General features: G+C 40.7%; 20 protein-coding genes and 1 long non-coding RNA gene across 41 annotated transcripts in view; 10 read left to right on the top strand and 11 right to left on the bottom strand.

Moving 5' to 3' along the window:
• ube2d2 (ubiquitin-conjugating enzyme E2D 2 (UBC4/5 homolog, yeast)) overlaps positions 1–16,192 on the bottom strand; it is a 16,310-nt gene extending 118 nt beyond the window's left edge. Inside the window, exons 1-8 of the mRNA XM_061787783.1 lie at positions 16,078–16,192; positions 15,925–15,964; positions 13,877–13,940; positions 4,069–4,100; positions 3,880–3,957; positions 3,639–3,744; positions 1,671–1,764; positions 1–945 (exon numbers count right to left, since the gene is read on the bottom strand). The exon at positions 1–945 is cut by the window's left edge and continues 118 nt beyond it. Coding sequence (XP_061643767.1) covers positions 900–945; positions 1,671–1,764; positions 3,639–3,744; positions 3,880–3,957; positions 4,069–4,100; positions 13,877–13,940; positions 15,925–15,948 — 444 coding nt within the window. The 5' untranslated portion in view covers positions 15,949–15,964; positions 16,078–16,192 and the 3' untranslated portion in view covers positions 1–899. The remainder of the gene's footprint in view (positions 946–1,670; positions 1,765–3,638; positions 3,745–3,879; positions 3,958–4,068; positions 4,101–13,876; positions 13,941–15,924; positions 15,965–16,077) is intronic.
• A 6,900-nt stretch (positions 16,193–23,092) lies between these two features.
• Positions 23,093–71,208, top strand: LOC133484850 (protein phosphatase 3 catalytic subunit alpha-like). 2 transcript variants are annotated; one of them, XM_061787977.1, is made up of 14 exons: positions 23,093–23,290; positions 41,016–41,216; positions 45,077–45,201; positions 47,912–48,023; positions 52,987–53,132; positions 55,408–55,547; positions 56,408–56,485; positions 59,345–59,439; positions 59,546–59,671; positions 61,261–61,338; positions 61,439–61,523; positions 61,997–62,094; positions 62,778–62,825; positions 69,066–71,208. In XM_061787977.1, the coding sequence occupies exons 1-14, from the start codon at positions 23,266–23,268 to the stop codon at positions 69,242–69,244; spliced, it is 1,536 nt and encodes a 511-aa protein (XP_061643961.1). In that variant the 5' UTR covers positions 23,093–23,265; the 3' UTR covers positions 69,245–71,208. The 2 variants fall into 2 exon arrangements, with proteins under 2 accessions (XP_061643961.1, XP_061643963.1); XM_061787979.1 differs by lacking the exon at positions 62,778–62,825 and having other exon boundaries at positions 23,094–23,290.
• Positions 71,209–77,135: 5,927 nt separating this feature from the next.
• Positions 77,136–80,282, bottom strand: LOC133484862 (heat shock 70 kDa protein 1-like). The gene is made up of 2 exons (XM_061788003.1): positions 80,118–80,282; positions 77,136–79,833 (listed from the first exon to the last, which is right to left on the bottom strand). Exon 2 carries the CDS (start codon positions 79,802–79,804, stop codon positions 77,873–77,875), a length of 1,932 nt encoding a protein of 643 aa, XP_061643987.1. The 5' UTR covers positions 79,805–79,833; positions 80,118–80,282; the 3' UTR covers positions 77,136–77,872.
• Positions 80,283–86,693: 6,411 nt separating this feature from the next.
• On the top strand, positions 86,694–88,821 carry si:ch211-39i2.2 (DNA damage-inducible transcript 4-like protein-like). Its single transcript, XM_061788409.1, has 2 exons — positions 86,694–86,971; positions 88,039–88,821. Exons 1-2 carry the CDS (start codon positions 86,866–86,868, stop codon positions 88,479–88,481), a joined length of 549 nt encoding a protein of 182 aa, XP_061644393.1. The 5' UTR covers positions 86,694–86,865; the 3' UTR covers positions 88,482–88,821.
• A 4,864-nt stretch (positions 88,822–93,685) lies between these two features.
• On the bottom strand, positions 93,686–112,584 carry brd8b (bromodomain containing 8b). 3 transcript variants are annotated; one of them, XM_061787664.1, is made up of 20 exons: positions 112,438–112,584; positions 111,234–111,330; positions 111,048–111,117; positions 110,894–110,943; positions 110,656–110,778; positions 110,491–110,571; positions 110,340–110,404; positions 108,700–108,863; positions 107,694–107,885; positions 106,926–107,019; positions 106,487–106,629; positions 104,289–104,529; positions 104,091–104,195; positions 103,971–104,008; positions 103,701–103,900; positions 103,518–103,610; positions 103,333–103,401; positions 102,356–102,641; positions 98,575–98,619; positions 93,686–94,267 (listed from the first exon to the last, which is right to left on the bottom strand). In XM_061787664.1, exons 1-20 carry the CDS (start codon positions 112,454–112,456, stop codon positions 94,208–94,210), a joined length of 2,235 nt encoding a protein of 744 aa, XP_061643648.1. In that variant the 5' UTR covers positions 112,457–112,584; the 3' UTR covers positions 93,686–94,207. The 3 variants fall into 3 exon arrangements, with proteins under 3 accessions (XP_061643648.1, XP_061643646.1, XP_061643647.1); XM_061787662.1 differs by having other exon boundaries at positions 104,091–104,529; XM_061787663.1 differs by lacking the exon at positions 98,575–98,619 and having other exon boundaries at positions 104,091–104,529.
• Positions 112,585–113,975: 1,391 nt separating this feature from the next.
• gpc4 (glypican 4) lies at positions 113,976–146,765 on the bottom strand. Its single transcript, XM_061787661.1, has 9 exons — positions 146,001–146,765; positions 126,331–126,489; positions 121,414–121,811; positions 120,978–121,143; positions 118,191–118,321; positions 117,964–118,110; positions 117,757–117,881; positions 116,951–117,123; positions 113,976–116,868 (listed from the first exon to the last, which is right to left on the bottom strand). The coding sequence occupies exons 1-9, from the start codon at positions 146,155–146,157 to the stop codon at positions 116,657–116,659; spliced, it is 1,668 nt and encodes a 555-aa protein (XP_061643645.1). The 5' UTR covers positions 146,158–146,765; the 3' UTR covers positions 113,976–116,656.
• Positions 146,766–152,860: 6,095 nt separating this feature from the next.
• Positions 152,861–269,462, bottom strand: gpc3 (glypican 3). Of its 2 annotated transcripts, XR_009790609.1 has the most exons (9): positions 268,621–269,462; positions 259,459–259,620; positions 204,034–204,716; positions 196,659–196,801; positions 196,236–196,361; positions 191,435–191,546; positions 171,317–171,503; positions 155,073–155,670; positions 152,861–154,978 (listed from the first exon to the last, which is right to left on the bottom strand). XR_009790609.1 is itself a non-coding variant. In XM_061788464.1 (8 exons), exons 1-8 carry the CDS (start codon positions 268,775–268,777, stop codon positions 155,495–155,497), a joined length of 1,746 nt encoding a protein of 581 aa, XP_061644448.1. In that variant the 5' UTR covers positions 268,778–269,462; the 3' UTR covers positions 152,861–155,494. The 2 variants fall into 2 exon arrangements, 1 of the variants encoding a protein (XP_061644448.1); XM_061788464.1 differs by having other exon boundaries at positions 152,861–155,670.
• A 213-nt stretch (positions 269,463–269,675) lies between these two features.
• On the bottom strand, positions 269,676–274,115 carry LOC133484994 (uncharacterized). Its single transcript, XR_009790572.1, has 3 exons — positions 273,939–274,115; positions 272,017–272,109; positions 269,676–270,753 (listed from the first exon to the last, which is right to left on the bottom strand). It is a non-coding gene; the product is annotated as an uncharacterized LOC133484994 (long non-coding RNA).
• A 1,726-nt stretch (positions 274,116–275,841) lies between these two features.
• cab39l1 (calcium binding protein 39, like 1) lies at positions 275,842–282,002 on the bottom strand. Of its 3 annotated transcripts, XM_061787986.1 has the most exons (11): positions 281,561–282,002; positions 281,398–281,466; positions 281,243–281,309; positions 281,033–281,172; positions 280,766–280,930; positions 280,514–280,632; positions 279,389–279,557; positions 279,242–279,301; positions 279,100–279,165; positions 278,873–279,016; positions 275,842–278,633 (listed from the first exon to the last, which is right to left on the bottom strand). In XM_061787986.1, the coding sequence occupies exons 4-11, from the start codon at positions 281,147–281,149 to the stop codon at positions 278,442–278,444; spliced, it is 1,032 nt and encodes a 343-aa protein (XP_061643970.1). In that variant the 5' UTR covers positions 281,150–281,172; positions 281,243–281,309; positions 281,398–281,466; positions 281,561–282,002; the 3' UTR covers positions 275,842–278,441. The 3 variants fall into 3 exon arrangements, with proteins under 3 accessions (XP_061643970.1, XP_061643969.1, XP_061643968.1); XM_061787985.1 differs by having other exon boundaries at positions 281,243–281,466; XM_061787984.1 differs by lacking the exons at positions 281,243–281,309; positions 281,398–281,466 and having other exon boundaries at positions 281,561–281,997.
• Positions 282,003–287,934: 5,932 nt separating this feature from the next.
• Positions 287,935–300,744, top strand: phf6 (PHD finger protein 6). 3 transcript variants are annotated; one of them, XM_061788148.1, is made up of 11 exons: positions 287,935–288,092; positions 289,720–289,880; positions 295,330–295,431; positions 296,757–296,890; positions 296,983–297,029; positions 297,142–297,296; positions 297,401–297,544; positions 297,654–297,758; positions 297,855–297,988; positions 298,139–298,275; positions 299,727–300,744. In XM_061788148.1, the coding sequence occupies exons 2-10, from the start codon at positions 289,749–289,751 to the stop codon at positions 298,266–298,268; spliced, it is 1,083 nt and encodes a 360-aa protein (XP_061644132.1). In that variant the 5' UTR covers positions 287,935–288,092; positions 289,720–289,748; the 3' UTR covers positions 298,269–298,275; positions 299,727–300,744. The 3 variants fall into 3 exon arrangements, with proteins under 3 accessions (XP_061644132.1, XP_061644134.1, XP_061644133.1); XM_061788149.1 differs by lacking the exon at positions 287,935–288,092 and adding an exon at positions 288,187–288,209; XM_061788150.1 differs by lacking the exon at positions 295,330–295,431.
• Positions 300,745–302,397: 1,653 nt separating this feature from the next.
• Positions 302,398–311,790, top strand: hprt1 (hypoxanthine phosphoribosyltransferase 1). Of its 3 annotated transcripts, none has more exons than XM_061788508.1 (11): positions 302,398–302,535; positions 302,645–302,712; positions 302,859–302,924; positions 305,684–305,790; positions 306,697–306,880; positions 306,979–307,044; positions 307,225–307,242; positions 307,329–307,411; positions 309,246–309,292; positions 309,374–309,450; positions 310,924–311,790. In XM_061788508.1, exons 2-11 carry the CDS (start codon positions 302,686–302,688, stop codon positions 310,981–310,983), a joined length of 735 nt encoding a protein of 244 aa, XP_061644492.1. In that variant the 5' UTR covers positions 302,398–302,535; positions 302,645–302,685; the 3' UTR covers positions 310,984–311,790. The 3 variants fall into 3 exon arrangements, with proteins under 3 accessions (XP_061644492.1, XP_061644493.1, XP_061644494.1); XM_061788509.1 differs by having other exon boundaries at positions 309,900–311,790; XM_061788510.1 differs by lacking the exon at positions 302,859–302,924 and having other exon boundaries at positions 309,900–311,790.
• A 474-nt stretch (positions 311,791–312,264) lies between these two features.
• pabir2 (PABIR family member 2) lies at positions 312,265–325,609 on the top strand. 2 transcript variants are annotated; one of them, XM_061788507.1, is made up of 10 exons: positions 312,265–313,438; positions 313,553–313,631; positions 313,705–313,758; positions 314,028–314,071; positions 318,484–318,538; positions 320,391–320,492; positions 322,253–322,338; positions 322,738–322,799; positions 323,163–323,259; positions 324,164–325,609. In XM_061788507.1, the coding sequence occupies exons 1-10, from the start codon at positions 313,314–313,316 to the stop codon at positions 324,303–324,305; spliced, it is 846 nt and encodes a 281-aa protein (XP_061644491.1). In that variant the 5' UTR covers positions 312,265–313,313; the 3' UTR covers positions 324,306–325,609. The 2 variants fall into 2 exon arrangements, with proteins under 2 accessions (XP_061644491.1, XP_061644490.1); XM_061788506.1 differs by having other exon boundaries at positions 312,267–313,438; positions 322,735–322,799.
• A 115-nt stretch (positions 325,610–325,724) lies between these two features.
• Positions 325,725–333,599, bottom strand: mospd1 (motile sperm domain containing 1). Its single transcript, XM_061788512.1, has 6 exons — positions 333,169–333,599; positions 330,307–330,585; positions 330,149–330,224; positions 328,791–329,026; positions 326,361–326,522; positions 325,725–326,283 (listed from the first exon to the last, which is right to left on the bottom strand). The coding sequence occupies exons 2-6, from the start codon at positions 330,458–330,460 to the stop codon at positions 326,252–326,254; spliced, it is 660 nt and encodes a 219-aa protein (XP_061644496.1). The 5' UTR covers positions 330,461–330,585; positions 333,169–333,599; the 3' UTR covers positions 325,725–326,251.
• A 166-nt stretch (positions 333,600–333,765) lies between these two features.
• On the top strand, positions 333,766–352,607 carry ints6l (integrator complex subunit 6 like). Of its 4 annotated transcripts, XM_061788503.1 has the most exons (18): positions 333,771–334,084; positions 334,228–334,305; positions 337,855–338,004; positions 339,733–339,822; positions 339,937–340,120; positions 340,239–340,367; positions 340,698–340,861; positions 341,517–341,669; positions 341,834–341,966; positions 342,214–342,308; positions 342,409–342,519; positions 343,907–344,122; positions 344,201–344,327; positions 344,431–344,573; positions 346,285–346,516; positions 347,082–347,450; positions 347,668–347,761; positions 350,421–352,607. In XM_061788503.1, exons 1-18 carry the CDS (start codon positions 333,974–333,976, stop codon positions 350,521–350,523), a joined length of 2,682 nt encoding a protein of 893 aa, XP_061644487.1. In that variant the 5' UTR covers positions 333,771–333,973; the 3' UTR covers positions 350,524–352,607. The 4 variants fall into 4 exon arrangements, 3 of the variants coding, with proteins under 3 accessions (XP_061644489.1, XP_061644487.1, XP_061644488.1); XM_061788504.1 differs by lacking the exon at positions 334,228–334,305; XR_009790623.1 differs by lacking the exons at positions 342,214–342,308; positions 342,409–342,519; positions 343,907–344,122; ... (4 more) ...; positions 347,668–347,761; positions 350,421–352,607 and having other exon boundaries at positions 333,767–334,084; positions 341,560–341,669.
• A 1,220-nt stretch (positions 352,608–353,827) lies between these two features.
• On the bottom strand, positions 353,828–356,966 carry mmgt1 (membrane magnesium transporter 1). Its single transcript, XM_061788513.1, has 4 exons — positions 356,859–356,966; positions 356,541–356,593; positions 356,346–356,449; positions 353,828–354,566 (listed from the first exon to the last, which is right to left on the bottom strand). Exons 1-4 carry the CDS (start codon positions 356,935–356,937, stop codon positions 354,419–354,421), a joined length of 384 nt encoding a protein of 127 aa, XP_061644497.1. The 5' UTR covers positions 356,938–356,966; the 3' UTR covers positions 353,828–354,418.
• Positions 356,967–357,878: 912 nt separating this feature from the next.
• Positions 357,879–362,097, top strand: pfdn6 (prefoldin subunit 6). Its single transcript, XM_061788281.1, has 4 exons — positions 357,879–358,070; positions 358,261–358,331; positions 358,421–358,545; positions 361,824–362,097. The coding sequence occupies exons 1-4, from the start codon at positions 358,007–358,009 to the stop codon at positions 361,942–361,944; spliced, it is 381 nt and encodes a 126-aa protein (XP_061644265.1). The 5' UTR covers positions 357,879–358,006; the 3' UTR covers positions 361,945–362,097.
• A 5,419-nt stretch (positions 362,098–367,516) lies between these two features.
• On the bottom strand, positions 367,517–368,940 carry LOC133484353 (transcription factor HES-7.1-A-like). Its single transcript, XM_061786765.1, has 3 exons — positions 368,893–368,940; positions 368,672–368,767; positions 367,517–367,939 (listed from the first exon to the last, which is right to left on the bottom strand). Exons 1-3 carry the CDS (start codon positions 368,938–368,940, stop codon positions 367,517–367,519), a joined length of 567 nt encoding a protein of 188 aa, XP_061642749.1.
• Positions 368,941–371,158: 2,218 nt separating this feature from the next.
• Positions 371,159–373,561, top strand: LOC133485212 (transcription factor HES-7-like). The gene is made up of 4 exons (XM_061788626.1): positions 371,159–371,564; positions 372,556–372,651; positions 372,735–372,828; positions 372,924–373,561. The coding sequence occupies exons 1-4, from the start codon at positions 371,472–371,474 to the stop codon at positions 373,532–373,534; spliced, it is 894 nt and encodes a 297-aa protein (XP_061644610.1). The 5' UTR covers positions 371,159–371,471; the 3' UTR covers positions 373,535–373,561.
• Positions 373,562–401,196: 27,635 nt separating this feature from the next.
• Positions 401,197–403,690, bottom strand: fgf20b (fibroblast growth factor 20b). The gene is made up of 3 exons (XM_061787643.1): positions 403,082–403,690; positions 402,755–402,858; positions 401,197–402,391 (listed from the first exon to the last, which is right to left on the bottom strand). The coding sequence occupies exons 1-3, from the start codon at positions 403,371–403,373 to the stop codon at positions 402,146–402,148; spliced, it is 642 nt and encodes a 213-aa protein (XP_061643627.1). The 5' UTR covers positions 403,374–403,690; the 3' UTR covers positions 401,197–402,145.
• An 18,523-nt stretch (positions 403,691–422,213) lies between these two features.
• snx25 (sorting nexin 25) lies at positions 422,214–436,713 on the top strand. 2 transcript variants are annotated; one of them, XM_061787823.1, is made up of 22 exons: positions 422,214–422,402; positions 422,670–423,366; positions 424,640–424,724; positions 427,648–427,864; positions 428,336–428,508; positions 429,871–430,057; positions 430,746–430,816; positions 431,391–431,581; positions 431,692–431,823; positions 431,927–432,076; positions 432,168–432,293; positions 432,423–432,587; positions 432,786–432,917; positions 433,262–433,402; positions 433,528–433,641; positions 433,973–434,050; positions 434,338–434,421; positions 434,494–434,611; positions 434,802–434,868; positions 434,973–435,154; positions 435,286–435,386; positions 435,474–436,713. In XM_061787823.1, the coding sequence occupies exons 2-22, from the start codon at positions 423,022–423,024 to the stop codon at positions 435,537–435,539; spliced, it is 2,925 nt and encodes a 974-aa protein (XP_061643807.1). In that variant the 5' UTR covers positions 422,214–422,402; positions 422,670–423,021; the 3' UTR covers positions 435,540–436,713. The 2 variants fall into 2 exon arrangements, with proteins under 2 accessions (XP_061643807.1, XP_061643808.1); XM_061787824.1 differs by having other exon boundaries at positions 422,217–422,361.
• A 726-nt stretch (positions 436,714–437,439) lies between these two features.
• Positions 437,440–452,500, top strand: part of LOC133484828 (centrosome and spindle pole-associated protein 1-like) — a 21,888-nt gene continuing 6,827 nt past the window's right edge. The window contains exons 1-14 of one of the 6 annotated variants that reach the window (XR_009790503.1): positions 437,440–437,633; positions 438,771–438,902; positions 439,126–439,198; positions 439,336–439,439; positions 440,788–441,041; positions 441,108–441,208; positions 441,319–441,415; positions 442,267–442,324; positions 444,509–444,786; positions 445,035–445,153; positions 445,244–445,376; positions 446,715–446,826; positions 451,900–452,047; positions 452,157–452,282. Coding sequence is in view for 4 of the 6 variants with exons in the window: in XM_061787948.1 (XP_061643932.1) it covers positions 438,804–438,902; positions 439,126–439,198; positions 439,336–439,439; positions 440,788–441,041; positions 441,108–441,208; positions 441,319–441,415; positions 442,267–442,324; positions 444,509–444,786; positions 445,035–445,153; positions 445,244–445,376; positions 446,715–446,826; positions 451,900–452,047; positions 452,157–452,282 (1,702 nt within the window). In the remaining 2 variants the exon portion in view is untranslated. Of the gene's footprint in view, positions 437,634–437,907; positions 437,931–438,496; positions 438,520–438,770; positions 438,903–439,125; positions 439,199–439,335; positions 439,440–440,787; positions 441,042–441,107; positions 441,209–441,318; positions 441,416–442,266; positions 442,325–444,508; positions 444,787–445,034; positions 445,154–445,243; positions 445,377–446,714; positions 446,827–451,899; positions 452,048–452,156; positions 452,283–452,500 lie in introns of those variants that run through there. The other 5 variants (XM_061787948.1, XR_009790504.1, XM_061787944.1 and 2 more) reach the window with 5 other exon arrangements.

The raw sequence follows: 452,500 nt of genomic DNA, 5'->3' as shown, positions 1-452,500 counted from the left end.
GCCCAAGCCAGTCCCAGAGCCATTTAAGATGTTAGCCTCTAAATTTAACCAAAAAAAAAAAAGCTACCTAAAGAGTTATAGGGAGAAGGATGGGTGGGGTGGGGGTAACACAGGCTGAGCTAAGAAAATTAAATTGCTTAAATACCCAGTCTAGAACCTCCACTTTTTCAGTAAAGAAAAGATGGTGGCCGTTGTGGGGGTGACATGGGGTTAGTTGTCCATGTGTTTGTCTGTGTACCATATGAGTCAACATGGGTGTTGTTGGGTGCTATGTTGCATTTAATACAGTGCCCTTCGACTCACAGTCAGTCTGCTTTCTCGACAGATGGGAATCAAAGAGGAAAAACGAAACGAAGGATGCCGAGTGTAAAATTCCCCAAACGGTGTGTGTCCCCCCCCTCCCCCAAAAGGTAAAAAGAAACAGGTCCCTTCAAATTTTAGATGCTCAAAGGAATGCTTTAAGTGATTGACTATTTGGGGTAGGTGAGTGAGGATGGGGGAGCAAAAGGGGCGGCAGCAACAACCAAACCTGCAAGGACACTAACTAAAACGAACTACAGGTGTGAGGAATCAAAGGATGGGGCACTAAAGGAGAGGCGCTTATTACCATTACAAGTTGGCTGTTAGTTCATGGGAGGGAGAGCAGGTCGGGTGGTTGGGCAGGCATGACAGAAAGAAATGAAGACAGACGGGGCGAGGAGAAACAACACATATGGGGGGTAGAGGTACTCTGGTAAGGGGAGGCGTGGCTCAAAGAAAGCACTCCAATGGAAACCAACAAGATCTTATTTTAAACTTTTCATTTGTATGTGGTTTTTTTTGTTTGTTTTCTCTTTACATCTCAAGCTCCCCAAACTTTTGCAGTAGAGCTGGTTGGCCATGATTTTAATCCACCAACACTACATTGCATACTTTTGTGTCCATTCCCGGGCTATTTTGTTGTACCTGTAAACAGACAGACATGGTGACAAATCATTAGAACTTTTTGTATGTGCCATGAGTGAAAATGTGCAACAAAAAAAAAAAACATTTAGCAGTTTGAACATTAAATAGCTTGTCTTCGTAGTGTATTCAATTAAATGTAGGTTAAAAAAGGTTTTATAAATAATTGTATTGTTTTTATTTGTGTATTACACAACGTCCCAACTTGGAATTTGGGCTTGCACACACACACACACACACACATGCACGTCAAAAATCTCTCAAATTTGACTAGTACTCCGATAATTACTACTTTGGTGGTTACTTTGCCCAAGGAAGGGGCAATCACATTTTGAATGTTGATTATTAAAAAGCAACTGGCTAAAGAGCAAAATGTGATTTTGTAAGTTGCAGGATGTAACTGACAGTTTGAAAGAAGACGTACACTCAGACACATCCCGAAGGACACCTGAACAAACTAATTAAATACAAGAGCTGTTACAAAAAGAATTCACAGGTATGTTTGATTAAAAGTGTCAATCATGTAATCCATTATAATGCAATATTGTTATTATTGTGGCTGTAGATGACATTACCAACCACAAATTAAATCAACATCTCGCTGTCTTGCCAATCCAAACAGAATGATCAGTTATCGCAGATTGTATGACTTCATTAGATTAAGTGTGTGTGCTTTTCCTGAGTACTTCAAACTGAACTGAACCAAAATGAAGACTGAAAAAACATACTTTTCCCTGTCCGTCTTGTAGATACGGGCGATCTCAGGTACTAAGGGGTCATCCGGGTTTGGGTCGCACAGCAGAGAGCAGATGGACAGGAGAACTGGGAAGGACATATCAGAGGTTCTTCAAACAGCATTCAAATTAGAAGTCGAATAAAATAAAATGTTGGTATTACACATGTTGTGCAGGCAACAGTTTACGTATTTGTGTAAAATAATATGTTGTGAGGCAGCAAGTGGATGGGATGTCACCATGGAGAGGGACATATGAAGCACTATCCTATCCCTATCTTATACAGTACATGCAATTCAAAATAAAATACTTTAGGGCTTTAACTTCCTCCTGTAAGTAAAATTTAAAAAATAAAATACCCAACCACGAATGAAGTTTCACACTAATCGTAACTAGAAATCAAATGCCACAGATTACTATTATGTATCCCAACAAATATTCTCCAATTGTTTATGATGTATTGTGTACACATTGACCAGAAAACATTATGACCACTTGTACAATATAACAATATCCAATACAAAATCTATGACAAATATTCTGTCTTTACAAAGGTAAATGTTACATTTTGATTGACACTCGAGAGGTACAGTCATCCCTCGCCATATCACAGTTCTCTTTTTGCGGTCACACTCTATTGCAGATTTTGCACTGATAATTTTTACACACGCACTATGTTACTGCAGACTCAAGTAGCAAAGAACAGAACTACTGCAAAACAGAGACTGGCTTACACAAGTGCATGTCTTCGGCAAAGTAAACATTGGTAGCAAATTTAATGTAGCCTACCACCGCTAGTCAGAACGAATTGTAATCAGAATCAGAATATTGTTTATTTGCCAAGTCAAGAATAGACACAGCCACCGGTGCACTTGCAATCGCTTTATCGAACAAACACTAAGAAAACAAAATACCTACTAAGCACATTCATTCACGAGCTGCCGATGGCCACAACCCAAACCGAGTCTCTCCACACACAATCTGGCTAATACGTTTGCCAGTAAACTCTACACGCTAATTCGCTGACTCCTACGTCACGCAACAGGGCTGTGCATTTAAAGCCACACACATTCAAACTCACAAATACTAAAGTGTAGAATGTGAGGATGGTGTGGACAAAAATACCTGCACCTCACATGTATATTTAGTGTTGTATTATGGACAAAGTTTTAAAATGTATAGAAAATAATCAAACAAATATATGACCTCTCCTTGGACGATTTTCATCTTTTGTGCAGGGTTGTGGAACGCAACCCACACCATGAACAAGGGACTACTTTTAAGTTTATTGTGGTTGAAGTTTCCAGTATTGTGGGATTGCATCATACTGATAGTAATATTTTTTTATCCTCTCATGTAACAAATTGAGGCAACCAAAATATTAGAGACAGATTTCATTATGATGGAGTGAAGTTCTTCACCACTGCAAACGACAATAATAAATATTTTATGTAGCGTCTGTATTCAATTTCATTATTGTGTTTGTGGTCATAATAATGGTCTAACATGAGTGCACTCACATTAAGTACATTTTAAAAATCTTAACACTTTTAGATTAGGGTTTCGATTAGGGGATGTCATTAATCTTTGCCAATTTTGGCCCTGTGAAGCCCTTTGCGACTATTGATTGAGGGCTTTACAAATAAACTTGACTTCTTGACATATATGTCATAAATTATTACCACCTGACACAGGCCACAAAGATGTTGGTAGGGCTCAGCTAACAATTTGTGAAAATTGATATTACAGGTGATGACAGAGATCCGTCCTCTTCTTTTCTTTGATTTTTTTTTCTCTCAACAATACCAGATCACTGGCCCCTGTGTGTCATAGCAGTCAGAGTGAAAAGACCCCTGGGATAGGAAAACAGCTTTTCTTGGTTCCATAAATTCTTGTGTAGTGATTACAGTGAACGTAAACTTGTGCTTTGAGAGTCTGAAGGCCAGAAACAAACGCGCCTACCTTTGGAGATGGTGAGAGCCGGAGACCACTGTGATCGCAGGATGTCAAGACAAATGCTGCCGTTGCTGTTGATATTTGGATGGTAGATTCTTGTGGTAAATGCAACCTAAAGAACACAGACCCAAGGAGGATGATAAGTGGGAACAGGCACACAAAAAAGATACAGGAAAGACTTGGCTAATGTGGTGAACAGGTAGCTCTTTACTGCTTCTATTTTTTAATGTACTCCTGTCTTGCATACCTTTGGTGGTTTGAAGGGGTAGTCTGTGGGGAAGTGGATGGTCAAGAAGAAAACCCCGCCTTGGTAAGGACTGTCATTCTAATGCAGGAAGACATTTAAAAACATTTAGCATAACACATATAAAGGTGCTTCATGTATATACAATAAGCTAGTGGAACGTGAAAGTAACCTCTGAGGGGAATTACTTACAGGCCCCATTATTGTGGCTTGCCAGTGAAAACCTGAAACACAGAGGATTTGATTAGGAGGGCAGAGTAGTTAGGGATTTATTTTTATTCACAGAAACTCACAACAAAAGTATTTCTTAGGAAAATGTATTAACTTATTGTGCCTAATTATGAGTATTTGCCTTCACATGTCCCTTTCACATTTGTACATGTAATATTTTAACATTGCTATGGAAGACTATCAGTGAGCTACTCGTGGTGCCAAATGAGGCTCCCAACATTTTAGAAATAGCTCTAAATATTATTGGTAATATCTAAGTAAAACTGCTATATATTTGATTCAGATTTTGGATCTAATTTGATTGTGGTGTATCTACACAGGGGCAGCTCTAGTTAATGGACCAAATGAAAACAAAATTTAAAAAAAGGTCAATCCATGAATCCCTTGAGAGAGACAAGATAATAATGCAAACATATTACAAAAATGTTATTTTCCGACGAGTATGTATATTTTAAACATGTTTAAGGAACACAATTAAGAACCAGTGTGTTAACAGCTGAATTGTACCAGTTAGGCATGGATTCATTGGTATGCTGTGGTGGTGCTCAGCTTCCACTCAGCCTCTCGTAAAGGCTGTCAGTCTTTAAACTATTGCCCCCTTTCCCAATGCACAGTTAGACTTAGCTAAAATTGACTTGCATGCCTAGCCCCCCATTTCAATATAAATACTGAGAGAAGCTGCAAATACCACACCACGTTGAAGCCATCATCAAGACACGTATTAAAAAATATCATGGGAAGAGAACAAGGTCTTCTTTTGACCACATAAGGAAATGATTTTAATTCGTGAGGAGAATGAGGGCTTCAAGAAAAAGGGAAACAAGGAGCAAAACGGAGATTATGGAGATTTAATACTCCAGCATCCAGAGCTGCGGGCCCCAGCAACAAGGCCAAGTTATTATTCACGTGTTAATTTTTGTCATTTCTAGACATGCATCTCCAGTGTTACAATCAGTGTTGGGAAGATTACAACTACAATCACACGTTACCCTGTTGAAAGTGTAACAGTAGTGTAACTATTTCAATTATGTTCTCAAAGTATTATAACTAATTACATTTGATTGCATTTTGATTAATAGTACTTTTTTTGTTTTTGTTTTGAATGAATGCATTGACAGGATCATTGGATGTTTCCTCTAAAAAAGGGGTCTGTCTTGAAAAGAAAGAATTTGAAAATGAAGATTGAAGATTTGAAGATTGAATATCTGAATGAACTTGACAGTTGAGTTTCTTACAGCATCAAAAGTTGCTTTTGTATAAATTGACCAGTAAAAATCCAGTTAATTTTAAACTTGCTGGCTAGACATAATAAAGACATAATATTTTGATGAAGTAAATTCTCTTGCATTCTAGGGTACAAACATTTTTATTAGAACAAAGTTGTTTTTGTTAGCCAATCTAAGCGGAATTATAAACATAACCAATTTATCTTTTGTTAGCTACTTAAAAAAAATGTTGTGGAACAAATTAAATGTAATATAGCTACTGTGATTTTAACATGGCAAGCAGTGGCTACAAAGAAAATGTATTATTAAGTTGAGGTAATCTTTTTCACTAGAACAATATTTTCTTGCTTTTTGCTTAACAACGGAAGTATATCTGCAACATAATTTATAATAGCAATTCTTTTGCCAACTAGCACCCAATGCATACTTGCAAAATTATGCATTATTTAGTTACTATTTTAACACAAAACCAAACATATTGTATAGGTATTTGTATATTGTTAATGTACATTTTAAAATAAAGATATTTGTTGATAATTAATCTGGTCTTTTCTAAGTTTGTGTGTATGTATGTGTTCATCTTTGTCTAGTTCTATGTAATGTGCGTGATTTGGCTGCTGTGCTCCAAGTGTTTTATATATTTTAGATATAGATTTTTTGTAATAGTGGTGGTGGGGGGATTATTATTCGATTATTCAATCAATAGAAAAATAAATTCTAAAAAGATGTGACAGTGACAGCCCTATAAAAGACAAAGGGTACAATGAAGAAAAGGAAGAGGACACAACAAGAGAGTGAAGTAGATGTCAAATACGTGTGATATTGTGCCAAGAAACATGGCAGATGGGAACCCAGAGACCGCAGATATTTTTGTTTTGTACAATTTCTAATATGCAAAAAGTGTGTTAGCTTGGGCAGCACGTGACAACTGGGTAGCACATCTGCGGTCGTGGGTTCAAATCCGGGATGTGGCCTTTGTGTGGCGTAAGCATGTTCTCCCTGTGCCTGCGTGGGTTTCTACAGGTACTCCGGTTTATTCCCACATTCTAAAAAACATCCATGGTAAGTCAACTGAAGACTCCAAATTGTCCGTAGGTGTGAATGTGAGTGCGATTGGTATATGTGCCCTGCGATTGGCTGGCAACCAGTTCAGGGTGTACCCGCCTCTCGTCCAAAGTCAGCTGGGATAGGCTCCAGCACACCAGCGACCCTAGTGAGCATAAGGGGTAACAGTAGTGAATTAACGGATGTGTGGGGTTTGCCGACTTTATATTTGTATTTATATATAAAAAAAAAATATTTAAATTATTTTTTTTAAATTGTTGATTTTGAGGTTGTATTTCCATTTTTTTTTTTAAAGCAGAATTATGATAATACTGATGGACGTGATAATTCTGGTGACTATGTTTTCAAACCATTTCACCTCTAGTCACTTATAATGGGGCCTGGGGCTTTCAAGTGTAATTGCTTCACATTGAAAGCACAGTGTGACTTTTAAAATAGATACAAACTCTAGCTTGTGGATTCTTGTTAAGAAATATGAGCATGTCAGCATGAAAGGAGCTTAGTGTTCAGTAGTCCAGCAGCTGGACATGATTTATTAAAGCTCTTAATTTGCCCATTTGGGGATAATTTATTCCTTTCAACTTTCAACCGGGAAGAGTTGTAGGAACAGTATAACAATTTTTAAATCCTCTGTTGTTGTGTGAATGCTTCAAGAATCATTTTACTACATAACAGTCTTGTTGATCTTGTTGATCATATAGTCACACATATACATATATATATATATATATATACATACATGCATGTATACATACATACAGTGGGTACGGAACGTATTCAGACCCTTTAAATTCTTCACTCTTTTTTATACTGCAGCCATTTGCTAAAATCTAAGTTAATTTTTTCCTCATTAATGTACGCACAGCACCCCATATTAACAAAAAAAAACTGAATTGTTGGACAGGTGATGAGCAGTGCCTAGTTTTCTCCACACATGCCACTTAGAATTAAGGGCAATAATTTCTATCTTGGTCTCATCAGACCAGATAATCTTATTTCTCACAATCTTGCTCTTAGGAACTTTAAGTGCAGCACATTTTTTTTGTAACCTTGGCCAGATCTGTGCCTTTCCACAATTCTGTCTCAGCGCTCTTCAGGCAGTTCCTTTGACCTTATGATTCTTATTTGCTCTGGCATGCACTGTGAGCTGCAAGGTCTTATATAGAAAGGGGTGTGGCTTTCCCAATCAAGTCCAATCAGTATAATCAAACACAGCTGGACTCCAATGAAAGTATAGAACCAATTTAAGGATGATCACAGCAAAGGGTCTGAATACTTCTGAGAGATATTTAAATTTTTCGTTTGTAATAAATCAGCAAAAATGTCAACATTTACGTTTTATTTCTGCTGTGTGTACAATGAGGAAAAAAATAACAAATGATTTTAACAAATGGCTGCAATATAACAAAGAGTGAAAAATTTAAGGGGATCTCAAATCTTTCCGTACCCACTGTAATTTGGGCTTCCAGCTCATAAAACCCACGAAATCAGGAGTTCAAAAATTTTGAATACTGTGACGTAATCACTATTTACTTCTTAGTTTTTGAAGGGAAAAAAAAAAAAAATTTGGGTCACATTAAATCAATACAAATATGGTAATTTCAAAACGATATGTTAATCTTTAATACTTGGTTGGGAATCCCTTTGCTCTTATCACTGCCTCGATGCGCCATGGCATTGCCTGGGAGTTATGGAAGCCCAGATTTCCTTGATGCTTGCTGTCAGTTCTTCTTTGTTTTTGGGTCTGGTGCCCCTCACTTTCCTCTTGATAATTCTGGCCAGTTGTCAAGTCTGCAGTCTTTCCCATATTAAACACAACTTGGACAATTGAACCAAACTGAAGCAATTGAATGACACCTGGGGAAACCTGTGCAGGTGCTTTGAGTTTAGTAGATGATTAGTGTGTGACAGTTTAAAACATTTAGGGCCTGCAAAATTTGGGCCAATTTATTCACAGTATTGTAATTTTTTGAATTCCTGATTTTGTGGGTTTTATGAGCTGGAAGCCAAAATTATGTAAAAATAAACAATACTTGAAATTGTTTAAATTGTGGGCCCTGAATCTATAATCTATGAAAGTTTAACTTTTTGAATGGAATTATGGAAATAAACTTTTTCATAATATTCTAATTTTTGGGAAAGTGTCTGTATATTTCTTCTCTCGAAGTCTTCTTTGAACAGTGGATTGTGATTCCTTATTCCTACCTTATAGAAGTCGGCAGTGATTTCACTGACTGTTGTCTTTGGGTGTTTCTTCACAGCTCTCACAATGTTTCTGTCATCAACTGCTGTTGATACCATTGGCCGACCTTTCGATGTCTGTGGCTCAGTACACCAGTAGTTTATTTTTCTGGACATTCTAAATTGTTGTATTGTTTATGCCCAATGTTTGTGCAATAGCTATGATCGATTTTCTCTGTTCTTTCAGCTTCAAAATGGTTTTCTTTTCTCCCATCGACAGGTCTTCATGTTTGCTGAACAGCAAATGCAGTTTTCACAGGTGAAACCCAAAACAAGGACTATCCAATGTTTAAGCAATCAATCTAAAAGCCAACATCTGAGCAGCTAGAAACACCCGTCAGTCACATGTTCCAATACTTTTGCACTTGAAAAGTGGGTGGCTTCTAACACATGGTGCTCTGTCCCGAGTTGTTTAACACATCTACATGTAAATACCATGAAATAAAAGCTGGACTTCTGAACTTTTGTCTCATATTTATCTTTTGATCTGAAACCCAAATGTCTTCATTATACAACAAAAACAAAGGAATTGATTTTGCCCTTCCAATACTTTTGAAGGGGACTGTAGTATATACATTCCATAATAAACCTAGAAAAAGTCATGGAAAAAAACATTAGACCACCCTTGTTTCTTCAGTTTTGGGCTCATTTTTAATGCTTAGTACAACTAAAGGTTTGTTTGGACAAATATAATGATGACAACAAAAATAGCTCATAAAATATCTTGCTGTTTTCCATGGTTTTCTTGATAATAACCAAAATCACTGGGAAAACAAGCTTAAGCATGTCAAATTGGAATCAGTTTAAGTATCGGCTGCATTTTTGTCATGTTCATTGTATTCTTCGGGTAGTGGTGCCAGGCATTAAAATGTATAGGAACTCACGCCGTTCTGATTTGGAGAGACACTCTCTTTCAGGATCATGTGATGTATCTAGTCAAGATATCTCGGTGTGTGGGTGATAACAGCAGTGGTATAGCGCAAATTCACGTTTGAATCCAAAATAGTGACGAAACCAAAATTCGAGAGAAAGCAGAGATAGTAGGTGGAGAACCTGACATTGAATGAAAGCATGAATGAATGAAGGAATTTAATTTCAGATAACATTCTGATTATACACAAAATGCCACCTTCAAAAGATTCAGAGATAATATCTTTTTCATATGACTGGTCAAAAAGCTTAGTGCCGGAGCTATTAGTTTATAAACACCCTAACCCAGTTCATAATCTAAATTACAAATTGCCTCTTAGGCAAAAAATAAAAATTAAATTAAAAAAAAAAAAAAAAAAAAAAAGACGAAACCAGATAAACAATGACCAGTCCTCATTAAGAGCCTAAAATGAAATTTTATCAATGATTTAAAAAAAATAAAATAAAAAAACAATATAAAAAAACATCAACATGTAGCAATTAATATATTCATCTTAATCAATATATGTGTATTAACCATCTGCTCTGTATTTCTCAAGAATAATGTGTTTATACTTTTTTAAATTGTGCAGCGGTTTGTATCTTCTTTACACTTAAGGAAATGTTTGGCTATCATTGTCTTGCATCTTCTGATGAAGACATCCCGTTCTTCACCATGGAAGAACGGGATGTTCAAATAACGTGTAGCAAATAACGTGTAGCATGCATAAAATGAATGCATCTAATGTTACTTTAAAGTTGCTTTATTTAAAAAACTGATACAACAGATTTGAGTTTCTGCGCTTGTAAGGGTTACAACATACAAGCAGTATATAGTCATAGTTATGAATATAATTAGACACATACAGCTTGAAGCCTTTGACCTTCCTGGTAGTTTACGTGGATGAACCTCCTTTAGCGGTACCACTCACGTCACGTCAATCTTCAGTATGTCTTAAAGTAATATTGTGAAGACTACAGTCATTCTGCTTAGAGATAGATTGATAGGGGGAAATCGAGCTGAGTCCGTACAACGGAAGCACGTGGCATAAAGTCAATAACACGACAGTCAATTGGGTTTATAAGTTGCTTGTTGGACTCGTTGCTTGTTGGGCTTGTATAGTTGTAATTAGGCCTGCAACAAATACTCGGATGTTTTGAGTGTTTCAAGTCGAAAAAAAAGCTAAAGTATTTCTTTCTGCCTCAGGGATCTGCTTAACTCATTCACTGCCAGACCTCCTAGTTTGATACAATTTCTATATACACCAGCTGCCTGTTAATGGCAGGAAAGCATTAAATTGTGAATCAGAAGAAATAGCGCAATGTGGTCACGTCATCAGCACAAGCGAAAGTGGCGGAAGCAGAGCATACGTGTTTTGATTCAAGGAGTGCAAAATAAATGGCGACTACGCGGTAGTTAGCAAGCCGCAGTTAAACAACAAAAGAAGGAGAAGATGGCGTCGACATAAGAGAAGACAAAAGCGAGAAAAGAAGACAAAATTCCAAGTGTGGGATCATTCCAGACTGACCAGAAAGGCGGACACTGGTGACATCCCTCAAGCAAGACACACACAATGCGGTGGAAAAGCCAAGATGAACGTGACGCAAATCAATGAGTTTGTTAACACAACTTACTAGCATAACGTTACCTCTGTAGAGGGCTAAGGTTTCTATTAATTACCGTCAAATGTGTGTCCAGTTTATTGCAATGGTGATGAGTAGAGTATGTGTGCGACCGCAACGTGACTTCATTCAGGGTGCTTGCTTGTAAATGAACAGTTTTGCTCAGTGATACAGACACACGGCCAGTGTACGAGCATCGTATCTGCAAGTCGCTACATTTTGAGTCAAGTACTGTAGGTGAAAAAAAATTATTGCGAGTGGCAAAGTTTGTCAATAAATGTATTAAGTTAATGTGATTCCTATCGACGTGTCTTCATTTACATTTTAGTTAGTCTGGTCTAAGCACAAAGCCACACACCTAAGGTACTATGTTGTCACATCCTAAAACACTGGCTGCTCAAGTGGAGTTGCACAACAGGCTCCTTATGCCTTTTTAATGAATAACCTGTTTTTTATACTTACAAGAAAGGCTAAGAGGAAAAAATGCCAAGTTTCAACTGAAATTGTTTTATTTATTTGGATTTGTTTGAAACTGCCTCACCGAAAATTTTTTTAGAGACTAAAATACAGTTTGCTGCTCTATGTGAATTTAAGAAATAAAACACTTATCTCCAAAAAGAAAAACAATTTGTCATTTATTTTTAAGTGATATTCCTTATTTTTTCTTGTGTATTCATAATTGCTCTTTAACTAAGCAAAATTATAATTTATCAAATAATAAAATTAATATTTTGGTAGGATACTCGAATACTAAAATATTCAATAGCTGCAGCCCTAGTTGTAATATAGTAAAATACAGTATGTTGCGAGTGTTTGTGTTAATTTTGTGTTTAAGACTTCCATCCATCCATCCATCCATTTTCTGTGCCGCTTATCCTCACTAGGGTCGCATGCGTGCTGGAGCCTATCCCAGCTGACTTTTGGGCGAGAGGTGGGGTACACTCTGAACTGGTCGCCAATCACAGGGCACATATAGACAAACAAACATTCAGACTTACATTCACAGCTATGGGCAATTTAGAGCCTTCAATTAACCTACCATGAATGTTTTTAGGATGTGGGAGGAAACCAGAGTACCCGGAGAAAAAATGCACAGACACGGGGAGAACATGCAAATTCCACACAGGCGAGGCCAGATTTGAACCCGGGTCCTCAGAACTGTGAGGCAGATGTGCTAACCAGTCAGTCACCGTGTTTAAGACTGAGAACACAATATTCAGTCAAGACCTTTTAGGGAAATCCCAGAATATAACAGTTTGTAAAAACAAAAGGTGTTTAAATGCAAGTCTTTTTTCCTAGTAATCTAGAATTATTAGTGATGCACCAAAAAGAAATTTCTTGACCAAAACAAAAAACCACAAATGAGGAACCCATATTTTAAAAATTATGTCAATAACTTTATCGCGGGAGAGTTTTTGCAGTATATTATCTACTAGGATAAAAATAATTCTGCATACTGTTCAATTGCACAACATAATCATTACTCTATAATCGTAATCGTTAATTAATTATGGCATCATTATTTGTTATTTTAATGTATTTATTGTATCAACCTTGTATAGTGGACACGTTTGCAGCCAAATCTATTCTCTCTATTTTTTCTATCCACTACTGCTGCTGAAACAATGCATATATTCCCCATTGTGGGACTAATAAAGGTTATCTTATATTATAAATAATTATTATAGTAATGTACTTTTAACCCTATAGGCCCATATTCTCAGGTGACGTAAAGGACTAGCGGTGATATACTAATTAATTTCCGGTTTCCGTCCCTGTGTGCCTGTCTAGCGTTATTACAGTAGTTTCCCTCTAGACAGTATTTTTCTCTCAAGACAATATTCGTCGCTATAACGCAGTTAGAAAGCCCACATTGTTTACATATTTGTAGCTATTAACGTTTAGTTCATTGATGGCGTTTTCTGTCAAAGTTTGAAATGTCCTATTGTGTGAGCAGTGTTTGAACGCACCTCGTGTTTTTCTCCTTTGCTTCTCTTGACGCATCCATTCACCGTTCGTGCCGCAAACTCTACATTTACGGATTACCTGAATTTCCTAATTTCTTTTGTTGTGTGTAGATGCCAAAGGACCACAATAAATTAACCAATCAATCGGAATACGAGTGTGTTCTCCAACAGGAACACAACTCTGAGACATTATGTGACAAGTGAACTGTATCACCCAATCACTTATTTTGGTGTCTTTCTCCTCTTAATTACTCCTCGTCCTCCCTTCGTGATAACGATACTTTTAGAAGTGTAGCTTATTTGCTCCCATGGAGGCGATGATTCGTGACAATGCTGTGTTAACAACGGACGCGATGCGAATGTTCGCCTCTGTGGTTCGGCATCTTATTTAGCCTCGTTAGCTGTAGCTCGTAGGTAGTTAGGGGGGCGCATAATACCATGGAACAAGCATTCCCTTTAGTACCTGACGGAACAGCAGTAAGCAGCGAGGTTGGACAAATGTTCAATGTGGACCCGTCATGTTTTTGTTTAGTTTTTTTACAATATAGTGTACACAACCACACACTGGCTGCGGCTCTTGCTTGCATCATAACAACATCCTGTTTCGGCCATTTTATTTCGGTGACAAATCTTCCAGGCCAAAACCAAAAATGCACTATTGGGCCATTTCAGCCAACTAATTATCCAACTATTGTGGAAATTTGACTCTTGAATATGATAGTATGGTAGTAAACGTACTGTCATCTCCTACTGGTCCAGCAGAACACTGGGCTGGGGGATCCCGTGCGAAGTCATTCAACTCCTAAAACAAACCCAATAAAAAAATAAACTGTTAAGTAGAAGCAAAATCTGCATTAAGGTTTCAGGACCTGTACATTGTACAATTCTAAACAGTGCAAATCATCAGACCAATAAACAATCTGTTACAAGGTAACATCCAAGAGATGTGTTTGGCGAGAGGCAGGTTTGTAAGAATTATATGTACAAAAAATATCATATCGGATTTTAAACATTCTCAATCTATAACAACAAAGGGCAAGAACTCTCTGAAAAGTATGTGTAGTGTTTGTAAAAGTATGGTTTTAATGAAGATGCTAAGGCCAGTAAAAACCTATACCAGTCCAAATGGAAGTTCAGAAAAGGAGTGTTATAAAAGGTACAATAAGGAAGAGGTTGGCATCAGAATTCATGACATTTTTAAGTGATGTTTTTCTTTTTGTTTTGTTTTGGGGGAAAGCCGTTTTCAGGGAGTGATAAGTGTGGGATCCCATTTCAAACTGAGGTTGTTGTTTTGTTTGGGGTTTGTTTGATGTGGGTTGGTATTGTTTGGTATGAAATAAATTTGTTTAAAAAATAAATTAAAAAAATATCTGCAACAAAGACATATTTAGCAGAAACATCACACAAAATATTGTTGGGTCCATTGAAATTTGCCACATACTGAATCAGGTTAATGTGACCCCCGCCCTCTGCAAAGGGCATTGTTTATATTCTCTCTATCGCACATTACTCAATTAGGTTGCTTAATGAATCCCCGCCTTTATGCAATAGTAAGTCCAGGTATGGCAGTTAGTGCCTGCGACAAAACAAGGCAACATTGAGGCAATTAGGGGACTGAGTGACAACAAATATGTTATTACAGACTTCAAGGTTCAAATCAACTACTGGTTGGTTGTGAGCAGCCGGTGCAGCTGTGCAAACGTTAGAGAGCGCAACTTCTACAGCATCAATGTCTAAACACAAAACAACGGTTATGGTGGGCCATTTAACAATAGCTAGAAAACGACCAGCGAATATAATCCAAGAAACGGTAAATCGTCGTCCTACTGTTCACCCGTTTCAGCGCCAAACTACGTTATTACCATCTTTTCCACGGTCGAGTTTCATGTCGATGACAAAACACAACATTTCATGCAGTAACTTTTTTTCCCTGGCAAAACCACGAAAAATACTATTAGAGGTTGCGCATTGTCAACACAATGCGATGACAGCAGCACAAGCACACAACTACTTCAGGCAACATCCGTTCTCACGTCCAGGCTGTCATAATAATAGCAAACGGATTACATCCATCCATATTTAACATTACATGGTTTGAGCACTCACTAAAAGATCCAAATTGGCGATTTTGACAACAATTAAGCAAGCGGAAGAGTTGCTGTAAATTTCGCCAACTTTAGCGTAGCCGCTAAGTGAACAACTGTCAAATGTAGCAGCGAGAAGAGTCACTCATTTTAACAATAAAAAAATGAAATTAGCTAGTATCGTACCTGCGTAGGAGATTTAGCAAAGCGATACGATTGACGATAAGCACAAATATTAGCGACTACAATCGAGTTTCACCTTAGTGTTAATGTGTTAGCTTAGCTTCATCAGAAGAAGCCTTTAGCTTACCATCGTTAGCCAACCACCGGGACAAATTAAGATAGGCAGGTTTAATGCAGACCTAATGTCGTTCACATAGGACGGCCATAACAATTTTATACGGCCTAACATAGGACGATTAAACGTGTTTAAGGTAAGCCAATGAAAGAAACACAGCCACGGTAAACGGAAGCTCGAGTGTCAATCGAGGTGGCCCATTAGAGACACAGGAAAGCGGCGCATTGCTCCAACTGTCGTCGCAGTTATCTGCAAAGTACAGGCCAGTCGCGGTTATTCTGGCGACATCGTGATATTGTTCGCAGCGTATTCAAAGCCGAACTGACGGCCAGCTGACGGACAACCTCTGAACCAAATCCCCAACATAAGTGCGAAATTCAGGGCCTCGCCGCTCACTTCCTTACCTTGTGGATTCTTTTCAGAGCCATTGTTGTGCTAGCGCTTCTGTCAGGGAAAACGTGCGGTTAAAATGGCGGTTGATCACACACCGACGTAATTATCATAGAACACGACTAGAGTACACTCAACGATCGCTGATCGCGACTACAAGGAGCTACCTATAGAATGTCGAATGGAAACTAAACGATAGAAGGGTAGACCCGCGGTCCTTCCTCCTGCTGCAGCGGCTACCAAATCACAGCGGGCCTGTGCTCACACAACAGGAACAATGGCAGAACATCCGGCTGCGCCCCCTTCACAATAATAAATCGACCTCTGCAGAAAAGGTTGAGGGTTCATCGCCCCATGGCTGAAGGAAGACCTGAAGTTTAGGACTACAGGACTGTTTAGTGCTCAGGTTTCATCTGTGAACGAAGGAGTAAGTCTCTTAGGCAGTGTTTTAAGACTTAAAGGGGAACTCAACCATAAATGTCTAAATGTATTTAATCCGAACCTGTTCACTTTAAGGCGCCACGGTGACCGACTGGTTAGCACATCTGCCTCACAGTTCTGAGGGCCCGGGTTCAAATCTGGACTTGCCTGTGTGGAGTTTGCATGTTCTCCCCATGCCTGTGTGGGTTTTCTCCGGGTATTACGGTTTCCTCCCACATCCCAAAAACATGCATGTTAGGTTAACTGAAGACTCTAAATTGCCCGTGAGTGTGTATAATTGTTTATATGTGCCCTGCGATTGGCTGGCGATCAGTTTGGGGTGAACCCCAGAGATGCCTGGGATGGGCTCAACCATGCCCTCGATCCTAGTGAGGATAAGCAGTATGGAAAATGAATGTTTACTTTAAAGTATTTATTCTAAAAAAAATAAAATAAATAAAAAACACTGCATCGGGGCCTCTATTTTTACGTCATTACATGTGCAACAGTCACAAGAATAGGGGCTTTCCCACTGCAGGAACCTTTGCAGGAACTTCCTTTGCTACCCTGGTAGTCTGAGCCACGGTCTCGCGGCGAGATCTGCCGCCGCCCCCGTGGCAAGTTTCGCCGACGGCTGACTTGGTTCTGCTAAGGAGAGGAGGTCCAAGCCCAAGTGGGTGTGTGCGTCTTCTTCGGCTGGGGCTGAGGGGCGTGAGGCTTCCAAGGTTGCTGCTAGTCTCTAACGCCGCCGAGCTAGCGCCGTAATCTACCATTAAATCAATGACAGAGTAATATGTTGGCGAATAAAATTAGCCATTGAACATGATTTCGGGATAGTGTTGTGTTGATGTTGGCGGCAACAGTATTTGATGGTAATATCAACTGCGGTCACACCAGTCTCCAGTTAAGGAGTTGAGGCTGCCTGCTGGGGCGTTGGCAATTATCCGTGCAAGAAGCCTACAATTTATTATGTCAAATTTATGTCCAATGTATTATTGGTAGAGCTTTTATTTTGAAGCTGGCCCCCGCGGTGCATTGGCGACATCCGACTTGTGTGTCGCTTGGTGTGAGCGGTCGTTGTGGCGGCTGGCTTGACTTCGACTTCTCCACTGAAGGCAGATTGATTACATGATGGTTTGCACCCAAATTTGCTAGAATATTGTTCAAACCATTATATAATCAACCCGTAGTTCTGCTAGTTATCGCAGCATACACGGGGAGTTGATATCCTGAGTTCCGGGTTTGGTCACATGATGTTCGCGAGGTTACTTGTGACTTTAATTTCAGTTGACAGCAGAGGGCGATATTACCCAACATGGCGGCCCCCTGAGAAAACTGATGAAAGCATTTGTTTAATTCTTATTCCACAAACACAAAATTAATCAGAATATCGTGTTCAGACTAGTGAGGGCACATACAACATCCATCCATCCATTTTCTGAGCCGCTTCTCCTCACTAGGGTCGCGGGCGTGCTGGAGCCTATCCCAGCTGTCATCGGGCAGGAGGCGGGGTACACCCTGAACTGGTTGCCAGCCAATCGCAGGGCACATAGAAACAAACAACCATTCGCACTCACAGTCATGCCTACGGGCAATTTAGACTCACCAATTAATGCATGTTTTTGGGATGTGGGAGGAAACCGGAGTGCCCGGAGAAAACCCACGCAGGCACGGGGAGAATATGCAAACTCCACACAGGCGGGGACGGGGATTGAACCCCGCACCTCAGAACTGTGAGGCTGACGCTCTAACCAGTCGGCCACCGTGCCGCCCACATACAACATATTCTTGCTCAAAACATTTTTGTTGTCCTTCCCCTTTAATGGTGCTATGGTGTAGAGGGCGTTAGACAGATCCACATTAAAATAATTTGTGAGATTATCAGTAGGACCCACAAAAGAAGGAAAGGAGTCAACTGCCGAGAGTCATAGCTCAGAGAGTGCAGTAGTAGTTGAAGAACTAATATTACAGCTGCTATAGCTTTGGTTGTGGTCAGAACTATGGCAGTGGACAAAGACTTAAAATTTAATGAAGTAAGAGGTTCCGACGGGGAAGTCATATGAATATTAAAGTCACCCTTGCTTAATATATTGTCATCTGCGTGGGTCACCAAGTCAGCAGTGAATTCAGAGAATTCACCTAAAAAGCCAAAGCAAAGGCCGGGGAGACTGTTGATAACAGCGGTGCTGCAGATCGCCTAACAAGAACCTCAAATGTTTTAACGTTGTTGTTCGAGCGAGAGCTAAGATTGAGAACAGATTTGGAGATAAGGGCGATGCTCCCGCTCTTCCTAATACGACGCCCAACATGTGAACTCACAATGTATGGGAGAGAAGCCTCATTAAGTGGTAAAAACGTGTTTGGTTTTAACCAAGTCTCGCAAAGACCAAAAATATTAAGATTGTCTCTATGGTGAACCTGTTGAAAGGATGCACGTATTCAAATTGCTCAGAATATGGATGGACAAAAAACTCACATATGAAGAACATACTGTATTCAAAGAATGGCTAACAAATGTGCCAAAGTAATAAACTTAATGAGATGTCTCACTGGTTCAGTTTGGGGTTGCCGTTTATTCAATCAGTGTTTGATTACTGGTGTGTGGTTCATGGCTCTACAGCTAAATCCACTCTGGCTAAGCTTGATGTAATTCATACAAGGGCACTGAGAATATGTATTGGCACAATTAATACTACACCAATTCCTGCACATCTGGTGGAAGCCGGGGAAAGCCCTTTAAATTTGCGCCGTAAGAAACTGGCCTTTAATTACATAGGTTAAAAGGATTTGGAGCAGCTCTTCTGTCAGCGTCAGAACTCGAGGACAGTTGGTAATATAGCAAAGGATCAACTATGTTAAATAGAGACAGCTTTTTACAGTCAGTTAAAAGTCAAATAGTTCAACCCTATTTTAAGAACAAGGAAATTGTGGTCCCATGATGTGGCTCACAGTCTCACCTTGGATATGGCTTGAACCTGCCGTAGACCTGTCAATATCCATCTATCCACTTTCTGTACCAAATATCCTCACTAGGATCGCGGGTGTGCTGGGGCCTCTCCCAGCTGAAGTGATAAAAAAATGGTTATGAAGGAAATTTGGCTTATTATGTAAATATGCATTTTAGGAATGAATGGGGAGACGTCACACAAATCTTCACTGATGGATCAATTGATCCAGCGAGCAGTTGAGTGGGTTTTGGTCTTTTCACCTTGAGGTTGAACAAAGTTAACGGTTGTCTGATGGCAGTTCTGTTTTCTCAGCTGAGTTGATTGGAATTCTTTGGGCACAGTGGTAAAAAAAAAAAAACAGTAATTTGCACTGACTCCTTTAATCACTAATGGCTTTGGAAAGAGATGATGGAGGTAGGGAACGACCACATTATCATTAAAATCTTATGAGTTACAGGTTCAAGATGGCTGGGTACAGTATGGAGTTATCGTGGGTGCCAGTTCATGTTAGTGTCAAAGGGAATGAAATAGTAGATGATATTGCAAAGACCAGTCTGAAGAAACAGGGAATAGCGCTTAAAGTGCCGTTTGGGAGGCTAGATTGTCGTGGTAAGATTAGGGAAGTGATATACAGTACCAAGAATGGGAACAAACCTGGCATACTGAGAGCAAACTTTATAACATTGTTCCATCAGTAAGACATACCATTAAAACCTGATCCTTGAGACAAGGCAATATAAAACTGACATGGCTTAGCCCTGTAAAACCTAGATATAAAACACTCTCGCCCCCAAAAAAACAAAAAAAAAACAGGCTCAGTTAAATTACATATTTATTTCACTGTTAATTATTCTTGAACTGATGAGACATGGATACTGTTTTAAATACTAATACAGATAGAGTTTCAAATACTGCAACCAGATATCATTTGAAAACACGGATTTATGATAATAATCATCAATACATTATATTTGTATCAGTATACAGTACCTATCCATATGCGAACATGCGCGAAGACCAATGTCATGATGTAATGTGTAAAGTGCAACTGCTATTTTGCTACCACACTCACCCAGTGTTGTAGAATTACATAATTGTTTTGTAGGAAAAGCCGGCCCTACAAACACATTTACCATCCAATAGCATTGCAGGGTTAAACAACAGGACCCACTGACCAAGTAAATAAGGTCTTTGGAAAAACAACAACAATAATAACAATTGCTGTTATTACTATACAGTGTTTTTCCGGATGGAAAAAATTCGATCAGCACGTCCCCCACCCCCATCTACAATTGGTTTCGGCCACCCCTCCAAAAAATATCTGGCTCCACCACTCTGTGGTGTCATCATCGTTAATGTTCCCTTGTTCATGTTTCTCCGAGTCGCTGCTGTCCCTGTTTTTTTCCACTGTATAAGTCCCAAAGACCTCAATCAATCAGTTTTTTTCCACCAAAGAAGTTCCAAAGACCTCAATCAATCAGTTTTTTCCACCGTATAAGTCCCAAAGACCTCAATCAATCAGTTCTTTTTCCACCGTATAAGTCCCAAAGACCTCAATCAATCAGTTTTTTTTTCCACCATATAAGTCTCAAAGACCTCAATCAATCAGTTTTTTTCCACCATATAAGTCCCAAAGACCTCAATCAATCAATAGCTCTCAAGAGCCTTCTCTCTATTTACATCTTTTTATGTTGTGTTGTCATCACTGACAAATTCAGAAGTAGAAAGTAAAGAATGTATGGAGTAAAAGTAAAAAGTCATCAGAAAAATAAATACGCAAGTAAAGATAGTCTAGGCGGCACGGTGGCCGACTGGTTAGAGCGTCAGCCTCACAGTTCTGAGGTGTGGGGTTCAATCCCCGTCCCCGCCTGTGTGGAGTTTGCATGTTCTCCCCGTGCCTGCGTGGGTTTTCTCCGGGCACTCCGGTTTCCTCCCACATCCCAAAAACATGCATTAATTGGAGACTCTAAATTGCCCGTAGGCATGACTGTGAGTGTGAATGGTTGTTTGTTTCGATGTGCCCTGCAATTGGCTGGCAACCGGTTCAGGGTGTACCCCGCCTCCTGCCCGATGACAGCTGGGATAGGCTCCAGCACGCCCGCGACCCTAGTGAGGAGAAGCGGCTCAGAGAATGGATGGATGGAGATAGTCTACCTGAAAATTCTAATTAAATACAGGGACAATGTATGTGTACTTCATTACTTCCCATCATTGGAGACAATGCCTTGCTCAAGGGCATCTTATCCATAGTCTTGTTTAAAAGAATTGTATAATGTTGGGTCATTGATGTGGCGGTACATTTGCGTGACTTTGGTGCTGGCAGCGTGGGTTCCGTTCCCAATCAGTGACAGTATGAATGGTTGGTCGTCTCTTCATGTGCCCTGCGACATGTCCAGGGAGTCATCCACCTTTCACCCAATGTCAGCGAGGATGGGCTACAGCTCCCCGCACCTCTGAACAAGATAAGTGCTAATATAGAAAATGGATGAATGTTTGAAGTTTTCAGCTCCAGGAATGATTCGTGGCAAACAAGTTGTATTTTGTGCCAGCATAAAAAAAACCCACAGGTTTCTGGCCTTCTAAAAAATATTTCTGATTTATAAAAACAGATACAATTAAAGTCTTTTTCAGTTGGTATCATTAACTAATTGAGTTTTTTTTCCCAGTTCACAACATTAGCAAAGCTGTGGGAACACGTTTCGATAGTATAAAAGTGGAGCCAACTTAGCTAGCTCTTGGTAATTAAAAAAAACAAAAAAAAAACAATGTTCGACATGTATCGTGATACGAGCACTAAATTAATAAGGCAACTTTTTTGTGTGGAGTTTTTTTCCCCCATTGTGCCAAGTTGTTAAAATGGGTATTGTCAGAGCCCACTTCAACCCTAAGTGAACTAAGCGGCTGCTTGGGGCACCCTGGCCACTAGGTGGCCCCCAAAAGGCGTGTGGATTTCATTTACACATTAAAAACATACCGGTATTAATGAAATGAAAGAGGTGACACAAACATCCAAATCCTATATCCTATCCTATATATATGTGTAGCACTTATCAATTGTAGTCCAGCAGAGGTGACGCCACAGTGTTGGAAGGAGGGGCCCAAATCAAATTCTGCTCAGGGTCCCATAAAGGCTTGGGCCGGCAATGGGAAATTGATAATTATTTTTTAAAATAATAATAATTGTACTTAAATACATTTGTACTGTGTGCAGTGTTTGTATAGCTGTGTTTCGAGAGTTCAGTGTAGGTGCTTTTGCCAGCTCTGCTCGGCAGCTTATCGAAAAAGCATATAAGGCAAGCCTGAAGACCACGTGACAAAACAGCTGTAAAGGCGCCCAGCCGTCCGCGTGTGAGGGGAAACCCTGTGTAAGTGTGACCCTCCACTTGATGGCAGTAATAGTCCGGGTGCGTGAGAGTGAATATGCGACGGAGTTCCTTCTCTCGCCATTCCGGAGTCTTGCCGTCCAGCTGCGCATCATGGCGAGGCAGAGCCCGCGTTTCTTTTTCCTGGCGAGAATTACCTGCAGTCCGTCTCGCGATGTCGTCCGGCTGCAACGCAAGTCCCGCGGACCGGCTGATCATATGTAGGCATGGCTGCCTGGCGTTCATCCCTGCCTGTCAGTCGTCACCGTGCATGTGCCTCAGCCCCTCAACCTTTTGTGGGAGGGCGGGCGATGAGAAGTGGGGAGGGGGAGAGGGAGATGGGGTATCCGGCGCCATACGACACAATCAGGGTCTTCCCCTAGTTAGTCTATTAGAATTCACTCCTCGCCGAGGCAATACCCCATTTTCCAGTGGAGGCGGAGGGGAGGAGGGGTGGGTGGTATTGCGATGCACGGGCTCCGTGTACGCGCACTACTCCTAGCGGTGGTCGGCTGCTACTGAATAATACCCTCCAGAGTCACCCACGGAGTGATAGAGGGAGGTACAAGCCAGCGAGTGGGAGAGATGAGAGTCTTGTTCCAATGAAACGTCAAGCAGTGTGACGATGACAGCGAAAGGCAGACATAAAGGTAAAGGCTGTCTTGGCGAGTGTTTTGCCGGGTGGCGTGAATGTGCTCACGGGGATGATGGTCGAAGAGGGCGGGAGGAAAGGATGCTGCTACGGGGCTCGTTTTACAACATTTCTGCCCATCATATGCTGAATTTTTGCGATGCGGGTCATGTTTATGCGTGCGCGTGTGTCTGCTTATTCCAAACGCTGGCCTACATTGGTGGTCTAGTTTTCTTTTTTAGACACAGTCAGCTGATGGATTTCTTTTAAATGCTTGGCTACGATGAAAACTTTTCCAGCCCAAGTGTGCAGCATCCTTTCGTGTTTTTGCGTCTAAGAGCTTGGCATCCCCACTTAACCCTTTAAATCACCCCACGGTCGTTTTTTAAGGCCCGCGTGCTCGAGAATGGTTGTCTTCGCGTCTGTTCCTCCAGCCTCCTCCGTGGCTTCCCTTCATGTTTCCCTGACGGTCAAATGAGGGACAAAATGGAGTGAGAGGATGTGCTGGGCTGCAGATGCGGGAGCCCGTCGGCCGACGACGGCGATTTGTGTCGCACTAATGGTGTTATTGCATACCTGGATTATGGAATATTTAATGTGTTGATGAGAGGAGAGGGCGTGTTGGTGCTTTACGCGTGGCTGGCTATAGGGGGTGTGGGGCTTCGCACGGATTGTCGTGAGTAGGACACTATTTATGTAGCCACCACTATAAGGCTGACATGTTTCACGCGCACACAATACACACACACACGCAGCCTCTCTTGTCACATGCGACGATGCTCGGTCGACCCACTCTTAATAAAGTCACAAGCTTTCTCTGGCAGGAAGAAGCGGACCTGACAATTGGACGCGTCGCTCGGGCATGCCCCGGTATTCCGTGCGTGCGTCGTGCTCAGAAGAAGGAGGGGAGGGGGCTTGCCGTTTTTGCACGTAGACCTTTGTGCGTGCACCTGAGTCAGCGTCTCTATATGGCTGTATAGGTGTGTGTGTGTGTGTGTCTGCACAACTACACGGCACGCTTGGACTTGTGCCTGGGCGGTGCTGGTATATCTGGTCCCTGAAATATCTGATTATAATGTACAGTCTTTCCCTCCTCTGGCAGCACTGTGAATGAGTGGTTTCCTCACAGAAGGAGATGTTCTGGCAGCGGTGTAGTTGGGGGGGGGGAGCATTTCACCCCCCCCACACACACAAGCACTTAAACAGGCATTAAAACAATTCAGTTCCCTTTTAACATATGGTTACACGTTTTTCGAGCTGCCATTGAACACGCGCTGAGACCAGTCTCAAACACACACTGAGCAGATGTGACTGACAAACGTATGCTGTCTGCTGGTCATGGCAAAGTTTAAAAAAAATAAATAAAATAAAATAAAAAAAGAGTTTGACTGGTTATTTACAGTTGATATAAAAACTTTAAAAAATTGACACACCCTTGTTCAAATGCCAGGATTTTGTGATATAAAAAAAATGAGACCAAGTTCAATCATTTCAAAACTTTTTCTATCATTAATGTGACCTGTGCCTGTAGTCTGTAGAAATCAGATGAATTAAATCTTTACAAGTTTCTGAAAGTGGAAATAAAAATAAACAATTGAGATAATGTGTTTGGAAAGTGTACACACCCTCAAAGCTACGGATGTGACTGAGTAACCTTTCACATTGAAACTCATGTTAAATGGGAGTCAACTCATGTTAATCAGAAGCACTTTAAAAGGTGGCTGGTATGTGCTTGACTTCCATTTAACATGTGTTTTGTATGTCATTGGTTAAATGTGAACACAGCCATATCCCCATTTACAAGAGGGTGTTCACACTTTTGCAATCACATTACTGCATCTCAGTTCTTTATTTTTACTTCTCTTCACAAACTGTTCCTCCCAGTTGAGCTGTACAGTTTATGGGTCACATTAATGGAGGACAACGTTTTGAAATTGATTTATCTTTGTCTCATTAGTTTTATATCACAAAAACATGGCATTTAAACATGGGTGTGGAGACTTTCTTACAGTCACTGTAGTTGTTTGGCCACTATGGAGGAGTTGAGTCGAATTTGAGAGGATGATGATTTGCTCCTAAAAGATGGTTTTTATACAAATATTACAATTTATCCTCCTCCTGAAATGCTGGCTGCGCCCATGGGTTCTGGGTTAAATTTTCGGTGCGCTGGACGACTGGTTAGCAAGTCTGCCTCATGGTTATGAAAGTCAGAGATTGAATCTCGGCACTGGACTTCCAGTATGGAGTTTGCACGTTCTCCCTGCGCTTGAGGAGTTTTCTGTGAGTACTACGGCTTCCTCCCACATTCTAAAAACATGCATATTAGGAGGAATTATCCAAAAGTGTGAATGTGAGTGTGAGAATTATTTGTATGCCTGTGATTGGTTTGCCCACCAGTCCAGGTTGTCCTCTGCCTCCTGCCGAAAGTCAGCTGGGATAGGGTCCAGTTCACCTGCGACCCTAATGACAACCCCAATTCCAATGCAGTTGGGACGTTGTGTTAAACATAAATAAAAACAGAATACAATGATTTGCAAATCATGTTCAACCTATATTTAATTGAATGCACTACAAAGACAAGATATTTAATGTTCACACTGATAAACCTTATTGTTTTTAGCAAATAATCATTAACTTAGAATTTTATGGCTGCAACATGTTCCAAAAAAGTTGTGACAGGGTCATGTTTACCACTGTGTTACATCACCTTTTCTTTTAACAACATTCAATAAACGTTTGGGAACTGACGACACTAATCCTTGAAGCTTTGTAGGTGGAATTCTTTCCCATTCTTGCTAGATGTACAGCTTCAGCTGTTCAACAGTCCGGGATCTCCGTTGTCGTATTTTATGCCCCATAATGCGCCACACATTTTCAATGGGAGACAGGTCTGGACTGCAGGCAGGCCAGTCTAGTACCCGCACTCTTTTACTACGAAGCCACGCTGTTGTAACACGTGCAGAATGTGGTTTGGCATTGTCTTGCTGAAATAAGCAGGGGCGTCCATGAAAAAGCGGTTGCTTGGATAGCAACAATTTGAAATGTGGACTCGTCGCACCACAGAACACTTTTCCACTTTGCATCAGTCCATCTTAGATGAGCTTGAGCCCAGAGTAGCCGGTGGCATTCCTGGGTGTTGCTGATAAATGGCTTTTGCTTTGCATAGTAGAGTTTCAAGTTGCACTTATGGATGTAGCGCCGAACTGTATTTACTGACATTGGTTTTCTGAAGTGTTCCTGAGCCCCTGTGGTGATATCCTTTACACATTGATATAGGTTTTTGATGCAATGCTGACTGAGGGATCAAAGATCACGGGCATTCAGTGTTGGTTTTCGGCCTTGCCGCTTACATGCAGTGATTTCTCCAGATTTTTTGAACCTTTTGATGATATTATGGACTGTAGATGATGAAATCCCTAAATTCCTTGCAATTGTACGTTCAGGAACATTGTCCTTAAACTGTTAAACTATTTTCTCACGCACTTGTTCACAAAGAGGGGAACCTCGCCCCATTTTTGCTTGTGAATGACTGAGCAATCCTTTTATACCCAATCATGGCAACCACCTGTTCCCAATTAGCTTGTTCACCTGTGGGATGTTCCAAACAGGTGTTTGATGAGCATTCCTCAACTTTTTCATTCTTTTTTGCCACCTGTCCCAGCTTTTTTGGAACGTGTTACAGCCATAAAATTCCAAGTTAATAATTATTTGCTAAAAACAATAAAGTTCATCATTTTGAACATTAAATATCTTGTCTTTGTAGTGTATTCAATTAAATATAGGATGCTGTTTAAACTGCATGTATTGTAAATGATCAATGCATGAACAAGTCAAAACAACATGTCCGGCAGAGTCAAGTGACATCGGCAACTACAGGCCTGACATGCATGCATATTACAGTACAATATCTGATCAGTCGATTGCGTTTTTGTGAATTGCACGCCAGCTGTTATGCAAATGTTCCTAAGGGACTTGTAACATGGCACTTTTTTTTTTTTTAACTAAATACAAAAAAGGTCGCAGTGGCTATCTGTGTTTTGAGTCTGAAAATTCTAACTTTTGAAAATGAATCTGAATGCTTAAATGCTGAAAGCAGGAATGTGTGAAAACAGGACATGAAGTAATTGTGTATAAATTTAAATTGTTTTCAAAATGTCTGTTTCATTTTTAGTAGATTGCTATTGTGTAAATATACTATGAAGTGTTCAAAGATGTGTGTCAGGTCTGTGAATCACTGCTAATCAGTCCAGGGTGTACCCTGAGGTGAACAGGAGTCAGCTGTGATGGACTGTAGCTTCCAGCGTCGTATAGAAAATGGACGGATGGATGGTTGTTTGTTTCCTCGTCTCCTTAGTTGACTTGCTTTCCCATGTATACCATCATTACTCTCCCTCTGTGTTGTAAACATCTGGGCCGCCAGAGCTCAGCTGCCCCCACATCAGAGCAATTGTGCAGTATATACCCTCATGCATTAGCCATAATAACACACGCACACAGAAGCACATTCACTCACAAACAGAGCAACACCACAAATCAATTCATCACACCTGGTGAGAGTGATTTAATGTGTTTGGGTTGAAGGGGGATGGCGGCATCAGTCACATAGACAGCACAGTGTCGGTTAGACTGGGCTCGGTAATTCCCCATGTTCTGGATTTTAGTGCTGTTTGTCAGAAAGAAGTGCGCAGAGAAGGAGCCAAAGGACAAAGCATACCCGCAGGAATGGACAAAACGTGTGGGGGCGAGGCGAGAGAGCGAAAGAGAGCAAGGGAGAGGAGACCGTGTGAAAAGGCCAAGACAAGACTCCTTGTCTTGCTGGAGCAAGACACAGCAATGAGAGTGCTCTTTTGACACCTTTCTGAATTACATATAATAATTACAATTCCCTCAGATATTGCATGTGAGTGCTGAGAAATACTAATCGCTTCTGCCTCACATTTCTGAGGTTCTGGGCTCAAACCTCGGCTCCTTCCTTTCTGTGTTGAGTTTGGATGCTCTTCTAGTACTCTGGCTTTCTGCTTCTTTCCCAAAACATGCATATTATGTTATTTGAAGACTTTAAATTGTCTATAGTTGTAAATGTGAGTGTGTATGGTTGCCTTGAGATTGGCTGGTGACCTGTTCACGGTTTACCCAACCTCACTTGTAAATGATGCGGGGATAGGCTCAACCTCACCCGTAACCCTAATGAGGACTAGCCCGATAGAAAATGCATGGATAGTTAACACATCCGCTCACATCATATCATAGAAATCCCCAAGTAACATGCAAATGTTTGATTGTACTTAGAGTAAATCTTCCAATGTAATGACATCATTGCTGTTTTCTCCAGAATCTCAATAGGAAAGCGTTCCTATTTTAGTGTTTCAAATTTGCACATTTATTTATTTGGTTTGGTTAAACTCAAACAAGAATGTGTGACACTACTAAGTTTGCATTTATTGTTGCAGAATAACATCAGACTAAAATGTGACTCCTCTGCAACTGCTATGAGTATACTTGAATCATAGCTGGGTCTAAACACACAACTAAATCAGGAACATGACATGTGCAAAGATGTTCCTGGACACTGGTGAACAATATTAGCCAATACTGTTCATGCTTGGTGGTTGGTAGCAAGCAGTGAAAAACACTCAGTGGGCATGAATCATGTTGGTTGTATAAAAATGAACCCATCCTTCTCCATTATTGTCGCTAGTTGCAAAAGGATCCATCTCAAAGCTGCAAAGATTGATGATGCTATCATAAAATCTGGTCATTGCTTGTTGAAACTAAAGCTGAGCAAGATTTATCAAATAATAGCATCGCTCAGGTAATTTTATTGCTGTAGCTTGATAAATGCGGGGACCATCTGTATTGTATCCAACTCTTATCAGTGTAAACAGAATACCCAATACAAACAAGCTGCTTTATGGCATCACATTAAAATAAGTGTGGTCACACCGGGCTTGGTTGATGCAATGTCTAGAAGAGAGATAAAAAGGGTCGGTGAGGAAACAAAATGGGAATGTTTTATTTCTTCATGAGCATCGGCCATTCATTGTCTATGGCAAAGCCATGTTTCACTGTAATGCCCTCTAAGAGACTTTTGTTACACTGACGTTTTGGTTTGTAAGCACAACTGTGGTTGGCAGTGTGAGTCACGGCCACATTTCATTTCGCTGTACAGAAGTCACGGCCCGGGTGATGTGACTACTGGCTGACTGACCTGAGGAACTGGCTCAGCAAACCTAAGTGGCACATCAGTGATCTTATTTTATGCTTGACAAACTATAAACAAGCAAAATAAGTAAATGTTTAAAAAATCACATATTTCAGTACATATTTGATGTGAAATCTGTTTTTCAGATGGGATTGGGGCCTTGGACAAGGTGTCGGAAATTATGATCAGTTCAAAATAGCAGTCAGTGTTTGCACAAAACCGTCAGGCTTCTGCAAGAAAGCAAAAAACAAAAACAAAAAAAAGTCTCCTTGATCAACTGAACATTATTCAGGGTTAATAAAGCACTTAAGTGGTGTCAGGGGCGTGCTGAGTTTGAACGCGTTTGGTTAATTTTGAACACAGCCACTTGTGCAACCTCATCATCTCAGCTTTTTGTTTTAATTTGCCTATCAAAAATATTTAAAAAAATTTAGCTGTATACGTTATTGGCCACATTAATGGTGAAAAAAGTTTTGAAATGATTTCTCTGGGTCTCTTTTTTAATATCACAAAAACCTGACATTTTGAAGACATTTTGAATTCATTATCACATTCATGCCCTCTTGAGCAGTGGCTTTTTTACCAAGTACCATCTCAGAAAATACTTTGCCCTCCAAGTACACTATAGACTTAAATATAGTACAGGGAGTGAAAAAAATCTGCACTTATGGTAAATAATAATTCATTTAAGATGTATTGCACAGTGAAACTGTGGATGACTGGTTCGAGCGTCTGCATCACAGTTCTGAGGACCTGGGTTCAATCCCCGGCCCCGCCTGTGTGGAGTTTGCATGTTCTCCCCGTGCCTGCGTGGGTTTTCTCCGGGCACTCCGGCTTCCTCCCACATCCCAAAAACATTCATGGTAGGTTAATTGAATACTCTAAATTGCCCGTAGGTGTGAATGTGAGTCCGGATGGTTGTTTGTTTGTATGTGCCCTGCGATTGGCTGGCAACCAGTTCAGGGTGTACCGCGCCTCCTGCCTGAAGATAGCTAGGATAGGCTCCAGCACTCCCGCGACCCTTGTGAGGATAAGCGGCTCAGAAAATGGATGGATGGATATATGTATTGCAAATAACATTTCAATAAAATTGTCCCTAAATGTTTAAAAACGAACACTGTTTAAATATTAAATTCAAATGTATTTAACTTGAAATTAAATACAGGTACAACTGAACTGTACGTGGCCAGTGATTCTTTCACATCCAAATAGAAGGAGCCCATGTAATACTAGTGGTACTCGTACCACACTTCGAGAATCACTGCTACAGGGTGTTTGAATGGTAGCATCATTGATACGAAAACATACATTACGCCAGCGACCCTCTTGCAGCCCGTCTAACCGAAGTGTCTATGTGGCGGCCATGTTGGAGAGGTCAATGTTCTCATCAAAGGCAATGCATGGACATTTAAATTAAGTTGTTTACTTTTTGTGTTTGCTATCAATACAGAACATTTTGGGGAAAAAAAGCCTCCAAAAATATTTGAACTTGACGCAGCACAATGTACCGGCGTCCATGGTCTTTTGGTTTTCTTGTCATCCATACACGGAACGCTCTGACGACTTTTACTCTCCTCCGTAGGCACACAGCTCAGAAGGGGCGTGTCGTGTCAGCTCAGAAGGGGCGTGTCGTGTCTACCTATTCATATCTGTGGGTAGCCTGTGGACAGTAGGTTGCTCGGAAGTCATACAGAGACAAACAAAGGAAAAAACTCATAAAACAAACAATTCAAAATAAAAGAAAATATTATCATAAGGATGCCATACACTTATTCTGTATAATAATCATGATAACAATCAGTACTCTGTATTAGATGAAGAAATAAACTAAAGGACACTACCCCCTTACGCACAGTGTGTTCCAGTAATTGGGAAAGTAAAAAATTCACCACTAGCTTTGTCATTTTAATGACCCTTTTCACAGTCATTTTGACATAGTAAAAAGACAACATGGCAAGACGGATGCAGTAACCAGGATTATTGAAACAGGACATACATGTTTGTAGAGGGTTGGTGCATGGACCGAGGAAGCACCCATTAAAATTTGGTAACGATATGGATTAAGTTGCACAAGAGTCAGTAGCCCGCTTCACGCTGCCTGTTAAAGTTGGGTTTTCCCCCAACTTTTTTCCATGTCACAGTTCTGTATCAAAGTATAACTGACACGGAATAGGTAGAAAAAGTTGCATTTGGTTTTAGGCTTATTGCAGTGTTTTGTTAACAGTTACGTTTTGGCATTGTGCTGCGTGACACTTTCAGAATCAGAATCAGAATCATCTTTATTTGCCAAGTATGTCCAAAAAACACACAAGGATAAATTTACATATATATATGTATATATACATATATAATAGATATATTTAATAACATATGGTTGTCATATATATATATATATATATATATCATATATAGCATAGCATAGCATAGCGAAAACAAAAACGTTTAATGGTGCCTGAGATGTTTTTAAACAGAACTGTATGTATGTACTTTACTGTACTATAGGCTCAGTAGAAACATTAAATGAAGTTAAACTGCATAGTAATCATTGTATTCATGCAAGCAAAGGTACTTTCTGTACCGATTCTCACACAGTTATTAGTGTCTCCAGACTTGACTCACGGAAATAACATACTATGAAGAATTGTTTATTTAATTAATGGTAATGTATATGTACCAATGTATCAGTTCATCAAAGCTTGGTCATATGTAATATGCACAGTTGCACACATACATGCATGTATTCATGCATGCACAAACTCACCACTTCTGGCATGGCTTGGGGCACCCTGGGCATCTTTCCTTTTTCTTGCAACATGGTGTCCCATTCCCTCATAGTTGCCCCAAGGCCTTTGTGTGAGGTGCATTTTAGGATAAGTGTGTTAAATTTGTGTGTTGTCTCGTGAACCAGGGGTCACACATTGACAGGTCTGTGTGTGCCCTGTGGGGAGGGTGGCAGGGCACTGTCTATTTATAGACAGGGCACTCCAGAGAGAGACAGGGAGAGAAACAGAGAGCGAGGGGGGTGTTGTCTAATGAGGGCAGGCTGTTAGGGGATGAGCTGTTGTTTCTGTGTGTGTGTGCGCGCGTGTGTGTGTGTGTGTGTGTGTGTGTGTGCGCGCGCACAGATGGCTCTTCATGTGTGTAGTGGACATTAATTGAATGACTTCAAACGTATCTTTCCTTGTTCCCCTACCACCATCACCACCTTCATATACCCATGGTCCTGTCAGCTGATCTGGGTCATGGATGGCTGACAAACACACACACACACGCACACACACACACACACACACACACACACATCCACACAAACACACACACGCGCAAAAACACAGTATTTATTAAGAGTCACGTAGCTCCTTTCTCAATTCTCAAACACCCCATTTTTTGCACCTCTCCTTTTTTTAATGGCTTGGACTCATTCTTTCATCCCCCACTTCATCCCTCTTCATTTATTCATGCAGAGCAGCAGAATGAAGGATCTTGGAAGGTGTGTGTGTGAGATCATGTAAGATGAAGGCAACCTACATCTAATGTATTAAATACTGACACACACACTTTTCATTCTGCTAGATGTGCCTGCATGGATGAACAGTACATACAATGTTGCACAGTAATGAGGGATCCTCACTTGTCTATTGTACATATACTGTTAAGTGTTTTTGCAGTTTGACGTGTCATGTTTACTGTGCTCTAAGCCTCACAAATTTCAAATGTGTATTTATGAAATATCTACTTGCTTTTTATACTTATTTTCTATTTATTGAGCAAAAAAATTAGGACAGATCTTCAGTTATGTCTTCAATCTGGCTGTTCTCCATTGCCGTCACTTCCTACTGCAGCAGCCCCGCTTTTTGCGAATAGTGTCCCATGATGCTAAAACTAATGAAATATCCCTAATTGATTTTAGCCATTATAAATAATGGGAGGGTGGATTCTGATCAAATTTTGCTCCAGTTAGGGTATTTGACCAGCCCAAAGAGATTTAGGGGCTTTGGCTAAAAGCCGTGTCATGGGTTCGTCCTCGTTGTTCTGTGCTGTTAGATTTTTGGCTGAGCTGGCAGCTTTTTCACTTAATAGATTCCATTCAACACTTGGGAGTTCAGATGTGGAGAGTGGGTCAAAGGACATAAACAGAAAAAAGTAGCGAAAAGTGATCTCCTATGTCTTTGTACAATAGTTGGATATGATTGCCTCTATTTCAATGGGAATGTATTTTTGTTTCTATCACAAACAAAGTCATAAAAAGGTAAAATTAAAAAAACTCTCTCCACACTTATGACAGAACTAAAAGTCCCATACAGGAGTAGGATGAATTGGGATTTTGTGGTAATATGTTGTATTCTATGGTAGTTTGTCAACACAGTCACATTTGTTTTTTACGACGCTAATAGAATTATTATTTGTCGGGCTGAAACTAACAATTATTTTGATAATCGAGTAATCTGTCGATTATTTTTCGATACATTTCCATCACTTTATTAAAAAACAGGACATTATTTCAAATTAACAGTAAAGAAAATGCACAAACATAAATTGATTACTGGTTTGGTCTGTAACATCCCCCAGAAAAGCAGCAAAAAATCATTGTCGTCCAAAGTAAAAGCTAATGTTTCCAAATGTCTTATTTTGATTAAAAACAAAGCTAATCATTCTGCTTTCATGGAGGACTACAGAAAGACGTAGTCTATCCGGCGTGTCCTGGGGCGTCCCTGGGATCTCCTCCCTGTGGGACGTGCCCGGAACACCTTACCAGGGAGGCGTCCGGGAGGCATCCTAAACAGATGCCCAAGCCACCTCATCTGGCTCCTCTCAATGTGGAGGAGCATCGGCTCTACTCTGAACCCCTCCCGGATGACCGAGCTTCTCAGCTTACTTCTAAGGGATAGCCCGGACACCCTGCGTAGGAAACTCATTTCGGCCGCTTGTAGCCGGGATCTTGTTCTTTCGGTCACGACCCACAGCTCGTGACCATAGGTGAGGGTAGGAACGTAGATCGACCGGTAAATAGAGAGCGTCGCCTTTCGGCTTAGCTCCGTCTTCACCACAACGGACCGATACAAAGTCCGTATCACTGCAGACGCTGCACCGATAGTTAAACATTATATGTCCAATAAACAATGATCATTCATAATTATCAATATTTGCAGATGGTTTTAGAAACAATATAAATAGTGTTTCTGTCTTCTACAAATTATTAATTTATTTTCTATGCCTATTGCCATTATTATGGTAGCGGGTGCGCTGGAGCCAGTCCCATCTGACTTTGGGCGAGAGGTGAGGTACACCCTGGACTGGTCGCCAGCCAGACGCAGGGTACATTCTGTCGAAAAAGAACCATACATACTCAAATTCACAACTATGGACAGTTTAGAGTCCTAACTTTACCTAACATGCATGGGTTTGGAATGTGGCAAGAAGCCGGAGTCCCATAGAAAAGCCACGCAAGCATGGAGAGAATATGCAAACCCCACAAAGGAATGCAGCGATTCAAAAATCAAACTGTGAGGTACACGTGCTAACCACTAGCGCACCGTGCTGTCCCTTCTGCCAAATATTTCTGCTATAACTCTTGTCATGTATTCTAAATGCAGCACCTCCAGTCTTTCATAAGAGTTCATATGTTTTCCCAATACCATCTGTTGCAGCACTCTGAAGTCAGGCACCTGTATTTGGGATCATGTCAAGAGTGAAATATGGAGTTTAAGTCTGTGAATAAAGTATAGATAGGCTGCCTGCCTCAAGGGCACCTCAGACAAAATGGCACTTTACGCCATTCCATACACGACAGAAGATGTTCCTAGTCTGGTCCACTAGCATTATAGACCATGATCCCCCTTGGAAAACAATAGAGATGTTAATTATACAAATCAGCATCAAAAATAATTTTGAACCTGTTATTCTTTGGTAAAATACTACAAACTACTACAGCACCCCTGCCAGCTCCGTATCCTATCTGCCCATTCCATTTACTTATCTGAATCCCACAGATGTGCACTTTTGCCATCGCCCTTGTGTGTGTTTTTGTTTTTGGTACTGTGTACCTAATATTTGTGTCATTGCATTTGCAATTCAGATTTTATTTACTTGGTCTGCTTTGTTCAGAACTTTGGTCAGCATGGGTTGTGTTTAAAATGTGCCTAATAGCCCCTTCCACACCGATGAGTAGGTTGGCTTGTCACTGTTATTATCAGAATCAGAATGAGAATCATCTTTATTTGCCAAGTATGTCCAAAACAAGGAATTTGTCTCCGGTAGTTGGAGCCGCTCTAGTACGACAACAGACAGTCAATTTACAGAACACTTTGGAGACAGAAAGACATTGACAAAAAAAAACAGTCACTGAGCAGTGACTACACAGTGACTACACAGTGTTGTATGCATAACTGTTTTTAACATCATAAGAAGTGAAACATTGTAGTCAATTTTAAATCTCTGATAGCCATTATCCCTCAGCTGTTGGCATGTATCATGTACATGTGTATTGTACAGGCCACTTAAGGCCTCAATAGAATCCATCGCTGTACTTAAGTGGAGTATAGTTTAAAATATGAACTGCAGCTATACTATGGTGAAAGGCCTACTGTTGCTTATGCTCTATTAAAAATGTATGTGTGTCACTGTTATATCTTCCATGTAGACGGTGAAAACCTTTGAAAATGGAATGTTCGGTGTTGGCATGCGCAAGTGCAGTACAGTTAAAAAACAAATGGCTAACCTCTGATCTGTTGTTGTGTTTGTGCTTGTAAAACTTCTCCCCAAAAGTGTACATTTTACTACACCACTACTGCGACTGACAAAGTTGCATTAGTTACACGCTTACATGCAGCACTTAATTGTGGTTGATAAAAGCACCTACATGTCTTTCTGAACTAAAACAAAAAGGAGCTTGCGTTTTGTAACAATGAAAATGGTCAGCAGCTGGGTGAAAAGGACATTTACGGTAGATCTGAATTGGTGCTAAGTTCTTTCTTTGCCAAGTACATTTTTCACAAGTATAGTTCCTCTCCCTGAGTGTCTGTCTCTGCTGCTCCTGATACTCTCATACCTCCCCTATTTTTCACACTAGGCTTGACATTTACGACTCACACACGTGCACGCACACTTGCACAATAATCATTCATAATTATCAATATTTTCAGACATGCACTATTTTTCACACGTGCACGCACACTTGCACAAAACAAAATTGCACACACAAGCTTTAGTTTTGCCTCAAACCAGGTACATGCTCCTGTTGAGTTCATGTATACTGTATGTACTAGCTGGTATTCCCTCGTACTAGAACAATACAGCATGGTGCAGACTAACACAGAACAGTACATTACTGGACTATGAAGTTGAGTCACACACTGACCACAGCTTGTTCTCGTTTTTCAGAACTAACTCTGCAGTCACACGCATGAGTAACTTTTACGCTCCTGTGTTCTCTGTCAGCCTGGTGTGCACAAACGTTTTCAAATATTAATCAGTCCCTACCTGAAAAGCCAAAGATGGCTTTAGCACTCAGTGTGAAGCGATGGAAAGCAGACTCTCCAGTTTGGCAGCTGCTGGGATGTGTCAGGGTGCTCTGGTGTGTTGATGTGTTGTATTCATTCTTAAGGTGATGTAATGGCCTACTTATTGAGACATGAGGTCCAATGAAGTAGTACTAAGTCCTCATGTGCTAGCTAATGCCGCTTTTCTATTGCACAGTACCTACCAGTCAACTCGTTATTTCCACTGTCAAAACCACATAAAAGGCCCTCAGTTTATGATGAGTTCCGTTCCTACGGCAGCAAATTTTGATGTAAGTTGGAATGTGCCGTAGTCTATCATTAACCCACACTAACACAGTCTAAATGTCACAATTCAGTCAATATTTGCATGAAAAACACTTATAGGCCATACATCCAGAAGTGGGTAAGAACGCGTTAAATTTACTCCGTTACATTTACTCAAGTAACATTTTAGATAAATTGTACTTGTCAGAGTAGTTTTAATGAGACATACTTTTTACTTTTACTCGAGTATTTATGTTAAGAAGAAATGATACTTTTACTCTGTTACAATAATCTACATGCTGTTTGCTACTTTCATTTATCAATAATGTGTGTGCGATCTATTTTTAGACTATCTTTTTTTTTTTTACTTCCGCATCGGGCGCCGTTGCTCCAATCCACAGTGATGTTTGACTCAAGTTCATCAATCAAACGACACAAGAAAGTCACATGTCCACCCACAAAGTTTTCTATTGGGCTTTGCCGGCCAATAAAAGTGAGTCGTGACAGTCGTGACAGCCGACTCGTGTTTACATTACAGAGGACGAAAAACAACAGCTTTAACATGCAGCGTAGTTTAGTCACTGCCCAAACGTGCATAAGTCAGCCCACTTCTAACTTGAGAAAACACCTTGCGGTAGTTTGCAGATGTTTTTGCTGTCGTTTTGGCCGTGCATATGACAACATTAGTACAATTTTATGGTCACAAGTAACTGTAAAACATGCATCTTGCTTTCTGTCTCTCTGTCTCACTCTCTCTCTCTCTCTCTCTCTCACACACACACACACACACACACACTTCATCTATAAGTCTGGTCAGCAAACAGCTTCTTCATTCAGTCATTTTAGTGGATAAAGCAAATAATCTTTCTGTAAGGCCCTACGCATGCCCCCCCCCCCCCCCCCCCCCAAAAAAAAAGATACAAAAATAAATCATTTGAGTTGTACAAATTCTATCGAGGTCATATTAATGGTGGAAAACGTTTTAAAATGATTTATCTTGGACAAAATTGTTTTACAACTCAAAAACTGGTATTTGAAAAGGGGTCTGTATACTTTTTATATCCATAACAGCTTTGTTCCTGTTATGTAATCTGCCTGGTGAGCCCACAGTATCGTGTTTAACAAGTGGAAATAATGTAGTATAAGACCGTTTCTTGGAGATTCATTTGCCTTAATGTTATTTTACAAAGATTTTATTTGATAAAGATTTAATTTATTATACGTGTGAATATTCTCAGTCATCCACTTCATTTAATTCTCAGGGCATTGAATAGATCACACTGGACTGTTCTGTTTGTCTTAGAAGACTTTTCGCCTCTCATCCGAGCAGGCTTCATCATTTCATGCAACAAGGATTATGTTTTAGATTAAGAGATATTGTTCAGCAATATCAGAATTTTATTTTGTTATTTTTATTTTATTTGACATTCATGCTCTGATTTTAAAAACAAATCAGAAGGTACTCACTAGTTACTCAGTACTTAAGTAGTTTTTTTCACTGAGTATTTTGTTACTCTTACTCAAGTAATTATTTGGAGGACTACTTTATACTTTTATTTGATTCATGTTATTCTAAATTAACACTAATGTTACTTGAGTAGAATATTTGGCTACTCTACCCACCTCTGTATACAAGTCTATTGCAATGCAATGGCAAACAATAAGTACGGTGGTGAATGAGCATGCTTCCTTCCGTTCCTTCCTTTCGTAACCTCAAAATTTCACAATTACAGTATAGTGAACCACTACTATTTGCTATAGCCACCCACAAAGGTTTTTGGTGGGAAAGTGTTTTTTTTTTTATTAGAGAAGGCTATGGGCTGACTAAATGATACTCCTCCCCTCAATTCTTTGGCACAAGGTGCCACAAGATGGTGGCAAAGCAATATTTTTATATTGCACATGGCTTTGACCTGAGCACAAAAACTGAAAGTAGGTGAGTTTTTCAGTGTAACAGTACATACCAGTAGATTATTCTCACACCGAGCATCATCCTTGACCTCAAAATATTGTTAATCAGGACTGTCTTAAACCCAGGAGGCCTGGTACTACAAGGTGCTATTTCTTGTATGTGGTCAGATGGGTTTCAAGCGTGTTGTGGTGACACAGTTTGGGTGATGTAAACCACTGCTGGTCACTCTCAGATAAAGATTGGTTAATTGCTGTGTCAAGTCACCTTTGAGGCTACACAACTATAAATGAACTAAAAACATGCTGCTGTGTGTGTGTGTCATGGATGCTGCAGTATGATACTCCATAGTGTCCACTTTGTGGCTGCAGTCCTTTTTCTTGCTACTCTGTCTTCTCTTGAATAAAAATTGTCTGATTATTGAGAAGTGGTTTTCTCAGACTCCTGCCAAACCAATGTGAGTAAAGCATTGCAGGTGCTGTACAGTGGGAAGGGGTTTTTAGTCGTACAGCATATGGTGATATATGAACCATTTATTGCCACCAGCAGGCTTTGTACAACAATTCAAATTTTTCATGCGACTTCCATCCATCTACTTTCCGTACTGCTTATCCTCACTAGGGTTGCGGGCGTGCTGGAGCCTATCCCAGCTTGCTCTGGGCAGGATCATATAAACATATGTAAACAAACAACCATTCACACTCACATTCACACCTACGGGCAAATTAGAGTTTTAGGTTAGCCTACCATGCATTTCTTTGGAATGTGGGAGGAAACCGGAGTAACCGGAGAAACCCCACAAAGACACTTGGTGAACATGCAAACTCCACACAGACGAGGCCAGATTTGAACCCGGGTCTTCAGAACTGTGAGCCAGATGCGCTAACCATTCACCCACCGTGTCGCCTTCATGCAACCTGTGGCTATAAATTGTATTTTAAATTGTTTGGAACTTGTTCCTTTGTAAAATGAAGTGTAAGTTTTACATAAAAATACAGTATTATGGCCGACATCAGTGTAAACACTTGTTGCTTGTTCACAGAATCAAGATGAGAGAGAGGCAAGGCAATCAAAAAGCAGGAGGACTAAACACAGACAGGTCAAGAGGAGTGCAAAACAGGGACAAAGTGGCAGAGTGAAAGTGTGTGTGTGTGTGTGTGTGTGCGCGCGCGCATGCTTGCATGCGTGTGTATATAGTGAGAGAGCCAGGCCTACTTTTAGCGTGTCATCTAGGCCATTATCTGTGTTAGCACTGATGGGGCTCGAACAGGCTCAGTGGATTCTGAGTAACAATACCTTTTATTACCTACGATCTCATGTGTGTTCATGTGTCCCTGTCACCCAGAAGCAGTCAGGCATGTTAATGCTATTGTTCCATACATTGTTTACGCCTCTGCCTTTTGTTTCTTGCCACCGCTCGTGTATGTTTGCTGTGTTTTCAATGGGCCTTGTTTTTGTGTATGTGACTCCTCACGTGCAGCTGTGCACTCACTCTCACTGTATAACCCCCCGTCGTCAGTCAACCCCCCGTGCTCCAGCAGCGGCCTGAGGGCCTTCATTATGTAAGAAAGACATTACTGCAGAACAGAGGCGGGAGCCATTACTGCAGAACAGAGGCAGGCAACCCTGATAGCTGTGGCAGCCCCTGTTTCATTACAGTATGCCTTACCCTCCATAACTCACGCAGCGTCAAAGCTCCAAAATGAAGATCACAGGGGCCATATAATGTTTGAAGGCGAGTTTTTTGAAGGAAACATCAATTAATCATGTTCTGCCCCTAGTATTCACTGTGCAAGCTAGCTCGCTTTTTACATGTGTTAAATCCCTTTATTTCCATCCACACACCTATTCAAATTATCCATCTCCACAGCGGTCCCCTTCCCTCTGGCCCATCGGCTGACCATGAAGGAGGTGTTCGATGCCGAGGGCCGACCGAGGGTGGACCTGCTCAAAGCTCACCTCACCAAGGAGGGCCGATTGGAGGAGGCAGTGGCCCTGCGCATCATCGATGAGGGCGCCGCCATCCTGCGCCAGGAACGCACCATGTTGGACATTGAGGCACCAGTAACAGGTATTTGGATATTGATGTACAGTACAGCAAATTGATCTGTTATAGGAATTACACAGTAGAACATAGAATTAAATAATCTAAACAACTGCAGGGTAAATGTGTACAGAAATTGTTTGTGTATGTATGAACAAATAAGATATCACTCTTGCCCAAGAGGGGTCAGACAAAATATTTGTTAATAGTGTTAACCTACAGCAGAGCCGCGACATTGGTAGTTAGATTTTTTGGGTGGAACATATCTACAGTGAGCCTCCGCATTTTCGCGATTCAGCATTAGCCAATTCATGTATTCGTGGATTTTTTTTTAAACGTATCCGCTGTTACGTGCTAAAAAATTTTTTTACTTATTTGTTAAATAAAAATAATATTGCTATGTTTACGTCTTGTGGCATCTTAATGCCAAGCAGTCATGTTGAAGTGAGTTGTGGAGCTTCATTTAGACAAAAGTTGGGCTTTTCTACCATCTTGTGGCATTTATAGGCAATTACAAACCCTTTTGGGAAGGTGTTAATTACTCACTGCTTTTCAGTGTTCGTAGCAGGGCTATCCCTCCCAAATAGAAGGGTTGAAAATTTATCGATTAGTGTTAAATCTCAAATTATGGTAATTTATGTTTTTTTATATAATACAGTACAGACTCAAGAAAATATCATACTATACTAAAAAAAGGGAAAAAAAAGATGCGAGTGACTTGCTGCTGTGTCCCCTAATATAACTAGCCAAAAGTAAAAAAAATAATATTTACAACATAATATTTGTAAAAAAAATAAAAGAAAAATATCAATATTATAAAATTGCCTTTCTAATTTGTTTAGATTGGTATTGTGAGTTTATTGGCTTATGCTCTTCAAATATATTGTCAGTGTATTACGCCTCCGCCAGTTAAAGGCTTCTTTATCCTCACGCGGACGGCGACCGCGCTGACGTCACTGCGGCTATCCCTCGCGTAGTTTGCCTTTTGACTCGAGCGCAACCCACGCGCGCTGTTTTGAAAGTGTGCTGCAGTTCTCCTCCAAGTCGGGGGTGTCGCTTCGGCTGGTATCGGATAGGACACCACAGGGTGGAGTTTCCTCTGCATTTTTTTTTTTTTTTTTGCCATTTCCGGTAGCCGTTTTTACTTTCCTTTCAGTTGTTGGCAGCGCGACCGCGGGAGTATAAAGAGGCCTTAAGGAAGACACACACAAGTTAGACATATGCAGCCACACAGCAAAGGGTCGAAAAAACAAAACAAGCAGATTGCATTCACTGAGTCCTTAATCTGCAACCTTTTCAATATGAAACACTGTTCCGTCGCACTTTGCTGAGAGACACAATCGGTTTGTTATATGTCTCACAATATCTGCATGTACAGTATTTCCTTGACAGGGAAATGGTATGAAGCAAAGAGATAGATCCCATGGAGGGTGGGAGCAAAGGATAGATTGAGATTGATGGAGAGCAAAACAGCTTTCTGAAACAAGAAGACAGTCACACTCAGACCAATCCAGACAATTGACACTTGTGTGTGTGTGTGTGTGTGTGTGCGTGTGTGTGTGTGTGAGTGTGTGTGCATACGTGCGTGTGTGCTTGCATGCGTGGGTGTGTGTGGGTGTGTGTTATGCAAATATGAGTGGTGAGATGAATTTGTGTGGGTTGTTCTAGTGTAGGAACATTAGTCAGCTTTCACAGGTACAGCTTCCCTAGGGACAAGGGTATACAGACATGGAGAGATGGTTGAGTATAAGGTGTTTAGCGCAGAGGTTTTCCATCCTGATGGTTGTGGCACAGAAATATTGGTCTGCTATTTGAAGTTCTTCTACAGCTAAACAATCTGAGTCAGAAGACTCCACCTGAAAAGACTTGTCTGAGCCAGAGTAACAATTTACAGATAAAGCTGTGGCAAATGAATCCAGGTTTCCATATAATATGGTACTAAAAGACAAAGGAAATCTCCCTGGATTTGCTCTAAAAAGAGCTGATAAGCAGGTGGATAGAAAAAAAATATCACATTAAGGTTGCTACATTCGTAGACTGCACATGGACTGAAGCAAAATTGTGCACATCTTGAGATTTGTGCCAAAGAAAGGCTCGCTTCACGTGTCTGCGTCAAGCTAGGTGGTGTCGATGCAGCCAGGGTGTGTTCTTTGGCATTCGCCCGGAGCATGTGACAATTTGGTGACTGATGGCTCTATTTTCAGTGATGCAGCTTAATTTTCATGCAAGCGCAAAGAGTGTTAAAAGAAGACAACACTGGATAATGCCCCCAATTATAGAGTACAAGACCCACAGAGAAACATGGTGGGAGAAGCACAACGTTTCGGCGCTGTATTTTTTGCAGCCCGAATTGGGGCTTAAATTAGAGTGAATTCTGAATAATTCCCAGTTCCAATTTTGGCACAGCATAGGAAGCCTGCAAGAAAGCTGAAGACGAAGAGGATTTTTATCTTCCAGCTGTGTCTAAAGGATGCATCCAATAAACAAAAGAATGGATTCGCCAGCTTTTGCAAGGAAGAATAGACAAATATTGTGAGTGCAAGATGTGCCAGACTGATGGACTCATATCCATAATAACTGGTACTTCAATAAAGTTCTTTTAAAGCGCGCAAAATCACACAACTACATTTCTCTCCAATAAAATTGATCTCCCTGTGGCCGTGAACACAGCCGATTTCAATCACGTCCAATCAAAGCGGCTCCTCTCAGGCAGTTTGAAATGATTAAATTGCGATGAGACGTTCATCATTATGTTAGTACTTATACATTTTGTGACATTTTTGTTTGGTGTTTGGTGAGTCATGAGATTTTTCTGATCTAAAACTATTTGATTTTCATCCACATTTGTAGGAGGCCTGATTTCAATCTAAGGATACACGACTCCATGTGTTCTGTTTTCTCTTTATGGGTTATGTCACCGATCTAAATATATAGTATAGTATATATGCTGTAGTTGTGTTGACTATTGAGGATGAAGATGTGTGTTTGTGGCTCAAGTTCACTCATGCCATTCTCCATAGCAAGGTCAATTGTAAATAGGATAAAAAGAAAAAAAGACAGAGGCAGAAAGATTGTAACTAGATGGAGAGGCAGACAGATGTCAGCAGTCAAACAGATGCAAAAGATCTAAAGTGAAGTGGCTGCAGAGGGAAACTTGACAAAGTGAAAGCAGACAGATGGTGAGAGAGGCAGATGGGAAGTGGTATGCTGGCAGATCATACGGTCCTGAAGTCTTTCACAATGTGACAGCTTCAATCAAGAAGGCTCATTTGAGGTGGTATAGTACACATAAATATGAAATGCAACATGCATATTTGAAGAAAAGGAGTGGTGTCGTAAAGGTTCGTGCATGAATTGCTAAAACTTGTAGACCAAAAATAAATAGCAGCAATAATTAAACAAACAGATGCACATGGGGCAGAGCAACACTGACAACATCAACATAACACTATGGGCTCTATTTTTCGTGACCAGCGTAATTCCGGTGCAGCGGGCAGTGTAAATCTGCACGAGGGGTATCAGACCAGGCGCAGATGAGTGCATGGCGGCATATTTAAAATAGGGAGGTTTGCGCATCTGTGGGCGTGAACACACATCAACAATGTCCCATCAAAACGGCTCCTCCCGTTCCCTTTAAATGCGATGAATAATTGCAGTGATCCATGCATTGTTACTCCTCTTGGCCGATGTGGCAACAGACAATGTGATTGTATACTCTTATTAAATCCAGAATGAGCTGGTGATAACCGCTGGTGACTTAAATATATCCGGTGGCAGGGGATGGCCACCACCCACGTGTGTTGGGAATTATTGGGAAAATATTTTCCGGTCAAAGTTCGATCAGCAACCATGATGATGCTATGCATACCGTTATGTGTCATTCTCAGTGTGTGGAGACATCCACGGCCAGTTCTTTGACCTGATGAAGTTGTTTGAAGTGGGAGGTTCCCCTGCCAACACGCGCTACCTCTTCCTGGGGGACTATGTGGACAGGGGATATTTCAGTATTGAGGTAAGAAAGCATCTACTGTGCCCCACTCTCTTACTTAAGAACAAGTACAAAAGTACACACTTATCAATGTACTTAAGTAAAAATGTAAATCTACATTTTCCAACCCAATGATAAAATACATATAGTGAGATTTTTGTATCTCTTCAGATGATTGGCATGCTTTTTCTGGGGGCAACAATGGACAAAACAAAACTAAAAACAGGTTGTCTTGAATGAGAAGATGAGCATTTATTTGTACTATTGAAATAATATTATATACAACATAAATAGTTAAAAATGAAAAAGCTAAATTTGTATCAAACACATTTATTTGCCCACTGCCAATCATTACAGGGTGGTGCTGGGGTGCAGACTAAATTTAGTCGAAAATGAGCAAATTGTCTTTTTTTAGGGTTTCTTTCAGTTTTGTTTTGGCTTTGGGGAAATAAATTTGTTTGAAAATATATAAATAATATCTTGGTAACAATAATCTTGTAATGCTAAAATAAAACTAAATAACAATGTGTAGTGGAGACAACGTTCCCATCAAAGCCAATGCATGTATGTTGACACAAAGCATTTCTCAACCAATTTTCATGATGTTAACTTTTTATTTTTTTTTGTCAATGTCAAAGCATGTGCTATTAATAGTGAACATTTGAAAAAAAGAGCCCAAAAAATATTCGTACCTATGAAAGGTTATTCCCAGTTTGGCATTCTCTTGTTGTGATTGTACGGCGTATGTGCATTCTGTAACCGTTTTCAACACAACGTGCAGTCATCTTTGTTATTTATGTTTTCATACCATCCACAAACATGGAATGCACCGACTCTTTGGCCCTACTAGCTTAGCGTCGCCTTAGGCACTAGGCACGCAACTCAAAGGGACACGTTATATCTACCTATTGATAATATCTATGAGCCATGCGTTTAACAAGCTTTATTCCGGTGTCTGGTTTCTCAGCGTTCAGTTTTTTTACGTCGTGTCATTTGTAAACTTAGGTTTTAAAAGTAGAATGTCATTAAAACGTATGGAGTACAAATTACAGCTATTTGTGTTTAAAAAGTAAGGAGTAAAAGTGAAAAGCCACCAGAAAAATTATTACTCAAGTACAGATACCTGAAAAATCAACTTAAAAGTAATAGTAACGACGTACTTCCCACCTCTGCGAATAACGGCCTTTATTCATAGATTAACCATTACTATACCAAAACTATGACCCAAAAACCCTTTAATAGCATTTCAAACACTTATAAACATCACTAAACATTACTGTCCTTAGAAATTACAATAAACTGCTTCCAGCTAAGCATGCGCATATACAATGTGCAGTACCTATACATACACGTCAACAATAATGATGATGATGATGATGAATAACTGTCATGTTGCAGTCCGGTGTAAAGCAATGAACATTGGACTGTTCGTCAAAGTGCAGGAGTTACATACATCGATGGCTCTGACGCTCCTGGGGCAGCCTGGGCTAGTGGAAAACGCTGCTGCATCATTGGCCGAGGTTTTGTAGAACGGCCAGCACTTCGGTGTTTATTGACATGACACCACTTGGATGCATGCATCCACCGGTGGTCGTTGAAAGGTTTAGTGACGTTCCACTGAGCTGTTGTTACGGATTCCACTGGTTTTGATGCTGTGTTTAGTCCTAGTTTGGCAAAACTATTCAGATAATGCAGTAAAGTTCTGTGTTGGCACATTTGGCACAGTATTTATTTTCACTGGAGGAATGATGTACTGGTCTCCTCACACTAAATTACTGAACTTGAAACTGGTTTGTTTTTGTTTTTTATTAACATAGTGGACAGCTGCAGAGGGTGACGAACAAAACATATGCAACACCTCACTCACAGAGCCCCCAATTCAACTAATTAGTGCATTCATTTTCAACAACACTGTGTAGAACCAGCCAAATTCCATTGTTTAATCTATTTTTATTTTACTGTGTAAAATAATCATAATTAAAAGTACTTGAGATTATTGCTGAACTTGAACATGTTTGCCATGCAGCTGCCATACATAGATCAAGTGAGCGTGTTCAACATCCCCATACGCTGTTTATTGAGATTTTGCTGCAAAAAAAATAGGAAATGATTGGATTGGGCATTTGTCTATGTACAATAGTTGCTAATGCATGAAGGTATTTCTGTGATCGCATTGTCTGACTGAAGTGAGCCGTGATGAGATGAGTGTTACGTCATTGACAGTTTAGAGGGAGGTGAGCAATATTTAGTCCACCTTTGTTACACTCATCAAGAGCAGATAGAAATCATGTAGAGCAGTTACTTTGAAGATATCAGCTGGGACAATATTTATTCTGGATTCAATTTATTTTAGTTACAATTTGAGTTTAATTTGCTTTGTTTCAGTTGATTTAGACGTATTACTCCAAATAGGCCATTGCTATAGGAACATGGCCGCCATATGAATTCCAAGACTAAATAGGCAACCATTCATTATGGATATGATTGTACAAAAACATAACATAATTACTTGACCATACAAAATGTATGTATTTTGGTTGCTTTTTTTGTTGTGAAAATATTCCACCATAATCCTAGTACTGTAGTTAATGCAGCACAGATACATTGACATGTTGTCAGGAATTACTTTGAACAATAATGTATCGATACCTATATCTACACACATACTGTATGTATGCACACATTGTGTCATTAATTTTCTTCTAATTTTCTCTCTTCCCCGCTGAACATTTAGTGTGTGTTGTACTTGTGGTCACTGAAAATCCTCTACCCAAAGACTCTATTTCTTCTACGGGGAAACCATGAATGTAGACATCTGACGGAATATTTCACCTTCAAACAAGAATGTGAGTAACTCATTTGTTCCCTCTAAATGTCACTTGTGCTTTCTTCTTTTGTGTCATTGCCACTTGTGCAGTGTGATTTCTTAGTCAAAAGTTATTCAGTAAAGCAACAGAAAATTCTTCAGTGTTGCATTTTATTGATTATTTTATTGAAATATAATTTGGCAGCACAGTCCTCCAGAGGTTCGTGCATGTTCCGGGTTCAAATATAGAATTGAGAGTTTGCATGGGGGTATGCTAGCTTCCTTCCAAAAACATGCATGTTAGGTTCATTAAAGACTTTAAAATTCCCCAGAGGTGTGAATGTGCGTGTGAAAGTTTGTTTTGACTATATGCGCCCTGCGATTGGCTGGCAACCAGTCTATCTCTCGCTCAAAGGTCAGCTGGGATTGGCTGCAGCTCACCATTGACCCTTTGTATGGATTATTTAATTTGGTTACATTATTTTGACACAGTTCTGAGCTTCTGGATTTGAATCTCAGCTCTGGCCTTTCTGTGTGCAGTTTTCATTTTCTTCCCATGGTTTTGTGGGTTTTCTCCTCTAACACCAGCCTCCTCCCACAGAGTCTAAATTACATCTATACTGTAAGTTTGTCTGTGTGCCCTCTGATTGGCTGCTGAGTAGTCCAAGGTGTACCCTGCCTCATGCCCCAAAATCAGATGGGATAGGCTCCAGCTCACCTGCAATCCTGATGATGACAAGTTCTGTAGGTAATGGATAGATTGACTCAGAGAATCTTATTAGCAGACAAAAATGTTCAGAAGTTATTATTGGGGACCATTAGTTTTGTTGTTGAAGCAATTATTCAATGACTAGCCATATGACTAGAATGTCACTCATTTGAGCATATACAGTACTCTACCTCTGCCAGGCCACACTTGTGGAGTTTTGTATTTGTATTGGTTTGTCCATTAATTCATTAAGTTAGCAGGCTGCTTCCTGGTGAATGGCGAAAAGCTGCCTGGAGCGAATATAATTCTGGTGGTGCATTGTTTCATTTGTGCCAGAATTACTCAAGTGGTAAATATAAAGTCTTGTATCTGCACAGCTATAAATTCCATCCTTTGTGCTTCTCCTATTAAGTCACTTTTTGACTATGTCAAAATGACTACTGTAAAAAAAACAAAAACGTAATTAAAACAGCAAAGCTGGTGGAGACTTACGCACAGTACTGTTCATAGCACTGCAATCTGCAATAATCGGAAACGATGCAATGATATGCAATTATCTATGCAATTATATGCCTCTTGCGGTCATTATCTTTGCCCCACGAAATGAGAACTGCTGATTTGGCTCAGTAGGATTGTTCAAGAACTAAAATTTTTCCCACAATTTGAACCTATTTCCAGGTGTTTTAATAAAATGGCTGTGACATAATTTGCTTGTGTCAAAATACACAAAAGTTGAATAGTTATAGCAAATGTTACGCACCCTATTTCTTGTCTTGCTGAAATTAGCCTATTTCAAGGCCTTCTGCCCTGATTTATGCAAGTGAGGGACTGTATACAGTACAGTACCTCGCTCCATAATCTGCTGGGCCAATGTCGAGTCTTTTGTTACCATAACAACCAGGGACGGAGCCCTGACTACAGTGGCTTCTACTTGCGTGTGCAAAACCCTGAGTGGAAAAAAAGGCGAGCCCTCACAAAGACAATAAAATTGTTTTTACTCATGGAGGCACCACTTGATACACTCTGTATGTGGCGTATACACACATCACCAAACTCAAATACAATACAGTGCTATTTTTTGTGATTAAAAATGTCTTTTGGGGTGGCTGGAATGGATTCAATGGGTTTCAATTCATTTTAATTAATTAATTGATTTGAGTAAATTGAGTTACGAGTTTGTTCATGGATTAAATTACAGTGGACCCCCACGTACCACGTACTCGCAGTTCAGCACCTGTGGATTTGCATATTTTTTGTCTCTTTTTCTTCCAATTTTTTTCATTTTTTCCCCACTCTTGTTTATTCAATAAAAATGTTTATTGGCGGTTTATCCCTGCTTATTCAAGATTGTTTTGGGTGAATTAAAAAAAAATTACATATATTGCTAGTGCAATTATATTATCTGCAGACTTTCACTCTTTGCAATCTGGCCCAGTCCCTATTACCCACGAATAGCGGGGGTCCACTGTAAAATATAAAGTCGAGGTTCCATTGTACTTTGGTTGTTTATTTCACACTTGATGGGTTGGTTTTCACTTCAGATGCCCAACTATCGGTAGACAAACAATAAAAGTCTATTTTTGCATATTTTCCCTTTAAATCTCATTTCCCTTGAGGGAGATGGCGCATCAATGAATAGTGTCTTTACACATAAAGTATAGTCACTAAGTATTTTTTTTGGGGGGGGGATTAAAGTTATAATCTGCGATTTCTGGCGCCCCCTATTGCTGGAATCCAGCATTACAACAAAGCAGTCCGTCGCTTCAATGTGACGTAGGCTGTGCCGAGTCCAACTGTCCCCGTCTCCCGCTCTCCCAACACCTCGCGGGTGAATATACACAAACGTTGTGTATAATAGAGCTGTTGAAACCTGCGAGGTGTAAATAAAACGGGCGAAAGAAACTGTCAACAGTTCAATATCCAGCGTACAAATATGTTTTCTAACCAATGTGGTGTTACAGGACCTGTTAAAAGTCGAGACATACACATAAATATCCAGGTTCCCCCTAAACCATTCAAATAACACGTTACACTTACATTAGAAAGTAAACATATTATTGTGTTTTATAACAATACTTAACTATATTTATAATGTTCCGGTGGATAAAAAAGCAAAGCATCGAGTCAAAACATACACGTATACGTACGTATACGTACGTACGTTTGTGCCTCTCATCGGCCGTTCAAATAAGGGAGCATCTTTTAAAATACTGTATCGCTCCCACATCCTTATTCTGTAGCAACGAGCTTCTTCCGACTATTAGTCTATCTTTTTATGGTTTCAAATGTGATTAAGTACAACATACTGTTTGTGCAGCATCAAACGCGCATCCACATATCCAATGGCTCAATGTAGGGGATCGTGGACATGGAAGACATTTTTCGCCTGTTGTCCTGCTCTTCTTCCTCTTTTCCCACCTCGATCATGTTTTTCATGTCATGTCTCCGGACCTCAGCTGTATGTTACCCGCGATCGATGTCCGTAGGGAGATTCAGGATTCATTTATGGCAATTTGTATTATTGTTTTGGTTTAAACAGTAATTATTGAATGACTATTTTATGCTACAGAAATGCAAAACAATATTTTTTGTAAGCGTTATACAACTACCCTCTGCCCATTGCTATGCAAAACGCTTCATTTCCTTCTACGTCATTTTCAGTGCGCCACCAACTGGGCCAGCGTGGGAAATGAATCGGGCATTCACTAAATATATATCCATCCATCCATTTTCTGTACCACTTTATCCTCACAAGGGTCGCGGGCATGCTGGAGCCTATCCCAGCTATCTTCGGGCAAGAGGCGGGGTACACCCTGAGCTGGTTGCCAGCCAATCACAGGGCACATAGAAACAAACCACCATTCTCACTCACATTCACACCTACGGGCAATTTAGAGTCTTCAATGAACCTACCATGCATGTTTTTGGGATGTGGGAGTGTCCCGAGAAAACCCAGGAAGGCACAGGAAGAACATCCAAACTCCACACAGGCGGGGCCGGGAATAGAACCCGGATCTTCAGAACTATTGGTTTGGGTGATTACTTATTTTTTTTAACAACAACAAAAAAAGCTGTGGATTCCAGCTTTAAGTGCATGACATCTCCCCTTTCTTCGAGTATGTTTCATATTCCAGTCTTTCTTTCATCTCGTCCTTTCATTGCGTTCCCAAATAGTCTCTGAGCCTCCTCTCTGACTGTTCTGCCTGTGAATCCTGTCAGAGAGCGGGTGATTAGCTACAAATTAATTTGGCCCTCAATGATTGGCTCAGGGACTTCCTCCTCTGTGTCTGATTGGCCAGGGGACGAGGACGCTAATTTCCCATGGTGCTCCTGGCGAATAGTGGTCGCCCTCAATTACCATCTGCTGCATGTGTGTCTGTGTGCGTTTGTGTAAGTGTCCTCAGAAATGTTTGTGTGCATGTGTGTGTGTGCATGTGTTTGCTCCTGTGACAAAGAGAGAGAGAAAGAGAAAGAGAGAGAGAGAGAGTGAACAAGAAAAAGAGGAAGAGCTGACACTTGGCAATAATGATCTCTTGTTATACACAAGGCACATGGAGAGGTTGACAATGACACTTCTGCCAGACACACACACACACACACACACACACACCTCAAGGCTCGAACAAATGCTACACTGTTCCAATACTTGCCTTGATTAGAGTACGTCTCCTGTGCTCAACCGCTCCCTTTTCCTTCAACTTGCCGCAAATGTTGCCCCATCTTTTCTTCTCTCTTGTATCATTTCCAAACGCCCTCTTTCTCTCTTCATTAAATTATTATCCTGCTATTCTCTCATCCAAAACCCACCCCACTATTCCTTTTCTTCATCTGTCTTTTTTTCATCTTTCCGCTATTTTAATCCCGTGATATTGCTTTTGTGTTGTCAGGGCCGTGTGTGAAATGTACTTTCAGGATGTGTCCTGTTGGATGTCGTAATACTGCTGCCAAATCAAAGGCATTTAAAAAAAAAAAAAAAAGAACAAAACAATTTGCCTCACGGTGTCTCTATGATGCTTCATGTTCATATTTGGGTCAGATTTTTACAGACACAGAAGGAAAGACTTGAAAGCATATAATACACCTATGCTATGCCTATTGTTTCATCCATGCATAAATAAAGCACTAATAAAAGTCACATAACACTTTCAGTCCCAGCTTTGATCTTTCAACGTATTCTATACCTTTGTTTGAATCCAATACGAAACACTCAGCGTGACAAACTGGCTGTTCAAAGCACAATAAAAATACATTTGGAGCCTCTCTCTTTCTCAACTTGTGTCCAATCTTCCCGCAGGTAAGATCAAGTATTCGGAGCAGGTGTATGACTCCTGCATGGAGGCGTTTGATTGCCTGCCCCTGGCAGCCTTGATGAACCAACAATTTCTCTGCGTGCATGGGGGCCTTTCACCGGAGATCCACACACTGGACGACATCAAAAAGGTACACACGTCCACACCTCCAGAAACACCTTTGAGTTGACCTCACTCTGCGTCGTTAGGATCAGTTGCATAGATTTTTGTGATTCAAAAAAACAATTTAAGGTGATAACTACAAAAAACAGGAGGAATACACATATCCATTTTGGATACTGTTTTCTGAGCTTTGGTTACTCTCTCAGGGCCATATTGTCCTGTTCATGTGTACAGTAAGTCTGTTTTTTATGCACCTGATTTACGCACCTTCAAAGTACACGCATTCTGATTCTGATTCTCCTGTAATGACTTCAGACGCACCGTCTGAGCGCGGAGCACGGACACCGGGACAGCGAGGAAAACGCTTTAACATCCATAAAATCCAAAATATTGGGGCGATCATTCTAAGTGGTTGAAGTGGGTATAAACCGAGATGTCCACATAAATTTTGGTAACAATTGATTGGCGTTTTGTGACATTTAGTTTTTTCTTTAAAGTGAGCATATACAGTAGAGGAGCCTCCAAAAGGTCTCCTCTAGCAGGGTACACCCTTGCTAATCACAGGGCACCAATAGACTAGCAACCATTCACACTTGTATTCATACCTATGGACAATGTAGAGTCAATGAACCTAAAATGTTTTTCGGAATGCGGGAGGAAGCTGGAGTACCCGGAGAAAACCCATGCAAGCAGAGGTGAAACATGAAAACTCCACACAGAAACATCATAACAGTAAATATTTGTATGAAAAGGGCACGGTGAACGACTGGTTAGCACATCTGCCTCACAGTTCTGAGGACCGGGGTTCAAATCCCAGCCCCGCCTATGTGGAGGTTGCATGTTCTGCCCGTACCTGCGTGGGTTTTCTCCGGGTACTCCGGTTTCCTCCCACATCCCAAAAGAAAACATGCGTGGTAGGTTGATTGAAGACTCTAAATTGCTCGTAGGTGTGAATGTGAGTGCGAATGGCTGGCGACCAGTTCAGGGTGTACCCTGCCTCTCGCCCGAAGATAGCTGGGATGGATGGATTTGTATGAAAAACACATCTAGGCCATTCATATAAAACAATCAAATGAAAAACCATTCAGTACGGAGGAAATGGAGCATGTCTTCTTGTGTTGCTGGGCAAACTAACCTCGAAACTTTATATGCGTTATACTTTTTGATGCTATAAAATTACTTCACTTTACATTCGGCATGTTATATATTTGCAGCATCTTAAATCTTAATTGAAGTTATGTTGATTACATTTTAAACAAACACCTACTTTGAAGCTAACTGGTATCATAGCCAAGACCAGATTTTACTTAAGCAGGGGAATCAAAATAAAATTTCAAGAATGTCACATTTGGTTATGTTGATTACACCGCAAAACTATTTGGGACATTGGAAAAAAATGAAGGCTGATTTTAAATCTCCTGAAAGTGTTTAGCCTAGAAGATCTTTTTTTCTTTCTTTCATGAAATATTGCACTTTAAAGATAATTATGGACTTTTTATGTTACGCAAGCTAGCAGAAGTCCACATTTTCATATTCTCCATGTTTTTCACATCTTCACTTCTGTGTTGTGTATGCATGTTGTCTTATAAGCAGTGCTAAATAAAACACTAAATGCTGAATAAAACATCCATCCATCCATTTTCTGAGCCACTTCTCCTCACTAGGGTCGCGGGCGTGCTGGAGCCTATCCCAGCTGTCATCGGGCAGGAGGCGGGGTACACCCTGAACAGGTTGCCAGCCAATCGCAGGGCACATACAAACAAACGACCATTCGCACTCACATTCATGCCTACAGGCAATTTAGAGTCTCCAATTGAGGCATGTTTTTGGGATGTGGGGGGAAACCGGAGTGCCCGGAGAAAACCCACGCAGCCACAGGGAGAACATGCAAACTCCACACAGGCGGGGCCGGGGATTGAACCCGGGTCCTCAGAACTGTGAGGCTGACGCTCTAACCAGTCGCCCACCGTGCCGCCCTGAATAAAACAAAACAAACAAAATCCCACACGAGGGCGGAGACATCGTGAGAACACACTTCCTTATCATGGCAGTGTTTCCATAGAGAATCTACTGGTTTGCAATCATCTCGCTCCTGTGTGGTGGGGGTTGCCATGGTGATGATCTATGGTTTATGTGTGTATGTGTTTGCTTTTCTTTCCTGTGATTTACATGACATGTGCTGGTGCGTCTGTTTCTGTGTCATTTTAAAAAAAATAAAAAATGCGTGTATTCCTCACAGCCTTCACATGTATTAGACTTACACGATGTCCATTGTGTTTTTGTGTGTCGATTGTGTGTCCTAGTTGGACCGATTCAAGGAGCCTCCGGCGTTTGGGCCCATGTGTGACTTGTTGTGGGCAGACCCACTTGAAGACTTTGGCAATGAGAAGACCCAAGAGTACTTTGGACATAACACAGTCAGAGGCTGCTCTTATTTCTATAGGTAAAACCAAAAGAACCCCCCACCCCCCAATGATGTTTCAATTGTTATGACTTGAATTTACAAATCAGAAGTCTCATACATTTAAGGCGGACTTCAAGCTATTGGTTTGGGACCATATAGTGATGAAAAGAGAGTGAATCCTTCTGTGATCCAAGATCCAATAACCATCACTAGGATTAGCGCCCGAGACACAAAATCTTGGCCCGTTCACACACACATGGACACACAACAGAGAGACAGACACACTGTTATGAGATTAATCACATAAACACAGCTCGTTCGCAAACACATGCACCCAGTTCTGTTTCGCCATGAAACGATATCCCACAATCCCAAGGGAAGCTGCACGGGTCTGTTGCTATGACGACTGGCTACCCCTGCCAGATACAGAGCGATATTATAGATACAGTGAGAGAAGAGGGAGAACAACATAGGAGAAACGCATGATGGTGTTGGTGGTCAGGAGAGGAGATAAAAGATGCACATAAAACTGTCAAGATGGAGAAATCTAAAGAGACAAGATGCACTTTGTAGAGGAATGAAGCTCCCTTTCTATGTGTAGTGCTGTTCAAGGTGTAGAAATTGTTAGTATGACATGTTATTTCTGGCAAAGGCCATGATTTTCTCAAAGTTTAGTATAAGCTATTGTATTAATGACATTGTGACATTGGGATAGCATCCATGGGCTCAGTCGCATTAGGGCTGCCTTGAACCCCGTCCAGGTTTTACATACTGTATTTCTATTGCTCGTAGAGTTGGTCAAACTGATCTGTGTGGTGTGCATTATATTTTATGGTGGTGTCAAGGCTTTTGTTCAAATTCACTGACTTTCATTTACACCTCGCCTTTTGCTCTTCCAGTTACCCGGCAGTGTGTGAGTTTTTACAGACCAACAATTTGCTTTCGATCATCAGAGCGCATGAAGCACAGGATGCTGGGTAAGCTGACCGCAGAATGTGTGATTCTGCATTTTACGGTTTAAAAGCTAAATTTACCACAATATTGTCTTCGTTCTTTTTTTTTCTTTTTTACTTATTTATTATTTTTTTTAACCTGTCCCGTTCAGCTGCATGGCCTCACAGAATGGTGGATCTGTATGCCTTTTGTGCTGGAACAGTTTTGCTGTGCAACAGGGGAGTTTGAAATACTCCCTCTGCTTATTTTTAAAATTTTTCATTATTCTGCTATTTATTGAAAATGCAGCCGGACAGAAAAGGGTTTTAGGGGACACACAGAGGGACAGAACGGACAAGGGTGCGAACCACAGCAGAACAATAGTTAGTCTAGATATTTGTTACTTGTAACAATACAAGTAACGTTACAACAGTCAAATCGAGTTCTTATTTGTGTATGGGGGGGGGGGGGGGGGGGGGGTTGTGGCTGACACCCGGTGAGGACATGCAACAACTAAGAACCTGTGAGTTGATATCTTAATATAACCTAAGCGAGCCCATGTTAAGCACCCGTCGCGAGCAATGACGGGCAAGGGCGCCAGGAGAGGGAAGAGAAAGGCGAAGATCTAAGGGGGCGAGGGGGGGGTGCGGGCATTTCCCCACGGCCCGCGGCACATTTTCTTCTTTCGACATTCAGGAAAATGCAGTACTTTGTAAAAGTCCGAGGCCACCGTTAGATGATTTGTGCATGGATGATGACAAACAAATGGGCAGTGCCATTGTGACTCTGGACATCATAGGGATGAGAAATGTTGAAAATAAATTAATTCATCCAGAGCCTCACCAAAATTACCTCACGCAGCTTCAGCTGTACATGTAGCGCTTTTGACTTTCTATTACTATCTATTACTATCACTATTTCCAATATTATTGTTGTAATCATGTTTCCTCTTCGCAGTTACTGGTATTTTCTGTGGTGGCCTCACGCAAAATAAGACAAATAAAATATCAAAACACACTTGTGCAGTTAATGCCTTTGATCAAGTGTGGGGAACCGACACGCAGTGAGGCATATACATGAGCATTTGATCCTTGATGCAATTCAAAAAAACAAAACCTTTAACACAAAAATTCTTGATGTAATTGTTGTATTTTGTTTCATCGTTGAATCATCTTTTTAAAATTAATTTGTTATGGTTCTCATAGGTCTTTAAATGGCACCTGATAAGTACAGGGCTCAACACCTGTTTTAGATGCCCGCTAAGCTGAGGTCTCATGAGATCTATGGAGAAACGCACTTAAACTTAAAAAAAACACGCGGCTGTTCTCACTCTCTCGCTGTTAAAAAACTGGGGGCCTATCATATGACATCACTTAAAGGAAACGAAAACAAGAAGACTCTTGTTCCCACAGTTCTCCAAATAAGAGGCTTAACGTGCTGTTTATTTCTCACTCTCTTTTGAAGTTTACTGCAAAACTTACACATAAAACGAAAGAGAATTAAACATTGTATATTTAAACACAAACAATTTCAACCAGACCTTAGAATTTTGTGTGAAGAAAGTCCACTGAACACCATAAAATGGCTCACGGAAATTAGTATCAATGTTTTGCTAGTTATAAATCATAGGAACAGTGCACACGACTATAATCATATGCGGCATATACTCTCTCTGCCATGTCGGGAAAACAAGAAGGACTATTACTTGAGCTTGAGAGTTGGGACCCTTCTCTGACTCTTTTATTTTTATTTTATTAATTTTTTTCTAAATGCTAAGTGCTGCCCAGCATGTTGCAGCACAGTGAGGTTGTACACTGAAGGTGCGCAATTATAAATTTGGACTTGAAGAAATATTTAAAAAGTTGTTAACTAATATGGAATTGCTCATATGTCCCAAAATTTCTGTAAGGTTTTTGTTCGTCAGAATTATTAAAAATTTGAGATACAGTTCTCCCTCGTTTATCGCGGCGTTAGGTTCCTGACCACCCCAGCAATAGATGAAATAGAGTTAGGGTTCGTCACGTCCCCATATATATTTTTTATTATTTATACTACATATTTTAAAGCCATATGAACCTCCCCAGACTTTTCCCCACACTCCTATTAACCTTTATACACGATCCTCTTCAACACCTTTTAAACTCTTAAACATAGAGTAATACAAAGTAGTACAGTACAATATATACATTTTATATCTCATAAAATGTGTTTAAATTATTATTATATTTTTACAGTTTTAATGTTTTAGGTTAGGAAGAGTTTATTTTACCACAAAAAATAAATAAATTACATCATACACTCAAAATCCCACAATATGGCAAATTATGCACAATATGAATATGAAAAAAAAAAATCCACAATGCACTGAATCCGCAATTGGTGAGTCAGGACATAGGGAGGGAACACTGTATGGGGGGGGCGTGAAAGATGAACCGTGATGTAGCGGAGGGAACAGTCTATGTCAAAATGATTTCTGTGAAAAAAGTCATTAAAACAGCAAAGTCTGTGGATTTTAACCTCAGTGCGCTTTGTTCACAAGTGAACGTGTATTTACTGTATACTACACTGACCGACAATCATGAGATAAAGTGGAAATATCCACAGTTATGTGGGGTGTACACTACATTAAGAAAATAGAGTAGGGTCAAAACATTTTGCTGACCCATAAATCCCCCAGGCATCTGTTATCTGAGAAAATCTGCTCTTTGTTCAGTTTGGTGAACCCATTAGTAACATTTGTCTCCCATCAACTGTCTAGTTGGGTTGTGGTCCATGGGTCTTAATATTTCTGCAATTCATGGTTCATACACTTTAATAAGGAAAGAAAGTCACTTCACACATGGAATATTTTAGAAACAATATTGACCCTACAAACCTATAACTCTATGAAAATGTCCTTATAGGTACCGTATGTACAGAAAGAGTCAGACAACAGGTTTTCCTTCACTCATCACCATCTTCTCAGCTCCAAACTACCTGGATGTCTATAATAACAAAGGTTAATCTCACATGAATACAAATACACATTCACATCATGTACACATTTAATAGAATTAATACAAAGTAAGTCGAGATAAAGTGCTCGTGTGTGTTTGTGTTTCCAGCGGCGGTGCTGAAATACGAGAACAACGTAATGAACATCCGTCAGTTCAACTGCTCTCCTCACCCGTACTGGTTGCCTAACTTTATGGACGTCTTCACCTGGTCTCTGCCTTTTGTGGGGGAAAAGGGTATCACACGCGTGCACACATACAATCTAATGTTGCATATTTAATAAGGCACCCTTTGCAAAGAAATCACTTAATTCCTTACTCAACCAGGTTAGTGAAAGTTGTATATACGTCACAAAAAAGGACACCACTGTTATTTTGACATACTAAAGCACTAAATAGTCAAACAGATACATTGAGCAGGATTTTGCGAAAGAAATTTGGAGGGGGTGGTGCATTGAACAAGGAAGACCACATGAAATTTAGTTGAGGATCTCGATAAATGTGCGAATACACTAATGTATTCTCACTGCTGGAATCTCTATGACACTAATGCAATCATCCATCACCCACAAAATCGTGATGGCAAGGCGCTTCTGTTTATCATCCTTCATGAACCACGAAGTAGCCTGCTAACTAACAAGCATATAGACACACAAAAACAAATATAGCACTCCACATTTTTTGAGCCTTGGTCGAGGTCTAGTTATTGTTGGGTAGTTTTTAGTCATTGCAACTCACATACAGTATTTGATGAACACATCTTCGGAATCGTTCTACACAGTACAGTACAGTACATGCATACTTAAAAGGGATGTTCCATTCCATTATATTGTTCTGATGTCACTTCATGACACATAGCTATTATCTCAGCTTAAAAAGTGGCTAGCCTTGACTTAGAGGATTAGAGAATGGTGGGTGTACCGAGCTTAGTCGGATTTGTCCTTCACGAGGTGCTTCGTTTTGGGTGTATTTGATAGCTGGGATAGGCTCCAGCAGCCCACAACCCTAGTGGGGAGAAGCGGTAAAGAAAATGGATGGATGGATCAAGTGTTTTAGGTTAGGGTAAAAGTCCAGGTAGAAAAATTATGTTCCTTACGTCAGACTTAAAGGTCCTTTATTTTACCAAACCAACTTTTTCTAGTATTTGGGATGTTATATTGGCTCTATGGTGTCTTAGTAAACATGTAAAATATGAAATAAAATCGTTCACCCATTCCTCAGAAGCGATTTAAAAGACAATGATGTAGCAATATCTGAATTTGCAAGGCAGACAGTGACATAGACACAGAGCTCAAATTGCAAAGGCTCTCTCTATCTGTTTTCTGTTCGTGTTCAGCACATACAGTACATACCTACTGACTTGGCTTCTTTAGCTTTTATCTATCAATTATTAATGAATGAAATACTAATATCCAAAATAAAGGGATTGAGTCCGCTGAGGACGATGGTTCTACACGTCAGAAAATAAATTCATCCAAAACATTATTACCAGGTCAATATAATACCAACTTATCAACAAATGAATGTTGAATGCTGTCCATTTGTGTTCTAATCAACCTTAAGTTAAATAGGACCCAAAGCTCTAATTAGTTGTTACGCTGCGCCCACCTTTGACCGGTATGGTCCGGAGTCAGAGAACACACAGCACAGAGCCACAAAGGAGATATAAGAGTAGAAACTCTTGGGCGCATTGGGAGCAGCACTGAACAGTTAACGATTTCTGTCAATCCGCTACAGTATTGAATGCAAAGTGCTTAGCTTAAGTGATAAAATCATATCATAAAGTGATTTTGTAGTGAGCCTTGTATGAATATTTCTATTTATAGTGACAGAGATGCTGGTCAATGTCCTCAGTATCTGCTCTGATGACGAACTCATGAACGATGGCGATGAAATCTTCGATGGTAAGAACACTCAACACAGCCACTCGGGATATATAAAACACACACATTCCTGACTTTTAACAAGTAACATGTAATAACATGCCATTTGTCGCTTTTAAAGCAAGTGCAGCTGCAGCCAGGAAGGAGGTGATTAAGAACAAAATACGTGCCATCGGGAAGATGGCTAAAATGTTTTCAGTTCTACGGTGAGTTGACTTGAGAACGTATAATGTACTGTGTAAGTGTGAAAGTCTTAGGCCTTCATTTGATTGGTTATTTTGGCAATGGCGTAATGACCAGATATACTGTAGTTATTTTTCACTAACAACCAGAAGACACCAAAAAACAGAACTGAACTGTAAAAGGATAAAATATTTAGTGTGACAATCCCATTATGCTACACTTTTGTTTGTGACATGCATGGTTATACAGCGGAACCTATAAGGTCAATTACAATCCATTACAGGACACAGGTCGACCTCCGAATCGGATTAAATAGTTTCAGGTTCAAAGCATTGCCAGCACCAAACATTAAATATGAGCCATTTGACTGACAATGTGGACAGGTGTGCGCTCCTATTCTTAGCGTTTATCATCTCCTCCCCTCTTTGTCTGTGTGTGTCTCTCTCTCCCTCTCTTACACACACACACACACACACACACACACACTGACCCTCAGGGAGGAGAGCGAGAACGTGTTGACCCTGAAGGGACTGACCCCTACAGGTATGCTGCCAAGCGGAGTGCTGTCAGGGGGCAAACAGACTCTGCAGAGTGGTGAGTGTTTTACACAATCGCGAACACGCGCACACACACACACACACACACATTTGACTGTCAAACCTTACCCAGAGCTCTCCTCCAGACACACGGTAAAAAAAAAAAAAAAACACACACACACACGAGTAACTAGAAATACACTTTAAGCATATGCTCTGGACCACACTGCTGCTGTTTATCTCCTGTCATCTCTCTGCCCTACGGACTCATTCCCTGTCTCCACTTCACTTCACTGGTGCTGAGGATACCAACAGCCTGCTGGTTGTACGTGTGCGGTTGTGGTCTGAGACAGAGAGGGAAGAATAGCAGTGGTGAGGAGAGGAAGGGATAGTGTGTGAGTAAGCCAAATCTACTGCTAAGCCCAGGTGCGCTCTAACCTGCCTCAGCCTTGGCCTCAGTGTTGCTTTGCGGGCCTCACGTGGATTGTGCCTGAAACATGCTTTGGAGTCAAGAATCTGCGAGTTTCACACACGTTTACAACAGAGGGCCTGTATTTTCCATAAGCCTCCATGAGCCACAAACGCTATCATATCCAGAGACGTGTATCTGCACAGAAGCATGTTTCAGCCTTCACTCGTTTTTTTTTTTTTCTCCTTCATCTCCCTTCTCTGCTCTTTCGGAATCTCTCGTCTTTCTTCCTGTCCCCTCTTTCTCTTCTTATCTGTCTGACCATCATTCAGCTACCATTGAGGCCATAGAAGCCATCGAGACAGTTAAGGATGCTGAAGGTAAAGCCACTCATATCAGCGTGCCTGTGTGTGTGTGTGTGTGTGTGTGGGTGGGAGTGGGGGGGGGGGGGGGGTTGTGCGAGCAGCATGGCTGCGCTCTTTGCCACCCATGCTCATAAGTTCATAGATTTTCCTTACCCATAATGCACAGAGCTTTTCTCACAGCATCGGCTCTCACAACAAAGCCGATAACCATGGCTCGCTGCAGTCACCACATTAAAACATGTTCATATTCAAACACATACTCTTCATTTTTTTTATTTTTATTTTTTGGGTTAAACAACCAGCTACTTCACATCTTCCTCTCCCAGCATACATACAGTGTTCATAGTTTTGAAGCGCACACACACACATCAGAGATGCTGGGGTGTGGGTGCGTGTAAACATTGATGAGGGGGAATGGGGACAATTTGAACCCCTTGTTGTCTGCTATTCTTTTTTTTCCAGCAAATATGTTATAGGTGCTGTAGAAGGTGACCATGCAATCAATCTGTTTCCTCCTGTGAGCCAGCTGTGATGATAGAAATAAATTAGCTGTCACATGTATAATAGGATATACAGCATGTTTGCCCCCCCCCCCCACAAAAAAAATTTTTGATAAAAAAGCAACTAATTTAATGACATCTGCTTAAAGTCCCTGTAAAGTGAAATTATATCTTGTAAATTTGACACACCACGAAGAAGAGTGTTGCTAACAACCCTGCCAGATTTGTCTATGAAATAAGGCTTCAAAATGGTATCTTGCTCTTGAACGCTGTGGGCATGTTTGCTGAATACCCTGTAACCATGCCCCACACAACTGCCAATCAAATAACGTCTAGCATCTTTTTCATGCCTACACATTCCTACGTTTGAGCCATGAAAATTATCCACCTAATGCCTCCAGTGTCTGTAATATATTCCACCAGGTCATTTTTTGGGAGTGTAGGTGTAGCTACATAGCCAATTGCATGCTGTAGTGGTAGAAATGGGCCTAGTAATTATAAATAAGTAACTTGCAATTGCACCGGATAGCCACTGATGTGAATGAAGGTGGTCAACTTGGGATATTATGGGGAGGACGGGCTCATGCCGAATTGAAAGTGCGTCATCACTCGGCATTTAAGCCAAGCCCCAAAAAATCTGGAAAACTAAAATGGTGAAAAACAATTCTAACGCTATGGCTACACAAATCACTACTACATAATTCTCAAACATTTCATGTATTTAGCTCCAGTGCCACGGGAAAGTATTCACACCCGTTCACTTTTTCTACATTTCGCTATGTTACAGACTTATTCTGAAGCTGATTTGAGTATAGTTTTCTTTAAAAAATAATTTTACATAAAATATACCATAATGACAAAGTAAACACATATTTTCAGAAATTTGTGTAAATGTATAAAAAAATGTAAACGTTCAAACATAATAGGTACTTAAGTACATCCCCAATTCCAATGAAGTTGGGATGTTGTCCATCCATCCATCCATTCATTGTCTGAGCCGCTTATCCTCACTAGGGTCGCAGGAGTGCTGGAGCCTATTTCAGCCATCATGGGCAGGAGGCGGGGTACACCTTGAACTGGTTGCCAGCCAATCGCAGGGCACATATAAACAAACAACCATTCGCACTCACATTCACACCTGCAGGCAATTTAGAGTCTTCAATTAACCTTCCATGCAGGTTTTTGGGAGTGCCCGGAGAAAACCCACGCAGGCACGGGGAGAACATGCAAACTCCACACAGACGTGGCCGGGGATTGAACCCCGGTCCTCAGAACTGTGAGGCAGACGCTCTAACCAGTCGCCCGCCGTGCCGCCAAGTTGGGACGTTGTGTTAAACATAAATAAAAACAGAATACAATGATTTGCAAATCATGTTCAACCTATCCATCCATCCATTTTCTGAGCCGCTTCTCCTCACTAGGGTCACGGGCGTGCTGGAGCCTATCCCAGCTGTCATCGGGCAGGAGGCAGGGTACACCCTGAACTGGTTGCCAGGCAATCACAGGGCACATACTAACAAACAACCATTCGCACTCACATTCACACCTACGGGCAATTTAGAGTCTCCAATTAATGCATGTTTTTGGGATGTGGGAGTAAACCGGAGTGCCCGGACAAAACCCACACAGGTACGGGGAGAACATGCAAACTCCACACAGGCGGGACCGGGGATTGAACCCAGGTCCTCAGAACTGTGAGGCTGACGCTCTAACCAGTCAGGCCACCGTGCCGCCATGTTCAACCTATATTTAATTGAATACACTACAAAGACAAGATATTTAATGTTCAATGATAAACCTTCTTGTTTTTTAGCAAACAATCTTGAACTTAGAATTTTATGGCTGCAACACGTTCCAAATCATTGTATTCTGTTTTTATTTATGTTTAACGCAAGGTCCCAACTTCATTGGAATTGGGGTTGTATTTACACCCTTTGCTATGACACTCAAACTTAAGATCAGGTGCATCTGAATTGCACTGATCATCCTTGAGATGTTTCTACAATTTGGAGTCCACCTGTGATAAATTCAGTTCATTGAACATCATTTGGAATGGCATGCAACTGTCTATATAAGGTCTCATAGTTGGCAGTGCATATCAGAGCACAAACCAAGCAATGAAGTCTAAGGAATTGTCTGCAGACCTTGGAGACCGGATTGTACTGTGGTCTTGATTATTCGGAAATGTAAGAAGTTTGGAACCATCAGGACCCTTCATAGATCTGGCCATCCGACCAAGCTGAGTAACCGGGGAAGAAGGGCCTTGGTCAGAGAGGTGAACAAGAACCCTATGGTCACTAAGGCTCCAGTGTTCCCTTATGGAGGTAGAACCATCCAGAAGTTCAACCATTGCTAACGCACAAAACGAATAAGGCCTTTATGGTAGAGTGGCCAGACGGAAGCCACTTCTCACTAAAAGGCACATGGCGGCCTGCTTGGAGTTTGCCTAAAGGCACCTAAGGATTCTCAGACCTGCAGAAACAAAATTCTCTGGTCTGATGAAACCAAAATAGAACTTTTTGACCTGAATTGCAAGCATCATATCTGGAGAAGAAGAGGCACTGCTCATCACCTGGCTAACACCTTCCCTACTGTGAAGCATGGTGGTGGCAGCATCTTGTGGGCCTGTTTTTCTACTGCAGGAACAGGGCGACTAGTCCGCATAGCGGGTAAGATGACAGCTGCCGAATATAGCGAAATTATTCAAGAGGACTTGCTTCAGAGTGCTCTGGAACTCAGACTAGGGTATCGATTCACCTTCCAACTCGACAAGGACCCAAAGCACACAGCCAAGATAACAAAGGAGTGGCTTCAGGAGCAGCCTGTGAATGTCCTTGAGTTGCCCAGCCAGAGCCCGGAATCCAATCGAACATCTTTGGAAAGACCTAAAAATGTCTGTCCACCGATGCTGCCCATCCAACCGGACTGACCTTGAGAGGAGAAAATGCCCTAAAACAGGTGCGCCAAGCTCGTAGAGGCATACCGAAGAAGACTTGAGGCTGTGATTGCTGCCAAAGGTGCTTCAACAAAATATTAAGCCAAGGGTGTGAATACTTAGGTACCTATTATGTTTAAATGTCTACATTTTCAATAAATTTGGACAACTGTCTAAAAAAACGTTTTTACTTTGTCATTGTGGGATATTTTATGTAGATTTTTTAAAAACTACACTCAAATAAGCTTTAGAATAAGTCTGTAACATAGCAAAAAGTGGAAAAGGTGAAGGAGTGTGAATACTTTCTGGTGGCACTGTATTATCTTCAGACATGTATTATGTACAATATTTAGAAACAAATCTTGACATTCACTTTACAGGTTCTTTAAACATTCTTCATATAAAACTTACATCCAGTGATGATTTTGAAAACATCGATCAGTCTTATATCAGTCGCTTGTGGCTTGTTTTATGAAATACTTAATTGTAAAATTGTTTATTAAATCAACTGGGGGAAAAATCGAAACATGATATACGCAGTTGTTATCAGGCAGGGACGGTAAGCATTTAGTCATGAAGACAAAAAATGGCGCTCTATACTTCACTGCAGATCAGTTTGGCAAAATTTTGCCAAATGAAAGGTCTCAACCTTGTCACTCAGCAGACCTTTCAAAATGAACAAAAACTACCAAACAGATTGACCTCATGGCACTTGTATTTAATGTGTCAATATTTTTTGTGTATAGAGGCTTGGTTATTAAGTGCACGCTTTAATTAACTGCAATGTTTTGGCTTGTACAAACCAAAAATCATTGACTTCTGCGGAAAGCAATGGTTTGTATATCATTGGCATCGGGCCGAAACCTCCAATGTCAAAATTTGGTAGATTTCACATTTTTCACATTATTGGAAATGGCTTATTCTCTTTGACAATGCAGTTAATGGTTCAACAAATATGGTGTTTTTGTTTTTTGTTTTTTTTGGTCTCTTGAAAAGTGATGGTTTTGGAGATAAGAGGATTCCACCCGACGCCGGCGATATCAGTTTTTCAATTCAATGTTCAAATCAACCTTGAAATTAAATGCGGAATTTAATGCTTGTAACACAATCCAGTTGCGTCTGGACACAATCATCGGGAAATATTTGCAACGTTGATTCTTTGGTGCTCATTCACAAACAAATCTTCCAATAGTTTAAAGCGGAAATCTCTGAATTAAAAGCAAAGGAAAATACCAATATGTGCCTTTGGACCCGAAGGAAGCGCTCCATTTAGACCCCCAAGGGTCTTTGGCCCGCACCCCAAAAATGTGTACCTACTAAACAAAACACTGCTCCTTGATGGAAACAAGGCCAAAGAGACAGTGGCCACTTGGCAAATATAAATTAAGAAAGTAACCAGCTTAAAAAAAAGGTACATTTAATTTGGTGTGGGGGTTTGTTAGAAACCATGGCGTTATGGGTTACTCCAGAACATAATATTCTGAGTGCACGCACATCAGCTCATGTAGACCTAACTGTTGACCTGTGATTAATGATTTTAACAATCAAAAATCAATTTTGACTGTATGCTCAGTTCCACAACCAAAAAAAAGGTGAATGTACTAGTTTCATAGAATGTGTTGCAGGCATCAAATCCCTATGTCTCTTTGTGAAACGTACTATAATTGTTAATAATAATAGTTGAATGAAAATCCTTGCTCACACTGCCTTTTTGGACTTTGGATTTGTATATTTACTCTTGTCTGTTGCTTATCTGAACTAAAGCCCTTAATTTGTTCAAGTAAATAAATTATGGGTATTGCTTGTATTGTTTTGTTTGTTTGTTTGTTTTTGTACATAGACCCCTTAGCCCAGTGTTGGAAGTACACTGTGAAGCAGAATATTTATAAGTGGCTGCATGTTCGTAAAAAGTAGTGGCGGTCTTAAAAGTGGCGCTTTTCAAAGAGACTATCTGTCATCACATTTCAGTGTCAATGTTGTTTTCTTGCTTTAGTTCTATTTGATGATTTGATATGATGTTTTTATTTGCATATGTACTTATTACTACTATCACATTCCATCTAAACTGGGTCACTTAAGAAGCTACTAAAATGTGAAACGATATATACAGTTATGTACATGGATATATATATAGTGTATATAAACTGTTAAAACCATATGTTTACATGTAAACCTTTTTTCTTCTCACTGTCTGACATGAAATAAGATTAAACTTTTCCTGTTTTAGGTCAATTAGGATTTTTGCTAAATGCCAGAATAATGAGAGATGGATTTTTTTTTTTTTTAGGCAATTTTGCTTTTCTGCCAACTACATTTATGAGCATAAAGAGTGGAGCTTGAAGTGTTTCAGTTAGGCTTTGATAATGGAGTCAGCTATTTAAAGTAGTGAAATAAATAAAAACATGACTACACATTTGAGAGACGAAATGAATGACCACTTGTGTACAGCTGTGCTTTGTTTCATCTACACTCCCTCTTCAGGGCTTTGCTGATCTCGGATCAGTAGTTAGGTCCTCCAGCTAATCCAGGCTCAGCATTGAGAACAACAGATAAACACTGCCTGATGTTTGTAGATACTGCTATAAGAACATGTGCAGTGTGACCGAAATCTGTTTATCCAAACCCAAAGCTTCAGGGAGAAAGACAGAACCAAATTGTTTGCTTGTGCTGGCTGGTGTTCAATGAAAGCATTAAAAAGTTGAATTAGATTAGACTGAGACTTAAGATAGACTGACACACAGTCAAGGGCTTCATTCTTCTATCAAACGTCTGAATAATAACTGTGTTTGCACGTTTGTGTGGGGCTGCTTGTCTTTGCAGCCATCCGAGGCTTCTCCCCGCAGCATCGGATCAGCAGTTTCGAGGAGGCCAAAGGTCTGGACCGAATCAACGAGAGAATGCCGCCGCGACGTGACGCCATCAACAGTGTGGGGCTGTCAATGGGCCGAATGAATATGGGAGAGCCCAATGGGACCGATAGCAACAGCAATATACAGTGATGGATGCGTACTGTCACACGGCCGGATGCAGTTACAAAACCCTTATAATCACCATCCTTACTGATATCTGTACATAGACATACTCACTACGCAAATGCAGTATTTCAAACACTTGTCTCACACGCATACAAACACACAGACACGCTCACATGATTATATAGCCCTTCTCTCTGCTGTATGTAAAGGCATAAGTGTGGCCGGACTTGACCAAGGCGTCTCTTTTTAGAGAACAGCAACTCCCTTGTACCCGCACAACAAAGAGGACAGAAACTACTTGAAATGAGCAGAGCGGGAGTAGCTACTATTCACTGTGCATGTCGGAGCTCCCAGTGGGCGGACAGTCAGCGTCGTGCAGCTGTGTCGGTGGAATGTGTCGTGTTGACAAGGAGCGGGCGGGGTCAAGGTGCGGCCATCGGGGACGTCTTAAGATTCTCGTTCCCGTTCGCATCCAAAAACGAGAAGTGGAACCAAACTTACAACAGTATGGTTTTTTCAGTTTTTTTTTTAAAAAATAGAATTGCGAATATGCTTTAACAATGTTCATGTAGTTATATTTGACAAATGTGCCGTTCTTCACCAAGATGAAGATGTGTGGCTTCTCAAACAGAGTTGTGCAAAGATAATCGAAGCCGCAGACTGATCTGAGCCCTCGTCTGATATTGTGGGGCGTAGATTCCCGTTTGCTTTTGTAGCACAACACCTCCATTTTGAGTGGAGGCCCACTCGCCCCCTCTGGTCTCAGGCTAACTAGCTCTCGGGGAATAATAATAAAAAAAAAAAATCTGGAACAAGGCTGAAATAGGATTCTTGGAACGTTTATATTGCACACATGATGCAAGATGCAACTTAGCGGAAATGGAATGCTTTATGTATATGAGGGGACTGTGGTTGAAATGTGAAGTCATAGTTCATTAATTCCCTTTCCACAACCCTCTTGCTCCCAAATGGCAGTGATGGCCGACAATCTACGGCCTCAAAAGTAGGAAGTTATATTTTACAGGAGAAACACAATCTTAAGCTTTCAAGACGAGAAAGAAAATCAAAGGAAAAGTCTTTGTAAAGCATTCATATTAACGCATCGGTGCATGCAGAGTTAAGTTATTTGATAATGTGAATTATATTTGTGCTCTGTGTTTCACTATAGTCGGATTTTTTTCCCCTTCTGTTTTTCTGGCTGATATGAGCTGAGGAATATGAATAATTTATTTTGTACATAATGTTAAATCACTTTTTTTGTATTCACTTTGTGTTATATTATGTTGACTTTTCCTCCCAGTTCTTTTCATCACCCGCTTCCTGTTTCTTTTAGCGCTGTACAGAATGACAATACTGTACACTTCCAATCAAAAGTGTGGAGTTCACAGCTATTCCTCTGTTTCTTGGTCAATGTACAGGAATCGTTTGTAATGAAATACAAATGAGTATCGAATACCACGCTATATACAGAGGCACAGGCATTCAGGCAGCCAAAAGCATGATTGCATGATAAAAATAAGTAAATACATAAATTGCGCAGTTCATAGCTAAAAGCAGCAAGACACATTTGAACAGAATTAAGCCGGTTATGTTGCATTGACAATTTAAAGGCAAAAAATTTACTCTCATAAATATTGATTTTTCTTGTTATTTGATATTTATGGTTCTATGATTATTATATTTATTATGAACATTATTCTTAATATATAAGCTCTCGCTCACTGCAAGTTGCTCTTTATGTTGCGTTGCCCCTTGGTTGATCTTGTTGTGCTTTGGGAGAGGTGAAACCCCCCACCCCACCCCCTGGAAACCCGTGCCATAGCGACATGCCATGGTTCTCTCTCTCTCTCTCTCTCTCTCTCTCTCTCTCTCTCTCTCCCTCCCTGTCTCGCTCTTTTGGTTTCAACTCCCCATCCACTAACACTGTAAGCATGCCCCATGGGACGATCCACTTTTTTTACTCTTGAATAAAATATGCATGAACCTTTGGTATCGATACTGAGACTTTATTTCCTGGAGAACACCCCCAGCAACAACAGCACACACACACACACATATACTCTGAACATCCTTAAAAATATTACTTAACCACCATTCAGTCCTAAGAATGATCTAAGATTGTTTCCTCCATTGTATCCTGGAAATGAACATCTCCAATGGGGGAGACATCACGTTCACGTTCTGACATAAATCACTGAAAATTTGTAAGACACAAAATGTATTGGGATAAAACACGCGAGTGAAACCAAATAGCTGGTTACCTCACGTGAATAACGCGCTGCGGCGCCATCTTGGTGGAAAATAAATTGCTTCAGGAATTTTGTCTCACCGAACTGTCAGCTGTAGCTAACATGCAGCGTTCATGCATTCTTGGAGGCCAGTTTCCAGATAGGTCGTGGTGGTCCTCGTTCACCTAATCTCACAATATGCGATTTTTTTTCTTGTTCGGTTACATCAAGTCGAAAGTCTATGGAACGAGGCCTCGGGATCTCCCAACACTTGAAGAACACATCAGTAACACACGTGCTTCAGTGATTCCCGAAATGTTGTCAGATGTTGGTCAGACACGTGTGAAGCCGTGACTTGATTGCTACCAAAATGATGGTGTGCTTGTCGAGGTGTACCATTCACTGATGGATGAACATTCCAAATCAGTTAATGTAGGTTTTACCCCATGTATTTATGTATCTGTGTATGTGTGTGCGTGTGTGTGTATATATATATATATACATATATATATATATATATATATATATATATATACATATATATATATATATATATATATATATATATATATATATATATATATATATATATATATATATATATATATATTTAGTGGTGCTTTGAGGTATGGGTTTAATATATTCCTTGGCCACACGTGTAACTCAAAGCCTCTTTCGCAATTAAAATGAATGGAAGTGCCATTAATCTGTTCCAGCTTCCCTGCCCAAAAAAAAAGAAGAATTGCAATGTGTTTTTTAATGCGAAAAATAGCACTCTATAATATTACACTTTATTAAAACAAAATAATCACAGTTAAGTACAATTGAAATGTCACACTTTCTCATTAAATTCAATGCACATTGTGAAGCTCATTCTGGTGCGTGTGCCTTGGCCACGTGGCGGCAGTATAAAGGCAAATTCAAATACGTTCAAGTTTGTGATTGTAAGGTCACAAAATGTGAAAAGGTTCAAGGCTGAAATCTGATTGGACATAAAAAAAAATCCAACATCCACATACATGCACTGGAAGGCAAGAGAAACACTAAGAAAGGAAGAGAATAGACTATCAATGAATGCAATTTTATGGAACCAATAGAACTTTGGTTAAAAAGGCGCTTTCAACAGTGTTTAGGCCAGCAGAGAAGGCCTTGCTGGCCATCATGGCTCAACACAAATACACTGTACTTTGTAATCTTTAAACGAGATAGCTGAATTGTGTAGGTACACAAGTACAGGGGATCCTTGGTTTGCAACAAAGGTCTATTCCTACAGCGGCGACACAAATTTGTACTTGCACACAATTGTTCATGCGTTGTTCGTAACCTCATAACATTAATTTTCCTACATCACACAGTCTGTATGTGGTCTATACCGGTACCCCTAGTTGATGCTGAAATCTTGCACGATCAAGCACGATGGTTTGACCTCCGACTCGTGGTCTTTTGTGGCATTTTTTTAAAATGGAGTTTTATGGGGGGCACGGTGGACGACTGGTTAGAGCGTCAGCCTCACAGTTTTGAGGACCCGGGTTCAATCCCCGGCCCCGCCTGTGTGGAGTTTGCATATTCTCCCTGTGCCTGCGTGGTTTTTCTCCCACATCCCAAAAATATGCATGAATTGGAGACTCTAAATTGCCCGTAGGCATGACTGTGAGTGCGAATGGTTGTTTGTTCCTATGTGCCCTGCGATTGGCTGGCAACCAGTTCAGGGTGTACCCCGCCTCTTGCCCGATGACAGCTGGGATAGGCTCCAGCACGGCCGCGACCCTAGTGAGGAGAAGCGGCTCAGAAAATGGATAGATGGATGGAGTTTTATGACCTTTAGGGCATTCAAATTTTGAGTTCCACTTTTACAATACTTTCTTGTTTTAGCTCAAAATTGTCACAAACTAAGCGTCCAAATTCCTTTTAAAACGGTTTACATTTCTACAGCAGTTTAGGCAGCAAACCAGTTGGGACTGAACTAAAAGCACCCTCTACCATTCAACAACTAAAGGTGTTTCATCTTATTCTGTTGAGTAAGTTTATTTCTAGCCAAGTAGTAAAATGCATTGTCTCCTCTGCAAAAAAAATACATAACAACTGCACAACATAATCCTATTGATATGATTTTTAAATAAATCAATCAAATGACAGAAGAATCAAAAAGATTTGTCCCATCTCAGTAAAATATTTCCTTTATTGCATATGTCAGAATCTATTTTTTTCTCCTGAACTGAGCAGAACCTCCTGCTTCCCTGCCTGGCACTGACCCAGAAATGTCGCTCATGCGAGTCTTTGGGAGAAGAGAAGAAACAAACGTGAATCAATTAAGGTTTGATGCTGAGATGAGACTGTTTGTACAACAGACGTCGTCCACCTACTGAGCTTCACTGACAACATTCAACTAGACATGTATCAACATGAAATGCACTGAGTGAAATGCAACTGATTCCATTTGATCTGCTTCCTAGAGCCACAAATACCCACTTCCACAGGGATACTGTATCTAGAAATTAAGTGCAAGCACATTATCAGGTAGGTGCCAAACTTCAATCTTAACGATGCATTTCAGGTGTAAAAATATAAAGTTACAATTCGTACATCCCACAGATCTCAATGGACAACAAGGTAGAGTAGTTCTAAGTAATCCTTGGAGTCTAATGGACTTTCCCAGTCTCCTCTGCCACACCTTCATACATGCCTAAAAAGATTCGTCCGTGATCCTCCGCAGCGCCGTCATCCACGTCTTCAAAACAGGTCCCCATGATGATTGTGGGGAGTGAGAGGGGGGGGGGGGGGGGGGATCACATGGTGCCAGGTCGTGTGAGTAGGGTGGGTTGCTCCAGCAAGGCGATGTTTTTTTTCTGGCCAGGAACTGTAGGATGCTCGGGGCGTTGTGAGCAGGTGCTTTGTCTTGGTGAAGTTGTCCTGCCACAACTCTCACCCTCTTCTCGCGCATGGAACAAAGCAAACGCCGCAGGACCTCTTTGTCGATGTGCTAGTTGATCGTCACATTAGGTAAACAGTCATAGTTTGCGGTTTTGCTATCTGGGCCTTTTCTGACACACGTCGTAGGACACATACTCTCCAAGATATCCCTTTTGATGTTTTGGTAATGGTATGGTATGTAGAATGGTAATGGTATGGTATGTAGAATATATTTAACCGTAATGATATTTAATTCTAAAGTATAAGTATGCTATCGTTGAAGTTTCCAATTAACTGTTTTACAAAAAGAAGTCTATTATTATCATCTCTTGATTAATACGTCAAATTTTAGTTATTTACACGTTTTGGTGGTTGAATGTTGTGATTGATGTATTTTTGCCCCATCAGAGGAGCCCAGTGAGATGCTCAGATTTGGGTTTTAAAAAGGTTTAAATTGAGTTTGAAATTCCACATTAATGTTCAAAACGGCTGTGGTTAGCATTGTGATGAGCATCCCCGTGATCCTCAACAGGATAAGCGGTACTGAAAATGGATGGATGGATGGATGGTTAACATAACTGCCAGACACTTCTGAGGTTAAGTTAGAATCTTCCTCTGTGGTTTGTTTGTTTGACCTGCTGTTTCTTTTTCTGGGTGCTCCGGCTCCTGCCCACATTCCAGAAACATGCGTTTTCGGTTCATTGAAGACTCAAAATTGTCCTCTCGCTCAAGGTCAGGTGGGATACACTTCAGCTCACCCGTAACCCTCACAAGGATACAAGCTATAGAAAATGCTTGGACGGATGTTCAAAATGTTCAAACGTTACTGAAATCGAAAGAGCCAGAATTCAAGAACGTAATGATGCTGAACGGACAGTTTCTCTATGACGGCCGGTGTAATAATTGCAAAACACTGTTGCTAAATAAGAAAAATAAAATATTAAACATTCAGTATGATACAGTGCAGTGCTGCACCACTAGAAACTACAAACGCAATAATAATCATATTGTTTAAATAATACCTCTCTGATAGTGTAGTTTAAAACCGGGCATTATTATCTTTATCTCATTAAATGGTACCAGGTTGGCATGGGTCCCTAACATTTAGGATGTTTCATGCAGTGCAAACATGGAGCTATCCATAACGTTCTTTCAGCAACAGTACCACCACCTGGTCAAATAGGAGAATTCAGCCATGAAGGAAAGCACGGTGACAGCGCCATCTACCTGTAAAACTTAGTTCCATGGCATAGTCAAAATTTCAGGTTGTCACAGACATTCTTTTTGACATTGTCATAGTCAGAAGACAATTAAGAGGTCAGTGAATAAAGTGAGGTCAAATTGTTTGGCATATGCAGAGGTCTTGTGTTGAGATATGATAGTTAGATTGAGATCATTTACTAAAGTAACCAAGCTTTGAAACTCATCAGCGGGTTGGTAAACAAATCACCTCTATACGGTCCTCGTTTAGATGAACATATGCTGAGGACCTCACATGCTGTCTATGACCATACTAAAGGCACTTAAGGGGCATTAAGGAAATTACATATTAAACTTGCAGTAACGGGGACTTTCCATGCAGTATACAACATGTACTTTTGCTTACAGTTAATGAGTATGTAAATATGTATTCTCCCCTCCAAAGGTAATGGAACTGTGAGGCCACTTCCTGTATTTTTCCTGTAGACTGAAATTAAAACATTAATGAAAAAAATTATCAACATTTCATCTTTTATCCACAGGGATTTACACAACTTAGAAAACCTTTTGTTTGGATCCACCCATTTTTAATGTGATCAAAAGTATCAGAACCTGTGACGACAGGTTTTTTTTTTTTTGATGCTCAGGTCTGTTTGGTTCCATTGATTATTCAAATAGTGAATGTGTTTTCTCAGTTTCAGATTTTGGTTTTGTCTGTAAGGAGTACATTTACAGATAGAGGCAAAACCAACATGAAAACCAAAACAACAAGGGGGATCACTAGGGGGAAGAAGGGAAGATTTTAGACCAGCTTAGCCAATTTCCAGACTTAAAGTCAATAGGGCTTACCTTTAACTGATAAAGATGTGACTGAAGGGATCAGCCACCTAGAAAAAAAAAAAAAAAAAAAAATCACAATTGAAAGAGGCTATGATGAAAGTCTGGAAAAGTATCATAAAAGTGAGGAGGCGGGCTAGACACGGTTTTGGTACTTTGGTGGACCGCTGTACCCCAGCGCATTAAAAATCATAAATCTGCGCTTGCGTGGGTGTCACCACACTTCAATCCATTCCAATCCATCCATCCATCCATTTTCTGAGCCGCTTCTCCTCACTAGGGTCGCGGGCGTGCTGGAGCTTATCCCAGCTGTCATCGGGCAGGAGGCAGGGTACACCCTGAACTGGTTGCCAGCCAATCGCAGGGCACATACAAACAAACAACCAACCATTCGCACTCACATTCACACCTACGGGCAATTTAGAGTCTCCAATTAATGCATGTTTTTGGGATGTGGGAGGAAACCGGAGTGCCCGGAGAAAACCCACGCAGGCACGGGGAGAACATGCAAACTCCACACAGGCGGGACCGGGGATTGAACCTGGGTCCTCAGAACTGTGAGGCTGACGCTTTAAGCAGTCGCCCACCGTGCCGCCCACGTAAAAATTATGCAAAGTGGCACAAATAGTCTCGCATGGTGACCTTATATATGCGGGACTCAGCGAATAAATGGGCTGATTGAAAAGAAAATCTATCAATTTTGAGAGACACACTCAGGCAGACCACCGTCATACATGATATTGTGTTGAATTTTTTATTAGTTCATTCTTCAAGCCATCTGACTGCATTTTTGAAAAGACAACATGACAGTTAAAATGGAAAGAACGATTCATCGATGCATTGATACATAGACCGACCAGTTCAGGGTGTAGTCCGCCTTTCGCCCGAAGTCAGCTGGGATAGGCTCCAGTGACCCGTGACCCTAACCAGGATAAGCGGTGTTGAAAATGGATGGATGGATGATACATAGACAAACAGACATAGATTGTTGTATGGACACACCTCAGACTTATAGAACTTCCATCCATTTTCTGAGAAGTTTCTTCTCACAAGGGTCGCGGGCGTGCTGGAGCCGATCCCAGCCATCATCGGGCAGGATCGGGTTGCCAGCCAATCTGGTTGCCAGCCAATTGCAGGGCACATACAAACAAACAACCATTCGCACTCACATTGACACCTACGGGCAATTTAGAGTTGTCAACCTAGCATGCATGTTTTTGGGATGTGGGAGGAAACCGGAGTGCCTGGATAAAAACCCACGCAGTCACGAGGAGAACATGCAAACTCCACACAGGCGGTTTGGAACCCCGGTCCTCAGAACTGTGAGGCAGACGCTCTAACCAGTCGGCTACTGTGCTGCCCTTATAGAACTTATTTATCAAATTAATTTATGATGTACATGAAAAAGTATACACCACAATATTTCAACATTTAAATAGTAAAATTTATTTTCGCCTCTGAGATGCAACAAATGTCCTCAGTCCACCTCTTCAATGGTGGGTCCCTCGCCACCAGGCTGGGTACCAGCTCGGGCCTGCGCCCCGCAGCCTCCCACGGGCCCCGCCCCCTGATATAACTTGCTGATGATTGGCTGACACACTCGTTCCAGCTCCTTTTGTTTGTGTTGGAGCTCGTCTTTGTCAGCCAGCGGGTTGTTCTCCAGCCAGCCGAGGGTCTGCTCACACTTGTCTATCAGCGTCTTCTTGTCCTCCTTGCTCAACTTGGCAGCCAGCTTCTCATCCTGCACGCTGCTCTTCACGTTAAAGGCGTACGACTCCAGAGCGTTCTTGGCGGTGATCTTGTCCCGCTGCAGTTCATCCTGAGCTTTATACTTTTGGCCGTCGTCCACCATCTTCTCGATCTCCTCTCTGCTCAGACGGCCTTTATCGTTGGTGATGGTGATCTTGTTCTCCTTGCCGGTGCTTTTGTCCACCGCCGACACGTTTAAGATGCCGTTGGCGTCCACGTCGAAGGTGACCTCGATCTGCGGTACGCCTCGCGGAGCCGGAGGCATTCCGCTCAGCTCGAACCTTCCCAGCAGGTTGTTGTCCTTGGTCATGGCCCTCTCGCCTTCCAAGACCTGGATGAGGACACCGGGCTGGTTGTCGGCGTAGGTGCTGAAGCTCTGTGTCTGCTTTGCTGGGATGGTGGTGTTGCGTTTGATGATCGGCGTCATGACTCCTCCGGCGGTCTCGATGCCCAGCGACAGAGGCGTCACGTCCAGCAGCAGCAGGTCCTGGACGTTGACCGAGGTGTCCCCTGTGAGGATGGCGGCCTGGACGGCGGCACCGTAAGCCACCGCCTCGTCTGGGTTAATGCTCTTGTTCAGCTCCCTGCCATTGAAAAAGTCCTGAAGGAGCTTCTGGATTCTGGGGATCCGCGTGCAGCCGCCGACCAGGACCACGTCATGGATGTGACCCTTGTCCATCTTGGCGTCCTTCAGGGCTTTCTCCACCGGCTCCAAAGTTCCCCTGAACAGGTCGGAGCACAGCTCCTCAAAACGAGCTCTGGTGATGGAGGTGTAGAAGTCGACGCCCTCAAAGAGGGAGTCGATCTCGATGTTGGCCTGGGAGCTGGAGGACAGCGTCCTTTTGGCCCTCTCACAGGCGGTACGCAGCCTCCTCAACGCCCTCTTGCTCTGGCTGATGTCCTTCTTGTGCTTCCTCTTGAACTCAGCCACAAAGTGCTCCACCATGCGGTTATCAAAGTCCTCTCCGCCCAGATGCGTGTCTCCGGCGGTGGCTTTGACCTCGAAGATGCCGCCGTCGATGGTCAGGATGGACACATCGAAGGTGCCGCCACCCAGGTCAAAGATGAGGACGTTGCGTTCTCCCGACTTGCCTTTGTCCAGACCGTAGGCGATGGCGGCCGCTGTGGGCTCGTTGATGATCCTCAGGATGTTGAGGCCTGCGATGACGCCTGCGTCTTTGGTGGCCTGCCGCTGGGAGTCGTTAAAATAGGCGGGGACTGTGACCACGGCGCTGGACACCCGCTGACCCAGGTAGGCTTCGGCCGTCTCCTTCATTTTAACCAGCACCATGGAGGAGATCTCCTCTGGGTAGAAGACCTTGTCCTCCCCTTTGTGTTGCACCTGAATTTTGGCCTTCCCTCCGTCAGCAACCACCTTGAAGGGCCAGTGCTTCCTGTCCGCTTGCACCACCAGGTCGTCGAACCTCCTTCCGATCAGTCGCTTGGCATCAAACACCGTGTTGCTGGGGTTCAACGCCACCTGGTTCTTGGCGGCATCGCCGATGAGCCTCTCGGTGTCGGTGAACGCCACGTAGCTGGGCGTGGTCCTATTGCCCTGGTCGTTGGCGATGATCTCCACTTTCCCGTGCTGGAAAACACCCACGCAGGAGTACGTGGTGCCTAGGTCGATGCCGATGGCGACGCCTTTCGTTGAGGCCATTTTGTTTGTTTGACTGTCAAGATGCTTGTCTGTGAGGGGAACAACATTACAGCAAAACATTCATTATGTTTTTTGCTTGATTTTACTTTCCTATCTGCTGCCAGTATTGCAAATGAGAATTTGTTCTCAATTTCCTTCCCTAGATAAATGAAGGGTAAATAAAGAACAATAAAAACATATGTTGAACATAAGAAGGTATTCAACATGATGCAGTCCAAATACATGACAACATTCCTAAAAGTTCATCTGAATTCATTGATATTTGATACTATGAATAAAGTGTGTTTTATACAGAATAAAAATGCCAACTTACACTTAAAAGCACTCTGTGGGTTCTCTGCAGCTTGTGGAGTTCTTGCGACTCTTCACTTCTGGATCTTGTTCTTGTGTTTACGGGCTGTGCCACAGTTACTTTTATAGCCGCGGAGCTGTCACTCTGGACACTTCCAGACGTTTCTCCAAAAAGTGTCGTCACCAAGAAGTGCTACTTCCTGTTTGAATTTCCAAGATAAAACACTTAAATCATATTGTGAAGGCAAGGACGGATTACAACACTAACCATTGACGTTAGTTTCATTCAGAACGCGCTGGAATTGTGGCGATGAAGCGAGAAGAACTAGCAAAGTCTCGTCTGGAGTTATGTTTTGGAATGACGTCATTCATTAACGAGACGCTTATGTAATACATATTTGTGTCGTTAATAAATGTTGTGGTATTTATTTTATATTATTTCTGATCAACCAATGAAATTATGAAACTAATACAACGATGTGCAATTAACATCAATAAATTAACACGTCAAGAAATGTAACATTAAAATCAGGATAGAATTTTTTTGTCATCATGAGTTCCCTCGGTGGGCCGTTATGACTTAAATATATAAATATATAGTTTCATGTTCGTATTATTGCACTTTGGCCCACTTTGCGCAGTCTAAGAATATAGAACCTGAAGTATTATTTTCCACTTTAAAAGTATAATCTGTATTTATTGGATTGACTGATGTTATTTTTCAGGTTAGAATCTAACCCATAGATGCTATGTTATTTTTGTTTTTGTTTAATTGTACAGTATTAATATTTCGGCATGCCCGCTTGCCTTGTGTTGTTTTCATTATGGAGACTACTGGAATAACTCCCTTGTAGATGAATAAAGTACCAATCTACGGTATATTAAAGACTAAAGAAATATTAAATAAGCATTACAGGGAGACGCAGGAAACACCTAGAATACCAGGCGTCACCAACAATTTTGAAACTGACAGCTACTTCTTGGGTACTGAAACTACTTCTACTACTATTGCTACTCATGTGGTCCTTGGGTAACCTGGTGTCCTTGGTGACCGCTGACCGAGAGGCTGCTGGGAGGCTGATCCAGACATGACAAGGACAACAATGTATTTTATTAGTACATAAACAAAAAGTCATCTGACAAGCCACCTGAAACCACACTTGTTTATCAGGCTGCAACTGTTCTCAGTGGTTGCATCAGACGTGTCATTCTTCTTGAGGCCCGAATATAATACGAAAATGTTGGACTTGACTTAGGGTTATGCTTGCTCATACATTTTGTTTACAAGATTAATTAAAAACAATGGAGCATTGTAAAACATCACCGTAGTTGACTTGCAACAGACAGCAGTTGCTTTGAAAACAAACAAACAAAGAGAAACACATATTTTAAGTTATAGTATGTACAGTATTTACTGGAGGAATGGCATCCTGCATAAAAACGCTGCCAAACAAATCAATGTAAGCGACTAGATGTGGCAACCTCTGACGGGACAAGCCGAAAGTCACAACAACATTTACTTTGAACACAACAACAAATATTATTCAAGGCTCGGTAGAATGCTGTCATCTGTCCACTCCAAATATAATTGACTTACGTAAGACGTGCCTGTTCCACATGATTGCATATTGTTCTTTCGACACGAAGATACTACGTACATAACAAACTGGTACTTTTTTCCTTTAGAGAGAAAAATTAAAATTACATAATCCCTTCCGATGTTAAGCTTTTACCTAAAATTGTTAACATTCTTAATGGCGACATGAGTGTAAACATAAGTTAACCCACAGTAATACACAGCCGTATTCAAAAATATTGGCAACTTTGCGGTGCCAATATTTTAAGCCATGACTATAAAAGACATAATGCTTTTTTTCTTGACTGTGTGACATGAAATTAGACTAAACATTTCCTGTTTTAGATCCATTACGATAACCGAAATTATTTCTATTCGCTAAATGTCAGAATAGTGAGAGAGAAAAACATTTAGACACATTTTTATAATAGAAAATACAGTCTGACTGTATGAGGGGCAGTCAAAAAGAAATGAGCCCAATGTAATTCAAGCTACTAATAATTGCTTCCCCCCCACACAGAAATGTTCATGGTTCATAATTTAAATACTTGTTTGAATTTTTTTATTTTATTTTTTTTAAAGTTTTGTTTAAGCCTGTGCTTTTCCTGTCAGCCATTTTGGAAATTGGGTCATTGTTGGTTGTCCATCAGAAACAGAGAGCTGTGATTGAGTTTCTTGCTTTGAATTGGGAACCACCACTAAACATTTTTCTAAAGGCTGCAAAATGTTTATGCTGTTAGGGTTAAGTCATCAATGATGCCGGTGATGTCATTAATAGTGACTGCGATCTTCTCTGATGAGTGCCTCGACCCAAGCACTATTCCCAGGATTCACCGCTGAAGATGGTCTGCCGCTGCTTTGCATGTCACGGAGGTTACTCAAAGCAGCCACATGTTCTTTGCTCTTGAGCCTGGACACCCATTTTTTTGACCGTGCTGTTGCCTCTTGCAACTTCCCCATACATATTTTGCCAACTTTTGAAATTGTTTGTGTGGTTCCCCTTCCAGAATAAGAAAATCAGTCAGAGCTCTTTACTTTTGACTGGCATCCAGCAATGATGTAATTTTAACTTTTTTTTTTTTAAAGAAAACTAAAAAAAACCTTCAAACTACAAACATGAAAATCTCTGAACTCAGTTAGCCAGTCAGAGCTACTCACTAGCTGAGTGTGAGCAGCTCATTTAGCAGTTAGCAGCAATACTCGCCCGTATCCCAGCTACTTTGCCATCAAAACTCTTAGAATGCTGCAATGACTCTGGTACGTACGGTAAATCCACGGAAAGTCCTGGCGCAAATTTGTTTATTCTCAGGCCAGTTAGGATCCCTGACAAAAAGTATTGTGACATCCTGGAGTCTCACAACTAACAGTTGTATCGTATATTCATCTTATTATCGGTTAATGTTCTTCTGTGACTGAACTAAGCCCTAGCGAGGTTGTGCAAAAATTGCTCACATCCTACAAATTTAGGCACTAAGGTATATTTACCCCAAACTGTGCTGTGAGATTCCAAGTTGTTCAACTACAAATTTTAAGATGTTTTTCTGTTGTTGTTGAGCTGCAGATGCACGAGGTCTGATGTTAACTACACTGAGGGATGACGACTGAGACAGGTCTGACTTGTTCTCTACCAATCATTACATTGTAAGCAGCTGACATCAGCTGACACTATTGTAACAATGAGTGTCAGTGTCCCAGACTGAACTGACCGAGCCAGTTTAATAATTTTCTTTGTGATATGGGATGATTGGAGGTTGGAGGATTTGATGCTGGTTGAGGGTTTTCCGAACATTTCTGATATGCTATAAAACAACAAAACTTTTTACTGAGTCTTCTTGTTTCAGAGTAAATTTCAAAGGAAAGAGAAAATTTATTTCATGGAGATCTGCAATGTTTTTTTTTTTGTTAAATGCTGGCAGTCTGGCAATTTATGATGATCACCAGTGTCTCAGTTGTTAATGTTTAAATAAATTCCTATTTAAGTCATTTAAATCCCTGAGAATGAAATGACCTGGATGAATGAGAATATTCAGACATGTTTAAGAAAGGGTTTAAAACATATAAAGCTGGTTGAGTTCCTTCAATTAATGACATATTTGAGTTAATTACTGTCCACTCCTGTGGAAGAGCCTTCCTGATGACATAGCAGCTGCTCATGACATTCATTTTGTTTAAAAAGCAAACTTTGATTAATCCTCAGTATTTTAAAAGTCAGAGTGCAAAGATTTTTTTTTTAATTCTTGATACCTCTAGAAGCCAGAATGTCTCAAAATTTGGAACATTCTGGAGTGCTCAGTAAAGCCAATTTATGGCTGACAACTTGCTGTAAATGACGTGTATGTATTACAAAATATATTGACAATGCAAATATGAATTTTAACCAACCGCCATAAAATCCTTGCACTCCGACCTTTATAAACTGCTTTGACATGTACAGTATTAATTATAGTTTACCTATTTCTGCCCTCATTTTTCCAACCTTATGTTTCTTCTTGTTGTTGTTTATTTTTTAAGTCACTCATATGCATGCCTTGAAGATCCTGTTTCATGCCAATGCTTCTTCTGGCAGCTGCATGTTTCATTTCAGACATTTTCTGCATAAAACCATTCGTGGTGTGAGTGGGTGTGTCTTTTAACACTGCCGTTCACTGTAGAAAGCACTTTGTGCTCCAACTGTTTGCATGAAAAGTGCAATGTAAATAAAGCTTGATTGGTGAAGATTTACACTCCTGATACAAAAAAACAAAATATTACATTTAATATTGGAATCAGACCACTATATGTCACATAATACTCACATTCCTTATTCCTTTTGGTACGTGTCCTGTCCATGTATTCTGTCAGTTGCCCTGTGATTTTGTGATTTTTTTCACTTGATCATTGGTGAGCACCGGTGATGTCAAAGGAGGAAAATGTTCACAGCCAGTGACGCAGCAGTCTGGTGCTTTCCATATTGTCTTCATACGATTTCTACTTCCGGACTCCATGAATGTACAGTTAAAAATGTTGGACAGGTAATGATTTACTCATTATGTTTTTTGAAGCGACATCCAAGGGTGTAAGGTGCCATGTGGGAAAAATGACACAGGCAGTTGTGGGTTGACGTTAAAGACAATTTAGTATGAGGAGAACATTTTCATAATTATATAGTATAGGCCACATAGAACAGACCACAAGTAAATAATGACTGTATTTGTGAGTAAGCTTTTGTATCAGATAGGTGTTACTCAACTGTGAGTAAGGCAAGGCTAACGTCGCGGGTCTGGACCTGCTAGGATCACGCGATTGCAGCCTCGCCGCCATCTTGTGTGGAGGCAGATAGTAAAATAGAAAAGGCAATGTTTTTCCACAAAGCTATTGCTTAAAAAGAAAAAAAAGCTGTTTCAACAACTGTTAGAACATCTTGTAACATTGTTGTTAAATCATCACTGTTTAATGAAAAGCATGTGTCTTAAATGGTGCATTATTATTGGACTTTTTATCTGGAAAAACTAAAATGTATCTGGATATTATGTATGTGTAAGATATTGAATCTTGAAATATTGAATTGAATGAGTTTTTATTTCTGTTTATGAAAAAAACTATGATTGAGTGGGAAAGGTGATCTGTATGGACACACGTCAAATCAATACAAAAGTAATGAAAAGTTGCAAAGTGGCTTTCTGGATTTTGACATTCTAATGGGAGTAATGGACGTGGTGAACTGCTTTTAGACCTCCATTTGTCAACAGAATGTGACTTTATAATGCAAGCACTTTCTTCTACGTTAAACAGTACACAATTTATTGACTTTGCTTCTTGAGTCTCTGAACATGTCTTTCCTTTCATCCAGCTTGAGGTCGTAACATGTTTTATTAAAGACAGACACACTAGGCAACACAAATGTGATTCATTACTCTTTACAATTGTGATAAAATATTTTCAGTAGCTTCTTTAGTATACTAATTGAAATCACCCAAATTTTATATTTTAAAAACATTTTATTGTACAAATTTGAATCCGAAAATGGCAGTTTACTGAGGAAAAGTTGAGCCGGTAGGCCAAGTGTTTTTGACAGTGAATGTTTAATAACTCACTTTCTAATTATGCTTCATAACTAAATCGGGGTACCAGGAATTAAAGTATACTTTTTAACTGTTACCTTAAATCGTCTATAAGTATACTGTATATAGGGTGTGCACAAAGTCCATTTCCAGAAGTTCATTACAAAAGCGAAGAAATAAACAAATCTGTAGAAGTTATTGCAAAACAAGAACCAACTACTAAAGTTTTTTTGGGCCCTATTTAATACACCTCTAGACGGCCTCAAGAGCAATTTGGTATTTTTTAAAATCATATTTAGGAATCACTTTTACTACATTTATATTTTCTATAAGAACAATTATTTACCAAGTGCATGCTTCTGTATTTTGCGCATGGATTCATTTAAAATTTCTTCTAAATGACCTGAAAATGAAACAGTTTAACAGGGGCAATTCTAAGGGTCAGAGGTTTACGGGTCCTGGGCTCCCGGCAAGGCAAGACAAATTTCACTGTTTTGAAGATTTTAATGCAATGTCATTCCCGCATTTATGAACGAGAAACAACACTTTTTGAGAAAGTCTGTCAGTTTTGACAAATGTTTACATAAATGGTGCTGTATTTTTGTTGTTACAGTATTACATGTCAACCAAGTGCTGTACGGTTATACACTTTACTGGCTTGCTTAAAAAGGATGTACAGTAAAAATAAAAATGAAAAAAATCTCCCAGGTGTGAAAGGTGCTGGGATTCAATCAGGGGCTGCTCGAAACGCCTACGCTATTTAACATTCGGGAATCGAAATGGTTCAACATGGCAAACAAAGCCTTCAAACTAGAGTTAGGAAGGGATGCGAGGAAGTGTGATAGCGAGTGAGACTTTCTCACTGGTGTTGTACCTGTCTGTAATGTTGCGTGAGACACTTGGGGAACTTTCTAGAGCTCGAAGCCCCGCCCACACGCGTCCACGCTCAGCTGATGCAACAAACTCCTGCGCTATAAAAGCTCATCCGCGCTCTCTGTCTCTCTCACCCGCATTCAATATATGGAGAAGATACAAACCAAACGTGAGGAGGAGACGGCGGTGTTGTACAAGCGCGAATCGGGAAGGTGTACACCGCGGCTGCTCTCTTTGCAAAAGGGCTTCCCGTCTTGGGAGAGCAAGACAGCGTCGCGGACATGATCTCAACGTACTCTTTCAGGCTCGCATCGCTGCGGCAAGAGGGCAGCTCCGGCCGGCGGGGAAGCATCGACAGCTGCGACGAGACCGAAAACGCTTTATATTGTAAGTACCGCTTCCAACACGAGTTTCACCTGGGGTTGTTGGGACTAGTTTTATGGCGCGCAAGGAGCACCGAAGCGAACGGTTTCCTGATGTAAGTGATGCGGTTCTTGAATCAGCTGATGTCATGCTGGCTCCTGATGGACTTTTGATTGTGACGACTCTCGGCGTTCATGGCGTATGCTCGCAGCAAGAATGAATAGCTATTTTAACGGAAGAAAAATAGGCATAATACCGTTCATACCTGTAGTTGAAAGTCCAAAATATAGAGGCCATATATACTTTTTTTTTTTTTTTTTTTTTTAGTTGAACTCTCTCTCTCTCTCTCTTATTATAGTTATAAGAATTATAGTTCAGAAATAAAGTACAAGTACTTAAAAATATGGAGTTACTTTTCAATCACCCGGTAGTTAGCTTTATTGACTATATCATTTTAATGTGGCAGCATTGACTCACACGGTCAAGTGGGCTCTTATTTTTAGCAGTAAAAGAAACCTTTATGTGTCATCTCAATTTATACATTTGGTAAGTCACTAAATTGCTTGAAAGTTAAAAAAACATGACCGGAAAGTCACTGTTTAAAGCACAGGCCACTAATTTATAAATGCTGACAGATGGCTAATGCACAATATAGACTGGAACAAATGCAAGTAAAGGGCAACCAACGTTTAGCTGGATTTTTCTCCAACTACAGTAATGTAGTTAAAAACTTCACTACAGTGAATTCTGGGTTCTTGGTTCCTGTAATGCTTTTAGCTGACTACATTGCCAGAACTGTCAGTGTGAGGAACGGTGCCAATCCTTTAGGCAGGAAATCACCTGTTCACACCATATCCGCATGGGCTGCTGTTTAAGTCACTCAAGCAGAACACAAAGGAATGTACTTGGTTAGACTGTGTGGATGGTGACCTCCAGTTGAAAAAATAAAACATTTGCACCTAGCTAAAGTATTAAATGTTGGCATTGAATTGAAAAGCTGAACCATGATAGCTGGGGGTTCAGTTTACTTTTTTTGGGGGGGTGTCACTAAAGATGCATGCTTTATGATAGATTTATGCTGTTCTCCTCAGATCCCAACATGGATGCTGGTTTGGAGCACAAGGAGAGAGTCCTTCAACAAGATCTGACTCGCCGCATCGAGTGCTGCCTGACCGAGGCCAAGGCTTCCGTCCTCCAGTGCAAGGTGTTGCTTCTCCCCCGCCAGATGACCACTAGGGTCGGTCGTGACGTACTTCGTTCCTCCACGGATGAGCCATGTGGGCTGCGGGGCGCCTCCATCAGGGTCTACGTGGAGACCAAGGATGGCCTCAAGTCTTTGGGGTGTGTCCTCACCGACTCGAGTGTCACCCCGACATTTGAACTATCAGTCTTGTTTAAAGTGGACAATGACGGCTGGAAACCACTCAAGCACATCTTTGAGAGCAGAAAAGTGTTGAAGCTGAGACCAGAGTATAAGCTGGTAAAGCGGAAGCTCTACTCTTCTGCCAGCCCTGTCATCCATGAGTTTAACTAGAACACAGTTCACCAAACCCCGAGGACCACATCAGAAACCCCGAGTTCTGTGTCTGAATGTTAAAGCTCATGTCTTACAAATCGCAAGGTTTCTGAAACTGAACCTGGCATTTTGTTATATTTTATTTGTATTGATATGAGTATATATGAATTTGCTCAAGCACAAAGGGTCAAACTGCTTGTTTAATTGTCGTATGCCTGTAACTAACATGACCGCTAATTTGCACAAATTGTTGAATGTTTGAAGTGTACAATGGATGCATCCCGTCTGGAAGGGGCAGGTCTCATTCCTTAAAGTTGCTATTTGTATTTATGATTAATAAAACATTTTGGTCACGTTTCTCAATTTTTTATTTTTTTTGTAAACGGTATCACATTTTAAAATGTAAGTTATACCTTATATATACAGTGTTGGGGAGATTACTTTGGAAATGTCGTTGGTTACAATTACAAGTTACCCGGTTGAAAATGTAACAGTAGTGTAACTTTCAATTTCACAAAGTAATGTAACTAAATACATTTGATTATATTTTGATTAGGTTTGAATGCATCCACAGGACTCTTGGATCCTCTAAAAAAGTGAATTAAAACTATAGATCATTTTTGGGAATTAACCACAAATTTGTTACTATGCAAATAAAGCATGAAATTTTTTTTTTTTTTTTTTTTACACTTGTATTCCATGTGCAGCATGAGGAGAACATACCATGTTGACCTAATGACAAATGTGCACTATTTAGACAATAGCGCTTCATATGACAACCCAATTGTTTAAAAAAAAAAAAAAAGCATCCAAAATGAACTGAAGCTAAAGTTATCGTTTAACATGCTAGGCATGAAAACACACACACACAAGATTGGCGCTTATTTATGTGTGTGCTTGCAGTTACACCTAGTAGGATACATACAGGTACCTATAGCTGTATCCTTAGGAGTGACGTAGACCGCCCTTTTACTGCCGGCAAACGCTCTTTGCATTGTACTAAAATGTTTGGCTCCTTTCGTCTGTATTACGTGTTTTCTGTATTTCCAACCCTGGAACATCTTGCGCGCCTCTTACATTGTTACAGCTCAGCTGCCTGCTGTACCATTAACAAGTCCATTGAGCCTTGCTAAAGAATTGCACATAACCAGAGAGCCAATCACAAGCCTCGGCTTTAGAAGAGTATATGATAGTAACTATTTGAAAAATCTGAGCTTTTGCTGCGATTTTTCATTGTAAGTAAATTATAATCATGGAAATTTCACAAAGCAACTTTGATTACATATTTTTCCCCAGTAATGTAACTGATTGTAACTACGTAGTCTCGTTACATTACTCCCAAACAGTGTGTAAATATCATGTTACAGTGGAATCTCTGAAAACAAGCCAAAACATGCTCGTCAACCTCCAATTTGTTCAAATTTCGAAACTAATTTTGAAATAAAGGAAACAGAAATAGTAGTATCATCTCAATATGTCAGTAGTCTATATGAGGTGTATCAAACTCATTTTAAGCCGTAGGCCACATTCACCGCAATTTGATCTCTAGTGGGCCGGAACACAATATTTGTGGCTTAAAAAGCCATAAATAACTGTGAAAAAATGTCCCCATTGTTTTGGTGAAAATAATTACAAGAACTTTTGGAAAATATTAGCAATTTGAAATTTTTTAACAAAAACGATTTCAATAGTATTGTGAATCAGTGAGCATGTATCCTTTGTAAATGTTTCCAATTAGCGGCAGTGCATAGAAAAAAAAAAAGGGTTCCACCAACCCAACCTCTTTTGAACTGACACCTTTGACTGAAATTTTGTAATATTCAATGTCTTAAAATATTTCTACAGGAGGTATTTATTTGCACCGAACTGTAGTGGAAAGGTGGCACAGCATTTTTTATTAGTGTGCGTGTATGAGACTTGGCATGGTTTGGCCTTCACAAGAACATCAGTTGTTTAAGAGTCGTTAGTGCGCCCTCAAGTGGACAAAATTAGCAACAAGTTACTTTTATTGAAAAGGGTCAGTGAATGTGTTCTCTCGCCCTCACGGGCAGGATTGGACCCCCTGACAGGCCAGTTCTGGCCGGCGGGCCATGTGTTTGACACACCTGGTCTATATCACTTGTCCTCATTAGGGTGATTGATGGATGAGCTAAAGCCTTTGGCCCAAAGGTGGAATACACCCTGGACTGCTCGCCAACCAATCACAGACCGCATATTGATAAACAACCATTAACACTCACCCACTCCACAGAGAGAGGCCAAAGCTGAGATTTGAACCCAGAATCTCAGAACTGAGTGAGGCAGATGCATAAACCAATCCCATCATGAAACCCCTTTTACTATAACATTTTCACTTAAGCAAGGTGTGTTAGTGGTTAGCACATCTGCATCGTAGACCAGAGGGTCTGGGATTGAATCTCGTCTCAGGACTTCCCATGTTCTTCACATGTGTGCATCGAATTTTGCTTCCTCCCTGATTTAAAAAAAATACACATGCATCTACAGTATATGGAGACTTTAAATAGTCCACAAGTGTCATTGTGCTTGTCAATGGTTGTTCGTCTGTACGTGCCCCGCGATTGACTGGCAACCAGTCAATGGTGTACCTTGAAGACAAGTAGTATCGAAAATGGATTGATAGATTTTCACACAAGTATACAACGGTGTGTTGTTCTTATTTTCTAGTGTATGTTCTCTTAAAACCGCTTGTTGGGGCTAGTCCTTTTGGAAGACGAGTCACTCCCCACCCACTCCTCCCAAAAAAGAAAAAAATGTTAAATGTGCAGTGTTAATCTAACTGACCTCTCATCTCATGTAAGAAAAGAGAACACCAAGAGTTAATCCTACACTGCTATCTTAACTGAGGAATGGTTCCAGGTTTTACGACCTCAGGGTGTGAGACTTTGAAGGTTGAACTGAACTTAAAGGCAAAGCATTTAAATGTTATCCAGCACATTTTGTAGAGTGTAGTTTAGTGTATCAAGTGCAGTTGATCAATTAACTATGACCTCAACAAACAAAGTCTTTGTAACTTTAACCAAGAGTTAGTCAGGGCTAGAAAGCAACACTTCTGAAATCATAAGTAAGAGCTTCAACAATACTCGCACTCTGTTTGCTGTGGTTGACAAGCTTTCAACCCCCCCCCCCCCCATCCCCCTTGAAATAGATAGCTCCAGAATCCCTAACAGCTGATAAATGCAATGAATTTTCTTATTTTAGTGAAAAAATACAATCAATCAAATTAAATATCAGCACAAATCAGCAAAATGATACTACATCTGATGCCACCCAGGAAAAACTCTATTACCATGTCAGAATTTGATACAGTTGACCAAAAAAACTGTAGAGAAAACAGTTCAGCAGCTGAAACCATCAACGAGCTGTCTTGACTCAATACCATCAGACTTTTTCAAAACTATTGCGAGGTTTGTGCTAGCTGATTTGCAGCATTTAATCAATTGCTCACTTCAGTCAGGCAAGTTTCCTAAAGCTCTTAAAGTAGCTGCCATTACGCTTCTTCTACTAAATAGAACACTGGACGTTTCCATATTAGCAAGCTATAGACCCATCTCAAATCTCTCTTTCAAAGCCAAGATTTTTGAGAAAGTTATTTTTTAATCAACTCAGCAATTTCTTGAACTTAAATGGAGTTTTTGACGAATTTCAATCAGGTTTCCGAACTCATCACAGTCATCGGCTTTTATCAAAGTGCTAAATGAGGTTGAATACAGACAAGGAAAAGGAGTCAATTCTGGTCTTGTTGGACCTCAGTGCAGCTTTTGATACGGTAGATCACAATATACTGCTGAACAGATTGGAAACGTGGCAAGGACTAAATAGAGCAGTCTTTAAATGGTTCATGTCCTACCTGAAGCAAAGGAGATATTTTGTAACCATTGGAAGTGTCCAATCTCATCAAATGGCAATGACCGACGGGGTCCATCAAGGGTCAGTTCTAGGACCCCTTCTGTTCAGCCTGTATATGCTACCCTTGGGTCAAATTCTTCATAACTTGAATTTTGACTATCATAGCTATGCAGATGACACTGTTATATCTAGCAGTGTCTCCAGATGACGACAGTTCAATTGAGGTGTTGTGTCACTGTCTAAAACAAATAACTGGATGAGCCAAAATTTTCTTCAATTAAACCACAACAAAACGGAGATAATTGTTTTTGGCAATAAAGAAAAGAGGATTGCTGTTAGTAAATACCTGGAGTTACTCTCTTTAAAAACCAAAGACCAAGTCCGAAACCTTGGTGTTCTGATAGATTCCGACCTGACTTTCAACAGTCATATATCAAATCTATTACTAAAACTGCCTTCTAGTGAAGGCTTGCATGTGTCAAGCAGACCAGGAGAAGCTCATCCATGCTTTTATCTCAAGTAGACTTGACTATTGTAATGGTCTTCTGACTGGACTCCCCAAAAAGAGCTTTAAACAGCTGCAGCTCATTCAGAATGCTGCAGCTCAGGTTCTGACCAGAACAACGAGGTCAGAGCATATTACTCCAATTCTAAAGTCTTTACACTGGCTTCCAGTCAGCTTTAGAAATGATTTTAAAGTTCTGCAACTGGTCTATAAATCACTAAATGGTTTAGGTCCTCTGCGATTGGCTGGCAACCAGTTCAGGGTGTACCCCGCCTCCTGCCCGATGATAGCTGGGCTCCAGAACACCCGCGACCCTAGTGAGGAGAAGCGGCTCAGAAAATGGATGGATGGATGGGTTTAGGTCCTGAATACATGAACAAAATGCTAATGGGATATGAACCCAGTAGGGCTCTGAGATCGACAGACTCTGGTCAAATAGTAGAGCACAGAGTCCAAAGCAAACATGGTGAAGCAGCATTTAGCTATTATGCTGCACATAAATGGAATAAGTTGCCAACAGAAGAGGCATCAGCCCCAAGTGTGAATGTTTTTAAGTCCAAGTTAAAAACTAATTTTTTCCTCATGCTTTTTAGAGCATTTCCACTTTTAAATGATATTTATTGCACTGTACATTGTTTAAATTGTACTTGTTTTCCCCTCTTTGTTTCAAATGTTTATAAGCTGTTTTTTGTCTTTGTTTTTAAATGTTTTTAATCATGTAAAGCACATTGTGCCTTGTGTACGAAATGCACTACATAAATTTCCTTTGCAGGGAAAATTCAGTCCATTTGTCAAGAGAAAAATCAGTTTTCTACATTCGATCAAATGTAAAACAATTAGGACAGTGTCATAGTTTAAAACAAATCTTTTATTTAACAAATGTACAACAAAACTATGTAGCTTGGTAGCTATACAAAACACAAACTCTAAATGGTCCATCACATGGGTACAAAACATGTTTTCTTACTTTCATCTAGAACACATTACACAAGCTGTCTCTGCTCACGCCACACACTCTTGACTGGAAAAACTAAGCGAACTGACTCGATACGAAGAAAAGTCTTCAAATTTCACAGCAAGTTTATCTTTCCAACGTGTTTCACAATCTTAATATCGTCTATGAATGCACCACCAAACGAGATATTTGAATATGGTCCTAGGTGCTAACCATACGAAAAAATAGCTGCAGCTCTATCAAAGCACATTAAGATATCCGCACGTACCGTATGTTCATCTATAGAAAATAACAAATGCACTAGCACATATGCTAATACGCTAGGCCCACAGACTGAACAGCTCTCTAATAAAGCACTAGACCACAGCCACTCATTTTCCTTCCTTCCTTCTTTGCATCCAAAGGTCTTGCTCAAGTCTATTTCTTCATTTTCAGGTCTGCCTCCATTGCGCTACGGCGACCCCTGGTGCCACCATCCTGTAGTGGAGAAAGCGGTGAGGAGCAAGAAGCAACCGGAAAGAAAGGAAGAAAAAAAGAGCAAGAAAAAGAATTAACATTTAAGATGAGAAATTCCAAGATTAGCTGGACAGAGTGAGGAGATGTAACTGAGGCCTGTGCACGCACAGTACATAGAAGGTCCACCTCTGTGTGATATGGGGGGGGCTTCCTACTCAAATGGAGAACAGAAAACATGATGGTCAAATGAAAATATAATCCAAGGGCAGAAAATAAATCAGATCATGCAGACAGAGAATATACACATGAAAGAAGTATGGGTCGCCCCAGGACTGGCTGGAGACAGGTTAACCGAGCAATTCTACACAGACCAAGTGCGTGTTCAAAGATGGAATTGTGATCTGGTTAAAATATGTTGTGCGAGAAAATAACTGGTGGTCGCTTACCCTGGTTGCACTTACGCTACATTGTGTGCTTGTTGGTGAAGGGAAAAAAAAAAAAAAAAATCCTAATGCACATGATTGTGTAATTTTATAAAAAGCTGTTTAATACTATATCCTCCTGAGTTACATTTTGCTTTTAACAGGGACAACTTTAATTTTGATGAACTGGTTTTAAAGGCACGTGGCACAGTAGATTCACAGTTCTGAGGTTGGGGGATCTAACCCAGACTTCCTGTGTGGAGTTTGCATGTTCTCCCTGTGCTTGCGTGGGACTTCTCCAGGTACTCTGGCTTCCTTACATCCTCCCCCCCCCAAAAAAAATAAAATTTAAAAAATGCATGTTAGATTCACTGAAGACTCTAAATTGTCTTTAGGTGTAAATTGGAGTGTGACTGGTATTTATCTATACGTGCCCTGCGACTGGCTGACGACCAGTTCCGGGTGTACCCCGCCTCATGCCCAAAGTCAGATGGCACAGGTTCTGGCACACTCGTGTCCCTAGTGAGAATAAACTGTATAGGAAATTGATGGAAGGTTTTAAAAGCTGCCCTATGATTAGCTGACAACCAGTCCACCTCTTGCCCAAATTCAGAGGTATAGTATATAGATGGATGGATGGTTTCAAAGTAATTAGAGCTCTGAACATTGTGGCGCTGGAGAGCACGTTGATTTGTATGAAGATTTGTGAAGCGGATTTCCTCAACTACTAGCCACTATGTATTTAATACAGTCAACTGCAGAAAATAACGGTTGTTTATTTGAAGCAAGGCACTTCTTTGAGAGCTCTTTATTTGTACAAATGCAGTACTTGTGTAAGGGCAAGAAACACTGCTCTCTGTTTATTGGTCGACGGAGGATTGTGACTTTTGTGTTAAAATGGGAATGGAATGTGTAACTACGCTTATAATTTTCTATTTGTGTGATTTTTCAGTCAAATGAATGGCACACAAATTGTTGCCTACCTTCTGCAACATACAGTGAGTACAGAAAGTATCCAGACCCCTTAAAATTTGTTATATTGCAGCCATTTACTAAAATCATGTTCATATTTTCCCCTCAATGTACACACAGCACCCCATATTGAATTTTTGAAATCTTTGCAGATTTATTAAAAAAGAAAAACTGAAATATCACACAGCTGTAAGTATTCAGACCCTTTACCTAGTATTTAGTAGAAGCACCCTCTTTTTGGGAATTTTTTCACACCTGAATTTAGGGATCCTCTGCCATTCCTCCTTGCAGATCCTCTTCAGTTCTGTCAGGTTGGATGGTGAACGTTGGTGGACAGGCATTTTCAGGTCTCTACAGAGATGCTCAATTGGGTTTCAGTCAGGGCTCTGGCTGGGCCATTCAAGAACAGTCACAGAGTTGTTCTGAAGCCACTCCATTATTTTAGCTGTGTGCTTCGGGTCATTGTCTTGTTGAAAGGTGAACCTTTGGCCCAGTCTGAGGTCCTGAGCACTCTGGAGAAGGTTTTCATCCAGGATATCCCTGTACTCGGTCGCATTCATCTTTCCTTCGATTGCAACCAGTCGTCTTGTCCCTGCAGCTGAAAAACACCCCCACAGCATGATGCTGCCACCACCATGCTTCACTGTTGGGTCTGTATTGGACAGGTGATGAGCAGTGCCTGGTTTTCTCTACATATACCGCTTAGAATTAAGGCCAAAAAGTTCTATCTTGGTCTCATCAGACTAGAGAATCTTATTCCTCACCATCTTGGAGTCCTTCAGGTGTTTTTTCTTTAGCAAACTCCATGCGGGCTTTCATGTGTCTTGCACTGAGGAGTGGCTTCCGTCGGGCAACTCTGCCATAAAGCCGCGACTGGTGGAGGGCTGCAGTGATGGTTGACTTTCTAGAACTTTCTCTCATCTCCCGACTGCATCTCTGGAGCTCAGCCATCTGATCTTTGGGTTGTTCTTTACCTCTCTCACCAAGGCTCTTCTCCCCCGATTTCTCAGTTTGGCCGAATTGCCAGCACTAGGAAGGGTTCTGGTCGTCCCAAATGTCTTCCATTTAAGGATTATGGAGGCTACTGTGCTCTTAGGAACCTTAAGTGCAGCAGAAATGTTTTTGTAGCCTTGGCCAAATCTGTGCCTTGCCACAATTCTGTCTCTGAGCTCTTCAGGCAGTTCCTTTGACCTCATGATTCTCATTTCCTCTGACATGCACTGTTAGTTGTAAAGTCTTATATAGAAAGGTGTGTAGCTTTCCTAATCAAGTCCAATCAGTATAGTCAAACACAGCTGGACTCCAATGAAGGTGTAGAACCATCTCAATGATGATCAGAAGAAATGTACAGCACCAGAGTTAAATATATGTGTGTCACAGCAAAGGGTCTGAATACTTATGGCTGTGTGATATTTCAGTTTTTCTTTTTTAATAAATCTGCAAAAATTTCAAAAATTATTTTTTTTTCGGTCAATATGGGGTGCTGTGTGGTCATTAATGAGGAAAAATAATGAACTTAAATTATTTTAGCAAATGGCTGCAATATAACAAAGACTGAAAAATTTAAGGGGGTCTGAATACTTTCCGTACCCACTGTATGACAGATGCACTTGCCAATGCAAACAACTTGAGACAAGCGTGAGCACTCCAGCAGTTAAGTCAACACAATGCACAGTTGCAGCTAATTTTACAGATTTTGTTAAGTTATGCAACATGCTCGCTGATCAGTCAATAATTGCTTTTATCGGTCTACACAGCAATAATAGAACTTCATATGATTTAACCTAACTGAGCTATGTGTTGACCCCACAAAGCAAACACTGATTAGCAGCAAGGACTGCTGAACTGCAACAAGTATTGATTGAAAGGTGACTAACTTGGCCATCACGTGGCAGATAGCCTTCAAATCTGTGTGGTGCTCAGATTCAGCAATAACCTTATACAGTATAGTCCCAATACTCTGCAGGGACAACAACATTTACTGTTAATTATGAAAATAATCTGTGTTCACATAGCATTGATTCATAAAACATTACTGTTTTCGGGGTTTGATTTTTTTGATACAAGATGTAAGTCCATTTTTAATTATCATAAAATGAATTATGAAATTAAAAATGATTTGTAGTTTCCTGTTCCGAGAAATAAATGTTTATAGTTTTAAAACTTTAAAATTGCCATTTATATATTATTTGTCATTCCACTGCTGACAGTTAATATTGCTTGTTTTATTCCAAAGTATTGTTGATCCATGTATAGTCACCACATTTACAATGTTGCTGCCAATTGCTGCTGCTTTTGTTTACATTTCCATCTGCTTGCATAGTATTTAGAATAGTATTGTTCATATACTAATTGTTCATGTATAGGTTTTCAATCCTCTGCTGATAGTTAGCATTGTTAGAGTTTATTTCATTCTCAACTGCATGATATAAAGACTTTAATGATACGTGTATAGTTTTTATGGTACATTCAATACTGCCAACTATTCTTGCTGCCTTCAGTCACTAAGGTTTCCATTTATTTGTGTACAGCTTGCCATTCACGTCAGCATATACTGTATAGTATTTATTATTCATATAAAATTGACTTATACACTGCTACAGCTCACGACCTGATGTCATACACGTTTTAATCCTTTTATTGGGTTACTTTGTGCTGCTGGGCTCCACTTTGCTGCTGGAACCCCAGAACTGACCATTTTCAGGACTACCAAAATCAATCTATTTGTATGAGTACTTACATATTCCTTATCTAATACTATCACCCAACTTTAAACAGTTTGTATTTCTATGACCCAATACACTTCTATCATGCCACAAATGTGGAACTTAACAGAGAAGACGAGTGAACTGATGAGGTGGTTGCAATGACAAAAGCGTGTGTTGGAGTGTGGCCTGCTTCTGGTGAAATCTGATCAATAACCTGCATACTTACAAAGAGAGAGAGAAGGAAAGCAGGAGAGGCCATTGGGACCATGTCCTGCAGAAGGACACACATTGGAGTGAGAAGGCGAGAGAACACACACACATACACAAACGTGTGAGAAAGATAGTCATTGAAGTGTGCGTCAAACAGGTAAGCAAGCGTCCAAACAAACACTAATGTGCAATAATAACTAACTCATATATATATATATATATATATATATATAGTGATTGAAAAGTAAATCCCTATTATATAATACTTACAATTTATTCATATGTTGTAATATTTTTCAAATTTTTTTTGTGTATGTTCCATTATTAAAGGAGCAAGTCTATTCTACCAAACCAATGCCTTTGGAAGAACATGAAGGGCGAATACGAGAAGTTATGTCTTCCATCCCACAAGAGTTCCTTTCGAAATCAGTTAATGTGGTTCCCAGGCGGCTTGAGAAACTGGTGGCTAATGCTGGCCCCCATATCGAATTTTAAATAAAACTCCATGCAATATACTTTCTTCCTGTGTTCACTTCTTGTAAGAATTATAGTTCAGAAATAAATTACAAGTACTTAAAAATAGGGTGTATATATATATATATATATATATATATATATATATATATATATAAAATATAGCATTATAATGGTATCCAGTAGAAGAGCTGTACCAATAACGGTACAAAGATAAACATGCTTGGCCCTGATTGACAACATCAGAGAGCTATTCAGTTGACCATTATCCTCATTATTGTGGTTGTAGTTTGCAGTGGGGTATAATTGTACTGCATCATACCGACAGCCGTTCCTCAAATTCGACTCTCATGTAATTAAGTGAGGTAACCAAAATATTAGGAAATATGGTGAAATTATCACCTTTCAGATGTCAATAAAAAAACTGAGCATTATTAAAGCTTAATATTATGCAAGTGGTCACAATCTTGTGGCTTGTCAATGTTAAGTGACCTACCAAAGACTAATTTCTTTACTTTTTCATGCTGTTATTATTTTAGCTCCCAATGTGACAAATGTTAACTGAAACATTATTTCACTAATAACTACGGTTCCCTTCAATAAGTTTAATAAGAAGCATGTTCAACCACATGCACACAGGTCATTCATGTAGCAACAGCAAGGGACAAAACAGCTGAGTCTGTGGCAGGCAGACACACAAACACAGACAGAGGTACAGTGCTGTGAAAAGGTATTGGCCCCCTTCTCAAATTCTTATGTTTTTGCAGTTCCCCCAATTTGTTTAAGATCATCAAACAAATGTAGATATCAAACAAATATAACCCAAGTGAACTTAAAAGGCTGTTTTAAATGGTGATTTCATTTATTAAGGGAAAAAAAAACTTCAAAGTTACCTGGCTCTGTGTGAAAAAGTAATGGCCCCCTAAAACTAATAACTGGTTGGGCCATCCTCAGCAGCAACTACTAAAATCAAGCGTCTTCCATAACTGGCAATGAGTCTTTCACATATCTGTGGAGATATTTTGGCCCGCTCTTCCTTGCAGAATTGTTTTGAATTGGTTTGTTTGCTTTGGATTGTTATCCTGCTGCAGAACCCAAATGTTCTTCAGCTGGAGGTCACAAACTGATGGCTGAACATTCTCTTTCAGGAATTTCTGTTAAAGAGCATAATTCATGGTTCCATCAATCACAGCAAGTTGTCCAGGTCCTGAAGGCGCAATCAGCCCACGACCAACACACCGCCACCACCATGTTTGACTGTTGGTATGTTCTATTTCTGAAATGCTGTGCTACATTTACGCCAGATGTAACGAGACACACAACTTCCAAAAAGCTCATCTTTCATCTTGTCAGTCCATATAGTATTCTTCCAAAAGTCTTCAGAATCATTCAGATGTTGTTGTTTTTTGTTTGTTTGTTTTTTGCCAAAAGAAAGACGACGAGTCTTTATGTTCTTTTTGGTCAGCAGTGGTTTTTGCCTTGGAACTCTGCCATGGATGCCATTTTTGCAGTTTCTTCCTTATTGTTGTGTCATGAATCCTTACTTTAACTGAGGCTAGGTAGGCCTGCAGTTCTTCAGAAGTGGTCCTGAGTTCCTTTGTGGCCTCCTGCACGAGTCTTTGCTGTTCTCTTGGGGTAATCTTTGCAGGCCGGCCAATCCTGGTTTACCACTGTTCCATATTTTCTCCATGTGAGGATAATGGCTCTCCCTCTGGTTCTTTGAAATCCTAAAGCTTTAGAAATGTCTTTTGTAACCCTTTCTATACTGATAGATGTCAATTTATTTCTCAACTGTTCTGGAATTTGGATCGTGTCATTTTGTTGCAGCTTTTTTAGGTCTATGGTTCGACTTGATTTTGTCAGGACAGATTCTGTTTAAGTGATTTCTTGATTATTAAAGCAGATTGAGGTAATCAGGCTTTGGTGTGATCAGTAAAAATGAACCAAAAATTGTGATGAGCCACAATTAATTCACAATTTAACAAGGGGGGTAATGACTTTTTCACACAGGGGCAAGTAATTTTGTATATATTTTTTTATCTTAATAAATGAAGTCACCATTTAAAAACAGCATTTTAGTTCACTTGGGTTATATTTGTCTGATATTTACATTTGTTTGATGGTCTTATACAACGTCGGGAAACTATGCAAAAATATAAGAATTTGAGAAGGGGGCCAATACTTTTTCACGGCAATGTAAGTGAGAAGTGCAGACAGAACGCAGGAAAAGATATAGCCAGAAATATTGCGCCAAAGCACTTAAGGGTGAGCAGAGAGGAGACAGACAGGCGCAAAAAGACCAGATGTCTTAGGTGTCCCGTGTGTGCCAAGAGTGTTCTTAAGAATTTCTGTGCATCTTAAATCTGACAAATTTAACAGAGACAAAGGGGAAAGAAATCACGCATAACACTTGACTTGCTGGGGAATAGAATCATGTACACACACACGACTGATTGTGATGCCAAGCAATTGTTGAATGAGAATATTCCGTTCAGTGCCAAATAGATAGATTGCTAACGATGATTGACAATCATAGAAATAAAGGTAGTGGGGACTCAGAGGAAGTTGTGCAGTGTATTTCTTTGTACAATGCAAGGCACAGATGTAGTTGAAGGCACATTCTTAACAGGTAGAAAACTATTCAATTTATAAGTCTGAGGCAGTTGAGATTTGTATTTAGCTGGAAGACAAAAACAAATTTAAGCAGTGGTGTCACACAGGTTCCTAAAACTAATGCCATAATCTGTAATCACAACTCCAGACATATACCCACTTTACAAGATCATGGGCATCCCAACTCATGGAAATGTTCCAAGTTACATTTCAATGCTCAGTGTAAATTAAGTCACATTACTGTAGAACTTAATATAAGCAGTGGCCATAGCCGGGTTTACATGGAGACTTTTTTTTTTTTTTCCATTCCCACTGACGATCTCAGGTCAACTGTTTACATGTGACAAGATCTTTTCCAATCTGATGTTTCCTGTTTGGGGAAAGGAATGTTCTACCCTTGGGAAACCAAATTAAATTCCATTCAGTTTCAGCCTGTGTATTCCGATTGACGTGTTTATATGGCGCATTTTTATGCAGTTTGGGCTTCTAAGCCAATTTTAATTGGGATACAAGGCTCCATGTAAACTCAGCTACTTCATGCATGCAATATATGGTTGCCATTTTAGTTATTTGTTCAATCTGATCATCTGTACTGATTCACTGTACACTTGAACAAATGCATTGTCCCAGTTCAAACAAAGCTAGTACTGAGATACATTTAAGGAACAATTATGTCATTTCCCCCCCCCCATTTAAGTTGCTCAACACACCTTCTCAGCTGGCTCGCCTGGTTTGCGAGTTCCCTCCCTGCCACGGAGGCTCTTGGCGGAGATGGCACTCTCTGAGGTCTGCATAATGAGCTGCGTGGCCAGGAACTGCTGGACATGCTCCAGGACGTCACGCTGCATCTCCAAGGCCATGTGATAGACATCGTGGTCTGATGAATTGTACATGACAGCATTCTGAAACATCAGCATGATGTCACGCTGGAATTCTGCTGTTGTACGGATCACACCGGATTCGATGTTCTTCTTAATTGCAGATAGGTCCATTGGTCTGTAACAGGATGAGTTTAGGCATAGGATAGTTTCTTGTACATTTCTTTTTGTATCTTTAATTTATTTCTAACATGTACAGAAGTATGAAACAGTAATTTGTGAAAAAAATAAAATATTGAAAATATCAGCAAATACTAGGGATGTCACAATATTCATGATATTGCGAAATTAACAATGGGTCGACATCGTACTGGTCTTATCTTGGTATAAAATAATGACCCATTGTGTTTAAAATTTAGCTTTGGGCCGGCTATATGAAGCCACGCTGCTAAACCAGGCTGGTAGAGTGCTTCACTTCCTCATTTGAGTGTAAATGCACCCGATTGGACGTGTAACCCATGTGACAATGTGGGTACGTCTCAAGAAATACACTGATTGGCTAACTGGCCCGCGTGACCGAAAGGATGCGTTGGAAGGGATGTGGAAGCATCGCAACTGGTTACGGCATACCACGCCTGTCAGAGCGTCGCTTTGCAATCAAATAGGTGAAACGCCTTGTTGATTGCGCCAGCCTCCGTCCCAGCAAACGCCACCGCTTTGCGAAGCCCGCATCCTGACTCGCAGCGGCTGCCACCAGGAAGCTCCACAAGTTGGCTCGCCGCATGCCGCCGCTGCCCCAAACTTGGGGCGCTCATGAGTCAATGTGAGTATTAAGATTCCCCAATTATTAGAATGGACTGTAATCTCACCTGTGTACAATGCTGTGGTAACCAGGGGCGATGTCGTCTGACACAGGCTGCAAGAAGACGCTGGCATACCTGATAGGAATAAGTAATACAAATAGGAGTTGAGTTCTGGGGAAACAAAATGAGCATGATCATGGTGGACAGTATTGATTTGTTTTCTGGATTAAGGCAAAACTGCAGAGCACCACCTGTGGTTAGCTGCAGCTCTCCACACTAGCATTATGGCTTTCTTCCAAATTTTCTGGGCCTGCACAGCCTCTTGGTCCTCACCACATGTAGAGCTAGTGTGAACAGAGAATGAGCAATGGTACCCAAATGACAAAAGAATGCATGAAAGCAACCTATGGCGACTTAAGCAGGTGGATACTCACAGCTGGGAAGAAGAGGCAGGGCTGCTTGCCAGTGAATCGGCAGTGTAGCGTTGAGAGGGCGGCCCATAGCCGTCTTCACTCTCACTGGCTGCCCGCTCAACTTCGGACAGATAGGGACCCTCTCCCTCGCCGCAGTCCTCTTTCAGCTCCATCCCTTCTTCGGGGTCACACTCACTCCCTGCTTCCTCCTCTTTCACCTCCTGAGTTCACGTACATGCAAAGGTAACATATTTGTAAGGTCTTCTAATATATAATGTTTTTGTGTATTACCTTGGACTCTTTGCCAGAAACAGAACTGTCCTCAGAATCTGTGGGCCCGAAAAAATTTAATTATTATGTATGTATTTGTATGCACAGGATTTCTGCTTATCTGTGTGTTTGTTCATTCACCTAGGCATGGCGGATTCGCTTCAGGCTGGCTCCACCCTTGTACTTCACTCTTCACGACTGCATTTGTGTCCGCCTTCCCTTCGATTCCCTCTTCTGTAACGTCACCTGCAGCAGCAACATCATCCGAGGTGGCACATAAAGTGGTGTCACTTTCGGTCACAGCTGTCTCACAGTTTCCTTTGTTCTGTTCCTCTGTACTTGTAGTTTCTGGTTGATGCTGGGCATCCAGGTCAACAGGGGTTGGGACAGACGGCGCCGCCACATCACAAGGCTCCTGTACGTGCTCAGAGTCTTGGACGGATATTGTTGGGTCTGATTCCTTTAGTTCCTGAGTCTCCCAGGGGCCTGGAAGGGTGTGTCCTTCTGAGACGGCATCTTCACACAGAGAGAGTGCTGCTTCCACTGCTGCTGCATCCAAAGCCTCCACCGAGTCATCCACCTGAGAAGCAGAGCAGGCATGACTTCTCATTAGCTGGTTTATACTGTACACCGGACGCACTGGTATCGTTGATGTACATTCTGCTGCCTTTTGAGCAGACAGCGCGGGTTCGATTCCCAGCAAGGGCCACAAAACCCAGTCACTGCCAGAGATACTCGTTATACCACAAGTACGATATGTGTGAGCTTCAACAAAACAAATTAGCTTTCTTCTTTATTCACTGACTGGCTACAACTATATTATGTGCCTCAAAAGGCTGTATCAAGTTCTGCAAATAATTTAAACATACTATTTGGAGACTGAAAGGAAAGCTAGGACACGATGGCTGGATTTACGTGATTGTTCAAGACAGTGACAAAATTCAGACTTTTTGTCATGGTAACATAAAAACACATAGAACCAGATATCCTCAGATCTGAATGAAGTCTCATCCAAAGAAAATCTGAAATGTATTTCATATCTTGCACTGCCATTGCAGCGTATACGGATGCACGTGGATATGCAAGGTGAGCACTGGGTCATGAAACCTCTTAGCCAATGAGACTAAAAAGTATAAAACTCTCCTAGCCACACTTGTTTGTAGTTAAACACACGTGATGTTATAAACTCGTTAGCCAGTCCTTGTCACTGGGAAAACAATAAGCTTTTAACAATCTGGGTCCAATTAAAAATACCTAGTCATCAACAGGGCAAGGGCTGAACAATTTTATAAAATACCCTATTTCTGTTTTTTTTTTAAAATGTTTTTAAACAAATATTGTGATTGAGATTTGTTTTTTTTTTTGGGGGGGGGGGGGGGGGGGTGTTATCTTCAGCATTATTCACTAAATGCAATAAATCATCCTACAGTATGACAAACACAACATTGGATACAGCCAGCCAAGAAATACACTCTTTCCTGTAGGCCTATGATGAATTTATATGACTAACAAATCTTTATTTTACTATTGAATTGTCAAAAGAAAAAATTTCCATCACATTAGAATATTGTATGACTGATTTAATTTCACGTCTTGTAAACATGTTACTATAAGGATGCTTTTCCCAGTAGCAGTAGCACTGCTGTCAGTGTCAGCCGGGTACAAAGACCAAGTGGAGAGTGACACGAGTGACACTTTATCACCAAAATGAGAATGTAAAACAGCTGAAGTGGTAAACTTCATTAAATGTTGATTGTTCTTTTCAATTACAGTGAAAGTGTTGCGATGATTCACTTGATTCACTGATACAAACCCAATTTGCAATGCAGTTGGGACAATGTAAAAAAAAAATAATAATAAAAACACATTTTCACTTCTATCTGGCAGACAATGAGACTAAAAAATAGCTTCTACCCTCATGCTATCAGACTCCTGAACAAATGACATCACAATCTTTGAACCACGCTGTGCAATATTTTTTTTCATTTGTAATCCTGCTCACTTGAATGTTTACACTGTGCAATACCTCTGCAACCTGTTATATTTGAAGTCGAATACATGCATCTTTGCACGATATATACCTATTTTATTTTCCCTCATCGTGCATTATTTAATGTTTTACATATTCGTATAAGTGAAGGGAGAAGAGCAAAGTAAGAATTTCGTTGCTCAGTGCTACCATTGTATTGACTGTGCAGTGAGCAGAGCTCTGCTATGTACTATTATCTACGACTGCCATCTGCTGTTCAAATGAAGCTCAAATGAAACTGTCTTTTCAATGACCTTGGAAAATACTTTATATATCCGTTATGGGTTTGTTGTATATTGTTAATGGGATTCAAGTACAACTGTGATCAGTGTTTTACACAAAAAACAACAAAGAGAACAACATCTAAACCAAATGGACAGCTATGAATCCATAGTATGCCACCTAGAATAATTTTTTCCATTATCCATCTCTTTTTGGTGGACATAAGAGATCTCAAGACCAGCATATTTACATCAAAGAGAATAGCATACTCAGACCCAGTGTGTACCTTATCCTCAATGATGGCAATGATGTCACCTACAGTTTCCAAATCAAGTTCGTCTCCCATGTAAGAAACAGCGACAAGGTCTTCTTCTACTAATCCCGTCTCCTCACCAAGCTCCGCCTCCACTGCAGCTTCAACTTCCCCCTCTACAAATACAAAAATAGAGAACACACACTATAATTGTTGCTTCAACAAGTGCACTGAGAATATTACAGTCCTCCAAAGCAGAACAGTAATGTGGAGTCCTGCCAGTTAGCTTAGCAATCACAAAAGAGAAAAATGCAAACAATTAAAACAACCTCATGCCTAATACAAGTAACAATTGTGTTTTAACTAACTATTTTTTGAATGGAAGATTTCAGGAACACAAAACATTAACCTAGGCAAACCAAACCTTATATTGTTTTGTTGTTATTCATTATGTTACAATGAGTACATTTACCTGTCATGACATCGTGGCCAGGTAACGGGGTGATGACAACAGCAGCAGTCTGTATTCCATTGCTAAGGCTTCCAGAGGAGTCTCCGTCAGCAACCTGTAAGAGCACAATCGTGTGTTGTGGTTGTAATATATGTAATCTGTAATAAACCAGGGGACGATTAGCATTGCTCAACACGGTATTTGTAAGTTTCTAACTTTTTTCCAAGACCTCATTCACTAAATGCAAACACTAGGACAAGTGGTTGACATGGGCTCAATAACATATCACAATATTTGAAAATATTTGCAGCTTGCATGTGACATGTATTGATGCAAATGATCTGAAATCGGCACAATTAGAAAACTGTGTCATTTTTAAAGACTTTGAATAGTGGGTTAAAGAATAATTTTAGAGGATAATTAAGCCCTTAATTTGCTAATATAAAAATGAAAGACTAAGGATCACCACCTGAAACAAATACTGAAGACATGTTGCATTTGTCTCTTATTTGTTCCAACAGACCATCAGACAGCTCTGGCATCGTTGTTGTGGTCTAACTTTATTGTACGACAGAATCTATCACAGGATAACAATACACTATCCTGACAAATCATTTTGAGAGGAGGATCTGCTGTCTTTAATGTAATTCGAATTTAATCGCACATACACCATACGCACTGATAACGATAAATTACATTCAAATAATCTGTAGAGGATAAAACTTTGCTTCACAGATCACACGACTTTAGTTTCTTGAACTGTTAAATTCAGGCAATGTTGGCTCTCACAAGGCGGGGGCTGGCTGAGATGTGGTTGCCTTTTTTCAGCAGTTCCGACAGGAGAGGAGAGGGCGGTGGTGTAGCTTTCTGAGGAAGGAGCCTTTTCTGTGAAGAGTCCTCTACAAGAGCGGCAAGGCCTCCTTCTTTAAGGCCTGTGCCTGGAGCCTCTGTCACTGGGAGAAAAAACCCTACACCTTGGACCTGGAGTAGCCACAGAAAAACAATTATACAATGAGCGATCAATGAAGTGCAGAAAGCAGTAAACACGATGTGCTACGGCAGATCAACAAGAATGGTAACATACTAAAAATTGGTATACAGTAAACCCTTGCCAATTTGGAAATCAACATTCAAAATTTTCAGTGGAACATAACACTATTCAATGAAAAACCTCTCTTCACACCTATCTGTGTATTTCTGTGCTCTTCCTGTAATTCCCTAAGATGCTTCTTAAATTCCCAGCTCACTGTTTGTCTGTAGTTAGTTCATTAAGGTACTATGATGGCACTAGTTTGGCCATGGAACAAAGTATTGCTATTTCCAGTTTCCCAATGGGAAATAGTATTGAAATAAAGTAAATCCCCACTATCCCCGTAGAATAGGGACCTACCTATCCCTGCCCTGAAAACTGACACCCCACTAAAAGGTTTGCCTATAGATGCTATAAGACAGCAGCAAACCACTACTTTTTAATTAGACAGTGCTTTGGCCTGGCTAATAGAAGCTCCTCCCCTCATTTCATATTAACATAATTATTTGGCACCCAAGATGCCACAAGATGGGGCTAAAGTACTACTATTATATAGACAGAGCTTTGGCCTGAGCACAAAAAAAGCAAATAAGGGACTTTTTACAGAGGACAGGTTTACAATTTTTTTTTTTTTTAAACTAATCTGCAAATAAGTGAATCGAGGAGTAGCAAATCTCGAATATCCGCAGGTACACAGCAAACAAATAGGAGAATCCCTGAAAATGGATTGCATTCAATCAATACTTATACAACCATGTTACTTACAGAGTGGGTGCTGGTGTCATCTGAGACAACGCCTACAGGATCCGTGGGTGGTGTGGGGGCTGAGGAGTCCGTCTGAGAGTCCAAGCGAGTTGGACTGGCACCCAAAGGGGAACGAACAGTGACACTAGGAAGACGCTTGGGTGTGTTCTTAATTGCCAGACGAGCTGAAATATAAAGAGAGTCAGCGACCGATAGAGCATACTCGTTGTTCGGCACCCGAGGAATAACTTTTTTTCCCCCGATTATTTTATTTATTTATTTTACTTTTCGTGGGGGGAACCAAACCCGATAACTACGGATGTCCTGATCCGATCACGTGATTGAAAATTGGAGTCGATCACGTGATTTTCAGTTTATCGAGATTGGGTGAAAAAGTTTTATTTCTTTTCTGACATTTGAAATGTCACAAAGTGACAATAATCTGAAGGTACAAAGATCTTTCCAAATGGAACAGTAATAATTTTATTTTAACAATGTAACTTTTATTTGAGAGAGAGAGAGAGAGAGATAGAGAGAGAGAGAGAGCGATATTGGGACTCAGTATCGGCAGATACTTAAAATTAAAGACAAGATGTCCCAATCATATTTTATGCGCTGCGTTCCACTATATATGTATTAACTGAAATCTCTTTTAAATGATGACCATATTGTTTCTGAAGAGGTACAAATTTACTCTAACTAGAAACGGATGGTTGTAGATTACCAAACTGTACCCCATTAGACATCCACCAACTGCTGAGGGCGGATTAAAAAAATTGGTGAGTTGCATCAGAAAGGGTATCCAGAGTAGAAATTGTGCCAAATATATGCGACGGTGACTTATTACAGCTATCAATTTTATAACAAAACAGACTTACTCAAATGTGTCTAACCTACCATTTATCTTATTGTTTAAAAAACAGAATTCAAGCTTCTGCAGAAAACATTATTACAGCAACAATTATTTAACAAAACAGACCTATTCAAATGTATCTAACCTACCGTTTTCTCTTGTTATTGTTTAAAAAAAAAACAATACTGAGTAGACAAGAGGCCGCAAGGCTCCCGTGGAGTCAAGAAGAGGTGGAACTCTATGACACTTCTCAGACAGTTTAATAGATTTGCTGTCAGGCTATTTTCAACACTTTAGACTGGGTGAATTCGTAAAAATAGCTAACCACCTTGGGACTGACCAATAATATCGATTTGTGCCAAAAAAAAATATTGTCCAAATTTGGATATAGGAAAAATTATCAAATTATCACTTAATTTGTGTTCCTTAGAACAGGCACACATTTCAAACTGAGTAAGTCAATTTTTGAGTAAATTGAGAGTTGAGTTTATCATTATTGCAGTATTTGTACTTTTTGTGACATTTTCGTTTGGCTGTGTGGTGTGAGATTTAGTTTTATTGTTTTTAATGTAAAATAGGTGCCTTGCCTCAATAAAGGAAATCTACTGTCTTCGACATAATATTATTCCTTAGTGGAGGTATAGTCAACTGTAAATATTTTCAATTCTCAAAAAATTAAGACATTCTTTAAAATCTTGACTTAAAGCTGAAAGTCTACAACTTAATTTGAATTTCATGGTTTCATCTACAGTACATCTTAGAGGCTTGCGAATCTAAATTCTGAATTCCGTATTTTTGACATTCTGACCTTGATATGCCATTTCTGTTGTTTTCCTCTTCTGCTCTGCTTCCTCCTCATCCTGCTTCTTCTTTCTGTAGAGGAAAATTTAAAGTGACATTTTGAGGATGTGGATGTTTTAACAAAAGCAAAGATGTAAAACTGGTTGAACAAATCTTACAGTGTAATTTCTGTCCACAATTCTTTCAGCTGGGGGTCCATGTGACCAGTCTGAATCAGATCCACCTCTTTTTTCAACTTCCTGCAGACAGAAATCACATAGAGGATGAGAGGGGTACAAGTCAAATCATAAATACTTGAAGCTTTCTTTAAAGGTCATAGCTACCTGTACTGTTCTTGCGTGTCTCGTAGCAGTTTTTTCAGCTCCTCTATCCTCTCAGTAGTCAGCCGACGAACAATTACGTCCTCAATGGTCTCAACCACCTCGCCTTTCTCACCACGCTTACGTCTGAAACACAAGTCGAGTGCAACACGTATTACAAATGTGGCAAAAGCGACAAGACAGAGCGGGCACTGTTTTTGGCATTTTGTCTGACTGTGTACTTGTGTTTTTCGGTACTGACTTAGGAGCTTCTGTGGCTTCCAGCAGCTCAGAGTATTGTGAGGCACAGTGCTGAAATGTAACGAGATGAATAAATTACTGATATCCCTGATATTGAGAACAATTCAGGAAATCCAATGCTACCTGCTCAGCAGACAGTAGACAAGATCTCTTACCTTCTGTGAGAACCAGTCAGGTGGTCGACCGGGCTCAGAAAAAGGCTTGATGGCTCTACTTACAGATACCCTGAAAGTATCAGAAGAATAAAATGTACTTCAAGTTACAAAATCAGATACAGTGATATTTGTGAAAGTTAGAATCACTGTTCATAAAAAAGTAGGGATATTAAGTTGTCTGTTTACCAGTTTTGGTCGCCACTCCTCATAACAGAGGAGGCCAGGCACAGTTTTTCCCTGACTGACCATGGCTCTGTTGGCCCCACATTCAGAATCTTATGTTCTGGAAGATCGTAGAGACATATAGAGTATCGATAAAATGTCCAAAACCTTTGCTATCAGTCTCTCTCTCTCTCTCTCTCACACACACACACACACACACACACACACACACACACACACACACAGACACACACACACACACGCAGACACAAGACAGAGAGAGCGAGAGAAGTTGATTGTGCATACAATTAAAAAGTAGTAACAATTCATTATACGTATACATTTAAATTCTCAAATTTAAGAAGGCGTGTTTTGACCACACTGAACAAGAAAATATATTAAATATATAGGAGGTCTCAAGACGTTGTCAATTCACGTTGGAATTTTCACATTCAGTTAAAAATCACTTTCCTGACTTTTTCTTGCTCAAAGAAATGTGATTTGAGTGATAATGAATAATGTTTTCTCGCAATTTCTGTTTCTTTCCAGTGACCACAATACTCTTATCTGACAAAAAAAATATTATCATCATCATTATTATTATCATGCACTATGAATAATACAGAGGGGATCCTTGCGTACTATTTTTTTTTTTTTTTTAAATCGTCAGGAGTCCATCACATACTGTAATTATTACAGACAGACCCACTTACGTTAATTGTATTGCTTTTATTTTTATAACGTAACACCGTAGCAGACATCACACTAAAACATTTAGCTTGGAATATAACACAACTCAAAGTCTAAAAGTAAACGAAAGAGGGTGAGTTAAAGTATTCAATTGTCAAGTTAATGTTGGTGGCAAGCGCAATTGATACTAGTTTACATCCCGATTAAGTTAGGCTATATTGCTTACAATTAAATCACGGCATTTACAGTAACCGATTGGAACTGCCTGGAAAGATTAATTACAGAAAGAATATTCAAACAAGGAAGAAAAGGTAACAGTAAAAGGCTAATATTCAATCTGCGTTAGCTTAGCACTGTTATTACGGGGGAACACTATGGTGAGACACAAACAGTTACGCGGTGTAGCGTTTCTTTGAACTGATACAACTGTTATTTTCAACTAAACAAATGTAAGTACCAATGTTTGTCGTATATTCTCTATAGGTTTGTGCTCCAAACTACAAAGAAAGACCCCACGGAGAAATAAAACAATACTCACTGCCTATCCCGCTCGCCATTTCTTTTGTAACAACAAGGCCAGGGGCCCAACTTCCGCCGGACGACTTTCAGTGGCACACAATAACATAACGCGCAAAACATAGACATATATTATGAATAGAATTTCAGTCAAGCTCCGAATAGTACATAGACGTTACTGCCATATTGAATATGTCAAAGTCGCACAATTGGTAAAGACGTCGCACTCATTTGCTGCTTGGAGATGCACTAACCATTTTACATTCAAAGCCATTGGATTTTGAACAATGACGTTTTATTGTTTAGCCATTACATAATTTTGCGAAATGGAATTTGCTGATTTTATGGCTAATTACTATGACTTATCTCCACTAACTACCATTAGTTCTAGTTAATCAATAATTCAGAAAACCCAAATGTCCCATCTTCATTTTAAGATATGTTAATATAGGCAAAGATCAAATATTTATCATTAATATTTCAATGTTTATCATTAAAATGTCAGTTTCACATACATTGTCAGCTGTAAACTCATAAAACCATGCAAACACAGGAAAAAAATGCATGCAGTACGTTGGTTTGGTGCTTAATTTTGATGCTTAAATAAACTCATCAGATAAAATGTTGCTTACAGTTTTTTATCTGATTGCCAAATAAATGATTAACATTTGCGAATCAAATAGGCACCAAAATCATTGTATGATATTTTTAATCCGATGATTATAAATGTTTACAGTTCTCATGCATACTTACCATTTGCTACTCGGGATGAGGCGCCGACTTGAATTTTTCGAGATACGACCCTATGCATATGTTGTTGTTGTTGTTGTTTTCCCTTAAATTTGAAATGGTGGCAGGTGTGTGTGGACTCCCATGAAACATGAGTTTGAATGTAATCTGCTACTTCTGAACACAGCCACAGTTATAAGAGGGAGTGCATTCTTGTGCAACCAGATTTATTTGTATGTATATCATTTAAACTTTATTTAACCAGGTAAAAGACCAGTTAAAACAGACCATATCTTTTGCAATGGTAACCTGGCCAAGAAGGCACCAAGTTAAACGTCACGTCCAAGTCAATCACATTCAAGTTTATTTCAGTTGATTATTTTTACCTCCCCTCTCAAAAAGATAAAAATCAGCTGAGTTGTACAAATTTTATTTTATTTGATGTTCATGCTCTGATTAAAAAATAAATCAGAAGTTACTTACTAGTTACTAAGTACCTGATTAGTTTTTTCACTGAGTACTTTCTTACTCATACTCAAGTAATTAGTTGGACTACTTTTTAATTTTACTTGAGTCATATTATTCTAAAGTAACAGTACTCTTACTTTAATACAATATTTGGCTAGTCCACCCACCTCTGATTCTATGTCTGTAGTGAATGTTGACCACTCCTGCTTATATGCATTGACTCTTTAATACTATTGTATTCACTAATGGCAATGCCTTATCTGTTACCTGCCTTCCACATTGTTACTATTAGCTAAAACGACATCCATACTCTGAAGCGGGTGAAAAGTGCAAATATCACTAAATGAAGACGTTCACAATCAGTTAAATATTGGCAGTCTTTATTTCAACAAGACTAAGAAACGTTTAATATACATTTTTTTTCTTACAATTCAACATCTATCTCATCTTTTTTTTCTCCATAACATTTAGGCGATACTCTGACATGTAAAAATCTGTTGTACTGTTAAGGCCTCTTTTAGAGACATCTAAAATGGCTGCTCTTTATTTACATTTTTCTTATTCTTTTCAGTCATTCACACACTCTCTCCTCAGAGATGATCGAGTCCATTCAGTTTACTTGTGGGCCAAAGACAATTGAAAGACTAACACCTGTCCAACACAACTTAGTCACGAGACTAAGCTGATCTGTGGTTCAAAAACACAGCATACTGCAGCGGGACCAACTCCTGCCAGCTGGAAAACGTTGCAAGCACAAACATTTACCATCATTTCCCAAAACATTTACTCTGAACATTTGTTGATGTTTTTTTTTTTGGTGGGAGGGGGGGGGGTTCTTCACTCAATGCTTCTACGACTTACATAAGCACTTGTAAAATTGTTAACGATACACCAGTCAGGCACAGTGATATACAGCAATGCCAAATCCACTTGCTGAAGCTCAGGCTTAATTATTTTAAATTAAGGTTTGAGGGTTTTAAACTGATTGCATAGGGGTTCCTTCAAAGTGGGATTTTAAACAGCTATGTCCACACTAATTCATTATTATTATTATTATTTTGAAGATATTTTCATGTGAGCTTACAATCAACTGTCAATTTCAAAGCCAAACGAGGTAAAAAGATGGTTTACGGTATTTTCTGCCCATCTTTAGCATGACCAGATTTTTAAGGTCCATCAAGGTACATGGGAAAAGCCATTTTTAAAAATTGTACAATTGCATATGTAAAACCCCAAAGTATAAATCAAGGACTGTGATGTTTAAGAGACGATGAACACTGTAAATTATGGATAGTCTCTGCCAGTTTCAGAGAATGACAATAAGATACACATAAGTTACTGTACAAAGGCTACTTGAGGCAACAATTTTAGAGGTGAAATGGAAAAAGATAACACCGAATAAACAAATGAACAGATAGTCATGTTGTGCTTTTTGGGAAACAACATAGTGTATGACAACCTTGAGGGAATATCCACACATAACAGATACAATTTAATTAAATCTACATTCATTTTATCTTTAGAAGTTACCAATTATGTACGGCGGTTCTAAACAAAAATCTATACCATACACCACATTCATTTTGGTAGCACTTGTGACAAAACTTCAACATTCAACCATGAATTGAAATGATGCAACTGTAAAGGATAGGTAGATGAAATGGTTCAAGAGGAATCCAATTATACTGAAAAAGACAATGTAAGAGGTCCAAGTGTGCATCCAAGGAGCACACAATCCAGTTCAGCCAACTAATACTAGCATTCCAAACCCACTGTAGTACCTAATATGTATCTTCATACCAAAAGTAGCTAAAAAAAAAAATAAAATACAGCACCTCTTTAACATAAAAACCCTGTATTAAAATAATCTTTCCTTGATTTTTGATCGAAGCACTCTCTTTTGGTTCTCTTGTCTAGATGAATGTGAATCACATTTCTTTCAAACATGTAAGACTGTACAAAGGTAGACCTTCTGTCGTGAACTGGTCTTATGGTACAGGAAAAAGGGCCATTTGGAACTTGTCAGCTTTGCCTTCTTTAGGGGTAACACCGGGAGAGTCCTGCTCCTTTCTCAGGCCTGACCACCATTCACCAGGGTGCCAGCCACAGATCACATCTCTAACAGTCACTTTCAACTCCATAATAACTAGATTGCACTGACATAGACAGCATGTATGAGGTATGACCTTACTACTGAACTGCTGAACAAAGAAACTTAGACGTTAGGCTGTGATTATGCTCATAGCCAATATAGTCTGTGCGGGTTTGGACTCAAGAGGAGTCCTCAAAGCTCTTGTAAAGAATGATTCCATCACCTGAAGCTGTTACTTCTCTCCTTGCATTTATGAAGTAATGCTGCAACACTGACAACATATTTTATCTTTCCAAGGAAAACAGAACAGAGAGCCTACACGGTTTCCGATTTGAGAGAAACAAGTGAAGACTCTTCATTCCCAGAATTTCATACTGGCTGTTGTAGGTAAATGCATAAACGCACAGAGATTCACAGTTTGCACACAGTGGTAAATGACTGTCCTAAAGGAACACTCATTATCACTGCTCATATACAACTACTAAAATCTATGTTATTTGCTGATCTCTGCAGGATGGAAGGACACAACTGATGAGGAAGGTATTTTCCATCATAGGTACCATGTGTTAGTTATATACTTTAGATGGCAATCATTGAAAAAGGCACACACTGAAGTATGAGATTAAACCGCGTAAATAAGACATTGTTTTCTGAATGTTGCAAGCAGAACCATAGTGTAGCTCCAACAGAGCCACGAGGAGTCAAGGTTTTACTTTGTGGGAAAGGTGGCTTTCTTGGGATGAGAATCAGATCGTTGTACACGGTTGTCCTCGAAACATGCAAACAAATAATTAAAAGTGAAATTATTGTAATATTAAGAAGAGTCTCCCCCCTCCCCCCGATGGTGGACTGTCCGAGGTCCTGAAGGCAGTCTTGTTAAAGTCTTTCTGACAGTTTTCCCCTTCACTCCATCGTTCTCAGTCATTCTCTTCATCTCACGGCCCAAATACTTTTATCTCAAGAGGGCACCAAGCAGACCCAGCCCGCAGAGCGCCAGTGCCAGGCTTCCTTGCAAAGTGAAACCAGCTGATGATTCACTGTGCACCAGATTAACTCGGGGATCCACCGGATTGGGTGGAGTGGAAAAGTAGATGTCCCGATCCGTGTCACAGGATGGAGAATCGCAGCCGCTGCCGCTCTCCTCTCCTCCGCTGGCTTCCTCGTCTGAGTACACAGAGACGCAAAATGTAATGCATTTGCAACTACGACATATCGTCAGGAATAGTTAAAAAGTTACCATTCTCACCGTTTTCAAATGAGATATCATTGCCGCTGTATGCAGCTTTCAGCCAACTTGTCATTTCCTTCAGAACTGCAATCTGGCTTCGAATCACAATGTCTGGTTTTGTAATGTCCACGTCCACGTCGGGGTTGGACACCTGATTGGCCAGCCCATTCCCAATGACAACAGCCTCATACCTATATGATGAGATTAGTCAGTAGTGCTGTACAGTGAACCCCAGTTTATAGCAGGGCATATGTTCCAGACCCACCCGCAATAGGTGAAAAGTGGTGAGGTAGGTAGGTAGGTAGAAGATAAATAATTGGTGCCCGTTTTTTTTTACCCCAAAAATTCTTGAATAAGAGGGGATATACAGCCACTGCACTACAATCCAAAGAGGTGAATCTGCAGGTGCTGAACTGCGAATACGCGAGGGTCCACTGTACACCGTAAGCCGATATATAACACCTAAACTTAATGGAAAACATTTTAAACACATTGCAAATGTATTTAAACAGAAAAACAAATTACAAACATAAAACGTATAGTGTCTGTGTACATGCATGTGCCTTTAAGAGGCGTGGCCTGGTGGGGTGGCGTGTGACATCATCGAGTCTGCGAGGGAATGTCTGAGCGTTGGCTTTGGCCAACAGCAGGTAATTTATTGCATTTGTGTTTTACTGTTCTCCTTCCGTTTAATAAACAGATGAAAACTGGCGACTGTGGTTCTCTTTTACCACATTACAGTAAGTATCCTGTTAAAACCCATAAAAATAGATAAATAAGATCTAGCAATGAACCACGATATGGCTGGGGAGTAAATCCTTTACCTGCTTTTTGCTGTTCCGTTCCAGCAGTCATCACCAGGTGCAATTCTCTCACCAGCACAAACAGTGTCTGGCAATGTGGACCAGAACTTCTTGGCATGTTTTAGCTTCTTCTTTACATCATTCGTCTGTTGTAGAAAACAAACAACTCAAGCATAGCCTCACAAACAGACACACAGTGTTCTAAAGATCTGTCATCTTAGACCTTACCAGTCTATCTAAGCTCGTTCCAGCAGCAGTGGTAGGTCTTGCGTCAGGGCTGTAGGGGCGGAAGCGGCCAGTAAAGCCTGTGTCCTTGGCAGACCGTTTGGAGCGGAATGCCATGCTCTGTTTAGGCTGGCCACATCCATGGAATACCTGTCAGCGAGGGAAAAAGGTCAATTCATATTGAGTCTCTGTATTTCTTTCATCTGTCAAAAAGATGGAAAAATACAGACTTTTTGTGAAACTTGCATGCTGTTCTCTTGCATGTTCATGATGGCGTCGGAAATCTTCACGTCAATTGGATCCATGACAGACTCAAAATTGAAAGGACCCTCGAGTCTCTCAGCCAGACCTAGCATGGCATCTAAAAAAAAAAAAATTGGACAAACTACCCTGTCAGAAAGCATTCATGGAAAATACCTATCATCATCCCAAACATTGGCGTTACAACTAATGTCCAGTAGGGGGAAGCAAAGTCAAAAATAGAGGCGCTGCTGCATAGTGCCTGTGGTGTAAATTCCAGGTGGCTCCACAAACAGCAGTAAACAGATTAATAGTCAAATCTGGTGCCGTTAAGCAGTTCAGGGTGTACCCCGCCTCCTGCCCGATGATAGCTGGGATAGGCTCCAGCACGCCCGCGACCCTAGTGAGGAGAAGGGGCCCAGAAAATGGATGGATGGATGTGTTATGAGTTTATTTTGTTGTGTTCATATTTCAATGATCATCTGTGGGCCAAAAATGCATTTTCGGTTTCGGACGGAAAAACATTTGGCGCTGAAATAAAATTGCCGAAACAGGATGTTAATAAGACGCAAGCAAAAACCGTGGCCAGCACGTGGTCTTGTACACTATATTCTAAAAATAAATAAATATATGTAAAAAAATGGCACATCCAGATTGAACAGTTGCCCAACTTTACTGCTTTCTGGTCAGGCACTAAGGGGGAATGCTTGCTGTACAGTATTATGCGCTGCTCAGCTACGAGCTACAGCTAACAGGGCTAAATCAGAATCAGAATTATCTTTATCATCACCTCCATGGCAGCGAATCAGCTACACTTTTTGGCAAGTATCATTATCACAAAGGGAGGACGAGGAATAATTGACAGGAGAAAGACGAGGACGCCATGCTAATTGATAAGCTATCGTGACAGGAAGTCGCAAAACACCAAAATAAGTGCTTTGGTGATACAATACACTTGTCACATAGGTCTGGCTGAAACCGCCTTACAGCGGCGAGGAGCATAAAAAGGGGGTATGATGTCTCCAGCTAGTTCCATTTTAGAGTAGCAAGGTACTGTGCTCCTAATAGAGAACACAGACTCGTATTCCAATTGATTTGGATTGTTTATTGTGGTCTTGGCATCCACATCCAACAAAAAAACATGAGGGAACCCGAGTAAAACAAAACTGTAGAATTTGCTGCACAAACGGTGCAGTCCCCAAGCCGTGCACATAAAAGTCGCAGTGAGCCGCACCCCATGACTGTGCAAAAAAAGGTGTCCAAATCTGATTAAAAAAAAATACAAATAAATAGTACGAACACGGCACCGTGATGCATGAAGTAGGTCATTATTCCCAGTCTACTGAAGAGAGATCAGGCAGAAGTGCACATCAAAGTCTGCAGTGACATAAGCTTGATTATACAAAAACTTCATAAATGCTAAAAGCCTGTGGTACGTCATCTTCAAAAAATGTTTTTCAAAGGTAAGTGATGCAATCAGCCCAAGAAACAGCTCACAAAACTAGGCAGAAACGAATCACTTGCTTGAGGTGGCTGGTCTCTGCAAGGAGGCATTACAGCGATTGACTCCAACCAAACAAGCCTACACATATTTATTTAACCTCCCTATTTTCACTCATTGCTGTCTACTAAAAACATTCAGACTTTGAAGATAAGCGATAATTATGGCCCAGGCTTGCTTGTGAGCCAACAGAGTACGTTAACTAGTATGGGGAAATCAGACCTGCTTCTTGCGCTTACGTCACAGCTCAAGTAGGGTTTCGAGTGAAATATGGGCGGGCCAAGAACTGTTTAAAATTAAAAAAAACAAAAAAACATCGAAAATTAGCCTGCAATAAATAGTGAGTCTTTTTGGCGGAACTTTTTCTGTTTTTAAGGCCAGAACTATGAAATATGTGCCAATAGTCACTGCATTAAAGGGCTACTTTAATGAGGGGAAGTTTCCACATGATTCTGACAGTAAACTACGACATTTCCATGGTCTCCCAACCTTAACTGAGCCAAGGCACATAATTTACTTTGGAGAAATTCTCACCGCACACCACCAAATATATCACAAAAGTGGATACTCAGGTTATTATGTAACTGCTGCTATCTAGTGGAAAAGCATTTAATTGTTCTGCCTGTCACTTGTTGCTGCCATAAATAAATGAATAAAGATACATATGTATTTGTCATAAATGATTTTTTAGGCCGGCATGGTGGACAACTGGTTGGCACATCTGCCTCACAGTTCTGGGCACCGGGGTTCAAATCCCGGCCCCACCTGTGTGGAGTTTGCATGTTCTCCCTGTGCCTGGGTGGGTTTTCTCCGGGCACTCCGGTTTCCTCCCACATCACAAAAACATGCGTGGTAGGTTGATTGGAGACTCTAAATTGGCCGTAGGTGTGAATGTGGGTGCAAATGGTTGTTTGTTTCAATGTGCCCTGCGATTGGCTGGCGACCGGTACCCCACCTCCCGCCCGAAGATAGCTGGGATGGGCTCCAGCGGCCCGTGACAACTAATGAGGATAAGCGGTAAAGAAAATGGATGGATGGAAGGATTATTTTTTTTAGACCAATTTGATAATCTTAATAATAATTAAAACTGGATCACTTCCCACGAGACACCTGATGATCTCTCATGACACACTCACGTGCCACGACACACTGTTTGAATCACTGAGTTGATATAAACAGCAATGAACCTTTAACCAATTACCTTAAAATGACAGAGGCAGGGTAGATTCCACACAAGACTAGAGTGAGGCTACAGCGAGTTAGAAATGTCACTTACCAAGAAAGTTGTTCCATTCTGTGTCCAGATCTGCCTGGTTGGCCAAACAGCCCCGCATAACATTCAAACAGTAATTCTGGCAGGGCTTCAGCGCCACTTGGCCCGAGCAGTAGGGACAGTACAACATCTTCATGGCCGCTCGCACACAGCTGGGAGACGCGCTGACCTGCAGGGCAGTTTGAAGACAAATATTGACATAGTAACATACTTGGACACTGACTATTTAGATCACAAGCCATTATTTCACAAAACAGAATAATCTAATCATTGGTTAATCCATCTGTTGGAAAAAAATGTCACAACAGAGAAAACAAAGTGGTTTATGTTATCAGACTGTAATGGAATCGTAGCCAAGAATGATATGCATTCAGAATACAGCTCTGCATTCCTAGTGTAAATTTTATTGCTGGCAGAAGTGCACCTCTTCTCCTCTTACCGTAGAGACTTTGTTGACCACTTCTGGCATGAGGTTTAGGCCACGTACAAATGTACGCGCAGCAACAAAAGCACGCATCAACTGGATGCGGAGCTTGCGAGGCACGTCACCAAAAGGCTGCAGCTGCTCTGTGTGGCGGCTGACACACTCCATGTAGGCATCACTGAATTCATACTGCACGTTGACCAGCCGGAACATCCTCTCCAGGAGGTCGGCCCAAAAGTCTGACAGCATTGACTCAAGGTTGACAGCCGAGCTTCCTGACACGTAGTACCGCGTCAGGGACTCAAATAAATTCTTGAACAGCTCGGCGTTCTGCACGTACATCATCCCGTAGGTTCGTACAAACATGTTGTGAAGTGAGACCTCTGCATTTTTCAACAGTTCCCGGAAAAACTCTGAGGGGGGGGTGGAGAAAAAGGGAGAGAGATTTGTGTCATTACTCAACAAACAACCTTCAGTTTGAACATTAAAAATTCTAACCATTGTACCATATTTCACCAATTGCCTCATGAAGCAATTGAGAGAAAAACAAAAAAAAAGAGTGCACCATTTGGCTACATGCAGCAGAGGTGCTGTTGATTCAGCAACATTTAAGAATGTTCTTTTTTTTATCAATATTCAGTTTCTGTTACCGTTACTACACTTCATGTCCTTTTTTCTTAGCGTTTTACCTTTACACTGCCTCTTATGTTTCTTCATCAATGACGTTTCCTGACAGTTTTATCATAATCATCATCATGTGTGTGTGTGTGTGTGTTTCCTGTCTGTTGACTGAATATTAATGAAGAAAGCACGGCGACAATTTTTGCATAAACAGTGCGATATAAGTAAATGTTGACTGAATGTTTGATTGGTGTCACGCCCCAGCATCATTTGCAATACCAATTTGAAACCTCAAAATATTGGGGGGGGGGTCAAATCAGATCCTACACAAGCATTCTTTTTTCTAAAATTATCAAAGAAAAACAAATGTAAAATCGTGCTGTTTAAATAGTCCTCTTTACTGGAGTCCTGAGTCAAAGGAACAAACCTTGTAGAATGCAGGCTTTTGGAAACCGTTTGGCTCAGGATTGCAGACAGGCCATTCAGCAGAGACATCTCCTTACATCAAACTGACCATCATCAATGGCATTTTTTCTATTGTCACATTCCACTAGCTTTCCTTTCTCCTGGCTTCTCTTGGACTGTCCTTCAGGGGCATTTTTCAATAGGATTACGGAATAATGAGAACTGTTTCCCCTCCCATATATGGACCTGTACGCCTTCAACCATCCTAGCATCACCCACCCTATACTGCTTTCACTTCATCAGTTCCTTCAGAGATCTCTCTTCAGTAGACAAGGAACAATGACCTACTTCATCCTAAGGAATGTCCATCACCCCCCGCCTCCACCTACCCCCAATAATCCAGTACCCCTTACCCCCAACTCTCTTAATCTGGACAAAATGAGAATTCCACAGAGTCATTGAAAAATACATCGCCTTCAGTCGTGCATGCATGCAAGCGTACGCTCACAGCCCCCTTCACTCATCTCCTTTCTATCCACTCTTGCTCTTCTCCCCCTTGCTGCCATGTGCAGACAAAACTTCTGTTTTGCTCTGGGTGCCCTATGCTTGCCTTTGAAATGTAAAGTTCCCATGCTCTCACAGAGGGAGACACTAAACGTTCCCTGCCACCGACGTGCACGTGCACGCACACACACACACACGCGCACACACACACACGCACACACACACACACACACACACACACACAGTCGCCTCTTAATGCTGTCACTTCCACTCCAGACTGACACACTAAAAAGAAAAAATGAGGAAGGGGAGGAGTGAGGGCAGCATGGGGTGGGTTAAGTTGTGGGCTTTTTTTTTTTAACTCCAAATCCCCACTGTGTTGCCAAGGATACCGGAAACACTGCAGCCAACAAATCACACGCACACACAGCAGACGGCAAGAACCAAGTTCTACTCTTCATTGACAGAAATTAAAACAAAAAGGTTCACCCCTAACCATGGATTGTTATCAAACCAAGAAGTTTAAAGTCAATAAAAAAAAAAGTTGATAGACACGGAGAGGAGGAAGAGGGGTGTGTGCATGCTGGGTGCATGAGAAACATTACACAAACATCTTACAGTGTCATTTAAAGTTAATGAGATGAGATGTTGCAATTACACATGGCATGTAAAATGTAGAAAAATAAATGGTAAAATCTATCCTCTCCTGTCCTTCCATTCCGTCATCTACACCTTCCATAGGAGCCCTAAATGATAAGCAATGCTCTTAATCCATTACAGGAAGAGGGCAGCTGAACTCCTCCCCCTCCGCCCTTCCACTTCCTTCTCCTTACACCCCCACCTGTGTTCCTTTAAACACTGCTCCTCCCAATCCCAACCCAAGAAGCAATTGCACCCCTATTTGTGCCAATTAGTCCTTGCTCCTCACTCTTTTCTCATGGGATATGATTCAGTCACTCCTGCTGCTGGAATATCTGGGGATGGCCATCTCTGGCAAGAAGCCGTAATCCACATTCTCAAATTCCACACGTAAGCCTACTCTGCTGGACAGGGTCAGAGTAATAAGGCTGACAGACAGGCTGAGATCATGGCGAAGCGGGGAGAACTATTTCTGTCTCCTAATTAGCCATGACTTTTCGCTCCAGGCACAGGGTGAGAGCGTGTCTAATCACATACACCACTTCCTGGCTCGGTTAGTGTGTAAATCATGTAGGCATGTGAGTTTTTATCGGAATTTGTAGCAATGATTATGCACATATGCATAGCGCCGTTCATATCATCTTCATGAACAGTTAATACAAGGATAACGACTTTGAGTGTTAGCTCCGGGGGTGCCTTGGAGGATAGTGAGTAAATACATAATAGGGAAGCAACGTGAACATGTTACCATAAGCGATGAGAGGTGTCAAATGGTGCAGGTGGAAGAAAGCGCACCAGGCCTTTGCACAGAGATCCCACATCTAACAGTTTGAATAAAGCTGCAAGCTTCCTGCAGTCATGGGGGGCACAAAGGCTTCATGAAAAGCCGGTAAAAAATTTTTACTGTCAGCTCTAGGCTGACCCCTCCAGGACAACTACATGACTTTAAAAATGGACTGTATATTTATGTATATGTATACAACAATGACCTGTAGACAGCATATAGACATATTCAAAGCATGTAAGATGAAAGTGATTAACTCTGTACTGTTGCAACACATTTGCACAACAAATATTTCCCTTTGACACGGTACATCTGCCTCACAGTTCGGAGGATTCGGCCTTCCCTGTGTGGACATTGCATGTTCACCCCGTGCCTGTGTGGGTTTTCTCCGGGTACTCCAGTTTCCTCCCACATCCCAAAAACATGCATGGTAGGTTAACTGAAGACTCTATATTGTCCGTAGGTGTGAGTCCGAATGGTTGTTTGTTTATATGTGTCCTGCGATTGGCTGGCGACCAGTTCAGGGTGTACCCTGCCTCTTGCCCAAAGATAGCTGGGATAGGCTCCAGCATGCTCACAAGCCTAGTGAGGATAAGCGGTAAGGAAAATAAGTGAATTAATATTTGCCTATGAATTTGTAACATTTATCGGTTCCTTTTTAACCTCCACAGAAAATAACTTTCACTCAATTTATTTGTCTTTCTTTCTTTCTTTCTTTCATCCTTCCTTTCTTTTTTTAACCTGTCCCGTTCAGCTGCATGGCCGTGCAGAATGGTGGATCTGTAATGCCTTTTGCGCTATAAAAGTTTTGCTGTGTAACAATCAATTTCTATTTAATAAGCCATTAACCATCTGTGGCCACTAACCTGAATAAAACACAGCCACGATAAGTTTTACATTCATTCCAACAAAAGAATATTCCTTATCTGCAAAATGTATTTTGTGTAAAAAAAAAAAAAAAAAAAAATTTGATATCCAGAAATTAAATAAATAATAATTGAAAAAAATTCTTCAATACAAAATAAAGAATGTTACATAATGTTGAACTATATAAGCTTTTGATGCTCTAGAACAATTTCATGAGATTCAAAGACACAAGACAGAAACTTGGCCCTCAGCGAGTACAAAAAGGAGCACAAAAACAGTCAGGGAAGAAGACGAAATAGAAATGGATGGACAAAAAAGATGGGTTCGAGTGGGATGAGAGGGAATGTCAGGAGAGGCATGAGATGGGACAAAGGGCAGCAAAAGGGAGAAAGCGAGGGGCGGGACGGAGCAAGCTGCCACTGCATTCCGACACGTCACATTCCAGTTCACATCTGGCTGCAATACACACGCACACCTGTTGCTGACAATCCTTTGCTGTCTTTCACAGACACACAAAGATGCAAAGTTCTGTGACCCGCGTATGCACAGGCACGCAATACGACATACATAACACGCATGCACAAACTAACCCGACATCTCAACATGACTGTTTCGTCACATCCTTTCCATACTCTCACTATCCCCCTTCATATTATTACAAGGAGAAGAGCAGGGGTGGCTAGGTAGTGCACTTGAGCAATCAAAAGTTGTAACACTTCCTCTGTGATTCCACAGTGTTGCATGTGCCCATGTGCTTCCGCCCTCCACAAGCGAAATCTGATCCCACTATTTACAGGCATACACACGTGTTGGCACATGCGGAGGAAAAGGAAGCACAAATCTGAAGATGTGTGTGGTCCTTCTGCGAATGCGTACGTCTCGCTGGAGCAGGAAAGCCAGTAGAGGGGGCCGCTGAGGGAGGGCACTGAGATGTTGAGAGACAGGTGGACGGGTCAGTGGACACAGACCGACTGTCTCCGCTCGGGGCAGTGCTATAGCAGGTGGGAGCGTCCGTCAAAATTCATGCAGCATGTGCGCTACTGCTGCTAGTTTCGGAATACTTTGTGGCAAATGTAGCATAAAAGGTGGCTGTTACAAGCGTATTTACTTACTGTCAAAGTGCTCGTGCCGCTGCCTAAAGGTGGACTGTAAATTGGTGGAAAGCCTGGAAACAGGGGCTTTGATATCATAGTGACTCTGCTGGCTCAGCTTCTCTTCCATCTCCACAGTGCAGCAAGAGAAACCCTGCGGACAGACTTTCAGTGATGCTCCTGGAAGAGAGAAAAGAAGAAATACTTATAAAGGAGATCATGCGTCCCACCACTATTGAATAAATCTGTATAGTCATATTATGGACAAAAAAGGGTAAAGACCATAGTATAAGACCATCTTCTCAGACATGCATTTTCAAAAAAAGAATTTCCCATTGGTTGTCCAAAAATAAAACACAAAACAAGCTGCACGGCAAAACAGCAATTTGAGAAAAGAAAAGTCCAAAGAAGTCAGTTTAGGAAAAGGCACAACAACAGTGTCAAATCATATAAAAGGGGAATCATACAGGTGGAATGATAGTAGACTAATTCCCTAATTACACATTTACAATTATTTCCCCTGACATGATTAAAAATTAATACCTATCTATCTTGAATATAAAGAAAAACTATTGTCTTCCCCCGCTATATTGCAGTTTAGACTTTAGAACCAGAGTACTTCCCAATTTCAAACATGAAAAGTTTATTTCTACTACTGCTATGGGTTGCATGACTTCAGATTTTTTTAAATCAACATGAATGGGTTGAATGTTGAGTCGACATCAACTAGTCACTGATAATGTCATTGAAACATTTTCAGTATGTCCGCGTTAACTCACAAGCACAACAACGTTGGGTGGATGAAGGCTTCCCTGCTGATGTGTGATTTTATTACTAGCCAGGAACAACAACAAAAAAACTTGCTCAGTGTGCTTGCTGCAGGGACAGCCAGCTAAAGTTTGCACAGTTTGGCCAAATGGGGAAACATGTCCTCGTTCTGGGCCTTCCACAGAAGTGGGTTCTGCATGGTGGGAATTTGTTCCCCGCAAAGAGCGCTACTCACGGGGCAGCGACTGTGCCTGAGTGCGCAGGGGCCGCAGACGAGGTGGTGAGCTTCATGGGCATCTCTTACTGCACAAGAGCTACAACGGTCCGTCAAACTGTCTTTACATGAAACCGGACCCAAGATTGGGGACTGCTGCAATCAGCTGATTCTAAGCAGTGGCGGTGCTTGCTTGAATGGTGTCCTCTGTGAGATCCCTCGATGGCACTCCCGCCCCCCACAACCCCCCCTCCCCCAATTATCTTCCTCCTGATCTCCATTACTAACATGTACAAATAACATGTACATTTGCTCAAGGGATTATAAAATACCTATTTCAAAGTAGTGAATGCAAGGTATGAAATAATATACAGTATATCTAAATGAATGTCTATTGCTACAGGCTGTGTACTAGCTGTGAGCTGGCTCAGACTAATACCAATAAAAGGTAAAATACAAGCAATGAGACCTAAAAGAAAAAAAATGTTATAAGGTCATAAACTAACAAGAAAACTAACTCACTAACAAGAAAAATAATTGTCATTCCTTTATTTGTAGAGAAAATTGAACGTGTCTACAAACGTACATTTCTAGTCTCTCAGTCAATGGAAAAAAAATAGGAGAAGTATGATGAGACATACAATTTTAAATAAATATTGATCCACTGGGACAGACAGCATGAGAGCAATTCTAAGGCCAGTCCAGAAGGCGACTCCAACAGGTGATGCAAAACCCCCATACTAACGGCAATGATTGACACTAATATATTGTGGAATCGCCTATCCAAAAGTGCCCCTCTTAGCTTGCCGTACTGTGACTGAGCAGGTCTATCAAAGCATATTTTTTTGCGGGCGGGGTCGGGCACATTGCTGCCTCCCCAATCATGCCGCCCTGTGCCATCGCACACTTCACATATGCTAATTGCCACCACTAGTTGTAAGTCTAAGTTCATCCAGTGAGGTTGGTGGGTCAGGAAAAAAAATGAACAGCAAGCCACAGCCTCTGGTGCTCTTTTGAGAACCAGACCAAAATCGTTACGTGCACCCACCGCTGGTTATGTCGCACAGCTCTAACAACAAGTCATCAGCGTGAACCAAATTGTTTTTTCCATTTACTAGATTACCATTCACAAAAATGATATTGCAATAAAAATGCTAAAACATTCACACCTAAATGAATGCATAAAGTAAGCAGACAAACACATTGTAACTGTAACAAAGGGATATTTAAACAAATTGGTTTAAATAAAACTGGCGCAGAAGTGATTTGCAGTCATAGTTGTTTAAAAGGGGGCATATAAAGGAGGGATGCACCCTGGCGCCATAAACTGGACCCCTCTGTATGGGATCAAGTCCATATAAGCCCCTAGTGACTTCTCTCACAGTCCTTTCCCCAAACTCAACTCTCACCAACCCTTGTCCATCCCAGCAGGCTCCGTTCATGGACACGTGCACATTCACATGCACGTACGCTGGCAACCCCAACTTAAACATATTCACACATCACATCACTCCTCAACACATGGCTCTTTGTACAGGCGTGATTGGAGGCACTGGGAGTACAGGGTACACATACACATACACACTGAACTTTTAGGTTTAACAGACATCCAACTCGCCCCCCACCCTCGAGCAGGGGCCACACCGCACAGCACTCACTAGGGCTATATCCACATGGAAAATAGCCCTAGTTACCAAAGTACACAAATAAAAGTGTGATGGTCGATATTTCACAGGAATGTCCATACAAATGTTGTATTGTTAGCTCAAAGACTCAAGGGTCTAAAAACTCAACTCTTACCTCATGCATACTTTAGTAGTCAATTTCTTGGTTTCCTTGTAAAACACAAAATCAGGCTGAGGCACAAGACAGTGACTGCCATTAGAGGTCGGCATCATGCTGGACTATCGCCGTTACTCATTTACTGCAAGCTATGCCAATCATTTTTTCCAAGTCATGAATAGTCTGTGTCTGCGGGTTGAGTTGAATCTTCCGTTTTAGGAGCCTCTCAAAACACCAGCTTCCCAAATCCTCAAAGATGTAACAAGACACAGCAACAAAACTTTGTTGGGGTGTCACTCTGAAGAGGAAAATAGCCATTTATGGTGGTCAAAACAAGGGAACGGCACCTTGGAAACAAACGTGACTACGTGCTGTGGCATTCATCGGCACTCCACTACTTTTCTGGGTTTCCTTTGTGGGGAGACCACCATCCCCTTTAAATGGCTCATAAAATAAGACACTTCCCTTTGACATTGTCCTGCCTCTCAAATGCTTTTCTCAGAAGGATGACGGGGGAGGTGAAAACGCCTCACAGACAAAAAACAGATTAGACACCTTGCCGCCCTCTCTGCCTGCCATCATGTGCTCCTGAACCAGGCAGACATCAGGGAGAAGCCCCCACCCACCGCTTGCATGCCTTCCCCCTCGACCACCACCACCCTCCAGGCTTAACCAGCGAGGTCAAGGGTTAACAGCCACTCCTCTGACCATTCCCTTGTCCCCAAGCCGGCACATACACCACACACAGTAAACCACCGCTCAAACCAAAGTCATGCAATGATAACGCCACTAACAAACCCCCCAGACATACTGGCAATTAAGAGTTGTAAAAGTCGCAAACACAAGCAAAACGTATAAATAGACAGGCCAAGTGGTCAATTCACTCCATCTGAAGTCATGAAAGCCTTTAAAGGATAATTTCTGTACTCTCCTGAACTCAAGACATTGCTAAAAACTATTAGCAGAGCTGTAAAAGACACCATACGATAAGTGCACATTACATGACTGATTTCTTGCTTGTATCGCTAAATGGAACCCAGCGGTCCTCAGAGCTTCAACACCGTCAACAACATTTGTAAAATATAAACTGAACTTTGGCCATAGATTACCGACACACCGATTGAAATCACGAACAATGTTTGCAATGTACGGTAAAAATTGTGGGGGCATGCTATGCCATAATTTTCTTTCAAAACGAATTATGACAAGAAAATGACAGGACTTGTGAAAAAACAGCACCAAATATACTGTAAAATGTAAAGTAACTGACATGACGTGAAGACAAAGGCTCACTATTAATTAACATACACTCCTTGCCATAATATGCAAAGGACAGTGCTGACTGTCTAGTAGGGTGGGGCATCGAGAATCGAGAACCGATTGGAACCGGGACTAACGTTCCGGTTCTCCCGGAACTGTTCAAATAAAACAATTTTGGTTCCCAGTTTCGATGCCTAGTCCTCCAGCGAAGAAGAAGTGGCGAAAAACATCAAAGAAACGGCGTAAACCAACGAAGAAGAACGCGCACGATGACGTGCTTTTGCCCAACGGCGGCTGCGGCGACTAAAAGTGTGTCTTACCTTTGTTAAAATGAATGACCAGTCGCCTCGGTGCAAAACTTGGAATAAGATTGCATTGTGCAAAGGAGGCTTCACAATGTGTAGTGTCTGACTCCAAGCCTCAGCCTACAGGCCTCTTTATACCCCCATGCTAGCGCTGCTGACAACGCCCGCACTGGAGCACGTTGTCCGGCGCATTGGGCCGCGCTGCCCCTATGCGGCCCTTGACGTGCACACGGCAAAAATTGATGCTGGGCGTAGAATGCCGCGGAGATTATCTCTCGTGATTGGTCCGTTTTAGTCACATGCTGTGATGACGTACTCAGCATTCCCCTTGGTTCCACATACCACCTACGCCGCCGCCTTCTTGATTGATTTTGCAGTATAAGTAAACGCATCATCTGGTCAACTAGGTCCATTTGTTCTAGCAGACACTGTTCCACGGTCGCCATTGTTGTTGCTTTGTTCCTTCTTCCGGAAAGGAAAGTAAAAACGGCTATCGGAAATGGCTATAAAATCCAGAGGAAACTCCACCCTGTGGTGTCCTAGCCAATACCAGCCGTAGCGACACCTCCGACTTGGAAGAGAAGTGCAGCACATTTTCAAAACAGTGCGCGTGGGTTGCACTTGAGTATAAAGCTAAACTGCGCACGGGATAGCTGCAGTGACGTCAGCGCGGTCGCCGCCCGTGAGAGTATAAAGAAGCCTTACACCTTCGAGACAGGACTGGTCACTGGTCATATGGAAATAATCAGGGCAGGGCCATACTTCCACCTACTTTGTCTCCACACGGTACCCTTCTATGTGATACAGCCAAACCAATAATGAGTTTCAGTCTTTAACTTCAAGCAAAATAATGTACTGGAATGGTGCCCCTCAATCGGTCTTAAAAAAAGTGGAACAAAAAAGAGGGAGGCGATGTTAGTGCTTGTCCCTTACTTTGCTTTCAGTTAAGTGTTTCAAGTGACTAGTACTTATTGATTAATACACGCCAAGCATACATAAATCTACATCAGCTATCGTAATAGATGGTTCATGCATCTGTCATGGCAGGAATTCATTATTACGATTTTAAATTGGCCTTAGGCCAGCTTCCTTTGTTCATCTGGATGAACTTGCACTGAGCAAGAAATTCCAAAGAAATGCTGTGGACTTGACCTGTGTGGGGAGCTAATTTTAGTGCACCGATAGAGCTGTCCCATGACTCCAGTCATCACTAGTGTGTCAACGAAGAAACAAAGCTGGAATATTATGTTTTACACTAACCTTTTACAACTATCTGAATCTCCATCCTCAACATCTGTATTTTCCCAATAAAATATAAGTATATATTTTTGTGCTTTTACTTGGTGTCACTTTGATGCATTAGTTTATAATTCTGCTGCGGACTCACTACTGAATGGAATTACTTTTTCATGACTGCTTGTTTATTACATGCAGCTACACTAAACATTGCAAGGCAATATTAATATTAATAGTTGACTTCATCGTATGACTGACTGAGAGAGTTTCGTCCTTGTGTCTAATTCAACAGCTTGACATTCACCATAGTCCGTTGATGAGAAGCAGTCATTCTCACATGACATGCCGGGAAATATACAGGACATGCAATTGAACCTTATGTTCTTGGCGACACGATCACGAGTAAACGGCTTCAAACAAACTCACTTATGACGCTGTGAAGACACACAAAAGATGACTCTCCCGACTGAGATGCAACAAGTGTGCAACCATGGTAATTTACATTCAGTTGTCAGGTAGGAATTGAATCTGATATTCAATCAAGGATGCTTGTGAGACAGGCCAATATAGACGCCAAGTGGTGGCCCAGCAATGTTGCAAATTGGCAAAGCATAGTTTGACCCCAAAAAGACATACTGTACGTAGCTGCCCCGTAAAGCATTATGTGCCACATTTCATTTATAAAGGCAGGAAGTTGTGCGGTCATGCAGATTTGGAGCCAAAGACCGGGTTTTGGGTAATGACAGTGTAAAATGTTTCATTAAATACATTGAGGTTTAACACTCTTCTGCAACGGTCTTCAAAATGTCAAACTGCCAAAATCTGCGTGGCACACAGTGTAGCCATGAATACTGTATGTGTGACGCTACTTTGACAATAAACATTTGATTCAATGTGTGAATCCTACATCTTAAAACATGCATATAAATAAAATTGTTTTCCAAGATTGTCTTTATCCCAGTGCACAGATACGGTAGACGAATCATTCTTAATTTCTTGTTACCAAAGTCCATTTCTGATTACTAAACTAGTTGGGGCCTCTGGCCAATTAAAATTCTCCTCTCGTGAGTGTTCCAAAATGCTGTCATCCGAGAACATTTACCCAGAAGTGCCTGGGGAGATTCCACAACATCACAGCAGTCTCTCTCTCTGTTTCCCTCTCCCGTCCTGAGACGGCATCTCCAGCTTTGTCTCCAGGCACAAAAGCTCCCTGCCTACACCACTTCCCAGGTCACTGCTTTGTCAGGGTTTCAGCTTCCTCCCAAATTTCCCCAAGAGCATTTACAAACCAGAAAAAGGTCTACCACTGTTCTGTTGCCACTCTCAAAATGTCCCACAGTTTAGCATTGAAATAATCTTTAGGCAATGTCTGACCTCTATGTGCAAAGTAGCATGAGGCCAATGTAACACCTAAATGCAGATGTTTATTTAACATGAAAGGATTTACATTTTTCTTAATACTTTAGGTAAGTGGATTTGACAGTAACAGTTTATAGGTTTCAAACTGAAACCTGTTTTTGTATTTACGATTTTTAGCACTGCTAAACTGCGACAAATGTGTTAATGATTAGTAAAAGACAAGGACTTAGGAGTCATCCTCAAAGCCAGTTAGTTTATAAATGCCCCCCCCCCCCAAAAAAATAAAAAAATCAATGAGGTCAGAGCATAGCACAACCACCGTTGCCCAACATGGTGTTTGATCTATGGCAACAAACACAGCATGCAACACTTGTAAACAAAGGCACAGGCATGGTAACAACTGGCCTTATCTTCCATCTTTTCCACGTTTCATTCCGGGTGTGGGCCTTTTGAACAGCTACCAATATTTTGAGTGTTTGAGCTATTGCTTCTGCAACATAGTCAATCATGCCTCGTAACAAAGTCCAATCTTGTGAGTGTGTGAGATGAAGTATTAAGGTGAAAAAGTGAGTGAGGCAGAGTTAGGTTATAGATTTAGAGAAGCGGGTAGAAGTTTCATACACAAATGGAGAGAACAAGTTATAGCACAGCTTGATTGTCACAAGTGAAGAGAGATGGGGGGAGAGAAAAGAAAACACCAAAGACCTTTCTGGCTTGTCCTTAGACTGTCAGCAGACTCATGGCACAGACACGAAAACGACTTTAAAAGAAAAAAGTCATTACATTATGTAAGGCCAAGTGTTTTACAGTGGGACTCTTCTGTCAGATATTACAGATAAAAGAACAAATAGATCATTTTGAAAACAAAATCACACTGACACCAAACAAAAATGTGTGTGCACTGGTCATATGGATTAAATTGAAAAGAGCAACATTTGGGCCCTTTTTCTGTTTTGGTAAAACAAAACTTTTTGTAAAGGTTTAACACAAAATACACCTCATCATAGGGCTGCACTATTATTAAAATCTTAATTGTGATCACGATTTGGGCTGCCAGTATTAAATTAACCTGATCGGCTGTGATTTTTAATTTAATTCACTGCCATTGATGGACTTATTATCCAAATATCCATGTTAACTGGGAGGGCTGGCAGTGAATGAGTTAAAATGTGGGCACTGCTGCGTATGAAGCACTTTCTCAACCACCAGTCAGTCAACCACCAGAGGGCGAACACATGGTTTAAGGCTTCATTAAGCTGCCTAAGTAGCAAGCGAGGAGCGCAGAGCACATTTGCAGTGGGAGCCTCAGCAAGTCATGCTAAGAGAAGAATGCAGCAAAAACTGGAGATGAGGAGCTAGTGCCTCGAAAAGGCACCAACATCCATTTCTGGACATGTTTTGATTAAGGGCAAGTGACGTTCAACAAGAACTCATATGTAAAGAGTGAAGCTGAGTTGTCTGCCTCACAAGGTAACATAACTAATCTGTTCAACGATCTGAAAAAAATGGTAGAAAACATTAACAGGTCAAAGCACTGGACAAGAAATATGTGATTCCCCTCGCGCAACTATTTCTCCAACATGGCATTACCTATACTTTATGAACAATGACTGCGTTCAGGTAAGCCTCCAGACGAAAAGTCGACAGGTAAGTCAAGACAACCACCACAACAATTGTTTGTACTATGCAAAAACAGTAATGCGCTTCAACAGCAAACTTCCAAATAAAAGCCTAAAAAGGCATTGATGTCCAAGGTATTATTTGTGTTATTTTGAAGTTGGCCCTCGCAGCGCATGAACGAAATGCATAGTATGAACCATCATTGTGGCGGCCGGCCAGGCGTCGACTTTTCGAATGGAGGCTGGCCTGACCGCAGTGAAAAATGCCGGGAACAAATAGGGAAGGAAATCACAACTGTCAAGGTCTCTGCAGTCTACGACCACAACTGACCTACTGTATACGGTCAAGCAGAACAATGTAGCCGTACCTACCCTTGTCAATTAATTTTATTGATGGAGATTTTCAAATGAAAAGTTTGCAGCCTAATTTTATTGCCATTTATGAGCAAACTGTATTTGCTTCCATGGAGTTCCATTTCATGATTGCACTCTGTAATAAATTATTTATTCAGTAAGCATTGGTAAATTTGAAATCTTTGGGTAAATTCTATTTTTAATTACCTCTCATTTATTCTTATTTAAAGTTTCATTTTGTACCTAAACTTTTGTATATGGTTTGTTGAGAAGTAGTGCATTTAAAATACAGATGTTTTCCCTAATATGATTAATAATCGTGATTACAATATTGATCAAAATATTTGGGATTATCATTTTGGCCATAATCATTGCAGCTCTACTTCAGCATTAAGAGAAAAAAAAATCCCGTCTAATGACAATATTTATAAATAAAGCAGCTGAAGTCCACCAGATGTTAAACCGGAAAATGGCCCCGCAACATGCCTCGGGCAGAATGAGGTCAGGTACAAGATTAGGTTTCTGGAGGCTCGGCAATACAAAGAGGGAACAAAGATTCTAATATACCTGTTGGGCCTTACGACACTGGACACCAGTTGAGGCGACGGGAAGAAAACCGCTCATCATAGACAGTCAAAGGGACAAGAAAGTTCTGCTTACTGACAATAATTTAAGCCCTGGCGGGTCAACTCGTGTTCCCATTTAACACATTTGTCTGCCAACATACATCAATGGGAAAACACACTGACCAAACAAATGATTTGCAACCTCAGAGCCAACATTAAACGAAATATTCTTTGATGTGTGAGGTTCTTTTGCCTCTAGCCAGCAGGACTCCTGCCATTGTTTTCATCATGTTTTACATTTCAGTTTTGCTCTAAACATGGCATCAGTTCATAAGTCAAGCTCAGAAATGTTCAGCAGCCAAAACCCGCCAAAGTTTTTTTGGGGGGGGTTGTTTGTTTGATGAAATAAAATTCATAAAAAACCTCCTCTTAATTTCTCAATTATAAGAATTGTATATTCAAATAAATCTGGGCAAAAGCAGGACACAGAAGGATTAGATAAATATTAGGAAACCTATTTAAATTGCAGTTTTGAAACGTGAGCTAAGTGTGAGCAAGGGCCTTGTCAGAGGAAGATTTGATGTCGGAGTAATTAGCAGGGATTACAGCTCGTCTGGACAGGAACCAGCACTATGTTTCAACCCAAACATCCAGGCAAGAACTTGGCTCTGCTCCCCTTTTCTTTCAATTCATACAAATCTCAACCAAAACACACAAATCCCAATCACAGCCATTACTATTGGCACACACAATCAATGAAAATCTATTGAACTTGAAATCATGAGTTTTCCATTACAGTTTACAGTGATGACTTCAGTGAGGCTGTTGTGTTACCCAGGAGGCTGTCACTCCACCCGGGCAGTTTCAGATCAGTGTTGGCAGAGCAACAGTCGTGAGGGGAACAACCTAGGCGAGGTGCTCAGGAGCACTAATAGCCTTTCGTACTTCTGAGCAGTTATGTAGGAAAGGAGTTCAACAACAACAGCAGTCAAATCATAGCTACATCAGAATCAGAGTCATCTTTATTTTGCCAAGTATGTCCAAAAAAACACAAGGAATTTGTCTCCGGTAGTTGGTACGACAACAGACTCTCAATTGACAGAGAATACTTTTGAGACATAAAGACATTGAGAAAAACAGGCACTGAGCAATAAAAGGTTGTTAGTAATCTGGTAATGCCGGTACAATTTTTTTACTTTTAATTTTTTTGACAATTGTGCAAAAAGATCCAGAGCCCTCTAGCAATTAGAGCAGTTTGAATGACTAATATAGCAATAGACCGGTGCAATGACCATTGTGCAATTGTGCATTGTGCACCTAAGAGGTGTAAGAGTCCTCCTATGAAACTACATAATTACTGTAGCAAGACCATTATTGAGGCTTTGGGTTCTGGGAGCCTTCATGCATTGAGCAGTTAACAGTGAATAAAAAAATTTAGCCATTAGTCTGGAATTGAAGACAGCATTTTAAAAAAAAAAGAGAGAAAAACATAAACCGGCTGCTCAAGAGCAAGTGGGTTCTATTGTATGGACTTGTGGACCTGTCAGGACCAGGAGTTGAAGTTTGTGGCATGGAGGTGGTTCAGATTGTCCAGCAATTCATACTGTACACTAGTACACCAAACCACACGGCCATGTTATCGGCTCACCGCCAGCCTCAATCTCATAGGCTCACTCGGATCTAAAACATAATACAGTAAGGCAGTGCAGCCACTCAAGTAAACAACTGATATTAAAAGCTTGACCAAGTTATAAAGAAGTATACACAGTGTCTGCAATAGCAGCAGGATGTACAGTAGGAACATCCTTGCATGATCGAAGTGGGCTGAGGCAGCGCATGCTTTCAGTTAGTGTCTCTCACACAAACATACAGTATACAGTATGTGCATATGTGCTCTCTGTCTCCTGCCCGTTTCGCCTCGTCTCCAGGACACTCAGATCAACTTGCCCTGGTCCAAAATATTTCCTGTCACTCAAATACCCCAGTAACCCTCTTTTTCTCTGCATGCCTTGGTCAATTCCTCCAGATGTCTTTGTGGTCGAGTGCTCCCAGCGCTGGGGTTCCTCGTGTGTGAGAGGGATAGGCAGAGCTAGCATAGAAGGGGGTTCTGAATTTTTCCCACACATAGAAACCGACAGCCCCCCACCACCACCAACCCAACTGAGCTCTCACTCACTTGGGTATTTGGAGAGTTTCTGGCTATAGTTGAAGATGAGGAGATGGAATTGCAGGCCCTTGTTGGGTACACTGCTCTTGAACTGTTGCTGCACACAGAGCATAATATATGAGTTTAAGAAGGGAAACTTAACATTCCACAGTTCTACTGGTTAAGAAAGAGAGTTTTCCAAAACCTGGAATAACAATGCCACACAAATCCCAACATTTTTAGATTATATTAGATAATAATTTAAAATCAATGGAATACTTTTTCTGAACACCGATTTGCTGTATTGTTCTGGATTGATGATGAGTATTTCTGCCATCCGGAAAGCCACTAATGTCTGACCTGCCCTGCTGTGTTCACAGGAAGCTGATATAAGTGGAGAAACAGAGCAGAGCTGACAGGCACGTGTGGCAGGACTCCCACCCTCCTTTAATTGCCCGAAGTCAAAGCCAGGTTCCCCATACGTAGGGATCAGACTCACCCCTCTAAATTCAGATTTATTTGTGTTGACCGAAACAAATGACTTCCAAATCAGAATCAGTTACTCCTTATACTATTCTGAAATATACATGTCACAGTCCAACAAATGAAAAATACAATTTGATCTATTGAACCGGCGGCACGGTGATCGACTGGTTAGAGCGTCTGCCTCACAGTTCTGAGGACCTGGGTTCAATCCCCGGCCCCGCCTATGTGGAGTTTGCATGTTCTACCCATGCCCGCGTGGGTTTTCTCCAGGCACTCCGGTTTCCTCCCACATCCCAAAAAGATGCATTGTAAGTTAATTGAAGACTCTAAATTGCCCGGTGTGAATGTGAGTGCGGATTTTTCTTTGTATGTGACCTGCGATTGGCTGGCAACCAGCTGGCAGGGTGTACCACGCCTCCTACCCAAAGATAGCTGGGATAGGCTCCAGCACTCCCACGACCCTTGTGAGGATAAGCAGCTCAGAAAATGGATGGATGGATCCATTGAACCGAAGAGTATGCTGGCGCGTTTCGGCTGCCGCTCCTCCTTCCGGAAAACCTTTTATTTTAGTTTAATATGGCTTATTTTAACCATGATTCCTCACCATGACGTGGCCAAAGGTAGAACCAGGTTGGTTTTACAGTTGTCGGTGCCGTAAATGCTTGCTGGCTGGGACGAGCTGCCTTCACTCTACCTAAGTAGCTAGCTGGCTGGCTGGTCGGCTAGCCAGCGAGCTCTCGTCATCTGCCACGCTGTGTTGGGTCAACTTTATCCCATTCTCATTCTGCCGCTGTCACCATCCACCTTGGTGAGGGTTCCTTTTCGGGTTTGGTTGTGGCGCTGTCATGAATATCCGTGCAGCCCTCCGGGCTAGGCTATCGGACGCCTCCTTCCACAGCTATAACTACAACTGCGCACATGCATAGAAACTATGCACAATAAGTCCAAATGCCTTCGGCTATAAACGAAGTCTAAAAATTGTGAACTTTTTTTTTTTTTTAAGTAAATGAAGTGAGGCAGCAGTTGCACCTCTTGTCAGAATAAAGTAGTATGTTATTCGCTGGTTCATTGTGATTCAAATCCGAAAATTCCAATTTGTTTATTTTCAGTGAACTCAAATGCCAAATTCCATCCCCACCAATTTGTGAACAGCCCTACCCCTATGCCTTGGGTTCACAAGACCTCTGCCTACGGCCGGGCGATTATATGATCGCCATTAGTGATCCCAGTAACTTTCCGGTTGAATATGGTGATCAGCTGTGAGCATATTTAATCAAACATTGCGGAAATGGGCATTACAACAGCCAATCATAGTCGACCTTTTCCTGCTCCACTTTCGTTTGCAAGTTGTAGAAGTAAACAGAAAGTAATTGTAAGAAGTAAACAATGACCAAACGTGGAGCTAAATGCGTAGCTGAGGGCAGCAAAATAGATGTTCTCCAAAGATGAGGCTATTTCATTCAGTTGTGTGGCGGTATCTCCAATGCAACGTGCAGCAAATTAAGCCGATGCGCAAGGTATATCAGCGGTTGGTACCCTAAAAAATGGGCAACACAACAAATCTGTTTAATCATTTGAAGAAGTTCCACTAAGTAATTATGTGGAAATCATGAAAATGCGAGCATAATGAGTCTGCACAGCCTGCCACTGTTGCAAGGAGTGGTTGGAGCAGTCTGCACATCGGACTACACTGCGTTGTGTTCTGGCACATAGAAAGGGTGGGACACAGAAGTGGCTCCACAGATGGGTTTTATTTCTGTAGTGTGACGAAATAATAACCAAAATGGGTAACAAGTTGCGTGAGTTCCGTGTCCATAACATGCCTCTCAGAACGAAAGCAAACTGAAAGAGACGAGATTAATCATATCATATCCACCGTCCTTCAAAATAAAAACTCGAAAGCTAAACAAGCTACCAACATTAACCAATGGCAAAATCTTGTAATAGAGTACAGTATATAACACCAGAAAATATCTCTGCTAAACGTAATAACCAAATGGATAACTAAGAAAAATTGGTCACCTTTCATTAAAATGGTGAATCTTGACTCTTGTCTGCCTGGGAAAGAACGTCATACAGAAATGTAATGTAATATGATATGTAATGTAAATGTAATGTAATGTGACTAAATCATATCTTCTCCTTTTAGACCCCTGTGTACTCCATAGGGTCACTTACATGTACTATCCTTCTGGCTTCAGATCTGTGGTGTGGGCCTCTGGGGATGCTGGGCCTGTTTCCCCTTCCTCCGTTTGGGTAGGGGTTTGTCCATGTTGGCCTCCTGGGAGGGGCCGGTCCCGGAGCTGCTCTCGGTCCCTGGGTGCCAGGTAGGTGATCGCTGACCCCACTCCGGGGGTCTCGTCCTGGTCTCCGGATGGGGGCCGTGCTGCTGTACCCTGGGCCTGTGTCCTCTTCGCTCTCCCCAAAGCGCTCCGCCGTGGTCGTCGCCCCTCTCTCGCTCAGGCTATGTGGGGTCCCCGGCTGACTTGGGGCTTATGGTAAGGTGTCGGCGCCTCTTGCCTTGGACTGGCCCGCCTTCTGTGCCCTGTTCTGGTGTCTGGGGGATGATCGGGTTGGGGGTGGGGGTCGGTGTATTAGCTGTCGGGTGGGGCAGGGCTGCACCCCTTTTCTCTGTGGTCTTCCAGCCAGTCAGGCTGGGCCCACAGCAGTCTAGCCTCTTACCTCACACACGCATCAGATTTTTATTACTCACACTGTACATATTTCACACATTGGGCACATTCACATGCCCGCCATGCCTTTCCCCGTGGATATTTAATTGCACCACATACATTTGCACATCCTTTGGGGAGCTGGCTGGCCTGGGTGGGGGTGACGGTTGCGGGTCATCTCGCCTCACCCCTACCAGTCTTAACATGGGGTTGCGTTTGGCGGGCTGTGACCTTTTTCTGGTGGCAGCCGGCTCCTGCGTTGGGCCCTGCGTTTGGGTGAGGTAGGGGGTGGGGCGCGCTGGGTGGGTGGAGGGCAATTGGGCGTGGTGGGCCGGTACCCTTGCCCATCCCTTTGGGTCTGGTTGGGGTGCTTTGGTTGAGCTGGGGGACCGCCATGGGTCCTGGGGAGGGGTCGCGTCACTCTGTTTGGGCCCCCCGTGGGATGGGCTCGCTGGTTTGGCCCACCCTTATGGGTGGAGAAGGCCGGGCCCCACCCTTCCTCAATGTACCGGCTCAGCAACTCCGTACACCACTTGACTAACATGCATGTGATATGGTGTTCATTCACTAATAAATTCCATAAACACGCTATAGGCTTGAATTGCTTGTTTAATTTTTTTAATTCACTTCATATGGTCATAAAATGCTGCACCACTCTCTAGTTTTCAATACAGATGCTTTAAAAACAATATAAAAAAAATATCATAATCAAGATCCGATTACATGATTTTTTTTCCAACATCGCCCAGCTCTACCTCTGCCTCATAATATCTGAAGTCAATTATCAAGAGGGTTCACCGAGCAGTTATTGAGAAGAGATGTCACATATACAGGGCTGAGAGTGTCAAGAACCATCACAACATCACTGCTTTTGAATGGGATACCAGTCCAGGGCAGTTCAGAGGGAACCCTTCAAGCAAGTAATCGCAATCTATTTACTGATACACCTTTCTAGGATAGTGGTACCTATAAGAGCGCAAGATTCTAAATTTACACATTCAGTAAAACTGCAACACATAACTGGGGCGCTTTGTTACAGTTCAGGACAGATTCGAGTTCCGCTGTATATAAAAATTTAAAATGACAACTAGTTGTTGGACAGATGCTAGTCTGCTTCCAGACTCGGGTCGCGTAGCCCTTGAGGAAGCCAATAACTCCCCCCCAGCTCAAGAGGTGCAGCACCGTTTATACACTCTTTTAATCTGACATCTCCTTGCAAGACTGCATTTGTGTGATCTCGTTTACTGTGTAGTGGCTGACACAAACATACAGTGAATTACATTTTCTCTTGAGGGATTATAATTAGTACAATTAAAAAAAGAAGAATCATGCTATGAGAGCGCTAACCAACCCTTTTCAGCATTGCTTTCTTACCCCTAAAACAAATTAAATGGTAATTTCAACCACTACTTTCAAATTGGTTGAGAAAGGAAATTTAGAAGATGCATCTCAGAATGGAGGTTACTCTTTGATCTAATGATGTGATGGATGTTTTTTTTTTTTAAATCTCACTCAGATTGACTATAAATTCTTCAAAAATTTCTGAAGATGAGTGGCTTTGTGCACTTTGACAGGTAGTGAACAATTCTCTAAATGAGAAGCAAAACATGCTTGCTGTTTGTCATTCCTAGTTGTAGTTTACTGTAAAATTGACATGTAAAACAAAGAATTAAAAAATGAACAGTGTGCATGATCATGTTAAGTAATGCGAAAAGCCATAGGCGGGCTAACAGAAATTAGTACCGATGTTATGGTAATTATAAACCTTGAGGGGCTATGGGCATTTGAAGGGACAAACTTAAGATGTACACAACAAGGTGTGTCACGTTAAGTAAGAGTTAAGTAAGGCAATGTCTGGAACACAACTCTAGATCAGAATCGCATGGTACTTGTCTTGTACCGGTATATTTCTTAACTGCTTCCCATTTTGCATCACATAACAGCATTGCATTTATTAGATTTGTAGATGTTAAAGGACTAGACATTAAATGCATAACCAAGTGTAAAACTGAATCTCTCATGATAAAACCTGCAGGGCGGTTCACATAAAACAAAGAGGGCCTTTTGAATTTTATGGGTTCGACCTTGAGAGACAGACAAGACATTTGGCTGGTTGTTTAATAGTTAATTATCACTGGAGTTTAAATACTAGGCCACAGTGCTTCTGAGGAGGGCCGCTAAAATGCTGACCTTTGGATAATAAAAGGCCAGGCAGACTTTGTGGACAAGGTTCCTTCTCCAGTATTTGACACTTTATATAACACACTAATAATTCCCGAGTAATAATGTCCGATGAGTCGCTTCTGGACTGGCTGAAGACAATGAAGGGGTTTCACCTTGAGGCAAATGTAGGTGCAAGCATACAAACTGAGGTACGTTTCTCATTGCTACGTTTCGGTTGATTCAAGCAAAAATGGGACCGTAGTGTCCAAACCTGCAACAACTAGACTTAATGTTGTATGGATAACAACTTGGTCAGAATCATAGCAAAGGGACTTGTTAGCATTAGTTACAGTTTTGTGGTTAGCCTAAATTAAAGCTTGAAAAACAAGACAAAAATGAAAAGTTAACAAATCACATTGCAAGTATACTGACAAGAAAATTGACAACATGAGCCTTACAAATGTCCCATTTTCCACTGAACTCAAATGGCTTGAATAAATCACCATATTCTGCGGGAGATAAGAAATTGAGCCTTGGGTGTAGAATGTGGAATGAGACTGATCCCATGTGATCAACAAGGAATTCACAATCTCAGCCTGCTGTTACTGTCCATCACTTAATTTGGTCTTCACTGAAGCAATCGGGGTTTCCATTTCACTTTTACTGCATTACAACATCTTTATTGTACCTCTTGTCGGGCCTCACCAAAGCCCCCAAAGTAACATTAATGGTAACAAACATCCCTACTGCTACGCTGTGCCAACAATAACACAAGATGTCCATGGTTGTAAAAGGCAGGTTTTTTAATCCTGTGTCTCCAATAAGAGTCATATTCCAATGGCTTGATTTACTATCAGTGTAGGAGTGCCAGTAAATGTTTCAAGAAGTACTTATCCAGCAGCTGGCAAACATGTTGCCTCTCCAAATAAGAAGAAGCTGAAGTTATTCTGGAATAATGGCTGAAGCTATGATTTGGATCTTACAATGCTATAACCGGAGATATTGCTACCCACCTACTGTACAGAAATCATTTAAAGAGCAGATCTCTTGAAGTTCTTTTGTGGACACTCCCGACTCGCTTTACCGACAATGAACCTTGAGACTTTGTAGCGCTCTATGGATGAATTATCTCAGTCTCCATCTAGGACAAAGGGAACTCATTAAGACTGTCTGTCCTTTAGGCCCAGACATACACACCAGAAATCTATTGTAAGGAAATAAGGTGTAGCTCACAAACCTGCACAGTTAATCTCTGCAGGTCTGGATTTATTCACACCATTCTTTCAAATCCAAAAGATACATACAACACAATTAAACGTGAACAATGTAGACATGTTGTGGTACCGTCTATAATAATGGCAGACTACAAACAAAGGGACTGCAGACTTGTATGAAATCCAAGTGCTTTACTTATTTGACAGTAAATTTCTCACGATTCAAAATAATCAAATAAAAGGCCTATTAGACACATTTCCATCAGTAATGCTGTTGACAACAATTTGTTTTTAAGAATTGTACAAAGTACAACAAATGTTGGCGGCACCATTTGTTTAAAGTGAAGAAGAGGTGATACAGTTAATGTAAACCACTGGCAAATAAGTTATTGACACTAAAATGACACCCATATGTTGGCTGACTAACATCTCGAGAGTAAATTGTTAAGCAGGAAGCAATTGCAAAAGTTGTTTTAAATTAACTCAACAGTCTGGGTAAGTGTGCATATTCATTTAACCACCATAAAAAGGAAATGAGAGAAGGGAGGGATTTGAAGTATGCGGGCCACAGTGGAATTTCAAACCCCAACTCTGCTCCCCCACTCCAACTCTCACTGTAAAAGTCACCTCCATTTGTTTCCATTACTTGTTTTTTTAACCCATAATTACCTATGCCAAGGGGATGTGTTGTTGCTCAGCTAAAATTATTTGTCTGATAAACCAATTTATCTGGGGGTCCTGCCAAAACAATGACTTTTTATAAACTTGACATTTAAATGGGAAGACTGTTCATTTTGGGGAAGATTATGTTGGCATAAATCATTGTATGATGTTTTTTTTTAACATTACACAAGTCTGTCCTTTAACTTTACCAATGCATTGCTGAATGACACCTTATTGTCTGCAGAGTATAAGCATATTTGACAAAATTGATATCAATAATAATAATAATAACACTGAAACTCCAGAAAACCTGTTCTCACTATCCCTAAATGCTAAACTAATTCTCTACCAGCTTGGGAGTTTTACAGAGGAAGCTTGGAAATAAACAGACTGGCTTCTTTCAGTTGGGAGCACACTGTGTGTGTTGATTATACCTCTCCATTGTTATGAATTGCCTTCAAGTATTTCCTAAATGAATGTTATATTTATTGGCTGAAGCACTGAAGTGTTGCCAGCCACTTGCCAAACTAGAGAACATATCACAAAATGGATCAAAGCGGTTTGTGCTAACTTGCCCCCTGCTTTTTAATTGGATTAAAGTATTTGAGAAAATGACATTTGAACTAAATAACCACCACTTTTGTAAATACTATGGAACCAGTGAAACTTTTGTTTAATGTTGATTCTCACAATTTATATGGCAGACTGAAGCAAGTAGGGAATACCGGTATGTTACATTGTTAAGCTAACTACTAAGTGCCCACTGGACCACCACCAGATCTCTGTGGCCCATACCGTGCCCAGACCCCCCATATTGAGAAACTTTCTTTCGGACCACTTTTTTTCGTCGTAAGAGAAAAACAATTTAAGAGAAAACAATTTACCATTAACTCCTTTGTTTGGAACATCGTTGACGTTGAAGCCTTTGGAGCTGTACGCAGCACGAACGTCGTTGCAGTTTTTCGACTTTTGCTCCGCAGTGGCCGAAACGCAAAACACGACCAGCGTGCTAAGCACACACAGCAACAGCAGCGTCTTCATCTTGTGTCAGCTTCAGACCAAAAGTAACAAAAATAAATAAATAAATTTAAAAAACGATAAAGTAAACAGATCGTTGAGTGCAAAAAAAAGGGGGGGAAACGTGTCCAGGGGTGTTGTTAAGTGTGAGCTACGCCAACGTTCCTCATGGAGACGCGTTGGTTTCCTTCAGCTCAACAGACGCTTCATTCACTCAACAGAGGAGCAAAAAACAAAAAAAAAAAAAAAAGGGGGCAAACTGCTGGAAAACACGCAGTCGAACTTATTCCCGCTAACATAAATGGTGTTGAAGAAAAATGTCGAGTTCCAGACTCGATTAAAAAAAACACACACACACACAAAGGCGCGACCAAACAAAAAGTTTTGGAAGAGTTTAAAAAAAACTTTTTGGACTGCAGACAAGAATCCCAAAAGCTGACTCCTCGGTTACGACGACAGTAATACCCACACAGGCCGGGAGCAGTTGACAAAGGGGTTTTATTCTTTCGTTTCTTTGCTCTCTTGCTGTCCACACGTGAGGAGGCCTTGGCTTCTTGCGAGTCGGGACACTGGTCTATAAAATCGTCCTGGCAACAGGCTGAAGGCGCTGGTAGACACCCAGGAGAGAGGAGAAGTTCCGGGGACAAAGAAGGTGGAGAGCAGGAACACCAGGGGTGGAGTTTGGAGGAGGAGTTCCTGGATTTCTTTGGGTAGACTTGAATCAAGCGTTGGAAAAAAAAACACCTCACATATCAGTTCGAAACATTAGATAACGCAAAGTCTTCAATTACACATTTCTATCACTGAAGACCCCAATTTGACCTGACTTTCGGAGTTTCTTATCGATTGTTCCAGATACTGTAGATGGGGATAACACTGAAGATGACCATTGGAACTAAATCAAGGTTTTAATTTCCTGGCTCACATTGCGGCAGACGTAGTACCTTTCTGACCATTCCATGTATTCACTTGTATTAATTCTTCTTTAACATTTTCTTTTTTTTTTTTAAATCCACTTTCCTTGTAAAATACTCACTTTATATACTAGACATCACATCACTGAAAACCCAAAAACAAACCCTGTCATTTTGTAAAAAAATAAATAATAATAATAAATAAAAAAAAGTTAAGAAGATAAATTATTCTTTTTTTTTTAGGTATTGTATGAATTATTTATTTTTTTACCAGGGTGTTGTCATGTAAATGGTGTTGTTTCAGGTCAGCTTTTATGATTCAATATGTCTTGGTTTGTTTGAAATCTAGCTAGTGTTACAGTAACTACAGAGTCAAAATTCCAACTCTACAAAAACATAGATTAGGCTGAGAAAGGTATACATTTGATATGTAGTTGCTTGTCGGTGACAACAAAATCCACATACTCCATTCAGCCTTCTTTCAGGTGAAAGAAACTGCTTGGTAAATGGTCAAACTTGCTTAAAACAGTAAATGTAGAACAAACCCAATCACTACATATCCAGTTTAGCATACGACAGAAAAAGCTATGAAACTTTAATTTTATATTATCTATGACTTATTATTGTGTTATTATTGTCATGATAATGTCTTGCATGTTTATTTATTTATCTTATATTTTGGAAAAGTGGGAGATACTTGATTCCGCTGCTGTGATGTCTCCAGCTTTTTTAAATCCCTTATTGCAGCTTGTTACTTTTGGTAAGCAAACAGATTCAGAAGGCTTGAAACTCACGCGACGGTCTCAAAGACATTCTCCAATTTTAAAATTCCCAAATTCTTCAGCTGTTTCTTCACTTGTTCACTGCAGCCATGTTGGCTTTGGAGATAAATTGCAGCTTGCATTTTTATCACGTAAGAAAGTCCCACAATTAAATAAAAACATGCACATTAAAAGGTTATATGCCTCCCTTTAAACATGTTTAAACAAGAGTGAGTTGTGTGTGTGTGTGTGTGTGTGTGCGTGCGTGTGCGCATTCATTGGTTTGGGGGTAGAACGCAGCAAAATGACATTCCTCCTTTTGTGTCCACATTCCTCAGGCGGCTGCATTCATTCCGTGTGACTGTGGCGGCTGCAGGGGAAGCCAGGGGTTGCCGAGGAGCAGGAGGACGATGCTGGAGCTGTGTGCTTGGGAGAGCGTGGGCCCGGTGCTCTTCTTAATAGGCCAACAAAAGATCCGAAAATGGTTCAGTGGCATGGTAATTACACATGAATGAGCTCTGAGCGTCGTGACATGTCTTGTGCGTCCTATTTGACAGAGGAATTTAAGCATCCAGCTCGGTTCCAACTCGACTGGACTGGGGATGTCATACACATGGAAGCACCAGAATTACAATGTTATCTTCATTTTATGCAAGATTTGATGGACAGTTAGGTGGCCGAACCATATAATAGTGCTGAAATACATATTTATAGGGAGACAGAAAATGCAACCATTCCTCGTCAGCTCTTGGGAATGTTCCTGCTGACTAACATCAATTTGACCTTTCACTCTCATAATGCGTGCTGTTTCAACATTGCCTCAATATTACCCTAAGAAAACACATGAACTCTGCATCTCAATAGGCCCATTTTCCCTTTCTAATTCAGAATATAACACCCCCACCACCACACCTTGGGTAGGCTGCTGTTCTCTCTGTAGCCAGTGTTTGCTCATCTCCTACTAATCAGCCTCTGTTTTCCATGTAAAAAGCTGCAATGCAGTTCATGAGAGAATAGCACAGCTGGAACACAATGGCATTTTCATCTGGATCTGCAGAGCAGAGGGGCCTGTGGGTGTGAAAGGTTACAGTAGAGCACCCAGACAGAGAACAATGATTTTCAGTTGTGTTTATAGTGATGGGCGTGTTATGTGTTTGGCCTTGTTTGGTAAGTGGATAGATTTATTGGTGAAAAAAAAAACAATTAAGACTAATGAACCTTTTATTGTTGTTGGGTGTTAGCTGCATCTGTCACCTGGTCATGGTATTAGCCTCACACTAGTAACAGGAACAACTAATCTGGTGAGACTGAGCAAAAGAGATACAGTACATTGAGTATAAGTGAAAACATACGCTCCTAGTGCCTCTTTGACGATTGGGACTAATAGAATCCAGAAATGTGTAAACTATATGATTCACAGGGGACTTTGAAGTGGCTCTGGTACACAAACGCCTAAAAACAATGTGTGTTCTATTCAGAACATGTTTTTTATTTTTGATTTTTAATTAAAGACTCAAACCACCCTGAACGCCAAATTTGCAATATTCACTGAGTCATCATGTGACACAGAATCACACTGAGTCACATGATGTCTCAGGCTACTCACTCTTCACTTATGGCATTGATACCATAATACTTTATTGTAATTTATGCTGAAATCATAGCATATATGTTTTGTAGGAAGAATCATCAGGATGCAAGACACTTCTAGTATTGCATCCAGCATTGGCTCAATTCCCACTAAGTGACTATAGATGTGAATGCAGGTGTGAAGTTTGTTTATGTTGTATGATTGACTGCATGGCAATCAATCTAGGGTCAATGTCAAACTCATTTTAGTTCGCGGGCCACATTAACCCCAATTAGATCTCAAGCGGCCCGGACCACAATATTTGTCGCTTAAAAATCTATAAATAACAGCTATGCAAAATTTTCCCCATTGTGAAGATAAGCGGCTTGGAAAATGGATGGATGAATGGATGGATGTTTTGGTGCAAATAATAAGTACTTTCGGAAAATTTAAAAATCTCCAAATCATCTTGTTGCAAATCATATGAGCAGTTTGAAATTTTTAACCAAAAATTATTTCAACAATATTATGAATCAGTGAGTGTGCACCATTCAGTTATGCATCCTTTGTAAATGCATACATACAAATTTAAGTTGTGGCTGTGCATGGGAAAAAAACAACAAAGTTCCAACAAACCAACCTCTTTTGAAGTAAAGCTTTTGACTGAAATTTTGTAATATTCAATGTCTTAAAACATTTCTACAAGAGGTATTTATTTTCACAGTGTGAACATGGCACACCATTTTATATTAGGCTGCTCTTGAAACTTGGCATTGTTTGGCTTTCACAAGTGCATCAATGTCATTTGTCAGTGCACCCTCCAGTGGACAAAATTAGCAATAAAAGGTACTTTTATTGAAAAATAGCAGTGAATGTGTTCTCCATCCCCACGGGCCGGACTGGACCCCCTGACGGGCCAGTACTGGCCCGCGAGCCGTATATTTGACATATTGCTTTGGGGTACACCCTATATTCTAGATTCTAAGGTGTACCCCAAAGCTCGCATAACAGCTGGGATAGGCTCTATGACACCATGACCCTTAACAGGATAAGCAGTACAAAGCAAGAGAGCAATAAGGAAACAATTGACATATACAATATATACACTATAGTATGCTGGCCCTTTTGCTAGCAATATACTTGTGACTGCAGAGATGGCTTTGTATGTTACACCCACAAACTCACATGTACCATGTGAACACAGCCAGATTTAAAAGGTGACATACTATGCCATTTTTTCTCTCTCACTTTAAAACAGTTCCCAGGTGTGTTTATAGAAGGTCTCTGACATTCTCCGGTCAAAATATACAAAGGTTAGACAATTACAGCATACTCAACATCCATTTGTACCCCCCTGTTGCTAGCCAGTGTTAAATAATCCAGCCAAGAAACTATAATAATCTACTCTGCGAGAGGTAGTACGTCTCCGCGAGCCTGCGTGTTTATGGCGGACGTGTGCAAATGACTCACAGACTATTCGGTCACGCCGCCTGTGGCTACACTATCCCATAGAGCACAGGTGTCTAAATGGTGGTCCGGGGGCCAGATCCGGCCCACCACATCATTTTATGTGGCCCGCGAAAGCAAATCAAAATTGCTCATTGTGTTCTGGTGTAATACCATTGAGATATTTGCAAGCATTTTTTTGTAACCAATCCCACTTTGAAAAAAAATTTAATAGTCGAAAAACATGTTTTTATAGGCTTCTGATTTCAAAACTGGTTGTTCATCAATGTGTTGTGTATACTGTATGTAATTACAGTGTATGAGGTAATCTTTCATTTATATTGGCTCACAGTTGTAGCGGCCCTCTGAGGGAAGTCATAACTACGATGTGGCCCGTGACAAAAATGAGTTTGACGCCCCTGACATAGAGGTTGAACTTTCAATCTCTGTGGAAAAAAAAGCAGTTTAACTGGGAAGAAAATATAACTCACATTTAAAAGAGAAGTCATACATGTTCTTAAAATCCCATCTCTGTGGAAGCATTGTAATGTGAGCTATTGAGGTTTTGACTGTTTGTACAGTTGAAACACCTCCAGACTGTGAACAAAGACTAGAATGAAGGCTGTGGTCTTTGATACTAAAGAACTGCCACCCAAACTAAACATTTTGAGGTAATGTGTTAAATTTGTTTTGACAATGATGTCTATGTTGCTGCACTTAAAATACACTACGGACAAAAGTATTGGCGTTTACATCTAGGAACATTGGCGTTTACATCTAGGAACAATGCAACACAATGAGACTGTTTGGGTTTCCTTCTTCAGGAACAGTGTTAAGTGTATTAAAGCACCTCTTAAAGGTTTTTAATGGGCCTGAGGTCAGGCCTCTCAAGTTCTTGCACGGAAAACATCCAGGCTGTCCTTCCCCAAACTGTTCCCACAAACACGGAAACATGAAAGTGGCCCAAATTATAAGACAGTGTTTTGATGAACACTGTTTGTTTTCCTCTTGCCTTCTCCTCCTCTCTGCTCCACTGGGGTAAATCCACTTCATTTTCCTTGCAACTGCTTTGCTACCATCTTCCTGAATCAAGTCTGCATATGCGCAGTAAAACGGAATAGTTCATTGGCTGAGAAGGGAGGATTAAGCATTTTGATGTGTTTTTAAGTGCATGGATTAATACTAAAACAATAATAATAATTAATTGACAATTAAAAATATTAATCGTTTCCTTTGTGAGGCGTTTGTGGGTCCCTGGACATCTCCAAACACCAAGCAATTCCTAGTGCTTGCCTAATGGTAAATCCGCCCCTGAAATTAGCCTCATTTACGTAACAGGTGCAGATATTTACTGACAAAATTTCTGAAATAAGCAGATAACAAAATATGTATATTTAATATTTAATTTCAAACTTTGGTGGACAGGCAACTCCAGAATCCAGACAAGCAATTAAAAAGGCAATATTCCAATATATGTCCTGTTTAAGTGGGACAGGCAGAGTAAAATAATCATGCCTCATAACACTGCGCACCAGTATGGAATTATGACAGTCAGATGCTAATAATAATAATAATAAACTTATGTAGTGCTTTTTTAAGGACCTTAAAGATGCTTTACAATTTCATGCATTTGTCATTCACTCCTCAGTCACACCCTGGTGGTAGCAAGCTCCTTGTGTAGCCACAGTTGCCCTGTAGCAGTCTTATGGAAGTGTGGCTGCCATTCAGCACCTAGGGCCCCTCTGACCACTACCAAACATCCAACCACATTCATCTGTAGGCAATGTGGGTTGAGTGTCTTACCCAGGGACACAAAGACAACATGCGCTTGGGCAGGGATGCGAACCGGCGACCCTCTGATTGCAGAGCGTACACTTACTTCTGCGCCACGCTGCCCCAATTGCTCCAGTCCATGATCGCTGTTGTTTGCTGATGTTGCACCTTTCATTTATTCTGAAGTCAAGTGATTGACAAGATATGCAGTTTAGCAGATGAGATAATCTGCTGCCTAAATGTGTTCAGCCCTTTTCTTGAAGTAGACACACTCAATTTGGTCATGATTTTCTTTTAATTGCAATATAAAATCCGAAATAAATACAACGATAAACAGGGGTATTTATTCACATTGGACATACATGTACATACATGTTAAATCATTCATTATTAATTTTAAATACATTCATTGAAATTAAATGGCACTTTTCCCAATTCGTGTTTCAAAATGCAGATTCATGTAGCAGTGTAGAAACCGTTTGGACACAGTCTCTAAAGTCAAACACACGACAGTGATGCAACTTTTAGTTGCAGCTCACTGACTTACTGCGTGCTGACATGAACGAGAACCACTTTTGTTAGGTGTTGTCAGTCTAGTCCATGCATTCTGAAGTCATTTGTGTGCCAGCAATTTTATAGTGCAAGTCTTCACACATTTGAAAGACGGCTGGAGGCAGCTGGATTCCATATTTAATACCAAAAAACGAAATATAACCAAGGCTTTCAATTTAAAAAAAACCATTCAACTAAAAATATTTATATACGAAACATACACTGGAAACAGTTGTTCAGAGAGTGCATAAAACAGCTGCGGCAAGTGAAAGTGAATAGCTAAGACTCTTGTGCTCACATTTTGCTGTGTTGTGCTGACATTAGCAGGGTACTCCACTCCAGTACCAGTGCTGCTGATGACATCAAGGACGTTCATTGCTTTCAACATACGTACAAATGCGTAGACACCATATTGAGCGCTGAATCGTACGTTGATGTTGACGCCGCCGGCATATTGGCTGTGGAAAATTGGAGTGATCGGAGAAGATGCCTCATTGATGTGCTCCTTGGAGATGTACCAAGCATTTTACAGTCAAAGCCGGATCTCATGGGTTTACTATTCACAGGTAAAATTGAACAATTTCTTTGACTGTAATTGGCCATCATAATAATGTCAGAATTTTTTGACTTAATTAATACTATCAATGAAAAACAAAGAAAGAATGTTCTCTTGTTATTACCATTATTAGTTGTTAAATTAGTATAAATCAGTGAATACAAAATTATTAATCAAAATGAGTTAAATATAAACGTGTGCTATTTATTCAGAGAACCCACACATCACATTCACATCTACAGGCACAAAAATATTGAATATTAATATTTGTTTTCACAGTAAAAGTGTTACATACATTGGTAGCTGTAAACACTTTTTTGAAAACACTAAAAAATACATAACCGAGTTTGGTGCGATTCAGCGCTCAAGACATAAGTACTACATTCGCCGGCGTCAGGCCAAAACCTCTTATGTCTAACTTTGGTCAATGTTGTATTTTTTTCAAAAATTGATAAGACTGGTCAATACCGATGTGGGTCTGTCATTTTTTATTTTTTATTTTTTTTTTTTTTACAAATTATCGACTAATCAAGTGTTGACAATGGCTTGGTCTCTTTGATGATACAGTGTTAATGGCTCAACAAATGTGTGTTTTGGTGTTTGTTTCCTGGAAAGTAATGGTTTTGGAAATTCCTTTACAAGGATTCTGCCTGACGCCAGCAATATATGTCTATGTTTCTACTTCAGTGTAACAGGAAACGTGAATCTCTTGAAGGCCCAGGGCACCATACCCATGACTGTTCAAATGTGACAAAATTTGAATATCAATTTTGAAAGGTTAGTCTTTTGTAAACAATGGGGATATTTTAAATGTTTATAATTATTTACGTCGTCAATGTGTAAATTGTCAGCAAAATTAAATGGGGATAAGAACATTTACCCATCAACAAACATCCAAGTCGATATACCAAAATCTACAGCCAAAAAGTCATTTTAAAAAAATTACCTCCCCTCTTGCACTTTGTGCTTGGTGGAGGTAATTAATGTTCACACATATTACACATGTAAATATTTATGTACAATTACATCTTAACACAGGATATGAAATACCGTTAATATATATTTTTTATTGGTGTTTTACAGTCAAATTGTAGCCTACAGTATGAAATATGTTAATATAGCAAATGAACATATTTTGTAAACATGGAACCAACAAAGAGAAACTTACACAGTACTGTTTGTTGCAGGAGACATACTGTACATATAATGTCAGGCCTTGACTCCCTTTTAACGGGCCGGTAAGAGCAACCAGTCTGAAATTATTTGGCTATCTCTAGGACATAAACAACAAGAGAGAAATATATGAGACATTTTTATGGCATTTGATAACAGTGTTTCATTACACAGTAATATAAGTGGGGTTTTACCTGTCAAGACACAGGGTCATTCACTTCCATGGGTAACATCTTGTGCCTGCAACGCAGTAATTCAGTGGACACAAGGACAGGGAGCATTTTAAAAAGGTCCCCAGACTTCTCATCTCCACTTGCCAATCAGTGACAATGCTCAGTAATAAGGGCGGCTTAGACATCAAAAACAGAGTGCGGATGCTGCATGACTCTCATTTGGTAATCACGGGACAGGCAGAAATAATCGGTTTCTTATTTACATAATATCATAGGTTTATCAGGTGTGCTTAAAAAAAAACTATCCAAAGTTGAAGAGAATGGAGCATTGTCTGCTTTGTTAGATCGTCTCTGAACCATGCCTCTGGAACAATAAGTTTAAAAGAGTTTTTCTTGTTCTACATAGTTTGCATTGTGTGCAAGTGAGTGCACATGGCAGAAGGTCAGTGCTGGCACACAAGAAGGAAACACAGAGTGACAGGGACTGTCATGACCAGGTAGACGCTCTGCAGTGCAGTCCCAAGTGAAGGGATGTCTCCAACCCCAGCTGTGGCCAACCGAGGGGTCAAAAGCTGCTCCTGGAAGGTGAAGTCTTCCATTGCCAGGTTATCTGCGAGGTCTGAGAGGTGAGCACATGACAATAAAGACAGAGGAGATGGGTGGGTGATGGTAGTGGATGAAAGAATGAAAATTATGTGAGATGCCAGAAAGGATGGAAAGGATGAAAACATTAGACCCAACATTGTCACAAAAGTTGAAAAGAATGTGTGGTACGTTTGTCCTCCTTCCATATGTCTTGCACAGTTGTAAAACCAACGCTACACTAGGAGAATTAAACCCAAGTGCACTAAATAACCAGATGTGTAATTATTTTAGACACAAGCTGAATCAGAAAAAAAACATTTAACTTCAAGTGTTGAATTGTGAATTAAAGTTGTGAGTAAAACCTGTTCAAAAGGATGACACCAATAATGACAGCCAATTTGTGTGCACGTTCATAGAGTCATTACAAAGATGCATATTACACAGCCTTTTCAGTCATTTTTACAGCCGCTTTGACAACGTTATCATCTGCAAAAAGAAAAAGGAAAAATGCAAACAAAATATTTTTACATTTAAGAAGATTGCTGTTGAACCGTATCCTTAATCCAGTCACCTCATAAAGTATTTTAAGCTAAAATCCTTTTTGGGCCAAAATTGAGAAAATGCAAACCTGAAATTTGGCAAGTAGAGGAGAGTGAAGTGGTAGGGGATTTTTAACATTTTCAACATTTTATCTGTAATAACTCGTAACTATATATACAACCCCAATTGCAATGAAGTTGGGGCGTTGTGTTAAACATAAATAAAAACAGAATACAGTGATTTGCAAATCATGTTCAACCTATATTTAATTGAATACACTACAAAGACAATATATTTAATGTTCAAACTGATAAACTTTATTGTTTTTAGCAAATAATAATTACCTTTTATGGCTCCAACACGTTCCAAAAAAGCTGGGACAGGGTCATGTTTACCACTGTGTTACATCACCTTTTTTTTTTTAACAACATTCAATAAACGTTTGGCAACTGACGACACTAATCCTTGAAGCTTTGTAGGTGGAATTCTTTCCCATTCTTGCTTGATGTACAGCTTCAGCTGTTCAACAGTCCGGGGTCTCCGTTGTCATATTTTACGTTTTCATAATGCGGCACACATTAATGATTATTTGCTAAAAACAATAAAGTTTATCCGTTTGAACATTTAATATCTTGTCTTTGTAGTGTATTCAATTAAATATAGGTTGAACATGAGTTACAAATCATTGTATTCTGTTTTTACTTATGTTTAATACAACGTCCCAACTTCATTGGATTTAGGGTTGTATATAGTTATATACAGCGGCATGGTGAACGACTGGTTAGCCCATCTGCCTCACAGTTCTGAGGACCGGGGTTCAAATCCCGGCCCCGCCTGTGTGGATTTTGCATGTTCTCCCCGTGCCTGCGTGGGTTTTCTCCGGGCACTCCGGTTTCCTCCCACATCCCAAAAAACATGCATGGTAGGTTGATTGAGGATTCTAAATAGCCCTTAGGTGTGAATGAGTGTGAGTGTGAATGGTTGTTTGTTTATATGTGCCCTGCGATTGGCTGGAAACCGGTTAAGGATGTACCCCGCCTCTTGCCCGAAGATGGCTGGGATAGGCTCCAGCACGCCCGCGACCCTTGTGAGGATAAAGCGGTACAGAAGATGGATGGCTATACATATATATATATATATAATCATACTACTTCTATAACTTATACAACTCAGTATTGAGGCAATTCTCACTGTGTTACAAGTGCTACTGTGCTAGTACAACTCCCAGGTGTTAGTTCACCACCGTTGTGGGATGAAGTGTATACTGTAATTAGAGAAACTAAAAGCTGTATTTAAAATATGATTTATATTTCCCATAATCATACATTACTCCTCAGCTCCTGTATCATACTTCCCCTTCTCCATCTGTTGTGCATGCTACAGGGATTTAGTCACCTGCTGCTGATCTCTTACTCACAGCTGCCTCATTGCTCTGCATCCAAAGCTGTGCTCCTACTGACACTGTAGCCACCCGTGTGCATGTATGTATGTGTGCGTGTGTGTGTGAGAGAGAGAGAGAGTGTGGGAGAGTGAAACACTGCCAGCTATGCTTTGTCTGGCGAAAAGCTGTGAGGGAGACTGTAATAAGAAGGCTGAGTTATGAGAGAGGGAGGAAGGATACCAGTCATAAGGTGCACTGTGCTTCGGCATGCCAACGATGAGCTGGTGCCAGATGGACGTGTGCGCGTGCACACATGCACGCACACATGCACTGTCACATCTATTCTCATAAAATAATATAAAGTTCAGAATTGACTCAGCTGTTTAATCTGATCTGTGTCCTACTGTGTGGGAGGAAGAGGTTGGCTCTTAACTGGTGTGCTATCGGAGGAAGCAGTTAGAAACAGTCAACAGATTCAAAATGCCCTCCTTGAACATGAGAAGGTCATTCCTGCGGGATCCCTTGGTGCACAGGCCGTTTGCGGCCAGGCTCCATCTTAAACAGAGGAAAGGCACAAATAAATAAACTTCCGAAGTTTAAAACTGCACCTCCTGTGAATTTCTTTGCAATTAAGATGTCATTTCAACTTGGGCCCGAGGGACAATTAACTTTTCTTCTCCTCCTGTGTGCTCCCCCCCCCCCCCCCCCCCCCTTGTACCCTGGCATCGGGCAGAAATTCATTGAGACTCTGAAAGAACAATTTGTCACCGTCGACAGCAGTGCACCGTAATGCTGAGCCAATTAAGCTCAAGGTGCGATTGGATACAGCCTGTATACCCTGTGGATAAGGGAGGGCAGGAACAAGTGTGTTTGCTGGCATTTGGCTGTTGGTGAGTGCTTCTGTGAATAAGTGGCCAGTAACAAAGCATTATGTTGGAGTGCCTAGCAGTTGCAGTTGTGTGTGTGTGTGTGCGTGTGTGTGTGTGTGCGTGCGTGCATGTCTGTGTGTGTGTGCGTGTGTGTGTAAAATGGAAAAAAGACCTCTGTCTTTCTGCTACTTTACAGACATAAGCAGAACCACAGAGGGGCCTTGTTCTGCAAGCGTTAAAAACAACTCCACAGGGACGGAACCCTATGCAAACTGAAATCCCTAACAGTCGAAGGCAAAGTTGGACCTAATAATATCATGGTATAATTAGTGATCGACACTTGTGCCTGTGTGTGTAATAACATATAGAAAAAGAGGGAGAGCAAGAGAGACGAAGATACAGACATACTGTATGTATTGACAACAGTTTTGCAGTTTTGCTTTCACCTGTTGAATCATTTAAGGGAGGAGTCAGGACAGCGGACATGCAGTGCCAATTAATCATACAGATGGATATACATGCAGTATCGAACAAAGCTACAATCTCGTGAGTGATTAATGTGAGCAATATGGGCTCTTGAAGCTTTCAATAGAGCAGAGACCACTTCATTCACAACCATCCAAACCTTCCATTTTGAGACGATCACGCCGCCAAGGGCACCACCTTGCTCGTGTACCCCTGCTAGTTTTATTGTGGTCATATGATCTCAAGTTACAAGCTGGGGGAGAGGTCAGCAGTGCAACCATTGATTGGTAACGCTCTGGTGGTGCACTGTGAATGAGGCAGGCAGGCACTTCACATGCAAGTCAAGAGCTGCTGATGCATTTAAGCTCGAACTTTATGTTGTCTTTAGCCACCAGTCCCCAGGAGGAGGACAGGCCAGGGAATTGTGGTTTTTAGGGGTGAGCGGATGTTTGTTTGGATCCCCAGAGTGGGTCAAAGAGTGGCTGGAGTGTCTGTATATACATGCATGTGGATTCGTGTGGTGGTCTGTCTGTGCAAGAGGAAATGGGGCGAAAGGGGATGGGAGTCTGGACTTTTCTTAACATTGCCTGAGGCTTTTTGTGTACAGTCTGCAGTTGTGGCAACAAGCATGTATCAAGAACTGCAACATGTCGTGAAAAGCTCTATTTTCCTGACAATGATGTCAAATACAATCAAAATCAAAATTTGTACCTCAATAAATAATGAACATAAAAACAATCCATGCAGTCTTAACTGTCATACAAATGTAAAAATAAGCAAACTATTGGTAGAGAAAATTATCGTCTGAACTATTGACGTAAAACAATAGCATAATGCGTAGATGCTTTGTTTTGCAGATGTGCCTCACATCCCACTTTTTAGCTGCCACACAAGTGTAAAAATAAATTAACCACTGATAAAACAAAAATAAAATCCTTTGTCTATACTCAGTTGCATTCTTAGCGCCTCCCCCCACCAACAACACACGCCCTCGCGCGCGCACACACACACACACACACACATGCAAGCACACAGAGACTAGGTGTTGAAACAATTAATTGACTTTACTGTTCCACATCAACGTTTAACACTTGAAGTTGACTAAGCACATATTTTTTGGCATCTCATGGGGGCGGTTAGGGTTGCACTGTGCTACTGTACATATTGCACATGTCAGAAACCTACACTGTCCATACTGCTTATCCTCATTAGGGTTGCGGATAGAGTTGGAACCAATCACAGCTGACTTCGGGCAAGGGACTCCCTGAACTGGTTGTCAGCCAATCACAGGTCAACATAAAATGCTTTATCTTAACTTTGACGATGTGTGTATTGGCACTGGAGTTCTCTCTTCTTCTCATAACACCCCTTGTCACAAAAGTCAAACAAAAAGCAAAAGGGATGCTGATGTCTCCGATATGCTGGTATCTCGCGTGACAAATATTTTGTGCAACTTCATTAGTGTATTTTTATGAAAATGTTGGTCAAATTCCAAATTTTATATCGGGGGTTTTTAACTTCAGATGATTTACAGTATATTGTAAATATATTTCCTGAATACATCTTAATTTATTTCAATGAAGGTGAACATTGACGTGATGACATGATCGTTACAACCCCGTGTGTGAATGTGTACCTTCATGGTCCAGTACAGTTTATTCAGTACATGTGCGCTATGCACAAAGGCTTTTTTGGGTTAGATAAGTATGTGGAATGTTAAGTCTCCAAACACAGGTGCTTCTTATGAAATTGGAGAGATGGTTTAGATTGCTGTTACATTGGCAGACGCTTTGTCCTCATAACACGTCAAAGCGGGTCAAATTTGATCTAGGTTCTCAACAAGAATCATCGTCTTAGAAGATATTAAAGAGTCCGAGGTAGAGCAAATATTTTATCATTTATCTCATATCAACAAAACGGAGTGAATGCTATACTCAGCAAATATGGAAAGTAAGGTATCTCTCTCTCTCTTTCTCTTTCTCGCTCTCTCTCTCACTCTCTCTCTCTCTCTCTCGCTCTCTCTCGCTCGCTGTATAATCCTTAAGCAGTCTTTGGAACCTCAAACTCAACGAACGGACAATACTCTTGCAGAAACATGATAGGAGCTCTGTAATGGATTGCCTTTGTGTCATCTGATGGTGATTGTGTGTATGTATATGGTGAGTTGGGGGAGGAGGGGGGTTAACCAATAAGGCTGTGATGACTGGCTTGTTGTGCAACACTCTGGTCAAATTGTATTGGTTCTCTGACTTGACCAGAGTCATTTGTCCCATGACATTGCTGACTGAGAGCTGTGAAGCAACTGAGGGAGTCGTGCAGGATGCTTCTGTCCATGACCGTCTGCCTCCACACCCACAGGCTGACCACAGGGGTGATCGGAGGGACTACGAATGTCAGGCCAATACAAACGGGACGCAACGAGGAGGCCATGCCTTGGGCCTGTGGACACCACTGCTCACTGAGTGGCTCTGGGCTCCCAACCTTCAAAACACTATACTACTGCTTGTTTCTATTGCCATGGATTTTGTAAACCATGGCTCTGGTAGGCAAACACAAGTCGACACCTTTTTAATTATCAGTGAGAAGATTAGCCCTTTGTTACAAAAACCGGCCTCTTGCTGCATGTTGCAATATTTGACTTACTCTGATGTATTGATTGTCTTTATGACAGTAAATATAGCAGCAGTCATTAGAAAGTGAATGAGTTAGAAGATAAATTAAAACGGGAAAAAGGGCATACATTTTCAAATGAAAATTCCTGGTAGAGCTGTGAGGGCGGAAAGTGTGTGAGCAAGAGAGTGAGGTAAAAACTATAATAAATCAAACATACAAAGACTCGATTCTGTGCTGGAGGCATAGCAAGGAGCTGATTGAGGGTGGGGAGGTCCTGCACTCACAGGAAAGGGCTGTAACCTTCAGTAGCTCAGAGTTTGGTGCTGCCAGAGTGTCAGAGGTTGACTGGAAGACTTTTAGGTTTTTTTTGTGGTTTTTTTTGTTTGTTTTTTGGAAGGCTGGGACAACTGGGTTGTTATCAGGGTGAGAGTGATAGAGACACAAACAAACAGAGAGTGCATTGGCTGTGTACGAACCAGTCATGGAGGTTAGTGGTTAGCTTTGGCCCAAAGGGACTGCTGGTCAAAGAACCTCTGAGGAACATACAGTATTCTTAAGGTGCTATCTTTATAATCCAATAATTAGGGAGTCTGGCATCCCACAGAGATATTTGCATATCTCCACAGACGTCAGTCCAGAGAGAGAACTGGAGTTGGGATTTTGGGACATATGTTTTATGGCTCCCAACAAACACGCAAACACACGTTCTCTTTGCATTCATGCCCAGTGAAACGCAGACGAGAATTACTGCAATGAGGGACAATTTGGCTGTACACACAGAGCTCTAGTTGAGTGCTTTCACTGACTATTTGGAGCTGGTTCCAGTGGTCAGTCTGTGGTTTCAAGCAGCAGCTCACAGTCTAGCGACAGCAGGACTCCAGCAATGTTCACTGCATTGTTGAATTACATTCAGGAATGCGCTGCATATTCAAAAGCGAAGGCCGCTTGCAAGGACACACGGCTAGATCCGTAGAGGGAGAATTTGGGAGACGTGTGCAAGTTGGGGGTTAACGTGTAACATGCAAATCACCCGATGCTTCAAAAAGTTCCTAAGGAGATTCCTGCAAAATGGCTGCAGTGTGTAAATGTGGCAGCAAGCAACGGTGCAGTGAGCCTCGAGAATGGACCCGCTGTGTGCAGAGTGTTTGTGGACTGTGGCTGAGCTGATGGACACAACCCAGGAACGGGCCTGGAATCAATTTAGTGCGTCCAAAAGTGCCTGTGAATGTAAATAAAGATCTTGAGCAAACAAACGCTTTTCTGAAAGGCACACACAAACACAGAAAAATGCATAAAGCCTACAAAATGAATCAAGCGCTGGTGGGCCCCCTTCACGAAAATGATGGGAATCCAGTCAGATCTGTGAGCGTGTTTCCACAGAAATTAAAACCAGGTCTCCTCTTCCGGCTTTTGACTAATCTTAAGTTTTTTGTTCCCTCTGGAATCAGATGAGAAAGCGGCATGGCAGAAGACCAGCAAGGGTCCAATAAGAGCCTAACTTCCTCCCTCTGTTCCTCTCCTCACTTTTCTCCCATCTCCTTTCAAAACACCACCACACACACTAGTCCACACAAAGCTGGGGATACACTGGATCCAGTAAGAACCAGAGAGCACCATTGCAACTAGCCAAGGCTATTTACACAGATGGTGGCAAACGTCATCATTTTTGTGTTGGGCGTGGAGGAGTTGAGGAAGGAGCAGGATTGGCTGACTTTATAGAGGTTGTTTATGAGCTTAAAAAGGAATGGAAGTTTAGAACATTGAGCAGAGGGCATTAAGCTGGTTTCACATTAAGAGCTTGTGCAGCCCTAGCATCCGTCAACATTTCAGAAAGATACACTATTTTTACTTTGCAAAACAGTCAATGATCATTATATGCAAAATAAACAGCAGTTTTGCACTTACACCTCTTTTCATATACTGTGATTTGTTTTTCTTTTCAAACTAGTAATGGTAAGAAAATAGTGAGCGAATGCTGAGAGATGCTGTCTGCTAGTGGAAATGGACTGTAACTCTGGTTAATAGATCACATCGTGTCCTAATCCCTGGAGACATATATTGATTTAATGACATGCAGTGCCATGACATCATTGTTTTCCTGTTCATTATCTTGCGTTTTATTTTCTTGCTTTCTTGCAAAAAAAAAAATAAATCCAATATTTTTAGAGCTGTCAAGTGGGCTGAGAAAAGCCATAGAGCCATCCAGTCATAGACCACTGTCATACATGACATCACATTAGATGTCATCACTAATAGACTGTACAACAGATGTCATGCGAAGTAACTCAAAAGTTAAGGTAGAGTGTTTCATTGTTGGTTTCATTATTGACAGTTGTTTATTAAACATTGTTGATAAATGTTTTATTATATTAAGAATTTTATGTTTTAATAGTTTTATTTATTTATTTTATTTATTGTACAATTTAAAACAGCTCCCAGGTGTCTTAATAACATGTACTGTACGTAACATGCATTTGTCAAAATACCCCAAGGGTCAAGAGTTGTGCTTTATACCTTTGGTTTTGACTCTCGCTGGAATTAACCCGTTTTGAGGTGGACACTGTTCACTCCCACTTCTTCTACGGGATGAATGCCAAGTACGGTTTTCCATACCAGGACGATTAAGGGCGGGGTAGAGGTGGCTACTTGTTCAGCCACAGGTCTAAAAATCGAATGCAAACTGTAAATCCCCCACAAAGACAACATTAATCGTATTTTCACTCTTGGAGGCAGCACTTCATCAATTAATAGCCGGGTTTACATGGAGCCTGGTATTCTGATTAGAATCGGGTTAGAAGCCCAAACCGAATGAAAGAGCTCTATACAATACACTGTAAACACCTCAATCAGAATAAACGAGCCGAATCCGAATCCGATTCACAGGGGTGGAATATTCCTTTTGCCAAACAGATTAGAAGTACATTTTCTTCACGTAAACAGTGAATTGGAATGGTAAATGGTAAATGCACGGTGATGTCATTGTTTACATATTTTGCGGCTACCAAAGCTGGTCTGCGACGGAGATGTTTTTAACTGCTTGGAACTTGTTTTTATCAAACTCTAGCTTTAATAAAAGTGTAAAAACAACTGCAACTAATGTGCTAAATAGATGACTGACATCGGTCTTGATAAATTATGTGACGCTTACATCGATTTCCTCGTGTCACACGTCTGTAAAACGGCTGTTCTCATCAGATGTATACACCAGAGCAGAATAGATCACATCACATGTAAACAGTTGACCAGAGATCTCCAATAGGAAGGATTCCAATCGGAATGACAAATAACTCTGCATGGAACCACGGCTAGTGTGCGATGAAGTATGTCCCACTAATTAGAAGCTAACACTGTTACCGAACGCTAATCTTGTATGTATCTTGTTGCATCCAACAAAAGCCTGTACAGCTCTGCAGACATATTGGCTTTGACATATCACTGCTAAATCATAGGAGGAGAATTTTGGTGAGGTGAGAGATTAATGTAAATTAGCCCCGTTGTTCGTTATGACGCAGCAAAATTCAATTCAAAAAAGGCAGCTCACAATATATTGAATCTGTTATGTAATTTCATGCTTTATGGCTGGGGAGGCACTCCAGACACCCAGCTACAGTATCTGTATACAAGTAATTAAAAAGTCAGTTTAGTCATAATGTGCTCTTTAAAACACTGCCACAGTTAAATGTTTTATGACCTATTTCTATTGAAAAGCTCCTGAAAAACATTCCCGTCTGACACGTCTCCTCCTAAGTTCTGGCACGCTGGTCCGCGTTCAGTCATCACATGTAGAAGACAGTGTGCTTGGAACCATGTTTGTTACATCCTCAGCCACCAGCGCTAATACCAATAGTGTCTGGTATTGGCTGCTTTGATGAAACGTGGTAAACACGACTGTGGAGGAGCGGCGCCGTGTGACTCACCTATCAGGTGCTGAGGGTCAAGGGTCACAGCTGCAGCTAATTTACATGCCAGGTTCTCGCACTCGCATGTATGGGTGATAATTCGACCCACATCCAGAGTACACAATGTTTAGGCTTCCCAGTGTATCAACCTACAGCTACTGTATCAAAGGTGTTTTTGTCTCATTCTGTTCTTTCCCTGCATTCTTTCCCCACCTTACTCTTTCTTTCACACAAAGACAGACATTAAGAGTGTGAGAGAGAGAGAGAGAGAGAGAGAGAGAGCGAGACTGCCATTGTCAGTCATATGTTTGACATGATGGCAATCTTTCCACTTCGTATTTTGCTAACCTACAGTGTTAATAAAATGCTGTGGAGCTTCCAGAAGAACAGCTTTCCTTTGGGGTACTTAAAGCCACCAAGCGTCTGAGTGCAGGGTTATTACAAGAGGTCTATTCACACGGCTCCTGCCGAGCCCGTTGAGTTACTGTGCCTGTCCAGCCAGGCAAAAAAAAAAAAAAAAAAAAAAAAAAAAAGCAAAAAAAAACAGCTTGCCTTCTAGACATTTGACTTTTATGAAGTGCATTTAAAAATCAATTCAGTCTAACAGTTTTCAGTCTAACAATTAATAGTTCTAACAATTAATAGTTCCAAATGAGGTTTCTGAAGTATTTTACACAGGTCTCTACTGTCAACTCAAGGTTAAGAAATACAATGGAGTATTTGGGACACGCTGAAAAAAAAGACAAAGAATAGTCATACAAGAAAAAATGTCCTATGTAATAATTTTGATGCGTGAATTCCAGAATTCCCACAAACCTTGACATAACAGTCTCTGGTGGGAGCCCGCCCTACATTAATTATGTAATATAATTTACTAATTTTTGAAAACAAAGTCTAGTTAGATGATAGTACAATTTCAGTTTGTGTCATTCTTTCCCAGAAAAATACACAAATGTTTGCTTAATCCCATTAAACTGTCGAGACTAATGACTGGAATTGACATGCCAGAACATTGTTCCTAAAACCGTTCATCAGTCTTTATATAAATGCACTTTATGCTAATAAAATTAGAACTGTATGATTGCAAAATAATTACTTCTGTGATATTATAACTTCAGTCTTGTGAAAGTTTGAGTTTATTCTACAAAATTATAACACATCTTGTAATAGTACAATTTTATTCTAGTAACATTTTTGTGGCAGATGTTAATTTTGGTAACATTTTAGTATTGATTTTATTCTATTAGTGTCGTTAGTATTTTTGTCTTTTGAGTGTGGCGCTAATGTTGCTTTGTATGCCCCCACCTCCAAAAAGTTCTTTCTGTGGAACACTTCCATTTCCCCCCCTCACTTTTCTTTAGCCCTAACATTTCTCTTGCATTCAAGTTAAAAATAATATAGACTTTGTCGTAGAGGCCAAACAGTGAGGCCAGGTGTGAAAGCACAAAAACACAGGGGAGTCCTCATCTTGAGGAAAAGACGCCACCGCCCCCCCCTACCCCCCTGCCCACCCCCAACAATGTTCAGTGTATATACACAAACCATTTCTGCACAGTACAAAAACCACATCAAATATTTTTGCATATCTTTGTTAACTATATATATTTTATGTTTGTTTTTTAAAAATCTTTTCTTTTTTAATCGTAGGGTGAACATGCACAGTCCCCACAAAGAGGAGACTCAAACTCCTGACCGTGAGGCAAACGTGCTAGCCCTAGTGGCTAGCCTTCACCATGCTGCCACTCAAGAAGTTTTAAATTGGGGGTGGGGGGTTGGAAACCCAGCCTCAAACGATTTAGCAGTTCTGCAGCACAAATCACAGCAGGGAATGACACAACATCAGCGGTCACAGTAAAGAATGATTTGTGCTTGACTGTTAGGGCCAGGATGGGGGGTAGGGCAGGGGTGGGGGTTGTCCCTGTCCTGGAATAGCTCTCCTGGCCTGGAATGTTCTGGGGAATTTTAGGCAAGAGGAGTGATTGGTCAGGAGGGGAAAAGTGTGTGTGTGTGTGTTGCAAAGGTAATCAGTCAGTTATGGAATCTGTGTTGAAGGCGAGTGAGGACAGATCAATCATTCCGCACATTTAGGAACATCCTCTGTGCGTTTGGAGGTTGACAGTCGAGCTGGGAGGGCGTCTCAGCCCCGCATCGGTCCTTTCGGCACCTTATTGTTGCAGCTTCTGTCACCTTTCTGTGTGCGTGTTTGTCTATGTGATGTGCTGTTTTGTCACTGTGCTCCTAGCATTGTGAAAGTAGATCTGTCTCGTCCATCTAAGATCCTCACAGCTCAGACAGCCAGCCCATTAGGCATCATGCTGTGTAGGTTGACCTTTGAACCTCAATGCCCCAGTCTCGTATTTGACCAAAACAGGCTGAGAGGCTATGCAAGGTCAGCGTTTTGCTGGGTCATGACAGGCTATCAGCCAGCTATCTGTGTGTCTGCCAATGAGCAGGGACTCGCCAAGGTCTGTAAACATTACTGGCTTACATGCAAATGGGCTGGAAGAGTACGAGGAGAGTCACAAGCAAAATCTAAAGCTGGGTACACACATACCGATTTTTAACATCTTATCGCAAGTGGTGTACTCGAGACACAAGCACAGGACACAACACACAATTAATCCACTGACAAGCCTGGGTCTCCTTCCTCAAACCACCCATCAAACTGCATTTCTATTATAGTACCAAGACTGACCTGTGAGAGGCGACATCATGCCACAGAGCATCCAGACACCCGGAAATACAAAGAAGAAGAAAGCGTAATAATAATAATAATAACAATAATACTAATAATAATAAAAATAGTAGTAGTAGTAGTTATAGTAGAAGAAGAAGAAAGTTGCAGTTGCAAACTCTGCTTGTTATTGTTATTGTGTTGAATGACTTGTTAGACACGTTATAGTAACACTGAACACAACCACTTGCTCCTCTTTGTGTCCAGTAATATTGCGAAATTCAGGTTGGAGAGCAAGCAACAATATCAACGACTGGATGCTGTTTTCCAGCCTCACTTCTTTGTTAAAAAGAGCAGATTTGTTACTTGTTGAGTAGCTCTATGTATTATTAACACTATTCCTAAAAACTTATCCTTGTAGAAACCTCACAGGGTTTTGTTTTTAGCCATTAGAAATGTGACTGTTTAGGAAAGGGATTCTCAAACTTCTTGGGTCCAGCCAGTGACTCCTTACAGTGGAGACATTTTTTCCAAGTACGCCTCATAATTTTAACACCAAACATCTCTTTTCAAGGAAAAAATATTGCTGAACCAGTAAAATCACAGTTGAAATTATATAAATAACAATAAGTTGCTGTTTTTCCCTTTGTTTTTTTTGTTTTTTGCAAAGCAATACAAGTACACCAAGAAAATCTTTATCTTTAATCACCATAATTATTTTTTCTTGATTCCCTCACAAGACACAACTAGATTCTAGAACATTTTACCTGCACGGTCCAGTATCCAGGTATTTATTTTATAGTCAAACTGGTAGAATTTCTGGCTAAAAAGTTACTAAATCGATTGCCATTGAATCGTTTCGGACAGACCTAATCGGTATACTTGATCTGCAAACTCAGCAACCAGATGGAGGAAAATGGAAGGGAATTTTAAATGGGCCTTTGCTCATACAAAATATGTCCCACTACGTCAACCTTGAGCAGCTTGTAAAGAAATAGGATACAGTTTGATGTGTATGGAGGCCAGACAGTAGAGTCCAGAAGTGAGGGCATGAGGCTCTCACGGCCCAGTGTGCTGGAAGTGATGGTCCTGCAGGATTCCTGTGTTAACCTTTGCTTCTTACTCTTGCTCCCTGGCCAGAAAACCCAAATCTCTGGCACAACATCCCCAACAGGAGGACTACTCCCTTGGCCTTGTTTGCTCAGCTGCACTGGCTTTGTGTTGGCATATTGAGCTCCCTTGTTCCTGCTCCCAAGCAGTTTTCTCCCTCTTTTTCTGTTTGGTTTCTTTTCTCTGAGCAGTTTGCGGCTTCAGTTGTTCTTTGTTTGGTTTAAGGAGACCCTGTCTGACCATTTTAACTGACAGCAGTGAGGTCAAGAGGTTGAGTCTGGGCGGCTACCTGAGGAAGTCTCGCATCAACCGCCTCATAGTGTCACGTTGGTGTCAAGATGTACAGTAGTCATGTTAACACCTCTTCATGTGTTTGGACTGTGCTGGCTCTGACTCACTGCAGTGGAAACCTTGTGGTGTGGTTAGCAGTCTTACATTAAATAGCTCTAATTTGGTAAACGAGCAACTACTTAATAGCCTGTCATAAATTCAAATTGAGACAATGAACCATTACTGTCGGCCGTAACCATGCCAAAAAAAACCCGAAACAAAGTAGTTGTGCGGCACGGTGGCCGACTGGTTAGAGCGTCAGCCTCACAGTTGTGAGGACCCGGGTTCAATCCCCGGCCCCGCCTGTGTGGAGTTTGCATGTTCTCCCCCCGTGCCTGCGTGGGTTTTCTCCGGGCACTCCCACATCCCAAAAACATGCATTAATTGGTGACTCTAAATTGCCCGTAGGCATGACTGTGAGTGCGAATGGTTGTTTGTTTGTATGTGCCCTGCGATTGGCTGGCAACCAGTTCAGGGTGTACCCCGCCTCCTGCCCAATGACAGCTGGGATAGGCTCCAGCACGCCCGCGACCCTAGTGAGGAGAAGCGGCTCAGAAAATGGATGGATGGATGGAAACTAGTTGTCCGCTGAACCAAAATTTTGTGGCAGAAGGTAGATGGCTGTTTGTGTGTGTCTGTGTGGGCTTGGAAGTTCGCTCATCCAATCATCAATCTAACAGCACCTCCCTTAGATTTAAGACTGACAGTCAGAGGTAAAGCGATATTGTACATGGTGGTGCCCACGTCTGCTTTGGCTCATGAAAGTTTTGCCAAACCACGACTAAACACGACATCAGAACGAGTGGAATTTCTAACAGTTCAGCGGAACCTCTCTAAATCTATCTAGTTTGTGGTGTTACTGCTTGGATCCAGTGTGGTTTTGGTTCAGTAAAGACCACAGCGCTAACTGCTACATTACGAGCACAGGTAGCCCGAGGAGCATCTGCACCATCGATGTAACTGCTGCACTTTGCTGTGCAGTCCAAGTATTCATTGTTTTACACTGGGCTGCACCGCTAATTCTAAAGTTCTTCATCATCATCAGAATTCTTGTGTACAATCTGGTTTATTTTTAAGGGTACAGGAATGTATGGAGCTGTTTGTAAGCATTCAGAATGACAGGATGCCTGTGAGCCAGTTGGTAAAGTGGATTGTCCACTGACCGAAGGGTCAGCAGTCCGAATCACAGCTGTGACTGACTGCTATCGAAGTGTTCTTGGGCAAGACACTTAACCCTGAGTTGCCTCCAGGTCAGCATGGTATATAAGAAACTGTTCTCAATTGTCTTACCTGGTTAAGCAAAGGAGATTATTTTAGAATCATAGTTTGTGGTATATTTATGGTTGAGACTATTAATATAAGCAATTCAAATCACTTTTAGGGGTGCATCAATTAGGTCCACTGTACTTGTTTTGGTTTGGGGCCACTTTAAAATAGAACTGTGCAAAACTACAAAAACCACGGCACATTGAAAGAATGAATTGGACGCAAACATCCACCAATGGAGAACCAGGGCCTCGTTTTGATAAGGTGGTAAGATTTATTTGAGTGGGGACTAAGGGCAACGTGTTTATTTTTAGCTGAATGTCCTGAAATATGGCAATGATATGCCACTGACATATCAGTTTGACCAATAAGCGACCAGACATCACACATATGGTATTTGCTCTTCATGTTCGGAACCCTGCCTAACCAGGTAGAAACAGTACCTCATTGTACCTAATATATCAAGCTCTTGTAGAGTTGAGTAGGTAGCATGCAATGGACAAAAGGGTAAAAAAGGAATGCATGCATCTAACCTGCAAAGACACGTAACCGTTTGCGTCGTGGTGGTGGTCCCAAGCCAGACACGCCAGCGCACTCGTCCTCATCGTCACAGTCACCGCTCTGAAATCCTTCGTCGCCTTCATCGCTCCATCCATCCACCCCACCTGCACGTGTCCGGGCTCTCCAGCGCTTTTCGGATACCGTTACATGCCGCAGCAACTGTTGGAGAAACAGGAAGAGGTCAAGCCTCTCAGTACATTGACTTTAAAGGAAAATGCATTAAACTCCTTCAAGAAGTGACTAGAATGAGCCGTGATTTTAGTTTGTATTTTATATAGCACTTTATCTACACCATCACAGTGCCCAAAGCAGTTTACAGAAGCTCACATTCCCTCACTCACGCACACATTCATAGACCAATGGGCAGCTGCTGCCATGCTGCCAGGCCCACCAGGAGCAAATTACGGTTCTGTGATTTGGCCAAGGACACTTCGACAGCAGACAGCCAGAGCCGGGATTTGATCTGCCAACACTTCAGTCACTGTATGACAGGCTCTACCAACTGAGTCACAGCCGCGCTAAGTAAAATAAATGCCTCAATCACTGGCATTCAGCAAACTCTAATTGTAATCCATCCACACGTTTTCTATTGTGCTTGTCCTCATCAGGGTGCATGGCAGGTGAGCTGGAGCCTATCCCAGCTACCTTCGGGCAAGAGACGGACGGCTACACCCTGGACTGGTCACCATGCGTGTTTTTAGAAAGTGGGAAGAAGCCGGAGTACTTAGAGAAAACCCACGCAAGCACAGGGCGAACATGCAAACTCCACACAGGAAGGGAGGAGCTGAAATTCAAATCCAAAACCTACTGACTGTGAGGCAGACGTGCTAACTACTTCTTCATGTGCTGTCTAATTATATTTACTAAGCATAAATATTGTTTTGTTATCTATGTCGGTATTTTTATTTTTGTCCGAATGGTTCATTCAGAGGTCTCTGGCTGATCCATATAATTTATTAAAAGAAAAAGAAACAGTGGAGCACACAAATTTAGTTATTAGTGGCAACCACTTTCTTTTGTGGTTGTCTTGGGACGACAAGGATAAAATACCACGATATGAAAAACCGCTCAATTGGACTTGGGTTCTCCAAGACAATGATGCCCTGTGATTGGCTGGTGACCACGGCGTACTCTGCCTCTTGCCCAAAGTCAGCTGGGATAGGCTCCAGTTCAACCGCAAATGAGGACAAGTGGCATAGAAAATGGATGAAAGCCAGATGGACAAAAAGTATTTGCAGTTAGTTAATCAATCAAAGGTTGGACTTGGAGTTGGACCTGACCTCTGTTATGCCTGAATCTTGATTTTTCATTGACCGAGATATCTAACTTTAGGGGAACAGGGTGCAAAAGGCCCTTTTTTGTGACAACACGACTGTGACACAGTGCACAAAGCAAGGTCCATAAAGGCATGGTTGGATGAGTTTCCTAGTGCATGTTTTGTTTCATATTTGAGATCTGTAGCTGTTCTGAACACCATGTATGAAATGGGACTTGTGGATGAGAAATGTTTTTAAATAACCTGTGGCCATGATTTTTCGATTCTCATTCTTCACATCTGTTAATTTGTTACAACAGATTCTTGGCAAAAGTTGGCCTTTTTGCTGAAAATCAGCTTGCCCAGAAAATTACAGAAGCTCCTCATGCGATACACAGAGCATAACGGAAGTGTTTAACGGAGCACTGGCAAAATAATCTCAGAAATAAAAGCGGTAATGTGGAAGTCTATTGCAGTGTGTAATTCCGTTATTAAAATCATGTGAAACATTACAACTTGAAAGAGGAAACATTGTTATGATGCAATACCAACAGAGAAGTTCGGGGGGCGGGGGGGAGTTCATTCTCGTACCTACTGGTGAAAAACGTGAGTGAGCGCAGAGACGACCTCGCCTGTCACTCTCTGACCATCTTTCAGCCTCCAAACATCACACGTGATTGAGAGCCCTGCCAAGCTAACAGATGTGCGAAATTCCAACGGCCTGCCTCGCCAGTCCTCCTTTCATCTCACCGCTGTGCCTCCTTGAATGCTTTTTATTGAGTTCCTTCCTAACTGCATACGTCAGCATGCATGTTGTGCTGTTGTTTTAGTTTTTTGGGCTTTCTCTGGGAGAAAATTGAGTTCATATGCGCTGTGTCTCCGATCAGCTGTGACTGGACTTTGTGTGCGTGTTTAAACAAGCAAGAGAGAGAGAGCGAGAGAGAGACAGAGAGAGAGACAGGTGAAGTATAAAAGTCCAATCACAAAATTACGTCAGACAGAGGATAAACAAGCCTGTTCCCCTTCCTTGTCAATACAAATCTGGGTTTTATAAGTGACATAAACTCCAGAATTGAGACAAATCCGCCTGATTCCACTATGGCCGCCCAGACTAACTTCCATTCATTTCCCCACTCTATCAAAGAGCAAACATTTCTAAAAGGCCATCCACATACTCATTAGGATGGACAAACTGCCTACCACAGGCAGAATGGATGATGCATAGGTGAGACAACAGGTGTCACTTGAGAACAAATTCTCTCAGTGATGAGTGGGAGTTAAATGTCCTAAACCGACTTCTTTAAGAGAGACCTTTGTTTGTCCACCTTGGCCAGAGTCCTCCATAGATTTACTGACTTGAAGAAATTCCTCCTCATAGTCCCTAGCAACCCATTTGGACTTTGTGAGGGGGCCTTGTAGCCCATCTAAGGAAAACACTTCAAAAGCAGCACGACGATGAAAAGTTTCAGGGCATTTTAGGGGGGAGAAAAAAAGCATTGAGAACACTAACAGTTTTTCAGTGAGGTGTTTGTGTGAGCACCATCATGTGTAACTGATCACCTGCATGCATGCATACACACCGCAACACAAGCATTCAAGCTGCCATTTGAAAATATACTCACTGACTGGACACATCATAAGGTTTTCACCAAGACACAATCTAAGAAATACGGTACTTTTCTGAAAGTGTCAATCAAAACTGAGCATTATCTTGGTGAAGGCAGAATAGTTCATTCAAATAACTGGACCTCAGTAAATCATGCAGTCATGACCTAATGAAGTGGCCAGAAAGTGAGTAGAAAAACACAGCTGTAATCACTTAGAATGAAATATTAGTCTAGTTTCAGTCCTGCACAAAGAAAGTAACGTCAGTACCACGCCAGATATAAATACCAGCAGAGGCACAGTGGCTCAGAATTAAGATGTTTTTTCAGGAATTATAAAAAGAAGTGGGCAGCATAATTATAGCAGTGGTCGACGTGAGCAGTAGCCCTGCGCGGTGCCCTTTTCCATGAAGGGGTGGGCCTCTGGGCCTCTGTGGCAGGGCGCGGTGGCTTCTCCCCACCGGCTGCCTGCCTCTGCCTTGGCAGTGCTAGCAGGGAGGGCTGGATTGTGTGTTTGTGTCACAAGTGACACAGGTCTTTCAGAATGGCTCGAACTATGGTCTGAACAGAGTCTCCAAATTAACCACAAAATGGAGAAACCTCAAGTTGCTTCACTCTGGAATTTAACAAGACAAAAACCCAAAGCAAAAGAGAGCATGGACACAGATAAAGAGACATTTTTGAGAAATGCTCTGCATGTTTCCTATTAATGCTTGTAATTTTTTTTTCACAAATAACTGACAACAAGCATTTAACACAGCTATGGTCCTCCAACAGGCTGTGGGTTCATCTCCCACGAGTACAAATCACACCAAGGAAATGCTCACTTTACAGAGGCTGCACACAAAGTTGTGTGGAATTGTGCTTAATGCAGGCCAGCCCAGACAGAAACACAGAAACCACAAGGCTGTCATTGCCACCCACACAGGACATGAACTCCACACAGGGTCACGGCTGGACACAACAGCTGCAACAGAGCCACAGTGGACCTGCACTGATACAAATAAACCTGTTCTCACTGGTGGAGTTTTGTCATTCATAATGATGCGCGGCAAATAGGAAGGACAAAGAGAGAAGAGAAACATGTATCATCTTGTGGGTTTCTAGAGAGTGAATGGGCGCCGTTGCAAGTGACAGATAGCAGTTGAGCAATGAAGACAGAACATGTTAGAAAAAAGGGTCTCCTTGTCAGGAGCTGTGTTACGTTCTTCTCAATGCAGAGGACGTGTCTGGACAAGACGCTCATGACTCGACCCGGACGGAATCTGCTGCTCACAAAGTTTCTATCAATGTGTCAACACATCTTGTCTACAAATCTAATCTACATAACTTGGGGCCCAAGTTCCCCAAGAGATGACTGTGTTTCACATATAGTGTATACATCTATTTTTTTTTACCAAGGTCTTGGTTCCACCTTATTATTTTGAGCCTTTCTATAAATGAGGGGTTAAAAAGCACCATTGCATTATAAAATGTCAAAATTTTATATCGCCTTGGAGTTGAAAATGAGTATGAAAGCGTGTGAAGTAATACTATTACCAAATGACGCTGTACTTTTGAGCATAACATTGGAATATTAAGTTCTTCGTAGAGACTAAATTCAACTTATTGTCTTCTTCTGATGAGCTTGTCAAGTTACATTTTAGTATAAATTTCACAAAAACTGTTTTGGCACATCAAGACCATGATCAGTATGATCTGTTTCGTGTGATTATGTTGAGTTTTGTCTCTATTTCTGACAAAACAAGTTCCCAGGTGTCTTAACGTGTCTTTGACATGTTTCTGTCAAATACCCCAGTGATCAGAATTATAGAGGTCTTTACACACCCATTTCTTGTTTTGCTACAATTATAGTCAGTTTGCGGAGGCACCCCTGCCTCATGCAAGTGAGCCAGCCCTCATCCCGTCTCACATGCAGCTGGGCCAATCAGTAGTACGGATTTCATTACCATGACAACAAAGGGAAGAGCTTGGCGTCTTGGGACATAGGGCCCCAAAACTAAACAAGCGACTGTAAACTGCAACAACCAACAAGACTGTAAATGAATGGCACCTGTGGGAAGTCCCCACTGGCTAATTTAAACATAAACACCTGCAGTTAACTAAACATTTACTTGGTTGTACTTTTTTTTTTTTTTAAACTTCAGGAGTCACTGATGGTGTAGTGGTACAATTGCCTGATTTCTGTTCAGGCAGCGTATGTTCAGTTCCCACTGAGTGACGGTGTGAATGTGAGTGTGAATGGTTGACTGTCTCTATGTGCCCGGTTATTGACTGCCGTCCAATCCAGGGTGTAGTCTGCCACTGGCCCAAAGTCAGCTAGGATATGTGCAGATCGGCTACACATTTTTTTCCTAGTCAAAATTAGCTGTAACAAGTTTTGCTCTTCCCAACCAATCAGATGACTGAAAAATGCTAGGCCCCAGTTCCCCGGAACCCTAATTTGGATAAGCCGTGCAGAACATGGATGGATGATGAACCTTTGTGACTTTTTTTCATAGTGTAACATTTTGGGTGTGTGGCCCATACACTTGGTAATAAATAACTATTTCTGTAACGTAGTACAAGATTGTCTCTTAACATGGTAGTGGAGCATCAGGGACCGTTAAAAATTATTTTACTTTACACATAAAACAGCCTAACAAAAGACAATAAACAAAGATGTGTAAGAGCTATTGGTAAGTTATTGGTAGCCTTCCAAGACAAACAAGCACCTGAAAAGCACCATGATGACGAAATGGTTCATGGAATTATGGAAAAAAAATAACGTGAAAAATTAGAACACCAAAAGTAAGTGTGGCCTGGTGTAGCGTGGAGTTTGTACAAACACAGCAATGTGTAACTTACCCCCTGCCAGCACACACACCTCATCACATAAACATTTCAAACTGCCATCGTTATGCACTCATCACACATTTCATTAGTTTTACAGGCACAATGTAAGGAGTAACCCCCCTCGGTTTAGCTAAACAGTGGGCGAGAAAGTATGTTATTTATCCACGACACTAAAACAGCAAAGATTTGGATCCTTTCGCAGTGTGCTTGTGATGTCATACTGACCATCAGGGGATAATGTATTTTGTTTCTCCTGATCATTTTACGGATCATCTCCTGTTTGATGGGGTAGAAAAGGCACAGTCAGAGAGAAGGAAAGTAATTGGTAACAATTCCTCCTGTAACTGCTATAAAAAGGTGTGCCGACACTTTCACAAGCTGTCAACTCAACAAGGTCATACACTTTTTTGTCATATGAAAACCAAACTACCACATTATATCACTGCAACAATAGGTCAAAAACCAGCACTGGCTTGCAACAAAGTTCAAGTCCCATAAAAAAAAAAAAAAAAAGTTAAAAGCAGCCTTATGCAAAAGCCCCTCAATCCCCAGAAAATAAATTTGTCTATCTGCACCTTTATCTGGATTGGCACTTAAACTATATGCACCACTCAATCAAGGTTATGGAAATCATTAGCATAGTTGTCACTGCAGTACCCTGCTCTATACCACAAAAGTCAAAAATATGAAAAAAATTTTTTTTTCAGTGTCATGTTTTAGTTTGTTTATATGTTCACGTGTAAGCAGGCCACTTCCTGGCTCACAGAGGATGAAGAATTTGCCATTAATGATTCTGCATCAGGCGAACAGTTCCACCTAGGACTCAAAGAGCAAAAAGGAAATTAAATATCTCCAACAACAGTGAAAAAAGATATTTGTTGTTGATTTCTTTTGCCCGGTTGTTCATTAGCAAGCTATTTTTAATGTCCCTCAATCAACAATTGTTTTTCATCTGGATTTTGACTAAAATTAGTTTGTTCTCCATCAGCACATGTATCACTACTCCACAAAGTTATGGAAATCAGCTGCAAATTTACTTTTGTAAGAATATACAATACTTCTGCAATCGTTTTGAGTTAATTCCATCAAAACAACTGCAGAATGCAAAAGTATTACATTTGAGTTTACTACATCAATGGCGATTAACAAGCCAAGCAAAATAAAAAGTTACAAATCATTTGAAAAATAAAATAAGAGGTCAGTCAGAGAAAAGGGTACTTTCTAATTATCTTTCATACTTTTTCACAGAACCAATCATTAATGTTTTTACAGTCATGTTGCGATTATCGGCAATACCCTCAGGAGTCACCATAGCAAATATTAAAATAAAAAGTAAAATAAACCAAAAAAGACATTTCAGTCCTATGACATGCTTTGCCAGGGGGATCTTCCAGGAGAGATCTGTACAGGTATTTTCAACATCTGGTGGGACACCCTGCACTGGTATCCAGCCATTCACGGGACACGACCAATAATTCACACCTACAGTATATTTACAATGTACAATTAAGTTAATATGTATGTTTTTGGATTGTGGGAGGAAGCCACAGTACCCAGAAAAAAATCCATGTAAGCACAGAAGCCAAACCTCAGAGTTGTGAGACAGACGGACTTACCACTAATCCTGCCGTGACAAACATGACATGCTAAACATGTACACACACTGCTGAAATCTGACCAATCAGTAGTTCTGCTCCAATCAATGACATCTATTTTAATGCATCAACAGTTACTGAAAAGCCAGCCAGACGGTAGAGTCAGACTTGCAGAAAAATTACACTTAATTAGAAACCCAAGTCATCAAGGTAGTAGGAGTAAAGCTGCCTGAGCGAATGGAATCACAGATGATAATAAAATCCCAGCAGACGACTTTTTAAAGGTGGTCTGCGGAATATCTGAACATGGTTACCATATGGTTTAGAATGCACTGATACAAAAATTATAAAAGGTGTAATGCCAGAAAACCGACATACCAGTGGTGAGTCGTTAGAGCGCCAGCCTCACAGTTCTGAGGACCCGGGTTCAATCCCCAGCCCCGCCTGTGTTGAGTTTGCATGTTCTCCCCGTGCCTGCGTGGGTTTTCTCCGGGCACTCCGGTTTCCTCCCACATCCCAAAAACAGGCATTAATTGGAGACTCTAAATTGCCCGTAGGCATGATTGTGAGTGCGAATGGTTGTTTGTTTCTATGTGCCCTGCGATTGGCTGGCAACCAGTTCAGAGTGTACCCCGCCTCCTGCCCGATGACAGCTGGGATAGGCTCCAGCACGCCCGCGACCATAGTGAGGAGAAGCGGCTCAGAAAATGGATGGATGGACAGTGGTGAGTCGCGCATTGGGCCTTCAGTGGCGACTTTCCTCAACTTATTCTACCTCCTAATACCACCACTATCGTGTCGCCATTAAAACCATCAACACGATACAAAAAAGGCAGTTCAGAATGAGCATTTATCTAATAACGTCAAAAACAGAAATCATTTATATAAAATACACCGTACTTACCAGATATGCTAATTCTGAAAACTATTATGTGCAGACAGCTACAAGTTTTTTTTCTGAGTCAAAGTTAGCTGTAACAAGTTTTGTTCTGCCCTACCAATCAGATGACTGAAAAATGCTAAGTTCATCGAGCGGCCCTGTGAGGATGAATTTAAAATATTATTGATTAAAGAAACAGTCACATTACTAAAGATTCAGTTACATCGGCCAGCTCTACTGATTGGGAAGGCCCTGGGCTGATTATATTGACATGGCATTACATCGCGGCTGCGATCTCATTGGACAAAAAGTTCAGTTCTGAGGACTGGGGTTCAATCCCCGGCCCCGCCTGTGTGGAGTTTGCATGTTCTCCCCGTGCCTGCGTGGGTTTTCTCCAGGCACTCCGGTTTTCCTCCCACATCCCAAAAATATGCGTGGTAGGTTGATTGAAGACTCTAAATTGCCCGTAGGTGTGAATGTGAGTGCAAATGGTTGTTTGCTTATGTGTGCCCTGCGATTGGCTGGCAACCAGTTCAGGGTGTACCCCGCCTCCTGCCCGAAGATAGCTGGGATAGGCTCCAGCAGACCCGTGACCCAAGTGAGGATAAGCGGCTCAGAAAATGGATGGATGGAAGGTTGTTAGAGCAAAAAAACAATAGTAACATTATTTTTGTAAAGTGTAACTCCCAACACTTTTGACACAGGTAATGGAAAGGAATATGCCTTATAACTATACCTTAAATCCTAGAATATGCACACTGCACATCCAGTCAGGCAGGCAGGCAGGCAGGCAGGGAGACAGAGAGATACATAGAGTATGACAGCAGGAGCTTTCCAAACTCTGAGTCACGGAAAGCTCTTCTGCAGCCACCTGCTGCTCGCGGCTCATTACTCAACGTTTATTCAATGTGAAATGTATGGAGGGAACAAACTTGTGCTCCCTCTCTCTCATTCTTCTCTCTGACAGCACCACGAACCAGCCCGGCCCCACCCAACCCCTGTCCTCCTGTAGCGTGTCCACGGCTCAGTATGTCACGCAATGGTCGCTCTGCCTCAGACTGTCAGACATTTAACGCAGACAAGATTAATTTCCTGATGTTAATTCCAGTCGTAACACAAACACAGAGAAGAAAAGCAGCTCTGCGGTCGTTAAACTGGGTGCGGACCCACTCCACCTTTGTGACTAAGCCCGCAACTTTATTTCCAGATTCCTCTAGCTGGACTGAAAAGTGGATTTTACATTTTACTGGCAGTGTCTTTGTTTCTTGTTTCAATTATCTTTGGTAAGAAAACTCTGGAGCTGTTTACATATTTTAGGGCTATCAAATTACATCATTTGTTGTCATGCCACCCTTTGGAAGATTGAAATGCAATAATGTGTGTGTGTTTATTTAGCCAGACTCAGCTCAGTTCAAGGCATAAATGTAGTGCCCTGGATTAAATTTATCTGGTATAACAGTAATTTCCAACTATTCTGAAGTAATCCCAATGAAAACCTTGACTCATTTCCATGACTGTGTCTGATTGTCTGCATCAGGTTGAAGGGTTTAAACCGTCCCATTCCTTTCCGAAATCAGATTACTCTCTTCGGACAATCTCTTTTTGTCTGCTGCTCGTCTCCTTTGCACGTTATCACGGTGGTTCCCAGAGTCATGTGTTGCTAAGAAACCCTCCGTTTCCAGCAGATGGTCACTGCATGACGATCCCATGATCACTCCTAGCGGGAGCCGGCAGACACTCAGTTGGCTAAAATATTAGATTATGGTTTCCCAATAGAGATTGTACATATTAGGGATGGGCCTTTGACTACAGCTATTTCATATATACACAGATATTTTTTTAAAACATATTTTCCTAACTCTAAGTTGGTAAAAAAAAAAGAATCTAGGTCCACACAAAGCAGGATTTAAAAAAAAATGATCTCTGTATGAATGAAAACACATGTCTTGATCACATATTTTGATGCTGCAGTTCCTAGATGTAGGCCTAAATTCTGTTTGATGTCAGCAGTCGTCTAAATGGAGCCTAAGAAACAACTTGAGAATATGTCACTCGTCTGTCATTTGATGAAGTGAAGTCAGCACACATAAGACGATAACACCATGAGACATGTTCTATAAAGTTTAAGAACAAAATAATATTGAGGAGTTCATATGAACGAACGTGGGTAGGGATAGATATATTGAGTTCCGCAGACATATTTGCATCCCCAGCGGTTATCACCAGCTCATTCAGTATTTAATAAGGGTACCCGCTCACGTTGTCTGTTGCCACACCGGCCAAGAGCAGGGATAACGCACGGATCGCTATGGTTACGCATCACCCTCTTTCGCACAGAGATGTCAGTTTGTGAGTACGCCACATGTAAAGGGAATGAGAGGAGCCGCTTTGATTGGACAGGACTGAAGTCAGCTGTGATCAGGGTCATAATTGCTTTGTATGAGTTCATAAATCAGCCCTGTTCTTAACCTGATACAAATTCATGTTATAGCTTTTTAAAAGAGGGAGCACCTTCTAACCTGAAGACTAAGGTGCTATATCAAAGATCCCTCCATCCATAATTCAGAAAATACATATTAGAGGTGATTTCAATAAAAAGGATAAAGGAATCAATTGAACTACAAAAACCTGACAAAAGTGATGGAGCTAACGATAAACACTAAACTTCTGACATTTAGGATGTTGATGACATTGATAGTCTTATAGCATAACAGCCTACAGGTCGTTTTTGAACGTTTTCAAGAAAGAAAAACAAAACCCACAACAAATTCAACAAATAAGAACAACAACCTTTGCGGATTACCATGATCTGGACGGCTGAGAATCTAGACAGACATTAAGAAAAACACGATTTTTTGCAAGCACAATGGTATTTTGTATTGATCTTGTGACAGTAAGCAAAACATGACTTTGGCAAATATTATATACATTAAATGCTGCTAATTATAAGCGGGCAGTCTACTCCAAAAATTCCAGTGCTGATTGTTTTGTCCCAGTCCAGCCCTGGCAGACACAGACACAGACAAGCACTGCCACAACCTGAGGGGCAAAGGGGGGCTGTTGAGATGAAAAGCCAGGGCCCTCGAGGGGAGATGAAAAAAGTTAGGGGAGTGCAAACACTCTGACAGGTCCAGAGAGGAGCCTCCACTCTGCTGTGCCTGCCCCAAACAAAAGGCGGAGGAGGTCTCTGACCCTCGCATGAAGACCCTCTGATGACCTAGCGCAGACAGGAAACAGGAAGTTTGACCCCTGACCTCTTTGCGGGGGGAGGGATCCTGTTACTCAGGAGCATGTGACTGCGCCCAGTGACAACAAGCTCAGGATGTCAGAAACTTCAGCAGGAAGACCTCAGCTTTTCATATCTTCATCTGCCTCCTGGCAGACTAATAAAGAGTACAAAATTAATAATAATGATCCAAAACTAAAAATAAAACATCCTGGTGAGGTGGGCGCCAGCTTTGTGTCACACAGTGACAAAAATTAAACAACAACTAGTCCTGCTCACCATTATTGGCACCCCTTCATTTTTTACATAACCTGTATATCTTCAGAAATAAATGGAAATGTACCAAACATATGCTCATGATCTTTTAATTGGAGGGGAAAGTAATATAGCAAATATTATAATTTTATTTTTTTTCAATTTAGATATTATAATTTGGCAGCACGACTGATTAGCACGTCATGCATGTTCTCCCCGTGCCTGTGTGGGTTATCTCCGGGTACTCCGGATTCACATCCAAAAACATGCATACTAGGTTAATTGAAGACTCTAAATTGCCCATAGGTGTGAATGTGAGTGCGGATGATTGTTTGTTTATATACGCCCTGCGATTGGCTGGCGACCAGTTCAGGGTGTACCCCGCCTCTCGCCCAGAGTCAGCTGGGATAGGCTCCAACACACCCGTGACCCTAGTGAGGATAAGCGGTATGGAAAATTAATAAATGTAGTAATTTACAAAAACAAAAAACAGCATGTGCAGCAATATTTGCACCCCTCCTTAATATTTGGTTGCAGACTCTTTGGCAGCGATGACAGCCTCCAAACGTTTCTTGTATCCATCTATAAGTTTTTTGCACTTCTCAAGTAGTATTTTCTCCCAGTCTTCCTTTGCAATTTGTTCAAGCTCTTGAACATTTGCAGGGTTCTTTTCCCCAATGGCAGATTTCAGCTCCCCCCAAAGATTTTCAATTGGATTGGGATCAGGACTCATTGCTGGCGATTTTAAAATATTCAATTTTTTCTTTTTTTAATCATTCCTGTGTGCTTTTTGGATGTGTGTTTTGGGTCTTTGTCTTGCTGGAGGACTTCGCCTTAAACCAAGTTTTCTTACACTGGGTAAGACATTTTGCTGTAAAATCTTTTGATAATTTTCTAATTTCATGGGGCAGTCAAGGCCTCCAGTACCAGATATAGAAAAGCAGCCCCACAGCATTATGGATCCTCCACCATGCTTGACTGTTGGCAGGGTGTTTTTTGCACCGTCTGTAAACATACTGTTTGTGTGCATTGCCAAAAAGCTTTTGTTTAATCTGTCAATAAAATGTATCAAACACAAGTTCTCTATAGAAAAATGTTGTTTTACTTGATTCATTTTCTTCAGGAGATATTCCACATTAAGTACTTAAACCTCATTGGTGCCAATAATAGTGAGCACGACTACGTCAATCATCTAAAGCACATTTTTAGATCAGCTTAACTGAAAATCATGGTTTAGACTTAAAATCTGTTCTATTCACTTTGACTGATAGCAACCTTCATCTCCATCTAACCAAATCATAAGCAATCGTTCTAATTAAATAGTATTTTTAGAAAGTAAAGATGTCAGTTGCTCGAAAAAAGTTTGTTCGTGAAGGTAAGAAGTAGAAATGTTGTAGTTTTAAGCAGGTAATGTGTTTTTTGTGCTCATTTATAGATGAAAAACTACTTTACAGACTGCTTATGGATTTTGGAAGGAAACAAAGGATGCAAAAAAGAAAGCAAGGACAGAAGAAAAAAGAGCAAGAAAGGAAGAAAAAGACATACAATAAGGTAGGTCAGACTGGAAAAAGGAAATTATGATCAATGATGAAAAGCAGAAACGGGGACCGCACAATGGTTAGCATGTCTGCCTCACAGTTCTAAATTCTGGGTTAGAACTCAGTTCAGGAAGCAAGAAAGAAAGTAATAGGGATTGAAAAAGAAGGACAAAAAAAGAGGCTCAGAAGGAAAGAAAGGAATCAAGGGAAGGAAAAGGAAGAACAAAATTACAGTGGAAGGACTGGAAAAAACAATAATTGAAATAATTTTCTGTTCTTTATAATAAATCATATTTCTACTTAGTTTGAATGTAAATTTTTGACTCAGGCAAAAGGAATTATTTTTATTGGGATAAAATAAAAATTCAGGGTTTGAACTAAATCATATATATAATTTGAGACAATCTAATCAAATTTAGCTGCAACAAATTAGAGCAATTTTTGAAAGTTGGTCCAAAGTACCTTTTTTTTTTTTTTTTTCTCAGTGCAGGCAGGACCTTTATAACCCTGCCGTGTCATAATTACACTCGGTGCAATGGGGTGGCCGTGGTGTGGGTACAGAGGTGACCCTGACTTGAGCCTCAAGGCTTGAAGTGGGGGAAGATGCAAGGGGCTGGAAGTATATGGAAGTATAAGGAGGAATGGGTGGCAGTGGAAGAAGGGATGGTTGGGCCTCATTAGCAGGCAGACTAATTGGGAGGAAAAGGGCCCTCACATGCTCTGTCTGACCTCCCATCCAGCAGGGGAGAGGGCTGCTGTGGGAGTATGTGGATGGGGGGGGGGGGGGGGGGGACATCTGGGGGGCAGTGGGAGGTTATCTGGTCGTTAGATTCCTGAAGTTAAAGAACCATAACTCCACATAACGCCTCCAATCCTAAACCTAGCATGAAGCCTAAAGCCACCTGAAAGGACAACACGCGTGTGGCGCTTTGACGAGGGAAACGACTGTGCCTGCATAAATGCCCCCCAGCTCCTCAGAAGTTTGCACCAGGTGTCACACTTCATTTAAGAAACCCCTCATGGCTTATCACCCACTCACAAATATAGCAGAATAACAAGCGGTCCTTCCTCCTCCGTTTCAAGAGCAGTTGTACTTCACCCACATAAAACCTAGGAGGGCAGAAGGACGAAGGCCCGGAGGGGGTATGTTAAATAACGCTTGGTAAATAACATCAAACACGAGTCTGCCGCTTTGACTTGAGGGAGCATAATGGCTAGGTGACTAAATGTACATTTACAAAACAGCAGGCCCTGTCTGACACCTATGTTTTCTATTAATCTGATTATACCTGTAAGCACACCCAATAGGAGAAGGCCAACAAATGCTGGCACTGTTCATATCTGCTGTAATTATAACATGAACATGCAAAGTGTATGTCACATAATTCAAAAACTGCTTGAAGCGCTGCTTTATTTTAAAGTCATCTGGTTAAAAGCCATAGGCATATGTGAAAAGTATTCGTTATAATTATCGGAGCATATACGTGCAAAACTTAATTGTACAGTACACATCCATGTTCAGTGCGTGTATGTTTGTGTTTGTACTATATGAGTTTGCATAAGGTGTCACGCACCCACTGGCCAGGCTTCTGTGCCTCTGAGGAAGTGAGATTGTGTGATGGAATTTTTGGCACTCGGGATCTGGTTTGTTTTCCACCCTGGATTCCTGTTCTACCTGCCGGATTTTCCCAGGTTCTGGCTTCAATTAGCCTGGGAAGCTGGAAAGAGAAGAGGGGATCGAGGGCTTTAGATGGAAGGACGAGGCGGCGGAGGGAGGGAGGGAAGGGCGACAGAGCTGGAGTCTGTCACACACAAGTCAGCACAGCTGGAGTGTTGGAAAGAGGGCCAATGAGCCAACAGAGATAAAGAACGCTCCGACTTGTAAAACTTTAACGCGGAATTCAAAGATGGGTTAATCTGCTAATGAGAGAGCAATTTGAACAGTTTGTGATGAATTAATTTAATGTTGCCAAAATAGCATCCATACAAAGACGTCTTTCATACCCATTGTGTTGCCAGTATATCTCTCTAAAGAGTGTCACATTGCCAAGTCGAGCTTGTCAGAATAAGTCCCAGGAGGTCTGACCCTTTAAATTGCAAATTCATCCGACAAATGAGTGGGAAACGCTCTGTAATCAAAGACCAATCACATAATTGCTCTATTTTGCCACTAGCTCAACCATCTCCTGTGAGATTAGTTGTTTGCAGCAGAAACTTGATACTCTGGGAAGTTCAACAGATGTGGAGCAAAACAAGCTCATCTCTGCAGAACAAGAACACATCATCAAAATAATATGTTCTCACTTGAAGGCCCTCGTCTCCACACGGGAGCTGTCTACGCCACTTTTGGCAACTGACACATCGCAAGCAGCGCTGTGATGCACTGGCATTGTGGCAGTGGTTGTGTTGCATTGATGTACACTTGTGTCAGCTCTGACACTCTCCAAACTGCAGAGACAGGACCTCACACAGCGACAAAAATGTGCCACGGCTCCTCAAAGTCTTGTGTTGCTAAAAGAATTTGTGAGGTTAAAACAGAAGAAGAAAACAATTTCTCTCCATCGTTTATTGTTACGAGATCATGCAAACCTTGGATGCTGCTCAGCCATGATATGCAGTGTTAAGCGTGAGAAAACGGATATACCGAATATTATTATTCCTGTTGGTGTTTTCATTTGGGTCCCCCTTCCAGATAGCCTTGGTGACTGCAGATACTCAGATCAATGCTGACAACGTGAGAAATGATACATTTCCGCTGCATAGTTGCATTTCTCACGGTTTTCGTCACAGAGCACTTGTAGTGGAAGAAGAAAAATATGAGCAGTCACATTCCAAGTGTAGTCTGACAATCGAAAATGTATATATAAAAACAAAATGGGGTTATTTTGCAGTACATGCTGTGGGCAAAGTGATTCACACATCTGTCTCACAGTTCTGAGGTCAAGCGTTCGAATGTGTGAGTTTGCATGTTCTGCATGTGCTTGTGTAGGTTTCTCCAGGTACACCGGCTTCCTCCCGCATTTTAAAAACAAGCAGCTTAGGTTCATTGAAGACTCCAAATTGTCCATAGGTGGGAATGTGAGCCTGTTTGTCTATGTGTGCCCTGTGATTGACTGGCGACCAGTTTAGGGCATTCCTTGCCTCGCGCCCAAAGTCAGCTGGGATAGGCTCCAGCTCACCCACGACTCCAGGGAGGAGAAGCAGTACAGAAAGTGGATAGATGGATGGATATTTACAGGCATCAAAGTGGAGGTTTTTGAAAATGACATTGTTCTCTAAATGCTGGTTGTTTGCGAAAACAAACGTATTCTTGTATTTTTACTTATGTATGTACATTGACATGTACATTGACTGCACTCCTGTCCAGGGGTGTCACTTTACTTACATAAATACATGCAATCCTAAACGCATACAGTTCATAAAGAGAGAAAAGACAGTGGAGGATTAGCAGATGTTGCATATGTGCATTGTGTTTCTCAACAAAGTGACATTGGCTTAACATCATTCTGTCATTTTTGAAGCCTCATTTATAGTAAATGGATTGTTTTGATAATGTTGTCATACGTATAAAAGAAATGTGTTTGTTTTCATGTAAATGTAGCCATAGTCTCAGTCGCTTTCACACTGCGCAGTATCGCTTGGCTCAGTTCGGCTTGGTAGTTAGTTTTCCTCTTCAAAATAGCAGCATGACAAACTGAAAACCACACCGCCTCGAATGCGTCACTTGGAATGAGACGTTAATGGGAATGGGATGATGTCACCACACATCTAATCATCTTCATGTGGCTAGCCCCAACTGCTGTGTGAACACGCACTCGGTCGGCAATGTGCCACTTCGGCCAATTCGTATTGAAACTGTTACACTATGACGCACCAATTTACCTGGAATACAGTGTAAAAATGGCTAATGATTGACTTTCTCATTTACACGAATTCAGTTACAAAAAAAAAAAAAAAAAGACTACTATGTGTAACCCGTGTCTTGAATGTGAAACACATTCATCACGCAGAGCATCATGAGACTTAAGCAGTGCCATGTGGACTCGACATGGCACTCCTTTGGTCCACTTCCAGGGACATTTACACATGCTATCTGTGTTGTTGGGAGCTCCTCATACATGCTGCATAAACGGGGGCAGATGAAAGTAATTACGTGTGAGTTGCGGCCTTCTTCTTCTCCTATCAGATTCTTATTTAGTCCATTTGCTCTCAGACCTGCACCATCCGAAGCCAAGTGGTGAGGAGGCGGAGACCTTGTAAAACTGCTTTTAACTAAACAAGGCCACTTTCTCCAGAGGATGTTTACAACACGCAGACTCTGACCAGCTGGGTTGATAAAATACTCTATATTTTCAATAAACATTTCCTGGGACAATAAAGCATGTTTACAGGTTTACCTCCTTTCTTGAAAATGTTTTTATTGATTAATTGGCAGACTGTCCAGAGAGTCTCTTATCCAACATCAGCTGACTTTGTTTTAACCAACCACAATTCTTGAGGATCAGGAGTAGTGAATGTTTCTTAAGCAGAATCAAATAACATTTAGTTCATTCGACATATTTGATTCATGGCTGGTATGGCATTTGCATATCTTATTGAAAGGGGACATACTATGGAAAATTGACTTTTTAATTGCCTGTATCCAAATAATTGCCTGTTGAGCGCCTGGCTACCCATCAAGTGTGAATTTACACAACCAAGTATATTATTTATGAGCTGTATATGTCAGAAAAGTGAATGTGACGTCACAATCAAGTTTGGTTATAGTCTGGTATTTGTGTTTGTCCTTGTGTCTAACTGACAATGTGAATTCGGCATCTTGATGCCGAGTGCTGCCTTAACGGGCGAAAATACAATCGATGCTTTTACTGTCTTTATGGTGGCTCGGATGCACTTCTAAGGAGTAGCCATTAGCCACATGTTAGCTTCCCCACGGTCGTCGTCATGGTAACGCAAAGCCATACTTGAGAGTACCCTGCAGTAGAGTAGGGTGAGGAGGGCAGTGGCTCATGAACATGAGACAGGAGACCCCCTAAACGCTAGTCTTTTGACTACACTGAGAAGCAGTGCTTACAAAACAGGAGTTTGGACATTATAAAAATCCCTATTTCTTTTTTCTTTTATTTTAAACCTGTCCTGTTCAGCTGCATGGCCTCGCAGAATGGTGGATCTGTATGCCTTTGTGCTGGAACAGCTTTGCTGTGCAACAGGGGAGTTTGAAATACTCCCTCTGCTTATTTTTACATATATATATATATTTTTGTATTATTCTGATGTTTATTGAAAATGCAGCCGGACAGAAAAGACAGAAAAGCGAGCGCATCCAGGAGGGGACCCAACCAGGTAGACGCCACTGAGGGGCACGGGCACCAGACCGCCACCGCCCACGCCCAACCCCTATTTAAACAGAATCAAACAATATCCTCATGTGAAGCGTGTGCGCATGCACACACACACACACACATACACACACACACACACACATCTGCAACATAATTAGCTTTGTCATCTTAACAAAAGCCAAATGTCATCAATCAGAAACATGAACTCCGTGGCAAATAGTTCACATGGATTGTGTGTGTTTGTGTGCGTCTGTGTGTGTGTGTTCATTATAACTTTGTTGTACAACAACTAAAATAGATAATAACATCATGCAAACTTAATTATCAAGTTCCAGTACAATTGGACAACTAAAATACTGTATCAGTTTCTGATGCTGCAAACTCCAAGAATATTGAAGAGGTCATTTTTATCATTGTTCTATTATAATTTTCCACAGCCATTGTTCTCATTAGCATGAGAAACTGTTCTCAATTGCCTTACCTGGTTAAGCAAAGGAAATTATATCAAATTATTCATTAGGGTCATAGGTGAGCTGGAGCCTATCCCAGCTGACTTTGGGCGTGAGACGGGGTACACCTTGGACTGGTCGCCAGCCAATCGTAGGGCACGTAAAGAAAAAACAATTGAAATAGTTAAACTACCTTTACATTTTCAACAGAGTAACTTGTAATTGTAACCGACTACATTTAATATTCCCAATACAGTTAAGAATAAACCCTAATGAACCATAATGGAGATTAAATTGAGTCACGAGTGGGAGATGTTAAAAATAAAAAAGACAGAAAGGGAGGGGACAAACTTCCAACTATGATGAAGCCTGACTGTCCGGCAGGACTAAGCAAGAAGTAATACTGAAAAAGAAAATTATAGTCGGAAACCACAAGCCTCTGTATTTTTTCTTGAGCGTTTCTGCTTGTCAGAGGAGCTGAGAGGGTCGGCAGCTGCTCTTTGGATCTTTCAGGTTGTTTAAAGCCGAGTGAAGCATTGTAATCCACCAAGACAGGCCTGCGGCACATACGCACACCCAGAAACACTTGAGGCAAAAGTGTCTGTTTGGGGGAGGGCTGTTTGTAATTCAACATGTTGACAGCTACAAGTTCTACCACCAGGAAGCAGGAAATTTGGCCAGAGCCGTTGCATGATACATCTGCTTGCTAACTTTGAGCCTAGGTGTGACCATTTCTGCTTCCTGCCGTCCGCACTCCAAAAGGTGGTTTCCATAGCGATGACAGTATGAAAAATAGTTCTCCGGCCCTGATAACACCTGGGGCTTACGGTGGATGTTGCAAATAATTTTGGAATGTCAAAAACAATCCCCATCACCCTTGCAAGTGTCGTACACTGACCACACTGTTGTGAATGTGTGTCTCTGTTGAGACACAAATGTTTTTTTTGCAGGTTCTTGCCACTAACACTGATACAATCGACAAATATTCGCCTGTCCTCTGCTGACCCCACACAACACCTGCGTGATGACATTGGCTCACAGATAGGTAGACACACAAAATACACAAATTCCCACTTTACCTATTAAAACAAATAATAATCATTGTGCTCACCTGGTTGATGTGCTTGAGTTTGTCAATCATCTGACTGATGACAGGCTCAAGGGGCTTGTTGTTTCGGGATTCAGAACCTGAGTGTGATCGCTTCAGACTGGGCCCCAAAAACCTGACAAGGCAGCAAGAGCAATGCATTATGGAAATGAACCAAATTACTTAGAATAACTGGCACAAAGTCCACTTTGCTGCACGTCGTCAATAGGATCAACTCAAATCCACTGAAACAGCAATGAAAATATTTTCAAAATCATGCAAATGAGACCAACAGTTATATAAATGTTTTTAACCCAGATCAATAGAGGGCTTTGGGGCACACACTCAAAACAAGTCCTATCACCAAAGACTGGGTCCACCATTATAATGACAGTACAGATCTGCTAAAACTAAAGGGGAAAACGTGGTCCATTCGTTGGTCATTCGTCTCTGGTGAAGTGACCAAAACTAGGAGTTTACTGCCATCCCGTGGTGATTATGTAAATTACATCCTCTCTACTTGGTTTTGTTTTACATGAGGGGCAGAGGTCATGTAAATTAACAACCAAGGAGCGGTCCCCTACATTTGTAGGTCAGTTACACAATAACATTTACTTAAGTAGCCGATGGGGAGTTACAGTGGAACCTCGAATGTTGGATGCACACTGATTTTTTATTTTTTAAATCTTAACCAATTTCTCAAACGTGACAAACCCCACAAGTGACACATGACAAGCATAGAGCCAGTGACTCAGCTGAACTCGGTGTTGACCACATACATTAGGATATGCGAGCATGAATATTGAACAGGTTTAACATTTACACTTTTCGGCTCCAACCTTTTGTCCAGACATATAAGGGAGGAAAAATCATGAGTGCGTAACACACCTCACACCACAAGATAATCATTTAGAGATGATGCAGGAAATGCAGCCTAATTATGGGTGTGCCCTAATTTAGGAAATTATTAGTTCCAGGGTGAAACAGTTACCATCATAAAACCTTTATTTTGGTCCCTTTTCAAGACTGTCAACTATCATAAAAGTGATACCTTGAACCCTTGCAAGAATTCCTGGCGTCTCCCATGATGATTTGTGAGATTAGTGGCATAAATTGCCTGATTTTTTGGGGGGGCGGGATCAAATTGTATGATTTATAACATGTTTGTCTTATCTGGTGCTTTTCTTATCCCTTTTAAAGCATGTCCTTAAACACACCACGAAATAGATTAAAGTTCCAATGTGGGAGCAATCACAGAGTACAAGCAATGCTCAGGAGCTGGAATTGCACCATGTGCAACTGTTGTCTCACTGGTGGACATTTACTGTATGCTGAGACCTGCCTTGCAGTACATCTGCTCGTCTCATTAACAAGAGAAAATGGCCTGGCAAAGCATGAGGGACACTGGCTGCCTTAACACACACACACGGCCCCACACACACGCACTTCACCTTCCATTTCCATTCATCAGACTTTTATTTCTCATTCTGACCTTTCATTAAATTCAAATGAGTTTTTTTACTCATTATTTATTCTTCTTATTAAGCACGATCTCCACCCTTTCCACTGGTAATTATCACATAAATAATGGAAAAAGATGTGGGATCCATTTAGCATTGGATCAGAGGAGATGTGAGTTGAGGAGGGAGGGTTACAAGAGCTTTGAATGACAGACAGGAGCTGAGATAGGCTCATGCTTCTTGTGATAGATGACTGTTTTGTTACCAGATGTAACATTTATTATATTATTTTAATTCATTTTTTTTATCTTAATGTTCGACTGTTATACTTTGATCAGATCATTTATCCAAAACTAAACCGGCTGATTTGGCTGATTCTCAAAAGTCAGAAGTTTACATACAGTAAAATGAATATGCCTTTAAACAATTTGGGAAAACCTAAATGATGATGTCATTACTTTGGAAGCTTCTGATAGTTTTATTCACATCATTTGAGTTAATTGGAGACACACGTATTGATGAATTTGAAGGCACACCGGAAACACACTGCTTCTTTGTGTAACATCATAAAAAAGTCAAAATAAATCAGCTAAGATATCAGGAAGAGAAATGTGGACTTGCAGAAGTCTGGTTCATCCTTGGGTGCAATTTCCAGACACCTGGAGGTATCTGTTCAAACAATTTTAGTTAGTATATACACCATGGGGATCTCCAGCCATCATACCACTTACAGTAGGAAGGAGACGGGTTCTGTGTCCCAGGGATTAATGTGCTTTGGTCCAAAAAGCAAAACACCTTGTAAAGATGCTGACTGAAGTGTGTTTCGTTATCCACTGCGAAACGAGTACTGTACTGACATGGGCTGAAAGGCCACTTTGCCAGGAAGAAGCCATTAGTCCAAAAGAAACTTTAAAAAGCCAGATTACAGTTTGAAAATGCACACATGGACAAAGACTTTAATTATTGGAGAGAGAGAGTCCTGTGGTCTGACGAAACTAAAATTGATCTGTTTTGCCAGAATAAGCATCATGACATTTGGAGGAAAAGAGGGAAGCTTACAAGCCTAAGAACACCATCCCAACTGTGAAATACAGCGCTGGCGGTATAATGTTGTGAGGTGGTTTTGCAGCAGGAGGGACTGGTGCACTTCACAAAACAGATGGCATCTTGAGGAAAAACTGGAACATTGGCTCACTGTAGGTGTGTGTCCTAAATTTAGTGATGACTAAAAAAACAGAGCTGGAGGACCTCAGAGCTTGTATGGGTTCATAGGGTAAAAGGAGCGCTGACAGGCGAGCAGGCCCAAGACTGCTAAGACATTTAAAAAATAATAAAATAACCTTAAAATCAACCCTGTAACACGCAGGGGGCCAATGCAGCAATATTAAAATCAGTGTAATGTGCTAGCCCTTTCTGGTTTTCGTCAGGACATGTGCTACCAAATTCTGTAGTAATTGTAAACTTGAGATACTAATTTTAGGAAGATCACAAAATAGGGCATTACAGTCGTCAATCCGATCAGTTATAAAAGTGTGCATTAGTGTCTCTGTGTTGGTCCGAGAGAGAACGGGGAGGACTCTAGCTACAGTATATGCCTCAAGTGATAAAAACCTATTTTGGTCTACAGGATGTAGACTGAATATTATTATGATTCTATTGCAAATCACTGCTGTTATAATGCATCACCTTATAAGGCTTACATTGAGATAAGGACTAGTGTCTTTTCTTTTCTCTGACCAACTCTTACCACTGATAATCTTTGCGCAGTACAGGTACTGGATTTTTAGACTCAACAAAGCATTTTCTCTTCTATCATTTATCCCTCACACGAATGCAAGGATGGATATGCACTTTTTGGCGATCACACAGCGTCATATCTCTCAGTTATCAGCCTGATGCTGTTTGATGTTCTAAAAAAAGGTTACTCCTGTGATCTTAGCTCGAACTGGTATGGTAAACGTGCCTGATAAAAAGCATTATATTTAGCTTTAAGATCACTCCTGAAATAGTGCATCTCGCTCTTGATTCTCCCAGGACCTGATAAAATCTTATTTTAAAAATGAACCATGTGTGACAATTTCAAGAAGAAGATTCTATCTGGAATAGTAATGGAAGATGATCCAGCACAATTTGTGGAATAAAAATGTACTTAGCTGTTTTTGTGCCACACATGCCATACGAGGTGACACTGAGAATTGCTTGCCAGGAGGTATTGTAATCGCTCCATCATTCTCTCTCTGCTGCAGCCTCCCTACACGTTCCTATCGCACTGTTTGGTCCAGCTTGTAATCGTCCCCCCAGGACAACCCTGCCTCCCACCAGCACTGTGTCTCCTTAAATTCTCTATCTTACAGACAGACTCTCTCACAGCGGCTGCCCTCTTGAACAAGAGGTCAGAAATTCTCCTGGAGCACATTTCCTCTAAAACATGTCAGTGCAAAGAATAAACTTTAAATATAATTTCAAAAGGCAAGCTGCACATCTATCTATAAGAATGAGTCAAATTGAAAATGATGTTGTGAAAGCATGGATGAAAAGCGGGAAGTAATATCGTGGTGTCAAAGGGGTGAAGTGAAATATTGTATTGACTATATTATAGGTTGTACAGGAAAAATTGGATAAAGGAGAGAATGATGGAAACAGCAATTAACTGAATGACAAGAAGGTGAAAGCATGCCTGATAGTAATACTCCTGTAGAGCCAAAGTCAAGATTTACTCTCAACCCGGAGGAGGGGGTGGGAGGTGTTGTGGTGGGGAAGTGGGGGGGGGGGGGGGGGGGGGGTGAGAGAGCTCACGTGAAGCTCATCAACTCGGAGCAAACATAACCTTCAGATCACCTCAGCAGTGCGCCGCAGTGTATCGCAAATTCAAGATTCTTCAGACTCTGGTAATGTAATCACTTTTTACAACATTTCCGTTTTGTGTGCAGTAAGCTTGCTGGCAAGAACAATGTTTTACAGAATTTTTGTGTTCAGTGTCGTCATTGGGCCATTCATTATCTGGCTACTTATGCTTAACCGTAACTGTGTGTAGCTCAACAAGTTTGACGCTGATTATTCAGTTGTTGGGCTGCTACAGAGAGGAGCAATGGAATGGGATCAACACACACACACACACGTGAGCATGCACGCGCAAACACACATGCACACACACACACACACACACACACACACTTCTGAAATAATGACGTTGCCCCATTGCATCCTGTGACTCTCGCCCAAAGTCATCTGCGATAGACTCCAGCACACCCAAAACCCGAATGAGGACAAGCATTATAGAAGTCTATAGAATGCTTTTAGTGTGGTCCAAATAATCCTTTGTGGTCTCGTGCGCTTCCATTCAAGAAAATAAGACGCCGTCTTACCTGTCTGTCATTTCTTGCCCATTCCAGCAGAGAGAGTGGTTTGCTGGAGCGGGCTCTCGGCTGCACAGAGACTCCCCGAGACCACTGTAGAAGGAGCTGAATTCCCTCAGATTGGAAATGAACTCCCTGAAGGAGGTGAAACAAGAAAATGTCCATCACGTGACCAAAACAGAAAGCTAGTCAATGAGATCAGCCCCGCGGGAGGGAGAAAGTAGAATGTCTCTTGCGCTAATTGGCGTTAATTTAGGTACTGTGTTGCAGAGGCCAGTGGGCCTGAGGGGCATTATTACAAAGCGCACTCAGGTCTGTTACTGCACCACTTATGTGGGGAAAAGAAGCAGGATGAAACAGCACAGTGCCATTTCATCAGACAAACAAACCGGCTCTGAAATCACACAAAATAGAAGCCCGTGGTCTGCTCACCTGCGGAGCCCCCCTAAGGTCTCATCAGGATCTGAGGGCGATGGCCGAGTGTTGCGGGCCACAGAGGCAGCGGGATGCTGGAAAAGAGGGGATACGGCAGAGCGGGTGGACCTCTGTGGGGATTGTCCACACATCCCGTTCACCTGCAGAAGAGAAGGGCAAATGGGACTGAGTGAGTGTGCTTCCATTCGACTTCCTGCTCCCGCATGTAAGCGTGTTCATTGTCACTCCATATAGCAACAACACCACCAAAGGAGCTGTCGGCGCTGAGCCCCTCTGCAAATTGTCATCTGTTTAAGTGTGTTTCTTTTGAGAGGGGAAGAAAGTGGGGATTTGCATAACAAACACGTCATTGTGTCATCCGCCAGCCGTTCATGCCTCATTCGAGTTTGTCATCCCAACACTCCAAAATGTGAGGGAGTAAAATGAGGGCTCTCATTTGCCGCGCTCCCTAAATAAATGCCATTGTGTTTTCACGTGGGATGTACATAACAATAATAAATAAGGAGTCCCCCTCTGTCTCCCAGAGATAAGAGACTTGGCACACGCTTTGCAGGTGCTATAAAAATGCAAATTGTTGTTAATGTTTAGCTGGCGGTTTAAAGATTTGCTGGTGGTTTAATTTCCCCAGGGGATAACCGGCCTGGGCTTAATTATGCCATCTAGCGTTAGCAGCTAATTGTGTCTCGCTCTCCTTAAACTGAAGAGACTGGTAGTGCTACAGCACATTACTGATGGAGGCTGATTGATCAGAACCGGACATCTATTGCATATTCTGAATATGGTGGCGACAGAGTCATACGGGCACACTCGGATTCCCCTTTGCGGATACAAATGGAAGCAGGAACTTTTGTAATCACATTCACACTCTTGCGATCCTCAACATGGGGTTGAGTCTCCATAAAAGAAGAAAAGACAAAAATAATTAACCACACAACAGTATCAATATCAAACCAGTATCTGGCTATATACCGGTAATACATATACAAACACACAGAGACACAGAAAAATACATTTTTCCGCCTTCTGTCCCCTAAGGGAGGCAAGTCCGCAACCTCACAACATCAGGAATATCTTAGCTAAAAACAAACACACATACGTATGTCCATGCGCTTGATATTGCAAATAGGGGGTTTCGCTCCGTTAAATTAAATTAAACCTCACAACAAAGCACATATCGAACACTAACTATTCCGAACACACACATGTTCACACAAACACACATTTATGCTATGTTATAGGGCCTCATAACATGAGTAACACCTAAACTAAACACATACGCATACACCCAAACATGTACACACACGCACACACACACACACACACACATTGTCTCTGTCTGAGCATCTTCCTCTACATCTCCCTCTCATGTAATTGTCCCCGCTGCGCTGTGCCTGCAGCGAGCGTTGGTGCTCCCGCCGGCCATGATTAATGTGATTGCAACCATGTGCCTCTTTTTGTTGGCGCGTTACTTCAGAAGCCATGGGGGACGCTGGAAGGGACTGATTCAGCACAGACGCCCCTCCATCAACCCATGCCGATTTCTTCGAAATTCTTCAAGGAAGGGACACATTAGCGGGGTATAAATGTCACATAGGGATGGACTAACACGGACTACAGGGTAGCCGCTGATAAGGCGTGCCTCAGTGGGAGTGCTTGGAAATACCTGCATGGTTTTATCTTCACTGAGCAGCCTGCTGCACTTGTGGAGGGACAGGGCCTTTCCACATGTCGTAGAGCACACAAACATGTCTTATGATATGTGTATGTATATAAACAGTTAGACAAGTCAATGAGACGTGACCCCAAAAAAAGTTGTAAAGCCATTAATCAGCACTGAACACTAAAATAGATGAGCCAACGATGCGATTCACAGCTGAGTTAAAAATGGAGTAGCAGATACTTGGCAAGGTTATGAGTGTTCTGGTATGAAAAAAATTATTTCATAGTTTTGACTCAGATTTGTAACTTCTGAACCATTCAGAGCTGTTAAAAGCATGACTTCCACTTTATAGACTGCTTTGAGTTCAGATGAAATGGTAAAAAGATTTGAATATGTTTAATACAGGCAAGACCCATAACTTTCCAATATGCATCAAATTACGAGGTGATTATGTGCACTGAACATTAATGAATGTGCCTTTTAGTGCAAATTCCGCATAATTGAGATTTGCAAACAGTAACTTTATAGTGGCATAAATGTGAAGTACAATATGACACATCTGAGCAAACTGGCAATCACCAAGAGAGCCAGGATAAGTGCCTTGAATAACAAAATCATATGCAGGCCTGTGGCAAAGATGCCAACAGTTTGTCTTCTCCTACTAAAATTGTCTTATGCCCTGTTATGTTTTAGTTTTTTTGTTTGTTTTTTTGCTTGCCCTGAATAATGTTCTGATTTCTACAGTTTTGTTTACTCAGTGAAATATGTATTTGGACTTGACTGGATCTGCCTGCACAACAGCAAGACAATAGCAGATCAGAGAATAGAAGAAAGTGAATTGTTCTAAAAAGAATGTCACCGACACAGTGACAAGACGTGGCATTATACTGTGCTTGCTGCTGTGTCTGGTGTGAAACAATGCACAACAGACAATCTCCAACAATGCCGGCCAAATCCATCATCTTTGTGTCACAGCCGACTTCCTGTCTTCATCTGAGCCGAGGCCTGGCTGGGTGATGAATGTCTCCTCTGCACTCGTCGTCTGTCCTTCGTCCTCTTGGATTCACCCGCCTACCCCCCACCATACTTCTATTATGTCCCCATCTATGTTGCTCCTTTGCTCCTCTTTCTCCCGAGTAACTGGTAAAAATAGAGCTTCATAAATCATGCATCGTCCCTCACAGCCAAGCGAATGAACGGCAGAAAAGGAGGGAATGAGAGTGTAATGTTCAGAGTGAGATGTACCGAGCGAGGTGGATGACATCAAACTCTGGGAGAAGGGTAGGAAGTTGACAGGGGTAAAGATTGGAGCTGCAGGGCTCTTGGCTGCTCTCTCTTTTCTCTCTGAACATAGGTTGATTCATGCTGGAGTTGCGCCGAGAGGAAGAAATGAACGTTAACATGCTGGGGGAGAAGGCCGCCAGTCTCACAATGGTCACCATGCCAGCAGAGTCCATGTTTAAAGTGTTCACAGACGAGATGCATCACTCACTACTGTGCTCAGTCAATCTGTCTATCACTGTGGGTAATGGCTCTGAGAGCATCCCTTGAGGGGAGACTTGAAATCACATGAAGCCACCAAACAAGCTGCCGAGAGAGGAAACTTTCTAAAACTATTACTTACTACTTCAAGAGGACTTTTTTTCTTTCATATGTAGATGTAGATGCCTGCTTGTCAAAGTCAGGCTACGGGTTTAAGAATAAAGTGTATTCGGAATGTGTTAATCTTAACGTAAAAAAAATTTACATAGCTTAATGTCGCAAAACCGCTATCAATCGTCACCCAAATTTATGTGGACATCTCTACTCACAGCGACTTCAACCTCTGAAAATATCAGTACGATCACCCCAATATTTGGGATTTTATGGACCTTAAAACATTTTCCTATACGCTTATCTAGAGAAATAGCTTAACGTTGCTTGGTGTCACAAAACTGCGTTAATCGTCACCAAAATGTATGTGGACATCTTTACTCAAAAATAAATTTAAAAAATGGATGCATAGCGCTGCTTTCTCCGAATGATTATTTTTGTCACAATTTGTCTGAAAATGTCTTAACTTTTTGAAATAAGCTAGCCAATAAAAGTATGTGTTAAACATTACCATACATACCACCATGTCTTGAAGTAAACTTTTTCTTCTCATTTCAGTGTACATGACAGTTTTTACATGCGCTTGACATGCCTAGGAAAAACACTAACACAATACATGTGATGTACTGCCTGCCCAACCATAGAACACGGATGGAGGTGACCCGAAGTCACACAATGGGAATGAAAATGACGCTCTCCCAGAGCTGGCGCGACTCTGTAACTATGGGCGATGATGGTTTGTGACTGTCTGAACCTTTCCTTTCCTCTCCCTTTTTTTCTCTCATTAACGAATGAGGCGAAGCAGTGTGAACTCTGGAGCATAAAGTACTGCCTAAAATATAATGCCAACCGCTGAATACAGAAGTGATGCGCCATTGCTAGCGGTCAGTTGTGGAGATAAACAAAAAAAAAAAGTGCGGAGATGTTTGCGGGCATGACGAAAGAGTCGGTGCTAGAAGAGGCCAGGTGCGTTATATGTCTGCTGTATCGGATAAACTTTGCATTACGATCACGGCGATGGGGAAAAAAAAGGTGCTTACAAACATGCGTTCCACCATTAGTACACGGTACAAATTGAGAATAGCTACGTGTGAATATCATTTTCAGCGAACTGGACGTATTTACTCAAATGTCACCGTAAAAATGTCATCTGTTGTGTCGGCTCTGTGATAAAGCTTTCTGCACTATGTTTTTAAAATTGAGACCACAGCATATGTAAAACATAACATTTAATCTAATGACAATTGCCAATTGTCCAGAGTCAGTGCTTCTAAATAAATAAACCTTACTGAGTTATTTAATTAAATTTAATGAAATGCAGATTTTGTTCACATTTTATTTGTATTTTTTTTTGGAAGGATGGCAACATTTGTATGTCATGTATTATTCTCTTAATTATGAATCTCTTTCATTTTCCATTAGCCCATTTGGTACACATCTAATTATATTTGAGCAACAGAAAACAGCCTCTTAAGAGGAGTTACAAGGCTGTCGCCACAAAGTACACAGCATAGTTTGTTCAGAAATAAAGTTGAGTTAAATTGAGTTTGAAATACAACTTTAAAACAATTCATTGCAATAAATTCAATCAATCATAATCTTTGTTGATTTGCTGTGAATTCAACTTTTATAAGGTGTGAATACTTTTTTTATTGCTATGATTTGTGAAAAAGAACTGAAAAAACATTTTATTACCACTCCAATATACAGTATGTTGCGACTGGAGCAAGATTGTATGACTTGACTTGGGACTTGCTTAAACCAAGTAATGACTTAACTCGACTTGCGACTCGACTTGAATTGCTAGATTCCCCCCCCCCCCCCCCCCTTATTGACTTGAGACTTGCTTGAAACACGAAGGTTATGACTTGAGACTTGATTTAATCCCACCTCTGTGCTCTACTGTACACTAAGTAAATTTTGAGTATGATATTGTAATGTGAAATGTAGTATTAGCATTTAGTACACAAAAATCACTTGGACAGATGCAACTATGAAATCAAGAGCGTCACGATGAAAAAGAATGATGAAATTCTGAATAACTTGGTCGCAAGTAAAACAGAGGTATGACAAGCAGTTTGGATTCTTAAGATCCTTTTCAACTGAACAGTATTGTAGCTAATTGTCTTGCGACAGCTGTACATGTCTCTATTGCCTCATTCTCATTTCGTTGAGTTGAAAGGTGACACGGTCACATTTTGAAGAGACAAAACAAGCCGTAAGGGAAACAATGGTGCTGTCCTTTCAATGACACCTGAGCAAGGGGTGTCACAGCAAGATTACACTGGAACACTAACCCGCCTAGACACACACTCACGACCTTGTCACAAAGCCGTGCAGCAAAGTGACGTAGCAGCTATAATCCTATATAGTGGAACCAGTCTGAGCCATGAACACTGTTTAAAGTCATCCGTGGCGACTGTAACTGCAATGGTATTTAATTTTAAATGGCGATCCTGCGCAGAGAGAGAGGGAAAGAGCATGAGCGATTTGTGGATGCGAAGTAAGTGAGGTCAACCTGTGAATTAAAAAATGATGGCTTGTGAGTGGAAACCCAGTCACTGTGGGGATTTCGGGTGTGAGAGTGAAAGGTTCACCAGATATACAAGAGCAAACACACATCCGGCTCTGTAGCTGTGGCAGAAAAATGCCTCCATATTTCATGAGCACTTCTCCCTGACTTCAATTGTGGGCCTCGAACAAACCTGACGCTTTTATTGCAGTGGAAACCGCACATAACGGGTCACCGCTATTGGGACGACTTTTACTGCAGAAAAAAAAAAAAGAAATGCTTGTTAAAATAATGTTCTCTGACACTTCTTTTATACAGCCACTTTATGACTCTGAAAATGTTGCTTTTAAAACTGCTAATATACTCTCCCCGGCCACAACACAAGATTGTACACCTACACAGTTTATCAGTATCTGAGATTTTTTTTATTATTATTAATTTAATATGCCTTTACAAATAATAATGCTCAGGTTGCACTGATATTGTCAGCCATGTGCCAAATCTTCTAATGTAACTTTGATTTGAAGGGATTAAAATAATTAACATTACCATCAATATTGTATGTTGTCAGTTTCTGTTTTTAGCAAGCTTTCCAATGATACCACCCTTTTGAAACTAGAATAAAGATGAAGAAAGTTAGGAAAGTTTGAACCTCGGATTGAACGAAGAGGTTTCACATACACTCTTGACCCCTATTGACTTATTATTAAGAAGTTGGTTAGAAATTGATGCATTTTCACCGGGTTTAATTTCGGTTTGTAACGTTCTTAATATTTATCACAGGAAAATGACATTTATATCACTGGAATCGTCTTTTAAAGATCTTTCTGATAATGCTGGTCTCATGTAAATCAATTAATTTTACACACATACTCTCCGTACTTTAGGTTCGGGGAAAAAATGGGCACCAAGCAGTTACCTCTGGTACTCCTTTGAGAACCAGACTAATATTGTTATGTGAATCCCTGATTGTGATGACCTGTTATTTTGGAAGGTAAAGACATGATCAGACAAATTATGACCCAAAAAATATATATTTCTTAGCCAATTATGAACCAGAAAAATCACTTTGAGACTCACTTTTCAGGGTTAGGGGGAGTTGGTGCTCATACCAGCTGACTTTGGGTGAAAGGCAGGGTACACCCTGGACTGGTCGCCAGTCAATTGCAAGGCGCATATTAGGTCTTCATTAAGTCTATACAGAGTCTTCAATTATTAACCAGTGGAATCACAGGAAGAATATTGAAAACTCCACACTGGAAGGCTTGATCCAAGATTCAAACCCGGAACATCTATCCCAGAACCTACGCTAGAGGTGCTTGCATAGTTTTGGGAGATGAAAATCTCAACTGCAGGAGAAAATATCTAGTTTCAAAGGACAGAGAGACAAGATACTTTGTACAAATAACAAATTGGGAAACAATGAATGTGAAGGTGAGCTGGTATGTCTTATACTTCAATAAAAGGTTTTACCTCATAGCTGTTGATACTGATAGTAAAATTATTTTTTCCCTCATAAACTTTTTTTTCAAAAAAGTTTTTAATTCCAACTTGGACTTCGTGGTTTGTGGCCTGTGTGTGTGTGTGTGTGTTTGTGTGTGACTCACCACGCTACTGAGACGGTTGCGTGCATTTACTGCGTGTTTAAGAGCCAGTTTGATCATAGCCGGCAGCCTGAGGACAACGGCCTCCATGTCCCGCTCGCCGCTCATGGCCGCCGCCAACTTCCCCAAGCCGTCCACGTAGGTCTTCCAATGAGGCTGCACCTCGGCCGCTCCCCCCAGGCAGCCGTGCATCACCGTTTGGCAGAAACCTCGACAGACTGGCGGCCCCAGCAAGCCCTGGCAGTGGGGGCAGTACCACAGTCTCATCAAGGCTCGGCCGCAGTCCCGACTGGGTCGCAGGTGGTCAGTGGTATTAACAACCTCGATGCCCAGGTTCAACGCCTGAAGAAATACTCGCGTCGCAAGGAGGGAGCGGGAGAGACGTGTCATCATCAGTTTGGGATAAGGTCCAAAGGCTACTGAGTCCTTCCAGGCCTCTCTCACACACTCCTCAGACACAGACCCGCTGCCCCCAAGCAGGCGGCGATATGTCATGTGAAAGAGGCGGCCATAGATCACTGCCACCATGTGATCCACTGTGGAGTCTGAGCCCAGAATGTAAAGCGACATGTCCAGGAAGAGCTGCCCGACAGAGCTCTGTGCCCCACCTCCAAGAGCGGGGAACTCCGACTTGAGCATGGATAGGGTAGCGTTCCGACCATGACGCAGCACCAAGTCAAAGGCCTCTGCAAGACATTAAGCAAACAACAGGCGGTAATTATTGTAAACAGTGGGCTTTTGAAAGCATGTTCTGATAAATGAGATTTGGCAGCACTTTAACGCTGAAACATTAAACACGCATGCAGAAACAATTATTTTCAGCACATATAAATTGGAGACTTGCATGATAAGGTCTGACACACAAACGCTGCATGCGAGACAGCAGTAAAGTAGGAACTATTCCACTAAAGCACTACGACAGAATTTGTTGTGTCTGTAAAGAGGCAACTTGAATGTCAGCAGTCCTGACAACAAGAATAACGCAGAATAATGCAGAAATGATATTGAGCTACTGTATACTGTGAATGCAGTATATATTTCTGTTCACAAATGCCACAAAAATAAAGTTGTATTTTCTGGAGGTAAAATAGTCATAACATAGTATTATGAGAATAATGTTGTAATATAACAAGAAAAAGTTAGCAAGATAAAAAACTTTTACTGGTGAATCTGAAAATTACCACACACGTATGCATCATGTATGCATCTACCTTAGCCAAGCATCTGCTGGTGTCCTTGATACCAGCAGGCATAGAATTCCAAATTCAAATAATCCTTTGGATAAAATCAACTGGTAATTGCATTGTAATTATGATTGATTCTTGTAGCGTAATTATTCTTACTTTTCAGTGTGGTTCAAATACGCCTTCACAGGAATAATCAATATATTTAGGCTTAAGAGGTTTTTGGGTTGTTGTTTTTTTTTTTATTGAATATACATGTTTGAGGAGCATTACATTGCACTTTTCCTGAGCAGAGTGCTAACAATTCCACAGTTTCTTGAGTGCAAAATACAATCCAACTCTGATAACAAAAAAAAAAAAACAGGAACTCACAATGTGTTTATTGGTGTAATGCAAACAGTATACGAGTGGGCATGGAGCGTGTGGAGCAAGGCAAGTGAGGAGGGAAAATAATCAGTGGCATTCTGATGTTCAAAGAGTTAACGTCTTATCTCCAAAAAAGATGGCACAGGAGGTGAGGCCTTTATGAATGCAGCCAGCAGCCATAATATGAAAGGACAATAACAGCAGGGATTTCGAGCACTATTACTGAACTTCACGGGGAGCTGAGAGTCAGTGCAATGAACCTTCTCCCAGAAGAGAGGCAAGTGATACTGAAGTTATACACCACTACACCTCTGTTTTTAATGATAGCTCCAGCTTCTTTATGCAGGGAAATGCATTGCTTTGAGAGATATTATTATTAGATTATGTGCTCGAACAGCGTGCAATTCCATCTGATTTCATGGAAGATGGCTTGATGAGACACTTATTTTTGTCTTCATTCTGCATCAAATGATGCTCTAAACAGTCTTTGGAGACATTTACACAGCAAAAATGATCTGACAATCAGTCTCATGAGTGCAGAGCAAAAAAAAAAAAAAAAAAAAAAAGTCTTACAGTGACTATTTGTACACACTAAGGAAGTTTATATGTGACATGGCAGCTACAAAAGATATACACAAGTGCTTCACTCGTGGAGACAGCACTTCATCACCAAGTTGGCAAGTTACACTCGTCAATGGTGTGTCTATCCGTGCATGTGGCGCACGCAGCGGACACACTGCCGAACACAAATATCCCCCCTCCCCAATATCGACAGCTTCACCAAACAGTCAAGTATGTGCTGGTAGCAGAAGCAGTACGTAACATTACAATCCGGCAAAATTTAGAACAGCTCATATAAAAACACATTTTGGAAAAGAGTTGTGTAATTTCACAATCCAGCGACCTAACTATTTGTATACAAGCAATTCAACATTCAAATTTCCAAACTCGGTCCCCTTATAGTCAAACAGCAATATCCAATGTCTGTCCAATATCCAATATTTGACATTTATTCATTTATTTATTATTTGGCAGTTGTTAAGAGCGGGTCGTCCGCTGACCGAAGGGTTGGTGGTTTGAGTCCTGGCTCCGCCTGTACGCTGTTGAAGTATCCTTGGGCAAGACACTGAACCATCAAGGCACAAGTGTGTAACAATGAACATGTGACTCAAGGTTCCTCCATTTAATTCCCTTGACTGACTCGTGAATATTCTCCCCATGGCTAAGGCACTCTTCTTATTTTCACTGTCCTCTTCTATTTTTAGTGATTCACCTCGTTACCTTTTCCAGCTGTTTCTCAACTTGAGTTAATTAAATATTTTGTGAGAAATAATAAAATATGGCAGGACGTTGGGAGAGCGGTTAGCACGTCACAGTACTGAGGTTTGGGGTTTGAATCCTGTGGTGTATTTACCTCTATCGACTTTTAAGTTTATTTCAGTCCACTTGTCACGGTGCGCATGCGCAAACCCCCAGTCCCAGTTGCTCACGACTCAGTAAAAAACGAAACTAAAAGAACCTCACCGGCTGTCCGAGTCTCATTCAAGATACTACAACTGGCGACGAGGATAATTTGCGGGGGACGAAGACACAGGGTGTTGGGTCTCGTGAGTACAATGGCCCACATCGGCAGAGTTGATGAGTTCAAGCCGGAAAATGAGCCATGAAATGCTTACAGTCAAGCAGCTGGAGCAGTTTTTCGATGCTAACGACATTGATGAGGAAAAGTATACAGCCCTTTTGCTAAGCATAATGGGAGTAACTACATACAGACTTTTAAGAAACTTGTTCCAGCCAGATAAGCCAAAAGATAAAACCTTTGATTACATTGTGAACATTTTGAAAGCTGAAGCCCATATTGGTCGCTGAAAGGTTTCGGTTTAACAAATGCAACCAAAAATCTAACCAGATTGTTGCCCAATATGTAGCAGAGCTGAAGCAGCAAGCAGCTAACTGTGAGTTCGGCGTGAGTTTGGATTCATTAGTGGGATCGACAATTAAACCTGTCAAAAGAGATTACTCTCTTAAGATAAACTAACTTTTGCAAGGGCTTTTGAGATCGCGCTTAGCATGGAAACGTCAGACAGGGACACACGACGGGTACGCCGAGCTGATGGTGAGTTTCTCGGCACAGGCGGAATCCATAAAGTCAGACCTGAAAAAACAAAAATGTGCAAAGGAAGAAGTCATATTGCGAATGAGTGCCATTTCAAAGAGACAAACTGTCACAACTGTGGTAAAACAGGGCACCTGAAAAAGGCCTGTCGCACAAAAGCACATCAAAACACAATGCCAAACAAGAGATATCAGTTTGAAGACACAAAATACATGACAGCAAATGAGGACACAGAACAAGAGGAGTTCCCCATAGTGACGGTCAGTACTGAAGAGGGTGCAAGTGCAAGGCCACATTCTCTATTGATGATGTCAATCATCTCATGGAAATAGACACATTTCGCAGGTAACATACTGGAGGAAGTTCTTGCATCTTCCTTTACAACCAGCCAAGGTGAAGCTTAAAGCTTACAATGGGGAGCACATTCATGTTTTGGGACAGTTTCAAGCTAAAATTGCAGGCTGTTAAACTGCCACTGGTAGTTGTCAAAGGACGTGGAGCATCGCTCTGTGGTAGGAACTGGCTGAGACAACAAAACTTAACTGGAAACTGATCAAGTACTTGAATGTGACAAAACCAGAAACAGCGAACAGTTGGACAAATACAGTGAAGTCTTTAATGATGAGTTAGGCACTCTCAAAGACATCAATGTGTCCATCATTGTGAAGCCAGAGGTACCCCCTAAGTTTGGCAAACACAGGCCCCTCCCTTTTGCAATGAAGGCCAAAGTGGAAAATGAACTAAAAAGACTTGAAGAAGCAAACATAATCTCACTTGTAAAGCACAGAGATTGGGCAGCACCAATAGTGCCAGTGCAAAAGAGATGTGGAGAGCAAACCCAGCCATTGAGACAGACACATTACGACGCTGAGAGGAGCTGCTCGAGACCCTCAGTGGATTTAAAATCTTTTCAAAAATTGACCTACCAGAAGCCTATTAGGAAGTGTTGTTGGGCGAGGACTCTAAAAAGTACACAACTATCAATACCCACAAAGGACTTTATGTCTACAACAGGCTTCCTTTTGGAATCAGTTCTGCCCCTTCCATTTTCCAGCGCATTATGGAAAACATCTTGAAAAATCTGCTAGTGGTTGTCTACTGATTTTCTAATAACTGGACGCGCTGAAAAGGAGCACAACAACAATCTGGAAAAAATACTGCGGCGCCTGCAAGAAAATGGACTGCAAGTGAAACATTCAAAGTGTGAGTTTGACAAGGTGCAAATCGAGTACCTGGAACACGTCCTGAACGGGCAGGTTATCCACCCAACTCAAGAAAAGGTGAGATCAATACAGGAGGCTCCTGTTCCAACTAATGTGAAACAGTTATGAGCATTTTTAGGACTTGTTAACTACTATGGCAGATTTGTGTCAATGCAAAGCACAATGTTAGGCCCCCTATAGAAATTATGGAGAGAAAGGGTTATTTGGAAATGGACTGAGCATGAGCAGACAGCTTTTGTCAAATGCAACGAACTGTTAACAAGTAATCAGGTCTTAGCACATTACGATCCAAACTTACCGCTCACCTTGGCATGTGATGCCTCTGCATATGGCATCGGGGCAGTTATCCAGCACACTATGCCAAGTGGAGAAGAGAGCCCCACTGCATAAGCTTATCAGAAGTATTCCTAGATCAAAAAAGAAGCCTTGGGATTTATTTATGCCATTAAAAAAATCCAGCAGTATCTGTGGGGTAGACATTCCACGCTTGCAACAGACCACTGCCACTGTTGACGCTTTTCGGTGAGCAAAAGAGTCTGCCTACACTGGCTGCTTCACACATTCAAAGATGCGCAGTCATATTGTCAGTTTATGATTACCACATTGTGTACAAGAAATCAGCAGATCACAGCAATGCAGATGGACCGTCTCATTGTCCGTTACCAGAGACTAGCGATGTTGGAACAGCTGTAAGTACAGAGACAGTTTACTCGCTGCTTTCGGAGCATTTGAAAGCACAGACACAGAGTGCTGTGATGGAAGGTTGGCCTGCCCATACAGATGAGAATATAAAGGTCTTCTACTCAAAAAGACATGAACTCTCCACAGAGCAAGGCTGTGTACGATGAGGAACACGAGTCATCGTACCTGCAAAAATGAGGAAAGAATTGCTGAAAGAGATACATTCTGGACACCAGGGGATTGTGAAGTCTAAAGCCCTAGCTCACAAATACAGATGGTGGCCTAACCTGGATTATGACATTGATCAGATCTACAAAGAATGTGAAACATGCCAGCTCGAACAGAAAATGCCACAGCATGTGCTACTCCACCCATGGGAGTTTCCTGGTGAGTCCTGGAAAAGAAGGCAGATTGACTTTGCTGGTCCTTTCCTGAACACCATGTTTATGATTATAGTTGATTCATATACAAAGTGGTTAGAAGTGTGTCAAAGTCAAGCAACAGTAACTAGGTTGAAAAGCATCGCATCTTATGGACATCCTGAAAAGATAGTGAAGGATAAAACCACCACCTTCACATCTGAAGAGTTCCAAACCTTTGTGACACAAAAGGGCATCTTGCACACAACAAGTGCACCAGGGCATCCTGCATCAAATGGTCTGGGAGAAAGTACTGGACCACTCCAAAGTGCACTACTGGTCAGTCTACAGCGGATTTCATCTACTTCTCTCAATAACTGTGTGTTATTCGCGCTTAAAATGGGTTGTGTAAGGAAACTATGGTGTGATATGACTATTAAATGGATTTTTATTGATGACTTGAAGGAGATTTTGGGTAATATGGTAATTCAATAGGCTTTCATCGAGTGTTTTTTTGATGATAACAATGATTCAGGAGAAAGTAAAGTATGCATGGTTTTATCGCCTTTGTGTTCAGCAAAACAGTTTAATTAAGGTGTCTTAAGAGTCGTAAGTGGCATGGCTAGCATTGGTTTACATTTTTAGACTCCAGCTGCGCCTGTGACATACAGTACCGTCCGTCCCTGTGATCATGAGGGAGACGAGATGAAGATGAGAGAAACTTGAACAATAAACGCGGTGCCAAGATGCCCAGCCACCTCCAGTGTATTAGCTTCTTCTATCCTTTGTTTCTTCCTATTTTTCTCAAATTGAGCTGCTACCTGTAGTATCTCTTTCATCACAAAGAGCAGAGCAACTTTGTAATGCTTAAGAGAAAGACTAGCAGGCTGGCTGATAAATGCAATTCAATGGCTGTAAGTAGCCAGGGTCATGGTAAGAAGCACCGCAAGCCCATTTCCTGCGCACGCTGCTGTGTTTCTTTCATCAGTGAAAGCCTTTGTGGGATCAGGTGTCCTCTAATGGAGGGAGAGAGCCTGTATTTCAGAGACCTGTGACATTCTGGATGCGACTGTAGGGGGGTTGAGAACGCACATTCGCAAAGCAGTGACCCACAGATGGATAGCTACAGGGACACAATTAGAATTATCCGTAACATTTACTTTGTCAGAGTCACAGATGGAGGCAAGCTGGCTGCCCATTTAGCCGCCGAGACTGAGGGCTTTGCGCAGACATGCGAAGGAGGAGCAAGATTGAAATATCGCTGCCTCATTCACCTCGGTTCTTCCCATTTCACCGTTTTCACCCTGTCTCCATGTCAGGGATCAAGATTTTTGGAACTGTAGCCAAATGCTGGCAAACAGGCTTTATGAGAGGACAGGCAACTGGAGCATAGATGAAACCATGGGGTGGAAAGGACAAAAGCAAGATCAGACTAAAACAGGCCAGACGGGCTGTAGTTTTAATGCCTTACACTTCCAATTTGTTTTGCATCCCTGCATCCTCTCAATTTCATTACATTAGAGCATCTCATTTCCTTTATGCATTAAAATACAGATCAGGTTTCTCAAAGTCCTGACTGTCACAGAGGACGCTATCAGTGTTATATTTCCATCATATTAGGGTATCACGAGGCAGATCTTCATTACTCAAAGTCTGCCTCAAAGCTGTGCACATTAAAATGATCTAATGCAAAGACATCCCTTCATTTTGACATCAAAAACCTGAAATTGACACGAAGCAGCCTTTTCATATAATCTATGAACGCCCTGTCATTGGACATATTCGATGTTCATGAAGCCATCACACTGCTTGTCAAATAAATCAGCTGTGGGGCTCGTAACAGACGAGAGAGACTGACCACTAACTGTGGTTGTCTGCAATGGCAGACACACTCTGAACTGCCTCATCAATCTTCTAGCCATTCTCCCATTATCCATGTGTGAGGAAAACATCAATAAATTACCACAACAATGAGACTAATCCATTTGGCTGATGGAGTGTCACCTCTAAACGCCATAGAGACGGATGTAGAAGACAAAATAGTACATGTGCAAGCTTCACAAGGAGGACCGGCAGTGAGATTCAAAAGGATTCACTACAAGTGTGGTTTGCTTTTTCTTCTTTTTTCCTTGTTTTGGCGTTCCTGATAGTAAATAGGGGAAACAGGACGGCAACCAGTGGAAATTGAACTTTAGGTAGGTATGTATTTTTAGTCTATAAGTGAAAAGAATCACCTCCCAAGCAAGTGCAGTAAACTCCCTCTGCAAGTTTGTCACTATGTCCGACGCTCATCATCGGAGATAAGGGTAAGAACACAATTGTTTTTTATGTTTTACTGCTTACAGCAGTAAACTTTTATGATGTATGAATATTAAAATCTTACTTGTACCATACCTATATGGTATATAAAATAGGTTTTATATTTCAGTACCTTTTTTAACTTCTGTTATTTCCTACGGGGCATTGGGTTTTTATGACCTGTAATGCAGCGGCGGTTTTTGCACAGGATAAAGTGCTAGAGTTGACAAAAAGTCCTTTAAAAACTTTTAATATAGCGGACTTCAATTTATGAGTTCAATGAGTGAGGAAGAATATTCTCAGATAAAACTGTAGATTGAAATCCATCCAGCCACTTTCTATAGCGCTTGTCCTCATGAGTGTCGCAAGTGAGCTGGAGCTGGGGTACACCCTGGACTGCTCGCCACTCAATTGCAAGGCACATATAGACGAATAATCATTCACTCTCACATTCGTACCTATGGACAAATTACATTATAACATGCATGTTGAAATGTGGGAGTAGGAAACTCATATGCAAGCCCGGGAAAAACATGCAAAAAGATTCAAACCAAGAACCTCTAGACTCAGGCAGTGTGCTGCTCAGATTGAAAATACACATACACTATCTTTTTGTATTTGTAGTGGCCTGAAGGAAACTCAATTTTGAATAACATACATGTCAATTTGTCGATCTTAATGTTTGAATTGAAAAACATTGCTTTATATGCGTAATTAATTAAATGTAATAAGTAATTTTACAACATACCATGATGACTTTGAAAAGATGTACCTTTGTGGTTCTAAATCTTTCCAATAGTTATCATTTGTGGTGTGTGTTTTTTTTAAACACGCACACACACATGCACTCACATACACATGCTTCCCGGCAGAGTTTGTGAGGAACCTTTATGAGTCTGTCTACAACAAAGGCAGTTGCGGTTCATTGACTGTAAACAATATGCTGTTTATCCAGACACATTTCTCTCAGCTGGCCCTGAACAACCTGTCCCAGGTAATCTGAGAGCTAATGACCTGACAAGCTACACTCGTGGGACGGGTCCGGGATGCCCACAGTTTTACAATGTAGCGGGTGGGAGGTGAGAGGGGGCAGGAAAGCAGAGTCGGGTGGGTGGATTCCAGGAACCATGCAGACGGGATGCTGGTAACGCCCAGATAGCATCACCAGTAGACCGTGAGGGCCAGTGGACAGCGGGATGGAAATGAGATTTGTATTAGGTTACTCATCTGTCCTTCATGGTAAACATACACCAACAAACATCACATCCACGATGCATTCCCACAGAGCACAAGGGTAGCCAGGTGGCCACAGTGTGGGCCAACTTTTGGCACACCGAAGTGAGAGCCACATGTGACTCAGGTGTCAGTCACACACCAGAAGATCATGCTTTTCATTCGTGAAAAAGTGGGAAAGAATCTCCCCCCACGCACCTCCAACCTTAAATTCTGGTATTCAAAACTGTAATTTTCCCATAGGAAATTATGGAAATGTAATTAATCAAGGTCCCAGTATATACTTCGTAGGTGTTGACTGCATCCGTCCTCTGGATTAGTTACACTGAGGCTGCTCTAAAAGACGACCATGAAAATAGTCATTTATTTCTTCATTTGAAATTGCTCATGGGTCCAATAACCACATTTCCGATGACGACCCGCATCTCTTCCAGGCTGAAACCAGAACATGCAGAAAACAATAGCACCCTTTTATAGCTTATACAAAATATACTGGGTTGCTTCTTCTCTTTTGCTATTTATGACTTTCACTGTTGACTCCATTGGTCTGTGGCGCTGCGGCACTCACCTAGCACAAATGTGCCGACTAGCAGGCTCCATCAGAGGACGGGCTACTGCAGTGCAGAGGACACAGCAGGGTGGAGGTGGGGCAAGGGCATGAGTAAACCCACCAAAGAGCCAGAAGGGTAGAAGAGGGATGGTTTTAGTATGATCTTGCCAGAAGAGAAACCTTGAGTGTGGCTTTGAAGCTGTGTTCAAAGGCAGCAAAGTGTCAAGCAGTGCCAGGACTGCAAGACACACCAGGCACCTCTCGGCAAAAGTCTACCACATTGACAGTGTGAAGACACAACTTGGGACTCTCTGGAATCTGACCACTGTAGAAGTTGATCCTTATGTGAAAAATGGATTTAATAATCAGCGGTGGGAAGTATACAGTATGTACGTTACTTGAGTATTTATTTTGCTGATGGCTTTTTATAATTACACCCAACATTTGAAGAGGTATCTGAACATTCTATTCCTTACTTTGCCAAAATGGGCTCTTTACTTTTTTCAACTTCTGCTAATGACGAGGCAATGTGAAAACAATTTTTTTTAAAAAAGACGTACAATGAATAGAGAGTGGTAAAATCAACCATGGTTGAGATCTTGATAAATTAGGATCTTGGGGTCTCTTCACTTTATGTTATCGAAACAGCATATAATGTGGTTGGAAAAGTTAATTCCCTTGTATGCACTAATTCAAGGGTCCGACCTTTAAAGGAAATTTTCATTTTTACATTTTATAAGATACACTTTTTGTGTCCAGTACGCAGAAAAGATTCCATTGCATTTTAGTGATAGTGACTAGCTATTTGTTTTTAGCATTTGTTAATGACGTTCTTTGCCAAATAAATAAAAAGCATGTTGGAACTAGTAATGTCGCCTCTCTTGCAGCCAGAATCTCATCTACTTTGAACCTCAGACTGTCACAATGATGTGTCAAATGTCAAACTGTCTCATTCTTCCAGTTTTAACCTGACTATACAAAATGCAATTGACTTTCCGAACAATCAACACACAAAAAAACTGAACCGAAAACCGTGACCACAACAGTGTGATATGAGCTGAAGCCGTGGATTTTGTGAACCGGTCCACCCCTAATACACACACATAGCTCTGATTGCTTTCCAGCGCTGCAATTTACAGATTTACATAATTTACAGATTAAAAAAGAATTATGTTGCTCGTCCCAAGTGATAGACCAGATGTAACGAACAACCCACCTCAAGTGCTCCACTCCAAGTCAAGTAGCCACGCTCTGTTTATCCAATGTGCATCTGTGAGGAGGTGCTATGGCGTTAGATGAATATGCTCCCACACGCACCCACTCACATGCACAAGAATACATTTTCAAATAAATTTGTTTTTTAGATCACAAAGATGCATTGCCATTTCATAACGTGCTTGAAGATTTTATCTGTTTAGAAGTGCAGTGTGGAGGACATAAAGGAGAAAGGCAACAAGATGACATGTTATTGAAGTTCTTCAAACAGATGGGGGCAGAGTATGAAACTGAGCGAGAACAAGGAGTGTGAAAGATGGAGCGAAAAACTAAGTGTCAGGAAGATAGCTGCTGCCTTTGTTAAATACACCAAGGAGTCTCTGTTCTCGTCACTCTCTTCCACTGTCTGTAAAATGTCACATAAACTGCTGGTGGGATGCACTAATGAACAGAAAACACAACACATATATTGTGTTCACTTAAAATCGTAATCATCATCGTTAAAAATAATAATAATAATAATAATACAAATAAACGTAAATTTTTTTACAAACAGTCACTGATGGTGTAATGGTTCACTCAACTGATTTTGGTGCAAGCAGTGTGGTTTTACTTCCTATTTAGCGACTGTGAATGTGACTGTGAAAGGGGGTCTGTCTTTGGATAAGGATAAGCGATATAAAAAAAAATGTATGTTATTAAAAATTACATGCCGAAACCACGGCCTCATTTATAGCTTAACATGATATGTATATGGATGTATATGCTGTGGGGTCTGTCCATGTATACAAAGCTCACGCAAGTGCAGTCAAGAACAGAATCAGAATCGTCTTTATTTGCCAAGTATGTCAAAAACACACAAGGAATTTGTCTCCGGTAGTCGGAGACGCTCTCGTATGACAACAGACAGCCATTTGTCAGAAAATACATTTGAGACATAAAAACTTAAAAACACAGTACGCAGAGTCACTGAGCATTGAAATGTGGTAATAAATTTATTTTATTTAATTTTATTTATTTTTTTGACAATTGTGCAAATGATGCAGTGTCCTCTAGCAATGTAGAGCAGTTTGAAATGACTATTAGAGAAATAGTCTAGTACAGTGACCAATGTGCAAATGGTGCAGATACTTCTCAAGCACGAGTGGCCAATATTAATCAACAATAGATATGCAAATAGTGCAGAGTGGCGAGACTAATACAGTGAGTGCACGAATAATGCAAAATTGGCCCGACAGAGACGTGACAACAAGCTAAAGACAAAAGGGAAATGCATTGGTCAGGAATCAAACCCAGGCCTCCTGCATGGTAGGTGAGAATTCTACCACTGAACCACCAATGCCTATAAAACTCTAAGGCTCCACTGCATTAATGCAGTATTATCTTCATATTGATTTCAATTTCTATGTATCAGGTAGTCATCTATATAACCTTAACAACATACAATAGCCCAGTGCGCTTCCAGCTTTTATGCATTTCTTTTATGTGTAGTACTGTACATCATTTCATCTATCGCTGAGGGTACAGTCAAATACTCCAAAGCCTCAAGAAGCTAAGAAAAAGCAAACGGGAGTAACCGGGCTGGATTAACCCACTCTATCATCTCTAGGCAGGTGAGCGATGATAGCTTCTGCGAAATCTTGCGCCTGGTTACAGCCAAGCTGTTTTATTGGAACAGAGTTTGGTCGTAAAAATCAACGACTATATGACTACCTACCCCTTGTTAACTGTTGATTAATTATATACAGTACAACCATTATCTTTGACTCTAATGCCTTTTGGTGTTTATAAGTGTATGCTTGTTATAAAAAGTCAAAGCAAAATAGATGTGGGCAAGTTCTCCTTTGCTCCTTAATGAATACAAGTTGAATTTAATTAAAGATTAGGACACATCCTTGCTGTTTTAATGATTAATAGTGAGCCACGAGAGCTCTTCTGGCCTCATATATTCTCAGTACAAATGCATGTCATCAGCTTAAATTAGTAGGCACTCACATTCGTCCAAGTCCAAACGCTCATGTATGACGTCACCATCAAAACGCAAATTGACTTTTTATTATAGTATTGGTGTGAGGACGTTACAGAGCTGCAGGATCCTTTCTAGCATCGGTACTAACACTAAAGGCCCTATTTTCCTGAACGGCATAAATTCTGACAATCGGGTGGCGTGACTGTGCACCAGAGGCGGGTTAGACCGGTGTTTCGTAGACCAGCGTAGTCTACTCTGTGCCAGGATTTAGACACAGTCTGAGCAGGTGTAATTTGGACCGACTTTCTGCCACCAAATTGTCACTAAGCCATTTGCGCCCCACCCCAGAAGCGAAAGAGGTAAGAGGAACTCCATTCAATTAATTCAGATTGATTCGTTTTTTTTTACCAGCAGTAGGGAGAAGCATGATCAAATCCATAATATTGTGAATTCGCATTTTCAAGCGCTACTGTCATATTGGCGGCCAAGTGCAACACTTCAGAAGAACCCAAAGAATGCAGCAGTGAACCATCGTTTTAAGTATGAACTGAAAAAATTCCTCATGGTACTGTCGAGCACAAAGCATGCCTGGAACCAAAGAATAGAAGGCGCAATGAAGCATTTTAGATGAATTTAGATTAATTCCAATAAATTTGCTCATTGTCCACATGTGAAGAGATGATCAACATTCTCCCAAAGTCAAGATAATATTCCCTTTTTGTTGTTTTAACATTTAAATGTTTTGTTTTGTCCTTTGTATAACAGTACCAGAGAAGCAAGCATACTGATGACAGTAGTATGTGTATTTGAGAACAAACATGCTCAGGGCGCTCACGTCAAAAGAACTATTGTGTAACAATCAATTTGAAGCTAAGCTCTTACAAGATCCTGTCATTAAACACATTAATAGCGTTAAAGCAGGTCAGACACACAGCAATGAGACGCTGATCGCTGAGCTTCACCTGCTGCAAACATTACAGCATATTAGTCTGCGGCTGACATAAAGCCAAAATAGACTGGAAGAGGAGCAGAAGGAGCGAGTGTTCTCCAGGCTGGTCTAAGCCTCCTACACAGACAGCTAAGAGGCAAAGAGTTGCAAACTGTAGCAATCGAAAGTGCTATGTGGGCTTCAATGAGTGTTGTCTCAGATGGTGTCGCGGCTTTCGCTCTGTAGAACCGTGAAATACAGTATGCAACTGGTCCCCGATCTCTCCCTTTGTAGCCCTTTACATTCATTTTCAACCTCTTATCGTGAGGGTCACGGGTGAGCTGGAGCCTATCCTAGCTGACTTTGGGTGAAAGGCAGACTACACCCTAGACTGCAGTCTGCAGAGATGTGGTACTAGTTGGGAATAAATCCCAGGCCAGCTGATCACAAGTCGTCGATGTCAACCTTACATTACCAATGACCCTTAGAGGCAAAGAACCTTATTCAATTTAAGTCAAAATTTACGCCAAACATGTCTTTATAAGGTATTAATACTTTTGTATTCCTCTAAGCCAATCAGTATGGAATGATAATGACAACAATGAATGCATTAAATATAATTAATTACACTAAATAGAATTAAAGACGTGCATGATAATGAATTGTAATTTCAAGACAAAGTCTACAAAAATGTTCTAGGGTTAAATTGTGAAAGGTCAAACTGTAGCCAGAAGTTCTCTCAATAATTTTAGGATTTCAATACACTGAAATTTGTACGACACTGACATTTGTTTCATTGACTGGATCAGTTATGTATTTTATTTTATTTTAAGTAAAATGCTGCACACAATGTTTTGGAGAAGGGATTTTGATTCATGATCGTTGACGATATATATACTGGATAAGTGTCCGTTTTGCTGCTTTTTGCAGATCATGTGGTTCTGTTGGCTTCATAAAGCCGTGACCTCCAACTCTCACTGGAGCAGTTCACAGCTGAGCGTGAAGCGGCTGGGATGAGAATCAGCACCTCCAAATCTGAGACCATGGTCCTCAGTCGGAAAAGGGTGGCATTCCCTCTCCAGGTCGGGGATGAGATCCTGCCCCAAGTGGAGGAGTTCAAGTATCTTCGGGTCTTGTTCACGAGTGAGGGAAGAATGGAGCAGGAGATCGACAGGCGGATCGGTGCAGCGTCTGCAGTGATGCGGACTTTGTATCGATCCGTTGTGGTAAAGAAGGAGCTAAACCGGAAGCCGAAGCTCTCGATTTACCGGTCAATCTACGTTCCTACCCTCACCTATGGTCACGAGCTGTGGGTCGTGACTGAAAAAACAAGATCCCGGATACAAGCGGCTGGAATGAGTTCCTCCGCAGGGTGTCCAGGCTCTCCCGTAGAGATAGGGTGAGAAGCTCGGTCATCCGGGAGGATCTCAGAGTAGAACCGCTGCTCCTCCACATTGAGAGGAGCCAGATGAGGTGGCTGGGGCATCTGATTCGGATGCCTCCCGGACGCCTCCCCGGTGAGGTGTTCCGGGGACGTCCCACCGGGAGGAGACCCCGGGGAGGACCTAGGACACGCTGGAGAGACTACATCCTTCGGCTGGCCTGGGAACACCTCGGGATCCCCCCGGAAGAGCTGGATGTAGTGGCTGGGGAGATGGAAGTCTGGGTGTCCCTGCTAAAGCTACTGCCCCCGCGACCTGACCTCGGATAAATGGATGGATGGATGGTGTGCGTTTTGAACTGAAACAGTTTGGGAAACCAAGGTAAGCATTAGTAAAGAAAAATGTTCTCCAAGAATAAGCCCCAATTGAAGTTACTATACTAGAAATGACAGTGTTTTTGCAGCAAAATACTTTAATCTTTAGGCCAGCATGCATCGTGTATGTTTGTTTGTTTACCAGGATTTACCTGCACTTTAATTTTCAACAGAATTGTCTCTTTAATGCTTGTGCTCATGTTGGGCATAATGCAACATGACTACTTTGCTGATGACTGTGGCACGGCTCCAAGAGCTGCCTCTGCTGTCACCTCCTACAAGCACAACAGATGTCCTTAGATTTATTTTTTTAAATTTTGTTTGTCTTGTTCGGCTGTTAGATCAAGCAGAATGGAAAATCTGTATCCCTTTTATGCCGGAACAGTTTTACTGTGTCACAGTGGAGTTTTTAAGCTTCCGCTGTGGTTTCTTAGTATTATAATTGAGGTTTATTGAGAATCAGACTTGATCAGTCGAACAGAACAAAGTTTCTAGAAGGGAGAGAGAAACAAAGACAAAAGACAAAGCACCAATTGTAAACAGGATGAGAGAAGTAAATCATTACATTATCGATAACAATGAAACATTAAATATGAGTGTTGCATGGGGCTGTAGTGCTACACCCTGTGAGGGAAGGACAGGACAGGACAGGACAAGGACAAGGACAGGAGAAGAAGCATGCAGGACAAGGGTCGTGAACCCGGCTGTACAACTGAAGTGTGATGGGATTAATTATGTAAATTATAAAAGTCTACAGAATGAGAGTATAAGTGAGGGGATACACAAGCGATTTGCATATTCATGAGTTATTTGTCGCAGTAAGTGCGTGACCCCACACCCAGTGAAAGAGTCCTAGGAGTGTATGCCTGCCGATACATGCAAGTGAATTGATACCGTTTTACATACACAAAGACTGACAAAAGTGTCCTGTAATTGCTGTGGCCGCACCGCGGAGGCTGAGGAATTGAGGGGTGGGATCGGGCCCAGGAGTCCACCCGAGAGCAGCCCGGTGGACGGGACACGTCCCACACTGAGGGACCCAGGGCGGTCCGCCAGCCCCACCGAGGCGCCCCGAAACTGGCCACCCAGTGGGGGCCGCAGGGACCCAATGCCACCCCCCCTCCCCCCCCCCCCACAGCCAACCCCCTCACATGCCACGCCCCTCCCCCCCACCCCCAGGAGAGCCAGACGCCCCCCTCCAACCCACAGGGCCCGTGATGCAGCCAGTCCCCACCCAGCCCGAGGGCGGGAGAGTGTCCCTTGTTTGTGTCCTTAGATTTAAATGAATCTATGAGTTTATGAACCAATCTCTCACCTAATAAATAAGGATTTGTGATTTGAATACCTTTTCTCGATGCACATATCTTTATCCATTTTAATTGAGCAACTAAGTAAATCTGTAGTCACACAGCAAACAAACTAACACCAAAAACAGCAAAACCGACCTTAGTGTTGTACTAAATTGCCGGAAAATGCATTTGGCTTGGTAGCACTGTGACAAAAGAGCAACAAACATCAAAACATGTTTTAAAATCCTTTTACACGGTAGTCCAACACGTGGCGTACCATATTGCTTTTGCGTAAGATTGTCATTACCAGTACAGCATGCAACATAATCTCTCTTTTGAATGTAATGAATTCATTTGGGAGAAAAAAAAACATTCTGTACAACTTAGTGTGACAGAGAGGATCAGGATTAGGAGACAAAAGCAGGGCAATAATAGCAATGTAAGAATTGGAAACATTCTGTCATATTTCATTCATGGAGGCCAAGTGCTACTGAAGCTGGTACTTGCAGATGTTAACCCCGTCACAGAACTGAGCCGTGCTGCATAGTTAGACGAGTGCAATGACCCAACACATTAACACAATATTTCAATTTTGTTTTTATGATGTATTGCACTAATTTTAGTCACTCAAGGGGAGACTATTGTATACTGTACATGCAGAGAAGCAGACCACACACACCGAGTCATTACAAATGAACTTCCACCCTTGTTAGTACCTGTTTCCAAAGCAACTAGAGCCCTGTGGTCAGGAGGAAAATATCACCGAGAGCATCCATGTTTTCAGTATGTCTAAACACAGCTGTTCATGTTGGTCTAAGTTAACGCTCCACTCCAATATATGCTACTCTAACCCTGGCCGTGAGGTTATGGACCATTCTGGACAAATGTAGTGATCAGTTGGATGTACAGGGTTGGCACAAATGGGAGTCAAGTGCCCATGAACTGCACCTGTGCACCCATAAAGACAGTAAATTCATTGATATGTTTTTTTTAATTCATGGCCAACATCATCTATTTGATTAAAAACATAGCATCTTTTTGGGGTATGTAAATATTATTCATGTAGTAAAACCAAGAAACACACTAATTACAAGCTAATAATTACACTAGTCCATTTGTGCGCGGGTCCATTTCCACAGGTTACATTATGGAACTCCATAAGTAGTATACCGTATGTGTAATAGATCAATGATGATAATTTAAACAATAGATAACATTTGCGCAGTTGACACTGTGCAGACTATAAATACATTAACTAGGCAGATATTGATTAGCACTGTTGAGCTTAATGATTGACATGTCGATCACCCGATTACTGCATGAACAGTGATTGAAAAAGTGGACAATGACAGTCTGGAAATATGCAAAAACGTGTAACCGAAAAAGAATCATACATACCAATTGAGGAACTGAAATCCTGGCTGGACACAGATGATTCTTTTTTTTTTTTTAATTGCAAAAAGAGGATGTCAAGTCAACCTACCAAAAGCAATTTGTTTCCACCAAGCACCATGGGAAGATTACCACATTTTGGCAACCTCATGTTTGGAGTATGCATCTTTGTGGAGGTACACAAACAGCAGTTTGTTGATTATTTGACAAATAATCTCATGAGCAGAAATGAAATGGTAATAACACTAACATATTTTGAACAACAACATGAAATGCTGGCTGTCCTCCATTGTTGCGCTTCGTCACATCTCTCATTGTTTAATTTATGGGAGGATTAAACTGTGCTACAGCAGTTTCAGCGCATGCATGTAGTGTTTCTACTTTCTAGTGACATCATGACCTGATTATATGCCTTGCATGGATATCATATTACAGATTTAGCAGTCTTTTTTTCAGGTCGGTCCATGTGAAAAACAACACAACCAAAAAGAGGCAATAACATCCTTTATGTAGACTGCTTTTCCTGATCAGGGTTGCAGGAAGCTTAAATAAAAAAATAAAAAATTAAAAAGCTAAAGTGTACCCACCCTGTTAAACCACTATACCATTAGTGATTCCGACAATAATATCATTTGTACTAATTCAAGTAGATCTCCATAATGTCTTAAAACAGGCTCTTTTTTGTAAAGCTACATTGCACTGCAATGTGTTTGTGATTCTGTCATGTGAAACTACATTTTCTTAGCCAAGAGTCGGGGTACATCCCTTGACTCGTACCAAGCCGATCGCAGGGCACATTAAGACAAACAACTATTCAAACTCACATTCACACTTGCACTATATACAATTTAGATTCTTCTATTAGCCTAACTTGTCTGATTTTGTAGAAAACCATTAAAAACATATTTCATCAAACTGAGTGAAAATAAGCACATCAACGAGGATGTAAGTCTTGCATCATTGCAGCTGGTTATAATAGTTGACATGACAAATAGCCTAGCATAATAAATGAAAATTATATGAAATTAAATAAGTATCAAGGCGGCACGGTGGACGACTGGTTAGAGCGTCAGCCTCACAGCTCTGAGGACCGGGGTTCAATCCCCGGCCCCGACTGTGTGGAGTTTGCATGTTCTCCCCGTGCCTGCGTGGGTTTTCTCCGGGCACTCCGGTTTCCTCCCACCTCCCAAAAACATGCATTAATTGGAGTCTCTAAATTGCCCGTAGGTGTGAATGTGATTGCGAATGGTTGTTTGTTTGTATGTACCCTGCGATTGGCTGGCAACCAGTTCAGGGTGTACCCCACCTCCTGCCCGATGATAGCTGGGATAGGCTCCAGCATGCCCGCGACCCTAGTGAGGAGAAGCGGCACAGAAAATGGATGGATGGATGGAAATAAGTATCAAATGCTGCCAAATACAATTGTGTGTCTTGCACAGAAAATGACTGACACGCCAACTTGCTTCTCTTTTGAAAAGTCCCACAAACAGAAATAATTGCAGCTTCTTCTTCTCCAGTACAATACTCAATAAGATCACTTCCACAAAGTCAGTGTTCTCATGACGCTGAACATTGTTTACCTTATTAGCCAAAGTTTATGAATAAACAAGTTAATTGAATAATGCTGCGCAGTGTGAAAGCACTCTCCCACCTGCACTATAAATAGGTAAGAGCTAAGAAAATCAGTTGCATGATGGGAGGGAAACTAAAAACTTGTTGTTTATGAGAGATGAAGCACAAACGGCTATGCTGCTTTAGTGACTGAGGTATCCCCTGCCTCCTACATCCGCTTCTTTTTCACCACATCCCTACAAAACCTCTCATCCCGAAGATGGGTCTCGTGTTTGAACCCTCCCTTACACACACACACACACACACACACACACACACACACACAAACAACTGACGTTCATGCCAGTTTAGTGGAATGTGTGTTACATTCACCACAACACAAATGAGATACACAGAGGCACAAATACCATGACAAGTTCCCAAGTTCCTGGTTTGAACAAAGGCACACACGAGCACGCGCAGACACACAGACACACACAGACACACACGCACTCACACACACACACACACACACACACCATCAATTAGACCTGCTCTAACCTTCTGTGCAGGCTTCCTCTTCTCCCATTTTTCACCCTCCAACTCCCAACTCATTGCTACTTTAATCCATACTCATTCATTATGGGTAAAAAATGAAATTTACATTAAGAGATTGTAACAAAATTTTGGTTGAAAAAAGATGACACTCCCATCTACTCAGTTTCTTCAGGAATGTTTTCAATGAAAAAAAAAAGTACTTCTCCGACCAAGTAGTGCACATACGAAACAAGCATGATCATATAACTAGACAAGCCAATCTCTTCTGTTGCAGTGTTGTACAGATGCATATTGGAATGAATGTATATACTGTATGTGTGGGCACTCTGGGGTGGGAATGTGTACAGTGATGCAGGGGGGGAATTGGGCACTGAATATGTGCGGCACTGAATGCACGGTACAGTATTTGTTTTTTTACTTTGTTTTATTTTCTGGCAAGAAGATTAGCTTTTGTCTGTTGCAAAAGCTAATGAGAATACAATAAACAATAAATAATGTTCTAGGAGTGATGGTTAAAGGGGAGTGATGACATAGGGCCATGTTTATGTTATTTATAGCAAAGTCGTCCACTTTTTCTCTCCACAGCCCCAAATCTGTCTTAAACCCTTTCCTCTTATCCTCTGACAATCACCACAGCCATCCTTGCCTTACAATCTGGACCAGCAGTTTCAATTTTTAATGAGGGTCTCAGTCAGAGACGACCTGGCTTCTCCCATTCACCTTCTCCCGCCACCTTTCGCTCACCTTCACTTCTGCACCGGCCCTCTCTCACCCACGCAGCCCCTATTCCTCCCGTCCCCCTTCCCAAAGTCACAGTGATGAATGGGTGAGTGTTGGCATCTCCACGCGCCCGCCAGCTAAAGGCAGAGGCCAGCTAACACGGCTCAGACACTCTTGGGATCACAGGCAGGAGACACAGTAATTAATCCTGTAGGATGGGAGGGCCGTGCTGCAGGATGTACGGTGTGCTTTAGGACATATTGCATATGCATTATGTGCGGTTGTGAAACTCTAGACAGTTATATTAATACATGTGTAGAACTCGGGGTGATGAGTCTCAGAGCACGAGGTTATATCACTGTATGTGTGTGCGTGTGAATGTGTGTGTTTGTGAGTGTGTGTGTGTGTGTGGTGAGGGTAGATGAGCACCTTAAATAAAAACCACTTGGGTACAGATTGGAGAGTAGAGGCAGAACAAACAAGACTGTCCTTGAACTCTTGGGTCAAACATACTGAAATACACACACAAAGGGGCACGTGCGCGCGCATGCACACACACACACACACACAATGAATTAGCAACAATGAAGAAAATGACTGGGGAAATCCATTGCAAAACTGTGACAGGAGTTTGAAATAATATTCCAGCTCTTTTGTTGGAGTAAATCGATTGTCAGCAGCATTCTGAATAATAACCAAGGTCTAATTGAGTGCAGAAATCTGAGACCACATTGCCTCCAAACACCACATTTCTTCAAACTGTGTACAAATGACACTCCCATATACTCAGTTTCTAATAACTAATAATAATAATAAATAATAATAAAAAAATAATAATTACTTCTCTGACCAAGTAGTGTACATAAGAAACAAACATGATCATATAACTAGACAAGCCAATCTCTTCTGTTGTAGTGTTATACAGATGTGTACAAATGAACGCTTTTCCGTTCTACCAAGGGAATGAAGTGCCTCACAATAGCAGTCTCTAGTCGTGTGCCCTTTTAGTCTTGATTCCTATTAATAATGCAGTGCAATTAGAGAAGGAAATAATTGTTCCCTAATTGTTTTTTCCAAGTCACATACAGTGAGTACGAAAAGTATTCAGACCCCCTTCAATTTTTCATTCTTTTTTATATTGCAGCCATTTACTAAAATCGTTTAAGTTAATTTTTTTCCACATTAATGTACACACAGCACTCCACATTGACAGGAAAAAAACACAATTGTTGAAATTATTGGAGATTTATTAAAAAGGAAAAACTGAAATATCACTCAGCCATAAGTATTCAGACCCTTTTCTCAGTATTTAGTAGAAGCACCCTTTTGAGCTAATAGAGCCATGAGTCTTTTGGGGAATGATGCTTTTTTTTTCACACCTGGATTTGGGGATCCTCTACCATTCCTTGCAGATCCTCTCCAGTTATGTCAGGTTGGATGGTGAACGTTGGTGGGCAGCCATTTTCAGGTCTTTCCAGAGATGCTCAATTGGGTTTAAGTCAGGGCTCTGGCTGGGCCATTCAAGAACAGTCACGGAGTTGTTCTGAAGCCACACCTTCGGTATTTTAGCTGTGTGCTTAGGGTCATTGTCTTGTTGCGAGGTGAACCTTCGGCCCAGTCTGAGGTTCCGAGCACTCTGGAGAAGGTTTGTGTCCACAATATCCCTGTACTTGGCTGCATTCATCTTTTCTTCTATTGCAACCAGTCGTCCCGTCCCTGCAGCTGAAAAACACCCCCACAGCATGATGCTGCCACCACCATGCTTCACTTTTGGGACTGTATTGGGCAGGTGATGAGCAGTGCCTGATTTTCTCCACACATGCCACTTAGAATTAAGGCCAACAATTTCTATCCTGTTCTCAGCAGACCAGAGAATCTTATTTCTCACCATCTTGGAGTCCCTCAGGTGTTTTTTAGCAGCCTCCATGTGAGTTTTCATGTGTCTTGCACTGAGGAGAGGCTTCCGTCGACCTACTCTGCCATAAATCCCCAATTGGTGGACGGCTGTAGTGATGGCTGAATTTCTAGAACTTTCTCCCATCTCCCAACTGCATCTCTGGAGCTCAGCCACAGCCTATTTTGGTTCTTCTTTACCTCTCTCACCAAGGCTCTTCTCCCCCAATTGCTCAGTTTGGCCGGACGGCCAGCTCTAGGAAGGGTTCCAGTCGTCCCAAACGTCTTCCATTTAAGGATTATGGAGGCCACTTTGCCTTAGGAACCTAAGGTGCAGCAGCATCTTTTTTGTAACCTTGGTCAGATCTGTGCCTTGGCACAATTCTGTCTCTGAGCTCTTCAGGCAGTTCCTTTGACCTCATGATTCTCATCTGCTCTGACATGCACTGTGAGCTGTAAGGTCTTATATAGACAGGTGTGTGGCTTTCCTAATCAGGTCCAATCAGTATAATCAAACACAGCTGGACTCCAATGAAGGTGTAGAACCGTCTCAATGATGATCAGAAGAAATGGACAGCACCCGAGTTAAATATATGAGTGTCACAGCAAAGGGTCTGAATACTTATGGCTGTGTGATATTTCAGTTTTTCTTGTTTAACAAATCAGCAAAGATTTCAACAATTAAGTTTTTTTCTGTCAATATGGGGTGCGATGTGTACATTAATGAGAGAAAAAAGTTAACTGAAATGATTTTAACAAATGGCTACAATATGACAAAGAGTGAAAAATTTAAGGGGGTCTGAAAACTTTCCGTACCCACTGTATCATTGAAACACTCACCTGAACAGACAAGCAAGACTGCTCTGGTGAAGTTACATCTATTCAAGTGTGTCCTTGCTACACGATTATAAGACCAAGTTCATGTGTATTGTTTGTCATACACGACTCAGAAAGAGTTAGGGATATTGCGCTTTTGGGTGAAATTTCAGGATGAACCTAAAATGATTTGAACATTTACAGGTGCGCTTGTGAAACTGAAATTTGACCTTATCTGAACTTTTGAATGACTGTGCGTATCAATGACTATCTGACTGTTCAATGCTTCAGTATTCATCCATCCATTTTCCTAGCCGCTTCTCCCCACTAGGGTCGCGGGCGTGCTGGAGCCTATCCCAGCTGTCATCGGGCAGGAGGCGGGGTATACCCTGAACTGGTTGCCAGCCAATCGCAGGGCACATAGAAACAAACAACCATTCGCACTCAGAGTCATGCCTACGGGCAATTTAGAGTCTCCAATTAATGCATGTTTTTGGGATGTGGGAGGAAACCGGAGTGCCCGGAGAAAACCCACGCAGGCACGGGGAGAACATGCAAACTCCACACAGGCGGGGCCGGGGATTGAACCCAGGTCCTCAGAACTGTGAGGCTGACGCTCTAACCAGTCGGCCACCGTGCCGCCTGCTTCAGTATTTTTTGCAAAAATTTTCTAACTCTAACAAGGAACTGAACCGCAAAATCCACAGCAGGTGTCTGATCCATGAATTAACCAGTAAATTTTCTGGTTCAATTAGAATTGGTATCTAAACAGCCCTCTTCATCGTACTGTTCACATTTTGACATCATGAGACCAAGATGATGTCTAACAAGTGATCGACAATTCCATGTTCTCAGACTGAAGTTGCCACTGAGTCATAAGTGTCACATAATGTCATCACCTGTTTGCAAAAGAGATCCAGAGCAACTGAAAGAGCCACAAAAAGCCATAGAAGAGGGCTTGGAAATTTATTTGTTGATTAATGGAGAAAGCACTTGTGAATTTTGCCAATATGTTTTTTGTTAGAGAACAAGTTTTTGAAAAAGCCCTGAAACACTGAATAGTTGGACATGTAGCTTTATAATTCAACTCAACTTTATTTCTAGAGTAATTAAAAAAATAAAACAGCCTTAGCAAAGAGCAACCTACCGTGCATGTTTTCGGGATGTGGGAGGAAACCGGAGTACCCGGAGAAAACCCACGCAGGCACGGGGAGAACATGCAAACTCCACACAGGCGGGGCTGGGATTTGAACCCCGGTCCTCAGAACTGCGAGGCAGATGTGCTAACCAGTCGGTTGAAGACTTGAAGAATTAGGTTGAAGACTTGAAGAAATGAAGACTCTAAATTGCCCGTAGGTGTGAATGTGAGTTCTTTTTTTGTGTGAGTAGTGCGTTATATTGTTTAATTTATTAATGCATTTTGTATCTTTTTTAACTCAGTTCTCATGGGGTTGGTTTGTTCAAACAATAGAGCTTCATTTTATAACCAAGACCTCCAATGTTACAAAATGTCAAGAATCAAATCCATAGAAAGAGCTTGTTACATCGGAAAGAGGATTTAAATATTCTGGGTGTACATTGTCCTGTTGCTGATGATTACAGTACTGATACAGCCCATACAGATATCTGCTCTACTGATCTGCCGTAAACTACACAACCGCAGTAGAAATGTTTACCAAATCACGGTGTAGCATATCAAACTGTGCCCAGGTACTAGCAACTACAGAACCTAGGGACTTTTTTTAAAAAATAATATATGTATTTATTTTTTTACTGTAAGTGGACGACGCACCCAGTGACAAATTAAGCTACGGTGTCAATAAGAGCAAAGGTCTTACAGTAAAAATGCATACATTTGATACGAGTCACCCTAAAACCTAGGGGGTAAACTTGATTCCATAAACATCTAAGTGTGTTCTCCATCATAGCTCCATGCTAATTGGGTCAATCCGTTACCCACTTTGACATGTTTAATGTTTCGGGGGATGACCGATTATCGCAGTGCACACAAGTGTCCATGACGTCGAACCAGAGGCTACAGCGCTGTGCATCATTAGCCCTGGCCCAACCAGCATACCAATCACAGGTCCCTACAGTAGAATAGGATAGCTGAGGGGGGGAAATAAAGAAATAGCTTTGACGCTGTAAAGATGCTCTGAGTGTACTCAATCTCTTAATTTTGTCTTTTTTTTCCAACAATGCTTTAACAGGATTGAATGGATGAAGGGCGGACCAACTATGGTCCAAATGATGCTGTGTAGGAAATATTGTATATGAAACCCTCTCGAGTGAATTGAATGTAACTGGATTTCGTAGCAAATATTACGGCACTTGTCAGTTTCAGGGTCTAATTGTTGTCTATATAAAACATGGATTAACTGAACTGATAATATTTTAAGTAACCTTTTCACATTCTTTACAAGTGTAGAAATGTGTTTACTGTTAAAGGCATAAAAAAAAAAATGTGAACGGATCTAAAATCTAAAATCCATCTAAAATGAAAAAAAAAAGTTATTTTGGCCACTCATTTATACAGCTAGCATTTTGGCTGTTTTTAAAAGTGGTCTAAACACTGAGAAATGCATACATTCGAAAACGAAGGATGTGTGTTGTTGTGTAAAGCTCCCCTCTGTTTTAATTTTAATGACTGAGGCATAATTCAAAGGTGATTCACATTGCAGATGGGCCTGGCCTTTTCGTCTGACTTTTCCAAGATTCCTGATTGTACGAAAGGGCAACGCGTAGAGACCCTTGACCCCTTAATGATTTTGAACGTAAGCCTGCTCAATGCTTGCAACGAAAGTTCTGCTGCATACATTTATTATTCTCTTCTCACATTCGTCTTCTCTTAACAGTCCTTCTTATAGTTGATACCTCTTTTGGAATAAGTGTCACAAGTGATCCGAAGAAATAGCAAACACTTTCCAGAGTTGATCCTTTGATGCTCGCTGAATGGAAGTCTTTGCTTGGCACGACATCATACATGATAACATTCTCGCGTGTATGGGGAGAACATTCAACGCAGCACAAATGTTGGTCGAACGTTGGACTTCATCAAAATGTGGACAATAAGAGGGTGAGGGTTTGGACAACTTGAAAAAAATTTTAATGAAAGACTTCCTGCCATGCATGTTGTGTTGGATGTTATTTGGCTTGAATACTGGTACAAGTAGGTGTCGGGCTGCAGCCCACATGCCGTGACCCATTTTTCCTCAGAAAGAGGTAGCAATCAGCAGCACAGCCGCTGGGTGCCAGAGGCAGGTATACGCTGTCCCAGCGGACAGAGCGCTGTTACAGCAAGGGAAATACAATCATGACAAGTCCAGAGGCTAAATGTAAGATTTGGCAACTGCACAACAGAGGAGTTAGTTTTTTTTTAAGTCCAACCAGAACCCCCTACCCGTGTTTAAATGTGTTTGAGCTGCTTGAAGATCTTATCAAAGATACTTGTACACCTACTGAGTGGCTGTTGATGTGCTGCACAACATCCAGAACAAAAGAATGAAAGAAAATGGGTTTTCTCGGTGGTTTCTCCTACCAAGAGATATTTCTGGGGGAGATTACCCGGCATGTATGAAGCCAGAGGGAGGCTGGCGGTTTCCAGTATGCACAGATGAGTGGGTTAAATGGAAAGACTGGATGAAAGGAGGGAGGCGAGCAGGGACGAGTTGAGATGAGGGGTCACAGCGAAGGGGGAGAACAGACTGAAAGATATGGAAATGAAGTCAAGAGGGAGACAGATACCAAGTTTTCCTTCATTTCCTCTTTGTATTTACCCTTCAAAAACGGAGAGAGCGCGGCCTACTAAAACATTTATCATTCCAGGAAAGCGCTTTAATGTCTTTGGCATTAAAAGGCTGAAGAAGGGAAAGAATGATGAAAAGAGAGAGCAAGGGGGAGTGTACTGTGGATAGTGGTAAAAGGTGGCGGAATGGCAGGGCACATGCAAAACACACAAACACGAGAACAGATGATAAATTAAGTCTGAAGATCAGGAGAAGCTCTGACAAATCATTTATCAGAAGACAAAGAACATTTCTTATGGTAATTACTTGCCTTGATTTATGAGGAAGATACACTATTAAATTAATCTTGATCTTGAACCTAGTGCGTGCACAATTAAAAGTGTTTGTTTTGCGTTTGATAAAATGCTAAGGCTCCATGTTCAAGTCAACATGAACATTAGAATGTACATCAGAAGTAGTTAGCAGACTCACATTTAAATGAGACTCCAGACATAGTGGCCATACATACTGTCACTTATTAGCAAAATTAATGGATTGTTACTTTTTTTTTTTTAGTTGTTGATTTGACACTTGAGCAACAGGTAATAATGTTTTGTGGGTTTTTTTCAAAAGAGAGAGAGAGAGAGATGTGGGTTTCATCTGCTGTAAGAATCACCTTTGCATTACATATTTATTATTTATCATTGAAGCTCTGAGTGTTTTAGTTTTTACAATTTCAAACTGATTGTTAGGCTTGTATAAAGGTTAAGAATGTTATAAATCTATTTCCAACATTGCCTGTACAGTTAATCAATTTTTGCGATGATAACAGTTCACAACTCTGGAAGTATTGTTATCATTTCCATTAATTCATATGTTTTGGTCACTTTGTTCTCAGTAAATCAGTATTCATCTCGTAGGATATTAACAACCATGATGAAAGGTTCTTAATGTAAGAAAATCTGATCACAAATATAGAATCCCGTGTGACACACATATTGCAGCATGGTTGATCCGTCTGGAAAAGTTACCCACATTACAACCACCATTCCTATCATCCTCTGCATTCATAAAGTTCAACAATCCCATTTGAACTGAGGGTGTGGTCCTTACTCACAAACACTGAAAATAAATGTTTGTACTGTACTTGTTTTTTTGATTACTCTGAACTAGTATCAGTTAGTATCCTGTTTTAGCTATTCTGCTTTCTATACTATTCTATACAAAGGAGCCAAGATGAATAATGAATATGTTCAAGCACAACAACTTCAACACTCTCAAGTCTATTGTACTTTTAAGAAACCAAGGTAGATGCTGCCAAATGTATCCCAGTTGACTACTGACAACACCGATAGACGGCGTCGAGCCTATACTGATTGCGAGCCAATTGCTGGGCACAATTGTAGACAACAACAACCATTGACACTCTCATTCAACAGATGTACTTAGCAGACGAATAATAAAAGACTCCAGAGTCACATACTCATTTATTAGGAGAGTCAGTGTAGTGTTTGATTTTTTTTGTTTGTTTTATTATTAACAGTGGTTCATTTTACACATGAGAGACAGTTAAGAATTTTTGTTTTTTCTTCAAATTAGTTGCGTGGGATTTAGTCAGCCATAAGAATTACCTTTGCATTACCGGTCCACCTTTTGTTATTCATCATTGAAGTTAAAACTGTTTTATTGTTTATACAATTTCAAATTAACAGCGGTTAACTTATGTTTATACTTGTATGAAGGTTAAGAACGTTAGAAATTACTTTAAACATTGCCTGTATGGCATTCACTGCCATTGACGGCTTTAGAAGTCAAATATCCATTTTAACTGGGAAGGCTGGCAGTGAATGAGTTAATACTTTTACAGGGCTGGCGGTTCAACTCTGCAATGTATTATTAGCATTTCCATTGTTTAAAAATATTTCCAAATTTGAACAAATCGGCAGTCAGCCAGTGTCCAAAATAGACTGTTTGGCCTTTGAGGTTCTGCTGTACGATGCGACTAAAAACAGTGTCTGGGGATGCTCCAACCATGACTTGAAGAATACTATTTTATAATAGTCTGTACCGCAACCCTTAATTCCTTTGACTTGATGCAATTCTAGCAAGGCACTTGTTATTATTCCACAGGAGTACTTGTATGTATGTCTGTATGTGTTGTATCAAAGGATTTTGCTCTCACTCCACAGCTTTGATTGCACAGTGTGGCAGGGCAGTGTCACGGCTGGATGTGGCACCACTTGAGGCTTGAACACGATTGCCTGATCCACCCTCTAGCCAAAAGTCTTCCCTCGGGTGTGACTGCCAGGCTCAGTGCAGCCTGGATGACAGACAAACAGCCTTCTGTGGCAGCCCACAGTGGGCCAGATCAACTGAGGAGCAAGACCCAAGCAAGATGCAGCAAGAGGGAGGTTAGTTTGCATGTGTGTCTGTCTGCATCTTGTTTAAGTTTGCCTGAGTGACTTAATGCAGGCTGAAATGTGATGGGACCCGCAATGGAAGATGAACTTTCGACCCTCATGGCACACCCCGAGGCTGAAGGCTTGTCTCTTAAAGTGGCTATACTAAGGAAGATTGACTTATTGTTTGTATACTAATAGTAGAGTCTCTGGAGTGCCTGTCCACTAATCAAATGTGAAATTAAACAACCGAGTAAATCTTTTGTTATCAACCTTTTTATGGAAATGTGTCTGTGAGCAAGACTTTCTGCACTTCTACTCCACTGTTGTATAACAGTGGGGCTATTTTACATAGTAACCACCCCCACACGTTGCCCCTATTCCTCATGGAAACAAAAGTATAAAATACCAGCAGTATATGGGGCATAGTATACGGTCGCTAAAAAAACAACCCCAAATATGGGCTAATTTCAGAAAGTCATGAAATATGGTGAGTAAACAGTATAATTACAATTATAATTCATAATTCCTGGGGTATTTTGATAAAAGCATGTCACAGTCACAATAAGAAAATGCATAGTATGTCTCCTATTACTCTGTGATCATATAAACATGAAATAAAATGGAAGTTGACAACACTAAATAATTTAAAAAAGAAATTCAGCACTTTGCCCCAATTAAAGTAGTTTTTTTGTTTGTTCCAAATGTGTCCTTTTATATTATGTATAGACCCTGTATACTTGTACATTAAAGTCTCCACTGGGCGTGGGACTAACCTCCAAAATGTATTTTATTGTTTTCTTGTACTTTACAGTTGTAACAAACCAGCATCAGGTACTCTCTACAGTGATGTCCTCGCAAACTCACTCACTGGTTACCTTTTTCTGGAGAATCTACTGTAACTAACAACTAGAAGTTAACAACTGATCAGCGAGTATTGGTACAGTAAGTACAAACAAAAGAAAAAGTGGTTATAGTTGTCCAATATACTGTACACTATTCAACACTGAAAATAAAGTCCTTTGAATTTACTTAATTCAACATCATTGGCACATGATTACAATGCGTTAAACTAACATATTATTTTTTTTTTAATTTAGGAAAAGAGAGGAACATTACAGAAGTTTACCAAATTTTAATCATGCGCAGCTGAAAATTAAGTACTTTTTTCCCCCAGTGTAATAAAATAATGAGATTGTGTGTATCACTGTGTAAAAAAAAAAAAAAAAAAAAAAATCTTATTAATGAAGTAGTTAAGAGGAAAGTATTAGTAGTAAATTAGTAAACTGGTATTTTGGAACGTATTGTGAAGCAGCGAATTGCATGCAAGTGTTCTTCCACTTCCAGTGCATTTAAAAAAAAAGTCAATTATATGTTATTTTTAAGCGTACTGTTGTAGGATGGATTGGCTGGCACCCAGTTCAAGCTGTACCCCGCCTCTCGCCCAAAGATAGCTGTTGTAGGCTCCAGCATGCCCGCAAACCTAATGAGGATAAGTGGTATGGAAAATGAAAGAATGAATGAATGTTGTAGGATGAATTTGAAATGAAAAAAAAGTGTTTGGGGTATATTTAGTGGTAAAGCTATTAATATAAGCAATTATTTAAAAAAAATATTTTTGGAGCGGTGTCCATTTCTCCCAATTGTTTCCAATTGACATCAACGCTTGGTTCCTAACCCCTGTCAATAACAAGGGTTCCCCCAAAATTGCAAATTTTCATTTTATGGGCGATTACAGATTTTTATGTGAAAGTTGCGATTCGCTGGCGACTATTCTAGGGTGTACCCCACCTCCTGCCTGATGTCATCTTGGATAGACTCCAGCTCAGCCATGACCACAATAAGGACAAGCACTCTAGAAAATGCATGAATGGATGAATTATGCGAACATCTGCATTCTTCTCTCTATCCATCAAATATATTCTTCAAACGGCAACGCAGATGGTCTTACTTTAATTCAGTACAGGTTATTATTATCATCAATAAATATGCAAAAATTGCTTCAGGTATTTCAAAACAAACAAACGGCAGCGCCGTAAGTCATCAATCTGTGGGAAACAAAAGATAAACAATAACAAAAAACTGGCTTGCAACTTTACTCTCTGATCCAGCCATAGGGGATTGAAGTCTCTGGAGGAAAAAGAGAATGCTTTTTCTCTCTCTCTCATTTAATGAATTCCCCATTTAGCATCATATTTCAAAACTCTTGGATACTTTTAAACAAGATGGCACCTCTCTCTGAATGAACTAGATCATTTACTTTCCAACAGGTAGCTGTTGAAGGCCAAACTAAACAGAACCAGTGCATCCACCCAACCCAGATCCATGTTGCACAAAAAAAAAAAAAAAAAAAACATCATAACCATGTTGAGCATCAACAGAGTCAGTGATTCAACAGCAAGATTGGGAGCTCTACCTGTTCATTAAAATAAAGGATTATCTTCCATCTACCTCCATGACATGAACTCTATACATATACGTGTGAATAAAAGCTGAGATATAGTATGCAAATATTGTATGCGGCCAAACACAGCTCAACAGCAAATAAAATAGGATCCAGCTTCTGTACATAAATTGAAATCATGCATGAGAGTTGGATTTCAGATTTTTGTTTTCTTTTACAATATTGTATTTTCTCAGTTGACAGTTTACAGTGTTTGACATGCATGTATTTTTGGCTACAATAAACCAAATCAATGTTATCACTGTAATATTGATGCAAGTTCAGTTGACTTGTATCAAATTAAAGTATTTTGTTATGAAACTAATCAATGATATTATTGTTTACCATTATTATAACCCCATGCAGTTAGTTGAAACGAGGTTATGGAAATGCCAGAGCAGACGCCTGTCTTTAAAGTCTGTTCTCAGCTTTCAGGCTGTGTGTTAATGATATCAAGATAAAATATTTACGTGAGTAATATTATTCTAGGGCGGCTCGGTGGTCGACTGGTTAGCACATCTGCCTCACAGTTCTGAGGACCCGTGATCAAATCAGGCCTCGCCTGTGTGGAGTTTGCATGTTCTCCCCGTGCCTGTGTGGGTTTTCTCCGGGTAATCCGGTTTCCTCCCACATTCCAAAAACATGTATGGGAGGTCAATTGAAGACACTAACTTGTCCGTGGGTGTGAATGTGAGTGCGAATGTTTGTCTATGTGTGCCTGGCAATTGGCTGGCGACCAGTTCAGGGTGTAACCCGCCTTTCACCCAAAGTCAACTGAGAAAAAGCGTATGGAAAATGGATGCTAGATGGATGTTATTCTAAATGTGTCTGCTCGCTCTCAATCTTAGCTCTAGTAGTAACACATAAAAAATGCTCACATGAACACTAAGTTCAACGCAAAGGGCTCTATTTTCGTGAACGGTGTGAATCCGGCGTGGCAGGCAACTGTGCGCCAGAGGCAGCCTAGACCAATGTTGGTAATTTCGTAGATGAGCGCAGGCTTGCAGATCTGAGAGTGGGCGGGATGCACCACTGTGGCAGTGTTTACAGCCAACTTCTGTCACCGATAATCAAAGCGTCTCTTCTCATTTCCTTTAAATTTGGCACACATGCAGTCTCGCAAAGAGACATGGCACCATTCTCTGTGCGTAAGAGGACGATGCGTTATTGCAGTGATCAGTGCGTAAGTGGAGCATTGTCACTGCTCTGGCCATGGCGTGGCAACAGACAATGTGACAATGTGAAAAACAGAATGAGCTGGTGATAACCACTGGCGCAGCACTCGGTATCTGTCTGCCTGCACCACCAAATTCACCAAAACTGCATTTGACCAACGCTCTACAGTGCTGTGAAAAAGTATATGCGGTATCTCTTTTTTTTTTTTTTTTACTGTCGTTTCCCACTTTAATGTTTAAGATCATCAAAGAAATGTAAATATCAGACAAAGATAACAAATGTACGCATAAAATTGAGTTTTTAAATAGTGATTTTATTTATTAAGGAAAAAAATATTGAAAGCGATCTGGTCCTGTGCGAAAAACTGCCCCCTTGTTAAATCATGAATTTAATGTGGGTGATCACATTTATGGGAAAGGTGAGTTCATTTTCAATGACCACACCCAAGCCTGAATACCTCCAGATCTGTTCAATCAAGAAATCCCTTAAATAGAATCTGTCTGACAAAATGAAGATGGCCAAAAGATCTCAAAAAGCTGCAACAGAATTCCACAGGAAATTCAAGAACAGATGAGGAAAAAAAAGTAATTCAGTCTGGAAAGGGTGACAAAGCCATTTCTAAGGCTTTAGGACTCCAGTGAACCACGGTGAGAGCCATTATCCAGAAATGGGGAAAACATGGTTTGACTTTCTGCCAACAAATTGTGACTCTGCCAGGCGTATCTCCAAGGACAGTCCTTCCGCTGCACCAGAACGCCCAGCTTGGCGCAGACAGGTCTGCTAAATTGGCAAACACGTGCAGCGAGCGTAGCGCTTGCACAAAAACCAGGATCCTCCGCTGTCTACGAAAGTAGAGCCCGAAGAGTCACAGGTGCATCTCCCTGCTCAATGGGGAGAACTGTGTGTGTGTGTGTGAGTGTGTGTGTGCGTGCACACGCTCTGCAGCTAAAACCAATTCTGGTTTGAAGCAGTAGGAAGTTAGTCTTCTCTTGGAAAGGGACAGTGGTGGGTTGTGTAATTATTTTCGCTGACTTTGATCCAGAATGAAGCCTCTTCTGGACATCTGTTGGTGTCTTGCTCCGTCTGAGGCTCCATAATTACTCCCACAACCACAAAGACAGGACACACACTAGGCTGCACGCCAGTTGTGTGTCAACATACATGCAAAGAACTGCATCATGTGGGTGTCCTCTGAAATCCACGTACAGTATGTCCACTTCATGATGATTTTGAATATACTGTAATGTTAAACACCTGCACTCAGATTCACATGCCTTTTTAAACTATTTCAATGTAATGTAAAATGTCAATGTAATTCTTTGATAACGTGAGCTTTGTAGAAATGTGCTGTTATACCTTGCTTTCTATTATTAAAGGAAACATATTACCGGAACATGTACCCCCACCGTCCGCCCCCTCCCAACACACACACACAATTTAAGGTCCCTGGTCCATGTCATTGACATGCTTTTGTCAAAATACCCTAAGGAACAAGAATTCCGGTACACTAAGTACGCAAGTATTCTAGCCTCACTAAAATTAGCCTGCTAAAGTTAGTATGCAAATGAGTCCATGCTCAGCCTGCCCTCTCTACCGCTGATCCAATGCAAAGTACATCAGTTACCATACTTCATTGTTAGCTATTTAAAAAAAACATTGTGGCAAGGACACTGTAAAACATTAACATCTCCATGAGATTTCATGAGATCACTAAGTCAATTTCACTGTATCCGCTGATGGTGATGGCAAGATGCTGTTTTACGGTGATTATAACCTAAACATGTAAGCGGAAATTGGGTGTGATGTTGGCTAAAGCACTAAATTCATGCTGGTAAAAGAAGCATAAGACTTTCTTTTTTCTTTTTTTCAACAAAAAGTCTATCTTTTTAGATAGCTATACATGTCAGGTCTAACTCTCTCAAATGGGTCAATTGTGCAACGCTTTTTGCAAAAGATGTTGCTTTGCCTAAAAGAAACAGCAAAGGCTTTTCTCACAAACTTAATAAGATGTTTTCCAATACCAGAAAACTTTCTTTGGGAAGTTAAAAAGAGTAAGTGCAATTTTGCACTGCAAGGAAGACTTACATGAGAAGTGACAGTCGTGGTTAACACAGCAGCAGCTCAGTGTCGTAGATTTAATGTTTCCGTTCCTCAATTCAGTGTTGCGCCAAAAGCATCAAAGAAGCTGCTTCTCAAATGTCATTCAAAGTGTGTAGACTTCCAAATGACATTGACAGTCAGTGTGTCCTGCATAACAATAGTTACATTCATTGTGCTTAATTTTGAAGGTTAATATTCAGTCGCAGTTTTTTTTTTTTTTTACATTATTTTATGTCAGGCACAGAGACTTCCACAGAGACCTGAAGGTGGGACAGAAAAATGGAATTCTTTTTAGCAAAATAACTCAGAGAGAAAGTAATTTTGTGACATGCCGTGTCTTTCAGTGCTTTTCCCAAGGCTTCCTATTATTTTTCAAAGAACAGAGTAGCTCTCTGTCAGAGGGAATCAAGACTAGATGACCAGGGCCACTGTCTATGAGCACCACCACAAAAGGCTTGCTTTCGTAGCCAAGAACGAGATGTTCTTTTTTGTCACTTTTCTGTTTGAAGATCGATATGCCATTGATGATGCTGGTTTGAAAAGATACAAAAGAAGGCGCGCAATAGCCTTCCCACAACTTTTTCATTATTATTTTGTTCTGTTTATGTGTTTGTCTATTCATGCAGATATACTTCTTTGTTGGTGCCCAGTGTCAATATGGTGCGGCTTTGTTGATGCTCAAACTTGTTCTTATATTCCACCTATGCACTTTTCATGAACAATTAGGCATTCATCAATATTTTCTTAAGAACACTCCAAAGAATACTGTAAGAAAAGTCCAAGTGGAATTCATGAAACTGTTGCCCTGGACTGATTCTTTCGCTCTTAGCTTTAAACACAGGCAACCTCAGCATCACTTCACTCGATACTACCTGACAATAAATTGTATGGTCTATGCACCTCGAATGTACATCATAAAGAACATGGTCCGTATTTTTCTCACTGGCATAAATTCAGCGCGATAGATGGGTTCGACCAATGGTGGTAATTTTGTGAACCAGCACACCCTTCTAAAAGAGCGAGGTCTGCGCTGCTGTGGGTGTGTTTACAGCCGACTTCATTCGCCGCCAATAAAATCAATTTTTCAAATTGTAGATTATGAAAACACTAGCCTTTTCCTTCTGTTTCCCCTAGGTTGGTCATTAGCCTTGACAGAAACTCTCATTTTGACTCTTTTAACCTCAAGAAGGCCTTTTCACTCATACGAGAATGTTGTAAACAGATCTAGTCACAATCACACCCCCAAGGTCTTGTACCCAGTTTGTTCTGAAATGTTGTGGTTAAACCCAACACCTCTCCTGGGCTTTTAATGGGGTTTGGCTGGATCTCACTGCATTTGTGTCATCTTTTTAATGTGCTACATCTTGTGCCCTTATGAAAAATATATGAATATGAGTGATGCCTTTTTTATTAGAGCAAGGTCTGCCCTCATTGCGGAAAACCCCTATGAATGCATGTTATGTATTTTGTTCTTTTTAAATTTGTCAGAAACTAAGGAGGAGAGGAAGTGGAAAAAAGACGAAGCGCAAAATTGAATTCCATTCATCAGAATAACAAGTCACCCCATCTTTAAATGAATGAATAATTTGTTTCAGTTTGATGATGAAAATGAATGCCTTGCCTTTACAACTTAAAAGGACACTTTTAAAAAGTCCATAGTTCTCAGTCAAAGCTTTGCAAAAACTACTTGCAAAGTGAGGCTGGAAATTGCATATGATTTGTAGACAAGACACTTGACCATACTGCAAAACTTCACAGTTGAATTGGATCATGCAGTTTTCACAACTTCATTACTGAAGACAAAACAGCACCTCAGAGTACCCACACTTTCTGGAGTCCTTGGAGGGGCGGTACCGGGGAGATGGATAGAACTCCTGCAGGGGGAACTCCCTCGTTCTGCTCGGGATCTTCAGTGCTCACATTTTCAATGGCAGTGAGACCTGAAAGGACGTGATCGGGAGCAACGGTTACTTTGGCCTGAAACCGAGTGGTACTTTACTGGACTTCGGTGCTTTTCACAGATTGTCCATAAGGAACACCATGTTCAAGCATAAGCATAAGCATTCTTTGTGCACTAGGCTGCATTTTGATGATCAATTTTATCGTTTTGTCATCGGAAGTGCGGCCACATGTCTTGGACAGAAGAGAATGGCAGAGCTGTCAATCAATCACCACCTGGTGGTTAGTTGGGTGCGATGGTGGGGGAGAATGTCTGTCCGACCTAGGAGACCCAAACATATTGTGAAGCTCTTCTGGTAACATATGCCACAGTCCCCTGTCAGAAGGAGTTTCCAGCAGAACTTGAGTCAGAGTTGGCCATGAAATTGTGGCCTTGTGGCCAAATATTATATCTGGGAAAACAATGCAGATTGTTATTTTTAACAATTTTTCATGTCAGGCTGCCATGGCACTGTTTGTTTGTTATAAAATTTGATAGGAGAACAGTAAGCCTCAGATAAGACAAACAGCATTTGGGAATAAGACAGACAAGCCTAAAGTACACTTGACCTCATTGTACAAAAAGTCGTTTCAGATTGGGCGTTTTTTCTTTTCTCGTTAATCTTAAATCTTTGTGTTGCGGTGAGAAATTCGTAGGGGAAGCCCTTTGCTCAGCTGAAGAACTGTGTCATGACTACAAAAACAAGACGAGTGTTGTGGAAATAGACGGTGGTACTCTCAGTCATTAACACTGCATGAACTTATGAACTCTGTCTGACTTCAGAGCAGCGATACACACATTAACACAGCCGGAATGTGAGAACACACAACCACAGTGAATGCATTGCCTTTAACGTGAACACAACAACATATACAAATGTCTTTCCAAAGTGAGAGGGGGACTCAGCACGTTCACTCCATTTACTTGGAATAAAACAATAAATGCAAAATAATGAGAGTCCCTGCAGAGGTTGACAGCTAGTAAAACAGCACCAGGGTTCTGTGATGGATGGCTGTGAGAGAAGCAACTCTGGGTAAAGGAGACAGGTAACAGTATAGAGACTCATGCGAAGGAGGTTGGAGGGCAAGTGGTTTGAGTGACAAGGTGACACTCAGCTCCTCCGCATCACACTCTTCAGGGGATCCCCCGAGCATGTTCTGTTGAGTAAACCGCTGCAGTGACGAGAGTTCCTCAAATATTACTAGGTCAGGATTCGCTCCTCTTGTTCAAATTCCCTGAAGTGGGCCCAGCAACATACTGCCACCACTCGTCAGATCCTCCAAAATGGGCTCACAGCCTACACAGCTAAACAGAGCCCCTCCCTCAAGGCTGAAGCACAACCCTCGGGTGGCTCATTACAATTCAAAACAAAACATTTCAGACTCCTAATGAAGACGTACTAAAATACAGTTCATCTCCTCCCACTCCACCTCCATCTTGGCCATCAGGCAGCGATAAATTATAAATGAAAAGCCCCTCAGTCGGAGGGGATCGATACTAACAAGGTCCGAATTTGCCACGACATATTTATCTTCTTTTCCCTTTTCTGTCTGTAAGATGGGTTATCTCTGAGAAGAAGAAACGCTGAATGCCAACGAGTCAGGGACGCTTGACAGAATAACTACTTGTACAGCTGTAATGAACAGTATACTGCAGCAGATTTGAGAGTTACTCGACCGCTTTGATCGACCCACCACTCCCAAACTCCTGGCCCGTCACCTCTCCACTGACAGGCCGACTGGGAATGGGTGTGTTTGTTGTGGGGGGGTTGGGGGGGGGGCGTAATGGAGCTTGTCGGAGTGCTCCCTGCTTCACACCACTTAGCCCCTCTACTATCCAACTTGGTTGGAGATATCGTGTTGGGGGAGGGAGGTAGAGGTGCTCCCATGGGACTCAGTGCAGACTCCTCGCAACCCAAACATTTCTCTTCACATCGTTCACGCCATGAAGGCAGAGAAGTGTGTAGGGCTTCTTTGCACTGCTTCTCTTTCTTCTGTCTCACTGTGTAACCCAATTAGTCATTGCTTGACCTTGACGTCCACTTACAGTCCTGCTGGGCTGACATGGTGTGATTCTTCATCACTCGAGTTTCACTAAACATGGACAAGTCTACCTTTAGCTACAGCCTAAAATGCTGGCTGGTATTCCTTACAGTTGTGACTCGACTAAAACAAAGATTGACCAATTGTGGAATGTTGTGTGGAAAGCATTTACTGCTGTCTGTATCTTTATACATTACGCTGATGCTGTTGTCATCATCCATCCATCCATTATCTGAGCCGCTTCTCCTCACTAGGGTCGCGGGCGCGCTGGAGCCTATCCCAGCTGTCATCGGGCAGGAGGCGGGGTACACCCTGAACTGGTTGCCAGCCAATCGCAGGGCACATTGAAACAAACAACCATTCGCACCCACAGTCATGCCTACGGGCAATTTAGAGTCTCCAATTAATGCATGTTTTTGGGATGTGGGAGGAAACCGGAGTGCCCGGAGAAAACCCACGCAGGCACAGGGAGAACATGCAAACTCCACACAGGCGGGGACGGGGATTGAACCCCGCACCTCAGAACTGTGAGGCTGACGCTCTAACCAGTCGGCCACCGTGCCGCCGCTGTTGTCATCATGTATCTAATATTCTGATTCTGGGATGGTTTGTTGCTTTTTCAAAAGAACACACAGTTGCGGCATTATCCCGTTTTACTGAGTACTGTGTAAAAGTTAAAGGGCGGATAAATTCCAGACCTTCTGTTGTGGCTCTGATGTGAAAATTAAACCGGCCCTCGATGCTGCATTTGAGGCTGATTGGAAGTAGAACATATCCCACTTGAAGAACATTAAAATGGTCCAGGCAAAAGAAGTTGAACACTTAACAAAAATAACATGGTTGACGGCCACAAAGCACTAGTATTGGTTTTGTTTGTAACAAGACAACATTAATATCTGTGGTCATGACAGCAAACCCGCCCGTAGTTGGCAGCCTCAGACTTTTTTTTTCTACTTTTGCGCAAAGAATATAAAGTAATCTACAATTAAATAACGTACTTTATATAATTTTAGATAGATATGGTTCTGATTGTCTTTTAGTACATCTCTACAGGCATTGCCATTGTTATATACTGCACATACTAAACATCATCAGACTGTGCTGCTACAAATATATGAACACAAGCCAATGCAAAGTGACAGTTCTCATTTTTGTAACTTTGAAAACATTATCTCATGGATAATGTTGTGGTTCACTAGCCTGACTTCCGTGGAGGAAGCATGAGTTCAGTTCCCACTTAGTGTCTCAGTGTTTTCTGCCTCTACATATGCCCTACGACTATTCAGGGTGTAGTCCACCTTTCGCCTAAACATAGGCTCCAGCTCACCCGTAACCATGAACACGATAAGCAATATAGAAAATTTTGCTTACAGTATACATTACTGCAATGGATCTTGACCAGAGGTGGGTTTATTAGCCAAAAAATTGAAACATCCATCCAGCCATTTTCAACACCGCTTATCCTGGTTAGGGTCACGGGGCGCTGGAGCCTATCCCAGCTGACTTTGGGCGAAAGGCGGACTACACCCTGAATCGATCGCCAGTCAGTCGCAGGGCACATACAGACACGGACAACCATTCGCATTCATATTCACACTGTCACTGAGAGGGAACTCAACCCACACTGCCCGCACCAAAGTCAGGCGAGTGTATCACTACACCATCAGTGACCCAAAATTGAAACAAATTGAAACAATTTAATCAAAATAATAATAATAAAATACCATAAATTAAGAAATTCAGCCACAAGAAACAATATTGATTATCTATTTGTTTACACTTGTTAAAAGTACAGTAGACTTAACAGGAAGAGGTATAAAAACACGAACAAATCAACTCAGCACACGACGTAACTGTTCTTTTCAATTGTAGATTAAATGTGAGGCCAGAGGTATTCCAACTCCATTCTTTCGTCTATATTTCATGTAAATTAGTCACTTTGAAAACTGTGTGCGGAGGCTAGGGCTGAAGAGACTTTTTGTGCAGTCATGTAAATGCCTTTCTCCGTTAGAGTGATGAAGTAGAGTCAAACATCGCTAGGGGTTACATTGGATTGGTGAAACAGAGTACTGTGACACCACCTGAGGCGGAAGTGTCTCTGTAGATCGTGGAAGCCATAATAGAGAAAGATAAAAATAAAAGTGGAGAGCAGAATGTAACTCAATGTTACGGAGTGAAAGTAGTGGTTCTTCATAAAAATACAATGTTGCCTTGAGATGTATCACCCAATTTAAGATTTTTTTCGAGACACGAGCCATCGATCGACTAATTTTTTGCTTGGATTTACTAGCGCATAAGAGGGCTGTATTGTGGTAGTGAACTCAATTCAACTAATTTCACAATAAGCGGCAGTTTGGCAGACATATATAATTACAGTCGTAAATATTCTTTTTTGTTGTTGTTGGTTTTTTTTTTAAAATGGCTTCAAGTTACTTTTTGCCACTCGTTTGTTTAAACGTGAAGGAATGGACGGTGACTCTGGATCATATTCAATGGAGGACTTTTTTATTTCAGATCACATTTACAAAGAAAACCGAGCTCATTCGGACTGCTGCTGACTTTGGTTATGGTCAGCTAGCGTAGCGAGCTAGCTCAGGAGCCAGTTGTAAGTAAGCATTTCACTATGACTATCCCGTCACAAGTCTCTCACTGCTTTACTATTTAAACAACTTATTACCACTGCTAAACATGTCACCTGAAATTTAAAAAATATATATTTTCCGCGTCACTTATTGTCATGTATCATAATTACAAGTGTGTGTGCGCACTTGTGTAAACCTTAACTTGTCCTCTTTTTTTTTCATTTTACATGTTATAACAGCTACCTATCTATGTGTATATAAAATATAGATACTAAACTACATAATAAACATCTATTTAAGTCAGGTGTTGCCTTCTGGGACAGTTCGAAATTCAGCTTTCCTCATGCAATTAAGCAATTGCTTCAAATGTCCTTAAATCCATCCAGTTGCTCTGTATTCAGGAGAGGGTTCATATACCACTAAATGTTATGAGTTATATATAACAAAGGTAGGTTTATTATTAATTTTAATTTCATATTTCTTTTATTTATACTACTTATTTTTATGTTTAATTTGAGTTAAAAAGAAGACAATGCCTGAGAATTAAAAATGTTCAAATTAAATGATTTTCATTCAATAACACTGGGGAACACAATTTTTGTTGAGTTCGGTCTGACAGTTGTTTTTAACTCATTTTTGGGTGCGGAATCCAAAACAGATCTCAGTTTTTCTCTATCACGTCAAGTTTTTGAATTATAGATCCCCGTTTTCTTAAAAAAAAATATGACAAATACTGTACTTAACAGATATGTGCTTGTTTTATAAAACTTTTCAAATATTGACATACAGTGAAATACAATGAAAGAAACAGGCATGACTTCAATGTTTATTTGACGCTATTATGTTTTACAAAGGATATGGTACAAATCCTTTCAATTCCTACTATGCTAGCTTTCTGTTTGGAGATATTGATAGTACTGACCTATTGGGAGCCGCACACACCTCTCACCGCACTGTCTCAATTTCGACTGCACAAACATGTTGCCACGTAGCTGGAGATGAGTCCAATCCTAATCAACTGGCAAGTCTACAGCTAATCAGTGGAATTTTGCTTATCTGGAGGGTAAGCTGTGGGGGGGGGGGGGGGGGGGGGAACTTGACGTGCTAGAAAAAAAACTGACTGGAATTTTGGAATCTGCATGCCAATTTTAGTTTTAATCGGCATAAAAATCTGACTCAGAATTTTCTTTTCAAATTGTTCCCCAGTGTAATCAGTTCTGTTAAGTTGTACTTTTGGAGAATCATCAACACGTATGATGAGCGAGGGGGTACTCATGGTATACCAAAATTGTTCAGGGTGTACACAAGACAAAAAAGGTTGAGAACCACTGATCGAGGCTACTGAGTGCCGTTCTTTTTATTTATCCAAAGACACAGCCCCTCCGCCCAACCACGGTTGTTTTGGATGACTAGGATCATGTTGCATAAGCATTTAAATATTTCATGAACAGATATAAAATATGTATCGCTCTGAAGTGGCAGATGGTCAAAGCCAGAGGACAAGCAGTGAGGTCACGAGGTGAAGACAGAAAGTACAATAAAAATTAATTTGAACCATTAATGGAAAGCTACTCACTCAATTTTAACACTCGAATTGGAACCTCAATCAGTCTCAAACAACTTAGACGTGCGAGTGAAGTGACATCAGAGTGCACTTTGCAAACACTAGAGATGATTTTCATAAGCAATAAGACCTTGAAGATTAATCCAGGAGCAGAGGTCCCAAATCACAACCTGACAAAAAGTGAGCACAAAGACAAAGATTGACAGGCCAACACCTCATGGTCTTGGTGAGGATGAACTCACAGAACGCAAAAGAGTTTGATCAAAAGGTGCGATGGCTTTGACTTGTAAGGGCTAGGGAACTTTTGCAGCCACAACAAATCAGTTGCAAATATTTGTTACGGCTTTGCATGAAGCCCTCTATAGAGCAAAGAAACATGTTTGGTAACTTAGGGCAAGATTGATGTTGCATAGCTTACTACGATATAAGACACTAAGTGGAATTATGTGATTTCTCCTGGTCAATCAACAAACAGGAAATTATAATAATGACTAAGTTACCAAAGAACACCTGAGGTTGTACATTATTGAGGTTGTGCACACATAATTGGGAATCATCATGAAAAAGACTGTACATCTCGAAAGTTGCACAAAAATTCCAACTTTCAATTGCTGTCACGCAAGATGTATCATTAGCATATTTTGCACATCCTCAGCACACCACAGGGGAACAAATGATTACCTCTGTGCATGTTTGGTTTTGTTTTTCCAAAAGAAGCAGCAGCCTCAACAAGGGGTATTGAAAGAAGAACGTGAGAAGAGAAAAAGAAAGACACTGGAAATTGTGTGAAGAAAGCTCACTTACATTCAAAGCAGTAAGACATCAATTGGTATCAAAAGTAGAGAGCTTTACTGTGGGGGTTTTTTTTGGGTGTGTTTTGCCCATAGTTGGGATTGTATGTCTGAATAGTTATTTGTCTATATGTGCCCTGCGACTGACTGACAATCAGTCAAGGGTGTACCCTGCCTCACCCAAAGTAACTGTCTGTAACACATTGTGTGTATATATTCAATATAAATATAGTAAAATAGTATAAATACAATGATAATGATTGATCATGATCTTGGGGAGAGGTTAAAGTTAGAAAACAAATTTAGTCATTTATTTTTTCTAGCTTTTCATGAGTGGCCTATATGCATATTTCTGATCCGGGGGGATGAATACTATAAATGTGATATATGAATTGCCTATTTTTGACATTGTTCCTTCAACTGACTGGTGATCAGTCAGAATACCCAACCTCTCAGCTTCAGATGATCCAAATTTTTGCAAAACATGTATTATAAATACAGATTTGGCTGTTTAAATGCTTTTAAATTTGCATCTATTGAGCTTGTAGATCTGGAAACATGTCTGCAACCAGTTTCGTATCCATTTGGCAGCAAACGTGACATATGGTAATACCGAGCTCATTGCACATGTGCATAAGTCAGATTGGGGCATACCCTTTTGGATGCTCTCCATCCCAGCTCATGAACTTGTCATCAGACAGCCCAAGAAACAACAATTCTTTCTCTCAGCTGGAGATGGAAGGAGCTGTCAGTCCCTTCTGCTCTGTTTGATGAGAGCATTTCAAATGACACTTTGATCTTCACTGCACACTGTTTGTTTTTCTTCCATGATGAAATTCAGCTCGAGAGGCGTGCAACAGGGTGCATCATTAAAATGTGGCTCAAACACCAAGAGCTACTCGGCTTGTCCTGAAAAACCACTCATGACAATTTTGGGTCACATCAGCATAAAAAACACAGCATGCTAGGTGGTGTAGGAATTGTTCAGATGAACAGAAATTATGCGTTTCCCCTTGTGAAAACAGTCACCATGGTGACACGAAGTCTGAAATGAAAAACTGTTTTCTTGCGCAAATAAACGAATACAATGAGGCAGAGCTGTTTCTGTCAAAGTCTGGGATCAGAAAAGGTTCAAATGAATGCCTTACACAGGAGCGAGTGTACGTCTAAAATTCCATGAAAACTTTTTTGATTAACATTGTTGTTCAAAGGAAAACTATTACAACACATATAAAAAAAATTAAAAATGTTAACAAAACGTACCAGACTGTCCTATTTATCCTTCCTAACAAAAGTTACCAGTCTGTCTTATTTACCCTTCATATTCAAAACGAGCAGAGCCAGGAAAAAAAAAAAACCTTCACACCAGAGATCATCAGCTCAGGATGAATACAACATAACTCGCTCTCAGATGAGAACCCATCCTTTGTTAAGCACATATGTAAGATGAGAACTCCAGAAGTGTGTGTGTGTGTGTGTGTGTGTGTGTGTGTGTGTGTGTGAGAGTGAAAGTGGCTCTTTTCTTTCATAATTACACTTTTGAAGAATTTTTACCCCATGTAGCGCTGACTGGCTGAAATATTATCAACAGAGAGACAGCTGTCATGTTTGGGTTGGTCAAATAAAAAGACTGTGATTAAAAAAAGTATATAATGAATTTATTTCTAACAGAGTGCCAGCTCTGTTGTTAAGAAGGAAGCCGGGACCTCCTGTGGAGAAGAGCTTGGCAACCTACATAAAGCCTGTAGGGATAAGACACATTTTGGGAAGCCAAACAATGAAAAATGAGAGCATTGATAATGAATAAAAACAAAGTGATATCTGGGTAAAAAACATGTCAATGATTCACGTCATTCAGGAAGAATACATTCTATACTTTTAACAGCTTCTCTCAGCAGTCTAAATGAATATCCCATGTTATTGCTTGCTAACATACAGCAATGTCATGTCCAAAACGTTACCCACCAAAAACTAAGAATAACAATGTATGACAGTAACTGGGGTTTACATTGTTTAAATGTGTAAATGAGTTAACTGTACTATCATGTGTGATTAATATCAATAAATTCTTCAATGATTTAATCTTGTCAAAATTTACCATAATAATCTAATACTGTATTAAAGTGTTTAATACCACTGAAGTGGTTGAAAAAAAACCTTCTGGGATGGAAATTGGTATAATAAAATCAAAATACAGTATGTGGGGTGGATGCATATATTTTATATGTCTTGAATTAAAATAAATACTACCTGCCGACCCAGCAAGTCTCCAGGAGAGACCAGGAGACGTCATAGAGTTGCAGCGGAGACTCCAGTCGCCATCAGGTTGCCAAAAAGTCTCCAGGCCAGTGAGATAGGGGTCTTGGCAGATAGGGGTCTTAGTCTTTGCAACATTCCAACATGAATACGCCATGCTACCAATCTAGCAGCCGTGGCTAACGTCCGGCTTGTTTACAGTGCACATTAGTGACGGATGTGGCTTTGGTCAGGGACGCGAAGGGCGGAGTGAAGTGAGGCTACGTTCAAATCTTGCTAGCAGATTGAAAACTGCATACTTCCCATCTAACACTGTCGGGACCTTGACTACCGAAGTGGCTCCAACCATAACCAAAAGGGAAGTGGCATGAAGTGGTAGTGAAGAGGTGAGTGACGCTGGTAGGCGAGGGCGGAGTCTTCAATTCATCTAAATTGCATAGGAGATAGAGTTCCTGGAGAAAACCCAGTAAGCCCGAGAAGAACATACAAACACACACAGGAAGGTCGCACATATACAGTACATACACTGTAAGGTAATTAAAAAGAACACAGCAGATGTTAATTTGCTACATAAACATGAATCAATGTGACTGCTTGATGCATACAGCATTTACTTTCCTATCAGTGCCCCAGGCTGCTATATACCATCAATCTAAACATTTATGTATGTGCATAATGATAAAAACACACGGGGCACATATTTTCAGTTACTAAATGAGCAAAGCTTGTCATCCTAAACGAGCGACGAAGTGCATCTATTTTGCAATTGCCTCTGGTGACACAAGCCAGATATACTTGAGTCTCTCCACAAAGGGATAATGAGGGGAAATCACAGTCGCCATGGATTCACAGGTGCATTATTTGTTTTTTTATGTTTCGCCTCAGACTGACACACTCAAAAATGTTCTCTGAGGTAACTCACTGCATAGAGACACACTCATTGGTGACTCCTTTAAGCGACAAGCAAAAGCGCTGCATTCAAATAGTGAGCATGCACATAGTACGTACTTTGTACAACAGTTTGCCAGAAGAGGAGTGCAAGAAAACTCATACATGATGGGCATGATGATAAAACGCACTCAACGGCAATTAAGTTCAAGTTAAAATTGCAAGTTGATGGAGGAAGATCTGTTAATGATTGGTCTAGCCCATTGTGTGCTAAACGATGCTCCAAGGAGGCCATTGGACACAGGAAAAGTGCCTCTCCACATCATTAAGTTATTAGATTGTTACGGGGCAGCACATAAACAACAATTCGCAGCATGCATACTGTACAACACACCAGTCTTTATTGGATTACTGAGGGGAAACTACTTCAGTAGACAAAATGACTGGATGGTGGAAGTGTAGCAAAGGAGCTCTTATAGCAAAGTAGATGACTGGAAGAACGGCCTGCAGCATATATGGACAAGAAGACAGCTTACGAGACGACTTAGAGAATAGATGCGGAGGGCACGAAGATCCGATTTTGATTAGTGGCAGCTGGAGCCTATCGGGATTCTTCACCATTCACCCCCTGTTACATCTCGTTTGGGATACTGCCTCTGAAAATGTCCATTCAGCACTATCTTGAATTCCTCTACAAGGTCAACCACAAAGGTTCTACCATTCGGATTCCTTGTTAGAATAATTATATAGGAAGGAAAGTCGATCGAATATTGGAGGTTGCTAATGAAATGCTAAATATGCTACCTGCTAGGAATAAGGTATGAGAATAGACAAGGACAATGTTCATTCACACTTCTGTTCACTCCACTTTTTTAAATAGTGTGCATCTGTACAGTTGAATGTTGAGCTGTGAACACTGCTGCTTGTTTCCTTCCAGTTCCTCATCATTCACATTAAGGCTAGATTTACAATACCGTACATAGTTAAAGGAAAGCATTAGCACGTTGACCTAATGGTTAGTAAGTCTGGTGCACAGTTCTGAGGTTCCTGTGTGTTGCCTTCCTAATGTGTTTGCATCTCTCTTGCGTGAGTTTTCTGCAGGTAGCCCAGCTTCCTCCCACATTCAGTTAAAATGTATGTTAGATTTATTGAAAACTCTGAATTGACCAGAAATGTGAATGCGAGAATGGTTGTTTGTCTACATACATTATACCCTGCGATTGATTGCCGACCAGTTCATGTTGTGCCCCCTTCTACCCCAGAGTCAGCTGGGATCTTCTCCATACCTGTAACTACAATAGTATAGAAAATAAGATGGGTGGGTGCGTTCCAGTAAAAACAATTGCGCTTTTTTTCTCCCACATGGCCATTATATGCAACATGGCAATGTGAGCCAAAACAAGTTCTCAGAATCAAATATCTTAATAATAATAATAATATCTTATCTTCAATCACCACAAATCAGACCGATCTGATATAGGCCTACCTTGTCGTCGCAATCCTGACCTTCAGGTAAAGGCAGCCAAATGGGCCATTTATAACCTTGCTTTGCCCCTTCTACATACCAACAAGCTGGAGCTGGGAAATGCTAGTTAGTCATAAAGTAGAACTTTTTAACAACAATTCTGTTATTGTACCCATCTCAACACTAAAACATTTGGGCAGTGGGTGTGCACTTATTAATGGCAGAATGGAGGAATGCAGGGTTAATTATCAAGATAACTTAAGATAACGCTTGATAACACTTCTCCAGCAAAGCGTACATTTACAGTGACCAGGAGACGCATTACTCCATCACCATTACCCCATCACTCCACTTCTCAACCCAAATATACATAGAGTAGAATATTAAAAATACACTTTTGGATAAGACCAGACGGACAAGTAGTTGAAGCACACATTTGTGGTCCCGGTACAACTGTCATATTTGCAGCATTGATTTGGACAATGTTAGCGTCGGTCTCCGGAAGAAACACAAACAAAAACTACCTCATTACTAGATTGTTCTTGCCTAAAACGTACTATAAAGCATCCATGCCCTGACCTTGAAAACAGTCCACTGATCCAGACTGCTATCAATGACAGAGGAGCATGGGCTGGTTGCCCCAATTTGGCAGATATGACACTCACACTCTTTGATATCTGTGCATGACATTATAACAATCCAGGCCAATCCTGTCGTCTCATGTTTGTTAATTGGGTTTGCTCTTTGGACTTGGGTATGACTGCCCTGAGGATCAGAATTGTTACCCCCGGCTGCAGAGGAGCGATGGACTGTGATGAAACTGAGCCGAAAGCATTGTGGTCGGTTGATGTGTCATTTTACACAAGCGCTGTACAAGCATAAGTACACACATCCCGCCAGCTCCATTCCACATGTACGTGGGATTGGACCAAAATACAATTAAGAATATAAATTAATTTATCATTTTCATTGGACATTTAAAAACAGATTATTTAAAATAGATTCAAGATTTTATAATACAATTCACTTCAGCTATCATTGTTAATTCAGATCTAACATACATACTAACATGCATATCTCATTTATGAGGGTTGGACTTCTTTCCTTAAACTGCATATGTGGGTACTAAGTGTATGGTAGAATCAGCTTTTGCTAAACGGTTAGCATTCGTGATTAGCAGTAGCGTGCTAGCAATTACCATTTTAGAATAAAAAAACACTAACTACCATTCAGCTCACTCATACATCATGTTATATGTAAATTACACATCTAATATTGTCATGGTCTGTGTTTTGGTTTGGATTGTGTTTAGTTTTGTTCCATGTTTTCCTGTGTTCCATGTTTGTCGTGTGCTCATTTGGTTGTTGTGTCCACCTGTTCTCGTCTACCTTGTGTCGACCAATCAGCTCTCTCCAGCCACGCGTGTCTTGTCCAGGTGTTCCTCGTTGTCTCGTCAATCTGTTTGTATTTAGTTCCCTCGTTTCTTTCAGTTCTTGTCGTTGTCACATGTCTTTGCAGTATGTTATTGTCAGGTGTCATTGTCTCTGTCTGTGCCATGTCATAGTCGCCAGTTGTCGCTCAGTTATTTTATCAGTCATGTCTTGTTTCTTGTTTTGGGTTTACTCAAGTGTTTCTTTGTTACTTTGTGTTTAGATTTTGGACTCTGTTAATTTAGCATTTAGACTTTTTCGTGATCCTCGTTTTCCTTTGTTTTTTGGAATAAAATACCATTTTTTTATATACTCCTGCACTACTGCGTTGCCTCCCTGCATCCCTGCACTTGGGTCCTCCATGTTTTTGCCTTGCCTTCCTCGCCTTCGACGAAACCCCAAACGTGACAAATATTGTCGTAAGAATCACTAACAGATGCTCCTCTGTCGTTTTTGCTAATATTTTTCACTGGTCCAACAGTGCAACTGTCTGCAACTAATGTCCATTTCAGAGTACTCACATTCAAAGCACGAAGACTCACCATAAGTGTCATCACTTGTTATGAAATTAAGATGGAGTGTTTTATAGATTTTATTACGATTGTTTTATTAATTGTTTATTAATAGGAATAGATTTTTATTTTAGACTAGTATAACAATCATGATCACAAAATGGTATTTAAAAATGGCGTGTCCATAGTTTTATGGTGGTTGGGACAGCTAGATTTCCATTATTTCATATAGGGAAAAATGTTTTGAACAAATAGTCAATGGCTCGATTATGATTACCTGCATATGGCAAAAGTCCCAATATTAATGTTGCATAGTAATAAAAATCAAGTGGTCTTTTGAATACACTTGTACTATAATAGTGTATTAAAATTATAGTATTGTAACACTCGAGACCTGTCTTGCTCTCGAGACCGGCCTCAGGACCACATTTTGAAGGTCTTGTCTCGGACTCAACTCCCAAAAGACTTGGTCTTGTCTCAGTCACGGACTAGCCAGACTCGAAATTTTCCGTCAAGACCAGTCGTGAGCAGCACTGATCTGCTATTCTTTAATTCTTCAACTTCATTATTGTGATAAGAAGGAGAAGCACTTGGTAAAACATAAAAAAAACCTGGAAATAAATGTGTTGTTAACCCTCTGCCATCCTTGTAATGGCTGCAACCTTCGCAGCATTGTGACTGATGGACACCACCCCCCACCAATATTTCGGGAAAGAGGTTTAAATTCCACCTTAATTTGGCAATATTGTGAGATCCCAGTGTGCACCTTTAGGTCACAAAATGTTGCAGTCTCTTATGTTTCTTAAATGCAATCGAGCGCTTCTTCAAATCTTCATTTCTAAATACATAAAATAATTTATTGTTTCGCAAGAAAATTCCCAAAAATCTTAGAGATTAGATATTTTTGCATGTTGTGCTTTGAATTTCTTTCAAACACCGTGTTTTGGGCTGTCAAGTGAATTTAAAAAAACTATTCAATTCAAGAGAGCATGCTTTTTAACTGTTCAACCTTGTCATGATTTTTAAAATGGATTTTTATGGTCTCAGTCTTGACTCGGTCTGGACTCCCAAAAGTTTCGTCTTGGTCTCACCGAGTTCTGGTCCTGGACAAGTCTTGGTCTCGGATAGTGTGGTCTTGAGCACAACAGTAGTATATTAGTAACGTACTTGTCTCTCAGTTTTGACACAGACTGCTGCAATGTGTATGAAGTTATTTCCACTGCTCACTGCGCTGCATCACGTGCTGACTGATAATACTCTAACAGAATATTCATAATTCATTTATGAAATTAAATTCCCAGCATGTGCAAGTTTGGCTTCTCATTTTAAATTTTTCAAGACGAGCACTCGGAACAGGTTTCCAGATTCTCATTTTGAACTAAATTGAAAGCTTTGGGCCATTACGTGCGGCAATCATGGCACGCAGGGGAAGTTGATGTTGATCTCACTAATGTGAATCAAAATGAAATTTGAGTCCATCACAAATCTGAGTAGATGCTGCAATAATTCCATTGCACATTATTTCCTCAGTATGACATTAAGATATTAGCCCAGGATCATTAGAGCAAATTGCCAAAGAGCAAACAAGGCAATGTGTGTGAGAGCCACACACCATTAGTAAGTCCTAACATCTTACCTATTTCCTGTTATTGATCTGAAAGAGAGGACTATTGTTTAAGCCAGTGATTCTGAACAAAGGTGCTGAGGCACACTAGTCTGCTGTGAGAGGTCATCAGGGATGTCAAAGAAAACCATCCAATTTCACTTAATTTGGTAGAAAAATTGTTATTTATTCATTACAAATAATTTTCATCTATCTATGCCAGCGACCTACAGTGAAAGGCAGAACATATAAATGTTCTTCCGTTAGATGGCACAAGGTACAAGTCAAGTCGAGATTTTGATTGATTGATTGATTGAGAGTTCAAGGACTTACAAGGTGGAAAAAACAGCAGTGCCATGGAGGCAATGGCGCAACAGATCCAGTAAGAAATTCCCTATCCATGGGCTTATTTAGGAGAATCTTGTTTGGTTGTTGGCTACAAGAATAATTCATAGCGAATGCGTTGTCTTGTGCAGCCTTTAAAAGAACCAGCTTCTGGCATTCAAATATTTTCCACCTAATCTGAAAAAATGACGTAGAGGTAAAGTGTAGCTTTTTTTGTTTTTTTGCTTTTAGCTATTTTAGTATTTTTGTTGTGTTTGTTTTGTTTTGCTCATGCAGGATATTTAGAATTATTAGTTCAGTCCTAATTACCCTGTCAAAACTTGTAGCAAAGTGTACTGTTTTTTTTTTCTCAGTACAAGCACTATGAAGGTTGATAAAGACGGCAACTATTCTGTTTACAGAGAAGTTTTTAGTTGTCAAAACAGGTATATAATTGACAGTAAAAAATCCTTTTTACTTTTTTACTCAAGTGTTTTTTTTTTGTTTTTTTTTACTTAAGAAAAGAAGTTGAATCAATACTTCTTTTACTCGAGTATTTGTTTACACAAGAATCTTTACTTCTACTTAAGTACAGAGTGTGGGTACTTTTGCTTGCAGTTGTACAGTGAGGCTGGGTAAAGTGAGAGGAGCATGTGGACCTGCAAAGAGAGGGGGATGCAGAGCTGGAGCACTCAGAGATGGGAGATAGACGAGTGGAGAGGGAGAGTGGAAGCCTTTTGATCTGTGGTAGGAGTAAGTGTAAGAAGTGTAAGTGGAGAAAAAAAGAACAGCAAAGAAGATTGCAAAGACTGCATGTGCTCGATTCCCAATACTGGTAGCATGAACACATGAGGAGAGAGGGAGAGAGAGAAAGACAAATAGATTGATGGAGACAGAGATGGAGAGAGGATGACAGGGTCTGAGGGAGAAGAGGAAGATAAAGTGGAGAGAGACAGATCAGACCAGGATGTTAAAAGGATTTCATTGCGGGGGATGTTTTGGGAGTTCTCTGCAGTCCTTTGCTAAAGCAATTAGTATTGAACCACTTCTAGTAAAGTGAGGCTGTCTCTAATGTTGTTAGCTGTGGACAACCAATTCAAATAAACCCCACAGTCCCCATTAAACCCCACATTTTAATTGCCATGTCAGGGGCTGTGAATGTGTGTTCACAGAGAAGTCAGGCCAGTGAATCCCAAAATAGCAAAGAGAAAGACCGGACGGCATTGTCAGTACAAATGTGTGAAGAATATACAAAGAAATTATGAAAAGGTGCACCTCTTTGCTGTGGAGATGTATAAATTGCAATGTTTTACAGTGTATTTATGGACAGTATTCTAAATAAAATCAAGAACAAATGCAAATAATAGTATCGCATATCCTCAGATAGCACCCCGACATCTGTTTGGTGTCATTTAGTCGCTGGGTGAGCTGTCCAATTTTTTACTTACATAAATAAGTAATAATAAATAATAAATAGACGGTACTCTCTGCAGTTCAGAAATGAAATAGACACTTTTTGAGGGTGTCCAGGGTCTACAACGGAGTTCTATTCCTAATCCGATTTTGTACTTAACACGGAACGCACCATAGTCTAACCAGAAGTAAGGTCATAATTACAATAAATGTTTGAAATATATTTTGAATACCTGTATATGAAAAATGCCTCAAAGGCATAAATATAAAACGTACTGAGCGTGTCCTCTTGAATCCGTGTGACAACGTATTGTGCGCACACTAGTTCATTAACCTTGGAACGTCGTACGTCGGGACTGCTAACCCTAACCAACCCACCAACAGCCAAACTACAGCCAGTCACTTGAACAATCCCTGTATGTTGTTAGAACCTTGATTTGGCAGCAGCACCTGTCAACTTGCTGGACACGTGCATTAGTTTGTGAAGGTGCGACAGAGGATGTAGCTCTTGACAACAACATAAATATTTGTCCCATAAATGTCTTCAAAAGTTGTGATCGGATTGGTGATTAGTTATCGGTTTATTTAAACTTGCTAATCGGCCCCCAAAATCCTGATCTTTTACAGCCTAGTTGAAACCATCTCATCTTTTTTGAGGATTTGAAATCTCAGCACTTACCTTGGAAAATGGCAGCGTTCTGGATGATGATACGTTTGAGTTGAGTACTGACAACTTGCAGGCTGGACTCCATGTTGTTGCGAGCATCTACCTGATATCGCTCCTCCATCTTTTTGGAACAGCAGGCAAGACCTTTGGTTTGGCAAACCTGCAGGTCAGAACCTGCCAGGAAATCAACAGAGACATAAGGGCGTGAGTGTTAATGAGGAGAAGGAAACCAGCCAATTGTCACACTGATGCCCAATTGTTAGCTCTCACCATTGTTTGCTTGAGTCCTAAAGCTTTAGAAATGGCTTTTTAAACCTTTCCAGACTGACAGATGTCAATTAATTTATTTCTCATCTGTTCTTGAATTTCTTTGGATCTTGTCATTTTGTTTTAACTTTCGGTGATCTTTTGGCTGATTTCATTTTGTCAGACAGGTTCTATTTAAGTGATTTCTTGATTGAAAAGGTCTGGAGGTAATGAGGCTTGGGCATGGCCAGTGAAAATGAACCCATCTTTCCCCCCCCAAAAAAAATGTTAATTAATGATTTTTTTAAAAATAGGGCAATTACTTTTACACACAGGGCCACGTAGCTTTGAATAGTTTTTTTCATTAATAAATAAAATCAACATTTTAAAAAATGCATTTTTTTGCTTACTTGTCTGATATTTACATTAGTTTGGTGATCTAAAACATTGTGGGGAGACTATGCAAAACAAAATGAGAATTTGACAGGCAAATACTTTTTCACAACACTGTAATATCATAACGTCTCCCTCACACATCCTAAGAGCAGTAATCAGACCAGATCCTGCCTTAATGAACTTGGGATTATTCTGAAGAGCCAATGTTTTTAGTCAAAAAGAAATAAACATCTACTAAAAATAAGTCATTTTGAGTCTTGTGCTGTGTTTCCCACAGAGATCAATTTGGTCAAGAGAAACTTTTGGACCACTCAAGCCTGCACTCAGATGAAAAGTCTTTTTTTTCCACAAAGTTAGGAGCCACGAGCATTGCAGCTGGCAAACAAACAAACCCAGCATGTTCTTAGATAACGCAACCACATTTGTGAGAATGAAATGTGTAGCTAACAAGTCATGCCCAAGTTTTATGTACACATTGATTGATGAGAACTAATTGGACTCACGCAGATCTTTTAAAAAGTGTATATTAATGGAAGTAAAACTAAGAATGTTTCTCAACAAATGAGCTGCAACAAAACTAGATTTACTTTTGTAATTCAATAAACTGAAACCCACAGGGAAGAGAAACCGTTAAAACAGCAAGAATGTTCTGACCAATTATAGCGACGTTGCAGTGTCACCACGATAGAACTTCAGCATTGTCTGATGATATCTCAAAGGCCACTTTTCACTAACGACTAGCTTTATGACACGCAGGTCCATAAATATTAAGACATGGACACAATTCTCATCTTTTACCACAATGGATTTGAAATGTAATGAACAAAATATGCTTGAATTGCAGACCTTTAGCTTGAATCTGAGGGTATTTGCATCCAAATCAGGTGACTGGTGTGGGAATTACAACAGTTTATATATGCCTACCACCTTTTAAGGGACCAAAAGTAATGGGATAAATTAGCAATCAAGAATCAAACGTTCACTTTTTAATACTTGGTTGCATCCCTTTGCAGTCAATTACAGCCTGAAGTCTGAACCGTATCAACGACATCACCAGACGCTGAATTCCATCCCTGGTGATGCTTTGCCAGGCCTGTGCTGCAACAGCCTTCTGTTCCTGCTTGTTATTGGGGTACTTTCCGTTCATTATTGTCTTCAGCAAGTAAAATACATGCTCAGTCGGCTTCAGGACTTGGCCATTGCATAATGTTTCACAAATTTGGGGTAAAAAGAAAAAAACCTTGGTTGCTTTTACAGAAAGCTTTGGTCATTGTCCATCTGCACTGTGAAGTGGCGTCCAATGAGTTGTTTGTTTGATTTCAAATCCATTATTGTGGTGTTTACAGCCAAAAAGATGAGAATTTCGTCCATGTCACAATGGATCTGACCGTTAGACCAGTTCTGATACTGCAATAACAACTGCATGGCAGTATCTCACCATATCCAGCAGTGGGCGCTGTCTTTCTTACATTTCAATACGTTTATATTTAATACAGAGAGGTGATTGTATGCAGATTGTGTATATTGATATAAATAAGTGTTTCATATATAATATAACAATATTTTTTTATACAATATGAAAATCATGTACATGTACGCTCCAATTACATCTTGATTCAAATCTATTGTGGTGGGGCGTAAGCAAAATCATAAAAATTGCTTCCATCCATCCATTTTATATACCACTTATCTGGATTAGCTAGCTGACTTCTGGCAAGAGGTAGATAACACTCTGGACTGGATGCCAGCCAATCGCAGAAAAACATACTCCCCAATTCATTTTCCAAATTTCTTGACCTAACTGTACATCAGCAAAGTCCTTACAAACAGCAGAACTACTATGTCGGGACATAAAGTATTCCCTTAGCCTTATCAAAACGGAATCTCTATTTGCACTACAAGCTATTTATCTTGAGAAACAGACTCTAAATGGCAGAGACAGATGACAATTTAGTGAGGAGATGCAGCCATGTGTCAGTCAAACTGATTAACGAGCAGCGGGGAGCAACAATGCGAAAGACTTCACCTAACTTTTTGATCTCTACCAACTCCCCTTCGTGGTGGAGGTGCAGAGTCTAATCTGTGAATAAGGCAATAAAACTGTCATACACCTTTTGTGCACAGACTGACACGGTTAGATCCTTGAATCAATACACACAATGGTCTCCAATTGATAAGATCAACTTAATTTCAGGCTGCACGGGCAGAATTATTAAACTGTCAGCAAAACTGTAAGCATTGTCTATTCAGAGGAAGAGTATGCTGGAATAAAATTTTCAAATCTGACAAAATACATATGGCAGATGATAAATGTGTTTTATTACACAAATCAATCAGAATAAAATGAAGAATTTCTCTACTCCAAAACACCCAATAATTAGATTCTACCTGCTCTTATTTTCTTTAAGGCTCAGTTCTCTTTCTCATTACAAGTTTATTTTAAACGTTCTTGTCAAAGTGAATCAAATGCAAATCTAAATGCAAATCAATTCTGGGGTTTTTTTTGTCTTGGATTTATTTTTGTTTTAATCCTGACACATAATGAAGAAAGACACAATTGGGCCTGAAACAATTTACGTGTAAATCTCCCCAATATACAAGCTCAGCTCAAGGTGATGCCTTTCAATTATAATGTACTTTCGATCAATATTGTGAAAGTGTAGAGGGGGTGCGGGCAGACAATTGAAGATGCAGAGCAGCTGTCAAGGATTTTTCAGTCTTCATGAGTCAGTTGATCACCCTTCTGCTTGCTGCCAACCTAATTACAAACATCCTCACAATGCCGCTTTTGTCATGACAGAAAGCTAAAGGATGAAAAGGAGCATGAGATGACCCCTCGCATGTCTAACAAGTGTAAGCCACCGAACAGTGCACCACTTCAGTTTGCCCACACCAATTACACAGTTACCACTATACAAGTTTAATGTTTACACCACGGAGGAACAGGACTAGTATTAATATATAGAAAACATTAAAAGCTGCTCATTTTGAGCATACATTATAGATCAACTACCAGTGTGAAGTCAAGCCGTTTGGGATTATGTGCTTTTCGCTCACATAAGTAAATAAGAGAAAATACTAATGAAGTAATTACACAGCGCAATTTACAAACAACTTGAATATTGATATGGTGGCAAATAATTATTTTAACTGTTTCTGATCTATATTTACTTTAATCTGCTTAATGAAGCAATGATCTAATAGCTGGGTGTGCAAAAGTGCTTTTCAACCCAACTTGGAGTCCAACGAGGCAGCAAACCCAAGTTTGCATCATTAAAGAGGGATTTTCACAAAGGGTTTTGAGTAAATGGAATACAAATGTTTATTTAATTAGATTTACATACTTCACATTGGTATATCTTTTAAATGGTTTTAGTGCCATTTCAACAGCAGGCGTGTTAAGGTGTGTTAAGAACTAAATAAATGCACTTCAGTACTGTTGTACTGCAGTTGGGGAGGATTTCACGACATTTGCAAATGATCGAATGAGGTTCTTGTGCAGCGCTCTTATCAAAGTTCCAGCAGTGCACATTTACCAAGATCCTCTGTCCGCATTATTCATCCAAGACAAAAGTATTTGTTTCAGCACAGATGAAAACAAAACAAAAAAAGGAGAACACATCCTCCTTTGTGAGGATTTGCTGGTGACAGATGTCATCTCTTTTCCAATTAGGCTGAATCTGACCGTCATGGATCTTGATCATGTGTTTAGATTACGCATGTGCTAATTTGTGTTCTTTTAAGGTTTATGCTGGCAGTAAAATTAATTTTAGTCCCGACAAAGATTATATTTTATATCTGTAGTACTTGGGGTCACCAGGCAATAGGGTTTCCTTTGTGTTTGAAGAATAAGTGTGTTAGAGTATCAGCATTCAAGGTGCAACTCTCACACAAGTAATGGGCTAAACCTAAGCATTTATACGAAAGGTGACCAGGGTTGTACCATGCTTGTGGCAAGACATAGGCAGATTTTGCTTATCTTGGCATAAAATGTTTTTACAGCATGGAAATAGTCCAAAGTCCAGCCATCTATTTTCTATACCACTTGTCCTCATCAGGGACACGAGTGAGCTGAATTCTATCCCAGCTGAATAACAGTGCATATATCAGCAAACAAGCATTCACATATTTGGACAATTAAGAGACTTCTGTTAACCTACCACGCATGTTTTTGGAATGTGGGATGGATGGATGGATGGATGGATGGACGGACGGATGGACAGCTGGAGGGATGTATTGTTGGGGGAGCTCCACAATAAAAGCAGGTGGGGGAGACTGCGGGAGTTAGGAATTCTGGAATCATGGTCTGGAAGGAAAACAACCGCTGAAGTCCTGTATACCTAGCCTGGTGTGCTTTGTTGTACAAATTGATTCCTGATATTCTACCAAGTTGATGAACATTTACTGTAATTCATCTTGATCGACATTTATTTTTTTTAAATGTAGGTTTTGGATGACAATTCGGAATTTATAAGCCTGAGCAGCAGTGAAGACTACTGATTCCGAGGCTTCTTCTTCCACCTTTGGATCAAATCTTACAGTGGCGCTCGTTGTCATCAGATCACTACTGCCGCACAAATGTCCTCCATATAAGCTGACACGGGTGGAGATGGTTTAACATTGTAGGGTTATGTGCTCGTCACACACTCAAGATTTGCACACACTCGGTATTTACAATATGAGCAGTGCTCTCGCAGCCAAGGTCTGTTACACTGCTGTACCTCTTATATTCACTATAAGGTCTTTTATTCACTACTTATTTCTTTGAAATTGTGTGGGTAATAATAGTAGCATTAAGTATTAAAGTAGCAAAAATGCAGTAGATGTGCAATGTTTAATCTCTTGCACGTAAGGCTAACTAAGGTAGAAAAATGTCAATAACTGAATTGTTTGAAATTATTTGATTAGGGCGGGATAGCAGAACATACAATTATATTTACAGAGGGCAATCTACTGGGGCTCAATTTCTAAAGAGATGTTATATAGTGACCCAACAATGTTAATTATTTTTTAGTAGGTTTGTTTCCTGTGGTTTACCAGTGAAAAGGGTCACTGACAGTGTAGTAGTGGTTCACTCACCTGACTTCCATTCAGGCAGCGTGGGTTCAGTTCCCGCTTAATGACGGTGTGAATGTGAGTTGGAATGGTTTTCTGTCTCTATATGTGCCCTGTGATTGACTGGCCACCAGTCCACGGTGTAGTCTGCCTTTTGCTCAAAGTCAACTCAGATAGGCTCCAGCTCCCCATGATCCTGAACAGGATGAGCGGTATTGTATACAGTAGAAAATGGATGAATGGATGGATCACGGATGGATGGACTGAAGTGAAAATGTGACTCTAACTGTTCCCCACTCATGTGGCAAAGAGGTAACCAAATTATTAGAAACATGACAACCAGAATAGTAAAAAAGAAAAAATTATATTATTATACCTCTCTGATAATGTCAATCAAACTTGAACATTCATTATCTTATTTTAAATTTACATTCTATCTTTAGTATTATGTTTGCAAAGCCAGGCTTCTCGATACATTGTGGCTGTTATGTATATAGTCTCATTATTATCTGTCCCAAATAATTATTGTTTATTTATACTATGTAGTTCTTTGGAATCCCGTCAAGAGGTTGGAAAACTGGAGTTTGCACTTTGGTGTTTTACCCGCGAGCATCAAATGCAGCATTATTAGAATTCTGTTTAGCCCCCCAGTGCACGCCTTGTTCAATCGACCTGTACCCTTCCATGTGAGGAGATATCAATACTTCATGTCTCCCATCACGCACACAAAGATTCCTCAATCAAATCTCAGCCAATCTTCTCTCAATATTACATTTCCATTTAAATTTCTTAATCAAGTTTTTTTTTGTTTTTTTTTTTAATCTTACTTGTATTTTGCATTTACTTGCTGGACTTCAAACAGACAAAAAGAACAATCATACAAAATGTAACTGCAGGAAAGAAGCAGTATACATACTGTATATGCTGGCCACATTGTTAGTGCATATACCGTAATAGTGCAGTAAAGTGAAGGTGTGTGTTGGAATTGCAATTGTGTTTTAAAAAAAACTGTGCAGCAGGTCTGTTCTGGTTTGAAAGACATTTTTTATTTTATGGTATTTTTAAGTTGAGGCAATTCATTTTGCTGCAGTAGTTAATTTTCACAAAGTTACTACAGACATACTTTAATTTGGCATATTGTAAATAATATCTTCACAACATTTCTACAGGCATGTTCATATTTTGGCACAGTTATTAAATTTGACATATAACTGTCATTGCTTAATTTGTTGATTTGCCTCACAGACACACACACACACACAGCTGTGAATCTCTATTGTACCCAAATCTTAAAGGACTTAAACAAAAACATTTTTATTAGACTTGTTTATTACCTAAAAAGCTGCCTGCCTGACACGTTATCCAGATAATTATCCCTTTACAAAGTTCTTTTGACCTCCAGGTTAGGAAACATTAGAATAATGTCATATTGATTATTTGTTGTTGTGTCGAGGGTATTTTAATCCTCCTACAATATGTCATCATCACACTGTAACTTCTTCACTCATTTCACACATACAGTTGCATTCTATTTCTGTAGGGTGTCTCATGATGTACTTTAGATCCACATTTATATTATACTATAAATAAAAGAAAAGGAAGTAGACCGAACTAAACAGAACATAATGTGCTTTGCTGATTAAAAATGCATAATAACATTTGATTTTGAAACACTTCCATGATTCTAATATAATAGTTTCCTTAATTTCAACACATCCATTGATCTAAGTGGTATTTATGACTTCTATCACATCTCTTCACTGCTATCTTCTATTGTCTATGAACCCAGTGTTATAGCCTCCTTTCACTTTCCCTAATACAGCTCATTGTTGAACGTGTTTAAGCATTTGTGTGTCTAGATGTTGTTGCTGTGATGCTTCACTTCCCCATCTGTTAAACTATCTCGTTTGATCAGTGTCCACAGTCCACTGACACATTCTAATGGCAAAATGGGCTTTCACTCACTCTGACGCTGTCAGAGGTATTATCCATCCAACCATTTCTTTACAGCTTGTCCTCATTCGGCTCACCTGTGAGCTACAGCCTATCCCGGATGACTTTGGCGAGAGGCGAGGTGCACCATGAACTGGTCGACAGCCAATCGCATGGTATATACTGTATATAGACAACCATTGGAGCTCTCATTAACACCTGCAGCCAATTTAGATTCATCAATTAACCCTATTTGTGGAATGTGGGAGGAAACCACAGTACCAAAAGAAACCCCATAGCGCACATGCACTTCACACACGAGAAACTCTTACAGTGTTGATCAAAACGGAGGATTTGTATTGGATCTTATTCGATGCTGCGGATGTACCGTCATATTAAATAAAGCTTTCCTAAAAGCTACATCAAAGGTGTTGCAGAGATTTTTGTAGAACTACCTGAAAGAAGCAATACGTTTCTTTACTTTAGAATATATAATTTCAAATATATATTCCACTTGATTAAAAATGTATTTGCAGAAGGGCAACTGTGGTTGTCATGGGCATGTGGAAACACAGCCCCTTACTGTGACGAATCGTCCTTTGGCTGACTGGTGAGTTTACATCCTTGAACTGTCTCCCAAGTTGAAGACTGAAAGACTTTGAGATTTGTGGAGGCATAATATTTCTATGCATGTGCTGAATCTTTCCCCCAGCGGCTGTCAGATATCTGCTGGCCCAGGTGGAGGTTGTTTGATTAAAAGTGGATGCATGGAGAAAACACGTTGCTGGAGCTGCATGCACCCGCAGATGGGAGATGAATATGACATGTAGCGGGCATGCCCAAAAAAAAATAAAAAATAAAAATGTTTTCATGCATGTCACGCTTCTTCTTCACGATTTAAGTTGCAGCCTTTTCAGATTTGTTTCGCTATTTCCTGTTTTGGAAGAACATTTGCTGGCAGAGAGAAAAAGGAGAATGAAGAGTATGACAGTTCACCTGGAGGACTGAGCCTGCTGACATGACACTGAAATACATGATGAGTATTTGCTACCATCTGTTATGGTGAGGCCACAGAAGATTTTATTTATTATTTTATTTTTTTGCATACTAAATCACAATGGAACAGGCTGCCGCCGCACAACTGAATCTGTTTTACAAGCTTTGAGTTACTCACCTTCACCCCAGGATATTTTACCTTATGTGAACTCAACTTCACCAACTAACCAGCAAGGCCAGCTCGCCTGTGTTCATAGTTATCTATAATTTCTCTGAGCCACTTAGTCGCGATTTGTCTTTAGTCCATTTATACAATAAAATATCAAACTTGGTGCAAAACCAAAATCAAAAGCTGTTTAAATTAAGTTGAATGTTAACATCATATTTAGACAGAAATATGTTGAATACCCATCATAATGATAATAATAATTACGATTAATTACATATCATAATCATAATTATTTCAAAATATTTAGACAGACGAGGAGTGGTGCATTCATTCATTTTACATCCTGTGCGTAAAAGTAAAAGCACAAGGGGGCTAGTTACCTGACACGGCAGTTTCGGGCACCCACTTGGATCCCGGGTGCAGAGTCCGAAACACAGCACGAACCTCCTGGCAGTTCGGCGCCTGTCCGCCGATCCCGCAGAGCAACCGGAGGAAAGCGCACAGAAGAAGGGCACGGGTCGCTCTTAACCTGAGCATGGCTGGCAAGCAAAACCCAACTGCAATAGCAAAAATTAAAAAGTCATATATCGCCAGTCTTTAAAATGATATAAAAGCATTCAAAGTTCGAAGTTGGATCCGTTTTTTTTTTTAAGCCTCGGTTTGATGACTCGCGATCTTGTGGGTCAATTTAGCATCCTTCTGCGGGTCGTGCTCCGACGGCAACCAAGCAAGAACCTGCGCTGACAAGTTGTGATCTCCTCCAGTGAACACCGCTCGAGTCAACTCGAGGCAAGTGCGCGCTCCCTCCGAGCGCGTGCACACGCACACACCTGCGTGCACGTGCACGTAGAGGTCAGCAGCAGTGTTGATGCACGATTAATGCGGCGCGCAAGCTGTAATTGAAAGTAATATTGGATGCAATTAGGGTCGCTGTGCCTTTGCGTTTCAATATTCACAACAGTGACAAACGCGGTCGGCAATGCATTCACTTAAGTGTGGAAAATATTAAGCTACAAGTTAACACATTGGAAAACACTCTCATGTCCATTCTTCATTTTCAAGAGCAAATGAGCGCGCTTGTGAGCTGGCTTTTATTTCAGACAGATGATCAGAACACCTCGTATTCAAAACATCTCCCTCCACTTAGCTTCAATTCAGTTGAAATGGCACCATCTACCGCTACAACTGCGTACCAACTATAAAATTATTATTTTTTTAAAAACAATCAATTGAATTCGAAAATCGAAGTCATGGAAAATAGTGACAACCAAATGCAAATATTATCAAATTATTGTATTGTATATGTAATATCTCTAAAAAAAAAAAAAAAAAAGTGAAGAAAAATTGCAAATTCTTTCATATGATATGCTCCACCAAAATGAGAAATTCATTTTCCAAGAAACATGAAACAGACACACTATTTGCTTTAGCGGGCTACGGAAAATGACGTGGCGGGCTCAATTCGGACCGTGGGCGTTGACTTTTACATGTGATTTATTCAATATCCAGCTTAAGGTCCATGTACTACATCCTCTATGTCAGGGGTGTCAAACTCATTTTTGTCACAGGCCACATTGTAGTTATGACTTCTCTCGGAGGGCCGCTACAACTGTGAACCCATATAAATGAAAGATGACCCCCTATACTGTAATTACATACAGTTTACACAACACATTGATGAATAGCCAGTTTTGAAATCAGAAGCCTATAAAAACATGTTTTTCAACTATTACATTTCTTTTCAAAGAGGGATTGGTAACAAAAAAATGCTTGCAAATATCTCAATGTTATTACACCAGAACACAATGAGCAATTTTGATTTGCTTTCGAGGGCCACATAAAATGATGTCACCAGTTTGACACCTGTGCTCTATGTCCTCACTAGTAGGACAACTATTAGTGGCCATTTTGTTACTACGAGTAGGGTCCAGGAGGCTACTAGTGTGTGACACATGCCTACTAGTTGGGCCTTGTAGTGTTATTACTGAAGTGCAGCACAATAGTTTACTAGTAACGTTTAATTGCATAGTAGTAGGTCACAATTGGCACTCGGGGGGGAAAAACTAGTGACACACAGTCATTCCACTAGTGTGCTTTCTAGTGAGGACAAAGCATACTAGTACATGAACCACAGTTAACAGTATATAACCCATCTCGTTCATTCCTCCATTTTCTATAGCGTTAGGGTCGCGATTGAGTTCAAATCTATTCCAGTTGACAGGTACATTGCATTCCTATGTTCAATTTAGAGTCTTTAATGAAGCTAGCATGCATTTTTGGGGATGAGGGAAGAAGCCAGAGTTTTTGGCAAAAAAAAACATGCTAGCATAAGGAAAACATGCAGACACCACACAGGACAGCCTGAGCCTGGATTCGAACCACAAACAGCCCACCGTGCTGCTGCAATTTAACCCATATCAACACCTATATGATCCAAACATCTGGCGGATTGCAGATGGATACTATGCAATTCCTTTCATTGACTCAAGTCTTGGAATTGCGAGGTCATCCACCTGAAAACCAGAAGACAAAAGCAGCAGTGTTAACATATCCCAGAAAGTTGAGCACAATCGAGAGAATAAAACAGAAGCTGCTCTCTCAGTATATCTACGACTACTACTGTGTATCTAGGGACCTCTTCAGTGGGTTTTGTGTGACAAACGGAGAGCTTTGCATGGATTTGCACAGCAGAAAGTGACAGAAGCTGGGAGCAAACCAACAAAACTCTCTGTCAGCCCTTGAGTCCGCACAATTACTGTATGCTCTGCATGGTGATGCATGGTGGAAGGCCAAGTGACCGGCGACACCTGAAGTGCACAAACTGCAGTAGGTGAAGTGTTCACTACCTGCACTGTGAGCACTTTGGAACAGCCAAGTCAATGACTGAAGATAATTGCAAGGCAATCTAACAAATGAACAGATTTTATGTGTTTCTTGTCTACAGTGGAACCTCTGTCGTCAACATCCCTCGAGGTCATACAATTAAATAGTTCACCAAAATTATTGGGGGAAAACAAAACACACTCTTAAGTTCAAATTGTTGTCACGCATGATGTCATGCGACAACTTGCGTCACTAAACCTTAGTTAGCAAGCATCAAAAGGATTGACTGTGCGCTATTTGCCAATTCTTTGGTTTATTTTGCAGAACAAAGTCCAAAAGAAGTGCCAGCATCCTCACATATTCATGGATTAGATTGTGTTTTGTTTTTATATGCATACACATAACATACTCATACTTTCTCAGTGGCAAACTTTTTACAGTTGTGTTACAAGAATGCTATAAAATCTGACCCATAGAGGGGTTTTTTTGTTGTTGTTTTGTTTTTACATCCCTGTGGTTAACTTATCACTGCTATGGCTGTTATCAATGTTACACAGTTATTATAATGATAGATCGACCCTGGAACTGATTTAGATTTTCAAATCTTGTGAAGAAAATTAGTGTCCTGAAAGTGGTTGCGAGGTTTCACTGTATCTGTGTATATGTAATATCATCTGATGTCTGATTGTATCTTGTTCACATATGACTTTAGTATGATTTGTTTGCCAGTAAGAAACACACAAACACTTTCTCTTCAAGCATTAAACAGCATGCTACTATAGTTCTGATTTAGTAGTTCTCCAATAGATGTTAATGGTGTAAAGGTAAGGCATTCCCTCCCACACTTTGCTTGCAGAGAACACCTCAGAAAGTGAGCATGAAAGCTCTCCAGCCAGAAGGAGCAACTAGGGCAGTAGATAATCAAGTATTTCACTATACTACACTAGATGCACCTTAGCTGGAGGGCCTTTAGGTCAAGCAGTTCGTCGTAGGTGGCGCGAAGAGATTGATGTGCTCTATTGCAGGCAAGACAATGTCCAATCAGCCTGAAAAGGGAATAAAAACAGTTGATTGCATCACATAAAGATACTAGAAATTCATCCGTGAATCTGTTAAACAAATGCAGTCAAGTCAAATGATTTCTTCCGCAGCTGCAATACAAATCAAACAAGACAACCCTTAAAACTGTACTCTCGTCTCAGTTTTGTAATGAACTTCAATAAGAGAAGTATTTCTCAACCCTCACTGTTTTGTTCAATGTTCAAACGGTGTACATTTTAATGTGAGTACATCCATGCAAGGGGAGTGTGAAATTCCCTAACTAGTCATCTTGTTTTTGTTGTGACTGCATGAACACACACAGTCACTGTTCTGTGCTCTACATACTCAAAAAGACCGCAGAGTGCACACTAGACACAGGCACAAACAATCCCGTTCCCCTTTTACAGAGTTACTGTAGCCCTGTTCTGGAATCGAAAAGACTCAGGCCTCTTTTTAAATGCTTAAGTAGGCTTCCAAGGAAGCACATGCACCTGGGCAAATCAGGGAGCCTAATTGGGCCGAACCAACTACTTGTCTGTGGACAGGGGTCACAACCTTTTTCCTGGTCATTCCTGCGGGAGAGGCCATGTGATATAAAGGATGAACTAAATGCTGTCAATTGAGATGTGAGGTGCTCAGGAACTAATATCTTTTAGCAGGTGAAGTACTGTTTTTTTCCCCCCTGCAGTTAATAACAGTGATTTGAGTTTAGTCATTTGATCATTTATCTCTATTGTATGATTGTAATACTTTAGTCATTAATACATTTGGTGTATTAGACTTCTAATGCTGATGGTTTGTGTTGGCAGATTGTGACAGTTATCTTATTTTGTCTTCAGTTTCAATGTAAAATTCAAATATTATGCATAAACATTATGCATATCAACAGATGTTTCATACTCTACATATTGGGGTATGATCAATAATCCACACTAATAATGAAAGTACAATACCTGGGTGTTTTGAACCCACAACCTCAAAACAGTGAGGCAGTTGACTAATCAGTCGTCCGTGGTGACGTCTCATATGTATATTGTAACATCTCAATCTGAATGTATGGATGAAACTGATTCATCTATAATATTCAATTTACCACAAAAGAATAACTCACATGTATGATTTAAATAATTATAATAATAATAATAAACTAGAACATGTTTTTTTTTTTGTCGGCTGCCTAATAATAAAAAATAAACTAGATCATTGTTGTTTTTGTTGTCTGCCTAATTTGTGATCCCACTAATCAGTGAAGCTCTAAAGCTTGAGACTAACTTGATCTTACTGACTGAGTGTATCTTTGAATGCAGGATGTTAGGATGTTCAGTCGTAAGTAAATGACTACTGCAGCACTCCCAAGTAGGCCCTCGTAGTGGCGTCACTGTCGAATGTGACATTATTTCATCGGTTGACGTTGTAACATAACCTTAACAATAATAACGGCACCAACAAGAAGTTAATGGCCAGACGAGAAAACAAGTTCGGACTCGGAGATGATGTGTCCTGCTTTTTTGCAAAGTGCAGGCGCCAACTGCACTTGGTGATGAGCGCCTCGACGCTCAATTTAAAAATGACTCCGCCCGATCACAATATTATCCGAGTTTATTCCATTACACGTCATCTCTAACAGGATGACTCATTTGTTTTTGGTCTCAACATTATGAACAAATGAACAAATATCTGGGGGGGATGGGGGGCTCATTATAAATACGTTTGTTTTCATTAAAACGCTTGCAATCGCGTTACTTTTATACGCAAGTGGTAGTCTCTCATGAATGGCAACAGTGGCTTCAATGAATGGGACACGCGTGGGGGGTGGGGGTGGGGGGCAGCCTACCTTTTAGTTGGTTGCACGAGGGCGAAAAAGAAGAAGGTCCATCGTGCAAAGCAGCTCCACTCTCCTCAACCTTGGCCGCAGACGTTGCATCCTGCATTGCCCTTTTTAGTTTTTTGTTTTTTTTTGGCACAAACAAAACGTTTTGTCAAGCATGAAATCGGGAGAGCATCTTTTAGTAGTTTTTTCTTTTTGTGGGGGGTGGGGTCGGCGCGCCGGCGACGCAGTCATCGCGGATGTACAGTAGATTCCCACCAAAAGACCGCTTTAAAGCAAACAACGAAACCGGACGGCAAAAAAAAAAATATAAATAAATATATATATATATATATATATATATATATATATATATATATATATATATATATATATATATATATATATATATATATATATATATTTCTAATTTAATAATACCGACAGCATGGTGAATTCGTTTTATTCCGGCAATGTGCCTGCCATTGGTCTGTGTGCTGGTTAAAGCTGCAGCACAGGAGAAGCTTGTGACCTCTAACCCTTGCAAACCCTGCCCCCACATACCCTTCTGCTCGGTCTGCAGGAGCCCGCCTCATTTGCACACAAATACCCCCCCCCCCCCCCCCCCCACACACACACACACACACACAAAAAAAACTGTTCAAAGTGAGCATCGGGACTTTTCTTGTCCCTCCACGAACCGTTAGCGCCCCACCAGCCGCTCTCATTGTGGGAACCAGCGTTGCCTAACTTGCCTTCTTCCGGGGTCGAACTTTGACCTACTTTCCCATCCTGCATGCTCCCTTATGTGCAGCATGGAAACGACAGCTCGTGGGAACACCAGATGCCCATATTTGCATTTTTCACCGATTTAGCAGCAATCATTCAAGTGAAATGCACGTTGAATCAGTCTAGTTGTTTCAAGTAACGTCAACGTAGACGAATCAGGGATTATTTTGCATGTTAGATCACTCAAAGACAGCATTACCGAGTATTCACGGTGGACATACTAGTTGTATTAAAGGTATTCATAATTTACAGTACAACAAATGTGCTCAGAGATAAGTTTTATGTTGGTTCTCTCTTGGTAAACTGGAATGTCCCATGCAGTGATTTGAACAGGGCTGAGACAAACACAGGAGGAGAAGGAGGCGTTGCTTCTTACTTCTTTTGGGTAAACAAGACCCGAAAGATCAATGAGGGTCCCGAACAAAGTTCACTACACTAAAAATTGTCATTTCATGAAACAATTTCAACAGTTGAACCCACTTTGGTTTTCCATAAATTGTTGATTTGGGCGTTATTCAAGAGGCAATTGTAGCTGATTTAAGATGTAAAGGGGGAAGTGTGTATGTGTAGGAGGGATAGTTAAATTTTCATTGGTAAATCTCATTTCAATCATCAGTTTCAGGAAAATGTACTAGTAGCTGAGAAATTTAACTATTCAGCTGGACAGTTACATTTATGTGTAAATGATTGGTATTGGTTGTATATGCAAATATAATATTGAACATCATTCCTTCACAGAAAAATAAACTGGCACCACAGTGAAGTAGTTGTTAGCACATCTGCCTCACAGTTGTGAGGTTCAGGTTTCAAATCTCGGCTCAGGTCGATGTGTGGAGTTTGCAAGTTGCAGGCATCAAAATAAAATGCGAGAATATTTGCAACAACAACCCCACTAACCCCCACAAACGTTCACCAGTTTAAATATCTTGTTTTTGTATTCAATTGAATATAGGTTGAAAAACATTTGCAGAGCCTAGTATTCCGTTTTTATTTCATTTTACACTACATCCCAACTTAATTGAAATTGGGGTTCGTATAATGTTAAAACTGAATCCACATTAACAGTTTACTATTTGCAAACCATGATTCACAAGACTTCTACAACTTTCTGAATCTGAAACAAACTGGAGATCACATTCAGTTAAATTGCCACAAAGTTTATTTAATGAATGCTTTCACACTTTTATTTATAAATGTATGTACAGAGAACACCAAAAGTAACTCACTCAACGCATGGGAAAACCGGGGAAAAGGCACGAAATACTACCAAAATTAGGAAATAGTCAAACCCCTAATTAGAAGACTATTCAGTACATCATCTTGCTTATTAGTCTAACAATTAAGGACTTAATGTCACTATCTTGCAAGTGATTGACAGTCACAACCAGAGGGAGGATTCTATAAACATGAAATGTTTTTTAGCAGAATATAAATATGGTGCCAAATGTTACTAGGCACTCCCTCTCGAGTGGTTGTATAACAGAGAGAGACACTTGCACTATACACACGTAGCAACTATTGTGTATATTGTTTTTACTATTTACACTGGACAAAGCGTAACATATACTGTTTGGGTGTATTTGGGCTAATAGGTATGATTGCTGTACACAAAAATTTGGAAGACAGAAGTGTACACATCCACCTATCATAAAGGGTTTGGTTTAAAACCACAGAATTGAAATGAACATGACCGCTATAATCCATTTAATGTCTTTAAATAAAGCATCACTCAACATAAAGGTTCCACACTGTAATTCATTATGAAGTAACATCCATGTGGCACCACCTAATGAAATATTTTTTTAAATGTTTCCCATGAAGAAAACCCTGTTCAAGTTTGACCATATAGAGATCACATAATGCATGCATACAAACCACTGAAATTGAAATGTCAAGGAATAGCAAGGGGGGGAAATAATTTTTTTTTTTTAGCTATTTACTATAAAGAGGACTATGCACACAAAACAAATGCATCATGAAATTTAACATTTTCATCCCAATGGCAGAAGTAAAGCAGATACACCAAATGAAATGATGACTGCATGGAAATCAATATATTCACCAGTCATATCATAACATAGTCCCTCTTGATTGAGTGATGCATCAAAAGTGCATCAGTGGAACAAAAGCAATATTACAATCATATATTTAAACAAAATAATAATAATATCACAAAGACATCTGACCCTGTGTACATTTTGCGTTGTAGAATTTGCCAAATAATCTTGAGTAAAATATTTCAAAACAAATGATTTCATATTAAATTTACGACAGTCTCGATTTTTCTGAATCAAGTAAAATTTATAAAGTGAGGCATGCCATTGTTAAATAATAAAATCTAAATGTTAACTGATTGGAAAACAGACTTTGGTATGACTCCTATGTGCGTCTGCATAAATACTTAAGGTGCATCCTAGCAGCATCACTGCGTAAATGCCATCTTAACTTTCCAGATTTGCCTGGGATCAGTCATGCCTGAGAAGTAATTTTTTTTTACATTTAAAAGGATACATGAGTATTAGGCCCACAAAAACAAAACAAACAAAAAAACTTCAGAAATCTACAACTGAAAATGTTATGAGACTAAGTTGTAAAGTTACAGGAATAAAGTTGGAATATTAAAGAAAAAAATCCAAGATTCAAGCCATAATTCAGTGAGTGAACGTCAAAACTTAAACAGTCTGAGATCAGAAGCTGGAGACATACCATACATTATAAAGTAATAACTATTTGTTAAAGCATTTCTAGATCATGATTGGGAGAAGAAAAAAAACTGCTCTTTTCAAAATTATGAAGAAAAAAAAAACAAATGATGACTTCAATCAAGTAATGTTTCGGCTTCATCCAGGAAGTATTTCCAACTGTGTTCTCAGAATTCGATGGCTAAATTAGTATTAGTATTTTGCTTTTCCGTGTGGCCCTAATACCATGTACATGACAATGTGAGGGTGGAACAAGGTCCTCCCAGTGAGATCAATTGGCATATTGTGTTCATGGTGCACGGATGGCGGCTACCCCGCAGCACTAATTGATGCCTTGTTTCTATTTCAGACATGCTAGCCCCGCTGAGCACTGGGCTAAAATCACCTCACAATCAATTAATTCCTCTGCTGCTTTGATTTTCTCTTCCTGTGCTTGCAAATGCATTGGTAATCTCCACGCTAACCTCTATGAGCGCAAAATGCAGACTAAGGCCTAAAAAAGACATATTAGGCACCAGGAATGACAATGTGCAAACTTGGTTAATATGATCCACATGCCAAAGCTGTGTTTTGACATTGTTCAAATCCTCAGATGAAAGAAACTGAACAATAAGGCAATGAATCAGATCCTTTTATGAGAGGGGTTGGATTGGATCTTTTTGAAAAATGAATTGCCCATCAGTTTTTCAGTCAAAAAACAGATGAGATTCTGTCATTATCTTACTGCCGGACCAAATGCTACCAATAGGGTGTTTTCATTCTATGGTCTGTGCTGGCAAAAATGTGGAATAGAAACAGTTTAAGGTCCAACATTATAAGAAAGGGCATTTGAACACTTAAGAAGCACTACGGTTTATATAAGAGTTCCTTACCCAACTCAGGTTGCTATTTGCAAATCCCATCCAAACTAAAAATAGACAGAAGTCATCTTTAGTTCATCCCTATATTTTGCAGTTAACGCTAAACCTTACAGAAGCATGTCTAAACGCTGGCCGCTACTACTGCATCTACCACTTTTGGAGCACTCCATCCTGCAGCCTCAAGCTTCTTCGGGAGATGTAGGCTTCTTAAGGTCTCGGATCTGCTTGACCAGATAGTTTTTCTCATCACAGAACTGCTCATCCTCTGACCGGTCTGTCTGGAAGTTGCTCAGGAACTCCACCAGCTTGGCCTGGTTCTTCAGGAGGATGTCCAGCACTGGCTGAGTCTTGCTGGGGTTTGCAACAAATACCTTTGAGAGCCAACATGAAATGTTTCTTGTCGTTAAGCAGACAATAGATAAGTGCATACCAATGTCTATTTCAGGATGTTTACTCCCATACTATTTGATTTAATCTTATAACAAATACAATACAAAATAAATCACTGCATCAACGATAACCAAAGAAAACAACCAACCAGAGAATTTCTCAAACAAGTTCAAAGAGAATGTTACATTAACATTGGAACAATTGTAAACAGACCACTCACCTTGAAAACATGGAACGCTTCAAACTGGATGTTGCGACTTTTATCCCGTAGCATGTTCATCATCAGTTTCAAGTTCTCTGCACGGCTGATGTACTTTTTCATGACTGTGAAGTTGTGTCTATCCAGCAGAAGTTCCCCCAAGAGCTGAAATTTTGTTTACAAGCTTAATTGTAGACAGTAAATATTGAAACTACTTTTGAGTCATATTAAAGCTGAATAGGCGGTACCTTTAATGACTGCCGTTTGGTGACGTAATTGTCAGAATGCAGGAGCTTCTCATATTCTGTGAATACCTTGCAAACATTTTCAAAAGGCATATTAAGATAAAAGTCACAACATGGTTTCTGTTGAGGAAATTTGAGCATTTACCCGGTCATAATTGGTCTCCAAGAAATCAGCACACATAAGCTTGTGTCTTGTGAGGAGATCCTGCCAGGGGAAAATCAGGTTGTTTCAAGAACTACTTTACAATCCTGAATAGACAGGATTAAAAAAAAAAAAACAATCCTAGCATACCTTGAACGATGCAAAAGCATCTGATGCTATGTCAAAGGTGGAGAGGTCCACATATCGGAAGAAACAGTAGAACTCTTCAGAGAGGAGAATCGTCCTCGCTAAGGGCTCATGGCGAAGACACTCTCTCAGCATCATTCCACAGTTCAGAGCCACTTCTGCATTCTCATATCTGTACAGGTGGAGACCACACAAGTCAGTTTTGGTCATCAGCAGAATTCCATATTAACCAGCAGTGGTTCTTAACCTGGGTTCGGACAAACCCCAGGGGTTCGGTGAGTCAATCTCAGGGGTTCAGCGGAGGTCAAGACACACGCCTCTTAATGCTAAGAAAGCCCTTGAGATACTCATACTGTTTGTTAAAATATCTTTGTGAGCAATTCTTTTTGAGGATGGTAGACATAAAAAGAAGACTGTTGCAAAAATCATGTCAAAGCAACAGAATCAGCACATGAGCGTTTACAAAAACGTGACTGATGAAACATGATTTTTTTTCTTTTTTCTTGATTTACATAGAAAGAGAGAAGTTTCGTGAAGTTTACCCAGTTTTAAATGGATTTCTTATCAGCTGTTGGATTTTTTTAAAAAAAAATTTTAAAGGCCGATGCTGGTGTGTGTTAAAATGCTGACTATCGGCCTGGCTAATAATTGGTCTGTCCCTAATTAGATCAGAAAATTGCAGCGTGCAAAGAGACCATTAAAGTAAATAAATGCTTCCGGGAGGGATGCTTTACTGCAGAAAAGTCTTATTATACTGCATTATTTCAACTAGGTCAGACAAATGAGCCCCATCTGTCAGACAGTGGCCTCAGCTGACTAACTCAATACAAACTGTACGTCCACAATAGACAACCTTTTTCACAAAAAAGACGGCTCCGTCTGAGACAGCTTTAAAATAAGCTTTTGACAATCATTACTTTCTTTTACATGTCTAACGCATAAGTAAATGCAACAAGTTCAAGCTCGTTCTCTGGGAGTTGTTGGTACATTTGCTGGGTAAATTTAAAATTGAAAATGCATGTTAAGGGAAAGTCATGTCAAACATTCTCATGGTGTTAATATGATTGGCTAAAATACTCTTACTAATGTACTCTTGTTACTGATGTGAATCAAACAAGAGGGACTTACCCTTTTAGAAGCATAAAGAGGATCTGTTGGTGTGTAGAGATGTATTCTACCGTGGGAGTGCGCGTGCCAATCTGACGTCTCACTATATTACTGAACAGATGAACCACATCCTTTTTCCCCTGTGTAAAAATATAAAACCAAAGTTGGTTACAATATGAAAAAAAAACATTTTGCTTTAGACATTGATCCATTTATTGTTCGCAAAACAATCCTTTTTGCAAACACAAAAAAAATAAGGAGCATGTTTCCTACCTCAAAGTCAATCCTTTGCAAATTTGCAATGAGTGAAATGAGAAGGTTGGTGTTGTACAACTCCTGTGCAAGCTGAGCCACTGCTTCGGTCTGAGGCTCTTTGTCACCTGTCCCACAAAGTACCTCCTTCAGGGAAGCTAGATTTTTTGAAGCTTCCTCTGCCACCTGGGAAGTGTGCAACTAAATTAAGAGGCACTCATTTCCAAGTTACAAGTATTCAAATGATCAAAAATCATTTCAAAACAGTTACCGTAGACAAGTGCTGACCTTTTCACACTTTTTACTTTCCCCAGCGTCCAGTTTTTCCATGTATGCCACATTTTCTTTCAAACTCCTCACTATTTCTGCTGGACTCTTCTGAGACTTCCCGAAAGGAAAGGGCATGACTGAATGAGGTTATCCAAGCCCTGTCATTCAAAAAATACAACTGTGATGTCCCACTGAAAGTGTACCAGAAAATGGATGCAAAACGCACACCTGAGGAAAGCAAGGCCACGGCGCCAGTAGGTTAGTCTCTAGTTGAAAGTCGACACTTGGTAGCAAACTATTAAGACCAGACCATAACACTTAGCTAGTACCAACGACATCGACGTTCTCTTATTAACTTTTCATCAACGTTAAACAATTGTCACCGGTGTCTAGTAGAATACGATGTCACAGCTGCAGCAATGTTCATCGGCAAAGTTTAGCGAGCGTGTGACCTGTAGTAGCAAGAAACAAGCAATCTTCTATACTACGCGGAGTGAACACGACGTAAAACACACAGATTATTCATTCTCGAGTGTCAAAACTCACCGACCAAATGTGAAGTGTAGTTTTGACGTTGTAGAAAGCTAGGTGGGTAAATGTTAGCTAGTAGGCTAGCAAGTTGTTACTTCTTTGCTGTTTTTTCCACGGTAAGACTACATTTAAATGTAATCTTATCTCAGACCAGAAGCGTTATATTCCCGGCGACTCGTAACAAAATGCGGCTACAATTTTCTCTGACGGAGGACCATCGTTGCGGTGCTAATTCATCTAAACCTGCCAGTTATCACCTAATTAGCTGGCTGCCTAGTTTAAAGGAGATAGCTAGCTGGCTGGCCTGACTGGCAACTTCATTTCCCCGTTGTCTACTGTTGTTGAAACGCTCGTCCTCTCTCCTCTTTTCGGGGACACTGGGTGGGTATGTTTTCTCCCACAGAATGACTGACATCCATTTTAGCCAATCGTGTTAACAGCAAAGATATGAAGATTAGATATGCAAACGCGGTTTAGCAACCCGGCTACCCAACGTGCCCACGTGGCGGCCATGTTGGAAAGGTCGACGTTCCTATCAGAGGTAATGCATGCGCATTGGCATTAAGTCATAATTTGCTAATTTCTCAACCGATTTTCATGAGTTTTTTTTTGTCAACGCCTGATCGTTTTCTTGCTAATTTCTTTCGATTTTCATGAGGTTTACTTTTTTGTCAACGCCAAATCGTGTGCTATCAAGACATAACATTTAAAAAAGCCCAAAAATATATTTTACGTATGGAAAGTTACTCCCATTTCCCTTGTCGTAATTATATGGTGTTGTACGCAATCGTATGCACCATAATGTACTGTCATCCTTGGTCTTTTGGTTTTACAGCCACATGGAATGCCCTGACGACTTTGACCCTCGTATCTTAGGGGCAACGTAGGCACGCAGCTCAAAAGGGGCGGTTCCTATTGCAAAATCATATCTGTGGTTAACAGTATTGTAAAAAATAAAAACGAACACTGACAGAAGATGGCGCCATATTGTTACCCAACTTGACATAACGTGCAATACAATGCAACCCAATTGACTATTTCCATAATTTACCATTTAAAATTTTAAAAACCTCACTATATATATATATTATGTTAATCTGAGATTATCATCATGACCAGTTCGTAAACTATAAAATAAATAAACTCCAATTATTAAAACAACATACGTGCATGGCATGCATTGACGAGCACTGCTGTATTCAAGTAAATATATCATTACTGACACATATTAAATTAATTATTTATCCCTTTCAAGTAATGATGCTAGATTTTGTTTAGTTAATATTTAATTAATATAGGGTATACCTCGTACAGGCGTCGTCTTGTTTTTTTTTCAGGAAACGTTGGTTGTCTGGGATGAGTGGAACAGCCTACAGCCACACAACCAACCGTTTTGCCATATATCACCCGAAATCCACTTAAAAAGGTCAAAAGCCGGTGATCGAGCCCAAAAAGGGTTACCAGCACTCCCATCGCCAAAATTATTCATAAAATTAAGAAAGAACATTTCTTGACATAGTCTTGTGTGGTGAAGTATTAAAAATTCAATGGAAATGACTTCTATTGTCAACTGTGACAGGTTCAGTGACAAATGGGTGACAGGCAGTTTACTTCACAGTCCAGTTTGAGAACTTTTGAAGATTGGAAATTGGTTTCCGGACTAAGCCATGAAAACAGGAATTGGGACAGGGAAACTCACACTTTGTTGTGGTTTTAAGACAGAATTCACAGAGAATTGGACTGAGGGTATTCCCAGTATAACAATATCCCAAAAAATCCAATACTGAAACTGGTAGGCATAGAGGGTCTAAAGGAGGGACAATACTCGTCCTAAAAGTCCATAGTGGCCTCCTTCTCTTCATCAACAGGGGGGCGCGTCATCAATGTCCAAGGATGGCTCTTCCCCTCCCAGATCGTAGTCCAAGACCATAGCTAAAAGGTGAGTCAGAGTCGCAGGGCACTGCCCCCGGCAGGCATGGAAGTCGTGCAAGTTTGATCTGGGTGCCAACGATGAAAGTTCCTGATGAGATGGTCACACAGGACATGAAATTGCAGCCAACACAACCTGGAGCTGAACATGCTCAAGACTATAGAGATGATCGTGAACTTCAGGAAACATCCTTTGCCACAGCTGCCCCTCATGCTGTCAAACTGCTCAGTGGCAACCGTCAAGACCTTTAAGTTCCTGGGAATTACAGTCTGTGCAGGACCTGAAGTGGGAGGCCAACATCTACTCCATCCTCAAAAAGGCCCAGTAAAGGATGTACTTCCTGCACCCTCTGAGGAAGTACAGTCTGCCACAGAAGCTATTGAGGCAGTTCAATACAGCAGTCATCAAATCAGTTCTGTGTTAATCCATCACAGTCTGGTTTGGTGCTGCTACAAAGAAAGACAAAATAAAGTCAGGACTGCCTAAAAAAATTATTAGTACGCACCTATCCACTCTTGAGGACTTGCACGCTGCCAGAACTCTGTGGTTTGGGCTTGTCGCTGCCAAGTCGCAGCCGGATGATTGCCCCCCCTCACCTGCGATGCGAGTGCCTAACGAGTCCGTACATGGATGCGAGTGGCTTACGGACATTCACCATGTACAATAACCGCTGTCGGGCCGGCGTGGGGCCGCGGGGTGGCAGATCCTGTGCAGTTCGCTTCTGCCTCACAACACAATGGCCATTGTGACAGACGCCAGAGACATGTTAGCCCAAATAACACCAAAAACATTGCACTCCAGGTAAGATGGATTTTTTTTCAAGTTCTAGGCATACTTTGATGGCTAACTACATGCTGTACTGGTAGAACTGGGTCCATTATGAATGTGTAAGTGGCATCCATCCATCCATCCATTCTCAACACCGCTTAACCTGTTCAGGGTCACGGGGCACTGGAGCCTATCCTAGCGGACTTCTGGCGCAAGGCGGACAACACTCTGAACTGGTCGCCAGTCAGTCCCAGGGCACATATAGACACGGACAACCATTAACACTCACACTGTCACTGAGTGGGAACTGAATCCACGCTGCCTGCACCAAAGTCAGGCGAGTGTAACACTATACCATCAGTGACCTTTGTGTAAGTGGCAATTCTGCCAAATGGCCACTGCATGGAATAAGGATGCTTGGTATTTATGTAGTGAGGGACGGAAAGTATACACCCAAACCTCTTGACGTCACGAGGATAGTTTTTTAGAAGCTCAACACGGAACAGGGGTCTTCAATTGGAAGAAGATTGCGTGGAGGTATGGCTCACTATTACCTCCCCCTCTACTGGTGAGACCCGGCTTTTTACTTGACAGAGGGAGACAAACTGTCCGGCCTGCCCACAATACAAGCAGAAATTGGCCTATTGGTGACACTACCACAGGGTTGAGGCTGGTGCAGCTTAGTTGCATGGGTTGGGCCCCTCTGATGGTGACCCGACAGAGACGGGACAGGGTCCGTGAGAGCAGCAGGCTGGAGGTTGGCGACAGCCCCGTCTTTTTACTGGACAGCGAGAGACAGAATAGCCAGCCTGGCCACAGTACAGGCAGAGGTTAGCCTGTCAGCTGTGCCTCCACTCCTCCAGGCGAGGCTGGTGTGCTCCAGTTCCATGGCTTCAGGCCCCCCTGACGGTGACACTGCAGAAAAACAGACTGCTGATAACGGAGGATCTGTGAGGGCAGGCTGAAGGTTGGTGACCCGTCATCCCGTGCCTCCTCTTTTGTCTCGAAGCCTGGATGCGTAGATCCAGCTGGGTAGATAGTTCGATTACTCCGTCCAGTGTGGGCGGAAGAACATGCACCACCGGTTCATCCTTGTTGTAGTCAGCCAGGCCGTGGAGAAAAGTGTCACATAGGTCTAGGGAATTTCAATTGCTCCAAGTTCTGAAGGCCGTCGCGAACGCCATCAGGTGCGGAATTGGACACTGCAAGCGCCTTCGTCAAGTGAAGAGCACCGTTGCTTTGGTCTGAGCTGGGGAGAAGCTAGCACAAGCCGGCAGAGCCACCTTGTCTGGTCTGCTTACAAGAGCACAAGATTGGGAGTTGAAAGTTGACAACTGCAAGACACTGCAATTCCCAGAAACTGTTTCCACTATAACACTGCGGCTTAGACCTCCAAGCAGATCATTCTCCACTGAGGCAGCAAAAGTTGCCTCAAGGTGGCTGTGGATGAGGAGAGGAGAACCATGGGTGTGGTAGCACTACCTGAACACAAACTGGGACCTGATCAACACCAGCTCGGTCACCGGGGTGAGAGTGCATGATGTTTGAAAGTGAAATATTAAATAAAACGAGGAAATTTGTCTAATTTGTACAACAGTAAATCCTGTCTGCCTGCCTGCCTGTCTCTGTCTCTTTCTGTTTGTCTGTTTCAAATAACTGCCCATTAGATATCAAATCACTTTTGATGGACATTGATGACAGAAAGGGTCATTTTTATCTTTCAAATAGTGATGAATGAAGAAGAAGAAAAAATCATTTCCAGCAGAAATGGGCACTTTTCTCATCCAAGGTGAAAGGGGACATATATGAGCACCACTCGGGGTCTATGTGTGCATGTGCCAGGTGTCTGGTATTATAACATTGCATTTAAATATACAATAGCTACAGTATCTATATTGTCATGTCTTTATCCATCCAACCATTGAGTTCCTAAACCACTTATCCACAGGGGTGTCCAAAGGTCATTTGCAACCCATTGCATATTTCTTAATGGCCCATGGCATGTATAAATAATATGGACACAGCCTGCAACGCTATTTTAAAGAAAATTAACTTTGAAAAGAAAAATAGTTTGTTGCACTTTCTGCTTCATGTCTTCAGGTCTGACTTGTGAACATATCACACAAATATTCAAGTAACTGCTTTAAAAATTGTCACCTTACTGTAGATCAGAATGATCTTGAGCTATTGTCGTTGCTTCCACTGTGTCTCCCTCCCTGGTCATGCAATGGACTATTCCATCTTCTTACTGTGCATGCACGGACTTGATTCAGGAAGAGGGTAGCAAAATAAACTTGTTGGTACATTGTAAGGAAGATGAAGGAGTGCTATCCCAGTGGAGCAGAGAAAAGGAGTAGGTGTGGGGAAAACAAAGTGTTGAATCAAAACGTTTTAACCTTTTTCACCGTCATATCAAATGTGCGCAACCGACAACAGCAAGAGTGAGACACGCAGTAGAGACCAAGTGAAGAGTGACAGGAGTGATGCTTGTCATCACGAAGATCTAAGTATTAAAGCAGTTGGAATGGTTAACCATATTAAATGTTGATTTATGTATTTAGATGATTCACTTGCGAGATAATAATCCTCAAGAATGATTTTAAGGACTATATCTAGTTTAGAATATAGGGGAATTTTCTCAAATTCACACTTTTTTTTCTCTTTGCGATACATGGATGTGGAGGGCCCCATGAGTGGATTTTACCTTGTGCCCCCAAATGACTAAATTACGCCTCTGAAGATGTATTCACGCGCCACAAGAAAGCGCACAGTACCTACTGTGTTTAGTTGGATAATTTTATATTTATGGCCTGGACGTGATTTTCATACAAATATTTACTGCAAGTATGACATTTTGAGGCTACAAACGGCACACAATGAACTATTTTGAGCAGTGATATAATACATCTTCACGCAGTACATGTTCAGTTATCGCCGTACTTCCTTTCAAGTATATACAGTAAATATGACTTAATTACTGCGTTAGTGATAGACTACAGCGTGATCTGGCTTATATGCTAGAATTCGACCAAAAATGAAATCCCTGGTAAACCGAGTACCTCCTGTTAATATCAATCCAATGTCAGATATCAAGTGAATAGTAAATAGAACTGTATGTGTCAACCATGTCATACAGTACTTTATAAAGGTGTGTACATATAAATCACATAAACACAGGAAAACACTAACACTATTACTCAGAAATTTCCATCCATCAATTTTGTAGCCAATCCCAGTTAACATTGGGCAGAACAATTGCATGTCTTTACCGTTATTAGGAAAAAATATAGACGAGAGCGTAAGGGGTTTAATGAGTAGTTAAGATCATTTATGCTTGTAATTGCAGTTTGAAGGGGAACACATGCAAATTGTGCAACTCACATGATTGCAGTAAAGGTGTTTATGTCTATATTCTTATGCACCATTGTTTGATATGAATATGAATATGAATTGATATGCACCTGAATATACAGTACTCCCCATTACAGTTGATCAACTTGTTAGGTTATGATTTCATCATGACAAACATGGATCTATGCTTCCCTGCAGCGACTCCGGTTTCACATACAATATACTGTACTTACTATAAGATAGTTAAGCATCTTGCATCCGTGTGTACGAAATCATATTTTCAAATTTCCAAAGACCAGAATGCAACTCGTCACCGTAGCTTTTATTCTGAAAGCCACATCCGGAAGTAGCGAGTGGAAGGCCTCGGTAACTAGCTTAACCGTTGTTGAGTGAGGAAAGCAACACAATCACTTGTGAAGGACGGGGAGAAATTCAGTCGCCGCTCGCCACACTTTCGCTATTCTTAAACAATTGTCGCCGTAAGATAATAGTTGGCAGGTAAGACTTTTGTATCGCGGCCGAGCGAGACAGCCAATGTGTTCCGTGGCCTGTTGTGGTTCGAGGCCGTTGTGCTGGCGCCCAAGCCGAGCTGCTCTCTTCTCAGGGATCCATCACGTATGGCGCTCTTTGCTTTCGAATCCGAAGCGGTTCTGTCATGACTATATCACTCATTTAAAGGGAAATATTCGCTGCTTTTCCGCTTCTCACTACCCCCGAACCAAAAAGTCCTCATTTCAGACCAATGGCCTTTTTTATTTTGTAAAATGGGGCCTTGTGAAACATTTCGAGGCGTTAAAACGTCCCCAGTTTAAAAATTTAAAAATCACCGGTTTATAGGTAGTTTGTGGGAGAAGGACATACACACCCCCTTTAATTCCAAACTTTGTACAAAGAAATCTGGGGGACTTTCCTCGATTCATTTACAACAGGCACATATTCCTCGCGTTGTTCGCCGTGTAATATACTGTAGTACATTTTAGGAGGATTATTTGGCAAACAGTTGGCTTTGTAATGAGACATTTAAGTGTCGTTTAGATTGGCTGAATGTGTGTTTGCACGCCGCCTTAGCCACCGCAGCGAGGCGATGGTGGCTCTGCTATCATGGCAGTTATGGCTCGTTCTTGCCGTCGCAGTACATTGTTTGTCTTAAGAAAAACAAATATATATTTGATATATGTATACAAAAATTAACTTATTTTGACGTTAATGTTGAATTTCATGTTGAAACGGTCCCGTGTTTTATATCCATCGTGCCCGCTTAGCACCATTTTAAACGCACATACCTGAAAATAATGAGAACATTGAAGACCTGACCCTTGTTGACTGAAGTGGTTTAATTTTCACCCCAATGCCTAATTAATGTATAATATTAATCGATGTACTTAATATAAATCTGTTAATATAATACAATAATTAGATGATAATGTTAAATTTAACGATTTAAATGTGTAATATAACAAACACAATGTTGTAAAACTGCCCATTTTCCATACACATTAAAAAAAATTTCTGGCGGAATGAATGAAAAATGAGTCTTTTTTGATACATATCCAGTACACAAATACTGGGCAGCTAGTGTTAGCACAATGTATTGCAGCATCTCAGAATTGCATATGCGTAGTTAGTCATCATGTACCTGGTATACATGTCAGATATAGTTTGATTGGTTCTGATTTTGCCTAATTTAATATAATTATAGCTACAGTGACCACTGATGTTGCGTCCACAAGCCTCTGCTGTGCCATTGGAATAAACTACTATCGCCATTATACACAAACAGTATTTCTCAATTGGTTATTTAAGAAAATTTCCATTGATATAATATTTCATTATCTATACTGTACATCCGTTACACTGGAAGAGATGATTCAGCATCAGTGTGGAAGCCCGTCTGTGTCTTGAGGGTACATGGCTCTTGTTTTGTTGTCTTTAATAGCTTTATAGAGTTGCTTGTTGGAGTCAGCCGAAGTTTTGTTTCCAGTTGTATCTTTTGCTCTTTTCCTATGGCTTCAATTCATCACTCATACTGTGGTTGTAGCAGTTTTACTGCTTTGGATGAGGAGTTATTAATTAAGCCTGTCTCATCCAGTTTGTCCTTTAACTTGCACTGTTTGATTTTACTTAGAAAGTCATCCACTCTCAGCGCTCCGGATCATGTCTGGGCAGAGGAAAGGTGCTGCAGCTCGCCTGCTCAAATGCGCCTTTTGTCGAACCAGCCGGGGAAAAGAGTGCGGGCAGCTGCTAGTGTCTGACAGCCAGAAGGTGGCAGCCCACCATAAGTGCATGGTGAGCAGAATCCATTTGTGTTGTACTTGTAGCATGTGGCTCTAGAAAGTAATTTAACTATCACTAGTCAACATTATTAAATGTAAGAATAATTATGCCCTTTTCTTCCGGGGTTTCAATCACCGGGAAATGTGCTATTTTTTGACAAATATTTGTCAATATATATATTTGGATTTGTTAACGCATTTTTGATGAAGGTGCATGTTGGCAAATGTAATAGCCACTGTATACTGTCAGATAAATGTTTCATCCTTATGTGGTTTATGACCTGGAACATAAATGGTAAATAACAATATAGTTATCGATGCTAGTATTCCTGATGGGATTAATAATAAAACAAAGAAACAAATAGACATGTTTATGGCTAATTACAATAATAGGCATTTAAGAAAATTATTAACATGATACAAGACTCACTTAAAACATTTGTTTAGTTCTATTGGGAACAAATAAAAGAAAATAAAAAAATCACCATTTAAAAAAAAAATAAAATAAAAAAAAAATAAAATAAATAATTGCATTAAGTAAATCTGTGTGCATAGAGCATTTAATTATACAGATTCAGAAGTTCATTATAGATTAGATGCTACCATGTTAGATGCCTCTAGATAGATCGCTTTCCATATTTGTTTGCTCTTGTTAGTAATTTAGAGTTTATTGTACTGTATTATTGATTTCTAAAGTCTACCTTTCCCCCCCTCATTCTGAGTAGTGTATTATTCACTTTTAGTGTCTCTCTCTCTCTCACACACACACACACACACACACACACACATATATATATATATATATATGAACGAGAGAGAGGCAAACATTATAATCTTGCAGTGAACGGTGTCTCTGGGCTTTTATTGTGAAAAGTGGAATCGGAAGCTATACAGTCAGGTCCATAAATATTGTGACATCGACACAATTCTCATTTCCTTTTGGCTTTAAATACCACCACAATAGATTTGAAATGACAGGAACAAGATGTGCTTCAACTGCAGACTTTCAGCTTTAATTTGAGGGTATTGACATCCAAATCAGGGGAACGGTGTGGGAATTACAACCAAATGTAATGGGACAAATTAACAATCATGAATCAAACTTTCACCTTTTAATATTTGGTTGCAAATCCTTTGCAGTCAATTACAGCCTGAATTCTGGGGTGCATAGATATCAACAGATGCTGGATTTCATCCCTGGCCTTTACTGCAACTGTTTTTTAATTCCCACTTGTTCTTGGAGCATTATAAGTGGAATATGCTCAATTGGATTCAGGTCAGGTGATTGACTTGGCCATTGGATAACAGTCTACTTATTTTTCTTAACATAACTCTTCGGTTGCTTTTGCAGTATGCTTCGAGTCATTGTCCATCTGTACTGTAAAGCGCCATCCAATGAGTTCTGAAGCATGCGGTTGGTTGATTATGAGTAGATATTGCCTGAAACACTTCAGAATTCATCCTGCTGTTTTTGTCAGCAGTCACATCATCAATAAATACAAGGTAACCAGTTCCATTGGCAGCCATACATGCCCATGCCATGACACGACCACCACGCTTCACTAATGAGGTGGTATGGTTTGGATCATGAGCAGTTCCTTTCTTTTCTACACTCTCCTCTTCCCATCAGTCTAGTATAAATTGTTCTTTGTCTCATCTGTCTATAGGATGTTGTTCTACAACTGTAAAGGTTTTTTTGTATGTTGTTTTGCAACCTGTTTTTGAGGCTCACTAATGGTTTACATCTTCTGGTGTACCCTCTGTATCAGAATCACTTTATTCACCAAATGCATCAAGTAGAGTCCATCAGTTGCTGTGCTGCCTATTTAAATGACTGCTGTGTAGAACTGCCTCAATAGCTCCTGTGGCCGGCCGTGCTTCCTCAGAAGCCGCAGGAAGTACAGTCCCCTCCAAAAGTATTGGAACGGTGAGGTCAATTCCTTTCTTTTTGTTGTATACTGAAGACATTTGGGTTTCAGATCAAAAGATGAATGAATATGAGACAAAAGTTCAGAATTCCATCTTTTATTTCATGGGATGTACATCTAAATGTGTTAAACAACTCGGGACAGCGCACCTTTTGTTGGAACCAACCCACTTTTCAACTGAGCAATAGTATTGGAACATGTGACTGATGGGTGTTTCTACTTGCTCAGGTGTTGCCTTTTAGATTCCTCAAACATTAGATAGTGCTTGTTTTTAGCTTTGGGTTTCACCTGTGAAAACTGCATTTGCTGTTAAGCAAACCTAAATACCAGAGTGACGTCTATGGGAGAAAAGCAAACCATTTTGAACCTGAGAGGAGGGAAAATCAATCAAAGCGATTGCATAAACATTGGGCATAGCCAATATAACAATTTGGAATGTCCTGAAAAAGAAACTACTGGTGTATTGAACAACAGACATCGAACAGGTCGGCCAAGGGTATCAACAGCAGTTGATGACAGAAACCTTGTGAGAGCTGTGAAGAAACACCCAAAGACAACAGTCGGTTACATCTCTGCCAACCTCCACAGGGCAGGGTTGAAGGTATCACAAGCCACTCTTCGAAGAAGACTTTGAGAGAAGAAATATACAGGCCATTCCTGTGACGCTTTTGAGGTGGTCCAGCAGGTGGCGTTCAAACGACTTCATGACCACAGATGTCAGGGCGACAGGTCTGCAGTCATTCAGTCCTAAGATTGCATGTTTCTTGGGGACTGTGATGATGGTGGAGCATTTGAAATAGGCACTTAACACAGTTCCAGAGATCTATTGAAGATCTGTGTGAAGACTGGAGCGAGCTGGTTCTTGCAGTCTTTGAGGCAGGATGGGGACAGAAGGACTGGGGCTGCCGCTTTGTTGATCTTTTGTTGTTTGAAGATATGTCTCACATCATTTTTGTGGATAGTCTATGCCGAAGGGGGACTCAGAGGTGTGATGGTGGTTGTCAGTGGTGCAGCTGGGTGGGTGTGAGAGTGTCCTTTTCAAATCTGGAGTCGGAGATGTTCAAGTCATCAGCCAGTCCTTTATTATTCTCCGCTTGGGAGGTGATGGTCGCTTGTAGTTGATTTGCAATTTAATCCACTCCAGACTTACCTAGAGTTGTTAGCAGTAAACAGGTTTTACAGTGTTTCTGCATAATTTCTCTTTGCGATGTTAATTTCCTTTGTCAGCTGCTTTCTGGGCCCGATTGTACTGGGCTCTGTCCCGACTTCGATAGGGGTCCTCTTTAGTCTGGTGAAGTTTGGCAATGAACCAGGGCATGTTGTGATTGAATGTGCAAAGTGAGTTTGTTAATACACACACATCTTCACAGAAACTAATATAGGATGTGACACTGTCCGTATATTCATCCAGGCTGCCAGTTGAAGTTTCAAAGACACTCTAATCTCTGCAGTGTAAACAGTCTTGAATGTCAGTCTTTGCTTCATTGGTCCACTTCAATGTTTTTACCACAGGCTTCGCACATTTAAGTTTAGCCTGTATGTTGGTATTTAGTGAATTAAACAGTGATCAAACGAACCCAAAGCTTTACGAGGAATAGCACGGTACGAGTTCTGCGAGCGTGTTATAGCAGTGGTCCATAATGTTGTTTTCCCTGGTGGGGCAGTCAATGTGCTGCTTGTATTTAGGGAGCTCGTGGTTGTGTTTTTCTTTGTCAAGTCCCCAAGAATAATGAGGGGTGAATCTGGGTGCTTTTTTTCAAGTTTGTTTACTTGGTCAGCCAGTGTTTGCAGTGCAGCGTTCGTGTTCGCCTGTGAGGGCTGTAAACATCGGTGAGTATGAATGAAGCAAACTCGCGCGGTGAGTAGAATGACTTACAGTTAAATTATAGCAATTATAGTCCGGGCTGCATTGTGTGTTGAGCCCTGTGACATCGGTACACAATTTTTCATTGCTATAGAAGCATATTCCGCCATTTTTTGTTTTTCCCAATAGCTTCGTGTCGCGCTCCGCTCTGTGAAGTTGGAAGCCGGGAAGCATTACCGTGACATCGGGGATGCGTTCACAATGCCATGTCTCTGTGAACGCAGGGCGGTCTTAGTGAGAAGATGAAGCGCGTCCATTTTGTTGGATAGAGAGCGTAGATTTGCGAGGTGAATCGACGGGAGCGGCATTCGGAATCCACACTGTGGAAACCTAAACTGCACTCCGGCATGCTTCCCTTTGTGGCATCGTCTTTGCTTCCTCTATGCTACATAGACCACAGCCGCTCCGCCAGTGGGTAATTCCTAGATAAAAAAAGGGGATTTATTAAAGTTGGTGAAAGAAAGTCCAGAGTAGACTCCTTAATGTTTAGAAAGTCTTCCATTGTGTAAGTAAGTCACGTAATGTCTCCAAAGACAAACGAAAAGGTCAAAAACATACACAGTACTAGAGAGCACGTTCCTGTGGCGACCATTCGGGTAGGCGCCATCTTGAAATAAAATCTAGCCATTTCAACTGCTCGGTCTAAACGATTTACTAGAATATCTTGAAAAAGGACATTCTGGGCATTTCTAACCCAAATTGTCTTGCAGAGCCGATAAAAGGACATCAAAGATTATGAAAATAGAATATACAATTTTTTTGATAGGACTGTTAAGAAGTGGGAGGCACATATAGTATACAAACTGTTGTAATCCCTACTCCGTTTACCTGATTTGTATTTAAATACCCTCAAAGTAAAGATGAAAGTCTGCAGTTAAGGCACAGCTTGTTTGTTTAATTTCTCTGTGGTGGTGTTTATGGACAAAAAGATGAGAATTGTGTTGATGGCCCAATATTTATGGCTCTGACTGTGTTTCTACGTGTTTTCAGCACCCTGCTGCACTTTGAACACAAACTAGTCAGCAATTAACAAAACCTCTACAAGCAGGTCGTCTGGATGCAAAATGAGGGTAAAAATGTCAACATTAAACAAAACTATGCCCACAAATCATTGGACCAAACCCAATTTGTCGCATTCATTCTTAATTTTTTTTTTTTTTTCTCTCTCTCTCTCTGTAGTCCTAGCATTTGTCCTGTGTACAATTTGGTTTCGCATCATCTTACGATGGGCCTTCCCTGATTAGATGGCATCCTACATGTCATTTTGCACCTTTTTGAAAAATAAAATAAAATAATGTTATGCGTCTAAGTGAAATTTCCCAATTATTGTCTTACCTTTATCATTGTTTTTTTTAAATTTATCAACTGCATGTTAATCTCTGTTCTGAAGGACTTATTCTGTACTTGGTTTGTAATGCATTCAGACTGCAATCTCTGCATTAAATTTTTTGTAATGTTTTCTAATAATTTTACCACATTTAATGTGACCCATTTCCCAACATCTAGGAAAAATAGATTTAGGAAACGTAATGTTGTATATCTATTTCTAATTAAAACATAATAACGTTACTTATAATACTTAAAATTTTATGGTAACACATTCTGTAAAACAAGTTTAACTTTTGATGGTGGCTGCACAAATGTTTTTCTTTTTCATGTTTGTGGCATAGCTTTTCTCCTCTGCCCTGGTCTCGTCGCACTCAGACAATGAAAATATTGGAGGTTTTTCCGTTGAGGACGTAAAGAAGGAGATCAAAAGGGGAAACAAATTGGTGAGTCTTGTTTGTTAACACTGCGTTAACAAAGACAGTTGTAAAGGAGGACAGTGGAACCTTCGTATTCGAATAACCATACAGTTCTGAAATGGACCAAGTTTTACCTCACGTCAGACAAAAACTAAAGATGTTGAACTTGGCATACATATATACCTTGTGAGACCAGTTTCCTGTACCTCACGAGAATGCAGTCAAGCCAGTGTCAAATGAGTAACTATTTTGCGTTTTACTTGTCATTTTGCTTTTTACTTGTCATTTTTATTTTATTTATTTTTTCCTCCCCCAAAAGAGTTTCAACAAGGGGTTCTAAGATTGCGCGTCCAGCATTTCTCTATTTCAGTGCCAGTGTATGGAGATGCAGCATTGAACCAGGAGTTATCTCTTATTAATAAACGTACCTGTTTTTAGGGCTGGGGGATTAATCAAATTTAATTGTGATTTTGGCTTCTCACAATCATGAAAACATAATCAAAGATAATGTGCCGAACGGCACGGTGTATGTATGCAATTTCCTGCGCTGTAAAATCACCCTTGAATGCACCTGTGTTGCTTGCAGTAGCAAGCGTGTGACGTATGTTATTCTGCCCTCCCTGAGCGTGCATTAAACTGTTTATTGACACCCTAGTTGGAGTTTACTGTAAAACTAAACGCACAACAAAAATAATTACACACGTATATTTAAATACAACAAATACTTTGGTTTAGCTTCGTTCTCGAAACTTGCCTGCTTAAAGCATACCACAATGGAAAACCCCTATCGATGGGCTAACAAAAGATTTACATATTCACTCAAATGTTGTAGGAACACATACAGACAGGTAATATAACAATGCTCACATACATATATTCTTCCTAATCTGTGAAAAAACAGTCATATTAATAAGTTAAAACCTGACTTTCTTCTACCCTTTTTATCATAAGTGTGTATCTCCAAACACATCTCCATGCATGCACCACACTGCCCCTAAGAGGCCAAGGTGCACAAACCAGGAACAGCAGGTATTTATTTGTATCTATTGTTTTTTAAAATTTCCATTAATATTTTACTCATTACTCAGGGTCATGGGTGAGCTGGAGCCTATCCCAGCTGGTATTGGGCGAGAGGGTGGGGTAGGCAGTTTCAAGTAATCTGCAAAACACTTGGTTAATAAAGTTAATCAATGTTTCATGATGGAACGAAATGTATTAAAATCAAATCAGATGTTCACTGGGATCACGGAAAGGATTGCATGTGACGTTGGAGATTATGCTTGAGTTGTTTTTGATTGCGTCACTGAAACTAAAGACTTGACTTGAGAGCCTCTTAACATGTACTGCTACAGATGTGTTCATCATGTCACCGGCCGGGTGCTACTATTGGTTGTGATGTGAATACGTGCCGGAGGACTTACCACTATTGCTGCGCTGTAAAGGACAAAGCCCAGGTTAAAGAGAATGCATCACAAGGAACTTACCTGTAAGTTACTTTTCCTTTAGACTGCTTTAGACCTGAAAAAAATATATTTTCATTAAACTTATTATTGAACTACTACTTACTCGCAATTGTAGAGTTTACTGCCGCAAACATAGAGATGCTTCTCGAGAAGACATTGAAGGTAAGTCTGTGTACTATGTAATAGTATCTGCTAATTCATGCACTTTTCCACACATTTCACTTGTACAACGTTCATGAGTTTTTAAAAGGTTTCTCTATTTTTTTGTTCTTAGTTGAAGAGGAAGGTGTGGCCAATGACTCTGACTCCTCGCTGCCACAAAATAGGGGCAGAGGAAGATTTGAGAAGGGAAGAGCCAAGGTCCGTGGCCAGTCAGAAGACACTCGCTCCAATTCCTTTCATGCTGCAGACGAGGAGACTTCCACACATGTAAGGCAACTCGCCTGCACACAGACATTTTTAGTGTCTGTGACGTTCATTTGCATGGTGCGTTAATTGTATTTGGTCTATCAGTGGTGTACTGTGTGTTGTAGCGGGAAAGGTCGCCTCTTCGGGCCAGTCCGGGTGATAGCGGCCAGCGCTGTGGCTTTTGCCATGCTGGTGATGAAGAAAATGAAACGAGGGGTGTGCTTCACACCGATAATTCCAAAAAAGTGGCTGCTCACTACAAGTGCATGGTAAGGGTGTGTGTATGTATACTATTAAGGGAGCTACTTGTTGTTACTGCAGTGAACTTTAGTGTTGTGAATGTGATGTGTTATTTCATCTTCTATTCTTGATTTACAGCTTTTTTCATCTGGGACAGTTCAATTGACCACCACATCACGGGCTGAATTTGGGAACTTTGATGTGAAAACTGTAATCCAAGAGATTAAGAGGGGGAAAAGAATGGTTACAAGATTTTCTTTATCCTGTTTTTATTAATTTCTCTGAAATTTTGATATTATCATCTAATCAGAATTTGTGGTTGTCTTATTGTATTTGAAGAAATGCACGCTTTGTACCCAGCTGGGTGCAACCATCGGGTGTGAGATCAAAGCTTGTGTGAAGACGTACCACTATCACTGCGGTCTGCAGGACAAAGCCAAGTACATTGAGAACATGGCACGTGGAATCTACAAGTGAGCACTACTCTGACTAACCTTACTTCTAGTCTAATAAAATGCTTGAACGAGCCATTATTTACACCCTTTGATTGTAATTGAGCCAGAGCTTTGTGGAGGATGAATTATTATTGTTCGGAGTTAGTTACAAATCGTCCTTTATTTTAGACTCTATTGTAAGAATCACAGTGGCAATGAGGAGCGGGATGAGGAAGATGAAGAACGAGAGAATCGCAGTAGAGAGAGAGCAGCAATTGACCACGGAGGAACACCGTCAATGCAAGTTAATGGCAACTAGAGACAATGTAAGTATTTCAAGTCCATAAACCGTTGTCGATGTTAAAGTCCCTGTAAAGTGAAAATAAAAAATCTTATGAATTTGGCACACCACAGAGAGCAGTTAACAAGCCTGACAAATTTGGAGTATATTGAAAGTATATTAAATCAGGCTTTAAGATGACAAAAAATTGAGATGCTCTCTCAGCTTTCTGATGCTGTGGGCATATTCACTAAATGCGCTGAAAACACGGCCCGCTAAACTATCAACTATTAATCAAATGCGCTCGTACGTCTGGCATATGTCTGCATATCCCTTAGGGCTGGACGATTATGGCCAAAATAATAATCACGATTATTTTGATCAATATTGTAATCATTATTAATCACAATTATTCATGTGAGGGAAAACATATTTTGTAGACAATATGTAACAGTTTTCAGTTCAGAATGAATCTTTAAATAAGAATAAATGATAGATTAAAAATAAATGTACCCAATAAATTCTACTTTAGTATGGGCTAACTGAATAAATGTGCAATCACGGATTGCATAGAAGACAATAACATTAGGCTGTAAGCACTGACTTTTCATTTGAAAATCCCCGTCGTCAATATAGTGAGTTGTCAAGAACGGTGCGTCTCCGTTGTTCTGCTTGACCATTGGGCAGTCGTGCACGGTCACAAACTGCAAAGAACTAAAGAAAATTCCATTCGGATTCAGCCTGTTTATTATGATTGAGGTGTTTATACAGTATGCAGCATTTTCATTCGGTTTGGGCTTCTAACCCGATTTTAATCAGAATACAAGCTCCCTGTAAACCAGGTGGCAGACGATATTCAGCCTGTGGCTCACAGTAAATGACAGACATTTGAGCACATACTTCCTGCTAGTTATAAACCCCACAATGCTGTGTTTAAGCATATTACAGTAGCCTGAATAACACAAAATACAAAACACTTGGGAATTTGAATATTGACACTGAGCTAATCTGTACATTTTAGCATCCAGGGAAGATGCATTTTTGTGTTGTAAGTACAGCTAGCTAACTGCATTCTGTTGTGGTAGAAATTGGGCATATGATTTTCACAAGGTAACTCGCAATTGGGCCGGATACCTGGTGATGGAACAAGGCGCTTGGTTGTTATATAATGGGGGAGGGGCGACTCATCCTGGACGCCCAAGTGTGTCACTGGGTGCCGTTTTAGCCATGCTCAAAACATCCCGAAAACTGATATTGTAAAAGAAAATTTTTTTTTTTTTATGATATATCTCCAAAATTAAGTACTACACAGTTCTCAGTCTTTGTACATGCTTTCAGCAATTAGATTAAAACATTGTTTAATGTATTTAGAGAAAAAATTCTGAATTGTCACATTTACATGGCGATCATGTTTTCCACCCGCAACAATAAAACCCAAATAAATTGAGGTTTAAAATGTATTTGCAGTTACCTGGTTGTTTTTTTTCTGTTTTACAGGTTTGATGGTTGCGCAAACAGCAAAACATGTGGGACAGCTATGCGTTTTTATACAAAATCTCAGCCTACTTTCAAAGTTGTGGTATTTAGTTTCCCAAAAACTGTCCTCAACACCATGCCTTCCCAAATAAATGGATACACTGCATTGAGACTAGATGAGCTTTTCACGCACTGGTGGTACCTACAGAGCATGGACTCCTACAGAATTGTGAAAAGCCAAAGGTTAACATTCACAAGAGAGTCATGGATATATCTTCAACTATTTGTGCTACTGTCATGAATAAGGACTGGCTGGATAGACTGAATTCTAAATTATCACCCCACAGACTACTACACATGATGAAACCATAATCTTTCTTTTCCCTCACTGCAATAATTATCACCAGTCTCTACCAAGTTGTGCAGTTTTATCATTTTGTTTTGGTAATCATATCTTTAAAAATATCGCCATTAGCCTTTCTTTCTTGATATGTAATACATGTGCTACTGTGTAATCATGAGTAATTTTTAATATCTGGATTTCAGATTTCAGGTCATAAATCCAAGATTTACTGGCATGCACTTGCATTCGTCCACATTTAAGGGTGGATTCTTGTTTTTCTATTTAGCCGCTAAAGAGCACAGTACAAAGCTCTTCAGGAAAGTTGGCTTGACTTTGTTTGGTGTGATGTTACATCTATCTCTACAAATGTAACCAATCATTTTTGGAAATGGAAAATGTTCTGTATTTTACATGTTTACTGAAAAATGTGGTCTTTTTATTTGGATGGGGGGAAAAAACCAAGATATACTACTTGTTTAGCTGGTAACTTGGTGTTCCGCTTCCGAGAGGAATGTCACACCAGCCAAAGTATCATGAAGATGAAGTCACTGTGTACCTTTGTGAATTTAGTTTTACATTCTTGAACCGGACTGAAATTTATGCTCACTTGGAACATTCATTCTGCCTTTTTAGTATTTTCAATAAATTTATTTGTGCATTGAATTCATATAAATGCACAGATTTCTCTTTGCATAATTGTTTTTATTCTTCAACAATCTACCTATTACTAACCAAAGAAAAAGTATCCCGTGAGATGCTCATTATTCCCCACCTTGAAATCAGTCTCAGTAAAAATGTTGCTTTTTTTTTTTTTAGGCCAGGGCAAGATACACATGGCCAAAATGCTACACAATACATTGCTTATAATGTGCATACAGAATGTGTAGAACTACACAATGTAAATCGCATGGTTTAAAATGCCATCCATACTGTATGTCCAAAATGCAGAATTAATCCGTGTTGGTTGTGTTGTGTTCCTGTTTAATGATAATTTTAAGTTTAATACCTGACTTTCTATGATCTCTTCTTTGAAAGAGGAAAAAGTCCAATGTTTCAAACCAAATATTTTTTTTTCCTGTAGACTGAAAGCATTTGGTTTTGACATCAAAAGATGCATATTAGACACAAGATCAACAATTTAGCTTTTACTTTCAGGTACAGGTGTTCACAGCTGGAACTGATACATGAATAAAGACCACATTTAGGTGAGCAAATGTATTAGAGAACAGATAAAAGACTAATTTAGTTGCAAATACTTTGCTTGGAATAACTACCTCACACTCTGACCCACAAACATCACGGATTCTTGCCTTCTTTCATGATATTTGCCAGGCTTTCACCACAGCCTCTTTCAGTTGTTGAATGTTTGAGGGGTTCACGCTTGTCAGTCAGTCTCTGTAGCAAGTAAAATATATGCGCAATAGGGTTTAGTTCTGGAGATTGACATGGTGAGTCTAAAACCTTCCACTTCTTTCTAATAATAATTAACTCCATTTTTTTGGCAGTGGCGGCACGGTGGACGACTGGTTAGAGCGTCAGCCTCACAGTTCTGAGGACCCGGGTTCAATCCCCGGCCCTGACTGTGTGGAGTTTGCATGTTCTCCCCGTGCCTGCGTGGGTTTTCTCCGGGCACTCCGGTTTCCTCCCACATCCCAAAAACATGCATAAATTGGAGACTCTAAATTGCCCGTAGGTGTGACTGTGAGTGCGAATGGTTGTCTGTTTGTATGTGCCCTGTGATTGGCTGGCAACCAGTTCAGGGTGTACCCCGCCTCCTGCCCGATGACAGCTGGGATAGGCTCCAGCACGCCCGCGACCCTAGTGAGGATAAGCGGCTCAGAAAATGGATGGATGGATGGATGTTTTGGCAGTGTTTTAGGTTTTACTCCATGAGCTCCCAATCAATTTAATTGCATCTTTTGTTAAATTTGCTGACTCCCCCCCTCTCCCAGTAGACTTGTGAGTTCATTTTCTTGCTACAAGCATGTGTTCCGTCATCAACAGATGAGTGAGCCTATAGCCATGATATTACCTCCAATTTCACAGATGAACATTCAACAAGAATGGGGTTCATGGGACATATATATGCATGTATATGTATATGTGTGTGTGTGTGTGTGTATATATATTTGTACCTGTCCTGTTCAGCTGCATGGCCTTGCAGAATGGTGGATCTGTATACCTTTTGTGCTGGAACAGTTTTGCTCTGCAACAGGGGAGTTTGAAATACATCCTCTGCGCTCATTTTTAAAATGTTTTAATTATTCAAAAGGGGAAAAAATTCAGGAAGGGGACAAACCTTTTTTTATTATATATAAATATTTAATAATATATGCTGCTCAGTCCCAGCCTGTGCAGGAAGCTTCTCATCGGCGTCGGTTGTAGAAGGGGGCGGGCTTGACAAATCCTGCACCTTGGGTGCTCGCCTCGTTCCTGCATCGTCGTGACAACGTTCGCGCGCCACTCGAGTGGAGAAACGTCCTGGGGGTGAGTGAGCCGGAAGGGCACAGCAGTAGCAACGAAGCTAGCTTCTCAATTTGAGCTGTCACAGGGAATGGTAACGTCAGGAATTGTGCATTTTCGTTCTGTTATCTAGGAGCGAGAGGTACATTAAAGGGAAGCCCGACAGGAATAGACATGGCGACATCCGGCCAGTGTGTTGTGGTAGGTCTCCCTCACTTTTGGCTTGCTCATAAGACATCTACTGTGGGCACATCCCACGGCTCGCAGCTCGTACGTAAGCGTGTTGTGTTAAATTCGTGTATGTCATTAATGCTCCGTTTGTAACACGCCTCGCTCAATACGTTTAGTGTTTGACGACGTTTCCAAACGTGGCCCGAGGCGAGGGTGACACGCACGCGCCCACCATGCTTTGTGTGAGTCACTCAGACGTTTTTGTTTTTTTTAATAAAATCTCCACATATAGCACACTATATGGATTTATCAGAATAAATGAATGTTAAGACGTGAATATACTCTACAGCGGACGGTAGACAGAAATGTGTTACAAGCTGCAAGCAAGGAGCGTGTGTTTCTAGTAACAATTTTAGATCTGCATGTGCCCCATATGACCAGAGCTTGTGCAAATAATACGTTTGTGTATCACCCATTACACAAAGACACCTCAAACAATCGAATTTCATGCGTTACCACAAATATTACAACTAAATTGTGTTTTACACACTTGGATAACCTGTTAATGGGGGAAAAAAACAACACGGTCATTGAAATAACTTGAAACTGACAAAACGAACCCTTGAAAATCAGACATTGAATTGTGGCGCAACAGAAACATTTTAGAAAAACAAACTAAGCAAACAGGCCTGGACAAAGATGGTGCTATCCTGAACAGATTTTCTTGCAATCGCTGCAATCAAACGATTTCTGTAACCTTCAACGAGACTTCTGCACCTATCCCAGGTACTTTGGCCATGAGCAAACCGCTCCAGTTGTCTCAAGTTTGAAGGGTGCCTTCTCCAGACATGTTTCAACTCCTTTCACCAATAGTCAGTAATATTTTAGGTGAGGGCTCTTTGAAGGCCACTTCCGATTAGTTCAATGGTTTGTTCTTTGCCATTGTTGGGTGTTTTTATCTGTGTGTTTTGGGCCATGATATTGTTGGAAGACTGATGACCTGCACCCTAGGCCAAGCTTTCGGACACTAGGTTGCACATTTCTGTCCAGAATGACTTGATAGTCTTTGAGTCTGAGTCTGCACAGATTCAAGACACCTTGTGCCAGATATGGAAAACCAGCCCCAGAACATAACTGACCTTCCTTCATGTTTCAATTTAGGTAGTGTTCTTTTCTTGGCACGCTTCATTTTGGCTTCTGTGAACATAAAGTTGATGTGCCTTGCAAAAAAGCTTCAGTTTTGTCTCATCTGTTCAAAGGACATTGTCACAGAAGCTTTGTGGCTTGTCAGTCAGTATGCATTGCAGCATATTCCGGTCTTGTTTTTTTATGATTGACTTTCACCAGTGGCGTCCTCAGTCGTTTCCCATGAAGTCCACGTTTTCTCAAACAATGACTGCTAGTACAATCTGTGACACCTAAGTACTTTGACCTTGGAGTTCACCTTTAATCTCTCTGGCTGTTCAGTTGTTCAGGGCTCTTTAGTTACCATTTGTATTATCATCAATTTTCCTCATGTGGCCACATCCAGTGAAGTTGACTCGAGTCCCAGGGACCGTAAACCTCTGAATAATATGTGCAATTGAGTCACAGGAAAATCTAATTGCTTGAAGATGGTTTTATATATATATATACACATACACACCTTTAACATGCTTGTCTATAATTGTACTTGTCATTTCCTGAGACAACTCTCTTCTTTGCTTTCTGTGGTCCATCTTCTTTGTGCTTCACACCAAACAGTGCAGTGAATACTTGTCACCCATTAAAAAGGCTGACTGACTGATTACAAGTTTGAAGACACCTGTGATGGTAATTCGAAGACACATCTTGTTCGACCATGTCCCTGTGGTCAATTTATTTTCAACCTTTTCTACGGGTGCCATCAATTTTGTCCAGGCCTGTTTCATTGTTTTTTTTTTTTTTTTAAATGATTCTATTGAACCATAATTGAAAAGTAGTGATTTTCATTTGTTAATTTTCGGTAAATTTTTACTAATTACTTTTTTCAGTTTCAAGTTATTTCAGTGACCAATGTGGGTTTTTCTTTCATTAACAGAGGGGTACCAGCAATTTTGTCCATGTATGTATGTGCTTCTACAAAGCAGTACTTTTTGACTACAAAAAATACATTGTATTATTATTTATGTTATTATTGTTATTTGTTTTTATTGATTACTCTGGGCATAAACTGTTCAAATACTGTATATTAGCAATAAGTTGTGCAGTCTTGTCTGTTTAAAAAAATATATAGTTACTGAGGAAAGTAAAGCAAACTTGCTAATAAAAAAAAAATTACAAAAATAATTACATGCAAGTAAATATGTAGTTGTAGCTCATGTATCACAAGTTCAAGTGCTGTTAAGTACACTGTTGTCAAACATGGAATTTGCCTGCACAAACTTTGAGGTTGTCCTAGACCGAGTTCGTCTCACATTATGTGAGTGGGGGGGGTAAACACTCTTTGATCATGTGACCTTGAAAATTTTAGTTTGCTTGTGGTCATTTGTGTTAATTCCAAGGCACCTCAAGCACTGCACCAGCTTCTCAGCTTTCACATGACACCAATTGTGTCATCTAGGTTCATCAGGCAAACAGTTGTGCAGAGCTGGAGGGTATTTGATAAAATACAGGAAACATTGTATAGGGTTTTCAAAAAATCTCTGTATAGCTGTTGAGGTCTACTCTAGACACATTTAGTGGTTGCAATTGGAGAAAAATCTGGATGTTCATGTTGGTGAGGGTACAGGGTATTGAACAAGGCATGTGTTTCAAAATGTAACGGTAAAATATAGGCGCATATCTTTATAAGGGTGTACAACATTGTCCTTTTCCAAATTATAATCATTTGGCCTTGATGAGGGTCTGCGTACTGTAGTGTGCCGTACATGTTAGAACCTTCGGGAAAGTAAAGCTCCAATGACCTTGTCATCTTACCTTGTACTGCTCTTTTATCAAATTAATCTAATGTTAGGTAACACCCCTATATCCTTCCTTTCAGATCACTGACGAGGAGCAGGGGTACGATCTGGACCTCTTCTGCATACCAAAGCACTATGCATCTGACTTAGAGAGGGTCTACATTCCACACGGACTTATTTTGGACAGGTGGGCTGTCACATTTTCAGTGTCTACTGCTTAAAGGGTGTTTGTCTAGTGATTCTTTTGTAAATATGTTTGGAGTTGAAAACTGGACAGGCATTATTAAGAAGAGTATTAGGATTACTATTATTTAGGTACCAAGATGCTGTGTTTTACAGTGGAACCTCTTGATGTTGAAAACAATTTGTTCATTATTTGGGAGGTAAAAAAAATCACATAAGAAAGCATGGAAATAAAAAAACACATCAACTCCAGGAACAAATCGTGCCATCATGATACCTATTGACTGTACAAGTAGTGTTTTAAGTAACACTCTAACTTGTATAACTTTGGTTACATGGGACAAATATGTATTGATAAACCACTTGTCTTACTGCTTTGAATGTGAGTCTGCTGATTTGTTCTGCTCTTTGTTTTTAACTACGTGTTGCGAAAAAAGCATCAAAAGCAACCCCGGCCCCACTCCCAAAAAAAACACGGAAGTCCATCACTAACCTATGTTAATCTAGCAGTAAAGTCATAATTACAGTAAAGAAAGAATGCAAGAAAAACGCTTCCAGGCTATAAATATAAAACAACAAAAACACTAAGTACAGCGATAACTGAGCTTGCTTTCTTGTGCAAGGTGCACCGCGGACTATATTGTGTGCCATTCGTAACCTCAAAACACCGTATATCAGGACTGTCGTGAACCAATGAACCGTACTTTACTCATCTTTAAGGGCACATCTCTTAATATGCATGGCTTCTGGAAATGACATTTTTGGTGTTATAGGCTGGACTCTATCTGAGCTTTAGAAATTATGCAATGCCTGCTTACACAAACGGAAAATAAGTAAAAAAACAACTGCTGACTATAGCAGAAAACTGATCTGTCCTCCCTCTTTGCCCCTCTCCCCCATGTGATCACAGGACAGAGCGACTGGCAAGGGAGATTATGAAGGAAATGGGAGGGCACCACATTGTTGCCCTCTGTGTGCTGAAAGGAGGCTACAAGTTCTTTGCAGACCTGCTGGACTACATTAAGGCTCTGAACAGGAACAGCGACCGCTCCATCCCAATGACGGTGGACTTCATCCGCCTCAAGAGCTACTGTGTAATTATTTAAGAGCATGTTTTGTTTGCCTAAATAACTTTTTTTTAAACTGTGCATTTTTTATCTGCAATGAGTTTGCTTGATTCCTCTTTGTGCAGAATGACCAGTCAACAGGAGAAATCAAAGTCATTGGAGGAGATGACTTGTCTACTCTGACAGGCAAGGTGAGTGATCTGTCAAATGACAAGCGCCACTCATTGTCACGCACTGCTGGAGTGAACTTCCTGTGTTACTGTGCAATGTACAGACACAGAGAAAGAGAGTCATACTCAAGTCAGCCTCGTTCAGCTGCATGTTAAGATAAAATGTTTCCGCTCCAACTTAATTTCATTTCTTTTTCACAGAATGTGTTGATTGTGGAGGTATGTATATACATTCAATATTATGGTAGTTGAGTTTCTACTTGAATAACATTTTTAATATGAGCTTCTCTGGTCATGTCTCTAAGGATATTATTGACACTGGGAAGACAATGAAGACATTATTACAACTCCTTAAACAGTACAATCCCCAAATGGTTAAAGTGGCAAGGTAATGTAAATCCCTGCTCTTTGAATCTAAGAAGAAGAATCACCTTTTATTGTCATGAACATGCATGCATGCACACGAAATTTGTTCTCTGCATTTAACCCATACATACACATGTTAGTGGAACACACTGGAGCAGGGGGCAGCTAAAGCGCCCGGGGAGATTTCGGGGTATCAGTGTCTTGCTCAAGGACACCACAGCCGTGAGTCTGGGGGATGTTGGTGGATGGTCCAGTCGGGCTCTTGAACCTAGGTCCCCCACGGTGGCAGGCGATGATCTTAACCATTGGTCCATGGCTGCCCCGTACATGTAACCATCAGAATCAGAATCATCTTTATTTGCCATGTCCGAAAAACACACGGAATTTGTTTCCAGTAGTTGGAGCCGCTCTAGTATGACAACAGACAGTCAATTGACAGAGAACACTTTTGAGACATAAAGACATTGACAAAAAAAAAACAGTCACTGAGCAGTAAAGGGTTGCTAGTTATCTGGTAATGCCGGTACGTATTTAAAAATATTTTTTATAACAGTTGGGTCCAGAAGTATTTGGACAATGACAGTGGAGTAGTACTTTTGAGGGTAGCTCCATTACCAGGGGCTCAAAAGTACTTAGACAGTTAACTAAAAAGAACTAGTTGATCAGTTGCAATCAATGACAACCGTTTAACTGGAGCAACCAATAAGTGACTAAAGATTAAACATTATGAAAATTTTATATCACAGTTTTAGTGACCAAATTAATCGCAGTTATCAGTACTATCACAGTGTTGCCAAAAGAAATGTAACAAAATACAAACGTATGCACCTAAGGCATTTATTTCGTTTTCAGTCGCTTTGAGTACCATAACTATAAAATCATCAACCCTGTATACAGTAGTTTTTAGATTTGAAAATTGTAAACCACAACAAACAAAATGAATTTTCTTGAATAAAAGATTTCTGTGCTTTCACACCTATAGTTCACTTTGTCTGGTCCAAATGCTCTGCCCCGGTTCAGTTGGTCCATCCATCCATTTTCAACACCGCTTATCCTGGTTAGGGTCACGGGGCGCTGGAGCCTATCCCAGCTGACCCTGGGCAAAAGGCGGACCACACCCTGAACTGGTCGCCAGTCTGTCGCAGGGCACATATAGACAAGGACAACCATTCACATTCACACCGTCACTGAGTGGGAACGCTGCCCGCACCAGTCAGGCGAGTGTGCCACTACACCATCAATGATTCGGTTCTGTTGGTGTTTAGTGAAAATTCCCAGTGTATCAACAACAAACCATCAGGGGAATGTAAACAGGAAGAAAGTTTGCTGTACGGAGTAGCAAGTAATAAATAAAGCAGCACAAATAAACAACAAATTGAGCACCCAACTGGTGTTTGTTGATAACTATTATAATACAGTGGTGTGCCTCAAGATACAGTTGATCTGACTTAGGAGTTTTTTTTTTTTGTTTTTTTTTTTTAGATCAACTTAACTTGGCTCGCTTCACAAGCAGCAGTTTGGAATAATGAATAAATCTTCAAAAGGGAGACTTTAAGCTGCTGAATGCCACTCCCAGTTAAACTTTGTTTATTGTCAGTGTATCTATATAGCGCCTGAAATAAGTATATAACACGTCACCATTTTTGGCGGCACGGTGGACAGGGGAGGAAACCAGAGTACCTGGAGATAACCCACGCAGGCACAGGGAGAACATCCAAACTCCACACAGGCAAGGCTGGATTTGATCCTGGGTCGTTAGAACTGTGAGGCGAATGTGCTAACCAGACGTCCACCGTGCTGCGAAATCAAAAGTCATTTTTATTAAATTAAGTAATTTTAACTTGGTTCTATTACAGTTTGTTGGTGAAAAGAACACCAAGAAGTGTTGGATACCGACCGGACTGTGAGTTAGAACTTTTAGTTTTATTGAAAACAACAAGGGTGTGTTTTCTTTGAACTGAGGTGATCGGTTTCTGTGTTTCAGTTATAGGCTTTGAGGTTCCTGACAAATTTGTTGTGGGATATGCACTAGACTACAACGAGTACTTTAGAGATCTAAACGTGAGTATTTTCACTATCGCCACTGTCCGATGACAACTCACTTTCATCTTAGCTCATAACAATGGCTAGCATGGTCAAACGTGTTTCCAAAAAGCTCATGTAACTTACTCATAAAATGTTTATCTGCATGTGTGTGAAATACGGCTTAACTCTCAGTTAAAAACATGTTATAATGCAAGGTTGTTGTCACTTAAAGTAATGATTGGATGTAGTCTTCTCTGTGTTAGGAGCCTTTACTCATGTTCAAAACAAAGTAAATGTGGGAGTTGTGGTTCAAAAAGGAAGTACATAGCGAGATAACAGTACATGTAGGAAATGTTAAAAAGACTTTGCAGTTATTAGATCCGCGAAGTTCCTACTACTACTAACATATTCAATCAAATACAAAGTCTATCATTTTTTTCAGCGCATGTTACAATTATTAATTGTGGGCTTCATTTGTGTTTCAGCATATTTGCGTCATTAGCGAAACAGGGAAGGAGAAGTACAAGGCGTGAAGAGGACCTTTGTATTTTTTTGATGGCTGGTTATATTTTTTTAAGGCCAATTTTATTTTTGAGTCATCATAAAAAAAACATTGCCACCTCAGGTTATCCTTGGGATGCACCGTATATTGTGACGTTTGCCCATTTTAGTTCCCTCCACACTGCCTCGCAAGTTTGAGTTTTTTGCCTCAGATAAAGACAAGTTTAGGCAATACAACAGATATAAATCCACGAAACTGCGCAAAATTAGTAGGGAAGTCAATGGTTAACCTTTCTGAAGTATGAAATGGTTAATCTTGTAAAGCAGTTTTTTTTTTCTTACTGTTTGGACAAAGTTCAGAGACTATAAGGCCACAGCATGGGTTTGTGATTTTGAATTCTGCATTGGTTTTAATTATTATTATTTTTTTAACTATCACTTGGTTGATAAGTTAGGATCACTAGTTATGAAAATGTCCAAATTCTCTCCTTTATTCTCACCCATTTCCTCTCTTTGTAGTAACCCACTTCTTCCGTGACCATCACACTATGGTTTTATGGTTTGATAAAAGTGATGCAGTACAACATACTATACTATATTGTATGTGGAGCCCCTAAACCCTACACAGGGTCCTATATGTCCATTGCAGTGCTTCTGTGCGTCAAATCACTCAACGTGCGGGTATGAGTCATCAGCTGTCATTTTTTAGCGATGGTCCATTCCAGTCGGGTTCGGCTGTGTCACGCGGTGTGTGGTGGGCCTTAGTCTCCTCAGCACTTTTCACTTTCTCTCCACACTTAGAATATTAAACTAGCATCTTATTACTGGTCAGACCCAGTCTCTGCTGGTGTGTATGATATACCAATTATATACAAGCACATGCTGCCAATTTTTCATAGACTCACAACATTGAGGCAACTTTCTCTGTATCATAGAGATTGTTACTTCCTTTAATTTGCAATTCATGAGCCTAATAACAATTGGCTTTTCTTTTCTTTACATTTTCAGAAAACAAGAAAAAACAGTAGGCTACAGTTGCCTCAATTCAAGGTTTGCAGATTTCCATGACCGAGAATCTACACAGACATAAAAAAAGCACATTGGTACTTTTTATTTACAGTATATTGTGACAGTAAGTTAAAAATGCCTTGCTATTAGGCTAACAATTTACAATATACAGTTAAAGACAAACAGCATGTTGTGAAAGTTTAATTTAAAAAAAAACAGGTTATGGATGAAACACTGGTCATGTTTTAACTTTTATTAAATTAAAACTGAAAATACCCATGAGTAATTGGAAAGGCAATGTTTTTGTTACTCCACTGTTATTATTGCTCTTAAAATAATGACAAAATAAAATGTCTGTATGTATACATTTTATTATTTATGATAGATACATACTGAATGATAATAATAATAAAATTTACCCAATAATTGTGGCCACATGCTTTTTGACCCATCACTGAGTTGTAGTTTGAACATTTAGCACTTACAATATTGAAAGCAATGCTGCTAGCTTGATGTACAGTACAATGTCACTGTCTTCAACATTTTACAATAAAGATTACATTTGTTAGCCTGTTTTTCCTTGAAAGTAACGCGTATATGCTCATATTTCAATGTTTTCACAAGTTGTGGGATGATGCTTTGTTGTCATTTGCTTTCCTAAGGAAATCGCATCAATACAGTATATGACCCGTTTAATCGTTGTTGTCACTTAAATAATGAGTACACAAAAGATAAGAAATTCTAGTTTTGAAACTGTTAACCAGACCAATGTGTTCACCTTTACCTGTTTTTCTACTCCATGCAAGCGCCCAACCAGTGGTGCCACGTTTTGCTGTGCTGTTCAATAAATATACACATCCAGACTTGTGAATATTAATGTTTGATTATGTATTAGCCGCCCAAACGTTTATAGGAATGTAAGGTACGTTGAATGAATGTTTCTTGGTTCCAGATGGCACACTGACACCTTGTATTTGGATGCAACATCCAATATTTTCTGGTACGGCTTTAACATTGTGCACTTGACTAGTTAAAGTTTTGGTTTAAAAAGTTTATATTCAATGAAGTCTTGGAGTTCTACTCACAAAAGGTTAGGGGTATTTGACTTTGGGGTAACATTTCAGAATGAAACAAACGTGCACTAGAAGGGGTTAGCTCCCACAGGCGTCATCTTTTGGGTTTTTTTCGGGAACTACTGCACTCGTCTTTGTTTTTATTTGGTACGAACGCGATAGATATTTGGGAAGGTCATCTCGTTACGTCTGCGTAGCCTGCCCTTGCCGCGATTCAGGAGCCAATCATGTTGCAGCGGAGGGAGTCTTGCCAGGAACGCGAATGGGATTCCTCATAACGCTTCTGCGGCTGCAGCGCAGTTAACGTGTTTTACCGTAAAGCAGAATATAAACAGATATTGTCTTATCTAAATGAGAGGCTGGTTTGTCCGCGAGCAGTCCTTTAAGGGGCGTGAAGTTTGGCTATTTTGCTAACAACTCGTTTCTGTGATGCGATACTATGAGGATCCAATGCTTTATTGGCGACGAACTACAGAAAGGGAATAACGTAACCCTACGCTGTATATTTACTCCGAACATCGCGTAGCTTGTTTCAGCGGGACGTTGTCGATATCAACACGAATTCACGCGAGTGTTTAGTTAATGATGAGTGAACCGGCTCTCTGGTCACGGCATTACGGCGACTGGCGTTAATGCTAGCGTAACTAGCTCGCTAGCCCATTTGGATCAGCTGCTATGAGCTACTGGCGGCCGCTGAATCGGCTAACGTTGGCGAGCAACAAGCTAAGCCCAACATGCTAACAGCAGCTTCGTGTTAGGAAAAGAATAACCGCGCTTTATCACAACCACTTCAATTAAAGCTGCATTTGACTGGAACGTTCGCCGTGTACGCGGTTATCGGTTGGTAGTTGTAGCCACCCCGAGCTACTTTATTGAACGCGCTAGCATTCAATGGGAACTGTCGTAGTCAGTAGTCACGCTTTTGCAACTATCAGCTCGAGTTCGTGGTCATTGTCCTGCGTTTAGCCATTGCATGCTAACTATCCATCTGGAAAGTTGGCGAATTTACATAACGTTGCAAAAAACGTTAAGGCGGACTAGACGTTGGCTGTCCTGACAGTTGTGTTGTAAGGACCTGTAGTGACAACGGTATTTTGTTTGACAACGTTAAGTTTCCTCTTGAGTTGTTCATAAGACGGGCCTCGTTGATTACGGAGCGTTCCGTCTTTCTCAAGCTATTTTTTTTTCCGCGCCTGCCTACTTGCTTCATGTTTTTGCCTCAAACGTGTGAAGTTAACACGTTCCGAGAGCAAACATGTAACAGCCTCGACTTAACCTTTTGGATTGTAAAAAGAACTGTAGGGTTTACTAGGCACAATGCACAATTCAGGAGTCCTATCCCAAGAAAAGATGGAGCTAGACCTGGACAGCCCATCTTCCTTAGTTCAGACCGAGGGGCAGCTGAGAAGATCTAACAGTGCACCCATGATTAATGGCCTAAGGTTCTTTTTGTTAACTCTTACACTGAACGTGGTTATGATATGTGTTTAATTCTGTGTTGACAACGGTGACATCCTGAGTGCAGGCTCTGGGCTAAGACAAGTTTGTCATTGCAGTGATAACGCCCAAGTGTTCCAGAGAGGGGTATTGCGAAGCCGCAGAAATAGCACTACAGTTGTCAACAGGCCCAATATGGTACAGAACATAACTTCAACGTAAATTCCTGTTTTTTGAGTTATCCAGTGGTGAACGTTGTCTTTCATTGTAGATTCCTTCGTCGCCCATCCGTGTTCCAAGCACCAGGCTTCATCAGATCAAACAAGTAAGAAGGAGAACCACTGCGCCCAGTCGTGTGCCAGTCGTGTGATAACATGAGCATGGCAGACCACCATTTCCCTCTGAAGCTGTAGGGATTGATGGTGCCTTACAAACATGCAAGAGTAACATTTTGGAGTTAACAGGGCCTCCGGTCTTTAAGAAATGATCGATTGGTAGTATCAGACTCCAACAGAGACTTTCAAGTCAATGATTGTGTAATTGTGTTGATGTGATTATGGAAATAAGAATTAACACTGTTGTATGCTGTCACAGGAAGAGGGTGTCGATGTGATGAACAGAGAAACTGCACATGAGCGGTAAGATAATAAATAGAAGCACTGATAGGGTTTTCTCTTCAAGGAAACTTATAAGCAGGATACACAGACCAAATTTTAACATCTTAACCAGTGTTCATTTTGTTGATGAAATTGTTTCATCATAGTCATCAACCTTTTTTTTTTTTTTTTTTTTTTTCCCCCCCCTGTCGAAGATGAGACTGACTACATAAAAATTTATTTCCGGAACAAGTATATTGACATAGTTGTGAACGAATAAAAATAAGACGTAAATGCCTGCCAGAGACGAGATTCAATCAGAACTAATTTTGTTTGTAGTGGTGGAAGAAGTTGACGAGAACCAGTCAGAACGACGTGATAAGGAATTAATTTAAGCCAGTTTGAGATTGAATCCAGCGGCAGCGAGCATAGCGCTATATACCGTATTTTCACGACCATAGGGTGCACCGTATTAAAAGGCGCAGTCTCAGTTACGGGGTCTATTTCTGTATTTAACACATAAATAAGGCACACCGTATTATTGGGCGCAGGCATGGTAAAACATACGGTAGCATGCATGCACGCTAAAACAATGTTTTTAAAAAGGCAGTGGGAGCAAAACTGAGTTTGGTTGTACTTTATTGAAGTATTTAACAATGTACTCACATTATTTTTAGATCAATCCTCATCAACAAATCCATCAAAGTCCTCATCTTCTGTATCCGAAATGAACAGCACTTGGTTTTTCACAGCGGCTGTGAGATGGGCGCGCATGGAGTCACAGATCAACAGGGACGGTGACACGTGGAAAAAAAGCATCCGGTCTCTTTACGTACACCTCACTCAGCCACTCTCATTTTCCGCTCGTCCATCCAGCCCTTTTGATTGGCCTTAACGATGACTTCGGCTGGAAACTTTTCTTTAGGCAGCGTCTTCCTCTTAAAAATCACCATCATCAATCACCACCATGGCAGTTTCTGTCCATTACCATGGCAACCAAGCACAACAGTAAAAGCCGACTTCTCGTGCCCCGTTGTGCGTATCGCCTACCGTGGTGGTCCCCCGGGATGTCGAAAGTGAGCGGCACCATGTCCATGTTGGTGATGTGGTTGGGCTGCATGTGTTTGTCGGCAACTTTTTACTGCAGTAGGAGCGGAAGATGGCCATCTTGTCTTTGTAATCCACCGGAAGTTGCTGCGCCACGGTAGTGCTTGCCCGGATGGATAGATGGTGCCGTTTCATAAAATGAAAGCACCAAGCGTTATTGCCCTCAGTCGAATGGTGATTGTAGAGACGCTTCTCCCGACTGTTCTTTGCTCATTAATCCATTGCTCGAGTTGGTGTTCCAACTCGGGCCACCTCGCCTTGTTTCCGCGGAAACTCAGCTTCGTCGTCTTGACTTGGCGAAGCTCGTTTTCCTGCTTCCTCCACTTGCGAACCATGGATTCGTTGGCCTTGAATTCTCTCTCGGCTGCTCAATTCCCGTGTTCCTCCGCGTAACTGACAGCTTTCAGTTTAAACTGCTTTGTAAGCGTGTCTCTTCGTAGGTGCCATTTTCGGGGGTCCTTAGCCAAACCGATGTTGTTATGCACAATGCACATACCGGCGCTATATACCTACTGGGGGTGTACCTTTAGCGTCCTCCTTCACGTGCACCCTTCCCCCTTTACGTCCGCATGCTGTCCTCAGCCACGTCCGCTTTTCCTCTGTATAAACAGCGTGTCGGCAGGAAATGCTCCCAGTCAGTCAAGCGGAGCGCTCGTCACACAACATTTATAGATTTTGGAACTCTGTGCACACATAAGGCACGGCACATTATAAGGCGTCCCGTCCATTTTGGAGAAAATGTAAGCCTTTTAAGTGCGCCTTATGGTCGTGAAAATACGCTAAACATAGATATAGACTGGATAGTTATTTTATCTATATCTGTTCACGAGATACTGGAAGAGACAGTTACATCTTGAAATCCACGTACAGGTATGCATAAGTTATTAAAAATAAGATTTTTATCGATTATTTAGCGTTTATAAGTACGGTGACTTTCCTGCTGTTTTGGTAACCTCCACGCCATTTTGCATTGGTGTGTGGGAGACATGAATAATTGTTCATATTGTTCATAAAACAAGTTACTGTGTTGCTGGTTGTCCAAAGACACCCCACACACTTTATTTTATAGTAGTTTTTACTAGATTCTGTATTCTATTGCTTAATGTTTCCTAATTTTATTCGAAGGCATCATTAATGCGGCGGCACGGTGGACAACTGGTTAGCACATCTGCCTCACAGTTCTGAGGACCAGGGTTCAAATCCCGGCCCCGCCTGTGTGGAGTTTGCATGTTCTCCTTGTACCTGCGTGGGTTTTCTCTGGGTACTCTAGGTTTCCTCCCACATCCCAAAAACATGCGTGGTAGGTTAATTGTAGACTCTAAATTACCTGTAGGTGTGAATGTTAGTGCGAAAGGTTGGTTGTTTCTATGTGCCCTGGGATTGGCTGGCGACTAGTTCAGGGTGTACCCTGCCTCTCGCCCGAAGATAGCTGGGATAGGCTCAGCACGCCCGTGACCCTAGTGAGGATAAGCGATACAGAAAATGGATGGATGGGCATCATTAATGCCCAGTTTTTGTGTGTGTGCTTTGAATGCAACTGTAGTGTCTAGTTCAAGCACGGCATGACGGCAGTCGAAGCACCGTGGCAAAAGGAGCCTATATGTCCAAATTTGGACTTCGAAAATAAAGCTAATGTTAAAAAGACAACCCTGTAGCCATTTGTGCCTCTGAGCTGCAACAGGTGGCTTATGATATGCATGTTACGATGTTTGTAGTTATTCAATAAATCACAGTGCCAGAGACCAACAGTTATATATTTTGTTTTTTGACTAAATTTCAAAACAATTTACCAGACAAAAACTAAGCTCAATTACATTTTAGTCAAAATACTTTCACTTAAACTAAATTAAAATTTGCTTGAAAAATTATCACTGATCTTAGCCGATGGGAGAGACCCATAAATGAGGTTATCACTTTGGCAAGTGTGCTCACAACTGTTGTATGTGGTGTATGACTAACCTAGCATACCACACCCTCAATGAAATCTTGACCGACAGTCTCGAGTCTCCTCCCCAAACCAGAAGTCAGATGTAGTGCAGATGTAAATGTAGACCTGTGAGCAGCACGGTGCCACAGGGCATCGAGATTGCTGGCTGGACATTACAAACAATAGTAGTAGTAGTAGTCATGCAAACTCTTCTTCTCGTCATTTTTATTTTGGTGAATGACCTGAGAGAGGCGACTTAAAAAAAACCTCAACACAAGCAGTTGCTCCTCTATTTGTGTCTGCAACAGCACAAGCTTTAGCGAACTTCCTAATTCGCTATTGTTCCGTTTTTCGACCCAACCCAGTGTTGAACACACACACACACACAAGGATTTGCCATCATAAATATTCCATCCATCCATTTTCCGGACAGCTTATCCTCATTCGGGTCACGGGTGTGTTGGTGCCTATCTCGGCCAACTCTGGGTGAGAGTACACCCTGAACTGGTCGCCAGCCAATCGCTGGGCACATATAAACAAACAACCATTCACACTCATGTTCACATCTACGGACAATTTAGTGACTTCAGTTAACCTACCATGCATGGTATTGGGATGTGGGAGGAAACCGGAGTACCTGGAGAAAACATGCAAACTCCACACAGGGGAGGCCGGATTGGTCCTCAGAACTGTGAGCCAGATGTACTAACCAGTCGGCCATCATGCCGCCCATCATAAAAAACGGTTTAACATTTATAATTGCCGGCTGTTTTCTGAGCAGACCGGGGTGAGAAAAAATCCCTCTTAACATACCTTCTTAGGGCATTGAATCACTCGCAACTGGACTGTTCTGGTTGTCTTAGAAGACCTTTTGCATCTCATCCAAGCAGGTTTCAGCAGTTCTTGGGACAAGGCTTCGTTAGGGCTCACTAGCCTGAGTTGGTGTAGAAGGACCCTTGGTGCTTTCAGAACCCTTTCATTTGGATACTGTTACAGTAGCTCATATGGTATGCTAGTGTAGGATGGAGCTCTGCTATCCATTGATCACTTGACTGCACAAAAGAATTACAATCGAATTTAAGAATTAATTGGTAAGAATAGCGTTGTTTTTTTTTTAATTAAAAGCAATACAAAAAAACTGGAAGCTTTCAGAGTGTTTGTTTATAGATCACATACCGCTGTGGTGTGTTTTTTTTCTTCTTTTTTTTTTCCACTGAATTTACTGACAAGTTAACAATGTGTTGTGCTGTAAGTCACACCATTGCAAAGCTGACACAATAATTCCTACGACCAGACAAGCCAGTTCAGGGTTTACCCTTCTGAAATGTACTGTGGCAAACAGAGCTCAACTGTGTCACTCTGTGGAATCATTTCGTAAAGGGTTCAAATGAAGCTCTTGTTTTATACTTTGTCCACATAGGGAAGTTCAAGCTGCTATGCAAATAAGCCAGTCCTGGGAGGAAAGTCTCAGTCTGGTAAGTAAAACTTTATCCCATACAGTGGTGTGAAAAAGTGTTTGGCCCCTTCCTGATTTCTTTTTTTTTTGGTGCATGTTTGTCACATTTAAATGTTTCTCATCATCAAACAAATTTAAATATTATTCAAAGGCAACACAAAGAGACACAAAATGCAGTTTTTAAATGTTTTTTATTATTAAGGGAGAAAAAAAAATCCAAACCTACATGGCCCTGTGTGAAAAAGTGATTGCCCCCTAAACCTAATAACTGGTTGGGCCACCTTTAACAGCAACAACTGCAATCAAGTGTTTGCAATAACTTGCAATGAGTCTCTTACAGCGCTGTGGAGGAATTTTGGCCCCCTCATCTCTATGGAATTGTTGTAATTCAGCCACATTGGCGGGTTTTTGGTCATGCCACAGCATCTCAATAGGATTCAGGACTTAACTATGCCACTCCAATGTTTTCATTTTGTTTTTCTTCAGCCATTCAGAGGTGGACTTGCTGGTGTGTTTTGGATCATTGTCCTGCTGCAGAACCCAAGTTCGTTTCAGCTTGAGGAAATGAATTGATTGCCGGACATTGTCCTAGAGGATTTTTTTTGGTAGACAGCAGAACTCATGGTTCCATTTATCACAGAAAGTCTTCCAGGTCCTGAAGCAGCAAACAGACCGTCACACTACCGCCACCATATTTTAGTGCTGGTATGATGTTCTTTTTCTAAAATGCGGTGTTACTTTTACGCCAGATGTAATGGAACACACACCTTCCAAAAATTTCAACCGTTGTCTCATCAGACCACAAAGTATTTTCCCAAAGGTTTTGGGCATAATCAAGATGTCTCCTGGCAAAATTGAGAAAAGCCTTCATGTTCTTTTTGCTCAGCAGTGGTTTTCGTCTTGGAACTCTGACATGCAGGCCATTTTTGCCCAGTCTCTTTCTTATGGTGGAGTCATAAACACTGACCTTAACTAAGGCTAGTGAGGTGTGCAGTTCTTTGGATGTTGTTGTGGAGTCTTTTGTGACCTCTTGGATGAGTCGTCAATGCGTTCTTGGGATAATTTTGGTCGGCCGGCCACTCCTGGCAAGGTTCACCGCTGCTCTATGATTTCGCTATTTGTGGAGAATGGCTCTCACTGTGGTTTGCTGGAGTCCCAAAGCTTTTAGAAATGGCTTTATAACATTTTCCACAATTATAGATCTCAATTAGTTTCTTTCTCATTTGTTCCTGAATTTCCTTAGATCTTGGCCTGCTGTCTACCTTTTGAGGCTCTTTTGGTCTACTTCACTTTGTCAGGCAGGTCCTATTTAAGGGATTTCTTGATTGAGAACAGATGTGGCAGTATCAGGCCTGGGGGTGGCTAGAAAAATGTAACTCTGGTATGATAAACCACAGTTATGTTTTAACGGGGGCAATCATTTTTTCACACAGGGCCCTGTTGGTTTGGATTTCTTTCTCCCTTAATACAAACCATTTAAAACTGCATTTTGTGTTTACTTGTGTTGTCTTTGACTAAAATAAAAAAATCGTTTGATGATGGGAAACATTTAAGTGTGACAACCACGCAAAAAATAAGAAATCAGGAAGGGGGCAAACACTTTTTCACACCAGGAAGTTGTTTCACGTCAATGTCATCTTTCGGCTGTATTTCCTCACGGCATGTTTGGGCCTCTGGTCAGTCATCACTGCTCTTTTTGTGGAGTAAGCGTGAACTAACATGCTAGATAAAAAAAAAATACAGTTACTGTATTTGGGAGTTAACAGGGCCATCAGTCTTTCAAGGTCAGACTGATTTGGTAGTATAATACTCCAACATGTCTTAAACTACATCGTGTGTTTGACCAATTTGTTCATTTTGTATTTGGATAGAGTGACAATGATTTGGAAAAGTCCGCGTCATCTTCTCCGAAGCGAATCGACTTTGTGCCTGTGTCTCCGGCACCGTCCCCAACCAGAGGGATAGGGAAAAAGGTACATCTTAAGTTTGCTACTATGTTTACGTGCACATATAATCTGATTGTGCCTCCACTAAATAGATGAAGGGTTTGGTTAAACTACGTGCAACTAACCTTGTTCCCCAATCACCCCAAATCGGATTTAGGAAATAGAAAGACGTGTGACAGCCGGTAGGAACTAATTTCTAGATTACTAACACTGGCTCATTGCTTTGTAAAGCCAGATCTTTCTTTGGTTTGCTGTACATCCAAAAATCTGTTTGACTGTGTCTGTGTGGAAGAAGTAATTTGTCAGTCAACCTCAATGGAAGCCTTTCCTGTGTTAAATATCGACTTGGCTGGATTTACTCTACATAGTAAAAAAAAAATAATAATAATAATTCAAATGTTTTTCTTGGGTATTTCAAAATTCCTAGGCGGAGATTAGGATAGTTTTGATGTGAAAGATCAGGATTATCCTGATCCTACTGGAAGAATGGATCAAGCCAGGATTCAAGCTGGCTATAGAGATGATAAGACGCACAATACATTGTATGGTGTACTAACGCAGACCGTCAGGCTAGAAGGAGGGGTACGGCCATGATTCAATGTAAAAATATTTTTTCCTGGAAAACGGAACAGATTAAACCAAAAATGTGAAAGTACAAAATATACAGTGGCTATGGAAAGTATTCAGACACCCTTAAATTTTTCACTCTTTTTTTGTGTTGCTTATGGCTGTGTGATACTTCAGTTTTTCTTAAATACATCTGCCAAAATTTAAACAATTGTTTTTTTCCCGGGGGGTGCTGTGTGTACATTAATGTGGAAAAAAAATAAACTTAAATGATTTTAGCAAATGGCTGCAATATGAAAAAGTAAAAAATGTAAGGGGGTCTGAATACTTTCTGTACTGTACTGCACTGTATAAACAATGCAAATATGAATTTTAACTGACCCCATCTTTGTCATCTGACCTTTAAACCCAAGTAAGATTAACATCTTCACCTTACATCACAGCACTATCATTTCTCAGCCTTTCTTCTAAGAGGCGAATATGTAGTTTTGTTTCCCCTCTGATTAAGCAAGGTCACTTTGATCTGCTCCTGAGATAGCTCGATCTGTACCTCTGCTCTCTGTTTCCTTCCTCACACGATCTTGACTCTTTGGCTGTTTCTCACAGCGGTGCACAACGGTTTTCCCCGTGAAGAGTGAGGCTCTTCTTGTGGTAGTGTAGAGAAGTTGCGGATTTTGATCCAGATTAGTTTTTTGTTTTTTTTAATACCGGGCCCAGGTGTCCAATTTTCTTTTGATGCCGATATCCATGTTTTGGCTGTCTATTACCATGGACATTTCAAGTGACGCATATCCGATATGGCTGATGGAACACATGAAACAACCCAACCCGCATGCACAGATGCTCAAATTGCACTTAAATAACTCCATAAGCGACAAACATAATAAAAAATTATTATTTAACAATAGTACGTATATAAGTATTGAATGTCAACCTTTCATTGTTGAGGTATACAGTATATACCGCACTTGCAATGTCAGCTATCCGATACATAACGGAATTTTTATCCACATTTGGAAGAGGCCCGATTCCGAGCATTTGTTTCTCATTTATGCTGCCACAAAGTGTACCAAAACTTTGCCACTTGAGAGCAAACAAAATCTTGAACCATGCTGTCTAAATGAGTCTTTGATTAAAATGAAGAGCTCTGCAGAAGTCTGACACATGACTTGTGTTGTCTCATCTGTTCTGTGTCAATTTGTGTTTCTTGTCATGAGCAGCAGTGCTTCTCTCCTTCTCTTCAAATCCTTGTGAGCAGCAACGGCCTCAATCCCAGTCCGATACCCAGTCCAACGAGGCGCTTTGGGTAAATCCTTGACATATCAGTCTCATACTTTTCAACTGAAACCATGTCCATTTGGCCTCTTGTAGTCTGTTTGCTGGCTTCAATCTGACCATAATTAACTTCAGTGGATGTGTTGTCACAATTAGGGATGGGGTGGGTGGTGGCGGTGGTGGGGTATAAATAACAGCCTCACTTTTGACGTCTTCTATAGTCTAATCTGCATAAATTGTAAAATTTACTGATGCCATTGTCTTCATAAACACCATGCCCGCCTTCTGTGGGCGTGTCATTTCATTGGCTACGATGCCACATTTTAGTTAATGATTAAATAATTCAAAGTAAATTATTAGAATGAAGTCTGAAGTGACGAGTAGACTGTTAGGAATTTAGTTTTAAAATCCATGTTTGTACCCTCAGTAGACGGAGCCAGAGCCCTATCAACTGTATTAGACCCAGCATTCTTGGGCCCATAAAACGCAAAGGTAAGAGATTCAATATTTATTAATATTTTCTTTAAGGCTTCCAGTAGTTCTCATTTGATTATCATAGCAAGCACATCGGCTAGGTTATGTCTTGAAGTCGCTGTGTCTTGAAACGCGACCTGGTACCAACGAGCAGAGGATGCAAGTAATTCAAGCTCAACTAGTTAGCTCACTTAATGGGCTGGAGAATAATTTAAATGAGTTTGTTTCCACATGTAAAGCTTATGTTAAAATCCAACCGTTTTGAACTAGAAACTTACAACGCAGACTAGTGGCAAATGAACAGAATGAAAGGTTCAGACTTCTCAATGAAAATCAGCATTCTCCTGGCTGTTAATTTTGTTGTTGTCTTCTACTGTGCAGGAGAGATGGAGACAGAAAGTCAGCCTAAAAGGTTTTTTCAAGGCACCACCACTATGCTGTCCTCCGACGTCTCCAACATGTTGGATCTCAGCTCCTGGTATGATCTATCTAAGCAGCAACAACTAATAAATTAAGTGGTCAAAATCTCACTTGAAAGTATCGGTTTTATGTGTTCTTATTTTGGTAATGGTCTAAAAAAATAAATAAATAGTTACAGTAATTAGATGGTGAACGAGGGCATTGAGAAATCCATCCAAAGTTGCACGAGTCCCTAGAGTTGTTACGATCCTTCGTAAGTACAACAAATTACAACCTTTATCTCACGAGATTTGTCAGTGATATACACATCTGAATGTGTTTTCAATGATAAATTAGGGTTGCTGGCAAATCCAATCCTGATGAAACTTGATGTGATGTTACAGCTCTATTTGCTGGTCTTAAAGACGCTGCTCTTGAATTCATAAACCCTGGCCACAATAATAAATGCCGCGTCCCAAATAGGCCTATTTACCGCAGCAAACTGAGCTGAAATTGACATTGGCGTTTAAAGGTGCTGCTGTATGCAATGCGGAGCACTCGAGAACAAAAGATAAACTTTTCAACATTGACCAAAAAAAATTCAAAATCAGAAAATAAGAGTAGTAGTAAGTTTTAAATGTATATAATGTTCGCATTTAAAAAAAAAAAAAAAAACTATACAGGGGGTCCTCGGTTTACAATGGAGCGCCATACGGAAGTTGGAACCTCTGCTATAGTAGTAGTCATATAGTGTTTCTATGAAAAACACTTCTAAGCCGTATATTAAAAAAAAAAAAATCTCAAAAAAATTTAGTTTGTGGTCATAAGGTGGCACAATGTGAAAAGGTTCAAATGGTATGAATACTTTTTCAAAGCACTGTATCCTCAGTGATAAACTGGGCTTCACTCTATTCACTGTGGTATTTCAATGCACTTAAAATTGTGAGCACATTTACAGTACTTAACTCAGTGTTTTCACGCAGCCACTCTCCAGATGGATTGTTGGACGGCAGCCTCAGCAGCATCTGCTCCTCCACAGACTCCCCGGGCAAAATGGAGGGAGGGTCCCCGTCGTCGTCGAGCAACTCTCCCTTCGCTTCCCTCCAGGATTTGTCCCCAAAGTGAGAGTGCGATGGCAATAATAGACTTCCCGAAAACAGTCTTCTCTGGGAGGAAACATTTTTCCCTGCAGACCCTCCACCTCCGAAATGCCGAGAGGAATGTGTGTTTTCTAATGTTGTTGGTTGTTCAGATAGGTCTTAAGTCGAGAGGTGAAAGACATGGTTGTGTAGAGGCAAATCTAGTGACAGTGTGAAAGGCTGAGGTTGCGGAGCACAAGCTGCTAGTCTTTGGATGGATGGTGCTCGGCTTTACTGGAGATAGTTCTACAATTGTGTGCGCCCACCAGTTCCCCTCAATAGAAATGAGACATGAAGCACTGGACAAACACCGATTTGGATTTCTATTTCCCCCGTCTATTTTGTCCAACAGGCCTTTGTATGTACAAAGAAAGTATTTAACTTATTGTTTTTCGGCATTTTTTGCTTTTCTGTACGTTAATCTTACGAATAGTTTGTATAGTTTGAAGTTGGCATGATGCCGTTAATGAAATCATGCATCTGCTAAAAGAAATACTGTATAAGGAAACTTTACTGTTATACTGTAGAGACGATTGTTCCCTTGATTCAAAGCTGTAAACTGTGGTGCTTTTTTTTTTTTTTTTTTTTTAATATAAATAAGTGGCCTGATGTCTGCCACATGTCACATTACCAGGAGGAGCAGTGAAAAACCTTGCAGTTAAATTGCAGACAACACAAGGTGGTCTTCGTAGTGTTTAACACTAAAGGCCTCTCTATAGTTGTACAGTTACTTTTTCTTCTGGAAAAATGTTATTTATGGTAAAAAGGAAAAAAAAATATATAGGATGGTGATATTCTATCCCCAGTAAAAGTGAACGTTTGGCACAAATGCTTTGTTTTATGAGAGGCTGCTGCTGTTCCTGCTGTGGTTCATTTTGCACAGGGTACCTGTCTGTTTTGTTTTCAGCCTGTGTTAAAGTCTTAAGTGGGGGAAAAGTTTAACTTGACCTCCAGTTATTAGACAAATGTAACAGTATGTCAAGGTTAAGCTTGTACTGGTGACTTTTGCACCTAGATTTGTCCCTCCTGTGTCCCGTCATGGACAAACCAGGATGTGGTATCATTTTAAAGGAGTTGTGCCCTTTTTACTATGAAGAAAGGTTTGTTTTGCAGTTACACAATTGAATGTCTTTTTACTTTATCCAGCATTAGGACATGGAAAAAGCAGATCGCTTGCCCAGCCTGTCACATTTCTCTCGGGCACAAGTCTAGTGATGTTCAATGTCAAACCGGCCTTTGCTTTTGTTTGCTTTCATATCAAAGACAAAATAAATTATTTCTTTACGTGTACAGTGTTTGTGTCATAGCTACCTAGAGCATGTCATACATTCTGCTGTAACAACAACAAATCTCATTCACAGGCTTAATGAGTCCTAACCAAATAAACCCATCAATTATACCAGGCTGATGTACTGACACTTTATTAAATGTCCAGAATATAAGTATTTTGAGCAAAAGGCTTTTTCTTGACATGGCTGCTGGAAAAAAAATCAGATAGGTACTGATACATGCAGACAACTGCATTCTGTTTTCAATCTACACTTAAAATGCCTTGAAACAATGTTGGTTACAAGTAAATACAATAAGAAAATTGTTATGGCTTTATATACATGTAGGATGCATACTCTCATACTGCTGCTCACTTCAGTTTCATAGCAACAGACAGGAAGCATGAGGTAATCACACTTCTTCACAGGTCCTGCTCAGGGATGGACTCCCCTGAGGACACCACCACAGGTCAGTTTACATCAATGTGCCACTAACACACCTGCATTTGAAAAATGAAACACTCAAATGTTTCAGGAGTGAAGGCGTACAGGGAGAAGAAGAAGAGAAAAAAAACTTCCCCGTAGCCATGTAGCCAGGTAGATCAATGAAACTGGTGGTGTGTGGCAATATCTGATTTATTCAGCCCCCTCGACTTAATGCCTTTCATGTGCGTAGGATGACCATTGTGAGAAGTCCTGAAATGAAACAATTGAAGGGATATCTTAGTCCTACAAAAGTTCACTTGTAAATATAAAATATGCATTCAGCTCACCGAGAACATAAGCAGCTACAAGTTTCTTGTTAACACTTAAGTGGAGGTAGACAGGCACAGTGGATTCTTGTTCCCCCAGGGTTGGGAGCATCAGGGCGGCCACGCACACCAGCCCCAGCAGCACCGTCAACAGACTGGGGCCTCCAGCGGCAGGGCGGCTCTCTGAGGGACATGCATCGTTTAACAAAACTGCTATTCTCCCGCAAATAACCCGTGATTGAACAATTATGACATGGGGGTCAACATTAAAAGTGTGGCAAGAAACAAAGCTACAGCAGTAGACACCATTTTGGAAAATGTGTTTTTATATCAGATTAAATATACAGGATGTTTAGAAGGAAGACAATACATAAAAGGTTAGGAATATTGGTCTTTTTTTTTTGTGAGGTTTTTTCTGGTCTCTAACAAGGAGCTCCGAACAGCAATATTAACAACAGGTGTTTCATCAATGAATGGACCAATACATTTCCTGGTTCAATTACAGTTGGTGGTTAAACTTTCCTCTTCATCATCCTATTCACGTTTTGACATCATGAGATTAGGACGACACCTAACAAGAGATCAACAGTACCTCACCATTACGAGGCGTCAAAAAGGATGTTCTCAGAGGGAAGTAGCGTTTGAGCGTCACAGAATGTCATCAGCTGTGTGCAACAGATACAGAGAGATTGAAGGGGCACAGAAAGGCTTACCCGTAGAAGTGGCCGTTCTTGAAATTTTTTGGGTGACTCTTGATCAAACACTTATGAATTTTGCCATTCAACTCCTTGTTAGAGAAAAGGAAGTTGTATAAAATATACTGAAATGTAGAACAGTTGGACATGTGCATTGAAAAGTTTCAAATTAAGTTCACCTGAAAAGATTATAGTGTATTTTAGGTTCATCCTGAAATCTCACTTGAAAATCCATTACTTTTTGAGAAATGGCCTATATTTTAGATGGAAAAATGTTTTTCCATAAAAATATCAGTCAGTTTAATTTAATCTAAAAACATTTATTATTGTGGTTGTACTTTGCAGTGGTTTAGAATTGTAGTAAATGACAAAGGCAGAATTTGTGTGCGTGTGTGTGTGTGTATATATATACACACATTTACGGTCATAATATTGTTACTGTCGATCACATTTTTCCATCACCAAATAGGCATTTTTTGATTCTGGTTTCTTGTGGTGGTAAATAGGTGTTTTCAGCATCCTTTATGATTACTTTATGTTAAAAAATAATTTCTCTGCAATTATGAAATCTATGTATTCCATTCTAATAATTATAACATCATATGAACTCTGCTCTAGTGTGTGGACAAAAAAGCTCCCCTTGCGCCTGCCTCCTTGTCTCTTTCTGATATTATAGTATCACAAAACAAACAAAACGTGTTTGGTGGACGCCAGATGCGTCAGGCAGAAGATAACTGCCTGTTCATGTTCATATATACTGTATGACTTAGCTTAAAGGTGCCGTATTTTACCAAACCAACTTTCTCTACTATTTGGGATGTAATATTGGCTCGGTGGTACCTCTATAAACATGTGAAATATGAATTAAAATCGTCCATGCGTTCCTGAGTTTCAGAGGTTGTTTTTTTTTTGCCACGAGGCCTGAAATCAGGCCATTTTGAATTTCTGGAGCTTATCTACGTCACTAGCGAACATCCCCGCCTACCTCTCCACTCCCGAGCCAGCGCTGTCACATAAACACCTGTGCTCTCACAAGTGGGTCTTCTACACGGAGGCAACCAATCAGAGGAAAGGGGCGGTTTTAGCCAAATATGGACAAAGCTGACACAAAACTGGGTCAAACAGAAGAAGCTGTCAGAGGGGCCTTTTCGGGACACTCGTATGACAAAACCAAGGTGTTTTTTTTTTTTTTTTTTTTAAAGAAATTGACACTTTTATACTAAGTCCATGTTAGAGAGTCACTCTATTGAGGTCTAAATAGCCAAAATATGGGACCTGTAAGGAGGTCTACTTAGGCACTTCTTAGCAGTCATCAGCCTTGTTGTATTTGAACAGTCTCCTTGCAAGCAAGCTTTATTACCGGTAAATTGTATTTCGCAATTCTTTCAAAGTGCTTGTCCTCTCTCCTGTCTATTAAGGATTAAAAATGTTCCCCTGACAGTCTATGTCAAGTTTATGTTCTGATAGATTAAAGTTTGGAAAAGTCTAGTGAAAACTAGTAATTATGAACATGACATGAATTACTGCAGTTGACTGCTGACCAGTCTACATTGGACTCTGTTTCTCGGCCAAAGTTAGCTGGGATAGGCTTCAGCTAGATGGCACAAATTAAAAACAATAAACTTGAATTCAAAAGCCCTTTGCAAAGAAAATGTGTGCCACCTCAATAAAATGACTGTTTTACCGTCAACCCAATGGGAAAGGCTCTTAAAATGAGCAATTGTCTCCATCTAGTGGTTACAACCTCTATGCTTACCTGTTTGAAAAACAGTCTGCTCAAAAAACTCGCTGTCCACCATCTGGTCTTTGGCCCTGCGCTCATCATCTTGCGAACGGAGGCCACCGCCGGGCTCTTGCGAGGCGGAAGGGCGGAGCGTGGCCGTGACCTCCTTGCGGCCCAGCGCTTTGCGTTGACTTTGCTCCGACACCTGCAGACGGAACTTGTCGTAAACCCCATAGTGGCATGGCCGCACGTCTCGGAGTCGGATTACGCTGCAACATGTAGATTACACAAACGGAAAAGTTAGTTCACTGTCATCAGTGGCGAGCCGTCAGGGTAGGCAGAGGTTTCTCTGCTGGCCTAAACACTATCAGCAACATGGATATATATGTATTACCTAAATTCTAACATTTGTACCATCAAATTGTATTGTCTCCTAACAGTCCATTCTCTTCCTTTCGTACCATTTCTCTTAGGAGCACTGCTTTCAGTCAGTGTATGAGAATGTTTTTTTTTTTGTTTTTTTTTGTCTGATCAAATTTCAGCCGCTTTGTGCTAATCAAATGTATTTTATTATTTTCTTGTTTTTTTGTCATGTCATTAGATAAATATTGATTATGAACTGCTCAAGGTGATGTATGTGGCACAGTTGCAAGCTTTTATATTGCATTTCTGTATAGTATTGATGGTTTCTATACAGTAGTTGCGAGGTGATAGGGGTGTTAATAAGAGGTAGATTAAGGCAGGTTAGCGCGTCTGCGTCCACATTCGGTATTCTGGGGTTCAAATCTCGGCCCTGGCCTTCCTGTGTAGAGTTTGCATGTTCTCTCTGTGCTTGCGTGGGTTTTCTCTGGGTATGCGTCCTCCCATGTTCCAAAAATAAGCATGTTAGGTTAAACTGAAGACTCTAAACTGTCCATAAGTGTGAACGCGAGAGTGAACGGTTGTTTGTCTATATGTGCCCTGTGATTGGCTGGCGGCAGTTGTCACCTGATATTTTCTTCATCTGACCTGCTACACTAATGATGATGTGCGGTACCGAAAATGAATGGATGGGTTTGTTTTCACAACTGTAGACGCACACTACTCACCAAAAGTTAGGGATACAGTGGAACCCCGATTTACGAACGCCTCAATGTTAGTTAAGTTAGTTAAGTTCATGTCTTGGGCTCATGATGTCAAAATGTGAACAGCATTATGGATAAGACTGTTTAAATACCAAATCTAGATGAACCAGGAAAGGTATTGGTCTATTTGGTCTTATTAAGTTTACCTGTGAATGTTACAGTGCATTATAAATTTGTCTTAAAATTTCACCCAAAAGCAGAATAGCCCTACTATTTTGTGAGTAGTGCATTTTACATGTTCAAACACACATAAAGAGGCTTGCTCACATGTCAACACAACACTGTGGCTTGACAGCTCCGGTGGAATCCACCACAGTGTACTTGTTTGGCGCTGTGCACAGCACTGGGGGTGAAAAAGACAAAATACAGACAATGTTCATTGGCAATAAGACATCAGGTCCATGTGCTTTTGTGTGTCTGCTGACCTTTGAACTTGAGTGCAAACTCATAGGGGTTGTAGAGGGTGAGCACCTGCTTGTGAGACGTCTGCTCATCGGCGTAGAAGACGAGTTCAGTGGGGAACACGAACACGGGAAGGTTTCCTTCCACCAGCTCAGGCTGTCGGTGCTGCTGCTGCATTGGCCCCCACTGAGCTCTCTTCCGTCCCCCGTCCACAGTCTGGCTGGCCCCCCTCTTCCCTCGCGCCCCAAACTCTATCAGGCCGTGTGAAAGAAAATGGCACTCCTGGGTTCTATGGCATGGCACTGTGAGGGGACAGAGATGGACGCCAATATTAATAAGGCTTCCCGTCGTAACATTTGACTCCATTACTTGAAGCCCTTTATATACACACAAACATAAAACATTGACAAGGTATTTTTATTATCCAAATGTTTTCACATGATTTTATTTTGTTCAACTTCTCCATCCAGCCTTTTATTCTCTGTAGCACTCATTAGGTTTGCGGGTAAACTGGAGACAATACCAGCTGACTTTGGGCAAGAGGCAGGGTACACCCTGGACTGTCACCAGAAAATCACAGGACACAGAAAGAGAAACAACCATTCACACTCATATTTTCATATGGAGTCTATATATGATTTTTTTATTTTTATTTTTTTAAAGAGTTTTTAATTAACCTAACATGCATGTTTTTGGAATGTGGGAGAAAGCTGCAGTAACTGCAGAAAATACTGTTTAACTAATAAATAAAAAAATTCAAATCAAAAATAAATACATTTTGTTCAACACAGAAAATAATAAGAAATCTGACTCATTGGTTTGTGCTTAATTAACACAATGCAATTGTGTGAAAATAGTCAACATATACATATTTAAATACTACTGCAATTGCAAAAAAATCATGTAATTTTATTCATTAGACATTTTAGTTAATAAAAACCTAAAAAAAAAGAACATTCCATAGACAGTTGCTTGTAATATTAGTAGTGTTGAGATATTTAGCTATTGTGCCATTGCACACTACAATAAATGTGTAATAAATATAATTTGCAAATTAGGGTTTAAAACTTGGAGTGCAACTGTATAGTAAAAATCTACTGGAAGGAAAGTAAGGGCAGCACGGGGATCTAGTGGTTAGCAGTCTGCCTAAAAGTTCTGAGGTTCTGGGGTGAAATCTTAAGTTTCCATTTTCTCCCTGTGCATGTGTAGCTTTTCTCCGGCTTCCTATCACTTCCCCAAAAGATGTATGTAAGGTTCATTTAAGACACTACATTGTCCATACATGTGAATGTTAGTGTGAACGATTGTTTGTATGTGCCCAGCCCCTTGCCCAAAGTGAGCTGGGATATGTTCCGGCTGCAGTCTCAAACATGACATATTCCAAATATGACCTCAAAGTGGCGGCACGGTGGCTGACTGGTTAGAGCGTCAGCCTCACAGTTCTGAGGTGCGGGGTTCAATCCCCGTCCCCGCCTGTGTGGAGTTTGCATGTTCTCCCCGTGCCTGCGTGGGTTTTCTCCGGGCACTCCGGTTTCCTCCCACATCCCAAAAACATGCATGAATTGGAGACTCTAAATTGCCCGTAGGCATGACTGTGAGTGCGAATGGTTGTTTGTTCCTATGTGCCCTGCGATTGGCTGGCAACCAGTTCAGGGTGTACCCCGCCTCCTGCCCGATGACAGCTGGGATAGGCTCCAGCACCCCCGCGACCCTAGTGAGGAGAAGCGGCTCAGAAAATGGATGGATGGATGGACCTCAAAGTGGGCGGCATGGTGGCCCACTGGTTAGAGCGTCTGCCTCAGGTTGACTCATAGTTGTACTTTTGAACAAAGAAAAGAACATTGACTTTTGAACCGTTTCATCTTTATAATTTTGGATTTTTTTTAATGGAACATTTATGTGGTTTGACATATGAAGGGATATTGTCTGAATTGTGCACATTAGTCATTAGGTCAACACGGTATAATGTTTTCCTGATGCTGAACACATACATATGCACAGTATATGTAATTCAACAAACACATTTATTTCATTGTATTTACATTTCATCATGTTTTGTTGTCAGTTTATTATTTGTGTAACAAACAAATATGTGGTTTGATTCCAAATCTACTTGAATGTAATTAGTTATATTACTTTGAGAAATTAATTGAAATAGTTACACTACTATTACATTTTAAACAGGGTAACTTGTAATTATTTGTAACCTACTACATTTCTAAAGTAATCTTCCCAACACTGTTGGTACACTGCATTGCGAGTCCTCCACAGTCGAATTAATGTACACAACATTTGGTTTTAGCTCCTGCTATCAAATTGAGGGCATCGGGTCACGCAAAAGTTCAACGTGTGTCTGTGAAGTTATCATATGGCGACAACTAGGCACGCGGTCATGTGTTTACATATTTCCATGTTCAGAATTTGAACACGAGGACGAGTGGTGGTGTCGCAACACTCGATTGTCAATAAAATACACACACACAGACATATATCTACTCTTTTTCGTCGTGCTGGTACCTTAACAAACAAAATATTACGCCATGTTACAGTTACACTGTCTGTGTCAAGCATTGAATATTATATTGTTGCTTTTCGTGCTTCTAAAAAGCTTTCATGTTCATGTTGTAACTGCTCATTTAAATGGATTATTTTAGGAACCCTATGTTTTAAATATCCACAACCAATCGCTGATTAACCCTAAGGGTTTAAAATCCGCTGACATTTCATCCGAAGTGTTATATTGTCATAATATTGGAGCTTAAGCACTAGCATGCTACGACAACCCGAATGCTAACCCAAATGCTAATCGTCCAGCTGCTATTGCCATATTTAATAATAAAACACATACACTTCATAACAAAAAATAAAGGAAAGTGAGGAATTACCTTCAATACAACGTTAATGTCAGCACCGGGATTTATTGTGCCACTGTGCTGTTGTTGCTTCCTAGCTTTTTTTTTTTTTTTTTTAATCTTTGTCAATAAAAGGCTGCAGAGTTCGCAGTGCATGCTGGGTAGAGGCTTCCGAGACCGTGCGAAGACGTCAACAAAACCACTTGAGATCGACCAAGTGTGTGCTTATTTACATTTACAACCACATACACACAGTACTCAAGCGCTGCTCTATTAAATATAACGTATATAGTATATCATGTTTATTTAAGATCGTTGAGGCCATAATAAATTCGTATTTATCCAATTCGTCACGGTGCTAAGGGCCAAGCACTCATGTTTATGTTAATATGGGACATGCATTGCAATATTGAAGCTACGCATTTACAACAAAGACAAGTCGCAACAGTCATCGTGTAGTACACAGCAAAAGTAGCGTCCGACACCACCACGTCGGCGACCTCGTTGCTGCTCGTTTATATAGAGTTGACAAGGGAGGGGCGTGTCTCTAGCACGCCCGCTGAGCCAATGACGTTGCAGCGGAGGCAGGGGGCGTTCCCTTCGCTTGGGAACAGAAGTTGAAGAGCGCGAGCCGAGCCAGAACACTGGCAAGGCGGACAGAGGGAGGGCGCAGGCAACGGCCCTCTTCTGGAGGGAGGGGGGGGTGCTTATTATAACAACTATATACGCACATGTGTGACCTGCTTGGCCGTACTATAGGTCATATGTGGATAATAGTTAATCTAAAAAAAAAAAAGAAAAAGAAAAAAAAACATACAACGGCGACTTTCCATTTAAAATGCCTATTTTAGTTTTCCTGTTAGACACGTCCGCCTCTATGAATCAGCGCACTTATTTGGGTACGACGTATCTGGACATTGCTAAAGGCGCGGTTGAGGTCTTTATGAAGGTAACGACTGCTTTTACCCCGACTTTTTTTCCCCCCCAGCAAGTGTGCACCTTTGGCGAGCGTCGGCTTCCTTGGTCGAAATCGGTCGAAATTAATATATATGTTGTTTTGGCTTTCCTTTTTTTTTTTTTTTTTTTTGACAGCTGCGTGCCCGAGACCCGGCTAGTAGAGGCGACAGGTACATGCTAGTTACATTCGATGATCCACCATACGGAGTGAAGGTAATTAGCAACTGATACAATTGTTACATTTGCCAGTCCAAATTGTTTTTCTGTTCATGGGATTTTATTGTCCGTCTGGTGTGCTGCCAGCTTTCGGTGGCCTCCCTTCCCGGTAGCAAAAGAGCGACAATGTATTTGCTCGCAGAAGCAGAGCAGCGCTGCCTCCTTCCATCCAGCGGACATTTTGCTTTTGTGTAGAGAAAACTCTCGGGCGTTGAGATGGAGGCGTAGAAATGTATTATCGACTGTGACGTCACTTTCCTCCCTCACAGTTCACCGTCCTCATTTGCCGCCGAGCCCGTCAGTCATCATTAACCCCTCCCCTTGCCTTAATGGCGTGTTACTATTGGCCAAACGTGGGTTGAAAGTTGCTAAACCTTCAAGGGACGTGAGTGCGATGGAGCAATATATATGATGATTATTTTATATAGCGATTGTGCGAGCACTGTGTTTCAGCACACAATCACAGCCACCCTTCCCTCACTCACATCTGTCTCACACATTCTTGTGTGATGGATATTCTTAGGGACTCATCATTGTGGACATATTGCATACAAATGAATGCTAAACCGTCTCCCTAAACTTGGTTTATAGTTTAAAAAAATTAAAAAAGTCTAGTAATAAAAGCCCCCCCCCCCCTCACATCCAAAATACACACTATCACCATGGACAAATATTGATGCAACCTGCGACCCACTACTATTATTCCAGAGCCCCCACGTCATCTGTTGACATGTTTTATAACCTGGCACCTGACTTTTCATGCCAGATGAATTTACATCCCATTTGTGTAGCACCAGTTCAAAGAGATTTGCAACAAAAGACAAGACATTAAAACATTTTGAAAGGGTATTCAAATCCAATCCAACGCACAATAACAAATGGAGTATTGAATGTGTTTGTTTACTTCATCATGAACTTTGATCACTATACAGGAACTGCATCCCATTTGATTATGTAGTGATATACCCCATCCATTATAGCCTAACGTTGATATGCAGGGTGAGTTTGTAAGTAAAAAGAAAAAAAAAATCTGACAGTTGGTTATACAAGCTGGTTCTTTTTCTAGCTGTAGGCTTGTAGTAGTTACTCAAATTGTGTAGGCTTGTAATTTGTGACATTTGTAGTACTGTAGTTGCAGCATTAGTGCACTGTGCAAGCCACAAGGTCACATCCTCAAGACTTGAATGATAACAGTCGTACGAAACATACAGTGCGAAATTCTAATGTTGTATTATGTGGTTTGGGGCCTCTTGAGAAACGTGACGTGCAGCTGTGTAATGTATTTTTATTGATTTTCAGACTTTCAGACAAGCACTTGTGTTGCCTCAAAGCTCATGGACATACAAATGCTGGTCAGTAAGGAAGAAATATGCTGCATACTCCTAGAAATTACAATTTCCTTATGAATTGAGTGCGAATGCAGAGTAATGTCAAAGAAAGAAACACAGCACACCAGTGGAGAGATTTGCTTGGATGCTGTCCGTTTTTCACTGCATGGTACCTACTTGGGCGGCACGGTGGCCGACTGGTTAAAGCGTCAGCCTCACAGTTCTGAGGACCCGGGTTCAATCCCCGGCCCCGCCTGTGTGGAGTTTGCATGTTCTCCCCGTGTCTGTGTGGGTTTTCTCCGGGCACTCCGGTTTCCTCCCACATCCCAAAAACATGCATGACTTGGAGACTCTAAATTGCCCGTAGGCATGACTGTGAGTGTGAATGGTTGTTTGTTCCTATGTGCCCTGCGATTGGCTGGCAACCAGTTCAGGGTGTACCCCGCCTCCTGCCCGATGACAGCTGGGATAGGCTCCAGCACGCCCGCGACCCTAGTGAGGAGAAGCGGCTCAGAAAATGGATGGATATGGCTCTACTCGCTGTAAACATGTTTCCATTGGTGCCAGTAAACATGCTACATTTAGCATACCCCATTGCTGTGCCTGAGCTGTGGGCTATTCTCACCACAGTTTCCATTTGGCTGCAGTGCCCCATTTTCTTCCTCACCTTGCTCTCTTTTCTCATCAAATTTAAGAGAAATATTAAAATTTTAGCACGTTCTGACTGATCAATGTTGTTCATGAATTATTCTGCCAGTAATAACAGGACAACTGGGAAGTTTTTGTTTTTGTTTTTTTCCCAGCATGGAGCTGTTTCACCATGATTGTCAGATGCTTTTCTCCATTTTGTAAATGTCCTTTTGTCGCACATTTAAAAACCAGGCACTGTTGTGATAGTCATTTCCTGTTATTACTGCAGTAGAAAGTTTTGATCTTGCTTTTCAATCAGTCTTTAGGGTTAAGGTCAAAGCATATTGTCCTACGTTGTTGAATTTCAAATTTGCAAATGAATTACGTAGTGGCCTGTGGTGCGATAAGAAGAGAATCCATGAATCGAAAAAAGTTATAATTTTTACTAAGTTATATTTTCTGCTTAATGTTATAAGATGTTAACATTAATCTGTTCAGTGCATGGTTATGCAGTTATTCAATTATGTTCTCAGTCCCTACATTTCACCATTCTGTTGTTTTGGTATAATAGTCATATGCACACAGTTGATGCACCAATAATTTTTGAATAGAGCTTAGTTACTTCATATCAGTTTCCGTAGATAATTGTTTAATGGCGAGCATCCTCCTAGTTTATTTCAAAGAGGAGTGTCTGTCCCTTTGTCCCCCTGCTCTTGGTTTTTTGAATTTTTGTCAGATTGCCTTATGTTGTGTGTGCCTGATTTGTGCATTGTGATAGAAGGACACGATTTTACTGCATGAGACTACTCCAATTGTGCTGTTTTCACGGGCAATAAATTGTTGATGGAGAAGGAGAGAGAGAGAGAGGCTGGTAGGTGGGAAGAAAATACAAATATTCTAGTCTGAATTATTGAGTGCAAGCTAGGCTTTATACTGTATGTCTACCAGCCTACACAAGGGTGTATCCGCTGTATGTCTGGCTCAGTAGCTCAGCTTTGTGGCTCTTATGACCTAATGTCATACATGCAACCACAATGGGATTCCACCTACATCCTGGTTTTCCACTCTTACTCTAGTCAATCTTGTGACTATGTTCTCAGCAAACACATTGGTGCTGGCAATTCAAGATATCTTCACCCCCTCCCTTTTAAACATGGGAAGTGGTAATCTTGCAGGTCATCCTTAGATTAAGCATGAAATTACAGCAGTGAAGTACTTGACCTCACTGGAGAAAAAGTCCAAGAGCAGTCCACACCCACATCCTCTCTCGCGGGACTCTAAATGTCTCCTTCACAGAGAACAGGCAGTAGTGGGAGGTGTATTTTGGGACACTTGTATAGAAAATTAGACACGTCGGTGTATCTCTGTCTATGGTGTATTATCGCCTATTTGAGTTCGTCTCATGTAATGCTTGTTGTCATGTCATGAAAAATGCTAAGTGCTTGGATGTCATTCAGTCTATGGAGAATGCAGTAATGGATTTGTAATTTTCTTTCATTTGGATTAATGCTTCTCTGGGTTTGCATTTATTCTAGCTATTCTGTACTACTACTGTGTTCAACCTCACACTGTACTGTATGTATTTTAGGCAGGGTGGAAGGAGAACCATGCCACCTTCATGTGTGAGCTGAAGAACCTGCAAGCGTCTGGGCTGACGACATTAGGCCATGCTCTCCGCACAGCCTTTGACCTGCTTAACCTCAACCGCCTCGTCTCAGGCATTGACAATTATGGACAGGTACAGTATGTGATGTTGTCATCCTCTTCTGCAGTGTTATTTGTTACTTTCAGAGAAAAGTGGAAGATGGGTATAGTCAAATCACTCATTTACAGAGAGTGCTTTATGAAACAAATACGATATTATTTTATTTAAGGCCCATTATTCACTAACTGGCCACAACAACAAGTACACTTGCATCATCTCACAAACATACAACAATAGATCTGTTGCTTTTTATGATCAGTTTCATTGACTTTGTCAATTAAGTTCATAATTAATCAAATATTGTGTTGCATTGGTGTAAAATTGCAGTGCCTCAGACAGAAACCTATGTTAAATATACAGTACAGTATTTTGGATACAGTTAGTTACATGAGAGGGATTAATACATTCTTAAAAACATGGATGTATAATATATATTGTATTACAGCCTACTTGACTCGCGGTAGGGTAGATCTCAGGTTTCTTGTTATTGTTGTAAACACTGCTCAGTTGTGTTTGTCCCACTTGGAATAAATCCATTGTAAAAGCTTTCTGTCCAACTCCTCGCCAACTTTCTTTCTCATCACTTGCAGCTTTCTTCGTTCAGTGGGCACATCAGATCATTCTTTTATTTATTTATTTATTTTCCAATTCCTTTTCTTTAAACTCTACCGTGGACTTTAGCTTTACATATGCCATGTGTACTGTGCAGGCAGTGTGTGTTATGGTAACCCCTTCCACGTGAATCATGGGTTATCCGATGGCATAGTAAATGTAATTAACAGTCTAGTAGCAACACCTCCTTTTCTTGAGGCGTAAAATGAAGTCTCTATTTCAGATGTAGAGTTTATTTATTTCAAGTGCACAACACATCCTGTAATTCTTTGGGTGGATGCCGCTATTGGAGGAAATACCCAAATTATTACCTTATTAAGTGAACTCCTGTAGCAGCTCTTGTAAAATTGGATGCCATTAGATTTTGCAGGTTTACTGTGTACCCTATCCTTGCTGGTGAGTCTACAATTACAATTTTTACACCTTGAGAAGAAAAGTCTCACACATCCACATGGACTTTGCCTGCTTGAGTGAAGGATTTGATGAGCGTAAAAGCTTGTAGTTCTGCTTTATTCCTAGGAGACATCTAAATCTAATCCACTCCATCTGGGTTCATATTCTTCACTCCTCTTTCACGTCTCCTCCTCTGAGAAAGCCCAGGTGGATTACTATGCTGAAGTATTGACCCCAGTTCACGAGTGTGAAAATCTCCTTAAGCATTCTGTCTGCGCTGCAGTAAGACAAGGCTGACCTCTACAGTGCAGTCGTGGTGGCCTCTGTCTTGCACGTATAACACAGAGCCACTCGAGCAGCCAACAGAGGAATTCTGTCACAAAGCAACAACAACCATCTTTTGTACTCAGTATTGTGTTGTTTACATGATGCTCATAAATGTTTTAAATATTGTTTCACAACTAGACGGTTCAAACTGGGATGTAGGTTCTTTCTGTGTGGCGTTTACACATTCTCCTTCAAAAACCTCACATATGTTAGGTTCATTTGCCCATAGGTGTGAAAGTGAATGTTGTTTGTCTCACTGTGTGTTTGACTGGTGATCATTTGAGGGTGTAAATTGCCTCTTCTGCATCATCTGGGATAGGCTCCCGCTTCCCTAGTGTGATCCTTAAGAAGATAAACAAATTGAAAATGGATGGATAGTTGAGTACTTTGTCTAAATTTGTAGATGACTGTTGGATTTTTCCTCCCTAGGGCCGTAACCCTTTCTTCCTTGAGCCATCTGTAATCATCACTATCACTGATGGCAACAAACTCACACATAACTCCGGGGTCCCAGATGAGGTAAAAAAAAATAAAACAACACAGATGTGTTGCTATGGTCTGCTTTGCGCCACAGAAACTGCCAGCTGATCTGGTATGTGCATATGTAATAACCTTTATTTTACCCCTGTGCAGCTGCACCTGCCTCTGAACTCACCTTTGGCAGGGAGCGAGTTGACCAAAGAGCCCTTCCGCTGGGATCAGAGGTTATTCGCGCTGGTGCTTCGGCTTCCTGGAGCCGCTACTGCAGACAACGAGCAGCTTGGCAGCGTCCCCACCGATGAGTCCGCCATCACCCAAATGTGTGAAGTCACAGGAGGTTGACATACTCGCTTACTCTTCTGTTGTATTCCCAGTGAACTTTTTTTTTTATAGTATTCAATCATGCGTTCTGTATACAGTATATGTTAGTAACACACATTCTGTATTTGTCTCAGGGCGATCCTACTGCGTCCGAACACAAAGAATGCTGAATCAGTGTCTTGAGTCTCTTGTCCAAAAAGTTCAAAGTGGCGTTGTCATTAATTTTGAGAAAACTGGGCCAGATCCACCTTTTATAGGGGAAGGTGAGTTACTGTGTGATACACACTTCATACAAAGTTAAAGATGTTACTTTCCTTCAATTGTATTATGTATAAAAAATAATATCCATAGCAATGTATTAATTTTGTGCAGTGGAGTCCATACTATGTAAACAAGAGCTGTTATTAGGTACTGATGTACAACTGAAAATGTAGTTTGAGTGGCAAAAAGATACTGTGGGATTTTCTTCCTTTCATAACACCAATGCCAATGAAAGAAGAACTGTTCTTTCAGGAAAACTCCATATCAAATGTCCATAACCACTGATTAGCATAACATATTTTGAGCAAACAATGTGCTCTTCTATTTTGTAGACAACTCAGTGGAGTCAAGCCGCTCTGTGTCATCCTTCAGTCCACAGCTGTGGCACAGTTGCCACAAACTCATCTATGTGCGCCCCAACCCGAAAACGGGGGTGCCAGTTGGACATTGGCCCATACCAGAGTCTTTCTGGCCGGACCAGAACTCTCCTACACTTGTGAGCAAAAACACTTCGCGACACTTTTTTCTCTTTTACAGTATGTTGGAATATTCCTGCTGATCTTGTATCTATCAAGAACTAACTGGTGCGTCGAATCAAATGTGCAACTCTGGAATTTCACTGTGGGCTCTTTTATCTTGAAGCTTCTTTTTCTACTCTTAAAGGCTGCAACATTGGGTACAGTGCACAGTCTAATGAGATCCACAAGCTATAGTATAAAATAAATAAGTTAGACATTAAAATGGTTTTAAGCTCATTGAATAATATGTTTATTATTATGGTTGTAGATTGCAGTGGACTGCACTGTACATACTCATAGTAAACACAATCTCCACACAGCAAGTTCAGAGTTTAAATTCAAACTCAGAATCTCAGACCTTTTAGGCAGACACGCTAACCACTTGGTCACCGTGCACATGCAAACTACAAGCACAATAATACATTTATTGGTAAATAACTACTTATTACTGCAGTGTAAATTAAAGCGGAACAATATTACCTTTATATTGGCAGATTTGTATACAGCTCCTGTATTAGATGTTGTTGTGTGTAGGTGGAACTATTGTTGTGGCCTATGAATAATGTATTTTGTTTATTGTACTTGCCCTTACCACAGAAACAATTTTACTAAAAGTTAATTTCCTGCGCCCAGCCCCCTCGCACTGCCCATCCTGTGGTGCGTTTCTCCTGTGTAGACTGTGAGCCAATGGTGATAGACAAGCTTCCATTTGACAAATACGAACTGGAGCCCTCGCCTCTCACCCAATACATTTTGGAAAGGAAGTCTCCACACATGTGCTGGCAGGTAACTATTCACTCACGAAGCTATCAGATCAAGTGAATAAAAAAATGAGGTAGCTATCAAAGCATCTTAGGTCCCTCGTGATTTGACACATGAATAATCCGCTTACACAATCATGGTTGACTTCATATGAAAGAATAACACATTCCTTCACTCTCTTTCCTTAGGTGTTTGTTAGCAGCAGCGGGAAGCAAAGCGACCTGGGCCAGCCTTTTGGTTACCTGAAAGCCAGTACCACTCTCACTTGTGTCAACCTCTTTGTCATGCCTTATAACTACCCAGTGCTCCTTCCACTCCTTGGTGAGACATACCATTTGGCTTTTTAATGACATTCAAACTCCTGGGTCAGTTAGTCTGCACTATTTTTAATCACATAGAGCTTTATGGATCAAGTTTCATGATGCAGCCATTATTTGCGGTCAAAATAGTCATGAAGAACATTGCTGTCGTGGAGAGACATTACTAATATAAGAGCAACAGTCGGACTGTAAATGAGTAACTGCAGGTAAATTGGTGCTCCTCATCACTCTTCATTGTCTTTTTTCAGATGACTTGTTCAAAGTGCACAAACTAAAACCAAACCTCAAGTGGCGACAAGCCTTGGAGATGTACCTTAAAACGATGCCTCCATACTATCTTTTGGTAAGTCAATGTCAGCCCACCTGCAGCTTTCATGCGATTTTGTTGATATTGTTCCCGCCTATAACTAAAATTGTTAATGTTCTCTGATGTCTTTTTACAGCCTTTAAAAAAGGCCCTGAGGATGATGGGGGCACCAAATTTAATTGGCGACAGCATGGACTGTGGTCTGAGTTATAGTGTCATCTCTTATCTGAAGAAGCTCAGCCAGCAGGTAAACATACCAGGCCGTCAGGAACCCTTCGTCTCATATCTCAGACTCATGAAAGCTGCAGAAGGCAAAGTCAAACAGAATCTGTTCCAGGATTCTGGTCCACCTCCAATTTGTTTGAATTTATCTTCCGTTTTTCTCGTACAAATAATAGAAATTGAATTAATCTGTGCCAGGGTCAATGCTGTTAGCCAGTAGTACGAATTTGTGCTAACACTAGCTCTGCTACCTTTATAATTGGCTGTAGATGCCAGAAGATGGGAAAGCATTACATGAAACTCTTCAACTCACTTCAAAATAGCAATACTTTTATGTTAGACATGGCTTTGGCCTCAGCACAAAAACAGACAATTGAGTTTTTCAGCCAATAACGGAGGATAAGTTAAAAAGACAGACAAATATTTATATCAGCGAATATGTGGGAGAGCACTTGTATAATTTCACACTTAATGGGTGGGCAGGTGGATGGATGGATGGATGGATGGGAGTCAGCACACACCTGCCACAATTTAATTGCCTCTGATTAACCCCAAATAAAAGTTCAGTGTCCTAGTAGATTATTCCTTATTTTTATACCTTGGAAATTATTTTGTACCCTTCTCTTGACTGATACCTTTGAACAATGAGATCCCGCTGATGCTGTGGAAGCGCTCTGCTGACCTTTGCTTCTGCTGTAAGATGTGATTATAAAAAATGGCAGGAAAAGCCTACTAGAACATCTTAACTTTATTTGGGGTTAATCAGAAATGGTGGCAGGTAAGTGCTGATTCCCACTTAACTCGAGTTTGAATGTGATTAGTTAATTTTGAACACAGCCACGCCCCCAGTTATAAGAGCATGTGCACACTTGTGCAACCACATTATATCAGTTGTTTATTTTTACTTCCCCCTTGATATTATTTTTTCTTTTGAGTTGTACAGGTTACAGTCACATTAACGGTGGAAAAAGTTTGAAATGATATTTTTTATATCACAAAAAAATTGCCTTTGAACAGGGGGTGTGTAGACTTCTTATATCGAGTATGTCACAGCTGATCCAATTTTCAATTAAGTCACCTTATGTATTTCAGTCACCTATTCGGTGCCCTTTTGTGATGCTGTCGCATGAAATAGAATATCCAGAACAGACTGAAGTCTTGCAAGATTTGCTGAAGTCTTGAGTGACGCCAGCTTTGAATTTTGGAGTTTTGTGCAAATTCAAATTTTGTGCATATTTATCCCAAAGATGTTGTTTGAATTGTTTGAACTCCTTCATTAGAGCATTCATCCTCATTTGCCTGGAAATGTTCGCAGGAGTTTCCACACTAAAGAGCGTTCATAATCAGTGAACGAGCACATTTGGTTTCTGAACACGAGCCTGTCAAATTAACCATTTCTCTCTTTCATCAAGGCTAAAATAGAGTCTGAGCGGTTAATTGTATCTGTGGGGAAGAAGGCGCCCCAGGAAACTGGCATAAGGGTGAAGAACCACTCCAGCTCCTTGTCTCTGGCCCACCGGCAAGATTTTAAGCAGCTACTACATGGAATCACAGGAGAGGGTCCACTTCGCATGGTGGATATCAACTTCAAGGAGTTTTCCGGCTTTCAGATCGCCCTGCTCAACAAGGTAGGTTGGGGACAACAAGGACATTTCTTGAAAACTGATGCCATGTGTTTGGAATAATAAAGCATGTCTGTTTCACAGGATGTTAAGCCTCAAGCTTACAGAAATGCCTACGACATCCCAAGATGGAATCTTCTGGATCAGCTCACTCGAATGCGCTCTAATTTACTGCGGACTTCACAAAAACTAGTCAGAGGGCAGGATGAAGGTACTGTATGTTGTGTCACACTTTTCAACCAGTTTCCATATAAGAGTTTGAAAAATTTAAAGGAACCTAATGGGTTAATTTAAAAATGTATTGTGCTTGTTAGATTACCTGCACAGTATCCCAGTGGCTCAGATGGGAAACTACCAGGAGTACCTGAAGATGATGCTGTCTCCTCTGAGAGAAATCGACCCCGATCAACCTAAACGATTACACACCTTTGGGAATCCTTTCAAGCAGGATAAGAAGGTAGTAACCAATCAGAGGCATACAGCCGAGCCAAGGAAGTTTTATTTTTGATATATCAACCTAATGCACTACGACTAGCTGGCAACAGTCCAGCGTGTATCCCGCCTCTCGTCCAAGCTCAGCTGGGATAGGTTCCAACTCAGCTGCAACCCTAATGAGGACAATTGCTATAGAAGATAGCTGGATACAAATACAATGAATGGTTACTTGGGAAAAAAATGCTCTGTGGATGCAGTGTCAGATATTAATCATGTCAAGGATAATAATAGTGTCAGAACATGTTCCAGATTGTACATGTGGGACCAATTTAAATTTAACATGAAACATCATATATATTATAACACTTATCAGTCAATAATTTGTTTTGATTGCTTGTTTTTTTTAAAATCAAGAATATAAACATGACAGAGGATATTAGAATAGAAAGTAAAAGGAAATTTTAAAGGAAAAGAACATCATAAAGTCATCGTTCAGCACCGTTTATACAGTCTAAAAACGGCTGGGTAAAAAACAACATGAGTTATTTGGGTAACCCAATGCATTCCTAAAGTTGGACCAACCCAACGAGTAGTCATTTTAGACCTGCACGTCTGGGTTAGGAGGTTTGACCCTGCGGGTTTGGTTGGGGCTGTTTACCCCAAAATGTGTTGAACGCGAATCTGCCGTTTGGTCGAACGCAACCCTGCCGTTGGGTCGAATGCGACCCCGCCGTTGGCTCGAACGTGACCCTGTCGTTGGGTCGAATGTGATTTTGCAGTTGGATTGGTCAAATGTGAAACAAGAAGTGGTCTAAAACATCCATCCATCCATCCATTTTCTGAGCCGCTTTTCCTCACTAGGGTCACGGGCGTGCTGGAGCCTATCCCAGCTGTCATCGGGCAGGAGGCGGGGTACACCCTGAACTGGTTGCCAGCCAATCGCAGGGCACATACAAACAAACAACCATTCGCACTCACAGTCATGCCTACGGGCAATTTAGAGCCTCCAATTCATGCATGTTTTTGGGATGTGAGAGGAAACCGGAGTACCCGGAGAAAACCCACGCAGGCACGGGGAGAACATGCAAACTCCACACAGGCGGGGCCGGGGATTGAACCCGGGTCCTCAGAACTGTGAGGCTGACGCTCTAACCAGTCGGCCACCGTGCCGCCGGTCTAAAACATAATAATAACAAATAAATTATAAATCCTACTGTTTTTTTTTTTTTTTATCCCACTTTGATCTTGTTGCATCATACATAACCATCCCAAACTGTTTCTTCTTGAAAAGTATTTTCTAGTTAGCATTACTAACATCCAACCATCTCGCCGATCTATCTTCCGAACAGCTTATCCTCACTGGAGCATACCCCAGCTGACTTTGGACGAGAGGCAGGCTACACTCTGAATTGGTTCCCAGCCATTCGCATTGAACTTTTCCACAAATAATAAATGTATTGTCTTATATTAATGTAAAGGCTGGAGTAAGTAGACTCTTGTACTTACTGTTCCACTTCACCATATAGGAAGCAGTGAGCAGGTGGCTCCAAGTCGCAGCTGAATTGAATAAGTGCAATCAAACAAAAATGGCAGATGTAATTTTAGCTGTTCAAGATGATGCTTGGTTGAAGATGTTCACTCCTTTCAGTTGATATATTTAAGACCTGATGTAGTTCTGTGCTTTTGAGTATTCTTGCTAGCTATTTCAAGTGTTTGTCCCATGTATTTCCCAGGGCATGATGATCGATGAGGCTGATGAGTTTGTCTTGGGCCCTCAAAACAAAAAAAGGGCAAATTCCAGTGACTCAAATGCGGGTGCCACTCTGAAGAGAAGGCGGAGCATGTCACCGTTACTACGGCGGCCCCAGACTGCACTAGTCAGCACCAACCACATTCTGATTGGAAAGAGTCCAGCTGGGGCTCAAGGGCAACAGAATCTCCTTAAAGTCATCCCACAGCACAAAGGTAAGACAAGTATAGTTTTGATGGTGTCAAAAAGATGTGCTGATTTTGTGTGTTCAAAGGTGAAGGCAGCACAAAGCCGCCAAATTACACGTTAGTCGGTGTAGCAGATCTGTGCATGTGGCGCTTGCAGCAAACGGAAATACCGCCACTCCCACATCGACAACTTTGTGGAACATGTACTGGTTATCAGAAGCCAACTGTGATAATGTTAGCTATTGCTAATCTGTTCTAACAGATAGATGCCAAGTCAGAGGTTGAGGAACTCAGCGTAGGGGCAATATTATGTAAATTAGGCACACTGTTACGTCACAATCAGGCAATATTCTGAATGGCTCGCTAACAGGTACATTTTTGTCAACAGGAAGATAAAAAAACATTTACTTGGTTGTGTACTTCTACACTTGATGAGTGGGCAGGCTCTCCAGAGACCCAATTACATGCAAGACATTAAAAAGTCAATGTTCCTTAGTTTGATGGGAGATTAGCTTTGGGAAGTCATCTCTCATACAGACTACTTCATTGATTTCAAGAGAAAATAAACATTTTGTATGACTATTCTCTTCAGGGCTGGTGGTCACTGAGAGCAATGGTGATGGCGTTTTTGGGCCTGAGTCGGGGGAGAATTGGCCCAGTGAGGTGGACCCTGTGGTGGGTACCCAACCTTCTCACAGCTTGCAGGGAAAAGCCACGCCAGAAGCAGTGGATCGGGGGGAGGACATAAACATTGCCGAGGAGAAACCAGTGGTTCAAGATGGTCTAGAGGAGCATACACTAGAGGAGAGATACAACTGTGAGCGACTGAGTCCACAGAGCCAGTTGGAGAGCTCAGATAGTGAGCCGGCAGTGCTGGAGACCATATTCATACCGCCACTAGATGGCAGCCAAGCAGAACTGCGGACGCGTGTGATCAAGGAGGTCCGCAAACCTGGTCGAAGTGAGTAAGAACCAGTGAAGCATGCATTGCAAAAACAAACCCATTCACAATATCACAAATATTCCACTTGAACTTATTGTCAGGTCATTGTTCATTTTTGGGATTTTCTGACAAAGTAAGGTGGCATATTTTCCTAAATGTCTCTACTGACTGTCACTGGGAGACATTATTCTCTGTTTGACTCAGCTTTGTTTCTTGTCTCTGTTGCTGTCAACAGACTTTGGGGCGATACTAGAACTACTGCAGCAAGTAAAAGGACCGATCAATGTCCAGCGCTACTTTATCCAACACGCCATCAAAGAGGCCTCCCGGTAAGAAACAATGACTATTGAGCAGCACATTACTCTCTGCTTGCACTGCTGCCTCCCAACAAAGACTGTTGTGGGTTCAAATCTATGTGGGCTTTTCATGGTCTCACTATGCGTTCTGCTCTTACACATTCCAAAAACAAGCATGAGGTTCATTATAATTGCGCATCTGTGTGACAGAGTGTGAATGGTTGCCTGTTTTTACGTATGTGTCAGTCCTGTGACGATGGAATGGTAGGTAAACTGGAGCTTAGCCTAGCCCACCTTTCTTGGGTGAGACAGGCAGGGTACACCCTGGACGGGACCTCACTATTAAGTCTTAGTACTAATAAAACAATTTCCATTACTGTATGACATGGCTGCGCACTTGTAGAATGACAAGCACGCACTAATAGAACAACTACATGTTACTAAAACTGTGCACTAGTTGACAACTGCATGCTTCTGATACTGCTACTGATTGTATAGAATTTTTAAATTTAAACATCTGACGCTTCACTAGTACTACAAGTGTGCACACTCAATTATAACTGAGGATGTGGCTGTTTTCAGAATTAACTAGTCATATTCAAACTTCTGTTAAATGCAAGTCAGCACACACCTGCCATCATTTAAAGTGCCACTGATTAACCCCAAATACAGTTAGGATGTTCTAGTAGGTTTTTTGACATGTTATTAATCACATCTAGCACAAGCCTTGGTCCGCAGAGAGCATCCACAGCATCACAAGGATCTCATTGTTCAGGAAAAGAGTAAAAAATTTCCAAACATTAAATTTACCAGGAGGTACAGTGAAATCAGTCATTATCAAGTGGTGAAAATATAGCACAACATGTGACATTAGCAAGAAACAGATGTCCCTCCAAAATTGATGAAAAGACACAAAAACTGGCCTGGGAGGCTGCCAAGAGGCATCATTGAAGGAGCTGCTCGAATTATTGGCAAGTACTGGCTGATTAGTACATGTGACAACAATCGTACTCTTCACATGTCTGACCTATTTTTTTGTCTTGAGTTTGTTGTCACATTTCTGTCGGGCGAATTATACATTACTCGTGCACTCACTGTAGTATTCTCGCCACGCTGCACTATCTGCATATCTGTTGTTGACCAATACTGGCCACTCATGCCAGAGTAGCATCTGCACCACTTGCACACTGACTGAGGAGTATCTGCAACATTTGCACAATCAACATTGTCCCAGATTATCGCACTACTAGTCACTTTAAACTGCATACACTCTGTGCCCTTTGCACAATGGTCATTGCACCGGACTCTTGCTATATTAGTCATTCAAACTGCTCTAAGTGCTAGAGGACTCTGCATCTTTTTGCACAATTGTCAAAAAAAATTAGAATAATTGTACCGGCATTACCAGATAACTAGCAACCCTTTATTGCTCAGTGACTGTTTTTCTCAATGTCTTTATGTCCCAAAAGTGTTCTCTGTCAATTGACTCTCTGTTGTCGTACAGGAGACAAATTCCTTGTGTTTTTTTTTTGGACATACTAAAGATGATTCTGATTCTGATGGGGTAGAGTGCGAAGAGGGGAGACCATTATCTTACGAAGAAGAAAAAAAAACTCCAATTTGAAATCTCCAAAATGCGTGTGGGGAAAATGTGTTATGGTCTGATAAAACCGAGGTTGAACTTTTTAACCATATTTTTTAAAGGTATGTTTGCTGCAAACACAACACTGCTTATCACCAAAAGAACACAATTCCTACAGTTAAGCGTGGGTGATGGCAGCATCATTAACACAGGCTGGTTTGCGCCAGCTGGAACTGGGTCTTCAGTCAAGGTGGAGGGACTTATGAACACTTCCAAATACTAGTCAGTGTCTGCACTAGTCAGTGTCTGCACAAAACCTTCAAAAAAATGAAAATCCTACTAGAACAGCTGAGCTTTATTGGGTGTTAATAAGAGCGTGTGCACACTTGTAGTACTAGTAAAGCACGGGATGTTAACTAGTAAAATGTCAGTATTTGTACCATCCATCCATCCATCCATTTTCTGAGCCGCTTATCCTCACAAAGGTCGCGGGAGTGCTGGAGCCTATGCCAGCCAGTAGCATGCAATTGTCAACTAGTGCACAGTTTTTCCTTACTAGTAACATGTAGTTGCTTTACTGGTGTGTAGTAATGTCATACAGTAATGAAAAATACTTTTTTAGTAGGACATGGTCGTAAAAGTCCAATGAATTGTCCAACTAGTGAGGGGAAAAAAAGTAATACATGGTCCTCAAGCTGGATATCAAGGATATCGAATATATACTTGAACAGCTCACAACTTAACTCAACTTGACTTTATTTCCTCAGCACTTAAAAAAACAAAAACCATAGCTGTAACAAAGTGCTGTACAAAATAGAGATTGACCATAAAACACAATGCTAATAATAATTATAATAAATGAATAAATACTATTTTCTAATTCAAATGTACTTCTTTAAAAAGTGTCACAGTCCTAACGTTGGCCGCCTGCTGATCCGCAAACGGTTTGTTGATGGTCTCAAGGTGTATGCATTCATGCTCAGATTTCCAAAGACATTGGCATTTGGCATACTGTACAGGTCAAGTGTTTTCCATGCATGCAACAAGCCATTTTTGTTGAGTCCATTTGAGTTTCATCCATCTCCCCTCTTTCTTAACCATCTCTTCCAGGTTCAAGAAGCAGATGTTGATCCAGCAGTTAGAGCTTACTCTCGCCGAGCTGGACGAAAAGCATGGGACACCATCACAACTTCCCAGTGATCCTGCCAGTTAAGGAACATCAATTGAGCTGTGTGTAGCGATGTATAATACAACGAGAGGCCAAAAATAAGACAAGCAAAGGACAAAGGCGCTTCTATGCGAAGGGTCCACATGCGGTTACGTCACATCCTGTTACAGGCCAAGGGGAGGCTTATCTGCACTATACATTCATTGGGGATAAGTAGAAAGACTTTATGAATATAATCCTCTGCATACTGACAGATGATATCCACAATCATTCAGTAGACAAACACTCCACCATACAGACATTAAGCCATAAAACATCCTTAAATGGCAGCACAGATCTTTCTTCAGCTGGTCTGAAACGTGTTTCTGAGGCTTAAACCACTGTTTTAAAAACGATGACGTGTGTGACCTCCCATTTGTACTCCCACGACTGCTCTCTTGTCACCTCTGTTAGTGAGACGTGTATCTATAATTCTATGATGTGAAAGCAATATATACCATCTGTACCGTTGAGGTCGGCATTATTGCTCCCTTAAATTTGAATTATATTGTCCGCATATCTTCCTAAAAGTCAATGCAAATGAACTAATTTTGCACAATTAGAATATTTTATAAAATGAAAAAGACATCTCAGCATCCAAATATTTATTGTGCAACCTTTGGGCACAATGCCTCAACAATGACTCTGTTTAATATCCTGGTGCGCCTGCATGTGTTATTCGGACTATTTTAGGGACACTTTGTGTTATGGCTGATTTGAGCTCACGCTGAAGGTTTTGGTCGGGCAAGTTTTAAACAGTCCTTCTTAGCCGTGAGGTGTCTTCTAAAACGCACTTGCTAAGCAGTCCATGGTACTGATAGCTTTCAGTGCCAGAGAAACCCAAAAGAATTGATCTCACAAGAGACTCTCCACCATATTATAGGAAGGATGGTGTTATTTTACCCTCTCGTTTCGTGTAGTTGCCGAGAAACAGAATCAGAACTCAAATTCATTCAGTTTGAACTTATCAATTACTTGTTTTGCAAAAGTAATATTATACCCATGAAATCAGAAAGTAGCAGTTTTTTTTAATCTGGAAATTTTATGAGCAAATAATTTTATGCGCCGATTATACAAGATTAGTTCATTTGCAATTATTTCTATTATGAGTTTCTTCTCAATTACGGTAGATGCTCAAAAGTTCAGAGGGGGTCAACCATCCTGACATGACTGACTGTAAAAGTTCACAAACTAATTTCACGTCATCTTAAGGCAATTAAAGTCTCCACAGAGGGATGTTTTTAATCGAAATTGAGATCAGTACTCACATGCTGCCAAAAAAATGACATGCAATAGTGTTCTTCGAGACACAAATGTTCTAAAGTGGTAATGTATCAGTGTTAGAGGATGTACTGTATGTTGACAAAATGCAGAGAGGTCCGGCTCCTTTATAGCAACAGAATGTTTTCATTCTTGCGTGCAGCTGTCCGTGTCCCTTGTGAACACGCACATTTTACAATGTCACTCTATGGGAGATTATAAGAAGATTGGAAGTCATTTCTAGGAAATTGACCATAACCACTGACCTGAAAATTACATCTCTCATTTTAAGTCCCTAAAAGTAGGCCAAGCTATGAGCGCACACTTCTTCACCCATTACAGGGGCTCCATTGACAGGCAGTGTGACAATTTCATTTGAAGGAATTTGTGCATCGTTCAGTTCCTGCTCAGTGACGGGGTGAATGTGAGTGCGAATGGTTGTCCGTGTCTATATGTGTCCTGCGACTGACTGGCGACCAGTTCAGGATGTAGGCCGTCGGTCGCCCGAAGTCAGCTGGGATAGGCTCGGGCGCCCTGCAACCCTGAACAGGATAAGCAGCATTTGAGAATGGATGGATGAGAATAGATGGAATTTGTGCATCTGTGTTGCCTCTGTTGGCAGTTACATCTGCTGCAATGATGACGTAACAACCCCCCTCCTTGTTTTCATGACCAATGTACACTACTGTTTCATGTTCATAAGGAAGACTGATTATTTTTGTGAATTTGTTCATTTCAGAGGAAGACAAATATTTTGAAAGTCAATTTTGTAAACTTAAGAGTTTTATTGAATTTTTGTACAAAACAAATAAACCACCTTTAAAATGGTATCTACGGTTTCAAAGAAGTACATGTCTACCTACCAATGAAGTTACATGCATATTTGGAATGTGTGAGAAAAATCAAGTAGGTTTGCAATTACAAAAACAATTTCTGGTTTTAAGAAATATTCTTATGTATGACAACAGTAATTTTTTTTTTTTTAACCTCACGTATGCACTGTACTCTACATTTTTCTTTTAAAGCAACTGGCTAAGGCTGCTCTTTCAGGGATGGCTCACTAGCTAAGTGAGTATCACTCTGCAAACATTCCAGGCCAGTAAAACCAAACAAAGTCAACATGCAACTGTGGTTGCATTCCTCCATGAGAAAAGCTCCACAATGCCCCAGGACTAATTGGAATAAAATGTTGGGGTAAAAACGGAATGATTAATAAAATTTCAGGCCAGTATATTTTTCAAAACATTGCATTTATTTTCTAATAGTTGTACCACAAATTGCTGTACTTGTAGTAATGTTCCAGATGCTTCTCACCACAAGGGAAGACACAATGACCAAGGTTTTGGGTCGCAGTGCAAAGTTACATGTGGCGTACACGTCTGTCTCACAGTGGAGAGGTTCTGGATTCAAATCTCAGCTTCCTGTGTGGAGTTTGCATGTTCTCCCCGTGCTTGCATGGATTTTCTTGGGATACTCCGGCTTCTTCCCACACTGGGGGGTTGTTTTAATACCCACACTTTTCCCAGTGTTATTATTGCACAAAGTCCTTTCAAGAGGCAGTCACCCAAATCATGCATGTTGTTAACTGGACGGTTTGTGTGTGCCCTGCGATTGACTGGCGACCACAAAGTGTACCTGCTTCTCTAGGCCAGGTTAGATAGGATTAGAAATTAGCTCATCATAGGGGCAGCCAAGGTCAGATGTTTTGGAAAAATTAGAGATCATGCTTTGACAGTTTGGTTATGTTCAGAGGAGACAGTGAGTATATTGATGGAATGATGATGAGGATGGAACTACTAAGCAAGAGAGCTAGAGGAAGGCCTAAAACAAGGTTGATAGATTTAGTGAGGGAATACATGAGGGCAGCTGGCGTTAGAGAGGAGGATGCAGAAGACAGGCTCACATGGAAAAGGATGAAGCGCTACGGCAGCCCCTAGTGGGACAAGCTAAGCTCAATTTTCCCCCCCAAAAGCATTCAATTACAAGGATAGCAGAGCTTATTTGTAATGTCAAAACTATAAATGTAAGCCACATGAAATTAAAACAAGTGTAAAATCCAGTTGCTTTTATTAAATTATAGATGAACAAAATGTCAATGAAAACATGTACTGTCATTTCACTTCCAAGTCAAGAGTAACATTTGAGGGAAGAATCAGCATTTCCTCTCCGCACATGCTCTGTGACCTAAGTCAAACAAGACCTTTCTGCATCAGGGAGCTAAAAAAAAAAAAAGTTAAAACAAAATGCTGCCCTGACATATGAAGAATGACAAATGGATGAAATGAAAGTTTTTTTAAACCCTCCATACAGAGAATATTCAGTGCAAAGGAGAGAAATAGCCCAACTAAGTCGTGTCGGAAGAGACACAATGGCTGGGTCTCTGTATGCAAGACTCCAAAGCATTCCCATACTGTATATACAAACAAACTGAAGGGTTGGCACACTCGTGGAGGTGACTACTTAAGTGAACAGAGGTGCATGTTTGTACAGCATGACTGAATGATTATGTACAAATACATGATGGTAAAAAAAATAGGGGATGGTGAGTTGTGACTCTGGCCCCTCTGTCTAACGACAACAGCAACAAAAAGTCCTATCTGACATTAGTACAGTAATTTCACAGGCAGGAAAAAGGCCAGTCTCAGTGCAAATGCTCCAGCTTGCGGAGCCGTAACGGGTTAGGAAGCGCTTGCTGAGAGGACGGCTCTTCCTCTGCGGTGCGGAACAGCACTCGTCCTCGGTGGTTGAAAAGGTAAAAAGATGGATGATTCCTCAGTGTGTCAAATGTTCTGCACAAGGAAAAATAAAGCGTTTATTTGAAAAATACATTTTGCAAGAGCTCTATATATGAAAAGACTGCAAAGGATACACATGTTGGAAGTGGAGCAAGTTTTTGGAGAAAACCGCACCTCACTCAAAAATCCGCATCATGCATGATGCCTGAGACTTCAAACCAGTGAGCATCAAAATGAGAAACTTCACAGGTGTCTTGTTTTTTCAAGGTACAGTAGTTTTGACTTACCATCCCATGCTACTCACAAATTTCTAAATGGAACGAGTTTATTTATATATGTGGATTCCCCTGCTATACTGTGGCATCTGAAACCTAGCATTCATTTATATTGAATTTTAACAGGAACAGTCAATGCTGGTGCATGTAACAGAGCACCTCACGCTTGACTAAAGACCAGTCCAGGGTGTACCCCGCCTCCCACCCAGAGTCAGCTTGGATAGGCTGCAACACACCCGCGATCCTAGTGAGGATAAGCAGTGCAGAAGATGGACGGATGGATGGACAGCATCCTGTGCAGGCAAGGCTGAAGAAGGCTTTAAGAGCTGCACACCTTCAGTGTAGTACCAAGTTGTGCCCCAACATTGGGGCTGCTGAGTGCTACTGGATTTAGATGCTGCATAATTAAGACCAAGAAGGTCTCCAACTAATCTCAGTAATAGTGGTTGTTCCCACAGAGCAGAGATAATATATTCCTGTGAATATTGTTTTATGATCTGTATGTGTTGCTGCTACAAAAAGCAGCAGTTGTTTAAATGGTTGATAATTACCGTAACATTCATGTTAATTTCTATTAGCACATCTATGGTATTTTGCATTACATGTTAGCATTAGGCTGCCAGACATTTTTTAAACGAAATTAATGGTTTGGGTGAACATTTTGGTGTTTAAATATACAATATTTAATTCCGGTGGCACGGTAGCCGACTGGTTAGCACATCCACCTCACAGTTCTAAGGTTGTGAGTTCAAATCCAGGCTGTAGCCTTGTGTGGAGTTTGCATGTTCTCCCTGTGCCTGTGTGGGTTTTCTTCGGGTGCTCAAGTTTCTTCCCACATTCCATAAACAGGCATGGTAGTAGGGGTGCACAATTAATCAAATTTTAATCGTGATTTGGTCAGCTGATGATTTAAAATGCGGGTACTGCTGCATATGAAGTGCGCTTCATTTGCAGCAGTGCCCGCAAAGTAGTCAGCCAGCCACCAGGGGGTGAACGTATGGTTAACGCTTCGTTTAGGGCCGGCACCGAGCTCTTTGGCCAATTTCAAAATAAAAGCTTGAAAGCGCACAACTGTCGAGTTTGTGACCGTGCACGACTAACCACTTGTCAAGCAGAACAACAGAAACGTACCATCCTTGACAATTCACTATATTGACTGAGATTTTCAAATTAAAACTCGGTGCTTACAGTCAAATGTTATTGCTTTTTATGCATTAACTGTACTTGCTTCCATTAAGTTCATCCATGTACCCTGCCCCATGGTGAACACCAAGCAAACTAAGTGCAGTGTGAAAAGGCACTAAGTAGGGAAGACGTCCACAGATATATCCATCAAGTTGCACATGGCACATAAAATGTGGACAAAAAAGGGACAGTGTTGGATAAACGGTGGAGTCGACGATCCCATATAGAGCTGTATTAAATGAGGTTAAAAAAAAATACTCCTTTGGATTTATAATAAATGTGGTAAATTGTAATGAGACTTTATGGACAGATGTATATTAAAGTGTCCAGTTGCAGAGGACACATACTGCTTGTTCATGTGGATGCAACATACTTGTTCTTGAGCTCTGACGAGGCGTCCATGTCTTTGAACTCCCCAGCAAGGTGGACAATGCCATAGCAGGTCATGACGAACGACAGTAAGGTCTGAAGCACAATCTGCAACACAAACAAAAGGAAAGCTTGTCAAAACAACGTCTGATGTGCACCGACGAGAAACTTAAACGTGGGAGAAATTAATGAGACTCACGTCGATTGGCAGGTTTTCGTTTTCTTTCTCTGTAAGTCGCATGTACGAGCGATCTGATGGAGGAAGAAGATTATATTAAACCAAGTCTACTGGACTTTGTATATAAAAACCAGCACACTCAAGATTACGTTGTGATTTATTAAGTTAAGATGTAGGGATGTCATCCTTGCATGAGCTCATTTGAGCTGAGTTAGCATCTTGCAAGCTAGTCGTCGCCCCACAAGGCCTAGCGAGCAGCCGCTAATTTAATCTCTGCCCTTCGAGCCCCTCTCCCGTGTGACAACTGCACGGACACTCACGTCACACAAATAAACTCACGTTGTGCCGCTGAGAAAGCTGCGTGTGCTAAGGCAAAAAGTCCAACGCCAACGACGCCTTTCCAAAACGACGAAGCCATTTTCTACGGGACAACGGTGAACTCTGTGCAGTGCCGTAAAGCAAAACGATGTCGTAAAAAGGCGCACCGTGACAGACGAAACGAAAGAAATACGACTAATTATTATTATTATTATTATTATTGTTAATATAGTTTGAACATTAACACTGCACTGAAATGTGGAAATAAAAAAATCGTAAGTATTGATTCAATTAAAATGTAGTACACACAAAAGTTACATTTTACCTAAATACATTTTTAAAAACAGTTCTTAAAGATTAAGTGCAAATACATTGAATTTATCTTCAAATGAATTGTACTTAGACTGATTATTTCGCTGACCACTAGAGGTGGTCAGCGAAATAATCAGAAATAATCAGTCTAATCAGTCTGACCGTACACATCCATCCATCCATTTTCTGAGCCGTTTATCCTCACAGGGGTCGCGGGAGTGCTGGAGCCTATCCCAGCTATCAACGGGCAGGAGACGGGGTACACCCTGAACTGGTTGCCAGCCAATCGCAGGGCACATATAAACAAACAATCATTCACACTCACATTCACACCTACGGGCAATTTAGAGTCTTCAATTAACCTACCATGCATGTTTTGGGGGATGTGGGAGGAAACCGGAGTGCCCGGAGAAAACCCACGCAGGCACGGGGAGAACATGCAAACTCCACACAGGCGGGGCCGGGGATTGAACCCAGGTCCTCAGAACTGTGAGGCTCTAACCAGTCGGCCAAGGTGCCAATAAATGCTAAATATTATGCAAAGTTCTATGAAACCTATTATTTAAAAATGAATTATAACTACAGCACACACAAAATGGGGGATAAAACGATTGATTCATTCATTTTTATTTATAATTTTTTTATAATCTCCTTTTCCTTACTCCAGATCGGTAGATGGCGGTAACACGCCTAGTAGCTAGTGGCTAACTACCAATAAATACCAAAGAAGAAGAAAAACATCCTGCCCCTACCATCGCCTTTTCCGGTACTGACTACATTAACAAACCACTTCGTTGTTCTCTGCAATATTGACTCAACATACTGACCATTTGTTGTTATATAAACAAAAGACCAACATGGCAGAGGTCATTCAAAAGAAACTAAACACCGAGTTGGAAAAATATACTCAGATGCAAAAAGGTATGTGTTAAGTGGCGCTGCAAGGTTTCTGGCTATGTTGACTTGCTAGCTTCCCATATAAGGATATAGTCATGTATTCGACGGGATCTGGATTCCGTGCATTCTTGTTTATGATTACAAAATGCATTAAAAAGGTTGTTTTGATACGTGTTACGAAATCGACGTACTACCGACTGTCTTTGGGTCTTAGATGTCAGCAAGAGCATGGCAGCCCGACAGAAGCTGGAGACGCAGCTCGCAGAGAATAATATCGTCAAAGAGGTAATGTTACCGACAAACTCTATGCTTAGTTCTCTGTCGTTGCCATACACATGTTTTATAACTCTGCTGCATTTTTTGACTGCTTCTAGGAGCTAGATATACTTGACAGTGCTAACACGGTATACAAATTGATTGGCCCTGTTTTGGTAAAACAAGACTTGGACGAGGCCAAAGCGACTGTGACAAAAAGGCTGGAATACATCAACGGAGAGATGTGAGTTACTCTGTTGAAGTTCCGTCACCTTTTATCTGCCCAACCTCATATACTGTATATATTTGCTTTTACTCATCCATCTGTTTTCTGAACCACTTATCCTCATTGGGGTTGCGGCTGAGGTGAAGCCTGTCCCAGCTGACTTTTGGGGGAGTGGTGGGGACACGCGAGTTCACCAGTCAATCGCACATATAGACCAACAAGAATTCAAACCTATGGACAATTTTGTTTCTTCGATTAACTTAACGTAAATGTTTTTGGAATGTGGGAGATAACGAACAAAGGTGCCACACGGGAAGGCCAATGTCGAGATTGGATCCCTCAAAACTGTCATGCCAACATGCTAACCTCAAGGTCACACTTTCAACCTATCTGGTTCGATTTTTAATTAGATGTTTGTAAATGTATTATACCAATTGTAAAGGGAAACACAATGTACTGTATACTGTGCTGTATATTTTTGCTACACACAAAACAAATGCAGGAAGGCAAGGAGAGATGTTATAGTGAAGGGGTGTGTAAATGGTGCTGCGCCCTCAGTGGGGGTTTAGTGCCTTGCTCAAAGCGATCCCGACAGTCACCGGGAAGCAGACTAGCATATCTTTGCTGGTTTTTTTGTTGTTGTTTTTCTTTTTCGCAGCGGAACTCAAACCATGAGCCTCCATTTTTGAAGGAACAAAGATGAAGAAAATTCTGAATCCCAATAAGTAGTGGACAATTTTTTTTTTTTTTTTTTTTTTTTTTTAAATAAATCCCCTTCGTTCTTAATGGGACACCCTGGTGAACGAGTGGTTAGCATCAATATCCGCCTCCCATTCTGATGTTTTGGGTTTGAAGATCTGCTCCAGGCTTCCTGTGATGTATGCATGTCTTGCCCATGCTTGCGTTGATTTTCTTCAAGCGATCTGGCTTACTTCTAAATTCCAAAATCATGCATGTTAGGCTAATTGAAGACTAAATTGTCCAGAAGTCTAAATGTGTGCATGAATGGCTGTTTGTGTCAATGTGCCCTACGAGTGTTCATACAATCAATAGTAGGTGTACCCAAGCTCTCGCCCAAAGTCAGCTGTGATAGGATGGAGCTCACCTGTGACCCTAATGAGGACCAACAGAATAGAAAATGGATGGGTATTATAATAAAATATTAATATTAAATAATTTAATAATATATATCAATATTGCTGGCGTATGGCCAAAACCTCCATGTACCTTAGACAAATTCCTTGTGTTTTTGTCATACTTGGGAATAACGAGGATTGTGATTCCAAATGTTATCAGTTTCATTTTTTTTTTTCACATATTTTACAACTTCTATACTTTTGGTCAGTTCCAACATGTATGTTATTACATGTATCTTAATTTTACAACACGTTGACCATGCTAAAGTAATAAAAATCCTTTGCTCCATTTGAAAATGCAATGTTAATGGCTCAACAAACTTTCCGTTTTCTTGTTTTGTTTGTTTGTTTGTTTGTTTTGGGCGTTTTCCTGAAACGTAATAGTTACGGAGATATGCGGATTCCGCCCAATGCCAGCAATATGATGGCTATTACTGTATCACAGATAACACATGTAGAGTGAACATCCGCTATTATAGCAAAAATCCGCAAGTCACTCATTTTCCCCCTAAAACGATTTGTAATTGCCACAAGATAGCGGCTAAGCACTGTCAAAATCTGCCTATGTCTCAACGCTCTTTAACATACTCCATGACACCAAGATGCCACTGGATGGCGCCAAAGCAGTACGGTCTTTGCTTTGGCCTGATCACAAAGATTTTATTGATCCCACAGCTGGGAAATTCACCGGTTTCAGCAGCAAACAATACAATATTACGAAAAGAAAAAGTATTATCAAAATAAGTGTTTTTAATGTACAGAAAATATTGCATATAAGTGGGATTTGAAAGTTTGTGTGTGTGTGTGCTATATGGTTATTTGGTGCAAGTGAACAGTCCTGTTGCTGTGTGAAGGAATGACTGTCCTGCACCTAGCGTGTAAAAGTCTGGCACTGAAGGAGCTGTTGCGGGACCTAACAATATAGTGCAGGAGGTGGGAAGTGTTGTCCTTAATGGATGTCAGCCTTCTGTCCGCCACCTCCTCAATGGAGTCCATTTGGTGGGCCAGGACAGAGCAAGCGTTCTTATCCACTCTGTTGAGTCTCTTTTTTTTTTTTTATCTCTTCCCGTGATGCCTCCTCATTAGCACACGATGGCATATAACAATGTTGAGGCCAGCACAGTGTCATAAAAAGTCCTGAGCAAGGCTCTGCTTATGTTAAAGGACCTCAAACTCCTCAGCAAGTGGAGGCGACGCTGGTCTTCTTGTACAGAGCATGTGTGTTGTCTGTCCTGTTCAGTTTTTGTTGAGGTTAACCTTAATTAGTCTACTGTCTCACTTTCCGAGTCCTGGATGTTCACCAGTGTGTGTGGGGATTTTCTCTTAGTGGTGTTCAGGAGCTGGTGGTTACGCTCACACCAGTTCACAAAGTCCTTGACAACCCTCCTGTACTCCACCTCATTCCAAAAAGCAGTGACTATTCAGTTTTTCACTGAATAATGGAGGATAGGTCGGGGGGGAAGAAAATCAGCGAATTTGTGAATACCAAGCTGTGAATATGCAGGGTTTACTGTATTGATTTTCCAATCTCAATGTTCCATCTGCTCAGTCTAATGAGATCCAATACAAGAACTGTATCATGAGAACATTTTGATTATATATGCAACATTAGTTAGTTAGTCTTTGATTTAGTGTTTATACAGTGGTTTTTGTTATTTGTTTATACGGTGGTGTACAACTGCACTGCACTGCATCATACTTTTTTCAAATGTCTTGCATTTATTCAGCAAAAATGGTAACTGAACAATTTGAAACGACTCTCAGCATGATCCATTACAGTTGTACTGCACACTGGCATAAACTACAACCACAGTAATAAACCTGGTGTTAAATGAATACCTCTCTAATGTCGATCAAAAATGAGCATTCTTTGTAAAGGGAGAATGTCTTCGTGTAATGGCTCTGTGGGTTTTTTGGACTTCACACAATAGAGACAATTTTGTCCCCCATTCCTGTTCAAATTAATGTTTTGGCTGTGTCAGAGTGTCTAATTGACTTGGTCAAATAATCAAACATTTGTAAAATGTGAACTGCTGTCCTCTCGTGAGACCAGAAAAGTGAGAAAGGTCTTCCAGTTGTAAGGTTGTTGGCAGTCTAAAAGAGAATAGAATTCATGTTGCTAAAGTTGTCTTTTTTCTTCTCTCTCCTTCTCTGTTGCAGTCAGCGGTATGACACGCTCCTGAAAGACTTGGAGAAGAAGTCCGACCAGCACCGACAGCTTTTGTCCAGTTTACAGCAGGAGTTTCAGAAAGCACAAGGCCTCGCTGTCGGGAAAATCTGACCAAGTGAAGATCGATGCAGCAAAACACATAGAGACACCCACACTTCACAGAGGTGGAAGATGCCATTGAAATCCACCTGCAAATGTCGTTCATCTGCAGCTTTACTGTTGCAACTTAGTGTTTGTAACTAATAAACTTTATTATTATTTTTATTTTATTTTATTTTATTTTTTTCCCCCCATGAAACTGATTCAACAGCTTGTCTAGATTGCTGTCAAGTGATGGCGATCCACAGTGCCAATGCTGCCTTAGAAAATTTTGAATTAGAATTTAGTATGACAAAAGGATGGTCAAGTGTTGAGCCTGCACTCTTCAAAATCGACACTGTGACTTTCAGAGTGCAATGGATGGGATTGGAACCAGCTTGTGATGAACATAAATGCACTTTGGAAAAAAAGTGGTCAATTAAAGGTGTGGGGTGACGAGACAACATGTACTGTATAAAACATCCATACTACACACTTGTCAGTAGCTATTTGAATACAAATCCATCCGTCCAACTTTGTCAACTTAGCGAGAAGGATTTTGCTGACATTTACTTCGACTTCCCCAAAAATATGGTCCAGAAAAAGTAGAAGTGTAGGATCATCTAATTAATCCTGAAAGTGTACATGAGGATTAACGTAACGTGTCATCGTCATGAAAAACACTTGGGGCCTATAAATAGTAAAAAGAAAAACTTAAGTATGCCAGTACCTCTGCGTGCCATATTGTGATGATGTGCAAAGAGTTCAATTGCGACCGATTGGATAAAGTACTCACCCCTGTTTAAAATGCCGGCTTTTCAGATCTCCAATTTATTTATTATTACTGTTTAAGGACCTATTCTGTCTTAATGTGAACCATCTTCTAATCGGCTAAAGGGAAACGTCTGTGTTTGAAATATAAATAAATCGTTGTTTTGTCAAAGCGCATTTGCTTTAATGACAACATTCAGTCTTTTGGGATAAGAAGTTATTGGTCTTGACGGTTTCAAAATTGGGCTAATTGCAGAAGCCTTCCAAATATGTCAAATTGTAAAAGTGTTTCTTTTGAGGTTTTGGGTTGTGGCTGGACCATTCCAAATGTTTCGATTTCGTCTGGCGAAGCCGTTCTTCTGTTTAATTAGACCAACTTTGGTATCAGGACCACTGTGATTTGGCTCTTTTGCAACTAAAGAGTGGGTCACGTGATTGAAGAAACCCTTTTTTTCTTTTTCTTTCTTTCTTTCTTCTACGAGAACGTGACGTTTTAGACGCGCAGCTGCCACAATAACGCCACGCAGTACCCTGGAAGGGAGGATTGTTCTCGAAGCACGAGGGGTGTTTTGTTGTCACGCCGGCAGTGTGAAGTTGACCCTTGGTGCGCACGAGCCTGCGCGGTCTGGCGCGTGGGTGTGAGCGATCCCACGCTGCCATTTGACACGCCACCGACCGAATGTTTTGAAAACTAATAGTACCGTATGTCACGGACGTCTTCACCAACATGCCCTTTCGGATTTAAATGATTACGCGCGGATCATTTGTACTTTATAGTTTAGATGAAATGTAATGAGTACATATCGTTCGAAGCCGATCGTTGTCACAGTGTGGCCAAACTGGTTTGTCTTCTTAATAGCGGCCTTGTGGTGGTTCCAAAACGGATTAAACTGCGCCAAATAACCACAAAGCACAAGCACACCTGCAATTGCATCTTTTTCGTTTTTAACTATATACCCTTGTTAAACGGACGTCGCCCAAACTGAGCCAACTAATCCTCCTGTGCGTTCTTACGCAGACAATAAATGATGTTTAATCTGTTTTTTTTTTTTTTTTGTGGAGGCAGATGCCCCTCAAAGAACGGCTAATCTCATTCTTACCATTGATGCTCCTTTCCTGCGGGAGGTTTAATCCGTAAACTGCAAAAGAATCCTGGCCATGCGATCAACCCAGCGGGACTAACACCTCCATTCAGAGAAGCACACTGCAAGGAAATTGTGCTTTTCAAGTTAGCAGCCTTCCTGCGACACAAACGCATCACGCTATTTCATGCGTTTTCACATTAACTTCAATCAAAATGTAACTTTAAACGTTGATCTTCAATTTCATTACCTTTATACCCATAATTCATACAAATATGCATTATTTCTACTAAATATTGATTTATTATAATACATGTGAAACTCATATTCACAGAGCCAACTCTTTATTGATTTCTTTATAGCGTTTTGATGATTATAAATTGACAGCTAAGGAAACCCCCAAATTCATCCGTCTCAAGAAATGACTATAAGGAAACAATCAAAAGAAGAAATTATGTAGCAATTCGTCCTCTGAAAAGTATTTTCCCTTGTGTTTGATGACTGTATTATATAGACCTTCAGTTGTTGAATTGAATTACTAAATAAATGAACTTTTCGAAGATACTGGAATTTATTGAGATGCTCGTGGGTGCATTTTTTTTTCTTCCTCCCCCCTCCCCCAGCAACTCCTTGTGCTTTCCATTCTCGTCGAACGCTGAGAGAAGACGCTCCACTTACCTGGGATGGTCAGTATGGATGACACATTAAAGTGCACATTGTAATGTTGATCTCACCGTCCTTTCATCTTTGAAAACAAAACGACAGTGGCCGTGAACACATGTGGTGCCATTTCCATCCAGTTTCAAGTGTCCTTGAATTGTTCAATATAAAGACAGTCCTTTCATCGATAGTCTGAAAATCTTTTCAAAATTAGCCTTAAAAGGACAAGGAGCTATTTATCTGTACTATTTGGTTACTCGTGTGTTTCAAAACAGTATAAAATATATCCAATAAGGTAAAAACTAAAAATAGATATATTTAAATGGTGCATAAAGCATTGGTTCTCAACTGTTGTCACCGTGGGACCCGCATTTTGCGCGAAATTGCAATTCACTTTTACAGAATTTAGGAACAATACAGAACATATTGTTAAAAAATAGCCTATGAAAACATGAATATCATAACTTTAAGCATATGCTTAGATGTTTAAAGTGCCTTTCAAAACACCTTATTAATAAACTGAGGATCGACATAACTGTATGTACAAAATGTTATATCTTGGCACTAGTCTCATCTTTTTAGGAAAGTGCAACATCAATAGTTTTTCTTATTTTTAGGAAATGAGGACTGCAGACCAAATAAACTGTAACGCTTTTAACTGTCTGAATTATGCTCGACATTTTTTTTCTACCTGTCCGCTACCCACCCAAAATGGCTCCGCGATCCACTTTTGGCTCCCGACCCACCAGTTGAGAATCACAAATACATAAATGCAAATAAAAATCAAAACAGATGTGAATATATTAATTGATAGCAAAAGTGTATACAGTATAAAACACAAATTTTATAAAATGACCCCCTGGTAAGGTTCAATTAGTTGCTCATACGTAAATCCGACTTTTCGGGTTTACGAACGGTGCACAATGCTCAGGCACTGACGGACTCAGTTACCCCTCTAGTATCCCATAATTGGTTTTCTTTTGATTGTTTTATATTTATGGCCTACAAGTGTTTTCCATACAAATATTTACTTGAATCATGATTTATATAGCGTAGATTTACACACAGTCCTGTTGAACCGATTAGTCGACTTTACTCCTCCCAAGTTTAAAGCTTGAAGTCGATTAATCGCTAATCGAGACTTTCAACTACTTTTCCGCCTGCTGCTGTCACCCATGCTTTGTCGATCAGCGTAATATCTGTCCAAAAAGGTGACACAATCGATTCCAAGAGGAGGAAAATAAGATGGTTGTGGATGAGCATAGTAGTTAGCCTCATTAGCTCCGGTTAGTGATAGTCCCATCACCCCTACTGTCGGAGACTCCAGCTCGTTCCGTACGTCGTCAACATTTCAATGGAACTCTGTCGTTAACCGAGGACCCGCCGCAACGGGGCACGCAACCCAGGCAATTTCGCAAATTCAGGAATCACCCTTATGTGTCCCCCTACTAGCAGGCTTGTTTATTTTAAGCAAGCTTTGTTCATGTCAATTATTTAATAAAATATATATTTGCTTTATTCATCTTGGCCTTTGTTTTTTGGGCGGGCCCCCATGTTCCTTCTTGCCTGGGCTCCCTTGGGGGTCTAGAAACACCCCATAAAAATACACATCAAAACCTTATGGTTTGTCAATATTTATATGAATTTATGTTCATATTTTGAATTTTGGAAGTCATTAACAGCCTGGAATGGTTATGCACCGGACTATCATGGCACGATAATGTGAATTGAACTCTGCACATAAACTTGTGTTAAGTTGGGGTTCATCATGTCACTTTATTTGATTTACAATATGAACATGTTGACACTCTTTGCAGTAGAATTGGCCTTGTGGTTTCAAACAAAACGAGTCAACCAATTGTGTTGAAGAGTTTGTAGATTGGGTGCAGTCTGGATTGGTGGACAGTTTGTGAATGGCCACTCTTATGTGTCCTGTTACATGTGAAAAACAACCCAACCCGACATTAGCATGTCAATGGACATGTCTAGTGTGCACCAAGTATGTGTGAACTACAATGTCCTTTTCACATTTAAAGACCAGTTGACTACGGATGCATCGAGACACCCCAGGGGAAAAAAAAAAAAAAAAAAAAAAAAAAAACATTGAAAAATAGAAAAAATTCAAAAGAGAGCCAATACTTTTTCACTAAATTGTGTCTAGTTCCCATATTTGCATCAAAAAATATAAAAATTGTTTTTGCTGAATGACCATAATGCAAATCAAAGAAAAGAAAAAAACAACTGAGAACTAGGATATACAAAACCATCCACACTGTACAGGTGATTTCATATTTACACAGTCTACTGCATGGGTCAGCACATGAGTAGCCAGTGGGATTGCTCTAAAAATAGCTCACCAGTGATGGTACATTGGGATTTCCTAAGATTTTTATAATAGTAATCATTTAAAAGCATCTATAGAGATTTATAGAAATAAAGTGTTGCATAACGATATTTGTCCATTTCCCACCTTGTTGAGTCATTGTTGATCATTATTATGAGAAATCAGTACATTTGAATATCCATCCATCCATCCATTTTCTGAGCCGCTTCTCCTCACTAGGGTCGCGGGGGTGCTGGAGCCTATCCCAGCTGTCATCGGGCAGGAGGCGGGGTACACCCTGAACTGGTTGCCAGCCAATCGCAGGGCACATAGGAACAAACAACCATTCGCACTCACAGACATGCCTACGGGCAATTTAGAGTCTCCAATTCATGCATGTTTTTGGGATGTGGGAGGAAACCGGAGTGCCCGGAGAAAACCCACGCAGGCACGGGGAGAACATGCAAACTCCACACAGGTGGGGACGGGGATTGAACCCCGCACCTCAGAACTGTGAGGCTGACGCTCTAACCAGTCGGCCACCGTGCCGCCATTTGAATATCATTAATTATTAATAACAAAACATATAATTAAAGGTAATATATGAGCAAATGTGTTATTTCAGAAGTGTGTATTAAACTGGTAGCCCTTTGCATTAATCAGTACCCAAGAAGTAGCCCTCATTTTCAAAAAGGTTGGTGACCCCTCGTCCACTGGCATGCTACGTATCAAAAATAGAATCTAGCACTCTACTGAACGAGAGTGTTCATCACTGGGGCCAGGGCCTCCACACAGCGTCCGGACTCTGGGCGCAGGCTGTGGGGGGGGAGATCAGTTTCCCGGTGTCACAATGCTGATACTCGCCCCCCTGGCTCGGGTAAGGATGGGAGATGCTGTCTCGGAGCTGATGGTGGCTCTGATGCGGAGGATACAGAGTGTGGACGTGTGAGGACGCACTCACTGAAGGGGCCTCCGGAGACCCTTGGTTAGACGCCCGTTCATCGCTGGCTATGAAACGTCTGATCCTCTGGAGACACGACCTCATGCCTTCCCGGTGCTCGTGATCGTGCTCCCTAGGTGACAAGACCGACGTTTTTCCACGCTGACCTTTCTCCTCCTTCTTGTTCGACTTCAAGAATTGCACTACGCTCTCAAGGATTTCGGCCTTCTCCACTTTGGGGTTTGTTAACTTCTAAAAGGAAGAGGAAGAGAACCAAACAGTCAATGTCAGTCATTATCATATAAAGCAATTGTGGCATGAGTACCACTGATGGTACGCAGGCTCCCTTTAGTGGTATACATTAAAAAAAAAAATCACTGCCCAAGTACAATTCAGTTGTATTTAACTTTTAAGTTCAGTACATTTGCATTTTACCTTTAATAAAAGTTTTTTTTTTTTTTTTTTTAAATAATCATCATTTATGTAACTTCCATGTGCTACACATTTCAGTTGAGTCTTTCTTTAAGTACAGGTTTGTTTTCTTTTCATTTATTTAAGTGCTGTGTTAATGTTCAAACTACATAATGTTTCAGGGGCTTCCAATAATATCAAATATGCTTTCTAGGATTAAAAGGTCTCGTTTTTTGAGAAACACTTAGGCCTACTACTTTACTGCATTGTGTTGCTGTGGTACCTGGAGAGCCAAGTATTTATTATTTTCAAAAAATTTTTAGGTGGTACTTATTGCGTAAAAGGTTTGGGAACCACTGTTCTATACTGTACACATCAGGTTACCTATAGGGATTTCTTACCAACAAATGACGTTTTGAGGCACGACAGAGAAGCGTTTTTTCATACAAATTTTGACCGAAATAGACTGTAGTTTAGTGATGGACTACATCGCGTTCCAATTTACCTACAAGCATCATCGTACAATCGTTCAATGTGCACGTTTATGTTTACAACCCTGTTAGAAACGTTTACCTCATTGCGCGTCTGCTCCAGCATTAAAACTCTCAAGGTCTCCAAACTGCGGTTGATCCGCTCCCGTCTGCGTTTCTCCATCACAGGTTTCGACACCTTTTAAAAGAAATAAGTCATCATACATCGTTAGAATGAACAACCTATTTTTGTTGGTTTGTTTTTTTTAAAAAACAACAACATTTTTTTGTTAGTAATTAGTTCCAAATCCACATGCGGTTTACCCTTCTCATTCCGTGCCTGTGAGGCTGTGGTGAAGTTAACGCTTTCATTCCAGCTCGTATGCGTGTATTGTTCAGTCAATACAAATGGAAACAGAAGACAGTCCGATGCTTTGCACCTGGTTTGCAAGTACCGAGCTCGTTTTTGCAGGTATTGCCGCGCCCACAAGCATTTAAGAACAGAAGCGAAGGCCAGTCACATTTACATTTAATCCTCTTTGACGCATGCGTGACACGCAAGCCATCTGGAATTTTATTCATATGTAAAATAACTGCAACTGTAAAAAGTCGTTTGTCTATAAAAGTATAGACTAATGTTGTTAAAATTAAATGAAATAAAGAAAGAAAATGAAAGAAAAACACCTCAGCAGCCTGCAACATTTAACCTATACAGCATTGAGAAAATCCAGGACAAAGCAGAAAATACGCGAAAACAATTATACAATGTCACGGATGACGCATATCGGTCCTACAATTGGAAAGGCGAGGAATGAAATAAAACAAAATGAAATAAAATAACCCAAATACAACAAGGTTCATGGTGTGAAAACAAGATAGTGACAGAATATCACAAAATGAAGAGTTTACTTGTCCCGCATTGGGAAATGGAAAATCTCACAATGAGATGAAAATAACATCCATATTATTATGATAAATGTTTAGATATATACTGTGTAGTGTGTGTAACATGTAAACATGTGAAACCAGTCAATGATAGTGGAGAGGGAAACACACGCACGCACGCACGCACTCCCACTCACCCACACACCTACGCACACACACAAAGACTTTTGCTGCAGACCAAATTGCTCACTTCACACCCGAACGCATTGCAGGTGTTTGTTTTGCCTCGCAAGTTGTACTTGGTAAACAGTAGCACGAGCACACTTGTGTCCCACAACACGTGTCACGTGTTCAGACAACGTCCACATGTTGGAGGTACCATCACCATGTGTTGGTTGCAGTTTTAACTTCGTTTAGGTCTTGCTTGTCTGCGCGCGCGCGCGCGTGTGTGTCTCAGTGTGCACACTGCATATATGAGCGCCCTGATCCTGCATAATAGGCTCAAGTGTGGAGATAACACCGGGATGATCGGATCACTTGCTATCCCGCGGAGATGAAGCGCCCTTTAAGACGCACTGATACTTCCGTTTGAAATCAAAGAGGGCCGATTAGTGGAGGCCTGCAGACCTGGCTGGTTACCATGGCACCGACCCAACTGAGGACCCATCTATCTATCTATCTATCTATCTATCTATCTATCTATCTATCTATCTATCTATCTATCTATCTATCTATCTATCTATCTATCTATCTATCTATCTATCTATCTATCTATCTATCTATCGTTGCCTTGTACTTGTGACATGTATAATGTCATTAAAATCTAATCTTATGTCAACTCATCTAATTTAACGTGATTTAATATAATTCTGTCTGAGGGGAGTAGTTGTCGAAACCAAGTGAACGCGCTCCTTAAATAAAACCAATAATATGCTCGCTTGAGCCTGTGATGGAACTAATTAGTTTTTTTTTTTTTTTTTTATATTAAAGGAAAGTGCACTTTGTGGGCACCAAATGGACCATTTACTTCCAATACTGTGACTCTTGGAGTGTTTCAAGCAGTGACGTGTGTGTGTGTGTGTGTGTGTGTGTGTGTGTGTGTGTGGGAACGTGTAGTGAAGGCAACAAGTGGCCGTCTGGCTTGTGAAGTGCAAACACGAGGTATGAAGTTGACCCCGAGCAGCACACTTGACACGCGGGTGTAATCATCATCCTCTCACGTTTATATCATCTTCATCAGCAGACAAACGCCCCGCCCCACCCGTCCTCTGTTCCCATGGAAACAAACTCCATATCGTATCGTCCTTACAATATGGAAATAGCACGATCAACATAACGTCTATGGACGCGCGTGTCCCCCCCCCCCCCCCCCCCCCCCCAAAAAAAAATATAAAGGCATGTATAAACTTCATCAGGACGCAAGGAAATTCACATACGTTCACTCATTTGGTCGTGTTCATCGCGTCATGCAAAGTAGGCTACTGAAGTCTCACACATCATAAAAGCTGAGCAGTTTGTCACTTCATTTCTGTTCCCACGAGAGAGGAAGCCCTTTCCCAGACTCGCACTCCTTCGGGGGCATGGGAAGGTGAATAAGATGAATCATTCAAATCTTAATTGAATTACATTCAATGGGAATGTTATCGAGTTTTCGTTTTCATTTTTTTGGGGGTTATAATTGAATAAATAATTGAATACATCTCCATGCAATTATTTCAAAATAAATACAAGTAAATCTATTTAATTGACATACATTCAAACAAAATATTCAATTTTCTTCTTATTCTTCTTAGTATTATTATACAGCCTAATTAAGCTTGCATTACTGTGCAATATTATTTAATGTTTTCTCAAGGCGATCTCAATTTGAAAGGTGTATATTTGAATTTGTGGGAAGGAAAAGAAAAGAAAAAGTCCCACTAAAGCTATTAAGTGTGAGGTGTGGTCACGGAAAGGTGGTAGCCAATCAGAGGCGACCTGTGGGGGCCTATTTATGGACCCCTCGTACCATCATCACCATGTTCTTCACTGCAGCAGCTCTCACGTTGGGACCCAACATGACCAGGAACTTTGAAAAAACGCTCGAGGAGGATACCAAGAGCAGAAAAAGGGTGAGATTTCCATGTAATCATTTTGCTCCACTATAGCTTTGAACCTGATTTACTGCAGAAAGTTTCCTATAACTCTTTAATATACAATATATAGTGGAGTGCCAGGTTGGAGGGAATACACATTTTGACTGTTAGTCCATTTCATTCTGTTTTCAGTTGTTTCAAGCATAAACAGTGATTGTTTCATGTCACATTTTAAGCCAATCATCTTTCTTTCTTTTCTGTTTGTTTGTTTTTCAAACAATTCTCCCCTCCCCCCCCCCCCCCCCATGACTATGAAAATCAAATATGGCAACATTGTTGTCAACCTAAAGGGGAAAAAAAAGTTGTTTTCTAATTTTCTCGGGCTCAGCTGTGGGCCCTCAGAATCTCTTTTCTCCTCCTCATGTGGGCCCATCTTAATAGAATAGAGGAGATAATATATAACCTGCATGAAATCTGTTCGTCATTGTGGCGATGCGTGTCTCTATGAAGGAAAAAAAAAACAAAAAAAACTTTTTGTCATATATTAAAACTGTCTGTATGACCTGCCAGTGGAATATTATTAAAATGATCTTTTGAGAAATCATGCACGTCTCGAGCATGTTCATGTTCGTGACGGGTGTGGCTTTGGTCAGAATCACGCGGGGGTGTAGTAAGGCTACATTCAAATCTTGCTAGCAGTTTGAAAAGTGAAAACTCCATGTCTCCAATATTGGAAACAGCTATCTGCCTTTAATAACCCCAATAATAAAAATATTTTCACATGAACATCAGACAATGTCAGTCCAAATTGTGCACTGTCCTCTTTGTAAAGACTGATACAGCTGCTTAGTTTGCTTATGCCTCAGGCAGGTCCTGATTAGATTGTACTAACGGTTCTGTAGAGGTGACTTATGTAGTGGCTAATCAGGACTTTCAGCAAGCTTATAATGTGCTGCATCATTTGGTCATTTTGTAAAGAGAAACTTCCACCACATCCTCATGTGGTGCTGTCGATTTCTCTTTTTAGATTCTCAAACCGGCTGTGGAAAAGAAGAGAAGAGATCGCATAAACAAAAGCCTTGCAGAGCTCAGAAGCTTGTTGTTGACTAATACAGCTGATCCGGTGAGTTGTCTTTACGCTAAAATAAAATGCTCCCAGATAGCATTTATTGGTGGGAATCGTATTGAAAACATTATCACCAACAGCGTTTGCAGAATCCCAAAATTGAGAAAGCAGAAATTTTGGACTTGACTGTGGAGTACCTTCACAAATGGACAAATGGCAAGAAACTAAGCAATGGTTAGTCACATAATGCGCTTCATCATCTAGTGAGTCATGTTCATGTCAACTTGTGCAACACTTAATGAGGGCACCAATCCCTCTGTATCCACCAGATGCTCTCAGTGGTGTGGTAAGTCTCCATCCGAGCGGCCCTCCTCGCTTAACCCTTGAGGGTGCAGGTTTTCAGCAGTGTGTGTCGCAAATGGCCAGCTACATGCACAAGATGCCGGCGCTGCAGCAAGCCGGCTTCATGGAGGGACTGAAGCACCACGCGGAGAGGCGGCAGGCCAGACAGCCGCCATCTTTAATAAAGTCCCTAGCGAGACTCACGGATGCGGCGTCGGCGGAGGCCATTTGCACATCTGAGAGTCAAGAAGACTCCCACAACTTCGTGCTCTTCTCGCATTCGCCGCCTCAGCCTCACGCTTGCTCCACACCGCTCCACTCCCCTCCCACCTCCCCCTGGTTCTCCACATTTGCTTCCTCCTCTCCTCCTTTCCCCTCGTTCGCCTGTCACTTCTCCTTCCCGCCCAGCCTGTCACCTCCGTCGGCCAACACCTCTTTCTCCACGCTCCCTGCCCACGTGACTTCCTCCTCGCCCACACTTGCTCACCAGGCAGGTCCCCCCGTCTTCCACTACCCCTCTGTCACCTCCCTGAGGTCTCCTCCACACCCCACACAGTCACAGAGGTCATCCTCACTCACGTGGAGACCCTGGTTCTGAAGTGTGGTGCCCTCTAGTGATGGATGACTGGCGATCTATCATGCTTGCAATGGACAATCTACTGTACAACTATATATGAAATGGCATCTGTCTTGTAATTCCCTTGTAAATAAATCTTGTGATGAACTTGTTTTTGTTCTTCTATTAAAATGGTATGACATAAGTTATCTGTGAATAAGCCTCTTCCAGATATCATGTGAAAGCTGCAGTGTCCCTCATCTGAAAATGTTACATTGTTCAATACTCAATCAGGTTTTATTGTGTTTTCACAACGAGTATTTATATTAAATATTAAAAGGACTCGCTTATGGTTAAAGTTCAGTCCGATGACATTGCGAAACAACTTTGACAATGATAACTGCATATTCAAATTTACAACTGTTTTACTCTAAAAAGGTCGCTAAAATTCATGAGGTGTTTTATGGGCCAAAAATAAAATTTACTTCACACTGACAAAAAACAACCAACTTCTGCATTTGGCAAAAGAGGACGATGCACTTCCTGCCGACTCAAGTAACTGGTGGGGCCCTAAACATAGCTGATGTTTGGACTTGGTTTGTGTTTACATACAGCAAATCATGTAGGTCTAAATAAATGATAGTTCGTTAGCCTAATAGCACAATTACCCAAATCATTTTTGAACCTTTTCATAAAACAAGAAAAGACACAACAAATTTAACAAACAAGAGTACAGTCGTCTCGATTCAACCTTTTCCAGATATAACATCAGCTTCTACGCAAACAGAATTATTATTTTTTTTTTAGCAAGCACATTGGTATATATATATATATATATATATATATTTATTTATTTTGTAATTTTCTTTATTGATATTATCTATTGTGACAGCAAGTTAAAAATGATTTAGGCAAATATGCCGATTGGCTCTGCCATGCAATAAGTTTCCCCTGTAATTTTTATGGGTGAGTGTTTGAATTTATTTTGTACATGTGAGAGGTAAATTTTATTTTTGGCCTACATCCCAACTCATTAAAAACACTGGACTCTTAAGTTTTGCAGTTTTGCTGCCAATATACACATTTTTAAATAGATACAGTCTCATGGAAAAGTAATGGCCCCCTTCTCAAATTCTTATATTTTTGCAAAGTTTTATCACTTTAATGTTTAAGATCATCACATAAAAGTAAATATCAGACAAATATAACCCAAGTAAACAGACCGTTTTTAAATTGTGATTTTATTTATTCGGGAGAACAAAACGATTCAAAGCTAGGTGGCCCTGTGTGGAAAAAGTAATGAATTAAGTCATGAATTAACTGTGGCTAATCACATTTTTTGGAAAGCTGAATTAATTTTCGCTGCCCACACCCAAACCTGATTACCTCCAGACTTGTTCAATCAAGAAATTACTTAAATAGATTAATATAACCTGTTTGACAAAATTAACTCGGCCAAAAGATTTCGCCCGCAGTCAAATGAGATAGGCGCCAGCAATTAAAAACATTTCTTACAATCGCTAAAATTCACCACCTTACAATGCTCTACTAGTTTGTAACTACTGACAAAATATTTGACAGAATTGACAGATAACCATATCATCACCATCATCATCAGCATCATCATCATCATCATCAGTAGCAGCAGCAACAGCCTCATGCAATACCATGGTTACTGAAATTACTACTGTACATGTACTGTATTTAGACGCTCCCCATGTGTGAAGAAAAACTTGGCCAAAACTGTTTGGCATTTCACTGTGGGCCAGCAGAGGACAGCACTGACACATTTTAGTTGCACAGTAGCGGTGCTGAGCTTCAACCTTCATTGGCTTCTTACCATCCATCCATCCATCCATCCATCCGTCCATTATCTGTACAGTTTATCCTCACTAGGTTCGCGAGTATTTTGGAGGGTATCCTAACTGACTTTGGGCAGGCAGGGTAAAACCTGGAGTGGTCGCTAGCCAATCACGGGACACCAGAAGACAAACAACAATTCATACTCACATTCACACCTATGGACAAATTAAAGTTTTCATTAACCTACCATTCATGTTTTGGAATGTGGGAGCAAACTGGAGTACCAAAGAAAAAACACGTAAGGCCAGAGCCCGGATTCAAACACTCGACCTCAGAATTGTGAGGCAAATGTGTTAACCACTATACACTGTGTCACAGCTTCTTATCGTAAGATTAATAATAAAAGTGGTGTTCACTTTAGCTTAACTGGATATGTATTTTGTAGTTTCATCAGTGATAAGACATCATCATTCTTCTGTCGTTTTATTTCCCACTACGATGTGAATTCTCCTAACACTCTTATCTGATGATGATCAGGTTTCTAGAACAAACATGAAATAGTTCTTTCAGTCGACAAGAGGGTGTGACTTGAAAAAAAAAGAGAATTAATCACATGACAGAACATGTACATTGGATAATGGTTATTTTTCCCCCCTCTTTGCGCAGAAGAATCTCCTCTGTGTGAGCCCCATTAGTTATGAGGCGGCCATTGTTCTTTGTCAGCCAAATGAGAGGGCTTGCACATCATTGAGCAGCTTGACTCTCCGCTGCGCCTCATCACATGTTTAGAGCGTACGAAAGCGGAGAAGGTTGCCCACACTGTGAAGGATGCTTTCCGCAGGCACGGCACACATAATTAATAGGGAAAAGGGGAAAGAGATCACCCTTTGGAGTGACCTGACAATGGCAGGAAAACTCCCTGGCATTTTCTCCTGACATACTGATTAGAGCTGATCCTGTTACTGCCTCTAATTACCGTTTTGTTTGCCGTGAATGTGCCTCTGCATTCCTGATTGGGAGAAAACTTGAGATGCGGTGGAACAGTGGAGATGTCATGTGGCGGAACAGTGGCGATGTCATGTGGCCAAACAGTGGCGATGTCATGCGGCCTACTGAAGATGTATGAATTTCATCGACTTGTGGATTGTACAAATGCAAACACTGATCTGCACTGGTGAAAAGTAAAGAAGTACCCACTTCAGTAGATTTTTTGGGTAGCGGTACTTTGCTTGAGTATTGACTTTTCTGACAACTTTTTCCCTTTACTCCCTATACACTTCAAACAGATATAGCTGAAACCATGTATACATACACTGTACTAAAAAACATAGATCCCCCCCCCCCCCCTCATTGTCTGACATGAAATCAGACTAAATTGTTCCTGTTTTAGTTCAGTTAGCATTACCAAAATTAATCCATCCATCCATTTTCTTTACTGCTTAGACTCACTAGGGTCACGGGCTGCTGGAGCCTATCCCATCTATCTTCAGGCAGCAGGCGGGGTAGACCCTGAACCGGTCAGCAGCCAATCACAGGGCACATAGAAACAAGCAACCATTCGCACTCACATTCTCACCTACGGGCAATTTAGAGTCTTCAATCAACCTACCACACATGTTTTTGGGATGTGGGAGGAAACCGGAGTTTCCTGGAAAAAAAACCACCCAGGCACAAGGAGAACTCCACACAGGCGGGGCCGGGATTTGAACTTGTCCCCAGAACTGTGAGGCAGATGTGCTAACCAGTCGACCACTGTGCCGGCCCAAAATTAATCCTATTTGCTAAATGCCACAGTAATGATAATTATTTTTAAGCCAATTTTTCATTACTTTCTTCAAAGTCAGAAGTTTACAGTACATACATTTAATTAGTATTTAGTACCATTGTCTTTAAACTGCATGACTTGGGTCAAACATTTTGTAACTGAGGCAAATTTGTAGGCCCCCTTGCTCATACATGCCTTTTCAAGTCTGACCATACATTTTCAATAGGATTGAAATTAGGATTTTGTGATGGCCACTCCAAAACATTGACTTTGTTATCCTTAAAACACTTTGTAGCCAGGTTGGCAGTCTGCTTTGGGTCATTGAACCATTTGCGCCCAAGCTTTAACTTCCTAGCTGATGACTCGAGATGTTGCTTCAGTATTTCCACATAATGTTCTTTCCTCATGATGCCAGCTATTGTGAAGTGCACCAGTCCCTCCTGTTGAAAAAACACCCCTCAACAGGTTGCTGCCACACTCGTATTTCAAAGTTGGGATGGTATTCTCTGGCTTGCAGGCTTCCCTCATTTTCCTCCAAACATAATGATGCTCATTATGGCCAAACAGTTCAATTTTAGTTTTGCCAGGCCAGAGGTTGAAGAAGCCATCTATGTCAAACTAGAAGAGCCATTTCAAGAGGGGGAGGTTTGAGAAATCCTCCCTCGTCTGCATATACTGTAACAACGTCCTGACATCTCTCCCTCCAAAGGTCACCTCATTTAACGACAAGAGTGGCCCTAACGAGGTGTTTTGCAACAAGACATGTCAACGACAACAGAAAAACAGAACAGTCCAGTTCGAGTTCAATGCCCTTTGAATGAAATGACCTGGATGAGGTGGATTAGTATGCAAAAAAATGGCCATTTCACCAACCACACCGGGCAACAAAAGCAACTGATTGTTGACCACCCCAAAGAAACACACCTATCGAGGTAGAAATAGGAAGAATCCACACCTAAAATTTGAGAACTGAAGAAGCCGTTAAAGGTAAAAAGTCTTCAACAAACAAGAACAGTCCAGTTGCCTTGATTGAACCTTTGCAGATTATCATTAGCTAAATTTGTTTATCCTTCCACAAAGTTAGCAAAGCTTTGGGAGCATATCGTTCTGATAGCGTGTCCAGTGATTTATTAATTTTTATTTGTATTTTACTTAAATACAGTTTAAGGTCTGCTTCTACTTTTACCAGTCTTTTTTTACACATGTATCTGTACATATAAGTTCAGAGTGTGAGTACTTTTGCCACCTCTACTGATATGAGTCAAGTCCTGTACTTTTCAAAAGCCCACCAAGAACGTCACTTTCACTGAAAATCTACCAAGTGGATGAAATGAATCCGTAATCTTACAAAAACCCAAACAGCTCGAGTTGTTTTTATGACGTCAATGATTACATTTACATTCAATAATACAAAATGTTCTGGTGGGGTTTCTCTTCCTCATTCCACAGCTCTTAAACAGTTTGAAGCTAGTCCAAAAGCAGAGGATTATTTTACACAGAAGAGAGCCCTAACCATTTTTTTGCCAGTTAAAAAAAAAAGTGTACAATTTCCAGAATTCTTTTCATTTAATTACTTTACCTGAACAACTGCACAGACTGCAGTCTAATACTTTTGTCTTGAAAATACTTTTCTTGCCAGTGACAATAAATATTGAATGATTAAAAGCATAGCCTACCATCTGTCAAATGTGACCCTTACAATTACATTTGTCAAAATGACCAATAAAACGAGCACTTAATGGTTTTATCAGTTGTGTATTTAAACAGGCGTGACGTCACATTCTTTTGCAGTGGAGTCATTTTGGCCATGGACAAACAGCTTTTCTTCTTCTTCTTTTTCTTCTTCTTCTTCTTCTTCTTCTTCTTCTTTAACTCAGTAAGTCATATTAAAGATCTGCTGGAGACTCAGTCAGCATCATTGCACCAGCAGAGGAGGACCGCACTCATATCACGTGTCAATGCTCAAGAATGTAGATCTGTCAATAAGCACAGCTAAATATCATTTTTCCTTCCTTTCATTTCTCTCTCTTTGCCAGGCGACTTTGAAGTAAATAGTGAAAGGATACCAGACTGTAGCAAATTACCTGCAGACTGAAACATTTTTGACATAAGTCCTGAAAGAAGGGGTGAGCCACTTTTCCCGTCGGCCCCTTTGGCGTTTTTAATCTGGGGCTGAGGGAGACAGCGGCGCTGACAGAATGATGGGGCAGCTGGACGTGCTTCCAGGCCGCCAGTAATGGTCCAGAGAGAAGTCAGGAAAAGGGCCACTGCAGACATCTCAGCACCGAGCCAACAACTCAACAGCAGACCTGAGGAGTGGTCAGAGGGACACATCTTCTCGGGGAGGCTCAGTACAAATCTGAATTAATCACTTTGTATGGCTCTCATCTTGGATTGTAGATCTATTTAAAATCCAGTGAGGAAGTGATGGCAAAATCGGGGCCTTATCAATATGGCATTTTGATAGCGATTGTTTCAGATAAAAAAGGAAAGGGATACAATATGAGTCATTACATTATTTGTAAAGAAACGTTCATATTATATTAGAGATGTTTAACACTTTGGGATCTGTTAACTGTTTTGCTTTTCCACAATGAGGAATGCTTGATTGTTTCTTCACTCATTAACTTACATTTAGGCAACAGGTGAAACTTGGATCTCGGCTCAGGCCTTCCTGTGTGGAGCTTGCATGTTTCGAAGTGCCTCTTTATATTTTGACCATTTCATTGATGAAATGTTATCATTGCATATTAGACACACCGCAGAACCACAAAGAATTCCTCTGTCAATTTGTGCTGAAATATACGGTCCTCCACATCTTTGTCAAAAGGGTTTGCTCTCCAGAATCAGTTAGCTGACTATTCGATTAAAAGGAAACCAACAAGTTTACTCCTTGACCTCACAACGACCCGGATAGGCTACTGCATTATGCAATAAAAACAGAGTCTGACCCTACTGTACCTGGAAGGACAGCTGCCATTGGCTCCAGCCACCCACATTGCGGTAGAAAATGGATGGATGAATTAAAATGCTTGAGAATGTACCCAAAGCAACAACAACAACAACAACAAAAACATGGAAGCATGGGTAGATCATCCAGGTCACTACACCACTAGGTGCTGCCCATAATAATAATAATAGTAACAATAATAATGAATAATAATTGCCCTGCGATTGGCTGGCAACCAGTTCAGGGTGTACCCCGCCTCCTGCCCGATGATAGCTGGGATAGGCTCCAGCACGCCCGCGACCCGAGTGAGGAGAAGCGGCTCAGAAAATGGATGGATGGATGGATGGATGAATAATAATATAAGAAGAAAATTAGTGAAATATTCAGTAGAGGAATTAGTTCCAATGTCATTCCTAACAATTTTTTTTTGAATTTTCCTAATTAGGCTCACGAATGTAGAAATTTCCCTTAGATATGCTGTGGATTTGGTATTTTAGTAATCGATCCAAAAAGGAAATTTGGGCAGCATAGTGCTTCTATTTCTTTGCTGCAGATTTGAACCCAATTTGTGGAAAAAAAAACACTGCATGCGCAGCCTTCTGCCAAGGCCAAAGTATCTGAATCGTGTTTGTTTGGTTGGTTCAGTTGAAAATGCATAATGTGCAGGGATGATCCTGGATGTGGTTGGTCACTGTCACAACAACTGCGCCTGTGCCTTTGAAGGAGTTGTTGCCAAATTGGTGACGTCAGGAACATGGTCAGTTCGTCTGTGATCCTCAGGATGAGTCTTCTCATTTTCTATTTGTGTGTTTGACTGTTTGAACTGTACAATAAACGGCTGCATCGGCAACTGTGAGTCTTTCTTTTTTTGTCACCTCACTCGAGCAGTGGCGTATTTGAAGCTTCTCATAACTCGAAAAATTTTGGGCCACTCGTAAATCAAGGTACCACTGTCCTTGAAAGCATCACTAAAGTTAATGATGACAGTGTGAACGTATTTGCAGAATTTAAGTGGTAATATGTGTGACTTACTGTACATCAGAGCACCCAACATCTCTTTAATGGTGGATTACATTTCTAAAGAACAGAAACTGCGAGTCCAATTAAAATCAAAGAACTTGACTGTCACACACTCAGAGCAGACAGGAAGTAACCTGAGCCAAGCACGAGGGAGTCAAATGGGACATAGCTTGCTTTTGAACGATGACATTTGACATAAGGTGCTTTTGACTCATGCATCAGTGCTCTTCACTATCAGCGGCTTCTATCACGTTGGTCCAATGGTTTGTCTTCCTCCTGCTCTGTTTTACAAGTCATTTTTTTGCCCAAGATGATGAACAATGGCTGCCTTTTCAGAGATCCTATAACATTTTCCTCCGGAGGGAGTATTGCCATTGGCTTTCAGCAATTCTAATCGTTCCCACGCTGATTAGATATACCTTTTAAAGGTATTAATAATGAGCCAATTTGAATTTGTGGCGATACTCATCCTTTCACTTTGGCAATTGATTTCCCGGTTCCCTCTGTCCCGTGAGAGAGTGTTAAGGTTCTGGAGCTGTTCATTTTTGGAAAGTACTTCCTCCTCAGCCTCTGTGACCCTGCCCACCCTCCCCCAATGGGTGGGCTGTGACCCTGCTAGCCTGCAGCCACTGCAGGTTGCAAGCGCTCACCCTGAAACGTTTGCATGTACTTCAGTACACTTTGTGCTCTTTGCCCTCTTTCAAAATGCACTCAGAACCTATGGGCCACAGGTCAGTAGACCAATCAGAGGCGGCCGATAAAAATAGTGAGTGATTCACAGGTCATCTAAAAATACCAGCTTCTGTCCGTTCTCATTTAGAAACGACTTAATTTTGAGGGCAGCCTTATGGGAACGTCTGCCCGCATGTCACCAGAAACAAGTGTGTGTTTGCAGAAAAAGGAGGCTTAGTGATGTAGATGTCCCTTTCCTCACATGTAACCTCATACTGCTGAGAAAATGTCAGAGTGCACAAGAAAAAAGAGAGTGCGGCCATCAGATTCTCCAGGGCCTTAAGGGGCCCCATGGCCTGACAAATAGAGCAGTCTGTCCTTATCTCTGCCATGGAAGAATTCCATCGCGACCGTGGTTGCGGCAGCATCTCAAGACATGCGCTTTTTGAATAATGCAGCTCACACCTAGTCTAAAATTAGTCTCATTTAAAATGTGTTTTTTGGTCCTTGTGTGGCTCCTATTACAATAGCACTATATTTAACAGTGCAGAGGAACATGATCAAAGATGACAGGTACTTTTACGTGCAATGCTTCAAAATATACCACCCCATCCCCCAGAGAATGAGCTAAAAATGACAAGCCTGCAATTGAAGTTATTTGTGGAATTTGAGCTCAGGCATTACAAGAATGGAAAATATATAATATATAAATGTTTTTTTTTTTTTTTTTAAATTGCCGTGTCAAAAGCAGCAGCCTGTCATCGCTTCTGCAGATGAACTGAGTCTTGGCTAGCTGGGGTTTCCCACCGCAACACCTGCATCCATGCAGGAACAAGTGGTGAACAGGAGCTACAGTAAAAGAGGAAATTACATAGTGTCACTGCCAAATACCTTCAACATTTATTGAGCTGGGAGGACGATACATAAACAGTTGTGTTAGTACGAGCCCTACTTTGGTCAGCTATTAATGTTGACTGATTGCAGTCGGCTGCATAGCTTGGCCCCAAGAAGATAAATCTCACTGACTTTGATTCAGCGGCTGACTTTTTGCTTTCGCATTGTGTCTCAACAATGTGCTCTCGCATTGTGTCTCAACAAAAGGATGATGGATGTATGGCTCATAAAATAAAGGAAACACATAATCATCACAGTGTTTCTCCAAGTCAGTCTTGCCTCCGGGATATCAACCTGCAGTTGATGGTTGTGAATCATTTGCACCTGCTGTTTTTCCTTTCTCCAATGAACTCACCTGCCGCCCACACAAGTTGCTCAGGTAATGCAACTCCCCTGGGATGGCGCATCCATACGTGCCATGAGCAGGTTTCTCTGCTGGCTCAATAGTAGAGATTGACTATAATGAATGTAATCTTTCATATCAGGAATATCACGATAATTATGACTTGGTACCACAGTGGACCGTTGGTTAGCACCTTTGTCTCACAGTTCGAAGGTTGGGGGTTCGAATCCGGGCTCCCGCTCCAACATTTAAAAAAAGATGCATCTGTGGTTACCTGAAGACACAAAATTGTCCGTAGGTATGAATGTGAGTGTGAATGGTTGTTTGTCTGTATGTGCCCTGTGATTGGCTGTTGACCATACGAGGGTGGAGCTCGCCTCTCGCTCAAAGTCAGCTGGGATAGGCTCCAGCAATTTACGAATTTTTCCCTTCCCTCGGGATCACAATCAGCACAGGCCTGATTGTCCGTTTTCTCTAAAAGATTATCATGACTTATTATACTGTGGTGTGGAATGTGTGAGTGAGTTTTCCTCCCCAATCTGCTTAGAAAACAGTTGGTGCTGGCAATCGCTTTCCCTAATTGGCGCAAGTGTTTTATCCAGTTGTTTGCCGTTCCTGCTTGAGGATTGAAGTAGAATTGGAACAACTAATCCATTAATTGACAAATAATCGATCATCAGATTAATTGACGATTTTGATAATTGATTAATTGCCTAAATCCTATGTTTAATTTAAACTTGTACAAATTTCAGCCTCTCAACAGTGAATATTCTCTGATTGCTGTAGTCCTTCATGAAAGCAGACTGATTAACTTTGGTGTGTACTTTGGAAAGCCATGATCAACATTTTCCCCTATTTTCTGATGTTATGGACCAAAGCAGTTACTGAATCATAATCAATTCATGGAAAAAAATAAGAGGTAGTTGAATCTATTACAGAAATAATGGCCATTTGACGCCTTAGTATGAATAACCTGTAATTGACATGTAGTTGAACCTGAAGCAGCCTCAGAAGTATATATCATACTAGTAGCCCTTTGCATTAAAAGTACAGTAGCTCTCGGTTTGAAAAGGTTTGGTGAGTACAGCTCTTGTGTGATATTGCTTAGTTGGTGTGTTTAATCTTTAAACAATACCAAACAAACAATAACCATCAGTTAATCAACAGTATTTGGGAAAACATTTGCAAACTTTAAACTTTAAATGCAAAATCAATTTGTATCCGATTATTCGATTAACCACTCGAATAATCGATTCTAAAAATATTCGCAATAGTGACAGCCCTCGACTGAAGTCAGGAAGATGTGGACAGGAGAGACTCTGCTGGTGGGTTCTCACATTCTTTAATGTTTATGTGGAAAATGCACACAATAGAGGTTGGACAACTAGAGAATTTTTGTAGTCCACCCTAACGTAATGAAGGTTGAGTCGAATTAATTGATGACGTCATTCAAATTTTATCAGTGATATCATTAATATTTTTTTTTGGAGCACAGTACAGATGACCCCAACCTTTTCGGAACCACGACCAGTTTCATATAAGGACATACGTACGTATGTATTTCGAAAGCATAGAACAATGAAAAACAAAATATTCAAAATACAACTCACCATTACGCTGAATGTCGATGTAATGGGAGCACTAAGCGTGTTTTTTTTTTCTGAGCTGGCCAGCCTCATCTTGTACTGTAAAGTGGACTCGTTGAGTCGTCGACTAACGCCTAGCTCACAACTAGTTACACTTAGGATGAGGCGACAGTCAAACCAGCTAGTGGCGGACCTGGAAGGAAATCCCTCAGTAGACCATCCATCGTCTCGTCAGCAGCATGTCCAGATACTGTAGCGAGTGCATATGTTTGCATGGAGGCCATACACACTAGTGAGCCGTATTACGAGGTGTCTTGGGGAAATTCACAGAAGTTGGATTAGCCTGTGATGAATTCCACTTTTTTCCCCTGTATTCAGTCTTTAAGGGATTAATGATTAGGGTTTACACTGATTCTTATTATGTTATGCATCCATTTTCTTTACCTCTTATCCTCACTAGGGTCGCGGGCTGCTGGAGCCTATCCCAGCAATCTTCGGGCGGGTGGCGGGGTACACCCTGAACCGGTCGCCACCCAATCGCAGGCCACATAGAAACAAACAACCATTCACACTCACATCCACACCTATTTAGAGTCTTCAATCAACCTACCACGCATGTTTTTGGGATGGAAACCGGAGTGCCCGGAGAAAACCCACCCAGGCACGGGGAGAACATGCAAACTCCACACAGGCGGGGCCGGGATTTGAAACCCGGTCCCCAGAACTGTGAGGCAGATGTGCTAACCAGTCGGTTCCAGGTCCGTGCCTTATTATGTTATTTTCTTCTCAATTAATATTTCATGTATCGGTAGCCAGGATGTGGAATTTACATCTTCCTAGTAGTTTTGGGCAAATAATTTTATGTGTAAAGTTACAATGATATACATTTTTTCCAAGAGGGTCCAACAATGAGCGTCACTGCTGCCAGGTTTGCCCACACCCACAAAACGGCATATCCTGTTGCTCCTGTCCTGGAAATGGAATATTTTAATGTGTAAAACACAAAGGAAATTTTGCCTGAATTCCAAAGTGGTTAGTAATTTCCATGACTAATATTGTATGAAATTCTTGACCGCTCGGACGTCATGAGCGGCGAGTGCCCGGTTGGCAGGCGAGTCGGGGGACTACTTTTCAAAGGCAGTTTAGTAGGCGAAAATAAATTTGCACACTTACCGTTTATGCTGACACAGTTGCAGTTCCTACTGAAGCGTTACAGTGATCCATTTTTTAACAAAACAAGCTTACTCAAATGTGTTTAACCAATTGATTGCTGTGTTTGGAGGTAACCCCCTACTGGCTCTTCGTCATCACTACAGTTCTGCAGCTGATGACGATTTTGCCAAACACAGCGCTTCCCTTAATTATCCTGTTCAGTGAATGCAATATTAATCCGAGTATCATGTTTTGACAAGTTCTCGCACATACAATATAGTCTTGCTTCATAATTTTGGGGGTTTAGTTCCTCTTTAACAGTTGGAGTAAAGAATGGAAATATGAACTATGGAGATAAAAGCTTTACGTGCTTGTTTAATATCACATTTGATCCGTGAGCGGGCACGCCAGAGACACAAGTATTTTTATTAAAGCAATAAAAAAATACATTGTCCATAGGATGTCCCATTTGTGATTTGCAGGTTTTCATCCTCTTTTGTCTAATAGCGGTCCTCTTCATTCATGTTGCCTCCATCCTGACGTTTCATCTTGAAGCTTCAGAGCATTTGAGAGATAAGTGCTCTATCTCCTCTTGAGAAGTGCTGCGTGAGACTGTGTGTGTGTGTAGTTAATCAGAGATGTTCTCTCTCTTCTTCTTCTCCTGCTTCATATTTGTGTGTATGTGGGTTTTATTTTATTTTTTTATTTTTTACACAACGCAGATGCCCCCCATTGAATCCAGTATGACTTATCTGTGGTTCAGAGCATGGTACAACAGTGTAGACCACCAACCTCTCATCTTCTCTGAGGAGTAAAGGCAGCTAGATATGATGAAACAGATGAAGCTCTGCTTAAAGCTACGGGACCTGGTGGTACTTTGTCTGGCACATCTAGATGCTTGTGATATAGGACATCACGATAAGTAACATGAAAGTGTCCTGTCATCAGCTTTATTCTTCTCTCTTCTCTTGCCCGCAACAACACAGCAGCATCAATAAAAAACATGTTTGCACGTTCCCCCTTTTTCAGAAGTGAAGTGAAGTCTTTTCTACTCGATTCATCCATTTTGCATAGCGGTTCAGTTACAGGAGCTATATGACAAAATGATCTTTTAAAGATGAAAATGTATCTTTTCTAATCAGACAGTGTACTTGAACCTAATGATGTTGGCTCGTGGGTGTATGTTGAAGCACAGATCTCGGTGGAAGTTGGAAACTTCTGTTTTTCTTGGAAAGGGGATGGAGAATGACATCTTAGTCATGGAATCATTTGTCATACAGTATTGATTACCATTTACCATCCCACCGTCACTGAGTGGGAGCTGAACCTCGACTGCCTACACGGAAGTCATGTGAGTGTTCCACTACACCATCAGTTACCGATTGTTAAAACATATGTAAAAACATTGTAAAGATATGCAAAGATGTAAACACACCAAGATTGTCCGCGTTCATTTTAAGTGCAAGTGTGCAAAGCAAGTTGTTGAAAACTCTTTTGGGAAAATAAGCAGAACAAGAAAATGCAATTTGCCCTCCAAATGTGTGGATGGTGAGAAATTCAAGTATAATCAACTGGTGACTTACAATAGATTGCAACATTTGAGACTTCACATGACCAGTTGCTTTTTTAAGTGAAATAAATAAAATAAGACAGGAAGCAGCTACCACTCCCTGTCTTCGGGAACTTGGCACTTATGTTTTCTTTTGGCTGAACCTTCTGTCTCCAAAACTACACTGATCTTGTAAAAAATAAATAAATAAATAAATAAATAAATAAATAAAAGAGGCGACCATTAAAAAAGATACAAAGACACAATTAAAGAAAGGACTCTTGGTAGCACTGTCTGTGTGTCATTGCATGCACATACTCCTAATGAAGACTTTTCACAGGATGACAGTGTGCTTGTTGACACAGCACATGCTGGATGGATGTGTAACGTCTGCCGCTGTGCAGACGTTGAAACGCGTCCCTATCAATGTTGTTATGATTACACGCCACATCTCTCCAGGTCAGACCAAAGGAATGAGGTGGTCCTTGTGAAAATAAACACGATCTGCGCTGTGTATTACACCCGATTGTAAAGCATCCACAAATGACAACATAAACCCTCACCTATCTACCTTCGGGGCCTGGGATTGTAACGACTATTGTGATTGGTCACCACAGATGAGGCATGTTGTGGAAAGGCTGTGCTTTTCGCCGCCCAGAAAACCATCATTGTTTGCCTCTGACAGGGGGAATGTGTGGCTAAGCGTCCTTTTGGCAATTGGAGCAGCTCAAATGAGTCGCCTGTATTTTCCTAATGTGCACACACAAGTACTTTGATCCTGCCGAGCAGGTGGGAGTCAGCTGTCGAAAAGAATGGGGATTGTTCCTTTTTAAAAGGAGCTCCCACAAATTTGTCATATTGGTCGCTACATTGTGCAACCTGTTGCCAACATTGAGGCACTTTTATCCGCTTTTAGCAATTAAACTCTGCATTCTGGTTTCATAACATGGAGAGGGCAACTGGCCCCGTTGGCAGCAGGTCTCTAATCATCCATCCATCCATTTTCTGTACCGCTTATCCTCACTAATATCACGGGTGTGCTGGAGCCTATCCCAGCTGACTCTGGGGGAGAGGCGGGGTACACCCTGAACTGGTCGCCAGCCAATCGCAGGTCTCTGATCACGTCACTGATAAATTTGGCTCCAATAAAAACATACCAGGGCTAAGTGCAACATCCGAGCCGAGCAGACATTACTGAGAAATACTAAATCCTAGAATAAAAGATTCAAGATGTGTTAAACTTGAATAAAGGCAGAATGTTTTTCATTCAGTCGAAAGATAATTTCACAGTGAATGTGATGCCTACACACATTGTCATTGTAACAAAACAAAAGCCCAGAGAATGAAAAAAATGTCCTTGAGAAAGGACATTGAGTAAAGAGGCATCCTCAATCAGAAGCTAGTATGGTGACAAGTTGTTACCACTTTAACCACAGTGATTCTCTAACCTCGTCATATTGATGTAGGTTTGTTATACAGCAGACTTGAAAACCATTTCTGCATGGGTCAATGATTTATAATCCTGACAATTGGACTCCGTAACAGATTATTTGCATGACTGTATCGTTTCACATGTAAAACTAAAGAAAAACCTTTCTTAATTTAAACCAATCCGATGTTGACCAGTGTCTTGGAATGAGCTCACATCAATAGTTTAACCATTTTAGAAAAACAATTTCTTTGTTTGCTGGCTTCCTTGTGCGGTTCTTTCTCTTTCAGGTCTAAATGTCACGACAAGGCAAATTTGGGGTTCTGCTGCACAGACACTCAATGAGTCAATGAATTCCAAAACAATCTGTAACATGATTGAATATCACCACATTAACTTACCTCAAGCAGTATTGCTTAACACAACAGTACTATTTAACTATCCATACCGCAACCTTTAACACATTTACCAAAAAGAAAAACTATGCTTTTCACTGCCCTAAATCATTTGATCCTTCTTCCTGTCAGGGTCCAGGCTTGTGAAAGCTAATTGTCTCTAATGAAGCAGACAACATGGAGATCCTCCTGATCATGACATGGGAAATGAACTTGGGAGGTTCAGGTGAAACTCGAGAAATCCTGACAACGATATTTCCTGTGAACATTGACTCTATTCTTTGCCAGATCTTTGCCATGATTAGCTGCTGGGAAGTGGAAGGATGTATACCTTACTTGAATGAGGAGAGGAGCTGGCATAGGCGCTCATCATGGGATGTGGCTTTGTCCAGAATCGACCAATCGCATTCAAACTCATTCAAACTTGGAATTGTAAAAGGGTCCCTGCGGCCCCCACCGGGTGGCCAGTTGTCGTGGCGCCTCGGTGGGGCCGCCGGACCCCCCTGGGTCCCTCGGTGTGGGACGTGTTGGGTGGACCCCTGGGCCCGATCCCGCCCCTCGATTGATTGGGTGGGGTCCTCGGCCGCCGTGGTGCGGCCACAGCAATTACAGGACACGTCTGTCAGTCTTTGTGCATGTAAAACGGTATCAATTCACTTGCATGTATCCACAGACACACACCCCTAGGACTCTTTCACTGGGTGTGGGGTCACGCACTGACTGACGACAAATAACTCATGAATATGCAAATCGCGTGTGCATCCCCTCACTTATACTGTCGTCCTGTAGACTTTTATAATTCACATAATGCCGCCACACTTCAGTTGCACAGTCGGGTTCACGACCCTTCTTCTCCTGTCCTTGTCCTGTTCTATCTTGTCCTGTCCTTCCCTCACAGGGCGTAGCACTACAGCCCCATGCAACACTCATATTTAATGTTCAATTGTTGTAGATAATGTAATGATTTACTTCTCTCCTGTCTATAATTAGTGCTTTGTCTTTTGTCTTTGTTTCCCTCTTCCTTCTAGAAACTTTGTTCTGTTCGACTGATCAAGTCTGATTCTCAATAAACCTTAATTATAATACTTAAAAACCCCACTTTGACACAGTAAAACTGTTCCGGCATGAAAGGGATACAGATTTTCCATTCTACTTGACCTAACAGCCGAACAGGACAAAAAAAAAAAAAAAAAAAAAATATTTTTTAAAAATGAATTGTAAAAGGGGTATGTAGACTTTTTACATCCAGTGCATGTTTATTGCAGTTTATACATACCTCCTATATTTAATCCCACTGAGGAAATTCAGTTTTACAGTACAGTATATACTTTTTTTGGTCTTATTTCCACTCCCACACAGCATAAAAGCCTATCTATTTTTTTTTATTACATTTGCTCAAGATTCATCGGATGTTGACATTAGAAAAATAGACCAGAATTTAGTTGCAATCATTAATTGCGAATTATAGACTGCATGTGCTATGATTGAAGGCTTAAATGTTATAGAAAAATTGCCTGCTTCATAATCATATCACAGCAACAGATGCTGATCAGGTGCAATTAAAGTTCAATGTCTTGCTCAGGCACTTTTGGCAGGCTCAGGTGGAAGAAGGGCTCAAAAAACAAGCTTTCATGACTGTTTTGAGTGGCTGTGGCTCAATTGGTAGAGTGGGTCATCAATTTACCAAAGGGTCGGTGGTTCGAATCCCAGCTCTGGCTGCCTGCTGCTGAAGTGCCTTTTGGCAACACACGGAACCCTAACCATTCTCCAAGTTGGTGTTTTAAATGAGAAAACTGTTCTCAACTGCCTTATTTGGTAAAACAAGGAAAGTTTCATCATGTCTCAGAAAGGCTAAAATCAAAACATATAACATGTACTAGCAAAGGTTAAGGACTGCTTGGCTCACACAGTGACTGCGTTGACAACTCTGGGCTCAGGCCCTCCTTTGTGGAATTTGCATTTTAAATTTTCAATGGGTTTTCGCCCACTTCTGCATCTTCCTCCCACATTTCAACAACATGCATGTTAGGTTGATTGAAGATTGTATGCCCTGCGATTGCTGGAGATCACTTCAGTGTATCCCTCCTCTTGCTCAATATCATCTGGGATAGAAGCTCACCCGTGACCTGAATGAGGACAGGCACTATAGATCATGTATGTCTAATAATTACATTAATAAACAACATGTGTGGGTTCCTTTTCAAACTCTGTCAATGAATGTAGAGTGTGACAAATGTGTGATTCTGCTCAACACAAACACATTTGGATTGAAGAGGTGAAGAAGACAAGCAGACATGGATTTTGAATTAATGGCTCCTTGTAATTGTGGTTCATGGTTTAATGTGAATTAATCACAGTTAAATGTATGAACCAGTGAACAGGATCAAGTTGCCCTGCCACCTGCACTGGATCTTGTTGGGTTGATGGAGTATTGTGTTGTTTAACAAATGTTCTCTGGCTCTGACACTCAGCCAGCAGTCTTCCATGATGTTATTTCAAGGTGGTGTCAGAGTATTGTCTCTTTTTAACCACCCAGCTTGTTGCCTCTGATGATGCAGTGATTTCTTTCCTGGCCAGGGGATTTCCTTCTTCCAGAAGCACTCAAAGTTATTAGTGTGGAGGAGGATCAGAGTTCAGCTGCTGTAATGCCTTTCTGAAGTCCCAAATAATATTCACTGATCTGCTAAAAGACCAAATAAGTAAATTATACTACAACATTTGTTTTTACTTCATAATCGGTTCAAATAACATATAATTTAAAGGGATATATGCAGTTTTCAAACTACTAGCAATGTTTGAACGCAGCCTCATTTCAGTCCCCGCCTCTGCCCCTACGGCTGCCCTCACCCCCTTGCGTCTCTGTCCAAAGAAACGCCCCCACCTCACTAAACTCGAGCAACAAAAAAAAGAACCAGGAAGAGACCAGTTCGTCGTGCTCACCTGGCCTCCTCAGAGTGCATATCAGTTGTTTTTTTGACACACACTACCAGTATATATCTTTACCCTTGATTTGAAGTAGAGACAGAGCTGTCCAATTATTTCTTTTTAACTTTTGCTGCTAACCCGAGTTAAATAATCCGGCCAAGAAACTATAGTAGTTTACTCTACGAGAGGCAGCGGTACGTCCCCGCAAGCCTCTGTGTGCATGATGGGCGTGTGCAAATTAATGTCAGACTATTCGGTCATGCATCCTGTCACTATACTCTGGGGTTGGCTATTCAGGTCCCACCGTGCGCAGTTGTATAATTATAATTAAAATTAAATTAGAGTCTATAGATGAGCCCAGAGAGGCAGGATTTTTCAAAAGATCATTTTGATAATATTGTACTGTCAGGTCATACAGGCAGTTTTTTTTTTTTTAAAGTGTCTTTTTGAAAACTGCAAACTTACCCTTTAACATTTGTTCAACTGAAAAGAATTTCCCCAATCGTTGATTGTACACACATCCACTATGTGCAAATGTTGTAAGTAGATATTGAATATAGAATTTTGAGTGATTACAAATCTATTGACTCACATGGATTTGACTTGAGTGTTTTTCCTCAGGCTCCCTTTGTAAAGCGCATACTAATAGATCACTTGCTTCTTGCTAGGACTTGTCCAGGTTTAGTCCCATGATTTACACTGGAAATCGTAGTGTTCCGCAATGTTAGAGCAGCAGATTAATGTTCTTTATGTCAAAGCCCTCTTTAAACTTGATCAGAAACATGGAAATGGGTTAGAAAGCAAAACGATTTTAGTCTGTTAGTTTAAGGATTAACTAACAAGCTGAGGGATGGCAGCACTGTAAAATGAGACTTTTGAGAAAGACAATGATGGGACGTGAAAGTCTTATTTGGGAAAGACTAAAGCACGCCCACCCACACACAAACACACACACATGTTTTGAACCACTCGTGCAACGAGGAGTCAGAATGTGTGTGAAACAGAGATGACTTTGGAAGACACTCAAGTATGAACTGCTGAATATTTGTGTGTTGGTCCATATGTGCTTGTATCTTTCATAGAAATATACTTCAGAAGCGATCAAATCTTCTGTAATTAATGTATTATAATAACATATCATTGAAGCACATTAACATTTTGTCTTTCCAACCCTGATTGTTTCTTCTCAGTTTACCTTGCATTATTTCCATTAGCAAACTCCCAAGTAATGAGGTTTATTAAACAACAGGAGTGTAAACTTCACGTATACACATTTGAGTGTAGTTTATAAATTGTCCACTCCAGCAAGTAGGCTGACCCTTAGAAACAACCTAGCAACAGAGACATTATCTAGTCCACGTTGAGTCATCCAGCCCACTGGAACCAATGTTTTCTTGAGATCGTGAGAACCCCTTAACAGAAAAAATACTACACATATAAACACCAACCTGCTTCGCTTGCTTGGACAACATTTTTCCATGCACACATCTAACAACTTTTTCCTCAACATTTTAACAATTAAAGCTGAACATAGATGGTAGATGTACAGAACAATTAAGCCCATAATTTTGCTATCTTGAACACATTTTGAATTTTGTCATTTTTTTCTTTGAATGAATAGCATGATGTACTGTAGATCAGTGGTCACCAACCTTTTTGGATGTGAATACTACTTCTTCAGGTACCGATTAGTGCAGTTTGATACACACTCTTGAAATAACAAATCCATCCATCCATTTTCTGAACCGCTTCTCCTCACCAGGGTCACTGGCGTGCTGGAGCCTATGCCAGCTATCATCGGGCAGGAGGCGGGGTACACCCTGAACTGGTTGCCAGCCAATTGCAGGGCACACATAAACAAACAACCATTCGCACTCACATTCACACCTAGGAGCAATTTAGAGACTTCAATTAACCTACCATGCATGTTTTTGGGATGTGGGAGGAAACCAGAGTGCCCGGAGAAAACCCACGCAGGCACGGGGAGAACATGCAAACTCCACACAGGCGGGGCCGGGGATCGAACTCCGTCCCTCAGAAATGTGAGGCAGACGCTCTAACCAGTCGTCTACCGTGCCGCCTGAAATTGATTATTTTAATTACATTTTTTTCCTATGGGAAAGTTGAAAGTAGAAATTGAACAAATCGTAGGTCCACTATTGTGAAAGGATTGCTTTTGACCTAGGATGTTCTGCTGCAGAAGATACTTACCTGGGATGAAAGGTCATGGTGGTATATGTTTTTGCAAGCCCTCAACCAGTTGACATTTCCACTGCACTCAATCAAAAATACTGCACCTAGTAGCCTCTAACCAAGCAATAAATCAAGCTTTGGAAGAGTTTTATTGTCATTTATCACCTCAAATCATCAGCTACTGTTTTGACAGAGGGAATAATAATAATAATAATAATAATAATAATAAGCATAATAATAAAACACTCTTTGCCAGTATGGTCAAAAGCAGGAGTAATTGGTAGTATTCACAGTTTGGGATGACTGCCAAATCCGAGCAGTTCATCTGCCTACACTGCATCTGCATGTACACAGGGCTCAAGTGCCATGGCCAATAGACGTGCAGGATTTGACGGCAAATTCTTCTCACATATCCTTTTTCTCTGCCCTGTCTTTAACGCGCTCCCTCTAAGCCCTCTTTTTCTCGTTCCCCCCGCCCGTTTTGTTATTTTTACCTGGAGGTGCAGGTGTGAAAGGGTGAGGCTGTGGAAAAACATAAGAGCTTGTCATGTAGGAATCCACTGACCGAGCTCTGCATCTTGGCACACAATGACAAATGGCTTCACAATTTTCCACCTGAACGAGGGGCAACAAAGCACATTTCCACTTCCACTGTTCAGTCCAGGCAGTGAGAGTACAGTCCTCCTCTATCGTCCCGTCTAAGCAGCAGCACATAAAGCTGCCAAAAATACACGAATGCCTTGATGTGGCCGCAAAAAGTGTCTCTTCAAGTCTGACATCACACGGTGAGCTCATCTGTGATGCAGCGTTAAACGGAGAACAATTGTACTAGCAAATGTGTTTGCAAAGATTATTTGCAGTAGCAAAAAAAAAAAAAAAGCATAAAGAGTCACTGGTGTTAAAGTGGGTATGCTTCTTGTCTCCTTACTGGTAGCAGTGGCTCTCCCGCCAAGCACCCTGTTTGGTTTGGCAGTGTTGAGTGAACACCACGTGCATGTTTTATCTTTCAAGGTTTGACCAATAACTCCCTTCAAATTTGTGTTTATCCTTCAGGAGCCGAAGCACTCCAGCAAAACCAAACAGACAGCTGTTAGCTGTACAAGAAACTGTATACTGTTTGATGGACTTTGCATCTGCATTGCATCATGCACGAAAGCCATTTAACACGAACCACACATTATCTGTCAAAAGACTTGCGTGGGAATTCCTAAAACATGATTATTTGCTCCTGACAACTGCAGCACATGTAACTCCCTTCTATACCAGACAAGCATTAGATTGCAGCCTCAAGGATAAAATGGAAATAAAGTATTACTACAATGCACCTCGGTCTAAATTTATGTTTGTCTTTCTCAGAATTGCTTTTTAATCGTAGGTTCCACTCAAAATCTAATCATTCATGAGCCAAAATTTAGGACATTGAAATCAACTAAAATCCAGCGATTTCCACATTACTCACAAGTTTGAACAGCTTGATATACAAAGTTGCGCGATAGATAGATAGATAGATAGATAGATAGATAGATAGATAGATAGATAGATAGATAGATAGATAGATAGATAGATAGATAGATAGATAGACAGATAGATAGATAGATAGATAGATAGACAGATAGATAGATAGATAGATAGATAGATAGATAGATAGATAGATAGATAGATAGATAGATAGATAGATAGATAGACAGATAGATAGATAGACAGATAGATAGATAGACAGACAGACAGATAGATAGATAGATAGATAGATAGATAGATAGATAGATAGATAGATAGATAGATAGATAGATAGATAGATAGATAGATAGATAGATAGATAGATAGATAGATAGATAGATAGATAGATAGATCTAGCAATTGAGGGACAGATACTTTACAAATAATTTATAAATACTAGATAATAAATACGTTATTCTTCCTGTCAGGAAAAGTAACAACTATGAACATATTTTTAGATTACTACCTCCCAGACAGTGCCAATCAAATCTAATCATTATTATCTTTGTAAAGGCAGAAATGCTCTTGTATTGGATTTCATTAGATGAAAGCTGTCGTAACGTTCTGGCTCGTCACTCGATGCAGGATTTGCACCTCTGTACTCCATGAAAAAAGCTCGTCATATAGAATGTATTATATGAACAAATCATGGACGGTCGTGTGAATATTTGAATGAAAATACAGAGGATGATACGGCATGTTGAAAATATGTTGCAAAGTCATCCGAATCATTTCTCCAAACCCCTCAGATGCACATGATAGTTTCCCAGAGGACTCCATCCATCTTTCGGAGAACGCTGCGGCTGGTAATTCCTGCTAACCAGTGTTTTCACTGCTGATTGAATTGCTTCCAAAGCAGAGAGGAATGTTTCATGTGGAAGCTATGGAAATGAACCAATTGACCTTTTGCCTGACCCCAAAGATCTCTACGCCCTGTGGGGAGAACAAACTGTCAGGCGGCACCAGAGTCGGGAAATCAAAGGGGGAGTGCTACACTGTTATTAGTGCAATGGCACGGTGAGACATGCTGACACTCCCCCTGCATGTCCTGAGTTCACATAAGATGACACCCAATTCTAATAATGTAAGGTGTAGTTAATGATCAATAATAGTATGAATGTAGGAAATAGTAGTATAAAAAAATAATAATGTGTGTGTGTCTGTGTGTGTGTGCATGTCCTCCTGGCAGGGCAGTCGGGCCGGGTGATTAAGTCCTGTAGGGATAACCTGTCACAGTGCTCAGAGCCTAATTGATGCCTCATGCTTTTCGGCGGGCAATTATGGCACCCAAATGTCAAGCCCTAATTTGTGACTGTGTAATGTGGACACACACATGGGCCAGCGGAAGGGGTGACATGCTTCTCCACAGGGATTCACACACAGGTTTGTTCAACAGATGTGAGCGCTTAAAATATGGCACCTTTAGAGCTATAAGCAGTGCAAATGCTGCCAGTGTTTATTTCATTCATCACTGACATAAATGCAACAAATTTCTCAAAGGTCTTATTTGTAAGATGGAGTCAGTAAATACACTATTAAGGCCAGACTTTTCTTGAAAACATGGAAATACGTACTCAGTTACATTTGAATCAGTTGGTGATTAATGGCATCATACTTAGCTACATCGTTATTTAAGTTGCTGTCAATATGAGAGCACTGACTGATTAAAGAGGGATAGTTTTCTTTAAAGCGCAGGAAAATGAAGGAAAAAATGAAAATAATTATTTTTTTCATTTATGTGATTTCGGGTTAATTAAGACATACTTATAGACCGTTTCATAATTTTTGTAAATAGGCGGCAGGGTTCTTCCAGGTGGCAGAAAAAGGATGGACTACTGCTGTTAGCACATTTGCTTCACAATTTAGAGCTTCTAGTGTGGAGTAAGCATGTTCTACCCCGTGCTTGTGCTGGTTTTCTCCGGTACTCCCACATTCCAAAAACATCCATGTTAGGTTAATTGAAGAATCATTTCCACAGGTCTGAAGTTAATTGAAAGATGTACCTTGATTAGAGCGTCTGCCTCACAGTTCTGAGGACCGGGGTTCAATCCCCGGCCCCGCCTGTGTGGAGTTTGCATGTTCTCCCCGTGCCTGCGTGGGTTTTCTCCGGGCACTCCGGTTTCCTCCCACATCCCAAAACCATGCATGCTAGGTTAATTGATGACTCTAAAATTGCCCGTAGGTGTGAATGTGAGTGCGAATGGTTGTTTGTTTGTATGTGCCCTGCGATTGGCTGGCAACCAGTTCAGGGTGTACCCCGCCTCCTGCTCGATGATGGCTGGGATAGGCTCCAGCACGCCCGCGACCCTTGTGAGGAGAAGCGGCTCAGAAAATGGATGGATGGAATATGTGCCTTGAGATTGGCTGGCTGGATGTATCCATCTCACCCAAAATCAAGTGGGATAGACTCCCAATGACCCTAGTGAGGACAAGTGGTATAAAATGGATGCAAAGATTGGTGTTTTGTAACAAGATATGGTCAACAAGTACTGCAAATAACAATTAGAAATGTGCCAAAGTGAATTTCCGTCTTGAGCAATACATAAATCCTTAATTCACGAATCAAAACATCCCACCCATCCCATGTCATGAAGTTCCTGTTTTATGGTGTATGTGTTCACTGTGATGGGTTAAATGCAGAGAACAAATTTCGTGTGCATGCATGCATGTTCATGACAATAAAAGATGATTCTGCTTCTTCTTCTTATCAGCTTAAAGTATTGCCCTAAGGGTTAATCACTGAGGTTAGATGTTTTAGCAAAATACTTTAATTGACACGGTGATATTGAGCATGCATTTTACTTGATAATATAACTCCAACCATATCCTGATTATCCTCAATTCCCTCTGTATCTGTATGCTGTATTTTGGCAGCTATTCTTTTTAGAGTCGGCACGGTGGGCGACTGGTTAGAGCGTCAGCCTCACAGCTCTGAGGACCGGGGTTCAATCCCCAGCCCCGCCTGTGTGGAGTTTGCATGTTCTCCCCGTGCCTGCGTGGGCTTTCTCCGGGAACTCCGGTTTCATCCCAAAAACATGCATGAATTGGGGACTCTAAATTGCCCGTAGGTGTGAATGGTTGTTTGTTTGTATGTGCCCTGCGATTGGCTGGCAACCAGTACAGGGTGTACCCCGCCTCCTGCCCGATGATAGCTGGGATAGGCTCCAGCATGCCTGCGACCCCAGTGAGGAGAAGCGGCTCAGAAAATGGATGGATAGTTTTAGAGTTAAATAGAAAGACAGTTCATGGAAACACACCAGTGCTTTTCTCACTTTGTCTGCTTTAGAGTCTGCAAAATTTACAATCCCCCAAAATCTTTGATATTTTTTATTTGCTTCCCACTACATCTAATGATGACTGGTTTCTACCAATGTCTCCATGGAGATGGAGATGCAAACAGGAGCATATTTTCCACTGGAGCTGACGGCTTAAAATGTGGAGTGTAAGTAAATCAGGTATACTGAACTAATTGCCCCTCGCAGATGTCAGACCACATAGCCCTGTCAGCTACAACTCCTAACAGGGTACAACTAAAACAGAGTACAATGCAGCAATAAATGAATGATGGACGGGTGTCAGGTAAAGGATGAATGGATATACAGTCTTTGCCACCTCTGGCTGCTGATGTCAAATGGGTAAATACTACACTTAGGTTGCCGTTGTAATCCCTATAAACACACATGCAGCTCAACATGTATGCACATACCAATTAACTAAGAAATGAGAAAACTTCAAAGAGCCTGAATAAATAGTCTCAGTATTCAATTGCTATAAAACATACAGTACTCTCAGAAGGGGCTACAGGTGAACTTCTTTGTACCTCCCTGTCCTCCTTAAACACAGCAATCTAAATATACAAGTGATGCGCTGGGATCGTCTGGGCCAGACTAAAAAGCAGGCTATATTATTTCCTCCCTCCTCCCGCTAAGTCTTGGCCTCAGCAGCAGGTCTGAGATCAGAGTCTTGAGGGAACACCTGTCAGGGTAGATAATCACCGATTTCCACACCTGCTTGTGGACTTGCAACTTCCACACGCATGCACCACTCCCCCCCACACACACAAACACACACACATGCATGCACACACTTGATTGGGTTTCCAAGAGCCCTTCAAGGCCACCACTGAGGAGGTGATGAAAGTCAGGGAGTGTCCATTAGCCTTGGGAGCGAAGTTTTAAGTGTTTTCAGCAAGTAGTTACGTACCACCTGAGCTTTAGCACAAGGGCCAGGTTGTTTCCAAAACAGACTCGGCTAAAAGTATGAATGTGCAACATGAATAATGTGTAACTTACATGTGATGTGTAGTGAGGGGGGAGTAACGCTCTTATGTAATATACACTATTATGCAAAAGTCTTCGACAGTATCACAGTTATTGTTTTAGCAATTGCATTGTTAACTAGAATGTAGAGCAGAGGACTTTCGCCAAGGCCGAAGTGTTAACAAAAGTGCAAATAAATATACCTGTATATCACTGAGCATTACATTTCTAGTTCTAGCTGTTTGTTACTTTGAATGGGTTCATAGAGGATAACGAATGGATGTGTGGCGCCAGTACAATTCTTGGGATGGCATTTATTTGTATTCAACTGCAGCATATAAATCATTAAAACAACAAAGTGGCAGAAATCCTTTTGCGCGATACAGTGTTCTTTGGATCGCTTGGAGAGATGGAACTGGAAAGGAATGATGAACACACCCCTTCCATCATTTCTATTGTGTGAAGTTAAAGAAAGATGAGTAATGACATTAGCACATTAGAGTTATGTATCACGATAGGCATGCATGTGTTTACACAGCGCACAGGGGAGGTCCACACGCACGCAGGTGATAATTCCGTTTGGATGTTGCCGACATTAATCGATGACAGAGGCGTGTTGATGTTCAAGGTGTGCAAGTGGGAAAGTCCCACAGTATCACACAGTCGAAATATAGAGAGAGAGAGCTGGCAGGAGGCTTGGCTCTCTCTGAGTTCGCCATCACACGCACACACATCACAGGCTGATCTTTCATGCTTCAGCACAGATCTGCTCTCAACCAAGGAGGAAACTGTGCAGATATGAGAATGTGTCATCCTAAAAACACATTACTCCTTCAATTCATCTTTTTTCTTTTTTACTACTAACGAGTTCATACAGCAACGTGCCATATTATTACCACTTAGCGTAAGTTAGCTCATTTATCTACATGAGTTAAAATATCAGAAACAGTTCTCAGTATGATGCAGTACAATGCGACAAGTCTGTTGGTGTATCTTTTCTTAATGTGTACGTGATAATGACCACAAACATATGTTCCTCTCTTGTTTAAAAGAATAAAATAAAAATAAAAGTGTTAACTTTCATTGCGAAAATAAGATGGCAGTAGAGGTCACTTAATCTTTATCACTCTGACCTCCACTTTTATTCAGCCACTAACTTGTCAGGGCTGATCTCGAGGTCACCGTTGTAATTGGTCCATTCAGTGCGTTGTGGACTTTGAGGTTTTTATGTGTGAATCAGCTCTATATGAGATGCTGCTACGCATGATGGAGCCCATGAAGAAACACAACATTGGTCTTGTAAGCAGGTTTATGTGTTGAAAGTGTGGATGATAAAGGCAACCAGTCGTGCTTCTTTAAAAAAAAAAAAAAAAAAATGGCTTTCTAAATTAACCTCGTACATAAGGTTGCTCTGATTCTCACAGTGAAACACATGATGATCACATTCTTATTTATTGTTGGACATGAATAATTTATAAGCGATTTTGTTGATGACACACATGGTTTGTCTGTAACTGTGCCATATGGGTTAATTAAATTGTGACTGACACTTGTGGTGAAATGCATTGAAAATATTGGAGGGTCCATTACAAACGTCACTAATATTGTTCATATCTTTGGTGGTACTACAGTATTGTGGAGCTTTGGATAAAAGACAATTATAGTACAGTGTTTCAGTCTTTACATAATTCATACAGTTTCTAGTAGTTTCTCTATATTGCATGTATATAAATGTAAAAATATATTCTCAAATAAATAAATATATAACATAAATATATGAATCTAAAAGGAATAAATAAATAGGTACACTTTAGCTCTTCTTAAAAGAAAGTCACTGTTTTCCTTCAAAGTCCTCCGGAACAGACCAAAGCATCCCAATAAACACGTTCCCACAAACTCATCGGATGTCTCCCACCAGAGACATAGAATATGCCACTTCCGCTTGGTCTCCTATTCCTCGCAGGTACTTTGAGATTCTTCCGTCCACACTGACAAAATGACCCTCTCATGCTGAGCGTGCAGACTGACAGAGTCAGTCTCGCCTGTCTGTGGCTGCTGAGAGATGCCCGTGCATTCCTAGAAGGGGCCCCGGTGCCTTTATACCTGCCGGTTAGCTCGCTGTGCTCCTGCCTGCACTGACTGCGTCCATCCCATATTGCCCACTGCCTGCGTGTGAGGGCGGCAGCAGCTATTCCCGCTCTGGAGCAGATCTTGGCAGGTCTCAGCTGTGGCCCAGGATGTCTCTGTATAGTTCTGGCACGCGATCAGGGTCAACAGGCCTGGGCAAGAAGTGTGTGAATTTTTGATGCCGCCTGGATTTAGTCCCATCCCTTGGTGTCCCGTCTTTATTTAAAGCCACAAAGTAACGCGTCCCTTTGTCTCCGTGTTTGTAGAGGTTGGACGAATATGTGTTGTACCAGTTCTCTTCAAACTGTTCCCTGAAGACGCATTCAGCTGTCAGCTTCTCCTGACAACAAAGGGAAATATTTTTTTAAGCATTTTTTTTAAAAATCACAAAACGTCAAAATGCATTTACCTTAAAGCTCTACTATGATCCAAATGGTTTTGCATTGTGCAGCTTTTGCAAGCATATGCACCTCAACACCATTATTTGCACCAACATTTATTCAGTATGTTGTAGATACTGCACTATGTATATTAGATCATGTGTATGCACTATCTATCTATCTATCTATCTATCTATCTATCTATCTATCTATCTATCTATCTATCTATCTATCTATCTATCTATCTATCTATCTATCTATCTATCTATCTATCTATCTATCTATCTACCTTCTCTGTCTCTCAAGCTTACAAAGGTACTTACAGAGCCATATAGCTCTCCTTTGTCATTCATCCCCAGATAGAGTCCACTGTCCACTCCTCGGATGCTTATTAGGCCAACGGCAAGGCTTATGAATTCCAAAATACCTGAAAATGTAATTGCACAACACATATGACAGTCAGTATGAGAGTATGAGTCATGTTTAAAAATCCTAGAAAACTACTAAATAAGTAAATCAATATTTTTGAATGACAGAAAATATATGTAAGCCTAATATATTTTTCTGGGCGGGGGGGAGAAAAAAATCTATTTCACATTTATCAGAGCTCTATTATCATCTCATTTAGGGCTATATGAATGTCAATGTACCGAAACGACTGTGGTCCTTTCTGGTCCCTTGCACGGTGCCATCCGGAAGTATCTCGAGATGGAAACCAGTCCTGCAGTACAACTGTCTCCTCCTCAAGATCCCTTTGAGGTGCGTTAAATCCGCGGCCGAGCTGCGCGACAATCTGTCCCCGGGTAAGAGTTGCTCCCCCAGCAGCGTCGGCGGACTGTCCGCGATTGGGGTCAGGAGGAAATGGGATCCGACGTGCGCGATACCGTCGATGCCGTGCAGGACGCCACCAACTTCCCCCAGAGAAGCAGCAGAAGCGGCCATCGCGAAGTTCACAGAGGACCAGACCGCCGCAATCACTTTATTCCATATTCTCAGTTGCAGACCCACGCTGTGCAAGGGCTTTTCTCCACTGGCTGTCCACGCTCTGCAAAAAAATACACGCTTCTTCCTGTCTCTCTCTCCCTCTCTCTCCCTCCCCTCTCTCTCTTCTACACCTCCTCACGCTGCATACCTGCTGCCCGTTGCGGTTGTTGATGCCTCGGAGGGTCCGTGGAGGGCGATTAAAGGATGCCTACAAGCTGCAGTGCGAACAGGTAAGCTCCTGGGATGTTTGCGCTCAAAGTGGCAGGCAGGCAAGGTAAAGCAGGTGCAAAAGCAGAGACGTAGAAATGGGCGGAGCTGTCACACTTGAGACAAGCCCTGGCAGGGCTGCCCCCCACCCCGTCCTTCTTCTCCTTCTCTATCTGTCGCAGAGTCGGCCCTCACCTCCATGAGGCCCTAGACAGAATTTATGGGCCCTCTATTTCTCTCATCAGTCATGATTACTGATGTTGTTAAATTTCTCCATGAGGTGTTTGACTGTGTTTACATTTTCAAATTTTCTAAAATTCCTAGGAAATAACATTGTCCCATCAGGGGTTAGCTATTTTTTAGAACAGACCCACAGGCTACTCATGGGTCCTTGGGGACTACCTGGGCACAATGTTGGTGACCCCTGATTCAGGCCTACTAAAAGTAAAAAAAATAAACTAGTCTACTATGCATTTACTGTAACAGTGTTATATGGAATTAAAAAAACTGCAATAGCTATGTGCAAAAATTATTTGTAGTGCAATATCAATCACATGAGCAATAATCTGCCAAGCAAATACAGTGGTACCTTGATTTATAAGAGACTGTAAATAAATCAAGGTTAGGGTTTAGTGTAACTACTGTACATTTGTACAAGACACAACAAAAACATCTGTAATGTTGTACAGGTATTGTGTGCTATTAAGGAGTGTGGCTTAGTGAGTGATGTAAGAAAGTCTTCGTGTGAGCTTCTGGATATGAGTTTTGGGCTACTGTAGTTCTCTGCTAGTGTTCTCATTTTGCATTTGTGTGTCAGACTGTTTGCACCATTCAGTGAAACGAATTTCATCAGCAGTTGTTGCTGCGCGGAAGGAAGAACCATGAACCACTACACCACCAGTCCAAAAGCTTTACTAAAAAAGAAATCAATATTATTTACTCTTTTCCCAATTTTTTTTTTATGTTAGTCTGTTCTTCCTCAATACGACTAACTCTGTCCCCCTCCAGCCCAAACAAAAAATTAATACAGTACTACTCCAGGCTCTGATGATTGTTAATTGCTCTTGGAGGCCCCCTAGTGATTGCAGGGCCCGAGCAGGGGCTTAGTTTGCTTAAGCCTTGGGCCGATTATGATCTGTCAAACACAAAAAAACTCATCCACCTTGGTTTTTATGATGACGTCACGTGAATGTGCATGTGAAAGTACTGCACTGTACTCTAATTTAGTGTCATCACTATCAGGCGCTGTCCATTGCCCATTGGTGCTGAAACAGCACGGTGACCACATGAGCTAATGGCCGTCCTACCCAAATGCTTTTGAAGAACATCGAAAGGTTCATGGCACATCATTTAAATAAAGGAAAACGCGGTTGTTATTATAGAATATAGTACGGGCACACAGGACTGCAGATGCATTCGCTTAAAATGATCATCATTATAGGCCACATTCACAGTGACATACGGTAGGTTCGGGGTTCAAATATTACCTCTGGCCTTCATATGTGGAGTTTACAGGCTCTCCCCACGCTTATGTGGATTTTCTTGGGGTGCTTTGGCTTCCTCCCACATTCCAAAAACACGCATGGTACTACATGTTAATTGAACGGGCACATATTGGAAAATATACTTTTAAATTCTTCGTATACAAATAGCTGGGTATTTGGAGTTACTGCTCAAGTGTGATTTGTTTTGGTCATCTGCCTATTTCTGAAAACGCATCTGTTAGTCAGCTGTTGTGCATTAATTTACAAATTGACCAGTCCCTACACCGAACCGAGTCTTTCCATTTGGTGAGGCGTCTATGCACCATATACACACAGTGTACTGCCATTTTCGTGTGTATAATAAGCATTTTTTTCCCCCTAAAAATTCATAAAAAGTCGGAAAATGAAAAAAAGTCATAATTCAGTATAAACGTTATACCAGGGTTGTAAAAGTTGTGTACTTTCATTCCAATATGATATTTAATGTCTAAGTTTACACATTTATATATAATACAGTACATTTTGATATCATATCATATCTGTTGCTACCGTGTCCATCTGTTGACAGTATCAGATTAGCATCTTTACTAGATGGCAGATTTTCTTTCTTGTACCGCCACTTCACAGAGCACATCTCTAAAATGAAAAGATGTCAACTAAAAGAACCCGTTGTTCAGAGGAAAACACGGAAGTCAAACAAGATCCGGCACACCAAAAATGTACGTGTGGAGCACATTAATCGGCTCTTAGTTCCATAGGGAAATTATATTAACACACCGCCACGGGACTTTCATCCCAACAAATGTTCATATAATACGCTAAATTTAAATAAATAAATAATATGCTAAAACAGGCTGATTCCAGTGAGCAACATGTTATTTAGACACCTGGGAACTGTTTTTAATTGTGGAAAAAGTATAATAGGTCTCCTTTGAAGACTCTAAATTGGCCATAGATATGAATGGTTGATTGTCTTTACGTGCCCTGATGGTGACCATTCCAGGGTGTTCTCTGCCCCTCACTCGAAAGTCAACTGGGATAGGCACTAGCCAGGACACCAAGATAGAAATGTAAAACGCCTGTCATTGCTGACATAGCTGTATCAAAAATTAGATAATAATGCTCAGTTTCCCTTGAAACTTCTAGAGGAGTGTTTGTTTCACAATATTATTGTGTTAAATTTCTGCAGGGTTATAGAAGTGCCCTGAATCCTACTGACCTTTTGATAGCCCTGAAATTATGCAGTGCAGTTCTTCGCCATAAAACATAATAATAAACACATTGTTAAATGAATCTCATTAGGTTGTGGCAATAGTATTGTTGCTAATTGGTGTATTCCATCCGAAACTAGGTCACTGTTGGTGTTTTGGACACACTGCTGACTTTCGAACAGCCAGCGTGGGCTCGATTCCATAGTGGTTGAATGTAAGTGTGAATAGTTGCCTGTCTCTAACTATGATTAACTGGTGACCAATTTAGGGTGTCGTTAGCTGGGATACGCTCCAGCTTCCTCACAACCCAATACAGGATAAGCATTTGAAAATAGATTGCTGTTGCAGGCTGGTAATTTCTCTATAGGCCGCAGGAACACTGGTACACAGGGCTGACATTCGATGATTGGTGGGGTCAGTTAGTGAGGGGGGTTAATGGTTAAGCGGTGGGGAAACACATTCTCTGTATCCATTAGAACTGGCACAGTGCCACTTGACAGAGAGATCCACTCTTTCCTCACCAGTCCAGCCGCTCTGATCTGACTAGGATTGAACATTTGAAGAGACATTATCTCGTGCACAAGGATGAAAAATAGGGCCAACACAACATGCACCGTGCTACTAAATTCAAGCAAGCCTTCTTTGTTTCGTGCATTCAGGTCTTTTTGTCACAAAAAGAGCTTACATCTATTTCAGAAAAAAATGCTGTTCAATAATCCATGAAGGTGTATGCGTGATAAAAGCCTCTGACTTGTGGTCAGGATGAAGATGTGCGCTTGTGCCCGGTCAGCTCGACTTGACATCACTCAGCTCCAATGACTGAAGCAAAAGTGAGTGTGCTGCCGAGAAAAAAGAATCGGCACTGATGCTGACACACTCAATAAATAAATAAATAAAATGACAGAATGTAAACAAACAAATAAAAAATAAATAAACAATTGGACAGCATTATGTGCAAGAATCTAACATTATGTTTGCTTGAGAGCAGCATGATGACCTAGAGGATAAATTATCATATGGTTGGAGTTCAAATCTGGGCTCAAGAGTTTCATTGAAGACTCGAAATTGTCTTTAGGCGTTAATGGTTGTTGATGTATATGTAGTGGCGTGCTGGCCTTAATGCCGTACATTGCCAAGCCCCCTCGGTGCCGCCCCCAGGCTCCCGTTGATCGTCAACAATACAATTGTATACAAATGGATAGTATTGCCTCCACGAAGATGATTCACGATATTCACATACTGCAATTTGTAATGTTTATGGCATGCTTATACAAACACACCGGGGCTGATTTTCATCTGACTGGTAGGTAATGGGGGTGTGTCCTTCTAGTTGCCTTTGTGAGTGCTCAGGTGGTTTCCTCAATTAGATTAGGTCTCTGTTTCTGGTAACTACTGTAGTTGTATTCCCATTCGAACCTCCTGTTGTCGATATGGCTGTTGCACACATGTTCCTATCTTTACTAATCCGTTGATAAACCGACCACGTTGTTCAGTAGCGATTTGCCTAAACACACCCGAGTCCAGTTATCAGAGAAATATCTTCAACTTCTCCTTCCAACTGCAAAGATTTATGGTCCTGATGGTACAGGCTAACCTTTTAAGATTTTGAAAGTTTGAATTCCCTGGTTCCTATTTGAAAGGTCAGGCCTCACAGGTTGAAGGAAGAGCACAGAATGTTCTGTTTCATATTATCACACTTACCCCATGAGATTTTGATATGCTGGCTCGTTACTCAATTTAGGGCTTTGGTATACATTGTATGCATATCCCAGTTTGGCTCCATCTACTTGGCCTGACAGACAGAGCAATAAGCCAATCACATTGAAAGTTTTATTCTTTAATCCTGGCCTTTTAAAAACATTTTCTATAGTCTCTTTAGAATTAACTGTGTCAAACTGTCCAAGTTGGGTCCCTCCTAAAGAACAAATTGTTGAAAAACACGTGGAACACGTCATCAGACAATATGTTCAGGCTTGATGTGCTTCGGTCATAACACCTGCATAAAGATAGACATCTTTACCAGCAACCCCACTTTTATGGCTCATTTATTTGGCAACAAACTTGAGATCCACAGTGACCAAGCAATGCAAAAGAGGTGTCATAAATGTAATGATCAGACATTTTTATTACTGTGATTGACTGGGATTTAAGGTTTCTGAATTGGTGTCCTTTTTCTCTTGTCACTTGTGTGTTTAAAAGGTTAATCACTGCGTTTGATGGTAATATTGTTGTCATTAACAGATTAAAGATTAGGATTGATGTACCATGTAACATTAACCACTCTCATTGATGGTGAATGCTGGTACATTATTATTGTTGGAGTAAACTGGCACAATGAACCTTCACTTTTTTTTCTTTTCACAAGGGCAACTTTCCTTTGCTTCTTAATGAGTCAGAAATGTCATGAAATTTGTTCTCATCAGCACATTCAGCAGAGTCATTCGCTTTGGTGGAGAGCACGTCACATCGCATAGCAACCATCATCCCAGATTTCCATGCAGGCTCTAAAATGTGTCAATTCAGGGTTATTGGCAGCAGTGTTATCAACATCATTATGTCCACCATGTGTTTTTACGACACCCTCCTCTTATCTTCTCCTTTATTGGCCGTCGGAATGCATGGGCAGCAATACACAGGGTGCATTGGTGTCCACACAAACATGGTTTTCACTTTTTGTTTCCTGGTTCTGTACTCACAACATTAAGTATGCCGCGGAGATGTATCTGTAGGAATCAGCAAGTAAGTAAAGTCATTTCTAACCTTTTTTTAGGGCAAAAATCACAATACACTCACAAAAATGGAATATATTATATAAGTGTGTGTGTGTATAACTTTCCATTCTAGATTGTAGACTAGAATATTTACACGACCTGCAGAAATGCTTGTCTAATTTGTTTGAGGGGGAGTAGTCAATTTATCCTAAATTTAAGGTGCACTTATTAACGCGTTTCATGTGAATCCCTTTTATGTTTTCACGTTTTAAGTCATAATTAAGGCCTTCCATTTATTGCTCCTTGTTACGTCACCTCTCTCTTACGCAGAGCTCAAAGTTTGCATGTCGTTTCTTCAACTGAAGTAGCTACACTTATTCATACCTTAGCAGATGGTTCATTCATCGTATACTAAATGCTCCAATAAATGCTCTTGCTTTCGGCAAGAAAATTATTTAAAATATTTTTTTCAAGAAAAACTCTATAATTAATTTTCAAATGTGGAGCCTGAGTAGAAGAAGAAGTAATGTTTATCTACTTTTTTTTTTACAGCGCCTCTATTTATTTTTGAAAATGTATTTTTGTTCCCACCTATTAACTGAATTAATTGCTTAAGGGAAAAAAAAAATAACAATCTTGTAGCAGGTCTTGTGGTTACCCTAGAAGTCAAGGCAACCGTTTTGAAGGATTTAGGGGCATCTACTAGCAGAAAAAAATCATATACTTTTATGATTATGAGTTTTCATAATCGCATACTTAATGAGGCCACCATTGTGCAATACAGTCTGTGCATCTATAGTGGCACCAAAAGACAAATAACAAACTGCAGAGTTAGGCCTTTGGCCTTTGCCTTAGTGTGTGTAAACATTTTGTGTACAAAGTTTTCTATATTGGGACCACACTATCTATTTATCTATTTATCTATTTATCTATTTATCTATTTATCTATTTATCTATTTATCTATTTATGAGCAGTCAATACTATTGAGAACAAAACTGAAACCTGACTCTTAGCAGCATTAAATTGAAATTTGAAAGGTTTCCCATTTTGCATCATATAATTTCAACAAAACAGATTTGAGTTCATTGTTTGATTTCAACTAGTTAGAAAACCTTTTAAATAAGATAAAACAACACAAATATCCACCCATCTAAATGGTTGGCAATGCAACTTGAGTCGTGGCAACGGGAGGGAAAAAAAAACAACATTGTTATCAAAGCATGCTCAAACAAATGATGAGAGTCATGTCTTGCTGTCTTAAAATTTGTAACAATTAGTTAATCATAGCTACTGCTATAAACACTTCAGCAGAACTATCAGGCTGTGCGTGTTAACTCAAGTGTGCAGTTATACTGTAGAGTCATACAAGCTTTAACTTCACTGAAGGATTTAATTAACTTGTGTTAGTTGTTAAATAACGTTGCACTCCTTAATTGCAAACCACAACAAGGTTGCATGAAATAACAAAGTTGTCGGCGTGGACAAATAGGGTTTTAAGGTTTCCACCTGAGCGATCACCTTTCGCTCAGTGGGTGAGGTGAGCCAGTGGAGCATCAGCTCTCCCAACTCTGCTCTCTCCGGTGTTGCTTTAGCTAAGTGCCAGCGTTGGGATTCGAGGCTTTTAATCCTGCTGTTAAACGTTGCGGCTTTGTCAGGGGAAAAAAGGAATGGATTGATCTGGGAACAAAGCGTTGCTTTAGAGAATGAGGGAGCTGTTTGAACCCAGCTATGTCGAGACTTGTCCCACTGGCCACCCCCTGATCACTGCGGACATTATGAAGCCTAAGAATGGCATTGGATTACATCTCCGGGACTGCCACTCTGTATGAAGTGTTTCTGTGGAATTCTTTGTATTGTCTAACAACATCTACTTGAGCTCAGAGGCTGAGCTGGTGGGAGGGAAGGGTGGGTTCCCTCCAGGAGTGAAGGTGTGTGGTATTGGTGAGACATGGCTGGAATCTTGAAAGTATTTTTTTCCCTCTTCAACCCATTTAAGCTTTAAAGGCTTTGAAGGCAAATATATGTCGTCATTCTAGGGCGAGAGAGCCGGGTGAGAAGAAGGAGCACTTTGGTGTGCCAAAGTTTCATCGATGAACTTTGACATGTGCATGTGCTCCTCTGATTTTTGCATCAACTAAAGAGCAGATATGTTCCCCTCTGCAATTGTAGAGACAATGCTAAAAATATATTTAATTGGTTTAATTGGTTCCCATTTTTTACCTTCAAGCGTTCTATTTCCTAGAAGTCTCCCTGTAGCACATCTCAAACCAGATTTTTTTCTCCCCCCTTAACACCCGAGCAGTCACCCAGAACTATCTTTGCACGATTCTCTATCTTCCAGAGCAAACAAAAGCCTGGGAATGCTTTCAGAGGCAGAGGGGACAAGCCTCCCATGATGGCTCCTGACACTTATTCTTCCCATCTCCGTGTCACACAACAAAGGGAGCTGAAGGACACGACACAAAACCTGAATCGTCCATTCTTAATCAGTGACAGATCACTTGAGAATGTATTACACCTTGTTACCCAAACACGATCAGAAGCCGTAGGCCTTAAATTTGTTTGGGTTTGTGTCCAAATAGGTCAGCTCAGTTCAGTAAAGCTTGTGTTTGTGTGAGGGGAACGCCAAGCATGAAGTAAAAAGGCACCTTTTAAGATGTTATCAGTCAGCGTGAGAAGATTACTCTTGTCTGAAGGCGTGCTCTCTTTCTTTGGATGGCTTATTCATCTGGGATGCGTGACTTTGAACATTTGTAAACACCTTAAGCAAACTAAGTGATGCTATTTGATGCCACATTTGGGGAGAAAAAGGAACATTTTGTTTTTGGTTTCTTGACTAATTGTTCTCGCTGTTCTAGCTGTCATCCGCTACACACAGCACCTCTTTTTCAACAAGTCAGTGCAAAGTTTTGTTACGCGCTCTTTTTATTTATTGCTGGCTTGCACAGCCCCATGTAAGCTTCAGAATTGCTTTTAGCATGTTAAGGAATAGATGGCTGGAAATAATGTGGACATTCCTGAGAATTTTAAACTTTAAATGTCGGAAACTTTTCATCTGATGTTTGTTCCCATTTGTGATGCACAATCTTAGTTAAAACACCCAGATTTTGCTACTATAATTGGAACAACTAGAATCAGTGAGAACATGTTTATTCTTTCATTCTTCTGTTGTGTTGTTCAATGAAAGAATTTGATTAAAGTTGTCTTCCCACTTAAACCAAGGGGGACACACCATGAATTCCCATGAAATGTGCCCAATTTATATGTAGCATAGCAATAAAATGTAATAATACAATATGTATACTGTATGTACAGTAATATTATATTTCTAAAATGTCTTAAATTTAGCTGGACTATTACGCCCTTTTTAACCAGAAATGTGCATTTCTGCCCGGTTACCTTATTGATTAAAGTACATGAAGTCACTTTTGGTTGTTTTGTTGTTTCTTTATTTCATAAGAAAATGGAACGAAGGCATGCAAAGGTTTTAAAAACAGTTTACTTCCTTGTATTTTCCAGGCTTTTTAGTGCTTTTTATGTTGTGGTGTGCCTTGCATTTTGCAAACTCACAAATGGATCTGATGTCTGAGTCACAGGCATTGCGACGATAAACCGTTTACCTTAAAATCAGACAGACATGTTGCGGAGGGAAGTTTTATTAAACCAACAGAAGGTTTCCTGCCAAACCCTTGCAAACTAGCTGTTCAAATGATGCTAATAAAGATATACTTAAAAACCTGCACCTGTGAACTAATACACACCCTATTGCATATTTCTGACAGCTATTTAAGATGATAACAGAGGAACAGAGTGCTTATGTGTTGCTCCACCAAACAATTGCTTGGGTCAAAATGAGCAATTCATACAGTGTGAAGCATCTGAATCTATGCTTGCACCTCTGGAAGTATGAAATTGTCCATACAGGGTAAAACATGTCTGAGGCTTTCATCTTTCGTGCTACATGCAGGTGGATGTAAACATGCATAGTTGTATAAAGATAAGAGCTTCTCTTTGAGGTTTTATCACTCACACACGGCATAGAGTAGCTTTGTAGGGCCAAACGTTAGCATCTCTGGAAGGTTTTGCATTAGTCTGAAGCCCGCATAACCATCAAAAAGATCATTTAAATGGGTACTCCAGATTTGAAAACATCATTATGCTTTGCAGGCAAACAAACACACTTTTCATGTATTCATAACGCTCAAAGATAAGATACAGGATCTTCGATACTGATCATATAAACCAGATGGTTATGACTTAAAAATCAATTGAAAGCTTTTTCTAACTGTCTTCCAGTTCTAAACTACTAAATGAATTATGTATGGAATTTCTCTTAATGCTCTATTTCTTTCACGCATGCACTTTTTCTTTCTTCTCTTACAGCCTGCACCTCTAGTCAACACAGATCATTGCCACAGTATATGCTTTGCTGTTTTTCGTAAGACCTTTAGTGGGTCTTACATGCTGTGCTTTTAAAATGAATATATATTTCGGGTGCTGAAAAAACCCCGGCATCTCTCTTAAACTGAGATTATGAAAATTCCTCATCATTGCCCACTACAATTATTTTAGATATCGCCGTTCTCTTTGTCTTTGCGCATGAAGAGTAAGTGTGTGTAGTAGTGCAGTGCATATGATTTATGTACTTGTCAGGATTGGCTGCGAGGCTGTACTTCAAAAACCTCTTAACTGAAGATTGACACCATTTCTGTCCAGACCCCCATGTTTTATTTTTACAGTTTCTTGCGAAGTGGTATTTGGGCTCATGTTACCTTTTGTAATGGGCTTGACCATGACGATATCAGCCAGAAAAGGAAAAGCGTTACAGTGGAAAACAGGAAAGCACTCTCTCTCTCACATACATATACATACACACAACAACACACACAAACACACACACAAACATACACACACACAGATTGTATGCCTCCCGATAGACAAATGCATCCTTTTAGAATGCGGCCTAAAGTCTTGAACCTTAGGTGTGTCTTTTTTGTTTTGATTACCTCTGTATTACTGTTGGTATCTTTCCAGCTAAAGTTCAAAAGTGAAATGGTTGCAAAACACAACAGACATGTCTTCAGGCCTGCGGTTGGGCTTTCCCCAGTGTGTTCTAATTACAAGTGTATCAGGATCCTTTCATGGAATGAGATGGCAACAGTGAGGGGCATTACAGTTTTCACAATTGCTAAAACACATTTCTTGAAACCTCAACTGATTTTCTCACAACCTTAAACACAAATCTAAAAATTCAAATTACGTTCACAAAACCCCAGACTCTTCCACCAAAACCAAACTATTGCCTCAAAACAGACCGCGAGTCAATCAAAATGAAAAACATCACTGAACATTCCCTACACACAATATGGGGTGGGAGGGTGGAACGACAACACAATGATCGCATTATAAAGCTGTAGAAATCATCTTTATTGTTCACAATGAAAATGCATTTTCATAAACAAAACCAAAATCCTGTTTAGCACTTGTAGTAACAAGAAAACAAAAATTTAAAAAGTACCAGGCCTACAAGCATAATGGAAAGTTGATGTATTGAAGTATGTATAGTGTATACCACTGTATATTGTCATTCTGCAAACATGCAGGTAATGGGAAAAAAAGCAATTCACTGTTTATGTCTCTGAATCTTTGGACTATGGTAAATCTGCTCGCTGCATTCCTGCTTCCCTCATTGTCAAACTGTGGTCAAGAACATGATCTATGAAATTTGCTTGTAGTTCATTTGAATTGAAGAATTGTTCTTTGTCTTATACCTCCTCTCTCTCCTCTTCCGCCTCAACCACCTCTTTTACTCTGCCTCTGTCTCGCTGATTGTCTCTATTCATAGTGAAAGTTCTATAATGAGGGCTCCCTGAACTGCCCCATATTGGATTCGTCACATCATTAGCCACAAGTGTGATCAGTTTTAAGTTGTTGTGTTCATGTTGAGACTTGTGCTTTAATTGAGTTTCACTTTTGCTACCTGTGCTTACCGTTAAGCAACACAAGTGCACCTGAGTGCAAAATGTGCTTTAGTGGATGAAAATATGTTTGCAAGTTGTGTCTAACTAGGTGAAAAGTGTTTAGGGTGACCAATTCAATAAGTGGGTTTAGGGCACTGAGGATTTGGTTCAGACAATAGGGTTTTGTGTTTTAGCAATTGAGAAATACTGTAAAGAGTTGTTCCGTAATTAGCTGTGGGATCATGTTGTAAATCTTCTCTGGTGAAAAGCATCAAGGCACAGAGGAAGAGCTGTTTTATCAGCTGTCTCACATCCTCCCACAGCGCATGACATGTAAAAACGGAAAATGACAGAGTGATAAACATTTCAATTAGTTGTAAGCAGTATTTAGCAACACAAGTTGAGGTTGTTTTGCTGAGGTTTCTCTTGGGTGAGGTGATGTCGAGGTCGGCTGCCGTCATAATTAATTGCACAAAACACTAATTAGAAATTGACCCTTGTATTTCAGCAAAGTGTAGTTATAGTGGCTCCACACCCACATAGAGAGCACTAGTACTTGTGTAAAGTGTGCCAATAATAACCAGTGAGTAATCCCAGATCAGTAGTATGGTATTATTAATGCCCACCATCAAACAATCTCCACCATGTGTCTTTAAATCTGGGCCTTCTGAGGCAAACAGCAGATGGAAGCCACTTGATAACCTGCATTCACCTTATAAACTAACACCAAAAGGATGAGGAATTAGTCTTCAGTTACACGGCCAACCTTACATGAATCACCTGTCAGGTGTTCACGCTGCATGCTGCACCCTGTGCATGTGATTCATTGGTTCAATGTCCTGTCAAGAGAATGCATGCATGACTGCAACCAGTCTCATGTCAGACATGATGTGCCTGTCAGATAGAGTACAGTAGTACATCATGCCTGCCATCCTCTGTTTCCACCTGTTTGAACATACAGTGAAACTCTGAAGTCAAACACAATTGGTTCCAAGAGTCCTCGATGCTACCATGAAACCTTTATTAACTTTGCAGGCAAGTCTAATTATCTCAGTCATACAAGTGTGACAATATTTTCTAAAATAGCGCCTGGGGTCTTTGATTTACTCATTTGCAGATAGCTTCTTCATTAGGGTCTGCTGAAGCTTATCCCTGCTGATTTTGGGCAAGAGGTGGCATACGCCTTGGACTGATCACCAAACATTGTGTTTTAAAAGTCAAAATGAAGGATGGGGAAAAAGGTCACTATAAAAAAAATGGTGGTGTTGTTTTTCTTTTCTTCTTTTTTGGGCATTAATCATACCATAAGGTGGAACTAGAAATGTTGCTGTCTGTTGACAAGGTTGATGGAGAATTGTCTGAATCTTCTGTACTCTCTATTTCATCACTAAATCAAATGAGTCAGGTACACCTCTTTGCTCTTGTCCGCTGGCTTTTTCCCTAATCTAGATCACATTCAACAAATGTAAAATATATTTTGGCTTCGAAGAGCTGAGATTCAATGCGTGTTGCAGGTATTTCAAGAGAGAGAGCCAGCATGCGGAAGCCCGGAGCATGTGGGCTGGCACCAGTCATGGTCTGTTTTTTGATCTCACCTAGGTAGCTATGCCTTGTTTATTTATTTACTTACATGTGTATATCTGACCGTCTTTTTAGTTCTCATACAAATTCCACATGGTTTGGTTTTTATGGTGTAAAGTGGAAACTTTTTTGTTAATTAAGAGTAAATACTCTTTTCCATACTTCTTTTGTCTAAAATAACACTTGCAAAGATGCCAGTACCATGTTGTATGTGTACTGTGCAGGATTAACAACCCCCTCTTTGGTTTCAGGCATAGTGAGATATTAAACATTAACTTTGAGTAATTATTCAATAGCTGGATCTCTGTACAGCTATTAACTAACATCTTTACAGCTTTGGACATAGTTAAGTAAATGCCAGTGTTAATATTTACCAGGCAGCTGCACCTCAATCCAATTGAAATAGATGCAGTGTGAAACAGATCCAGATGATGAATGCAAAGATGTTTGCGGTCATCATTTGTGTACTGGTGAATTGCATTTGACAAAGCGATCCATGGGATCATGGGACAAATGTTATGATGCACAGTGATCAAGTTTTCTTAGGGTAAGAACATAGACCCAAAATATTGCTGGTACGCTGGTATGCTTTTTTGTAGACTTTCGTAGGTACGTTTTTATAAATGAATTTCTCAAGAGGTAAATATGGTCTCAAATGTTAATATCCCCATAATGATTCTCATACAATGACACTATTGTGTTTTGCTAGTGACCAGGTTAAGTGTTGCTTTGTACTTGCAACTGTGGCTGCTGCCTGGCTTTCTCACCCAAGTTCATGGACGAATTGCAAACAGAACTATCAGTACTTGACATGGAGTTTTTGTCCTACTCCAGAGACATGCCCACCATCAGTGAGAGAACTTTGCTCTTGTCCTTGTTTGCTATACACTAATGTATGTGATATCAGTGGATACTTGTGCACCACAGCATTCTTGATGAAAAGGTGAACCATTCCATTTAGTGCTGCCCACAGATTCCGCAAGCTTTATGTATAAATGTATTCTATCAGTTTTTTCAGATTGCAAATTATAATTGTACAGTGGATAAAAAAAAGTCTACACACCCCTGTTCAAATGACAGTTTTTTGTGATATTAAAAAACAATGAAAAAACTTTTCCCAACATTTATTTGAACTACATGTACAAATCGAAAAAAAATTATCTTTTGGGGAGGGGAAATAAAAACTAACAACTGAAATACACTCTGTTGCTCGTGTGCACTAGAGGCTGACACAGGAGTGGATGTTGACTCCCGCCCACTCCCACTCCCACACAGGTTGATCCCACTGCCTCCCAATCCCACAGACATCGCTCCCACTCTCTCCCAGTCCCAAGTGTTACAAAATAAATAAATCCCACCAAATCCCAAGTCTTTAAAAAAAATCCTGCCAAATCCAGAGTTTTGGAAAAAAATCATACCCAATCCTGAGTTTTTGGAAAAAATCCCACTCTCCAAGAGACTGATCGCAATCCTGAGCCCAAATTTTACAGGATCCCGCTTCGATACACCGCCAACCACCCCCCCCCCCTTTTTTTTTTTTTTTTTACTCCCTAGTCAATCCTGCTTTGTTTTTCTTCCACATAAGTTTATTAACAAAAGCCATATTAGTCCCTTAGTCATAGGTGCTATACTTAGGTCACATTAATGGTGGAGAAAGTTTTGAAATAATTTGTATTGGTCTTGGGTTTTTTTAATATCACAAAAGTCTGGCATTGTATGAGGGGTGTGTTTTTTTTTTTTTTTTTTAATATCCACTGTTTAGTGCCGTGAGTATTGGGCCCATTTTCTAATTCTGCAGTTTCCCCAATTAAATGTTTAAGAGCAACAAACAAATGTACTTGTAAATATCAGACAAAGATGACCAAGCAAACATAAAGTGCTAAATGGCAATTTTATTTATTAAGGGAAAAAAACTATTCAAAGCGACCTGGTCCTGTGTGAAAAAGTAATGGCCCCCAAACCGAATAACAGGTAGGGCCACCCCTAACTGGCAATGAGTCTTTCACATCTCTGTGGTGATATTTTGGCCCACTCTTCCTTGCAGAATTGTTTTAATTCAGCAACAATTGAGGGTTTTCGAGCATAAACTGACTTTTTTAGGTCATGCCACTGCATTTAGATCAGATTCAAGTCATGTCTTTGACTAGGCCACTCCAAAACCCTCTTTAAGCTGTTCAGCCGTTGACTTGATGGTGTGTTTTGGATCGTTGTTTTCCTGCAGAACCCAAGAGCGCTTCAGCTTGAGATCACAAAATGATGGCCAAACATTCTCCTTCAGGATTTTTTTGTAAAGAACAGAATTCTGTTTTGTATTCTTGATCTGCTGCAGAAGCCAAGTGCACTTCATCTTGTGGTCACAAACTGATGGCTAAACGTTCTCTTTCAGGATTTTCTCACAAAGAGCATAATTCATGGTTCCATCAATCGCAGCAAGTCGTCCAGGTCCCGAAGTAAAAAATCAGCCCCAGAACATCACACTACCACCACCATGTTTGACTGTTGGTATGATATTCTCTATCTGAAAGGCTGCGTTACATTTACGCTAGAAATGACAAGACACACACCTTCCAAAAAGTTCGTTGAACATTTTGCCAAACAATACCAGTCCCAAAAAACTTTTGGTGGTATATTTATCATTTTTGGGGCTGGCTTGAACAAAACCTAGGAGGGTGCGACAATGGGGTCCAAGCACATTGTTAGGGGGGCACTGGCTCCCCCTGACCCCCAAACCCCCCAACTCCCAGAACTGCCACTGGGGTCATGTACTTATCCATCCATCCATTTTCTGAGCCGCTTCTCCTCACTAGGGTCGCGGGCGTGCTGGAGCCTATCCCAGCTATCATTGGGCAGGAGGCGGGGTACACCCTGAACTGGTTGCCAGCCAATCGCAGGGCACATACAAACAAACAACATTTGCACTCACATTCACACTTACGGGCAATTTAGAGTCCCCAATGAATGCATGTTTTTGGGATGTGGGAGGAAACCGGAGTGCCCGGAGAAAACCCACGCAGGCACGGGGAGAACCCCGCTCCTCAGAACTGTGAGGCTGACGCTCTAACCAGTCGGCCACCGTGCCGCCATGTACTTAGTCTATTACAATTGAAAGCATGCTGCAGCACTGATAAAGTGAGGGCAGTTTTTGCTTAAAGCTTTATTCATTGGCGACAGAAGATATAGCTACTTGTCCATGTTGTATTTTTCATATTGTTTAATAATTTAATGTGATTCCCCCCCCACACACATTTCCATTCAAATGTTGACAAAGAATTAAATAGCATTATTTAATGTGAGTGTTTTTCCTGCTTTAGTTAGGGCGTAGCGGTCGAATGGCCTATCTTCATTGTAGACTCATCCCGACCTACACAAGAAGACACTGGCAGCCCCTCAGCAGCCTCGAGTAGCATGTTGCTAGATCTCCATTGATAATCAAGTGTGCCTCATCATTAGGCTAAGAGATATTTTATGGCCCACACCTTGTTAAAACAGCAAACCATCACAGAGAAGTCATTACTCTATTTGTTAGGCTGTGTGTGTTGCCTGTTTGGAGGGGCCCTCGGTGAGAGAAGGAACTAGTCCTGTGGGATGCTTGAGTGGAGATCAATAGGCCCAATGTTTGAGTCATCAGCCAAGCCTGAGATGTTTGGGGATTCATCACTTTTGTTTTTGTTTATTCAAGTATCAGGTTAATCTGCTTTAGAAAAGTCTGCAAAAGGCCTGACCTCTTCCCAAAAGCAAACCCGACCCCCCTTCTCTGCTGTTGACAGCTCAGCGTGTCCATACTGCACGGGGAAAATCCAGCAATGTATGCTTTATCTATTTGGATGTGTTATCTACCTGATGGCTTCAAGGTCACATTCACACTAAAGGATTTGCCTTAGGGATGAAAAGAAGAAGATTACGTTTTGTGTGAACTGGAACGCTGCCCTTTGTTGACACTTCCAGCTGTCTGCTTTATGTGGCACTTATAATTTGACGATTTGCATTTCACAACGTTCAAGTTTTTCTCTATGTAGGGAATCGTCTTTGAAGAGTTCAGGTCTTTCTTACAATTTCTGAACAACCTGGAGGATTTTACCATTGCCTGTTATACTGGTCAAGGTAAGGTCAAAAACTTTGCCTGAGGTCTTGTCTTCTAAACCTCCAGCTATGACATCCTTTCATCAGGGAAGGCTGCAGGAATATTAATCAAATGGGTCTTGGATTAGCAGTAATTGGAATCTGTACATCTGCAAAATAATTCGACATTGAAGGTGACAGTGATATGCCCACCCAGCCCTCAACAGCTCCTTGGTGTTCTTACGCAAACGGAGGGACTGCAGAGGTGTTCACAGATGCACTGGCTGATGGAAAAGATACAGCATTATCAGTGAAAGCTGAGGCGTCAAACCTGTCAGGGCTGGTACACATTCAGGCTTGTTAAAAGCGATTAAAACCACGAGTCACATTAAACACAAGGACACAGGAGAATACAGGGAGCGTTATATTGTAAAAATGATTTAGATGATTAGACTTTAAGCATAAAAAGTGGGGAAAGCACTGGAGCAAAAACAGACAGAGACAAAAACAAACAAATTTATTTTAATGTAACAGCGTATCTTACTTCTACTTTAGATAATGCCACAGACAAATAGTTGTACCAAAAAAAAAAAAAACATCACATTAAAGTATATCTCTTAATTTATATTTCCCTTCTCTTTCTTGAAACATTTTCTGTAAACTGTTTGGTAATGATTTGTAAAGAAGTGCTGTTTGAAATTCCACAATATCATTAGTTTTTTGTTAGTTTTTTACTTAAAAAATAGCTGATAAGTGTATTAATATGTGTGATAACCTACCTTATGGACGACTCTAATGGCTCTTTTTTGCAGTATGAAGAGTGGATGTAGTAATTTAGGTAAGAAAATAGTGTAGTGTTGTAAAAGTCTAAAAAGTGTCTGACTTTGGCCATTACTAAAATACTTCTAGATATTTTAGTGCAGATTTATTTTATGTGAGACTTGCAGCAGATTTTGTCATGTATTATCTGGACAGACAAGTACTGTATTTATGACTGTGTACAAAAAGTGGAGCATTACCGCCATCTACTGGATTAAAATAGACTCGCAATGCAAATTACAGCGCCCCCCCCCCCCCCCCCCCCCCACCAAAAAAATAAAATAATATAAAACACTCAGCATATGATTTAACTTTAAGTTAAAAAAAACAAGGTTATAACAGTTCTGACCTTATTTTTCTCCCTCAATATTGGACATATTGTTTACCCCTTAATGGACCGTACAGGCACTATTTTCTAGTGCTGCTTATTTGCTGTTGTAGATGGAATCTTATATCACGGGGATATCACTTTTTTTTTTATAGAAAAATAGACTGAACTAATTAAACTAAATCCCCACGATCCCCAACCACCTCGTATGAGACTTATTATTAGTTTGTGTCAAATTTATTTCAGTAGGACACTTCCTTACCCATTCTAGAGCCGATACAAGCGTTTACATTTGTGTGCACTTGATTATTTTAATCGCTTTTTCTTTACAGTTTTTTTTTTTCGCTGAGCACATCTACTATGCTATTACTGCAAGCTGTCCCGTCCGCTCGGAGTGTGCTGATTGATATAACAGACACACCATCTGGCACTAACACCACAGCTGATTGGCTGTGGCTGACGCTGTATCGCGTTCAGACAGATTGTCGTTCAACTGGAGCTCGATGAGAAATTACAGCTTGTTTTTAACTAACTGTCGCAGACGATTTTTCGCTGTACCAAAGCTCCTTTTTTAAAATTTAAAATGTAATTGCATTCGCCCGACTAATTCTTATTTGAGGAGGGAGGTAAGGATGTAATGTTGTCGACCACTCATTTGAAAGGATATTAAAATAGCTAATGTTAGCTGGTGTTGCTTATTAAAAAGAGGAGGCTAGCTGGCTAGTATTGTAGTTGCAGTTAGCTTTTTGGCTAACTCGTGAATGTGTTTGCGGATTATTAAAGGAATATTTGTGCCATGTTGGTCATAGTCAACAACAGTTAACATCGTGTATTAGCCTTTCGCTCTCCGGGTTAACACAGCCACTAAGCTACCTCTGCCATTTGTTTCCAAGGTGACGGTGCTTGTGGCTACATTCATCTCATTCCGCCGGGTATCTTTCTACAAGACGTGAGCCACTGTCGATCACTCAAGGTCAACCGTGGTGCTGCCTAGAGGGACCATACTGTGGATGACTCAAGTGACGGTGCAGCGTGGCTGTGGTTGTAGCCGCCGGGCCGATGTTAGGAGGGGAGGGGGGCGACACAGCGGAGTAGGGTCGTTCAGGAGATGCCGCTCCTTGAACACTATGTTGTAGTTGAGGGGAAAGAAAAGTATACCTACCTCTCTGACTCGACACTTGGACAAGGGAATCAACCTTTCTGCTCAACCAGCAGTGGCACATATATGGATGGTGGGGTCGCAGTATGCCCACCCCCTCATCTATTACAACAAAACAGATTGGAGGTTGCATCGGTGCAGGAGAGGGGCCCATGTTTGCCAGCTCTAACTCTTCTCTTAGCTCCTCTTTCCGTTTTCTCCCAGCTTTCTTTCTGGGTGTGGTGGCAGCAGTAGTGTTACAGCTGTCATGGGGAGGCCTGTCCCTTACATCTTTCTTCTTGAAGCTCTTCATCTATGTGTCATTCGCCCTACTGTGTTTCCTGGCTGGGAGCTTTGTTCTGCTTGTCAGGAAAAGTCCTCTGAAAGTCAGCTGCTTTGACAGACACAATAGGCATTCAGTCCAACAGCTGGAATTCTTCAACAAGCTCATGGTAAGATGCTGCTACCTCCTTAAACTAAGACACAGATTCTCTACTTCCACCAGCCACAGCATTCAGTACCTTTGCACAATAAAATGCAGTTATTCCCAACCAGGGTGCAGTGGCACACGTGTCCCTTGAGAAAAAATTATTAAATTGTACTTAATTTGTCCCAAAAATATTATGATTTACTAATATATATTTGTTTATCTATCTATGGCAACGATGTATAGTGACAGGGAGAACCATTAAATGGTGTTCTATTAGAGGGCAGAAGATACTAATAAACCTGTTGCCATTCATACAAAAGAAGAAGTCATTGCTTTTTCCGACCACATCAGCTTTGTGTTCAATTAAACAGGTCCACATTCCGCACAGAGTAAGTCAGTTTGTGAGTAAATCTTTTTTTCGGTACTCTTCATAATTTCTGTGTGGTCATGTGCCGTGAGATTTTTCTAATGTAAAATTGGCTTGCCAAAACAGGTTGGGAAACTGTGATCTAATGAGTTCTTACTGTATATAAACTGTGTCAAAGAAATCAGCCTATTTTTTAATCACTGATGTGCTGATTTAACTATCTTTATTTCTGGTGTTGTAGTTTGCAATGGAGTAGAACTGCACAGCATTAGACTAAGTTTTGTCTAATATTTTTCTCCCTCTTAGTTAAATGAGATGTTAAGACCCACGATGCAGTGCCGTTCTACACCACTACAAATAACCTGCATTGTTTAATTAACTTTGTGACAGGCCCAATCAAAACTGACCAATATTTTAATTGAAAAAGCTGTTTTTTATACAAGTCTCGTGTAACCGTACCTAATTGTTATGGCCGATGGATGTTAGACATTGTTGTGTTCCATCAGCTTGACATTGTGGGGCTGAACTGAACTAATGCATTGGTTTCGCTGAGATCACGGTACATTTCTAAAGGCTTTTCTGTTAGATTCATTTTTGAAAAGGGACCATGTGCATTCATCGCCAAAGAACACACGCTTGTGCAATTTGGCTGATTCATTCTAAGGACAGTGATCATGTCTGCTGTCTGGATTTTACGGCCAGCAAAACAGTGGCTGTTTTTGTACACGCTTGTGTTTAAAGACTTATGTTGCTACTGGAGAAAAACATTTTAACATATTGTATGCATTTTCTTTTAATGTAGAGCTTACAGGACAAACTGTCAATTCTAGCCTACAATTTTCGCTCTAGCACGTATCCCCCAACTTTGATTTTTCTGTTTTACACTGTTACTGACTGAAGGGAATAAACTGATGCTGACTTTTTCCAGACTCGATTTTTGGCCTCAGTACAAGAATCGAGCCAGAGTCGGAGGGTGGTGGTGTCACACAATTTGGACAAAGCCCTAAAAGAAGGTAAGATTTGAATTGTGCTTTTCTTTCTTATTTACTATGACAATCCGCAGGATGAAACTAAAGTTGTAGATCCTGTGCATTAATATTTATTTGATGTTACATCATCATCGACACTCTAACATCCAAATATTGTACTAGCAAAGTTTCTCTCTTTGGGAGTCACGAGTCCTTATACTCCCTTTGTTTGTTGTGTAAATGAAATCTAGAGCTGTATTTCTATGTTTTAACTAATAATTCTAATGTTACATTAGTGTATTAGCCCGTCAGCCAAGTGTAATTGCTGGCAATCTTCTCTGTTCTAATTCATCCCGCAGCCACACTAGTTAATTCCATTTAAGTGAATCATCATGTCATTGCTTTTCTTTTGCAATACTATTTTTATTTTATTTCTTTTGCACCCTAATGATGGTAGTATTCCTGTCATTTCTCGTGTATAATGCACTTTTGTTCCCAAAATAATTGTCGAAAGTAAATAAGGCGCATTATACATGGGTAGACTTTCACATTTTATAAATGTATGCCGCCCTCTGGAGGTTATGAAAAATCTGTACACTTTCATTCCAATATGCCAACGCCTCCGAGAGGTTATGAAAAAGTTGTACACTTTCATTCTAGTATGCCACCTAGAGGTTATGAAAAAGGTGTAGCCTACACGTACCCCCTGTTATTCCAATATGACAGGGGGTACGTATGACTGCATACATGTACAATTGTGCTCATAAGTTTACATATCCAGGCAGAATTTGTGGATTTTTAAAAAAAATAATAATAATTTATACAACTGATGACTGAACAACAACATTAATTTCTTTATGGTTTTGTTTAATGATAATGCTTTTCTGAAATGCTTGACAGTTTAATTTGAATCCCATTAAAATAAAATTAAATGTGTTTCACCTGGTCCTTCATGTTTTCTTTAAAGAATTGTACACATCTTACAAATTCTGCCTGGGTAATCAAACAAATGAGCACAACTGTGTTTTCTCATTTACTAAATAAACATAGGGCTGTGAATTTCAAAAAAAGAGCAAGTAAATAAAAAAGTATTGTGTGTTCAAATAAAGTGCTTAACTTCAGAATAATTCTTTGAAAAACTAACAAAATAGAGATAATACTTCATGTTTTGATCATATGGGTAGAAACAAAATCATGCATTGTAAAAATGCATTATACATAGGTTGAAGGGTTTTCCAGAATGTTGAGGTCAACTTTGGGGGTGCGCATTATACACGAGAAATTACAGTACTTTAAAGGAATACTGTGTATTACGGCTACTTTTAGACTCCGTCTGGTGTTACACTATGAGCTATTACTTTACGCGAGGAAATTGTAGAATGTGGTAAACTATGTGACAACAACCTCAACTTCTTAAAAACTGCTGACTTATGAATCTTTGTTCCTACATATCCTCACAACCAGACACTGATTTTTTGTTTTTTTGTTTTTTTTAAACTCTTAGGGTTGTGTAACCCACATGCAAAATGAGTCGTGAAACTAAGAAGCAGTGCCTTCCTTATTTACACAGAGGATGTGTATTTGAATCTGCTGCATGCGCTTTTAGAACAAAATAGCATTGGTAATATCATATGTAGTTGATTATTAGTTGAACACTACACTGGGTCTACACTACACTATTGTTGCTGCTGCTGCACACAACATGTACTGTAGTTAAGGGGATCTGGGAGATTCAGTGGGTATCAGAAGTATTAGGACAGTGAGGATAAGTGGTATGGAAAATTGATGGATGGATGGACTTAGTTTTTAAGCTTTTGTCTTTATACACTAGAACAATAGATTTGAAATAAAAGAATGATTTGAAGTGTAGACGTATAACCATCAATTTTAACATTGATGAAAATATTTTATACTAAATGACTGCCTAAATCTGCACTGTGATGTGAAGAGTTTTGTAGCATTATGATGGCTGAACGTGAGCAGAGAGTATATTCCCATACACCTCAGTTTGTCATGTTTCTTCTGTCAGCAGTCACATTATCAGCAAACACCTTTCAGCTCCTTCCAATAGCAGCCATACATGACTATCATATCTCTGCCTCCACCTTGTTTGAAATGTAATGTGGAATGCTTTGGCTCATGCATGATGTTCCTTTCTTTCTCTCAGCTTATCATTCAGCATTCATTTAATATCTGTTCCAACAATCTAACGCCACTTTTACTTTTTTCAAGATGAAGTCTATTCAGACTATTCTTTCCTCGAATGTTATCAGTGGTTTGCACAGTGGTTTGTTGTAAACCCTCTGTATTTAGATTCATGAAGGTATCTCATGATTTTAGATTTTGATAATGATAGACCTATTCCTGACTTCTGTTGATATTGTGAAGTAGTTTTACTTCCCCAAGAAAAAGTTTTTTCCATCATCTGTTACTGTGTAAAGTAATGTAAGACTTTAGAAGGCAAATAAATGCAATATTCTTAAATGACAACTCCATGGCTTGAACTTAACCCAACAGAGCATGCTTTTCAATTACTAAAAAAATACTTAAGACATAAAGACTTACAAACATGCAGAAAGTGAAGGCAGCGGCAGGTAAGGCCTGGCAAAGGGAGGGAATTCAGAATTTTGTGATATCCCTGAGTTACAGGCTTAAGCAGTCAATAGAATTAAAATATTCATCCAAATATGAAAATTGACAATTCTTTTTATTTAAACATACACAGGAGGAGGGTGTACATAGCTGGGAGACAGCTATTTGAAGGGGTAATGGACTGTGAAACTCTATGTGCATTCACTTGTTAAATATGTCTCATTGTACAACTTGTATATACAGTAATGTGACTATATTTTTAGCTTTGCCACCCAAATGATGGAGTTTCTTTTGATATTTTCTGTTCCCAGCTGTGCTAAAGTGTATGTCTTGGACCACAAAATATATTCAATTAAGATATTTGGTCTCCCCACAGTGTTGGACTATGCCTACAGAGACTACATTCTGTCCTGGTACATTCCTTTGAGTCGCGATGAGGGCCAATTGTACTCCATGCTGTCAGAGGACTGGTGGCAGATGATTGGGCAGTTGAGATGTCGACTTGCTGATATAGATCTTGTTAACGTGGTGTGTTATGACACCATCCGAATTTTACATGCACACTTCACTGGCCTCAAAGCTGCATCTGCAAGGTACACACTTTTACCCATTGTTAATAAAACAAACAAACAAACAAAAAAAGCAAAAACATGCAGAACATGAAAGAATGCAGCAGAGTGCAAACTTTTAGTAAAAAGCTTCTGTTGTAGTGTGGTGTAGTAATGTAATGATGTAACCATCACCTAATTTTTCCACTCTGACTCACTGGCCGTTCTGTTTATGCTAACACTCTACACTCACTTTCTGTTTATACACACATGTTCACCCCACACAAAACATGGAAGCGTTCACTTAACACCTAGGTCCATTATCATGATAAGCCAGGCCAGACTTAATATCTGGTTTCTCTTTTTTGTGTAAATAGTTTACAATTAAATATCCATCAAAATTCAATGCAGTTTTTTCGTGTCAATATCAACAGGGCTTGAAGGAGTTAATGTTAAGATGACAACTTACCTGTCCTGTTCCCTCTTCGTTGTGTGTCATTTATAATGTGTGTAAAGACCGGATGAGGGAGCTCGGCCGTTTCCTCTCCATCCATGTTTGGTTAGTCCAGAGTCAGAGCTGGCCTTCCTCCGCTGTGTAGCCAGAATACTGCTGCTATGTCTGCTGCCGCAAAAGGATGCAAAGTCTCACACGCTACGCTGCTGCCTCACTGAAGTCATCACTACTAAAGGTATTTGACCTTGTTTATTCGTCAATGTGTGTGATTGTAGATCAATACTTTTACACAATAATGTGGTTGCAGTGTGTGCATAGCACCTTTCTATTTTATAACTAAGTTCAGTTTTTTGGGGGTATGAGTTCTTTAGCATAGATTATTTTACACTTGAGACTGAGTCCCGGGATGCACATGTCATGGAAACAATGAGTCCCAATCCGGGAACAATGAGTCCCTGCAATTTATCATCACGGAATACAAATACAGTAATCCTCTGCTTTATCACGGTTATTGCTTCGCGGTACCGCTATATTGCAGATTTCTATTAGTTGTTACTCTTAAAAAAAAAAAAAATATATATATATATATATATATATATATATATCTGATTGGTTTAGAGACCACGATGATGAAACCCATCGTGTGTCCGCTTTCAAGTCGCGGAAATGTTTTTTTCTTCCTCAAAAGACTAGGCACCTGTACGCACCCCATTTTTTATTTATTTGCTGCACCATTCAAAAATTAGGGCACATGTGCGACCAAATAAATCTCACTGTAGAGTCCTGTCTGGTCAAAAAAAAATAAAAAATTCTCTGCGTCATAAGACCCAGATTGATCGTACTTTATGCGTTCCTGCTAAATTTTGTGCGTCTCAGACGTGGGACGCACACCAAACGAGATCCCTGCTTTGGTATGGCCCATCTTGACCTGCTGGCAGTATTTGTTCAATCAAAAGTGTTCTTGATATGTCAAGTTTGTGAGCGCATCTCCTGCTAGCTCACCTAAGAGATTTTTAATTGGATATGGAATGATACATTTGTGTGAAAAGTCCATAAATGTATCTTGTTTTAATTTTTAACATCACAAAACCTTGAAATCAGTGGCGGTTGTAGCCTGTTTTTAGCGGGGTGGCCAGATGAGGTCCAAGGGTATTTTCAGGGTGGCCGGATCCATCCTTCAATGACGACGGGTGCAGTCTGCAAATTGTTTTGTAAATGTCATTTCGTCCCTGCCCCTACCCTAGAACCGCCACTGCTTTAAATTTTATGAGGATTTTTAGTATTTTACGTTTTTTTTATAACCAATGCAAACTATTGTCACATTATGTAAAGCACACGAAATATTTTCATCTGCAGCATTAAGGAGTAAACAAGTGCAATAACCAAAAGTATTGTCTCATATTTTTGTTCCGAACTTGTATTGGAGATTTGTTGTTACAAAATAACGCCACCTGAGACGTCATATTGCAACATTTGTATATATGTCAACTAAAGCTTTTTTTTTTCTTCTTTTCTCCCCTTTCTCCTCCCTCCTTCAGAGAATTTGATAACACAATGTTTTGCTTTTTGTCCATGTGTGCACCTGCGTGTACTGCAGTGTTGAAGCCTTTGGTGGAAGTTCTTAGCGACCCTGACTCCATAAACAGAATGCTGCTGTCTCAAATGGAGCAGCGGGAGCAGCAGGCTGAGCAGCAGAAGAAAGCTTACACCTACGCTGCCTCTTATGAGGACTTCATCAAACTGATATCAACTTCCACAGATGTCATTTTCCTCAAACAACTCAGGCATGACACTGAAATAATGCACACCACAAGCACAATAGATCAAATGGTAGGACACTGTGAAAGATGTGAGCCTGCTGTCCTTCTATACTGAGTGTAGTGCACACAACATGTTTAGCAAATCGCGTTAACAGCTCATCATTTTGCTGCTGTGGGCTGAGGTTTCCATGGGAGCAGTCAGTGCCTCCGAGGCAATATGAGACACCTCAGCGTATAAAAAAAGTCCTACTGCAATTTCGTGTCATTAAGGATATTTGCTACCGCCAGACTTATTACTCCTATACCAATTGCGTTCTCATTACAGTATGTTTCAAAAGTTACAGAATGATTGTGCATGGAATATTTGTTGTACAGTGGACCCCCGCATACTCTCAGTTCAGCACCCGCAGATTCATTATTTCTTTTTTCTATTTTTTCAAAAAACGTTTTTTTCTCTCTCTCTCTCTCTCTCTCTACTTTTTTTGGGGGGGGGGGGGGGGTGCAACCCCAAAAACGCTTAATGGTAATTTATCCCTGCCTATTCAATACTTTTTTTGCAATTATAATGGGTGTCACTCAATCCCGGATTTTCGCTATACATGGTACAGCCCGATCCCTTTACCTCGCAAATAGCGGGGGTCCTACTGTATTAATCCCTACATCCCAAGACACCTCTTTATGTACTGGACAGCCTATCTTTTCCTTCCTGCAGGTATCAGATAGTGGTAGAAATTATTCATGCCACTACCATAAGCAGCCTGCCTCAGCTCAAAAAACAGAAAGGTACTATTTATTGTTTCTCAAGATTATTTCTTTGATTTCAAATTTCAGTCAGACGTATTGGCTTACTTTTATTTTTGTGGTGTCATTTTTCATCTTGAGCTGTACTAAATTTGGTACTTAATATTAAGTGTTAGCTTCATCAAGGAGGTAATATTTAGCTTTTGTTAATAGGTTGACAAAAAGTATCCCTTCCAATTTGGGGCATCTGAATACTATAAAAATCGGTTGTTCTGCAGCGTATTTTTTCAGGGGTCAGGGCTCTAAAGCCTCTAGCTGTTCTTGAGTTTCACTTGATTCAGTTTCCGTAGTTTAATATTCTTTTCAAATGTATTATACAGCCTTCAATACCACATTAACCACATCCTGTTGCTAAAATATGACTTGCTGACAAAAGATTACGCATCAGTGTAAGACATGAGGGTCTTGTAAATTTTAGATCTATTACTGAAGTAATCAGTACTTAATTGAAGTTCTATTAGCAATTGTATTTTTTTCGTGAACTATTTAGCGTGCTCTTTTGAACACTAAGTAATTTTGTTCCATATTTCTGTATCTCTCACACATGCACACACAGAGCGTAAAGGCAAAGAATCAGCAGCCATGAAGGCAGACCTGCTAAGGGCCAGGGATATGAAACGATATATCAATCAGCTGACTGTTGCTAAGAAACAATGTGAGAAACGTATCCGTCTGCTTGGTGGACCAAACTATGAGAATAATGAAGATGGAGGAACTGATGACACGGATGAGCCTCTAAGTCAGAGGGTACTATTTTTGATTGAAAGTCTGAATTAATATTACATTGGTGAAGTTGCTTATGATTAAACCGAACCCCATTTGTCTTATATCTGTCTTTTTTTTTTTTACATATTCAGATTCTCTTGTTTGATGACATCATATGCAATCCAGGTTACAGGGAACATTTCAGAGATTACATGGAGAGAGTTGATAAGAGAGCTCTGATAAGCTTCTGGGAATTGGTGGAAACACTGAAAACTGCCAACAAGGTGACACACTAGCCAAAATATTCAATATACTAACTCAGCCAAAATTTGAATACAGTAAAGTGTACAGTATGTGGGTGTTTCATTTCTTATTCATATTTAACAGAATGAGGTGCCCCAAATTGTTGGGGAAATCTACCAGAAGTTCTTTGTCGAAAGCAGAGAGATTCCAGTGGAGAGGTTTTTGTTGAAAGAGATCCAACAAAGTTTAGTGGGAAACAGAGGAACTCAAGTCTTTGTGAGATTACAGGAACAGGTAAAATTTCCACTCATCACAACTATGAGCAAAAAAGCCCAGCAATGTCAAGATATTCTGTAATATCAGTTTTGTCTTTGTCATTTTCTAGGTGGCTGAGACGATGAGGGAGCGTTACTACCCTTCCTTCCTGGTTTCGGATCTCTATGAAAGGCTTATCAGACGAGAAGAGCAGCACAGCCAATCACATTGTAGTCCTGAGGAGAAGGAAGAAGGGGTTAGACACATGCGCAGATCCCTAACATGAATGCACAATATCGGCCCATGCTTTTGGTGTTTACATTCCTCCTGGTCGTATGCAACTGAAGTTTTATGTCTTATGAAATTCTTCTGTGTTGTGGTGTAGTGTCGGGGTCTAGATGCTGGAGACGAGGTGTGTGACGAGGGCAGTAAAGGAATCAATGAACAGGCCAGCTACGCTGCAACTAAACTTCGGCACCTGTATGACAAATTGGAGTACAAGAGACAAGCCCTGGGATCGATTCAGAATGCACCCAAACCAGATAAAAGGGTAAGGAAATACCAATAAATGGTTAGATAGCACTATTAGAACTAATGATCAACCTCTTGAACTATGCGAGAATGTGGATTACATTCAACCAATAGATGGACATAGTCTGCACAAATCTTGGCATCTGCAAATTATGAATGGATTAATTTACATGTACTCTAGTTTGGCATGCTGGCTAAACTGCATCTGTTTTTCTAGATTGTGAGCAAACTAAAAGAAGAAATAGGAGCCATGGAGAGAGAGCACAGTGAACTTCAGCAACATATCATTCGGACTGACTGGTGGTGTGAAAACCTGGGTCACTGGAGGGCTACCATTACTACTGCTGAAGTAATTTCATTCAGATGCAATAGAGGACTCGACCTGCACATAATTAGTCAACTGATTTCCAACATCATTCTTTTATGAATTTTTTTTTTTTTTCGAGAAGATTAGGTCTTACAATCTTGACTGACTTTGTGACAAATATTTCAAATACTTTTTTCCTGCAAAACAACACAATCCAACAGCCATTCTCTTCAAATCCAAGCGTTGACAAAAGAGAGTGCCTTTTAATCTGGTATTATCTCATGGGGCATTGCATACTACAAGGTTTTGTGGAAAATAGTAAAATTTTTAGGAATTTGAAAAAGGTAAAAACAATTGTAGACCTAAAGAATGTCTATCTGTCTCAGGCTACAGAGGAAGGCGGGGAGACTGTAGCTTGTTACAGTGTGTGTGTCAACCTGTTGGAAGGTGAGGAGACAGTTAACAGTCGCTGGAGCGTTCAAAGAAAACTAACTGAGTTCCATATGTTGCACCGCAAACTGACTGAGGTAATACATTATCAAACCTACTAATTCCAGTACCACATGGAAATATATTGTGATGTACATTACTTGTGGTAGTAATGTGACTTATAATATCTTTGTGAATAGTAATTTCAGTCTTGTTCTCTCAGTGTTTTCCATCATTGAAGAAATTCCAGTTACCATCCCTCAGCAAACTGCCTTTCAAATCCATTGACCAAAGGTTCTTGGACAAAAGTAAAACCCATCTTAATACCTTTCTACAGGTAAACATGAAAACTGTAAATAATGTATTGTTACACTTACACCAACATTTAGAATGTTCCACAGCATATATTTGATTAAATAGTCTGATTTAAGTATTTCCTTTTTCTACATGTACATTTTTGAACACATTGTAGTAGTTTTTTTTTTTCTCTTGTTGCTTCCAGGAGGATGCTCAACAAGATGAACAATTAAATTAATAAAATCTAATACTGTAGATTGACTTGAAATCAGTCTTAACACTTTCAATTGAGCTTGTTTGGTTCAGGGTCGCTCAGTGGCCACAGTGATACTGACCATATCAGCAATTTATAAAATTTGCTACGTTTGCAGCGTCTGCTGACAGATGAGCGATTGTGTCAGTCAGAGGCTCTCTACGCGTTCCTCAGCCCGTCTCCAGAACACCTAAAGGTAACCAATTATTCTCATACTCTTATTTCAAAGAACCAACAACACGTAATCGGTTTTGTCATTTTTGTGGTTTTTAGCTAACACCAAATTTTTAAGTTAACTTAATTGCTCGATGTTTTTTATATTCTCTTAGTGATGTCATAACAGACTGAATGAATGGGTGTCGTCAAGGGTCACCCGGCTGTTATTTAGGTTTAATATAAAATTAATTCATTTGGTGTTGAATGACATAAGCAATACAGTATCTTCATCTACCTTCATGTCATGCTACTATGTGATGTTTGAAGGTGATGTCCATTCAGAAGAAGTCTTCTTTCTCTCTGGCCTCCTTCTTGGAAAAACTTCCTGGGGATTTCTTTTCTCATACTGAGGTACCAACTCATGGAGGACTTCTGGCTGTAATTTGGATTGTGAGTGCCACGTCTTGTCATTGTTACTTACAGGAGGAGGCAGACGACGACAGCGACTTGTCAGATTACGGTGATGAGACAGACGGGAGGAGAGACGCCCTGGCTGAACCTTGCTTTATGCTCATTGGCGAGATATTTGAACTCCGAGGAAGTGAGTGCATCACATTGTGCCATCACCTCTTGTCACTTGAATCGCACTTTGTTGATTTGAAGATTGTCTTGATGTCAGACTTGCTTTTGCTCTAGTTGTCTATTTCAGAAGGAAAAATGAATTCTGTATGCCTCTGATCACCTTTCATGAATATTTATTCAAATGCATGTATTTCTGTCCATCTACTCAGTGTTTAAATGGGTGAGGAAAACTCTTATTGCACTAGTCCAGGTGACATTTGGACGAACTATCAACAAGTGAGTACAAGTAAAAAGTAAAACTGATATGCATAACAAACAATAAATAGATTAAAACATTATTGTGAATATGCACTTTAACGTTTTGTCCTCCCCTATTCTAGACAGATCAGGGACACTGTGAACTGGATCTTCTCTGAACAAATGTTGGTCTGTTACATCAATGTCTTCAAGGACACTTTCTGGCCCAACGGAATTCTGGCACCACATGTCAATGTCCGAACTGATGCTGAACGCACTGAAACCAAGGAACGAGCTCAACAAAAACTGCTTGACAATATTCCAGGTAGCAAATAAAATGTGTTTGTACATTATATCAAAAAGAGAAAATGAGCTAAGTTGATTTAAGTTTGAAACCTGGATGCAAGATTCATACTGACTGATAACTTTTTCCCAATCTTTCTTTTTGTTTGTCAGATGCATTAGCAAACCTAGTGGGCCAACAGAATGCCCGTTATGGCGTCATCAAGGTTTTCAATGCCCTGCAGGAAGCTAGTGCCAACAAACATCTTCTCTATGTAAGAACACTAGTTTTGTTAGTATTGCAAGTTTTTTTGTCTGTGCAAGCGTAACCCTTTTGTCTTTTATTTATTTATTTTTTACAGGTTCTGATGGAAATGTTACTTAAGGAACTGTGTCCTGAACTCAGAGTAGAAGTTGACACCATATGAACTTGTTGCAGAAAGTACTGCCAATGATTGGGATGAAAGGATACCCAGAGTTGGAAAAAAAAAAAAACAGTTTGGATATTGTTTCGGTGACAGCTTTCAAGCATTCCCACTTTATTCATCTGTTTGTTTTCTCGTCTATCATAATGGCAACTTTAAGATGCTTTCTACTGTTGCCTGGGAGGAGGATGTTGTGATCCTTTGGCAACGTCAATGAGGTCAATGTTAGAGTCCACTTCTTGTATTTTACAGGTCTTTGCACAGGTGGTAGCATCTCCAGAGCACACAATAAGCCTTGAAGATTAGTTGAGTGTGATGGGAACAAGATCAAAAGTGTAATTTCATTGCTGGTGAGAGTGACAAAACTGGCATACTAATGAAGAAGTTTGTGTGATTTTCTACAATATGCTTTTTGAGTGGTTGTATAAAAAATGGTACACTGAGGGGAAATGTGCTATGTTGGCACAGACTTAGCCTTTCTGAAGTTAACCGATCATTACCTACCAAGATAGACTGACACAAAGCAGTTGTGTTGGCCATTAGGCTCATTCGACTTGTAAAATTTGGCTGTGAAATGAGAAAGTCTTGGGACTGGCAAGCAATAGAAAGGGACTGATGTTTATTCTGCTACAAATTGGAACTGCACAGATATAGATTTTCACTCAAATGAGACTAACTACACAGTTCACATTTGTTCCAAAAGGCTGACATTCCCTCAAGAACAATGTGTGAATTCACATTTTGACACTGTGAGACCCACTTCTCCTTTATTAGCAGCAAACACAAGGTCTCTTTTTAAAACCAGCTAAGATCTTCTTGACAAATCACTCTGATCTAAAGATGAGACAGCAGAAACAAGTTGTGAAAGTAAAAGACTTGGTTGTTGAGTCATGTTCAAACTGATATGTAGACCTTGATTAAATGCAGCAAAGACATGAGGTTCAGGTTGCTTGTTGCCATTCTAAGGTGACAAATGTATGAATTCAACCTTTGAACATACCTGCTACACAAAATCTGAGCAACACTTGTGTTCTGTGATTCTTGTTAAGGCTTATAATTGTGCAATATGCTATGTAAAAGTCATTGTGATTATTTTATTTATAATTATTGATAGATTTTATTTTTACGCAAAATTGTTTAGAGAACATTTATATAAGCAATAAATTGAAAAAGAAAACTTGTGGTATTTCTTTTCCCCTTAAAAATGGTTTTTAAAAATTTGAGATCTTCGACTTGACCATACCAATTATTGTGCTTTCAATTATCAAACCACTGATCCAAGGTGAATAGCAGTAACATGGAGCTCTCGTCCAGATGGACTGAACTATCATTTAAATATCTTGGATAAATAGCATTTCCTATATACTGCCAACATATTCTCCACGACATGGTTTGTAAAGCGTGTAATTTTACAAACACACACTTTAAACTGTTTTTTACATTTTTATAGTGTGGAAGAAAGGTTGAAAAGTTTGCGTCGACCCCTCTCGGCAGATTTTGGCCTCAGCAGTATCACAGTAACACTGGTTGCCACCCACCCAGCAGATTTGGATTCTGTCAAGAGAAGCTTGTGTCAATGTATAGGAAGTAGACCATGGTGCTTTCGAAATAAAAGCTAACCGTGAAATAGTCTTTTTTTTTTTTCTTCTTCTTCTTCTTCTTCCCGTGTGCGTTCCGCGATTATACGGAGCCCCCTGGTGCCATGGTACGAGGGGAAAAAATATTCATTGACAATCTCCCTGTGATTGACTGGCGAGTGACGACCAGTCCATCATGGTGTCGGCTCCAGCTAGCCGCAACCCATGGGATTCATAACGAGTGGTGTGGGGCCAGGAACCCCAGTATAATATTCGGGCGTATTCCCCCAAAATTTACGGCTTAATCAGTATGGATATTTATATTAAAAATGTCCAAATCATGTTTTGCTGGTCCCTAAATTGCCCAAAAGGCGCGAATGACATTTTGCGGCCATACTTCCCAGACTGTCTACTTATTTTGACATGTTCCGCCGGAATCTACATTGATGATATCGCATAGTATTCAAGACACATAAGGCGCCACTGAACAGTTGCGAAGTACCAAACATTCACCGAGTGGGTAGGTAACGTTACATTTCACGAACTTATGTTGAAATTGTCTTCACAGCGTAAACGTTAATACCCCAACATTAGTTTGGATGTCAAATATTGGTTAGCCTGATTAGTTTAATGTTCGTCTTGACTCTTTTCTTGAAGCCAAAAGGCTAGCAAAACCCAAGCTATCGGGTTGGTATTATATTAGCTTGTAAACCACCACTGTCTTCATTGATCGTTTGTGCCACAAAGATAAATAACTGCGCTCGCTGCTAGAGCAGTCTAACGCTGTTTGTAGCTCACCATAGCTCACTGCTGCTCGGTAATTATGGCTGTATTGTGGTTGCCTGACAACGGAAATTAAAGAGACAGTGAGGGTATTCGCATGGCTGGGAATCATTGTGCTTTACTATAGTTAATTGGAACTGGACCAAAAGTTTTTCCCCTATCCTTTTTAACATTTTGATTTGTTTGACAGAAATCACTTGCTAGCGTGCTTCCTGGTCATTTTTTGTTAATATATTGAAACCAGATTCTCACAATGCTGGGCATCCACTTTTGCAATCGCTCACTGTGCGGGGGGGGTCAACGCGATGGTCTGGTTCGAACACATCGCGCAGTGTGCAGCAGGCTTAAAGCGGCTTTTGTGCCACGGTCGACTGAGGAGGTGCGGGCATTTTTGTCCATATTGGCAGAAGATGAAATACAACAAGCGATTGTAGGCGCGACAAGAAACGAGCACATTACCTTCTTCTTGATCCCGCCAGGCCAGGCCAAGCGAGTCCGGGACAGAGAGTGGCCAGCCCATTCTGGAACTTGTCATGGAAAAACGCCATAAGTATCACTTTCCAGGACTTTCTTCTATTGGATTTTGTTAAAGATATCGTGATGTAATTTCTACCATTGAAGAGGTTAGCCCGCAGAGATCAAGCAAACGCCACAGAAGGGCCTGAGCTAAACTAATTGAGCTGCTAAGTACTGTGCTTTGTGCAAGCAATAGAACTATAGAGGTGTATTAATTGAGGCAAAAAAAACCTCAACTGTCCTCTCATCATTTTGTAAGAATTTTCACAGATTTGACTATTCTTTTGCTTTTGTAATAAATTTGTGAAGTAGTAAAGAGAGTTTTTGGAGAACGTAAGTCATTATGGTATTTTTGCAGTTTCAGGTACGTAAATACCTTTGCCAGGTGGCGATGGAAGATGAGCTGGAGCTTTTCATCAGGGAGCGCAAGGCCAGAGTGGCCCAAGATAGAGCCAGTTTGGAGCTGGAGCCTCCTTACATGGAAATCCAGGTGAGTTGACTTATTCGTCAAAACTGAGCTACACTTTCTGATAATGACATGATAACTCATCACATTGTGATCAAATGTAGGCTGTCCACAGACAAACACTCAAGTGTTTGATGTAATAGAAAGGCTGAACGCAATACTGTACTGTATTAGGTTTATTTATATACCAGTAGCTTTGAGGCCAATTTTGTATGTCCTTAAAGGTATTTTAATTTTCATCTGACAGACAAAACCTCACAGAAGCTTTGGATCCCTGCTCAAGGAGAACATCCCTCCCAAGTTAACTGTGCAGGAGCAAGGTACATGACTGCCCACTAGTCCACATTGTTGGTTTTCAGCTTTCTGTCATGTGTTCATTGCAATGAATGGTAAAATTGTATTTGTCTTATTTTGAAATCCCTGCAATGAAGTTTATTGAAATATTGAATTCTGTCAGAGGAAAGCAGCAATGTGGGTCTGCCCCTCGGTGTGGAATATGAAAAGAAGAAAAAGAGGCTTCAGCATGAGCTTCGTATGGACTACAGACGATACATTGCACAGGTGACAGATTTGTAATGCTTTCATAAAAGTCACTATTAGGCTTTACACAATCAGGATTTTTGGGGCCGATCAGCGAGTTTAAAAAAACGATAACCGATCCGATCACAAGATGGAGGAATGTGTCTATTTAAATGAGCTGTTCATTTAATGTACATTTACTATACTTAATTTCTCAAAAAATTATATTTACAATAAATAATGTATCTTTGTTCCAGTGAGGGATAGTGACAGACAGAACAAATTAATGCTCTTCTATTAGATGGCAGGAAGTAAATACAGTAATTAATGTATCCACTTTTTGTGAAATTTTTGTTTGTTGGTGTGCCGTGAGCTTTTTCAATTGTAAAATATGTTCCTTGGCTCCATAAAGGTTGTAAATCACTGCTCTAGTCAGATCTTGTATTCTAATCAGTCAGGTCAAACCAACATTACATGACAGAAATAATGGGTGCTAACTTACTGTAATTGAATTACTTTATTTTAAATTAAATGACTTACCTCAAGCAAGCCTTGAACGAAGTCCTCTCCTGTCCTGAGCACCGGTGACCACCAACACACGACTCATAATATAGTCGGTGCGATCCACTCTTGTTGTCGTCGCCACGGTAACGAGTGTATCCGTTCGCATTTGAGTTGACAAGATAAAGCCCGATGATTGTAAAAAAACGGGATGCGTGGTATCGGAATACAAGATTTTATTGCAGTAGTCTGACATAGTGCAATCTTGAAAGAGCAAATTTGTCTTGTAGTTTGGTCCGGGTATTATGTGTTGTGTCTCAGACGTCTTGTCTGTTCCACACCGACGTTTTTTTTTTTTTTTTTTTTTTTTAAATGACTTTATTGGCCGTCAGATATTAACAGGACTATGCCAAAAGACACCCGACAAGGCTAAAAATAAAGTAGCTTTTGGATTCAAATACACCGTGCACGATGGCGACATGGAGTAAATGTCTTTTGCGGAGCATTGATCGGATTGCCGAATTATGACATTAAAGCCGATCAGCATAAAATGCTAATTATTGGCCGATACCGATAAGGCTGATAGAATCGGTGTAAAGTCTTGTCATGATGCCTTCCGGTAACAGTTCCCTAGTGCCCAAATAATTGCACACACACTGTCATGTTCAACTCTCTGCAGATTGAAGTGGCTTGCACAGTTTCCACTCACTCTTACTAACAATGAAATGGTTATTGATACATACCTTAACTAGTTAAAAAATAAGTGCACCATACAATTTGCATGCAAGGAAGACAATTGAAGTTTAAAAAAACATGGGGAAGAATTTAAATATTAAAATCGGTCTCATTATCATCAGTTAAACTACACGTTACATCCCTGTTTTTCTAGCAAAATGGTGTCCTCAGACAGCGCCCCCCTTCACGGAAGAATGTAGCAACTTGGACAGAAGCCATTAAGGAGTCTCACAGAGCTCTTTCCCCTCCTGAGGGTTCCAGACACCAGGTAAGGCGAGAGTTGCCTGTGGACCAGGAGTCAGAGGAGGAGCAGTACACTAAAGAGAAGCTAATAGATGTTGGAAGTAGCAGGCGAATGGGGTTGGACTCCAGTTACGAGAAGGCACAACACAAAAGGGATGATGGCAGGTAGTTAGAAGAAATTTTTATGTATGCATGTTCTGTGTGCATCTTTTAGTCATTAATTTTTCCCAGGGAGAAGAGGGACGTTCCTACAGATTTTGTCGGACAAAGCAGGCGATCAAGAACACTGAACAAAACTGATGAAGCGGAATTTTCTACTGGCCTTTTAATTGGTAAAAAGGACTCTCAAAACACAGTTAACTTGAACCTGTGCCTCCTTGCTGCCTTGTGACGTCCAGTAGACCATTCTGAACAAAGTTCTTTGAACAAACGCCTTTCTCAGGAGAAATTGATACAGATGAAGCCTTACAGAGCAGGAAAGAGCGCTACAGAGAGGAGCTGCAGGAACAGATTGCTGAGCAACACAGAAACAAAAAGAGGCAAGTCTTCACTATGCTTGGCTTTGAATAATTTACGTATATGACATACTGTTCACAAAAAACATTCACATCTAAACAAGTAATTGTAACAAGGAATGTAAAAGCCCGTGATGCTCGATTTACAGTCAAAAAGGACATGGAGCCCTGTATGAATCCACAAGAAAAAGGGTATATGAGGTGTATCCCATAGTGCACTTAAACACAAGGACAAAACTATTGTCTCAAGAAAACCCACAACTGTAACTGGAAATAGCTTAATTCTGACTAAAGTAAAAATAAATAACATCAGTCCATCACTTACTATACTGCTTCAAGTCAATCACAGGGCACATACAGTATAGATAGACAAACAACGATTCACACTTACGTTTACCTTTGAGCAATTTAGAGTCTTCAATAAACCTAACGTGCATATTTTTGCAATGTTGGAGTAAGCCAGAGTCCCCAGGGAAAACACACACACATGCCCGGGAAGATGATGCAAACTCCACACAGAAGGGCTTGAGCTGAGTCAAACCCAGAACCTCTCGACTGTGAGGCAGATGTGCTAACCATTATTACACCTTGCTTCCACAACAAGTATTGAAAATTAACAAATCAAGATGCTCTACTGCTTTTGGACTGTGGTTGACCCAAAAAAAAGACAAAATAATTAAACTGGCCTGGATGTAAATGATGGCACCCTTAACTTAATATATTCTTTTTTGCACAACCTGCAGACGTAATCACAGTAGTCAAAAGATTTCTGCAACTTTCAATTTGATTTTTCTGTGAGGTAAATTAAGGGAAAATTTGAAGCTATGTAAAAGATATTAAATATGTATTAATATGTTTAATGTATCTTGGTACAGGGAGAAAGATTTGGAGCTAAAAGTTGCTGCAACGGGGGCAAATGATCCAGAGAAACAGGTCAGCATAACCTCCTTTTACTGAATTCATGTCAAGATTAATTATCACTATTAGATTCATTGTAGCGATACCTGTGGCTGATTTCAGCCCAATGAATGGACGAGACGTTCTCAGACCGGCACTTCATTTATTTTGAAGCTTGCTAATATCAGACACTGTGTGCAGTCATCAAATACAGTGTCCTGTGAAAACTGTATGTACAAATGAATACATCAATTCCAAGATCAGGACAAAATACAAAATTAAATTGTTCCGCATGCCAAAGGCACTAATCTAAGAGTTAAGACTTCAGCTCTGTTTCTTCTTTCAGTAGCTTTGATCTCACATGGATATTGTCTTCAGATTCAGAACTTATATATTATTATTATTGTTATTATCCATCCATTTTCCACACCGCTTATCCTCACTAGGCATGCGGGCATCCTGGAGCCTATCCCAGCTATCTTTGGGCGAGAGGCAGAGTACACCCCGAACTGGTCGCCAGCCAATCAGAGAGCAGCACCAGCCAATCATCAGTTCTAAGTCATTGGAACTGTTCAATCCAAACCATTTGTTCATGATGAAATCCAAAGTAGTACATCTACCTCCAGGCAAGTTTGTGAAAGAGGAACTCGATGTGAACAAAAGGTGGCGTCGGGTGCAATATCTCATATCAGTCCCGGCCGGTGTCGTCGTAAGAAAGAGTATCTTCAAAATATATCAGACAGTCAGGACTGGCACAAAACTTAGCGCAACCCAAAAAGTAAAGTGGTGAAGACCATGACCGGAAGTGATGGACTTGTCTGTTGGGGTAAGGTGCTAATTAGGGACAAAACTAAAAGCAACCCATTAACGTGCACAATCATTGAGCGACCGATTCAGAAGTCGGTGCTTTTTTAAATTTTATTTATTTTTTTAGTTCGTTGTTTTATCCAATGAAAGTCTCAAATTTTGCCATATGGCAGCATTGGTGGGGAGTGTAAATGAAATATACTCTGAGGTCATTTTGATGTCACAAAGCTTTAAATGACATTTTTCTAAGGTAATCGTCTCCATGTCACACAGCTTTATTAGCGAACCTCTTTCAAAGTGACTGACATAAAACTACACTGAGATGTGTCGGGGAGGCTGAGACTTTGGAAAGAGGGCCTCCAGAACACAAAGCAGGCAAAGACAATGTCCTTGACAGATCAAAGCTACAGAATGAAGAAACACGGCTTCTCTTGAATCTTAGATAAGCACCTTTTTTCAAGCGGAACGAGGTAATTTCCTTTTGTGCCTATTGAAAGACAGCATTTGATGAGTGCACACAGTGTCTGACGGTACCAAGCTGAAAATAACGTGAAGCATCATCTGAAGAAGTCTCACCCCTTAATTGAGCTGAGGGACAGCTACAATACCAAGAACCGCCCTGTGCTGTATAAACTTGTCGGCCACAGCAGCGTTTAGGTTTGTCGGAGCAGTTTAACTTGATCCAATAGAAAAGAACTACCAAACCTACCTTTACTAACAAATGAATGCTTGCTTTTGACAACTATGACATTTGATTGCTTAGGTCAGCTAAACAATATTAAAACTGTCAGTCAACGCTGATGGTGCAAGTCGCAGGGGTGTCCAACTAATTTATGCCGCGGGCCACATTGGTTATGCTTTTTCCCTCAGAGGGCCATTATAACCATATAAGTGTTTCATCATCAGTCACTGATGGTGTAGTGGTACACTCGCCTGACTTTGGTGCAGGCAGCGTGGGTTCAGTTCCCACTCAGTGACGTTGTGAATGGGAGTGCGAATGGTTGTCCGTATCTATATGTGCCCTGCGACTGACTGGCGACCAGTTCAGAGTGTAGTCCGCCTTTCGCCCGAAGTCAGCTGGGATAGGCTCCAGCGTCCCGTGACCCTAACCAGGATAAGCGGTGTTGAAAATGGATGGATGAAAGTGTTTCATCACCTCATTATAGTAATACATATACACAACAAATTGATAGAGAACTACTAAAAGGGGCTTGGTAACAAACAAAAAACGCTGCAGATTTTAGTAAGAATCATGGATGTTGACACATTTGCTTTCGCAGGAAACAAAAAACCATGTGGCGGACTACATGTGGCCCCCTGGGCCTTGAGTTTGACACCTGTGTTGTAAGACCAATGCCAATCTGGTGATGCGCTCATTCATAGCAAATTTGTTTGTCTGTCTCCACACATTAGCCCAACCGAATCAGGCAGTTTGGACTGGGCAAAAGAAAAGAGTCTCAGCTATTGGGGCATCCGATGTTGGGACAGGGCGAATCATCAACAAGCCTACCTAATCATAGCAAGACTGACGTTGGAGGCAGGTGGACGCCTCCACCAGATCACCCCCATGTAGCCTTTCAGTCCCCAATGTTTGACTGCAGCAGTGCCGCCGTAAACCAGAATGGAAGTGGGCTGGCTCCCAATAGACAGCCTGTTGCGCTCTCCTTCCCCAGAGCTATGGACACGTCCAGGTATGCATTGTCTTTTGTAACCTTAACTTTTTTTCATGTCTGGTTTTTGGAATAATATTCATATTTATTAACCAGAAGGACTGCACTTCCTGATTAGGTAATCTGATGGGCTAACTTTTTTTTTTAGATGTAGTCTCAGATTTTTTACATTTTCATTGTTAGTTTGACTGTCCCATTGCTGTATATCTAATGACTTAAAATCCTTCAAACATAACTAAATAATTAATTCAACTGTCATCATTCTTCAGAATTACTTTGCTCCCTCCTCATCACCCCCACATAGTCAGTGAAGCCTACAGGGGTCCCTATCGCGAGCCCCATTACTACTACGGTAACGGAAACCTGCTTGACCCAAACCTTGCCTACTGTGAGTACTAAACTCTTCTGTTGAATAGAAACAACTCTCTCATCTCAGCCACAGACAACTTATACCATTTTAATATATTTCCCTATCTAGACGGTCATTTGCCTTACCCTGCTGTGGGACTTCCACTGTCTTATTATAACATGCCACCAAGAGGCGCTGTGCCTAGTCAACTTGGTGACACCAGCCCTCAAAGTGGAAGCAGTATCCCTGAGTCCTCACCACAGTAAATATCTTTGCTTCTCTACGTCAATGTTGCTTGAGTACTAAATTAACATAATTGTGTGAATGCACTAGCTTTATTTTTCTTTCTTTTTATTATTATTCCGCCCACTTTTTTGATGGGTTTGTCCTTCACCATTTTACATCCGATTCACTCTGTTTCAACTTCAACATATTCAAAAAATTCACGCCTCGCATGGCATTACTCCTTTAAACCGCAACATTTTCACATTTCCCACAATTCAATTTTTTGCGCCTGAAAATTGACCATTAATTTCCATCAGCTCATTCAATTCACCTTGGGATCGATTTTCAACAATCCAAAAATTCCCACCCACTCAAAATTTCATAATTTTCACCAAATTTTTCCACTTTCCACAAAATGTCCAAATTAAGACATATTCTACATGTTTGACTCCTGCTTCAACATTTCTCAACCGATTCGCACCGTGTTAACTTCTACATGTTCAGCTCCCAATCCCCAAATTTCACAAATTTTCTAAATTAAAGCCTGAAATTCAAAATTTGTACTAATTTAGCCATAGCCAGTTTCCTTATTTCTCAACCGATTCGCACCATTCCAACTTCTACGTGTTCGGCTCATTCAAGCCAACCTGTGAATCATTCCCATTCTCCAAATTTTAAAATAAAAGCCCGAATTATAACATTTATACAAATTTTGCTAGTTCCCTTATTTCTCAACCCATTTGCACCGTTTCAACTTCTGCGTGTTCAGTTCATTCTAGCCATCCTGTGAACCTCTCCCATTTCCCAAATTTGACTAATTTTCAAAATAAAAGCCCGAAAATCAGATGATGAGCACATGATTTCAATCAGCATTTCTGCATTCACACGCAATTTCTCCAGGAATTGCACAGTTTAATATTAATTTGTTTTTAATGATATTTTGAACTTTTATTATTTAACTGTCAGGCCTTGTTTAATTCTTGAACCCTTTCAGCTTGTTCTTGGCCTCTTTTAGAAAATATAAATATTACATAAAATAACTCCCCTGTCCAAAAATTTATTGTAATCTGGTAGAAAACATTAAAAAGAAATTGTGTTGAGTCAAGAATGAAACCCAGTTTACCCAAATTGTTATGAACACCACTAAAATAAAAACAAAATAAATAAAAAGCAAGGTGAACACAAATGGCCAGTGTAGAGCCTGGTGGGTCAAATAGTTGGGTATCAACAAGTGTGCATTGTTAAGTTAAGATTACTTGTAGTCCCATTTTATTAACTCTATTGAAAATTCTTAATACTGTACATCAATGATAGACCAATAAAATGGGGGAAAAAAATGATCTTTACAGTGTAATATTTGTGTTCTTCGTGGTAGCCCCAATACTAAGACTGTTACAGCAGCCCCCCATACTGGGCTTTTCCCTCCAGAGAGGCCAGGATCAACCAGGGAAAGGACTTTGAGCTATAGAGATGACCTGAAAAAACAGGTAAGTTGTACTCTTGAAATAATTAGTTTTCTTTGTACCTTACCACAAAAATCTGTTGCACTCTGAGTATATTAATTTCTATTGTCACCAATGTTTGATGGTTTGTTTCACCTTTAGAATTAGTTCTTCTTAGCATATGCTACACACACCTATCAAGTAAGGGACTGAAAAATATTCTCAAACGTGCACACAGACATTCATACATATGTAACGGATGCCAACTAGCACTGTGTGACAGTATTTTAATGAATCTCACTCCCCAACGTTTCATGAGTTGCACTCGGTGGTGGTTTAGCGGTCTGGCATTTTAGTGCGCTCAACTTTCAACCTGTGATGACGAAGGAGGGCGAGATCGAGCCCAGCGCTGGCTGGTCCGTGCAGGACACCACTGTTACACATATAGGAAATTTAGTCTTTGATTGCTCTAAGCAAATGGTGAATGTGCTTCTCGATGCTTATTCATAAGCTGAGATCTGATCATACTAACAAGGACTTGTTGCTTCTTTAGGCAGATACACTTTTAATGCAGTATCTTCATGTATACATGTCCTCCAGTCATGCAATGTTATCTCGTCTCTATCTTATGATAATGTACAGTGGGTACGGAATGTATTCAGACCCCCTTGAATTTTTCACCTTTGTATTGCAGCCATTTGCTAAAATCATTTAAGTATGTTTTTCCCTCATTAATGTACACACAGCACCCCATATTGACAGAAAAAAACGGAATTGTTGAAATTTTTGCAAATGTACTAAAAAATAGAAACTGAAATATCACACAGCCATAAGTATTCAGACCCTTTGCTCAGTATTTAGTAGAAGCGCCCTTTTGAGATAATACAGCCAAGAGTCTTTTTGGGAATGATGCAACAAGTTTTTCACACCTGGATTTGGGGATCCTCTGCCGAGTTAAATATATGAGTGTCACAGCAAAAGGGTCTGAATACTTATGCCTGTGTGATATTTCAGTTTTTTTTTTTTTTTACTAAATCTGCAAAAATTTCAACAATTCAGTTTTTTTCTGTCCATATGTGGTGGTGTGTGTACATTAATGAGTAAAAAAATTAACTTAAATGACTTTAGCAAATGGCTGCAATATAACTAAGAGTGAAAAATGTAAGGGGGTCTTGGGGTCTGAATACTTTCCGTACCCACTGTACATGGGTGTATTGTACGAGGTCGTTGGCTCCAGCTGTTATGTCACTTCTATGAAATAATTGAAAGAAATCATTTTCTTTTTATTAGACTTAAAGTACAGCATAGTTATCTATCTGTATATCATATCACTTTGTTGCCTAACCTTACAGCTCAATGCACCCATTTTGCATAAAAATCTTATGGCACGCAACCAAAAAATAAAAAATAAAATAATGATGATCTTAATTTAATCTAAATTAATCAGAATTTTACTCACAAATCGACTTACTTGGTGTAAAATATGGGCCTATTCAAGATTTGTCGTACCTTCTGCCACTGTGGCTCAGTTGGTAGAGCTTGTCGTCCAGTGACCGAAGGATCGACAATATGAATCCCGGCTGTCCGCTGTTGAAGTGTCCTTGGGCAAGACACTGAATGGTAAACTGCTCCCAGTGGGCCTGACAGCACCTTTCTTGGCAGCACCATTGGTGTATGAATGTGTGCAGGAATGTGTGAACATCTGTAAAGCGCTTTGGACACCGTGATGGTGTTGTTAAGGCGCTATATAAGTGCACTCCATTTACCATTTCTGTCCTCTAATGGAACAGCATCTATTTTTTTCTACCTTTCACTGGCATAAGTAGATAAACAAAAATATATTTTTAATTAATAAATAATTATTTTTGGACAAATTAAGTAAAAATAGATTTCCCGCAGCACCCCTGATGATCATGCATGGCATACTTGGGTGCAACAGCACACAGTTTGGGAAGCACAGAGCTACCTACCTTCTAGAATACCAAGATAACTGCTTGAAAGTAATATAATTGGATTTCCCAAATGATTGGGGACTTGGGCAATCTTTTGTTTTAATTACAAGAGCTTTTTGTCGACTGTGGGATGAATAAATGAAATATACTGTATCGTCAGACTGAATGTTATGGAAATGTTTCTCAGCAATTCACAGGAACTCTGCTGATGAAACACTGAGTACTGTAAATTTTTCAGTTGATATAAATTTGGCTCAAACAAACGTGTACTGTAGTGTTTAATAAGAGGAATGGTTGTATATGACCAGCTCGTACGAAAATGTAAAGCGGTTGAAGAAAACTTTGAAGAGGTTGAGATTCGTTCATTGTTTGCATCTTAGTATGTGATATGTTGGCAGAACAATGCCAGGGAAGGGAGCAACAAACTATTGAACAAGGTAAAATAAATCTAAGACAACTCCTTTGGATCCCTAGTTATAAGCACATGTACAACCCCAATTCCAATGAAGTTGGGACATTGTGTTAAACATAAATAAAAACAGAACACAATGCTTTGCAAATCATGTTCAACCTATATTTAATTGAATACACTATAAAGACAAGATATTTAATGTTTAAACTGATCAACTTTATTATTTTTAGCAAATAATCATTAACTGAGAATTTTATGGCTGCAATATGTTCCAAAAAAGCTTGGACAGGTGGCAAAAAAGACTTAGAAGGAGAAAGTTGAGGAATGCTCATCAAACACCTGTTTGAAACATCCCACAGGTGAACAGGCTAATTGGGAACAGGTGGGTGCCATGATTGGGTATAAAAGGAGCTTCCCTGAATTGCTCAGTCATTCACAAGCAAAGATGGGGTGAGGTTCACCTCTTTGTGAACACGTGCGTGAGAAAATAGTCGAACAGGTTAAGGACAATGTTCCTCAATGTACAATTGCAAGGAATTTAGGGATTTCATCATTTACGGTCCATATCACCATCACAAGGTTCAGAGAATCTGGAGAAATCACTGCCTGTTAACCGGCAAGGCCGAAAACATTGAATGCCCATGACCTTCGATCCATCAGGCGGCACTGCATCAAAAAGCAACATGAATGTGTAAAGGATATCACCAGATGGATAGACTTCAGAAAACCAATGTCAGTAAATACAGTTCGGCGCTGCATCCGTAAGTGCAACTTGAAACTCGACTATGCAAAGCAAAAGCCAGAAACACCACCTACTTCTCTGGGCCTGAGCTCATCTAAGATAGACTGCTGAAAACTGGAAAAGTGTTCTGTGGTCCGACGTGTCCACATTTCAAATTATTTTTGGAAATTGTGGACGTCGCGTCCTCCGGGCCAAAGAGGAAGAGAACCATCCGGACTGTTATGGATGCAAAGTTCAAAAGCCAGCATCTGTGATGGTATGGGGCTGTGTTAGTGCCAATGGGATAGGTAACTTACACATCTGTGAAGGCACCATTAATGCTGAAAGGTACATACAGGTTTTGGAGAAACATATGCTGCCATCCAAGCAACGTGTTTCAGCAAGACAATGCCAAACCACATTCTGCACGTGTTACAACACCGTGGTAAAAGAGTGCGGGTACTAGACTGGCCTGCCTGCAGTCCAGACCTGTCTCCCATTGAAAATGTGTGGCACATTATGAAGCGTAAAATACGACAACGGAGACCTCGGTCTGTTGAACAACTGAAGCTGTACACCAAGCAAGAATGGGAAAGAATTCCACTGACAAAGCTTCAAGAATTAGTGTCCTCAGTTCCCAAACGTTTATTGAATGTTGTTAAAAGAAAAGGTGGGGCTGTGTTAGTGCCAATGGTACCCAAGCCATTGGCACTAACACAGCCCCACCTTACACATCTGTGAAGGCACAATTGATGCTGAAAGGTACATACAGGTTTTGGAGAAACGTGCTGCCATTCAAGCAACTTCTTTTTCATGGACGCCCCTGCTTATTTCAGCAAGACCATGACAAACCACATTCTGCACGTGTTGCAACAGCGTGGCTTCGTAGTAAAAGTGTGCGGGTACTAGACTGGCCTGCCTGCAGTCCAGACCTGTCTCACATTGAAAATGTGTGGCGCATTATGAAGCGTAAAATACGACAACAGAGACCCCGGGCTGTTGAACAGCTGAAGCTGTACATCAAGCAAGAATGGGAAAGAATTCCACCTACAAAGCTTCAACAATTAGTATGTTGTTAAAAGAAAAGGTGGTGTAACACAGTGGTAAACGTGACGCCTGTCCCGGCCTGTTCACCTGTGGGATGTTTCAAACAGGTGTTTGATGAGCATTTCTCAACTTTTTGCCACCTGTCCAAGCTTTTTTGGAACGTGTTGCAGCCATAAAATTCTAAGTTAATGATGTTTTGCTAAAAACAATAAAGTTGATCAGTTTGAACATTAAATATCTTGTCTTTGTAGTGTATTCAATTAAATATAGGTTGAACATGATTTGCAAATAATTGTATTCTGTTATTATTTAACACAACGTCCCAACTTCATTGGAATTGGGGTTGTATTTATTAAATGTGTTTGTTATACAATCAGGTGTTAAATGCTCCCTTGCCACACCAATCTTGTTCCTATCCCTGCTCTTCTCCTTAGTCTTTTCTGTTGTCATCATTTGTAGGATCCCATATCTCCCGGTGAGCACGTTTTATTTTTAAGGTACAGCCTTCGCTTGGAAATGTACAGTAAATTTAAAGTTGCTCTAAAAATACAGCTTTTTGATCTTCAAATACATGAGGAGGAAATTTTTGTCCTACTAAATTATTGGGTAAAAAAAAAAAAAAATAATTTTGTGTTAGGGGTAATTTGTTCCCATTTTTGTGCAGTATTCAGCACTGGAGTATGGTAGTATTAAAAGTATTGTATCTATCCATTATTTGCATATCATAGTACATTAACTTAATTTAATCTTAAAATGTCTAATGGGGTAAAAATGGGGGGGGGGAATATATATATATATATATATATATATATATTCATAAATAAAATTCAGTTGTCATTAGGATAGTACATGGACATGTATGATGATCATCTGTTTGATCAGCTGGGAAAAAAATTATCCAGCGACTAATCAATGAAGTATGACTGTTTTGAGAATAACTAGCACTGCAGGAGCTTCATGTGTCTACAGAAGCACTGTTTTTAAAGATTCAGGAGGAACAAGTGCGAAAGCGTGTGGAAAGGGAGGAACAGGAGCGTTACGAAGCCAAGCTCGAGGCCGACATGAAGAGGCATCAGCCTTGGGGTCGAGGTGGAGGTGGAGCCCCACTCAAAGACAGTACAGGAAATCTCATTGGTGCGTCCCACTGTTACCACCAAAGCTTTTCTTAATACCCCAATTTGATAACTACACCACACAGTTTTTTTCTACATGTAATAGTAAACCTTTGTTTTCTCTTGGCCAGCGGACCTCAAACAGATGCACAAGTTGAATGAAGAGGCCTACAGTAACCCAGAGCAGCAACAGAGAGCCCCAACTGTGATGGCAGCCAGCCCAGCTGAGCACGCTGACCCCAATGACGGGGTCTCTGGTACTGTAGCAGAGTGAATTATCCATGACAATCGGCAATCTCTCTCTTTCTAGCCATCTATTAAATCAATCCAATGAGGACAACCAGTAGAAATGTATATATATATATATCTCAAAAGGCAGTAATGTCCAAAATAATTTTAAATTTGTTATTATCCATCTATCCATACTCTCTACTGGTTGTCCTCATTGGATTGATTTAATAGATGGCTAGAAAGA

This window comes from Phyllopteryx taeniolatus, chromosome 10 (assembly GCF_024500385.1).
Source record: "Phyllopteryx taeniolatus isolate TA_2022b chromosome 10, UOR_Ptae_1.2, whole genome shotgun sequence".
Lineage (NCBI taxonomy): Eukaryota > Metazoa > Chordata > Actinopteri > Syngnathiformes > Syngnathidae > Phyllopteryx > Phyllopteryx taeniolatus.
This window is presented reverse-complemented; position numbering and strand designations above follow the sequence as displayed.

Coding starts and splice junctions, on each gene's coding strand:
- LOC133484850 (XM_061787977.1), top strand. CDS start 23,266: ATGACAGCGAAAGGCAGACATAAAG. Junction 48,024..52,986: donor TTTCACCTTCAAACAAGAAT/GTGAGTAACTCA, acceptor ATCTTCCCGCAG/GTAAGATCAAGTATTCGGAG. Junction 62,826..69,065: donor GACAGTTAAGGATGCTGAAG/GTAAAGCCACTC, acceptor TTGTCTTTGCAG/CCATCCGAGGCTTCTCCCCG.
- si:ch211-39i2.2 (XM_061788409.1), top strand. CDS start 86,866: ATGATCTCAACGTACTCTTTCAGGCTCGCATCGCTGCGGCAAGAGGGC. Junction 86,972..88,038: donor GACCGAAAACGCTTTATATT/GTAAGTACCGCT, acceptor TGTTCTCCTCAG/ATCCCAACATGGATGCTGGT.
- hprt1 (XM_061788508.1), top strand. CDS start 302,686: ATGGCGACATCCGGCCAGTGTGTTGTG. Junction 309,293..309,373: donor TGTTGGATACCGACCGGACT/GTGAGTTAGAAC, acceptor TCTGTGTTTCAG/TTATAGGCTTTGAGGTTCCT. Junction 309,451..310,923: donor AGTACTTTAGAGATCTAAAC/GTGAGTATTTTC, acceptor TTACATTTTCAG/AAAACAAGAAAAAACAGTAG.
- ints6l (XM_061788503.1), top strand. CDS start 333,974: ATGCCTATTTTAGTTTTCCTGTTAGACACGTCCGCCTCTATGAATCAG. Junction 339,823..339,936: donor ACTCCGGGGTCCCAGATGAG/GTAAAAAAAAAT, acceptor ACCCCTGTGCAG/CTGCACCTGCCTCTGAACTC. Junction 340,368..340,697: donor TCCACCTTTTATAGGGGAAG/GTGAGTTACTGT, acceptor TCTATTTTGTAG/ACAACTCAGTGGAGTCAAGC.
- pfdn6 (XM_061788281.1), top strand. CDS start 358,007: ATGGCAGAGGTCATTCAAAAGAAACTAAACACCGAGTTGGAAAAATAT. Junction 358,071..358,260: donor ATATACTCAGATGCAAAAAG/GTATGTGTTAAG, acceptor TTTGGGTCTTAG/ATGTCAGCAAGAGCATGGCA. Junction 358,546..361,823: donor GAATACATCAACGGAGAGAT/GTGAGTTACTCT, acceptor TCTCTGTTGCAG/TCAGCGGTATGACACGCTCC.
- LOC133484862 (XM_061788003.1), bottom strand. CDS start 79,804: ATGGCCTCAACGAAAGGCGTCGCCATCGGCATCGACCTAGGCACCACG.
- phf6 (XM_061788148.1), top strand. CDS start 289,749: ATGTCTGGGCAGAGGAAAGGTGCTGCAGCTCGCCTGCTCAAATGCGCC. Junction 296,891..296,982: donor GCATCACAAGGAACTTACCT/GTAAGTTACTTT, acceptor TCGCAATTGTAG/AGTTTACTGCCGCAAACATA. Junction 297,989..298,138: donor ATGGCACGTGGAATCTACAA/GTGAGCACTACT, acceptor CCTTTATTTTAG/ACTCTATTGTAAGAATCACA.
- mmgt1 (XM_061788513.1), bottom strand. CDS start 356,937: ATGGCTTCGTCGTTTTGGAAAGGCGTCGTTGGCGTTGGACTTTTTGCC. Junction 356,594..356,858: donor AGCTTTCTCAGCGGCACAAC/GTGAGTTTATTT, acceptor TTCCTCCATCAG/ATCGCTCGTACATGCGACTT. Junction 356,450..356,540: donor ACGAAAACCTGCCAATCGAC/GTGAGTCTCATT, acceptor TTTGTGTTGCAG/ATTGTGCTTCAGACCTTACT.
- mospd1 (XM_061788512.1), bottom strand. CDS start 330,460: ATGCAGCAGCAGCACCGACAGCCTGAGCTGGTGGAAGGAAACCTTCCC. Junction 329,027..330,148: donor CCACAGTGTTGTGTTGACAT/GTGAGCAAGCCT, acceptor TACATGTTGCAG/CGTAATCCGACTCCGAGACG. Junction 326,523..328,790: donor GCAGACTGTTTTTCAAACAG/GTAAGCATAGAG, acceptor CATGTCCCTCAG/AGAGCCGCCCTGCCGCTGGA.
- LOC133484353 (XM_061786765.1), bottom strand. CDS start 368,940: ATGAAAGCGTTAACTTCACCACAGCCTCACAGGCACGGAATGAGAAGG. Junction 368,768..368,892: donor ACAGGCACGGAATGAGAAGG/GTAAACCGCATG, acceptor TTCTTTTAAAAG/GTGTCGAAACCTGTGATGGA. Junction 367,940..368,671: donor TGGAGCAGACGCGCAATGAG/GTAAACGTTTCT, acceptor TCTTCCTTTTAG/AAGTTAACAAACCCCAAAGT.
- gpc3 (XM_061788464.1), bottom strand. CDS start 268,777: ATGCTCAGGTTAAGAGCGACCCGTGCCCTTCTTCTGTGCGCTTTCCTC. Junction 259,621..268,620: donor GCCCGAAACTGCCGTGTCAG/GTAACTAGCCCC, acceptor ATTTCCTGGCAG/GTTCTGACCTGCAGGTTTGC. Junction 155,671..171,316: donor ACGGTTACGTGTCTTTGCAG/GTTAGATGCATG, acceptor CTCACCTCTCAG/ACCTCGCAGATAACCTGGCA.
- fgf20b (XM_061787643.1), bottom strand. CDS start 403,373: ATGGCCGCTTCTGCTGCTTCTCTGGGGGAAGTTGGTGGCGTCCTGCAC. Junction 402,859..403,081: donor AAAGGACCACAGTCGTTTCG/GTACATTGACAT, acceptor TTACATTTTCAG/GTATTTTGGAATTCATAAGC. Junction 402,392..402,754: donor AAGGAGAGCTATATGGCTCT/GTAAGTACCTTT, acceptor CTTTGTTGTCAG/GAGAAGCTGACAGCTGAATG.
- gpc4 (XM_061787661.1), bottom strand. CDS start 146,157: ATGAAGACGCTGCTGTTGCTGTGTGTGCTTAGCACGCTGGTCGTGTTT. Junction 118,322..120,977: donor AGAATGGAACAACTTTCTTG/GTAAGTGACATT, acceptor TTTTTTTTTTAG/ATGCCATGCTAGGTCTGGCT. Junction 117,882..117,963: donor GAACGAGCTTAGATAGACTG/GTAAGGTCTAAG, acceptor TTTCTACAACAG/ACGAATGATGTAAAGAAGAA.
- LOC133485212 (XM_061788626.1), top strand. CDS start 371,472: ATGTTCTTCACTGCAGCAGCTCTCACGTTGGGACCCAACATGACCAGG. Junction 371,565..372,555: donor ATACCAAGAGCAGAAAAAGG/GTGAGATTTCCA, acceptor TTCTCTTTTTAG/ATTCTCAAACCGGCTGTGGA. Junction 372,829..372,923: donor TGGCAAGAAACTAAGCAATG/GTTAGTCACATA, acceptor TGTATCCACCAG/ATGCTCTCAGTGGTGTGGTA.
- pabir2 (XM_061788506.1), top strand. CDS start 313,314: ATGCACAATTCAGGAGTCCTATCCCAAGAAAAGATGGAGCTAGACCTG. Junction 313,439..313,552: donor CCCATGATTAATGGCCTAAG/GTTCTTTTTGTT, acceptor TTGTCATTGCAG/TGATAACGCCCAAGTGTTCC. Junction 313,759..314,027: donor GGCTTCATCAGATCAAACAA/GTAAGAAGGAGA, acceptor ATGCTGTCACAG/GAAGAGGGTGTCGATGTGAT.
- snx25 (XM_061787823.1), top strand. CDS start 423,022: ATGCCCACCCCCTCATCTATTACAACAAAACAGATTGGAGGTTGCATC. Junction 430,058..430,745: donor ATTTTCCTCAAACAACTCAG/GCATGACACTGA, acceptor TCCTTCCTGCAG/GTATCAGATAGTGGTAGAAA. Junction 435,155..435,285: donor ACTGCTTGACAATATTCCAG/GTAGCAAATAAA, acceptor TTTGTTTGTCAG/ATGCATTAGCAAACCTAGTG.
- cab39l1 (XM_061787985.1), bottom strand. CDS start 281,149: ATGCCCTTTCCTTTCGGGAAGTCTCAGAAGAGTCCAGCAGAAATAGTG. Junction 279,166..279,241: donor TGGAGACCAATTATGACCGG/GTAAATGCTCAA, acceptor AATGTTTGCAAG/GTATTCACAGAATATGAGAA. Junction 278,634..278,872: donor AAGCGTTCCATGTTTTCAAG/GTGAGTGGTCTG, acceptor TGGCTCTCAAAG/GTATTTGTTGCAAACCCCAG.
- brd8b (XM_061787662.1), bottom strand. Junction 108,864..110,339: donor AACAGAAATGGCATATCAAG/GTCAGAATGTCA, acceptor TTTATATTTCAG/CTCGTCTGGCAATTAAGAAC. Junction 104,009..104,090: donor AGCGAATCCGCCATGCCTAG/GTGAATGAACAA, acceptor TCGGGCCCACAG/ATTCTGAGGACAGTTCTGTT.